General features: G+C 39.1%; 11 protein-coding genes and 4 long non-coding RNA genes across 42 annotated transcripts; 8 read left to right on the top strand and 7 right to left on the bottom strand.

The window, feature by feature from the left end:
- The first annotated feature begins 862 nt into the window (after window positions 1–862).
- Window positions 863–2,595, top strand: snrnp25 (small nuclear ribonucleoprotein 25). The gene is made up of 5 exons (XM_058049637.1): window positions 863–1,228; window positions 1,738–1,828; window positions 1,909–2,014; window positions 2,095–2,169; window positions 2,247–2,595. The coding sequence occupies exons 1-5, from the start codon at window positions 1,034–1,036 to the stop codon at window positions 2,302–2,304; spliced, it is 525 nt and encodes a 174-aa protein (XP_057905620.1). The 5' UTR covers window positions 863–1,033; the 3' UTR covers window positions 2,305–2,595.
- A 25,906-nt stretch (window positions 2,596–28,501) lies between these two features.
- LOC131103061 (uncharacterized) lies at window positions 28,502–31,486 on the top strand. Its single transcript, XR_009119544.1, has 3 exons — window positions 28,502–28,652; window positions 29,192–29,216; window positions 29,962–31,486. It is a non-coding gene; the product is annotated as an uncharacterized LOC131103061 (long non-coding RNA).
- On the bottom strand, window positions 29,555–98,839 carry mrtfbb (myocardin related transcription factor Bb). 17 transcript variants are annotated; one of them, XM_058048927.1, is made up of 26 exons: window positions 93,511–98,836; window positions 93,249–93,286; window positions 92,259–93,109; window positions 92,135–92,168; window positions 86,371–86,490; window positions 86,053–86,174; window positions 85,748–85,869; window positions 85,430–85,551; window positions 85,112–85,233; window positions 84,795–84,915; window positions 84,479–84,598; window positions 77,508–77,569; window positions 67,869–68,071; window positions 45,997–46,239; window positions 40,783–40,848; window positions 36,670–36,725; window positions 36,526–36,601; window positions 36,290–36,454; window positions 34,721–34,893; window positions 34,337–34,420; window positions 33,983–34,233; window positions 33,062–33,155; window positions 31,782–32,432; window positions 31,553–31,702; window positions 30,435–30,495; window positions 29,555–30,336 (listed from the first exon to the last, which is right to left on the bottom strand). In XM_058048927.1, the coding sequence occupies exons 14-26, from the start codon at window positions 46,097–46,099 to the stop codon at window positions 29,984–29,986; spliced, it is 2,283 nt and encodes a 760-aa protein (XP_057904910.1). In that variant the 5' UTR covers window positions 46,100–46,239; window positions 67,869–68,071; window positions 77,508–77,569; window positions 84,479–84,598; window positions 84,795–84,915; window positions 85,112–85,233; window positions 85,430–85,551; window positions 85,748–85,869; window positions 86,053–86,174; window positions 86,371–86,490; window positions 92,135–92,168; window positions 92,259–93,109; window positions 93,249–93,286; window positions 93,511–98,836; the 3' UTR covers window positions 29,555–29,983. The 17 variants fall into 17 exon arrangements, with proteins under 17 accessions (XP_057904910.1, XP_057904906.1, XP_057904907.1 ...); XM_058048923.1 differs by having other exon boundaries at window positions 93,204–98,836; XM_058048924.1 differs by having other exon boundaries at window positions 92,259–93,286.
- shisa9b (shisa family member 9b) lies at window positions 78,199–89,879 on the top strand. Of its 2 annotated transcripts, none has more exons than XM_058048938.1 (4): window positions 78,199–78,921; window positions 79,885–79,991; window positions 83,547–83,687; window positions 86,863–89,879. In XM_058048938.1, exons 1-4 carry the CDS (start codon window positions 78,428–78,430, stop codon window positions 87,246–87,248), a joined length of 1,128 nt encoding a protein of 375 aa, XP_057904921.1. In that variant the 5' UTR covers window positions 78,199–78,427; the 3' UTR covers window positions 87,249–89,879. The 2 variants fall into 2 exon arrangements, with proteins under 2 accessions (XP_057904921.1, XP_057904919.1); XM_058048936.1 differs by having other exon boundaries at window positions 86,860–89,877.
- Window positions 95,218–97,474, top strand: igfals (insulin-like growth factor binding protein, acid labile subunit). Its single transcript, XM_058048935.1, has 2 exons — window positions 95,218–95,514; window positions 95,580–97,474. The coding sequence occupies exon 2, from the start codon at window positions 95,585–95,587 to the stop codon at window positions 97,319–97,321; it is 1,737 nt and encodes a 578-aa protein (XP_057904918.1). The 5' UTR covers window positions 95,218–95,514; window positions 95,580–95,584; the 3' UTR covers window positions 97,322–97,474.
- Window positions 98,840–99,148: 309 nt separating the features above from the next.
- unkl (unk like zinc finger) lies at window positions 99,149–116,443 on the bottom strand. The gene is made up of 14 exons (XM_058049636.1): window positions 116,291–116,443; window positions 115,480–115,689; window positions 113,089–113,265; window positions 112,235–112,368; window positions 111,999–112,134; window positions 111,763–111,880; window positions 111,595–111,679; window positions 111,356–111,513; window positions 109,442–109,619; window positions 109,270–109,359; window positions 108,955–109,191; window positions 107,576–107,766; window positions 106,618–106,875; window positions 99,149–106,531 (listed from the first exon to the last, which is right to left on the bottom strand). The coding sequence occupies exons 1-14, from the start codon at window positions 116,353–116,355 to the stop codon at window positions 106,376–106,378; spliced, it is 2,193 nt and encodes a 730-aa protein (XP_057905619.1). The 5' UTR covers window positions 116,356–116,443; the 3' UTR covers window positions 99,149–106,375.
- A 5,894-nt stretch (window positions 116,444–122,337) lies between these two features.
- On the bottom strand, window positions 122,338–160,090 carry gper1 (G protein-coupled estrogen receptor 1). Its single transcript, XM_058048895.1, has 2 exons — window positions 159,832–160,090; window positions 122,338–123,953 (listed from the first exon to the last, which is right to left on the bottom strand). Exon 2 carries the CDS (start codon window positions 123,753–123,755, stop codon window positions 122,706–122,708), a length of 1,050 nt encoding a protein of 349 aa, XP_057904878.1. The 5' UTR covers window positions 123,756–123,953; window positions 159,832–160,090; the 3' UTR covers window positions 122,338–122,705.
- gpr146 (G protein-coupled receptor 146) lies at window positions 130,293–142,245 on the bottom strand. Its single transcript, XM_058048896.1, has 2 exons — window positions 141,961–142,245; window positions 130,293–135,076 (listed from the first exon to the last, which is right to left on the bottom strand). The coding sequence occupies exon 2, from the start codon at window positions 135,039–135,041 to the stop codon at window positions 134,040–134,042; it is 1,002 nt and encodes a 333-aa protein (XP_057904879.1). The 5' UTR covers window positions 135,042–135,076; window positions 141,961–142,245; the 3' UTR covers window positions 130,293–134,039.
- On the top strand, window positions 154,421–185,721 carry LOC131103042 (uncharacterized). 4 transcript variants are annotated; one of them, XR_009119542.1, is made up of 6 exons: window positions 154,421–154,610; window positions 172,817–173,011; window positions 175,111–175,206; window positions 176,830–176,903; window positions 176,969–177,221; window positions 178,330–180,447. It is a non-coding gene; the product is annotated as an uncharacterized LOC131103042 (long non-coding RNA). The 4 variants fall into 4 exon arrangements; XR_009119540.1 differs by lacking the exons at window positions 154,421–154,610; window positions 176,830–176,903; window positions 176,969–177,221; window positions 178,330–180,447 and adding exons at window positions 171,607–171,887; window positions 180,454–180,646; window positions 182,114–182,940; window positions 184,364–185,721; XR_009119539.1 differs by lacking the exon at window positions 154,421–154,610 and adding an exon at window positions 171,607–171,887.
- Window positions 173,427–221,200, bottom strand: baiap3 (BAI1 associated protein 3). Its single transcript, XM_058048894.1, has 34 exons — window positions 220,994–221,200; window positions 208,818–208,955; window positions 198,705–198,792; window positions 197,024–197,107; window positions 196,839–196,946; window positions 194,555–194,614; window positions 194,394–194,460; window positions 193,020–193,233; window positions 192,896–192,940; window positions 191,251–191,328; window positions 190,968–191,073; window positions 190,790–190,897; window positions 189,473–189,565; window positions 188,393–188,496; window positions 188,208–188,325; window positions 187,949–188,073; window positions 186,539–186,629; window positions 186,307–186,363; window positions 186,125–186,222; window positions 185,996–186,047; window positions 184,645–184,796; window positions 184,339–184,462; window positions 184,079–184,219; window positions 182,766–182,861; window positions 182,270–182,485; window positions 180,876–180,944; window positions 180,721–180,800; window positions 180,491–180,599; window positions 180,162–180,233; window positions 178,832–178,915; window positions 178,634–178,754; window positions 178,448–178,571; window positions 176,975–177,180; window positions 173,427–176,897 (listed from the first exon to the last, which is right to left on the bottom strand). The coding sequence occupies exons 2-34, from the start codon at window positions 208,949–208,951 to the stop codon at window positions 176,794–176,796; spliced, it is 3,528 nt and encodes a 1,175-aa protein (XP_057904877.1). The 5' UTR covers window positions 208,952–208,955; window positions 220,994–221,200; the 3' UTR covers window positions 173,427–176,793.
- Window positions 221,201–223,865: 2,665 nt separating this feature from the next.
- usp31 (ubiquitin specific peptidase 31) lies at window positions 223,866–237,455 on the top strand. 2 transcript variants are annotated; one of them, XM_058048254.1, is made up of 16 exons: window positions 223,866–224,973; window positions 225,755–225,889; window positions 225,988–226,082; window positions 226,146–226,238; window positions 227,130–227,265; window positions 227,444–227,591; window positions 227,664–227,841; window positions 227,992–228,103; window positions 228,184–228,278; window positions 228,898–228,975; window positions 229,177–229,306; window positions 229,865–229,984; window positions 230,052–230,277; window positions 230,350–230,508; window positions 231,410–231,562; window positions 232,012–237,452. In XM_058048254.1, exons 1-16 carry the CDS (start codon window positions 224,449–224,451, stop codon window positions 233,463–233,465), a joined length of 3,837 nt encoding a protein of 1,278 aa, XP_057904237.1. In that variant the 5' UTR covers window positions 223,866–224,448; the 3' UTR covers window positions 233,466–237,452. The 2 variants fall into 2 exon arrangements, with proteins under 2 accessions (XP_057904237.1, XP_057904236.1); XM_058048253.1 differs by having other exon boundaries at window positions 227,444–227,841; window positions 232,012–237,455.
- Window positions 232,914–242,173, bottom strand: LOC131102757 (uncharacterized). The gene is made up of 4 exons (XR_009119488.1): window positions 239,333–242,173; window positions 235,310–235,430; window positions 234,560–234,591; window positions 232,914–233,036 (listed from the first exon to the last, which is right to left on the bottom strand). It is a non-coding gene; the product is annotated as an uncharacterized LOC131102757 (long non-coding RNA).
- Window positions 242,174–244,623: 2,450 nt separating this feature from the next.
- LOC131102758 (uncharacterized) lies at window positions 244,624–248,778 on the top strand. 4 transcript variants are annotated; one of them, XR_009119490.1, is made up of 4 exons: window positions 244,624–244,791; window positions 245,339–245,418; window positions 245,649–245,756; window positions 246,245–246,479. It is a non-coding gene; the product is annotated as an uncharacterized LOC131102758 (long non-coding RNA). The 4 variants fall into 4 exon arrangements; XR_009119491.1 differs by lacking the exons at window positions 244,624–244,791; window positions 246,245–246,479 and adding an exon at window positions 248,330–248,778 and having other exon boundaries at window positions 244,854–245,418; XR_009119492.1 differs by lacking the exon at window positions 244,624–244,791 and having other exon boundaries at window positions 244,854–245,418; window positions 246,250–246,479.
- A 99-nt stretch (window positions 248,779–248,877) lies between these two features.
- Window positions 248,878–465,344, bottom strand: hs3st2 (heparan sulfate (glucosamine) 3-O-sulfotransferase 2). 4 transcript variants are annotated; one of them, XR_009119484.1, is made up of 9 exons: window positions 464,606–465,344; window positions 445,520–445,575; window positions 400,126–400,204; window positions 357,411–357,452; window positions 293,134–293,191; window positions 279,994–280,010; window positions 253,892–253,951; window positions 252,308–252,420; window positions 248,878–249,017 (listed from the first exon to the last, which is right to left on the bottom strand). XR_009119484.1 is itself a non-coding variant. In XM_058048267.1 (9 exons), exons 8-9 carry the CDS (start codon window positions 276,075–276,077, stop codon window positions 259,656–259,658), a joined length of 1,077 nt encoding a protein of 358 aa, XP_057904250.1. In that variant the 5' UTR covers window positions 276,078–276,183; window positions 279,994–280,010; window positions 293,134–293,191; window positions 357,411–357,452; window positions 400,126–400,204; window positions 430,435–430,483; window positions 445,520–445,575; window positions 464,606–465,334; the 3' UTR covers window positions 257,365–259,655. The 4 variants fall into 4 exon arrangements, 2 of the variants coding, with proteins under 2 accessions (XP_057904250.1, XP_057904251.1); XR_009119485.1 differs by having other exon boundaries at window positions 248,977–249,004; XM_058048267.1 differs by lacking the exons at window positions 248,878–249,017; window positions 252,308–252,420; window positions 253,892–253,951 and adding exons at window positions 257,365–260,274; window positions 275,620–276,183; window positions 430,435–430,483 and having other exon boundaries at window positions 464,606–465,334.
- On the top strand, window positions 329,373–443,196 carry hs3st4 (heparan sulfate (glucosamine) 3-O-sulfotransferase 4). The gene is made up of 2 exons (XM_058048266.1): window positions 329,373–330,616; window positions 442,480–443,196. The coding sequence occupies exons 1-2, from the start codon at window positions 330,042–330,044 to the stop codon at window positions 443,132–443,134; spliced, it is 1,230 nt and encodes a 409-aa protein (XP_057904249.1). The 5' UTR covers window positions 329,373–330,041; the 3' UTR covers window positions 443,135–443,196.
- Window positions 465,345–524,408: the final 59,064 nt, after the last annotated feature.

The following is a 524,408-nucleotide window of genomic DNA, read 5'->3' as shown; positions in this document are numbered from 1 at the left end:
AAACACCTGCCAGTGCAAATTACCACCACCATGAAAAATAAGCATCTTAGTCTCATTATATGGTACAGGTGTACCTACAAAGTTTAACATTAATAATAATTATAGAAAAAATATTAGAATTGACTTAAGTAAGTCTTTTTTTTTAGTTAGTGCGATGATTAAACTGACAATGTAATGAATTCAAATAAATGAATGAACATAACTAATTGGTCCCGGAACTAATGTTACGCGGAACCTTAGTGCCGAAGCAACGATTGACGGGGGTCAGTATTATGCACCGTACTTAACATGTAATAATAATTACGGAAAAAATATTAGAATTGGCTTAAGTAAGTCATTAAGTAAGTCTTTTTTACGTAATGCGGCGATTAAATTGACAATGTAATGAATGAATGAGCATAAAATATTAGAATATTACAAAATATATTAAAATATTAGAATATTAGAATTGATTTAAGTAAGTCATTACTTGGTATAGCCAGAATTTGACACCGAGTGCATTTTGTCTGAATTTTGTAAAAACTCTGAATTAAACTGACAATGTAATGAATTAAAATTAATAAATGAACATAACTAATTGATCCCGGAACTAATGTTACGCGGAACCTTAGTGCCGAACTAGCGATTGACAGGGGTCAGTATTATGCACCGTACTTAACATGTAATAATAACGGGAAAAATATTAGAATTGACTTAAATAAAGTCAATAAGTAAGCCTTTTTTTACTTAGTGTGACGATGTATAGCCAGAATTTGACACCTAGTACATTTTATCTGAATTTTGTAAAAACTGACAATGTAATGAATTCAAATGAATGAATGAATGAACATAACTAATCGGTCCCGGAAATAATATTACGCGGAACCTTAGTGCCGAAGCAGCGGTTGACGGGGGTCAGTATTATGCACCGTACTCAAAAATGTTTCTACCGGTAGCGTTGTACTGCTGTTGTGTTATAATTCTGTTCTAAATATATTCATTTATCGAACAAAACTAATCGCTTTATCCCAAAGAAACATTTAACATTAATTTTATGATGGAAGTGCTGAGCGAGGAGGCTTCCGGTGAGCAATGCGTGAAGGAAAACGAAGAGGAAAGAGAGAAAAATACGTCTCCTGATACAGAGGAGGACATGGAGAATACAACTCATGCTGACATTTTGGACATTTTCGAGGAGGGACTTGCTCACCTGGTTCAGGATCCTTTACTTTGTGATCTTCCAATTCAGGTACTTTTGACAAACAGCTTAGAAAATGTCGACGAAACAAACATACCCATACCAAACATACCATATCTGTTGGGCGGTTTTTTCTAGCTAAACTATTTAAAAAACATAATTAAAAATTATTTTAAAAATGTATTTAGTTTAGATATAAACTATTACTAAATATATATTATTAAATTAATTATATTATATAAAATGTCTGTGTTACCGGGAGCCAAAGCAGCCGCAGCCGGACAGGGCGCCGCCATCTTGAAAAAAAACAATTACTGTTTACGCTGTACATTGTTCTTATTTGATGTCATCTATTTATTCTCCACATTATTATTTATTATTATTATTTATTATATATCCAGGCAACAACATTTCGTTGGCAATTTCACTGCTGTGTTATTGTGCAATGACGATAAAGAAAGTCTATCTATCTATATTATAACAATAAAATAATAAAATATCCACATCCAAAAAAATAAATGAAATGTAATCATTTTATATGTGTGTCTATTTTTCGGCAGGTGACGCTAGAAGAAATAAATTCACAGATTGCTTTGGAGTACGGCCAGGCCATGACCGTGAGAGTTTTGAAGGCTGACGGTGAAATAATGCGTATGTATCAATCATAATAAACGCAGAAACCCCCCATTTAGTATTGGAATATATACGAAATTGCTGTGTTTCTGTTGTAGCCATTGTGGTGGTGCAAGACGCCACAGTACTGGACCTGAAGAAAGCCGTTCGCAGGTTTGTGGAGCTGAAGCAGCAACGCGAGGGCAGCGTGAGGCACATTAACTGGTAAGAAAACACTCATAAGAACATTTAGTATGGCGCAAAAGTATATGAAATATCTCACCAACTTTCATTTTCCTTGACAGGAGGTACGTCTGGAGAACGTACAATTTAATGTTTCAGTGGGAAAAGCTGGAGGACGACCGTGTGAGGATAAAAGAGTAAGTGGATATGATAATAAAAATTCTATATACTTCTGTTGATTTTTTTTTTTGTAAAGAGTTTGATGTTTGTGCAGTTACGGAATCAGGAACAGAGATGAGGTGACTTTCATGAAGAGGCTGAGGAAAAAGTGACACTGAAGATAAACTACATGACTTATATATTCATATGTATATGTTTAATATGTTTAATAGCCACAATTGATGACGTGATTTAATATTTGTCAAATATTTGTAAATATTGTATGTATTTTTTTTTTCAAATTCAAAAATATTTTCACGTTTAAAACTTGTTACTCAATACCGCCACCTGCTGGTGTGGAGGGTAATAGCTCATGTTGAGCTTGTGTTTGACTGAAGTGTACCTAATTTTATGCGTACTTAATTGCTTGTACCTGATGATAATTTAATAATAAAAGTGTACATATGGCCAATGATGGCCAAGCTCGTGCATCATTGCTGACAAAACCTCTACAAAGTGGAATTTTATGCAATTTTTGGGTTCTTCTGGGACCCCTGATGACAGTGTGCAAGGTTTCCAGTTGATTTTGGAGCAGAAAAGTGCATTTTCAGCATGTTGAAAAAGTGGAAAAAAAACAAGACTAACCCCTTACCTTTTTTTCAAAAATCGACACCCGTACAAAGTGGTTTTTTATGCCATTTTGGGGTCCTTGGGGACCCCCGATGAGTGTGTGAGAGGTTTCCAGTTGATTTCGGCGCAGAAAAGTGCATTTTCAGCAAGTTGAAAAAATGAAAAAAAACGTAAGGCTAACCCCTTACCTTTTTTTCAAAAATTGTCGCCTCTACAAAGTGGCATTTTATGGCATTTTGGGGTCCTTCTGGGACCCCCGATGAGTGTGTGAGAGGTTTCCTGTTGATTTTGGCGCAGAAAAGTGCATTTTCAGCAAGTTGAAAAAATGAAAAAAAACGTAAGAGGTTAGCCTTACCTTTTTTTCAAAATTCGACGCCTCTACAAAGTGGCATTTTATGCCATTTTGTGGTCCTTCTGGGACCCCCGATGAGTGTGTGAGAGGTTTCCAGTTGATTTCGGCGCAGAAAAGTGCATTTTCAGCAAGTTGAAAAAATGAAAAAAAAACGTAAGGCTAACCCCTTACCTTTTTTTCAAAAATCGACGCCTCTACAAAGTGGCATTTTATGCCATTTTGGGGTCCTTCTGGGACCCCCGATGAGTGTGTGAGAGGTTTCCAGTTGATTTCGGCGCAGAAAAGTGCATTTTCAGGAAGTTGAAAAAATGAAAAAAACGTAAGGCTAACCCCTTACCTTTTTTTCAAAAATCGACGCCTCTACAAAGTGGCATTTTATGCCATTTTGGGGTCCTTCTGGGACCCCCGATAAGTGTGTGAGAGGTTTCCAGTTGATTTTGGCACAGAAAAGTGCATTTTCAGCAAGTTGAAAAAGTGAAAAAAAACGTAAGGCTAACCCCTTACCTTTTTTCCAAAAATCGACGCCTCTACAAAGTGGCATTTTATGCCATTTTGGGGTCCTTCTGGGACCCCCGATGAGTGTGTGAGAGGTTTCCAGTTGATTTTGGCGCAGAAAAGTGCATTTTCAGCAAGTTGAAAAAATGAATAAAACCGTAAGGGGTTAGCCTTACCTTTTTTTCAAAAATCGACGCCTCTACAAAGTGGCATTTCATGCCATTTTAGGGTCCTTCTGGGACCCCCGATGAGTGTGTGAGAGGTTTCCAGTTGATTTCGGCACAGAAAAGTGCATTTTCAGCAAGTTGAAAAAATGAAAAAAAACGTAAGGGGTTAGCCTTACCTTTTTTTCAAAAATCGACGCCTCTACAAAGTGGCATTTTATGCCATTTTGGGGTCCTTCTGGGACCCCCGATGAGTGTGTGAGAGGTTTCCAGTTGATTTTGGCGCAGAAAAGTGCATTTTCAGCAAGTTGAAAAATTGAAAAAAAACGTAAGGGGTTAGCCTTACCTTTTTTTCAAAAATCGACGCCTCTACAAAGTGGCATTTTATGCCATTATGGGGTCCTTCTGGGACCCCCGATGAGTGTGTGAGAGGTTTCCAGTTGATTTTGGCGCAGAAAAGTGCATTTTCAGCAAGTTGAAAAAATGAAAAAAAACGTAAGGCTAACCCCTTACCTTTTTTTCAAAAATCGACGCCTCTACAAAGTGGCATTTTATGCCATGTTGGGGTCCTTCTGGGACCCCCGATGAGTGTGTGAGAGGTTTCCAGTTGATTTTGGCGCAGAAAAGTGCATTTTCAGCAAGTTGAAAAAATAAAAAAAAACGTAAGGGGGTAGCCTTACCTTTTTTTCAATAATCGACGCCTCTACAAAGTGGCATTTTATGCCATTTTGGGGTCCTTCTGGGACCCCCGATGAATGTGTGAGAGGTTTCCAGTTGATTTTGGCGCAGAAAAGTGCATTTTCAGCAAGTTGAAAAAATGAAAAAAAACGTAAGGGGTTAGCCTTACCTTTTTTTCAAAAATCGACGCCTCTACAAAGTGGCATTTTATGCCATGTTGGGGTCCTTCTGGGACCCCCGATGAGTGTGTGAGAGGTTTCCAGTTGATTTTGGCGCAGAAAAGTGCATTTTCAGCAAGTTGAAAAAATAAAAAAAAACGTAAGGGGGTAGCCTTACCTTTTTTTCAATAATCGACGCCTCTACAAAGTGGCATTTTATGCCATTTTGGGGTCCTTCTGGGACCCCCGATGAATGTGTGAGAGGTTTCCAGTTGATTTTGGCGCAGAAAAGTGCATTTTCAGCAAGTTGAAAAAATGAAAAAAAACGTAAGGGGTTAGCCTTACCTTTTTTTCAAAAATCGACACCTCTACAAAGTGGCATTTTATGCCATTTTGGGGTCCTTCTGGGACCCCCGATGAGTGTGTGAGAGGTTTCCAGTTGATTTTGGCGCAGAAAAGTGCATTTTCAGCAAGTTGAAAAAATGAAAAAAAACGTAAGGCTAACCCCTTACCTTTTTTTCAATAATCGACGCCTCTACAAAGTGGCATTTTATGCCATTTTGGGGTCCTTCTGGGACCCCCGATGAATGTGTGAGAGGTTTCCAGTTGATTTTGGCGCAGAAAAGTGCATTTTCAGCAAGTTGAAAAAATGAAAAAAAACGTAAGGGGTTAGCCTTACCTTTTTTTCAAAAATCGACACCTCTACAAAGTGGCATTTTATGCCATTTTGGGGTCCTTCTGGGACCCCCGATGAGTGTGTGAGAGGTTTCCAGTTGATTTTGGCGCAGAAAAGTGCATTTTCAGCAAGTTGAAAAAATGAAAAAAAACGTAAGGCTAACCCCTTACCTTTTTTTCAAAAATCGACGCCTGTACAAAGTGGCATTTTATGCCATTTTGGGGTCCTTCTGGGACCCCCGATGAGTGTGTGGGAGGTTTCCAGTTGATTTTGGCGCAGAAAAGTGCATTTTCAGCAAGTTGAAAAAATGAAAAAAAACGTAAGGGGTTAGCCTTACCTTTTTTTCAAAAATCGACGCCTCTACAAAGTGGCATTTTATGCCATTTTGGGGTCCTTCTGGGACCCCCGATGAGTGTGTGAGAGGTTTCCAGTTGATTTTGGCGCAGAAAAGTGCATTTTCAGCAAGTTGAAAAAATGAAAAAAAACGTAAGGGGTTAGCCTTACCTTTTTTTCAAAAATCGACGCCTCTCTAAAGTGGCATTTTATGCCATTTTGGGGTCCTTCTGGGACCCCCGATGAGTGTGTGAGAGGTTTCCAGTTGATTTTGGCGCAGAAAAGTGCATTTTCAGCAAGTTGAAAAAATGAAAAAAAACGTAAGGGGTTAGCCTTACCTTTTTTTCAAAAATCGACGCCTCTACAAAGTGGCATTTTATGCCATTTTGGGGTCCTTCTGGGACCCCCGATGAGTGTGTGAGAGGTTTCCAGTTGATTTTGGCGCAGAAAAGTGCATTTTCAGCAAGTTGAAAAAATGAAAAAAAAACGTAAGGCTAACCCCTTACCTTTTTTTCAAAAATCGACGCCTCTACAAAGTGGCATTTTATGCCATTTTGGGGTCCTTCTGGGACCCCCGATGAGTGTGTGAGAGGTTTCCAGTTGATTTTGGCGCAGAAAAGTGCATTTTCAGCAAGTTGAAAAAATGAAAAAAAACGTAAGGGGTTAGCCTTACCTTTTTTTCAAAAATCGACGCCTCTACAAAGTGGCATTTTATGCCATTTTGGGGTCCTTCTGGGACCCCCGATGAGTGTGTGAGAGGTTTCCAGTTGATTTTGGCGCAGAAAAGTGCATTTTCAGCAAGTTGAAAAAATGAAAAAAACGTAAGGCTAACCCCTTACCTTTTTTTCAAAAATCGACACCTCTACAAAGTGGCATTTTATGCCATTTTGGGGTCCTTCTGGGACCCCCGATGAGTGTGTGAGAGGTTTACAGTTGATTTTAGCGCAGAAAAGTGCATTTTCAGCAAGTTGAAAAAATGAAAAAAAACGTAAGGGGTTAGCCTTACCTTTTTTTCAAAAATCGACGCCTCTACAAAGTGGCATTTTATGCCATTTTGGGGTCCTTCTGGGACCCCCGATGAGTGTGTGAGAGGTTTACAGTTGATTTTGGCGCAGAAAAGTGCATTTTCAGCAAGTTGAAAAAATGAAAAAAAACGTAAGGGGTTAGCCTTACCTTTTTTTCAAAAATCGACGCCTCTACAAAGTGGCATTTTATGCCATTTTGGGGTCCTTCTGGGACCCCCGATGAGTGTGTGAGAGGTTTCCAGTTGATTTCGGCGCAGAAAAGTGCATTTTCAGCAAGTTGAAAAAATGAAAAAAAACGTAAGGGGTTAGCCTTACCTTTTTTTCAAAAATCGACGCCTCTACAAAGTGGCATTTTATGCCATTTTGGGGTCCTTCTGGGACCCCCGATGAGTGTGTGAGAGGTTTCCAGTTGATTTCGGCGCAGAAAAGTGCATTTTCAGCAAGTTGAAAAAATGAAAAAAAACGTAAGGGGTTAGCCTTACCTTTTTTTCAAAAATCGACGCCTCTCTAAAGTGGCATTTTATGCCATTTTGGGGTCCTTCTGGGACCCCCGATGAGTGTGTGAGAGGTTTCCAGTTGATTTTGGCGCAGAAAAGTGCATTTTCAGCAAGTTGAAAAAATGAAAAAAAACGTAAGGCTAACCCCTTACCTTTTTTTCAAAAATCGACGCCTGTACAAAGTGGCATTTTATGCCATTTTGGGGTCCTTCTGGGACCCCCGATGAGTGTGTGAGAGGTTTCCAGTTGATTTTGGCGCAGAAAAGTGCATTTTCAGCAAGTTGAAAAAATGAAAAAAAACGTAAGGGGTTAGCCTTACCTTTTTTTCAAAAATCGACGCCTCTCTAAAGTGGCATTTTATGCCATTTTGGGGTCCTTCTGGGACCCCCGATGAGTGTGTGAGAGGTTTCCAGTTGATTTTGGCGCAGAAAAGTGCATTTTCAGCAAGTTGAAAAAATGAAAAAAAACGTAAGGGGTTAGCCTTACCTTTTTTTCAAAAATCGATGCCTCTACAAAGTGGCATTTTATGCCATTTTGGGGTCCTTCTGGGACCCCCGATGAGTGTGTGAGAGGTTTACAGTTGATTTTGGCGCAGAAAAGTGCATTTTCAGCAACTTGAAAAAATGAAAAAAAACGTAAGGGGTTAGCCTTACCTTTTTTTCAAAAATCGACGCCTCTACAAAGTGGCATTTTATGCCATTTTGGGGTCCTTCTGGGACCCCCGATGAGTGTGTGAGAGGTTTCTAGTTGATTTCGGCGCAGAAAAGTGCATTTTCAGCAAGTTGAAAAAATGAAAAAAAACGTAAGGCTAACCCCTTACCTTTTTTTCAAAAATTGACGCCTCTACAAAGTGGCATTTTATGCCATTTTGGGGTCCTTCTGGGACCCCCGATGAGTGTGTGAGAGGTTTCCAGTTGATTTCGGCGCAGAAAAGTGCATTTTCAGCAAGTTGAAAAAATGAAAAAAAACGTAAGGGGTTAGCCTTACCTTTTTTTCAAAAATCGACGCCTCTACAAAGTGGCATTTTATGCCATTTTGGGGTCCTTCTGGGACCCCCGATGAGTGTGTGAGAGGTTTCCAGTTGATTTCGGCGCAGAAAAGTGCATTTTCAGCAAGTTGAAAAAATGAAAAAAAACGTAAGGGGTTAGCCTTACCTTTTTTTCAAAAATCGACGCCTCTACAAAGTGGCATTTTATGCCATTTTGGGGTCCTTCTGGGACCCCCGATGAGTGTGTGAGAGGTTTCCAGTTGATTTCGGCGCAGAAAAGTGCATTTTCAGCAAGTTGAAAAAATGAAAAAAAACGTAAGGGGTTAGCCTTACCTTTTTTTCAAAAATCGACGCCTCTACAAAGTGGCATTTTATGCCATTTTGGGGTCCTTCTGGGACCCCCGATGAGTGTGTGAGAGGTTTCCAGTTGATTTCGGCGCAGAAAAGTGCATTTTCAGCAAGTTGAAAAAATGAAAAAAAACGTAAGGGGTTAGCCTTACCTTTTTTTCAAAAATCGACGCCTCTACAAAGTGGCATTTTATGCCATTTTGGGGTCCTTCTGGGACCCCCGATGAGTGTGTGAGAGGTTTCCAGTTGATTTCGGCGCAGAAAAGTGCATTTTCAGCAAGTTGAAAAAGTGAAAAAAAACGTAAGGCTAACCCCTTACCTTTTTTTCAAAAATCGACGCCTCTACAAAGTGGCATTTTATGCCATTTTGGGGTCCTTCTGGGACCCCCGATGAGTGTGTGAGAGGTTTCCAGTTGATTTTGGCGCAGAAAAGTGCATTTTCAGCAAGTTGAAAAAATGAAAAAAAACATAAGGGGTTAGCCTTACCTTTTTTTCAAAAATCGACGCCTCTACAAAGTGGCATTTTATGCCATTTTGGGGTCCTTCTGGGACCCCCGATGAGTGTGTGAGAGGTTTCCAGTTGATTTCGGCGCAGAAAAGTGCATTTTCAGCAAGTTGAAAAAATGAAAAAAAACGTAAGGGGTTAGCCTTACCTTTTTTTCAAAAATCGACGCCTCTACAAAGTGGCATTTTATGCCATTTTGGGGTCCTTCTGGGACCCCCGATGAGTGTGTGAGAGGTTTCCAGTTGATTTCGGCGCAGAAAAGTGCATTTTCAGCAAGTTGAAAAAAAGAAAAAAAACGTAAGGGGTTAGCCTTACCTTTTTTTCAAAAATCGACGCCTCTACAAAGTGGCATTTTATGCCATTTTGGGGTCCTTCTGGGACCCTCGATGAGTGTGTGAGAGGTTTCCAGTTGATTTCGGCGCAGAAAAGTGCATTTTCAGCAAGTTGAAAAAATGAAAAAAAACGTAAGGGGTTAGCCTTACCTTTTTTTCAAAAATCGACGCCTCTACAAACTGGCATTTTATGCCATTTTGGGGTCCTTCTGGGACCCCCGATGAGTGTGTGAGAGGTTTCCAGTTGATTTTGGCGCAGAAAAGTGCATTTTCAGCAAGTTGAAAAAATGAAAAAAAACGTAAGGCTAACCCCTTACCTTTTTTTCAAAAATCGACGCCTCTACAAAGTGGCATTTTATGCCATTTTGGGGTCCTTCTGGGACCCCCGATGAGTGTGTGAGAGGTTTCCAGTTGATTTCGGCGCAGAAAAGTGCATTTTCAGCAAGTTGAAAAAATGAAAAAAAACGTAAGGGGTTAGCCTTACCTTTTTTTCAAAAATCGACGCCTCTACAAAGTGGCATTTTATGCCATTTTGGGGTCCTTCTGGGACCCCCGATGAGTGTGTGAGAGGTTTCCAGTTGATTTCGGCGCAGAAAAGTGCATTTTCAGCAAGTTGAAAAAATGAAAAAAAACGTAAGGGGTTAGCCTTACCTTTTTTTCAAAAATCGACGCCTCTACAAAGTGGCATTTTATGCCATTTTGGGGTCCTTCTGGGACCCCCGATGAGTGTGTGAGAGGTTTCCAGTTGATTTCGGCGCAGAAAAGTGCATTTTCAGCAAGTTGAAAAAGTGAAAAAAAACGTAAGGCTAACCCCTTACCTTTTTTTCAAAAATCGACGCCTCTACAAAGTGGCATTTTATGCCATTTTGGGGTCCTTCTGGGACCCCCGATGAGTGTGTGAGAGGTTTCCAGTTGATTTCGGCGCAGAAAAGTGCATTTTCAGCAAGTTGAAAAAATGAAAAAAAACGTAAGGGGTTAGCCTTACCTTTTTTTCAAAAATCGACGCCTCTACAAAGTGGCATTTTATGCCATTTTGGGGTCCTTCTGGGACCCCCGATGAGTGTGTGAGAGGTTTCCAGTTGATTTCGGCGCAGAAAAGTGCATTTTCAGCAAGTTGAAAAAATGAAAAAAAACGTAAGGGGTTAGCCTTACCTTTTTTTCAAAAATCGACGCCTCTACAAAGTGGCATTTTATGCCATTTTGGGGTCCTTCTGGGACCCCCGATGAGTGTGTGAGAGGTTTCCAGTTGATTTCGGCGCAGAAAAGTGCATTTTCAGCAAGTTGAAAAAATGAAAAAAAACGTAAGGGGTTAGCCTTACCTTTTTTTCAAAAATCGACGCCTCTACAAAGTGGCATTTTATGCCATTTTGGGGTCCTTCTGGGACCCCCGATGAGTGTGTGAGAGGTTTCCAGTTGATTTTGGCGCAGAAAAGTGCATTTTCAGCAAGTTGAAAAAATGAAAAAAAACGTAAGGGGTTAGCCTTACCTTTTTTTCAAAAATCGACGCCTCTACAAAGTGGCATTTTATGCCATTTTGGGGTCCTTCTGGGACCCCCGATGAGTGTGTGAGAGGTTTCCAGTTGATTTTGGCGCAGAAAAGTGCATTTTCAGCAAGTTGAAAAAATGAAAAAAAACGTAAGGGGTTAGCCTTACCTTTTTTTCAAAAATCGACGCCTCTACAAAGTGGCATTTTATGCCATTTTGGGGTCCTTCTGGGACCCCCGATGAGTGTGTGAGAGGTTTCCAGTTGATTTCGGCGCAGAAAAGTGCATTTTCAGCAAGTTGAAAAAATGAAAAAAACCTAAGGGGTTAGCCTTACCTTTTTTTCAAAAATCGACGCCTCTACAAAGTGGCATTTTATGCCATTTTGGGGTCCTTCTGGGACCCCCGATGAGTGTGTGAGAGGTTTACAGTTGATTTTGGCGCAGAAAAGTGCATTTTCAGCAAGTTGAAAAAATGAAAAAAAACGTAAGGGGTTAGCCTTACCTTTTTTTCAAAAATCGACGCCTCTACAATGTGGCATTTTATGCCATTTTGGGGTCCTTCTGGGACCCCCGATGAGTGTGTGAGAGGTTTCCAGTTGATTTTGGCGCAGAAAAGTGCATTTTCAGCAAGTTGAAAAAATGAAAAAAAACGTAAGGGGTTAGCCTTACCTTTTTTTCAAAAATCGACGCCTCTACAAAGTGGCATTTTATGCCATTTTGGGGTCCTTCTGGGACCCCTGATGAGTGTGTGAGAGGTTTCCAGTTGATTTCGGCGCAGAAAAGTGCATTTTCAGCAAGTTGAAAAAATGAAAAAAAACGTAAGGGGTTAGCCTTACCTTTTTTTCAAAAATCGACGCCTCTACAAAGTGGCATTTTATGCCATTTTGGGGTCCTTCTGGGACCCCCGATGAGTGTGTGAGAGGTTTCCAGTTGATTTCGGCGCAGAAAAGTGCATTTTCAGCAAGTTGAAAAAGTGAAAAAAAACGTAAGGCTAACCCCTTACCTTTTTTTCAAAAATCGACGCCTCTACAAAGTGGCATTTTATGCCATTTTGGGGTCCTTCTGGGACCCCCGATGAGTGTGTGAGAGGTTTCCAGTTGATTTTGGCGCAGAAAAGTGCATTTTCAGCAAGTTGAAAAAATGAAAAAAAACGTAAGGGGTTAGCTTTACCTTTTTTTCAAAAATCGACGCCTCTACAAAGTGGCATTTTATGCCATTTTGGGGTCCTTCTGGGACCCCCGATGAGTGTGTGAGAGGTTTCCAGTTGATTTTGGCGCAGAAAAGTGCATTTTCAGCAAGTTGAAAAAATGAAAAAAAACGTAAGGGGTTAGCCTTACCTTTTTTTCAAAAATCGACGCCTCTACAAAGTGGCATTTTATGCCATTTTGGGGTCCTTCTGGGACCCCCGATGAGTGTGTGAGAGGTTTCCAGTTGATTTCGGCGCAGAAAAGTGCATTTTCAGCAAGTTGAAAAAATGAAAAAAAACGTAAGGGGTTAGCCTTACCTTTTTTTCAAAAATCGACGCCTCTACAAAGTGGCATTTTATGCCATTTTGGGGTCCTTCTGGGACCCCTGATGAGTGTGTGAGAGGTTTCCAGTTGATTTCGGCGCAGAAAAGTGCATTTTCAGCAAGTTGAAAAAATGAAAAAAAACGTAAGGGGTTAGCCTTACCTTTTTTTCAAAAATCGACGCCTCTACAAAGTGGCATTTTATGCCATTTTGGGGTCCTTCTGGGACCCCCGATGAGTGTGTGAGAGGTTTCCAGTTGATTTCGGCGCAGAAAAGTGCATTTTCAGCAAGTTGAAAAAATGAAAAAAAACGTAAGGGGTTAGCCTTACCTTTTTTTCAAAAATCGACGCCTCTACAAAGTGGCATTTTATGCCATTTTGGGGTCCTTCTGGGACCCCCGATGAGTGTGTGAGAGGTTTCCAGTTGATTTCGGCGCAGAAAAGTGCATTTTCAGCAAGTTGAAAAAATGAAAAAAAACGTAAGGGGTTAGCCTTACCTTTTTTTCAAAAATCGACGCCTCTACAAAGTGGCATTTTATGCCATTTTGGGGTCCTTCTGGGACCCCTGATGAGTGTGTGAGAGGTTTCCAGTTGATTTCGGCGCAGAAAAGTGCATTTTCAGCAAGTTGAAAAAATGAAAAAAAACGTAAGGGGTTAGCCTTACCTTTTTTTCAAAAATCGACGCCTCTACAAAGTGGCATTTTATGCCATTTTGGGGTCCTTCTGGGACCCCCGATGAGTGTGTGAGAGGTTTCCAGTTGATTTCGGCGCAGAAAAGTGCATTTTCAGCAAGTTGAAAAAGTGAAAAAAAACGTAAGGCTAACCCCTTACCTTTTTTTCAAAAATCGACGCCTCTACAAAGTGGCATTTTATGCCATTTTGGGGTCCTTCTGGGACCCCCGATGAGTGTGTGAGAGGTTTCCAGTTGATTTTGGCGCAGAAAAGTGCATTTTCAGCAAGTTGAAAAAATGAAAAAAAACGTAAGGGGTTAGCTTTACCTTTTTTTCAAAAATCGACGCCTCTACAAAGTGGCATTTTATGCCATTTTGGGGTCCTTCTGGGACCCCCGATGAGTGTGTGAGAGGTTTCCAGTTGATTTTGGCGCAGAAAAGTGCATTTTCAGCAAGTTGAAAAAATGAAAAAAAACGTAAGGGGTTAGCCTTACCTTTTTTTCAAAAATCGACGCCTCTACAAAGTGGCATTTTATGCCATTTTGGGGTCCTTCTGGGACCCCCGATGAGTGTGTGAGAGGTTTCCAGTTGATTTCGGCGCAGAAAAGTGCATTTTCAGCAAGTTGAAAAAATGAAAAAAAACGTAAGGGGTTAGCCTTACCTTTTTTTCAAAAATCGACGCCTCTACAAAGTGGCATTTTATGCCATTTTGGGGTCCTTCTGGGACCCCCGATGAGTGTGTGAGAGGTTTCCAGTTGATTTCGGCGCAGAAAAGTGCATTTTCAGCAAGTTGAAAAAATGAAAAAAAACGTAAGGGGTTAGCCTTACCTTTTTTTCAAAAATCGACGCCTCTACAAAGTGGCATTTTATGCCATTTTGGGGTCCTTCTGGGACCCCCGATGAGTGTGTGAGAGGTTTCCAGTTGATTTCGGCGCAGAAAAGTGCATTTTCAGCAAGTTGAAAAAATGAAAAAAAACGTAAGGGGTTAGCCTTACCTTTTTTTCAAAAATCGACGCCTCTACAAAGTGGCATTTTATGCCATTTTGGGGTCCTTCTGGGACCCCCGATGAGTGTGTGAGAGGTTTCCAGTTGATTTCGGCGCAGAAAAGTGCATTTTCAGCAAGTTGAAAAAATGAAAAAAAACATAAGGGGTTAGCCTTACCTTTTTTTCAAAAATCGACGCCTCTACAAAGTGGCATTTTATGCCATTTTGGGGTCCTTCTGGGACCCCCGATGAGTGTGTGAGAGGTTTCCAGTTGATTTCGGCGCAGAAAAGTGCATTTTCAGCAAGTTGAAAAAATGAAAAAAAACGTAAGGGGTTAGCCTTACCTTTTTTTCAAAAATCGACGCCTCTACAAAGTGGCATTTTATGCCATTTTGGGGTCCTTCTGGGACCCCCGATGAGTGTGTGAGAGGTTTCCAGTTGATTTCGGCGCAGAAAAGTGCATTTTCAGCAAGTTGAAAAAATGAAAAAAAACGTAAGGGGTTAGCCTTACCTTTTTTTCAAAAATCGACGCCTCTACAAAGTGTCATTTTATGCCATTTTGGGGTCCTTCTGGGACCCCCGATGAGTGTGTGAGAGGTTTCCAGTTGATTTCGGCGCAGAAAAGTGCATTTTCAGCAAGTTGAAAAAATGAAAAAAAACGTAAGGGGTTAGCCTTACCTTTTTTTCAAAAATCGACGCCTCTACAAAGTGGCATTTTATGCCATTTTGGGGTCCTTCTGGGACCCCCGATGAGTGTGTGACAGGTTTCCAGTTGATTTCGGCGCAGAAAAGTGCATTTTCAGCAAGTTGAAAAAGTGAAAAAAAAACGTAAGGCTAACCCCTTACCTTTTTTTCAAAAATCGACGCCTCTACAAAGTGGCATTTTATGCCATTTTGGGGTCCTTCTGGGACCCCCGATGAGTGTGTGAGAGGTTTCCAGTTGATTTCGGCGCAGAAAAGTGCATTTTCAGCAAGTTGAAAAAATGGAAAAAAAACGTAAGGGGTTAGCCTTACCTTTTTTTCAAAAATCGACGCCTCTACAAAGTGGCATTTTATGCCATTTTGGGGTCCTTCTGGGACCCCCGATGAGTGTGTGAGAGGTTTCCAGTTGATTTCGGCGCAGAAAAGTGCATTTTCAGCAAGTTGAAAAAATGAAAAAAAACGTAAGGGGTTAGCCTTACCTTTTTTTCAAAAATCGACGCCTCTACAAAGTGGCATTTTATGCCATTTTGGGGTCCTTCTGGGACCCCTGATGAGTGTGTGAGAGGTTTCCAGTTGATTTCGGCGCAGAAAAGTGCATTTTCAGCAAGTTGAAAAAATGAAAAAAAACGTAAGGGGGTTAGCCTTACCTTTTTTTCAAAAATCGACGCCTCTACAAAGTGGCATTTTATGCCATTTTGGGGTCCTTCTGGGACCCCCGATGAGTGTGTGAGAGGTTTCCAGTTGATTTCGGCGCAGAAAAGTGCATTTTCAGCAAGTTGAAAAAATGAAAAAAAACGTAAGGGGTTAGCCTTACCTTTTTTTCAAAAATCGACGCCTCTACAAAGTGGCATTTTATGCCATTTTGGGGTCCTTCTGGGACCCCCGATGAGTGTGTGAGAGGTTTCCAGTTGATTTTGGCGCAGAAAAGTGCATTTTCAGCAAGTTGAAAAAATGAAAAAAAACGTAAGGGGTTAGCCTTACCTTTTTTTCAAAAATCGACGCCTCTACAAAGTGGCATTTTATGCCATTTTGGGGTCCTTCTGGGACCCCCGATGAGTGTGTGAGAGGTTTCCAGTTGATTTCGGCGCAGAAAAGTGCATTTTCAGCAAGTTGAAAAAATGAAAAAAAACGTAAGGGGTTAGCCTTACCTTTTTTTCAAAAATCGACGCCTCTACAAAGTGGCATTTTATGCCATTTTGGGGTCCTTCTGGGACCCCCGATGAGTGTGTGAGAGGTTTCCAGTTGATTTTGGCGCAGAAAAGTGCATTTTCAGCAAGTTGAAAAAATGAAAAAAAACGTAAGGGGTTAGCCTTACCTTTTTTTCAAAAATCGACGCCTCTACAAAGTGGCATTTTATGCCATTTTGGGGTCCTTCTGGGACCCCCGATGAGTGTGTGAGAGGTTTCCAGTTGATTTCGGCGAAGAAAAGTGCATTTTCAGCAAGTTGAAAAAATGAAAAAAAACCTAAGGGGTTAGCCTTACCTTTTTTTCAAAAATCGACGCCTCTACAAAGTGGCATTTTATGCCATTTTGGGTTCCTTCTGGGACCCCCGATGAGTGTGTGAGAGGTTTACAGTTGATTTTGGCGCAGAAAAGTGCATTTTCAGCAAGTTGAAAAAATGAAAAAAAACGTAAGGGGTTAGCCTTACCTTTTTTTCAAAAATCGACGCCTCTACAAAGTGGCATTTTATGCCATTTTGGGGTCCTTCTGGGACCCCCGATGAGTGTGTGAGAGGTTTCCAGTTGATTTTGGCGCAGAAAAGTGCATTTTCAGCAAGTTGAAATAATGAAAAAAAAACCTAAGGGGTTAGCCTTACCTTTTTTTCAAAAATCGACGCCTCTACAAAGTGGCATTTTATGCCATTTTGGGTCCTTCTGGGACCCCCGATGAGTGTGTGAGAGGTTTCCAGTTGATTTCGGCGCAGAAAAGTGCATTTTCAGCAAGTTGAAAAAGTGAAAAAAAACGTAAGGCTAACCCCTTACCTTTTTTTCAAAAATCGACGCCTCTACAAAGTGGCATTTTATGCCATTTTGGGGTCCTTCTGGGACCCCCGATGAGTGTGTGAGAGGTTTCCAGTTGATTTTGGCGCAGAAAAGTGCATTTTCAGCAAGTTGAAAAAATGAAAAAAAACGTAAGGGGTTAGCCTTACCTTTTTTTCAAAAATCGACGCCTCTACAAAGTGGCATTTTATGCCATTTTGGGGTCCTTCTGGGACCCCCGATGAGTGTGTGAGAGGTTTCCAGTTGATTTCGGCGCAGAAAAGTGCATTTTCAGCAAGTTGAAAAAATGAAAAAAAACCTAAGGGGTTAGCCTTACCTTTTTTTCAAAAATCGACGCCTCTACAAAGTGGCATTTTATGCCATTTTGGGGTCCTTCTGGGACCCCCGATGAGTGTGTGAGAGGTTTACAGTTGATTTTGGCGCAGAAAAGTGCATTTTCAGCAAGTTGAAAAAATGAAAAAAAACGTAAGGGGTTAGCCTTACCTTTTTTTCAAAAATCGACGCCTCTACAAAGTGGCATTTTATGCCATTTTGGGGTCCTTCTGGGACCCCCGATGAGTGTGTGAGAGGTTTCCAGTTGATTTTGGCGCAGAAAAGTGCATTTTCAGCAAGTTGAAAAAATGAAAAAAAACGTAAGGGGTTAGCCTTACCTTTTTTTCAAAAATCGACGCCTCTACAAAGTGGCATTTTATGCCATTTTGGGGTCCTTCTGGGACCCCCGATGAGTGTGTGAGAGGTTTCCAGTTGATTTCGGCGCAGAAAAGTGCATTTTCAGCAAGTTGAAAAAATGAAAAAAAACGTAAGGGGTTAGCCTTACCTTTTTTTCAAAAATCGACGCCTCTACAAAGTGGCATTTTATGCCATTTTGGGGTCCTTCTGGGACCCCCGATGAGTGTGTGAGAGGTTTCCAGTTGATTTCGGCGCAGAAAAGTGCATTTTCAGCAAGTTGAAAAAATGAAAAAAAACGTAAGGGGTTAGCCTTACCTTTTTTTCAAAAATCGACGCCTCTACAAAGTGGCATTTTATGCCATTTTGGGGTCCTTCTGGGACCCCCGATGAGTGTGTGAGAGGTTTCCAGTTGATTTCGGCGCAGAAAAGTGCATTTTCAGCAAGTTGAAAAAATGAAAAAAACCTAAGGGGTTAGCCTTACCTTTTTTTCAAAAATCGACGCCTCTACAAAGTGGCATTTTATGCCATTTTGGGGTCCTTCTGGGACCCCCGATGAGTGTGTGAGAGGTTTACAGTTGATTTCGGCGCAGAAAAGTGCATTTTCAGCAAGTTGAAAAAATGAAAAAAAACGTAAGGGGTTAGCCTTACCTTTTTTTCAAAAATCGACGCCTCTACAATGTGGCATTTTATGCCATTTTGGGGTCCTTCTGGGACCCCCGATGAGTGTGTGAGAGGTTTCCAGTTGATTTTGGCGCAGAAAAGTGCATTTTCAGCAAGTTGAAAAAATGAAAAAAAACGTAAGGGGTTAGCCTTACCTTTTTTTCAAAAATCGACGCCTCTACAAAGTGGCATTTTATGCCATTTTGGGGTCCTTCTGGGACCCCCGATGAGTGTGTGAGAGGTTTCCAGTTGATTTCGGCGCAGAAAAGTGCATTTTCAGCAAGTTGAAAAAATGAAAAAAAACGTAAGGGGTTAGCCTTACCTTTTTTTCAAAAATCGACGCCTCTACAAAGTGGCATTTTATGCCATTTTGGGGTCCTTCTGGGACCCCCGATGAGTGTGTGAGAGGTTTCCAGTTGATTTCGGCGCAGAAAAGTGCATTTTCAGCAAGTTGAAAAAATGAAAAAAAACGTAAGGGGTTAGCCTTTCCTTTTTTTCAAAAATCGACGCCTCTACAAAGTGGCATTTTATGCCATTTTGGGGTCCTTCTGGGACCCCTGATGAGTGTGTGAGAGGTTTCCAGTTGATTTTGGCGCAGAAAAGTGCATTTTCAGCAAGTTGAAAAAATGAAAAAAAACGTAAGGGGTTAGCCTTACCTTTTTTTCAAAAATCGACGCCTCTACAAAGTGGCATTTTATGCCATTTTGGGGTCCTTCTGGGACCCCCGATGAGTGTGTGAGAGGTTTCCAGTTGATTTCGGCGCAGAAAAGTGCATTTTCAGCAAGTTGAAAAAGTGAAAAAAAACGTAAGGCTAACCCCTTACCTTTTTTTCAAAAATCGACGCCTCTACAAAGTGGCATTTTATGCCATTTTGGGGTCCTTCTGGGACCCCCGATGAGTGTGTGAGAGGTTTCCAGTTGATTTTGGCGCAGAAAAGTGCATTTTCAGCAAGTTGAAAAAATGAAAAAAAAACGTAAGGGGTTAGCCTTACCTTTTTTTCAAAAATCGACGCCTCTACAAAGTGGCATTTTATGCCATTTTGGGGTCCTTCTGGGACCCCCGATGAGTGTGTGAGAGGTTTCCAGTTGGTTTTGGCGCAGAAAAGTGCATTTTCAGCAAGTTGAAAAAATGAAAAAAAACGTAAGGGGTTAGCCTTACCTTTTTTTCAAAAATCGACGCCTCTACAAAGTGGCATTTTATGCCATTTTGGGGTCCTTCTGGGACCCCCGATGAGTGTGTGAGAGGTTTCCAGTTGATTTTGGCGCAGAAAAGTGCATTTTCAGCAAGTTGAAAAAATGAAAAAAAAACGTAAGGGGTTAGCCTTACCTTTTTTTCAAAAATCGACACCTCTACAAAGTGGCATTTTATGCCATTTTGGGGTCCTTCTGGGACCCCCGATGAGTGTGTGAGAGGTTTCCAGTTGATTTCGGCGCAGAAAAGTGCATTTTCAGCAAGTTGAAAAAATGAAAAAAAACGTAAGGGGTTAGCCTTACCTTTTTTTCAAAAATCGACGCCTCTACAAAGTGGCATTTTATGCCATTTTGGGGTCCTTCTGGGACCCCCGATGAGTGTGTGAGAGGTTTCCAGTTGATTTCGGCGCAGAAAAGTGCATTTTCAGCAAGTTGAAAAAATGAAAAAAAACGTAAGGGGTTAGCCTTACCTTTTTTTCAAAAATCGACGCCTCTACAAAGTGGCATTTTATGCCATTTTGGGGTCCTTCTGGGACCCCCGATGAGTGTGTGAGAGGTTTCCAGTTGATTTCGGCGCAGAAAAGTGCATTTTCAGCAAGTTGAAAAAATGAAAAAAAACGTAAGGGGTTAGCCTTACCTTTTTTTCAAAAATCGACGCCTCTACAAAGTGGCATTTTATGCCATTTTGGGGTCCTTCTGGGACCCCCGATGAGTGTGTGAGAGGTTTCCAGTTGATTTTGGCGCAGAAAAGTGCATTTTCAGCAAGTTGAAAAAATGAAAAAAAACGTAAGGGGTTAGCCTTACCTTTTTTTCAAAAATCGACGCCTCTACAAAGTGGCATTTTATGCCATTTTGGGGTCCTTCTGGGACCCCCGATGAGTGTGTGAGAGGTTTCCAGTTGATTTCGGCGCAGAAAAGTGCATTTTCAGCAAGTTGAAAAAGTGAAAAAAAACGTAAGGCTAACCCCTTACCTTTTTTTCAAAAATCGACGCCTCTACAAAGTGGCATTTTATGCCATTTTGGGGTCCTTCTGGGACCCCCGATGAGTGTGTGAGAGGTTTCCAGTTGATTTTGGCGCAGAAAAGTGCATTTTCAGCAAGTTGAAAAAATGAAAAAAAACGTAAGGGGTTAGCCTTACCTTTTTTTCAAAAATCGACGCCTCTACAAAGTGGCATTTTATGCCATTTTGGGGTCCTTCTGGGACCCCCGATGAGTGTGTGAGAGGTTTCCAGTTGATTTCGGCGCAGAAAAGTGCATTTTCAGCAAGTTGAAAAAGTGAAAAAAAACGTAAGGGGTTAGCCTTACCTTTTTTTCAAAAATCGACGCCTCTACAAAGTGGCATTTTATGCCATTTTGGGGTCCTTCTGGGACCCCCGATGAGTGTGTGAGAGGTTTCCAGTTGATTTTGGCGCAGAAAAGTGCATTTTCAGCAAGTTGAAAAAATGAAAAAAACGTAAGGGGTTAGCCTTACCTTTTTTTCAAAAATCAACGCCTCTACAAAGTGGCATTTTATGCCATTTTGGGGTCCTTCTGGGACCCCCGATGAGTGTGTGAGAGGTTTCCAGTTGATTTTGGCGCAGAAAAGTACATTTTCAGCAAGTTGAAAAAATGAAAAAAAACGTAAGGGGTTAGCCTTACCTTTTTTTCAAAAATTGACGGCTCTACAAAGTGGCATTTTATGCCATTTTGGGGTCCTTCTGGGACCCTCGATGAGTGTGTGAGAGGTTTCCAGTTGATTTTGGCGCAGAAAAGTGCATTTTCAGCAAGTTGAAAAAATGAAAAAAAACGTAAGGGGTTAGCCTTACCTTTTTTTCAAAAATCGACGCCTCTACAAAGTGGCATTTTATGCCATTTTGGGGTCCTTCTGGGACCCCCGATGAGTGTGTGAGAGGTTTCCAGTTGATTTTGGCGCAGAAAAGTGCATTTTCAGCAAGTTGAAAAAATGAAAAAAAACGTAAGGGGTTAGCCTTACCTTTTTTTCAAAAATCGACGCCTCTACAAAGTGGCATTTTATGCCATTTTGGGGTCCTTCTGGGACCCCCGATGAGTGTGTGAGAGGTTTCCAGTTGATTTTGGCGCAGAAAAGTGCATTTTCAGCAACTTGAAAAAATGAAAAAAAAAACGTAAGGGGTTAGCCTTACCTTTTTTTCAAAAATCGACGCCTCTACAAAGTGGCATTTTATGCCATTTTGGGGTCCTTCTGGGACCCCCGATGAGTGTGTGAGAGGTTTCCAGTTGATTTCGGCGCAGAAAAGTGCATTTTCAGCAAGTTGAAAAAATGAAAAAAAACGTAAGGGGTTAGCCTTACCTTTTTTTCAAAAATCGACGCCTCTACAAAGTGTCATTTTATGCCATTTTGGGGTCCTTCTGGGACCCCTGATGAGTGTGTGAGAGGTTTCCAGTTGATTTCGGCGCAGAAAAGTGCATTTTCAGCAAGTTGAAAAAATGAAAAAAAACGTAAGGGGTTAGCCTTACCTGTTTTTCAAAAATCGACGCCTCTACAAAGTGGCATTTTATGCCATTTTGGGGTCCTTCTGGGACCCCTGATGAGTGTGTGAGAGGTTTCCAGTTGATTTCGGCGCAGAAAAGTGCATTTTCAGCAAGTTGAAAAAATGAAAAAAAACGTAAGGGGTTAGCCTTACCTTTTTTTCAAAAATCGACGCCTCTACAAAGTGGCATTTTATGCCATTTTGGGGTCCTTCTGGGACCCCCGATGAGTGTGTGAGAGGTTTCCAGTTGATTTTGGCGCAGAAAAGTGCATTTTCAGCAAGTTGAAAAAATGACAAAAAACCTAAGGGGTTAGCCTTACCTTTTTTTCAAAAATCGACGCCTCTACAAAGTGGCATTTTATGCCATTTTGGGGTCCTTCTGGGACCCCCGATGAGTGTGTGAGAGGTTTACAGTTGATTTTGGCGCAGAAAAGTGCATTTTCAGCAAGTTGAAAAAATGAAAAAAAACGTAAGGGGTTAGCCTTACCTTTTTTTCAAAAATCGACGCCTCTACAAAGTGGCATTTTATGCCATTTTGGGGTCCTTCTGGGACCCCCGATGAGTGTGTGAGAGGTTTCCAGTTGATTTTGGCGCAGAAAAGTGCATTTTCAGCAAGTTGAAAAAATGAAAAAAAAACCTAAGGGGTTAGCCTTACCTTTTTTTCAAAAATCGACGCCTCTACAAAGTGGCATTTTATGCCATTTTGGGGTCCTTCTGGGACCCCCGATGAGTGTGTGAGAGGTTTCCAGTTGATTTCGGCGCAGAAAAGTGCATTTTCAGCAAGTTGAAAAAGTGAAAAAAAACGTAAGGCTAACCCCTTACCTTTTTTTCAAAAATCGACGCCTCTTCAAAGTGGCATTTTATGCCATTTTGGGGTCCTTCTGGGACCCCCGATGAGTGTGTGAGAGGTTTCCAGTTGATTTTGGCGCAGAAAAGTGCATTTTCAGCAAGTTGAAAAAATGAAAAAAAACCTAAGGGGTTAGCCTTACCTTTTTTTCAAAAATCGACGCCTCTACAAAGTGGCATTTTATGCCATTTTGGGGTCCTTCTGGGACCCCCGATGAGTGTGTGAGAGGTTTCCAGTTGATTTTGGCGCAGAAAAGTGCATTTTCAGCAAGTTGAAAAAATGAAAAAAAACGTAAGGGGTTAGCCTTACCTTTTTTTCAAAAATCGACGCCTCTACAAAGTGGCATTTTATGCCATTTTGGGGTCCTTCTGGGACCCCCGATGAGTGTGTGAGAGGTTTCCAGTTGATTTTGGCGCAGAAAAGTGCATTTTCAGCAAGTTGAAAAAATGAAAAAAAAACGTAAGGGGTTAGCCTTACCTTTTTTTCAAAAATCGACGCCTCTACAAAGTGGCATTTTATGCCATTTTGGGGTCCTTCTGGGACCCCCGATGAGTGTGTGAGAGGTTTCCAGTTGATTTCGGCGCAGAAAAGTGCATTTTCAGCAAGTTGAAAAAATGAAAAAAAACGTAAAGGGTTAGCCTTACCTTTTTTTCAAAAATCGACGCCTCTACAAAGTGGCATTTTATGCCATTTTGGGGTCCTTCTGGGACCCCCGATGAGTGTGTGAGAGGTTTCCAGTTGATTTCGGCGCAGAAAAGTGCATTTTCAGCAAGTTGAAAAAATGAAAAAAAACGTAAGGGGTTAGCCTTACGTTTTTTTCAAAAATCGACGCCTCTACAAAGTGGCATTTTATACCATTTTGGGGTCCGTCTGGGACCCCCGATGAGTGTGTGAGAGGTTTCCAGTTGATTTCGGCGCAGAAAAGTGCATTTTCAGCAAGTTGAAAAAATGAAAAAAAACGTAAGGGGTTAGCCTTACCTTTTTTTCAAAAATCGACGCCTCTACAAAGTGGCATTTTATGCCATTTTGGGGTCCTTCTGGGACCCCCGATGAGTGTGTGAGAGGTTTCCAGTTGATTTTGGCGCAGAAAAGTGCATTTTCAGCAAGTTGAAAAAATGAAAAAAAACGTAAGGGGTTAGCCTTACCTTTTTTTCAAAAAATGAAAAAAAACGTAAGGGGTTAGCCTTACCTTTTTTTCAAAAATCGACGCCTCTACAAAGTGGCATTTTATGCCATTTTGGGGTCCTTCTGGGACCCCCGATGAGTGTGTGAGAGGTTTCCAGTTGATTTTGGCGCAGAAAAGTGCATTTTCAGCAAGTTGAAAAAATGAAAAAAAACGTAAGGGGTTAGCCTTACCTTTTTTTCAAAAATCGACGCCTCTACAAAGTGGCATTTTATGCCATTTTGGGGTCCTTCTGGGACCCCCGATGAGTGTGTGAGAGGTTTCCAGTTGATTTCGGCGCAGAAAAGTGCATTTTCAGCAAGTTGAAAAAATGAAAAAAAACGTAAGGGGTTAGCCTTACCTTTTTTTCAAAAATCGACGCCTCTACAAAGTGGCATTTTATGCCATTTTGGGGTCCTTCTGGGACCCCCGATGAGTGTGTGAGAGGTTTCCAGTTGATTTTGGCGCAGAAAAGTGCATTTTCAGCAAGTTGAAAAAATGAAAAAAAACGTAAGGGGTTAGCCTTACCTTTTTTTCAAAAATCGACGCCTCTACAAAGTGGCATTTTATGCCATTTTGGGGTCCTTCTGGGACCCCCGATGAGTGTGTGAGAGGTTTCCAGTTGATTTCGGCGCAGAAAAGTGCATTTTCAGCAAGTTGAAAAAGTGAAAAAAAACGTAAGGGGTTAGCCTTACCTTTTTTTCAAAAATCGACGCCTCTACAAAGTGGCATTTTATGCCATTTTGGGGTCCTTCTGGGACCCCCGATGAGTGTGTGAGAGGTTTCCAGTTGATTTCGGCGCAGAAAAGTGCATTTTCAGCAAGTTGAAAAAATGAAAAAAAACGTAAGGGGTTAGCCTTACCTTTTTTTCAAAAATCGATGCCTCTACAAAGTGGCATTTTATGCCATTTTGGGGTCCTTCTGGGACCCCCGATGAGTGTGTGAGAGGTTTCCAGTTGATTTCGGCGCAGAAAAGTGCATTTTCAGCAAGTTGAAAAAATGAAAAAAAACGTAAGGGGTTAGCCTTACCTTTTTTTCAAAAATCGACGCCTCTACAAAGTGGCATTTTATGCCATTTTGGGGTCCTTCTGGGACCCCCGATGAGTGTGTGAGAGGTTTCCAGTTGATTTTGGCGCAGAAAAGTGCATTTTCAGCAAGTTGAAAAAATGAAAAAAAACGTAAGGGGTTAGCCTTACCTTTTTTTCAAAAATCGACGCCTCTACAAAGTGGCATTTTATGCCATTTTGGGGTCCTTCTGGGACCCCCGATGAGTGTGTGAGAGGTTTCCAGTTGATTTCGGCGCAGAAAAGTGCATTTTCAGCAAGTTGAAAAAGTGAAAAAAAACGTAAGGCTAACCCCTTACCTTTTTTTCAAAAATCGACGCCTCTACAAAGTGGCATTTTATGCCATTTTGGGGTCCTTCTGGGACCCCCGATGAGTGTGTGAGAGGTTTCCAGTTGATTTTGGCGCAGAAAAGTGCATTTTCAGCAAGTTGAAAAAATGAAAAAAAACGTAAGGGGTTAGCCTTACCTTTTTTTCAAAAATCGACGCCTCTACAAAGTGGCATTTTATGCCATTTTGGGGTCCTTCTGGGACCCCCGATGAGTGTGTGAGAGGTTTCCAGTTGATTTCGGCGCAGAAAAGTGCATTTTCAGCAAGTTGAAAAAATGAAAAAAAACGTAAGGGGTTAGCCTTACCTTTTTTTCAAAAATCGACGCCTCTACAAAGTGGCATTTTATGCCATTTTGGGGTCCTTCTGGGACCCCCGATGAGTGTGTGAGAGGTTTCCAGTTGATTTTGGCGCAGAAAAGTGCATTTTCAGCAAGTTGAAAAAATGAAAAAAAACGTAAGGGGTTAGCCTTACCTTTTTTTCAAAAATCGACGCCTCTACAAAGTGGCATTTTATGCCATTTTGGGGTCCTTCTGGGACCCCCGATGAGTGTGTGAGAGGTTTCCAGTTGATTTCGGCGCAGAAAAGTGCATTTTCAGCAAGTTGAAAAAGTGAAAAAAAACGTAAGGCTAACCCCTTACCTTTTTTTCAAAAATCGACGCCTCTACAAAGTGGCATTTTATGCCATTTTGGGGTCCTTCTGGGACCCCCGATGAGTGTGTGAGAGGTTTCCAGTTGATTTTGGCGCAGAAAAGTGCATTTTCAGCAAGTTGAAAAAATGAAAAAAAACGTAAGGGGTTAGCCTTACCTTTTTTTCAAAAATCGACGCCTCTACAAAGTGGCATTTTATGCCATTTTGGGGTCCTTCTGGGACCCCCGATGAGTGTGTGAGAGGTTTCCAGTTGATTTCGGCGCAGAAAAGTGCATTTTCAGCAAGTTGAAAAAGTGAAAAAAAACGTAAGGGGTTAGCCTTACCTTTTTTTCAAAAATCGACGCCTCTACAAAGTGGCATTTTATGCCATTTTGGGGTCCTTCTGGGACCCCCGATGAGTGTGTGAGAGGTTTCCAGTTGATTTTGGCGCAGAAAAGTGCATTTTCAGCAAGTTGAAAAAATGAAAAAAACGTAAGGGGTTAGCCTTACCTTTTTTTCAAAAATCAACGCCTCTACAAAGTGGCATTTTATGCCATTTTGGGGTCCTTCTGGGACCCCCGATGAGTGTGTGAGAGGTTTCCAGTTGATTTTGGCGCAGAAAAGTACATTTTCAGCAAGTTGAAAAAATGAAAAAAAACGTAAGGGGTTAGCCTTACCTTTTTTTCAAAAATTGACGGCTCTACAAAGTGGCATTTTATGCCATTTTGGGGTCCTTCTGGGACCCTCGATGAGTGTGTGAGAGGTTTCCAGTTGATTTTGGCGCAGAAAAGTGCATTTTCAGCAAGTTGAAAAAATGAAAAAAAACGTAAGGGGTTAGCCTTACCTTTTTTTCAAAAATCGACGCCTCTACAAAGTGGCATTTTATGCCATTTTGGGGTCCTTCTGGGACCCCCGATGAGTGTGTGAGAGGTTTCCAGTTGATTTCGGCGCAGAAAAGTGCATTTTCAGCAAGTTGAAAAAATGAAAAAAAAACGTAAGGCTAACCCCTTACCTTTTTTTCAAAAATCGACGCCTCTACAAAGTGGCATTTTATGCCATTTTGGGGTCCTTCTGGGACCCCCGATGAGTGTGTGAGAGGTTTCCAGTTGATTTTGGCGCAGAAAAGTGCATTTTCAGCAAGTTGAAAAAATGAAAAAAAACGTAAGGGGTTAGCCTTACCTTTTTTTCAAAAATCGACGGCTCTACAAAGTGGCATTTTATGCCATTTTAGGGTCCTTCTGGGACCCCCGATGAGTGTGTGAGAGGTTTCCAGTTGATTTTGGCGCAGAAAAGTGCATTTTCAGCAAGTTGAAAAAACGAAAAAAAACGTAAGGGGTTAGCCTTACCTTTTTTTCAAAAATCGACGGCTCTACAAAGTGGCATTTTATGCCATTTTGGGGTCCTTCTGGGACCCCCGATGAGTGTGTGAGAGGTTTCCAGTTGATTTTGGCGCAGAAAAGTGCATTTTCAGCAAGTTGAAAAAATGAAAAAAAACGTAAGGGGTTAGCCTTACCTTTTTTTCAAAAATCGATGCCTCTACAAAGTGGCATTTTATGCCATTTTGGGGTCCTTCTGGGACCCCCGATGAGTGTGTGAGAGGTTTCCAGTTGATTTCGGCGCAGAAAAGTGCATTTTCAGCAAGTTGAAAAAGTGAAAAAAAACGTAAGGGGTTAGCCTTACCTTTTTTTCAAAAATCGACGCCTCTACAAAGTGGCATTTTATGCCATTTTGGGGTCCTTCTGGGACCCCCGATGAGTGTGTGAGAGGTTTCCAGTTGATTTCGGCGCAGAAAAGTGCATTTTCAGCAAGTTGAAAAAGTGAAAAAAAACGTAAGGGGTTAGCCTTACCTTTTTTTCAAAAATCGACGCCTCTACAAAGTGGCATTTTATGCCATTTTGGGGTCCTTCTGGGACCCCCGATGAGTGTGTGAGAGGTTTCCAGTTGATTTTGGCGCAGAAAAGTGCATTTTCAGCAAGTTGAAAAAATGAAAAAAAACGTAAGGGGTTAGCCTTACCTTTTTTTCAAAAATCAACGCCTCTACAAAGTGGCATTTTATGCCATTTTGGGGTCCTTCTGGGACCCCCGATGAGTGTGTGAGAGGTTTCCAGTTGATTTTGGCGCAGAAAAGTGCATTTTCAGCAAGTTGAAAAAATGAAAAAAAACGTAAGGGGTTAGCCTTACCTTTTTTTCAAAAATCGACGGCTCTACAAAGTGGCATTTTATGCCATTTTGGGGTCCTTCTGGGACCCCCGATGAGTGTGTGAGAGGTTTCCAGTTGATTTCGGCGCAGAAAAGTGCATTTTCAGCAAGTTGAAAAAGTGAAAAAAAACGTAAGGCTAACCCCTTACCTTTTTTTCAAAAATCGACGCCTCTACAAAGTGGCATTTTATGCCATTTTGGGGTCCTTCTGGGACCCCCGATGAGTGTGTGAGAGGTTTCCAGTTGATTTCGGCGCAGAAAAGTGCATTTTCAGCAAGTTGAAAAAATGGAAAAAAAACGTAAGGCTAACCCCTTACCTTTTTTCCAAAAATCAACACCTCTATAAAGTGGCATTTTATGCCATTTTGGGTCTTTCTGGGACCCGTGATGACAGTGTGCAAGGTTTCCAGTTGATTTCGGAGCAGATAAGTGCTTGTTGGGTGTTGGTAAAACATGGATTGCGTATTTCCGGTTGTATTTTGCATCCAATCCTTGCAAATCTTGAAATGGACCAATCAGAATCGTTTATTTAGACCGCGGTCCGTACTCTACTTTCCGTGTTTTACACACATCCGTTCTTGTTCACGGTCAACCAATCAGCGATCGTTTTACTCGGAAAACATCTATCATGGCGTCCGTGCCGACATCGTGTGATTCTTCAACAACGTCGGAAGGAAAACACCAAAAACTGATGAAAGAGTGCCTCCTAAAGAAGTATTTTACTAGCGGCAGCAAATGAAATGATGACACAGGTGAGTTAATCACATTGCTTTGACAATTTGAAGTCGTCACAATGAAACACCACCGAATACGAACACAAGCTACAAAAACTAGCCGTTCCATTTCTCTGTTGTATTTTTCTCACTTTTGTTTCACAAATTATTGTTTGACCGTTGAGCATTTTTTTCCGGATTAAAAACACTTTACTAGTACACAAATAATGTTTCATTGTGGTGTACAACTTATAAATATCACTGCTTACTACGACGACGATGTTGTAAGGTAGTATGGCATGCTATGCTAACATACATCTACACAATTTGATTGATTTAATCAGGATCTATGTAGGAAAACAACCACAAGAAATGATAATAATTTAATCTTTATTTGAGATTCTCATGTGATGCAACAAAAATTTTATCATATTCTGACAGTTTTTTCATTTTACATGGGGCAAGTAGTTCTCACCTTAAGGATACCTTATGGGCAAGTAATGTTTGTATTTAATGTATAGCCCTGGTGCAAGGTAGTTGAAAAAAAATCTAACATGTGGCTTTTTCTGCATTTTTAGGGTTCCTGCTTGGACCGCTGATGAGGTACTTTATTGTTTTCCCCTTGTGCACCTCATGTTTTGGGTTTACCTCACATTGCGGACAGTGTACTTGTTTAATTGCAGGTAATATTTTAGACAAATGTGTACCTCAAATTTCAGGCATACCTTGTTATTGTAATAACAAATACATTTTAGCTGTTGATTTTGTTAATACTTGGGTTGTTTATATTGTTTATTTTTCTATATTGTGTATTTTGTACTGCTTAACTGCTGCTGTGCAATGCAAATTTCCCCACTGAGGGACGAATAAAGGCATAGCTTATCTTATTTTATCTTATCTTATCGTATAAAAGTAAGGCAAAAGGACACAATTGAGCCGTGTTTAGTTTATTGACAAACACAAGGTGATGGCCATGTTTGTATAAAAGGTAAGAAAAAACACAACACAAAATATACAATAGAAGAATATGCTGAGTCATTCTCGTATAGTAGATATTTGTCATTGCAGTCCTTCTAACGCCTGACTCAGAGCAATAACATATGTGGCCAGTAGAGGGCAATGCAGTACAACATTTGCAGCAGTCCTCATCACTGATTGTCTTTGTCTGTACATTCTGACTTTGACATCAACAAAAGGAGGCATAAATAATGAGACAGATGAACAGTACCAGACTTTTTAAAAACTTTTTTTCTTTTTTTAAAGTACCCAGCCATCAAATCAGAGGACTTTAGGACCTTGCAGCAGCTCAACACACCCCATTCTCACTTCCTGTTTTCTTTCCTTATAGGAAGAAAATGTGGCAGGTGCATCTAGAGCAACTCATGGGCGTTAAGGAAGTCCGTGGTGGTGAAGACGCCTTCAGGGGTTGACACGGTCTCTGCGTCGACGCCCTCTGCTGCCGGGCACAGCGTCAGGTCCAGCCAGTCCATAGCGTGAAGGTCCGAGTGAAGCTCCTCCATCAGCTTCAGCGGTTCAGCGTCCGCACTCAGGAGGGAGTCCAAGCGGCTGTCGGGTGCCAGCGCTGTGGGCGGCACATGTGCCACCTGGACCAGAGGCGGTGGACGTGATAGGACTGTGTTGACAGGCAGGAGGGTGACGCTGGGTGTGACGGGAAGGCGCTTGTTGATGCTGGGAGGATCCTGCTTGATGAAAGGTGCTATCTCTGCAAAACATGGGAATGAAAAAAACAAGGTGATGATTTATTTAGGGTTAACTAGGGTTGGGGTTTCAAACTTGGGCAGTTTGGCTCGCTATTCTTACCGCCGCTTTCAATCAAGACATCGAACAGGTCGTCCATCTGCTGGCTGGCTGCAGAGACGCCCTACAGGAAGACAAATCAAAAACATTGAACATTCTTCATTCTAAGAGTGCTAAGTGTTTATATAAGTGCCTACCTCTGAAAATGCTATAAATGTTCATATAACTATGTTAGCATGCTAACATTACATGCTAAATTTTTAACATGATAGCATTGTCCAAGTTCATATTCATGACAAATTGCAAAAAATGCTAGTAGGTGCATGTCGACCTCAGAAAATGGCTAAAAACTAGTACTATGCTAAAGGTAGCATTCTCACAATATTAACATACTAATGTTAGCATGCTAACACCGAATGTTATAATGGAAAGTGTTTATATATACAGTATGTCTACCCATGAAAATAGCAAACAATTTTACTATGCTAATATTAGCATGCTAGCAATAATACATGCTAATGTTAACACCTAGCATAATAGTGCTAAGTGTCTACGACAATGGGCGAAAATTCTACTATGCTAATGTTAACATGCTATAACACCTGGCATTATATTAATACATGTTTATATGTGTGTCTATCCATGAAAATAGCTAGCAAAACTAACATGCTAATATTAGCATGTTAACATAATAGTGGTGTTTCATGTGTCTACCCTTAAAAAATGTTAGTATGCTATTGCTGGCATGCTAGCATCATTAACATGCTAATTTTAACATGCTAACACCTAGCATAATAGCGCTAAGTTTTTATGTGTCTACTGATGACAATGGGTCAAACCGCTACTATGCTAATGTGAGCATATTAGCAATGTTAACATGTTAACGGTACCATGTTAACACCTAGCATGATAGTGTTGGTGTTTATATAAAGTGTCTACTCGTGAAAATAGCAAAAAAAATGCCAGGGCTAGCATGCTAACACCGCAAACGTGTTTATACGTGTCTCCCCATGAAAGTAGCAGAAAAAGTTACTATGCTAATATTAGCATGTTGAAAATAGAGACAAATAGTAGAGACAAAATGTGCTGTATACATGATATTTGGGTATTGCTAATGAATGCTAAATGTGACGTGATGTGTGTTGGTCGTGTGTGTGTGTGTGTGGGGGGGGGGGTGGTACCTGTACAGCTGTCGCCATGCGCGTGTGCTTCACCGCGTCTTCATAGGGAGGAGGCTCTCTGAGGTTTTTGCATTTGAGCTGCGGCAGGATGAAGGCCGGGTGACGGCTGTGATGATGAAGAGGAGGCGACGAAGTACTGCAGTGTGAAAACTACAAGAAGAAGAATAAAACGTTACACGAGAGGGGGAAACGATCCAGATAAAGACAGGCAGTCAGATGTTTGCGTCACCTTCGTCAGAGGCTCGGAGTCGTTTATGTTTGATGGCCCGTGTCCAGATGCGAGGACGAGCCCCGAGGCCGCGCTGCTTCTGCTTTGCATCTTGATGCCATTAACAGGCAGCTGCACGGAGACAGGAAGTGCTCCATCTTTATTTGATGACGCCGCTAAGTAGCGCTGCTCTGCGTCCCGCTCGTGTTTCACCTCCACGGCACCTCCCGCGCAGCTGGAGAGCGAAAGACGTTCCTCCTTGACGTGGTGGAAAGCGGGCAGAGGGCTGAGGCGAAGCGGGGAATCTCCCTGCTGACTCCTCTTTTCCACCTCCAGCTGCAACTTCAGCTCCTCCACCAGACGCTGCTCCTGCTCCAGTTTCCTCTTCAGCTCCTCGATCTGGCGCTCCTTCTCGTGGAGACGTCTGTCCTTCTCGCCGGACATCGGGTCCTCCTGAGATGACGTGGCGTCGACATGTTTCTTGGGGCTGTCGGCCCTCGCGTTGTCCTCTTTAGACGCCACGGGGGACACAGGTGGGGTCAACTTGTCGGGAGGGGTTGTCTCCATGGCAACAGCGCTCTCATGGTAGACCTTTAGCCGCTCGATCAGGTCTGTTTTGGTGCCGGAGACAGGAAGCGACCGGAGTTTGAGCTCCACTTTCAGCTCAGCCACCTAACAGAACCAAACAGAACATGAACCATCTGTTAGGCAGCAGTGTACTTCTACAAAGTACTATATAGTACTAGTATATATACTATATAGTACTAGTTCAAAGTTTAGATCATTGTCGCATTAACTGGTTCCAAGTTCAGTTCACACAGTATAATTTTTTTTTTTTTTTTTTAATGCAATTTCCTTCCTGCCGACCCTCCTTGTCCTTCCTCTACTGTGTAGGTCAGCAGAATCCTGTGACCAAAAGTATCAGCATGAATGTGGCACACCTATGCGTAGCTTGCATTTTTTTTTTCTCTTTAAATTGTGCGGTTGGGGCACACATGACTTTGCCCCGTAAACTCTGCTAGCAACAACAAAGCAGAAGAAATGTAATTTAATATTTAAGTAACTGCTAGCTTGTGAACTTAATTTCATTTTTGTGGCTAAACCATAGACTTTTCGATAGTCTGCCTGGGTCTGTATTAACTAATTAGCTGCGGCTGTAGGAAACCTAGTGAGAATTCCACAAATTGGAAAGTAACAACCAATTAATGTTCTACTTTCGAGGCAGAATTCATAGGCCTGGATGGGTTGAAGTCCCCTGATGCGGTCTTGCCATACTTATGATATAAAAACTTTATTGTCACCTTCATTTCGTCCACATTGGCCGGTAACTGATCAGGCTTGCAGTTTTCACTCAGGACGGCACCGGAGCAGCCATTTTGGATCTCGGCCGATGGTCTTTTGGAAGAAGAGGGGAAAGGCAATTTACTAGTTACTAGTTTACTAGTTAGAGCGTCAAAAATGTGTTTACAACCTCCTAAATATGGCTTTTAACACAATTAGAGCCCTCTAGACATGAAATAACACCCCTATAGTCAGACAATTAACTTAGCATGTTTTTGCAATGTGGGAGGAAACCGGAAAACCCACGCATGCACGGGGAGAACATGCAAACTCCACACAGAGATGGCCGAGGGTGGAATCGAACTCGGGTCTCTTAGCTGTGAGGTCTGCGCGTTAACCACTCGACCGCCGTGTAGCCCTACGTGAAAATTTCAAATTCAAAAACACATGTATAAATTGAGCAAGCAACAAAGTAAAATGTTCATAAAATGTTAATTAAAAATAATTATTTAAAGATTAAATTAAAAATAGTTATTTTTGCATTAACTCGACGGCACTGTAGGCTTACACCAATTAACCTAGCATGTTTTTTGGAAGAAAACCCACACATGCACGGGGAGAACATGCAAACTCCACACAGAGATGGCCGAGGGTGGAATCGAACTCGGGTCTCCTAGCTGCGGGACCTGCGCACTAACCACTCGGTTAACGTTTTTTTTTTTCTGTTGTCCAAACTCAATTCAGTGTTCTATTTGATAATTTTGTGCAGCCTAAATTTGATTTAATGTAGTTAAAAATAATAATAATAAAGTAAAAAAAATATTTATAAATATATTTATATTTATAAATATTTTATGCTAATATTACAATCTAAATTTAAATATCTAAAATAAATTAATAAATGAATAAATAATGTTGCTACATAATAATATTGTCCATACTTGTGTGTGGCAGGTGGCGCCCCCTGCTGGCACAAGTGCTGCTGACGGAGGATCTGCAGCTGCAAGAACTGCTGCTGCTGCTGCAGGATTCGCACGTAAGCGGAGTCCATCTGCGCCGCCGCCGCCACCTGCAGCTCATGCTTCTGATCCGGGGGGATGTACTGATGATACTTCAACTTGCGTACCCGCGGTTTGGCCTCACGACTCTTTTTACCACGGCTCTTTTCGTGCGGCGGTTTTGGCGAGCCTTGCTGTGAAGCGACGACACACAAACAAACATGCGATGACGTCACGGGAAAAGGCCGCGTAGTTATGATGTCGGGTGTGAAAGCAACAAGAATATGGCAGCTTCACCTTTGCAGGCGAAGCAACACTCGGCTGAGATGGTTGCTCACTGGCGGCGGCGGCCGGTGATGTGGCGTTACATGACGGGGAATGCTGTGGGAAAAAACAAAACACAATATTTGTGTGTTTTATATGGCGGATTCTTCCAGAAGACATTCCCTAGTTCGGCTGCACCTTTAACACGTTGGTCCAACATGTCCCACGGAGTTGAGATCTGGGTAAAGAACTTAGCGTATGACATTCCAGGTTTTTTTTTTTTTCAGACTCGTTACATTTTGTGGTCCGTTTTCACGGATTTTACAACGTGAACTTAATCATCCCTACTTCCTGGATGCTAATGCTATTGAATGCAATCCCATGCCGGGCCTCCATGAGCTAACATCTTGGGCTCACCTGCATGGAGGAGCTCGTGTTGGACTCGGTCGGGCTGGCGGATGAGCTCATGGCGCTCGGAGGGGTTTGGCAGGGAGGTTCCGGCGTAGATAAAGCATCGCTGTTGTTGTCCTCATCGAAGCTGTACACATCCACCATCTTGTCCGGATCATCACCTGGAGAACAAAGTGTCCCTTCAGGACATTTTAAAAGTTTAAAAATAAATAAAAATGTTTTTAAAATTGTATATAATAACCATTATTATTAATTATTAATAATACAAATATGTTAAATAATTATTAATAATTAGAATTAATCCTAAATGATACTACATGATAAAAGCTATTTAAAAATAAAATAAAAATTATTATAAGTAGTTAAAAAGGCAATTTAAGATACACATTGCAAGATGTACCTTTGCTGTCCAAAATGAATGCATCATAGTGTAAAAATTAATAAAAAATGATTAAAAAATGTATATAATAATCATTAATATTAATTATTAGTAATAAAAAATATGGATAAATAATTATTAATAATTTGAATTAATCCTAAATGATACTACACAATAAAAGCTATTAAAAAAATAAAATAAAAATTATTCTAAGTAGTTAAAAAGGCAATTTAAGATACACATTGCAAGATGTACCTCTGCTGTCCAAAATGAATGCATCAGTGTAAAAATAAATAAAAATGTATTTTAAATTTTATATAATAATCATTAATATTAATAATAAAAATATGTATAAATAATTATGAATAATTAGAATTAATCCTAAATGGTACTACACGATAAAAGCTATTTAAAAATAAAATGAAAATTATTATAAGTAGTTAAAAAGGCAACTTAAGATACACATTGCAAGATGTACCATTGCTGTCCAAAATGAATGCATCATAGTGTAAAAATAAATAAAAATTTATTTAAAATTGTATATAATAATCATTATTATGAATTATTAATAATTAAAAATATGTATAAATAATTATTAATAATTAGAATTAATCCTAAATGATACTACAAGATTAAAGCTATTTAAAAGTAGTAGTTAAAAAGGCAATTTAAGATACTCATTGCAAGATGTACCTTTACTGTCCAAAATGAATGCATCATCGTGTAAAAACAAATAAAAATTGATTTTAAATTTTATATAATAATCATTAATATTAATTATTAATAATATAAAATATGTATAAATAATTATTAATAATTTAAATTAATCCTAAATGATACTACACAATAAAAACTATTTAAAAATAAAATAAAAATGATTATAAGTCGTTAAAAAGGCAACTTAAGATACACATTGGTGGTGCATGGAAAAGGGATTTGTTTGTTTGATTGGCTTCCTCGGGTTGTTCTCTCTCCCTTGAGGATAAAGAAAACAACAATAAAGATAAGAAATAGCGAGGAATGTGAAATATTCATCTATTTTTCAGTCCGAGCGCCATTGCCAAGGGGGTTATGTTTTTATGGCGTTATGAAGAGTACACATAAATAATATTTACATCAGGGTCAAAGAAGAAGCCAGAATTAAATCCATCATCATCTATGATGGTAGGACTTGGGTACATTGAATAATTATCTACCATCATGGATTTCTTTGGCACCGCCATCCACAGGCAGGATGTTCTTCTCCACCAGCTCCATGGGTCCAGGTCTGTGGGTGATCTTCTCGTTCAGATCATCAGCCAGTCGTGGCCTCTTTAGCTTCATACGATCGGCCTGCACTGAAGGTTCTGCATCGGCCTCTGCTGAAGGGAAAAGCATCGTTTTTTTAGCTGCTTGGATGAAATCCAAAGGATGCGACCAAGAGGAGGACTACCTTGTAAGACGTGCATCTGGACCAGCTCGGAACGTGTGGGTCTGTTGCACAGCTTGTGCTTCAGAAGGTTCCCTGTCTGATTGATAGAAGAAAATGTCGGATGATAGGAGATGCAGAAGACAGCAGAGAAGCTTTAGGACTTACCCTGGCTCTATCCAGGCTGCGAATACGCTCATGGAAGGTGGCGGGCGTTTTCAGAGCTGAAGGAGAAGGAATCAGTGACTATTTGTACTCGTGCACAATCCTGGCCATAACATTAGGTACACCTAAACAGTCTTATGAGAACCACAACAGAGATTGAGTGTGTTTGTTACACGCACAGTCAAATTAGCAATTAGAAATTCTTACTTTGCTGTCCAAAATGAATGCATCATAGTGTAAAAATAAATAAAATGTGATTTAAAATTGTATATAATAATCATTATTAATAATTATTAATAATTAAAATAATACAGTATAAATTTTAATAATTAAAAATACGTATAAATAATTATTAATAATTAAAAATAATTTTTAAAAATTAAATAATTAATCCAAGATGATACTACATGATAAAAGCTATTTAAAAATAAAATAAAAATTATGATAAGTCGTTAATAAGGCAATTTAAGATACACATTGCTAGATGTACCTTTGCTGTCCAAAATGAATGCATCATAGTGTAAAAATAAATAAACATTGATTTAAAATTGTGTATAATAATCATTATTATTAATGATAAAAATACGTATAAATAATTATTAATAATTAGAATTAATCCTAAATGATACCACATGATAAAAGCTATTTAAAAATAAAAGAAAAATTATTATAAGTAGTTAAAAAGGCAATTTAAGATACACATTGCAAGATGTACCTTTGCTGTCCAAAATGAATGCATCATAGTGTAAAGATAAATAAAAATTGATTTAAAATTGTATATAACAATCATTATTATTAATAATAAAAATACATATAAATAATTATTAATAATTAGAATTAATTCTAAATTATACTACATGATAAAAGCTATTTAAAAATAAAATAAAATTATTATAAGTAGTTAAAAAGGCAATTTAAGATACACATTGCTGTCCAAAATGAATGCATCATAGTGTAAAAATAAATAAAAATAGATTTTTATTGTATATAATAACCATTATTATGAATTATTCATAATTAAAAATACGCATAAATAATTATTAATAATTAGAATTAATCCTAAATGATACCACATGATAAAAGCTATTTAAAAATAAAATAAAAAATATTAGTAGTAGTTAAAAAGGCAATTTAAGATACACATTGCAAGATGTACCTTTGCAGGTAAATGAACGTTTTAGTGCAAAGCAATAAAACAGGCATCTCCTGTCTTTCTGCAAAAAATAAAGACAGCTGCCGCCAAATATAATCAAAATTGCAAAATATAACAATGACAATAATACGGCTGAATCCACAATTCTGCCTTTCACAATATGTTTACTACTGTGGTTGCAGATTGGAGTGGCGCCGAACTGCAGAATATTGCTTAAAAACATTTTTTTCTACCAATTTAGTGCAACTTCCCGTCTTGTCCATGCGTCCCTCAAACTTTGCACATTATTTACTCCAGGAATATTTCAGCAACATAGCATAATGACTAAAATCATACCACATCAGAGGAATTTGGACGCCACTACCGCACTAGGATAGATGAATCTGAACCGTTGCAGTGAGGTTTAAAATCGGAAAAGCAAACAAAAAAATGACAGTTTCAGAAAAGGAATCATTAATTCCCATGGAAAAGAATCCAACTTTGAATGTTTTCCCCAAATACCCCCGTCTTAACTTTCCATGGAATGCTTCCAGAAATGTCCCGCCCCTTTGCAACACCAAAAAGAACATTATTATGTTCTTAAATATTATTTATCTTCTATCAAGTTGTGAAAACAATTTCCTCCTTTTGCATGAAAAGAGGCTGTGCATTAGTCAAAAATACAAAAACAAAGCAAAAGCCATTCTGAGTCACCTCCGTTATGAGCAACAGTTTGGTTTAAGGACACATGACGGAGAAAAAAAAACAACAATCATCGCTAAGCCTGAACTGCAAACCTTAGCATCCAGGATGGATACATGTGGGGGCTTTAATAGAAAACAGCCTGGGGGAGTCAGCACGCTCGACTAGGACACTAAAGGGGTGACTGACCTCCATCGAAGGCCCAGGCTGTGATTCACGAAGCCGTGCGGAGACAGGGAGGAGCTGACTGACAACACGTAAAATGACTTTTCTTTGTAGCTTTTATCTTATCAGCATGACTAAATCATCTTTTATTACAAACACCACACCGACTGAGCCTGGACGAGCTAGTATTACTGTGCTGTCCTTGGAATACTACACTGACAGTCAATACTTGGAGGGAGTAATGTATGCGAAAGGGTTGTAATTACTAAGGCTGGCCCTTTAAGGCTGGCCCTTTAAGGCTGGCCCTTTAAGGCTGGCCCTTTAAGGATGGCCCTTTAAGGATGGAGCTTGAAGGATGGAGCTTGAAGGCTGGCCCTTTAAGGCTGGCCCTTTAAGGATGGCCCTTTAAGGATGGCCCTTTAAGGCTGGCCCTTTAAGGATGGCCCTTTAAGGCTCGGGCTTTAAGGCTGGCCCTTTAAGGCTGGCCCTTTAAGGATGGAGCTTTAAGGATGGCCCTTTAAGGCTGGCCCTTTAAGGCTGGCCCTTTAAGGCTGGCCCTTTAAGGCTGGCCCTTTAAGGCTGGAGCTTTAAGGCTGGCCCTTTAAGGATGGCGCTTTAAGGATGGCCCTTTAAGGATGGCGCTTTAAGGATGGCGCTTTAAGGATGCCCCTTTATGGGTGGCCCTTTAAGGGTGGCCCTTTAAGGATGGCCCTTTAAGGCTGGCCCTTTAAGGCTGGCCCTTTAAGGCTGGCCCTTTAAGGCTGGCCCTTTAAGGATGGCCCTTTAAGGATGGCCCTTTACGGCTGGCCCTTTAAGGATGGCCCTTTAAGGCTCGGGCTTTAAGGCTGGCCCTTTAAGGCTGGCCCTTTAAGGCTGGCCCTTTAAGGATGGAGCTTTAAGGATGGAGCTTTAAGGATGGAGCTTTAAGGATGGCCCTTTAAGGCTGGCCCTTTAAGGCTGGTCCTTTAAGGCTGGCCCTTTAAGGCTGGCGCTTTAAGGATGGAGCTTTAAGGCTGGCCCTTTAAGGCTGGCCCTTTAAGGATGGCGCTTTAAGGATGGCGCTTTAAGGCTGGCCCTTTAAGGATGGCCCTTTAAGGCTGGCCCTTTAAGGATGGCCCTTTAAGGCTCGGGCTTTAAGGCTGGCCCTTTAAGGCTGGCCCTTTAAGGATGGAGCTTTAAGGATGGAGCTTTAAGGATGGCCCTTTAAGGCTGGCCCTTTAAGGCTGGCCCTTTAAGGCTGGCCCTTTAAGGCTGGCCCTTTAAGGCTGGCCCTTTAAGGATGGCCCTTTAAGGATGGCCCTTTAAGGCTGGCGCTTTAAGGATGGAGCTTTAAGGCTGGCCCTTTAAGGCTGGCCCTTTAAGGATGGCGCTTTAAGGATGGCGCTTTAAGGATGCCCCTTTAAGGGTGGCCCTTTAAGGGTGGCCCTTTAAGGGTCGCCCTTTAAGGATGGCCCTTTAAGGCTGGAGCTTTAAGGCTGGCCCTTTAAGGCTGGAGCTTTAAGGCTGGCCCTTTAAGGCTGGCCCTTTAAGGATGGCCCATTAAGGCTGGAGCTTTAAGGATGGCCCTTTAAGGCTGGAGCTTTAATGCTGGCCCTTTAAGGCTGGCCCTTTAAGGCTGGAGCTTTAAGGATGGCCCTTTAAGGCTGGCCCTTTAAGGCTGGCGCTTTAAGGCTGGCCCTTTAAGGCTGGCCCTTTAAATACTTTGTGGATTTATTGTTGACTTAGTGCTCGAGTAGTTGAGATAATGAATTGACTCCTCTGTGAAAAAAGTGGACCAAATAAACAGAGGCCTATATAAAGGCCTAAAAAAAGGCCAGTATTGCTAGTCCAGTGAACGGCATCAAGGAAACCCAGTTTCGATTCCACCCTCGGCCATCTCTGTGTGGAGTTTGCATGTTCTCCCCGTGCATGCGTGGGTTTTCTCCGGGTACTCCGGTTTCCTCCCACATTCCAAAAACATGCTAGGTTAATTAGCGACTCCAAATTGTCCATAGGTATGAATGTGAGTGTGAATGGTTGTTTGTCTATATGTGCCCTGTGATTGGCTGGCTACTAGTGTGCCGAAAGAAGATGAGATAAAAGCATGGAATGAATATACTTTTCACGTATACACTCACGGGGCATGATGCCTTGCTCCACAAGTTGCTCGCGACTTCGTCTGTGCTGCAGGCAGAGCTGAAGAGCTGCGAGTGCAAAAACAAAAAACAAAAAGTCAAATAACTCTAATTGAAAAGCTCCACTAAGTCATCATAAGATGTCACGCTGAGTCCTACAATGCACCTGGTGTTTTATAATAAACGGCAAAGGTCAAAGGCTAACAACAGCAGACCCACAATTCACTTCCTGTACTGGGACGGAGAGGAAGTGGACAAAACCGCATACACATCATTGAGACGTGAAAGTAAACAATATGATTACACAAGGGGAGTTAGGGTGGTATAAACCTTGTTAATGTGTCATCAATGAGTCATAGCCACTTGTTTTTAGTATCAGTGAAGACACTTCATGGACAAAAATATTGGGACAGACCATATACAGGAAGTGTGCAACTGGAAATCTAACCTGGAAAATAAAAATGAGACAAACAACCATTCACACTCACATTCATACCTATGGACAATTTGGAGTCGCTAATTAACCTAGCATGTTTTTGGAATGTGGGAGGAAACCGGAGTACCCGGAGAAAACCCACGCATGCATGGGGAGAACATGCAAACTCCAAACAGAGATGGCCAAAAGTGGAATTGAACTCGGGTCTCCGAACTGTGAGGCCTGTGTGCTAACCACTCGTCCGCCATGCAGTCTGAGAAGAAGCACATAAAAGCAAAAAAAAAAAATCATTAAAAATACCACTTCCACATGGAATGAGAGGAGATTTTTTTTTTTTTTTTTTTACACCCTGGACTGGTGGCCAGCCAATCACAGGGCACATATAGACAAACAACCATTCACACTCACATTCATACCTATGGACAATTTGGAGTCGCTAATTAACCTAGCATGCATATTGTTGAAATAATTTTACTTTATTTTAGTTTTATTGTGTGTGAGGTTCATTGTTGTACGCCCCCCCCCAAGTGCACATTCATTCATTCATTCATTTTCTACCACTTATCCTCACAAGAGACAGGGGGTGCTGGAGCCTATCCCAGCTATCACACCCTGGACTGGTGGCCAGCCAATCACAGGGCACATATAGACAAACAACCATTCACACTCACATTTTTGGAGTCGCTAATTAACCTAGCATGCATGTTGTTGAAATAATTTTACTTTATTTTAGTTTTATTGTATGCAAGATTCATTGTTGTACGTGGAATTGAACCCTGGTCTCCTAGCTGTGAGGTCTGCGCGCTAACCACTCGACCACCGTGTCGCCCTATAAAAATGAGTTCATTCATTCATTTTCTGCCGCTTTTCCTCACAAGGGTCGCAGGGGGTGCTGGAGCCTATCCCAGCTGTCTTCGGGCGAGAGGCGGGGTACACCCTGGACTGGTCGCCAGCCAATCACAGGGCACATACACACTCACAACCATTCACACTCACATTCATACCTATGGACAATTTGGAGTCGCTAATTAACCTAGCATGTTTTTGGAATGTGGGAGGAAACCGGAGTACCCGGAGAAAACCCACGCATGCACGGGGAGAACATGCAAACTCCACACAGAGATGGCCGAGGGTGGGGATTGAACCCTGGTCTCCTAGCTGTGAGGTATGCACGCTAACCACTCAACCACCGTGCCGCCCTATAAAAATGAGTTGATTTATTTAAAAAAAAAATGATTGATCTGATTGAGAGGCGTGTCCAAACAGTGTCTATAGCTAAGTGGGTGTGGTCAAGTTAGTTTAGAAGTTGATGGTGACTGACGGAGGCCCCCGGATCGCCGCCCCCTTAGTGACATAAAAAGTCAGCGTAGCTACATCTACAGATCGACTCAAGGGAAACATCTACCCCCTCATAAATACACACACAACAAACACACAACACACACACAACACACACACACACGTCTCCACTGGGACAAGCGCTGCGTCTGAACAGGCCACTCTGACTCATGCTAGCAAAAATAAACCGGGCAGCTGTGAGAACAAGGCCTGGGAACCATGAAATGTAAGTTTAAGGGGGGGGCGGGATGCGGGGTTTTCGGGGGCTGATTGCGGGCTATCAACTCGGGAGGGCAAAAAAAAAAAGGGGGTCCAGAATCAAAGCTCAAAGACTCCGGGATCTGCAGAAACCAGGCTAGCATACTCAAGAGTCCGAGTCCGAGTATTTACAGTCACTGTGACCTGGAAAGAATGCCCCAAGCAGTGAAATTTATGACTGCATATCAAGAAACATCAAAAAGCACCTCGTAGTTTTAGAACATTTAATATAAGGGGGGCACGATCCAGTGCCTGGAGGTGCTCCTGACAATGTGACAGCTTGTCGTGAACCCTGGCTAACCCTCCTGGCTGCCATGTTAGCCGCCTGACGCTCTCTCCTGCTCTCCAGCAGAGCGTAAACAAGAGCTTGTGGAGGAACGACCACCAAAAAAAAAAAAAAAAAAAACCCTGGCGACTGACGCAACCTCTCTCCTCTCCCGGCCCCCTGTTTGATTCCGATTTGATTGGATTCTTTTGTAGGAAGAGAACAAATAGCGGTTTACTGGAGATGCCTTCTTGCCAAGGCAAAGATGAATAAAGTTTAGAAAGAGCACGATGCCAAGTTATGTTAGCTTTATTGCTTATAAATATCCAAAAAAACCGTCTCTTAGCGCTATCTGATGTAGCAAAAACGCGGGCCGTCATACGTATCACAAACAGACCCAACACATCTATCTGACGTCAATCTATGTTTGAATTCGCACTGCATGTTGGGAAATCAAACACCAATTAGCCTTGGCTACAGTCTGCGTCATCAGATACGAGCTAACTGCATTTCATTAATCCTGGTGTTAGCATCCAGAACAATCGAACATTTATTCACTTTATACCGCTTATCCTCACGCTGGAGCCTATCCCAGCTGTCTTCGAGCGAGAGGCGTGTTACACCCTGGACTGGTGGCCAGCCAATCACAGGGCACATATAGACAAACAACCATTCACACTCACATTCATACCTATGGATAATTTGGAGTCGCTAATTAACCTAGCATGTTTTTGGAATGTGGGAGGAAAACGGAGTACCCGGAGAAAACCCACGCATGCATACTCCACACAGAGATGCCCGAGGGTGGAATTGAACTCGGGTCTCCTAGCGGTGAGGTCTGTGCGCTAACCACACGACCACCGTGCAGCTTAGCCTGTCTATAAAAAGGTTGAATTCACATGCCTCGTGGATTATTATTATTATTATTATTATTTATTTATATTTATTATTTATTATACATTATTGTTTTGTTCCTTTTCACACTATTTAAATGCTTGTCAAAGGCGCCAATTAGCATGAGCGTCCTTTGGGGAAAATATTGAGGAAAATATTAGCAACAGTTGATGCTAACGTAATTGCATCTCAGCGGGGAGTTTATTTACCTAAACCGCTAAATGGAATTAGGCGATAATTCGATAATTATAATTTCACCAGAACCAATGTTGTAATAGCCAGCATTAATAGCATTGATGAGTTCATTGTAAACAACAGTACGGCAAAGTGCTAACATTTTAAAGCACATACAGTGGTAGACAAAATTGCAATTTTTTTTAAAGCTAATTTTAGATTAATTTTAGACTTGGTTATTTGCTTTTTTTAAGCGCATGTAGAGCTGCTGGATGCTTCAAATGCAAGCTACTGCCAACTTGTGCCGTTAATAGGAAAAAATCATACCAGGAGGTTGCCTACAGCCACATCTGCTAATGCTATGTTGATAATTGCATCTCGGCGGGAGTTTATTTACTTAAACCGCTAAATGGAATTAGGCGCTAATTAGAGAATGTTATTCATATTACAACTTCACCAGAACCAATGTTGTAATAGCCAGCATTAATAGCATTGATAAGTTCATTGTAAACAACAGTACTGTAAAGTGCTAACATTTTAAAGCGCATACAGTGGTAGACAAAACTGCTATTTTTTTATTGAAAGATTAATTTTAGACTTCTTTATTTGCTTTTTTAGTCCACGCTCCTAGCAACTATAGCATGACGGGCAAAAGTGTACCACACATTTTAAAGCGCATGTAGACCTAGATGAAGCTGCAGGATGCTTCAAATTCAAGCTAATGCCAAAAATCATACCAGGAGGTTGCCTACAGCCACATCTGCTAATGCTATTAAATAAATTAGAGAGGCTGGTATCTACTTGTAGATACACGTATCTGGTGACTATAGCATTAGAGCATTTGCAGCATGTCGCGTTAACCACACGACCACCGTGCAGCCGAGCCTGTTTATTAAAAAGTTAAATTCATATGTCTTGTGGATTATTATTATTAGCATAAAGACTTCTAATAGTTTTTTTTTTACAATAATAAATGTACATATTATTGTTTTGTTCCTTTTCGCACAATTTAAATGCTTGTCAAAGGCGCCAAGTGTGGAAAATATTGAGGGAAATATTAGCAACAGTTCATAATTGCATAATTTATTTTCCTAAACCGCTAAATAGAATTAGGTGATAATTAGAGAATATTATTCATATTACAACTTCACCAGAACCAATGTTGTAATAGCCAGCATTAATAGCATTGATAAGTTCATTGTAAACAACAGCACTGTGCTAACATTTTAAAGCGCATACAGTGGTAGACAAAAATGCAATTTTTTTATTGAAAGATTAATTTTAGACTTATTATTATTATTTGATTTTTTTAGTCCACGCTCCTAGCAACTATAGCATGATGGGCAAAAGTGCACCACACATTTTAAAGCGCACGTAGAGCTAGATCAAATTCGAGCTTCAAATTCAAGCTACTGCCAAAAATCATACCAGGAGGTTGCCTACAGCCACATCTGCTAATGCTATTAAATGAATTAGAGAGGTTGGTATCTGTCTGAGGTTGGAGAGGTTGGTACTTGTAGACCACATATCTGGTGACTATAGCATTAGAGCATTTGCAGCACGTCGCGCTAACCACACGACCACCGTGCAGCTGAGCCTGTCTATAAAAATGTTAAATTCATATGCCTTGTGGATTATTATTATTATTATTATTATTATTATTATTATTATTATTATTATTATTATTATTAACATAGAGCATTAGAGCATTTGCAGCATGTCGTCCCATTCAAACAAAGAGCTTAAGTTCTGCCTTGTCACTTCCTGGTCGGGGAGGGTGACTCATCACAACCCCCCCCCCCCTCTTAATAACCTCCCCTTGCATGCACTGTAAAAATATCAATAAAGTTACCTGATTTGAACTTCCCCCTGCAGATGGAGGGGGTCTCCACATGGAGGCAGGCCATGGAGGAGGACAGTGCTGCTGTGCTGGGGGGCCACCTCTGGAGTCCCATGGAGTGACCAGGCCAGACGAGAAGACGGCGCGGGGACGAACGAGACTCTGAGCCAACGACAGCTGGGGCTCGCTAGCGGCCGGCCGCCCCTCCTCCTCCTCCTCCTCCTTCTTCTTCTTCTTCTCTGGCTTTGGACTCAGCTGAGGAGGGGAAAAAAAAGTGTGTGTTCAGCCAATGTGTGTGTGTGTGTGTGTGCTTGGTTAAGATCAGTAGGAGGGAACGTCGTGTTTAACCCTTTCTACGCCGCTGTGTTTGACTTTATGACATAACTCTGATGAAACGTGAAGACAATTTGGACAATTTTTTTTTCCGTTATGGACGGATTCTAACAAACAGCGGGCGGCTTTCCCATGAGAAGTGTTTTATTTTGGCGTTATCAAGTCCTAAATAACAATGACATGAGCAAACATACACACGCAAAGCCCTCAGGGACACAGAAGCTTATCTCATTCATGGTAATTTATATACCCCCCCCCCCCCCTAAAATGTTTTATCGTAATTTCCCCATAGCAGCGTGTTGCTATTTCTGTCATTTCACTGTTTGTAAAAAGAACGTAAAAACGAACAAAAGTAAACGTTGCAGTGTCGTTATAGTAGTGATACAGCTAAACACGCTGACAGGAAGTGAGATTAAAAACAAACGCTAATTGCGGTGACTTCCTAGAATTTGACAGGACCACGTTAGCGGGTTGTTGGTAGCCAGCCAATCACAGGGCACACATATAGACAAACAACCATTCACACTCACATTCATACCTATGGACAATTTGGAGTCGCTAATTAACCTAGCATGTTTTTTTTGGAATGTGGGAGGAAACCGGAGTACCCGGAAAAAACCCACGCATGCACGGGGAGAACATGTAAAACTCCACACAGAGATGGCCGAGGATGGAATTGAACTCGGGTCTCCGAACTGTGAGGCCTGCGTGCTAACCACTCGTCCGCCATGCAGCCTGAGAAGAAGCACATAAACGCAAAAAAAAAAAAATTAAAAATACCACTTCCACATGGAATGAGAGGAGAATTTTTTTTTTTTACACCCTGGACTGGTGGCCAGCCAATCACAGGGCACATATAGACAAACAACCATTCACACTCACATTCATACCTATGGACAATTTGGAGTCGCTAATTAACCTAGCAGGTTTTTTTGGAATGTGGGAGGAAACCGGAGTACCCAGAGAAAACCCACGCATGCACAGGGAGAACATGTAAAACTCCACAAAGAGATGGCCGAGGATGGAATCGAACTCGGGTGAGGCCTGAAAATGCACCTCTTATTGAATTGAACTCGGGTCTCCGAACTGTGAGGCCTGAGTGGTAACCACTCGACCGCCATGCAGCCTGAGAAGAAGCACATAAAAGCAAAAAAAAAAACACATTAAAAATACCACTTCCACATGGAATGAGAGGAGAATTTTTTTTTTTTTTTACACCCTGGACTGGTGGCCAGCCAATCACAGGGCACATATAGACAAACAACCATTCACACTCACATTCATACCTATGGACAATTTGGAGTCGCTAATTAACCTAGCATGTTTTTGGAATGTGGGAGGAAACCGGAGTACCCGGAGAAAACCCACGCATGCACGGGAGGACATGTAAAACTTGAGGGTGGAATTGAACCCTGGTCTCCTAGCTGTGAGGTCTGCGTGCTAACCACTCTTCCGCCATGCAGCCTGAGAAGAAGCACATAAAAGCAAAAAAAATACATTAAAAATACCACTTCCACATGGAATGAGAGGAGAAATTTTTTTCGTTTTTTTTTTTTTTACACCCTGGACTGGTGGCCAGCCAATCACAGGGCACATATAGACAAACAACCATTCATGTGATGAGTCCATATTTTACGTGGAATAACGCTGAGCACCCGGAGCGCTCTGAAAGCATCAGGAATGTGTAATTCGGCACGGGAACAGAACAATAATCAACATCTTCCACATCTGTTGTGCCCAACAGACAGAAAGAACCAGTGTCTGGTTCTAAAAAGCTCCCATTCCATTCCACAGAAGAACACGGCTGTTTCTGGTTGCCGCGAAAGCCAATAAACAAGAACAAGGCATCGATTAGAGGACGCGGCGATAACGATGACGTGAACTCTCATCTGCGCCGCAACAAGTCATTTTCAGCTTTTGATGACGATCACATTCATTATCGGATTATTGCATCCATGTGTTGCCCCCCCAAACCCCCCCCTCAGACCAGCTGTCTGTACAACAGTCACATTGAATACGTTCACAGTTGCTTACAATTTCATTGAAAAAATGCACTTTTCTATGGCTTGGCCGCAAATGAAGTCATGTACTCTCGCCAGCCGCAACATTAGGAACGGAAACCACGATGATCCAATGCAAGAGCCGCATCAAAAAGTTCGTTTTTAGAAAGAAAACTAAGATTGCTCCCTTGTAGACGACTATAATGTAGCCCACTGATTAGCTTTTTTGAATTTTCTTATGTATTGCAAAGAAAACTGCATGAGAAAGCAGTTGCTTTATCTAATGAGGAGGTCTTCAAACCTTGTTTTTAAGGTCATGGTCCAGGACAGTAAGGCGGGCGTGTCCGGACTTTTGCAGCGTGGGACACTCGGTGAAAAATGAAAGGATTCAAGAGAAAGTTTGATATATTGGAAAGCAATTGGAGCTGAAAAAAAACATACATTTGTCTGAATTTCACCCTTTTTTTCCTATTTTTGTGGTTGTTATTTGTATTATTTTTTTAAAAAATTATTATTATTTTATTATTACTTCTCACTTTTTTCTTTTTTTTATTATTTTTATTTATTATTATTTTATTATTAATATTTGAACTTTCATCTGGTGAATCTGCTTCTCATCATGATGACTTTATTCCTGTAATATTTTTCTTTATTCCTTAATGCGACTTTTTCCAGCAATCTAATAAAAAAAAATACAACTTTAATCAGTTTTTTTTACTTCTCACTTTTTTCTTTAATATTTCAAATAAATGAGATTTCAGACTTTTTTTCCCCTATTTTTGCTGTTGTTATTTTTATTATTATTATTTGTATTTATTATTATTCTATTATTAATATTTGAACTTTCATCTGGTGAATCTGCTTCTCATCATAATGACTTTATTCCTATAATATTTTTCTTTATTCCTTAATGCGACTTTTTCCAGCAATCTAATTTAAAAAAATACAACTTTAACCAGTTTTGTTTACTTCTCACTTTTTTATTTAATATTTCAAATAAATGAGATTTCAGCCTTTTTTCCCCTATTTTTGCTATTGTTATTTTTATTATTATTTATTTTATTCTTAATATTTGAACTTTCATCTGATGAATCTGCTTCTCATCATGACTTTATTCCTATAATATTTTTACTTTATTCCTGTAATGCAACTTTTTCCAGAAATCTAATTAAAAAAAAATTTCAACTTTAATCAGTTTTGTTTACTTCTCACTTTTTTTTTGAATATTTCAAATAAATGAGACTAAAATTATTATTTTTTTATTTATTTTTTTCCCCATTATTATATTACAATGTAAAATTAAGATTTTTTCTTAGGCTGTAACTTTTTTCTCTCAATGGTTTGAATTTTAGTTGTCCTCAAAACATTTAGAGAATGACAAAACAATAAATGGAGAATGATAAAAATAATAAAAAACAGCCCCAAATGGAGGACTTCCTCAATGACGGGACACTGCTTTCATCTTGTCCACTTGTCATTGTGTTCAAACCCTGGCTTCACTGTATCCGTTTACGGAGTAGACGAGTGACTAGATCACTCCCTGTTCCTAATATAATGCAGCGTTATGTACAGTACACCTAATAATAACAAACAATTGTACTCAATCTTGAATGCACTACTTGTCTACGACCAGCAGAGGCGCTGCTGATTCACTCGACTAGTTGCATATAAAAAAAAAGCATAATAATAATTAATAATTTTTCCTGGTGAAGAAAAACTCCTGAGGAACGTGACCCTCAGCGTCAAACTGGTCTTCAAAGCCAAAAAAAAAAATCAATTTCTCCTCCCGGTTTTCTTTGAAGATGAAAAGCTAGCATTACCACGGAGGCCCTACAGACCAGAAACGATGCAAATACTCCTGATAATATTCAGTCTAATCTCACTCACATTACAGCGGTGCGATGTCAACCAAACTCCAAAACACCATCAGCTGACCATAAAGCAGCACTTAAAAGCTTTAGGAGGGCTTCTGTCCTCGTCTGATGATTGGCACGTGGTAATCAAACACAGGTGTACTGTAATGAAAGACTCATCCCTTTGAGGCTCACATGAGAATTTAAGGTAAAAACCCAGACAACAAATTCCTTCTGGGGTTTTTTTTTGGACTGGTGTTGATTCCGAGGTGAATCGCTGAGAAGGTTCCACGTTAGCTATTGAGCAAAGATGCTGCCTGGTATATTTGCGAAACAAAATGTCGGTTTTTGGGCTCCGGTTGACTCACTGTCGGCTCATAAAAAGCTGGCATTGCAGTTATTAATCTGTCGTAAAAAAAAAAAAAAAATGTCTGGGTCATATCGTGGCAATGTCTTCAATCGTGGTATTAGATGCATCATAAAGCATCCCCATCAAAGTTTTGGTGGAGCTCAAGAAAGCAAGAATATAAAGTAGAACCTTTAAATGTCTACTTGGTACAATCCAGGATTCAACCAACAAATCTCGGGCCGCCATGCAGCCTGAGAAGAAGCACATAAAAGCAAAAAAAAAAAAAAAAAAAAAACATTAAAAATACCACTTCCACATGGAATGAGAGGAGAATTTTTTTTTCGTTTTTTTCGGGGTTTTTTTTACACCCTGGACTGGTGGCCAGCCAATCACAGGGCACATATAGACAAACAACCATTCACACTCACATTCATACCTATGGACAATTTGGATTTCGCTAATTAACCTAGCATGTTTTTGGAATGTGGCATGCAACGGGAGAACATGCAAACTCCACACAAAGATGGGATTGAACTCGGGTCTCCTAGCTATGAGGCCTGCGCACTAACCACTCATACACCATGCAGTGCAATGTAGGAATATTTTACTAGTTAGTGCGTCGAAAATGTGTTTACGACCTCCTAAATATGGCTTTTAACACTATTAGAGCCCTCTAGACATGAAATAACACCCCTATAGTCACCTTTAGACTTTCATTCATTCATTTTCAACCACTTATCCTCATGAGGGTCGCAGGGAGGGGGTTGCCAGAGCCTATCCCAGCTGTCTTCGGGCGGGAGGCGGGGTACACCCTGGACTGGTTGCCAGCCAATCACAGGGCACATATAGACAAACAACCATTCACACTCACATTCATACCTATGGACAATTTGGAGTCGCTAATTAACCTAGCATGTTTTTGGAATAAGGGAGGAAAACCCACGCATGCACGGGGAGAACGTGTAAACTCCACACAAAGATGGCCGAGGGTGGAATCGAACTCGGGTGAGGCCTGAAAATGCACCTCTGAAGTTGGCATAAACAAAAAATATCAGGCAAAAAGTGAAAGGCTGTTGTTTGTCTTGAAAGTTAAAATGGAGTTTTATTGTTTCACATTTAAATTTTAAAAAGGAACCTATTGTGCATTTTCGTCTTTTCTGACCTATAAACGTAATTAAAATGTTGTATTCTTGTGTTAAACGATGCCAGAGTCTCAGATAATTAGGATTGCGCGTTTGGAAGTGAGCCCTGAAAGAAGTTGAGGATGGATCAAAACGCTCGATTTCAGAAGGCGTGGTAAAACCGCCCCTTTGTGATGTCACAGAGGGGCGGATTTCCTTATATGGTTTGTAGTTAGGAAGCACTTTGGTGTGTGACTGTGGTGCGTTTAACGGCTGATGAACTAAATGCAAAATTATCAAAAAATATATAAAAAAATATACATAAATAATATGTATTATAATATATATAACTATATAAAATAAAATTTAAAAAATATATAAATAAAATATATAAAAATGTCTTTTGTAAACATTTGTACATTTGTAAGGCCATGAAGCTGTGCTTGTATTTTTTTTTTTTTTTACGAAGCCTGATTGGATTGAGTAAAAAAAAAAAAATCAGATAAGATGTTTGGAGAGATCGCATTAGTAATTTTAAATTTCTTTTCTTGCCGAGTCTTCACCCTCACACTCACTGCCGTCACATCCCCGGACTTTAAGCCTCAGCGAACGGTGGGAAAGCCAGAAGAAAATCCCCGTGGGCCTTGAGTAATTCTTTGAAGCTGTGTTCCACGCAGCTGCATGCGAGGCCGCCATTCATCTCGTTACTGAGCTTTCTAGATGAGATAATGTAACAAATAAATAAAACTTCTTAGCAGCCTTTTGTGAACGACTAATCGCAAATACGAAAACCGAACTCAACCGGACCATTCAGTGACTGATAAGCGAAGACCCTGGCATTGGCCGTCATTCATCCACTCTGTGAATGAGACTCATCGAAGCAACCAGTGGGACTTATAACTCTCTATTTCCGTTAAACCAGGGGTCTCAAACGCGCGGCCCGCGGGCCACATTACACTAATTTTAGGCCCCCGCCTTGATATGAAAGTTTAATGTTAGTTTGATATGGATGCTGTATGGTATCATGTACCCAGAAAAAAAATTATTACGTTTGATTAATGTTCATGTTAAAGGTTAAATAACTGTTAATAGTTATCCTCCCTATCCGTGTGGAAGTGGTACGTTTTTGGCTATTTAAGTTTAAAGGAAATAACTTGAAGGCTACCGTTTAGGTCGCTAGCTCTCTAGTTTGCGAGTTAGCATGTGTCTCATGACCCTGCAGTTGCGCAATATGTTGTAAATAAAAAAAGTATAAATGTGACTATAGTCGTGTTTTGTCATGTCTACAGGGCTCTAATAATGCTTTGTTCATTTTAATCGTAAAAAAAATTATTTGTCTACCCACCAACTATATGTGGTTTCTTAAGTTTTTATTATTTGCCCTTTTATTATTATTATATTTGATTGATTTTTCTTTATTCTTGATTTAGTTTATTTATTTTTCATCTTATTTTGTGCAGAAAAATACAAATTAAGATATTTGAGAACAGTGGAATGTTTTATCAGAGCTTTTCTTGTAGAAAATGGAACCAAAGCACTGAAAAAGTTTGTATATTTTTGTGTTTTTAATAAATGCGTTTTTTTTTTTTTGACCCAGCCTTGCCCAGACCCTAGCTCCAGTGGCCCCCATGTAAATTGAGTTTGAGACAATACCCCAACAGGTCCATTGTGTGTTATATAAACACAATGACTGAGTAGTAAAACAATACACGCGTTTGGCGAATTGACGCAGGACACACGCCAAAACCGACATCCATGGTCCAAATCTTAAACCTAGCTTAAAACCGGTCATAGTGGCTCCTAAGGCTGGTTACGTGGAAAAAAAACACAAGATTTTCGAGGTGTATTTTTTCGGCTGCATATGTTTTTTGTCAAGTCAAACAAACTCGACAGGCGTTTACGTTTCTTCCAGGTTGAAAGACAAACTTACACACTCGTTACATTTCCGATGTGTATCATTCATACGTTTTTGCTGGTGTCATACGTTGCACTCGGGCAGCTAACATATTTTGTGTCGAGATATTACTGCTTCATGGTCACCACGGCTACTTTCTCCACACAGACTACCACTCAAAAGTTTGGGATCACTTTCAAATGTCTTGCAAATGAAAACACATTTTACAAATAGTACCGTCAAATACCAGTGTCGAGATTTTGAGTCGAGATATTACTCCTTCATGGTCACCACGACTATGTCCTCCACATAGACTACCGCTCAAAAGTTTGCAGCACAAACTGGGTCTAACAAGGACACAAAAACGATGCACATCTGTGCATCGAGTGTGTAGTTTAAGACAAAGACGCCTCACAGACACTAAATAGTAGCCGTCAGTATCACACCGGTGTCAGTATCAAGAGTGAAGCGGCGACTTCAGGATGCTGGACTTCATGGCAGGACTGCCCAAAAAAAAAAAAAAAAAACATATCTCAGACTGGCCAAAAAAAAATATCCAAGTGATCTCAAACTTTTGAGCGGTAGTGTAAATAAAACCCAAACCTGCAGGTTTGAAGAATGCCAAAAAAAAACCAAAACGTACTAACATGCACGAAAACAAGATAGTCTCATTGCGTGCTGCACAGACAACCGCACAAAAGGCGTGAAAAAACCCGAATAGCGTGCAGGACATCCCGGGCCAAGTCACCCACATCTGGGAAAAGAGTTGAAGAAGCTCAAAGCAGAGCTGTTTTGACTGACAGAAACTTGAGCAGAAGCTGATCCAGAGGTTCACCGAGGGGTTTAAAACTACTGTGCATAAAAAGCAGAGCCGCCCCAGACGGGTGTTTTTCGTTAGTGGGGTGGCTAAAAACTGATCTGTCACCAAAGCCCCGAGGACACAATGAAGGCCCCTTATTGTTGTTCAACGGTAGCTCGGGTATGAAGCGAGCCTGCGGTACGCCTCGCATCCAACAGGAAGCACCGTTTTGGACGCAACTTTCTGCCTCCAAAATTACTACCAAATGAAACGAAATTCCGGTGAATTAAAATTGACCGATAATCTCGCAAACTACTATGTTGTCATCGTAATTCTGAGAAAAATATGACTCAAGTGATTTACCTCACTCAAACTACATGATTATAGCATCGAGCTAAGCATTACATCATTTCTCTTCAGATGCTTCATTATGCCCCGTATGGTGATCTATTGTGTTACACTCACAAATGACTAAATAACTTCATAGACTTTCTATAAATAGTCATCAAATAGTTATCAAATAGGCTCAGTTATGTTGATGGTTGCAAGATGTTGGCTTATGGCGCCAAATACAACTTTCTCTACGGAGGATTTTATGGAAAATAACAAACGGAGCACGATATTTCATTCATAAACCGCCAATAACTAACATTTATTGTGTCATACTGCGGCAACGCAATCCACACAAGCTAGAGAGAAAAAAAATCATTTGTATGTACAAAAAATTTTATAAATTGTCATTAAAAACTTAAAAATTTCATTTTATTTAATAACTATTTGATAATTATGAGAAAATATTTTGTCTTGACGAATAATTATTTTAAGCAATGTGTAGCTTTAGGGTGTTATGTTCATTATATACACCAATTAGGATCAAGATATGACTTTGCGCTGATAAATTATTACAATTTTTGTAGCAATTCATCCCTTGGAGGACTCTGACCAAATACTCGGTTCAAGCCAAAATGGCCACCTTCATGCGCTGATAAATTATAACAATTTTTGTAGCAATTCGTGAGACTGACCATAAAAGATTGTCGCCATGCCCCGCCCACATTTTCTGACATGAACTAAAACGTTTTTCAATTTGTCATCGTCCACTTATCTCGTCTAAGTGACTTTGATCTGAGCTCATTTGGTCAAAGTCCCTTGGAGGACTTTGACCAAATACTCGGTTCGAGCCAAAATGGCCACCTTCAGGTCTGTTTGCCAAGATGAGTTCTTGAGACTTTTTTGTCATCGTCCACTTATCTCGTCTAAGTGACTTTGATCTGAGCTCATTTTGGTCAAAGTCCCTTGAAGTCCTCCAAGGGACTTTGACCAAATACCCGGTTCAAGCCAAAATGGTCATCTTCATGTCAGTTTGCCAAGATTGGTTCTTGAGACTTTTTTGTCATCGTCCACTTATCTCGTCTAAGTGACTTTGATCTGAGCTCATTTGGTCAAAGTCCCCTTGCAGGACTTTGACCAAATACCAGGTTCAAGCCAAAATGGCCACCTTCTTGTCCGTTTGCCAAGATGAGTTCTTGAGACTTTTTTTTGTCATTGTCCACTTATCTCGTCTAAGTGATTTTGATCAGAGCTCATTTGGTCAAAGTCCTGCAAGGGACTTTGACCAAATATCCGGTTCAAGCCAAAATGGTCATCTTCATGTCAGTTTGCCAAGATTGGTTCTTGAGACTTTTTTGTCATCATCCACTTATCTCGTCTAAGTGACTTTGATCTGAGCTCATTTGGTCAAAGTCCCTTGAAGTCCTCCAAGGGACTTTGACCAAATACCCGGTTCAAGCCAAAATGGTCATCTTCATGTCAGTTTGCCAAGATTGGTTCTTGAGACTTTTTTGTCATCGTCCACTTATCTCGTCTAAGTGACTTTGATCTGAGCTCATTTGGTCAAAGTCCCCTTGCAGGACTTTGACCAAATACCAGGTTCAAGCCAAAATGGCCACCTTCTTGTCCGTTTGCCAAGATGAGTTCTTGAGACTTTTTTTTGTCATTGTCCACTTATCTCGTCTAAGTGATTTTGATCAGAGCTCATTTGGTCAAAGTCCTGCAAGGGACTTTGACCAAATATCCGGTTCAAGCCAAAATGGTCATCTTCATGTCAGTTTGCCAAGATTGGTTCTTGAGACTTTTTTGTCATCATCCACTTATCTCGTCTAAGTGACTTTGATCTGAGCTCATTTGGTCAAAGTCCCTTGAAGTCCTCCAAGGGACTTTGACCAAATACCCGGTTCAAGCCAAAATGGTCATCTTCATGTCAGTTTGCCAAGATTGGTTCTTGAGACTTTTTTGTCATCGTCCACTTATCTCGTCTAAGTGACTTTGATCTGAGCTCATTTGGTCAAAGTCCCCTTGCAGGACTTTGACCAAATACCAGGTTCAAGCCAAAATGGCCACCTTCTTGTCCGTTTGCCAAGATGAGTTCTTGAGACTTTTTTGTCATCGTCCACTTATCTCGTCTATGTGATTTTGATCAGAGCTCATTTGGTCAAAGTCCTGCAAGGGACTTTGACCAAATATCCGGTTCAAGCCAAAATGGTCATCTTCATGTCAGTTTGCCAAGATTGGTTCTTGAGACTTTTTTGTCATCGTCCACTTATCTCGTCTAAGTGACTTTGATCTGAGCTCATTTGGTCAAAGTCCCTTGAAGTCCTCCAAGGGACTTTGACCAAATACCCGGTTCAAGCCAAAATGGCCATCTTCATGTCCGTTTGCCAAGATGAGTTCTTGAGACTTTTTTTTTGTCATTGTCCACTTATCTCATCTAAGTGATTTTGATCTGATCTAATTTGGTCAAAGTCCCGCACCCGTTTCCAGCCAAAATGGCCATCTTCATGTCCGTTTGCCAAAATTAGTTCTTGAGACTTTTTTGTCATCGTCCATTTATCTCGTCTAAGTGATTTAGATCTGAGCTCATTTGGTCAAAGTCCCAGGGACTTTAACCAAATACCCGGTTCAAGCCAAAATGGCCACCTTCATGTCCGTTTGCTAAGATTGGTTCTTGAGACTTTTTTGTGTGTCCCATCATGCCTAATGTCTCCACCAATTTTGGTGAAGATCGGTGAAACTGGTGGCTGAATTGTGTTCAAGAGCCCTAAAATATCGCATTATTTACCATATTATTCATATGTTGGTTTTTCATTCATATTGACTAATAATGACACATAGTTCCATTAAATATTCAAATTATGCACTTTTTACAAAATGTGCCAAATTTTCCATATTTTCATCAGGCTGCAAAATGACAATATGTCGTCTCATTATGAATTTTTCAATTAGCACAAATAAGCTAGGGAGCTATAAACAGCAGGCACCACAAAGAGCCTGGACAAAAAATGGATAAAAAAGATGTTTTTTCGTGCATCTGGAATCCAGCGCTTCCCTCGCGTCATCAAAAAAAAACAAAAAAAAAACAGAATGTTACGGCGACACCGAAAGGGTTGGGTGACTCCTTCACACTTGTCCAACATTCCCAGATTTCAACAGACTGTGACTTTCCCATAGCTCTAATTAACCCTCCGACGGCCTTGACTCATGACATACGCTTCCAAACAAAAACAGACTTAAAAATAGCTTCATTTGCTCATTGGCAACTGGTTGCCAGGCAGATTTTATTTGGCATCATCACTTGGAGCCCTGATTAAAAAAAAAAAAAAAGTGCTTAGTATGCTGTTTCTTCTATCCCGCCCCACACAGCAGAGAAAGAACAAGGCGAGTCGGCAGGAAAACAGTCACTCAGAAGCCAAACAGAAAAAAAAAAAAAAATTCTTAATTAAAAGAAACAACCATTTTTTTACGTATATGATAGCCGCCATGAAGCTCTGCTGACTCAACGGGAACTTTTAAATTAGGCTAGCAACAGTATTAAAAGCGCATTAGATACCGTATATGTATTTGAGGTTTCAAAGTAATTAATAAATTATGTGTATAAAGTGACCCGCGTAGGGAAATAGCGTCAAAACCTGGAACCACTTACTCTTTTCCACACCGGCACACTGAATGTCCATTAGAATCGAAAATCTTAGAGGGGCAAATAATTACAAGGAAAAATCTGTCGGGGCATGTAATTAGGGGCTCAGTTTAAGGTTGTTCTCCTTAACCCGTATTTTTATTCTGGCATAAGAAACTGATGTTATCCCCGATAGTTGAAGAACTCCACGACATTAGCCTGATCACACAAAAGTACTGTAAGACATAGCAAGTGTGCTTTAATGAAATTATTTAAATTTATTTAAATAATAAAAAACCCAAATTTAAAAATTTAATTTAATTTAAATTATTATTATTTAATAATAAAATTTATTTTAAATTTATTTTTTATATTTTAAATTTATTTAATTATTTAAAATTGATTTGTTTTGAACTGTTAAAGTGAGTAAAAATACCTTGTTTATATTTGCCTAGCAATTGGCTGCCGACTTCCCCAGTGAAGACAAGCCGTATAAAAAATGAATATATGTATGTTTCAAATTTCAAATTGTGTTTAAATCAACGATATTTGATTGATAGGGAGAAGATTTCAACAGCAGAACTTCCAAAAAGTCAGTGAGAATCAACTACAAGGAGTGCCCCAGGGTTCTCGTCTAGAACCACTGTTTTTCTAAACAAACTAAGATAAAAATATATACTAAATTGTAATTATGGAGGCTATAAGAACATTAATCCTCCACACATCAGCCTTTTCAGCTACAAGGAGTGCCCCAGGGTTCTTGTCTAGAACCACTATTTTTCTAAACAAACTAAGATATAATATATATTCAATTGTAATTATGCAGGCTATAAGAACATTAATCCTCCACACATTAACATTGTCAGCTACAAGGAGTGCCCCAGGGTTCTTGTCTAGAACCACTGTTTTTCTAAACAAACTAAGATATAATATATATTAAATTGTAATTATGGAAGCTAGTATATGAACATTAATCCTCTGCACATTAGCCTTGTGAGCTACAAGGAGTGCCCCAGGGTTCTTGTCTAGAACCACTGTTTTCTAAACAAACTAAGATATAATATATATTAAATTGTAATTATGGAGGCTATAAGAACATTAATCCTCCGCACATTAGCCTTGTCAGCTACAAGGAGTGCCCCAGGGTTCTTGTCTAGAACCACTATTTTTCTTTTAAAACAAATTCAGATAAAATATATATTAAATTGTAATTATGGAAGCTATAAGAATATTAATCCTCCACACATTAGCCTTGTCAGCTACAAGGAGTGCCCCAAGGTTCTTGTCTAGAACCACTGTTTTTCTAAACAAACTAAGATAAAAATCTATATTAAATTGTAATTATGGAAGCTAGTATATGAACATTAATCCTCCGCACATTAGCCTTGTCAGCTACAAGGAGTGCCACAGGGTTCTTGTCTAGAACCACTATTTTTCTAAACAAACTAAGATATAATATATATTAAATTGTAATTATGGAGGCTATAAGAACATTAATCCTCCACACATTAGCCTTGTCAGCTACAAGGAGTGCCCCAGGGTTCTTGTCTAGAACCACTGTTTTTCTAAACAAACTAAGATAAAAATATATATTAAATTGTAATTATGGAGGCTATAAGAACATTAATGCTCCACACGTTAGCCTTGTCAGCTACAAGGAGTGCCCCAGGGTTCTTGTCTAGAACCACTGTTTTTTTTAAACAAATTAAGATAAAATATATATTAAATTGTAATTATGGAGGCTATAAGAACATTAATCCTCCACACATTAGCCTTGTCAGCTACAAGGAGTGCCCCAGGGTTCTTGTCTAGGACCACTATTTTTCTAAACAAACCAAGATATAATATATATTAAATTGTAATTATGGAAGCTATAAGAGCATTAATCCTCCACACATTAGCCTTGTCAGCTGCAAGGAGTGCCCCAGGGTTCTTGTCTAGAACCACTATTTTTCTTTTAAAACAAATTAAGATAAAATATATATTAAATTGTAATTATGGAAGCTATAAGAGCATTAATCCTTCACACATTAGCCTTGTCAGCTACAAGGAGTGCCCCAAGGTTCTTGTCTAGAACCACTGTTTTTCTAAACAAACTAAGATATAATATATATTAAATTGTAATTATGGAAGCAATAAGAGCATTAATCCTCTGCACATTAGCCTTGTGAGCTACAAGGAGTGCCCCAGGGTTCTTGTCTAGAACCACTGTTTTTCTAAACAAACTAGGATAAAAATATATATTAAATTGTAATTATGGAGGCTATAAGAGCATTAATCCTCCACACATTAGGGAGGAGGCGTTTTTGGTCGGTTGGAAGGCAGGAAATGGCAGTACAACTCAGTCTCTCTGAAACCTCAGGAGATAATAAAAACGTTCCTCATGGGAAACATCAATTTGACTACAAAAGTCACTCTAGAAGTAGAATGCAATAATAAATTCAAGATGCAAATGAGAAAATACGATACGATACTAACAAACCAAGTTGCATATGAGCTGCAGAGGCGCCTTTGAACGCTCAACTTTTAACTCCTCGTCATCTACTCTGCTACCGATCCACTTCCTGTGGCAGCTATGGGAAACCATGAAGTTCCCCCCTGATTACAGACATTTCCTTCCTGCGCCATACACAGCAATGCCAGGAATGGCTGCTGCAGTATTTACTCAGGCCCGAAGCCGTCAACTCCAGATCCCACACCCACATGGCATTTGCATCACGGCCTTGCAAAGGCCACAAGGGTTTTTTTTTTTTTTTGGAGGGGGGGGGGGAGCATTCCCGCACGGAAAACATGATTCTTTTGTGAACACCGTGATGAGTTTCAGTGACTCGAGTAGCTTAGCTGATATCTCATACGACTCTGGGGACCATGAGACCCCTTGACATGCTAGATACTGTTTGTTTAATGTAAAAACCAATCGGAGATCGAGATGTGAATTTGGCCTAAAACGCCATTATGCAATGAAAATGTTAATTTATTAAAGGGGCGGCACGGCGTTCGAGTGGTTACCGCGCAGACCTCACAGCTAGGAGACCAGGGTTCAATTCCACCCTCGGCCATCTCTGTGTGGAGTTTGCATGTTCTCCCCGTGCATGCGTGGGTTTTCTCCGGGTACTCCGGTTTCCTCCCACTTTCCAAAAACATGCTAGGTTAATTAGCGACTCCAAATTGTCCATAGGTATGAATGTGAGTGTGAATGGTTGTTTGTCTATATGTGCCCTGTGATTGGCTGGCCACCAGTCCAGGGTGTAAAAAAAAACAAACAAAAGAATTCTCCTCTCATTCCATGTGGAAGTGGTATTTTTAATGATTTTATTTTTTTTCTTTTATGTGCTTCTTCTCAGGCTGCATGGCGGCCGAGTGGTTAGCACGCAGACCTCACAGTTCGGAGACCTGAGTTCAATTCCACTCTTGGCCATCTCTGTGTGGAGTTTGCATGTTCTCCCCGTGCATGCGTGGGTTTTCTCCGGGTACTCCGGTTTCCTCCCACATTCCAAAAAAAACATGCTAGGTTAATTAGCGACTCCAAATTGTCCATAGGTATGAATGTGAGTGTGAATGGTTGTTTGTCTATATGTGCCCTGTGATTGGCTGGCCACCAGTCCAGGGTGTACCCCGCCTCTCGCCCGAAAGACAGCTGGGATAGGCTCCAATGCTCAAGGACCTTTTCTCATTGTGGTCTGACGGCCATTTAATGAACAAAAAACAAAAAAAATCCTATAATTTGAGTCAAAATACCTCACATGCCAAATATGCATTTCCAACTTGAACACAAAAAGTGTTTTTAAAACGCTCACCATGACATTTATCCGTGCTCATATATCAATGTGCCATCACTGAACTAAAGCAAACATAATCAATAATAAAGAAAAAGAGTCGGGAACTTTATGTGGTTTTACTACGTCAACAACAAAAGGATACGAAGTTATGAACTCTACATTTATTTTGGGAGCTACAAAAGGAATAAAAAGACCTTTGCAATGTTAAATAATAACATCACTATGATGGATGAAGTGATAAAATGATGGTAAAACTCATTGTTTATATAAATAAGTCTTTCTTTGGAGAGTTAAACATGACAGAACACAGACAAATGTCGCCCTCTAGTGGAACAACAGGGGATAGTAAAGTTCGTGCGTTCAATTAAGACTAAAATAGATCAAATAATAATGATTTTTTTTTCTCTTTTTACATTTAAAGATAGACAAGGAGGGCAGTGAGGTCTTTAGGAGCTCCATCTTATATCTATTCACTCTGTTCTGAATATGTGTGATTAAAATTATGTCTGAGTCAGAGCCTTTTTGTATTATTACATTTTCAGCCCGATATATAAAGCTTTGTATGAAACTGCCAGGGAGCAATAATGTGAATCAGCGGCCATTATATTATGAAATTGTAAAAAAAAAAAAAGTGAATCCATCAAGATGGAGGACGGCTTCATCTGTTCTTTAAATCTCCAGCCAAGTTATTAGAACCGGCGATGTTGATGCTGTATTATGATTATGATTATGATTATGATTATGATTATTATTATTGTTATTATTATTATTATTATTATTATTATTATCATTATCATTATTATTATTATTATCATTATCATTATTATTATCATTATCATTATTATCATTATTATCCATCAAGATGGAGGACGGCTTCATCTGTTCTTTAAATCTCCAGCCAATTATTATTATTATTATTATTATTATTATTATTATTATTATTATTATTATTATTATTATTATTATTATTATTATTATTATTATTATTATTATCCATCAAGATGGAGGACGGCTTCATCTGTTCTTTAAATCTCCAGCCAATTATTATTATTATTATTTTTATTATTATTATTAATAATAATAATTATTATTATTATATTAATTGATGTTGCTGTGTTATTATTATTATTATTATTATTATTATTATTATTATTATCATTATTATTATTATTATAACAACAACAATAATAATAATAATAACTGCTCCCTGCCAGTTTCATACAAAGCTTTATATATACAAAGCTTTATATATAATAATAATAATAATAATAATAATAATAATAATAATAATAATAATAATAATAATAATAATAATAATAATAATAATAATAATAATAATAATAATAATAATAATAATAATAATAATAATAATAAACCGCAGGAACATTCAAACCACAAGAACCATAAAACGTGACTTCCTGTCATCATTTCTGATCAATCTACTGCATTTGAACGACATGTCACTCATTCACATCAGTCACATTAATGTGTTTGTGAGGTCAGAAATATTATTATTGAATTTGTGCCAAAATTTGTGCCATAAAAGCTGATTTTTTTTTTGTCATAAAAGTTCACTCGCCTGGTTCAGTTTTGACTAAAAGAAGGATTAATGTTGTTTTGGTTTATTTTATTAGGAACAGGCTTTGCACATGAGGCTAATCAATCATTTCTTGAGCTTTTAAACCGCTAAAATGTACTTTCCTTTCATTGAAATGGAAAAAAAAAACATATATATAATTCATCAATCTATCAATATGTTGTTTTGATACGAGAAGCAACTAGGTCGAATTTCAACACTTGTCATTCCAAAACCATAGGGGACATTTAATGAATTTTAATGTATTGTATTAACATGTACAAACCATTGTATGCATTGCTGGCACCAACACACTAACAGACCTGCCAATCATAGCCAAATGTTCGGAGTACACCTCCCACTGACACCAGGGGGCCCCAGTCTACCATTTGAGAAGCACATTTTATTTAAATTAGGGATTTAGAAATGAGGAGGTTCATATAGACAAACAACCATTCACACTCACATTCATACCTATGGACAATTTGGAGTCGCTAATTAACCTAGCATGTTTTTGGAATGTGGGAGGAAACCGGAGTACCTGGAGAAAACATACAAACTCCAAACAGAGATGGCAGAGGGTGGAATTGAACTCGGGTCTCCTATTTCTGAAGCATGTGTGCTAACCACTCGCACACTGTGCAGCCACTAAAAGGTTTTATTTCCTTTTATTTACAAATTTGGGTAATAAGAGTTTAAAAGTCAATATAGGGGTGTTATTTCATGGCTAGAGGGCTCTAATAATGCTTATATATTCATTCATTTTCTACCACTTATCCTCACGAGGGTTGCAGGCGTGCTGGAGCCTATCCCAGCTGTCTTCGGGCGAGAGGCGGGGTACACCCTGGACTGGTGGCCAGCCAATCACAGGGCACATATAGACAAACAACCATTCACACTCACATTCATACCTATGGACAATTTGGAGTCGCTAATTAACCTAGCATGTTTTTGGAATGTGGGAGAAAACAGGCGCATGCACAGGGACTACATGCAAACTCCACACAGAGATGGCCGAGGGTGGAATTGAACTCGGGTCTCCTATTTGTGACGCCTGTGTGCTAACCACTCGCACACCGTGCAGCCACTAAAAGGTTTTATTTCCTTTTATTTACAAATTTGGGTAATACATTTGACTTTAAAAGTCAATATAGGGGTGTTATTTCATGTCTAGAGGGCTCTAATAATGCTTACATATTCATTCATTTTCTACCGCTTATCCTCACGAGGGTCGCAGGCGTGCTGGAGCCTATCCCAGCTGTCTTCGGGCGAGAGGCGGGGTACACCCTGGACTGGTGGCCAGCCAATCACAGGGCACATATAGACAAACAACCATTCACACTCACATTCATACCTATGGACAATTTGGAGTCGCTAATTAACCTAGCATGTTTTTGGAATGTGGGAGAAAACCCGCGCATGCACGGGGACTACATGCAAACTCCACACAGAGATGGCCGAGGGTGGAATTGAACTCGGGTCTCCTATTTCTGAAGCCTGTGTGCTAACCACTCGCACACCGTGCAGCCACTAAAAGGTTTTATTTCCTTTTATTTACAAATTTGGGTAATACATTTGACTTTAAAAGTCAATATAGGGGTGTTATTTCATGTCTAGAGGGCTCTAATAATGCTTAAATATTCATTCATTTTCTACCGCTTATCCACACGAGGGTCGCAGGTGGAATTGAACTCGGGTCTTGTCCACCACTTATCCACCATGCAGCTGTTTTATCAATAAATATAATTTTTGTAATAATCAAATGAGTGAGGATTTTAGCAACCTAAAAAAAGGGATATACGGTATTGGATTTTTTGCCGATATTGCCGATATATATACACTCAATTTCCGATACCGATATCGTGTCAATAAGTATTGATACCAATAATTATTGAAAAAAGGAGATTCTGATTTTAAGCTTTATTCGGTTTTATTATGACACCAATTAATGTGTGATTTGTAATTAAAATATGGAAAATTAAAAAAAAATAGGCAGTTGCAGACAAACTAAATTAAATTATGTCAATTTCCGCAGTATTTTATGTGATGATATTAATTGTTTGTCCTTGAACGACATCCTTTGAAGCAGCCTGGTTGTGCTATTTGGGTTCAGAAGCGTCCATAAAAATGACAGAAGACACCACAGTCATGGCTGCCGTGTCTGCATGGCTCTCCTTTGTGCAATGTAATGTGAAACAGTACTCTTCGATCAGGACTATTTTCAGAGCACACTCCCCCCCCCCCTACTTTTTTTTTTTGGACTAGAGCAAAGCTGATCTGTCTGACATGCACAGGAGCACAATTTGGCAGGCACACACACACACATACACATGCATGGAGGCTAAATTTGACCTCAGAGGGACGAGACGCAGGTGTTTCCATCATTACCTACTAATGGAATCCGAAAACATGCAGATTTGCAGAAATGAACACATATTTGAAATGAATTAATGATATTTCCAATCGCACCAACCACACACACACACACACACACACACACACACTTCACAATGTCTCTCATATCCTTTCAAAACAAACGTCCCACTTTCCCGCATGATGATGATGTGGCGTTTGGATGGCGTATGGATGTTTTTTAAACCAAAATGACAGCGTCCCTCCTCTCAAATTGCTCTGACATTTTCCATTGGTCGAAAAATGTGCACGCCAGCCAGCGTCCTTCACGGATGCAGACGACATGGAATGCAGCTCCAACGAGGATGCCAAACGAAAACTACCGCTAATAAAAGCTACTTTTTTTCCATTGAGAAAACCTCTTTTAGTTACATCATGGATCTCTCTGGCTGCGTCAGGCACAGCTGAGCATTATTAGGTCCGTGTGGTAGTGGTCTCCAACATGCGGCACGATCACATTTGGTTTCGTTTGGAGTGACAAGCGTTTCTATCAACATTCATTAATTTTTCTAACGCTTATCCTCATGAGTCTTCTACACTCTGGACTAGTGGCCAGCCAATCACAGGGCACATATAGACAAACAACCATTCACACTCACATTCATACCTATGGACAATTTGGAGTCGCTAATTAGCAACTAGCATGTTTTTGGAATGTGGGAGGAAACCGGAGTACCCGGAGAAAACGTAGCCACACAGAGACGGCTGAGGGTGGAATTGGAACTCCTGGTTCTCCTAGCTGTGAGGTCTGCGTGCTACCCACTAGGTTCGCCATGTAGCCGCAAAATAGTGTTTGCCTATGAAAATGGCAAAAATGCTACAATGCTAACATGCTAATGTTAACACCTACCATGATAGTGCTAAGTGTTCATATCAAGTGTCTATCTATGAAAACGGATAAAAATGCTACAGGTACACCCTGGACTGGTGGCCAGCCAATCACAGGGCACATATAGACAAACAACCATTCACACTCACATTCATACCTATGGACAATTTGGAGTCGCTAATTAACCTAGCATGTTTTTGAAATGTGGGAGAAAAACCGCGCATGCACGGGGACTACATGCAAACTCCACACAGAGATGGCCGAGGGTGGAATTGAACTCGGGTCTCCTATTTGTGAAGCCTGTGTGCTAACCACTCGTACACTGTAAAAGGTTTTATTTACTTTTATTTACAAATTTGGGAAATAAGAGTTTAAAAGTCAATATAGGGGTGTTATTTCATGTCTAGAGGGCTCTAATAATACCCTCGTGAACATCAGTTGGACAGCACTGTGATGGAGAAAGTAGTTTTTTGTTACAAAAAATCTTTATTTTATTATTATTTATATATATATATATAATATTATTATTTATTATTTATTATTTATTATTTATTATTTATTATTTATTTTTTATTTTTTATTTTTTATTTTTTATTTTTTATTTTTTATTTATGATTTTTTATTTATGATTTTTTATTTTTTATTTAACGTGACATAAGTAATGGTAGATAACCACAGCGTATCCCACCAGGCATCTCCCAAATTATTTATGAGTTATCAGTATTATCAGTACTTTTATCCACTGACTGGCTGAAAACCTGAGGTTGTAACCACTGATTGATTTCATGTTACAGCTAGGATGCACAGCAAGTGGTTAGCACGCAAGCCTCACAGCTAGGAAACCCAAGTTCAATTCCAGCAATGTCACAGCAACGGTGTAGGTCTACTCTCTCCAAGTCCTCTTGTTTAAGTGTGACTGTCTTTAGCCCAAAGTCACACTGACAAGGCCCACAAAGCTGTGACGGACATTTAGCGGGGCCGACTCACCTGGGAGATGACAGGACGTAGACTGGAGCAATGGCGGCCGCAGTTGAGTCACATCTCACTGGGTTGGCAGCACAGTGCTGGTATACGTGTGTGCTGTGACAGAGATATACTGTCCACACTCATCTAGCATCGCCTGCAGCGACACTACCACCTCCTTTGGAAAGGGGAAAAAAAATTGCAAGGACATCCTCGGCTTAGCCAACCTGGAAATAGAAGAAAGACGGAAAAGTTAAAGTCATTAAGTGGAAATAGTATAGCACATTTTCAAAGTACGTGCGGAAAAGTCATACATTAAGGTCAACCAGGAATAATGCACATTTAAAATTGTTCCCTTAAACAGCTTTCGAAATTGAAACATATTTTTATATTAATCATTTTAATTGTAATAATTGTAATAAATTTATTTTAATTTAATTACTTTATATTAATTTTTATAATTAAAAAAATATTTAAAAATGTATTTAAAATATTTAACAATGAATATTATATATTTCAGCATCATGTTGTATTATTGTTAAATATTTTTCTTATATCTTCTAACTTATTTTTATATTAATTATTTTAATTTTAATTATTTTAATTTAATTATTTTAATTATTTTTATTTAATTATTTTAATTATTATATTAATTTTATAATTACATTTTTAAAACAATTATTTAAAATATTTGATAGTTAATATTATATATTTCAGCATCGTGCTGTATTATTGTTAGATATTTTTCTTATCTTATAACTTATTTTTCTGTTAATTATTTTAATTTTAATAATTTTACTTTAATTTAATTATTTTAATTATTATATTATTTTATAATTAAAAATATTTAAACAATTATTTAAAATATTTTATAATTAATATCATATATTTCAGCATCAATCATGCTGTATTATTGTTAAATATTTTTCTTATATCTTATTTTTGTATTAATTATTTCATTCATTCATTCATTTTCTACCGCTTTTTCCTCACGAGGGTTGCAAGGATGCTGGAGCCTATCCCAGCTATCTTCGGGCGAGGTATTAATTATTTTAATAATTTTATTTTTATTTCATTTCATTATTTTAATTATTAGATTAATTTTTATAATTAAAAATATTTTTAAAATGTTCAAGATATTTTATAATTAATATTATATATTTCAGCATCATGCTGTATTATTGTTAAATATTTTTCATTATTAGCATTAAATGTCTTCATTAACTAAATGGGGGTCAATTTGTAATGCCCACATCCCTTATCAAAACCTCTAATAAAGCATATTCTACCATATAACTATAGGCTATGGAAGTAAAAACATGGCGTGCCCGTGCAACGCCTGTTGGATGCAGACACGTGGCGGTCGGGAGGCTCGTTATCGCCTGTGAAGCTCGCATCGTTAGGAGAAGTGAACTCTTGTCTCGCCGTAATGAGCCTGACAAGACACCAGAGAGACTCGTGAAAGGCGGGGAAATAAGCAGAGGCTGTGATGGCGGTCCTCAATGGGCTGTTAGGTAGGATGAAGCTTCCTGCCGGGAACTTCATCGCCTCTGACACTCGGTGCACAACTTTAAGAGGCAAGATAACTTGGTACTTGGTACTTGATACTGCGGTAATTAGACCAAAGTGGTAAACTTCACTGCGACAAGTACTTTTCTTCGAATTCCATGCTGCTTTTCAGACCAACTTGATGGCTTTTGCCTGCTAAACGTTTTTTTACATGCCAACAAAATGGAAATGCTAACAATGCTAATAGGTATCATGCTAGCAACAGGTATAGATACATTTTGATAACATGCTTCAATAAACAGATCTCAATTGCTAAAGCTATAGGCCCAAAAATTCCCAAAATATATAAATGCTAACAGCTAGCATGCTAACAGCTAGCAACTAGAGCATTAAAAGAAAAAAGTTGTAATCTTATGAGAAAAAGTAATAATTTTACAAAAATAACATAGCGGGAAAAACAACCGCATTTTGTTAGCATAAAGTTTAAATATTAAAAAAAATATTTAAAAATATTTTTTAAGTCATAATATCAAAAGAAAAACAAGGAATAAAGTCAGAAAATTAGGTTGGAGGAAAAAGTTATGATGTTACGAGAATAAAGTCAAAATATTATGGGAATAATATGAGAGTAATTTTACAAAAGTCAAAATATTTAGAGAAAAAAAGCACAATTTCAAGAGAATAAACATAAGAATTATGAGGAATAATAATGCTATTTTAGTATAATAGAGTTGAAATATTTTTTTAAAATGGTTAAAAACGATATATTATGAGAAACAAACATAACAATATAAAGTTGTATTTTGGAGAAAATTAGGTTATAATATTAAGGGAATAAAATCTAAATATTATGGGAATAAAGTCATAATTATGAAAAAATATTTTTTTTTTCAAATATATTACAAAGCTGAGATTGGCCAAATATCAAAGTGGCATTCTTTCATTTTTCAATATGTGGCCCTTACTGGAAAAAGTTAGGACACCCCTTAAGTAGAAGATGCATTGTTCTGCATGCAGGCCTGTAATTAAAGTGAAAAATAATAATAATAATAATTCACATGCAGGATGGTCATCAAGGCGAACAATCGCAATTGAATGACATTTATATGAGAAAATTGCAATTAAAGCGTGAATTATGTGTGTACGACACAGCCAACGACACTCCCAAAAATCCATGGGTGACCTTTAAAGATGACCCCAAGTCCATCTTCTGGTAATGATGTGCAGCTGTGATATCACATCACGGGGGGAGATCAGACCCGTCTAGCTCACGGTCGTCATCATCATCACGATGGCTACTTCTTCTGTTACCATGACAGCGTTTTCCCTGCACTCCGCTGCCTCTTTTATTATGTGTGTATGTGCATGTCTGTGTGTGTGTGTGTGTGTGTGTGTCGTGGCGGTGGGGAAAAATGAATAGGAAGACAAAAGGGGAAAAATGTCAAGCGAACGAGCAGCTGATGAACTGTCACCAGTGAATGGCTCTCGATAATTTACGGACAAATTACATCGCAGGCGCGCTGTTCGGCGTGTTCGGCCATGTTGTATGTTAGCTGCCACTCAGTGTGCTCATCTATCTATAGGGATGAGAAAGTGTGTCAATCCATCTTTCACTGTCTGTGTCCATAAAACTGTTTGATCGGGTTCAGAACGCTTCAGCTCACATCCGAGTATCAGCAAAGGTGATTGGACACAATCGTTCTAGAAGAAGAAGACCTAGTCTAGAAGACCGAAAACACAAAAAGTGTTCAGAACTGTTCCATCAACTATTATAAGCGTATACAACAATGAATCAAATTTAAATTAATTAACTAAAAAAAATAAATTAAAACTTGAAAAAATTAAAACTTGAAAAAGAATTAATATTAGAAAATTAAAAATTAAAACTTGAAAAAAAAATTAATATTAGAATTAATATGTGGAAAAATTAAAAATTAAAAATCAAAAATCAAAAATCAAAAATCAAAAATCAAAAATCAAAAATCAAAAATCAAAAATCAAAAATTAAAAATTAAAAATTAAAAGTTAAAAATTAAAACACAAAAAAAATCACACATTCTCCAATTAAAGTCTCTATTCAGTTAAATGTTTTTCATTGTGTTAAAAAAATACAAATTAAAATGAATTTAATTAAAATTAAAAAAAAAAAAAAAAACTAAACTATATTAGGAAAGCAGGAAGTGAACAAATGTAACAGTTACTGATTGTAAAAGTACCAGATGGAGGGGTAAGATTTAATAAGCTTTGCTTCTTCCTACTCCTTTTTGGACATGTGGAACTGTGAACTGATTATGTGATGCATTCAATTGTAATCTGATGCATGTTCAAATGAAATTAAACCATTACCAATATAACACAATTAAGGTTCACTTCAGACAAGTTTCCACCAAACAACGCATTTTCTTGCATGCTCATTGTAAACAGCTTCAACATATAACATAGTCACTAATGCTTACCACTTTTTTGCCAACTTTTTCCCCATTTAAAACCGTACTAAGAAAAATATGGTGAATGCCTGTGCTTCAATAGTGTCTAAAAAGGCTGAACAATGACAGACAAACTAACCCCAAACAACCCCAAACGAGTCGCGATAGATTATGTAAATGGCGCATTAAAAGTAGCTTGTATAACTCTCCAACAGGTGCCCTAGAAAGCTTTTATAATTAGGATAATAGACCATGAGGCAGCAATCAACTGTGACATTTAGAAGTGTCAGCGTGGAAAACACATAACTGCAATGTAGTTGAATATGTACTTCTTTTGTTGTTCATTTGTTCCTAACAAATACAAATTCATCCGACTGTTTGGGCTCCTGGCGAGACAGAATTTAATAGTGTTTCATTGGTCTCATATGGCGGCTTCACGGCGGCCTCACAACTAGGAGACCCGAGTTCAATTCCATCCATGTTCTCCCCGTAAATGCATGGGTTTTGATTAGGGACTCCAAATTGTCCATAGGTATGAATGTGAGTGTGAATGGTTGTTTGTCTATATGTGCCCTGTGATTGGCTGGCCACCAGTCCAGGGTATACCCCAGCCTCTCGCTCGAAGACAGCTGGGATAGGCTCCAGCACCCCCGCGACCCTCGTGAGGATAAGTGGTAGAAAACTAGAATGAATATTTAATCATTATTAGAGCCCTCTAGACATGAAATAACACCCCTATATTGACTTTTAAACTCTTATTACCCAAATTTGTAAATAAAAGGGAATAAAACCTTTTAGGGGCTGCACCGTGTAAAAGTGGTTAGCACACAGGCTTCACGGCTAGGATACCCGAGGGCGGAATTGAACTCGGGTCGCAGCCCCTAAAAGGTTTCATTTCCTTTTATTTACAAATCAATATAGGGGTGTTATTTCATGTCTAGAGGGCTCTAATAATGCTTAAATATTCATTCATTTTCTACCGCTTATCCACACAAAGCTGGAGCCTATCCCAGCTGTCTTCAGGCGGAGAGGCGGGGTACACCCTGGACTGGTGGCCAGCCAATCACAGGGCACATATAGACAAACAACCATTCACACTCACATTCATACCTATGGATAATTTGGAGTCGCTAATTAACCTAGCATGTTTTTGGAATGTGGGAGGAAACCAAAGTACCAGAACAAACCCCACGCATGCACGGGGAGAACTCCACACAGAGATAGCCGAGAGTGGAATTGAACTCTGGTCTCCGAAATGTGAGGCCTGCGTGCTAACCACTCAGTCGCCATGCAGCCTGAGAAGAAGCACATAAAAGCAAAAACAAAAAAAAAAAATACCACTTCCACATGGAATGAGAGGACAATTTTTTTTTCGTTTTTTTTTTTACACCCTGGACTGGTGGCCAGCCAATCACAGGCCACATATAGACAAACAACCATTCACACTCACATTCATACCTATGGACAATTTGGAGTCGCTAATTAACCTAGCATGTTTTTGGAATGTGGGAGGAAACCGGAGTACCCGGAAAAAACCCACGCATGCACGGGGAAAACATGTAAACTCCACACAGAGATAGCCAAGTGTGGGATTGAACCGGGTCTCCTAGCTGTGAGGTTTGCGTGCTAACCACTTTTCCGCCGTGCAGCCTTCATAATAAACAAACTGTATTAATTGAAGTATTACCTGCCATCAGTTCTGTTTAATGTTAAAAATCAAAAAGTTCTTTTTCAAGGTTTGTTTTGCATCTACTTCCCTGACTAAAAATGACCATCCCTCCGACCGAAAAATTAACCAAACCCTGGCCTTAAAGTCAAGGTACGCACCAAACCGTCACAATGTATGCCGTTATGCCGCTACTAAAAAAAACAAAGTACAATAATGTAGTTTTTCTATGTTATTCGGGAGTAAAGGAGTCTAAGAATGCTACCTAATGCGACCTTATTCTCTAAATTACCTATTTGAAGTCCTCCTTCCTGTCAACCTCTTCTCTGTGCTGATGTTAAAAGCGTCCGCTTTCAAAGAAGACCAGATAAATATAGAGCCCAAATGAGCAGAATTAGATTAGACCTGCTTTGAAGACCAGCAGACGGAGAAGCAATTTAAGCGAACGCACACTCACAAAGGCGTTATGAATATTCCGCTCGTGTCGCCATGAATGCGGCGGCTGCATCAAAGTCTTTGAGCGTATGTCACACACGAGTGAGAACCGAGGTTGGACGCTCGCGTGATGTCGTCTTTTACAGTTTTGATAACAATCCTATGGACTATATTGTCCATTAACGACATCTTGGTTATTATTTATTTAGAATGTTTATTTTAAATACATATTTACACTTTCGGCGGACAAGTTGTTAGCGCGTAGGCCACACACGAGTTCGATTCCACCCTCGGCCATCTCTGTGTGCATGTTCTCCTCGTGCATGTGTGGGTTTTCTTCCAAAAACATGCTAGGTTAATTAGCGACTCCAAATTGTCCATAGGTATGAATGTGAGTGTGAATGGTTGTTTGTCTATATGTGCCCTGTGATTGGCTGGCCACCAGTCCAGGGTGTACCCCGCCTCTCCCCACAAAGACAGCTGGTATATGCTCCAGCACCCCCCGCCACCCTTGTGAAGATAAGCGGTAGAAAATGAATAAATATTTAAGCATTATTAGAGCCCTCTAGACATGAAATAACACCCCTATATTGACTTTTAAACTCGTATTACCCAAATTTGTAAATAAAAGGAAATAAAACCTTTTAGGGGCTGCACAGTGTATGAGTGGTTAGCACGCAGGCTACACAAATAGGAGACCCGAGTTCAATTCCACCCTCGGCCATCTCTGTGTGGAGTTTGCATGTTCTCCCCGTGCATGCGTGGGTTTTCTCCGGGTACTCTGACATTCCTCCCACATTCCAAAAACATGCTAGGTTAATTAGCGACTCCAAATTGTCCATAAGTATGAATGTGAGTGTGAATGGTTGTTTGTCTATATGTGCTGCGCTGTGATTGGCTGGCCACCAGTTCAGCCAGAAGACAGCTGGGATAGGCTCCAGCAACCCCTCGCGACTTTTGTGAGAATAAGCAGTAAAAAAAAATGAATGAATGTTACAATTTCATCAAAAATGACTTGACTTGTTTCGACTTGACTTTTTTTTTTTCTCTTTTCAGTAAAAATATTTCAAAATAACGCATTTTAGAGCTGTAATTATAATGCAATGACACCATCAAACTATTATATTTTTGCCCAAGGTTATTATATATATTGTCAGAGTCATAATTTTTAGACTCATAATAGACCATAATCCAACTGATTTATGAAAAAGGAGCGATAATCAAACCATGGAGGTCTTCCCATAGATAATGTCATGTCAATGTAATAAAAAAATGGGAATTAAAGCCCAATTTTTATCGACCGAATTGACCGAATTTGCGGCTATTGTGCAAAATATGCATTTTGCTTTGGATTTCTTGTAGCAAATTTCCCATATTACACTTTAACTAGGCAGGTCTCTGATGATTCGTTAAGGGGAATTGAAACCTCTAACCTCCCTCACACACACAGCAATCACAGGCAACTTTGGATGAAAGATACCAAGCATTGTGTATAGCATTTCAGCTAATTTGATAAGGAAAGTCGAGAAAAGCTGTCTTGCCTTCAAAAGTCCCACTGCTGCAACCCTCATTACCAACTACTAAAAACATCCCCATAGAGATAATTGGGGCATAAACACAACCTAGACGGACTGCTCATCAGAGTCGTAAATTGGGCTTTTTTTTTTTTTTTTTGGCGAAAGGTGAACAACGTTTGTCATCGGCGTAATGAAGCATTCCCGGCGCGAGTGGCACTGTCTCACAGGGTGTCAATAACACCCTCAATAACCATACAAGCGAGCTGGTTAAAGGCTATGACGCCTGTTGTTTTGCAACCGGACCGGACCTCCTTAAGAGAAGCATGCACTTGAAAACAAACCCGAAAGTTTCCTCCTTGAGGGACTGGCGAGGCGAACTATTTATAGGAGCCGTACAAGATGAAACAAGCCAAAACTCCCCTGGTGGCCAATTGTAAATAAAAGTAGCCTCCCACTGCTGAGATGATTCAACATCAAACCCAAAAGAGTGAGATCTCTCAAGCGGCAGATGGCAAAGCATCCTTTCGCTAATCATAAGTTTGGACAAAAAAAGTATAGTCTAAAAATAAATTGCTGACTAGCTTTTTTTTTTTTTTCGTTACACATGCGTGAGTGTCAAGGTCTGGTTCTTCCAGAAGATCACACAAGAACTGCTAAGGGATGTGACATCTTGCCTCTTCATATGAAGAAGCATTTTTAAGGGTAATAAAAATTGTGTCACAAAGCAGCTTGTTGAGTGGCAAAAATATTCCACATAACAACAACAACAGTCCAGTGGAACTTAAGTTTTCATTGTTATCCCTTTCAGAAAGGCTAAACCCTTAGAAAACACGTTTTTGATATCATGCCATTCATATTTTTAACTTTTATGCATTTTAATATTTTTTAGTTTTTGTGTTACTACCCCAATTTTCCATAAGTGGGTCAAAAATGACCCGGTCAGGTTGTTTTCTTGAAATATCTTTGTAATAATTTTTTTTTTTAGCATTTCATATTCCAGGTATTCCTCAAAAAACACGTTTTTGATATCATGCCATTCACATTTTTTACTTTTAAAATTTTAAGAATTTTTTGTTTTTGTGTTACTACCCCAATCTTCCATAAGTGGGTCAAAAATGACCCGGTCAGATTGTTTTCTTGAAATATCTTTGTAATGATTTTTTTTTTTTTATCATTTCATATTCCAGGTATTCCTCAGAAAACATGTTTTTGATATCATGCCATTCACATTTTTAACTTACCTTTTATATATTTTAAGAAATTTTTGTTTTTGTGTTCCTAACCCAACCTTCCATAAGTGCCAGTCAGGTTGTTTTCTTGAAATATCTTCATAATTAATTTTTAAAAAATCATTTAATATTCCAAGTATTCCTCAAAAACACGTTTTTGATATCATGCCATTCACATTTTGAACTTTTATACATTTTAAGAAATTTTTGTTTTTGTGTTACTACCCCAATCTTCCATAATTGGGTCAAAAATGACCCGGTCAGGTTGTTATCTTGAAATATCTTTTTTTTATTTAAAAAAAATGATCATTTCATATTCCAGATATTCCTCAAAAAAACATGTTTTTGATATCATGCCATTCACATTTTTAACTTTTTTTAAAGAAATTTTTGTTTTTGTGTTACTACCCCAACCTTCCATAAGTGGGTCAAAAATGACCTGCATGCATTTTCTATGGAATCCAATAAGAACCTTTGATTCTTATCAACTCCTAAATATAATACTAAAAATCAAACAAGTGATTATTCCGAACCAAAATGGCAAAATTGGCATAAAAACGCATTGATTCTAGTATTCTAGTAACTTATGGAAAAGTGTAGGGTCCAGTCACTCATGCATCAAAGGGTTAACAAAAACCAAAACGTACAAAAACTGATAACATTTTTTCCACAAGAAATTATATTAATCCAATTAATCAATTCCAGATACCCAAAAACATGCAAAAAATAATGCTAAATCGATATAAATGACCTGCTTCGTTATGTCTCCAATAAACTGTTCCCCCTGCAACCTGTGTTAACTCGGAACCTTTAATTACAATCCCATTGTAAAAGTTGTACTTTGCTACCATTTCTTTCTGGAATTCAATAGTGTTTCTCACCTTGTTAGTCCGAATTCTGTCTCTTGTAACTTTCTTTGGCCTCAGGATTTGCTATGTTGCAGCTGTAAGAAAAAAACACACACAAAACATTCAGAAATACACACTGCACATGAATGCCTCATTTAACACAGGGATTATTAGAGGAAAAAAGGAGACAGAAACTGAGTGTTCATCGTTTTCTGTGTGTGTTCTGTGAACAAATAAATCACACACACACATATAATAAAGATGATACGCAAGTAAACAAACTAGTTTGTTAGGCTGTATGATAACCAAGACAGTGTATGCAAACCAAAACATATAATTGGTAATAATTTTCATCAACAAAATGTCTGTAGTAGTAACATCCATCCATTATCCGGGTCACACCTTCCCATTTAATAGCGACGGAGAGTGTCTCCAAACTTTTCACTGTTCCGGTATTCAGGTTTTTCCGTGGCGTTCAATAAGAGCTGTACCAAAAAAAAATGGCCGCCTTTAAATAGTCACAAATAGTCATGCATTTCTTGTATTGTTGTATTGTTGTATATATATATAGTTGTCTTTGTAGCTGATGCAAGTACACATACACACACGAACACATACACACAAACAGACAGTTTTAACCCCCCCCCCATCCCATTGGTTCTCCCCTCCTCTCCATCCTCCCTCACCCAACTTTCCATTATTTGCCGCCTCTCGCTGCTGGAGAGAAGCAGCCTGGAGGAGGCTGACAACCTCCAGCATCACCGGGGTTGGGCTGCAAGTTGGCAGCCGGAACTGATTTACATTGAGAGCAAGTACGAGTGCGCACCGGTGGTTGGTTGCAAGGGAAGTTGTGCGCACTTTTACGCGCGGCGATGCGGTCGTCTCCAGGGAAGATGTAAGCTAGTCCACGCGTGGTGGTAAATAAAAAAAAACAAAAAACAAAGTGAGCTAAAATGCGCGGCACTGAGCTGCTGCTCGCTTACTTCTTCATCAAAGTCACAGCGGAAGGCGAACCACCGGAGGATCTGCTGCTCCTGACCGGATACAATGACTCGGCGGAAGCCACGACGATCGGCGTAACTGAAACCCCGCACACAGAGGACAAGTGCCGCGGTTACTACGACGTCATGGGCCAGTGGGACCCGCCGTTCGTGTGCCGGACTGGCAACTACCTGTACTGCTGCGGCACCTGTGGGTTCCGTTTCTGCTGCGCGTTCAGAAGCTCGCGCCTGGACCAGACCACTTGTAAGAACTACGACACGCCGCCGTGGATGATGACGGGCAGGCCGCCTTCTAAAGTGGACGTGGCGACGGACTCGGCTAAGGACAAGACCAATCTCATCGTGTACGTCATTTGCGGGCTGGTGGCCATCATGGCTCTGATTGGCATCTTCACCAAACTGGGGCTGGAGAAGACGCAGCGTCCGAACAGAGACAACATGTCCAGGTAGGCACGTGGATGCCTTGTCACGTGACTTTGTTTACAATTACTGCTTCATGTCATATGTACAATAATATACAGTAGGAAGGGTAATACTGTGTTTTTTGTAACTTTTATAACATTAAAAAAGCCCTTCAGCGGCACGGCGGGCGAGTGGTTACCCTCACAGCTAGGAGACCAGGGTTCAATTCCACCCTCGGCCATCTCTGTGTGGAGTTTGCATGTTCTCCCCGTGCATGCGTGGGTTTTCTGCGGGTACTCCGGTTTCCTCCCACATTCCAAAAACAAGCTAGGTTAATTAGCAACTCCAAATTGTCCATAGGTATGAATGTGAGTGTGAATGGTTGTTTGTCTATATGTGCCCTGTGATTGGCGGGCCACCAGTCCAGGGTGTAAAAAATAAAAAAAAACGAAAAAAAATTCTCCTCTCATTCCATGTGGAAGTGGTATTTTTAATGATTTTATTTTTTTTGTTTTTATGTGCTTCTTCTTGGGCTGCATGGCGGCCGAGTGGTTAGCACGCAGGCCTCACATTTCAGAGACCCGAGTTCAATTCCACTCTCTGCCATTTCTGTGTGGAGTTTGCATGTTCTCCCCGTGCATGCGTGGGTTTTCTCCGGGTACTCCGGTTTCCTCCCACATTCCAAAAACATGCTAGGTTAATTAGCGACTCCAAATTGTCCATAGGTATGAATGTGAGTGTGAATGGTTGTTTGTCTATATGTGCCCTGTGATTGGCTGGCCACCAGTCCAGGGTGTAAAAAAAAAAAAAAAACACGAAAAAAAAATTCTCCTCTCATTCCATGTGGAAGTGGTATTTTTAATGATTTTTTTTATTTTTTTATTGTTTTATTTATTTATTTTTTTGCTTTTATGTGCTTCTTCTCAGGCTGCATGGCGGCCGAGTGGTTAGCACGCAGACTTTATAGAGTCAAATTGAAGTCACAGAAATGACACTTGTCTTTGCAGGGCTTTGGCACATGTGATCCGACATCCCGCTTCGGATCATACAGATGAGATGAGCCTGGGCCTCCATTATGAGAACATACAAACCAGAGTGGCCATCAACAGCCTAAGTAAGTGTCATTCTTATTCTCAGAAAAAACAGTAGGCAGTGGTCTTGGGTTAAAGCAGCGAAGTTCTTACCAAAAAGCAGTATTTGGTATACTTTGAAATGGAAATAAACTTTAAGACAGTGTACTATATATGTATTTGCGACTATGTTTACTACACATGCCATTCATAGAGTTGATTGAGCATTCTAATATCTAAGACTGGCAACCACTTGCCAAATTACTAAAGTGATAAAGGGGAATGATTCAGGTTAATTCAGTCGACAACAGCACAGGGAGTGGGGGGGGGGGGATATTGCCGTTCCCATGACGACAGTCTTGGACGGGTTCTGAGTGGTGATGGTGATCATTTTGTCTGGAGGATTAGTCTCCTTAAAAAAATAAAAATAAATGTATATCTATAAATCTATATGTGCCCTGTGATTGGGTGGCCACCAGTTCAGGGTGTAAAAAAAAAAAAAAAAAACGAAAAAAAAAATCTCCTCTCATTCCATGTGGAAGTGGTATTTTAAATTTTTTTTTTTTTGCTTTTATGTGCTGCATGGCTGACGAGTGGTTAGCACGCAGGCCTCACAGTTCGGTGACCCGAGTTCAATTCCACTCTCGGCTATCTCTGTGTGGAGTTTACATGTTCTCCCCATTCATTCTCCCCATTCAAAGTGATGAAGGGGACTGGTTCAGGTTAATTGAGTCGACAACACAGCCGTTCCCATGACAACAGTCTTGGACGGGTTCTGAGCGGTGATGGTGATCATTTTGTATGGAGGATTAGTCTCCTTAACAGCAGTTCCAAAAGTCTCTCAGCTTTATTAGCTTACTAATTTGCGAGGGAAATTTAATGGAAATGCATTGGAACGGGACTGGAGATTTTGTCCAAAATTGGCGAAATCAGTTATAAAAAATCCGATATATGCAATGAATTTTTATTGGAAATGCATTACAGAAAAATTGGTTCTTTTTTATCTGTCAGTTGTGAGCGAATTTCCGATATATCCGAGTCCGATATATCCGAGGTTTACTGTATTTGCTTAAAAGGTTGACTCAAAATTAGTCCTATTTTTATGATAATTTGCATATGTATTGTATTATTCACATCAAATTTGTCAGCCTGTTCTGCCGGTATTTTTTTCGAACACGGAAAAATACTCCTGTCAGATTTTTTTTGTATGAGTCCCACAGAGGTGGTCTCGTGTCGTAGCGCTAAGTGGCGACAAGCATGTCTTTAACCTTACGAGGCGTCAAACGGCGCCCTACTTTCGTACATTAAAAGCTGTGACTGACAGCGCCACCAGCCCAGAACAGCCGCTCAGTCTAAAGACAAAACAAGTACACGTTCATGCTCGGCATTCTGGGAGTAGAATAAATGTGAACAGAAGTAATTGTACGTGTTCTATTTGTAGTTTAGCGCTTGTACCTGTTGTTGCAGAGATGTGCCGGGGGGGGGAGGGAAAATCAGGTCTCTAAACTTGAGTAGGCATCCTCGGCTCAGTCGGGTCGATAATGTATCGATCTCGAAGGAAACCCTGACCGTTAAGTAATTTAATCAGACTCCAGGCCAATGTACCCTTTTACTCATTTGTACGGAGATAACAAATTAGAAGTAAACTAAAAAAGCCTTGGTAGCAGCAGCAGCAGCATAACACTGAAAATGACTTTGGCCCACTTTACACTAAATTGTATGAAACAAAAGCAGGTCAACAACTTTTGACAAGATAACACAAATGGATGCAATTATGGTTGTAAAGATTTCTTTGTCATTATAATCTCACAAGCGAATGGCCCTAAAGTGGGAAAAAAAATTTTTTTGCATGTAATAATGCAATAAAAATATGTTTTATTGGCGAAGGTGCGATTCCAAATTGTTGGCGTCTATGAATCCTCTGCATCTTCAGAAGAGACAGCTTCCGCATGAACTAGCACAAAAATATAATAAAGTTTCTTGCTGACCAGTGGGGAATAAGAGCCTAATTAACCTCATTCTGTATTAATGATCTGTTTTTCGGAGGAGTTCTAGACCGCAGGAGGTGCGGACTGAAGTTTGTCAACCACTAACAACGGCAATGATGATAAGGTCTTATGCAAAAGTTATACATAGTTGATTGGTTAAGCCTGTGATAATAATAATAATAATACCATATGCTATATACAACATTCCCAAACTAATATCCTCCAATCTAAAAGAGACGTTCCAAACATCTGTGACAGGCAACGGGGGAGGGTGTTGGGGAGATAGGGGGGGTTAGTCGACTTGCTGCACAGCCATTAATTAAGCAGATGTCTTCTGTAGGATTAGACCTCTCCTTCAAAAGAGTGGCCATGATCTTCCAGCTGGGGCCGCAGAGAGGCTTTACATACAGCACAAGGAGGTGACATCATCCTATGTTCACCATCGAGAGTCTTCCCAAAAAAAAAAAAAAACACACAGCATCAAAAGACTAACTATGCTTTTTCTTTGGCTTTTGATCATTTCGCTGCACTAACCGGACAGGCGAGTTTAAAAGTCAATATAGGGGTGTTATTTCCTATCTAGAGGGCTCTAATAATGCTTAAATATTCATTCATTTTCTACAACTTATCCTCACGAGGGTTGCCGGGGTGCTGGAGCCTATGCAAGCTGTCTTCGAGCGAGAGGCGGGGTACACCCTGGGCTGGTGGCCAGCCAATCACAGGGCACATATAGACAAACAACCATTCACACTCACATTCATACCTATGGACAATTTGGAGTCGCTAATTAACCTAGCATGTTTTTGGAATGTGGGAGGAAACCGGAGTACCCGGAGAAAACCCACGCATGCATGGAATTGAACCCTGGTGTCCTAGCTGTGAGGTCTGCGCGCTAACCACTCGACCGTCGTGCAGCCCTTGTCCTTTTTTAAATTTTAAAAATAATTTGGAGTGCATCAGAACTGCACGGCGCACTAGTGGTTAGCGCGCAGACTCCCCGTGCATGCGTGGGTTTTCTCCGGGTACTAAAAAGGGTGTAAAAAAAAAAAAAAATCTCCTCTCATTCCATGTGGAAGTGGTATTTTTAATGATTTTTTTTTTGCTTTTATGTGCTTCTTCTCAGGCTGCATGGCGGACGAGTGGTTAGCACACAGGCCTCACAGTTCGGAGACCCGAGTTCAATTCCACTTTTGGCCATCTCTGTTTGGAGTTTGCATGTTCTCCCTGTGCATGCGTGGGTTTTCTCCGGGTACTCTGATTTCCTCCCACATTCCAAAAACATGCTAGGTTAATTAGCGACTCCTAATTGTCCATAGGCATGAATGTGAGTGTGAATGGTTGTTTGTCTATATGTGCCCTGTGATTGGCTGGCCACCAGTCCAGGGTGTACCCTGCCTCTAGTCTGAAGTCAGCTGGGATAGGCTCCAGCACCCTCTGAGACCTTCGTGAGGATAAGCGGTAGAAAATGAATGAATAAATGAGAGTGCAACAGAACCATTGTTGTTAGTCAGTCATAGCTAGACCAGAGTCAGAGAGAGGATTGAATTCGGTTTTTGAATTTCCAAGATGCACTACCTAGCGCAGTTGCTAATGATGTTTCTCCTCTTTCAGATAGCCCGCAGATGAACAACACGACGCCGGCATCGCCTCTGATAACTGAACCGTACGCGGTCCTGGAACAAATCAGCAGCCCTTATGAGCCGCAGACATCCATCAAGGACCTCAACAAGTACGCCACGCTTAAAGCTGTCGGTAAGACCCTGCTGAATCCTCCTTAAATAAAATAAAAGTTGATTTGACCGCAGCAACAAAAAGACCAACCCTTTTTCCCTGGTTCTCCATTTACTTCACAGCAGGATCTTCTCAAAATATCTGTAGAAGTCCCTCCCAGTTAATCAATAGCCCATCAATGTTCAGAGGGAGAGGAAGTGAAATGTATTTATAGGACCTCCTTTGTTGCTCGTCTCAAGTGATAATTTTGGAACTCGGACCGCCAAGATGCAATTTCCTCGACAAGCGAGACAGTGAGATGCGGACCCTTTAAAGTGGACAGAAATAGAAGCGCTAAAAAAAGGATGACTTAAAAACATGTCGGAAACTATATGTCAGTATCGATAAATATCATAAAACACAACGGTGTGTCGTTCTTTGTAGCGTCCTAAAACGGTCCTTGTAATGTTTTGATGCAGAAACCGCTGATGTGCGGTATGTGGTTACATCGACGGTTACAGTTCAAGCTCGTCTCTCGTTACACGAGCAGCACCCGGAGCACCACGGAAAAAGCGCCGTCAACGAAACCGATTATTCGGGATAATCAAAAGTAGAGCGAGTTTTAGCTAATGAGGATTTGGAACCAATGGAAACACAAATGATGTGAGCTGTGGTGTGGTGATTGGATGCAACACAAAGTACATACAGTGGTACCTCAAAAAAAAAAAAAAATTGTGTACAATATACTGCAATTTCCATACCATTGAACACACCAGAATATGAACCGCAGACAGTAAAAAATGGGTAACAAAGCTAATTTAACAGTAACTTACCACTTCTTCATCACACACCTTGTCAGCCTCTCTGATTCTTTTTTGTTGTCGCTCCCAGTGTCATTTTCGTTTGAGGTAAATCAGCCCTTGAGCTTGTGCTGTCCTCTTCATCGTCGAAACCTGTGGGTGATAACGGATTTTTTGACACCGCCCCATGCTGTCAGGATCCAATGGCAGACTTAAGCAAATGTTGCTAAAGCTAAAGCTGTTTTGTATAATAAGGGCACCAGAATATAAACCACAGACAGTAAATTTAAAAGAAAAAATGCGTAACAAAGCTAATTTAACAGTAACCTACCACTTCTTCATCACACACCTTGTCAGCCTCTCTGACTCTTTTTTGTTGGCGCTCCCAGTGTCACTTTCGTTTCGAGGTAAATCAGCCCTTGAGCTTGTGCTATATTCTTCATCGTGCAGTAGTCCAGCCTTTTGGAAACCTGTGAATGATAACGGTTTTTTTGACACCGCCCCATGCTGTCAGGATCCAATGGCAGACTTAAGCAAACGTTGCTAAAGCTAAATCTGTTTTGTATAATGAGGGCACCAGAATATAAACCGCAGACAGTAAATTTAAAGGAAAAAATGCATAACAAAGCTAATTTAAAAGTAACCTACCACTTCTTCATCACACACCTTGTCAGCCTCTCTGACTCTTTTTTTGTTGTCGCTCCCAGTGTCACTTTCGTTTCGAGGTAAATCAGCCCTTGAGCTTGTGCTATCCTCTTCATCGTGCAGTAGTGCAGCCTTTTCGAAACCTGTGGGTGATAACGGATTTTTTGACACCGCCCCATGCTGTCAGGATCCAATGGCAGACTTGAGCAAACGTTGCGAGAGCTAAAGCTGTTTTGTATAATGAAGGCACCAGAATATAAACCGCAGACAGTAAATTTAAAGGAAAAAATGGGTAACAAAGCTAATTTAACAGTTAGCTACCACTTCTTCATCACACACCTTGTCAGCCTCTCTGACTCTTTTTTTGTTGTCGCTCCCAGTGTCACTTTCGTTTCAAGGTAAATCAGCCCTTGAGCTTGTGCTATCCTCTTCATCATGCAGTAGTCCAGCCTTTTGGAAACCTGTGAATGATAACGGTTTTTTTGACACCACCCCATGCTGTCAGGATCCAATGGCCGACTTGAGCAAACGTTGCTAAAGCTAAAGCTGTTTTGTATAATGAGGGCACCAGAATATAAACCGCAGACAGTAAATTTAACGGAAAAAATAGGTAACAAAGCTAATTTAAAAGTAACCTACCACTTCTTCATCACACACCTTGTCAGCCTCTCTGATTCTTTTTTGTTGTCGCTCGCAGTGTCATTTTCGTTTTCGAGGTAAATCAGCCCTTGAGCTTGTGCTATCCTCTTCATCATGCAGCAATCCAGCCTTCTCGAAACCTGTGGGTGATAACAGATTTTTTGCTGTCAGGATCCAATGGCAGACTTAAGCAAACGTTGCTAAAGCTAAAGCTGTTTTGTATAATGAGGGCACCAGAATATAAACCGCAGACAGTAAATTTAAAGGAAAAAATGCGTAACAAAGCTAATTTAAAAGTAACCTACCACTTCTTCATCACACACCTTGTCAGCCTCTCTGATTCTTTTTTGTTGTCGTTCCCAGTGTCATTTTCGTTTTCGAGGTAAATCAGCCCTTGAGCTTGTGCTATCCTCTTCATCGTGCAGTAGTCCAGCCTTTTCGAAACCTGTGGGTGATAACGGATTTTTTGACACCGCCCCATGCTGTCAGGATCCAATGGCAGACTTGAGCAAACGTTGCGAGAGCTAAAGCTGTTTTGTATAATGAAGGCACCAGAATATAAACCGCAGACAGTAAATTTAAAGGAAAAAATGTGTAACAAAGCTAATTTAACAGTTAGCTACCACTTCTTCATCACACACCTTGTCAGCCTCTCTGATTCTTTTTTGTTGGCGCTCCCAGTGTCACTTTCATTTCGACGTAAATCAGCCCTGAGCTTGTGCTATCCTCTTCATCATGCAGTAGTCCAGCCTTTTGGAAACCTGTGGGTGACAACGGATTTTTTGACACCGCCCCATGCTGTCAGGAACCAATGGCAGACTTAAGCAAACGTTGCTAAAGCTAAAGCTGTTTTGTATAATGAGGGCACCAGAATATAAACCGCAGATAGTAAATTTAAAGGAAAAAAATGGGTAACAAAGCTAATTTAACAGTAACCTACCACTTCATCACACACCTTGTCAGCCTCTCTGAGCTAAAGCTGTTTTGTATAATGAGGATAGAAGTAGAAGTTGTGAAGTATATGCGATGTTGCAAGATTAGAAGGTGACCGCATTTGAACAAGACGCCGAGTTCGAATCTCCAGCTACACTCAGGACACTAATAATGACTTCCATTTCTCTACTTCTTAGCAGAAAAAGCCAACGACAGCTTCTACACCAACCGCCGGCAAGTGATGGAGATGGCAGCCAAAGGGAGCCTCCCGATGGAACCTATGGACACAGAACCGGAACCGTGCAATCCCTACAGCCCTCTTAGACAGATGTCTACCAAGCAGAGCGGACGTAAACACCCTAAGAACCCTAAGAGCCACAGCTCCCAGTCGCTGTCTTACACGTGCGCCGCTTTAGCCAGCCCTGCGGCCATGTTGAGGCCGTGGGACAGCAACGACGCGCTGGGACTAAGGCACGGCTACGGTCCTAAGAAACTCTGCGTGGTGGAGAAGGAGCTTCACAACAGTCGTTACCTGCCTCCACAGCCCTACTTCGTGACCAATAGCAAAACGGAGGTGACGGTATGAGGGGGCATTGGTGTCAAATACCACGATGGAGTGTCATGGAGCATGGATCACCGTTCCTGCAGAACGGGAATTAAAATGTCCTTAATCATCTGCGTATAAGAACGACAATACCAAAACACAAATTGCTAGCCAAATCATATACACACCAATCACTATTTATTTATTTATCATTAAAAAACCCACAAATATCACTCAAAGAGCACAGACTTCAACCTACGCCAAACAATCATGGCGGAATTGATTAACTGATGGTATGAATTCTGTTGATTGAGCGAAATTGTTGATTAATCGATTGACGTTGATGTTGATGTTGATGTTGATTAGGGCGGCACGGTGGTCTAGTGGGGTAGCGCGCAGACCTCACAGCTAGGAGACCAGGGTTCAATTCCACCTCTGTGTGGAGTTTGCATGTTCTACCCCTGCATCCGGGTACTCCCACATTCCAAAAACATGCTAGGTTAATTGGTGACTCCAAATTGTCCATAGGTATGAATGTGAGTGTGAATGGTTGTTTGTCTATATGTGCCCTGTGATTGGCTGGTGTGCCCCGCCTGGGATAGGCTCCAGCACTCCCCGCGACCATCGTGAGGAAAAGCGGTAGAAAATGAATGAATGATGTTGATTAATCAAGACGGAAAAATATCCTTAATATGGCATTGAAACAGGAGTTCAGAACGTTCAGAATTTTCTCCATAAATGATCAACGATCATCTCTAATCAGTATTAATGTTCAAACTTCCTGCAATCATTCAACTGTTTGGCAATGCAAAGTCATGTTAGCATGTTTTTTCCTTGTAAATATTTACAGTATTTATTCTTTTACACTGGGAAAATATTTATCCTATTACAGATGATGTATGAGAGACTAAAAACGTCATCGCTGAATTTTGTGTACTTCGATAACCTTAATCATAAGGGCAGAAAAATGACACCGACTGTTATGTTGATGCTGTCACAACCTTACAAAAATATTGTGCTTTTACTGTTCAAATAGTAAATAATTCACAATCTAAGTATGTTCCCTTTGTACAAGTATTGCCTCGTCACTACTATTGAATGGTGTAAATAGGAATTATTTATTTTTATTGGATAAAAATATTGTCACAGGTCAAGGTCTGAATATTTGACCATATGCATTATAGAGTACCTTGATTTGTGCTGTGCAATTTGTGCAGTTGTTTTTATTTTGTTTATATCACATCAAAGTATTTAAAAAAATGAGTAATTTAAATGTGTAGCTTTTTATGGTGATAAACGATGATTTGAAACCTTTTAACATGAAAAGCCTTATAATGAACCGTTCACGGAGAGTAGCTGACAAAGGACCAAATAAGCTACATTGTAAGTATATTCTCACTAGGGCTGCAACTAATGATTAATCTGAAGCGTGTTGTTTTGATTAATCAAGTAATTAGTCAATGGACCGAAACAATATGAAGAAAACACAAACAGTTTGTAGTTTTGTCTGCAACATATCACTTGGAATTCATCTCTCAGTTTCGTTATGACTCGCCCTTCCTGTGTCATGGCTGAGACGCCCCGCCCCCTACCCGTGATTGGTTGAAACCAGATCAGAGCAATACACCAACAGCCCCTATAGCAGGTTTATGAAGAAGAGGAACTAAGTTTCACTTTAGACACAGCTTGGACCTTGCTAGACCTTGGCTGGGTGGGCTGACCGTTCTCTCCAGTGCTGACATTGCAATTTAATATAGTATTACTATATTACGATATTATAGTATTACTATTACTATATTACTAAGTATTACTAAAGAATATGGGTGGACTTGGCTTTGCTAAAGAGGGAGGTCCTACGGTGAATACCTGAGAAGTGCAAAACAGTTACAATTACACCGGAAGGGGAACGTACCAAATCCTAGTGTTATAGGAAGTGATAGCATTTGGACCAATCAGATTCGGGTAATTGGGACATTGTTTTTTCTGAAATGCAAAACACTTTAACAAAAAGCACTTCCTAGAACTCTTGAGATTCGGTACAGTACAGTCGTCTTCCGGGTGTTTTTTTGTGTTTTCCACTTTTCAGCCACTTTAAATACCAAAAATTGTCGATTAATTGATTGTTGCAGCTCTAATCCCAACTAATTTAATTTTTAATTGTAACTCCCCCGGTTACTACTTCATTCACTGCACCACTTTGTTCTGTATGCTGTGTAATACAGGTTTCTGTTTCAGTGTGTTCCTGCAGTAAAATATAAAGTGTCCTAATATTGTTCACATTCAAATGTTTTTTAATAGCGCTTCAGACTCTCTTAAATATATATATCAGTATTTTCCACCGGCATCCCAAGCTAAAAAGTACTTTTTATGCTACACATTGGCAATGATATATGATATTTTCGTCAAGAATTGATGTGCTCGTGTTGAGTTCTCACTGACAGACATGCCATAAACACAAGAATGAAAGATTAGAAGTCCTCAGGGAAGTCCCAGCACCAAGTTCAAGGGTAGACTGAGGGAAAAAGTCAACTTGTCTGGCTGTGTTTGTGGTTATTTGTATCGGTAGATAGACAAAGACGCGCCCAACTGACATGTCTGAAAATATCTAAATATATTCTGATATTGTTTGTGTTGTTGTTGTTGTTTTACTGTCAGGCAGACAACACGAAGAGCAAAGTTACTATGCGACTTTAATGGAAAAATAACTCCTTTGTGTTTTCATTTCCGATGGTATATTTAGTAGCGCTGCTAACTCTAAAGTGGGAAGTCAATGGAGGTTGTACAATTCAGAATTTGACCAATATTTACAGGAAAAATAGGCCAAACGTTGCACCAACGTTGCACCAAATGCCCTCAATTAAAGGGCAATTAACGAAGAACATGAGAATATAAACTAGATGGAAAGTTAGAAAGCACCTCTTCACTCAGTTACGCCGGCAGAACCAGAACTAGAACCAGATTTTTTTTTCATGAAAGTTAAAAAGCAAGATAAGTATGGAAACCATTAAAACAGGGTCCTGCTGGGGGAAAAAAAGGAAAAATATGGTAGTATTTATTTATTTTAATTATTTAAATTTAAATTATTTAAATTATTAATTTTTTTATTTTATTAGTTTTTATTATTTTATTTTTATATTTTTATTATATTTTTATTTATTTATTTGTTATGAATTTATTTGGATTATTATTATTATTATTATTATTATTATTGCAATCATTATTACCCTGATTATGATTACTCATATGACTTATATGATGTTACTGTTTTAAAAAAAATTCCTGCACAGTTAAAATTTTTTTGGATGGTAACGTTACGCCGGCAGAACCAGAACCAGAATTTTTTTCATGAAAGTTAAAACGCAGGATAAGTACAGAAACCATTAAAACAGGGTCCTGCTGGGGGAAAAAAGGGAAAAATACAGTAGTATTTATTTATTTTAATTTTGTAATTAAAAAAAAATATATATTTTATTAGTTTTTATTATTTTATTTTTATATTTTTTTTATTTGTTATTAATTTATTTGGATTATTATTATTATTACCATTATTATTATTGCAATCATTATTACCCTGATTATGATCACTCATATGACTTATATGATTTTACTGTTTAAAAAAAATCCTGCACAGTTAAAAAAAAAATTGGATGGTAACAGTTTGACCCTGGAACGGATTATTTCAAAGAAAAGGCCACCACAGTATGTGCCCCTGCCTACAAAATAGGAACTATTAAAATATTCCAATCATCCCACAGGCATCATCCCCCTCCTTATTGACCTACACTACTTCTGTCTATATTTATTCACTCTACTACCCTCAATGTGGAACAGGAGCCCTGGGCAACAGACTCATAACACACACAAGCCTTTTCATCACCTTCCAAAAGACACACTTTTTTTTTTAACCTGCTTTATTTGTGACAAACTTGACACAAATGGGTCATTTTAGGGACGGAGGGCTCGTGATGGGAGTAAAATAAAGACTCTCGATTGACTAGACATTAGGTACACCTGTGTAATTCAATACTAGAGATGCATTTTATCATAATTCATTGTAATTTCTCACATTTCTCATTATAAAGTGACATCATGCTATATTAGCATATTTGTCGAAGACAACAAAAATGATTTAACTTACGGTCTGTTTTTAAAGTGGCGGGCATATAAACAGGGCAGGCTAGCGCTATCATGTCCGTGACGGAGGAGATTGTTCCCTCATGACCTCAAAACTGAGCATTTTAGCGCCTCTTTTCCTCCAAAGTGGAACACGCAAGTGATGGAGATGATAGATTTTCCTCACGTTTGGTGCTCATAAACAGGCTCGAGGGACACATTAATATTAGAACATTGCAAAAAAAAATACTTTTGCATAATAGGGGACCTTGGAAGGAGAAATGTGATGGCCTAAAGAGAATCTGGCAGCGGTCAGTTTGGTGTGCACTGACAGGCTCCTGTCACAATGGTCGCAATCAATTAAGAAAGTGTGGTTGACTTGCAGCTCTCCTTCTATCTGATGCTGGCTGATGCTCTGCTCTCCTAGAAAGCAGTGAAATGATTGCGAGAGCTCAGGGTGCTATGAATAGAACCCCCCCCCCCCCCCCACCCACCCCCCAGCTGAGGTCTGGAGGGTATATTTGGCTGTCAGAGAAAGCACCACAGCTAACAGCAAGGCTGGACTACAACCACCTGACCACCAACAATATTGGTTTAACAACATGCCGGTGGATGGCGGTGTTGACTGAGCCAGTGGACCGGGAGTATTTAACTAAATTGTTCTGGGTTGTCACAGAAATCTAAGGACTTAATAATTTCATACCTTCACCTTCTCTAATAAATAGTCAAAAAGTCATCACAAAAAGTAAAAATCACAACAAATCATAACCGGTTTTTGGCAAGGGTGAGAGGAAATATACAAAAATGTAACCAACCTTACGTCAAACGGTCAGAAAGGATGCCGTAAATCTGCAGAGACAACAAAAGACGCTGGTTAAATCATAGAAAAAACACATAGCCATAGGTGAGGACGTTTTTTGCTCCACCAATTTCACTCACCTGTACAGAAGCAGATTCACGAGCAGATTACTATCACGGTCCTGCTCAACGCTGAAGTCCACTTCAGGTTCTTGTGTTCTTCTTGCAGACTTCCCATAATGGACAACAAGCAATCATCCAATTCACAGCATCATATCCAGACAGAAGAGCAGTTTCACTGGCAGATTACTATCACTGTCCTGCTCAACGCTTAAACAACTCCACTTCAGGTTCTTGTTTTCTTCTTGCAGACTTCCCATCATGGACAACCAGCAATCATCCAATTCACAGCATCATATCCGGACAGAAGAGCAGTTTCATGAGCAGATTACTATCACGGTCCTGCTCAATACTTAAATAATTCCACTTCAGGTTCTTGTGTTCTTCTTGCAGACTTCCCATCATGGACAACCAGCAATCATCCAATTCACAGCATCATATCCAGACAGAAGAGCAGTTTCACTGGCAGATTACTATCACTGTCCTGCCCAACGCTTAAATAATTCCACTTCAGGTTCATATGTTCTTGCAGACTTCCCATAATGGACAACCAGCATCATCCAATGCAGAGCATCATCTCCAGACAGAAGAGCAGTTTCATGAGCAGATTACTATCACTGTCCTGCTCAAGACTTAAATAATTCCACTTCAGGTTCTTATGTTCTTCTTGCAGACTTCTCATAATGGACAACCAGCATCATCTCCAGACAGAAGAACAGTTTCACTGGCAGATTACTATCACTTTCCTGCTCAACACTTAAATAATTCCACTTCTTATGTTCTTCTTTGAGGTTTTGAGGCTTTAAACGTGGTGGTTTGTTGCTTTTCTTCACTAGAATAACAATCCTTCAGTCCCTCTACAGTATTAACCCCTGAGGTTAGAAAGCCAAAAAGTTGATACCAATTCAGCAGGTATAATTCTCTCAACTCCAAATTTATCCAGGATATTTTTGGAACTGTACATACAGTAATGCCAAGTGGAGATGTTGCACGGTTTCAAAGGTGAATTACCTCTGACTAGGAGCTGGTACAAATACTTGGAGAGTGGCCTAAACTCATAAACAAAGAACAAAGTACAGTTTTGAAGTAGAATACAGCAACAATTCAGTTGGTAATGTGACATTTATATTAATAACTTAACGATTTAACAAGTAGTAAACTCCACAAACTTAGTGGACATGTTGGGGAAAAAAAATGCAACATTTCCAGTGATTTGATAGGATTAACCCAAAGACATTTAACAGCTATTTAAAGACTTATTTCATGAATTTACCTGACATCGTAGGACGCAGTGTTTCTTTCACTTGCCGTAATATTGGGGCCGTCTATCTTTCTGCTGAGTTCTATTATGAAAGATGGCGGTTGTGAAATGTCACTTCAAAACAGTTGGCTACAGCAAAGTTAAAAAAAACTTTGTGGAAACATTGTCCTCAAGAGCATCATCGGTTCATGGCTGTTTAAAACGAGCCAGATACCAAACAAAAAGAGTCAACAAAAAGTTAGCTATTATGATCAAAGATTGGGACATTTGGGACTACATTGTAAAAAGGTAGTATGAACTGTGATTATGGTAATGGTTTTATTTCATTTGAACATGCATCAGATTACAATTGAATGCATCACATAATCAGTTCACAGTTCCACATGTCCAAAAGGAGTAGGAAGAAGCAAAGCTTATTAAATCCTACCCCTCCATCTGGTACTTTTACAATCAGTAACTGTTACATTTGTTCACTTCCTGCTTTCCTAATATAGTTTACTTTTACAATCAGTAACTGTTACGTTTGATCACTTCTTGCTTTCCTAATATATTTTACTTTTTCAATCAGTAACTGTTACATTTGTTCACTTCCTGCTTTTCCTAATATAATTTTTAAAATAAAAAAATATTTTATTAATTTTATTTTTTTAAATATTTTAATTTAATTTAATTTTTTTAATTTAATTTTTAATTAAATTTTATTTTATTTTATTTTTTTGTCACATAGTTCCCTGAGATGAGATCATATTTCTCCTCTCTTGTAGAGAAGTATTGGATGACATTTTTAGCTAATTGGTTATTTTTAGCCTTGTGCATTATTTTAGCTGTTTGAAGATGAACTATATCAGCAAGTTTAAGTATTTTGTGATTTTAGAAATAAGGAGTTAGTATGTTCTGTGTAGGCGGCATTATGAATTATCCTTACTGACCTTTTTTGCAGTACATTTAACGTGTTAAGATTGCTTTTATAGTTATTAGCCCATATTTCCACACAATAAGTAAGATATGGTAGAACCAGAGAGCAATAAAGAGCAATAAACAAATTTTGCTTTGTTCAATACTGAAATATTTCTGTCCACCTTATGTTGTATATTTTTGTAATATGAGGTTTCCAGCTCATATTTTTCATCTATTGTGATCCCTAGAAATTTATTTTCGTTCACGCTTTCAATGTCCACACAGTCTATTTGTATTTGCTGGTGCGTGTCCGTTCTGCTGTTAGCAAACAGCATGATTTTAGTTTTATTTAAGTTCAAGGATAATCTATTTATCATCAAAGTATCTTTTTAGTGTGAGCATTTCTTGTCTGACCTTTCTAATGATTTCGTCTGTACTCCCTCCAGAACAAAAAGTATGCTTTCTGCTGTTAGCAAACAGCATGATTTTAGTTTTATTTAAGTTCAAGGATAATCTATTTATCATCAAAGTATAAGTGGTATCATTTGCAAATAATACCAGCTTTAACTCTTTCGTTACTTTGCCGATATCATTAATGTACATTATAGAAAATAGATTAAAAGCAAAATGTAAAGGATTATAAATACAGATGGTAGAAATGTGATGACTGACTGGTGTGTTTTTTTTGTGAATGGACAATGTATACAAAGCTGTTTGAGTTAAAGTCTAGCGGACTATCTTATCTGGGGGGGGGGGTCCCACTGTATATCATTTACAGTAAATACACAAGGCTTCAGTAAACACCAAAGGCCACTGGAGCACTGATTAGGTAGACAATGGTATGTATGTGGTAGGGTTAGTAGGCTCAAAAAAAAAAGGACATTAACTTCAATGTGAACCAATTCTGCTTAGTCCGGGTTTAGAGTTTAAGGGTTAGTCATTCATTAATGGCGAGAACCAGGGATTTCTCATTCAGCTGAAACCACATGGAATAAAATGGGTTAACTTCAGTCGGGGTTTGTCTTTGCCGTGACTCTATTCAGCATACAAACGATTGCATCAGGTGCGGTTTTTCAGCAGTTGACGCACCGCGCTCCTTAAAGCAAGACCGGGTTTAAGGTAAGACTGATTAATTCGCTAATTAAAGAAAAGATCGTAAATGCTGAGTAATATTCTGTCCACAGCTGGGATGCAAAGAATCGTTCTGTCCTTTCTGTGGGTACTGGGAACATCAGCGGTGTTGCCAGACCCCAGCCCCACTAAAGAAGAACCAATCCCTTGTTCTAAAGAATGCACCTGTTTACATGATGAGTACAGTTTGGAGCTCAATATGTACTGCAGCGCCCGAAATCTCACACAAGTCCCGTCCAATATGCCGAGATCCACACACTCCCTTTGGTTGGACGGAAACCTCTTCACGTCGCTCGCGGCTGCTTCGTTCAAGGATCTCAACACTCTCGATTTCTTGACACTGCAAAGTGGTCAGCTAGCAAGCGTTGATGCTCAAGCATTCAGAGGATTGAGGTCTCTGGCTCATATTCATTTAGAACGGAATCGGTTGCGCACGTTACCGGGTACCGTGTTCCAGAATACGCCGAACCTGGCTTCAATTAGTCTTCACAACAACCAACTCGGTCGCATCGACGAAAGACTCTTTTCCGGACTTTCGCATATGTGGCTTCTGAACTTGGGGTGGAACTCCATAGCGGTTTTACCTGAGACAATTTTCCACGATCTACACAACCTGAGGGAGCTAGTTCTAGCTGGAAATCGACTAGCTTACCTTCAGCCACAACTCTTCCAGAATTTGGCCGAGTTAAAAGAATTGGATCTAATGGGAAATCACCTCAAAGTCATTAAAGCTAATGTGTTCGTTAAGCTACTTAAACTACGAAAACTCTACCTGGGCCAGAACCAAATCGTGACCCTGGCACCAAGAGCCTTCATAGGCATGAGAGCGCTAAGATGGCTAGATGTTACCAACAATAAACTGACTTCTCTCCATGAGGACACCTTCTTGGGTTTGCATACTCTTCACGTGTTACGACTTTCCAACAATTCCATAGCCGGAATCAGACCTAGGACATTCCGTGATCTGCAGTTCTTAGAGGAGCTACGACTCAGCCATAACAGAATCCGTGCACTTGGAGAGAGAATTTTTGAAGGTCTTGGTCATCTCGAGGTTCTGGAACTTGAGCATAATCAAGTCCAGGAAGCACAAGTGGGGAGTTTTACAGGACTATCCCATGTGGCTGTTATCAACCTATCCGGAAGCTGCTTCCAAAGTCTACCGGATCAGGTCTTCAAAGGTCTATCAAAGCTTCACAGTCTTCATTTGGACAATGGCTGCCTTACAAAAATCACAACCCAAGCCTTCACAGGTCTCTCCGGTTTGAGGAGACTTTTCCTGCAACGTAATAATATCTCCACGGTGGAACGCCAGAGCTTTGCAGACCTGGCGGGCTTATTGGGATTGGATCTGAGTTTCAACAAACTGGATGTTCTCACAAGCCATACATTCTCCGGACTTAAGAATCTGGAGTATTTGCTTCTGTCCAATAACGAATGTCGCCAATTTTTACAAAACGGCACCAAAAATATCCTACCGAGGATGCGTTATCTCGATCTGAGAGCCAACGCTTTAACCGGACTCATTCCGGACTTCACCGAGGACATGGAGAAACTCTTGCTCTCCGGAAACCGTTGGAGATGCGACTGCGGGGCACTTCAGCTACGGAACTACAGTTTGAGAAATCCGCAAGTGGTTCCTCGGAGAGTGGAAACCCACGCCGAGGGAGAGGAACCGGATAGTACTATCACGATATACAACAACATAACATGCGTTAGCCCGATAAGGTCAGCGGGACAGGATCTAAGGGATATCGACGCAGAACTTTTCCAGACTTGCAGAGCAGCTGCACACTAATCTGTGCAGAAGAAGCTCTAATATGAAACAAATGATCTTCTTGCTTAGGAAAAATGGCGGTATTATAACAAATAAAAACCATGAATCTGTCATATACGTACATGTAGATATGAGTGGAAATGTGTTTACCTGAATGTAGTTTGTGATATAAGTTCTCCAAAGTGCAATAAATGCATCAAAAACTGTACTGCCTCCATTTTCTGACCACAGGAGTTCCAAATATTATATATATATAGAATATATAGCTATAGAATAGCACAAATTAAAAAGAAAAACAAAACATTTTGAACTACAATGTACAGCACTGACAGCTGTCCTGTATGTAGCCACATTAAAGTAACCCATATTACATTAAAAACGACTTCCAGTTTGAAACAATACAATTAATAACTTGTTTAATTTCATATATTACTGTAAACTGTTAGAATATATAATTATACTATATTATACAATTTACAACTAACCCACAATGACGTTGCAGGTATACTACTAATATGGCGATGTTATGTTTAGCTAGCTAGCTAACCTACAAAGATCGTTTACACTTTTTAAATAATAAAACAACAATTGCAAGTAAACAGTTCGTTTGAGGGGGATATGTTACAGTAATTCGTTTACGCGGAATTGTTGAGAAATTTCAGAAGTTTGGAGAAAATGTTAAAAATGTTTAACTTAGCTGTCACTCGAGGGTGTCTTCCGGTAGTGAAACGTCCGAGGAATATTTGAAGGCAACGCCCATAACGTCGACATTATGGGCAAGGACGCTGATTATGGTTATAAGTTTTGTAAAGGGTGTTTTTGTGGTGAAATTTCTGATTGTATACTTCGAAATATCGACTCACGGTATATGGGTATATTTTAGACAAAATAACAAAAGTAAATAACACAAATTGTTCGATACAAATATGGGCTTTGTTTCTCCGAGGGTCGCTGAATGCATCCCCGAAGATGTGTCATTCATGAAAAACTAGTAATTTGAAATGTTGTTATAAAACAGAATACTGCGTAATGTCAATTTTAATGATTTTTTTCAAGATGAAAAGCAAACACTTTTTCAATACATGCATCAATATATTAAATCTACTTCCCAAAATATTTTAATATATTAGTGTTGACATGTTAGCTGTTAGGTTAAAGTTAATGTTGTTACATTCCTGGAAATATTGCATGATTGAGCAATATTGTTTAGATTGGCACATCTTCTCTCATCACTGGCAGCAGCGTTATACAAACATCATTTTTTTGGAACACACACAGAGTTAACTAAACTAAAATGCAAAAACAAATAGAATATTGACATATTTTTATATTTTTACTAAATTTTATTCGACTTACCTTGCAAGCAACAGTAGTTTTCTGGTATTGAGCATTGTTATTAAGATTTGTATAGTAGGCACCGAGGCTAGGCTGCCATCTGGTGGTAGGGAAGATTAACTGCATTAACTTTCACAGTTGGAACCAAGTATAATTAAATTATTTGATGAAAAATAGTCATTTAATCATTAATCATTTAACATAATTACACATTTAATAAATTTGTAAAAACAGCGTATCACACTCTTACTATTATGTATCACAGCTATATGTATATTTTTTTAATTAAAAAATCCAATCATGTTTTTATGCATATTTTGTGGCAAAATAATTTCAAAATAATAAAAAATACATAATTATTTAAATGTTAGATATTGAAAATAATCAAAAATATTTTTTAATATTGTGTAAAATTGTAGCCATTTTTTTCTTTGCTATAAAGGTACATTTGCCCGGTCGTACACTGTTTGATTAATTAAATTAATAATAATACTTAATTAAAAAGGCAACATAGCAGATGAAAAATTTGTTTAATTGTCAAGATGATAAAAAATAATTGTGTGAACTCTGTAAACCATTACAACACTGTAGTGTAACAATTTAACAAGTGTTAACAAACTAGTCATACACTACAGAAAATATGCATTACACAATCGTTTTAATGTAGAAAACAAATAATAATAAATCGAGGAAAAAAAAAAATCTGGTAGTCATTCTAAGACTTGCATCTATATTTGTGTTCACAACACGTCATCAAGATACCCACAGAAGAATTCTTGTGATTTATCAGGTTGAACTCTTACATAATCCTTACATGGTGTCACAAAACGGGACCTTTTGTTTTTAAATCTATAAATATCAAAAGCTATTAAATCCACAGATTGAACACATCCTCCATTAAATCACTGCATTAATAACCTGGAAATTTAAAAAAAAAAGTCTCATTTCTCTCTGATGAAACCTATACATACTTTTCATTTTTATTGTATATGAGTTTACAAGTAGATGCTACATGAAAATGAACGCTCCGTAATAATAATAATAATAATAATAATATTAATTCCAGTGACCTCTTCATTGAATATCTAATTTAGAACAATACATTCAATATTTCCCGGGCTTCAGAATGTTAAGAAATAACAAGAACTACATTACAGTACATGGAACGTCCACTTGGTTCCACATTCAATTGAACACTCACGCTATTTTTTTTTTTTTTTTTTTTAACGTGTGTGACTCCAACATCATACAAGGTACAAGATTGCATAAATCTTCAGGCTCTAATGTTCATAGTATTTAAAAAAAGAAATAAAATTTTTAAAAAAAGACAGACGACACGACGTACTAGAATAGCAAGAAATAATGTAAAAATGTTGATTCCGAGTACGTAGAGCAGGATTATACACAAAGTACAGTTCATTTACAAAGTTCTTCCTAGTTTGCTGTTTTGTTCCGTTTTACGTGTTGACAGTAAGATTGAATTCCACGGTGGCGGGGTATTTCTGTTTAGTTTTGCTTTCTTGAACGGGATGGCAGATACAGACCTTTACGACTAACAATAGAGGCTTTTTTTTTTTCACGTTGATGTAACTTCCTGTATTCGCTAATGCTACCGTGTCCAAAATTTGTCCAAAAAGGATCTCACAGAAAAAAATTAAAAATAAATAAAAGGTTTTCTAAACTAACCACTGTAGACAATTTTTTAGAAATGTATTATTAGAATTTAGTATTAGAATTTTGCTAATTTGAGCTTTATTTACTCATTCATGAGTTCAATGAGAGCTTTGCTAGCATTAGCACACTCGTCTATGCAGCTAGCCATGAAAGAATATGTCCGAAAAAATTCTGTGACAGTCGTAGCATTTTTGTAAAAAAAAAAAAAAAAAAAAAAATTTTAAGTGAATGTTGATGAATAAAACAGCTAACATAGCCGTCGCTAGCGGACCGCTTCGCTAACAAGGCTAAATGAGGGGAAACAAATCACTAGCATTAGCACCGTCTGCTACGCAATTATCCATTAATTTTTTTTTTGTAGCCAGATTCGGCAAAATCTGCAACGTTGGTACCGATGCAACGCTACTACGAAGCGGCATTGCTAGCATATACAGCCATGCTAACTAGGCTAAGTTATTAGCATACGTATCTAACCACGGACCGCTTCGCTAACCAGGCTAAATGAGGGGAAAACAAACAAGCTTCAGTGGCATTAGCACCGTCGGCTACGCAATTATCCATTAATTTTTTTTTGGTTGCCAGATTCGGCAAAATCTGTAACGTTGGTACCGATGCAACGCGACTACGAAGCGGCATCGCTAGCATATACGGCCATGCTAACTAGGCTAAGTTAGCATAACAACCACACGGTTTCTTGTGGTTACGATAAAAATTTTTATGTGAATAAATCATCCAAGAGCACTAGCATTAGCATTCTGGGCTATGCAATTAGCCAAGATAAGCGTTTCAGATAGTGGTTTTTCAAGTTCTTTTGAGGTTTTTATAGCATCAGATGGGGAAGCGATAGAAAATCTGTTGTTTGCACTTAGCTTGTATGCTAGCCCTTGGAAGACTTGTAATTTTCTTAATCGATTATTGGGCAAAATTGCTTGAATGTTCACCTCGTATTAGCCGTATTTAGCGGAAATTAGCGAATACAGGTGGCGTTAAGGTGGAGACGTGGGATTTTTAGCTCAATCCTCAATCACTGAGCATCTTAAGGCACTCCATTTTTCGTTTTCAAATTTGAGGGGGGGAATTTGACTTTTTCGCTCTCGGAAATCCAGTTGCTAAAAGGCACAAATATTCACGTAACCGCTCTGTAAAGTGGGAATAAACCACTGTGCTTTGTTCCAAATGGGAAAAACTCAGGTCTGTATCTACCATGGGCGCTCAAAAAACGAAACATGTAACCCTTCGTCGGTATACGCCAAAACGAACTTGATATGGCCACTTCAGCTGCACATTAAATTCCTTCACTTTTACCGAAATAAAATTAATCACACACATAACAAATCGAAATATGTCGAAACTGTGACCGCTGCATTTTTTTCTGTCAATTCAGCAATTTTTTTTAAGGTAGTAGGTGATTTTTTTTAAATTTTCTTCTTTTTAGACTTAATTTATGTAGCTTTCTTAGTGGGAAAAAAAAAACAATAAAATGAATGAATCAAACAAAAAACAATAACAAGCACAGGTCTTTGGTAAAACTGCAACAAACACGGGCTGACGTTAGAAGCCAAATAAATTTTTTTTGGCATAGTCCCATTTTTTTTAGCGCCGTTAAGAGGGTTGAATGATTTATCAAAGCAAATAATAACTGTTTAAAAGACAAAAAATGAAATATTGTGAATATTTGGACAGCTACTAGGACATCACTTTGGTTCATTTATCTAACTTTCACGCACCAAGACATCATTCATCGTTCTTATTTATTTATTTTTTATGGATGAAGAGTTGACTTAAGCTAAAGTTTGGATAATCTACAGCAGTACGGATCTGCGACATTATTAAAAAAAAAAAAACGATTGCACGAGTTACAATTGATGAACAACCAAATCCAACGATAAATTCCTACAAATACAAAAGTAGCTTTAGTCGTAGTGGCAGTGCGACACAGTGGGGGTATTGAACTCGTTTCCTGTAGTTGCTAATCATTCCATGCGACACCGGACGTTTTAACACAGCTTTTTATGAAAATATGTAAAAGAAGTGGACGTAGCTTCCTGTGCTGTCATTCTTCGTACGAGCCAGCAGAGGGCGATAGCTTGACTTTACGTCTGAGGTTGAGGTTCTTTTTATCGATTATTACACATTTTTGTGTATGAACTGGCCTCTTTTTCCCCCATTTTTTTTTACCGTTATTAAAAAAAAAATGACTATTTCAACTTTCTTCTTAAAAAATTTTGGTAAATTTTCTTGTGTGATATTTTGACTTTATTCCCATAATAATATAATCTTTTCCTAAGTTTAATTTTCCAAAAATAATTGTTTCTGATATGATGAATTTTTTAAAATATTTTTTGTCTTAAAAACTTGTAAACTTTCTTCTCATAATTATGACTTTTTTCGAACAATATTTTTGACTTTATTTTCCTAACTTTTTCCGCAATGTAATTTTCCAAAAACGTTATTTGTTCCATGCGTTTTTTTTTCATATTAGGACCTATAAAAAAAAATTTCTCTGCTGCAAATGGCCCATGGGCTACTCTTTGGACACCCATGCTCTAAACAGTATTTATTTTCCTCAGTTTAATTTTCCAAAAATAATTGTTTCTGATATAATGAATTTAAAAAAAATTCTTAAATTTACTAAACTTTCTTCTCATAATTACGACTTTATTCTAACAATATTTTGACTTTATTCTCCTAACTTTTTCCGCAACCTAATTTTCCAAAAACTTTATTTGTTCCATGCGTTGTTTTTTTTTTCATATTAAGACCTTAAAAAAAATGTTTTTCTCTAATATTTCAACCTTTAGCTACTAAAATCCTCATAATATTACAAAGTTAATTCATTTAACTTTTATTTTATCAACACATCAGCTTTTATTCTTTGCACTGTGCCATTTGCTTTACTTAATGTTTAATGTTATTTTGTACAATGTGTCGTGGGCCAATAATAAATGAGCAGTGTGCCGCAAATGGCCCACGGGCTACTTTTTGGACACCCATGCTCTAAACCGTATAACACAGTTATATACATTTTAAATACATTTTTACACGTCAAGAAATTAAACGTACAAAACGTGCAGTTAGTTACACAACATCACGTGTTGTCAAAGCATCTTCCTGCTGGAAAATGTTGCGTGAATAGATATAATAACATCCCCAAAACACATAAGCTACGTCCACTTTTTTTTTTTTATGCAAGAAAAATACCTGTCTCCATATCATTCGCATGTCCGTGTCTATGTAAACAATTTCAATTTGATGCGTTAATGAGTAGCAAAAATTGTACCTGGAAATACTACGTCTTATTGATTCTATTTTCTTTTTAAAGCGATATCCATTTTTTTTTAAGCACAGTAGAAGGTCATTTTAATTAGACGGACTCCATGCCCCAAAGTCAAAGTCTTAATGGACTGAAATGGTTGCAGAGATGTTTGTATGAGCCTGTACAAAAATGCATGTGCCCTTTGTTTTGCATATGGCCTGAAAAAAAAAAAAAAAAATCAAGAAAATAAACAAGCTAATCTCAAAAAAGAGTGAAGCTGCACTGAAGGAGCACCGCGGCCAAGGAATGAGCTTTTTTTTAAAGTCACAGGCACTGGCAATGTTCAATGAAAAAAACAAACAAACAAAAAAAAAATAATAATAAAAAATAAACAACGGGACTGGGCCAAATACACTGTGGCATACGGTCATCATGTGAACGTTTTTTTGTTTTTTTTTTCAATTTTTTTCAAATCCTGCTCCGACGACAAATTGAGAGCTTAAGGCAAGGCACTTTTTCCGAGCTGGAGGCCGATATGTTCTAGAGGCTAGTTTTCCTACCCAAAAAAAACAAACAAACAAGAAAAACCTTAGCAATTACAATACATGCTCCTCTAAGTTCTATTCTCTAGAAATCTTGACAAAAAAAAGTAACTTGATTGAATGACATGTAGCGCATGTGCCTTGACAAGATATCATTACAGCTGCTGGTTATGCCTAAGAACAATATACAAAAAAAAAAAAAAAATTCTTAAATTTGCACTTATTTGATTGAAATTGTTTATAAATCTAACTATGAAAGTAGAAACTATTAAATACTTTTTTTCTCTCTCCATCTATTAAACCTCAATATGTAGAACCATGCTATGAATTAACAATAGGAAACATGAAATATTCCATTGATGTTTCACAGTACACACAATATCGTTAGCTTATACATATATATATGTATATATATATATATTTATTTATGGGTATATTTATTAAGAAAAAGTATAGCTAATTAAAAAAAAAAAAAAAGAATACCTACAAAGCAGCTTTACAGAAAATGTCTACATACCCTTTTATAATAGTCCCATGTCAACAAAGTGCTTTTAATTAAGAAATTCTTCAGGAAATTGGTCAAAAATAATGATGCTTGACTGGTAATATAAATCATAAAAACACGCGGGTTTGTTCTGTATTGAAAGAGGAACACTGCATTTGCGACAAATACCTAATTTCTTTTTTGAACAATACTTCTTTTCTGATAGTGTTTTTATTTTTTTTGTACATCTGCATAGTGTTTTTGTTATAGTCTCCCAAATACAAATGAGTGAATACTTGATTTTGTCCCTCTTTAACTAAATAGCTGTTTCAGTTTTGCCCATTTTAGGTGGTAAATTTTTTTTTTTTTGAGTGAACCACACATCAGCCAAACGGTATTGCTTTTGAATGACTGCAGACCGGGTTGTAAACTATATGTATCGTAAATACCGGACTATAAGGCGCTACTTATTGAAGTTTTTAACAGTTCACATGGTGTTTAGATTAGAGTGCAGATTCAGTAAGGGATTGTGTTTTGATCTGACAAATCTTAAGTAACTTTGATCAAGTTTAGAACGACTACAGTTTCTGCTTGAACTGCGGCAAAATCGTATCACGTCTCATTGGCAACAATAAGAGATGCTGGGAACACACAGTGTAGGTTGGATTGCAAGGTTTATAGCGTGTCTTTCTGGGTAGGTTGTAAACTATATGTATCGTAACTTCCGGACTTATTTAAGTTTTTAACAACAGTTCACATGTTGTTTAGATTAGAGTGCAGATTCAGTCAGGAATTGTGTTTTGATCTGACAAAACTTAAGTAACTTTGATCAAGTTTAGAACGACTACAGTTTCTGCTTGAACTGCTGGGAGTGCGGCAAAATCGTCTCACGTCTCATTGGCAACAAAAGGTAATGGTGGGAACACACAGTGTAGGTTGGATTGCAAGGTTTATAGCGTGTCTTTCTGGGTAGGTTGTAAACTATATGTATCGTAAATTCGGGACTATAAGCCACTACTTATTAAAGTTTTTAACAACAGTTCGCATGGTGTTTAGATTAGAGTGCAGATTCAGTAAGGGATTGTGTTTTGATCTGACAAATCTTAAGTAACTTTGATCAAGTTTAGAACAATTACAGTTTCTGCTTGAACTGCTGGGAGCGCGGCAAAATCGTCTCATGTCTCATTGGCAACAATAAGTGATGGTGGGAACACACAGTGCAGGTAAGATTGCAAGGTTTATAGTGTGTCTTTCTGTGTAAATAACCCATATTACAACGTGGACACCTACGGCTTATATTATAAGTGCGGCCTTCAGTATACATGTATAAAAATATTTAAGTGCGCTCAGTAGTCCGGGATTTACGGTGCTATTTTCAGGTGTCAAAGTTACGTTTTGTTCTCTTTAGTAAAAAAAAACAATTTAACGGGATCTCTGCAGTGTGTTTTTTTATGAAATGTGTGGGCTGTAACGATTAAGTGCATTCAATAAAGGAGATTCCCCACATTCAGTTCTGTCAGAAAACTCAATAGCACTCGCAATAAAACCTCCAGAAGGGCGAGTAGTACTGCGAGTATCTGCAGTCGAGACGACACATTGTACACACGTAAAATGAGCAAAAAAACTGCACATCCCAATATCTCCCGCGTGTACGAGTCAAACATCATTTCATTCATGAGCTATACAAAAATTTGATATCTATTATTTGACCCCCCGCCCCCCTCGAAAAAAAATACCCAAAATAGGCTAAATTCTTTACATAGTACCTTTGCGTTGGTGGTACATCACCACTTGAGTATTTTTGTTCGACAGTAGGGACATTCGGCTTTGCCAGGCGCACAGCTCTCACATAGAACGTAATGTTGGCAAGGCTGCAGCACAATGCATCGGTCATGCTTTTGGCAAACTACACATTTCTTTGACTGAAGTTGATATATTACCTGTTGGGGGGGGGAGAGAACAATCAGGAAGTGCATGTGTGATGGTAAATGTTTGGTTTATGTGTGTGTGTCGTGGTCTTTCTCACCCCATCTATAAGGTCGAGGTCGTTGCGTAGCTGGTTCTTGAGCGAGTGCAGCTTGGACAGCGGCAGCTGGTCCAGCTCGCCGTAGCCGCGCAGGAGCGGCGTTCCCGGCCCGCGGCAAACGGCGTCAAAGTCCCCCCGCAGCTCTTTCAGCTTGCGCTCCGTCTCCTCCCACTTCTGCTCGGCCAGCTGCCGCTCCCCCTCCGCCGTCTTGGCTTGCTCCTTGGCTTCGCGGGCGTCTTTCTGACAGGCCTCGTATGCCTGGAGACAAGTTGATGTTGTGACCGGAGATGCTCAATACAGTAACCCTCGGATATATCGGATTCAATTGTTCCCACTGGTTTTGTCCGATATAAGCGAAATCCGTTATATGCGTATACCGGAAAATGTCTGTTTTACGCATATATCGGATTTATATCCGGTATATGCGTAAATCGGATTTTATCCGTTATAAAAAGGCACTTCCTTGACTATGTTTCCAATGTACCTGGACGCGCAGGCAACGCTGCAAACGCTGCAAATGACGTCGTATAGCGGCCTGTCACGATTTTGCGAATCGGAGCGCCACAATGCAGCCATCCGATATATGCGAGGGAAATTTAATGGAAATGCATTGGAACGGGACTGGAAATTTTGTCCGAAATAGGCGAAATCCGTTATGAAAATCTGATATATGCAATGAATTTTTATTGGAAATTCATTACAGAAAAATCGGTTCTTTTTTATCTGTCCGTTGCGAGCAAATTTCCGACATATCCGAGTCCGATATATCCAAGGTTTACTGTATATCAAATATTTAGGCATGCCCTGATCAGATAGGACTCATCATTCGGCGTGAATTTGAACATGAATGCTTCTGTGCCTCGTGATTGGCCGGCGACCAGTCCAGGGTGTACCCCCCTCCCCCGCCGCCCCAAGTCAGGGGTACTCTCCAGCAACGGGTGGACTTATATTATATTACCTGTTTGACCTGGTGCCAGGCCTCCTCCCACTGCTTAATCTTCTTTTTGGCCTCGTCCAGTTCCCGGAAGAGACGCGCCACGTCGCCACTCCCGCCGCTGCTCGCCGACGCCAGGCTGCTGAAGACCGGCGACGGACTTGGCGAGAAGCTGCCGCTCACAAAGTCCCAGATGTTGCCCGTGCCGTTCAAGCCTGTGTAGAGTTGAATAGTTGAAAATAATTGAAATTAGTTTATTATTTTTGCTTGTTTCTCAAAATACAGTAAACCTCGGATATATCGGAAATTCGCTCACAACGGACAGATAAAAAAGAAACGATTTTTCTGTAATGCATTTCCAATAAAAATTCATTGCATATATCTGATTTTTTATAACGGATTTCGCCTATTTCGGACAAAATCTCCAGTCCCGTTCCAATGCATTTCCATTAAATTTCCCTCGCATATATCGGATGGCCGCATCGTGGCGCTCCGATTCGCCGAATCGTGACAGGCCGCTATACAACGTCATTTGCAGCGTTTGCAGTGTTGCCTGCGCGTCCAGGTACATTGGAAACATAGTCAAGGAAGTGCCTTTTTATAACGGATAAAATCCGATTTACGCATATACCGGATATAAATCCGATATATGCGTAAAATGGACATTTTCCGGTATACGCATATAACGGATTTCGCTTATATCGGACAAAACCAGTGGGAACAATTGAATCCGATATATCCGAGGTTTACTGTAGTTGGATCTTAAAAATAAATTAAGTACTTTTTGTTTAATATTTCAAATTTACTGTAATGGTAACGGCTTAGATTTTTTCACGTGACAATTCATAATTGCACACGTCTAAAAAGGATTAGGAAGATGCAAAGCTAATGTTTTTGGGTAGCAGATTATTGTTTGATTATTGTTATTATTGTTTTTTTTATATTACCTGATTGAAGGTTTACCAGATCAGAAAATTTGAAGAATTCGGATTTCAGGACAAATGCTCTCTATTATCAGCATTATGGTTTATACTACTAAAATTAAGTTTTTTTCCTCATAATACTACAGCATACATACAAAATTCTGACGTTTTTGTATTACTCATATTTTCTTGAATGTTTTGACTTGACTCTTGTGAAATCCTGACTGATTTTTTTTTTTTTGAAAAATAAAGATGGGAATGGTGTATCCGATATCCATGGGAACCAGTTGATATGTGCACTTTAATGCATTGATGGGAATCCAATGGCAGTGACGCTAGTCAAATAAATAACTACCAATGTTTTGTTTATAGATGCCGTCTATATGAGGAATTATTCAATCCCATTCTTTAAAATAATAATAATAATAATAATAAACATGATATTAAGTTTTGTCATATTTCCAGTTGTAATAAGGTTACCTAAGGAGTTCTGGGAAGAGGACGTGGGCGTTCCCAGGAGGCCGTGCTCCGGCTTGGCTAGCATGCTAGCCGTGTGATTTTGCTGCGACACGGCCGCCGACAGAAGGGACTGCGAGAGCGACTGCGAGAGGGAGCTCAGCGGCGAAGTGGACAGCGACGAGGAGGAATTGAAGGAGGACGAGCGCGCCAGCGAGCCGGGAATGTTGACGGGGGCCGAGCTGCCGAGCACCCTTTGACCTACGTAACAGCGACACAATAAAGACGTTATGAGTTGACTTATGAATATGAGCTCAGTATTTTGTCAATTAGTCTTACTTTCCAGCCCGATGTGATTGTCTTGTTCTTCTAGCTCCTTGTCAAGAGATGCCACGTTAATGTCACTGAAGTTGAGGTCCAGGGCGGATCCTTGGGGGTGAGAGAGACCAAAAAAAAAAAAAAAGACAACTCAGCAAGATCTGCGGCAAAAACAGCACACGTTTTGACATACCGATGACAGACTCCACCGTGTTGCTCCCCGGGTAGAAGGGCGTGGCCTTCGCGTTCATGGTGGATAAGGTGGTAGGGGAGGAACTGTCTGAGCCGATGCTGGAAGCCAAGCTGGACGTTATGCTGGAGGTGAAGCTGGATGCCAGGGGGTTCACGGCGCTGAATACAGTGTTTTGAGTCTGAACGGCGGAAACAAAGACAAGTAAATCGATACAATTCGGGTTTACCGTCCAAACTGAGGATCATTGCAAGTTATCACAAACAATTGATTGCAATTTTTGCTGCTACTTTTAATACATTGTAAACCTGACTCAATATTTCACAGCTGGTACATCAAAAACAAATCAGGGTGGACTTCGCCCCTGCTACAAAAGTCCACATCTGTATATGCATGATGTTTAAACATTGTACACACAAACCTGTTTGTCTTGGTTCGAATCCCGAATAGACCCAACGGTTCGAGCAACAGCTAAGTCATCATGATGATGTTAAACTGGTGCCAAGGACAGGCAAAACATCAAAGTTTGACTTTGACTCACTGTGCAACGAGTCTTATTTATACAAACAGTATACAAACAGTAGCGCATTTTGGACACATACACACAATTTTGTTCCATGTTCAAGGATATAACTACATAAACTTTGATACTGTACATGAAAGGATTAAGCAGTATGCATCATGCACATCATACAGGACGCTTTCTTAGAGAGGTCTACACGGAGCGGCTGGCCCCACGGCTGGGCGGGCTGAAGAAATCTCAAGAACATGACAATATGGCTATGGAAAACTAATATAAAAAAAATATATTGATAGCCTCATTTGTTTCTTGAAAGGTCACCTATAGTTAGTCCACAATCCTTCCTTATATCATCTTTTTCCACACAATTTATACTATCTTGAGCTGAAAAGAGGTCATTTAATTTTTGTGCTTGGCTCAAATCTCACCACGGCTGTGGACGGCTGTGGCTGCTGTCGTGCCATGGCTGTGGGGTGGGGCGGGGCGGCCAAGGAAAAAGCACAGCCGTGTAGACCTCTACTTTCTTAGATACAGCCGCTTCATCTAAATAGGCCCGGTGCAAGAGCTGCATCTTTTGGAAGGGTAATAACTCAAGTTTTCATTGATACTCATTCATGTAACACTACATTTATTATTTGTATTTGCATTTTCTGCATAATACCGCAAGACGTTTGTAATATTCTGCCCTTTTGTGGGTGTAGCTATTCATTCATTCATTCATTTTCTACCACTTTTTCCTCACGAGGGTCGCGGGGGGTGCTGGAGCTTATCCCAGCTGTCTTCGAGCGAGAGGCGGGGTACACCCTGGACTGGTAGCCAGCCAGCCAATCACAGGGCACATATAGACAAACAACCATTCACACTCACATTCATACCTATGGACAATTTGGAGTCGCTAATTAACCTAGCATGTTTTTTGGAATGTGGGAGGAAACCGGAGTACCCGGAAAAAAAAACCCACGCATGCACGGGGAGAACATGCAAACTCCACACACAGATGGCCGAGGGTGGAATTGAACTCGGGTCTCCTATTTGTGAAGCCTGTGTGCTAACCACTCGTACACTGTGCAGCCCCTAAAAGGTTTTATTTCCTTTTATTTACAAATTTGGGTAATAAGAGTTTAAAAGTCAATATAGGGGTGTTATTTCATGTCTAGAGGGCTCTAATAATGCTTAAATATTCATTCATTTTCTACCACTTATCCACATGAAGGTCGCGGGCGGTTGAACCCTGGTCTCCTAGCTGTGAGGTCTGCACGCTAACCACTAGACCGCCGTGCCGCCACTGTGTGTAGCTAAATGACCAAAAGAGTAACACCTCTCTGCGTTAGCGCAGATGTACCTAATGTTCTACCCCAAAACAACACAAACGCTACATCGATATTCGGCGTACATACAGTCGCCACTTGGCCGTTGCTGCTGCTGTTGTTGGAGCATCCGGTCGTCCACTCGCCCACCGGACACTCTGGATAATGCTGAGAGCCGAGAAGAGGCTGCGAACCGGACTGTATCGCCGTCAGCAACGAGCTCATGGTCTCCTCTGTGGAGGGGATCCCTGAGGGTAAACATTCAAGTGGGGGTCAAAGACCTGCAGGGGGTCAGGTGTGGCGGATAAAAATGAAATGTCGGGACTCACTTTCTACGTGTGCGAACGCGCAAAAGGGCCCTCTGGGGCAGTAGCCCGTCTGCCGCATGTCGTTGCATTTGGTGGACTTGTAGATCTTTTGAAGATGAAAAAAAGCAAAGTTAAATGATGCCTTCAGACGTCACGGACACACACACACACACACACACACACACACACCTCTGGATGGAACTGCTGCTCCGTGCGCGAGTGACAATACTGGCACGTGTCGCCGCTGTCGCACTTGGAGGGCTCGCCCCATTCGTCGCCATGCTTCACGCTGGGGCACGGAGTCGACCTGTTAGAACGTCACAACCTTTTTTATACAAGGTCACATCCGGTTCCCCCACTGCTGCGCTTCCATTGATAGCAATTTGGTTCTTTTGAGACCCGAGGCGGGCTCTTTTGAGGCTCACCTGTACTTGTGCTTGCGTGGATTGCGTCTGCGGTCGCGGCTGTTGTGGTAGTGTGGACAAGCGTAGCCCTGTCTGCAAAGTCTGGGCGGCTTGGTGCACTGCTCGGTTTTATAGTTGGCTAAAACAAAGTTTGTGTCTGCAGAAGAAGAAAAAAAAAAGGCTCATGTTGTCTTCTTCTGTGATCATATAAAGTTTAAAATGACAAAGTGGAAAGTGGAGAGTGGGTGGTCTTTCACCTTGCCACCTGGGGTCTTCAGTCAGCGTTTTCTCAATCATGGCTTGGCTGGCTAAGACGCCGGGTTGGAGGTCAGGGATGCCTTCACCGGAGCCCAGCTGTCCATTCTGGAGCGCCTCTTGTGCTTGGATCTCTCTGTTGTCACGGGTCATTGTGTGGACATTAGACATGGCACATTGCAGTATACTCAACACGTGGAAACTAAATTAAAATAGTAGGAATTATTGGAACAGATTGAATTTTTTTTTATTATTATCATAACAAAAATAGAATCAATGAATAATATTTAAGCATTATTAGAGCCCTCTAGACATGAAATAACACCCCGATATTGCCTTTTAAACTCTTATTACCCAAATGTGTAAATAAAAGAAAATAAAACCTTTTAGGGGCTGCACAGTGTATGAGTGGTTAGCACATAGGCTTCACAAATAGGAGACCCGAGTTCAATTCCGCCCTCAGCCATCTCTGTGTGGAGTTTGCATGTTCTCCCCGTGCATGCGTGTTTTTTTTTTTCCGGGTACTCCGGTTTCCTCCCACATTCCAAAAAACATGCTAGGTTAATTAGCGACTCCAAATTGTCCATAGGTATGAATGTGAGTGTGAATGGTTGTTTGTCTATAGGTGCCCTGTGATTGGCTGGCCACCAGTCCAGGGTGTACCCCGCCTCTCGCCCGAAGACAGCCGGGATAGGCTCCAGCTATCCATTTTCTACCACTTATCTTCACTGGGGTTGCAGGCATGCTGGAGCCTATCCCAGCTGTCTTCGGGCAAAAGGCGGGGTACACCCTGGACTGGTGGCCAGCCAATCACAGGGCACATATAGACAAACTAACAAAATGTTAAAACAAGAACCTGCTGTCGTAGACGGGAGGCCGGAGATCATGCGGCCCGTGAGCAAATGCACAGTGGAGGCCGTTCTTCACGCAGTGTCCCCGGGCGTCCGTCTCGTGGATGCACGTGCCTGTCTTGTAGTAGCGGAGGTGGTACTTGCGCTCCGTATCGCCGGTGGTCCGGTGTAAATAAGGACAACTGGGGACGGCATGGGAGCGGAAAAGACAACATTTGTTAGCCTGGAAATGATACAGCACAACACCGGTATTGGGCAACCCTGCAAGCATGAAAAAAAAAAAAAAAAGCCAGAAAAGTTGCATCCATTTCTCCCTCTATCTTGAGCAGCAACAGTTGCCATGGCAACAGGTAAGGTCATATAAAAATAGCTGCCATTGTCAGAGGCGGGAGCTGCAGTCGTTTATTATCCATCACTATCCAGCACGTCCCGTCTTTGCCAAATTTTTGACTCAAAAAGGAAAAAAGCCGCCGGGAGAAGAATAACTTTTGTATGCAAACTTTTAGGATGTGATGATGATGAAGCGGAATAGGCATTCCGGAAGGATCGTGCAGTGACAAAGAACTAAAATGAGGTTACATGCTAAATACAATCTGTGTGTGTGTGTGTGTGTGTGTGTCACACACAGAAACAAAGAAAACAAAGTGTTTGATTCCAAGCACATACTGTAGTGGAGTTGCCCTCATCTAGAAATATTAAAAATGAAAGAACATACGTAACAAAGGCTCAAGGCACAAATAATTACTTTCATGAATTTTTCCATGAAGTACTGCATTATGTAGTGTAAGTGTGTACAGGAGCAATAAAGTTTCAAAGTTCCATCACAGGAAGAATACATAATCCTCTTCCAAAAACACATTACAGCTTTAATCTTTGTCATACTTAGTTATACTTAATCATATTTTTTTAAAGATCATAATAGTGTGACTTTCACAAAAGTGCCACATTTTACTTAATTAAATTTTCACATTAAACTCATAAAATTACAACGTGAATATTGCAATGCTACTATTTTATTCTTATATCACTGAAACTTTACTTTTTAAAATAAATGTTTCAAATTTTAGGGATTTATTCTCATGACATTACAACACATTAAAAACTTTTTAGGGAGCATTTTAAAATGTTACCATAGCAGAAAATTATGATGCTTTCTCAGAAGATTATGACTTCATTTGAATGCTTTTAGGGTTTTTTTTTTAACTTTTTTAAAAATACAGTCTTACCCAGCCACTTGTGGTTCTCTTCTCTTTTGAAAAAGAATCCTCAATATATAGTTTTCAAAATTAATTGCTGTTTAATGGTTGACGATATGGCGCATCTGTCAAAAAATGTGCTGATTTAAGCAAATCTGACATTTTCTTGTACTAAATTAAGCATTTTCAAGCATAAAAATGGTTAACACAAATACAAATACATTACTGTATGCGGTATTAAAAGATGATTAAATGTAGTACTTCATGCTGGCCACTGGGTGTCACTAGTAACATATGCAACAGACAGATCGCTGGAACAACAGGCTTTCATTGCAGGTTTGAATTATGTCATAATAGCCCTAATAATAATATCAATTTTCATGATAATCATAACAACACAGGCTTTAGTTGTGGCTGTAATCTAGCTAAAAGTCAACTTTGAACCTCTGATGTCACTTCCTGTCCACTCATGTGCAGGTCTGTCAAAGAAAAAGTGACAGAAGAAAGTTTGTAATTCTCAATACATGTGTTTTCCGTTTTATGTTTTTTTTACTCACTTTTTGCTTGTACTCTAATACGGGTTCAAGCCACCTGTTGGAGACCGCTTATGTAAACATAAGCTGGGACATTTTTTTTTTAAAAGGGCCACAGCACCAAATGAACTTACTCGTCTCCATCGGGGAGGCATTCATTGCAGGTTTGAATTATGTCATAATTGCCCTAATAATAATAATAATAATAATACCAATTTTCATGATAATCATAACAACACAGTCTTTAGTTGTGGCTGTAATCTAGCTAAAAGTCAACTTTGAACCTCTGATGTCACTTCCTGTCCACTCATCCCTGCACTCATGTGCGAGTCCGTCAAAGAAAAACTGACAGAAGAAAGTTTGTAATTCTCTATTTTGGCTGTTCTCTAACACGGGTCTCAAGCCACCTGTTGGAGACCGCTTATGTAAACATAACCTGCGACAATTTTTGAACCTCTTCCTGTCCACAATTTTCACTTCCTGTCCACACTTCCTGACCCTGCACTCATGTGCGGGTCCGTCAAAGAAAAAGTGACAGAAGAAAGTTTGTAATGTACATTGTTTGTAATGTACTAATGCCTGTACTCTAACACGGGTCGCCACCTGTTGGAGACCACTTATGTAAACATAACCTAGGACATTGGGCCACAGCACCAAATGAACTTACTCGTCTCCATCGGGGCAGATGCCGGTGGTCTCGTCGTACTTGGTGCAGTAGACGTCCGGGCTGTAGTTAAAAGTTCCGTCTCTCCTCCTGATGGGTCTCCTCCTCCTCTGGTTGAGAAAGTGCCAGTGGAAACACGTAAACGGTCTGTGCTGCGTGCACTTGTGCTGCAGGAACAGCGGGCACTGCTCGGTCCTAAACTCCTTCAAGTAGCTGAAAACAACGAAGAAAACCGAGGGGGAAATAAGTCAAGTGATAATAAAAATGTTCAATTGACGAGCAAAACATAAAAATAAGAGTCCAGAAATGACGCAAGACAAGCCTGCCGTATTTTGGGTCGCTTTACGTTGGCTGGGTATTCACATAGCAACTTGCGTACGGATTCCGACGCAACTCCAGTGGGAATCCCTTGAGCGTACGTCAATAAAAGCGCGTAGCGAGAGGGAACACAAAATAAGGCCGTGCTATTTACAAGCAGACGGAGCTAGCTTAAGTCAGTTCCTGGCTACAAAGACGAGCTGGGGAAAAAAGTTGACGGCACGACGCGTAAAAGATACCTAAATACGATTTTACACCTTAAATAAACGTTTTTTGACTTATTCCGCTCACGGTGGGTTTGTCAATGGACGTTAAAGCACTGGCGTATCGACTGTTTTTTTAGGGGGGGGTATGCAATGTTAAGGCAGTCACAAAGCAACCATCTTTTCAGCGCGCACACATAAAGAGTTTAGACAACGCGGGAGAAAGGAACAAGAAAGCGACGCTTTGCGAGGCCGAGGTTTGCCGTCTGTGTAGGCGGCGGCTGTGTACTCACGTATAGTGGGTAGGTTTCTCGGTTTGAGGAGACGCATTGGCCGCCGTTTTCGAAACCGACGGCATTTTCAGTCAAAACAATCAAATGCGCATGCGCGGGGGGATCTGTTGCTCCAGCGCATGCACGTCGCTTCCCCACACAAGCGCGCGCACTTCCAGTGAGTGAACGTGTGGGGTTGCTGTAAACACACAAATATGGTTTGTCCGGATTACCGCAAATGCAGCTCAAACTCCGCAATTAAAATCTGTCTGGGATCAAATCAATCATAACATCCGTTATTGACGTACAATTCTGACTTGATATTATAATTTTATTTCCAGTACTGTCTTGCTCAAGGCAATTATGTATATAATACATATAAAATTCAGTATATATATATATACACAATAATAATAATTATATATAATATATATTATGTATAAAATTATGTATATAATAATATATAAAATTATGACTTTTACCCCTAATATTATGCCCATGTGTTCAACATTTGTTCTCATAAAATTACTATTATATCTATTTTGTCATAGGAATGGATCTTAATTTTCATTATTTTGTAACTCTGTTTTTATTTTTTATTTCTGTTTTTATTTTTTTATTTATTTCTATTTATTTATTATTTTATTTTATTTTTAATTATAATTTGTTTATTTTTTTTAATTTGTTTTAATGTGATTATTTATTTAATTCCGACTTATTTTTAAAAAATGATAGCATGTTTACTTTATGATAATATCACAACTTTACAACAACTTGTTGCAATTTTGAATAAAATAGAATTTATAAATGTATAATTTATAAAATAGAATAGAATTATTTTGGAAAAAAGTAATTTTGTCCGCAGTGGGACTCAAACGTCGAACTTCAAATGTCATTTCTCACAAGTTCTTAATGATAACGGTTGACATTTTCATAATACCAATAAAATAAAATCACAGCTCGTTGCTGAGATTTTACTCCAATACGAGTAAAAATAAGCAACATATTGACTCAAAACTACAAAAGTAACTTGTACTCCGAGTTAAAAGTACTTTTATGGTGGCTCTCCTGTAGAAATTAAAACAATATCCATCTCTGGTAGCTCATACTCTATGTAGCAATGTATTGTTGACATTCATTTATCATCATTATACTACATGTGAACCTTTTGAGTTATTTTTCCATGTGCGACTCTTTTCACACTTTTTTTTGCCCCCTCCACTCATAAGGGATTTCAATTTACAAATGCAATTATACTTTAAATCCATTATTCAGCCTCTGAGGTGCACTGGGTGCCCTGCCTCGTAATTATGCATCGGCCTGGCTCTTGTAATTACCTTGGCATGCTCGACCCAGACACCCTCTCTCACACATTGTCCAATACTTCTCTTGCTTTGGAGGGAAATGTCACTTTTTTTTTAGATTTTGCATGTTTCATTTGTCTGTATATTTGAAACAAAAAATGAAAATTATGACGTGTAATATTGTGCTCAATAATTGCTAATTGAATACGTTAGTGGCAGTTCCAACTACAGCTGAGCTTGTTTTTAATCTTTGTTGCTACTGAATACTAGCAACCTGTATATAGATATACAACCCACAAGCTCTTGATCATCTTGCACCTTGCAATTACATTCATTCACAACCGGCAGGATCTTGGGCATCTTGCAGGCGCATTAGCAAAGGATACTGGGTGTGAATCATCTTGCATGGAGATTAGTAACCTGCAGGATCTTGGGCATGACAGTGTATTAGAAACTCATAGAATCTACATGTAGCACTGTAGAAGTACATTAATTCCGGATCTGCAGGATCTTGATCATCTTGCACATTGCAGGTACATTAGGAAACCACAGGGTCTTGATTATCTTGCACATTGCAGGTACATTAGCACCGCACAGGATCTTGATCATCTTGCACCTAGCAGGTACATTAGAAACCCACAGGGTCTTGATCATCTTGCACCTTGCATGTACATTAGAAACCCACTGGATGTTGATAATCTTACATCTTGCAAGTACATTAGAAACCTGTCAGGATCTTGATCATCTTGCACTTTGCAGTTACATTAGAAAACCATCAGTATCTTGATCCTCTTGAACCTTGCGGGTACATTCGAAACTTGCAGGATCTTGACCATCTTGCACCTAGCAGGTACATTAGAAATACACAGGGTCTTGATCATCTTGCACCTTGCATGTACATTTGAAATCCACTGGATGTTGATAATCTTACATCTTGCAAGTACATTAGAAAACTGTCAGGATCTTGATCATCTTACATCTTGAGGGGTTCATTCGCAACCCTCGGGATCATGATCATTTTGCACTTTGCAGTTACATTAGAGAACCGTCAGGATCTTGAGCCTCTTGAACCTTGCAGGTACATTCGCAACTTGCAGGATCTTGATCATCTTGTACTTTGCATGTACATTAGAAATCCACTGGATGTTGATAATCTTACATCTTGCAAGTACATTAGAAACCCGTCAGGATCTTGATCCTCTTGCACTTTGCAGGTACATTCGCAACTTGCAGGGTCTTGATCATCTTGCACCTTGCATGTACATTAGAAATCCACTGGATGTTGATAATCTTACATCTTGCAAGTACATTAGAAACCCCTCAGGATCTTGATCATCTTTCATCTTGCGGTTTCATTCGCAACCCTCGGGATCAGGATCATCTTGCACTTTGCAGTTACATTAGAAAACCGTCAGGAACTTGATCCTCTTGAACCTTGCAGATACATTCGCAACTTGCAGGATCTTAATCATCTTGCACCTAGTAGGTACATTAGAAATCCACTGGATGTTGTTAATCTTTCGTCTTGCAAGTACATTAGAAACCCGTCAGGATCTTGATCCTCTTGAACCTTGCAGGTACATTCGCAACTTGCAGGATCTTGATCATCTTGCACCTTGCAGGTAAATTAGAAACCCACAGCATCTTAATCATCTTGCACTTTGCAGTTACATTAGAGAACCGTCATGATCTTGACCCTCTTGAACCTTGCAGGTAAATTAGAAACCCACAGGGTCTTGATCATCCTGCACCTTGCATGTACATTTGAAATCCACTGGATGTTGATAATCTTACATCTTTCAAGTACATTAGAAACCCGTCAGGATCTTGATCCTCTTGAACTTTGCATATGCATTAGAAACCCACTGGATGTTGCTAATCTTACATCTTGCAAGTACATTACAAACCCGTCAGGATCTTGATCTTCTTGCACCTTGCATATGCATTAGAAACCCACTGGATGTTGATAATCTTACATCTTGAAAGGACATTAGAAACCCGGCAGGATCTTGATCCTCTTGAACCTTGCAGGTACATTAGTAACCCGGATGCCCTTGATCATCTTGCACTTTTCTATTCTTCCATGACTACTATTATGAATTTTGAATGGATTGTGTCATTACAAGTTGCTAAAGTTGTGTTGCCTAAAGGAACATCAACGACTGCAATGACCTTTAACCTTCCTCAGTAGTCTCAGCTGCACACACAGCCTCTCCCAGATTCACAACTTTTACGGTTCGAGTTCCTCGTTTTTATGAGAAAATGTACCACAATGTACCATAATATTATATACCATAATATTATTATCTTAAAGTTGTAAAACATGGTATTGGGTATGGGTATGCCTTTTTCCGCACACTGACGACAACAACATTATGTAATAATAGACGGGATTCTGGCTTGTTCCCCCCCCCCCCCCCCCCCCCCTCTTAATGAAAACTAGTTAAAACAATAACCCACCCGTGCTACTTTCCCAGGCTTCTGGGCCGGCCCGCTTACAGCTGCAACAACAGCTTGTGGTTTGGACACAAGCTGCGTCACATACAAACAACATAAGTACACATACTGTACACCCATTTATTTATCTATTAGCTACGCTCTTTTCCTTCCTTCCACTCCAGCATATCAGTGACGGGTCTTGAATTGGAATCCCAACGACTATTTTTATTGTAATTATTGACAAAGAGAAAGCAAAGTTCAGATATTTTCACAAACGTTGCATAAAAAGCTCAAAGTCCGATCACAGGACCTTTTTTTTTTTTCCACTTTATGACATCCTTTAAGACATCAAACATTTTTCTCAACTTTTGCTTCTTTATTGGCAAAAATAAAAGAAAACTCTTTTGAAAAATGTGCATAAAGGGCGACTAAAAAACATAAAAGTGATAAAACAATAAAGACATGAAAGAAGTTATGATGCCATGAAGAACCAAAGTTATTGACAGGTTACATAATTCTTATACTGTAAGCCATTATGCTCAAACGTTATACACAATGCAGTGCTTTAAGTTGGCATACAGTATAATAGTATTTATGGTGTATATTATAGAGTATGCGCACACTTACAGTCAGATAATAGGCACTTTAACGATATATGAAAAGTATGTATTGATAGAAATGTATGTATTTATCGGCGTCACCAACTACGCTAACATTTAAGTCTGAACATAAAAACATACATGAGAGTCGTGGTCAAAAAATGTCCTATATCGATATGTGTAACGTGACATCGGTTTTCATGACAGGGAATTTTTTTTATACAGATATCATATTTAATAATTGTGGCTTGACCCTGAATTGATGTCTCTCGGTTGGCTACTATTTAATGCAAAATACCCCCATCTAATGGTCAAGAGTGGAACAGCATCAACTTCTATGATAATGTATCATTGGCCTTGTACTGGTAGGGGTTTTGTACCCAGGTTAGCTTAAATCCAAGCTAAAAACTAACCCATTGGGGCTGTCCATTGCCCAAGGTCCCAAACCCGGATAAATGTGACCGATCCGGCGTAAGAACGAAACCGACGTTGACGTTGAAAGTCAACCATAAGAGTCCGGTCTTGGCGGAGTCGTTTTTAGCCTGAATGGAGATCGGAACACTGCGAGACAATTGTCCGACAATTCTTTTCGACACAATATTAGCGTGAAAAGTGCAGAATTCCATTTTTACACAGGAGTTGGGTGCTGTTCATACAGAACAATGACGAAAAAAGGTGGTAAAATGCCAGCTTTTACATAACGCTTATGTGTATAAGTAGTAAATGTGTATTTGAAGTGTCAATACAACCCTCATATTTCAGTATATCTTCTCAAGGGATACTACACTTTAGAGTAGTCAATGTACAACTTGTGTCACAGTGTATATTTACTATATTTACTGTTATAGTAATTTAGATGATGGATGTTGATATGTATACTTGGGCTGTGTATTGGAAAACATCTGGCGATACGATATGTATCACAATACTGTTAACAAGGCATTTTTTTTTTGTTTTCTTGTAGTTTTAGATTATTTCCTGGAAAAACTGAATTACACCAGCAATATGAACTTACTAAACACATTTTTATTCGATTAGAAGAGTATGTTATGCTATATCACTCTGAAAAAGTCTAGCATTTGGATAAATAAAGCTTTAAATTTAAAAAAAAAAACATAAAAAACAAATAAATTAAATTATCTTATCTCAAGATATACAGTCCCTGACTTATCCACCATCAGAAGAGTATTTTTGTGGAACAAAGTAACTAACATCAGTAAAAAGTCCTTTTAGGATACTTGAAATAATTATATATTTTTATAATTGTAATATTTTTTATAATAATTTTAATAATTTTAAAAAAAAGTTTAATCATTTTTAAATGATTAAACATTTTTTTAAAATACTTTTCATAATTTGTAATAATTTTCAATATTTTGTTAATAAGTTTTAATAATTCTTAATGTTTAATATTTTTTAAAATAATTTTTAATATTTTTATATTTTCTCTAATAATTTTAAATAATTTTAAATAATTTTAAATAATTTAAAATAATTTTAAATAATTTTTAATAATTTCTTAATAATTCTTAATAATTTTTTAATAATTTTTAATAATGTTTAATAATATTCTATAATTTTAATAACCTTTTAATAATTTCTAATAATTTTTAATAATTTAAAAAATATATATATTAATTTTGAAATAATTTTAAAATAATTTTTTAAAATGTAATCATTATTTAACAAAATAGTGATATCAATTTGAAAAACAAAATACCTGCAATATCACAGTACTACTTTTGTAGTATACAAAAGGACCTTGGCATTGCTTGCTAGCGGCAGCAGGTCGTCATGGTGTCTCGCTAAGTGGACTCGCAGATTTGTCGTGTTTTCCGAATACTTTATTCGGGAAACACGACACCGACACGTTTAACTCGTGAATCTCGTTTAAATTTTTATTTTTTTTTAATTATTTTTATTTATTCTTTTTTTAATTTATCCTAATTTTTAATATCGAAACAGTATCGCTGAAACTATATTTTCTTCCACCCCTAATGTATACTGCTATACAAGCTGTACACTGACTACTCTAAACTTTTGTTCAGAAAGTGATCAGGTTCCTCATCGACTTAAAGTTGGGGGGGGTTGCCCTCACACCTCCGACACCTCAGTCCTGAGGCCCAAATTGAGGCCGTGGTGACAAAAACGATCCACGGGCGACCAGCTGGCCTTTTGCTTAACGAAGAGCCTCAGCTTGTCCCTGAAGGTCTCCCCCAGGAAGCTGTAGATGATAGGATTGAGGCAGCTGTTGGAGAAAGCCGCCAGGTTGACGATGTGCCCCGTGAGCGGGTAGTCGTGCCACAGCGTGGTGGCGGTCCTCCGAGCCGGGTCGGCGGTGCCCTGCAGCAGCTGGATGCTGATGAAGACGTTCTCTGGCAGCCAGCAGATGAAGAAGACCATCACGACCACCACGATCATACGTAACGCTTTCTGCCGACGCGGCCACAGTCCGCGGTGCTTCTGAGCCCTCATTAGGATTCGTCCGATCAGGGAGTAGCACAACCCGATGACGGAGAACGGCACCAGGAAACCGATAGTCACCTCCAGCCATTGGATCTCCAAGACGTTAGCGAAGCAGAAGTGCAACTCTCCGCGATGCTGCGTTTGCACGATGGTGAAAGGCAGTAACGTAGCCAAGATGGACGCCATCCAGATGAGGCCGCAGCTTAGTTTAGCGTGCTGCATGGTTCTCAACGCGCTGCAGCTGACCGAGCTAGCCAACGCCACGTAGCGGTCGAAGCTCATCCACGTGAGGAAGAAGATGCTGCTGTACATGTTGACTTGCAGGAAAAGCGACATGAAGGTGCAGAGAACGGCGTAGTCGTAGTACTTCTCGTTCAGGTTGAACACCTCGATGAGCGAGTCGGCGACCAGAATGAGATCGGCGACCGCTAAGTTGACGAAGTAAAGATCAGGAATGGTCATTTTCTCGCGATGGTTCAGGTTGACCACCAAAATCAGGATGTTCCCGATGAAGCCGATCGGGAAGAGGAGGATCGTGTAAAGGCAGGACAGGAAGAGGCCGACCACGTAGGAGTGGTACTTCTCCGCAATATCGGTGGCGTTGTACTCATCGGAGGCGTTGGCTGCCTCGGTACCGTTGACGTAAATCCAAACCAGAGAGGTGGTCTGCACTTCCATGCTAGCTTGCGTCGGAATGTCTCGATGAGGTTGTCGCTGCTACATGGTTGCGCTGGGCGGGTCGGTTCATCGATGTCGCAATGAGGTTCAGGCGAGCGACCGACTCCAGACACAACGCCGAAGGAGCTCCATGTCACCTTTGGCCGATTTCCAAACCGGAGTCCATCTTTATTCAGCGCACCTCAGCAGGAGACGATGCTGATGATTGTTTTAAAAAAAAAAAAAACACACAAAAGAGTCTAAAGCAAAACAAAATTGACATAATTATTTAATGATAATAGATTATCCTTGAACTTAAATAAAACTAAAATCATGCAGTTTGCTAACAGCACAAAGGACACACACCAGCAAATACAAATAGACAGTGTAGATATTGAAAAGGTGAACGAAAATAAATTTATGGCAATTACAATAAATAGAAAATATGAGCTGGAAACCTCATATTACAAATTATTACAAAGAAATATTTCAATATTGAACAAAGCAAAATTTGAAAACACTACCATATCTTTTATGTATTGTGTGGAAATATGGGGTAATAACTATAAAACGATGAAAATCTTCACTCGCTAAATTTACTGCAAAAAAGATCAGTTAGGATAATTAAAAAAAAATTAATTAAAAAAAATTAAAATTAAAAATTTTAAATTTTAAATTTTACATTTAAAATAAAAAATTCATCCATCCATTCATTCATTTTCTGCCGCTAAAATTTTTAAATTTTAAATTTTAAATTTTAAATTTTAAATTTTAAATTTTAAATTTTAAATTTTAAATTTTAAATTTAATTAAAATAATAATTAAGAATAATAATTGAAATAAGTAATTATTTAATTATTTAATTATTTAAAATACAATTTATTATAAAAAATTTAATTTTACATTTTAAATTTTAAATAATTATTTTATTTATATTAAAAATGTAATAAAAATAAAGTTTAAATTTTAAATTTTTTTATTATATATTTTTTAGTGGCAGAAAATGAATGAATTGATGGATGGATTTTTTTATTTTAAATGTAAAATTTAAAATTTTAAATATATCAGGAAAGCAGGAAGTGAACAAATGTAACAGTTACTGATTGTAAAAGTACCAGATGGAGGGGTAGGATTTAATAAGCTTTGCTTCTTCCTACTCCTTTCGGACATGTGGAACTGTGAACTGATTATGTGATGCATTCAATTGTAATCTGATGCATGTTCAAATGAAATTAAACCATTACCATTAGAATTATTGTATATTGCACAAGATCAGAAACAAAAAAAAAATGGCAGAAATGTGCCGCTTTTGCGGTTCCTTCCAAGGTGTCCTAACTAAGCACCTTCATTAAAATTCAAGCGACAGCCTTAAACAGATGCATTGAAATTCTCCCTTTAAAATTCCTTTCGCCGATTCCGGCTCACGCGTTTGTCCAGATGGCGAAGCGAATAACATGAAAAGTGTTTTTTTTTTGTGTTATCGGCTCCCACGATTATTATCGACATCGACTCAACGTGGCATTACTGTTTTTTTAATTATCTACTTGTTCTTTCCTTTCGTGGATCCCAAAAATCTCAGACGTTCCCGGGAGAATAGAAACACTGATATCTGTTTGGCAAACGTGACCTTTAGCAAACATTCCCAGCCCTCGGGGAAACTCTCGGCAAAATGAATGCATCCTTATTAAAGAGACGGCGTCATCAACATGCATGCACTTTGCAGCAATGATGGGATAGGTTTGCTTGAAATAGTCAACGGAGGCTTTGCACCCTTTTGTGTTGAATTTATGCAATATAATTATTTAGAGAAGCATTGGTCATGAACATAAATACTACAAATATGATCATTTTTTTATTTCATGGTACTGTTTTAAATTAAAAATATTTTCAGGATTTAAATAATAACAACTAAACAGGTCATAAATGCTAACTGAGTTCCACACAATTAGCTTTTAATGCAAAAAACTACACAAAAATCAACTTTTCCGATTTAAAAAAAAAACAACTTTGTGAACCACAACTTTTTCCTCACCACCGCATCATGAAAAAAAAATGAGCTAATATAAAGACAGCATAAATGGATTTATATGAAATATATACATTATATTAAATGGCACACCTCAAGTTGACATTAAGAAGTAATTAACTTACTTTTTCGGATTTCTCTTCCCCTTATCACGATAAGCGATGATTTCCAAATCCCATGTCCCGACTCCTCTGCTTCACCACCTGCTGTTTGACCCCCCCACCACCCCCCTACAACCCACACCCGCCCGCCACTGCCTGTTTTTTGGGGAGGGGAGGCGGGTTGGACAGAATGTCATCCGACATCCTTTTCCTTCACTATTTTTTTTAAAGGTTAATTCTAACAACGAGTTAACAATTTAACTAAATTTTATTTTTATTTATTATATTCATTATTTATCCAGTATGTGTATTTTTTTTTTATTTCTGATGATTTCATTCATTCTTATTACATCAATGTCAGCTGCTATTATTGACTGGACAGTCTCAGTATGACATTTAGATAAGAATTATAATACAATATGAATGAATATTATACAATATAATAATAATAATATACCTCAATTAGGTCAAACAGACCACAACCATAGCTCCTGGTTGAATAACATGAGGACCAGTTTAATAATAAAGTAATATTATTATGTAGTTAAGATTTTTTAAACAATCAATCAAATTGTATAATTAGGTTACCTATTGAAATAAAATATTCATATATAACAATATTTTGTTTTATTATTATTTTTATACATTTTATACATCCCTTAGACACAATAAACACATTTAAAAATTAAATAAAATAATAAAATAAAAAAATGTTTATTTATGTTTATTATGTTAATTTAACATTTAAAATTAACAAAAAATAGGTATTTTAAAAATATATTTTTTGTATTATAAATATTAATATATGGCAATTAAACTGTGATTGGCTGGCCACCAGTCCAGGGTGTACCCCGCCTCTCGCCTGAAGTTAGCTGGGATAGGCTCCAGCACCCCCGCGACCCTCGTGAGGAAAAGCGGTAGAAAATGAACAAATGAATGAATGTTTATTTATGCTTATTATGTTTATTTAATATTTAAAATTAACAAAAAATATGTATTTTTTAAATATTTTTGTATTATAAATATTAATATATGGTACAGCGGTAGAAAATGAATGAATGAATGTTTATTTATGTTTATTATGTTTATTTAGCATTTAGAATTAACAAAAAATAGGTATTTTTAAAATATTTTTGTATTATAAATATTAATATACGGTAATTAAACTGTGATTGGCTGGCCACCAGTCGAGGGTGTACCCAGCTGGGATAGGCTCTAGCATACCCCCACCACCCAGGAAAAACATTTAACAAACTTGACATAATAAAAATACAAAAACAAAACAGGTCACTCTCACTGCAAGAAGAAGAAGAAGGTACTACAAGTCTTGATTACTATATTTTTGTTCCTCCCCATTCATAATCAATTATATTCATACACCGTGCTACAACAAGACAGACTTTCTTTAATTTAATTAGCACTGAAGCCTGAGATGCGTATAAGCACAATATCTAATCTAAATGCTTTGATTATGCAGAGGCCTGTCTAGTGGCAACCTGATTGCCTTTGGCGTCCATGTTAAAATAAATTAACAGGGATATTAAGCATGCATGTGCTCTCTCTTGTCATCTAAACAATTATTATTTTTTAAAATATCACATAATCATTGCAAATTACTTGTTAATAAATTAATTGTTAATATTTTATTTATTACTTGTTAATAAATAAAATATTAAGTGATTTTTTAATCACTTAATACCTTAAAATTGCAACTCTGTATCTCGATTAGTGTATAGTTGCCTTGTTGCTAGGCAGATTTCATTGAGAGCTCATCAAAACAGCACGATCTGAAGAGGCCAATTAAAAAATAAGGATATACAAGCCACGCCCACTCCAAAGTTTTACTTGATTGGTCGACTGCGGCGGCTAAAGTAAATCCTATAGCTAGCTAGGAAGCTAACACAATAAATTACTTCAAATCACCATTATCAAGAACTTGATAGCGCGGGAATTGGGGTGAAAGGTCATTTAACTGGAGAATAGTTCGGTTGGCGAGGATGACTAAAGATGCACTTTCGGTGTACTTCCGCTAGAGGGACCCCTAGCATAAACAACGGATTTGACATTAGCATAACTACCGATGTGGTAATATTATTTCATATTTTCTAACATTCTAGTGTCTGTTTGGACTTTGTGTGTGTTAATAACTTCACCATTACACATTACATACTATAAAATAAGATATTTGATGATACTCAATGGTAGAATATTGGTGAGATTCGTTGCAATGCTAATATGATTAAGCACTGTTGCTTCACTGTGAGTATAGCACAACAACAAACACAATAAAATGTTTTATAGAGTCAAAATAAGCTTTCGTAAAACAAACGTAAAAACTCCCGAGCACCCAGTGGCACCTAAATGAAGCCAGAATTAAGTTAGCAGTGGTGTTAAAATGGAGTGGGGTTCAGTGTGTGGTTTTAGATGAGAGTGGGAGGTCCACCCCACACCTCATCTGCCTCCACTTATCCGCCTGGAAGCAAGCGACAGCATCTCAACATCTCCAAGACCGCGCAACCACATACACAAACCCACCCCCTGCCCCCCCGCCCAAAAAAAACCTGCCATAGTCCAGCTTTTCTCGCTTATGCACTGCTGACTCAGCTATTTTTCTTTCTACAGCAAGGAGAAGATGGAGAATGATGCAGACAGAAGTAGGCGGGGTCAACGATGAAGGCCCGACATGCTCTGGTGGATTTATGGTATTAGCGTCCTTTCAAGCACGTCAAGTAAGTCATATTTTTGTCATCCAGATCAGTCGTGGATCCTTTCTGGGTGGGTTGCACAAGGCCCAGTCACTGTCTGACAATGTAGTATTACACAGTGGTCACCAGGTGGCAGTAATATTACTGTAATATTTAGTGAGACACACAAGCACCAGACTTGAAATGTAAAAATGTAAACAGACACAATAAGTCATGATAAAAATCCTTAAAATGTTAATGCTAATGTTATAGCCAAAATCGGGACCAAACTAAAAGTCAACTCTGAACTTCTGATGTCACTTCCTGTTTGTACCCAACTCACTTCCTGTAACATTGGAGCACATTTACAGCAACACACACTTAAGACTTATGGGTTAGTTTTTCTTATTATGTTTACAATATCGGGTAACTGTTATAGCCAAAACTGAGACCAAACTAAAACACAATTCTGAACCCCTGATGTCACTTCCTGTTTGTGTCCAACTCACTGCCGCTAACATTGGAGCACATTTATGGCAACACACACTTATGACTTATGGGTTAGTTTTTCTTATGTTTACTATATTGGGTAACTGTTATAGCCAAAACGGAGACCAAACTAAAAGTCAACTCTGAACTTCTGATGTCACTTCCTGTTTTTGCCCAACTCACTTCCACTAACATTGAAGCACATTTACGGCAACACACACTTGTGACTTATGGCTTAGTTTTTCTTGTTATGTTTACGATATTGGGTAACTGTTTTAGCCAAAACTGAGACCAAACTAAAAGTCAACTCTGAACTTCTGATGTCACTTCCTGTTTGTGCCCAACTCACTTCCTCTAACATTGGAGCACATTTACAGCAACACACACTTATGACTTATGGGTTAGTTTTTCTTGTTATGTTTACTATATTGGGTAACTGTTTTAGCCAAAACTAAAAGTTGACTCTGAACTTCTGATGTCACTTCCTGTTTGTGCCCAACTCACCCTCCTTAACATTGTAGCACATTTATAGCAACACACACTTATGACTTATGGGTTAGTTTTTCTTATTATGTTTACAATATCGGGTAACTGTTTTAGCCAAAACTAAGACCAAACTAAAAGTCAACTCTGAACTTCTGATGTCACTTCCTGTTTGTGCCCAACTCACCTTCACTAACATTGGAGCACATTTACGGCAACACATTGCTTACTGTTACCAACACATTGGTAACTGTTATAACCAAATGAGACCAAACTAAAACTCAACTCTGAACCCCGTGATGTCACTTCCTGTTTGTGCCCAACTCACCCTCCTTAACATTGGAGCACATTTACAGCAACACACACTTATGACTTATGGGTTAGTTTTTCTTATTATGTTTACTATATTTGGTAATAGGTGTGAAAATGTAACTATAGGGTTGTTAATTCATGTCTAGAGGGCTCTAATGTAAAAAAAATATATATTTTGAATTTTGAATGAATCAACCTCAACTTGCTTGCAAAACCGGATACGGTTGATATATTGAAGACTAATTCAGGTTCTATACTTGCAAAAACTGTACATTTGATTCGTCAGAGACTGAATCAACTTCAAAAACGTACACTCTTGGTTTGTTGAAGTCTGAATCGTCTTTAGTGCTTACAAAAACATGTAGACTAATTCGTGCTTGAAGTTGAAACAGGTTCATGGAAAATGAAGTTACATTAGGTTTGACTCCAAATTGTTCATCGGTGTGAAGCATCCTTCACTGTCCTGTTCCTTGACTCAACACTTAAAAAAAGAGTGTCAAGTTACGACTTGACTGACCAAATAAAACATTTCAAACCAAATGCCATCCACCCGGGTGGTCCGTGTACCTTTGGTGTCTCAAAAACAACAAGAAAAACAAGCCTAATGGAGGAAGCTGTACACCAGGAGTGCAATGTCAGCGTAACCTTATTCCCCCCGCCGATGCTTGTTGGGTTAAGAGCTTTTCCTGGTTCACTTCCATGCAATTTGAGAGGAAACATTTTTTTTTTTCAAAGCCTAACAGCCTTTGATATGGCGTCAATGTAGCTCATTTGTGCCCAGTTAAAAGCGTAATTGCAAATAACGAGAGAGAAAAGTACGTCTTTAGGTGACCAAAACAACCGCAGACATTATTTTGAATGCTTTTGTTTGTAAAATTGTGCAAAAATGTCCATTATCATTCATATAATTTGAAGCATTTATGCTGATTATTTGAACTTTTTGTAATATTTGATTCATTTTGTGTTCAGTAAATATAGTAACTAAAATATTAAAAATGCCTGTATGGTCCAGTAGTGTAATTTGACTTAATGACAAACTATAATCACATATAAAGGCATTTAAAAATGCATAAAAAACGTATTTCTTCTTTAAAAGGCGGAGCTCATGTATTAAGGATATCCCTTATGTCACATGATGTAATATTATTAGATTAAACTTGTTACATCATTTTTGTAAATCACACTGATCGGTTTATGATCAAATCTGTCATCCCGATACACCGCTTTGGTCTGACAATGAGATACTGGCTGTGTCCTCTCAGGTTGCTAGGCAACAGCTCCATCCAGGTCACACACACACACACACACACACAAACAGAAGATGCTAGCTTGACCCTCGTGTTTTTATCAGCGAGTCAAGCAGTAAATATGCAAATGATCTACAGCGCAAGGCAGAATAATAAACATACTAAATAGATGCTTACGACCCAAATAAACAACGAGAGGTCATTGTTAGTTTATCGTTTATTCAGTCTTTGACTCAGATGACAGTAGATTACTTAAAGAATCTAAATAAATCTCTCACAAATCCACCCCCCCCCAAAAAAAATACTGCTATGTGTTCAAAAGAGCACCCTATATACAGTATCTGTACTGTAAAATCTCAATATATACACACACACAGTCATTTCACATCATACTGTACACTCATAAAACAGGAAAAAGCCTCACTTTCTGACTCGTTTTTGGACCCGATGAGGTTTTGATGTTGAAATAGCCAAAAAAAAAAAAGACACAGGAGACCTTTGAGGTTGTTAAAGCTAAAAAAAAAAAATCCCAAACATGCTAGGTGTTCCCCCAGCAGGTGGCACTGCAACAACATGGTGAGTAGAGCATTTTCATGGAGAAGAAAGCTCACTTGAATGAACTGAAATTGTAACTTTAAATGTTTTTTTTTGCCATTTTAAAAAATACTAGTTTTTTTTAGGGTACACACATAATAACGGTCAGTATTATGTGTGTACTTTGAAATGAAAACTCTTTAAGGACTCGATAATAAATGCCTGGTACTCTCTGCAGTTGAGTATATAACATAACCTTGCGGAAATACGGTATTGAATAAATTCTAATTCACACAAGGTGACCCCCCCCCCCCCCCACCCCCACCCAAGTGCTCTACTGTAATTGTTTGCAGGTGTTGTAGAAGATACATCCCTCTGTAATGAGAAAGTGGGAATGTACCAAACAATCCCCTCGGGGGGCACACTCAGTAGCAAACCAAAATGATAGCTTCACAAATCCAGGTTCCAAGGGGTTCCAGCTGAAGTTCTTAGGGTTTCGGAGGATTTAATGATTTCCTGTGTAATGAGGTAAATCGGTTCTGTCTGGAACCGTCAACAACGGTTCAGGTATTTCGATTTTTATTTTTTAATTTTTTTAAATACGCATGCAGGAGTTCTATCAAAATACAGCGGAACCTCCAAAACTATAGAAACATATTTTCATGTTCCTCCCCCGTTAAATGTCTATTAGGAGTAGTTTTACTTGATTTTAGTTTTATTATATAGTGGTTTACATCGTTTATGTTACACTCATGACTTATAAACTTGCCTGTACACCTAATAAAAAGGTTTTATGATGGCGACAGTTTGAGTCTGGAGTGAATTAATCTTGAAATTAGAACAACCTGAAAGTCAACCTGTGGATAGTGTTGGCCTACAGAGGCTCCATTGTATACCACAAGTTGTATGTGATTCCTGCAATACCTATAGAATGCCACTAGATGACAGTATTTCTTTGTCTCGTAGTATTTTGGTTTAGTGGTTAATATCGTTTTTACACTTCTTAGGTATGTTAAAGGGGACCGATTATTTTTTCTGTGTGTACTCAAGAGAGTTTTGTTAGCACGGAAAAATGGCTTGTAAGAAATATTTGTTCAGGTTTGGAAAAAAAGGCGCGGCCGCGGGTGGAATAAACTAAAACAGACCATTTTGGAAATCCAAGAAAATACAGCTGGTGCAGATTCTGGAAGATCTAGAAAGCTTTCTGTGGGGGTTATTGTGTGTAGCTGCTCTATAGAAGTCTCGTAGTATTTTGGTTTAGTGGTTAACATCGTTTTTACACTTTTTAGGTATGTTAAAGGGGACCGATTATTTTTTCGATTATGTTTGTGTTTCATATGTTTCACATAATGCGTCCTGAAAGAAGTTTGGGATGGCTATGTGTACTCAAGAGAGTTTCAGAGAGTTTTGTTAGCACGGAAAAATGTCTTCAGGTTTGGAAAAAGGCGCGGTCGCGGGTGGAATTAATTAAAACAGACCGTTTTGGAAATCCAAGAAAATACAGCTGGTGCAGATTCTGGAAGATCTATAAAGCTTTCTGTGGGGGTTATTGTGTGTAGCTGCTCTATAGAAGTCCACAACTCAATACAAAAATGAGCATAATAGGTCCCCCTTTATAATGACGCTTAGAAGATTGACTGCACACTTAATGACAGTTTTTGGGAAGTTTTTTGAAATTTGAAATTAAAACCCGTGTTTGATTACGGAGGTTCCGCTGTACCCCGAGAGGAGATCCGTCAACTAGAAGAGTAACGGCGCTTCCGTAAGAGACCTTTATGTTTTTTTCCGAGTTAAAATGTGATACACTTAAAAAGGCCGAGCAGCTTACCTGGTACGCGTAGTGCTTTGTGAACATGCTAGCTAATGTTCGACTTCATTTCATAGTTAGAATCAACACGCACGTCGCCTGCGCGGCGGCGTGAGCTACTTCTTATATTCCGATACGATCCCCTTGCTAAACGCGGGGGAGCTAAATAGATCAGACGAGATACATTGTTACATAGCGGAAGAGCTTAGTGAATGTACGGGCGACATTCCGTCATATGTTGGTCACATTGCCAGGATTCAGGCCACTGCAAGGAGCTAAGAGCTAGCTAGCGTAGGCGCTAAGTCACCACACACACACACACAACAAGAAGCCAAAGTGACGGAGTGGAACGCTTCCCTTAGTCACACACACACACAAAAAAAAAAAAAAAATGTCAGCACTTAGTGGTTTTTCTTTTTGCTCTGCAGAACTGATCCTTTGGATTGCGCTCTGGAAGGTGACAGGAAATTCCACAGTTTGCTATGTCGCATTTTAACGCAGTCCAGAGCGGCGAGGGCGCGGCGGCAAGATACTGGCTCTGTGGGGAGGTAGGCGGGGCAGACGGGGGAGATAAGTGCCGGCTTAGCTTAGTAGAGGCAGGAAGAGCAGGGGGGGTGGGGGTTCACGTGACCACTTGCTGAACTGTGGAGCGTTCGTGGGGGCACGACTGGTCCCGGCAGCGCACCCTCGTGAGGAGCCGGCGCAGCTTATTGGAGAAGTTCTTGTTCATCTGGCGGTACATGAGCGGCATGGCGAAGCTGCTGGAGAACGCCATAAGCTTGGACACGCACCTCAGGAAGTAGTAAGTGGGGAAGTAATGCGTGCTGCCGACGTAGCCGGGGGCGCCGGCGACCGTGTGGACCAACAGTGTCATGTAGTAGGGACTCCACAGTATGAACTGCACGCACACTGAAGCCAGTAACAGTCTGTGGATGGACGGGTCCAAGCGTGCCGAGTCCTGGTCCAGAGGTGTGGACTCCTTCCGTATGCGCAGGATAAGCACGAAGGCGTAGAGCACCGCCACGGCTGGGACCACGTAGCCGATGAACATCATAATGGCGTCGGCCGCTTCTTTATTCTGCATTTTGGAGCACTCCACCATCTTGGTGGAGATGTGGTTGCACACGTAGAAGAGCAGCGAGGAGAAGCTGGTGAGCACGGCGCCGCCCCAGATGAAGCCGCACACGTGCTTGGTGTTGTACACGCTGGACATGTACGTGCGCGGCAAAGCCCGCTCGATGTAGTAGTCCAGACTGAGCAGCGTGGTGGAGTACATGATGACCAGCGAGGAGATGTTGAAGAGGATGAGCAGTGTGATGTACACCTCGTTGGTGTATTCCCACGCGTGCCAGCGGGTGAAGGTGGAGCTCAGCAGTTCCACGGGCGCCACCACGTTGAGCACCAGGCCGGCGATGGCCATGTTGACGAAGTAGACGTCCGGCATGGTCATGGACACCTTGTTGGAGAGGTTGACAGCCACCAGGAGCACGTTGTAGCACAGTCCCAGCGGGAAGCAGACCAGGAGGTAGACCAGGGACAGCACGGACAGGATGAGGCCAAAGTCCTGGCAGAGGCGGAAGTCCACGCTGCTTTCCGTCTCATTGTAAACCATGCAGATCCACATTGCTGGGAGCAGGACAGGCGCTCGCCGCAGGTGGACTGCAAGCAGGAAAAGAAGACTTAGTTAGGAAAACTCGTTAGGAATACCACAGAAGTTATTAACTGGCAGTCAAGCGGAACTTTTCCAGCTGGACGCCCTAGGCGTTGGACTGTCCAATTTGGACTTCTACCATAAAGAAAAGAGAAAAACAGACCCCAGCTCAGTGCATGTATTTTGCTTTTTCTTTGGCTTTTTGTGTCCCCCACTCTGGCCTCCTGAACATGTTGTGTGTACTTAAATTCATTAATTCATTAATTTTCTACCGCTTATCCTCAAAAGGGTAGTGGGAGATGCTGGAGCCTATCCCAGCTGTATTCAAGCGGAGAGGCGGGGTACACCCTGGACTGGTGGCCAGCCAATCATAGTACACATATAGACAAACAACCATTCACACTCACATTCATACCTATGAACAATTTGGAGTCGCTAATTAAACTAGTATGTTTTTGGAATGTGGGAGGAAAACGGAGTACACGCATGCACGGGGAGAACATGCAAATTCAGAGAATCAAACCCAGGTCTGTGTGGCCAGCATGCTAACCACTCGACCATCGTGCGTCTATACCACAATATAAACATTCATTCATTCATTTTCTACCGCTTATCCTCAAAAGGGTAGTGGGAGATGCTGGAGCCTATCCCAGCTGTCTTCATGCGAGAAGCGGGGTACACCCTGGACTGGTGGCCAGCCAATCACAGGGCACATATAGACAAACAACCATTCACACTCACATTCATACCTATGGACAATTTGGAGTTGCTAATTAAGCATAAAAATGGCTACATTCACTTAAATACTACTATAAGGTATTCAGAAGAGCATTGAAAGACATGTTGTGCTATGTAGTATATGTAGTATGTAGTATTGTGCTAGTAGGTGTCCATTAAGTTACATTGCAAGGTGTAAAGGTGACTATAGGGGTGTTATTTCATGTCTAGAGGGCTCTAGTAATATTCATGAATTCATTCATTTACTACCGCTTATCCTCACAAGGGTAGCAAGGGGTGCTGGAGCCTATCCCAGCTGTCTTCGAGCGAAGAGGCGGGGTACACCCTGGACTGGTGGCCAGCCAATCACAGGGCACATATAGACAACCATTCACACTCACATTCATACCTATGGACAATTTGGAGTCGGAGGAATTTGGAGTTGGAGGAAACCGGAGTACCCGGAGAAAACCACGCATGCACGGGGAGAACATGCAAACTCCACACAATTGGAATTGAACTCGGGTCTCCTAGCTGTGAGGTCTACGCGCTAACCACTCATCCACCATGCAGGTTAGCGTCAGTGTTTTACACATTAGTTTGTGACGGCCTGCCATCAACACATTGTTGCTATATTAAGCACAAAAATAAACAACAGAAGAAAGTTAATTTCTATATCCCAACATTTTTTTGCTTTCATGTATTTTGTGCCTCTATCACACATGCAACTAATTATGCTAACCATGCTGCCACAAGTAGATTGCAGCCCTGTGAGAAACACTGCACTCTGATTCATTGCATGGCTTTCTTTGTTTTTACTGAACGTTTCAGCACAAGCGTGTCTTATATGATCAAGCACACATGTCCTAGAAGGTACATTAGAGCCTTGAAAAAGACTTGTTGTTGTTGGCAAAGTGCATTAAATATTAAGTCGTACATACATATACGTTCGCTAGTCAGAGTAGCAGTCAAGCAGCCCGACTCGCACACACACACACAAAGCACTGTTCAACCCCGAGTAACACTGTTAATTTCACTTCACTGCATCCGACTGGCTGAATATGAACAGCTCGCAGTGTGCATAGGCCCTAAAAAAAAAAAACTGATAGCTGCCGCCAATGAAGGCCTTGTTCTGGTGGCGGCACACAAAACTCAATTGTCTTGACGCCTCTGCAAGCTTCTGTTCTGCCTGGCTGTCTGTCTGTCTGTCTGTCACGGTCACATGAGAGCTCGCTGCTTTTCCACATGGCCTAACAATGACATTTAAGCCCCCCCCCCCGTCTGCAACCAAACAGTACAGTTAGTTTGCTTCACTTCTGTATGCTGCATTTTATTTACATTACATTACTATCTATACTAACAGAAAAAAGACACATTGGGATTAAAAGTGTCAAATGAAATTAGGTGCAACGGGAATGCACATGAAGACATAAAACAAGACGACGGGAAAAGCGGCTTATTTATAAATATGATGATACACGACTTGTAAACATGATATGGAGTGGTGCAAATATGTTGATCCACGATATGTGACTTGTAAACATGATATGGAGCGGTGCAAATATGATGATCCGTGATACTGGATGTGATTTGTAAACATATGGAGTAGGTCAAAAATGTGACAACTGGAATGTTGTCAATGTACAACTAGAACCTTCAGAACTGGACTACTTTGGTCCTATACTTCGAACTAATGCCTTATTTTATGCTACATTGTCATTGCTCATTAGAAATGTGTGTTGGCTCATATGAAGTCCTAGTTCTACAACAAGACCCTTCAGAACTGGACTACTTTGGTTCTATATTTCTAACTAATGCCTTATTTTATGCTACATTGTCATTGCTCATTAGAAATGTGTGTTGGCTCATATGAAGTCCTAGTTCTACGACAAGACCCTTCAGAACTGGACTACTTTGGTTCTGTACTTCGAACTAACGCCTTATTTTATGCTACATTGTCATTGCTCATTAGAAATGTGTGTTGGTCCAATAGGAACCCTGTTCATTTAAAACATGCACGGGTTCATTTTAGAATATGTTGACAATTTGGCATAGCGTCCTCGACTTTACGCTTCTGTTGACTGGGACACACGGCGAAGACAAGATTTATAAAGAGTGAAATTTGAAGCAGGCGTGCGGTGGAGGCGCACTGGGAGTTCAAGGCAAGGTCAAGGAAAATGGGCGCCGTTTCCATTCAAAAAAAAAAAAATCTTTACCTTGATAAGTAAATATCCTCTGAAACAAAACATGCGCTAATGGCTGCAGATTCTATGCAGAGATTGACAATAACCAGCAAACAAAGTGCAGGAAGGCGGTTGTGTTTTCATTGCCAGTAAAGGGGGAGCACCCCCCCCCTCCTTCACTTACGTAAGAGAGCCACTACAGAGTGGGCTGTTTTGGTCTCAAGGAGAGTGGGGGGGGGGGGAGACGTCAGTCCGTCTATGTACTACTCCAGCTGGCTATAATGAGGCTGTGCTGAAGGCTGGAACAAAAAAAAAATTTGGACTGGAAACAGGGTCAGCAGGAAGAGAAAGTATCCAGTTACTTTTTACAAAAGTCTGTTTTCAGAAGCACCGGCCTACCCTCATGCAAACACCACGAGGTGAATCATTTACTAGAAGTTTCCCTGCTAAAAATCTCATACAGTATTTATATGCTAATGGTCCGCTACCATCAGGAATCTTAATAAGACACAGTAAATAACGCATAATTAATTATATTGAGCCTTATGGCACAACAATAACAATAACAAGACATATTGTTTTGCTTCTTGTTGCACATGTCGGCAGTCCAGCCCACAGCGTGAACTTTTTACACCGCTTTTGCGTCAAAGCGTGATGGGAGTCAACTATTCCCAGATGGGGAAGGCCCACCAAACACGCTGTCTGTCGTAAGAGTGTGACCCCCACGTGCTCCATGTGTCAATGCTTGGCCGTCTGATGGGAGTGTACTGCAACACGCCGAGGGGGCCACACCCTCTTGTCTTATATCCGTACAGGAATTTACAGACATTTCTGAGAAATGACCGCTTTTGTGTCACATGATTTATTGCAACAGTGCAGGAGGAGCGTCGGGAGAAATACTACTCAAATCAAAACAAGACTACGTGACTCACATTCACAAACTTTTGTGGTTGTGCGGCGTTGACAGGAGTCAAGTGACATTCAGTGCACATTTTTACCCCCCCTCCTTCTCTCTCTTCTTAGTGTATAATTCACAGCAAAAGAACCACATCAGAACCACACAGCTACTTCTGAGAGACCATTAAAATACCAAAGGATCTTTCAAGAAAAAGTCCCTTCAATGTCTTCAAGGCCATTTCCTCAGCTGCTGATAATTCTTGCTAGTTTAACAACGAGGTATAATCCGAGCTATAGTAATACCATTGTGAATGGTATTTAAATAATATACAAATATTAAAATACACTATCCTTTCCCGCGATTTTCAGTGTTTACAAAAACACTCACACTCAGCTGCAAACCGCCCAAGTAAATACTGAATATCACAGCCTGATGAGGTCATTAGAACTACATCATTTGCAAGGTCCCCAAACTGGACGCCCTTGACGCCTTGGCTGAAACTACAAATTCTGTCTATAAAAGTTATATGAACAGAATCAGTGACAAAATGGCAGCCTTGGACAATGTGAACAAAGGCTCCTGTGCCGCTTCTACAAGGACTGAATGGACATGGTAGCATGCTAACCAAGGACACCTGAAGTGGCCACGGTTGAATGCCTTTTCCAAGTCCACAACGCAAATGTTGGATAAAACTCCTGTGCACACTTCAGTGCAAATGCAAGGTTGTAGAACTGGTCCAGTGTTCTGCGACAAGGACGAAAAACCACATTGTACTTCCTGAAACCGAGGATCGACTAACGGTTGTACCTTTTTTTCGCTAGCACCGACTGGTGTACTAATGTGTTTAGTCAACTAGTTAGTACATTTAGCACCCAAGCATCATAATTACCCCCCACTTTACAGTGTACCAAGGATGTTTACGCAGATCATCGTGTTTTTTTGCGCCGTTATGCCGTATTATACCACACCATCCAGTCAAGACCTGATCACGTTTTCGACAGTCTTCACTATGCCGGTGTTTTTGAACTGTCACAGTCGTCAACAAGAGTCAGAGTTCAGTGGTCAGCACAAAGCAGGCTTAAGCGCACTTAAGCCACCCCACACACCCACTCCCCCCCCCGTCACACACGGCACGCTCATGTCGCCTTTGGTCACGTGGATAAAGTTGACGGCTAGGGGCCTTAAATCTCAAGCGGCGTTTAATGTGCTGAGCGGGGAAGATTACAGCGGTAAAGTATTTTGTCAAACTGTAGCTTTCGCTCTCAAAAACGCAGTCATCTGTTTGCAATTACACGTAAGACAACGTTATATTTCTACTGCTGCTGCTTATATATATATATATGGATATTGTGATTGTCTTACGCACAGTTTGAGTTGGGTTTCATGGGAGAGGACGCTCAAACGACCAGGTGATGTATTCATTGACAAAACACACACATCTAAGCACACAATGAGGTGATGTAACTATGTATCCAAAACGTTGCCTATGCAAACATAGCTAAGCACACTTTAATGGAGTTGTACTACAGTATTTTCTCCGTATAATACAGTGAAGTTCCACTACAAGTCCAACATATCGTTTAATTAATACCCCTCAGTGTCAAACAGATTGGAATTAACAACTTTATCAACTGTCTATTGCATTGAGTGACTGGTAAGTGTATATTATTATCATATCTTGGCAACGGTATCAAATATGTTTAAAAGCAGTGACATTTATGTCAAGGAGAAGCGTCATTATGTTCAGTTATCTTCCAACCAAAGACAGACACTATCAAAACTGTTCAAACTTGTTCCAAAACCTTCTTGTTATTTACCTAATGTAAACATAGTAATAAAATACAGTTTTAGAAATAGCTTACTTGCCCAAAACTTAGGGCTGCACGGCGGTCGAGTGGTTAGCTTGGAGACCAGGGTTCGATTCCACCCTCGGCCATCTCTGTGTGGAGTTTGCATGTTTTCCCCGTGCATTTTCTCCGGGTACTCCGATTTCCTCCCACATTCCAAAAACATGCTAGGTTAATTAGCGACTCCAAATTGTCCATAGGTATGAATGTGAGTGTGAATGGTTGTTTGTCTATATGTGCCTTGTGATTGGCTGGTGATCGGTGCAGGGTGTACCCCGCCTCTCGCCCGAAGACAGCTGGGATAGACTCCAGCCTGTTTGGTTTTGAATGATAGGAGTTTTATATACATCTTGTATTGGATTTTTGGAGTGATGTGTGTATCCTAGTACATGTTTTTTTTTGTTTAATTTACAAAAAATACAGGGAATAATGAAAATACATGATAAAAACTGTTAAAAGTGGCTTCACATCAGACAGATTTATTGTGTTTTGTTTGTTTCTTTCGGCTTTTTCCTGATTACGGTGTCGCCACAGCGGATCTATGATTGTGCTTTGAATTTGTCTTGATTATTCTTTGTTGTCTGTAGTACTTTTAAGTAGTATTCGGTTTCACACTATACTCAAGCTTGGTTTATCTGGTATAAATGTGAATGTGTTCATTGTCCCCGTTAAATAAACAGACAAATACTGGCATTTATGTTAAGTAGATACACCAATAGAAAGTTAGGACTTTTGTGTAGAACCTTAATAGGTGATGATGCGTTCAATGCACATGTCCAACTGCTCAGTATTTCAGTACTTTTTGCACAGAATCCACCAATGAATATCCTGGTTAAATTAAAATTGGAATTTAAGCAGTCCTCAAAAGGACTTAAAAGATAAATGTTAATTTAAGAAGCTCAACTGTAAAAAATGCTACATCACATAGCGTAATATGTATCTTGTCTAAAAAAAAAAACACACAACAAAAAGTAAACAAAACTGTCAAAACTAGTTCCACGCCGTTAGACACATCCTTGCTTATCATGTAATGTAGTATTACATAATTATTATTAAAATACTACTACGTTGTACAGTATTTATGGACACAAACTGGAATATTTGTCTTAACCTTTATGGCACTTGATGCCACAGATACTAGCTAGCTGTCACGGTTTACTCAACATTTTATGCCTTTAGCGGACAAATATAAAGAGTAGAAAATGTATACATTTTTTCTTAAGGAGAAGTCAAATAAAAGAACTTACCAGAGACGTTGGAGACTTGGCTGCCTGTCGTCCGACAACCCTACGGAGGCATCGGGTCAGGATGTAGCATTTCCACTGGCATTTCTCAATGGCTTCATTTGGAGCACAATTTTTTTTTAAATAAAAAAAACAACCTCTCCTTCCTCCCAGCGCTTGTAAAATCCTTTACGATAAAGTAATAAGACAGCAAAATCCAAATGGAGAGCCTTCGAGTATCAACTTTTTCCCCTTGCTTGTTGAGAAAAAAGTGGGCCGTCCGTTGTAGACGTTACGATCTACAATGTGTACACATGTGACCCCTCCCCCCACTTGACGCCCCCCTCTCTCCCTGCTGAGCTGCTGAGCTCGGGTCGCGAGCCACCACATGACGTTTTGCGCTCTGATTGGCTAGAAGGCACAAGGGGCGGGACTTTGTAGAGACCAAAGGAAGAATAACACACACACACACAGGCACACACGTCTTCGTGTTTTTAGTGCTGGAAAGGAAGTTAAAAACTTTTAATTGGGTTAGTTATCTGTTTTGACATATTTTATCCCAAATATTACTTTATTAAATAATGTTATTTGGAAACTGCTGCAAAATCAGTCAAAAATAATTACTGTGGTAGTATAGGTACAAAGTATGGTGGTCGACAAGGGTAAATTATTAAAAAAAAACAACACAAAATGACAAAAAACAATTAAAAGTGCTGCAACTTCACAGAACAAAACTGAAGTTTTCCAGGCTACCTGTGGGATGTCGCTGCATATAAAGACAAACCCTCTATTGCTAATCAATTCAAACAAAAACAAAACATCTGTATGCCCACACAGCATGATAAACTTTTATTAAATCCATATGTGGAGTAAATTTATGCAGCGGATTGAGCAAGGCACAATGTACCAACAAGAACCAGCATATGATTTTACAAGCTATATTTAGGAAGAATGCAGAAAACCACTGATATCATTTATCCTGAATCATCCACAACGCAAATACAGGAAGTAGTTCTTTTGGTAATATATATCTGTTACTTGAGCCACCTGTGTCTTGATGCTGAATTATTAATAAACAATATGCGCAATATCTGTTTCACGCTACAGTTGCAGGGACCATATGAAGAATTACAATAATGCACATTTGCAATGTAATTTAATCAATTTAGTTAGTGAGCAAGCCCGTTGACAGTTCATTATTTTTTTGCATGTCATTTAATAATACAAGTACTACATTTCCCACAGCTGCATGTACAGTAGAGTAAAAGAGTAGTATTTTTCAATGCTACTCAAAAACACCGCATGTATTAAGTGTTGCTGATGGTGAAGATCTGACGGATTATCTCCCACGATCCCCCAGTTGCAACAACAAACATGTCATCACCCGCAAACATGAATAACTTATTTGCAAAGGTGCGGAATAGCTAATGCTATAATTCCTCAATCGTCTTATGTGCGGGATTAATTGCATTGCGTGATGCTTATGCGCGGGGGTTTTAAGGTGAGCTGGAGGTGGACAAGTGTTTAGCTAATTCAACTGTAATTATGGTAATGGCAATGGTTTAATTTCATTTGAACATGCATCAGATTACAATTGAATGCATCATATAATCAGTTCACGGTTCAACATGTCCGAAAGGAGTAGGAAGAAGCAAAGCTTATTAAATCCTAACCCCTCCATCTGGTACTTTTACAATCAGTAACTGTTACATTTGTTCACTTCCTGCTTTCCATAATAAAGTTTAAGGTTTTTTTTTTTGTTTTTTTTTTAAATAATGTACCTCGTACCGAAGTACAAGGTGATATGACCATACAATGACATAATGGTTACCATAGTAACCGTCAATATAGTGATATATATAGCACATCATGACTGGTTCAAGACTCTTCATCCTTGTATTTAGCAAACATCAACTGCTTGTATTGTTTCTTGAATTGGCTCATCGTTGTGCATTGTTTGATTTCCTTACTCAATCCATTCCATAGTTTGATTCCACATACTGAAATGCTATGGCTTTTTAATGTAGTCCTAGCATAGAAGTGTTTCAAATGTACTTCTTCCCTGAGATCATATTTCTCCTCTCTTGTAGAGAAGTATTGGATGCATTTTTAGGAAATTGGTTATTTTTAGCCTTATGTATAATTTTAGCTGTTTGAAGATGAACTATATCAGCAAGTTGAAGTATTTGTGATTTTAGAAATAAGGAGTTAGTATGTTCTGTGTAGGCGGCATTATGAATTATCCTTACTGACCTTTTTTGCAGTACATTTAACGAGTGAAGATTGCTTTTGTAGTTATTACAACATATTTCCACACAATAAGTAAGATATGGGGCGGCACGGCCGTCGAGTGGTTAGCGCGCAGACCTCACAGCTAGGAGACCAGGGTTCAATTCCACCCTCGGCTATCTCTGTGTGGAGTTTGCATGTTCTCCCCGTGTATGCGTGGGTTTTCTCCGGGTACTCCGGTTTCCTCCCACATTCCAAAAACATGCTAGGTTAATTAGCGACTCCAAATTGTCCATAGGTATGAATGTGAGTGTGAATGGTTGTTTGTCTATATGTGCGCTGTGATTGGGTGGCCACCAGTCCAGGGTGTAAAAAAAAAAATAATTCTCCTCTCATTCCATGTGGAAGTGGTATTTTTAATGTTTTTTTTTTTTGCTTTTATGTGCTTCTTCTCAGGCTGTATGGTGGAGGAGTGGTTAGCACGCAGGCCTCACAGTTCGGAGACCCGAGTTCATTTCCACCCTCGGCCATCTCTGTGTGGAGTTTGCATGTTCTCCCCGTGCATGCGTGGGTTTTCTCCGGGTACTCCGGTTTCCTCCCACATTCCAAAAACATGCTAGGTTAATTGGCCACTCCAAATTGTCCATAGGTATGAATGTGAGTGTGAATGGTTGTTTGAAGATATGGTAGAACCAGAATTAAATGCATTTTGAGTGTGATGACCATGAGCAGGACACTTAATATTTTATGCTGAGTCATCACTATGAGTGTCGATTAATTGCGTCAATTTGTCAGAATTTCCAGTGTAACTGCCGTGTTGTGTTGTGCGGTGATTTGCTGCAACATGGGAGAAAATGGATGTCATTAGCGTTAAGGTTTAGGCTTGCGGGCTAAAGCACACTTTATCTCCAATCAGGCTGTAAAATCTCTTCCTATTCTTGGACACTTTAGCGGCACTGCAAGGCTCTAGAGTCTGTACTCCCCTGAAGGCGCTAAAGACTCCTAGGTCACATGACGACACACACGCGTCTTGTTTATAAATGAAAGTCTATGTATTGAGTTCTCAGTCAGCCCCCCCCCAGATACTTGTCAGCTGTCTGCACAATTACTTTGGCACCAGATGGTCACGGACAAGTAATGTGAGCGTCTAATGATTTCTTATCAGATTGAACTCGTTTCAATGGGGACGTTGGGGGGAAAAACATTTTAAGGAGCAAAGACTGTCATGCAACACCAAGCGGTGACTACAGCAGTACTATATAGTGCACATGCATTTAAAGCTGCAAGACCCGGGAGTGCACATTAAGCTCATTAAGTGCTTGTAGTGTGGTTGGGGACCAGACACCGACGTCCATCTCGGAATATTCAGCTTAGAATGGCAGAATCTTCTGGTTATCAAACTTGTACTTTCTGTTTTCAACAATTGTTTTTTTTCAAAAATACAAATAAATCCTACTGTTTTGTGGTTTATTATGTCATATTTGTAGTAAAACATATGCACCTTGAAGCAAAGTTTCTGCCTTAGTGAAGCATTTTCAAGCATAAACTGAAATAAAAATATAAGGCATTTAGAAGACGCATTCAAAGACTTAACTTTTTTGTTAGACGTCAGTAATGTTACCCCTTATGTTCATAACAGGCTTTTATTCCACATTTGAATTACCCTACAACAGGCGTGATAATAATTTTGAACCCCTGACATCACTTCCTGTTTGCCCCCCCCGCTCTGTTCCCCGAGGGAACACATTTTTTTGCAACACACATGAGCATCAGTCTTATTTATGTGTTAAATGGCTTATTTACTCTTATTATGTCTACTACTATAGGGCTGCACGGTTGTCGAGTGGTTAGCGCACAGACCTCACAGCTAGGAGACCAGGGTTCAATTCCACCCTCGGCCAGTTTCCTTCCACATTCCAAAAACATGCTAGGTTAATTAGCGACAAATTGTCCATAGGTATGAATGTGAGTGTGAATGGTTGTTTGTCTATATGTGCCCTGTGATTGGCTGGCCACCAGTCCAGGGTGTACCCCGCCTCTCGCCCGAAGACAGCTGGGATAGGCTCCAGCACCCCTGCGACCCCCCCCCGTGAGGATAAGCGGTAAAAAAAAATGAATGAATTAATGAGTTCTCCTCCTATTTTTTGTGGAAGTGGTAACTTTTTGGCTTCTTATTTTGTCTTTTCCCACCCTTGGCCATCTCTGTGTGAAGTTTGCATGTTCTCCCCGTGCATGCGTGGGTTTTCTCCGGGTACTCCGGTTTCCTCCCACATTCCAAAAACATGCTAGGTTAATTAGCGACTCCAAATTGTCCATAGGTATGAATGTGAGTGTGAATGGTTGTTTGTCTATATGTGCCCTGTGATTGGTTGGCCACCAGTCCAGGGTGTAGAAGACAGCTGGGATAGGCTCCAGCACCCCCCGCGACTCTCGTGAGGATAAGCGGTAGAAAATGAATGAATGAATGTCTACTATTATGGGTAATACAAGTGTAAAAGGTGAACATAGGGTTGTTAGTTTATATAAAGAGGGCTCTAATAATATAAACATTTGTTTTAGAAGATCGCAATTTTTTTTTATTCATCTGGAAATGATTAAACGCAATAAGAATATACCGACTCAACAGCGCCTGTGCTGGTTGCAGCTAAGTACTACATTTCTGGGTTTTTAATTATCTATCTTTTTTTTTTCACCTAATCGGTTATTATGGGATTGTCAAAGGTCAGGACTCGTACAACTGTAATTCTTCAGGCAGCCATTAATTACCCTCACTCTCAATTTAAACTCAGTCAACTGACTTTTTCTGCAAGACGAAGATCATTATGTTGGGGTAAAACCATTTTTTAAAATTTTCATAGAAATACTCAATATTACACAAGACTGTCATCTCGTCAGAAGATTTCCCAGAAAAGAGGCTTTTCCCTTGAGGTAAAAAAATGTGCTTGCGGTCGACATGAACACTGTTGTATTGTGTGTCTTGTGCACTTTCACACAGTGTCCCATGTACAGAATATACAGGAAGTTGTTGCAGAAAAATAAAGACTAAAAACAGCTTGGATTAACACTACATAAGCCTTCTAAGCTGGTGGTGCTTCTGTGTTTTTGCGTTTTTTGAGTTTTGATGATGAATTTTAATATTCCTCTCCCATCTGTCTCGGGCTTATCCTTTCTGATGTTATGAATACAAGTGATGCTTGTATTCTTTCCCCTAGTTTGTCCTTGAATAAGAAGTATAATGGCAGCAGGATGCTCAGCATCCGAGAGTACAAATGGTAGTCAAACATGAAGGCTGACATTCAATCTTGTAAGGACTGTGGAAGCAATTTTTAAAAAGTGAGTTGATTAAAAGGACAGGAAGTTTCCATGACTTCAAAGAACTTTACATCGAGACACGTTCATTTCCTGGAGATTTAGCCTGATCCTTGCCCTGCCTTAACCTGAAGCAAAGTCCTTACTGGAAGAAGCTATGAATTAGGGTACAGAATTCCACAACCAGATAAAAAAAAAACAACAAAAAAAATTAAACCGTATTAGGAAAGCAGGAAGTGAACAAATGTAACAGTTACTGATTGTCCTTTTGGACATGTGGAACTGTGAACTGATTATGTGATGCATTCAATTGTAATCTGATGTTCAAATGAAATAAAACCATTACCATTGCCATTAATGGGGTGTACCTCAGGTGTCTGCTCTGGCTACCCTCTAGTTTGCTTAGTTCACAACTTACCAAAATATAATCTCTGACCATGATCAATGAATTTCCATCAAGTTTGAGCACACGAAACCTGTGTGGAGCCTTCTAAAATATGTTTATGACATTATAAGAGTCCCCTAGACACGATATAACACCCCTATAGTCACATTTACACTCATATAACCCAATATAGAAAAATAAGAAACGATACAAGCAGTTGATGTTTGCTAAATACAAGGATGAAGTCATGGTGTGCTATATATATAACTATATTGACAGTTACTATGGTAACCATTATGTTATTGTATGGTCATATCACCTCGTACTTTGGTACGGGGAAAAAAAAATAAAAATTAAAAAAATAAAAAAAAAATAAAAAAAAAATACAAATTTAAATAAAATTAAATAAATAATTTGTGAAATTTTTTTATTAATAAAATAAAATTTAAAAAGTTTTTTTAAAATTATATTAGGAAAGCAGGAAGTGAACAAATGTAACAGTTACTGATTGTAAAAGTACCAGATGGAGGGGTAGGATTTAATAAGCTTTGCTTCTTCCTACTCCTTTTGGACATGTGGAACTGTGAACTGATTATGTGATGCATTCAATTGTAATCTGACAGAGAGAGAAAGGTGGCAGCCATTAGCCATTAATGGGGTGTACCTCAGGTGTCTACTCTGGCTACCCTCTAGTTTGCTTAGTTCACAACTAAACCAAAATATAACACCACACAAAACCTGTGTGGAGCCTTTATGACATTATAAGAGTCCCCTAGACATGATATAACACCCCTATAGTCACTTTTACACTCATACAATCCAATATATTAGACATATTGTGATACGTTTGATAACATTCCTGGAATAAGAGGTGGGCAGAACAAAAATAAAAGGAGATGCCATGCTCGGGTGTACTGTAGGCGGAAAAACAGAGCTGGTAAGGAATTGACCTCAAGTCAACTTTGCTGTGTAGCCTCTCTCGACAACATCCACCTCCACTGCATGCATAAATAGTGAGCGGCTTTTTATATACACGGCACATTCCTTGCATGTTCAATTCCCTTCCACTCTCTGGAAATATGGTATAGTTACTGGTTGGTTATTTTAATGCAGCTTTTGAATATGAATATGATCCAATAGAGTCTGATCAACGTCAAACAATACTATATATATATAAAAAGTACTAAAAAAGACTATTAGGCCCACTTCAGCTGCTTTCTTTGGTCACAGCTGCCCAGTCTGGGTCGGGCCGGTCATGCAAATCCTCTTGTACCTAATCTAGCTAAGAATTTATGGGATTTATCGCTAATATGCTACAGTAGTCGCCGTTGTGCTTTGTTTGCTGGAAATATACTGTATGGTATTTTTTTCAGCAAAGTTGTGGTGAGTTTGTGGTCCCCTTGGAATTTCAAATACGTACACTAAACAACTTGAGTAATCTACACGTTGATTGTATTGTAGTACTTTTTTTTTTTTTTTAGTACTTCTCCATGGGTCAGGATGCACTGTTTTCCATTTGAATGCGGCTTTGATTCATGGTGTTCTTCTAAGACTTTAGATCTTGCCCCCCCACTACCACCATGAGTGTTGTTTGCTGACATTATTTTTGCTCCAAATCACCTCCTGTGATTCAGCCACTCCTTTGATGCACTCGGTGGTTCCAGCAGCACAAAGCGGGCATCACGCCGTGATAGCACCTCCATGTTGTTACTCCATCAAAAGGATGTTTGTGGATCAGTTCTAAAGGTCACACGGAGGGTTGGTTGGTGTCCTGTGGTCCTCTACTGGGGCCAACTTTTACCAACGTTTCTGACATTTGAACCCTTCCGAAATCATCTTAGCTTATTTTTTATCATTTCAAGCAGGGGTCTCAAACATGTGGCCCGCGGGCCAAATGTGGCACGCAGGACACTAGCTTGAGGCCCCCGCCTTGATATGAAAATTTAATGTTAGTGCAGGCCCGTGCAAGTTTGATATGGTTGCTGTATGGCAGGGGTCTCAAACACGTGGCCCGCGGGCCAAATGTGGCCCGCAGGATACTAGTTTGAGGCTCCCGCCTTGATATGAAAATTTAATGTTAGTGCAGGCCCCGCGCAAGTTTGATATGGATGCTGTATGGTAGGGGTCTCAAACACGTATGCCCGCGGGCCAAATGTGGCACGCAGGACACGAGTTTGAGGCCCCCGCCTTGATATGAAAGTTTAATGTTAGTGCATGCCCCGCGCAAGTTTGATGTGGATGCTGTATGGCAGGGGTATCAAACACGTGGCCCGCGGGCCAAATGTGGCCCGCAGGACACTAGTTTGAGGCTCCCGCCTTGATATGAAAATTTAATGTTAGTGCAGGCCCGTGCAAGTTTGATATGGATGCTGTATGGCAGGGGTATCAAACACGTGGCCCGCGGGCCAAATGTGGCCCGCAGGACACTAGTTTGAGGCCCCCGCCTTGATATGAAAGTTTAATGTTAGTGAAGGCCCCGCGCAAGTTTGATATGGATGCCGTATGGTTATCATGTACCCAGAAAAAAATTATTATGTTTGATTAATGTTCATGTTAAAGGTTAAATAACTGTTAATAGTTATCCTCCCTATCCGTGTGGAAGTGGTAAGTTTTTTGGCTATTTAAGTTTAAAGGAAATAACTTGAAGGCTACCGTTTAGGTTGCTAGCTCTCTAGTTTGCGAGTTAGCATGTGTAGAAAAGTAAAAATTAAGATATTTAAACCTAGCATGATGTAAAAAGTAGATCACCTGGAGATACACACTTGAAAACAAACAGCTCATTTGCATTAAAGCTACATACACACACATAAGGCGTGTAAAAAAGTATGCATTATTGTGGATCGTATAGTATAATATGATGTGATACAAAAATTGTACTCTATAAACTAGCCTTTACGAGTAGCGGTACACTGAGGGCCCCCCATCCTTATCTCGAAATGGGCATATACTCAGATTAATCCACCCGTGTGGTCCCCCCCCCCCCAAAAAAAACCCCAGATGCTGCCGTGCCACTGGATGTACACTGTCTGGGTGCCGACGAGCACATCTAAGCGGGATTAGGCGGGATGTTGTGGTGGATAGGCAAGAACAGTGGGAGGCTGTCCACACACAGCTGTGTGCTCGGGTCTTTCATAATGATCTGGCCTCTTGGCCTCGACTCTGTCTCCTTTTTGGCTCAGACCCTCCACCACCTTCCCCTCCCACTGACCTCACAGTTTGGACGTCTCTCCAGCCACAGACAGCAAGAAAGTAGTCACACTGTATTGCCTGAAACATGAATTGTTCCGCTCGGTCAGGGGTGTCCAAAGTGTGGCCCCGGGGTCATTATTATTTGTACATTCTAAAAATAAAATTAATTAAAAATAGGAAAATAGATAATTAAAAATGTAAACATTAGCAGTCATTTTACAAGAATATAGTGAAAATATTAACATTTAAAAAATTAAAATTAAAATTAAAATTAAAATTAAAATTAAAATTAAAATTAAAATTAAAATTAAAATTAAAATTAAAATTAAAATTAAAATTAAAATTAAAATTAAAATTAAAATTAAAATTTTATGACAATAAAAATATAATTTTGGGAGCATAAAGAGGAAATATTCCATACATTAGCAGTCATTTTACAAGAATATAATGAAAATATTAACATTTAAAAACTTAAACTTAAAATTAAAAATTTTATAACAATAAAAATATAATTTTAGTAGCATAAAGAGGAAATATTCCATACATTAGCAGTCATTTTACAAGAATATAGTGAAAATATTAACATTTAAAAACTTAAAAACTTAAAAAAATTAAAATTAAAATATAATTTTAGTAGCATAAAGAGGAAATATTCCATCAACCCAAACAAAAACAACATGTGTTCAGCATATGATCAAAATAAACAATTAACAATACTGGTATTTATAACCCACAAGGCATACTGGGTAACTTATGTTGGGGAAATGCAAATGCATACATGAGCTGCCCACCATGCCTTGCAATTGTGCAAGTGTACTAATGAAGTACATGAGTATGCGGTACCTTGCAATGTGCGTCTGTTGCAACAAGAGTAGCAATCGGACAAAAAGTACAAATAACGCTGCCAAGCGAAGTGGTCACAGTGAACATGCGGTATTATTTACAGTAAACAACCCCAAAAGGACAGAGGAGTGGGTGGATGACGACAGATGATAAATGTCTCATGGTTAGAAGTGTCTCAACCTTTTATGAATAAAATAGCCTGGCACTCACAGGATCCGTCGTAGGATTTATGAGCCTTGGAAAACAGCCGAAAAAAACCTCAGGAAGGGTGGCAAAATAACATTTGTCATGTAGGACAAAAAAGAATTTGACACATTTGTGGCATTCAAAATGGAATCATTGACAGTTTGGATGAGCGGCCTCACTGTGTAATGGGCCTTATGAGCTTTTAAGCATGACTAAGCGGGATGTTTTGGCAACAAAACTGGCATTAAACACCACCGCGCCATGTTTGATGACTCACTGATATACAGTACATTGTTTGTTTACATTTTATTTCATTTTGCATAAAAGGATGTTGAAGAAAATTACAAATAACCCATTGAAATTTGGTGAAAATTTGGATTAAAATGCCAATTTTTTTTTTACATTTTATTACATTTTTAATTAAATTAATTTAAAAAAATAAAAATTAAAAAACCTGCTGATGAAAAACTACACAGAACCCATTTCATTCCTCAAATCTGCGATTCCTTCTACAACATCTCCGCATAGTTGCTATTTGACGCCCCTGCACAACCTGAAGCTTGAAGAATCATGATAGTGCCACCTGATGGTTATTGGACTGAAATTTTGGATTAAAATGCCAATTAAGGATCATTTTTTAATTTGTTTTACATTTTATTAAAGTTTCAATTAAATTAATTTTAAAAATAAAAATGTGGTATTATTTAATTAAGGATCACTATAATTTCTTTGTTTGTTTTTTTTTTAACATTTTTTACATTTTAAATGTAATTAATTTTAAAAATAAAATTTTAAAAACCTGCTGATGAAAAACTACACAGATAAGGACTACACAGAACGCATTTCATTCTTCAAATCTGCAATTCCTCCTACAACATCGCCGCATAGCTGCCATTTGACGCCCCTGCACAACCTGAAGCTTGAAGAATCATGATAGCGCCACCTGATGGTTATTGGACTGAAAATTTGGATTAAAATGCCAATTAAGGATCATTTTTTAAATTTATTTTATTCTACATTTTATAAAATTTTAAATTAAATTAATTTTAAAAATAAAAATGTGGTATTATTTCATTGTTAATTTTTACATTTTATTACATTTTTAATTAAATTAATTTAAAACATAAAATTTTAAAAACCTGCTGATGAAAAACTACACATAAGGACTACACAGAATCCATTTCATTCCTCAAATCTGCGATTCCCCCTACAACATTTCCGCATAGCTGCCATTTGACGCCCCTGCACAACCTGAAGCTTGAAAAATCATGATAGCGCCACCTGATGGTTATGGGACTGAAAATTTGGATTAAAATGCCAATTAAGGATCATTTTTTAATTTTTTTTTACATTTGATTAAATTTTAAATTAAATTAATTTTAAAAATGTGGTATTATTTAAATTGTTTTTTTTACATTTTATTACATTTTAAATTAAATTAATTTTAAAAATAAATTTTTAAAAACCTGATGCAAAACTACACATAAGGATTATGTGTTTCCTCCTACAACATCTCCGCATCGCTGCCATTTGACGCCCCTGCACAACCTGAAGCTTGAAGTAAGCTTGAAGGGTCATGATAGCGCCACCTTCAGGATCTTGGAAGAAGTTTCAAATCTTACGGCATCCAACCTCAGCAGCAACCCACACCACTTTTCCTACGTGCAGATGGCGTAGGCGAGTGTTTTGTTACATCATATCAGATTCGTCTCGTCTTTTTTTTTTCCCAATTTCACTCCATTTCCAGTGAATTTGACCTTTCCAAACATTTTCCCTGTACTGGAAGTTCTCATTCCACACGCACACACACATCCTCTTCAACAACTGTTTGGACTGAACGTCTCTCTTCCTCCACCGCCCGTTTGATGTTGCGGTTTAGGCCGCCCTCTAAAAAAGCGCTGAGCTTCCTGTCAGCTCGCCGACACACTGCAGCCTCAGCGTGTTTGTGTATACGTACAGCCCCTTGTGTATATGTACTGCACTTGTATATGTAAGATAGACGCTCTACCTGGCTGCAAAAAAAAAAAAGGCCTTGTTTAGTCTGGAGGTGATCCGTAAAAGGAGATGGCGGCCATGCATGAAAGCACCTCCATGTCAGCTGATGTTTTTCCAGGCTCGAAGTCTCATGAGCTCGTTAAAAGAAAAGGACGAGGAGTGAACAAGATCATTACTTTTTCATGACGTCCGTCGTCTTTAATCACAGTCAAGAGTTGCCGCCTACACCCCTCCGACCCCCCACCCCCATCTAAAGCTACTTATCTTGTTAAAAGTGTTCTTTGCCTGGCACTTTGTCAGATAACTAGGTAACTTCTGATGAACTTCCTTTGTGTTTTCCAGGAACAGAAAACCTCGCAATTCCGCCCCCACCCTTTTTGGAACGGATGTGAAACAGGAAGACGGGAAGTGTGGGAAAAAAACAATAAGTCTTCACAGGACTATTTTCTGCACTTTTGTGTTATGTATTGTGTGATCGCCGAGGGAATACTCGAAGTTGTTTTCAAGAAAACGCACAGCTTGCACTGAGGGCAAACAGGTAACACCATATATATATATATTAATATTATTTTTTTCTATATATATAGAAAAAAAAAAAATAGGAAAGTTGGCAATCCAAATGTATTTGAATGTACGGCAAACAGACTTGCTTAATGCAAAATGTATCATAATACAATCTGTATCAAATTAATCCACTTTTACATACAGACTAATGCCATTTTTATTGATTTGTTGACTTTTTCCTACATTTTCCTACATTTAAAGCAGGGGTCTCAAACATGTGGTCCGCGGGCCAAATGTGGCCAGCAGAACACTAGTTTGAGGCCCCCACACCTTGATATGAAAGTTTATCACGTACCCAGAACAAAAATTATTACGTTTGATTAATGTTCATGTTAAAGGTTAATAACTGTTAATAGTTATCCTCCCTATCCGTGTGGAAGTGGTAAGTTTTTTGGCTAAATGTATCATAATACAATCTGTATCAAATTAATCCACTTTTACATACAGAATAATGCCAATTTTTATTGATTTGTTGACTTTTTCCTACATTTTCCTACATTTAAAGCAGGGGTCTCAAACATGTGGTCCGCGGGCCAAATGTGGCCCGCAGAACACTAGTTTGAGGCCCCCACACCTTGATATGAAAGTTTATCATGTACCCAGAACAAAAATGATTACGTTTGATTAATGTTCATGTTAAAGGTTAAATAACTGTTAATAGTTATCCTCCCTATCCGTGTGGAAGTGGTAAGTTTTTTGGCTGTTTAAGTTTAAAGGAAATAACTTGAAGGCTACCGTTTAGGTCGCTAGCGCTCTAGTTTGCGAGTTAGCATGTGTCTCAAGACCCTGCAGTTGCGCAATATGTTGTAAATAAAAAGAGTATAAATAAAATGATGCGGCCCAGTCCCACCCAGACCCTAGCTCCAGTGGTCCCCAAGTAAATTGAGTTTGAGACCCCTGTTCTAGAAGATACTTCGGATTCAGTCGTGCTACATATGTGCTCCACATGTACTGCCATAAAAAAAAAAAAAAAAAAAAAAAAAAAAAAACTCTTTTCAAATGCTGTGGTTGCCAGATCTGGCTAAAACAACACAAAACCCCCACCAAGATTTATCTTTCTACACTCTTGCGGTGTGCCAAATGGTTACCAGTGAAAGAAACGTAACGTCGACCAGCAGCTATTTGTAGCCTCCAAACCACAGGCCAGGACCACATGTTCCACAGTGGTACAAGGTAATGTGTTAAAGAGACGGCTAATCAAGTCCTGATTTTGGAAAATGTGTGAATTGTTGTACCTTCAGCCAGATGGTTGCTGGTGAGACCGTTGGAAGAAGATGGTGCTCATACTGATTATTGGACAGTAATCCCTCGACCTGACTGTGTGAAATTCCATGTTTCGATGTTAGAGAACAGAAAACCTATTTACAATCTTCTAAATACAATTTCATTATAATTAGAGACCTCTAGACAGGAAATAACACCCCTATAGTCACCTTTACACTCGTATTACCTAATATAATTGACATAATAAGAGAAAATAAGCCAATAAAGACATAATTAAGACTCATAATCATGTGAGTATAGGACAGAATGTTAGCGCACAGAAAACCTATTTACGATCTAAATACAGTTTTAACAATATTAGAGCCCTTTAGACAGGAAATAGCACCCCTATAGTCACTTTAACACTTGTATTACCCAATATAATAGACACAATAAGAGAACAATCTTCTAAATACAGTTTTAACAATATTAGAGCCCTCTAGACAGGAAATAACACCCCTATAGTCACCTTTAACACTTGTATTACCCGATATATAATAGACACAATAAGAGAACAATCTTCTAAATACAGTTTTAACAATATTAGAGCACACTAGACAGGAAATAGCACCCCTATAGTCACATTTACACACTTGTATTACCTGATATAAAAGACACAATAAGAGAATGATCTTCTAAATACAGTTTTAACAATTTTTAGAGCCCTCTAGACAGGAAATAACACCCCTATAGTCACCTTTACACACTTGTATTACCCGATATAATAGACACAATAAGAGAACGATCTTCTAAATACAGTTTTAACAATATTAGAGCCCTCTAGACAGGAAATAACACCCCTATAGTCACCTTAACACACTTGTATTACCCGATCTAACAGACACAATAAGAGAACGATATTCTAAATACAGTTAACAATATTAGAGCCCTCTAGACAGGAAATAACACCCCTATAGTCACCTTTACACACTTGCATTACCTGATATAAAAGACACAATAAGAGAATGATCTTCTAAATACAGTTTTAACAATATTAGAGCCCTCTAGACAGGATATAACACCCCTATAGTCACCTTTACACTTGTATTACCCGATATAATAGACACAATAAGAGAACGATCTTCTAAATACAGTTTTAACAATATTAGAGCCCTCTAGACAGGAAATAACACCCCTATAGTCACTTTAACACTTGTATTACCCGATATAATAGACACAATAAGAGAACGATCTTCTAAATACAGTTTTAACAATATTAGAGCCCTCTATACAGGAAATAACACCCCTATAGTCACCTTTACACTCGTATTACCCAAATATAAAAGACACAATAAGAGAACGATCTTCTAAATTCAGTTTTAACAATATTAGAGCCCTCTAGAAAGGAAATAACACCCCTATAGTCACCTTTAACACTTGTATTACCCGATATAATAGACACAATAAGAGAACGATCTTCTAAATACAGTTTTAACAATATTAGAGGCCTCTAGACAGGAAATAACAACCCTATATTCACCTTTACACACTTGTGTTACCCGATATAATAGACACAATAAGATAACGATCTTCTAAATTCAGTTTTAACAATATTAGAGCCCTCTAGACAGGAAATAACACCCCTATAGTCATCTTTATACTTCTATTACTCAATATAATAGACACAATAAGAGAACAATCTTCTAAATACAGTTTTAACAATATTAGAGCCCTATAGACAGGAAATAGCACCCCTATAGTCACCTTTACATTTGTATTACCCAATATAATAGACACAATAAGAGAACAATCTTCTAAATACAGTTTTAACAATATTAGAGCCCTCTAGACAGGAAATAACACCCCTATAGTCACCTTGAAGCTTGTATTATCCAATATAATAGACACAATAAGAGAAAATAAGCCAATAAAGACATAATTAAGACTCATAATCATGTGTGTATAGGACAGGAAGTGATGTCAGAGGTTCAGAGTCGAGTTAGGATTACATGCACAAGTTAGAGATTATTGCGCCCGTGGTGAGATCATTTCAAACTGTAATAAAAGCATGTTGTTTGGGTGATAGGGTCTGGTGCTTGTGCGTCTCATGTGTAGTATAAAATACTACACATCAAAACAAAGAAGACAGGAAATGGATAGATGGATCATCATAATGTCTTTGAATGTGTCTTTTGAATGCGTTATATTCATATATTTGTTAATTTAGACATTTTTAAAAGTAAAAAATAAGTAAAATTTAATTTGGCCTAACGTCAACAACAAAGCATACTCGGGTTGCTACTAATTTAGCACACGCTTGGATGCAAAAACAAAAGAGCCTGCTTGCAAAGTCCTGTGCAGCGTCAACATCCACTCCTGCTATGAACCTTTCAACACGCCCCCCCCCCCTTTTCTGGGCCCCCCACCCACTAAAGCCCCTCTAACTTTCTATTGTTCATGTGTTTTTTGTTTGCCTTGCGTTATCAGCTGTGCAGGCTCCATCCAGCTTTGCCTCATTAGTATCAGCATCTTTGCCTTTAAAGGTACCTAAAAATGAAAGCAACATTAACATTATCGGAGCAGCTGAGTAAAAATCCACACTCGCATATCTCTGATCTTTTTTTTTTTTTTTTCACTCCACAATCCGACTGCCAAGAGAGCCATTTAACGCTTGCTTGAATGCATTGTGTGGATTGTGAGCTCCACGGAAACACACACACACACACACACACACACACTTGGGATCACATCACTGCAGCACAAATACTATACAGGACTGTCTGTATAGCTTTAATGTTCATGAAATATGATTGATGGCTATGTCAATGACGTTAATGACATCACAACAGGCAGAAAAATCCCCAATAAAAACACAGACTACTTATTGTGTGGAAATATGGGGTAATAACTATAAAAGCAATTTTCACTGGCTAAATGTACTGCAAAAAAAAGTCAGTAAGGATAATTCATAATGCCGCCTACAAAGAACATACTAACTCCTTATTTCTAAAATCACAAATACTTCAACTTGCTGATATAGTTCATCTTCAAACATGCATAAAATAATGCATAAGGCTAAAAAATAACCAATTACCTAAAAATATTATTATGGTACCCATTATGTCATTGTATGGTCATATCACCTCGTACTTCGGTACGTGACAAAATAATAAAAATTAAAAAATAAATTAAAAAAATAAAATTAAATAAAATAAAAAAAGAATAAAAATAAAAATATTTTTAAAATTTAATTAATAAAATATGTTTTTTAAAAATTATATTATGGAAAGCAGGTTGTGAACAAATGTAACAGTTACTGATTATTATTAATTATTATTATTTTAATTAAAATAATTAATTTAATTATATTAAAAATATAATAAAAATGTAATTTAAATTTTACATTTTTTTATTATTTTTTTAGCGGCAGAAAATGAATGAATGGATGGATGAATTTTTTATTTTAAATGTAATTTTTTTCATTTTAAATATATTTGGAAAGCAGGAAGTGAACAAATGTAACAGTTACTGATTGTAAAAGTACCAGATGGAGGGGTAGGATTTAATAAGCTTTGCTTCTTCCTACTCCTTTTGGACATGTGGACTATGAACCTATTATGCGATGCATTCAATTGTAATCTGATGCATGTTCAAATGAAATAAAACCATTACCATTAGCAATTAACAGTGATAAACAAGGGATTAGCATACACTGTAATGCTACACTTGTCCAAAAATAATACTGCAGGCACCATATAAGACGTACAACATAACATTGAGTAGGACAGACACAGCCACAAATGTTACCAATGCTAGCATAGCATAGCTACAGTGCTAAAATTACTGTCACATTTTAACAGCATTATCATGCTAGGTTAAGTTAAGACTTATCAAACAGACATGAGCATGTGTAGCTAACATTGACACCAACACAGCAAATTCACGCAAATCACACAACAACAAGATTTTGGAATAATAAAAACAGCTCTTACTTTTGATGCTGAAGGATTTCCAAGCATAATTCATAAAGCAGACTTTGAGTGTGGTAAAATTCCTCCTGTTTTCTGCAGCATGTGGCCTTCTGGAGCTCACCTGTGTGTCACCTTCAATGGCTTCCCCACTTCCTGTTTCCTACTTTTGCGGCACCCTAACAGGATGTGCTTGTGGAAGACATGTTGGCCTCCTTGTGATACAGATATCAATAAATGGTCAGTGACTTATGGACTATTAGTGTCTACATCCTGGCCTTTATGCTTGATGGCGGCCATGTTTGTTAACCAATATTGATCAAATTTTGGAAATTTTGGACCTGATTTTGGAAAATGTGTGAATTATTGTACCCAAGTTTTTAGGGATGCCAGATGGTTGCTGGTGAGACCGTTGGAAGAAGATGGTGCTCATACTGATTATTGGACAGTAATCACTTGGACAATAACACCCCTATAGTAACCTTTACCTGGCAGCACTCGTGCAGCCCCAGACCGTGACATGACCACCACCATGCTTGATTTTGGCAAGACACAATTAGCTTTCTACTCACGTGTGTTGGAATCCATGTTTCCCCTCAGTGAACTTCTGCTCCTGGCAGCACTCGTGCAGCCCCAGACTGTGACACGACCATCACCATGCTTGAATTTGGCAATACACAATTAGCTTGCTACTCACTTGGGTTGGAGTCCATGTGTCCCCTCAGTGAACTTCAGTCCTGGCAGCACTCGTGCAGCCCCAGACCATGACATGACCACCACCATGCTTGATTTTGGCAATACACAATTAGTTTGCTACTCACTTGTGTTGGAATCCATATGTCCCCTCAGTGAACGTCGGTCCTGGCAGCACTCGTGCAGCCCCAGACTGTGACATGACCATCACCATACTTGATTTTGGCAAGACACAATTAGCTTTCTACTCACGTGTGTTGGAATCCATGTTTCCCCTCAGTGAACTTCGGTCCTGGCAGCACTCGTGCAGCCCCAGACCGTGACATGACCACCACCATGCTTGATTTTGGCGATACACAATTAGCTTGCTACTCACGTGTGTTGGAATCCATGTGTCCTCTCAGTGAACTTCGGTTCTTGCAGCACTCGTGCAGCCCCAGACCGTGACATGACCATCACCATGCTTGATTTTGGCATGACATAATTAGCTTGCTACTCACTTGTGTTGGAATCCATGTGTCCCCTCAGTGAACTTCTGCTCCTGGCAGCACTCGTGCAGCCCCAGACCGTGACACGACCATCACCATGCTTGATTTTGGCAAGAGACAATTAGCTTTCTACTCACGTGTGTTGGAATCCATGTTTCCTCTCAGTGAGGTTGTGCTCCTGGCAGCACTCGTGCAGCCCCAGACCGTAACATGACCACCACCATGCTTGATTTTGGCAATACACAATTAGCTTGCTACTCACGTGTGTCGGAATCCATGTTTCCCCTCAGTGAACTTCTGCTCCTGGCAGCACTCATGCAGCCCCAGACCGTGACACGATCACCACCATGCTTGACTTTGGCAATACTACTAGCTTACTACTTTACACTCGTATTACCCAATAAAATGGACACAATAAGAGAAAATAAGCCAATGAAGACATAAATAAGACTCATATTCATGTGAGTATTCAAGTGAGTATATGACAGGAAGTGATGTCAGAGGTTCAGAGTTGAGTTAGCATTACATGCACAAGTTAGAGATTATTGTGCCTGTGGTGAGATCATTTAAACCTGTAATAAAAGCATGTTGTTCGGGTGATCAGGTCTGGTGCTTGTGTGTCTCATTGCACATTACAGTAATATTACTGGCACAAAGTGACCAGTGTAAAATACTACATAGTACAATACTACACAACACTTCAGTCGTCTAAAAGTGTGTGTCAAGTTTTGCTGGGATGTGGCCTAAGTTACTGTGTGTGTTTTGTCAAGCTGTATGAGAAATTTCAAGTCAATACAACCTATGGGGTTTAATCATGAAATGCATATATGTATAGTTTTTTATGACGTTTGGCTAAGTAAAACACAGCGCTGGAAAAGCAGGCTTTACCAGCTTGTAGAAGAAAGTCTGAACAAATGAATAGGGGCTTCTCTCGGCCTTGGGGATCAGATAAGACTAAGTCCGGGGCAGCAAGTATGAACGCCCTCCATGAGAATTCCTGTGCCTTTCACACAGATCCTTGACTTCCGTTCATTAGCCTCCTGCTCCTAAATGAATCACATTTTAAAACATAAAGGGATTAGAGCTTATAACTGTAACATTTACAGTACAATACATCACAATGAAATATTACAATAGACCACCCATGTGCAGCATAACACAGGAGACATAAGCATGTTTATTTTTCCATAATCTTTGTGTGTTTTATGTCAAGAGATTTGGCAGCGCGGGGCTGTAATATTCAATCCAATAAAAGCAGGATGATTATCTCCACAAGGGAAGAAAAGCTATCATTATATCGAGAAACCCCCCCACCACCACCACCCTCCTGGGGGGCATGTATGTCTGTAAACCTGCAGTTTGCATTAAAAGGCTATTCATTAAAATGAAGTGTTATTATTAAAATGAATTGAAAAGGGCTTTAAACCCAAAGTGTTAATTATCAATAAGATGACAGATTAAGTCTCCCGCTTAATAACATGACTGAAAACACACACACACACACACACACACAAAGCATGAAAACATTCATCAATGAACAAACTTTGCATGCAAGATTCCAAGCTAAACTGTGGAAGTTTTAAGATGGCAGATGAAGACGTCAGGAAAAAAAAAAAGTGTTTCCATCCCGTTTGACCAGAATTAGACTTACCAAAAGTGATACTTCTTCTTCTTCTTCTTCTGTGCAGCTTTGTTTACTGTTTTTGGCCTCATCAAGCTGCGATTTAACCGCTGCGCCACATGCCAGGGTGTGTTTCGTTTTACAAGGCTGCCATGTGAATATATAATCTACATGCGAGGCACGCACTCCGAATCAAATCACGCACTCCTCACATTTCACATTTCAGCATGCAATTTATTCTACTATATTCATAGGACGATGAAACACACAGCCTTTATTGTGGCTGATGTAGCACTCGTGCAGCCCCAGACCGTGACATGACCACCACCATGCTTGATTTTGGCCAAACACAATTAGCTTGCTACTCACGTGTGTTGGAATCCATGTTTCCCCTCTGTGAAGTTCTTCTCCTGGTAGCACTCGTGCAGCCCCAGACCGTGACATGACCACCACCATGCTTGATTTTGGCAAGACACAATTAGTTTCCTACTTACGTGTGTTGGAATCCATGTTTCCCCTCAGTGAGGTTCTGCTCCTGGCAGCACTCGTGCAGCCCCAGACCGTGACATGACCACCACCATGCTTGATTTTGGCCAAACACAATTAGCTTGCTACTCACATGTGTTGGAATCCATGTTTCCCCTCTGTGAAGTTCTTCTCCTGGTAGCACTCGTGCAGCCCCAGACCGTGACATGACCACCACCATGCTTGATTTTGGCAAGACACAATTAGTTTCCTACTTACGTGTGTTGGAATCCATGTTTCCCCTCAGTGAGGTTCTGCTCCTGGCAGCACTCGTGCAGCCCCAGACCGTGACATGACCACCACCATGCTTGATTTTGGCAATACACAATTAGCTTGCTACTCACGTGTGTTGGAATCCATGTTTTCCTTCAGTGAAGTTCTGCTCCTGGCAGCACTCGTGCAGCCCCAAACCGTGACATGACCGCCACCATGCTTGATTTTGGCAATACACAATTAGCTTGCTACTCACGTGTGTTGGAATCCATGTTTCACATCACTGAAGTTCTGCTCCTGGCAGCACTCGTGCAGCCCCATACCGTGACATGACCACCACCATGCTTGATTTTGGCAATACACAATTAGCTTGATACTCACGTGTGTTGGAATCCATGTTTTCCTTCAGTGAAGTTCTGCTCCTGGCAGCACTCGTGCAGCCCCAGACCGTGACACGACCACCACCATGCTTGATTTTGGCAAGACACAATTAGCTTGCTACTCACTTGTGTTGGAATCCATGTTTCCCTTCAGTAAACTTCTTCTCCTGGTAGCACTCGTGCAGCCCCAGACCCTGACACGATCACAACCATGCTTGACTTTGGCAATACTACTAGCGTACTACTGACTTGTGTTATAATCCATGTTTCCCCTCTTGAACCTCAACTGACCAGTGTCAGCAGCACTCATGCAGCCTTAGAACATTACACTATTATCACCTTGCTTGTCTTTGGCAATACACATTTGTTTTGGTACCCACTTGTGTTGCAATTCATGTTTCCTGTCAACCAACCGCTTCTCCCCTACTGCTGGCAGGACTCATACTCGAGCTGTACACTGACTATTCTAAAGTATATTTTTATTTTACCCCTTTAGAAGATACACTGTCATAGCAATACTGCTAAAATGCAAGTATACAGTGTACATGTTTTTTTCTGCCAGTGTTTTTGTCTTTTTGCAAGATGTAGAAGTATGATTAAGTTCATGTCCCTGCGGGATCATACGTGCTTCATATCCAGACGAGTACGACCATTATGTTGCCAGAAATCGTTCTCAGTCACAATCCCGATGACTCACTTCAAGTGGAATCTCCAACCTGCGTCATTCACTACTTTTAAGCCTTCGCTCGTCGTTGCTGTCATGCTAGCAGAGGCACCGGAGGCCCCGTTGGGCGTATGTGGCGTCGGATGGGACGTCGCTCTGCGTTGCCAAATAGAATAACAGGCATCTGGATTGAGTTTCACCCTGCTGGGGCTGGGGGGGGGGGGGGGGGGGGGGGGGCTTCAGCAGATGGCGTTCGCCAAACAAGCAACACAGTGCTGATTAGAACCAGAGATGGGGAGCAGGCCTTGCACGCTCCAATTGCGTGGAAGTGGAACTTTTAATTAGGAAGGATGAGCACTATTATGTCGCGGATGGCAGGGGAGGATCTTTGTTTGTTGATCAGCTGTGTTATACTTCATGTTCCTGCGAGATCTCTTCACTGTCGGTTTGCGTTTGTTGGCTAAATAGCGGACCGAGGGAGAGCCCGTTTGATGATGGGAGCACGTCCAAACCCTTGGGTGGATACACAAAGCAATGTTTTTCACTTCCGTCTCATTGGGAGAGGGCAGAGCACTCCGTGGGTGAAATCACACAGAGTGGGTGGGGAATGAAATAAAAGAATTCTGTACATTTTGTTCTCACGGGTCAGGATTTGGACTCATGTTGCATAATGATTTGCAGGAAAATGACCCCGCTGATTAACTCCCTGTGGTCCTGACTCTTGTGCCAGTCATGGGAATACATCCACGGATTCAAACCATTTCATGGTAGTGTTTTATTGTTCATTCATTCATTCATTTTCTGCCGCTTATCCTCATGAGGGTCTCGGGGGTGCTGGAGCCTATCCCAGGTGTCTTCGGGCCCTGGACTGGTGGCCAGCCAATCACAGGGCACATATAGACAAACAACCATTCACACTCACTTTCATACCTATGGACAATTTGGAGTCGCTAATTAACCTAGCATGTTTTCGGAATGTGGGAGGAAAACCCACACATGCACAGGGAGAACATGCAACGTACAAATATGCCGAGGGTGGAATTGAACTTGGGTCTCCTAGCTGTGAGGCCTGCGCACTAACCACTCAACCACCGTGCAGCCATGAAGTCAATGTTCATTCATTCATTCATTCATTCATTTTCTACCGCTTATTGTCACGGGGGTGCTGGAGCCTATCCCAGCTGTCTTTGGGCGAGAGGGACTGGTGGCCAGCCAATCACAGGGCACATATAGACAAACAACCATTCACACTCACATTCATACCTATGGACAATATGGAGTCGCTAATTAACTTAGCATGTTTTCGGAATGTGGGAGGAAACCGGAATACCCGGGAGAAAACCCACGCATGCACGGGGAGAACATGCAACATGCAAACATGCCGAGGGTAGAATTGAACTCGGCTCTCCTAGCTGTGAGGCCTGCGTGCTAACAACTCCACCACCGTGCAGCCATGAAGTCAATGTTCATTCATTCATTCATTTTCTACCGCTTATTGTCACAGGGGTGCTGGAGCCTATCCCAGCTGTCTTCGGGCCCTGGACTGGTGGCCAGCCAATCACAGGGCACATATAGACAAACAACCATTCACACTCACATTCATACCTATGGACAATTTGGAGTCGCTAATTAACCTAGCATGTTTTCGGAATGTGGGAGGAAACCGGAGTACCCGGAGAAAACCCATGCAAACTCCACACAGAGATGCCCGAAGGTGGAATCAAACTCGGGTCTTCTAGCTGTGAGGCCTGTGCACAAACCACTTCTCCACCGTGCCATGAAGTAAATATAGTCATTTCAAATTACAAAAGTAAAGGCACACATGTCTACCTAATGTTGTGGTCAGTGCTTTTACACTCCGGAATGCTCCGGAAAAAAAAAAAAAAGGAAAAGCAAAGGAAAAGGCCACTTGTGCAACGAGGCGACAACAGCGTCCCAAACATCTGTGGCGCTTTTGAAAACAAAATGTCAGGATAACATTTTCACAGCTGCTCCTGAAAAAAGTGCCAACATGCCACAATCGGATGGGCCCCGAACACTGGACCTTAGTTTTAACAAAGGGGATGTCACATGACTTGGTGTGAGGTGAGTGTGAGGTGAGGTAGAAGGGGGGGGTCATGAGAGTGAAGCCAACACCACTGTACCCACAGAGGCTCCATTTAGCTCCTCATCCTTCTTCTTTCCCACCACCGAGCAAGCTTTATTAGGAGGACACCACCCACCCGAGGGGACTTTTTGCAATAGAAATGTCTTCTCACATTCATTTAAAGCCCACATGAAGGAAAGCACATTATGTTCTGTACAATGCACCGCGTAACTAGTCGATAATGCATGGACTCAAAGACAACCGGGGGGGGGGGGGGGGGCACAAGACCTGTCATGTGAAGCGTCTGGAAAAAATCCAAGTCAAAAAAAAAGGAAGTGGCAAGTGGAGTTCAGTCTGAAGGTATTTGCTCGATTTTGTTAGCTAAACATAAAAGCAAAACACATTGTAAATAAATACAAAGGGTACTTTGGATATAAAGGATACATGCACCCACACACAAAAAACAAAAAACAGTGGCGAAAGCTGATTGGTCCAGGACTCCAGCATCAGGACTCCAGCCTCGAATGTATAAAAGACCGGGCAGGGAAAGGAAGGGTGCTTTTTTTTGCAGCTGCGCTGTAATAAGACCTGCTTACTTGTAGGCATACAGGGACTGCAGATAAGCCCGGACGTCTGTATTAGGTATTGTTGTCAGAAATCTGTGATTTGGTTCTTTGAGATTCCCTTATCCTCTATTCGAAACCAACTTAGATTCGAAGGAACTCGGTGATTGGTCAAGAACACAATTGGAAAGTCGAAGGAACTTAGTGAAGATCACTGAGTTCCCATTGGTTAAGAACACAATCCTTCTCCTTAGACACAATGGGAAAGTCTAAGTCTCCCATTATGTTCTTGACCAATGGGAACTCAGTGAAGATCACCAAGTTCCCATTGGTCAAGAACACAATAGGAAGGTCTAAGGAACTCGGTGATCTTCACTGGTCGCACCTACTGCATACTCAGATCTTCACGGAGTTCTTGGACTTTCCCAATGTTCTAAGAAGAATTGTATCATGAGTGAAAAGTCAAAACCACCCTTTTATTGCTAAATGGCGCGGGGGGGGGGCATTTCTACAAGTCTCACTAGCATCCCCAGCTGAGGTGCCCTGATATTATTAAAAGTAGCGACGCTCCTCATTGATAATTTGATCTGATTTCAATATATATGCTTACTTGTAGGCATACAGGGACTGCAGATAAGCCCTAATACGTCTGTATTAGGTATTGTTGTCAGGAATAAATAATGTGGTTCTCATTCTGTGATTTGGTTCTTTGAGATTCCCTTATCCTCTATTCGAAATCTATTCGAATTTGATCTGATTTCAACATGGAAAATGGTGGCTATCAATTTTTTTTAAAACGTTTTGTTGATAGTGATGTCATTATATTTGGTTGAACCAGATCTAACAGAATCCTTAATGAGAGACCAAAGACCAAAAAAGTGTCTTTTCACTTCCATGGTGATGGTGATCCTTACTACTAAAATATAAACCAATATATTAAACATGAATATTGTGCCCATGTGACCTTACAATGAACCCTAGTACTGCGTCCCCAACTTCCCCCCCGGTGTCCATGGATACAGGTGTGGACTTCAAAGCAGGCGTTGGGAACGCTCCGGATGGTCCAAATGACCACTTGACCCTTCGACAAGTGCTGAGATAGGAAATGAATTTGGGCTTACCGCCATGATGGCGATCATGAAGGGGGATCAATCAATCAGCACAAAGGGAGGAGGAGGAGGAGGAGGAGGAGGAAGCCGATTCAGAGACAAAGGCAGCGGCGGTGGTCCTTTTGTGTGCGGCGTCGCCTTGCTAGCTTTGAAGGATTCCCACCTTTTGAAAAGGGCGACGTCAGATAAACAACACGTCTGGTCAAAATGTCACGGTTAATACCGCAGGGGGTCACATAAACCGCCATCGTCTCCTTGTGTAATTAGACTCTACAGGCCTGCGCCATTTAGCAATAAAAGGGTGGTTTTGACTTTTCACTCATGATACAATTCTTCTGAGACCATTGGGAAAGTCCAAGAACTCAGTGAAGATCTGAATATACAGTAGGTGCGACCAGTGAAGATCACAGAGTTCCTTAGACTTTCCTATTGTGTTCTTGACCAATGGGAACTCGGTGAAGATCACTGAGTTCCTTAGACTTAGACTTTAGACCAATTATGTTCTTGACCAATGGGAACTTAGTGATCTTCACTGAGTTCCTTAGACTTTCCTATTATGTTCTTGACCAATCGCAACTCAGTGAAGATCACTAGACTTTCCTATTGTGTTCTTGACCAATGGGAACTCAATGGACAATGGGAAGGTCTAAGGAACTCAGTGATCTTCACTGAGTTCCCATTGGTCAAGAACACAATGAACTCAGTGAAGATCACTGAGTTCCTTAGACTTTCCCATTTGGTCTTGACCAATGGGAACTCTTGACCAATGAGAACTCAGTGATCTTCACAAAGTTCCTTAGACTTTCCAATTGTGTTCTTAGACTTTCCAGTTGTGTTCTTGACCAATGGGAACTCAGTGATCTTCACTGAGTTCCTTAGACTTTCCTATTATGTTCTTGACCAATCGGAACTCAGTGAAGATCACTAGACTTTCTTATTGTGTTCTTGACGGATGGGAACTCAATGGACAATGGGAATGTTTAAGGAACTCAGTGAAGATCACTGAGTTCCCATTGGTCAAGAACACAACTGGAAAGTCTAAGGAACTCGGTGAAGATCACTGAGTTCCTTAGACTTTCCTTAGAAAGTTAGAAAGTTCCTTAGACTTTCCCATTGTGTTCTTGACCAATGGGAACTCAGGGATCTTCACTAAGTTCCTTAGCCTTTCCGATTATGTTCTTGACCAATGAGAACTCAATGTACAATGGGAATGTTTAAGGAACTCAGTGAAGATCACTGAGTTCCCATTGGTCAAGAACACAACTGGAAAGTCTAAGGAACTCTGTGAAGATCACTGAGTTCCTTAGACTTTCCTTAGAAAGTTCCTTAGACTTTCCCATTGTGTTCTTGACCAATGGGAACTCTGTGATCTTCACTGAGTTCCTTCGACTTTCCGATTGTGTTCTTGACCAATCAGAACTCAGTGAAGATCACTAGACTTTCCTATTGTGTTCTTGACCAATGGGAACTCGGTGATCTTCACTGAGTTCCTTAGACTTTCCTATTGTGTTTTTGACCAATGGGAACTCGGTGATCTTGACTGAGTTCCTTAGACATTCCCATTGTGTTCTTGACCAATGGTAAAGTCCAAGAAACTCAGTAAAGATGTGAGTATTGGTGCAACCAAATCAGTTTACGTTGTCAAAGAGACACGACCAGTCAATCATGATACAATTACCCATCGTAGAACAATGGGAAAGTCCAAGGAACTCAGTGAAGATCTGAGTCCTTGGACTTTCCCATTGCTCTACGTATCGGGCCATCCAATGAGTCCTGTCGACCATATGCTGCCAACAAGACACTATCAGCTGCAGTCAATCATGACACAGTTCTTAGAAATTTTTTTTGGACTTTCTCATTATCGTGAGTGTCGGTCGATCACATAGCTGCTTGTCAAACAAATCATTTTTATCCTGCCAAAGAGACGCCAGCTGCCGCAGTCAATCACGATACAGTTAACCTTCTTGAGAACAATGTTCAAGGAACTCAGTGAAGGTCTAGGTATTGATTCATCATTCAATATTTCATATTACCAAAGAAACACTATCAGCTGCGTTCAATCATGACACAATCCTTCTTAGAGCTTCATTGAGTTCTTTGGACTTTCCCATTGTCTGAGTCATGGTGGATGTGATGAGTTCTGTCAATCAAATCCTCTGATGTTGCCAAAGAAACACTATCTGCTGCAGTCAATCATGATTGCTGAGAAGTTAATAGACATTCTGGAACCTTCAGCACCCACCTCTAAGATGTCGGTGACTGTATGTACAGTCAATATTTGAACCTGCCTGAAGAAGTGTTAGCTTGTGTTTGTAGCATCACGTGGGTCTTTTAATCCTAGAAGTGTAAAGTCAGTGAATCAGAGGACAAAATGAGCAGTCAGAGTTAAATCTTGAGTTAAAACTCAAGATTGTTTTAACATGCATGGACTGATTGTTAGTGTAAGAACACGATAGCGGTCGTATTGTGGTCCTCTGCAATCAAGTCGTGTTTTCATTGAAATGACAGACAGGCCGTGAACTCGTTCTACTGTACTGTAAAGCCACAGTGCAAATATGCCTTCAAAGCCCCTTGTTGGCTATGAAGTACAGATAGAACCCCGCCCCCCCCAACCCCCTTTCTGTCTTCACTGTACAGCAGAAATGCTTCAGTGACAGGACCCGCTGCAAGCCCGTGCAGAGAGGTGCTGGCGTCGAGCCAAACGCCGCCGTCCCGTTTGCATTCCTCGGATGCAAGCTGTCCAATCTTATCTGTGCTCGCTTTTGGACACAGACGCCTCCGAAGATACAAAGAGCCGGTGCTGTCCTCAGTAACCTTGGCTTCATTTATGCTGATAGAGGGGTCACGACATTAGGTACACCTGCATCGTCTTTGCTTTTGCACTTCTAATTGCCCAAATATATCTTCTGTCTTGTTTCCACCATATTTCTTCAAACTGTTCTAATAGATGCCATTACCCGAATAAGTATCACTATTTATTTTGTGAGAAAACCCTGTGTAAATATAATATTTGGTTGAAATATGCAGTTTAATAAACACAAACCCCTGGTCACGAAATATGGGTCATTATATTATTATTTTTTTATTTTATATATTTTTTCAAATTAATTAATTCATTTGTAATTAAATAATTTAAATAATTTTTTTAAATATATATAATATAATTGTTTAAAATAATTTAATAATTATTTTTTAAAAATAATTATTAAATTATTATGTAAATACATTTGGGCACTAAAATATCCCCCAAATTTAAATTTTTACCTTTTTTAAAATTAAAACTGTATTATTTATGTTGTTTTATTAAATACTGTACTATAAAGAGTACAGCAAGTGGTGTAATAAAAACAACAAATATATATATATATGTATATATATTTTTTAACATGTTTATGTTGTTTGCTCCAAACGGCTACCTGTCCCACTTTTTTTTAACGGTCCTTGAACGCATCTTTTTCTTGTGAGTATGCTAACGTTCTTCCAGGCTACTTTTTCTGTGAATTTCCCGTTTTTCTTTCACCTCACATTTGGTCCGAAACACTAATAGAATGTGTGGGAATGTATAAAGGTGTAGGTTCGATGGCGTTTGGTGACGTTTTTGAGTGTTCGGTGCTCAACTTCAAGCTAGTTCATGCTAGCAAGTCATAGCTAATAATTCATAGCTAGCTAATTCATGCTGTTATCACCCAAAGACGTCAATCAAAGACGTTATATCTGGAAAACTTATACTGATGGATGGTGAGTATGTGTGTATTTTGTGTTTTTAATTACACACAATAAATTATAAATTAGTAGCCAACTGTACGGTTTACTAGTAATATTCAGTAGTTTTCATGTAGTTTTTTCCTCAGTCACAATGTGTCATTACTGTATTTAAAAGCCGAACTCTCCCTCCATTTTTCCTATTTTTAACACACACCTCGGAGCTATTTTGATTTTAAACATATTTTAAAACCATGTACACAGTTCATCGTGGAAAAAATGGTTTATAATATTCTGTGATGTAGATTATTGCAGGCGAGTATTGGGATTGTTACAGATAGCGAGCTAACGAGGACATCTGCTGGTTGAAAAGGGAACATCCCAAATGATGGAAAAAAAACAAAGCCTCTGTAGAAATAATGCGGACATGTTGTGTTTATATGCCTTTTTCCAGCCTATTTTTTACCATACCTATAACCAACCTATAATGTTGTATACCTTGGTCTACACCTTTCATCAGATAGTAAATCAACAATAATTAATATTCCATTGTTAAACTGTCACCCGGAGAAAACCTTTTAATTCACTGCCCTGTTAGTGTTTTCATTTCAGGAACATTTTAACTTCCGTCAATGTCAACAACTGGAAAAATATTATTCAATACTAAGAAAATAAAACTTATAAAGCGAGGATATCGGAAATATCATTTTTTACAACATCCTAAATTGTTACAAGCGTAGAATAATAATAAGAAGACATAAAATGAACAATGACAACCGCGGAATATGATTTTGTTGCATTTTTTTTGGCGTTTTTGGTTGTCTTACAAATGAAAAAATAAGCAAATAAGTGTAAAATGTAAAAAAAAAAAATTTTTTTCTATTTTTAAGGCACCCAAACTGCTTCAGAATGAAATGAACCTCCTTATTCATTCAAACACTGGTGGTGGTAATCTATATCTGTAGTCACAGGTGGACCTAATCACTCCAATATGAAGTCACATTCATCCACCAGTGTGGGCAACCCTGAAGGCAAAGTGGGTGAAATGTCTTGCCCAGGGACACGACAACAGTGACTGAGTGGAGGGAGCGACGATCGAACCGGCAACCTTTCGGGTTCTGGATGACTTGCTCTACACCACCTGAGCCACTGCCACACCCGTAAGTGAAAAAAGAAGTTAACCAGGTAAAATGGCCAGTAACAATTTAAATTTTTACCATTATTCACTGTTATACAAGTGTAAAAATAAGCTAATATCACTGTAAAATGTAAAAAAAAACAATGTGTTGTATGTCTAAAAATAAGTTACCCAACTTAAAAGGTGTGATTCCGTATTGTAGCACCTCAGGGCACCGTGTCCACTCAATAGGGAGACAAAGTAGGGGAAAAAAGCTGTTGTTTGCTGCCCCTAGCCTGAAGGTGTACTGTCTCTTTAAGAGATGACAGGGTCCTCACAGTGCACACCTGCGCCTCACGCACAAAGCAACGACTTCTCGTCCTATCATTTGCTAGCACAAAAAAGACACCCCGATATGTCCTGAGGCTTTTTTGGGACGGGTGGGTGATTCCGCCTTGTGTCGTGTCCTGTGTCTTCCCCCCCAGGAAGTGTCTAATGTCTGTGATTGTTTTTTTTTTTTTTCCCATCAAGACAGTCCACGCTGCAACGTGTAACGTTTTTATTTCTCATTGAAATGTAAACACTTTATTTCAAGGCCAGATAGATCCCAGTCATGATGTAATAATTAAACAGCAACACAAGCGTGTACATGTCCAAGCACAAAGAATTTACCGCAACAATAAACAACTTTGTTTTTTGTTTTTTTTTTAAACGCTTTCAGGTACATTTCACCGTTACCGGGTATCGTGTGCAACAAATAACTGGTGTTGTGTTTAACCCAAATGGACTAAAAAGGTTCCCTCCATTGACGAATTACACAACACGACTGCAAACGTTACATCACCATCTAATGCCATTTTTTTACTTTACCTGCTACGTCGTTTTTTTATGGTCATCATCATTGCACATCCCCTTCTAAATGCTAACAATGCTAAGTGGGTATTGGGGCCACATTGGAAAAAAGGCCAAAGGTGGCATACGACTTCATTCTCGGACATTTACGACTTTATTCTCGGAAATTTAAGACTTTATTCTAGGAAATGTATGACTTCATTCTCGTACATTTACAACTTTATTCTTGGAAATTTACAATTTTATTCTCGGAAATTTACGAATTCATTCTCGTACATTTACGACTTTATTCTCGGAAATTTACGACTTTATTCTCATACATTTATGACTTTATTCTCGGAAGTGTACGACTTTATTCTCGTACATTTACAAATTTATTCTCGGAAATTTATGACTTTATTCTTGGAAATTTATGACTTTATTCTCAGAAATTTACGACTTTATTCTCAGAAATTTACGACTTAATTCTCAGAAATTTACGACTTAATTCTCATACATTTATGACTTGATTCATAGAAATTTATGACTTTATTCTCAGAAATTTACGACTTCATTACGACTTAATTCTCAGAAATTTACGACTTAATTCTCAGAAATTTACGACTTCATTCTCATACATTTATGAGTTTATTCTCGGAAATGTATTACTTTATTCTCGGAAATTTACGACTTTATTCTCGTACATTTACGACTTTATTCTCGGAAATTTACGACTTTATTCTAGAACAGTTATGACCTTTATTCTCGGAAATTTACGACTTCATTCTCGTACATTTATGACTTTATTCTCGGAAATTTACGACTTCATTCTTGAACATTTATGACTTTATTCTCGGAAATTTATGATTTTATTCTTGTACATTTACGACTTTATTCTCGAAATCTGTGAAAAGGTGTGACTTATGTGACCTCTGGCCTTAGCCAAAGATAGTAATACTTTTCGGAAAAATGACATAAATCTATGACTTTCTCGTAAATTTACGAGGAAAAACGTTGTAAATCTACAATTTTTTTCTCACACATTTACGACTTTTTCTTGTAAATTTCCGACCTTATTCTTGTACATTTACAACTTTTTTTTGTACGTTTACAACATTTTCTCTTAAATATACAACTCTTTTTTTCCTCAACATTCTTAGGGTCCATCAGACAATATTAAAATTCTTTGAAATCAAACTAAATATTTTCATAAATCTATTTCATATTTTTGGACTAATCACTGACTACTTTTGAATGTGTGCAATCCTACTAAATAAGACTCTAATTAATGCCTCTATTCTCTATTCATAGCAGCCTTCAAACCACCAGGGTCTCCAAGAAGTCTGAAAAATCATCTGCGGTTGTAGGCAACCTCCTGATCCTCACGACTCTGCATGCGCTTTAAAGGTGTGAACGCTGTGTTGTGATGACTGCGCCATGTTACAACATGGCTTCTGTTATCGCTTCATTCGGAATGCTACATGAGCTCGTTACCTGCAGTTGGTATATTCCTTCCCTTTTTTCACGTAAGCCACGAACCGTCGTTTCAACACACACCACCGCACACGGAAAATACACCATAAATAAATATCTTTGTCATACTTTTACATGTAACAAAAGTCCCGTTTGCATAATCACAAATATAAACAAGCAACGTGTGACAGTATATATATTTATATATACATCGCCAATAATGAAAGTAAAAAGTAAAAGGTTCAAAAAGTTCAAGTAAAAGGGATAAAGTAGGTTTGTGGTACACGCGTAAATTAGCCTTAAATGCTAGAATGATGTTAAAACCGGGCTTAAAAATAACAATAATAATAATAATAAATGAAATATAATATGCTACACTGAAAATATAGTAATGCTACAAAACAACTGATTAGATCAGAATTTCGATGTAATAATAAATAAATAAATAAATAAATATTTTTTAAAGAAAATGTTGAATTTATTCATATTATTTGGATAATTTTAGAATAATCATTTTCATTTAAAAAAAATGCATTATGTTGTCCATATTACGTTGTGACACAGCTGTGTCATTAATTATTTTTAGTTACTTTTCAATAAAGTACACCAATTATTTAAAAAAAAATCATACTTATTTTAAATCAGGGGTGTCCAAGGTGCGGCCCAGGGGCTTTTTGCGGCCGGTGACTTGTTCACCATTCACACAAATTAAATCAAACACTAAAATAACTTGCACAATGTCAAGGGAAAAATAGCTGACATTAACACCAACACCAAGCTTTGACTTTAAATTTATGTAAATAGATTTTTTTAAGCCTTTTTATAAAATAAAAAATTCACATAAAAATACTAAAGTACTTCCCCTGCATCCTTTTATTTTTCTGCTGCAACCCTTGGTGGAAAAAGTTTGGACACCTCTGCTTAAAATAAATAAAAATAACTATAATAAGTGTTTTTTTTGTTAATTAATGTATGAATTGGCTGTTAATGTATTAATACAGTATACGGTAATATAACAGCTACAAATGCATGATGGCGATGTAAGATTTGGTCCTTCCCCCATCCCTCTGATGATCGTTTAGCGACCTGAGCTTGCGGCGGGCGGTGTGCCCCTCCCACGCCGATCCCATTCCTTTCACAGCCGTGTAAACGCGAGCGTCGAAGCCACCTCGGCCTCAAACAAACACACTGAGGTAAAGATCGGAGACTCGGACTGAATGCTACTTCCACAAAATAGTCGGGAAACTCTATCATATCAAATATACGCCAAAGATAACGTTACAAAAAAATAGACCGGTCACATATTAGAAGAGGAGACGATTACTAAAATAGCGCGGAGGGCTGCACAGGGACGGGACTTCCTCTTAACTTGTCGTTTTGGTATCAACAAACAATGACGATCGTCTAAAAAAAGAAGTCAATTAAAAAAAACAAAAAAATTGTAAACATAGTACCGGAACAAGAGCACAGGTGGCAACAAGCGGTCAGAGAACATCGATAACATGGCGGCCGGCGGGGCGTTCACTCCTCCTCCATGGACTTCTCAATTTCCTTCAGCCTGCGGACAAACTCCTGAGCCTCCCTGTCGCCGACGCGAGCGTCCAGCAGCCCCATGATGGGTTTCTCTGGAAGTGAGGAAGCAAACTTCACGATTCTGCGGATAAATGCATTATTATGATTATGATTATTATTTTAGACGTACCGCTGGGTTTGCTGCGAGACAGATGGAGGATGAAGGGCTGCACGCTCTTTCCGGCCGGCGTGGCGTTGGGCCTCCCCGGCCAACAGAAGTCGCTGAGGGGGGCCACGGCCTCGCCGGCGAAGTCGTTGGTGGAGAGCCAGTCGTAGTCCATCACAGTGAAGGTCAAACAGGCGAATCTGTGTCGGTACTGCTCGGGACTCACATGGCTGCAGAAAGGGTTGACATCACAGCTATCGGGCTATGCTAGGTAGGCTACACTTCCATTACTGCAATACCAAAGTGAAATATGATGAATAGAAATAACTAAAGTACTTTTGAATTATTGATCATTTTTCAAAATTATTTTTGATATTAGAAATATATTTTTATTTTATTTTATTTTATTTTATTATTAAATGCAGAATTTTTGAATTATTGATCATTTTTCAAAATTATTTTTGATATTAGAAATATATTTTTATTTTATTTTATTTTATTTTATTTTATTTTATTTTATTTTATTTTATTTTATTTTATTTTATTTTATTATTAAATGCAGAATTTTTGGTTTCAGACCTCTTGAATCTTTAAAAATAATTTTTATATTCCCATTGTATTTGCACAAATATATATATTTTTAATAAGCATTTTTAAAATGTAATTATAATTAAAATTATATATTTAAATGACAAATATTTCTGCTTTTTTTAAAGACATTTTCCTGTATTAAATCATTAATACATTTTAATACTATTTTATAAATATTTTACATATTTAATGAAATCATAAAAAATGATACAATTACATAGAATTCTTGCATTAATCAATTGTAAAATAAATAATAAATAAGCCATTTAATTCAATAAAGCTTATTTATTTAAATTATTATTATTTATATAAATAAATAAAGTATATTATTTGTATAAATTACAATTAAATTACATTAAAATAAATAAATAAATTATATTATTTATATAAATAAAAATTTAAACATACAGTATATATTTGTTTAATATGATACATAGTTGTTTAAAAAAATGTATAGACTTGAAAATAAAATAATAAAAAGACAATCTCATAGAACCTTTTATATTAAACAATTTAAACTTCATAAATTATGTATTTAATGAAGCAATAGACAAGTTAAAAAATTATTATAATAAAAAATATTCATAAAATACTCAATAAGACATTTTAAATACGCAAAAGTCTTGTATTAATCCATCATACTGTCCTAAAAACAATAATATACATATACTGTATATCATGATATACAGTAATACATTGAAAAGGTTTCTACTGTACTTTTGGACTAATCCTGCTCTTGGCTGAATTCAATTACTTTCTTTTCCACGTGTTCATGTTTCTAAATAAAGGCAGGGAGCGTTGACCTTTACGTGGCGGAAGCACGACGAAGGAAACGGAGTCGTTGAAGGACTAACCTAGCACACACGCTACGTGGGAGGCATGACCTTTCAAATGAGAAGAACTCACAAGTAGAAGAGCTCGTCAAAGACGGGGTGGAGCGTCTTCAGTTTCACTTGCGTGCGTTGGCTCTTGGCCAGCGGGAAGAGGTGGTGTGGACACAGTTCCACGATCACAAAGGGGTCGCTCAGGCCTAACAGGGACGATTATCCAATTGCTACATTTACCGCTGTCGAATTAGCTGTATGCATTTACCGTTAGCATCCAGCGCCATGATGTCGGCGGCGTGCAGGATCTCCACCGTTAACCTCTGCTCGGGAGCGTCGTAGTAGCACTTGACGCTGATGCGACCGAAGCGTGTGTGTTTGAGGGTTTTCTGCAAAGACAGAGTTAGCGGCTAGTCGTGATAAAGAAGAAGATAATCGATCGATGCTCATGGAGGCGGAATCGCACCTGCAGGGAAATCTTCTCCAGGTAGTATTGTTCGATCAGCTCAAAGGAGGAACATTTGTTCAGCTTCAGCTCCTCCTCCAGGGCCTGAAGCGGCGTGAGAACAAAAGAAAGACATAAATGTTGGATTTCTTACTTCCAGTACCGGTTATGATAACAAATATTATAATAATTAATAATAACAAAGCATCAAAATAACAGTAAAATAATTCATTCATTCATTTTCTACCGCTTTCCCTTACAGGGGTCGCGGAGGTGCTGGAGCCTATCCCAGCTGTCTTTGGGCGAAAGGCGGGGGTACACCCTGGACCGGTCGCCAGCCAATCACAGGGCACATATAAACAAACAACCATTCACACTCATATTCATACCTATGGACAATTTGGAGTCGCTAATTAACCTAGCATGTTTATGGAATGTGGGAGGAAACCGGAGTACCCGGAAAAAAACCCACGCATGCACAGGGAGAACATGCAAACTCCACGCAGAAATGCCCGTGGGTGGAATTGAACCCTGGTCTCCTAGCTGTGAGGTCTGCGCGCTAACAAAGACATCGCGCTAACCATCTTTATTGTTATTAGAGCCCTGTAGATATGAAATAATTCTTTGTTTACACCACATTGCTCAACGGTAATGCACAGGGGGAGGGGGGTCAGAACCATTAGCATCTATTAGCAAGTGAGTGAGCTAACTTGTTAGCTTCCAATTTATATACTGTATTCTAAACTTCAGAAAGGGTTTAAAATAAAGTGGGGAATGACAAAGAGGGCAAAAATGTACCACTTCCACACAAAATGGGAGGAGAACTTCTTTTCTTTTCACTCGGACAAGAGTATTTCAATACTTTTTTGACGAATAATACACCCCAGTCAACTATTTATTTATTTTTAATAATATATATATTAATATATTTATCATTTGTAAAAAATTTAATTAATTAATTGAATTAATTTTTTATTTTTTTATAATAACTAATTATTTAATTTTAGAAAAACTGTGATAGAGCGAGAGATCAATAATCCAGACACACTATTACGAGGGAGGACTGATAATTTAATATTATAATTGAATTGTAGAGTAGTTGAATGCGTATAAACTAATTAATGTATGATCATTTTTGCATAATTAATGCACTTGCATTAGTTATTACGATTTTAGATGACATTTTTGTACTCATTTATTGTACCATAGAGCCTAAAAAATGAAATTTTGAGATGTTTTTCTTGCATCCACGATAGCATCCCTGCACGCTATGAATATGATATGATATGAATATGACGCATGATGCATACATTAGCTGTCTGCACTAAAAAAAAGATGCATGTTACATAACCTTGTAGTCTCCGCTCTTCATGTCTTCCAGGGATAAACCGTTTCCTTTGTCGTGGAGGAACTGCAACAAAGTCTACAGAAAAACATAAACAGACAAAAAAATCATATTAAGATATTAATTTCATGTTCATAATTCATCTTGACTTGAGTTGATTTGGTTTTGTGTCGGTATAAGCTCACATTTTTTTTTCATTTTGACGTAGCGTATGAAGACAAATCAATAGGGAGGTGGAATCATGTGAGAATATTATTGATCATAACTCCACTTAAAGACTTAATTGGGAACTTTCCAGGTTGGGGAGACACGGAACGAGGAACGTCAGCGCTCACCTCCACTGTGTACTGGAAGCGGTTGTAGAACTCCACCTGAACGCCCCTGTTTTCAGTCACCGAGTCCAAGATCATGCGCAGCAGCAGCTCCCATAGGCTCTGCAGAACCCTAGAAGAACACCCAGAAGCATGTATGCAAATATCAACAATAACAAGGTACGTATATATTTTTTTTATTTCTTCACCATTAATGAGTTAATTAATTAGTAACAGAAGAAGGAGGTAATTACCGAGCCAGGTTGTCTTTCACCAGCGTGTCAGTAAGGACGACCACCGTATCCTGGAGGTACTTCATAAGGGGGGCCACAGCCTGTCGACGGTACATGAAGTGATGAATGTATTATGCAGCATGGTGTCAACTATCACATGCTGCCTGGAGACGTACGTCATCGTTGTTGATGGAGTCAGGAGACAAGCTGATGTGTTGGATGTAGCGTCGCAGCTCAGGCAGCATCTGTGGGAAGGCGCCATATGCACAAACGTACAGCCATGATTAACATAGAGCATGGAAACATCACTTTATGTGTGCATTTCATACAGTAGGGACGGAATGTGGGAAGTTATTTTTAATGTTTGGTTAAAAGTGGGTTTAAAAATACTAAAAGTTTTTTTTTAATAATTAATAATAATTAATAATTTTAATAATTAACAGCCTTGTAGGAATGTGGCTCAAGAAATTTATCATTTTGACAAAACAATATAATATTTATACTCGTGTAAGCAAAAATAAATATTTAGCATTGAGAAAACACAATTACATTATTTACTGTTTTTTTTTTTTAACTTTAATTCAATTTATTAAATGTGGGTGACAAATTAGTCCCCTCAAAATACCCTTCAAAGTAAATGTTTGTTATTTTTAAAATTTAAAATCTATTTATTTATTTTAGTTCATTAAATATTAAAAAAGGTTTTATTTCATGTACAATTTTTTATTTTTTATAATTATTTTTATTATTATTAAATGTGGGTGACAAATTAGTCCCCACAAAATACCCCTCAAAATAAATATTTATTTTTTATTTAAAATCTATATTTATTTTATTTCATTCAATTTTATTTCATTAAATATTAAATATTAAAGTGTTTATTCCATGTACAATTTTTTATTATTATTATTTTTTTATTATTATAAAATGTGGGTGACTAATTAGTCCCCCCAAAATACCCCTCAAAATAAATGTTTATTTTTTTTATTTAAAATCTATTTATTTTTTTTCATTAAATATTAAATATTAAAAAAGGGGTTATTCCATGTACAATTTTGTAATTTTTTATAATTATTTTTTATTATTATTAAATGTTAAATTATTATTATTAAATTATTAAACAAATTAGTCCCCTCAAAATAAATGTTATTTTTTTTTTATTTAAAGTCTATTTATTCATTTTATTTCATTAAATTTTATTTCATTAAATATTAAAAAAGGTTTATTCCATGTACAATTATTTATTTTTTAATAATTACAAAATTATTATGTAAATACATTTGGGCACTAAAATATCCCCAAAATGTAATTTTTTGCCTCTTTTTTTTTATTAAATACTGTACTATGAATATATATATAAAGATATATATAATATACTAATTAAAATAATAATTTTTTTGACATTTATCGACAGCTGCAGTTGGCTTGGTGACACGGCTGGAGACGACCACATCCTATCCCACCCGGCATCCTCCAGTTGTTTAAGTTGCCACATCCAGCACATTTGTCAGTGTGTTGCCTGGACCATACCAAGAGGTGTCCCTAACACGTCGCCACAGGAGCGTCGCACCTTGTCAGTGAGCAGCGCGATGAGGCGCTTGGCCTCCCTCTGCAGGTCCAAGTCCATGTTGAAGAGCTGCCCGTTGAGGGCCTTGTAGACTTGCTCCTTGCCCTCTGCTCCGCACGACTCCTCCATGGCGCGCTCCACACCCGACCAGTCCAGGTCGCGGGGCAGGTGACCCAGGCATACCCGAACGTGCTCCACGTTGTTCAAAGCGACGCAGAGCTAGCGGCAAGCGAGGAGGAGCGAAGGAGGAACAAGAGAAGAAGAAAGAGGGCGGAGGTGGAGAAAAAGCCGAAGGAAAAGAAGCGGGGCTACAGAGAGCAAGGGGTGGCGGTGTGAATGATTGACAGCCGACAAGAGGCAACTTGCTTTTTCTATGTGTTAACGCATCAGGCGCACTTTTCCTCCTGCTGGGACGCCACGCAGACGCCCCTTGGCTGACATTTACTTCCTGCGTCAACACACACAACCTCCGCCTGCTTCGCCTTTCCGCAGGCGTTACCTGCACTATGAAGCTCTTGTGGTCTCGGCCCAGCTGGTTCCTCTCAATCTTGCGTGTCAGCATCTCCGAGTAGCACACGGCCTCGCTGCAAAAGTTCTGCGGCACAGAAGGTCGGGGGGGTGACTCCCGTGGATGCGACCTTAGGAGATCACTTGGAGGAATTCAACGTAATACGGTGATCATCACACATTATTCATGTACAGTATACTCTATACTGTATACTGTACTATATATGTCAGTGTGATGGGCAGACCGGATCCATAAGGTTTTTAAATATTTGGGGGGGGGGCGCTGCAAAAACAGAATTTTAATATAGCTGAAAATATTATATAGTGGCGGCAAAATAATCTGTTTTTCATGGGATTATTCATGGGACTATACATATTCAGTATATTCACATTTTATAATATTTATTACATTTTACATGTATTATTACAGAATGTGTAGTAATAAAATAAGTTTGAGTAATATAATATTAATAATAATAATACTTATATTATATGAATAATATAATTGAAAATAATAATTAATAAAGAATTAATTTATTAATTAATAATTAATAAACAATTAAAAATGATCATCTAAAATGCATTTATATATTTTAATTTTAAAAAATTGCAATTAGCTTAGCTTATTTCTATTTAATTGATTCAATGTTGGTAACAATTTGCGGATTATTTAATAAGAAAAAAATACAGTCAAACAAATGAATATAAAAACATAAGAATATGTCAAAATCACAAAATTAATAATAAAAATGCTAATAGTAATAATAGTAATAGTAATAATCATGATAATAGTAATAGTAGAAATATAGATAGAAAAAATAGTCAATATCACAACAATTATTTCTAATAATAAATATAATGATAATTAATATTCTATTAATTATTATTAATAAAAATATTGTTGTTGCTGTTAGCAGTACCATCAGTTGTTTTTTTATTTTTGTATTAACATGTTATATATTGTTATTTTGAGAAATTATTATTGTTTATTATTATTATTATTGAGATTATTATTGTTATTATTTTTACACGTTCATATGTAATATATTTTTTATATATTTAAATTATATTATTTATAAAATCCATACTTTTTTGCGGTTGAATGCAATCTAGTCAGGTTATATGCACAAAAAATGAAAACTATATTTAGATATAATTATTTATATATAATACATATATATTTCTACATAATTTCCATATTAATTTTGAATCATGCAAGTGTAAACGCGATATACTTAAGTGTAACGTTGTTCGGCATGTCCAACATGAATTTCGTGAAGTTCGTGACTAGACGTTTGCTCTTACGTCGGTCAAGCGTGTGACGAAGATGAAGGCGCCCGCAGAGTCCGGCCAGGCCAGCTGGAGCCAGATGTCTCTGACCTGTCTGAAACAGGAAGTCACCTCCAGAGCCGAGGAGCTGTGTCTCACCTGGTGCACCGCCTCTATCTGACCAACCAAGACCAAGAAGCAGACGCGTTATTGCAATAATACGAGAACATTTGAAGAAGGATCAAGCAGGAGCTTTGTCCCTAATGGAGACATCTCCACGGCAACCGGTTCCTTACCTTGTCGCTTTCCACTGCTTTGCAGATCCTGTCACATGACCTGTCATGGATGATCTGCAGGAACTTGTGAATGGACGACTTGAACCAGTTATGGAAGCCGGTTAAGGCTAGCATCTTTGCATCTCTGCCCAGGACAACCAAACACAACAACACAAGAATGAAATCATAGCAGACATTGTTTATGCTATGCTATGCTATGTGGAGAAAAGTATCGGGACGCAAAACTGGAATGCGGAGGTTCGAATCTCATCATGTCCCGATACTTTTTTTTTTTGTTTTGTTTCTTGTCGCTGTGTCGTCACCAACTTGAGAGGGAGAAACTCCCGGAAGCTTTTGAGGCTTTTCAAGGACATGAAGAGCTCAAAGACGGTCTCGCCCATGGTCTGGCTCAGTCTGGAACTCTCCTGCTCCAGGGTGCCGCAAAGCCTCTCCATGGCCACGTTGACGTCATCTGCCACCTAATGGCGGCATCAAACATACTTGCTCACGGTGCACCCAAATGAAAACAACACATCCACAGCAAGTTAACCCATCACATAAATCAACTACTATGTGGGTGATAAACAACAACTCAAACAACTAAATACAGTATGTAACTTAAAACTGTAATTTCCAAATGCCCGCAAGGCATGCTGGGTAGTCCAGCATCAACAACAATATAAGCTATGAACAATAAAACATGTTAACGCCTTCTCTGATGACCTCAACTTTTTTTGTAATCAGTAAAGTAAAAATGCGACAAACAGCAAAATGTTGGGAGAAGCTACCCAGCATGCCTTGCGGTACCATTATAAAGGTGTTTTTGATTTGACTACTATGTGGGTCATAAACAACAACTCAGCGCTAAATAAAGTATGTAACTTATAACTGTTATTTCCAAATGCCCGCAAGGCATGCTGGGTAGTCCAGCATCAACAACAATACAAGCTATGAACAATAAAATATGTTAACGCCTTCTCTGATGACCTCAACGTTTTTTGTCATCAGGTAAAAATGCGACAAAAACGGCAAAATGTTGGGAGAAGCTACCCAGCATGCCTTGCGACACCATTATAAAGGTGTTTGTGGTGTTTTTGCTTTGATTTGATTTGATTTGACTACTATGTGGGTCATAAACAACAACTCAGCGCTAAATAAAGTATGTAACTTAAAACTGTTATTTCCAAATGCCCGCAAGGCATGCTGGGTAGTCCAGCATCAACAACAATATAAACTATGAACAATAAAACATGTTAACGCCTTCTTGTTTACCTCTGATGACCTCAACTTTTTTGCAATCAAACACGGCAAAATGTTGGGAGAAGCTACCCAGCATGCCTTGCGGTACCATTAAAAAGGTGTTTGTGGTGTTTTTGATTTGATTTGACTAATATGTGGGTGATAAACAACAACTGAGCGCTAAATACAGTATGTAACTTAAAACTGTTATTTCCAAATGCCCGCAAGGCATGCTGGGTAGTCCAGCTGCAACAACAATACGAACTATGAACAATAAAACATGTTTTTTTGTAAAACAAACTTGTTGTAATCAGGCAAAAATGCGACAAACATGGCAAAATGTTTGGAGAAGCTACCCAGCATGCCTTGCGGCACCATTATAAAGGTGTTTTTGATTTTTTTTTTTTTTTTTAGCACTGTTTAGTCCAAAAAACCATACCAGTTTCTCCAGCAGTCTGTAGGACACGCTGAAGAAATCCACTTTGACTGCACTGCAGAAACAAAAAAAAAAACAAAGGTTGATGAATCGCAACAACGTTTTACGGCAATTTTGCTGCTCGGCGTTCACCTGTAGAAGAGTTTATTGTAAATGTTCTGGCCACTCTGCACGTCTGTGCACACGGCGTCCACCACCAGTACCAGCTTCTTCAGCTGCTCCTCCAGAGACTGCATCGTTACCACATAAAAAAAATCCTTAATTCTTTGCAATTTAAGTACTTCAAAGTTTGAATCCTTGCGTGCAAAACACACCCCGTCCTCTGGTTTGTGTTGCGCAATGAGGCCCTCGTACCACTCGGAGGTTCCTTTCTGTTGAAACAGTGCAGTCATTAGCAAGTAGGTCGTTATTAATGTGCCCCATTGGGTTAATTACAGGACTTCAAAGCTAAGTTGTTCACAGGCTGACGAGCTACATCGTTATGTACTAGTAGTCCAGTGTAGTAGTAGAGTGTAGTGTACTCAAGCCCCGTTTTTGTTTTCAAACCTTCACAGCGGAGATGATGTCCAAGTGTAGTTCGTTCCGAAGAGGACAAACCGTCTTAAACGCTCGCATGTTCTGAATGTAGCCGATCCCCCTGGTGCACAAAAACAAAACATATATAAGTATATTACATAATATACCTTACCAATGTGAATAACTGAATATGGAAATGAGCTACAGATCTTTAAATGAGGGGGTGTCCGAAAATCAGAGCAAAATTTTTAAAAATCTGAAATAATTTTACAAGAATTATGTGTAAATATGAAGAAAAATAAGTAATATTATGAGGGAAAATAACATTTTAGTAGTGTAGTTTTATATATTAAAAATATAAATGTATATATTAGTTATATATATAATTATGTATATTAATTATTTTTATTATTATTTTTTTAATTAAATTTATATATTAAAAAAATATTTGCAAAGCCGTAATGTTATAATTAAAAAAAACAAAAAACAATGAGTAAAGTTGCACGTTCTGGAAAATTGGATTATGGACAAATATTATGTTATGAGAATAAAAATATGCTAAGAAAAAAAACGTTAAAAAAAATTGTATTAAAAAAAATTATATGAAAATATATAAATAATATGACATTTTTTAAATTGTAACATTACCAGAAACAAAGAATAAAAAATAAAGTTGCATTTTAGGTTCAGGAAAATGTGATAACATTATGTGGTTTGAATTTCATACATATTTTGAGAGTTACAATAATTAAGTAATAATAATAAAATAATAATAATAATAATAAAATAATAATAATAAATAAAATAATAATAAAAATAATTAAGTAATAATAATTGAAATGGACCATTGACTTAAAAAAATGTGCTTTGAATTTCATACATATTTTGAGAGTTACAATAATTAAGTAATAATAATAATAAAATAATAATAATAATAATAAAATAATAATAATTAATAAAATAATAATACAAATAATAAAGTAATAATAATTGGAATGGCCCATTGACATCAAAAAATGTGGTTTGAATTTCATACATATTTTGAGAGTTACAATAATTAAGTAATAATAATAATATTAATAAAATAATAATAAAAAATAACAAATAATAATAGTAAAATAATAATAATAAATAAAATAATAATAAAAATACTAAATTAATAATAATTGGAATGACCCATTCACTTCAAAAAATGTGGTTGTTTTTGTCGGCACATTTATCCAAGAGGAGACTGAGGGCCCCACTGCAGTAAGGTGGAGACTCCGGGCCTAAAAAGTGTTTATTATTGTCATTTCTCGCCACATCTCATTGGCTAAGCTTTAGACACCCACGGCTTAACTAGTGCCCGCTTTCAGGAAAAGTTACTTCTTTGTAAAGGTCAAGCATGTCCTGTTGTGTCATGTGACGCGATGGATGGTGGCGGTCGCGGAGTCACGTTACCTCAGCATGAGCTCGTAGCGCGTGATGGCGGCGGCGCTGGTGCAAGGAAAAACCTGCCTCATGTTCTTCATCAGACACAAGCAGTGCTCCGTGTAGAGCCTGAAACTGTCCGACAGCTGCCTCTCCTGGAGACAGGAAGCGCCCGGCGTTACGATTGGCGACATTTTTAGCTAAACCAGAAAACGAGCTAATGAGGCGGACGTTTTTCATGTCATTTTTTTTTCTTAACTTCCCCCCCTCCTGGGGTTGGAGGACCTACCAGGTCTCCCCTCACAGAAGGAGGGTCCCACTCTGCATCGATGGCCCTCAGGAGGCGCAGCAGGAGGGAGTAGCACACACGCTGGGTTCGATGATGGCCGCTGTAGCACTGCCAGCGGCTACGGGAGGTAAAATGCAACTTTTATAATTCAGTCATTTTGGAGTCTTTATACCTCGAAAACTCACATGATGGCCTGTTGGAGACGGGTGAGATCCGTCTGCATGGCGTGGTGAGTCAGGACCGTCCACGCCGGGGGGCTGACTTGCCCGTTCCAGTTGTACGGCTCACGCTAGCAAAGGAAAAAGATAAAGCCGGCATAGCAATGTAGCGATATAGCCTGCTAGCTATGTTTAGTTTTACACTGGCCGGACTAGAGGTTAACTTAAAACTGTTTCCAAATTTTCCAACAAAATTTTCCAACATTTCCAAATGCCCGCAAGGCATGCTGGGTAGTCCAGCTGCAACAACAATATAGACTATCAACAATAAAACAACGCCTTCTCTGGTGACCTCAACTTTTTTTGTAATCAGGTAAAAATGCGACAAACACGGCAAAATGTTGGGAGAAGCTACCCAGCATGCCTTGCGGCACCATTATAAAGGTTTTTGTGGTGTTTTTTGATTTGATTTGATTTGACTACTATGTGGGTGACAAACAACAACTGAGTGCTAAACAAAATTTTCCAACATTTCCAAATACCCGCAAGGCATGCTGGGTAGTCCAGCTGCAGCAACAATATAAACTATGAACAATAAAACATGTTAACGCCTTCTTCTTTACTTCTCTGATGACCTCAACTTTTTTTGTAATCAGGTAAAAAATGCGGCAAACACTGCAAAATGTTGGGAGAAGCTACCCAGCATGCCTTGCGGCACCATAACAAAAGTGTTTTTGATTTGATTTGATTTGACAACTATGTGGGTGATAAACAACAACTCAGCGCTAAATACAGTTTGTAACTTAAAACTGTTATTTCCAAATGCCCGCAAGGCATGCTGGGTAGTCCAGCTGCAACAACAATATTAACTATGAACAATAAAACATGTTAACGCCTTCTCTGATGACCTCAACTTTTTTTGTAATCAGGTAAAATATGCGACAAACACGGCAAAATGTTGGGAGAAGCTACCCAGCATGCCTTGCGGCACCATTATAAAGGTGTTTTTGATTTTTTGATTTTTTTAGCGATATAGACTGCCTGCTATGTTTATTTTTACACTGGCCAGACAAGAAGTATTAAGAATAATAATGGGCGGAATCGCACCTTGACATGAGCGTGCTCGTGCTCAACAATCTGACTCAGCAGTTTCTTGTGGATGGACACGTTGGATTCCCTCTTCGACAGCGCCGTGTCTCTCTGGGGTCAGAAAATACATGCATTACAGTACATACATCGGGGGTACTGTAATGGACACAAGGGGCCATTTTTGATATTTTGTAAAGTAAATAGTCTGATACTGACTATTTTTTTGCCGATTCCGATATCTACCGATACCATTACTGAAATGTGTAACAACATTATTAGGGAAGTCCAATGGGGCCGTGCTAATAATTATCAGTACCAATTATCGGCCCGATATCAACATAACAATGCGATATCGTTTGATATCGTTATCTTATTTTTTTCTAATCACCAAAAACGATATTTTTAAGATGCTGTATGCGTTCATTCCACCACAGGAGATATGTCATGTTACATGTATCAGTATCAGCTGATATTGGTATCGGAAATCGAGAGTTGGACAAAATCGGCATATCGGTTTTCGGCAAAAAAGCCAATATCGTACATCCCTAAATCTTTTTTACAAAATTGTTGTAAAGTGGTGTTTCTCAGTTATTTTCTGTCATGCCCCCTCCACCCCCCCGGGACAAAACGGAGAGCATACAAGCGTATTGAGGAGTCAAACTTAAATTACATGTTTGTTGGTTATTCTGCATTATTCACCTGTAGTGTATTGTCTGTTATCTACATATTACATTACTGTGTGATGATTTAGCATCATAAGACACCCTAATTAAGAATGCTAGGTGGAATATTAACCTGCATAAAACATACCCGCGGCCATGTTACATGTATCAGTATCGGTATCAGCTGATATCGGTATCGAAAATCGAGAGTTGGACAATATCGGCATATCGGTTTTCGACAAAAAAGCCAATATCATACATCCCTAATTTTTATTGAGCAAAATTATTGTAAAGCGGTGATTCTCGGTTATTTTCTGTCATGCCCCCCCCCCCCAAGGGACAAAACGGAGACCATAGAAGTGTATTAGGAGTCATACTGCATGTTGAGTACTATAAATTTGTACATGTTGGCAGGTAAAATGAAAATGACATGTTTGTTGGTTATTCTGCATTATTCATCTGTAGTGTATTGTCTGTTATCTACATATTACATTACTGTGTCATGTTTTAGCATCAGGTAGGTAGGAATATTAAACCAGCATACAATTTCAATGAAGCTGGTGAGGTCATTATGAGCTCTGATGTTGCGTTCATGAAAAATCGTTTTTATCTTCTTCTTCAATAATCTTCATCACTTGATTCTGAGGTGATCGTGGATCGAACGAGGCGTCACCTGGCTGGTGAACAGCTTCAGTATCAGGTGACATTCTCCTTGCACTTTGGATGCGCTGGACCGAGGCTCCAGCTTGAACCAGGTGTCAAAGCCACCGACGGGGATCTCCTGTCGGGACGGAAACGGACAAATTTGAGGTACGTTTTTTTATCTGTTGTTGAAGTTTCTGTGAACTTACATTGAGAAAGATGTTAATGCATCCCAGGAAGTCATCGGCGTTCTCCTCGGAGCCGGACGAGGACGAGCCGTTGGCACGCACCGACTTTGCTATCTGCTTAAAATACCTAATGAGAGGCAATCAAGAAGGTGAGTCATTTTTTTTTCTGCATGATTAAACCGAGATAAGCCGCCACACCTCCAACATGATCTGCATATGCATATGTTTTGTATAATGAATAATAATAATAATAATAATAATAATAATAATATTAATAATAGCAACTGTGGAGAGTGGATGATACCTTCCCATGCCTCGGAGACCGCTGACTTCATTGAGCTTTTTGCAGGCCTCAGCCACCGAAACGTCGTCATCGTGATCCCTGGAGAACGTAAAGTAGGATTATCCTATTTGCAATAACTAGAACATCAATAATCAAAACCCAGGGAAAATAATTTCAAATAAAAAAAAAACTAATTAAGCTACAAAAGGCAGCCATTTTCATTAATATTCATTTTTCATGTACTGTAATCCCTCGGTAATTGCAGTTAATTGATTCCAGACCCAACCACAAGTGAATTTCCGCAGTATTCCTTATTTAAAGACAGAATATTTAAGCATTATTAGAGCCCTCTAGACATGAAATAACACCCCTATATTGACTTTTAAACTCATATTACCCTAATTTGTAAATAAAAGGAAATAAAACCTTTTAGGGGCTGCACGGTGTACGAGTGGTTAGCACACAGGCCTCACAACTACAAAAACCCGAGTTCAATTCCACCCTGTTCGCCTCTCATTCAGTGTGGAAGTGGTATTTTTATGATAATTTTTTTTTCTTCTATGTCCTTCTTCTCAGGCTGCATGGAAGCAGAGTTGTCACAGCTAGGAGACCCAAGTTCAATTCCACCCTCGGCCATCTTTGTGTGGAGTTAGCATGTTCTCCCCGTGCATGCGTGGGTTTTCTCCTGGGACTCCGGTTTCCTCCCACATTCCAAAAACATGCTAGGTTAATTGGTGACTCCAAATTGTTCGAGTGGTTAGCACACAGGCCTCACAACTAGGACACCCAAGTTCAATTCCACCCTCGGCCACCCAAAAAAAAAATGTTCTCCTCTCATTCAGTGTGGAAGTGGTATTTTTATGATTAAAAATTTTATTTTTTTTGCTTCTATGTCCTTCTTCTCAGGCTGCATGGCAGCAGAGTTGTCACAGCTAGGAGACCCAAGTTCAATTCCACCCTCGGCCATCTTTGTGTGGAGTTAGCATGTTCTCCCCGTGCATGCGTGGGTTTTCTCCTGGGACTCCGGTTTCCTCCCACATTCCAAAAACATGCTAGGTTAATTGGCGACTCCAAATTGTTCGAGTGGTTAGCACACAGGCCTCACAACTAGGACACCCAAGTTCAATTCCACCCTCGGCCACCAAAAAAAAAAAATGTTCTCCTCTCATTCAGTGTGGAAGTGGTATTTTTATGATTTAAAAAAATATATTTTTTTGCTTATATGTCCTTCTTCTCAGGCTGCATGGCAGCAGAGTTGTCACAGCTAGAAGACCCAAGTTCAATTCCACCCTTGGCCATCTTTGTGTGGAGTTAGCATGTTCTCCCCGTGCATGCATGGGTTTCCTCCTGGGACTCCGGTTCAAGTCCAGGGTGTAAAAAAAAAACTAAAAAAAAATTCTCCTCCCATTCCATGTGGAAGTGGTATTTTTAATGATTTTTTGCTTTTATGTGCGTCTTCGTTAGCACGCAGGCCTCACAGCTAGGAGACCCGACTTCAATTCCACCCTCGGCCATCTCTGTGTGGAGTTTGCATGTTCTCCCCATGCATGCGTGTTTTTTTTTCCGGGTACTCCGGTTTCCTCCCACATTCCAAAAACATGCTAGGTTAATTAGCATGTTTAAAATTCAAAAAATAATAATTAAATGAAAATAAGATGCATCTTACCAAATATCCAAATGCAGCAGATCACTGTGAACATCATCCACTTCACTGCGGAGACAAAACAGAAGAGAACATCCAACATCTAAATGTACGAGTGTATCACATGGTTTGTACCGCGTCCACTCACAAGACAAAGTGTTCGTCCCAGACCGGGTTCAGAGTCTCCGGCTTGACCTCGGTCACCTGGATGCATCTGGCCGGCAAGGCCTCCTTGGTGCTGGAGCGTTTCTCCAGCTTGTCTTTCCTCTTCCTGAAGCTGAATTTCCTTTCCTTTTTCTCCTCGGGGTCCCGTGGGCTCTGGCCCACCAGGATACCCAGCATGCAGTAGGGGTCGCTGTAGCCTGGATGCCAGGGGACCACAGAAGAAGTACTTTAGAGTAGTCAGTGTACGGCTATCCATCACCTTCATCAAGGCACTTCATCATGTCGAAAATCCTGCTCCCCCCTTGAGCCTTAGCAAAGTCACGCTAAAATCATCACGCAGCAACTTAACACAAAAAGCTAGAAAGGAAATATACAAGATAAATATCAATACAAGCTCCCTCTGGTTGCCTGGCAACCAATGAACTACTCTGGGTTCATTCACTCATTCATTTTCTAGGGGTGCTGGAGCCTATCCCAGCTGTCCTCGGGTGGAGAGGCGGGGTACACCCTGGACTGGTGGCCAGCCAATCACAGGGCACATATAGACAAACAACCATTCACACTCACATTCATACCTATGGACAATTTGGAGTCGCTAATTAACCTAGCATGTTTTTTTGGAATGTGGGAGGAAACCGGAGTACCCGGAGAAAACCCACGCATGCACGGGGAGAACATGCAAACTCCACACAGAGATGCCCGAGGGCGGAATTGAACTCGGATCTCCTATTTGTGAAGCCTGTGTGCTAACCACTCGCACACCGTGCAGCCCCTAAAAGCTTTTATTTCCTTTGATTTACAAATTTGGGTAATAAGAGTTTAAAAGTCAATATAGGGGTGTTATTTCATGTCTAGAGGGCTCTAATAATGCTTAAATATTCATTGATTTTCTAACCGCTTATCCACACAAGGATTATGGGGGTCTCGCCTGAGCCTATCCCAGCTGTCTTCAGGAGAGAGGCGGGGTACACCCTGGACTGGTGGCCAGCCAATCACAGGGCACATATAGACAAAAAAAAACATTCACACTCACATTCATACCTATGGACAATTTGGAGTCGCTAATTAACCTAGCATGTTTTTGGAATGTGGGAGGAAACCCACGCATGCACGGGGAGAACATGCAAACAACACACAGAGATGGCCGAGGGTGGAATTGAACACCGGTCTCTTAGCTGTGAGGTCTGCATTTACCACTTCCACACAGAATAGGAGGAGAACCTTTTTTTCATCTCCAATTATAATATTACATTTCATTGTTTTGCAGATGATCTCCAAATCTACTCCTTTTCTGCCCTTTTGAACTTTTGATATCTTGATGATATCAAAGATATGGATCATACTTGAACCATCTTACCGTTGGCATCCTTTGCCAGCAGATTCTTGGCTTTCAGGACGGAGACCCTCAAGGAGAAGGTGGCTCTCTGTGGAAGAATGGAACCTTTTGAGTTAACAGCGGCGATAAACGCAAACAGCTTTACCTTCTTGTGCAAACATTTGCGGGAATTCTACTCTCACCTTGGATTCCTGGACTTTCTGAAGTATGATGTCGTGCTCCTCCTCGCCCATATCAAACACCTTTCAGAAGAAGACAAGCACCTTTTTATTATTACCACGGCTATGCATTTTTCCCGTATTTGCAGCTGAAAGGATTATAAAGAAAAAAAAACATTTCTTTTATGAGGTCCGGTCTGGCGGGCAGCTCCTGGGAACAGACGCGACACACTTTGAATAAAAGACACGCGTGTGGCGCAGACACAAAAAAAGGAGCCTACAATCACTGGCATGGCGCGTGAATAGATGTAATATCATAAACTAGGTATGATCCCTACAAAGTGCGACCGCAGCTTTTTTTTTTTTTTTTTTTTGATCAGCTTTGGAGGCATGCAGCATCTGCTCGGGTTCTTCAAACACAGAGCGAGAGGTTGGATTTGGTGGCTGCTGGCAGAGATTAAAAAAAAACAAACACACAATAAGCAGCTTCTCTTACTGTGGTCAGACTGTGCTGGATTAGACAGCAAAAGTCCCATTTTGCAATCATTCTCACCTTATTTTAGTATTTTAGTAAACGTTAATGCTAATATGTTGTCTTTGTGAATATTGCACCTTCACTATATCGCTGTTAAAAAAAAATTATTACTAAATAATCGCTGTTTCATGGTTGACTATGGCCTATTATTCGTCAAAAATATACTGAGCTAGCATAGCCGAGCTGACATGGCAGATGGAATGTGAAAAAAAAATTCTCCTCTCATTCAGTGTGGAAGTGGTATTTTTATGATTTTTTTTTAGTTAACATGACGAGACATGACTACATGGCAGATGGAATGTGAAAAAACAAATTTTCTCCTCTCATTCAGTGTGGAAGTGGTATTTTTATGATTTTTTTTGGGGGGGAGTTAACATGACTAGACATGACTACATGGCAGATGGAATGTGAAAAAACAAATTTTCTCCTCTCATTCGGTGTGGAAGTGGTATTTTTATGATTTTTTTTTAGTTAACATGACTAGACGTGACTACATGGCAGATGGAATGTGAAAAAAACAAATTTTCTCCTCTCATTCAGTGTGGAAGTGGTATTTTTATGATTTTTTGGGGGGGGAGTTAGCATGACTAGACATGACTACATGGCAGATGGAATGTGGAAAAACAAATTTTCTCCTCTCATTCAGTGTGGAAGTGGTATTTTTATGATTTTTTTGGAGTTAACATGACTAGACATGACTACATGGCAGATGGAATGTGGAAAAAAATGTTCTCCTCTCATTCAGTGTGGAAGTGGTATTTTTATGATTTTTTTTAGTTAACATGACTAGACATGACTACATGACAGATGGAATGTGAAAAAACAAATTTTCTCCTCTCATTCAGTGTGGAAGTGGTATTTGTATGATTTTTTTCGAGTTAAGATGACTAGACATGACTACATGGCAGATGGAATGTGAAAAAACAAATTTTCTCCTCTCATTCAGTGTGGAAGTGGTATTTTTATGATTTTATTTTTTTTTGCTTCTATGTCCTTCTTCTCAGACTGCATGGCAGCAGAGTTGTCACAGCTAGGAGACCCGAGTTCAATTCCGCCCTCGGCCATCTTTGTGTGGAGTTAGCATGTTCTCCCCGTGCATGCGTGGGTTTTCTCCGGGGACTCCGTTTTCCTAGACATGACTAAACATGACTACATGGCAGATGGAATGTGAAAAAAAAATGTTCTCCTCTCATTCAGTGTGGAAGTGGTATTTTTATGATTTTTTTTTTTGCTTCTATGTCCTTCTTCTCAGGCTGCATGGCAGCAGAGTTGTCACAGCGAGGAGACCCGAGTTCAATTCCACTCTCGGCCATCTTTGTGTGGAGTTAGCACGTTCTCCCCGTGCATGCGTGGGTTTTCTCCTGGGACTCCGGTTTCCTCCAACATGTCTATATGTGCACTGTGATTGCCTAGCGACCAGTCCAGGGTGTAAAAAAAAAAATATATCCTCTCATTCCATGTGGAAGTGGTATTTTTAATAATTTTTTTTTGCTTTTATGTGCTTCTTCTCAGGCTGCATGGCAGCCGAGTGGTTAGCACACAGGCCTCACAGTTTGGACACTGGAGTTCAATTGAGTGAATGAGTGATTATCATTTAGATCAGGGGTGTCCAAAGTGTGGCCCGGGGGCCATTTGTTGTAGAAATAAAATTAAACACAAAAGATCAACTGCAAAAATATACTTTTAGCTTTTTTAAATATATATCCTCATTTTTCTGTATGTGGCCCCACTCCGGAAAACGTTTGTCCACCCCTGATTCAGATGTTCAAATACCTTAAGAAGGTACGCAAACAAATCCTCGTCGCTGGTCACATGTTCTGGAGATGGCACGCCCACTCGGTTGACCACCGTGTACACAGCCTCCTCATACAGAAGGTCCAGCTGCATGGAAAACACACTCAGCGTCCAAGACTCGACTTCACATCAACATTTCATTCATTTCGATGAAGTCCACAAACCTCCGTCCTGCTGATTCTGTCTGGGATAAAAGCCTGGTCCACGTGCTCCTGTGGTGGCGGCACCGTGCAGGCTCCCCTTTGGCTCTGTGATGGGACATCATCATAAGAAATCACCATGGGACTCTAACAGGAAGACGTTTAAAGGAACTTAGCAAGTGCACCCATGACATCAATGACAATTGGTGGAATATCTGGTGTATATAATATATATATCATAATATAATATTCATTCAGTCATTCATTTTCTACCGCTTTTTCCTCACCCTGGACTGGTGGCCAGCCAATCACAGGGCACATATAGACAAACAACCATTCACACTCACATTCATACCTATGGACAATTTGGAGTCGCTAATTAACCTAGCATGTTTTTGGAATGTGGGAGGAAACCGGAGTACCCGGAAAAAACCCACGCATGCACGGGGAGAACATGCAAACTCCACACAGAGATGGCCGAGAGTGGAATTGAACCCTGGTCTCGAGGTCACCACTCGACCACCGTGCCGCATATATATATATATATATATATATATATATATATATATATATATATATATATATATATATAAATTAAAAATTAAAATACTATTTGATTTAATGAATGATTAAATAAATGATATATATAAAAAATAAAAATTAAAAATTAAAATACTATTTGATTTAATGAATTATTAAATGAATGAAATATACATATACACATATATATATATAAATAAAAAATTAAAATACTATTTGATTTAATGAATTATTAAATGAATGAAATATACATATATATGTATATAAATAAAAAAAATTAAAATACTATTTGATTTAATGAATTATTAAATGAATGATATATATGATTATATATAAATAAATTATATAATAATAATACTATAATAATATAATATATATATATAATTAAAAATTAAAAATTAAAAATTAAAAATTAAAAATTAAAAACTATTTGATTCAATGAATGATTAAATGAACGAGTGTTAAAGTTTAGGACCAAACTACGCCTCTATTCAATTCAATTAACCAAGGAGTCACCTTCAGTCACCCCGTATATGATCAACCATTAGCGTTAATAGTTATATATAATATAATATATTATAGTTAATAGTTAATAATATAATATCTAGTGGAAATGTGCCTCAGTAGGTTATAAAACCGCATAAAGTGTGCAGAGGTTTACACAAGGACAACTACTGAATAGATGGACTTGGACTTTGTCATCTTCAGCACAAGGACAGAGATAGGAAGATGGGATTCGTACAATTCGTGAGTGCAAACCTTCGGTCTGTAGCTTTATGTACTTCATTTATGATATTTTCATTTACTCTGAGTATTTTTCTGTAGTTTTCAAGCCACACGGTTGTTGTTGTTGTTGCCCTTTGGTACATGACAGCCCAACACCATGCTAATCGTGACAAAGCAGGAAGTGAATCGTAAAGATGACAAACTCTTTGTCAGCGAGTGACTGCAGACGTTTCTAAAGAGAGATCATCACTGGAGGATGAACACAGCCGCTAACAGCAGCTTTGTCACCTCCGAGCTTCCAAACAAACGTGGGCCCCCCCGTCTGTTCGCAGACGTCATCCCGACGACGGAACGGATGTGCCGGCGCTCGCTCGCTGCCCACTCGTGAGTCTTGGGCCTGCGGAACAGATGGAAAGGTGGCAGTCGGGTTTGTTGTTACCTCGGCCTGGGCGGCCTGCAGCATGTTGTCCTGTTTCTGCAGAATGGCGCTCATACGCTCAAAGAATTCCGTGCTCTCCTCCGAGATCCTGCGGAGGAAAAATTAAAAATACTATTTGATTTAATGAATGATTAAATGAATGACTCTATTCAATTCAATTAATAGCGTTAATAGCTGTGTCTGTAGGTAACCTCTTGATGTAGGGTTTATATTAGCTGCATTTGCATTAGCTTTGTTTACCTCTGAACATTATTAAAGGAGACCAATTATGCTTTTTCCACTGCTCAGATTACAATTGAATGCATCACATAATAAGTTCACAGTTCCACATGTCCGAAAGGAGTAGGAAGAAGCAAAGCTTATTTAATCCTACCCCTCCATCTGGTACTTTTACAATCAGTAGCTGTTACATTTGTTCACTTCCTGCTTTCTTAATATAATGTAAGTTTTTTTTGTTGTTTGTTTTTTTGTTTTTACTTTATTTTATTTTTATTTTTTATTTTTTTCTTGAATTGGCTCATCGTTGTGCATCGTTTGAGGTCCTAGTTAGGTCCATCACTTTGGGCGTGTGACCAATCACAGCGGAGCGAGCACGCCCCGGAAGCGGACTGTGTTTGGAATAAATTACAACAGACCGTTTTGGCACGAAGCACAAATGAAAGAAAATACAGCACGAATAGGTGCCGATTCTGGAAGATCTAAAACATTTTCCATATGGGTTATTGTGTGTAGCTGCTCTATAGGACACCATAACTCAATACAAAGTGTCGAAAAATGAGCAACTCTAGGATGCCTTAGCTGTAGTTTATAATAGTTTGAAGACGCTATGCTGCTAGAGCGGCGAAAAGAAAGTGAAACAGTCTGAAAGAGTCCTATTTGGTGGTAGCTTTAAGTACTTTTAATAGTACTGTCAAATGCAGTTTTCAAATTGTTTGTTCCTGCATTAACATACAGCAGTATTCTCTTCGAAGAAAACATGCTGCTAGAGCGGTGAAAAGAAAGTGAAACAGTCCAATATACGAATAATAATTTCTAATTTGGTGGTGGTTTTTAAGTACTTTTAATAGTACTGTCAAATGCAGTTTTCAAATTGTTTGTTCCTGCATTAACATACAGCAGTATTCTCTTTGAAGAAAACATGCTTCTAGAGCGGTGAAAAGAAAGTGAGACAGTACAATATAGGAATAATAATTTCTAATTTGGTGGTGGTTTTTAAGTACTTTTAATAGTACTGTCAAATGCATTTTTCAAATTGTTTGTTCCTGCATTAACATACAGCAGTATTCTCTTCAAAGAAAACATGCTGCTAAAGAGGTGAAAAGAAAGTGAGACAGTACAATATACGAATAATAATTTCTAATTTGGTGGTGGTTTTTAAGTACTTTTAATAGTACTTTCAAATGCAGTTCTCAAATTGTTTGTTCCTGCATTAACATACAGCAGTATTCTCTTTGAAGAAAACATGCTGCTAGAGCGGTGAAAAGAAAGTGAGACAGTACAATATAGGAATAATAATTTCTAATTTGGTGGTGGTTTTTAAGTACTTTTAATAGTACTGTCAAATGCATTTTCAAATTGTTTGTTCCTGCATTAACATACAGCAGTATTCTCTTTGAAGAAAACATGCTGCTCGAGCGGTGAAAAGAAAGTCAGACAGTACAATATACGAATAATAATTTCTAATTTGGTGGTGGTTTTTAAGTACTTTTAATAGTACTGTCAAATGCAGTTCTCAAATTGTTTGTTCCTGCACAGCAGTATTCTCTTTGAAGAAAACATGCTGCTAGAGCGGTGAAAAGAAAATGAAACAGTCCAGTGTTTCAAGAAATTGTAAAAAATACTATGAAATACTTCTATTACTGTTGTACAATACAGCTCTGGAATTGCTTGTTATTGCAGATACAGCTGTAGTCTACAGCTAATAGCTAATAGCTAATAGCTAATAGCTAATGTTTTTGTTTTGGTAGCATTCGACTTTTTCATGCAACTCCTCTGCTTCTGGCTCCGGGTTCTTCCAGGTGTGAGAAAACTCCCGGACTCCCGCCGGCCCTCAGTTGTCATGGCGACACATTCAGGGGATTGGGCGGCAGGCTCAATGCCGCCTTGGGAATCCCGCTCGCTTCCCAAATCTCTCAGCGGGCATCTCTCTTCCTCTGATGTGAGCAGTGCGCAGAACAGAGAGTGGGGGGGTTGGGGGGGGGGGGGGGGGTCGTGATGGGGGGGGGCTCATCCATCAAATCCACAGCACCGAAGCCCCATGCCCACTCGTTTCCCCACACCTCATCATATTACGCCGTGGAGCCGATCCATGAGAGGCCCCCGTCACGCTCTTTTATTGGCGTCATCGCATCGCAGTGGGTTGCAGCCCATCCTCGCGCCCGCCTGTCGACGCTCGCCGTGGTGGGGTGGGGGGCGGGGGGTGGGGTGGAGCAGATGGTAAACCCCTGAGGTATTGATGAAAACTAATGGCAGCCACGCTGGGAGAGCCGGACCAGCTCCCGCCGCGGCGAGAAAAAGGTGGCGGTTTAACGGTTAAGGACATCAAACGGTGGATTGCTATGGTGGAGTCACATGATCAAGAGACAATACTATACTTTGGAGTAGTCTGTGTACGACTTGCATAGCAGTACATATTTACTATACACTGAAAAAGATTAGGGTGTAGTGGTTAGTGCATAGACCTCACAGCGAGGAGACCAGGGTTCAATTCCACCCTCGCCATGTTCTCGACGTGCATGCGTGGGTTTTCTCCAGGTACTCCGGTTTCCTCCCACATTCCAAAAACATGCTAGGTTAATTAGCAACTCCAAATTGTCCATAGGTATGAATGTGAGTGTGAATGGTTGTTTGTCTATATGTGCCCTGTGATTGGCTGGCCATCAGTCCAGGGTGTACCCCCGCCTCTCGCCCAAAGACAGCTAGCTATTTAGACGATAATGTTTGTGTGTCTACTACTATACAAGCTGTACTCTGACTACTCTAAAGTATTTTAAATAAACAACCTTAAACTGTATTATGGAAAACAGGAAGTGAACAAATGTAGCTATTTAGCCGATAATGTTTGTGTGTCTACTACTATACAAGCTGTACTCTGACTACTCTAAAGTATTAAAAAAAAAACTTAAACCGTATTATGGAAAACAGGAAGTGAACAAATGTAATGTAATGTAATGACAAAAAATTAAAAAAATTGAAAAATACATAAAAATAAATAATAAAATAAAGTAAAAACAAACAAAAAACACTTAAATTATATTAAGAAAGCAGGAAGTGAACAAATGTAATGTAATGACAAAAAATAAAATAAAAAATTTGAAAATAAATAATAAAATAAAGTAAAAACAAACAAAAAAAACACTTAAATTATATTAAGAAAGCAGGAAGTGAACAAATGTAATGTAATGACAAATTTTTTTTAATTAAAAATAAATAATAAAATAAAGTAAAAACAAACAAAAAACACTGAAATTATATTAAGAAAGCAGGAAGTGAACAAATGTAATGTAATGTAATGACAAAAATAAAAAAAATTAAAATAAATAATAAAATAAAGTAAAAACAAACAAAAAACACTTAAATTATTTTAAGAAAGCAGGAAGTGAACAAATGTAACAGTTACTGATTGTAAAAGTACCAGATGGAGGGGTAGGATTTAATAAGCTTTGCTTTTTCCTACTCCTTTCGGACATGTGGAACTGTGAACTGATTATGTGATGCATTCAATTGTAATCTGATGCATGTTCAAATGAAATTCAACCATTACCATTACCATATATCCAAGTTTCCTGAAGTACTTCTGAAGTATTTTCCCGGGAGAAAATGAAATGTGAGAATGGGTAATACAAATATGAGTCCACTTGATGGTAATTCCTACGCAATGAAACATCGAAATCCGTCCACGTTTCGACTTTAATTGACTTGCACAAATCTGTTGTTGTATTCTGGAGGATTTGGCATCAACAAACTGGGATCTTTTCATTCCCAGCATCGGAACAAGACGTTTGTAAAATAAAGCCAGGCCAGTAGTCATTAAGATCTGCCACAACAAAACACACACACACACACACACACACACTTGATGAGCTGGTCTCGCTCACCAGAATAACAAAACTGGCTTGATGTTGCTAGGAAACAGGTACTCGTGTTGTTGTTGTTTTTTTTTATGTGTGTTATTATTCAAATGTATTTCCAAGATTCATTCATTCTAATGCATCGCTTAGGTCGTATCCAAAACGAGACTCAAAACTTGGCTTGTTGAAAAGAACGGAAGCAACTGCCAGCCATTTTTTTTCTTTCTTTCCTCCCAAACACAATGTGGCAGTGCGTACACATCAATTACTCGTGCGTACATCACCGTCGGCGGCGCCATGAAAAACCATGTGACGCCTCAAGTGAGATTCTTCTTCTTGTTTTGAAAGAAATTCGATTCATCACGCTTGTCTTTGCGTCCTATGAGCCTGCGAGGCTCTTATCGCCGCTGGAGGATGTGCCTGACAAGGACTAATACCCCCCCCCCCCACTCCCGCCACCCCCATCCGTCGCCCATTTCTACACTTGTTGTGCTCTAATTACACAATTGATTAGGCAAGAAAGCATCAGCGGTGAAAAGTGCCTAACATGGAGACGAAGACGCCGCCTCTGTACAATCTCTCCAGTGCCTCTTAAAAGCGAGCATCGTAGCGGAAATTATTGCCATGTTTCTTTTTTTTTTTTTTTTTTTTTCTTCCATCCAAAGGGCAACTTCAATGTAAAGCGGGTAGCGTGTCACCACGCACAAGATGGGTCATTTAGACGCCTTCTGTTTTATTCATGCGACACGCTACAGTCAGGTGTTACCGACTTTCTGACAGTATGAGGACGATTTAGCAAAGGCCGTGTTTTCATTTTTAGCAACAATGACCGACCTTTACATTTGCATTTCTTTTGGTAATGGTAATGGTTTTATTTCATTTGAACATGTGTCAGATTACAATTGAATGCATCACATAATCAGTTCACAGTTCCACATGTTCGAAAAGAGTAGAAAGAAGCAAAGCTTATTAAATCCTACCCCTCCATCTGGTACTTTTACAATCAGTAACTGTTACATTTGTTCACTTCCTGCTTTCTTAATATAATTTAAGTGTTTTTTGTTTGTTTTTGCTTTATTTTATTATTTATTTTTAAAAAAATTGTCATTACATTACATTACATTTGTTCACTTCCTGTTTTCCATAATAAAGTTTAAGGTTTTTTTAAATTATTATTTATTTTTTGTCATTACATTAAATTACATTTGTTCACTTCCTGTTTTCCATAATACAGTTTAAGGTTTTTGTTTTTTTTTAATACTTTAGAGTAGTCAGAGTACAGCTTGTATAGTAGTAGACACACAAACATTATCGTCTAAATAGCTAGCTTGTGTCCTTGGTGGGAATTTTTACTGTTGGTACCTCTGTTATCTGTTATATAATTTTTTTAAAACTTTTTTAAATGTATTTTTTATTAATTATTTAAATATTTTATTTTTTTAATTTGATTAAATTTAATTTTTTTATTTTTTTATTTTTTTTATTTTTGTCACGTACCAAAGTACGAGGTGATATGACCATACAATGACATAATGGGTACCATAATAACTGTCAATATAGTGATATATATATATATTTTTTGTTTGTTTTTTTTGTTTTGTTTTGTAGGATACGGTGTTCCATTAGGAGTCCGTGGCTGAAACATTGTCCATGTTTTCTGTTATAAAATTTAATAGAATAATAAAAATATAATAATAAAAATAAAAAATAAAATAAAAATATAATAATAAAAAAATATATAAATATATTATTAAAAAATATAAAAATAAAATAAAATAATAAAATGTACCAGAAATTTTAATACAATCATACCTATTTTTAAATAAATATATGAATATGAATCTAAAAATAAAATAAAGTCTTCCCCCTTGGATGGAGCCCTGCTCTCCCGGGGTGCTCTTCTATGCGGCGGGCTCCTAATTAAGAAACCGTGACACCGAGCAAAAGCGTACATGCTAATGAGGAAGCCACAAACCAGAAATGCAAAGTGTGAAAGCCCACTGCCTGACTGACTACAGATGGACTGTGGCATCCCGAACCACAACCACAACAACCACCGATCAATGCAGCCATCCCTGCACGTACCTGGCTGGCCCCTCCGGTTCTCAATTAACACCGCAGAGACACCGGAGATCACAATGATGAGCTCTCTCTCTCTCTCTGCATATGTGTGCATGCATAACGGGGGCTCAGCGGGGAGCCTTTAACACCAGGGAGCCGGCAGGGGGAAATGAGGAATGACATGCACCATCGTGACAGTTCAGATGACTATTTAAAGCACGCCACTGAACGGATCCCCCCCCCTCCGCCGGAGCGGATTTGATTATGTGTTTATTCAAATATATCACCATCACATGATACACCGAGAGGTAAACACCAGGTTGAACGCGGCACCCGAGGTCGTCCTGGGTGTTAAAAATAAACAATGGTCGTCACTACAAGCAAAGTTCACACCAAGGCAGACAGCCTGTGTTTAGGTTGCTATGGTAACCCCCAGGTTCATACTATTAGGTTGGGTTTTTTTTTTGCCGCAGATGAGGCTTCAAAACAAGACCGAGGTGGAGGGAGAGGGGGGGGGGGCGTTGTGGGGGATTTCACCTGTGTCACTTTATGTGTTGCTACGAGACAAGCCGGCATGGCAAACTTTATGTGGAATCAAAAGAGGCGGGAACAAAGGGCGGACACAAACGTACACGTAGAACACACGGTGCCAATAAGAAAGGAGACATTACATGACATACAGCACATATTAACAGTACATACATACATACATGTACACGCTACATGGACGCACAAAAAACATTGCCGTACTTCCTCAGAAAGAGGCCAGGGGGGGGTACTTGGATACTCACGTACAGCGAGTGGTAAGGCATTTATTGCGGTGACAGATGTTATTTTTATTACATTTTTAACTTATCATACTAAATATAATCATTGACTTTAATTTAATTTTGTTTGCCAACATGCTTCTTAAATTAAAAGTGACTGGGGCAAGGTGTCTCTTAGGGGTAAGGCGTTAAAAAGAGCAGGTGGCTAACACACCCAGTAAATCTTTTGGGGTAAGGTGTTAAAAAGAGTAGGTGCGTCATCTATTCAAGTGGCCAACACACCCAGTAATTCATTCGGGCAAGGTGTCTCTTAGGGGTAAGGCGTCAAAAATAGTAGGTGGCTAACACACACAGTAATTCATTCGGGCAAGGTGTCTATTAGGGGTAAGGTGTTAAAAAGAGTAGGTGGCTAACAAACCCAGTAATTCATTCGGGCAAGGTGTCTCTTAGGGGTAAGGCGTCAAAAAGAGTACATCTTGTATAATGACAATAAAGGCCATTCCATTCCATTCCAATTCATTAGGGCAAGGTGTCTCTTAGAAGTAAGGTGTTAAAAATAGTAGGTGGCTAACACACACAGTAATTCATTCGGGCAAGGTGTCTATTAGGGGTAAGGTGTTAAAAAGAGTAGGTGGCTAACACACCCAGTAATTCATTCGGGCAAGGTGTCTCTTGGGGGTAAGGTGTTTAAAAAAAGTAGGTGCGTCATCTATTCAAGTGGCTAGCACACCCAGTAATTCATTAGGGTCAAGGTGTCTCTTAGTGGTAAGGTGTTAAAAACAGTAGGTGGCCAACATACTCAGTAATTCATTAGTGCAAGGTGTCTCTTTGGGGTAAGGTATTAAAAAGAGTAGGTGGCTAACACACCCAGTAATTCATTCGGGCAAGGTGTCTATTAGGAGTAAGGCATTTAAATGCATTTTTATTATTATTATATTAAATAATTATAACCCTTTCCTCAAGAGGCGTTTATTTGAGGTACGGCCTATTTAATATGTTGGACAACACCCTTCATAAATGAAATTTGTAGTATTTCATCAAATAATGCCATCGTTTATCATGTTTGTTTGATCATGTTTGTGTCAATTCAAGGTACGGCATCTATTTATTCAAGTGGCCAACACAAGCAGTCATTCTACGGGGTGAGGTGTCTATTTGAGGTGCGTCATCTATTCAAGTGGATAACACACCCAGTAATTCATTAGGGCAAGCTGCCTATTAGGAGTAAGGCATTTAAATGCATTTTTATTATTATTATATTAAATAATAACACCATCTAGTGTGTTTTTTTCCTGGGGGAGGTGTCTATTTGAGGTACGGCCTTTACTTGTATTTAATATGTTGGAAAACACACTTCGTAAATGAAATAAATTAGTAGTATTTCATCAAATAATGCCACAGTTTATCATGTTTATCATGTATTTATTCAAGTGGCCAACACAAGCAGTCATTCTACAGGGCGAGGTGTCTATTCGAGGTAAGTTCCAATACACTTTTATTATTATATTACATAATTCCGCCATTGACTGTGGGTGTTTTTTTTTTTACCCGGGTTGATTAATGTATTCATGTCGCTAACACGCAGTTGACAGTTGTCGATTAGAGGTAAGGTGACAGGACATTTTGAGATGCCGCGGTCGCTATTTGAGGAAGTACAGCCACATGAATAAACGTACACTTGCAGTACATAAAAAAATACTCGATTTTGAGTGACAAGAACACGGCTTATGAAAAGAAAGCAGGACATATTTCTCAGACATCAAAGGGAAAGAAAAGAAAGCAGAAGCACAATTAAACATTATAAGCAATTAGGATACTTCAGGAAACGCCTGAGGGGTAGGAAAAGCCATTATCTGGATAACAAATGTGTCTTTCTGTAGCTACAAACGTATTACAGTCTACACAATAACCATCTGTTTATGCATAGAAGATACACAAACATGTTTTTTGTTAAAAATAGACTATCCTGTACAGAAAGACAGAATACACACGTTCGAGATCTCACACACACACACACACACAGAAGACATTTCGAAACAGCAGTGAGCCACATCGTGGTGCCGAAGCTGCCAGAACCGCGTGGCGTTAAGCGAAGAACGCATTGGTGGCGACGCCATCAGACTCTGACTGTGCATGTAATAGTGTTGTTGGAGGGTCCTTGGGGGGGGTATTGCCGCACGGAGAGTCCAAAACGCCGACCGCATTTAAAGAACGTGCTTGGCCGGATGTGAAGGCGACAGCGGCTGATTGAAAACAAATAAATCAGTGTCAGCGTTTTTTTTATCATAATCATACTTATTATTATGATTCTGTTTTGTTTTTATGTTAATTCTAATACATACTATCCTAACGCCATATTCTTATATTAGTTTAATTTCGCCTTGCATATTGTGTTTATTTAAAGCACATTTAATTTCATGTTTCATGTAATACAGAAATCCCTCGTTTATCATAGTTAATCGGTTCCCGACCTGACAGTGATAAGTGAATTTCAGTGAAATAGGATTCCTTATTCATAAATGGAACTTTTTCATATAGTTAGAGCATTGGAAACCTGTGAGCAACCTTCTAAATAAATTTTTTTAACATCAGTAGAGACCTCTAGACATGAAGTAGCACCCCTATAGTCACCTTTAAACTCATGACAATTAAAATATAATAGACATATGGTAAAGAAGACTAAATATATATTCAGAATACTAGCAGGGGCTATTGTCTCGTCAATGTAAAATCTATATATAAATCTTATATTTACATTATGTTTGGTTTAGTCATTTTTATGTTTGGCCAATAATACATAAAATCTGTAAAAAAAAAAATTGTGATTAATAGGCTGTATGAAACCAGAAAAAAACAATAATTTAAGTGATTAATTTTGAAAAACTGTAACAGAACAAAGCCGCAAAATTCCAACCGGGATGTTGGATGACTCTAAATGCCAAATATTTGTAATTTTTTTATTTATTTTTTTTTACATTTATCAGGAGCAAAAAAAAAATAAATTTTTTTAAATATTGCATTTAAAAATAAAAATACATAAAATACAACATGCATGAATTAATTATTTATATTTTATATTATATTTATTTATTTATTAATTCCATTTATTATTAGTAAAGGTAATTCATTTATTTTTTTCTCTCCCAGACATAAACAAAAAATAATAATTTTGTATGTAAAAAGTTTATTCACATGCACAATCATCCCCAACTCACCTGCGGGCTAAGGGTTCGGGACAGTGGGTGAGGGGGCTTCCGGCAGTGGGCGGCGGCTCCCTGCGGCTCCTCAGAGACTGGCTCCTCTGCACCTGGCGCAGGACGCTACTCTTCAGGTCCAGCAGCGTCGTCATGGCGCTACAAAAAGGAGACAGGGAGCAAAAAAACATTTAAAAAAAAGAGTCAAGGGAAATGGTTCCTCATGATGAAGAGGTGGAAGATGGCGTGACAAAACAGACTTCAACGCACTGACCAAGGTCGGAGCGACCTTGGATGTTTGTGTAACTAGAACATCAGCGTCGTGATAGACAAGTAGACATTTTGTGTAGCCTCACATAGCTATGCTCGCTAACATTTGGGAACATTTTAAAACATATGTCATAGAAAAATCTGCAGTAAAATATAGAGTAAAAAGTTTTCATCTAACAAGATAAAGTTGTAATTTTAATTTAAAAATAAAATTTTTAAGGAAAAAAACCTGCATTTTAGCAGCAGCGTAAATTTGACATATTCAAGACACATTTTAATTAATTTTAAGTCGTAATAAGAGAAACAAATATTTTTTTTTTCAAGTTGAGGACCAAGGTATCATGAAACAAAAATAAATTAAAATTAAAATTAAAATTAAAATTAAAATTAAAATTAAAATTAAAATTAAAATTAAAATTAAAATTAAAATTAAAATTAAAATTAAAATTAAAATTAAAATTAAAATTAAAATTAAAATTAAAATTAAAATTAAAATTAAAATTAAAATTAAAATTAAAATTGGCTAATTGACTAATTTACTAAGACTAAAGTCAAAATATTAGGAGGATAAAATTGTAATGGGGAAAAAATAATAGCATCGAGTTGACATATAAAAAAAACAAAAAATAAAAAGTTTTAAAAAGTTTTAATATTTTGTATTTAAATTTATTTTGTAAATAAAGTCAAAATATGGTGGGAATAAAGTCATATTAAAGATGGGGGGAAAAAGAATATCACTCAGATACAGATACAGTGTACCCCGCCTCTTGCCCAAAGACAGCTGGGATAGGCTCCAGCATAGTGAGGATAAGCAGCATAGAAAATGCATGGATGTATCGTGTCTACAGTGGGGCAAAAAAGTATTTAGTCAGCCACCAATTGTGCAAGTTCTCCCACTTAAAAAGATGAGAGAGGCCTGTAATTTTCATCATAGGTACGCTTCAACTATGAGAGACAAAATGAGAAAAAAAAATCCAGATAATCACATTGTTTGATTTTTAAAGAATTTATTTGCAAATCATGGTGGAAAATAAGTATTTGGTCACCTACAAACAAGCAAGATTTGTGGCTCTCACAGACCTGTAAGTTCTTCTTTAAGAAGCTCCTCTGTCCTCCACTCGTTACCTGTATTGATGGCACCTGTTTGAACTGGTTATCAGTATAAAAGACACCTGTCCACAACCTCAGACAGTCACACTCCAAACTCCACTATGGCCAAGACCAAAGAGCTGTCAAAGGACATCAGAAACAAAATTGTAGACCTGCACCAGGCTGGGAAGACTGAATCTGCAATAGTTAAGCAGCTTGGTGTGAAGAAATCAACTGTGGGAGCAATTGTGAGAAAATGGAAGACCTACAAGACCACCGATAATCTCCCTCGATCTGGGGCTCCACGCAAGATCTCACCCCGTGGGGTCAAAATGATAACAAGAACGGTGAGCAAAAATCCCAGAACCACACGGGGGGACCTAGTGAAAGACCTGCAGAGAGCTGGGACCATATTAACGAAGGCTACCATAAGTAACACACTCCGCCGCCAGGGACTCAAATCCTGCAGTGCCAGACGTGTCCCCCTGCTGAAGCCAGTACATGTCCAAGCCCGTCTGAAGTTTGCTAGAGAGCATTTGGATGATCCAGAAGAGGATTGGGAGAATGTAATATGGTCAGATGAAACCAAAATAGAACTTTTTGGTATCAACTCAACTCGTCGTGTTTGGAGGAGAAAGAATGCTGAGTTGCATCCAAACAACACCACACCTACTGTGAAGCATGGGGGTGGAAACATCATGCTCTGGGGCTGTTTTTCTGCAAAGGGACCAGGACAACTGATCCGTGTAAATGGGAGAATGAATGGGGCCATGTATCGTGAGATTCTGAATGAAAACCTTCTTCCATCAGCAAGGGCACTGAAGATGAAACGTGGCTGGGTCTTTCAGCATGACAACGATCCCAAACACACCGCCCGGGCAACGAAGGAGTGGCTTCATAAGAAGCATTTCAAGGTCCTGGAGTGGCCTAGCCAGTCTCCAGATCTCAACCCCATAGAAAATCTTTGGAGGGAGTTGAAAATCCGTGTTGCCCAGCGACAGCCCCTAAACATCACTGCTCTAGAGGCGATCTGCATGGAGGAATGGGCCAAAATACCTACAACAGTGTGTGAAAATCTTGTGAAGAGTTACAGAAAACGTTTGATCTCTGTCATTGCCAACAAAGGGTATATCACAAAGTATTGAGATGAACTTTTGTTTTTGACCAAATACTTATTTTCCACCATGATTTGCAAATAAATTCTTTAAAAATCAAACAATATGATTATCTGGATTTTTTTTTCTCATTTTGTCTCTCATAGTTGAAGCGTACCTATGATGAAAATTACAGGCCTCTCTCATCTTTTTAAGTGGGAGAACTTGCACAATTGGTGGCTGACTAAATACTTTTTTGCCCCACTGTAATTGCCAACTTATGGTGAATGAAACGTGTCTTCTGCAGAAAAAAGCGTCCCATTTTCTGAGAAAACACTTTTTTTTAAAGTTTCTTTGACCAACAATGTGCAAATTTTACCGCACTGCGAGTGCTACAGACACATAAAACGGATTGTCCTCTGCAGGGCTTCTTCCTAAAACCACTTTAAAAGCGTCTAAATTCCAGCATCAACAAGTTGGCTGGAAAGAGTTTTAAGGTTAGCCCGTCTGCTCGTGAGATGACAGCAGTGAAAGGTCTTCGTGGTCAAAAACCAAGAGGTGTCTCTCGGCTGAATCCTTGTCTCATTAGACGGTTATCATCGCCATGGCAACCTCCAACTGCAGCTGGACCCCTCCCCTCTTTGTCAGATCCTCACATCGGCTGGTTATGTCTGTCTGAGGTGTCGGGCCGAGCGCTTGAGTGACATTTATGATAATTTACGTTATTGCCGAGACAAATCATCCAGGCATTGATATGATATTAATTGAATTTAGTGAAACATGATCCTGGGAGGAAGTAGTTGCTTCTTACCACACCGAGAATGTGGTAGACCATTGGGGAAATAAACGATATGATTATTTTACAACTATTTTAATTACAGCTGACTATTTTTTGGAACTAATTTGAACACTTTCAGTGATAGTACTTGACTTTTTGTACAATTCCCGACTAAATCTGACCCCTTTTTCTAGCATGGATCAATGGATCAATCTGGTGTTAGCGTTGTTTTTAGCATCTGTCAATGGCAAAAACGGTTTCTTAATTAGTTTTGACAACTGAAAAACGAGCGCTATCAACACCAGCGGGATATCAGTTCATCGACTCCTGTAAGAATGTCACGTCTGTATTTTATAATGCAAGATGAACGTCGACATCGACAAACGTTAACTGCAGAATGGAATCAAATGAACGTTTCCTTTTTGAATCTGTATGGTAACCTATGTATTTAGATCCAAATTCAGTCGTTTTCTACTGTATATTGGGTAATAGGAGGGGAAAGTTGACTATAGGGGTGCTATGTCCTGCCTAGAGGGCTCTAATAAGGTTCAAAAACAGATTTAGAGGATTAGAAACGGGTTTTCTATGCCCTAATTATGAGATTACTCCATTTAGAAATAAGGAATAAGAAATCCTACTTTGCGGAAATTCACTTATCACAGTCCCTTATCTGGGACTAATTAATTGTGATAAACGAGGGATTCGTAAAAACTATGAGATTATTCCATTTAGAAATAAGGAATCCTACTTTGCAGAAATTCACTTATCACAGTCGGGTCTGGGACTAATTAACTGTGATAAACGAGGGATTCGTAAAACTATGAGATTATTCCATTTAGAAATAAGGAATCCTACTTTGCGGAAATTCACTTATCACGGTCGGGTCTGGGACTAATTAACTATGATAAACGAGGGATTCGTAAAAACTATGAGATTATTCCATTTAGAAATAAGGAAACCTACTTTGCGGAAATTCACTTATCACGGTCGGGTCTGGGAATAATTAACTGTGATAAGCGAGGGATTCATAAAAACTATGAGATTATTCCATTTAGAAATAAGGAATCCTACTTTGCAGAAATTCACTTATCACAGTCGGGTCTGGGACTAATTAACTGTGATAAACGAGGGATTCGTAAAAACTGTGAGATTATTCCATTTAGAAATAAGAAATCCTACTTTGCGGAAATTCACTTATCACAGTCGGGTCTGGGACTAATTAACTGTGATAAACGAGGGATTCGTAAAAACTATGAGATTATTCCATTTAGAAATAAGGAATCCTACTTTGTGGAAATTCACTTATCACAGTCCCTTATCTGGGACTAATTAACTGTGATAAACGAGGGATTCGTAAAAACTATGAGATTATTCTATTTAGAAATAAGGAATCCCACTTTGCGGAAATTCACTTATCACGGTCGGGTCTGGGACTAATTAACTGTGATAAACGAGGGATTCGTCCCAAATTTTTACAAAAGTAGTACATTCTTTTGTCCCTTCCACACTCCTGCACGGACTTAGAGGCTTTCTTTCAAGTCTAACGAAGTTATATAACCTTCATAACACGACAGCGGCGCTCCACAGAGGAGAAGATTCAAATAAAGTCAGATATATTTAATGAAGTGGAGCAGAGCGGAGCGAGACGACGGCAGGAGGGGAGGATGAGGGACGCTTACTTGCAATATCAACAAATGATATTTCATAAATCAGTTCACCTCTAGAACCTCGTCGTCTATTTACTGTCAATGATCATGTATGATCTCAGGGTCACATCGTAGGGGTTACGCGGGCGTATCCTTCCTTTATTATTAATTGATGATTTATAATTTGAACAGACGTTTGAGCATATATTAATACCTGTATTACCACAATCCTGACATTTCATGACAGGAACTTGATGAAAGAATGCAACAAAAGTCACCAGTGTTCTACAAGCACATGAAGGACACTTCTGCCCGGCAACAACAAAAAAAAAGAAGTCTGTGGAAACAAATTACTCATCTCTTATAGGTTGCCTTCACACTTCTGGACTCTTGTCCGGACCGGTTTTCGTGTGACATAAAGAAAGGAACTCGAGGAATACAAGTACAGTAATCCTTAGCCACTTTACGCTTCAATATATATAAATATATTAATTAATAAATGACGCAGTTTTGTGTTGAATATTCATCAAAACATGCAAATTTGATGTATTTTTGGACAAAATTAAGCCTAAAAATTGCTAAATTACTTAGAATACAAATATAAGGCATTCAGAAGGTTACTGTAATGTTCGGTAAGACACACAAGCACCAGACCCGATCACCAGAAACACAAGTACAGTGATCCCTAGCCACTTTACGCTTCAATATATATATATATATTAATTAATAAATGACACTGTTTTGTGTTGAATATTCATCAAAACATGCAAATTTGATGGGTTTTTTTGGACAAAATTAAGCATAAAAATTGCTAAATTACTTAAAATACAAATATAAGACATTCAGAAGATCACCTACACCGGCCTCTAGGTGGCAGTAATGTTACTGTAATGTTCGGTAAGACACACAAGCACCAGACCCGATCACCAGAAACACAAGTACAGTGATCCCTCGCCACTTTACGCTTCAATATATTCATTAATTAATAAATGACGCAGTTTTGTGTTGAATATTCATCAAAACATGCACATTTGATGTATTTTTTTGGACAAAATTAAGCATAAAAATTGCTAAATTACTTAAAATACAAATATAAGACATTCAGAAGATCACCTACACCGGCCTCTAGGTGGCAGTAATGTTACTGTAATGTTCGGTAAGACACACAAGCACCAGACCCGATCGCCAGAAACACAAGTACAGTGATTCCTTCCCACTTTACACTTCAATATATATATTAATTAATAAATGACGCAGTTTTGTGTTGAATATTCATCAAAACATGCAAATTTGATGTATTTTTTGGGGATAAAATTAAGCATAAAAATTGCTAAATTACTTAAAATTACTTAAATTACTTAAAATACAAATATATACCGGCCTCTAGGTGGCAGTAATGTTACTGTAATGTTCGGTAAGACACACAAGCACCAGACCCGATCGCCAGAACAACAGGCTTTTATTGCAGGTATGAATGACAACAGGTAATCTTGTGGACATAACCTACGTCAATCTAAAACTCCAACCTCAACCTCTGACATCACTTCCTGTCTGCCTCCAAACTGACACATTTACATTATATTATTGGAGCTGTAGTGAACCGAACCCAAACAAACCGTCATTTGAACCAAACACAACACATGTGAACAGTTCCTCGCAACTCAAAAGAGACCACATGACTAGATACACAAGAAAGCCGTGTGATTGATGGATGGAGACGTGGTTCAGCACAGTCAGTCGGACTCGGTCGAACACTCTTTTTAAAAAAAGGGGGAAAAGAAATTGTCAGGCAACGTCTGAGAAGCTTTGAGAGGTGAAGAAAGGGGGTGGAAGAAATCTTCCAGGAGAACAATGGTGGCTGTTATTAGCGAAATGTAATGGGGGGATAATTACAGGAAGGAGAGGTGCCGCCGTTTTGGTAGTAATATTATAAATTGGATCATTTTGAGTCGGATTAAAAAAGGAAACCATACAAGCTCAAAAGCCACATTATCTACAATTAATGGAGTTCTTCAATCCGTCTAAACTTTCAGTTCGTAATTCCTTAGAAGCAGTTTTATCATTGCAATCAATCCATCAAATCTGGAGAACACAATGTACAGTTGTACCTCAGTTTTTGTTATTCCCAAACAAAAAAGTAAATCCACTTATGACTTTATGACTGTGTTTGAGACGCACCCAATAAATTTAGAAAGAAAAACAGATTTGTAAATGTACAGCATAAAATCATCACGCAGCAACTTAACACAAAAAGCTAAAAAGGAAATATACAAGATAAATATCAATACAAGTTCCCACCAATGAACTACTCTGGGTTCATGCAGAGCCTTATTATTGCCAGGCTAAAATCATCACGCAGCAACTTAACACAAAAAGCTAGAAAGGAAATATACAAGATAAATATCAATATAAGTTGCCACCAATGAACTACTCTGGGTTCATGCAGAGCCTTGTGATTGCCACGCTAAAATCATCACGCAGCAACTTAACACAAAAAGCTAGAAAGGAAATATACAAGATAAATATCAATACAAGTTCCCACCAATGAACTACTCTGCGTTCATGCAGAACCTTATAATTGCCACGCTAAAATCATCACGCAGCAACTTAACACAAAAAGCTAGAAAGGAAATATACAAAGATAAATATCAATACAAGTTCCCACCAATTAACTACTCTGGTTTAATGCAGAGCCTTATGATTGCCACGCTAAAATCATCACGCAGCAACTTAACACAAAAAGCTAGAAAGGAAATATACAAGATAAATATCAATACAAGTTCCCACCAATGAACTACTCTGGGTTCATGCTGAGCCTTATAGTTGTCGCGCTAAAATCATCGCGCAGCAACTTAACACAAAAAGTTAGAAAGGCAATATACAAAGATAAATATCAATACAAGTTCCCACCAATGAACTACTCTGGGTTCATGCAGAGCCTGATTATTGCCACGCTAAAATCATCACGCAGCAACTTAACACAAAAAGCTAGAAGGGAAATATACAAGATAAATATAAATACAAGTTCCCACCAATGAACTACTCTGGGTTCACGTAAACAAAATCTCGGAATTCTATATTATATATTATAGCTTTAAAGGAAAGTTGGTGTTCCCACCACCAGCAATCATCCCGATCTGATCCAGAGGCATCTTCTTGAAGCTCCCCACGCATGAAGAGTAGCTCCAGTGGTATCTCCTCCATCTTCCAAGGCTCAACGGACCACCGCACATCTAACCGCTGTTGCCATTTTTTAAAGCAAGCCCAATCAAAAACACCCAGGCTCCTCCGCCGGGGCCCTTTTGTGAAATTCCATTTACCTGTGTTTACCAGCCCCCCCCTTCCCTCACCGTTACCATAGAGACACTCAGCAAGGCGCCTTTGGCTGGCGGGTTCGTCGGCTCGCGCGGGAGAGGCACTCTGGTGAGCGAGCGCTTCCCTGGCACCGCCGTCAGCGCCAATGTAACGAGGAAGGCATTGACTTGGCCTTGACTGTGTTTCCTTGGCAGCTGCCTAGATCTCCCTCGCCAACCCCCCCTAACCCCCTCACAGTTCCCGATCGCCACCGTTTTGTCACCGCAGAGTCGGGAGAAAATCCACGGCTGTAATTGAAATGTGCTCACCTGGGAAGCAGCGGCTGCCTGTTGCCTGTCAACACGGGCAAATGATGTGACACCTCTGCTTCAGGTCGTGTAAAAAAAAAAAAAAAAAAAAAAACACATCGGGAGGTCCCCCCCCAGAGGGGTTGTGTCATAAACGGAACCCAGTAGAGCGTTGAAACCTCATGGAATGGTTTCTCACAAACTCATCTTGCCAGGATAACTCTAATCAAGGTGGAAAGCCGGAGTCGGAATTTTACCATCACTTATCTCCCAGCAGGGTGCGTTTATTTGCAAGACCTATTGATGATGCATGGCGGCTAATAATGGACACTTGAGGCGAGTGGAGTGGATGCTCCAAGCGGGGGCCAGATGTCAGCATCCTGGATCAATAAGACTGAAGTTCTTTTGGCTCAGCTGCTGATGGAGTCTGTACTTCTTTACGACTCACTGGGTCCAAGATGGGGGGGGGGAGTCGGACAGCGTTCATGATGTACCAGATTCGGCTAAAATATTAATTTTGATTGTTGTTGGAAGAAAAATCATGAATGCATGAAAAAAATAATATTAAAATGAAACAATATTGGCTGCACAGTGGTCGAGTGGTTAGCACGCAGGCCTCACAGCTAAGAGACCAGGGTTCAATTCCACCCTTGGCGACCACCTCTATTCTGAATGGATACTGATTGGTCCAACATGTTCTGACCAATGACAAATCAGCTAGAAGTCTAGCTTCCTTATTATCTTGGACAGTCTTTACATGCATTTAAACCAAGGGTGGGCAAACTACGGCCCGAGGGCCACATAGATAGAGAGATAGATAGACTTCCTTTATTGTCATTGCACAAAAACACAGCAGTGAAATTGCCAATGAAATTAAAATTAAAATTAAAATTAAAATTAAAATTAAAATTAAAATTAAAATTAAAATTAAAATTAAAATTAAAATTAAAATTAAAATTAAAATTAAAATTAAAATTAAAATTAAAATTAAAATGTATTTCTATAATTTAATTAATTTTACAAGAAGAAAGTTGAAATAGTTGGGAAAAAACACAATTAATTTTACAAGATTAAAGTAAAAATATTAGGAGAAAAAAATTGTAATGGGAAAAAATAAGCAGTAAATAAATAGTTTTAATATTTTGTAAATAAAGTCAAAATATGGTGAGAATAAAGTCATATTAAAAATGGGGGAAAAAACAACAAGGTTCTACTATATCACTGAGATACAGATACAATGTACCCCGCCTCTCGCCCAATTACAGCTGGGATAGGCTCCATCATAGTTTCTTAAAATTAAAATTGTGAAGAATAAATAGATGACACCAAATATGAACAACATAATGTATAGCGCAAACTGTAAATTGCACAAATAATTTAAATAAATAATAATAATTGCATGTGGGCAGGTAGAGGGCCCAGTTGCTTGCTAAGTATTTCAACTTTTAACATACAAAACATGACAATTAAAATTAAAATTAAAATTAAAATTAAAATTAAAATTAAAATTAAAATTAAAATTAAAATTAAAATTAAAATTAAAATTAAAATTAAAATTAAAATTAAAATTAAAATTAAAATTAAAATTAAAATTAAAATTAAAATTAAAATTATTTCAACTTTTAAAATACAAACTGGCAACATGACTTGCAAGTCGGATGTCTTATTTAGTAAAAAAAAAAAAAAACAACAAAACTGTAAAATTAAATGACATGGATACTAATTAGTCCAACGTGTTCTAACCAATGACAAATCAATTAGAAGTCTGTATTCACAACAATCCATCTTTACCTCCCGTTTATGCATCTCAGGCTAGAAATAGACTAGCTGGTATCAACAAAACATTTAATGGCGGGCATGTTGTCCAGTTCTGATAAAACTGCTGCCATGCTATCTACAGTATGTCAACCTCTGCTATTATTTACAAGCAGTTTTTAGGACAAGTGAGTCAAATAGTTTTTTTTTTGGTTCCAAGTCTGTATTCGCAACAATCTAGCTTCCTTTCAGGGTTAACCTTGTTGGAAATTCTGCTTTTCAACGATCCAAACAATGACTTCAACATTCCTCGGAACAGGAGAACAAGATCGATGTGCCATAAGTGGATCAAACTGACAGTTCCTGTGACAAAATCCTTAACACGGACGGATGCCCAAGTTTGCACCTGTAGATAACACAGCTAATCTGCAACCCACTGAGCTAAGACCCGAGAGGAAAATCCAGTCAGTCAAGTCAAGTCGATTCCCAAAAGCTCCCTACGGCCGTGTTGTCAAGGCACATGACAGCCGCTTTCGGCTCGGCCATTGATCAGCGGAGAAAATCCTGTGGAACCGCAATGTTTTTGCACCTCGGCCCGGCAGACATGTTGTCCTCTTTTGGTGAAATACAAATACAAATCAAAACCTCTAAAATAGCAGTTTTGTGTTGAATATTCATCAAAACATGCAAATTTGATGTATTTATTGGGACAAAATGAAGCATAAAAATTGCTAAAATTACTTAAAATACAAATATAAGACATTCAGAAGATCACCTACACCGGCCTCTAGGTGGCAGTAATGTTACTGTAATGTTCGGTAAGACACACAAGCACCAGACCCGATCGCCAGAAACACAAGTACAGTGATCCCTAGCCACTTTACGCTTCAATATATATATATAAATTAATAAATGACGCAGTTTTGTGTTGAATATTCATAAAAACATGCAAATTTGATGTATTTTTTGGACAAAATTAAGCATAAAAATTGCTAAAATTACTTAAAATACAAATATAAGACATTCAGAAGATCACCTACACCGGTCTCTAGGTGGCAGTAATGTTACTGTAATGTTCGGTGAGACACACAAGCACCAGACCCGATCGCCAAAACAACAGGGTCTTATTGCAGGTATGAATTACCTCAAAACAGCCACTCTTGTGGACATAAAACTCCAATCTCAACAGGATGCGCACCAGACTGCAATTAAATCCCTACATCCTCACAACACAACACTGTTATGAGTGAGTGGGAAGAAAACACTATCTGCACACTATAAATAACACTCATGCACACAGCAACATGATAAAAAAAAAAATGTGGGCCGGTGATTAATTCACAACTAATTGCCGTGAGGAGATGAGTCTAAAGTGGAGGCTCAACCTTCGCCACGCTGCTACACTCTCTGAAGGTAAGGAAAAAGATGAGAAAGTTGCACAAAAGGAGGGTATTTTTAGGCATTTTAGTGATTTCAAACGTTTGCACATATGTTGCTGTGCGTTGCAAACCTGCAGCTTCCTCCACTGCAGCTTTTATTTTCACACTGTGCAGAAATTGTCCCCCCCAAAAAATGTTTTGTCACCTATTTTGAATTTTAAAATTGATGCATTATGTGCACCTTTATGTGTGTGTGCATATGAGTAAATATTTCATTGACAAAACAGTGAAGCAGTATATTATACATGCACACAAATGCATCAGGGATGTTAAAAATATAATTTCAGACTAATATAATGTCCAGTTAATAAACTTTTGAGTCAATATAGCAGATTTTAATGTGTTTTTTTTTTAGAATTATTATATAAAAATTATTTTAGAAATTCAGTGATACTTTATGCTCCAATTTAAAAATAAATTGCAGTATCAACAGGTGTCAACCCATAAAGCAAACAAGTGTTAGCATTCAGTGCAATAGACATCCATGTATTTCACACAATATAATTCAACCAGGCTTGGCTTACCTGTCTTCTCCCAGCAGTTGTCCGCTGTCAAATGGTTCAGAGTTTTTTTTTGGGGGGGGGGGCTCCGTGTCACCACGACTGGCTCCGAGTGTGCTATCAACTTGCAGGGAAAGATTTGGATGTTTTTCCTGCAACAGACGAGAGAGAAAAGCTCATTTTTAGACGCTTAGAAAAGCGCTTTGCCAAGCTCACGTTTTCCCCAGATGACCTGCCAAATATGGGCATAGGAAGTGGTGGGGGTAGTTCACGTACCAGGGAGAGTGTGGGCAATATTAGAGATTGTGATGCAGCTCGGAAACAGACACTTATAGGTAGGGAGAAGCTAGTTTTGACATTATTAAGCATGTTGTACATTTCCTAATGTATAAATGGTTCTGTTGTGGAACTCGGATTCCATTTTTTTTACTTATTCACCGAATTATTTTTTAATTATTATTTGTAGTTCTAATTTACTTAGCATATGACATCGCATGTTTTTTAGAACAAAAAAAAAAAAAGCAAAGTCGCGAATGAATACATGTTGAATGTTACGATGTGCACCTGAACGCATCATTTGACTGTTGCTGAGAGATGGCTGCCTCTGTGTGGATATTTTCTCATCCATCATTTACTTTGACTTTCACCTGCCCCCTTTTTTTTATCTCATCAAAACTTCCACAATGTCACCAACTTCATGCATTTAAATACTTTTTTTTTTCTTTTCTTGTCGGGGATCTAATTAGGACTCTAAAAATGGAAGCCAAGGTCTCTGTTCGGCCTTGAGGAGCCTGACATTTCTCCTCTGTGAAGCTAGTAAGGAATATGATAATAGAACTTTATGTCGTGTTCATGCTAATGTTGGACTTTGTGGTCATCCTGTTAAGGTCAATTAACATATGGCGAATAAATGTCACTTCCTGTGATACTACCGCTGATGTCAATACACAGCATTTGATAAAAGCCATATATAGCAGATGTATTCATATTATAGGACATCATTTCACACCTGTTTGTATGCACTCTAGGAAGCATGAAATGCCTCCAGGGACGTTAATTACATGCCTGCAGGCGAATGGTGCGCCATTTTGTCATTTTTCATGTTTTTTTTTGTTGTTGTTTTTTTCTTTTTTTTTAATGACATCATAGATTAGCAATGTAACTTCCGGTTCTGGTTACCATTTTGATTAGCTAACTAAAAGGATGCTATTAAAGAATATTTTGTGATTTTATATACATTTGTACATATGTACATTTTCCTTTCTTTTTTTTAATTTAATTTTATTTTTTTTTTAATTTTTTAGCATTGTGTGTAACAAATAATATTCAAAAGAAGGATAGTACCGAAACTATAATCACTCAGATAATGAATGAATGAATGAATTGTCTGAGGGCTATGAAATGCATTAAAAAAAAATTAAAAATTAGCATGAAAATGATTATAATGCATCACAGCATATCATAGCCACCCTCTGCATGCCCCCCTAGTGGATGTAAGCAGCAGAGAATCAGCAAGCGCTCTTCTCAAGAAAGAAGAAACACCTATCAGTTGTTGCAAATTAATTAAAAATTAACAACTTTTTATCTTTAAGCCCCCCTCCCAAAAAAAAAAAAAATCAATATATATTTTGTAAAAATTCTAAATAAATAACAGCTTTCAAACACTGAATCCCCGTGAAGGTCAGACTAGTAGTGTGATCAGTGCATACTGAAGAGGATTTGAAATTAATCCAGCGTCACCTTCACTTAATTAAACAGGATCCTCGAGAGGGTCACTGTTGGTTGACTGCCCACATCGAGGGCCTCCTTTGCTGGGTGATTGACCGGCCGGCAGCCCCACTGCTCTGGTGCCACCAGAGGCCCCTGTTTTGAGTGGAAAAAAACAAATATACATTGAGTTTCTATTTTAATTTTCCCTACATAGACATGATAGTGACAAAATAACATGAAGCAGAAAGCCCCCCCCCCCCATCTTTTTTTTTCTGTTGCCTTGTTTCCATGGACACATCATTAGAGAAGTTCCCCAGCTGGCTCCCACTGCCTGCTGGAATAACAAGTGAAGCGGTTATTTATATGACCTGTTCTCATGTGCACTCTTTTTTTTTTTTTTTTTTTTACACGGTGATGAGTTATTTTAATTGCTTTAGCTAATTATTTTATTTATTCACGGTGCTTTTGATTGATTGCGGCCCTTTGAATGATATAATTGGGATCAAGTCACCTCCAAATAATACTGTCACCTTTCGGAATGATGTCACTATCCCATTGTTTGCCTTCCTTATTTTTTTTTTAACACTCTTTCATTGGTTTCGCAATATAATTTCAGTTTATGATAACTACAATAACTTCCTTTCATAAGGAACTCAAGTTTTTCCAAGGTATATAGAAGAGCAGAATGCTTAGAACCACAGTTTCTGACATATTCTGTATTTATTCATTATTTATTCATTACTTATACAAAATTTACCATTACAAACCATTACTGAGTGTTTATCTGTGTGTACCATTTGCGCCACCCTCAGGCAGAGCAGAGAACTGAAGAAATAATGTAGTGTTTGTTTACAAATACATTGATACTGTGCATACTGTGTGTTGTATATGTTGTATAATTGTGTATTATGTATGTAAATTACAGCCTATGCAGTATATATATATATGAGCTTGTTTTATATACTAAGAATAATTGTTTACAAATTGTACACTGCACACTTCTAACATTTTTAAAAAAATTATATTCTTATTTTATGTTCATATTTTATTGTATGTAAATATCGCTGCTGGAGCAAAGGAATTTCCTGTTATTTTGTTTTGTTATTTGTCCGCCTGGCCGATAGAGGGCAGTCATCCATATTTAAAGCTATGACGCGCACGTCTGCCAAAACAAACAACAACGGGAAGTAGAAACAGAAGGGGACGCTGCTATATGGTGAGCTAGCTCAAATGTACGTCCAAATATGTTAATAATTACAGGATAAATTAATATTTGAAACGTATTCTACGTGGAACAACACATAAGGGATACAATGGAAGACTGTAGCTCCCTGTTGTACCCGAACCTCTCGGATAAACAGCACCGGTGCCGTTTTTTCTTCCCCTGTGTGTGTAGCTAGCCTTAGCCACATATGCTAATACCGCCGCTCTCCGACCAAAAGGGTAGCCGAAGTTGGTGCGTCGCTATGCGGCAGTCGACCGCAGAGTAAGGAAGAAAACTCCAATGGAAGTCGCCCCCACAACGGATTGACCTTTTAAGGAAATGTAGCAGACGTGCCCCCGCCGAGAGATAGCGCAGCATGTTGTTTAAGTACAGCTGAGGCGTCGACTACATCCAGGAAGAAGCACATTAGTGACAATGTTATCCCCGGCTAAAGGTTAGCTAACGCAGCTCGGGTTGCTGCGTTTTGAGCGATGGGGGAGTGCGCGACACGCCGCCTCTGAGGTCTCTTTTGACGGCTGGTTGGCTGGCTGGCGTTTGTGTTATCATGTCCTGCAAAGCCGCAACCAAGGACAAGAAGACGAGCTTCGGGAAGAAGCTGTTCAGACGGGGCTCTGTCCGCTCCGTGGGCAGTTTCATGAGCAGAGTCCTGAGGACACTGACAGCCTTGTCCCACTTTGGATCTGAAGTGCAAACAGAAGATGACAAAGATGATGGAGGCTTCTCCACCTTTAAAGCCGGAGCCAAGGACGCTCTCATGGAGGATGGGGACCTCGGGGTTTTTCTCTCCGGGGAGAGGGTCCCCGGCTTGGCCGGGCTGAAGAACCACGGCAATACCTGCTTCATGAATGCCATTCTGCAGTGCCTCAGCAACACGGAGCTTTTTGCAGAGTACCTCGTTTTGGAGCAGTACAAAGACGAGGGATTAGATTTGGACAAACCAAAGACAAATGGCGTCCATCTGCAGAAGAAGGGACCGCTGTCCAAGGGGGAAGTGACTGAACAGTTGTCCGGACTTGTCCGGGCTTTATGGACGTTCGAGTATACCCCTCAACACAGCCGAGACTTTAAGGTAAGACCTCACAGTTGTTGAGCTGGAACCTATCCCAGGCATGCATCACTTTGCATAAACAACCTTTCACACTCACATTCTGCTAATTTATGCAACTTTGCAACCTGTTATCTGTACGGAACAGAATGCAAACAATCCATAGGCTCAAAACAGTATATGTAACTGTATAGTAAAATACAGTAAACCTCGGATATATCGGACTCGGATATATCGGAAATTTGCTCACAACGGACAGATAAAAAAAGAACCAATTTTTCTGTAATGCATTTCCAATAAAAATTCATTGCATATATCGGATTTTTTATAACGGATTTCGCCTATTTCGGACAAAATCTCCAGTTCCGTTCCGATGCATTTCCATTAAATTTCCCTCGCATATATCGGATGGCCGCATCGTGGCGCTCCGATTCGCCGAACCGTGACAGGCCGCTATACGACGTCATTTGCAGCGTTTGCAGCGTTGCCTGCGCGTCCAGGTACATTGGAAACATAGTCAAGGAAGTGCCTTTTTATTACGGATAAAATCCGATTTACACATATACCGGATATAAATCCGATATATGCGTAAAACTGACATTTTCCGGTATACGCATATAACGGATTTCGCTTATATCGGACAAAACCAGTGGGAACAATTGAATCCGATATATCCGAGGTTTACTGTAGTACTGGAATGTATTGTCAGTTGTTAAACAATAGAAACTGATGTTATTCACAAATCTTTACAATCGAGCTGCTCTTTGTAAGAGTTAATCCGTCCATTATAACCCCTTTGTTGCAGAACGTGGTGTCGAAAAATGCCACTCAATTTAAAGGCAACGCGCAGCACGACGCTCAAGAGTTCCTGCTGTGGCTTCTGGACCGAGTTCACGAGGACCTCAACACCGTCAACCCCATCGGCAGGCCGACCATAAAGGTGAGCGGTCGGTGTCGGAAGAGTGCTTCTACAGCAGCTTTGCATTATTTATGACTTTTAGCTCATAAAAAAAAAGAAACGCGTTTGTGCTTGTTCAGCCACCTATTGAGGAGGATGACCAACACGCAGAGGGACCCTCCCCGCCTCTCTCAGCCGGTTCCTTTGTACAAGAACTCTTTCAGGCTCAGTACAGGTAAGTGTCATGTCTGCTACGTCTATCCACGTGATGCTTTGACTCATGTTTGTGCACCAACAGGTCTTCTCTCACGTGTCCGCATTGCCAAAAACAGAGCAATACCTTCGACCCCTTCCTCTGCATCTCCTTACCCATCCCACTGCCACACACGCGGTAAGTGCACAAAATAAAGCATATAGAGGTAGAAGAACGTTGTACAGTAAACCTCGGATATATCGGAAATTCGCTCACAACGGACAGATAAAAAAGAACCGATTTTTCTGTAATGCATTTCCAATAAAAATTCATTGCATATATCGGATTTTTTTATAACGGATTTCGCCTATTTCGGACAAAATCTCCAGTCCCGTTCCAATGCATTGCCATTAAATTTCCCTCGCATATATCGGATGGCCGCATCGTTATGCTAATCTTGTTGATGTCACTGGCTATTGTCTTTCTCCTGGCTCCAGATTTAGGACAAATATAAAAGTGAGTGACGTCAATAATAATTCACAGCAGTGAATGAGATCTTAACCTCACTATTGGAAATAACGTAGGCCTGACGGGCGTAACAGGGCCTAGCTTAATTAACAATTTGTTATGCTCAGAGTCCAATAAAGTTAAATTCTCATTACCTTACGTCTCTTTTCATTGCCCAGTCCAGGTACATTGGAAACATAGTCAAGGAAGTGCCTTTTTATAACGGATAAAATCCGATCTACGCATATACCGGATATAAATCCGATATATGCGTAAAACGGACATTTTCCGGTATACGCATATAACGGATTTCGCTTATATCGGACAAAACCAGTGGGAACAATTTAATCCGATATATCCGAGGTTTACTGTACTTAAGGATGGTAATGTGTGTATACCCCGCCCTGCTTTTACTTATGTTTTAACTGTGTATTAACCAATGAATGTTGTATTTTGGTGTGTCTTCTATTCTGTTTACTTGCTTTATTCAACTTCATTCTTCTGTAAAGTGTCTTTGAGTATTTTGAAAAGCGCTATACAAATAAAATGTATTATTATTATTATTATTATTATCTTTGACAGGCCGTTGTATGTCACGGTGGTCTACCAGGGGAAGTACTCTCACTGCTTGAGAATCGGGGTGGCTGTGCCCCTCAACAGTACTGTGTATCGCCTTCGAGATGCTGTGTCGCATGAAACCAAGATGCCGATGGATCAGGTTTTTTTTTTTTTAATTACTGCTCTTTCACAACATCATACATAATTCACAGTGCCAGTGATGCACATCAGCGAATCATTTTATTATTTATGTCGCTGTAATTTGTTAAAGCAAAACACATTCCGCTTTGACTGGTGTGCATTTTTAAAGTGCACCATTAACTTCCTGTTTCTTACAGTTCATTTTGACTGAAATGTACTACGACGGTTTCCACCGCTCCTTCTGCGATGATGACGATGACCTCAACATCATCCAAGAGAGCGACTCCATCTTTGCCTTTGAGACTCCGGAGATGTTTAAACTGGAAAGCCTACGCACAAAAAGAGGCGAGACCTTTATACTGTTTTTTTTTTTGTTGGCTTTCTTTTATGCAGATTTAACTTTTTACCTTCTTGCAGGAAGTCTTCTGGCCAACCTGAATCATAATAACTTGAAGTACGGGATGGAAAACGGTCGGACGCCGTCTTTCATGCAGGGGGCGGGGACCCCTGTGGCGTCGCCCAATAAAAACCTGGCACCTGAGAAGATGATCCTCCTGGTGTGCAATAGAGCCTGTACTGGCCATCAAGCAAAGAGGTACCGAATCATGCTTTAGTTCCATAATAATTCTTTTTGCGACCAGGAAGTGTAGTCCAGATTTTTAGCTTCGTCATAAAAAAAAATGGTGTCTTCTGACATAATAGAAATGTGTTACTAACCGATAATGCATCATGGTTGTCATCGTAGGTTCGGCCTGCCTTTTGTCCTCTACATGGACCGCACAGCCACCTGGGACACGCTCCAGAAAGAGATCCTGGAGAAAATGCGCCATCTTCTTCGACCTGGAGTTTATATTCAGGTAGGAAGTAACGACGGTTCATACTAGGTTTAGGTCAAGTGAAGAAAATTAGCGGAATAACGTCCGCCTGTACCTTGTAGGTGGGGCCTTTCAGTCTTCGGGTGGTCGGCGTGGTGGGGATCACCTATCTCCTTCCGCAGGATGAGCGACCACTGTGTCACCCGACTGTGGAGAGGTCAGTTGCATGCATGGGGGCAGCTGCACACACAAAGTATTGACACTTGATCATTTCCAGTAGATACAATACAGCAGTACAATATGTACACTGACTACTCTAAAGTGTCATTTCTTTAGTATTGTCAAATGCTCCGTTTTTTCCAGTCGCCACTGAATAGGTTGCAGTTTGTTTATCGTCTTCACAATACTAAGATCACATGCTTCGGTGACAGGCCGTAGCACGTCCGCTAAGATGCCAGTTTAACGTGTTTTTTTTTTTTTTTTCTTCTACTCCTGTTTGTGGCCTACATTCAGCAAGCTAGAACACCACTGTTACGCAAAGGTGTATCAGTCAAAAGTGCAGAGTTTTTGTCCCGAGGCGAGCTGAAATATGTACAGTGAACTTTGAACACGGTTTGAGTCACAAAGTACTATCTAATAACATTCAATATTGTTTTTGTATGTGTGAAGCTTCTATTTTCTCCCATGTGTTTAGAATAAACGACACATAATTGCACATGTGGCTCATTTAACGCGAAGACCGTTTTTTTTTTTTTTACCTCAAAATAACTTAAAATAACTTCAGTTAACCAGTCACAAATTACTGTTTTCTTTATTATTGTATGTCGTGTTTACAGAGCATACAAATCCTGTGGACAGGGTGGACCGCCGCACGTGAAGATTGTGGTGGAGTGGGACAAAGAGACCAAAGACTAGTGAGTGGGATGATAACAGCATATTTAGTAAAACTTGATTAACTTGCTTTCAAAAACAAATATGACATTTAGTATGCTATTCACTGTTCTAATTAAAGCCTAATAAACTCGTTAAAAAGCACAATTAGTGTACAATCCAATGTGGTCCCGTGGTTTTAACATATAAAAGTTAATGTGATTTTTTTTTTAATTCAATTGCAGTTTGTTCGGACACACAGAGGAGGAATACATACCCGATGCAGAGAGTGTATATCTGCACAGGGAGCAGCACCACCACCCCCAGGCCTGCACTCTGGCTCAGTGCTTTCAGCTCTACACTAAAGAGGAGCAGGTAGCACACAAATCACAACTTAATTACATATGCAAGGTTAACGTGGTCGTCCCGAAGCGATAGTTTGACAAGGACAAAAAGCACAGAGGCTAATTTGGTTGCCTAAAGTGGCTGCCCCAAAAAAAACGCAAACTAAACAGTAAAGTTCGCCGTGGGACCGTTTCAGACGGAATAAAGCTAATTTCAGTGTGAATACCGCAAAGGTCAAGGATTATGCAGTAGCAATATCATTATGTAGCAGTATTATCCGTTTTTCTCAGTCAGGGGGAAGATTTCCTCCATGTTGATCTCAGTGTTCACTCCGGCGCTAAAAACAGAATGGTTTCTTTCTGTGGCTTCACTGTGTTTGACTGCTAATGCTACGTTTGGACTAACCTAGACACGTGAAGCCAGGACCAACATAAACATTGTGGCTGCTCTGCAAAGGAATTTAAGAGGGGGATAAAAAAAAAAAAAAGACGGTGTCTCATTCTGTGTGAGGCCTTATTTTATTTTTTTTACAAGCAGGGCTTTTGGAGCTGATCCTTGATGGCCGTCGCTCTGGTTCTTGTGTTTCAGCTGGCCCCGGACGACGCCTGGCGCTGCCCCCACTGCAAGCAGCTACAGCAGGGCCGCATTAAGCTCAGTCTGTGGACGCTGCCCGATGTGCTAATACTACACCTCAAGAGGTTCAGACAGGTAATTCAACTCTGTCTTGTTTTCGGGAATCCTCAAGTGGGTGCCAACCACCCCTCCGTGTTCTCAGGAGGGGGACCGCAGGGTGAAGATGCAGAACATGGTGCGGTTCCCGCTGATGGGCATGGACATGGCGCCGCACGTGGTGAAGAGAAGCCAGAGTAGCTGGAGTTTACCCTCCCACTGGTCACCATGGCGACGACCCTACGGCCTGGGGAGAAACCCGGACGATTTCCTGTACGACCTGTACGCCGTGTGCAACCATCACGGGAGCATGCACGGGGGCCACTACACTGGTAACACAAACCCGCAACGTTAGCATTGCAGAGATGCGCCGTCTTGCTCATGAAATGTTTATTTTTGTGCAGCCTACTGCAAGAACTCTGTTGACGGTCAGTGGTACTGCTTCGATGACAGCGAGGTTTCACCAGTCGCCGATGACAACGTGTGTCAACAAACTGCCTACATACTATTCTACCAGCGGAGGACTGCCATCCCCTCCTGGTCCGCCAACAGCTCTGTTGCTGGTAGGCTTCTTAATCACACCTCATTTTCCAGTCCAGGTCATTTACCTAAAAAATCAATAAATAAATGTGTGTGTTTATATATATGTACATGTACACATGTATACATGTACACATGTACACATGTATACATATGTACATGTATATAGATTATATATAGATGTACATGTACATATGTACACATGTGTACACATACATGTACACGTACATCTATATATCTATATATAGATTATTTTATATTACCTTATCTTACCTTATTAGATTATATTATCTTGTATTAGATTATCTTATATTATCTTATCTTACCTTAGATTACATTATCTTATATTAGATTAAATTATATTAGATTATATTATCTTAGATTATATTATATTATCTTAGATTATCTTAGATTATATTATATTATCTTAGATTATCTTAGATTATATTATCTTAGATTATCTTATATTAGATTATATTAAATTATATTAGATTATCTTATCTTAGATTATCTTATATTATCTTAGATTAGATTATATTAAATTATATTAGATTATCTTATCTTAGATTATCTTTTCTTAGATTATATTAGATTATCTTATCTTAGATTATCTTTTCTTAGATTAGATTATCTTAGATTAGATTGAATTATATTAGATTATCTTATCTTAGATTATCTTATCTTAGATTATTTTAGATTAGATTAAATTATATTAGATTATCTTATCTTGATTATCTTTTCTTAGATTAGATTATCTTAGATTATCTTATATTAGATTATATTAAATTACATTAGATTATCTTATCTTAGATTATCTTTTCGTAGATTATATTATCTTGGATTGTCTTTTCTTAGATTATCTTAGACTAGTATAATATAATCCAATATAAACTAATCTAAAATAATCTAATAATTACCTTGCAGGCTCTACCAGTTCTTCCTTGTGTGACCACTGGATCAACAGACTGCCTGGTAGTAGACCTGCTAGCCTGGCCTCCGGCGCCTCATCCAGACGCACTTCCCTGGCCTCGCTGGCGGAGTCAGTGGAGTTTCCTGGAGAGCGTAGCGAAGACGACGGTGAGACAATGCTTGGATTGTACGGTTTCGTTTTTTTGTTTTTTTTTACCTTTTGAGATTGCTGACAAGGGACAAATCCTTGAGTCCTTCTGAAGCCGCACCATTAGTGGAGATTCCAACGTGGTTTCAAGTTCATCCTTAAAAGCGGCCTCTACAATAACAACATCCTGGAATGAGAATCAAACATCAACTTCCCAGTTTAGTGAGCTAAAGCTCCAGAAACCATTGCGACATGACGGGTCTTGGCCCAGGCGAGGCTCGCTAGGCCGTGTGAAACTGAAACAGATGTGAGCTTGGCCTGCTGCTTTGTGGTCGACGTGAAATGAGGACTCGCACTGCAGACTGCCGCCTCAGCATATGGTTACCAGGAGCGTGGCCAGAACATACGGCGTTATGTAATTGGCTCTTAGGTTTCACTTGCCTGATGTCTTCATCTCTTTGCTTTCAAGGTGGTTTCTCCGTCCGCCCTTTTGTGAGGAGCATCCAACGTCAGAGCTTGTCTTCCAGGTCGTCCATAGCCAGTCCGTTAGCCTACAGCGACAGCGGCATCAAACCCTCGTGGTCTCTCTCTGCCAAGCTGCAAATGAGGTCCAACTCACCGTCGCGCTTCTCCCTCGACTCTCGCTGCTCTCCGCCTCTCGAGAGGATCGGCGAGGCCTGCGACGACCGCGTGTCCACGTCCTGCTTCGGCAGCTACAGCCGCCACGAGCGCTACTTCGGCAGCAGGACTCCCTTGTCCGCGGTGGAGAGCAACTACGGCGAACAGGACAACAACAAGCGTTTCCTGGATATGATGTACTGCCGGGCTCCCACGCCTGCGGAGAAGAAGACATCCAAAAATGAGGCGACGGAAAATAACAACCAGATCACAGCCATCGACCAAAACATCCTTCCATCTCAAGCCACTCCTTCCAAGGAGCAGAAACGTAAGAGCAGCATCGGAGGTTTCGCATCCAAACCGGAAAGCACAACCTCCACGAAACCTGGCAAAGTGGAGCAAGAAAAAACCTCCAAAAAACGTCTGTGTTCCACACACAAGCCTCCATCATCATCATCCGAGACCCCATCCGGCACACCGGTGAAAGGCAAAAAGGTGAGCGTCACTAAAGAGAAGAACATCACAACGAAGAAAAGCACTTCAACACCGAGCGGGACCCCCTCCAAAACAAAAGACATGCCCCCACCTCTTGAGGCGACGCCACAACACAGGCTGTGTGTCCGCTCCACGCCTCAGTCGTCCGCGTCTCCTTCCCCGACCGCAAAGAAGAACCCGAGCGTTCCCGAGAAGAACCCGAAGAAGCGTGTAGTGGAGAGGAGCTTCAGCAGGGATTCCGTGGTCAACAGCCCGAGAGGAAGCTCCGCCGCACGCTCGTCTTTCTCCAAGACCGTTGAAAGCAACCGGCGGACGGTGCGGAGCTCCAGCAGCAGCTCCTCCGTCACCAGCCTCCGCTCGCCTAGCGTGTCCACCAGGGATCTGCAACGCAGCAGCAAGTCAGAAGAAAAAGGTTTGTCGTTTTTTAAAAGCGCTCTAAGACAACGGGAAAGCCGCCGGTCGGCTGACCTCGGCAAGAGCAGCCTGCTCTTCAAAAGAGCCTCGGAGAGGACGTGCAAACAGAACGGGCAGGCCGGCGCGGAGAACACCAAAACATCGACAGACGTCGCGTCTCAGCCGCCGCTCGCAGACGCGCCCGAGAAAAAAAGCGAGGCAAAGGAGTCCTCCAAGACCGCCGGCTCGCTCGGTCGCTCTCTGCTCCACGTGGGCAAGTCAAAGTCTTCCGCCTCCGACGCCGCTCTCAAAACGCCGGCAAACGGGAAGAAGCCTCCTCCGGAAAGGAAGGCGTCTTCCCGGAAGCTGTCGTCGAGCATGCAATCACCCGCACGTGCAACGCAGCGGCCTCAGTGACGCCACCATCGTACGTACTTTTCCCTTCTTACTCAATGCAGCTACTGTACATTCTCTGTGCCTACGTTCCACTGAGCATTGCTTTCGAAACCGACATTTCCAAAAGTACCCGAACCTAACACACAGGAAACTCGACTCAAATTAGCTTCCTCGTCTGTGGTCATTTGTGGCGACCACGCGCAAACACGCACATTCACGAAATGGAAAACGTTTCATTCCGAGTAACAATATTTTTTTTTACGTTTTGGAAATTGACGATTTTGACCAATCACGTTCCTTCATACATAAGTGTCCGAGATTAGGAGTCAGAGCTCCTTTTCTCCACAGCAGAATAAAAAAAAAAATAAGCATTGAAATTGGTCCATTTTCCAGATATTTTACAAATATTTTCTTTAAATAAAATTTTATGATAGAAATGTATTTTATAAAAAAAAATTGTCTTAAACATTTTGGAATGAAACCCTTTAAAAAAATTGCTCTCTCGATATATATATATATATAGCTATAGATGCGTCTGTATAGAAGGTAAAAAATATGTACTGTTATTTCCTAAAGCAAAGTCAAAACAATCTTAAGCGCCTTTCAAATACTAATAATAAAAAAAAAATACTTGGTAGTCTACTGCTGTATGCATCACTGAGTAGGAATGTTATATTGTTCTGCACTTTGTATAGACGAGTAGTTTCCTTCCTCCTGTAGCAGAAATATAAATATACAAACACTAACTTAATAATATTAACTTTCACATGTCTTCTAAACATCATTTTACATATCATGAAGTAGTTCCGGGCCTTATACGTAGTAAAAAAAAAAGTACATTCTCCACATGGTGCTGAAACCGGACGCTGTTCCAGTCTGACAGTTTTAACACCAGAACTAGAATCTGATCGGCAGCGCCCGTCTGGTACCTCATTTTCTGGGACTGTATATTATGATTATGGAAAAAAAAAACACACTATGATGCTTGCTGGCCTTGTTACAACCCTCGACAACCAACAGTCTCTGTGTTTCTTATGTAGACCAATCCAGAATATACGTATATATGTAAGAAATACTAGGAAGTAGAAATGGACATTTGACCAAATGATGCTTACCGTAAATGCTCCAATTATGGTGTTCCTTTAACCTAAAAACGCAAAGAGGACAGGATGTTAATTGAAAGCAAGTAATAGTTAAAGAAATGTAAACATTCATATAGAATATTTTTAACATTGAACAATAATTTGGTGGGCAAGTGGTTAGCGCTCAAGCCACACAGCTAGGAGACACAAGTTCGATTTCACCCTTGAGGTACACCCTGGACTGGTGGCCAGCCAATCACAGGGCACATATAGACAAACAACCATTCACACTCATATTAATGAATATAAATATATAACCATGTTATGCTACAAATCGGCTACATGGCGGACAAGTGGTTAGCGCTCAGGCCACACAGCTAGAAGACATTAGTTCAATTCCACCCTCGGCCATCTCTGTGTGGAGTTAGCATGTTCTCCCCGTGCATGCGTGGGTTTTCTCCGGTTTCCTCCCACATTCCAAAAACATGCTAGGTTAATTAGCGACTCCAAATTGTCCATAGGTATGAATGTGAGTGTGAATGGTTGTTTGTCTATATGTGCCCTGTGATTGGCTGGCCACCAGTCCAGGGTGTACCCCGCCTCTCGCCCGAAGACAGCTGGGATAGGCTCCGGCACCCCCCTCCCGCGACCCTCGTGTGGATAAGCGGTAGAAAATGAATGAATATTTAAGCATTATTAGAGCCCTCTAGACGTGAAATAACACCCCTATATTAACTTTTAAAGTCTTATTACTCAAATTTGTAAATAAAAGGAAATAAAAACCTTTTAGGGGCTGCACGGTGTACGAGTGGTTAGTACACAGGCTTCACAAATTGGCTGGCCACCAGTCCCACCTCTCGCCCGAAGACAGCTGGGATAGGCTCCGGCACCCCCTCCCATGACCCTTGTGAGGAAAAGCGGTAGAAAATAAATGAATTAATTCATGAATGAATGAACAATGATTTGGAGTGCATGAGAAAGTGGAAACGCAACACAAACACAGAGAGGTAAAGCTACCAGATAGTAACCACTCATGATTTTTTTTTGGGGGGGGGGGGCATGAGATGATGCATGAAAATGAGACGAGAGTTTTAGAAAAAGTACAATGGAAAAAATATGACTGGACTTTCCCTCCTAAATATTCCAATGTTACCTTTCGCTGTGTGTATGCTCTTGGCCCCGCCTCTCGCCCCCAGTGACGATGACTGACAAGAAGTCTGACGCAATCCTTTACGAGAACTCTCATCACATTTAAATCTCATGACACCCCTACCTGTGATGCTGAAAACGTCATCGTCGGGAGGTTGCCTACAGCCACAACTATTTGGAGCATTTACGGTAATTATTTCTCTGTAAAATATCTCAATATACGGCAGTCATTCTCTTCCTGCTATGGCACTATAAAAAATAAGACAGCGTTAGCTTCCATAAACTCTAACACTGTGACATGTGTTCATATATCATACATTAATATCATCCTAATACGCCCCCCCCCCTCGCCACTTATGCGTAGCTAGCATACTAATAATCCTAGCTGAGGATGAAACGGAGACGAGTGTTGCATGCTAACGCATGCCCAGTCGTCACCAATTAACTATGCAACTTTTCCGCTGCTGTGTATAATAATACTAATAGTAGTAAGTAATACTAGATGAAAAAAAAACACTAGAGCATGTGTACTCTTATCATGCGGCTTCATTTGCACACCATTGTGTCATCCTAACAGTACCTTTTATCATCCTATCACCACTCTGTTGTTTACTGTTTGTTCTATTCTGCTGATTTGGGTGCTACCAAATATGTGCTGGGGTAGGCTACTTTAGTTTGGGGGGAAATACTGTTGTACACCAGCAGGGGGCAACATAACAACATAACATAACACTACGGCTGTGATATTATTTTTTCCAATATAACATTGTATGTTTGTAGTTTGTAGTTCTCAGTTCCTTTATGATATACTACGTATATACAGTACATCTGATTGCAATAAGGACAGGTAATACATTTCTAGTTTTATAAATACACTATGACACCCAACTGTGATATTACATACAATATAGCAATGGTAAAATTATTCCTCTTTTTGCAGTTGTTGACCACTTTTTTTTATGAATTTTTTGTCGCGTGGTAAAATATATTTTGGGTCGCTGGAAAAAAAAAATAAGCATTACTTTGACAAGTCCTGCTGGTAATATAATATGTAGAAATATCTATATTGGTTCGGGTTAAATACAGCTATATACTGAATGTCTGCAGAAGCCTTAGTATCTATGGATTAGTAAGAAAAAATGATTGTTATTATAACTATTTTCATTTTCCATCAACTGGATATTCATTTTTGTTTTTGGTTTATGATTATTACTAACAATAACACTACACTGCTGAATGAAAGCACAGTATGTCTGTTTTTAAAACGTGTCTATTTGTACAATTCCATTCCTTTTTTATTTTTTTTTAATATTTTAAATTTTGTCAATATATTAGGTACAGCCCCGCAATCTGCAATAAAACTCCCCTCCTTATTTACATATTTTTTAATTTGCCTACCTGAAAAAAACTGGCTATTGTTTTATGATGTATGTTATTTTTAAATTTTTATACTTTCGTATGCTTAAAAAAAAGTAATTTCAAACATCAACAACATAGTCTTTGTTAATTTATTTCTTTTTTTTTTTAACTATTATCATGTATGCACTTTTTTATTTCTTCAAATGGACTATTGTGTATATATGTTGCTGGTTTACTTATGTAAAATAAAATATATATATACAGAAACTATGGCTTGAAATGTGAACTTTGTCTTTAGATGGTTGTAGTTCCGACTAACACCAGAGGGCGCTATTTTGCTTTCCTTCACAAATCAATTACAATGTATTGTTTAACATTAATTTCGGACAATAATAAATATAATTTGCTATGCTATTTATAGTGTAAAATATTATTACTAATTAACATGTTTAAAAAAATTGTGACAATTGATAAATTTTATCTCTAGTTTTGTTGTTCAGTGTAACACCGTTTTATTTAATTAAATTAATTAATTATTATTACATTTAATTAAATATTACAATTTATATAAATGTTTTTTCAATATATTGGAAAGGTAATAAAAAACTTAACTTATTTGGATATTTACAGTTTAAAATGTTTATTATTTTTTAACATAATTGTAAATGCAATTATACTTAATTACTCCCAATTCCTCAGTTACCCGATACTATATTATATATATTTATATTTTAAAGCTACGTAATATGATTAAAGAAAGAAAACATGCCACCAAACAGTCTGCCGCGTTGACATTTTCACTTATTGGCATCGTTGGCCAGTTTTATCTCTTTTTGGCCCCCCCATGTCTCGTACCCTTACATTGCAGAGAAATCCATAGTTATTGATGGCAGGAGGCTGGAGGAGGAGGAGGAGGAGGAGGAGGAGGATGTGGTGATCCAGGAGCAAAGATAAAGCCAGAGTGTGAGCTGTGATGTAAAAGGTCACATACATGAAGTATACATCTACGTATTAGTTGTACAAGTAGATTAGATAAAGTACTATTAGTATTAGAAGTATCTTATCAGGAATACTAGTCATAGTAGAAGCAGCAGCTTCACACTCATTGACAAGGTCAACAAGGACGACGTTGTCAATCATTAGAAAGGAGGACGCCCTTGGAGACGCACTATGACCTTTGACCCCATCCCCTCCTCCTTCTTAGCATCTGGCATCCCGTATTTAACATCAATAGGGTTCTTTCTCAGACGGACGCTCACTCTACAATAATGTACACAAAAATATAGTAGTTACTGAGGGACTTTAGAGTAGTTATGAGTAGTTACTGGGGAACTAATGACCGAATAGATAGAGTAGTTACTGAGGAAGTAATGAGTAGAGTAGTTACTGGGGAACTAATGACCGAATAGATAGAGTAGTTACTGAGGAACTAATGAGTAGAGTAGTGACTGGGGAACTCATGACCGAATAGGAAGAGTAGTTACAGAGGAAGTAATGAGTAGAGTAGTTACTGGGGACCTAATGAAGGACTAATTACCGAATAGGTAGAGTAGTTACTGAGGAACTAATGAGTAGAGTAGTTACTGGGGAACTAATGTCCGAATAGGTAGAGTAGTTACTGAGGAACTAATGAGTAGAGTAGTTACTGGGGACCTAATAAAGAACTAATGAACTGATAGGTAGAGTAGTTACTGAGGAACTAATGAGTAGAGTACTTACTGAAGAACTAAGGCACATAAATCAAGAGTAGTTACCGAGGAGCTGATGAAGAACCGATGAGGAACTAATGAGTAGAGTAGTTATTGAGGAACTAAGGCACACATTTAGAGTAGTTACTGAGGAGCTGACGAAGAAACAATGAGGAACTAATGAGTAGAGTAGTTATTGAGGAACTAAGGCACACATTTAGAGTAGTTACTGAGGAGCTGATGAAGAACCAATGAGGAACTAATGAGGAGAGTAGTTATTGAGGAACTAATGAGTAGAGTGGTTACGAAGGAACTAATGAGTAGAGTGGTTACTAAGGAACTAATGAGTAGAGTGGTTACTAAGGAACTAATGAGTAGAGTGGTTACTAAGGAACTAATGAGTAGAGTGGTTACTAAGGAACTAATGAGCAGAGTAGTTACTAAGGAACTAATGAGCAGAGTAGTTACTAAGGAACTAATGAGCAGAGTAGTTACTAAGGAACTAATGAGTAGTTACTGAGGAACTAAGGCGGCATTTAGAGTAGTTACCATGAGACAAATGGAGAACAAATGAAGCCATGGTGTGTTTCATGCGCGTGGCAGTACGTACCGATCAACCTTGGCCTTGATTTCTTGGCGAGGATGGACGACAGCGTCGATTCTCAAACGGCGGTTTGAGGGCCATTGATGGTACGCGGGCTCCATCTAATGGTACAAAGTACAACAAAAGTTATTTAATTTATAAATATGTCTTTTTGTTTGTTTTTTTTTTCCCATTGAGCGTTGAGATTTTGCACTGTGTTTGGCTGTCCTTGAAAGCACCACGGCCGTGTGCTGTGACTCCAATTCAATCTGTTCATTAGCATCAGTGCTGAGTAAAACTAACCGCAAATGTTGATCTGAAATCGAATTAGAACATGAACATCCAGCTAGCAGGAAGGTTTTGGAGGGGGGGGGGGTGAGCCATGTGCTAAAAATAGACTTTTTTTTTATCAGGGTATCAATTATTTGCAGGGGAGTGTCAATCATGCCAAAGTGATGATGTTGAGAAGAAGACAACCCCCTCCAGTGGAAGCCATGATGTCCTCAACCCTAGTGCGGGGGAGCGCACAGGAAGAGAAGCGTGCTGATTAAATTCCCGCCTCGGGCCGCAGAGAGTCAACAAGCGTCGAGGTTCAAACCCGGCCAAGGTGGTTGCATTGATGTTGCCGCCGCCGCTCGGATCCTCCTGCAGGGGGGCTGAGAACGTGAAAGATGAAGTACGGAGGTTGGAGAGTCACCGCAGTCAAGTATTAACTATGATTCATTCATTCATTCATTACCTCCTGCGTGGATCTTCCATGTTGGACCAAAGCGCGGCGCCCCCCCAGGAACGCCGCGCCTCCTCGGCTCAATGTCAACTTCTACCGATTTCATTTGTCCGTTTCCCGTTTTTATTTTGCTTCAAATTAAAAATGTATGAAAGTAAGATTTTTTTTTAAGGTGTCTGTGTGATGCCGGCGGAGTTTACACAGTGGAAAGAAGGTTCGATGCCATGAATAAAACATGCTGTTTCCTTACAATCATAATTATAGCCCGGTCTGCTCTTAAAACAGTCACAGCTGACATTTCCCCCGTGGACAAGATCTTCCACATCTTCCACGGCTAAATGAGCTCTTTAAGGCCCTCATTAGGTCACACATGCTGCATGATGATGCATCCTCGCCGCAGAGCAAAATCAGCACCTTGGACAGAGAAAGCAAAAACACCTTTGATAGCCTTCTCTGCAGGCCTAACCGCTATCACAAGCACTGACACAGCGACACATTCAATTGTTGTATTTCTTCCAGGAAATTGTACTACCGTGTCACTGCTTCTATATAGTATTTTAGAGTATTTTCTTTTTTTTTTTTTTTTTACCAATCTCGTGTTGCCATGTCAATGTAATCTAACCAAGGCCTTCACAATCAGTAGTGCTGGGCCATGTCACTTAGACACTATTGGTAATGGGGCTGGTTCTTTAACCAATCAGCTTCAGATTTCAGATTTACTTACAGTAATGTCGGCATGTTTATAAAATGTCGCACTGCACTTGAACGCATCATTCCATGAACATAATAAACAATAATAAAACAATAAATAAAACAATAAACAATAATGAAACACTAATTAAATAATAATAATAAATAATAATAATAAATAATAATAAACAATAATATAAAAAATAAAGCCAATAATAAACAATAATAAAACAATAAATAAAACAATAAACAATGAAACACAAATTAAATAATAACAAATAATAATAATAATAAATAATAATAAACAATAATGAAACAATAATATAAAAAATAATAATAAAACATAATAAATAATAATAAACAACAATGAAACACGAATGAAACAATAATATAAAAATAAAAAATAAAGCCAATAATAAATAATAATAAACAATAAAACAATAAATAATGAAACACTAATGAAACGAGAATGAAAAACTAATATAAAAATAAATAATAAATAATAGTAAATAATAATAAACAATAATGAAACACGAATGAAACAATAATATAAAAAAATAAAAAAATAAAAAAAAAATACAAATACAATAAAATTAAAAAAATAGTTTGCTTGACTTTAAGTTACAGCAATATGTGGGCTCTTGTGTTCTGGCCTGTATGCATTTATTATAATCATAAAATAATAAGAAGACATAGCTTGTTTTGCAGTAAAATGCCAATTATGAACCACGACATTACCGACACCTACACTATGTATGTACAGCGGGATTATTAGAGTATTTACAAGTCAGTCGTGTGTCTTGCAGCAGGTTGTCTGAGGTCCAACAGGTCCACACAAGCTGGGCTCCGGCGAAGCGACACAGTCGGCGAAGCGACACAGTCGGCTAACCTCCAGATGACTCATTAGTTGCTTTCTCCAGGCGGTGAAAAGTTTCCTTCAACGGGCGGCCGAAAATCGACCGTTTGCTAAAGTGCTGCTTTTTACTCCTGGCAGTGAGGAGGCTTCTAATTCATTCCTCTGGGCTTCATTGTTATTCTCAGTGGAGACGAGCAGTGTGATAGGGTCTCTTCTTACTGTTAATTAGCGGTGCAGAGAGAATGGATTTTTTTTTTTTTTTTTTTTGAAAGCTGCCATGAGCTTGACACAAGGCCATTGGGTTACTGTCTTTGGGAAGAAGGGCTGAAGTAAAACGTGGAGTTAACGACACCCCTGTGTCTTGGAAACGCCGCTAATGCATGTAAAAGAGGGCAGAGGCGTGTGATTCATATTTTAATATACAAGTAGATTTAGAACAGTGAGCTGTATTATCATTATCATTATTATTATTATTATTGTCAATAAATGTTGACAATATCTTGGAGGGTCAATTCGTGGGACAATAAACGTACCCGCCTTGTTATTGTGTGTGTCCAGTTAGATTTTTTCATTGTATTTTAGAAAATAATTAAAATTAAAATTAAAATTAAAATTAAAATTAAAATTAAAATTAAAATTAAAATTAAAATTAAAATTAAAATTAAAATTAAAATTAAAATTAAAATTAAAATTAAAATTAAAATTAAAATTAAAATTAGTTGGTACATTTTATTTATCCAATTTTAAATTTATTATTAAATAATAATAAATATATTATTAAATATATTATTTATAATAATATAATATATATTATAAATAATATTATAAATTATAATATTATATATTATAATATTATTTTATTTATATTATTTTATTTGTTAAAATAAATCTAGTAAGTCGTGCCATTCCATCTAAGTGAAATAATATTTAAAAAATAGTATAAAATAAAGAATGAGGATGCTTTAAAAATTACTTCAAAAATATTGACAACATAATTCATAAAGCTGGGTTATTTTTGTGTATTTTCATTTATTAATGACGTATTTATTAATTAATTTCCTTTAATTAGGTACAACTACAAACAATAGTTTGGCTGAAATAAAATTGTTAAAAATGCCATTAAAAAAAGAAAAAAATTAAATTAAATTTAAAAATCTTAAGTTCATTTACCTTAAAAAAAATGAACACTAACACATGATATAATGTTAGGAAAATATCCTAACATCCTCTCTTTTTTTGGTGAAATAATGTGTGTACTTCTTCAAAACAGGAAATGAGGCAGGAAGTTAGAGGTGGAAAAAAAAACATCCAATTAAAATAATGTTTTTTTTTGTGTGAGTAAAACAAACGATGTGTTTTAAGTGCAGCAGCAGCAGCAGCAGCAGAGTGATGATAAATGTCCATGCATAAAAACCCTGGAGGTTACGTTTATGATGTAAATATGGGTGCATCTTACAGGATATGCTGCTCATTAGGACGCATTACACTGACTTGTGCACACTAAAAGTATCATTTATCAATAGAAGCCCGGGTCCTTCTATTGTTGCGATAAATAACACTTTTCCTCTTTGACAAGCGTCATCAAATTTTCATTCTACTCTTTATAGTGCAGTAACAGTAATAATAATAATAGTAATAATAATAATAATAATAAGTATGGGAAGATGGTCAAACATGTAGATGTTCTATGTATGGAAATTGTACTAATAAGTCAACCTATAAGGAAACGTTCAAAAGTATAGAGACGCATAGTCATTGAATTGAATGAGCTGCTGTCTCTAAACTTTTGATTGGTGCTACATACATGCCTACTGTATGCAATGGTGTTTACTTTTCCATAAACCGATTTTTTTCCCTGCATATCTATATTAAAATCAGCCGTGGCGAAGCAATTTCTGTCATCTTTGTTACTTTTGTAGCAAGACGATAAAAAAAAAACAGACAGGAAATGACAGCGGTGAGTAATGAAAACAAACTGCAGGCTTTCACTCACTTTGCAGCCCCGATGACAGACAGGAAGTGGCCGCTACACTCCACTCGCACTCACTTTTTTGGATCACTGCTTCTTCGCTCGTCCTGTCCGGCTCGGTTCCGCCTGCCGGTGGTGGAAAAAAAAAAAACTCCTTAACTATCAATCTCCAAAGCTGTCAGCCATACTGACCCCCGCAGGACCCCGGCCGCGTCCTGAGATAGAAATCAAACGCTCCTTCTGGTGTTAGAGAGCAAGGCTGTAAAGATGGCTTTGCCCTGCGCTGCGTTCAATGGATTTTTTTTGATGGAGATGTCTCCAAGGGGGAGAAATAGAAATAGAAATAGAAGGAAATGAATGTGAGGCAGAAAACATTCCCATCATGCATTGCTAGCAGTAGCCATTGTTGTTTAGTATGGCTTACAACAGTTGCGCAAAAGCTATACTTTCATTTTAACACTAATATTCCAATTACAGGAAGTGTCTCAACGGCCATTATTGTAGTTCTTTTGACCTGTAAGGGACTATAAAAGACCAACCGTCTGTCTTTGCAAGTATAAATAAATTTACAAAATGTAAATTAAACAATATGATTTACTAATTTTGTCCCAGAAATGTGATAGTTTTGCCACAAGCTAGTTCTTTAGCTAGCTAAGTTTCTGAGATTTGAGGGTATTTTCCAATTGGATTTCTGCACGAATTAGCCATTTGTTAGCTAGTTAGCTTGTAGGATTACACACAAAAGGTTAATTTTTCAATTCATGAACTACCGTAAAAAAAAATCATTTAAGCGTGCTACATTTAAGAGATTTTAACGTATGCTTCCAGATAAAATTACACTTATTGGATTGGCCATTTGTTAGCGAGTTAGCTAACAAAAAGTTAGTTTGTTCATTAATGAACTACTGTTTCGATTAGCGCTCAATTAGCGGTTTAGCTATAGTAAACGTGCTACATTTCAGAGATTTGGGGGTATGTTTTCATATAAGATTATGTTTGCTAGTAGGGTTAGCCGCAGAAAGTTAGTTTGTTAGTTAGTGAACTACCTAAAAAAACATTTCTGAGGCTCTGTTAGCGACTTAGCATGCTACATTTAAGCGATTTGGGCGTATGTTTTCATATAAGAGTATGTTTGCTAGTAGGGTTAGCCACAGAAAGTTAGTTTGTTAGTTAGTGAACTACCTAAAAAAACATTTCTGAGGCTCTGTTAGCGACTTAGCATGCTACATTTCAGAGATTTGGGGGTATGTTTTCATATAAGATTATGTTTGCTAGTAGGGTTAGCCGCAGAAAGTTAGTTTGTTAGTTAGTGAACTACCTAAAAAACATTTCTGAGGCTCTGTTAGCGACTTAGCATGCTACATTTAAGCGATTTGGGGGTATGTTTTCATATAAGATTAAGTTTGCTAGTAGGGTTAGCCACAGAAAGTTAGTTTGTTAGTTAGTGAACTACCTAAAAAATATTTCTGAGGCTCTGTTAGCGACTTAGCATGCTACATTTCAGAGGTTTGAGGGTATGTTTTCAAATAAAATTACACTAGAATTGGCTATTTGGTAGCAATTTTCAGGGGTTTAGTTAATTTGTATGTTAATTAACGAGCTACAAAGCTGTCAAGATTTAGAGGATTGAGGTTATGTTGTTAGCTAGCTAGATATTTAATTTTGGTAAGTGTGTTAGGATAGCGATGGTTTACCAAATAAAGCTACAGAGTTTTTGCGATTTAAGTATAGGTTTACATAGATTACGTTAATTACGAGTCTTTAATTAATAAGATTTGCAAAAATATCTAGCGACTTTTCAGAAGTTCGTGGCTACGTATGGAACCCTCGCTAATGAGCAAGGCAGCTACCATGATCACAAAAGTTAATTGGTAAGTTCACCTCAAAACCAGATGTCACAAAATCCTGATCGATAATGATTTGTCGGTTTGTTAGTTCCAAGGAACCGCGTTCATTTAAATGCTAATTGCGATAAAGGTGCCTAACTAGGAATTAACTGTCACTCTTTGCCACTTGAGGCCCATTGACAGCATTTTCCAAATGTCCCAGCTGGGAACAAATTAGCATGTTACACATTGTCGCATGTGTTAAATGCTTGCAGAGGCCAGATGCACGTTGTCGCTGCTAACAGCCATGGTGAGAGGACGCAGGAAGTGTCGTTACGTAACCTGCCAGGTGGCGCTCTCCTCAGCTGTGGACCAGCCAACAGGTGATGGGATATAAACAAGCTTTTCAGATGATTTACACATTTTATTTATGTTCTTTACACATATTTTATTTATTTTTAGATTTATTTTTTTGATGTATTTATTTTATACATATTTAAAATTGATTAATATATATTTTTAATATTTTATTCACCTATTTTTTTCTCGCTGCAACTAGTCCCGCCTTTGTTTAACATACTGTAAGAAAATTTTTTTTTATTGGAATATTACAAGTTTTTTTTTTTTAGAAGAATGATCGGAAATTCAGAGAAATTCAAATTCTGTGAAAAAAGTGAAAATAATATTTTAGAAAATAATATTTACGAGAATTATTGTTACATTTCCGTGGATACACCGCACCCACTAAATTTATAGGAACAAACTGATTTATACATTTGGACCTATGAAATATACAAAAAAGTACCAATATGAGTTTGAAACGGGAAAAAAATACTATTTTAAAGTTTTCCCATGATGCATTGTGTCTCAGTACAGGCGTCATCGAAAATAGATGAATGATGGATGGATGATGCTGCCTCTGTCCACCAGGGAGAGACAGAGGAACCCAGAGGGAGGCTGATGTCATTGCAGCGCCCGATAGGCACAAATAAATGCTTTTCCTCAGATGCAATGCATTATGGGAAAACTTTAACATTGTTGTTGTTTTTTCTCCACTCATAAAATTGATACTTGTTTGTATATTTCTTCGGTTTACCTTTAGTAGTAGTTGCTGTCTGATGAAATTTGTGTTGTTTGTAAGACGACACTGAGTCAGACTTATATTGAATAATAATAATTTAATTATTAAATTTAATTAAATTTATTTTATATTTTTTTCAATTTTAATAAATTTATTATTTTTTTTAATTAAATAAATAATTCATATAATATACAATATATATATAAATATAATATAATTAATAATAATAATAATAATTTCTGCTATTTTTCAATGGGTTGACAATTTTTTTACTTGAAAAATGTTTTGTTTTTAGGAGTTTTTCCAGTTTTTAACTGTTTGTTTTACAAGAAAGTCTATGAGAATATTATTGAGAAAATGTCATTTCACAATAATTAAGTCAATTTACTTTTTTTTTTATGTAAGAAGAAAGCCGAATGTTGTACTCAGTCATCTCAAGTCAAATAATGGTATAAAATCGTATAAAATATAGCGGTACGTTGGTCATTTTTGTCAATAGTAAAGTCATACAATAAAAAAAAGAATTGATTTCAAAATATGGAAAAGGCCTGCAGTTCTACTGTAAAAGAAGGTCAAGAAAAACAAACGCCGTGGTCCCTTGTTCTCACCTGCTCCATACGTGATCGCCATCTGAAGGGCTTGTGCGCTAACGGAGATGAAGCGTCTTTTAAAAGCATTCTTCCCGGGAGCGTATCATTTCCCATTTCAACCCACGGCCCCCCCTGTGCTGTAATTAATCCCAATTTAAAGGCGGACTACACTGTGTGTGTGTGTGTGTGTGTGTAAAGTCCACAGATGGATCTTCTGTCATCCTCCGTGGCGCTTTAATAAAGAAGAAGAGAAGCCGGTCGGACACACTAACTTGTCAAAAAAAGTGATTTATTGCATCTTTGGGGATATTCTAAACAATATGAATTTGTCCATTTTAAGACATCATCCTTGCAAGGCTGCTTTGATCGCCTTTCCAAGCTCGCCTAATTTTGTGTGTTTTTATTGAATCATAAATCACCGCTACTTTTTATGAGCCTCCCCCATGAGAAAACAGGAATATTTTTTCCCAACATATATTCCTTTATGCTGATTACTGCAGCAAAGCACACAGCAAGCAACACCGACATCATACATATGATTAAAATGTCATTAAAAAACATTTAATACCTCATTGATTGTTGGAACTATTAGCGAATTATATGTACCAGGGCTAGCATGAAATATAGCTCGAGGCTGCGGAAGCCGGGTCAAAGCGCTTTATGTTTAATTGCGGCTATTTATTTATATAAATGTGTCACACGGAACACAAAGCGCTAAAAGATTACTGTTAGCATGCTAATGACGCCGAGCTGCAAATGAATGCTAATGAGGGCGCGACCGCAAAACACGCCGCAAAACATTTCACCATCTTAAAGCATTCCCAGAGCCGAGTACACAAAGCTTACGCCCACTTAGCACCATTTGGGACAAATTAAATTACAAATACAGGACAAATTGTACAAATCGAGCCCTCTTTAAAATAAATAGTCGACAAAGCTAACAAAGCAGCTAGCTAGTTTGGGATCCTTTTTAGCCTAAAAACACCATTCCTCTACCTTATCCTAGTGGAAAAAAGTTGTAGAAATATTGCAATGTTATAAGGATAAAAATAGAATAGTCGGAATTTTGAAGAAAAATGTCAAAGAATTGCTAATGAAGTCACATTTTTTTTGTGAAAAAAATGTCAAAATGTCAAAATATTCCAAGATTAAAGATGCCAAAAATGCCAAAAAATACAATTGCAGCATTCAGAAAGTCATGTTATTTGAAATTATATTGAGTTCTGGATTCCTATAGAGCAACTACACACAATAACCCACACAGAATACTTTCTATATCTTCCAGATTCTGCGCCTCTTCTAGCGTTTTTTTTTTGTGGGATTTTCTTACCTCCAACTCAAATGGTGTTTGGAATTTACCCCATTCCTGGACCCTCCTGCCACCGAGCACACTCCAACTGTTATTGGTCACACTCCCAAGTGCTCCCGAGGACTTCCAGGGTTACAGTAACGTCCATAGAAGTCTGTTAAAAAAAACTGTAAGCATGCAGAGCCATCCAAAAATTATTATTTACATTATTTAACCCGCGAATACGGCATTGTAATAGTCAGACTTTTGAAGTAAAATGTCAAAGAATTGCTAATGAAGTTATATTTTTTGAAAATGTCAAAAAATTACGAGAATTACAAAATTACGAGACTAAAAATATAATTTGAATAAGGAATGCCCAAAAATAAAATTGCAGCATTCGGAAAGTGATGTTATTTGAAATTCTATTGAGTTCTGGATTCCTATAGAGCAACTACACACAATAACCCGCACAGAATACTTTCTAGATCTTCCAGATTCTGCGCCTCTTCTAGCAGTGTTTTTTTGGATTTTCTTACCTCCAACTCAAATGGTGTTTGGAATTTTCCCCATTCCTGGACCCTCCTCCTGCCGAGCACACTCCAACTGTTATCGGTCACACTCCCAAGCGCTCCCGAGGACTTCCGGGGTTACAGTAACGTCCATAGAACTCTGTTAAAAAAAACTGTAAGCATGCAAAGCCATCCAAAAATTATTATTGACATTATTTAACCCGAGAATACAACATAGTAACAACATTTATAGTTATAAAAGAAGAAAAACATAACAGGTCCCCTTTAAGAAATTCGTTTAAAAAAAATGGTTGTATTCTTTCAAGAAAAAATATTGAAAACACAATTGAGAAAATTAATATCAAAACAAAAATTGGATTAAAACTTGAAAATAAATGGCTTCTCAAAAACACCTCTAATATTACCAGGCGAAATTAGTTATTTTATTCAATGACGGTCACTGTCCTAAAATATGACTTGCATAACTGAAAGTACCCGTGACCAATCAGCCTGTCTTATCGACAGTATAAAAAAAAAAGAATAAATAAAAGACAATGTTCTTCTGCAGGCTGTTGTGAACATCAAAAAGCTGCTTGATGCTGGTAATAAAAGATAAATAAGACATGATGATGATGATCCACTTGGACACGTCTGCTCAAAGGAAAGTGCTGCTCTCATGTCTTTATAATTAGACAGGAGCTTGCAATGAAAAATCAATGAAAGCACAAAGTAGGCCTGCTTTCAAACACACGCCACTAAATTAGGTACACCTGACCACGCTGATGACAGAGTCTTTCTATAAATAATAATGCACTGTGAGCTACTTGCTTATCCTCACTAGGGTCGAGGGTATGCTGGAGCCTATCCTAGCTGTCTTCGGGCGAGAGGCGGGGTACACCCTGGACTGGTGGCCAGCCAATCACAGGGCACATATAGACAAACAACCATTCACACTCATATTAATGAATATAAATATATAAACATGTTATGCTACAAATCGGCTGCATGGCGGACGAGTGGTTAGCGCTCAGGCCACACAGCTAGGAGACACAAGTTCGATTCCACGCATCTCTGTGTGGAATTTGCACGTTCTCCCCGTGCATGCGTGGGTTTTCTCCGGGTATTTTTTCTATTACTATTTCTATTATTTTTCCGGGTAAGTTTCAGGGAAATATCAGTTCCCAACTAAAAAAAATTGTTTGGAAAAGATAAAACAAGAACCGTTTATTTACAAATATAGCCCCATTAACTATTTACAATGTTTACATTTGGAACTGAACATGTTAAATTTTACTATTTCTACTATTACTTAATTTCAGCTGCACGGCGGTTGAGTGGTTAGCACACAGGCCTCACACACGCAGACCTGAGTTCAATTTCACCCTCGGCCAACTCTGTGTGGAGTTTGCATGTTCTCCCATGTGTGGGTTTTCTCCGGGTACTCCGGTTTCCTCCCACATTCCAAAAACATGCTAGGTTAATTAGCGACTCATCAAAATTGTCCATAGGTATGAATGTGAGTGTGAATGGTTGTTTGTCTATATGTGCCCTGTGATTGGCTGGCCACCAGTCCAGGGTGTACCCCACCTCTCGCCCGAAGACAGCTGGGATAGGCTCCAGTGACACTCGTGAATAAAAAGTGGTAGAAAATTAATGAATAATGACGTTGTTGTTTCCAGTGATAAATGAGGGATTCGTGTAAATATAGTACAAGTATAAAATGTGACTATGGGGATGTAACTTCATGTTTAGAGGACTCTAACAATATTAAAACCCATATTTGGAAGGTCATAAGTATTCTATGCTCCAACTACAAAAATATTTTATGTTTACATAAGGAGTCCAGCAAAAGCAGTCAATTAACAGTGATAAATGAGGGATTTGTGTATATATAATACAGGTATAAAATGTGACTATGGGGATGTAATTTCATGTCCAGAGGGCTCTAACAATATTAAAACCCATATTTGGAAGGTCATAAATACGCTTTCTATGCTCCAACTACAAAAATATTTTATTTTTAAATAAGGAGTCCAGCAAAAGCTACGTCAATTAACAGTGATAAATGAGGGATTTGTGTATTAATACTGGTATAAAAGGTGAATATGGGGATGTAACTTCATGTTTAGAGGACTCTAACAATATTAAAACCCATAAGTATTCTATGCTCCAACTACAAAAATATTTTATTTTTAAATAAAGAGTCCAGCAAAAGCAAAGTCAATTAACAGTGATAAATGAGGGATTCGTGTATAAATAATACAGGTATAAAAGGTGAATATGGGGATGTAACTTCATGTTTAGGACTCTAACAATATTAAAACCCATATTTGGAAGGTCATAAGTATTCTATGCTCCAACTACAAAAAGATTTTATTTTTAAATAAAGAGTCCAGCAAAAGCAAAGTCAATTAACAGTGATAAATGAGGGATTTGTGTATATATAATACAGGTGTGCAATAAAAGGTGTCCTTGGTTTCCTAAGTCAGAACCGCTAGTATTGGTTCCTATTGCCGGTCCATGTAAGAAATGTGCTGATTCGTGAGCTGTAGACTGGCGGACATTTTTTTTTTTTTTTACACTTTGTACATCTTTGTGCATCGTCCGTACGGGTAAAGTGTGTCTTTTGTATGTTTTTTAATTGTTTTGCACATCACATGTGCCACACATGCACACGCTACATACATAAATACCACAACCAAAGCAAGCTAATTTGTTAACTAATCCTAATTTTTCCATTATTTGTTAGCTTTTCCATCATTTGCATGCGTTTCCTTTCCTTACAAGGTCACCCACTGTGGAAGCGGATAAGTTCTAAGAACGCTTCATCAAAGTGAAGCTCCGTCTCCAAAGACTAAACAGGGTTCCCGCTATTCAGGATGCCGCTCAGGTTCCTCCGTGCAGGGAATATACGTGACCTTTTCCGTGATGAACCACGTGGGGCTACAGTTCTGACATATCGTTCCGTCTCGGGAGTGTTGGGCAAAGATGCGCCGCAGTGCGAGAAAGCATGACGGGGGTTTGTGGGCTATTTTTTGAAAGGCCACTATGAGTGTTTTTTTGTTTTTTTTTGGAACATTTAACTTTAAGAGCTCGGCCCCATGAATCATCTCTTTCCATCCTGATTGCACACCTTTATTTTCTTTAATGTGTTCTTAGCTACGGGGGAAAGGAAACATATTTTTTCAATCAATCTCACCTTGGCTGGAAGGTATTTTTTTTTTTTAGGGCAGCGTTTTATATAGTCGCATTAAGGTCTGCTGGAGCTTCACTTTTTCTTCATGTTAGTGGATTAGAGTGCCGATGGTTCCACTGTTCATGGAAACACCTTTTTGGTGTCAAACCGACTCCATCACACAGGCTTTTTTAACAGTTTAAGATTATTTTAAGTGTAAAAAGAAGTCAAACATGGGAGTGACGGCTTGCTGAAGAAGTTAAAGTGTATTAAAAATGATCTACTCACCCGAAATCTGATGTGCTTGGTAGGTCTCTTCCCACGATGACGAAACGTGACCTGCCATGTTGTACTGAGTAGCCAGAACATACTGTTTCCTCTTTGCCATCACTGGTACCCTTCTGTGGTGCCATCACAAAAAAAGAAAGAAAAAAGGCTTGAGAAGTTAATCCTTTACATCAGGGGTCTCAAACTCACCTTCACTCCGAAATCACGTTCCTACAAACGCCATCAGAAGCTGTCGCAAACCTGATCTATGGTCGCCCAAAAGTGAAATAAAAAACATCTCTTTGGCCGATTCAAGATAGCCAATCATGCTATCACACAGCTTTTCTAAAATATATGAATGAATAATATTGTTTGTGGTTGAATAGTAGTAGTTTTTTGTACTTCAACTTCAACTTTCTATGCAAAAGCTACGTCAATTAACAGTGATAAATGAGGGATTCGTGTATAAATAATACAGGTATAAAAGGTGAATATGGGGATGTAACTTGATGTCTAGAGGGCTCTAACAATATTAAAACCCATATTTGGCCGGTCATAAGTTTTCTATGCTCCAACTACAAAAATATTTGATTTTTAAATGAGTCCAGCAAAAGCTACGTCAATTAACAGTGATAAATGAGGGATTTGTGTATATATAATACAGGTATAAAAGGTGACAATGGGGTTGTAATTTCATGTCTAGAGGGCTCTAACAATATTAAAACCCATATTTAGAAGGTCATAAATAAGTTTTCTATGCTCCAACTACAAAAAGATTTTATTTTTAAATAAGGAGTCCAGCAAAAGCAAAGTCAATTAAAAGTGATAAAGGATGGATTAGTGTATCTTTAATACAGGTATAACAGGTGACTATGGGGTTGTAATTTCATGTCTAGAGGCCTCTAACAATATTAAAACCCATATTTGGAAGGTCATAAATACGTTTTCTATGCTCCAACTACAAAAAAAATGATTTTTAAATAAGCAGTCCAGCAAAAACAGTGATAAAAACAGTGATAAAGGAGGGATTATTGTATATATAATACAGATATAACTCACCTGGATGGGTCGACCACATTTTCACTAAACTTAGCTGTGAAGACGGGGCTATAAAATGTGGTCACCTGAAATACCTTCCACCCCCTTCCCTTTCCCCTGGTGCAGGTCTTTGAGTAAGTTATGTTGTTTAATGTAGTTATATTTGTGTTTATGTTACAAAGTTATGTTTTTTTCAGTCCCACACTGTACTCCCCCATAGGAGTTTAGTTCTGATAACCCCCCCCCCCCCTTGTTCTTCCTTTTATTGCCCAGTCGTCCCTTCCTGTCTACCCTCCTTTATCGTACTGTGTTGGGGTACAAGTCCATTCTGATTCAGTTTACATGAAAGCCCTTCAGAACTTGACGGTATTACTTCAAGAAAACCAGACTCTTTGGAACTTTTCACCTCCAAAAAAAAAAAAAATCAGCTGAACTTTATAAAAGTTTACTCTAACATAAAGCAAAAAGAAGCCTGTGAAAACAAAACAAAAAGACACCAGGAAGCAAGTGACTCTCAAACTTAAACGAATGTGACTCGGACGTTTTTCAAGTGCCACCACTACTCACGAGTAATTTGAAGTCTTCACTTTGGAGGACCATCAGCCTTCTCTTCAACGTCAAATACGTCTAAAAGCATAAAACAGGTTCGTAAACAAGACAAAAAAAAAGTTGTGATTGAACACTTAATGTCATGTACTCATAAAGAACGCTTGAGGATCGAGTAAGGAGCCCTGAGGCACACACATAAAAAACGCTGTGTTCTTTTCTTAACTAAAAACGCTTCTGACTGCTCCATTTTTTTTAATGAAGCTGCCGGAGCTGACTTGAAGTCCCAGTTATGTCAGCAAACATTAATAATAATCCTCTTACATTTGAAATCCAAAGTGGCGCGACTTGTCACGCTCACATCCTTTTGTTAGCGTCACCGCGCGTTAGCGGTTGTCTCTGTCTGCCAACCGCATGACAGGACACACAAGCCTTTTTCTCCATGTTTTTTTTTTCTTTGCCTTTCTTTTTCCCCCCCTCCTTTCATTTGAAGTGTGAAGTCGTTTGAATATAAATGACTGCGCTAGCGTGTGTGTTCAAACCGGAGGTGATTTTTGCTCTAATTCAGCAAGAAGATGACAGCATGAGGCTCTCCGCACAAAGAAAGATCCTTTAGACGTTATGTGAAATCACTCCCGACAGTTTTGACTACACCGCTGTATGCCGTACCATTCCCTCGCGATATCACAGGTACTTTTGCAGAAGTTAATTAGCAAATGTTGACTGTTTTGTGGTCGACCGTGGTCTATAATTCGTCGTTATCCATTTTTGGAGATCGATTGGACTTGGTGAAACAATCGCTGGCCGCGACTTTCTCTCTCCAGTGCTGGCATTGTAATTGCTTGTATCTACTCCTGTTGAAAACTGTTCTTAAGACTCTTACACTTACAGAATAATCTGGGGGGGGACTTTCATCCCGTTAAAGGGCCGGTCTATGACTCAATCTTGTTGTGTTATGATTGCCGACAAGCGTCGTCAATGAAATAAAGGGTCGGTTGAACGTCAATTTATCAACTTCATTCATCATTTTAATGTATTTTGCATTGTTTTAAGCAGTGGCATCATTATGCCGATTTTAGGGGGGCTTCATAAAGATATAAAAGATATTTTTTTGTAAAAATAAAAAAAAAATCTATAAAAATATTTTAAAAATCAATAAAAAATATCAAATTTTTAATTCAATAATTTGATATTTTTTTATTGATTTTTTGAAAAGTTTTTTTTAAATACAGACAGAGACAACTCCTAACGCGTGGTGACGCTAACAAAAGGATCTGAGCGTGACAATTAAATAATTTGATATTTATTTATTTATTTTTAAAATATTTTTTAAAAATCAATAAAAAATATAAATTTTTTAATAAAATAATTTGATATTTTTCATTTATTTTTAAAAATATTTTTATTTTTACAAAAAAATATTGGTTTTGCAGTGTAGATTCTGTGTACTTGTGTAAATTTAATGGTGGCCTAAAACAATTGAGTATTTCTACTAAATCTGTCCAAAAGTGGGAAAGTTATATCCTGGTTCTTGTTTGTTATTTGTTTTGTTTTTTTTAATGTCTATTACATTCATTCATATCCTGTGCATTTTCAGGGGGCTAAGCCCCCCCTGTTTTCAGAACCTAGTGACGCCCCTGGTTTGAAGAACGCAAAACTAGAATTGTTGTATTGTAAAAGTCTTTGAAGGGTGGTTTAATTGGATTTACATTGTTTTCTATGGGAACATTTGTTTTAGTTTTCATAGGATTCGGTTTTAGACGTACCCTTTGGAAACTAATTAATAACAAAAAACAAATCCTAAAACATAAAAGTTAATTCCGAGGTCGAGGGCAACAGGAAATGGCGACAGCGACGGAGTGAACCCATTTTCTCTCATAATGGAAACGCTAAACCTGAGCAGAGTGTGATGGCATTGAACGCATCGGACTTTAATCTCTGATCATTTCCCCGTTGAGCGTCCATCCCACACTGGCAGGAACAATCCCACTGGATCTGCGTACATCAGGAATATTCTGCATTTCCCTGCCACTTGTCCATCTATTACTTCCACGACAACCGGCAGCATTAAATATGTATGAATCAGGTTTAATCTTGCTTAAGTAGTACATTAAATATTAAATTTGCATGTCATATGACGCAATAATAAGCAAAATAACATTAGCTGGGAGGTGTAGCCGTTTCCCGCTGAGCACATTTTATCACCTGTCACATCCAAAGCATCACATCCCAAATATCGCACTGTGGCAGCAATGTGGGAAACTTTGGGGAGTGGAATGTCACCAAGCTGGAGGCTTTCTGGTTGGATCAAAAAAAAAAAAAAAAAAAAAAAAAATAGAAAGTACATATAATTAACCGAGGCAAGATAAAGTTGCCAAACACGACGTGTCTGCTGACGGCTCGCTGGGACGCGGGCGCCTGCAGACTCAATTGGTCTGTCAATCAACTTGAAAGAGGAGGAAAAAACATAAACATAAAAATAAAAAAAAAAACGTGGCAGGCAAGAGAAAGAGAGCACCGGAATGCATGCTAATGTTTAGAGTTTTGCATTGTGACGCATGCTAATGTATTCATTCGCAGACCATAACCAGTTACACTAGTAATATATTCAATATCAATATTATGTATATATATAAATATCAATATTAAATATCAACAGGGTACTCACTTAAGCAATAGGAATTCTTGAAAAATTATGATGAATCCAAACCTCAGACCTCAGTTATGGCTCATCCAAAATCAACACCTGAACATCTAAAAACGACCAATCTCGTGTTATATGATTGCATCATATCATTCAAAATTAATAGTTTCCTTGCCTTACCATTGGAATTCCATGTGTGGTGTAAGATAAATTAAAAAAAAAATCAATAAAGGTCTTGCTTTAATATGGCAATAAATAAAACTAACCTAATTTCACATAAAAATACCTCAAAAGTTGAAAGTGCAAAGAACATGTATTGTTGGATGACCTTTGACCTTAGCTACACTACCGCTCAAAAGTTTGGGATCACGTTGGGAATTTTTTTTTGGCCAGTCTGAGATATGGCTTTTTTTTTTAGGCGGTCCTGCCATGAAGTCCATTTGTCTTCTTGCACAGTTGTGCATCGTTTTTGTGTCCTTGTTAAACCCAGTTTGTGCATCGTTTTTGTGTCCTTGTTAAACCCAGTTTGCGCATCATTTTTGTGTCCTTGTTAAACCCAGTTTGCGCATCGTTTTTGTGTCCTTGTTAAACCCAGTTTGTGCATCGTTTTTGTGTCCTTGTTAAACCCAGTTTGTGCATCGTTTTTTGTGTCCTTGTTAAACCCAGTTTGTGCATCGTTTCTGTGTCCTTGTTAAACCCAGTTTGTGCTGCTCTTAGAAGGGAGTAGTTAACAGCATGGTAAGAAATTTTTGTTTTAGTTTAGATTTTTTGAATTAAAAAAAAAAATTTTATTATTATTTTTTTTAGTTAGTTTTTTTTTTAGTTTTCTAATAATCGATTAGCCTTATAAAATAATGAACTCGGATTAGCAGCAATACCAGGAAATTGATGCAGAAGACTGACAGTTGTTGATAGTCGGCCTCTATGCAAAAATGTACATCCTTCTTTGAAAATCATCTGATTCATTTTAATTGTTTGTGAAATGGATGAAAATTAGTTTTTCCTTGGAAAACAAATACATTTCCAAGTGATCCCAAACTCATAGTATGTCAGACATCAGCTAAAATTAAGAGTACTGCCCAGAAATCTGACCTGTGACACATATTAAAAATAAACAGTAATTTTCCCTTGACAATATCCACATTACGCATCTTAAAATGAGTTAAAATCCAAAGACTGAAATGAGCAAATAAAGTAAATAAAGTATGTGTTCATATAAGAACATTCCGGGCTTCAACGGAAGAACGCGAGGTTGGGTAAACAGCAAAGATTTATTCGTGTTTCTTCCAGTGTAAGCATCATTTCAACAACTTTAATGGCGGGAGAATTGACAGGCTGTCGTTGTCGTCGTACGCTCGCCAACAAGAAAACCAGTGGTGCATTTTTAGTGTGATAATGACAAACGCAGTCTCAGGCCATGAATATTCACGCTGCTGAAATGACAGGAGGCTTTAATGAAAATAATATTGCGTGACTGCTAATTTATTCATGACACTTTGGATTTAATCTTTTTTTTTTTTTTTTTTTTTTAATAAATGGCGTTTAAGCATCCGTGTTTCCACCAGTTGGTCCAGTTCGGCACGGTATCATTTTGAAATGCTAAAAACTGATTTGGCTTTTGATAGTATTGCGGTCCCTCTTTTTTACATTGACCGCTAATGGACGCAGCTTAATCCATAGTCATTATTATTATTATTAATGTTTAACGCCAATTAACGCCAAATGAATTTTTTGAAATGCTAACAACTGATTCTGGCTTTTGATTGTATCGCGGTCCATAGTCCATAGTCATTACTATTATTATTAATGTGATTAAGAATTTTAAAGCAAATAATCCCATCACTCAAAATCTCGAAAACATCCCTGGCAATGCATTTCAGGCTAAGTTTGTCCAAGTTGCGTTCCCGTTCCCAATCGCAAACAGGCTACAGAATGAACCACTGCAATACCAAACACAAGACGCCAAATGAATTTTTTGAAATGCTAACGACTGATTCGGCTTTTGATTGTATTGCGGTACCTCTTTTACATTGACCGCTAATGGACGCATAATCCATAGTCATTATTAGTATTATTAATGTGATTAAGAATTTTAAAGCAAATAATCCCATCACTCAAAATCTCGGAAACATCCCTGGCAATGCATTTCAGGCTAAGTTTGTCCAAGTTGCGTTCCCGTTCCCAATCGCAAACAGGCTACAGAATGAACCACCGCAATACCGAACACAAGACGCCAAATGAATTTTTTGAAATGCTAACGACTGATTCTGGCTTTTGATTGTATCGCGGTCCATAGTCATTACTATTATTATTAATGTGATTAAGAATTTTAAAGCAAATAATCCCATCACTCAAAATCTCGGAAACATCCCTGGCAATGCATTTCAGGCTAAGTTTGTCCAAGTTGCGTTCCCGTTCCCAATCGCAAACAGGCTACAGAATGAACCACCGCAATACCAAACACAAGACGCCAAATTAATTTTGAAATGCTAACAACTGATTCTGGCTTTTGATTGTAGCGCGGTCCATAGTCATTACTATTATTATTAATGTGATTAAGAATTTTAAAGCAAATAATCCCATCACTCAAAATCTCGGAAACATCCCTGGCAATGCATTTCAGGCCAAGTTTGTCCAAGTTGCGTTCCCGTTCCCAATCGCAAACAGGCTACAGAATGAACCACCGCAATACCAAACACAAGACGCCAAATTAATTTTGAAATGCTAACAACTGATTCTGGCTTTTGATTGTAGCGCGGTCCATAGTCCATAGTCATTACTATTATTATTAATGTGATTAAGAATTTTAAAGCAAATAATCCCATCACTCAAAATCTCGGAAACATCCCTGGCAATGTATTTTAGGCCAAGTTTGTCCAAGTTGCGTTCCCGTTCCCAATCGCAAACAGGCTACAGAATGAACCACCGCAATACCGAACACAAGACGCCAAATGAAGAGTCTCAGTTGACTATTATTTTAGCACCCTTCAATATTTCTGAATATTTATATAATACCAAACTGAACCAGACGGTGGAAACTAGTAATTCGGTATTCCGAAGCTTGTAGATAGCGTCAAGCATTCTGGTGTTTCTGCTAAAACGTCCTCAGAAGATAAAGTACTTTAGAATATCCTGTCACTTTCAATCCCACTTGAAGTCTTGTCCGACAGTTTCAAAGAATTTGACATTGAACGGTCGATAAAAGTCCTGCAGCTGTTCGATGACCTCCCGGTCTATCTGGACGTGAGTCCTTCCCTTGGACTTCCCCAGGCATCGAGGTTGGCCGCTGCTCTCCGGCTTCTTCAGGCACGGGAAGCCTTTGGTTCTGTTAAAGTAGAAGTGCTTATCCGAGATGATCCTCTTCAATCCCAAAAAGTCCTGAACACGACCCATTTCGCCGGCCGGGTCCGTGATGAGCCGCTCGCCGCTCACAAAGTGCATCTGGGAAAGACGGAAGTAGCGCAGCCAGTTCTCCAGGTGGAGGATATACATCCCGATACGGATGGCATTCCAGGAAGTGTCGACCAGACCCTGGCTCCGGTTCTTGAAGGCTAACTCCTCAAATGTTGGGATGTCGGGCTTCTTGGAAAGAGTCTGCGTGTAGTCCGAGATGGCTCTCGTGACCGGGTTTCGAACCACCACGATCAGTTTGGTCTGGTGGGACATGCTGGAGATACGGCGAGGGGCTTCCCTGGTGACAAAGTAGCTGGGAGTCTTCTCCAGAGTAATTTGACTATCCAAAGTTCTTGGCATGAGGCCCCTTGGGGAGAAGAAAACAATGAGTCAGCTTCAATTCAATTTAACTTTATTTAATTCACAACAGAAGTGATGTCAAGGCAATCTTGGGAACCTTGAACAGAACCCTCAACGTGTTTCCTACACTCAACTAGAGTTCTCCAATTCATCAAGTATTGACAAGTGGGTAGCGCGCAGGCCACACAACTAGGAGACCCGAGTTTGATTCCACCCGGAGTTTGCATGTTCTCCCCGTGTTTTCTCCAGGTACTCCGGTTTCCTCCCACATTCCAAAAACATGCTAGGTTAATTAGCGACTCCAAATTGTCCATAGGTATGAATGTGAGTGTGAATGGTTGTTTGTCTATATGTGCCCTGTGATTGGCTGGCGACCAGTCCAGGGTGTACTCCGCCTCTCGCCCGAAGACAGCTGGGATAGGCTCCAGCACCCTTGTGAGGATAAGCAGTAGAAAACGAATGAATGAAACTTAAGTGTTGTAATCAGAGTTGGGGGAAGGACAAGGAAGGTTCTCCTCTCATTCCGTGTGGAAGTGGTGCATTTTTAAGAAGCCAAAAATGCACCACTTCCACACAGAATGAGAGGAGAACCTTTTCTTTTTCATTCCGTGTAGAAGTGGTGCATTTTTAAGAAGCCAAAAATGCACCACTTCCACACAGAATGAGAGGAGAACCTTTTCTTTCTCATTCCGTGTGGAAGTGGTGCATTTTTTAAGAAGCCAAAAATGCACCATTTTTAAGAAGCCAAAAATGCACCACTTCCACACGGAATGAGAAAGAAGGGCATTTTTAAGAAGCCAAAAATGCACCACTTCCACACGGAATGAGAAAGAAAAGGTTCCACACTTTCACACAGAATGAGAGGAGAACCTTTTCTTTCTCATTCCGTGTGGAAGTGGTGCATTTTTAAGAAGCCAAAAATGTGGTGCATTTTTGGCTTCTTAAAAATGCACCACTTCCACACAGAATGAGAGGAGAACCTTTTCTTTTTGGCTTCTTAAAAATGCACCACTTCCACACGGAATGAGAAAGAAGGGCATTTTTAAGAAGCCAAAAATGCACCACTTCCACACAGAATGAGAAAGAAAAGGTTCTCCTCATTCTGTGTGGAAGTGGTGCATTTTTAAAAAGCCAAAAATGCACCACTTCCGCATTTTTAAGAAGCAAAAAATGCACCACTTCCACACGGAATGAGAAAGAAAAGGTTCTCCTCTCATTTTTGGCTTCTTAAAAATGCGGTAGAAAATGAATGAATGAATCTGTTATCAGTATCAGTATTGGTCTTAAAAAGCAGGAAGTTATTGGTATTACCTGGTTTCTAATATTAATACAATTGGTTCTCATGCTCATAAAATCTTAATGTATTGACTGTATTTAAATATTTTGTAAGATTACTGCTCTTTTTTTTTATCAATTTTGTTGTTTATTGTCAGTTTTCTTGTTTAACTGTAGCCGATATAAAAGCCCCTGGACCGTATTTTGGACACCTTTGGTCTAGACTAGAGCCTAACCCATTGCAGCGTCAGATTCACAGAATAAGAAAATAATTGTTAATTGCAGCCTGAGAAAGTTGTGACATAAAAAACAGCTTTCAACGAATGTTTGTCCTCTTCCTGCTTTTGGTAAACAAACAGCTGGGCTATAATTAGCATCTGCAGTCGTCCTTTGACCACCTTGTTTAAATAGCATTCCAAATCAATGCTTGTTGCTTGGATAAGGATAAATAATGGGCAACAAGAGGTAAACAAATATGTCTTCTTCCTGCAGCAGGGACATAAAAAACCGATGTGATGCTTTTCCACGAGACGCGTTTCTTCATGGCGACGGCGGGAAGGATTCGATTAAAAGCTAACCTTTCTCTCCAAGCTTTCACACTCGCGCCATAGGTTGCCTTTAAAGTCTCACAACTCCGCTATCGATCCGTTTTAGCAGTATTTATCCGTTAGTTGCCGGGTGTCTGGGGGTCGGAGGGTGGGGGCGGGGGACCTCGGGGCCACCGAGCACCTATTAATCTTTCATGAGAACGGGGCGCCTTTTGAAGCGAACACAAACAACAACTTGCGGCCATCTTCACAGCAGGTGCCGCGTGTTGGTGCTTGTGTGTCGGCTGTGTGTACGTTTTGCGGCTGTCAGGGTTGCGTGCGTGCGTGCGTGACGTGCCGCTTCCTTCCTTGAAGAAGAGAAGCGTCAAATGATAGAAGTGAGCGAATGCCACAGTGAGAGGTCGCTTATAGTTCAGCTTAGTATCGTACAGAAACACTGACAGATGTACTTAAACGCACCATCTAGTATAGTATAGCGTAGTGTAGTGTACATACATAGTACCCATTACATTAGGTACACCTGCACCATCGATTTCAGTCCCGGATATAATGTTGCACACAATCTTGAAAGGCTAATAAAATACATTTACTACCGTAATGACTACAAAAGCTGCACAGTAAAAATAAGACTACCGTAAATCCCTCAAAAGCTGCTTTGGTTAAATGAAAAGCGTCCCTCACCTGAGCTGACTGACGCACTGAGAGGCCCTGGAGAAACATGAACCCAACTTGTACGTTATTTTGGACTGTTGGTGCAAGCCACAACACCTAGCATGAGCATGAGAACCAATTGTATTAATATTAGAAACCAGGTAATACCAATAACTTCATGATTTTTAAGACCAATACAGATACTGATAACAGATTCATTCATTATTCATTTTTTTACCGCTTATCCTCACGAGGGTCACGGGCGTGCTGGAGCCTATCCCAGCTGTCTTCAAGCGAGAGGCGGGGTACACCCTGGACTGGTGGCCAGCCAATCACAGAGCACATATAGACAAACAACCATTCACACTCACATTCATACCTATGGACAATTTGGAGTCGCTAATTAAGCTAGCATGTTTTTGGAATGTGGGAGGAAAACGAAAAAAACCCACGCATGCACGGGGAGAACACGCAAACTCCACACAGAGATGGCCGTCAGTGGAATCGAACTCGGGTCTCCTAGCTGTGAGGCCTGTGAGCTAACTCGGCTTTATCCAAAAAAATAAAAATAAATAAACTGAGCCATGGTGCATGTCTGATATTGGCTTTTTTTTGCCAAAAAAACGATACGCTAATATTGTCCAACTCTCAATTTCCGATACCGATATCAGCCGATACCGATACCAATATGTGACATATCACATGACAAAGAAAGAACACTTATTTTATACAGCATTCAATATCGTTTTCATGATCACGAAAACAAATATCGATATCGGACATCCCTTACAGGTCACTTGTTGCTAGGCAGAGCTCAAAAGGGCACAATTATCACTGCCCCATAGGCCATGTACATGTATGTATAATAATAATAATAATTATACAACATTTTTGGAAAATGGATATTAAAAAGTGGATTTTAGTTCCATGAAACTAAAAGTAAACCATTAATTAACGGCGACGTGTGAAAACGGACACCAGGAAGGACAAAACCAAAAAGGAAAGAAGTCTACAGTCCAAGTCTCCTCCCTCGGTACTTTGGCTCGAGAGACATCTGCTTCGCCCCTCACTTAATGAGCACCGGTTTAGGCGACACGTAACACCTCCACCCCCCATCCCTCTCCCCCACTCCATCCTTAGAAAGCCCCCGCTGGCTGTGTCTCTCAACGATTTATCTCAGGTGGCGCCGTGGAAGCGGCGGCGGGTCTCAGGTTCAAGCTGCTTTTCCCTGCGGACGATGCTCCATCGTTATGGAGGGAAGAAGATGACGTGAACATGTTTAATTCAAAGTCGCGAGGAGTCCTTATTAAGTAAGCTGTGTGCCATACGAGAGCAACGGAGATTAAAAAAAAAACCACTTCCACATCAACAACAACAAGAAGGTGACTCTCTGCCCAATTAAGAATCTCAAGACGGATCGACGGACAGAAAAGTGGACTTAAGAAGGGCTCAGCGCAAACCATCAGAGGTCTAATTGCCCTTAAAATGCTCTGAGGCTTGTCTGTTTAATCATAAAGTAGAAAGAATTGAGTTGGATGATTTGTTTTTAATAAACTGATAGAGTCTTCCAATTATAGGAAAATGACTTAAATGTAAACAAACAAGCCGAGTTAGCAGTTTCTTGTTTGACGCCCCTGCACAACCTGAAGCTCTATTGTTTCTTCTTTCAGTGGAACAATGAAGATGCACAATCTGAAACTCAATTTTTCCTCTGAAGGAAGAAACAATGGCGCTTCAGGTCGTGCAGGGGTGTCAAACGGCAAATGGCTATATGAAATTGCTAACTCAAAATTTGGTTTTGTTTCTTTACTATTTTGTCTTTTTGCATTTTAAAACTCTACTTAGTACTTAAGATCCAACAGTGCAACATTTAAATACTTAAAATTTTTCAATTAGTTTTAACATTTTAATGGCGGATGCAAATATTGGCAATAATAGATGTGGACAACATTGGTTCTGTTTTTGCTGTGTTGTGCAATATACTTATTGTCATTTACACGTTGTCCTGCACTCCAAAATCATTATTACGGTTTAATTTTTTTTAAAGTTAAAAAAAAAGTTTAAAAAGTTTTAAATATTAAAAAGAATTTTTTTTGAAATTTTTCAATTTTTTTTTCATTTTTTTTTACAAGTTCTCACATTTGGGAAATAACCTCTCCTGCTTCCAATTATCAACCTGACCACTTTGAGCTTCACCTTTTTTTTTTAAAAAGTAAAAAAAAAAAGTTAAAAAAGTTTTTAAAAATAATTTTCTTTTTTCTTTTTTTTTTATTTTAATTTTTTCTTTTTTTTTTTTTTACAAGTTCTCACATTTGGGAAATAACCTCTCCTGCTTCCAATTATCGACCTGACCACTTTGGGCTTCAACTTTTTTTAAAAAGTAAAAAAAATTAAATAAAAAAATTAAAAATTAAAAACAATTAAATTTTTTTTTTTTTACGAGTTCTCACATTTGGGAAATAACCTCTCCTGCTTCCAATTATCGACCTGGCCACTTTGCGCTTCAGGTAAACAAACAGCCCCAATATAATTACAGCACGTACCATATACGCGAAAACCAACAACTTCTTTCCATGTCTGTCAGAGCTTTTCTTCCGGTCAATCACACTCATACACACCAGTGACCCGGAGATGAATATGCTAATTTTAAGATAATAATTATCACTATAGAGGTGAACTATGATAGATTTTTTTTGTCTTAAAAAAATATTTCTTTCTAAAAAATAATACATTTTAAGAAGTATTTAGAATTGTCTATTGGGGTCAATCTCTTGACGTTTAAGCAGTAACTAATTCAAGAGCAGATCTTTCTATTTGTCCTTAAATCCCCCCTGAAGACACAGGTGAAGGTGTTCATTAGCAAGAGACAGGTGTTCACATTCGGGTCAAACCATTCTCCTAACACTCAGACAATCCTAATGGTGCTTCTCAAAGTGCTCTCCTCACTTTTAAGAAACTAACTTGAGCAAAAATCACGCATCATTTGTCCTGAAATACCCCCCCCCCCACCCGCACCACCAAAAAACCCACAGACACCATTCTGGGAATAAAAGTTAAGGTTGAGTGCGGAGAGAGAAAATGTGCTCAAACTTGAGCGATTCTCATAACGTCTCAGTCTCTGCACCTCGTAAAAAAAGATGGGGGGTAAAAAAAAAAAAAAAAAAAAAGGCTTCCTCTTTTGCGTATATGACAGATGGAGCGTCAAGAGAGCTGTTTCATTATTTAAGTATCGCTCTAAAATTAGACCCCGTAACGACGTCCGGTCATTAATCAACCAGCAAGACGACTGTGAGGGTTCATCCGGACAGATGAGAACGGTCCCGAGAAGCCGGCATGCAAAGTTCCGACTTTGAATGAATAACATCCAAGTCTAAGTAGAGTCCAGTCATTCTCTAACATTCCATAATAGCTTTGACCTTGAAACTTGAAAAAAGAAAAAAAACACTCATCCTGTTCCACCGCAGGCCCTGGCTTTTCTCTGAAATAACAATTATTCACAGTGAGTGGGGGGTGACGGGGTGTGGGGGAGGATGACTGACACTTGCAAAGCAATCAGACATTGAAATGAAACCATCTGAGGGCCGTACCATTAACACCCGTCACAGGGGAAGGACTCAGCCACCAAATGAAGTCGAAAACTTCACAATGCGGCAATAAAAAGGACTTAAGGTAGTAAAATATGCATGAAAACTCATCAAATCATCACAAGAACATGAATTATGGGGAAAATATTTGATGTAAACGACATTTTACAAAGAAAATGCTGTATTTTGCATTTTTCTTATTGGTATAACCTTCAAATTTGTATGGAATACCATTTCCGCCACTGAAAAAAAAATTATCCCAATGGTACGTCAAAATAACGAGATAAAAAGTCTAAATTACGAGATAAGAAAGTTGAAATTATGATATAGAAAGTCATAATAATGAGATCAAAATTAGAAATAATGATAGAAAGTTGAAATAAGGAGATAAAAAGTAAAAATTACGAGATAAAAAGTCGAAATTACGAGATAAAAAGTCAAAATAACGAGATAAGAAGGTCGCAATAATGAGATAGAAAGTCGAAATAACGAGATAAAAAGTCAAAATTATGAGATAAAAAGTCGAAATTACCAGATAGTCGAAATTTTGAGATAAGAAGGTCGAAATTATGAGATAAAAAGTCAAAATTACCAGATAGTCAAAATTACGAGATAAAAAGTCAAAATTTTGAGAAAAGGTCGAAATTATGACATAGAAAGTCATAATAATGAGATAAAAATTTGAAATAATGAGATGGAAAGTCGGAATAAGGAGATAAAAAGTCAAAATAAGATAAAAAGTCGAAATTTTGAGATAAGAAGGTCGAACTAATGAGATAGAAAGTCGAAATAACGAGATAAAAAAAAAGTCAAAATTATGAGATTAAAAAGTCAAAATTACCAGATAGTCGAAATTACGAGATAAAAAGTCAAAATTTTGAGAAAAGAAGGTCGAAATTATGACATAGAAAGTCATAATAATGAGATAAAAATGTGAAATAATGAGATAGAAAGTCGGAATAAGGAGATAAAAAGTCAAAATAAGATAAAAAGTCGAAATTTTAAAATAAGAAGGTCGAACTAATGAGATAGAATGTCGAAATAACAAGATAAAAAGTCAAAATTATGAGATTAAAAAGTCAAAATTACCAGATAGTCGAAATTACGAGATAAAAAGTCGACATTTTGAGATAAGAAGGTCAAACTAATGAGATACAAAGTCGAAATAACAAGATAAAAAGTCGAAATTATGAGATTAAAAAGTCAGAATTACCAGATAGTCGAAATTACGAGATAAAAAGTCAACATTTTGAGATAAGAAGTTTGAAATAATTAACTAGAAAGTTGAAATAACGTCAAAAGTTTTGAGGATAAGCAGTAGAAAATGAATGAATATTATGTTATATTTTTTTTCCACTTGTTTTTATTGAAATATGACTTTTTTTTCCTCACTAAAAGTTGACTATTGCTTAATTCTTAGATTTTATTTTATTTTTTTTTACTGTTTTGGTGTCAATATCCAACATTCATGAGAAGTTTCCACCTCATAAGTATACTTTTTAAAAAAGCTTACAGTAGTTTTTAGGGTGGCCCTAATACTCTTGTTGAAAGTAAGCATCCTCCTCATTAAAAGCTATGAAATATGGTGTTTTTAAATTAAAAAAAACAACTCCAAAATAGATTCTTTTTAGGAAATGTAGCAGTTGAACCAAAAAAAAAAAATCATCAACATCCGCCCCCCCCCAAGATAGCACCGATCTTTGTTTACTTCCTAAGCCGATGCCAGCCCAATGATCCGCCCCTCTGACTGCTTCGGAAATCCAAGACCGAGCGACCACCCGACATCACGTGTTGATATCACCATCGGAAGTATTCATAATCATAAATAAATCATACCCGTCACAACCAAAATGTTAATATGCAGCAGCAGCAGCAGGCGTAAACTTTCCATGCACTAGCGACGTTACTGTAGCGCCTGCAGCAATGTGGCGGCCAAGGGTATTTATAGATGAAGAGCAGGCGGTCCGACACATCATCTTCCTCTGGCTTCAGTCTTCGCTTGGATGTTCGGGAAGTAGGAATGCATACAGAGACACAGGAGGTGAGGCGAGGGGGGGCGTTGTGGGGGGGGGGGGCTCAGACAGGATTTGATCACGGTAGACATGCTGGTACTCCAAAGAGGGGGGTGTTGGGATCACATGATCTAGCATGGTGCAGTATAAGTATGCAGCTCACATAAAATAAGCTTTAGATTTACTAATAACTATGTTGATAACTGGGCTGCACGAGTGCTGCCGGCACTGAGGGAGAAACGGTTCATTGGGTACGCCCCACAGGTGTGGAGGAGACACAGTGGCCTTTTGTAATAACTATGATGATAACTGGGCTGCATGAGTGCTGCCGGCACTAAGGGAGAAACGTTTCATTGAGTACGCCCCACAGGTGTGGAGGAGACACACTGGCCTTTTGTAATAACTATGTTGATAACTGGGCTGCACGAGTGCTGCCGGCACTGAGGGAGAAACGGTTCAATGAGTATGCCTCAGGTGTGAGACACACTTTGGCCTTCAGCTTGATGATCTTGGAGCGGTGTCGGGTCCCCTTATGTTCTAAATATGCCAGTGAAGCAGAGTTTCCGCATCACAAAATGGTTGGAATTCATGCTTCATGCTCCCCCAGCGCCGGCAGCACTCTGTCACAGTCCGAGGCTGCACGAATGCTGCCGGCACTGAGGGAGAAACGGTTCATTGGGGGTGTGGAGGAGACACACTGGCCTTTTGTAATAACTATGTTGATAACTGGGCTGCATGAGTGCTGCCGGCACTGAGGGAGAAACGGTTCATTGGGGGTGTGGAGGAGACTTGATGATCTTGGAGCGGTGTCGGGTCCCCTTATGTTCTAAATATGCCAGTGAAGCCCAGTTCCCGCATCACAAAATGGTTGGAATTCATGCTTCATGCTCCCCCAGTGATGGCAGCACTCTGTCACAGTCCGAGGCTGCACGAGTGCTGCCGGCACTGAGGGAGAAACGGTTCATTGGGGTTGTGGAGGAGACACACTGGCCCTTTGTAATAACTATGTTGATAACTGGGCTGCACGAGTGCTGCCGGCACTGAGGGAGAAACGGTTCATTGGGGGTGTGGAGGAGACTTGATGATCTTGGAGCGGTGTCGGGTCCCCTTATGTTCTAAATATGCCAGTGCCGCATCACAAAATGGTTGGAATTCATGCTTCATGCTCCCCCAGCGACGGCAGCACTCGTGCAGCCTCGGACTGTGACATTCTGTGTTGGTTGGAATTCATGCTTCATGCTCCCACCCGGTGATGGCAGCACTCGTGCAGCCTCGGACTGTGACATTCTGTGTTGGTTGGAATTCATGCTTCATGCTCCCACCCAGTGATGGCAGCACTCGTGCAGCCTCGGACTGTGACATTCTGTGTTGGTTGGAATTCATGCTTCATGCTCCCCCCAGCGACAGCAGCACTCGTGCAGCCTCGAACTGTGTTAACTCGTCAGAACATCGTCAATCTCCACTGATATCCAAGCTGTACGCTGACTACTCTAAAGTGTACCCAAGTTTACTTCATCCAGTATTGTCCCTTGAGAAGATATACTGGAATAAAAATGGCCGCCCACAGTCACATCCCAATGACTCGTTATTAAGCATACATAGTTCACGGCTCCTTAATAATTCATGCAGAATTAAAAAAAAAAAAAATACATCTCTTCCATCTCCCCCAGTTTTGGTGACCTAAATGAGAACCATCTAACTTCCTGTCCTCATCAAGCTTTTTTCTGATGACAGTTCACTGCCTCCCCGAGCCAATTAACGCCGACATGGCGAGTATTTGTTGCCGCCACGCTCATGCAACTTTTAGCGCTTCTTTTACCTGGAAAGTGCAACCTGCGGAATCGATAGCGCTGCTGAAGGATGCCCTTTCAGGACGCAACGTGGTGTACTTTGATCTTTACAGGGGGGGGGGGGGGGTTGTGTCGAACTCAAGAACTAACAGGGTTCTACAAAGCCGGGGTGGGGCCCAAAGTATATTACACAAAATAAAACTGCATATCAGCTTTGTGATGTTAGTCTTTTAGTCTTACATATTTAAGTTTTTTTCCATTTTTTACCCCCACCATATTTGCTGTTTTTTTGTTTCTTTCATCTTAAATAATCTTTGTTTTTTTCTGTAATTTTATTACTTAATTTCCATAATATACAGACTTTATTCCCATATTATTATAACTTTTTCCTCAACCTAATTTACCTAAAATTACAACTTTGTTTTGTTTAATGCTCATAATGTGACTATTAATTTTTTTAAAGAATATTTCAACTCTATGCAACTTAAAGGACATTATTTGTACTCATAATATTACAGGTTTATTCTTGTAAAGTTACAATATTTTTTCTCCATAGATTTTTGACCTTTTTCCCAACCATATTTGCTGTTTTTTATTGTTTCTTTGGTTTTAAATAATCTTTGTATTTTTTTTCCGTAATTTTATGACTTTATTCCCAACTTTTTCCTCAACCTAATTTCCCTAAACTTACAACATGTTTGTTGTTTAATGCTCATAATGTGACTGTTACATTTTTTTTAAACAAAAAAAAAAATATTTCAACTCTATGCAACTTAAAGGACATTATTTGTCCTCATAATATTACAGGTTTATTCTTGTAAAGTTACAATTTTTTTTCTCCTTAAATTATAACTTTTTTTTTAAACTTTGTCTTTATTTTGTCAATTTCTGCTGTAATTTTGACTTTATTCCCCTAATCACTTTATTCTTGTAAGATAACTTTTTCTGAAACCTAATTTTCCAAACATTATAACTTTTAATCATTGTTTTGTTTGTGTTTCATAACATGAATATTAAAGTATTTTTTAATATTTCAACTACAATGACATTTCTCCTCATATCACAACATTAAAACATTCCGACTTTTTCTCATTAGATTTTAATTGTTGAATATTTTGACTTTATTCCTGTAAAATTAATGCAGATTTTTCAGAAATTTTAACTACTTATCAGCTTTGTGATGGATGAAAAAGTATTTTAGTCCTACAAATGTAAGTTTTTGACCTTTTTCCTATCATATTTGCTGTTTTTTAAAAATTGTTTCTTTGGTCTTAAATAATCTTTGTATTTTTTTCCGTAATTTTATTACTTAATTTCCATAATATACGGACTTTATTCCCATATTATAACTTTTTCCTCAAACTAAGTTCTCTAAAATTACAACTTTGTTTTGTTTAATGGTCATTGACTATTAAAAATTTTGGTTTTTTTAAAAAGAATATTTCAACAATATTTCATCAATATTTCATTTGTCCTCATAATATTACAGGTTTATTCTCGTAAAGTTACAACTTTTTTTCTCCTTAGGTTATAACTTTTATTTTACTTTGTCTTTGTTTTGTCAATTTCTGCTGCAATTTTGACTTTATTCCCATAATCACCATAATCATCATAATTTTAAAAGAATATTTCAACTCTGTCCCACTTAAATGGCATTATTTGTCCTCATAATATTACAGGTTTATTCTCATAAAACAATTTTTACTTTTTTTCTCCTTAAAAAATTACTTTTTTTTTTTAACTTTGTCATAAAATTACAGAGATTTTTTGTCAATTTCTGCTATAATTTTGACTTTATTTTCATAATCACTTTATTTTTGTAAGATAACTTTTTCCAAACATTTTGTTTGTGTCTCATAACATTATGAATATTAAAGTATTTTTTTTAATATTTCAACTTTATGCTAGCACAATGATATCACAACATTAAGAAATTCAGACTTTTTCTCATTATATTTTAATTGTTGAATATTTTGACTTTATTCCTGTAAAATTATTCCTGATTTTTAATTTTTGTGTGAAATGATACTTTTAGAATGTGCCACAGGCCAATTAAAAAAAAAGCTTGAGGCCACAAATGGCAGGAGGTGGTTCTCCTCTGCCAGTTGCTGTCAATTAGTTAAAAGCCTAACGACCCTGACCTGATCCTCTCCTGAGACCGGTACCAAACGATTGATCAATACCATTGACCCGGAGGTTGACAATATTATTCAATATTTCCAATCAGCGACGTATTTCCTAATTGATGACGGGAGTCGTGCATCAAATCCACGCTAGGAGCTGAAATGAAATTAAAAAGTAAAGACGACGGCGTCAAACCCGCAGCATTTCAATGCCTCAAATCAAGAGATTAGCTGTCGGCGGGAAATCTGGCTGTCATCAGTTGACTAGCTCCGTGTTGTGTTTACCACAAAACCGGACAGCGTGCAACGCCTCCGAGCATCAAACGTAATCAAACATGACGCCGGGAATGTTTGAGTGCAATCATTTGTAGTCGGGGCACTTTCGCCACTTTTGCGTCGGCTTGACATGCTTTTCACTTTAGACCGATGCACACGCTCGCCCCGCTAGGAAACCCAATTCATGTGAAACGCTTGTCGTGTCTCCCGGACTGACGACGACGCCAGAAGCGCAGGAAGTGTTGGGGTCCTTGAATGCAACTGCTGTCCTAAAGAACGACAGGAGTCTCAGCCTCCAACAAAAAACTATGTCTTCCAAATGCATTCCCTTTAAAACTTTAGACAGGATATCAAAGGGATGCTAATATGCTAATTAGACAGCTGGGATAGGCTCCAGCACCCTCGTGAGGATAAGCCATAAAAAAAATAGAAAATAATCAGGCCTACTTCAGTATCACTCGCCACTTTCTCATGCAGTCCTAATCATTATTGAATATAAGTTACTATAATACCCTGCCTCTTGCCTGTAGTTAGCTGTGATAGGCTCCAGCACCCCTGTGAGGATAAACGGTAGAAAATGAATAAATTAACAATCAAAGAAAATTATCAGGCCTACTTCAGTATCACTTCCGCTTTTTCATGCAGTCTTAATCATTCAATTTAAGTTACTATAATACCCTGCCGCTTGTCTGTAGTTAGCTGTGATAGGCTCCAGCATCCATGTGAAGATAAGCAGTAGAAAATGAATGAATTAACAAATGAATCAACAAAGAAAATAATCAGGCCTACTTCAGTAAAACTCCCGCTTTCTCATGCAGTCCTAATCATTATTCAATTAAGTTACTATAATATGCCACTTGCCCGTAGTTAGCCGTGATAGGCTCCAGCAACCTCATGAGGATAAGCGGTAGAAAATGAATGAATTATCCAAGAAAATAATCAGGCCTACTTCAGTATCACTCCCACTTTCTCATGCAGTCCTAATCATTATTCAATTTAAGTTACTATAATACCCTGCCTCTTGCCCGTAGTTAGCCGTGATAGGCTCCAGCACCCTCGTGAGGATAAGCGGTAGAAATGCTTCAGTATCACTCGCCACTTTCTCATGCAGTCCTTATCATTATTCAATTTAAGTGACTATAATACCCTGCCTCTTGCCCGTAGTTAGCTGTGATAGGCTCCAGCACCCTAGTGAGGATAAGCCATAGAAAATGAATTAATTAACAATCAACAAAGAAAATAATCAAGCCTACTTCAGTATCACTCGCTACTTTCTCATGCAGTCCTAATCATTATTCAATTTAAGTTACTATAATACCCTGCCTCTTGCCCGTAGTTAGCTGTGATAGGCTCCAGCACTCTCGTGAGGATAAGCGGTAGAAAATGAATGAAATAATCAACAAAGAAAATAATCAGGCCTACTTCAGTATCACTCCCACTTTCTCATGCAGTCCTAATCATTATTCAATTTAAGTTACTATAATACCCTGCCTCTTGCTCGTAGTTAGCTGTGATAGGCTCCAGCACCCTTGTGAGGATAAGCATTAGAAAATGAATGAATTTACAATCAACAAAGAAAATCAAGCATACTTCAGTATCACTCCCACTTTCTCATGCAGTCCTAATCATTCTTGAATTAAAGTGACTATAATACCCTGCCTCTTGCCCGTAGTTAGCCGTGATAGGCTCCAGCACTCTTGTGAGGATAAGCGGTAGAAATGCTTCAGTATCACTCCCCACTTTCTCATGCAGTCCTTATCATTATTCAATTAAGTTACTATAATACCCTACCTCTTGCCCGTAGTTAGCTGTGATAGGCTCCAGCACCCTTGTAAGCCGTAGAAAATGAATGAATTAATCAACAAAGAAAATAATCAGGCCTACTTCAGTATCACTCCCGCTTTCTCATGCAGTCCTAATCATTATTCAATTTAAGTTACTATAATACCCTGCCTCTTGCCCGTAGTTAGTCCTGATAGGCTCCAGCACTCTCGTGAGGATAAGCGGTAGAAATGCTTCAGTATCACTCGCCACTTTCTCATGCAGTCCTAATCATTATTCAATTTAAGTAACTATAATACCCTGCCTCTTGCCCGTAGTTAGCTGTGATAGGCTCCAGCACCCTTGTGAGGATAAGCCATCGAAAATGAATTAACAATCAACAAAGAAAATAATCAGGACTACTTCAGTGTCACTCACACTTTCTCATGCAGTCCTAATCATTATTCAATTAAGTTACTATAATACCCTGCCTCTTGCCCGTAGTTAGCTGTGATAGGCTCCAGCACTCTCGTGAGGATAAGCCGTAGAAATACTTCAGTATCACTCGCCACTTTCTCATGCAGTCCTTATCATTATTCAATTTAAGTGACTATAATACCCTGCCTCTTGCTCGTAGTTAGCTGTGATAGGCTCCAGCACCCTTGTGAGGATAAACGGTAGAAAATGAATGAATTAACAATCCACAAAGAAAATAATCAGGACTTGTTCCGTATCACTCACCACTTTCTCATGCAGTCCTAATCATTATTAAATTTAAGTTACTATAATACCCTGCCTTATGCCTGTAGTTAGCTGTGATAGGCTCCAGCACCCTTGTAAGCCGTAGAAAATGAATGAATTAATCAACAAAGAAAATAATCAGGCCTACTTCAGTATCACTCCCGCTTTCTCATGCAGTCCTAATCATTATTCAATTTAAGTGACTATAATACCCTGCCTCTTGCCTGTAGTTAGCTGTGATAGGCTCCAGCATACCCCCAACGACCCTTGTGAGGATAAGCGGCATTAAAAAAAAAATAATAATAAGATGGTAGACCAGGACTTGATGACGTAATGGGGGGGGGGATTAATTGTTGTCAATTTGTTAAAAAATGAAAGTGACGTTCAATGCCAAACTTTTACATCTCGCAGCATGTCATTTGGCCCGCGGGCCACCAGTTGGACGTCCCTAATGAACCATGACGTGTCAAGTCAGCCGGAAGTCCTTTCAACAAGTCCCCATGAACGCTGCATTAAATATGCTAATTTTTTTATGACTTAAGCATATGATAAATATTTAAATGGTTAAAAAATAAAAGTTTTTTCGCTCACCTGTACCAGTCTAGTCCTCTGTCGTAGTTCCTGTCGAAAAAATGCGGCTCAGTTCCGAGTGCGCGGACGTCCGGGTGGATCCTGATGAACTCCAGCACCGCCCTGGTTCCTCCTTTCTTCACGCCAACTATCAAGGCGCTGGGAAGCTTCTTATTCCCGAATTTCTGCGCCGAACTGGAGTTTTTAGCCTTCGCGTCGCCCCAGCGGACAGGAGAAAGAGGAGAAAGAGGAGGAGAATCGGGCCGGGCTGCGGAGGTGCGCGCCCCCAGCCAAGCGCACTGGTCCGACTGAGCGAGAAGTTTCTTCCCGCCTGCTTGCCTGATCGGCGGGCATCGGTTCCTCTCGTATGAGCGACCCGTCATGACGGCCGTGCGGCCGAATATGATGCTGTAGCACAGGTAGGTGCAGGACAGAGACACAGTCAGCATGAAGGCGGACGACAGGAACCGCTGTGCCATGTCTCCATGGGCTCAAGGTTCTGCGTGGATCTCCATCGGACCCGTTCTCCTCCTCCTTCTCTTCATCTTCCTCATCCTCTGCTGGTCCACTTTCCCATTAGGACAACTGGGCGTCGCAAGGATGCAAGGAGGTTCGATGCCGTGCGAAGTTAAAAGAGGACAGAAATGGGTCAGGTTCTCGGATCAAAGTCTGCGCTGATCCAGAAAGTCCGTGAAGAAGACCACCTTCCTCCTTCATTGTGGACCTGTTAGGTGGTCTTGTGACGGTGGGAATAGTTAAAACGTCCTCTGACGTCATCAGGGTGATCATAATTGGCTGGATGCTCAGTCACGCATTCACATTAGTATGACTTTTCATATAGATAAGTTTCTCTTATATTATTGCCATATTTTGTGCCAAAATGTAACATTTTTTACCCACTAAATTGATGACATTTAAACAAATAAACAAGTTAAACGAGGAAAGATCCTCAAAAACAGGAGCACTTATGGCAAAAAAAACACTCATGTCAAAGATTCTTGCTGTGATAAGAGTTGCCTGCTGTTTTTAAGCACCGACTGCTAAATAAGCTCTCAAATCAAAGATCCTCTATTTGAAGAGTGCCCTGCTGTTTGTAAGCAACTATTCCAGACACAGATATCCATATGAAATGTTCTCACTGCTGTTTTTAGGAACTTACTGTCAAAGATCCTTGATATGAAAGGAGTGCCCTGCTGTTTTTAAGCATCTATGCAAAATACCCCATCAAAGATCCTCTATATGGAAAAAAACGGCTGCCATACTGTTTTTAGGTATTTATGGCAAAACACTCCTGCCAAAGACCCTTTATATGAAAAAAGCTTCCTGCTCTTTTTAAGCACCAACTGCAAATAAAAAAGAAATCAAAGATCCTCTATTTGAAGAGTGCCCTGCTGTTTGTAAGCACCTAGTCCAGAAAACTTTAGTTTAACACAGATCCTCTATAGAAAATGTTCTCACTGCTGTTTTTATGCACTTACTGTCAAAGATCCTTGATATGAAAAGAGCTCCCTGCTGTTTTTAAGCACCTAATGCAAAAAAAAACAACTCTTATCAAAGATCCTCTATATTGAAAAAAGAGTGCCATACTGTTTTTAACCATTTATGGCCAAACACTCCTGTCAAAGACCCTTTATATGAAAACACCTTCCTGCTGTTTTTAAGCACCAACTGCAAAAAAAAGCAAAGTAATCAAAGATCCTCTATTTGAAGAGTGCCCTGCTGTTTGTAAGCAACTATTCCAGACACAGATATCCATATGAAATGTTCTCACTGCTGTTTTTAGGAACATACTGTCAAAGATCCTTGATATGAAAGGAGTGCCCTGCTGTTTTTAAGCATCTAATGCAAAATACCCCATCAAAGATCCTCTATATGGAAAAAAACAGCTGCCATACTGTTTTTAGGTATTTATGGCAAAACACTCCTGCCAAAGACCCTTTATATGAAAACAGCTTCCTGCTCTTTTTAAGCACCAACTGCAAATAAAAAAGAAATCAAAGATCCTCTATTTGAAGAGTGCCCTGCTGTTTGTAAGCACCTAGTCCAGAAAACTTTAGTTTAACACAGATCCTCTATAGAAAATGTTCTCACTGCTGTTTTTATGCACTTACTGTCAAAGATCCTTGATATGAAAAGAGCTCCCTGCTGTTTTTAAGCACCGAATGCAAAAAAACAACTCTCATCAAAGATCCTCTATATAAATAAAGAGTGCCATACTTTTTTTTAACCATTTATGGCCAAACACTCCTGTCAAAGACCCTTTATATGAAAACACCTTCCTGCTGTTTTTAAGCACCAACTGCAAAAAAAGCAAAGTAATCAAAGATCCTCTATTTGAAGAGTGCCCTGCTGTTTGTAAGCAACTATTCCAGACACAGATATCCATATGAAATGTTCTCAATGCTGTTTTTAGGAACTTACTGTCAAAGATCCTTGATATGAAAGGAATGCCCTGCTGTTTTTAAGCATCTAATGCAAAATACCCCATCAAAGATCCTCTATATGGAAAAAACGGCTGCCATACTGTTTTTAGGTATTTATGGCGAAACACTCCTGCCAAAGACCCTTTATATGGAAACAGCTTCCTGCTCTTTTTAAGCACCAACTGCAAATAAAAAAGAAATCAAAGATCCTCTATTTGAAGAGTGCCCTGCTGTTTGTAAGCACCTAGTCCAGAAAACTTTAGTTTAACACAGATCCTCTATAGAAAATGTTCTCACTGCTGTTTTTATGCACTTACTGTCAAAGATCCTTGATATGAAAAGAGCTCCCTGCTGTTTTTAAGCACCGAATGCAAAAAAACAACTCTCATCAAAGATCCTCTATATAAATAAAGAGTGCCATACTTTTTTTTAACCATTTATGGCCAAACACTCCTGTCAAAGACCCTTTATATGAAAACACCTTCCTGCTGTTTTTAAGCACCAACTGCAAAAAAAGCAAAATAATCAAAGATCCTCTATTTGAAGAGTGCCCTGCTGTTTGTAAGCACATATTCCAGAAAGCTTTAGTCACAGATCCTCTATATAAAATATTCTCACTGCTGTTTTTAGGCACTTACTGTCAAAGATCCTTGATATGAAGAGTTCCATGCTGTTTTTAAGCATCTTCTCATCAAAGATCCTCTATATAAAAAAAGAGTGCCATACTGTTTGTCACCATTTATGGCAAAACACACTGCCAAAGACCCTTTATATGAAAACACATTCCTGCTGTTTTTAAGCACCAACTGCAAAAAAACAATACTACATTTCAAAGATCCTCTATTTGAAAAGTGCCCTGCTGTTTGTAAGCACCTATTCCAGAAAGCTTTAGTCACAGATCCTCTATAGAAAATGTTCTCACTGCTGTTTTTAGGCACTTACTGTCAAAGATCCTTGATATGAAAAAAGTTCCCTGCTGTTTTTAAGCACCTAATACAAAAAACAACTCTCATCAAAGATCCTCTATTTCAAAAAGGGCGCCATCCTGTTTTTAAGCATTTATCATTTATAACAGCATTTATTTAGCATTTATAACAGCTTCCTGCTCTTTTTACGCACCAACTGCAAAAAAAAAAATCAAAGATCCTCTATTTGAAGAGTGCCCTGCTGTTTGTAAGCACCTAATCCAGAAAGCTTCAGTGACAGATTCTCTATATGAAATATTCTTACTGCTGTTTTTAGGCACTTTCTGTCAAAGATCATTGATATAAAAAGCGTTCCCTGCTGTTTTTAAGCACCTAATGCAAAGAAAACAACAACTCATCAAAGATCCTCTATATAAAAAAAGAGTGCCATACTGTTTTTAACCACTTATGGTTATATGAAAACAGCTTCTTGCTCTTTTTAAGCACCAACTGCAAAAAATAAAACAAAAATCAAAGATCCTCTATTTGAAGAGTGCAATGCAGTTTGTAAGCAACTATTCCAGAAAGCTTTAGTCACAGATCCTCTATATAAAATATTCTCACTGCTGTTTTTAGGCACTTATTATCAAAGATTCTTTATATGAAAAGAGCTTCCTGCTGTTTTTAAGCACCTACTGCAAAATACTGCAAAAAAATAAGAATAAAAATCAAAGATCCTGTATTTGAAGAGTGCCCTGCTGTTTGTAAGCACCTATTCCAGAAAGCTTTAGTCAGAGATCCTCTATAGAAAATGTTCTCCCTGCTGTTTTTAAGCACCGACTGCAACAAAAACATCTAGTCAAAGATCCTCTATGTAAAGTAAGTGCTTTAAGTAAGTGTTTTTGCCCATATAACAGCATGACAACAGTGCTGTGCTGGTTTTAGGAATATTTCTGAAAGTTTTGAACAGTTTTTTGCCAGTTGTAATGTTTGTGTTTGCTAAAAGTCATATTTGATGTAAAAAATATGTTGTTTTATGTGACATGAGCAATGTATTCATTTCTTACCTTTTCGTTGGTCAAACCTGAAAAAAAAAAAAAAAACGAGAGAATTTGTATTATTATTGTGTGTCCAAAACACAATCAATGCAGCAAACCATGTATGCAATAACCGCTGCATGTCCACCAAGTATATCAAAGCACAGTCCAGTTTCATATCATTTGATGTGCCCCCTTAAACGCCAGCTTGCTTGTGGCTGACATTCCCAGCAGGAGAAAACATGGAAAAATAATGGCTCCTCTTTAAATTCAAATGAAGCATTGAGGAGCATCAGCAACCTTACCCCCGCGGTAATGAAACACCCTGCCTGTCTTATTTGTCCTATCACGTCAAGGATATCTCCAACTTTCTCGCTATTGTAGATTATAGGATCTCAGCATCTGTCAGCGTTTTTTTTTCCCGCACATCCCACATTCCGACATAATACAGCTGAATTACGTAGCGCACCGGAGGCTCCGCTTTTATTCTGTTTTCCTTTCGCTTCTGATACGAGGTTGGCGTTTACAGTAAAAAAAACGTGTCAACGCCCACCCAGACTTGTCAGCGGAATGTTGACGCTTCCGTGTTCGTCGTCTTCTAAATCCATCTTCAAAAGTGGAACCGGAATAACATCCGGCATAAAAGTAAAGCTCCGAATAAACTTCCACAAATGGTGGTCATCGTTTTTACAGAATGTATGCTAATGATGCTAATGCTACACTAGCTTGTATTAACGACTATAGTTATAATAGACTTAGCGACTCTAGATTGTCCATAGGTATGAATGTGAGTGTGAATGGTTGTTTGTCTATATGTGCCCTGTGATTGGCTGGCCACCAGTCCAGGGTGTACCCCGCCTCTCGCCCAAAGACAGCTGGGATAGGCTCCAGCACCCCTGTGACCTTTGTGAGGATATGTGGTAGAAAATTAATGAATGAATGAAACTTAAGTGTTGTAATCAGAGTTGGGGGAAGGACAAGGAAGGTTCTCCTCTCATTCGGTGTGGAAGTGGTGCATTTTTGGCTTCTTAAAAATGCACCACTTCCACACAAAATGAGAAAAAAAGGTTCTCCTCACATTTCGTGTGGAAGTGGTGCATTTTTAAGAAACCAAAAATGCAACCATAGATTGTCCATAGGTATGAATGTGAGTGTGAATGGTTGTTTGTCTATATGTGCCCTGTGATTGGCTGGCCATCAGTTCAGGGTGTACCAGGGTGGGATAGGCTCCAGCATACTCGAGAAAATGTGTTTCGGGTTTTCTGGAACAGATTAATTGGATTGACATGATTTCTCATAAGACTGATTCAGTTAGCATTTTTGGCTTCTTAAAAATGCACCACTTCCACACCAAATGCGAGGAGAACCTTTTCTTTCTCATTCCGTGTGGAAGTGGTGGATTTTTAAGAAGCCAAAAATGCACCACTTCCACAAGGAATGAGAAAGAAAAAGTTATTCTCTCATTCGGTGTGGAAGTGGTGCATTTGTGGCTTCTTAAAAACAACCATTCACACTCACATTCATACCTATGGACAATTTGGAGTCGCTAATTAACCTAGCATGTTTTTGGAATGTGGGAGGAAACCGGAGTACCCGGAAAAAAACCCACGCATGCACGGGGAGAACATGCTAACTCCACACAGAGATGGCCAAGAGTGGAAATGAACCCTGGTCTCCTGGTTTTGTTTCATTTACTTGTTATTTTAACAACTTTTTTGAATGAAAAGTTTATGCCCTACGATTGGCTGTTGACCAGTTTCGGGTGTACCCTGCCAACTTGCAGAGGCTCCAGTACCGCAACCCTAATGAGGATAGATGGTATAGAAAATGGATGCATGGATTAAAAGATAAACACTGCAGAAAAAACCTGTACCCCAATTTCTAACAGAGTGAGATGTCTCCAGTGAAATGTCAAGGTCATTCAATCAAGAGTTTTCCTATCCATCATCAATATTGTCCCATCAATGTGATTTAGCAACACTCGAATGATTGAATACGTTAACATGCTTTCATCCAAACAGCGAACACGTCTGATTAAAACTGATGAAATCAAACATGGCATTTGCTCCGCCGCCGCCGCCGCCAGGGGAGTCTCTTTGCAAATCATCAGCGTGACGCCGTGGCGTGAATTAACTTTTAGCCAAGAGTTAATCTGCTTCACTGCCTGGAATCGGAGCGACGGCTTGGATTAGAGTGAGAATGAAATGAGAATGGAATGAGAGAGGAACCTTTTCTTTCTCATTCCGTGTGGAAGTGGTGCATTTTTTGGCTTCTTAAAAATGCACCACTTCCACACGAAATGCGAGGAGAACCTTTTCTTTCTCATTTTGTGTGGAAGTGGTGGATTTTTAAGAAGCCAAAAATGCACCACTTCCACACCGAATGAGAGGAGAACCTTCCTTGTCCTTCCCCGAACTCTGATTACAGACTATGAGAATGGAATGAGAGAGGAACCTTTTCGTTCTCATTCCGTGTGGAAGTGGTGCATTTTTGGCTTCTTAAAAACGCACCACTTCCACATCGAATGAGAGAAGAACCTTTTCTTTCTCATTCCGTGTGGAAGTGGTGCATTTTTGGCTTCTTAAAAATGCACACTCACATTCATACCTATGGACAATTTTTTTTTATGAAGCCAAAAATGCACCACTTCCACACCGAATGAGAGAAGAACCTTTTATTTCTCATTCCGTGTGGAAGTGGTGTATTTACTTTACTTTACATAACTTGAAATGAAACACATACAGAGTGAACAAAAGCAGGTTCGGATTGGCTGAGGTGCTTCAAGAAGGCGGGGCTAAAGCTCAGGTCAAAGTACAAATTAGAGGAAATTATCCAACAAAAAATCCGTCTGTTGCTCGTCTTGAGTATTTGCAGCGAGGGAAGAAGAGTAAAAAAAAAAAAAAAAAAAAGTGAAAGGCCACGGAAGCAGCGGGGCTACCTCGCTCGGCGCTAGCTAATTGCCGTTGACATTTAGGCCGACTTGTTTAAATGAAAACCGCTCTGATGCACCGAGTACGTTTTGTCTCCTCACAATAGGAGACGCGCACGCCCGGGCAAATACCATCCCTATCCTATAACCGCCGTGTGACGAGCATCTCAATGTCCCGACAAAACGCTCCAATTATCCCGGCTGTTTGCCTTGACAGCACTTTCCAAATATTTCCCCCCAGTGAAGGTTAAGGTCCCCATGACCGAACCTCCGGGTGAACGCCAACCACGGCGGACTTGTTAAGTAGCTGGCGAGCTCATTATCAGGCAACGAGGATGTAAGGTCATTGATTGCATGTTTGTATAATTTAGTCACCATTGATACGACAACGGTAGAAGCGCATGAACACCCGCTCATTTTTTTTTTGTGCATATTGATTGATTTGCTTTAGCTTCGTTAGCTTCTGATCACGTCTTTTTGGAGCTCCGTTTTCCCTCAGGATGAAGTCCAACATTCAAGAGGCAGCGACTACTGATGGAATTCCTAATGCGTGAAAACACGAAGGCTGAGTTTGATGCTCGGATTGGATTTTTGCGTAGTTACTGCTGACATTTTGGAGGGGGGGAAAACATGCCTCAGAAGTTTGAAAAAAAAAAATCATGGTCAGCAAATCTGGTGAGACTTCAGCTCTGTTGACAGCTCATTTTTAATTAACGCCACCATTTTGGCTTTTTAATGACTCAGGACAAGCGTGATAATAATCACTGTTGCTGGTAGCTTAGCACATATGTACATACAACGACTATACTTGGTATATTCATTCATTCATTTTCTACTGCTGGAGCCTATCCCAGCCGTCTTTGGGTGAGAGGTGAGAGGCCAAAAATGCATTCCGTGTGGAAGTGGTGCATTTTTGGCTTCTTAAAAATGCACCACTTCCACACAAAATGAGAGGAGAACCTTTTCTTTCTCATTTTGTGTGGAAGTGGTGCATTTTTAAGAAGCCAAAAATGCACCACTTCCACACAGAATGCACCACTTCCACACGGAATGAGAGGAGAACCTTTTCTTTCTCATTCTGTGTGGAAGTGGTGGATTTTTGCCTTCTTAAAAATGAGAAAGAAAACGTGTGGAAGTGGTGCATTTTTAAGAAGCCAAAAATGCACCAAAATGCATTTTTAAGAAGCCAAAAATGCACCACAAGAAAAGGTTCTCCTCGCATTCCGTGTGGAAGTGGTGCATTTTTAAGAGGCCAAAAATGCAACACTTCCACTTCCACACGGGATGAGAAGAGAACCTTTTCTTCCTCATTCCGTGTGGAAGTGGTGCATTTTTGGCTTCTTAAAAATCCACCACTTCCACACGGAACGAGAGAAGGGGTGGAATTGAACTCGGGTCTCCTCGCTCTGAGACCTGCGCGCTAACCACTTGTCCACCATGCAGCCTACTTAGTATACACTTACTGTAAATAAACCAATTCAAACAACAATTTAGCAAACAGTCCATACAAAACAATGGCATTAACAGCTGTGGCTGTAGGCAACCTCCTGGTGTAGTTTCTAAACTCCACAGTGGTCAGCAAAAAATGTTGTGGTATTCATGCTGGCTGAGTCATTCCAACAATGGTTGTGGTACTGCTGTGTTGTACAATGTACTACACTAAGGTACTAGCAGAAATATAACATTTTCCTTGCAAAAATCATGATTAAAATTGAATTAACTTAACTATGGTATAATATACAGCAATAATAATAATTCATCCCTGCTGTTTGAGGCTCAGGCTAACCTTTGGTGGTTTTCTAGTATAGGATATCTATATCTCAGATTGACATGGAGATGCTACCTGTAGCTTATATGCCTCACATTCTACAGTTGTCCTGCCCGTGGCCTCCAGGGGGAGGGGAGGAAAAAAAAATTAACATGGACAAACGTTGAAGTCCCTGCAGCGTGTTAACGTCCAGCCGAGATGGGAATGTGTAATATGGTGACATTTTGCTCCCAGCCAAACTGCAGAGTGTCTCATTTTCAGGGCGGATGAGGTTGACGGCATGCCTGGAATATTCTACGGGACATTTAAAAAAAAAAAAGGAAGTTTGCATGCTGAGTAGAAAAGAGGACAGGGACACTGGTGGTATTCTGGAGAATAGACATTTTCCATCCATACTAAGGACATATGCTACAAATGCTATATATGCTATAAATGTATTGAAATCATAAGGCACATTTGAGTATCATTTGTGTGCCGGTCCAAGTGTCCTGGTTTCGGGTAACTAAAATATAGGCACAGTTTTGTTTGCTAAATGTGAAATGTATGCAAACCGAGGCATTGTAAACTGAAAAATATGCAAACCGAGGTAAATCATCATCGCTCTACGTTCCTGTTTTGAGTACGTAAAAAGTAACACACAGTTATAGTTTGTTGTCAGCAAATAATAGCCACTTGGCTAAGTTTAGCTACTAATGTTAGCTATCATCCAATGTCGCCGCCACCGGCCAAATTTCTTGAATCATGATTTGGGGTGCATGAGAAAGTGGAAAGTCTACGAAGCTCTCTATGACCACATGCTCCTTTCCTAGCAAGCTTTATACCACATGACAGCAGCAACAGAACCAATGTTGTAGCTGTGGTAAGGAGCTAATGACTAGCAAGCTTTATACCACATGACAGCAGTAACAGAACCAATGTACTACTAGGAAGCTTTATACCACGTGGCAGCAGCAACAGAACCAATGTTGTAGCTGGGGTAAGGAGCTAACGACTAGCAAGCTTTAAACCACATGACAGCAGTAACAGAACCAATGTTGTAGCTGTAGGAAGGAGCCAACTACTAGCAGACTTTATACCACGACAGCAGTAATAGAACCAATGTTGTAGCTGTGGTAAGGAGCTAACAACTAGCAAGCTTTATACCACGACAGCAGTAACAGAACCCAGAATCAATGTTGTAGCTGTGGTAAGGAGCCAAACTATTAGCAAGCTTATGCCACATGACAGCAGTAACAGAACCAATGTTGTAGCTGTGGTAAGGAGCCAATAACTATCAAGCTTTCTACCACATGGCAGCAGTAACAGAACCAATGTACTACTAGCAAGCTTTATACCACATCACAGCAGCAACAGAACCAATGTTGTAGCTGTAGGAAGGAGCAGACTACTTGCAAGCTTTATACTACATGACAGCAGTAACAGAACCAATGCTGTAGCTGTAGGAAGAAGCCAACTACTAGCAAGCTTTATACCACATGACAGCAGCAACAGAACCAATGTTATAGCTGTGGTAAGGAGCTAACGACTAGCAAGCTTTATACCACATGACAGCAGTAACAGAACCGCTGTGGTAAGGAGCCCACTCCTAGCAAGCTTTATACCACATCACAGCAGTAACAGAACCGATGTTGTAGCTGTGGTAAGGAGCCAACTACTAGCAAGCTTTATACCACATTACAGCAGCAACAGAACCAATGTTGTAGCTGTGGTAAGGAGCCAATAACTAGCAAGCTTGAACACAGTGCCGCTTCACTGTATACAACAACACAACAATAGTAACACGCATGGGCCACCGACATTTTAAAGCGCATGTAGAGATAAATAACCACTCGTGATTCTTCAAATGCTATGATCTTGAATAGAATAGTGGAATAGAAGCGTTCATTGGAGCATTAAGAGTACTTGCTTCATGCCGCTACTATTAAAATAAAATAAAATAAATAAAAAATAATTAAAAAAAAGAGTAATGATCTATTTTATACTCAAGGTTAATGACTAGAAAACACATCATTTTGGTCCCTAAACAGGACAGATTCTTGTACAAACAAGCGTTTATGAATTCAAATCCCACATGGATCCACCATCAACTAAAGCAATCTATTATTAAAGCCCTATGGAGTTTCTATTTTTTTTTGGGGGGGGGGGCGAATTTTTTCCACATTCATAATTTACATTTAAATCCTTCTCGGTCCTCGTTCCATATTCCCATCTCATTTACTGTCATCCGACATGCCGCCTTTATCCCCCAGGAATCTACTATCAATTGATGTTCTTATCTGGGATTCGATCAGAGGGAAAAGAGGGTGGGGTGGGTGCTTGGCCGTGGCCATGGCAACACGCTGTATAATGAATTTGGACCATCACCACCCCCCCCCCCCCTCCTCCTTCCATGCCTGCTCTTCTAGTGTAAGATTGAGATCAGACTCTGTTTGGTGGTTGCGTGGATGCCATGGCAACGCAGCAGCAACGAGGAAGCAGGCAAGGGGTGGCGACAAACCGGACGCTTGCACGTACTGATGGAATAGCTTCACTTTGACGCCGACTGGACTCCATCCCGACACTTCCTCCGCGCGTCTGAGTGTCTGTCAGAGATAGCGTGGCTGTGGGATAGAAGCATGACAAAAAAGGAGGAGGGGGGTCGGGATTCGGTTGGCATTCGGTCCGGGAATGGCCTTCAATCATTTATCATCACAGGGCCCCGCATCGCAACTCACAGCACAAAAGGTGGAGGGATGCTCTGCACGAACACGATGGCGTCTTTCGCAGTCATTTGTCTGACTTTTTGCCAGGTAGACAGAAGCGGAAAAGGCGGGATGAGATTTATTTGTTTTGCTTCCAGAAGGAATACAGTTGGAAAATGGAGCAAAAGTTACCCAGCAACCACTCATACTCATACATTTCAGGAAAATGAACTGGATCGGGAGCAACAGAACCAATGTTGTAGCTGTGGTAAGGAGCTAATGACTAGCAAGCTTTATACCACATGACAGCAATAACAGAACCAATGTTGTAGCTGTGGTAAGGAGCCAATAACTAGCAAGCTTTATATCACATGACAGCAGCAACAGAACCAATGTTGTAGCTGTGGTAAGGAGCCAATAACTAACAAGCTTTATACCACATGACAGCAGCAACAGAACCAATGTTGTAGCTATGGTAAGGAGCCAACTACTAGCAATCTTTATGTCACATGACAGCAGTAACAGAACCAATGTTGTAGCTGTGGTAAGGAGCCAACAACTAGCAAGCTTTATATCACATGACAGCAATAACAGAACCAATGTTGTAGCTGTGGTAAGGAGCCAACTACTAGCAAGCTTTATATCACATGACACCAATAACAGAACCAATGTTGTAGCTGTAGTAAGGAGCTAACGACGAGCAAGATTTATATTACATGACAGCAATAACAGAACCAATGTTGTAGCTGTGGTAAGGAGCCAATAACTAGCCAGCTTTATATCACATGACAGCAGCAACAGAACCAATGTTGTAGCTGTGGTAAGGAGCCAATAACTAACAAGCTTTATACCACATGACAGCAGCAACAGAACCAATGTTGTAGCTATGGTAAGGAGCCAACTACTAGCAATCTTTATGTCACATGACAGCAGTAACAGAACCAATGTTGTAGCTGTGGTAAGGAGCCAACAACTAGCAAGCTTTATATCACATGACAGCAATAACAGAACCAATGTTGTAGCTGTGGTAAGGAGCCAACTACTAGCAAGCTTTATATCACATGACACCAATAACAGAACCAATGTTGTAGCTGTAGTAAGGAGCTAACGACGAGCAAGATTTATATTACATGACAGCAATAACAGAACCAATGTTGTAGCTGTGGTAAGGAGCTAACGACGAGCAAGATTTATATTACACCCAAAAGTTACCCAGCAACCACTCATACTCATACATTTCAGGAAAATGAACTGGATCGGGCTGCACGGTGGACAGGTGGTTTGCGCACATGACTCACAGCTAAGACACCCGAGTTCAATTCCACCTCCGGTTTCCTCCCACATTCCAAAAACATGCCAAATTGTCCATAGGTATGAATGTGAGTGTGAATGGTTGTTTGTCTATATGTGCCCTGTGATTGGCTGGCCACCAGTCGCACCCGAAGACAGCTGGGATAGGCTCCAGCACCCCTCGTGAGGATAAGCGGTAGAAAATGAATGAATGAATGAAACTTAAGTGTTGTAATCAGATTTGGGGGAAGGACAAGGAAGGTTCTCCTCTCATTCCGTGTGGAAGTGGTGCATTTTTGGCTTCTTAAAAATGCACCACTCATTCTCATTCCGTGTGGAAGTGGTGCATTTTTGGCTTCTTAAAAATGCACCACTTCTACACGGAATGAGAGGAGAACCTTCCTTGTCCGTCCCCCAAATCTGATTACAACTGAAGCCAAAAGTGTTGTAATCAGATTTGGGGGAAGGACAAGGAAGGTTCTCCTCTCATTCCGTGTGAAAGTGGTGCATTTTTGGCTTCTTAAATTTTTTTGGCTTCTTAAATATGCACCACTTCCACACGGAATGAGAGGAGAACCTTCCTTGTCCTTCCCCCAAATCTGATTACAACACTTTTGGCTTCTTAAAAATGCACCACTTCCACACGGAATGAGAGGAGAACCTTCTTGTAACTGCTTGTACATCTTATTCAATCATAACAACGCCCAGAAGGGTCAATGTTTTACCAAATGCATTTTTAAGAAGCCAAAAATGCACCACTTCCACACGGAATGAGAGGGAAACCTTCTTGTAACTGCTTGTACATCTTATGCAATCATAACGACGCCCAGAAGGGTCAAATGTTTTACCAAATGCATTTTAATAAGCCAAAAATGCACCACTTCCACACGAAATGAGACAGAAAAGATTCCCCTCTTATTCTGTGTGGAAGTGGTGCATTTTTAAGAAGCCAAAAATGCACCAGTTGTGTTCAATGTGTCAGTAATGTTCGGGCTACTGAACATTTTGAACATTGGAACAAGGTAACACTGAAGTCTGAACCACTTCCTGGTTCCTAGCACGGGGAAAAAAAAGTGTGTAAAGAAACAATGAAACGACTATGCAGGTGACTATAGGGGTGTTATTTCATGTCTAGAGGGCTCTAATGATGTTGGGTCTGGAAGCGGTTAACCACAACAAACCAGGGATTATAGTAACTCTATTATTATTATTTTTTTAATCTTATTAATGAAACATTTAACCTCCACCCAAAAAAAGATGGCTGCCTGCAATCACATTTGTGTGTGTCATATTACGTATTTATGTTGCGCTGTTCCTCCCAGTGGAGCAGAAAATTGAGTGACATTTAAGTGTGGGGTGTTATCACCGAGACGTTCTATTTGTTTTTCATTATGGTTTCTCAGTAAGCACCCCCCCCCCCTCCCCATGCATGTCTTTTTCTTGGTTCCCGCTCACAACGGAAGCCCAACGCCAGCAGAGGTTAACCTGAGGATGCCGCGCATCAGCGGGCGGCTTTGGGGATTTATGCTGATTAAAATTAGCATACGTGCCGGAGGAGGCGGTTCAAACTCACGTAGCGGCAAAGGGTGGCGACCATAAATCAAGATAAATCTGAACCGAGTCACGCCTTATCTACTTTTTACTTATTCTTTGGTCAATGTTGGATTTTTCCGCGGTGCTTTATCGGGCTGGGAACCATATTTGGTTACTCAAGCAGAAATAAAATCAGAGACTCATTTAAATAATAAAAATAACATTGACAACCAGGCCATGGTTGGATATGCTGGGATACGCTCCAGCATAATTACGCAATAATGTTTTTTTAAATGAAAAAATAAACCATGGTTGGATATGCTGGGATAGGCTCCAGCATAATTATGTAATAATGTTTTTTTTAAGTAAAAAAATAAACCATGGTTGGATATGCTGGGGTATGCTCTAGCATAATTATGTAATAATGTTTAAGTAAAAAAAATACCTACATAAAAAATAAAACATGGTTGGATATGCTGGGATAGGCTTGAGCATAATTATGTAAGAATCTTTAAGTAAAAAAAAATAAACCATGGTTGGATATGCTGGGATAGGCTCTATCATAATTATGTAATAATTTTTTAAGTAAAGAAATAAACCATGGTTGGATATGCTGGGATAGGCTCTGGCATAATTATGTAATGTTTTTTAAGTAAAAAATAATCCATGGTTGGATATGCTGGGATAGGCTCTATGATAATTATGTAATGTTTTTAAAGTTAAAAAAAACATGGTTGGATATGCTGGGATAGGCCCTAGCATAATTATGTAATAATATTTTTAAGTAAAAAAATTATCCATGGTTGGATATGCTGGGATAGGCTCTAGCATAATTATGTAATGTTTTTTAAGTAAAAAAAAATAAACCATGGTTGGATATGCTGGCATTGGCTCTAGCATAATTATGTAATGTTTTTTTTAAGTAAAAAAAAATATCCATGGATGGATATGCTGGGATAGGCTCTAGCATAATTATGTAATGTTTTTTTAAGTAAAAAAAATATCCATGGATGGATATGCTGGGATAGGCTCTAGCATAATTATGTAATGTTTTTAAAGTAGAAAAAATAAACCATGGTTGGATATGCTGGGATAGGCTCTATCATAATTATGTAATAATTTTTTAAGTAAAGAAATAAACCATGGTTGGATATGCTGGGATAGGCTCTGGCATAATTATGTAATAATGTTTTTTAAGTAAAAAATAATCCATGGTTGGATATGCTGGGATAGGCTCTATCATAATTATGTAATGTTTTTAAAGTTAAAAAAACATGGTTGGATATGCTGGGATAGGCTCTAGCATAATTATGTAATAATATTTTTTAAGTAAAAAAATAAACCATGGTTGGATATGCTGGGATAGGCTCCAGCATAGTTATGTAATGTTTTTTTAGTAAAAACAATAAACAATGGTTGTATATACTGGGATAGGCTCCAGCATAATTATGTAATTTTTTTCAGTAAAAAAATAAACCATGGTTGGATATGCTGGGATAGACTATCATAATTATGTAATATTTTTTTAAGTAAAAAAAATAAACCATGGTTGGATATGCTGGGATAGGCTCTATCATAATTATGTAATGTTATTTTAAGTAAAAAAAACATGGTTGGATATGCTGGCATAGGCTCTAGCATAATTATGTAATGTTTTTTTAAGTAAAAAAAATATCCATGGATGGATATGCTGGGATAGGCTCTAGCATAATCATGTAATGTTTTTTAAGTAAAAAAAATAAACCATGGTTGCATATGCTGGGATAGGCTCTAGCATAATTATGTAATAATGTTTTTTAAGTAAAAAAATAAATACCCGCATTAAGTTTAAATATTTTAAAAGAGCTAGCTTAGGATTTGTTTGCCTGCCCTTTACACACACACAAAAAAGAGCGTAAATAAAAAAAAAAAAGGTATTTGATGTACTGGTGATGTGTTCAATGTCGCCAACATCATCATCTGGAGGCCATCGTGCATCACGCTGATGTAAATGTGCTTTACTTTGGCTCTCAGCATACTAATGAAATGGAAATGTCTCCACAGAGAAGACTCAAATGGGGCATGTATGATGTCCTGGGAGAAATACGTTCAATAAATGAATCCTCTATTGATGACGACGCATCCAAAGGCGCTCACTTGACACATGCGGCTGTGAAGCATCGCTTTACACATTTAATAAAATACTTAACTTTTTTTAAATTTGTTTCTTTGATAGCACCGGGTTACAATAAGAGTCTTATTTCAATAGCGAAGATAAAAAAAAATGTCGGCCTGAGGAGGGGATGAGAGTGTGGACGAGAAGAGCGGCGCTAATGTGAGTTCTTAGTGTGTAAGCTGCCTCTGATTAAACAATGATTTATAGCCCTGCTGGAGCCTACCATGCCGTCCTCCTCCTCCATGGAAACTGAGCATCTTAGCGGAGAGGATCCCGGTTGGACAAAGTCACTATGATACCGAAAACACAAAGATGGCAGCTTCATGGCACTCATATTCAACTAGCATCAGACCGGCCCTTTTTTACTCAACGGCAGAGAGCTCCTGTCATAGTACCGCGTTCAGTTTACTAAACTTAACCCCCCCCCCGCCCCGCTTTACACCGCTGCAGCGTGTCGTGTTCCTTCCATCGCCGTAGCTCGTGTTTATCCAATTACATTAATTACAATACTGTGTTTACACGACCTCCCGCGCCTGTGAAAATAATTACCCAGTCCGCGGTCGCCACGGTGACGCTAACTGAGCTGCAAACAGTAACATAGAATAAGCCATCCAAAATCAAACTTAATATACAAACATTAACAAGAAAGTAAGGACCGTAAATGCTTATTAGTACATCACAGCATATCATAGCAATATCAATATGACATATAAATATGGATGTAATTGTAATGAAATACAATCTTTAGTAGTAGTAGTGTACATATATACAGTAATGTACAGTATATTGTGTCTTTTTAAATGCATGCACTGACCTGCAGTTTGTTTAGGCTTTGAGTGGGCCGCCCTCTAGTGGACAAACGCTGAATCATCCTGGAAGAAGGCAGAAAGCAGACTATTTAATGTAATGTAACATAAAACATACTAATATATATATACACTAATATATATATACACTAATATATATATATATATATATATATATATATATATATATATATATATATATATACACACTAATATATATATATATATATATATATATATATATATATATATATATATACACATAGCATACATGTATACTATAGACGCTATATGTAGTGTGATGTGAAAACGGTAGGTGAATTAAATGTGTACTTGAAATAAAAACTATAAATGATAAACAGAAAAGCGAAAAAAGCTGACAGTACACGTAATGTCCACTAGAGGTCCCTGTTTCCCCCTTCTAATACATTTGTTTATAAAACTGATTATACTGTATTTTTCAAAGCACAAAAGGTATTTTAGTGTGTTAAAACGTTAAAATTGGAGATTTTATTTTATATTATATTATATCTTATATTAAATTTTTTATTTTTATTAGCCTTTTAACATTTATCCTTGAAATAGAAATGACAACAGGGGTCTTATTGGCTGTCAATGAGGCAGACCGTCCACAGGGGGGCAGCCTATTACCATAAAGACTCAAGTCAAGTTCAAGTTACAAACAATTTATATATATATATATATATATATATATATGTAAATAAAACTCCATTGTCGCTTGCTGGGGGGTCAATTAATATGGCGGTCACACATCAGTCAATAGCGATACATGCTAGCATGCCACTACACGACTACGACGCTGGCAGACTGGGACTCGCCCTCAAGGGGCCGCAAGTCACGCGTTGCTCTTTTCACAGAGCAAACATCAGTCGCCCTTTGAGTCTTGAGACGCTTCAAATAATGAATGCAAAGAGGCTTAATGGAGTGTTTAAACGAGCCGTTAGAATAAATGCTTGGGTCTTGTGAACAAATACTAGGATTTGTGTAATGGGAAGACTCGAAATCCTGTCACAATCACGTCATCCATTCATTCATTCATTCATGACCAGAGGCCGAACTACTTGTTGTCAAGGACATCAAGGATGTGGTTAAATACTAAAGAACCAGACTAACATAGAAAAGGAATACAAGTGATGAAATTGTTCTTGGTTTAGGTCACTAATAAAGAAAAGTTATAATTTCCGTTTATGCAAAATACGCCAAAAACTATATGACTATATGATATATCTATAGAGGTTTGACATACAATGTACTTTCACTCACAAAACAAATGCATTCATGTAGAGAAATTTCATGAAATTGACTACAAGGCAGATATTTATAAGCAGCTGGTGGAAAACATCCTGAATCTGTGCCTTCCTGCCTTGTTGTCCGTGTTTTTTTGCATTCTGGTATTGCCACATAGTGTCTTAGCTGGGGTGCTGGAGCCTATCCCAGCTGTCTTCGGGAGAGAGGCGGGGTACACCCTGGACTGGTGGCCAGCCAATCACAGGGCACATATAGACAAACAACCATTCACACTCACATTCATACCTATGGACAATTTGGAGTCGCTAATTAACCTAGCATGTTTTTGGAATGTGGGAGGAAACCGGAGTACCCGGAAAAAAACCCACGCATGCACGGGGAGAACATGCAAACTCCACACAGCGATAGCTGATGGTGGAATTGAGCTCAGGTCTCCTATTTGTGAAGCCTGTGTGCTAACCACTCAACACCGTGCAGCCCCTAAAAGGTTTTATTTCCTTTTGTTGACAAATTTGGTTAATAAGAGTTTAAAAGTCAATATAGGGGTGTTATTTCATGTCTAGAGGGCTCTAATAATGCTTAAATATTCATTCATTTTCTACCGCTTATCCACACGAGGGTCGCAAGGGGGTGCTGGAGCCTATCCCAGCTGCATTCGGGCGAGAGGCGGGGTACACCCTGGACTGGTGGCTAGCCAATCACAGGGCACATATAGACAAACAACCATTCACACTCACATTCATACCTATGGACAATTTGGAGTCGCTAATTAACCTAGCATGTTTTTGGAATGTGGGAGGAAACCGGAGTACCCGGAGAAAACTCCACACAGCGATAGACGAGGGTGGAATTGAACCCGGGTCTCCTAGCTGTGAGGTCTGCGTGCTAACCACACGACCACTGTGCAGCCAAGAATAAAGTACATAAATGTCATGAATCATGATTTCGTATTGGAATAGCGACACCAGTTATAAAACTGGTTTTGGATCAGATTCTGGAATGGCCTTCCCAAACCCTACTAGAAGATGGACTGGTCTTGGACCTTTGGACCATTTGGACCTTAAAAGCCGTGTCCAAACTTTACCAATTTTGTGGTAAAATAACACATAACGAGTATAAGTACAGTAAATACGTATATTAATAAAGAGCCTTTGGATGTTTTTATCGTTTTTTTGGTCGATGGGACGATGCCGATGAGAGTACGCCACAAAATAGTTTGAAAAGAACGCTAGCAAATTAAATTCTCTCTGCTTGCTGATGTCGCGTATCGACGGCCATTTTGGTCGATATTAACTGCGAGAATAAAAGACAAAAAAAATAAATAAAATATTTGACGGTCTCCGAATGGACCCCGTCGCTTTTCATTTCATCTATTTGTCATTGTCCGTCATCCGGCTGACATTGTCCGCTGATCAATAAGCACGCTAGCCAAGTCGTCAACATGACTAATGTGCTAATTTAGGACCTTTAGCAGTTATTGATTATGAATTTGCCCGTGCCCTTGAACTTCCCTACCCTTTGCACTTAACTTGTTTATATGCAAAGACCAGCCTAACGCGTCTTTATCACAACAAGCGCGTATACTGTATAGGTCACCATTGCGTGCACGTCCTCGCAGGGAGGGGGGGCACTGCCCTTTAAAACAAAGCCGGCAAAGCATAACAAAGAGGACGTAATTACAGCAATCTGTTAGCCGACCTGCCGAATATGATGCCGGGTGCCAATGGAGGGGGGGCATTTTTTGAAGAAAACTGGCTCTCATGCAGGAATTATGTGCAAGTCTCACAGGGTAAACAAGCCAGTGCACATTCATTAAGGAGGTCTCCAGCGAAGGCCTCAAATGTGCACTGACCAGCTGGGGACAAATGGGAAGCATTTCCCGCTATGAATTGAAGCCATTTATCACCACCGAGGGTCGCTTCTTCGTCATAGCAACAAGCACCGGTGGAGGGCATGAAACCACACAATATCTGGACAGATGAGTCCGACTAACTCATTTGGAAATTATTTCAAAGTCATTTTGGTTCGGGTATATTTAAAAAAAAAATTGCCATATTTATAATATATAAAATAATAATAATTTCCCAACTATTTCAGTTTACCATATTTTCATGATTGTCATCCAGTGTGAATTATTTTAAAAAATATTTAAAAAATTATTTAATCATTAAAAACACAGATCATACAAAACACTATTTTGTTTTCCAAAAATAATAATAATAATAAAAAATTAATGTAAAGATTGTACAATTTTTGCCAACATTCCTTTAATTTTCTGAGAGTTGTTTTTAATTCTTAATATTATAATATATATAATATAATATTAAAATAATTATATATAATATACAAACAATATATATGGATATACCAATAATATTTAATGATAATAATAATAATAATCATATATAAAAATAATAAATGTAATCATTTAATTTAAAAATTATAATAATAATATTAAATATAATTATAATAATATTATATATATATATAATATAATACAATATAATATTAAAATTATAATATTCTAATAAAATAAAAAAATATTTGATATATATAATATTATAATTTTAAGAATATTTAATAATAATAATAAACAATAATAATTTATAAAAATATAAAAATAATAAATTTAATCATTTCATTTAATAATTAGAATAAGAATATTATTAAATATAATAATAATAATAATGTATTGTATATATATAAAATAAAACAATATAATATTATTAAAATTATAATATTATAATAAAATAAAATAATAATATTTTATATATATAATATTATAATTTTAAGAATATTATATTAAGGGTGTTTTAGCCAAAGTGTATAAGTATATACAATATACATACTATTTATAAATATATATAATATACACACACATAAGTACGTATATAAGGTATATATAAATCAGTGTCATGTTGTTCAACAGTACATTAACCATTATACATAAAATATTTATCCCCTTTACCTGCATTTATTAACCTACTCTTTACTTCATTTCTTTCTTCATTATTCCATTATTTTATTTGATCTGTTTATTAAACCACTTGCATTGCACTTATCTTGCGTCAAGTAACTAAAATGATTATTATTATTATAAAGGCTCCAGTTTAATATAAGCACACTGCAAAGGAATGAGCACAACGCATTCCTTCGATGCCCAAAGCCCGTTGATCAGGCCAATTAGGGCCAATTAAATGAACCACCGCGAGCCGCCGTGTAGCCACCGCCGCGACACAGCGCGATCGGACTGTGTTCCAACTCCCACTTTTCCAACCAATTGCACCATGTTAACGGGTGCGTCAAACCACAGCGCTAATATTAAGGGGAATTTCTTACCGTCTGCCTCTTGCGCAAGGTTTGGTGCGCAGCTCTGACTACCTTTTCGATCCCACCTGTCCGCAGAGCCTTACCTGCTAAAAGGGAAGTGCTTGGAGCTGATCCCCACTTCCGGTTCAGATTTTTATCCACCTTATCTCCCGTGTTTAATTTAGCGAAATAATATGATAATTGCAACGAAAATTCGTTATTTGCTTAATGAAGGCTAGGAAAAGTATTTTTATTTTTATTTTATCTCATGTTCATCTTATGGGCGGCACAGCGGATGAGTGGTTAGTGCGCAGACCTCACAGCTAGGAGACTAGGGTTCAATTCCACCCTCGGCCATCTCTGTGTGGAGTTTGCATGTTCTTCCCGTGCATGCATGGGTTTTCTCCGGGTACTCCGGTTTCCTCCCATATTCCAAAAACATGCTAGGTTAATTAGCGACTGCAAATTGTCCATAGGTATGAATGTGAGTGTGAATGGTTGTTTGTCTATATGTGCCCTATGATTGGCTGGCCACCAGTCCAGGGTGTAAAAAAAAACAAAAAAAAAACAAAAAAAAAATTCTCCTCTCATTCCATGTGGAAGTGGTATTTTTAATGATTTTTTTTGCTTTATGTGCTTCTTCTCAGGCTGCATGGCGGACGAGTGGTTAGCACGCAGGCCTCACAGTTCGGAGACCCGAGTTCAATTCCACTCTCGGCCATCTCTATGTGGAGTTTGCATGTTCTCCCCGTGCATGCGTGGGTTTTCTCCGGGTACTCCGGTTTCCTCCCACATTCCAAAAACATGCTAGGTTAATTACCGACTCCAAATTGTCCATAGGTATGAATGTGAGTGTGAATGGTTGTTTGTCTATATGTGCCCTGTGATTGACTGGCGACCAGTCCAGGGTGTACCCCGCCTCTCGCCCGAAGACAGCTGGGATAGGCTCCAGCACCCCCTTGTGAGGAAAAGCGGTAGAAAATGAATGAATGAATGTTTGTCTTATCTAAATTATTTTGGACTTATTTTGACTTGACAACAAGCATGCATTTGTCTCCTAGCTTTGTGTGTTGTGTTGTTGGAGTCACTCAGGTTCCTCCTAAGTGATTACAATCCCCAGTCACGTCTTGGCCGTGGTGAGTAAAAATGAAGTGAAGATGTCAGAAAGAGCTCGTGTAGCGAGCCAGCGGCCGGGTCAGAGGTCACGGCGAGCAGATAAGACGGGAATGTGCAGTTGCGGGGATTGTGAACATGCGATGGACTCCATGGCAAATGTGTTCAACACGGAAAGATGAAAGCTGCACATGAAAAATGCGCTATAAAGAAAAAACATACAGTAATCCCTCGTTTATCACTGGTAATTGGTTGGAACGTGATTAAAGCCCTCGAGACATGAAATAACACCCCTATAGTCACCTTTACACTTGCATTACCCAATATAGTTAACGTAATATTAAACTAAAATGTTCTTAACCCCCCCAAATAATTTTATATTTATGATTGATTTTTTTACAAATATTTTTAATATAATTTTATATAATTATGTATATTTACTAAATAATACTAATGAAAAAAATAAATAATATAAAAAAGCAGGCAAGCAGGAAAGCCAACAAGCAGCATAATACTAGCCTACTACTACTAGTAATTTAATATTTATGATTGATTTATTTTACAAATATTTTTTATATAATTTCATATCATTTTATATAATTATATATATTTACTAAATAATACTAATAAAAAATACTAAATATAACAAAAGCAGGCTAATAAGAAAGCCAATAAGCAGGATAATACTAGCCCTACTACTACTACTAGTAGTAATTTAATATTTGATTGATTTTTTTTTACAAATATTTTTTAAACAATTTTATATAATTATATATATTTACTAAATAATACTAAAAAATATATATAATATAAAAAAGCAGGCTAATAAGAAAGCCAATAAGCAGGATAATACTCGCCAACTACTACTACTACTACTACTACTAGTAGTAATTTAATATTTATGATAGATTTTTTTACAAATATTTTTTATATAATTTTATATGTTTTTATATAATTATATATATATTTACTAAATAATACTAATAAAAAACAAATATTTTTTACACAATTTTATATAATTTTACATAATTATATAAGAGATATAATAATATATATGAGATATAAATAAGACAAACACACAAGCTAGCATTCCTTGTTATTTTTACTCCCTGCAGTGACTATTGTCTCATCAGTGTTACATTTCTGACACCTAGCGACCAGTATAGAATGCTACATATCATCACATCTTCTTAATGCCTAATATTTGTAGCCATCAATCAGCACAAGCCAGAAACAGGAAGTGGCGATCGATTTTTTACCAGCAGTATTCTGGTAAAAAAGCACAGTTCAGCCTCGCAGCCGACCAGCTAAGACATTTCAGCTAAGACATTTATTTACATTTTGCTTCCATGCAACCCGACAGTCCGCACACGGTCGCCGTGTGATAGACGGAATATAAATTGAACATTTATTTTGTCGTCTCCTTTAGATACTCATTTGTGACACTTGCAGGGAGAACAACAAAACTAAATGTTCTGGTGTCGTTTTCTTTTTCAATATGGGATGTTTTCCTCACAAACAAAAAAACATACAAACCCATGAAGGGCGAAAGCATTTGAATTTCACAATTGGACGAGTGAAACTCCGACAGCGTTCCATGACCCACAATTTGCTGGCAAGTAAACAAACCTTGCAGGCAGTACAGTATTTGTTAAATGTGTTGTGAGGTACAAAAAGACCCAAAAATCCCATAATAGCGAATCCCTCGTTTATCATGGTTAATTGGTTCCAGACCAGACCGCGATCGGTGAATTATGCAGACTCGGATTCCTTATTTACAACTGGAATATATGCCTAATTATAGCATAGAAAACCTGTTACAATCTTCTGAATACAGTTTAACATTATTAGAGCCCTCTAGACATGAAATAACACCCCTATAGTCACCTGTACCAACTATAGTGGATATAATAACAGAAAATAAGCCATTTAAAACGACTCCTGCTCGTGTGAGTTCCAATAAATGTTCCGGATATTTGGACAGGAAGTGACTTTGGGGCCTTAGCGGTGAGTTTTAGCAACATTAGCCCGGGTTGTTCTTATGATTATTGATATTATTACTGCATATATAGTGTGAGATTATTTAAAAACATTCAATAAAAGCCTGTTGGCAATTAAGACTGGTGCTTGTCTCACCCAGCAATTACTGACACCTTGTGGTCAGTCTAGAATATTACATTGACAATTTGAATGCAATTTATTATTATTTATTTTTATTATTATAATAAGTTATTTTTATTAATTTATTTTTATTTTTTTTAAATATATTTTATTTATTTTTTAAATATATTTCTTTATTTTTTATTTTATTTATTATTATTTATTATTCTATTTTAGTTCATTTAGCCATATTTTATGCATGAAAATGCCAAATTGATGCATTCTTTAAATGAATAAGCTGAATAATTATTATAATTATTATAATAAGACACTTAATAGCATGATGGTGTTAAGTTTATTAAGTGTTTAGTGTTAAGTGTTTATTAAGTAAGCCCTTAATAAAGGGAACACAGTGCGTTGTGTGTCTGTAGCTTTAATGCTAACAAGCTATATTTTGTCCACCTTTTAAATATACACTGTAACTCTGCCATTTATCACATACAAGTCATTAGCAGTACTAGCTTAGCTATGTGATGCTACAGCGCTAACGTGACACTTACATTATAACAGCATCATTATGCTAGATTAGCATTTTTGTTAAAGATAAGCAAAATAATCAAATTTTTAGCTCCATCATCTTTGCATCATTTTAAGACATTTAGAAAAAGAGTGAAAAACTGCTGAAAAACTTCAAAAGCGAGCATTCAAAATGCTAGCTAATGCTAGTTAAAATGCTAGCTACTGCAACATGTGACACTGTAAGCCGAACCAACTTTATGTGGCAATGGGATATAAAATTACATTAAAATATAAAAATACCAAAATTGAATTAATATCTGATAGTAATATTTACCACCAAGATCAGATATAAGCAGTTCTGGTAATACTAATACTTTATATACTTAATACTTTCACCTACATTGGTCGGCTGTAGCATGTTTACAATGTGGATAATATTGAGACGCCCCTGCTATACCAGCGGCGTCCAGCAGATGGCAGTAAAGGAACAGGCCTCCAATGGAAGCCTCCATCCACAGGTGACATATGAGCACACAGACACCTCCGCCAGTCCCATAATGCAGCAGCACTTTTAATCTCGCTCAGATTTATGATGTCAACACGGGCAAAAGTCTCCGCCGCGATCAAATTGAAGCGTGTGTGCGGACGTTAAATAAAGACGAGGCAGTTTGGGTCGTGGCGAGGACCCAATATATTGTCGTGTGATTCATGCCGGTGACTTCTGATTGAAAGGGACGCTGACATGGGGCATGGTAGCAATGGAAGATGAAGTGTTGAAACAAACGCTCTCATCCAACATGGCTGACCTCCTCATTTGCATAAAAGTCCCAAAGAGCACTGCATCATAGCGCCGTCTAAATGAGCTTCGGTGCTGGGAACGAGAGGCCCAATTAGACAAGTCAAGCATGTCCACTGTGGGTCAACAAAGATAAATAAAAAAAGGCTTCAGAGACGACAGAGCATAAAAGATTTAGACGGGCCCCCGGGCCGAGATTTAACATCCTGTCTCATCCTCAAAGTTGGGCCATCTTGTCGCACGGCGTGCACGTAAATCTGAGAGTGTGACTTTTAGCGGTGTGGGCTTCACTGACCGGTGACGCTGCCAGAGCATGAGCGGGCGCACAAATGATGAAATACACCCCCCAAATCAGGATTATCATTTGGAATTTGAACATTTTAAGGGAGGCTTCAGGCCAGTGAGTATCGGGGTGGGGAACCAACCGCCCCCGTATTTTGGGAGCTGATATGCAGTTTTAATAAACACACCAATGAAGCTCTTATACAGACCACATTAGTATTAACATTGAAACTATGTATCCACTAGTGGCGTCATTATGCCTATTTTAGGGGGGCTTCAGCCCCCCCTAAAATGTTCTAAACCCCCCAAATAATTTAATATTTATGATTGATTTTTTTTACAAATATTTTTAATATAATTTTATATAATTATATATATTTACTAAATAATACAAATAAAAAATACTAAATAATATAACAAAAGCAGGCTCATAAAAAAGCCAATAAGCAGGATAACACTAGCCTCCTACTAGTAATTTAATATTTAGGATAGATTTTTTTTACAAATATTTTTTCATAATTTTATATAATTATATATATATTTACTAAATAATACTAATAAAAAATACTAAATCATATAACATAAGGAGGCTAATAAGAAAGGCAATAAGCAGGATAATACTAGCCTACTACTACTAGTAGTAATTTAATATTTATGATTGATTTTTTGTACAAATATTTTTATATAATTATATATATTTACTAAATAATACAAAATAATACTAATAAAAAATACTAAATAATATTACAAAAGCAGGCTAATAAGAAAACCAATACGCAGGATAATACTAGCCTACTACTACTACTACTACTACTACTAGTAATTTAATATTTATGATAGATTTTTTTTACAAATATTTTTTATATAATTTTATATAATTATATATATTTACTAAATAATACTAATAAAAAATACTAAATAATATAACAAAAGCAGGCTAATAAGAAAGCCAATAAGCAGGATAATACTAGCCTACTACTACTACTACTAGTATTTTAATATTTGATTGATTTTTTTTTACAAATATTTTTTACAAAATTTTATATAATTTTATATAATTATATATATACATATAAATATATATAATTATATATATTTACTAAATAATACAAAATAATACTAATACTGTCCAAAAGTGATAAAGTTATATGCCGTTTTTTGTTCGTTATTTGTTTTTTGGGATATTTTTGAATGTCTACTACATTCATTCATATCCTATGCATCTCCAGGGGGGCTAAGCCCCCCCTGTTCTGCAAGACGCTGATCAGACGTCAGATGCGTCTCCTGCCATCTTGCGGACCGGCCACCCATTGAATATCCCAGCTTACAGTAAACGCACAATATGTTAAAGGGCGTGCCACTGTACCACTGCACCACTTGAGCCAAATAGCATCTTCCCTCTTGGCTGGACTCAGATGACCCCTCATGTCGCAACAACTAGACAGCGTGGAACATTGCGGAGTCCCTCAGGGGTCAGTTGTCTGCACTTTGACTTGCATTGATTGGATAGAGTCAAAAGTGGTTAAAAGGGATAAAAGTGAATGATACTTTAGTGACCCCCGCTGTCCAAAGATGTTGGGCCTCGGGGGAGTTTGCGCGCTCCTTGGGAAAAACTCTCCAAGAGAAAGTGTTGCGGGTCGGAGGCCAGATGCTGCATAAGCACTCTGGCAGTGCAAAGATCATAAAACAGCGAGGCGGCCTTATTGAATCCCGGGCCTTTATCAGTGTTTTCCACATGGCCATTGGATAGACACGGCCTCGTCATCTTTATGCGAGACATAAAAACAAGACGCCTTACAGCCCATCACTCTTTTACTGTCGGCCGCAGCAAAAATGTGTCATTTCTGCGTGGATTTTCTCATTCGTGGTCGTGATTTAGACCCACTATCTCTCTGTGTTCATCGGCGGCGTGCTGGCGCCGCAATCAATATGGACCCACTGTGCTTGAATGGCTCCAAATCAATTCCCATTCATGAGAGACAACCATGTGTGAGGCTGCAAAAGGTTTGTTGATATGCGTTTTTTTTTTTTTTTTTACCTCCGCCCCGTTTCTGTCACTTACATAAGTCTAACTGCATCTGGCGTTTTTATATATAAAAGCAATCGGCGGAGCAGCGGCCACTTTGAAGTGAAAACTACACTCAAATACTTTTCTTTTTGATTCTACTTTCGCTTCTGGGGTGTATACATTTTATGGCAAATCATTAGAAAACTGCTCAGCGTGGACAGGACAATGACATTTGTGGGTAGCTGCGTGGATTCTACTGCCTGGTCACGTCTGCATAGACACTTGTTGCTAGGCAGAATGCGGTCATTTGTTTTTCAAAGCCTAATCAAAGAAATGCCACTAGAATGCTTGGAGATATAAACAAAGGACAAGGAGAGTCGGCAGGCACCCAGTTAAAGAACACTGACCACTATGTCATTAGTAGGGGTATGTAACAAATGTGACAAGTTGTTTACAACCTTCTAAATATGTTTTTTAGGATTATTAGAGCCCTCTAGACATGAAGTAACACCCCTATAGTCACCTTTAGACTTGTATTCCTAAATATAGTCGACATAATAACACAAAATAAGCCATAGACAGATAGATAAATAAGACTTGTGCTTGTGTGTGGTGCTGTAAATATGTTTTTTAGGATTATTAGAGCCCTCTAGACATGAAGTAACACCCCTATAGTCACCTTTAAACTTGTATTCCCAAATATAGTCAACATAATAACACAAAATAAGCCACAGACAGATATATAAATAAGACTTGTGCTTGTGTGTGGTGCCGTGAACGTGGTTTTTAGAATTATTAGAGCCCTCTAGACATGAAGTAACACCCCTATAGTCACCTTCAAATTTGTATTCCTAAATATAGTCAACATAATAACACAACATAAGCCATAGACAGATATATAAATAAGACTTGTGCTTGTGTGTGGTGCTGTAAATGTAGTTTTTAGGATTATTAGAGCCCTCTAGACATGAAGTAACACCCCTATAGTCAACTTTACACTTGTGTTCCCAAATATAATAGACATAACACAAAATAAGTCATAGACAAATAGATAAATAAGACTTGTGCTTGTGTGTGGTGCTATAAATATGGTTTTTAGGATTATTAGAGCCCTCTAGACATGAAGTAACACCCCTATAGTCACCTTTATACTAGTATTCCTAAATATAGTCGACATAATAACACAAAATAAGCCAGAGACTGATAGATAAATGAGACTTGTGCTTGTGTGTAGTGCTGTAAATATGGGTTTTAGGATTATTAGAGCCCTCTAGACATGAAGTAACACCCCTATAGTCACCTTTACACTTGTATTCCTAAATATAGTCGACATAATAACAGAAAATAAGCCATAAACAGATAGATAAATACGACTTGTGCTTGAGTGTAGTGCTGTAAATATGGGTTTTAGGATTATTAGAGCCCTCTAGACATGAAGTAACACCCCTATAGTCACCTTTACACTTGTATTCCCAAATATAATAGACATAACACAAAATAAGCCATAGACAGATAGATAAATAAGACTTGTGCTTGTGTGTGGTGCTGTAAATATGGTTTTTAGGATTATTAGAGCCCTCTAGACATGAAGTAACACCCCTATAGTCACCTTTACACTTGTATTCCTAAATAAATCAATTAGACAGATAGATAAATAAGACTTGTGCTTGTGTGTGGTGCTGTAAATGTGTTCCAGTAGTGGGGGAGCTAAGTGAGGGGGTGTCAGACAGGAAGTCAAGAGACAACGGAAAATGAAGGTTTATATGGCAGCAATAGGGATTATTATGACTTGCTCCAGCGATCAAGTCTGGTGCTTGCGATGAACCTGGTGGGGCACTGCCCCATTTCCTTATAACGGCGCTACTGTACATTGGTAGTGTTTAGCGATGGTTCACACGAGTGGATGTTAAGCTGGAATTGATGGCGTGTCGAAGTGAAGCGGCTCCATAACACAACTTGACTCTCAGGTTAATGATGTGTGGGTGCGTAAATAAATGCAGGTAGTCGCCTCCGTAACCCCGTCATCACCGCACCTCCTCACCGTGATTGACTTCCTCTCTCTGAAGGCTTTGGGGATTAGCGTGCACCCCCCGACCCCCCCCCCCCCCCCCACCCCCATCCTGGATGAGTACAGCAGCTTTGTGTGTGTGTGTGTGTGTGTGGAGTCGTGTAATTACGACGGGGATGCCACAGCTCAATTTATTGAATACTTGAGCATTGTTATAATTTGATGCAGGCATCGTGACTCGTCCCTGCAGCCGCATGACAATCAAAAGCTAATTTGTACCCCCGAATTACATTGACTGCTTTGAAAAAATACAACAAAAAAAACCAAAACATTATAGTTTGGAGTACAACTACACATTTGTAATATTTAGCTACAACCTTCCCATATGTTGCAGTATAATTAACTTATTAAAACTTCTATAGAACCTCATACTGTATAGCCTGTGTATCATATAAAATACACAATTAAGAGTAATACAATTAAATTTAGAGTTGCACAAGGTCTAGTGGTTAGCGCTCAGACCTCACAGCTAGGAGACCCGAGTTCAATTCCACCCTCGGCCATCTCTGTGTGGAGTTTGCATGTTCTCCGGGTACTCCGGTTTCCTCCCACATTCCAAAAAAACATGCTAGGTTAATTAGCGACTCCAAATTGTCCATAGGTATGAATGTGAGTGTGAATGGTTGTTTGTCTATATGTGCCCTGTGATTGGCTGGCCACCAGTCCAGGGAATACCCCACCTCTCGCCTGAAGACAGCTGGGATAGGCTACAGCACCCCCTGCATTTTTAAGAAGCCAAAAATGCACCACTTTTTTTGGCTTCTTAAAAGGAAGGGATCTCCTCTCATTCCGTGTGGAAGTGGTGCATTTTTAAGAAGCCAAAACTGCACCACTTTTTTTTTGGCTTCTTAAAAATGCACCACTTCCACACGGAATGAGAGGAGAACCCTTCCTTGTCCTTCCCCCAAATCCGATGGAATTTTTGGCTTCTTAAAAATGCACTACTTCCACATGGAATGAGAAAGAAAAAGTTCTCCTCTCATTCCATGTAGAAGTGGTGCATTTTTGGCTTCTTAAAAACGCACCACTTCCACACGGAATTAGAAAGAAAAGGTTGTCCTCTCATTCCGTGTGGAAGTGGTGCATTTTTGGCTTCTTAAAAATACAAAAACTTCCACACGGAATGCATTTTTTGGCTTCTTAAAAGTGCACCACTTCCACATGGAATGAGAGGAGAACCTTCCTTTGTCCTTCCCCCAACTCTAATGGGATTTTTGGCTTTTTTAAAATGCACCACTTCCACACGGAATGAGAAAGAAAAGGTTCTCCTCTGAGAAAGAAAGGGTTCTCCTCTCATTCCGTGTAGAAGTGGTGTATTTTTGGCTTCTTAAAAATGCACCACTTCCACACGGAATGAGAGGAGAACCTTTTATGCGTTTCCCATCGGATTTTTGGCTTCTTAAAAATGCACCACTTCCACACGGAATGAGAAAGAAAAGGTTCTCCTCTCATTCCGTGTGGAAGTGGTGCATTTTTGGCTTCTTAAAAGTGCACCACTTCCACACGGAATGAGAGGAGAACTTTTTTCCCCCATTCAATCTCAGCCATGGCATGTCGGCTCGGCTCTATATAATTTGTAGTATTTATTTGACGCTCAGCAACGCGAGTCTTACAATACATTGTTTTAAAAGCGGAAGAAAATGAATGAATTTACATTTAGTGATAAACCAAAAGGATGCCTTTCACAATAAAAGCTCCCTAAGGAGTCATGCCTAGATGAGATATGTTTTTTTTTTTTTTTTTGACCCATTGGTGATAATATGCGAGTAATGGATATGATCTCAGCAGGTCCATTAAGACGGCGGATAAAGCACTTTAAAAACAGCGCTATCAGATTTTAATCCTCTTCTCGGATTATTGAAAGGCGGCTTCCAGAACAGGAAGGTGAGATAACGCTAAAAGTTAAGTGTTGCGTCGCATCCCCCCTTTCTCACACGCTCTTAAGACTTTAACCCTTCAAGGCTTTGCTGTCCGCGTATAAAATGATATCATTTTTACTTTCAGTTACAGTTTAAATACTAGATTTGATTTGTACCTTTTGGAATATATTGATTTTATACGTTTCCCATAGGATTGTCGTGTGTCGGAGTGACGTGATGACCGGGAGTGAGCGCGTGAGGTCGTGCGTTGTCACGAGTTAATGGAGGCGCCGGACTGTGTAACAGATTACAGCAGCACTGTCACCAGAAGACATGGAGGCCCGCGGCCCCATTCATCACCCGGGGCCTCCTTAAGCCATGTGATGAAGGTGTGTGTCAGTTCCACTGCATCCCGCCGCTATTTAGGATCAGCATCAGCCTGACGCCTCGCTAATACCGACATCGGGATGGTGCATATGCTGAATGGATCTTTTTTTTTTTTCCACACATTTATACACCTCCTCCATCTCCGGTTTTCACTCAGAGAGATTATACTGTTTATGCCTGACTGGAAGTGTTGCAAATCCTCAGTCGACTTGACTGCTCGGGGGTCATTAATCCCACCGCAGCAAAGTTCTCATGCTTTGAAAATCCCGGAGATAACTTTATTCCGGCCACTTCGGAAGTGGTTTGTGCTCAACTTGGATTAGGACATCTATGGATGCTCCCATTAGCGATATGAGCTAACGCTGGCTTTACGACAAGCGTGTAGGTGGACATTGAGCTATTTTAAAACGGAAATATGGATACTGTACATATAGGAGAGCTTGGATTATTTACCATGCACGGAAAAAATTCAAACAACATGTTGGCTGCCTAATAACCAGCATTACAGTCATGGAAAAACAGGACATCGGAATATTAGTAGCTTGTGGTTGAAATGCTTTGGAAAGCATGCTAGCATACATGTAATACATATTGTATATGTTTTATATAAGTTTTAGCATCATTAGAGAAATGCTAAATGACTTACAAACTAGTTATTGCTAAGTCCCGCCCATGTTTGGCTTATGGCGGCCATGTTTTTCAACCAATCTTGCTCATATTCTATACACACACATGTGCTTGTCAGCGCCAAAAAGTTATGTACAAATTCATTTATTACTTATTACGGAGTCGAACTATGGGGTTTAATAACAGCGCCACCATGAGGTGTATTTATCCGAAAAATAACAGCACGGGCAACAAAGTAGAAGCGTAGAAGAATTTAGCTAACATCAGTACATTTAAAAAAAAAAAACACACAAAAAAAAAGCATAAACCAAACATTTACTTTATAAAAACAACACAGTTTACAGTTAGAGATACACAAGCACCAGACCTAATCACCTGGAAGTGTGATTTTTTCCCACACCGGGCACAATGATCCCTAACACGGGCTACTGTTGCCGCCGTAAACCATGCCAAACTGAACTTTCAACCCTCAAAATCACTTCCTGTTTACCCCCCCCCCCCCCCCAACTTAGCTACCTCAGCACAAGGAACCCACTTGTAACAACACACAGGTCTTATTTATCTTTAATAACTTATTTAATTTTATTATGTCAATTATATTGGGTAATATAAATATAGGATGGCATAAGATGGCTGTAGGGGTGTTAGTTCATGTCTAGAGGCTCTAATAATGTTACAATATATCTTATATATATTTACATTTATGTGAATGGACTTACCAATGTGCGATGAGACGTTTTTAACATACATTGACTTGGGTGTCTTCCACAGCACCCTAGCTAGAACGACGGTAGCCCTATGGGGCTATAAAGCATTAGCATTAGCATTAGTATTTAAAAATAAATAACAAATAATAGATTCTTAATGGCAATTTTAATAGATCCTGAACCGGCAACACCGCATACATTAAATGCATCTTTTGCTGTTAATCGTCTATCAAAGCCTTCGCCTAATGTCTTCCCATTAAGCCGGCGTAGACGTGATGTGTTCATGACACCGACTGCATCTCAGTAGCAGTGTGTGCGCCGTTAATGCATCCACGGAATAGATTCACATAAAAGACAAACAGGCTGAATGGAGCAAAACCGGCTCATTTTTCCCCCCCAAAAAGGAACAACGTAAAATACCTCACAATAAATCTTTACTTTTCATTCCGTCTTAAAGGAACATCCCCCCCCACACAACCTCCGAGTGAATAAACATGTCGCCACCGGAGCAACAAGGGTACTCGTGTTAACAACCCTGCCACCAGTGGAAATCTAATCCACATTCTTGAGGGCTGCACTGGAATGACCCTCAGACCCCCCCGCCCCTCGCCCCTCCAACAATGCCAGCACTCACACCCAGACATGGGAAAGGACGGGAGGCGAGGTGTAGTGGCTCACATCAAACATATCACATGAATTATTAATGGTCAGCATTTGTTCCATGATTGCTGACATCCACAAACACATACTTCAATAAGTGTAACAGCCTTTGCATCACATACAGGGGACTACTGTACTATGAGTGTATAGGGCCCATAATATACGAGTATAATATACTAGTATAATATAGCAGCATTTCACAAAGGCAGCATTCAAACATCTACTTTTACTAGCAGGAGCTGGAGCCAATAGTGGTGTGTCGGTCATGAACGAACGGGTCAAAAGAACTGGTTCTTTTTCGTGAACGGAATGAACAAGGTCACTATATCTGTTCAGTTGTGAATGCTTTCTTTTGATTGGCTGGAGAGTCAGTTCACCATTTCCCAACTCCGATGGGATGTTTAGCTTCTTAAAAATGCACCACTTCCACACGGAATGAGAGGAGAACCTTTTCTTTATCATTCCGCATTTTTAAGAAACCAAAAATGCACCACTTCCACACGGAATGAGAAAGAAAATGTTCTCCTCTCATTCCGTGTGGAAGTGGTGCATTTTTGGGTTCTAAAAAATGCACCACTTCCACACGGAATGAGAAAGAAAAGGTTCTCCTCTCATTCCGTGTGGAAGTGGTGCATTTTTGGATTCAAAAAAATGCACCACTTCCACACGGAATGAGAGGAGAACCTTTTCTTTATCATTCCGCATTTTTAAGAAACCAAAAATGCACCACTTCCACACGGAATGAGAAAGAAAAGGTTCTCCTCTCATTCTGTGTGGAAGTGGTGCATTTTTTAGAATCCAAAAATGCACCACTTCCACACGGAATGCTTTTTTAGCTTCTTAAAAATGCACCACTTCCACACGGAATGAGAAAGAAAAGGTTCTCCTCTCATTCTCAAAATGCACCACTTCCACACGGAATGAGAAAGAAAAGGTTCTCCTCTCATTCTGTGTGGAAGTGGTGCATTTTTAAGAAGCCAAAAATGCACCACTTCCACACAGAATAAGAAAAGGTTCTCCCCTCTCATTCCGTGTGGAAGTGGTGCATTTTTAAGAAGCCAAAAAATGCACCACTTCCACACGGAATGAGAGGAGAACCTTTTCTTTCTCATTCCGTGTGGAAGTGGTGCATTTTTAAGAAGCTAAAAATCCCATCGGAGTTGGGGGAAGGACAAGGAAGGTTCTCCTCTCATTCCGTGTGGAAGTGGTGCATTTTTTAGAAGCCAAAAATGCACCACTTCCACACGGAATGCCTTTTTGACTTCTTAAAAATGCACCACTTCCACACGGAATGAGAAAGAAAAGGTTCTCCTCTCATTCCGTGTGGAAGTGGTGCATTTTTTAGAAGCAAAAAATGCAACCACTTCCACACAGAATAAGAAAAGGTTCTCCCCTCTCATTTTGTGCGGAAGTGGTGCATTTTTAAGAAGCCAAAAAAGCATTCCGTGTGGAAGTGGTGCATTTTTGGCTTCTAAAAAATGCACCACTGTGCCCTGTGATTGGCTGGCCCCCACCTGGAGACAGCTGGGATAGGCTCCAGCACAGCCCATGATCCTTGTGGTAGAAAATGAATGAATGAATTGCATTCTTAATGATATTAGTAATTATTCTATTATTCTGGGGTTGTCTCACCGCACTGCATCTCATAGAAAATCATATTTCATACATCCATAGCTTTAGTCCACACGTATTAATAAAACAGTCTTGAGAAGAACCGTGCAAGCTGCTGATGATAAAAGCTTGTGCCACATTGCCGTGTGATGTAAAGTCTCTGCAATCACATTTGGCCTCCAACAATTACAAGCCGTAGCACCACTTCCTAGCATCGCAAGGCTGCAGACTGCACTCATCTGCCGAGGCGGCGCTGATGAAGAGGTACGTCGCCATGGCGAGCGGTCAGCATTGTTTATGAGGAGTGTCATCACGCCTGACAGCCTTCCCTCTTGCGTGATTTATATACTTCCAACTACGGCCGGGCCCCCCCTCCGTCCGCCCCCCCCACAACTGGCCCGCAGAGGGGCGCTTGGATCGTTTCGCGCCACGAGCGTCCTTGATGGCGGCAGATGTAATTGAACGTCGTGCCTGGAATGCTGCGCTAACATCTGCACGAGACGGGTTCCAGACATGTCCATCATGCGTTAAAAAAAAAAACAAGTGTTAATTTAGCATGTCCAGATGGATGGCAGATTCTGCAGGGGCATTTTTTTAAAATTTATTACCGCTATAAATGTAATAAGAAATCACCGTCATCTGTTATATGTTAACAGGCTTTTTGACCCTATGGAGCCACTGTAGTTTTCAAATGGAACCTTTATCATTAAGGGAGCATTAAGGGATTGTCCCCTTAAGCTAATAAGCGGTTGGGCCGCCCTTAGCAGCAACAACTGCAATCAAGCGTTTGTAATAACTTGCTAGTCTATTGAGTCGCTGTGGATGAATTTTGGCCCATTGGTCTTTGCAGGATTGTTGTCATTTAGCCACATTGGAACAAAACAGCCTCACTACCACCACCATATTTTACTCTTGGAATGATGTTTATTTATTTTTTTTTTTACTTTTACTTCAGAAAAGTTCCCCTTTTGTCTGACCACAGAGTATTTTCTGGTAAAACTGAGATGAATGTTGGTTTTGTTCAGTGGTTTCCATCTTAGAACTCGTTTTTTCGTCTTACCTTAACTGAGGCAAGTGAGACCCTGCAGTTCTTTGTATATTGTTGTGGGGTCTTTTGTGACCTTTTGGCGGAGTCGTCATTGTGCTATGCGGGTCATTATGGTTAGCCGGACACTCCCGGGAAGGTTCAAAACTATTCCACGTTTATGTCATTTTGTGGCTCTCACTGTGGTTTGCTGGAGTCCTAAAGTAGGTCCTAAAAGTAGGTTGAGATTTTTTTTTCTCCCTTAAGAATAAAAAGTTTCATTTAAAAACTGCATTTTGTGATTAATATTAAATTTGTTTACTGATTAGATTTTTTTATAACGGCTCTTACTGTGGTTTGCTGGAGTCCTAAAGCTTCAGAAATTGCTTTATAACCTTTTTCAGGCTGATAGAACTCAATTAATCTCGGTAAAGTTATGTTTTAACGGCGGTAATGTAGGCTTAGATTTTTTTTTCTCCCTTGAGAATAAAACGTATCATTTAAAAACTGCATTTTGTGATTAATATTAAATTTGTTTGCTGATTTGATTTTGATAATGGCTCTCACTGTGGTTTGCTGGAGTCCCGAAGCTTCAGAAATTGCTTTATAACCTTTTCCAGGCTGATAGAGGTCAATTAATCTCAGCAAAGTTATGTTTTAACGGCGGTAATGTAGGTTTAGATTTTTTTTCTCCCTTGAGAATAAAAAGTTTCATTTAAAAACTGCATTTTGTGATTAATATTAAATTTGTTTGCTGATTTGATTTTTTTGATAACGGCTCTCACTGTGGTTTGCTGGAGTCCTAAAGCTTCAGAAATTGCTTTATAACCTTTTCCAGGCTGATAGAGGTCAATTAATCTCAGCAAAGTTATGTTTTAACGAGGGTAATGTACGTTTAGATTTTTTTTCTCCCTTGAGAATAAAACGTCTCATTTAAAAACTGCATTTTGTGATTAATATTAAATTTGTTTGCTGATTTGATTTTTTGATAACGGCTCTCACTGTGGTTTGCTGGAGTCCTAAAGCTTCAGAAATCGCTTTATAACCTTTTCAAGGCTGATAGATCTCAATTAATCTCAGTGAAGTTATGTTTTAACGGGGGTAATGTATGTTTAGATTTTTTTTCTTCCTTGATCATAAAAAGTTTCATTTAAAAACTGCATTTTGTGATTAATATTAAATTTGTTTGCTGATTTGATTTTTTGATAACGGCTCTCACTGTGGTTTGCTGGAGTCCTAAAGCTTCAGAAATTGCTTTATAACCTTTTCCAGGCTGATAGATATCAATTAATCTCGGCAAAGTTATGTTTTTACGGGGGTCATGTAGGTTTAGATTTTTTTTTTCCTTGATAATAAAAAGTTTAATTTAAAAACTGCACTTTGTGATTAATATTAAATTTGTTTACTGATTTGAAACATCAAAAAATGCAAAAAATAGAGTGTAAACACTGTCTCAATTGGGGCAGACTATGATATAATTAGTCTTTAACTACACTATTTCCACCACATGACAATCAACTATAACAAACGTATAACAAAAGTAGTAATTTGGTTTTATTCTGACACCAGTATCTTTCCCACTGACTGATATTTTTCCAATAGGAAGTGATGTAACACGGAGACAATGTGATGAAGCACATCAAAATCCACAAAGATTTCAGTCAAAACATCAAATATCCTGTCTCTACAGTGGATTCCTGCAGAGAACAATCATCTCCGGTCTGTTGGAAAGCAGGTAGAACTAAAATAGATGTTAATTATTACGTTACAACAGGCGCTTGATTCCACTGAGAGAGCAAATGAACACTTTGTTTCAAAGACAAAATGTGGAGTTCTCCCTCATGAAAGCCATTTTTAATCCAAATCTTGCTTTTCCGTTTTTTTTTTTTTTTTTTTAGACGGAGGAACAATTGGCCATAAAACAGCACCTGACACCAGCAGAGCACTGGAATTATTACATAATTAGCTCCTTAAATAGATGATATATTCTGCTGTGGATTCTTTGGACAGCTACATTCATACGCTTCCTTCCCATTTTTCCCGTCAAATGACACATTTCTTGGTCTTGCAGGCGCTAGATAAGACGAGCCGGACAGTCGGAGAGGAGTCTCGTGAATTGATGGAATGGCGAGGAGTTGCTTTTCATTCAAAAACGTGGCACGAATTGATAAAAGTCTCCCGCCGAGCTCTCGTGACCTTCAGACACCGTCTTGTTTTTTGGCTCTTGGAGTTCATTTTCATTTGGAGGAAGCCTGTCTCAGGGAGTCTTCAGATGGACGTTTTGGGGGCTCAGCACTCGAGCAGCAGCATAGGTTTGAGGGGAGCATTTGGTCCATAAAAAAAATCATTTGTCCAATTTTTTTTTTAAATGTATTGGAAGACTCACGTTTACATTTTGCTGAGCGTCATGTAAATACTTCAAATTATATGTAGTATTACTTCACCTGCAGAGCTGAGCAAATGTACCATGGCTGAGATTGAATGGGGAAAAAAAAAGGTTCTCCTCTCATCCCGTGTGGAAGTGGTGCATTTTTAAGAAGCCAAAAATGTACTCCGTGTGGAAGTGGTGCATTTTTAAGAAGCCAAAAATGCACCACTTCCACACGGAATGAGAGGAGAACCTTTTCTTTCTCATTGCTTCGGAGTTGGGGGAAGGACAAGAAAGGTTCTCCTCTCATTCCGTGTGGAAGTGGTGCACTTTTAAGAAGCCAAAAATGTACTCTGTGTGGAAGTGGTGCATTTTTGGCTTCTTAAAAATGCACCACTTCCACGCGGAATGAGAGGAGAACCTTTTCTTTCTCATTGCTTCGGAGTTGGGGGAAGGACAAGAAAGGTTCTCCTCTCATTCCGTGTGGAAGTGGTGCACTTTTAAGAAGCCAAAAATGTACCACTTCCACACGGAATGGACAAGGAAGGTTCTCCTCTCATTCTGTGTGGAAGTGGTGCATTTTTGGCTTCTTAAAAATGCCCTCTTGCCCGAAGACAGCTGGGATAGGCTCCAGCACCCCCGCGACCCTCATGAAGCGGTAGAAAACGAATGAATGAATGAAACTTAAGTGTTGTAATCGGAGTTGGCGGAAGGACAAGGAAGGTTCTCCTCTCATTCCGTGTGGAAGTGGTGCATTTTTAAGAAGCCAAAAATTAATTAATTCATTCATTCATTTCATTCATTCATTTGTTCGTTTTCTATCGCTTCATGAGGGTCGCGGGGGTGCTGGAGCCTATCCCAGCTGTCTTCGGGGCGAGAGGCGGGGTACACCCTGGACTGGTGGCCAGCCAATCACAGGGCACATATAGACAAACAATCATTCACACTCACATTCATACCTATGGACAATTTGGAGTCGCTAATTAGCTTAGCATGTTTTTGGAATGTGGGAGGAAACCGGAGTACCCGGAGAAAACCCACGCATGCACGGGGAGAACATGCAAACTCCACACAGAGATGGTGGAATTGAACTCAGGTCTCCTAGCTGTGAGGTCTGTGCACTAACCACTGGTCCGCCGTGCAGATGTCCACACTTAAGTTTCGAATAACTAAATTGGAGATGCTAACTAGTTAGCTATGCTAGCAGCAGACGCCTGTTATGTCCCTCCTGTGATTGACTGTAATGTTAAAATCCCTATTTAGAAAGTCAAGCATGTTTTCTATGCTCTAATTATAGAAAATCTTCTGTATATTAATACCTAATAATAATTCTTACTTTGAAAGATCACATGGAGCGACAACTGTACAGGAAGTTAAAGCAACCACACTCGGATATGTTGTGTTTTACAATAGTCGTCATCTTTTCACACTTTTAGAAGCACAACTTCAATCTTCAATGACGTCTATCGGTTTCAGCCAACAACAGGTTATTTGTATTTCTCCTTTTTCTAACCGCAAAACAAAGAAAATTGGAAGTTACTGCCTTCAACCTTAGACGTTCCATAAATCATTTCTGACATCGGTACAACCTCCAGGGGAATTTCGGTGGGGTATAAATTGGCAAGCCATCATTAAGGTATATGGCGTGACAAAGCCACAATAGACTTGTAATCACGACTACATTCTGTGCGGCCCGCTATGTCACACCTGGCAGATAAGAACAGGCTACGTCTGGGAAGAAATAGAAGCGGGGGGAAAAAATACCTCACCGGAATTTTTATCTCAGTCGACAAAAGGGATAAACTTGACCCTCGTCTGGGTGTTATCAGACCGGCGGCAGGAAATAACATATTTCTTGTCCACGTTTAGCTCCTGGTGTGGATGGATGGCGTCACCCCGGACAAATGTTCCCTGTGCCGTGTACATTGTACTACATTCATATCCACATGCAAAGTACTCTTCCTTTTCCAAATAAGGTTCCCGACTTGCCAAAAACGCTACTCAACATTTGACCTTTCAATGAACAGCAATCCAAGTTTAAAAAAAAAAAAAACGTTTGGGAATGAGAGGACACGTTTTAAATGCCGGCCGTGTTCGTGAAGATAAAAAGAGTTCAAGCTCCGAGGGCAAAGAGCTTAACGACTCACATGAGGGGGAAGAAGAGAAGCATAACAAGCCTGACAAGACAAACGCGGGCTCGGATGAATATGTTGGAATATCAGGAATACTGCCTGCGGATGAACAAGGACACAATTTGACTTGACTTGTGAAGGACCGTTTTTACTCTTGTTAAGGACTTCTATTTAATACATTCATTCATTTTCTACCGCGTTTTCCTCATGAGGGTCGCGGGGGGTGCTGGAGCCTATCCCAGGGCGAGAGGCGGGGTACACCCTGGACTGGTCGCCAGCCAATCACAGGGCACATATAGACAAACAACCATTCACACTCACATTCATACCTATGGACAATTTGGAGTGGCTAATTTTCCTAGCAGAGGGTGGAATTGAACCCTGGTCTCCTTGCTGTGAGGTCTGCACGCTAACCACTTGACCGCCGGGCCGCCCCCATTTAATACAGAGCACTGATTCTATTCTATTCTATAAAGCAGTCAAATGGGTGTTTTCATTGGCTTACAGGGCAGTTATGATTGAATTCTGCCTAGCAACAACCACACATGGGAGTTATGTGATTATGTGAGCAGGAAAAATAGTTACATATTATATTTAAGTATTATATTTTTTCAGTCATAAAAATATAAAAATACACACAAATAATTTACTTAAAATTACTAAATATTATATTTAAAATAAATTATTTAATTATTTTATTCAGTAAAATAAAGGTTTAATGGAAATGAGTTTACATTTTAGTGGTTACAAAAGCTCAAATATTTTAGTGTATGTACACATTTAAAAATAAACTAATTCAAAGAGTTTTTAAAAATTAATTGATTGGTTTAGATTTTTTTTTTACACATTTAAAAAAACATTATTATTTAAAAATGTATAGACAGTATAGTATTTTAGCTTTTTTAAAATATTTTTAAAATAATTAGTTTAGATTTTGGGAATTAAAAAATGTAAATCAAAGACATGAATACATAATTACAATAAATACATTAATTAAAAAATTAATAATTTAAGTTTGCTTAGATTAGTCTGACTTTTGAAGGTTTATAATTTAGAAAAAAACTGTTTTGAATCTAAATTTTAAAATTAATTTAATTTGACTTAAAAAATGTGAAATGCTGCTTTGTTAAAGAGAGGAACATAATTCAAATAATGCACCATTTATTTATTATTACAGAGAAAACTCATTAAACCACTATTCATGCAATTATTGTAATATAAAATGATAATCCTGTTGAATTGACCATCAATTCAATATCCGACATTTGCTCTTCCTTGACTCAATTCCACGGAGAAGTGAATTGAAAGATGGGAGTCAGGTTGAGGATAAATGCACCCAAGGGAGGAACTGAATTGTTTCATTTTTATTTTTTTTATTTCTCCCCTTCCTCTGACGGCGTCAATAAACACTGACCCTCTTGTTTTTTCTGACATGTGACAAAGCAATGTGTGAAAACAAATCCCTGCGCCGCGGAGCAGAAGCAGAGTTGGAGGAGGAGGAAAGAGGAGGAGGAGGAGGAGGAGGAAGAGGGAGGCGGCGTGCATGTCACTGCCGGCTAAATCAGGTGCAGCATCATCACAGCCAGCTGCCTCCACCGCCATGCTGATATTTTACTTTTCTCTACCATTCTTTTGTCTGCTCTGCGGCATCGAGCGCCTCAGATGACATAATCTCTGCCAACAGGTTTCATTTTGGGATGACTGATCACCTGACTGCGGTTCCGATTAATCCCACCTTATCGTTGACGTGAGGATCTCAACTTTATCTACGACGCCAGGCGAGGATGCTCGTTAATTATGCTATCAAACACTCTCTGAAAAGTCACAACATAAAAAGAAGCATGAGGTGTTGGTTTAATTCTAACATGACATGGTGATGAACCTGTTGGGTTAAGACCGTATAGGCTGGACTTCCTGTCTGACAAAGCACTGCCATGTGCCAATGCAGGGGGTGGGGGGGGTGGTTTACATATGCATGACTTTTAGAATGCAGAAGCATTTCTCTATCTTCGCTATTAAGGGAGTTCTCCATTCAAGGCACACGGCCGGCCGACTCTACGGCATTCTAATGTGCTCATTTGAAGACTTATGGCGGACACACCAAGCACACAACATGGAGGATTTGGTAGTGCTGCAGAAAAGGACTCCATAAAAACATGACAGGCTTGATTTTAAGATGTGTAGCGAAGCCTGTTTTTACATTTGGGGTCATCTAGATCGGGTCCGGTCATGAAAAGTCCATCGCTTTGAATTTCAATTTAGCTATTATTAGCTAAAACATAAGAATTTAGGCTGCACGGCGGTCGAGTGGTTAGCGCACAGATCTCACAGCTCGGAGACCCGAGTTCGATCCCACCCTCGGCTCCAAATTGTCCAAATTGTATGAATGTGAGTGTGAATGGTTGTTTGGTTACATGTGCCCTGTGATTGGCTGGCCACCAGTCCAGGGTGTACCCCGCCTCTTGCCCGAAGACAGCTGGGATAGGCTCCAGCACCCCCGTGACAATAAGCGGCAGAAAATGAATGAATATTTAAGCATTATTAGAGCCCTCTAGACGTGAAATAACACCCCTATATTGACTTCTAAACTCTTATTACCCAAATTTGTAAATAAAAGGAAATAAAACCTTTTAGGGGCTGCATGGTGAGCGAGTGGTTAGCTCACACGCTTCACAGCTAGGAGACACGAGTTCGATTCCACCCTCGGCCATCTCTGTTTTCTCCGGGTACTCCGGTTTCCTCCCACATTCCAAAAACATGCTAGGTTAATTAGCGACTCCAAATTGTCCATAGGTATGAATGTGAGTGTGAATGGTTGTTTGTCTATATGTGCCCTGTGATTGGCTGGCCACCAGTCCAGGTTGTACCCCACCTCTCACCCAAACACAGCTGGGATAGGCTCCAGCGCCCCCCACGACCCTCGTGAGGATAAGCGGTACAAAACGAATGAATATTTAATCATTATTAGAGCCCTCTAGACATGAAATAACACCCCTATATTGACTTTTAAACTCTTATTTACCCAAATTTGTAAATAAAAAGAAATACAATCTTTTAGGGGCTGCACTGTAAGGGCTGTAAGAGTGGTTAGCACACAGGCTTCACAGCTAGGAGACCCGAGTTCAATTCCACCCTCGGCCATCTCCGTGTGGAGTATGCATGTTCTGCCCGTGCATGCGTGGGTTTTCTCCGGGTACTCCGGTTTCCACCCACATTCCAAAAACGTGTTGCTCACGGGTCGGTTCTCTTGTAGAAAGTCCCTTATGAATTGTCGCTACATATAAATAAATTTGACTCCACTTGACTTGACCCTTGCATCAGCATATGGCATCACCGCCGTGTCAGATGCCCTGTCAGTCAAGACGCAGCAAGAGGCCATGAAGGCATCGGCACCCCGTCAGGCCCAGATGAACTCGCACTGACAGATAAGCCGTCTAAACTTTACAATACAGCCGAAAGGAATACTACTAATAGTACTATAAATGTATGCATATTTTTTTTTATTTTGAAATATTCACCACTGCAAACTACAAGCATGTTATTACAGTCTAATCTCTGTAAAGGCGCTTGTATGAGATGGTTCCATAATGTAGCCGTTTTATGCATGTTTTCAACAACGTTATGACATTTTCAGGCAAAGTCATCAACACCTTGTGGTCTATCTGTAGGGATTATTATTTTATGAACCATTTTTGGTTGCTAAAAGCTGCAGCAATGCTACATTTTATGGCCATTCATGCTGTGCCAAGCGTCTGATGTGCTCTGCCGCCTATTTGTTTATGTCTCGGAGACAGAATGTGTGATTTATAGTTGGGACTGGTGGGGGCGAAAAGCAGAGAGGAAGCTGCTCTGTTCCTCCTCTGCTCTGTCGTGCGCCGCAGCCGCCGCCGCCGCCGCCGCTCTCCCGCCGTACAGCGTTCACCCAGATATGCACCCTCGGGCGAGCGCGCCTTTCATTATTTCTTTTGAAACTTTCATCTGAAGTCTCTGAGGGATTAGCCCTCTTGATTCCTGACACAGTCAATGAAAAACAAGCCTCGTGTACAGCCAGAGAAGTCAGGCTCAGCCCTCGCCCCCCCCCACACACACTCACACCCCCGCTCAGTGTGAACATGCACAATGCACAATTACACCAGTGGATGCCCACCCTCCCCTCATTTTTCGCCTATATTGGCTTATTCATATTTGGCTGGTAGGAGATATCCCACAATGCTGCAGCAGCTGAGAAATATCCTTTCCTGATTTATGATGCATCGCACGCCTTGTTTCTATGGAAACGCACAACTCCACTTCATTAGGTACACTTGGACCACCCAATTACATCCATGAGATGGATTGGCGATTACGGTTTGTTTTGCAAAAAAAACTACACAAGTCATTGTGTACCACCAAACTTGGTAGAGGAGTTGCTCATGGGCTAAGGAAGAATCTATCGAAATTTTTTTTAATTTTAGAATTTGCCCTGCTTTAGTCGTAGTAAACAGATGGACCTCAATGAAGCATTTAAGCCATTTTTATTGCTTACATATAATTTACATTAAGACTAAGTAATAGCACTAGCTAGCATGCTAAACTATAGCATGCTCTTCTCTAGCAGATATCGGGTCAGGTCATTTTTGCGTTTTGAATTTCAAGGCATATAAAAGGCATAAAACATATGAATTAATAAAACATGCTGTTTGGCCTATTATTAGCTAAAACATAAGCATTTAGGCCGCACGGTGGGCGAGTGGTTAGCGCACAGACCTTACAGCTTGGAGACACAAGTTCAATCCCACTCTCGGGCATCTCTGTGTGGAGTTTGTATGTTCTCCCTGTGCATGCGTAGGTTTTCTCCGGTTATTCCGGTTTCCTCCCACATTCCAAAAACATGCTAGGTTAATTAGCGACTCCAAATTGTCCATAGGTATGAATGTGAGTGTGAATGGTTGTTTGTCTATATGTGCCCTGTGATTGGCTGGCCACCAGTCCAGGGTGTACCCCGCCTCTCGCCTGAAGACAGCTGGGATAGGCTCCAGCACCCTATCCCAGCACCCTCATGTGGATAAGTGGTAGAAAATGAATGAATATTTAAGCATTATTAGAGCCCTCTAGACATGAAATAACACCCCTACTTTTAGGGGCTGCGCCGCGTAAGAGTGGTTAGCACACAGGCTTCACAGCGAGGAGACCCGAGTTCAATTCCATCCTCGACCACCTCTCTGTGGAGTTTGCATGTTCTCCCTGTGCATGTGTTGGTTTTCTCATAGGCTCCAGCACCCCCCACGATCCTCGTGGGGATAAGCGGTAGAAAATGAATGAATATTTAAGCATTATTAGAGCCCTCTAGACATGAAATAACACCCCTATATTGACTTTTAAACTCTTATTACCCAAATTTGTAACTAAAAGGAAATAAAATCTTTTAGGGGCTGCACGGTGTGCAAGTGGTTAGCACACAGGCTTCACAGCGAGGAGACCAGAGTTCAATTCCGCCCTCAGGCATCTCTGTGTGGAGTTTGCATGTTCTCCCGTGCATGCGTGGGTTTTCTCCGGGTACTCCGGTTTCCTCCAACATTCCAAAAACATGCTAGGCTAATTAGCGACTCCAAATTGTCCAGCGGTGTAGCAAGCTAATAGCTCAGACAAGAATGCCCATGTAATGACCCGCGACTCACTGGTTGAGCACCAACAGTATATGACATTGGTATGAACTAGCCAAAAGTAATCCAAGGTGCCTTTCTATATGATGATATAATACAATAATAGTAGTGGTCTACTTTGAAAAGTACTGTAATACTGATGGTGTACAGTACGGTGATCCTTATGGGAATTGCGAGGCGTTTAATGACTCATTGCCTGGTCGTTCCCCTTTGCGTTTACATTTGTCAGCACTTCCATTGCCGTGCACTTTGCTACTAAGCAGGTGCGGCTAATCTATTTAGTTTGTCCTTCGGTTATGGTTTACCGTACGCCGACGTGGTCACACCAGTGTCTGCGATGATCTCTTAATTAGGCCGTGATGGGCTGTTCGTTTACCGTGGAAAGCCGCAAACACCCCCCCCCCCTTTTTTCCCCCCTCAAAGCAGTCACATGGAGGCCAGCGCTAATGATCTCAGCAAGTGGCATCAATCCATTGGAGCGCCGCATCAAGTGCACATTAATCTTACCGCTGATCCAGTTGATGAATGACCCCGGTAAGGAACCCCCCCACCCCCAGAAGATCCAGGCTTAATTACGCTGAGGGAGTCGAGCACGGACACATCTGGGGGCCCCCGAGAGGTGGCATGCTCTAATGTCAAGTCGCTTTGGGGGACCTTAACGCGTCTCCACAAGGGTGCACACCCGCAGTTCTGACTATGGAAAAAGTTATATTATGGAAATAAAGTCAAAATATTACAAAATTATCATGAGGTGTATTTTGTAGAATTTGTAGAATTTAGCTAACATCAGTACATCCCAAAAAAAAACAAGAAAAAAATAAACCATAACATTTACTTTATAAAAACAACACCGTTTGCACTTACAGATACACAAGCACCAGAACTAATCACCTCATTATTCAGATTCCGTAAAGTGCATCAAGTCTCTGAATGTCACGTGACTCTAAATGTGCTCCTTCACACGCCGACGTCCAAGCTGAGTCGATGACAAGGTGGAGGTGATAGATTCCCTCCTTTTACCGGATCAATAATTCCACTTCTCGGCAATGTTGACCGAGCTGCCACACCGACCACTAATTAGATGATAAAAGTGATGGATGCATATTAAATTCAGTTGTACCTATACCCCCCAACCCCCACACACCCACCCGCGCCGCCACCCAAGAGGACTCCTTTGGGCTTTGCCCCGCTTCCAGTTGACCTTTTGGGTCCAGACTTTATAACCGATGCAAGCACCCAAGCTGATCAAGAAGCAGCAATTAAACGACTGGTGGTTGCATTTAAGGGTGTGTGTGTGTGTGGGGGGGGTGTCCAGTGGGATACATTGCGGTCGTCTACAATAAGAATACATATATCGGCTTGGATCTCATTAGACTGTGCAGGTGTGAACCGGTTCAAATCCCCATTGATCCTCATTTCTGTTGGTTCTATTTGCGTACAGTCACAGTAGCTTGGCTTTGGGGTAAAAAAAAAAAAAAACGGGGACCAATTAACCCCGGCAGGGAATCCAGTGGGTCACATGTTCACTGGAGTGCTTAGACGACGGCGACCGGTCAAGCGATGCGAGAAGATAAAATAAAAAAAACAGAATACACAATACAACACGGTATTAAGCCAATATAGTTTTTTTTTTTTTTTTTAAACAGCCTATTTGGGTTTCAACACAATTATTGTTGGTTTGGCCATTTTTCCTTTCGGTTAAATAATAATTATAATAAAACATGAAAATAAAAGTTACAAGCTGCCACTCTGCAACATCATTCACAATTTTTTTTAGCTTTCACTGTTATGCCCACAACACTCAGATGTATGCATTACATATTTAACACAGACTACCGATTGTGTCGATATTAAATGTTGTGTCTTGTTAAAAGTGACAGTGTGTGTGTGTGTGTGTGTGTGTGTTGTGCCACATCTTTAGTTGATGTTAGACTGATGTAACACATGGCCAACTTTTTTTTCCCCCCCTTTAAAGCCGCCCCTGCACAGCAACATAATTGGGCACAATTACAGCAACTCCAAAGAGAAGCATTGTCATGGGAGCAAAAACGTCCCCCCCCCCTCTCTATATTCCTTCCAGTTCCAATACACTCACATTTTATCATAAAATTGCAGCTTTTTTATGTCTTTGGAAAACAACTCTTAATATTTTAACTTTATTTCATAGAATTACATTTTTTTCCTCTAATTCTGCTGTTTTTAAAAACCTATTTAAATTTTCTTGTAAATTTTCCCATGTTTTTATTTATTTTTATTTATTTATTTTCTAATTATTTTTTTTCTCGTAATTATGACCTTATTCCCATAATATTCCTATAATAACTTCATTCATTGTGTTGAATGTTTCTCTTAATATTCAGATTTTTTTTAAAGTAACATATTTTAATATTTCAGCTATATGCAACGTTATTTTTGTAACTAATATTTCTTGATAGATTACATCTTTTTTCCCTCAATATTTTGACTTTACCCGTTTTTTTAATTATTAATTATGACCATGAGCATATTATTTGGACTTTTATAACTTTGCAACCTAATTTTACAAAAAATGCTTTATTGTTTTGAATGTTTCTCATAATATAACAAGGCTTAAAAGGTAAAAAAAATATTTAACATTTAAACTCTGCGACTAAAATGATTACTTTTCTTCATAATATTATGAGTTTATTCTCCGAAAATTAAAACTTTTTATTTCTTTACAAAATTACTTTTTTTCTCTAAATATATTCTAAAATTACGGCTGATTTTTCTATTTTTTTTCAAATTATATTTTGAGAATGTGCTTACTTTGGACACCCCTGGTTTAGTCCAACAACAGTAGTCCTGGTTACATACATTTGGCATTTTTGGCGCCCCCTAAGGGTTGTGGTCAAAATGAACTGGATGACATGCTAGCAGGCATGTAACACAGATATTGTTACCGTTTTCTAAACATGACAAATGTTCAATACCGTTTGTACAATTAGTTGCCAAGTATCGCTCATGCTTGGTCTGATGGCGGCCATGTTTTTCCAACCAATTTTGCTCAAATTTGCTCATCAGTCCGCTAAAAGTACGTACCAATTTAGGCGATAATGCAGAAAAAAACCCTTAAAGCTACAGCGCGTGTTTTGCCCATAACGCCCTCACCGTAGTCGTAGACAGTCTGGGACGGCACCGGAGTTCACCATGAGGACGTCTTCTCTTCGGAGAGCAGACTACCAAGGTGGCAAGGCGCGGCACCTGAGCTGTAAATATGTTTCCGAGTTGCCGGCAGTCTGATGTATTTTGCCGTGACAGCGCGAGAAATTGTGCAGGCCCCGCTCCAGAGAGTTTTTGACAAGAATTATTTTTGCAGTCTTTTGGAGCTTGTGGCACGAAAAAAAAACAAAAAACAAACAAAAAAAAAAAGCATCTCCACGGTGCGTTGTCGTTGTGCATCCACTGGAGGAAGCCAACACCCACACCTTCTGTCATCAGGGCTTCAGCCCAGGCTTGGTAGGTCTTGTATGGGATGACAAGCCGTCTTTAACCTCGTCTCCGTGCAAAGACTCCATCTAAGACTCCGACCCACACCTAAGCTAGACGAGCCTGCTCTGTGTGTACACACACACACAGCACTTCAGGCTTCACTACACATCTTAAAGTAAAGCCTCCGACTCCGCCAACTTATTCATCGATCAACCACACACATGAGAGCTGCGAGTTTCATCATCTAATGTTTTTATTTTGCAAATGAGCAAACCAAGCTTGACGTTGCATCACATAGCTAGGTGGACAAACAGCTCATTTGCATTAAAGCTACAGACACACGGATAATGATGTGTTTCCATTAAGGCTTAACTGAACATCCCAGCGGTTGCACGGACCCCGAGTGGTTAGCACGTAGGCCTCACAGCTAGGAGACGTGAGTTCAATTCCACCCTTGGAGTTTGCATGCCCCCCCCACATTCGAAAAACATGCTAGGCTAATTAGCGACTCCAAATTGTCCATAGGTATGAATGTGAGTGTGAATGGTTGTTTGTCTAGTATATGTGCCCTGTGATTGGCTGGCCACCAGTCTCGCCCAAAGACAGCTGGGATAGGCTCCAGCACCCCCCCGTGAGGATAAGTGGTAGACAATTAATGAACATAAGCATTTAAGCCAAAGTTATGTATTTTTGGCCTAAATTAAGCATCTTCAAGCATAAAAATGGCGACATGACTAAAATGCTAATATAATGATATTCAGTGAGACACACAAGCACCAGACTTTAGGCCGGCTTTGCAGGTATGAATTAGCATATCTCCGAACAGCCACAATATTCCCCTCATAACCTCCTCTAAAAGTCACTAAAAATCAATAAAAGTTCTGCTTTTATTGATACTATTGGAGTCCAATCATTAGTAAGTTCTACTTTTAGTGAACTTCATGGACTTGGGAACATGCAGTACTTGTACCGTTTTACTTCATGTTACCTTAAGTCAAATACGGTAAATTGGTGTGAACAGCCTGAAAAGTTGGGCTTTTCTACCCTTCACTCTCGACTCTTGCTGTTTAGGAGCACATCTCGAACAGTTTAGAATTACATAGAACTTCCATAATGCATACCCGTCCCATATTTGTATTAATATTCCAGAAAATAAGGGAAAATTCTGGTCTTTACACCAGAATTCCCATCAAGAAAAGATTTTCAGCGAATGGTGGATAATATTCCCAATATAACCTCCTCTGAGTCACTAAAAAAAACAAAATGGTGGCGTTAATTCCAGACAGCTGGGATAGGCTCCAGCATTTCCCGCCACCTTTGTGAGGATAAGCGGTAGAAAATGAATGAACATAAGCATTTAAGCCAAAGTTATGTATTCCATAACTCCATAGTTATGTAGTCCATCTGTAAAAATGGCAACATGACTAAATGCTAATATGCTACATTATACTAAATGCTAAATTATGCTAATATAATGATATTCGGTGAGACACACAAGCACCAGACTTTTTGTTTTGCATGAATGAACGATATTTCCCTAATAAAAACACAAGTCATAACCAAGCTGAATCTCAACTCTGAACCCCCTGACATCACTTCCTGTCCACCCTTCACTCAGCTCTCTTAGGGAACACACATTTATAGTAACACACAAGTATGGGTCTTATGTCTTATTATTATGGGGGCGGCATCGATCATGTGGTAGAGTGGTCATCTGACGGTTGCGGGTTTGATTGACCGGCCACCATTCCAGAGTGTACCCCGCCTCTCCGCCCCGGAAGACATCTGGGATGATATCTCATTATCATTCCAGGTGATGCAATATTGATGATTTATATCCTAATAGAATCTACGCTGCTTGTGCTGCATATTAATGCACGAATAGGAAAACACAGGTGGGGGGGTTTGGGGGGGGGGTACCTAATCATGTGACTTATTACGCTTACTTCCACACATACATAAAGTGTGCAAATGTGCGAATCAGAGAGAGGAGTGAGCTTTTTTTTTTTTTCTGCGCCTCCTTCCTTAACGGGAAATGTGTAGTGCGCATGTGCACACGGAACTGTTGCATGAATTAGTGCAGGATTGCATTGCTTCACTTTATTTGTTTGCATGTTTAAGTGCTTCAATGGGACACCAGCAGGGTGCAGACAAGAGCTTTTGTGCGCAATCATGTGGAGGATAAAAAGAACAATACGGTTATTTATTTATTTTTTTTAAGGGGGGGGGGGGTTATGGAATAAAATCATATTATAATAGAGCTATATATGTATAGCGAGGTGGCGCACACATGATTGTGCGCACACGCCCGCGAGTGAGAGAGTTAGTGAGTTAGTGAGCGAGTTAGGTTCGGACGCGCGTATCGGCGGCGTGAGCGCGTCCACAAGCCGCAAGCGAGCAAGAAGGACGCGGGGTTTTTTTTTTGTTTTTGCGCCTCCTCTTCTACAAACACGAAGAAGTAAGCAAAAGATCCTCAGTTATTGCTGCAGGGGATTATTATTATTATTATTATTATTATGGTTTACATGGATTAGCTGAGATTCGGTTCTGGACGGATGTGCTGCGCACTTGCGGAGAGGAGACCCCACTTCGCGGAGAAGCATCTTTTCTGACTCTGTCCACTCCACGTCGGGTTGTTGGCATTTGGAAGGACGCCAGCCACGCCGAACATTGCAAGTTGGCTCCAATAAATTGTGACATTGTACGTCAGATATCAGGAAATCGATCCTCAAAAAAAAAAAAAAAAAAAAAAAAGAAGAAAAGAGACGTTTCTTCCCTCCTCCGCTTGTCCTCTTCCACGCCACCTCCTGATAAATATGCGATCCGGCATGTTTGGCTCGGCTCCGTCCATCTTCAGCATCCAGCAGGGACTGGTTCTTGCTGATTTTTGATTTTTTTTCTTCTTCTTCTTCCTTTCTTGTCCATGCAAGACCCGGAGTGGAAACATGTCTGTCCACTTCTCTGAGAGGACCCCTGCTGTCAGAGATGGCATTCTGGTCCAGCACTTTCACCTCTAAAGTGCCCCGGAAGATCTTGTTCATGTTCACGCTCTCCCTGTCCGTCACCTACTTGTTCTACAGCTTGATGAGCTGCTACAACTCGCTTCAGTTCCCGTTGCAGGACAACTTCGCCTACCAGGCTCGGCTGGCTACCGAGGAGACCACGTTGGTGAGGGACCAACTTTACTCCACATCCTCCCAGGACCAGTTCACCCACAGGAGCACGGTGGTCTCCATCGTGCACCAGGAGGAGAACGAAGTCATAGAAGAAGAGGATGAGGAGGATCACGCCAGGGATGCGAGCTGGACCGGGACTCAGGCGGCGTCCGTCACTGAACCGATGCGGAACCGTGCGGTCAGCACCACGGAGAGCGACCTGCGGGTGAACTGCACCTCGGATTACGGCGAGAAGAAGCTACCGCAAGCCATTATCATTGGGGTGAAGAAAGGGGGGACCAGGGCGCTGCTGGAGGCTCTCAGGGTGCATCCGGACGTCAGAGCCGTTGGGAATGAGCCGCACTTCTTCGACAGGAACTACGAGAAGGGTCTGGACTGGTACAGGTGAGGGGTCTCGGTCTATCACCGTCATTTATTTGGGGTACGGTACGGTTCGTGAGGGTACGCACTAGTAACCTTCTACGTCCAGTCCGTCTCCTCTGTGGTACACTATGCTTTAATTACCAAAGAATGTACAAAGTATCCAGTAAATACCTGCACAGGGTACATTTGTAGTACTTGAACAATATCTTAGGTTTTGTTTCTACTGACACTTTCATCACTTGGGAACAAGCTTGAAAACACAAAATCCAAAAATTTGACTTTAAGTGGCAAGTTTATGTCGATGTAGGGGTGCTAGAAAAGGTACCAACAGCTCCCCTGAAGTCTAATTAACTCTAAGACTGTCTTAATAACTAAAACTCAATAAAAGTTCTGCTTTTATTGATACTCTTGGAGTCCAATCATTAGTAAGTTCTACTTTTAGTGAACTTCATGGACTTGGGAACATGCAGTACTAGTACCGTTTTACTTCATGTTACCTTAAGTTCAATACTTTGGTCAAAAAAACGGTAAATTGGTGTGAACGGCCTGAAAAGTTGGGCTTTTCTACCCTTCACTCTCGACTCTTGCTGTTTAGGAACACATCTCGACCAGTTTAGAATTACATAGAACTTCCATAATGCATACCCGTCCCATATTTGTATTAATATTCCAGAAAAAAAGAAAAAAAATTCTGGTTATTACACCAGAATTCCCATCAAGAAAAGATTTTCAGCGAATGGTGGAAAGACAGACCCAAGTGTGGTGTTACTATTTTACTGAAGTGCTTTTATTTTGAAGGCCTGACTTTACCAACTCATGTTTCCTGATGTTTTTTTCCATTGAAAATGAAAATACGGGAAAAAACACAATTAAAATGTGAGGGTGCCAGGATAGAAGTTCAAAATACGGGAGTTTTTCAAGGAAAACGGGAAGCTTGATAAGGATAAGTACCATATTCCACATGTATCCGTATAAAGTTCTTTTTTGTAGCTTTCGGGCCTGAACAAAGTGAAAAGACCCAAGTGTGGTGGTTACTATTTTACTGAAGTGCTTTTATTTTGAAGGCCTGACTTTACCAACTCATGTTTCCTGATGTTTTTTTCCATTGAAAATGAAAATACGGGAAAAAACACAATTAAAATGTGAGGGCACCAGTATAGAAGTTCAAAATACAAGAGTTATATATATATATATATATATATATATATATATATAATTATATTTATTATATTATATATATTATATATATTATTTTATAAAGTTATTTTTTGTAGCTTTCGGGCCTGAACAAAGTGAAAATACCCAAGTGTGGTGGTTACTATTTTACTGAAGTGCTTTTATTTTGAAGGCCTGACTTTACCAACTCAATGATGTATTAGGTTGATGTTTCCTGATTGTCTGGAAGATGTTTTTTTCCATTGAAAATGAAAATACGGGAAAAAAAACAATTAAAATGTGAGGGCGCCGGGATAGAAGTTCAAAATACGGGAGTTTTTCAAGGAAAACTGGAAAATTGATAAGGATAAGTACCATATTCCACATGTATCCGTATAAAAAGTTCTTTTTTGTACATTTCGGTCCTGAAGAAAGTGACCTTGGAGTCCACTGAGTAGTAGTGTGTGTACTTTAGTGTGTACTTTACCGCTCTGACAGTGTAGGTTAGGTTGTCCTTTGGGGTTTCTCGGCGTGCTAAACGTGCTAACGGGGTCCTTTTGTGGTTCTTGGTGTGACACGTTTTGGAACTAGGACTATGTTCCTTGCTCTTACAAGGTGGCTGACGGCGATATCAAAAGGATTTTCCCACAGGACTGCAATCTATGTGTGGCAATGAGTGGTTACATAATAACATTATTATTATTATTATTGTATTTTCTGCAGTATAGCGATTATGGCATAATTGCAGTTGCACAGTTACACAGCGGTAGTAAATAAATGAGTACAATAAACGTGACTATTCATGAGGTCTTAGTACAGGTTGAAGTATTTTTTTCAGCTGTATCCAAAGCATGTTAAGCATATTAATTGAAAGGAGATACTGTAGTCGTTGCTTTAATCCTATTGTCTCCTTAATCCTCTACAATATGTCCAACCTGTTTCTTACCATGTGACTTCCTGTATTTGTGAAAGTCGAGTGAACGCTTTTTCCTGTGTGTGTGTGTGTGTGTGTTTACGCCGCTTTTTTATCATCTGCTGATGCTGCTGACATTCACTCTGACTGCAGCTTTATTAGCCCGAAAACAGAAGCATGTGTATCATCCGTAGTGTTTGGCAGTAAAAGAAAGAAAAACGGCGAAAAAAAAAAAAAAATCAATTTGAGGGTTCACCCGTGGTCAGTCGGTCACCGGACAGCGCTGGCGCATAATGATGTTTGACCGTGGGAATAATTCAGCGTTTGGCTAATGGGAGTCAATGAGAGAGCGTCTCGGTGCCGGGCCGAGCATCCGATTCATCACCGCTGGCTTTCGGCGGCGTGTTGAGCTCGTGTTCAAGTTGACGTCTTTCATGAGGCGTGCGGACGCCGAAGGGCTCATTAGACAGGAGGATGAGACGTTTACATAAATAAGATAAAATGGGAGGTGTTGCTGGCTTTTAAGGTCCGTGAAAAATAAATAAACCCTAAAGAGGCCGCCATTCCTGTACATCATATCGTCATCATATGATTCTCCAATAGATGAATTTGACTCGTCGAATATGCATAATTTCAGTAAAATAAATATGAAACGCAATACAATAGTTATTCTCCGGTTTATTACGAGCAAGGAACCTTTTGTTGTTATCAATGAGAAGGCTGAGTTTTAGATGTCAAATATTAACAGCGCTTAACTTATTTTTACACTTAAGCCACCATGCATTGATAAATCCATCATGAAGAGTTTGTCAATTTTATGAGAATATTATGAGCAAAAATGACATTTTAATAGCAAAAAGTTGAAATGGAATTAAGATGAATAAATAAATAAAGTCAAAATATTATTAAAGGAAAGTTGTATTTATGTGAGGAAAATTTACAAAGTTGAAATAGTTGGAAAATAAACTAAAAAACTAAAAAAAAATAGAAAAGAACTTTTGTAATTTTACCAGAATAAAGTACAAATTTTTTTCTTATCATATTCTAATGAGAAAAAGTAGTAATTTTCTCAGAATAAACTTGTGATATGAGATAAAATCATGTAATTTTAATAATATAAAGTTAAAATTAAAAGAAGAAAATAGGTATTTTATTTAAGTTTTAATATTATGAGACAAAGCCAAAACAAAAAGTTGTAATTTACAGAAAATTAAGTTGAAGAAAAAGTTATTATTGTGGGAATAAAGTAAAAATAGGATGTGAATATAGTCATGTTGTGAGAGGAAAATTCACGCAGATTATTTAAGAACAAAGTTGAAAAATTGAAAATTGAATTGAAAATTTTAAAAAAAAATGAAAAAAACAGCTCTAATTTTACCAGAATAAAGTAAAAAAAAGAATTTGGATTCTAACGGGAAAAAATAATAATTTTCTGAGAATAAACTTGTGATATGAGGTAAAATAATGTAATTTTAGTAATATAAAGTTAAAAATTGAAAGAAAATTGTTTTTTTTATTTTATTTAAGTTTTAATATTATGAGACAAAACAAAAAGTTGTAATTTACAGAAAATTAGGTTAGAGAAAAAGTTATTATTGTGAGAATAAAGTACAGATAGGTTGCGAATATAGTCATATTGTGAGAGGAAAATTCACACAGATTATTTAAGAACAAAGTTGAAATATTTGGAAAATAAAAAAAAAAGATATTGATACACTTATAACAAAGTTGGGATGCAGTTTTTTTCTTGAAATATATACAACATCTTCGCAAATCTACAAGTGTCGCTTTACAAAATATTTCACTTTTCTGTATGTGGTCTGTAGTTGTACAGAAAATAGAGCGCCCTTCCCAGCTTTAGCCAGCAGAGGCGCTGTTGAGAAGACATCACATGATGCTTTTATATCGCCACCGTTTCCAAATCTGACCAGCATCCCCTAACAGATTGTGTTTGAGCTACCACCGCATTAAATATAAAATATACACGAGGAAGAAAGGAAAACAGTACCATCTGCTACTGGAATGGCTCATTCAGGGAAACTGGGATTATATAAAACCTTGATTTTGTTCTAATGGTCAAGACTTGGCGTTGTCATGATAAAGACAATTTAAGCAGAGCGTGTCTTGGTTGTTTGTGAATGATGCGTATTGTATATTTGAATGTATAGCTCATCTCGGCTTAATGTGCCGCTAACGGACGAGGGGCTTACGGATGTTTGCAGCCATGTGACATCGGCGCTGTTCAAACAAAGTGGCCTTTAATTTGAGGGGGCAAACACCTGCTGCACACGCCTGTGATAAGTAAACTGGGGAACGGAGATGAGATCATCTATCACATGTTATCTATGGAGGGTGTGTGTGTGTGCGTGTGTGTGTGTGTGTCTTTGCAAGAAGAAACATTTGATGTTCATTCATAAGTGGATGTCAAGTATTTGTGTCGGCTAACTTCTATAAAAGGGTGACAAATTGTCAAAACACATGCCCTCTACTGTGTTATTTGTGCTATTATTTTTCTGTTATCAAAAACCCCAAATAAGTTGAATTGACTTGAAAATTCTCACACAGCTCAATTAAAAAACAGTGTGTTTGAAGCATAATCATAATTTGGTCACACCTGATAAATTTGAACAAGATTGGTTGACAAACATGGACGCTATTAAGCAAAACGGGGCGGGACTTAGCGGCTATTTACCAATAAGTCCTTGAGCATTTGTCTAATGATGATACAACTTGGGGGACACAGCTCGGAGACCCGAGTTCAATTCCACACTTGGGCACTCGGGTGTGGGTTTTTTCCGGGTACTCCGGTTTCCTCCCACATTCCAAAAACATGCTAGGTTAATTAGCGACTCCAAATTGTCCATAGGTATGAATGTGAGTGTGAATGGTTGTTTGTCTATATGTGCCCTGTGATTGGCTGACTGGCCACCAGTGAAGGGTGTACCCCAGCCTCTCGCCAGAAGACAGCTGGGATAGGCTCCAGCACCCCCCCTGCCACTCTCGTGAGGATAAGCGGTAGAAAATGAATGAATATTTAGGCATTATTAGAGCCCTCTGGACATAAAATAACACCCCTATATTGACTTTTAAACTCTTATTACCCAAATTTGTAAATAAAAGGAAAAAAAAGGGGCTGTACGGTGTCGAGTGGTTAGCACACAGGACTCACAGCTAGGAGACCAGAGTTCAATTCGGGTACTCCGGTTTCCTCCCACATTCCAAAAACATGCTAGGTTAATTAGCGACTCCAAATTGTCCATAGGTATGAATGTGAGTGTGAATGGTTGTTTGTCTATATATGTGCCCTGTGATTGGCTGGCCACCAGTCCAGGGTGTACCCCCGCCTCTCGCCCAACATACAGTATGTTTGAGTAACTTGATTGCAAATTTTTGTGCAGTTTTGGTCGTCTTCAATCTGTGCCCAGATTTGCGATTGCAGTGTTTTTTTTCAATCTTTCATGGACACTTCCTCCTGTGTGTATTGGGATTAATTAGCAATGTAGCTCTATCTTTACTGTGCACAGGAGGACTTGCAGCCAACTGGCACTTGGAATGTTCTGAGAGCTGAGCCGCTACCATCACCACAAGCAGCAAAACCACCAGGATTTAACTCATCTGCTCTCCTGAGCATGATTCAACCCAGTCAGTGCAGGCTGACTTCATGTATCTGGGTAACAACATGAATGATACAAAAAAAGCGTAAAAAGAAGTTAACCACAACAAAACCTGAAACAAAGCTGGTGAAGTTGGTGTCAAAAATATCTATTTTTTAACTTGACTGTCATACAAGTGCAAAAAGTCATACTTGACATTTTAGTTGGGAACAGATATTTTCCTGCAAATGATCTATAACAACATGTTTACCGCATGCAATCGAACCAATCGAACCAGTCGTAGCGGCAAGGATCAAACTGCTCGTATTTGAGCTGTCACAAAAGCAAAAAGTCATACTTGACATTTTAGTTGGGAACAAATATTTTCCTGCAAGTGATCTATAACAACATGTTTACCGCATGCAATCGAACCAGTCGAACCAGTCGTAGTGGCAAGGATCAAACTGCTCATATTTGAGCTGTCACAAAAGCAAAAAGTCATACTTGACATTTTAGTTGGGAACAAGTATTTTCCTGCAAATTATCTATAACAACATGTTTACCGCATGCAATCGAACCAGTCGTAGCGACAAGGATCAAACTGCTCATATTTGAGCTGTCGCAAAAGCAAAAAGTCATACTTGACATTTTAGTTGGGAACAAATATTTTACTGCAAATGCTCTATCACAACATGTTTACCACATGCAATCAAACCATTGGAACCAGTCGTAGCGGCAAGGATCAAACTGCTCATATTTGAGCTGTCACAAAAGCAAAAAGTCATACTTGACATTTTAGTTGGGAACAAATATTTTACTGCAAATGATCTATAACAACATGTTTACCACATGCAATCGAACCAGTCAAACCAGACGTAGCGGCAAGGATCAAACTGCTCATATTTGAGCTGTCACAAAAGCAAAAAGTCATACTTGACATTTTAGTTGGGAACAAATATTTTCCTGCAAAGTATCTATAACATGTTTACCACATGCAATCGAACTAGTCGTAGCGGCAAGGATCAAACTGCTCATATTTAAGCTGTCACAAAAGCAAAAAGTCATACTTGACATTTTAGTTGGGAACAAATATTTTCCTGCAAGTGATCTATAACAACATGTTTACCGCATGCAATCGAACCAGTCGAACCAGTCGTAGTGGCAAGGATCAAACTGCTCATATTTGAGTTGTCACAAAAACAAAAAGTCATACATGACATTTTAGTTGGGAACAAGTATTTTCCTGCAAATTATCTATAACAGCATGTTTACCACATGCAATCGAACCAGTCAAACCAGTCGTAGCGGCAAGGATCAAACTGCTCATATTTGTGCTGTCACAAAAGCAAAAAGTCATACGTGACATTTTAGTTGGGAACAAATATTTTCCTGCAAATGATCTATCACAACATGTTTACCACATGCAATCGAACCAGTCGTAGCGGCAAGGATCAAACTGCTCATATTTGAGCTGTGACAAAAGCAAAAAGTCATACTTGACATTTTAGTTGGGAACAAATATTTTCCTGCAAATTATCTATCATGTTTACCACTTGCAATCGAACCATTCGAACTAGTCGTAGCGGCAAGGATCAAACTGCTCATATTTGAGCTGTTGCAAAAGCAAAAAGTCATACTTGACATTTTAGTTGGGAACAAATATTTTCCTGCAAATGATCTATAACAGGGGTCAGCAACCCGCGGCTCCAGAGCCGCATGTGGCTCTCCAGCCTCTTTGTTGCGGCTCCCTTTGCAATGCTTGAATATTTTTTAGCACCCGTGTGGTGAAAATGCACGTCTTTGTTATGAGTTTACAAAAATCCAACTTTGTGTGAGACCATGAATGCATCCTGACTGAGTTCTGACTGGTGACTGAATGAGCAGACAGGATGCTATCCAGTTCTCTCTGACAGGTTAACATGAAGGGAAATGAGTAATACTTTGAGTTATTTGAGTTATTAATTATTATTAATGAGTTATTTGACGATTCTAAAAAATAAATTAGAGCTCATTTAAAAACAAAAGTTTATCTCCAGTACTAGCAAGAGTACTCCAACTCGTCTTTTTTTTTCCCTCCAATGTTGTTTTAAACATACAACGTTTTGCGGCTCCAGGCTATTTTTCTTTAGTGGGCAAGTGGGTGAAATGGCTCTTTTCATAGTAAAGGTTGCCGACCCCTGATCTATAACAACATGTTTACCACATGCAATCGAACCAGTCAAACCAGTCATAGCGGCAAGGATCAAACTGCTCATATTTGAGCTGTCAAAAAAGCAAAAAGTCATACTTGACATTTTAGTTGGGAACAAATATTTTCCTGCAAATGCTCTATAACAGCATGTTTACCGCATACAATTGAACCAATCAAACCAGTCGTAGCGGCAAGGATCAAACTGCTCATATTTGAGCTGTCACAAAAGCAAAAAGTCATACTTGACATTTTAGTTGGGAACAAATATTTTCCTGCAACTTATCTATGTTCTACTGCTGATTACTAAGGAACGGTAAAAGGTTATTTGTCTATTGAAGGCCTGCGGACAAAATTTTTAACAAATATATATTTTACCTGTAAATAATGTGGAGTGCATGAGAAAGCGGAAAACAGCAACAGAACCAATGTTGTAATCGCAGTAAAGAGCAACCCAGTATCCTGTGGCCAGCGGATGGAATCACCTTCATGAGTCCTCTGCGCTCTGAATTTTTTTTTTTTTTTTAATGGCGCCCCAACACAAGAGTCCTGACCTCCCCGCTAAAAACCACGCCTTTTCCAAGTGTCGGATTATCCAATTTGGATGAATTCCGGGTGAGAATCATGTGTGACCGCATCACATAATAGCAGCAGAAGGCGAGAGGTTTTCCCATCTAGACAGCCTCAATGGAAGCGTGCTCGGCGCCGATGTGCGAACCGCCATTGGAGCGTCGGAGACGTTCTATCAGTCTCTTCAATGGCTTTCACACTCTGCTGCTGAGAATATGCGGGCGCAATAATAGAATGGAAGTCATTAAGGAATTCCGCGCTCCGTCGTACCCTCAAACATCCCTGCAGTGATTTAGCGGGGAATGGCTGTGAAAGTTTCTTTTTTTTTCAAAAACTTTAATCTTCCATAGTACATTGGCAGTCAAGGACATTAGATAATACTCCAGCTATACGTTTGCATGCCGCCATAGCATTCCCAGTGTGTTCAATATTTATACGCCAGATAAATCAGACCACAGTGAACCAGAACAAAAGTGCTCGAGCCAGGTTTGCGAGCTCTAATATCTCTGTGTTATTAAAATGACATTTTAACCCCCCTGTGCAATAAAAGCTAAGGGACCAACCTATAAATCTCCCGGAGCGGCCCTTCTTACCCCCGCTGTCCCCCCCTTCCAGGACTTGCAAAGCGGCGTTGAGAAATGACTCATCGATAGCGTCCTGCTCCGAGGCGATTAGTCCCAAAAGACACCGTTTTCATTCCCCCACACCGACTTTTTTTTTATTATTAAGATTACAGCGGAAACTCTGACATGAGATGTTTGTTTGGATTTAACGGATACAGAAATAATCTGTTCCAGGGTCAAACTGTCATCATCATAAGACCTTTATTACATAGTTTAACTCTTACGACGGTGAAATATGACAGAAAACGTTCAAATTCTGCTATTATTAGTTCAAAATATGCATATTGTATCAGTATTTTTTTATTTAAATTAAGCATTTTTAAGCATTAAAATGACTAAATGAACTAAAATAATATAAGGCATTCAAAAAACACATCGGAACATATATTGATGTATACTGTAGTATTCAGAGCTGGTCGTAATACCGAATACTTCTTCCCTCGATGTACTGATTTCACATCGAGCATTTAGCTTCTGCTACTTCCGTCAACAACATTAGCATAAATATAGCTACAACACTTAATATGTCCGATTTCATTGGGATGGCTGTGTCTTCCAGCACAAAACGTGTGAAAATTTTTTTTGTTGAGTCTTCATCGTGAAAATTAAGAGCTAAGTATCCACTCTTCCGGCCGCTAGCGAGGCGTCATGCTAGTGTGCCGGATAAATATAGTTTTTTGTGTTAGCTGCTACAATAACAATATCGCTGTAGCTTGGTTAATATAGAAGTCGGTTATATAAATGGAACATTGTTGGCGGTTTTTAAGGTTTTTTTTTATGAGTTTTAACATATTTCCATGTAAAGTCCGTTGTTAGCTAGCTCATATTAATTTGTTTTCTTACGCTAGAATGCACAGAAAAGGGAAAAAAAGTGCAGTTCCCCTTTAAATGGCTTATTTTCTTTCATTATATCGACCATATTTGGTAATAAAAGTGTAAAAGGTGACGATAAAAGTGCTAGTTTATGCCTGTAGGGCTTTAATAATGTTAAAAAAACACATTTAGAAGGTTTTTTTAATGCTCTTAACTCTAAATATAATATAAATATAATATAAATACAACTAAAATATTTATAAATAATATTTATAAATAATATTTATTAAAAATATATATAAATATCCACAAAAATGCTGTCACTTTCAACTTTCTTTAGCCCCATGGCAGGTTATTTTTGCAGTTCATTAAAAAAAAACAGTGAGTTTGGAACACAACGATACAGGACGGGGCAAAGGGACTAGTATTGTACGAAAACCGAGATAAAGCCGCTGGATCCTGACCACCACTCAATACACATACAAAAAACAGAAGTTGCCTACAGCCACAGGCTAGTAGCCTTCGACATGCTGCTAATTCAAGACTCCTTTGCTATATTTCTCTCTTATTGACGCCGCTCCAAAGAAAAATCAAAATGCCCACGCAAGTAATGTAAGCTTTGTGTGATTTTTAGCCGCATGTTTTTCATTTCTTCGGAGGTTCTGCTCCAGCTGGCCTTTGTTGTTCATCTCTTTTCGGTGTTGTCTTCCAAAAAGCATGGCCTTTCTGAAAGTATTTTTTTTTCATCCTAAAAGGCATGTCAGGGAACAAGCCGCGCAATTGTGAAGGCGTCGCGGTGCATTGCAGCCCCCGACACGGAACAACACAACTTTTCCTCCGCCAGGATCCTTCAGCGGCGCGCGTTGAAGCGTGGAATAAGAGAGAGTGATTCTTTCTTTGCAGGATTGTGGAGATATTACAGTCCATTCATGGTGCAGCGCTGTCAGTAAATTGTGTGACTGGGCTGCAGCGGGACCGGAACAGTGTGTGCCCGCGAGAGCGCGGTGACAAGGTGTGCGGCGAGGTGATGGATCCAGTGTGAATCCCAGCAGCGCCAAAGTCTAAATCCAGTGTTTATCCCGGGCTTAGCCCCGTGTTTCCCTGACCTCAGCTGCTTGTCTCGCCGTGGGCGCTGGCACCCGGTGACTCCACTCGACCGGGACACGGTGGGCAGCCATTCCCGGAGTGGGCGGGTTGCCATCAATCCCAGCTGGGGGCCCCGCCGGTGCTCCCTGACAGGGCGGAATCTGCCGACGCCTGATAAGACGGCGCCAGGGCTAAACTGGGGACACACCTCGGAGCGCTGCGCCGTTGTTGTGGAATTTGCAGTTGGAATTTTACAGAGTGCCACCGGACTCAACGCCGCCCCCCCCCAGGTCCTCTTCCCACTTGATTGCGCTGCCAAGACTTGTGGAGCGGCGAGGATGCGCTTGCAATCAAGTGGAGCGTCACAGCAGCCAGTTGCATCATAATTATTTACATTGCGGCAGTCTAATGTTGAGGCGGTGCAATTTTTTTTTTATTTTTTTATTTTTTTATCTTCAAGCAAAGACCACATCGCTCCCCCCACAGCAGACCGCGGTGCTTAGCAACCCTTCCTCTGGCACAAATTACATGCAAGGCAGGAAATGTTTGGCCCGAATGTGTTTTGAAGGACATTTAATTGCTGCCTGGATTATGTTCCATCTTTTTAAGTGGTTGGCAGGCAGGCTACGTGGTTCTCTGTCTGTCTGTCTGTCTGTCTGTCGATCTGCCGAGATCCTTTTTTCAACCACTGGGTGGGCGGCCTTGACATTTTATAAGAGTGGTCTCGTCAAATAGGGCACGTATTTACAGAAAAAAACATATACGGTATGCATGATGACACTACAAGTGCACCCAAATAGGTCAAAAGGTCAGTATTACTTTTGGATTTTTGTGCCTTCCCAACGTTGAGAAATCATCGATAGCGTCCTGCTCTGAGGCGATTAGCCCCAAAAGACACCGTTTTCGTTCCTCCACATAGACTTTTTTATTATTAAGATTACTGCGGAAAAACTTGGACATGAGCTGTTTGTTTGGATTTCGAAATAACGGATACAGAAATAATCCGTTCCAGGGTCAAACTGTTGTTACGACGGTGAAATATGACAGGAAACGTTCAAATTCTGCTATTATTAGTTCAAAATATGCATATTGAATCAGTATTTTTTTATTTAAATTAAGAATTTTCATGCATTAAAATGGCTAAATGAACTAAAATAATATAAGGCATTAAAAAACGCATCAAAACATATATTGATATGTACTGTAGCATTCAGCGCTGGTCGTAATACCGAATACTTCTTCCCTCGATGTACTGATTTCATTTGAGTATTTAGCTTCCGCTACTTCCGTCAACAACATTAGCATAGATATAGCTAAAACACTTACGACGTGTGCTCCAGTGCTCAGGTAAAAAAAACGCTAACAGTTGTTGTTGAGTCTTCATAGTGAAATTAAGAGCTAAGTATCCACTCTTTCGGCGGCTAGCGAGGCGTCATGCTAGTTCGCCGGATAAATATAGTTTTTTGTGTTAGCTGCTACAATAACAATATCGCTGTAGCTTGGTTAATATAGAAGTCCGTTATATAAATGGAACATTGTTGGTGGTTTTTAAGGGTTTTTTTGTGAGTTTTAGCGTATTTCCATATAATGTCCGTTGTTAGCTAGCTCATATTAATTAGTTTTCTCACGCTAGAATGCACAGAAAAGGGTGAAAAAATGTAAAAAAAGTGCAGTTCCCCTTTAAATGGCTTATTTTCTTTCATTAGATCTATTATATTTGGTAATAAAAGTGTAAAAGGTGACGATAAAGGTGCTAATAAAGCGAGGCGTCATGCTAGTCCGCCGGATAAATATAGTTTTTTGTGTTAGCTGCCACAATATATTGGTTATATAGAAGTCCGTTATATAAATGGAACATTGTTGGTGGTTTTTAAGGGTTTTTTGTAAGTTTTAGCGTATTTCCTTATAATGTCCGTTGTTAGCGAGCTCATATTAATTTGTTTTCTTACGGTAGAATGCACAGAAAAGGGAAAAACAAGTGCACTTCCACTTTAAATGGCTTATTTTCTTTCATTATATTGACCATATTTGGTAATAAAAGTGCAAAAGGTGACGATAAAAGTGCTAGTTCATGCCGGTAGGGCTCTAATAAAGCGAGGCGTCATGCTAGTCCGCCGGATAAATACAGTTTTTTGTGTTAGCTGCTACAATAACAGCTACAATAGTCAATATTATTTTTGTACCACCAAGCAAAAACTTTTAATACACATTTCTCATCAATAAAAGCAAGTTTCCGACTATAATTTATTGAATTAATTTTCTTGTCCGCATCCTTTGGAGCTCAGAATGACTTCTGTGTTTCACTCTGGGTTTTTTGTTTTGACTGAATAGAGTCGCAAATTTGCTCAGCGATGAATTGGTTTGATCTTATTGTGCTGCTCCGCGCTGTAAAATGAGAGTGGTAGGAAGTAGCAATAAAACTCTGCAGCCTTGCTTTGCATAGCGAGGGTAGTTAATGGGCATCGCCAATTTCCTCCTTTTGGTCCTGTCCCCCCCCCCAAACCCCCCCAATTGATGTGCAATCCCGCTCTGCACATAGACGGTAGTCACACTCTGGTGCTTTCAAGCCAAGCTCGATTTTACTTGGAATTTAATTCACCTTTTTTTTTTTTTTTATGTCCTGCTCTTCTATTACCATAGTAGCCGTGGGATATGCTTCGCCATCACGGCTCACATCCACTTTATGTTTGAGTCTATCAAAAAGCCATGGCGATAGAAGGTGTTTTTTTGCGGGAAAATGAAAGCGACACGGCCTCATGTGTTAAATCATGTAGTGTCAATAGGGTGACGTCATTTTACGCAAGCGGCAAAATGGCTTTGCAGTTGCAGTTTGTAGGCACGTTTTTTTATTTTTTTATTTTTTATAAGGCTACCGTGGGAGAAACACACATGCCAATCATACTTGTCAAGATTCCAATTTTCTCCCCACATCTCCTCATGCAACTTATTGGCTGCGGGGGATGCTGTCTCATGACGCAAGCTGATGCATTTGTTCAGTCAAACAGCAGGAGGGAAAAAAAAAGTCATGGAGGAGCAAAAAAAAAAAAAAAAAAAGACAGGAATGACGGTGCCGGAGCCAAGATACAGCCACTGTTGGGAATACGCTTCCAAGGTCTGTCTGTGAGCTGATAGCTACTTGTGTAATAGGCCGGGGGACCGCCATGCCATTATGGTATGTCCCATTACATGTCCGTTTGGCTTTGTCCATCACGACAACAACAGAAGTCTATTTTTGCTACGAATTTGATGCTAACTCCAAACAAAAACATGGACACAAAATACTTTTTAAGCAATGTTAAACGAGTCTCAGAGTAGTGTGTCGTTCAAAATCAGACCCGGAAGCTGGAATTTTGATCGTTAGAAATGCACCACTGTGCGAGTCTGTAGCTTTAATGCTAATGAGCTTTATTTCCAAGAAGCAGTGTTGTGTACTTTATACACTTTTACATGTACAGTAATGATAAGTGAATTTCAGTAAGTAGGATACCTTATTTTTAAATGGAATATTTTCTAGGAAAAAAAAAGTTTTAACTTTATTAAAGCCTCGTAGACATGAACTAGCAGCCCTATAGTCAACTTTACACATGTATTGCTAAATATAGTAGCGCAAAAGTGATGATGTCAGGGGATGAGAGTTAATTTTCAGCTTGGTAGGTTACTACAGCAAAAGTAGCACGTGTTTTTATTCGTGGGATCGTGGTGTTTTGAAACAATTCAAATCTGCAATAAAAGCCTGTCATTTTGGTGCTCAAGTACATTTCACAGCGTCTTTGAATGCATCTTCTGTTTTTATTTTATTCGCTTCAAAAATATGTTAAGGGCGGCACGGCGGTCAAGTGGTTAGCGCGCAGACTTCACAGCTAGGAGACCAGGGTTCAATTCCACCCTCGGCCATCTCTGTGTGGAGTTTGCATGTTCTCCCCGTGCATGCGTGGGTTTTCTCCGGGTACTCCGGTTTCCTCCCACATTCCAAAAACATGCTAGGTTAATTAGCGGCTCCAAATTGTCCATAGGTATGAATGTGAGTGTGAATGGTTGTTTGTCTATATGTGCCCTGTGATTGGCTGGCCACCAGTCCAGGGTGTACCCCGCCTCTCGCCCTCAGTAGAAAATGAATGAATTAAAAATATGTTAAGATGTGCTTTAATATGCTGATTTTATGACTAATAATAAGGCGTATTCAACCGCAAACTAGCATGATTGATTACAGCAATATGTTTTGGGAAAAATCGTGATAGAACGACGCAGCGGCGAGGGAAGTCCGTACAGGTGGTCCTCGATTAACAACATCCTGTGGTTGTGAATGCGCTCATATAAAATAAATAAAAAGTTAATTTTGTTCCATAAAATTACCATTGACTGGAGAAGTAGCGGCGCACCACGGTGGATAGATACACCACATCCTGTGGGAGGGATGGAAGTATATAGTATAGTGTACTATATAGTATGTACCTGTGCAGCTGCATTAAGGATAATACTGCTTATTAGTTAAAAAATCAAGGGGTTTCATTCAGGTGGTATCACAAGCGTTTGAGTGGCTTTTCTCTGAAAAGTGGAACAAACTAGCGAGGTGCTCATAAACAGCCGCCAGGGACGCATATCACTGTTAGAACATCATTAAAAAAAAACGCATAATCAGGGACCTTTAAGTGGACCTCATGTACTTTGGGCTGCTTTTGTCGCCGAAAAAAAAGGACCGCCATTACCGTAAATGTGAAAATTCTCAGGGCGGGGACACATCAATCAAAAACCGTTAAGTGGACAACATGTATTTTGGTCTACTGTATTTTGTCTCCCAAGTGGTAGTGTGCCAAAGAAAAGGAAAGCTATTAGCATGGAAGCAGGAAGTGAGGAGAAACGCTAACCAATAATGGCCGCTTTTTGGGCTCAAACGTTTAACTGGCGTGATAGTGATTGTTACTTGAATGCAAACAAATGCTAAGGGGGGGTCATGGATTCTGTGCGCTGTTACTATAAGAGCCGTACTACCAGACTAGGTTGATACAATATTTAATTCTGGTATTGAATCTTTTTATGTTTTTTAAAATCTTTTTATGTTTTATGTTCTTCATGTCTTGTGTGAGTAAGTTCGGAGTACATTTCGGGGTAGGTTGTGACTTAAATTAAATTAGGGGTGGGCAAACTACGGTCCGGGGGCCACATGCGGCACACCAACCGTTTGAATCCGGCCCACCAGTTGCTTTTTAATTATTTCAACTAGTAACATCCAAACTGGCAACATAAACTTACAAGTCGAATGTCTTATTTAGTAAAAAAAAACAAAAAAACAAAACTTAAATTTAATTAAATTACATAGTTTGATGTGGTCTGATGTTTAAAGAGCTACTTAAAAAAGGGACATGAGTACATACAGCTGATAGTATAACACTTTTACAGATAAAATTAGACAAATAATTCAAGGAAAATTCAAGGAAAACAAAAAAAAAAGGAAAATAAATATGTTCTGGACCCCCGTAAAAAAATTTTTTTTAACTCAATGCGGCCCACGAGTCAAAATATTTGCCCACTCCTGCATTAAACGGTGTAGGAATGGACCTGGTTGGGAAAGTAACATCATTCCATGTTAGCATATTCATTCATTCATTTTCTACTGCTTATCCTCACAAGGGTCGCGGCGGGGTGCTGGAGCCTATCCCAGCTGTCTTTGTTCCCTGGACTGGACGCCAGCCAATCACAGGGCACATATAGACAAACAATCATTCACACTCACATTCATACCTATGGACAATTTGGAGTCGCTAATTAACCTAGCATGTTTTTTTTTTTTTTTTTGGAATGTGGGAGGAAACCGGAGTACCCGGAGAAAACGTAGCCACACAGAGATGGCCGAGGGTGGAATTGAACCCGGGTCTCCGAGCTGTGAGGTCTGCGCGCTAACCACTCGAAAAGCTGCGTAGCCATCAACAAACATAAATAATAAATAAAGTCACTAAATAAACAGTACTCAATTCCTACTGCCTGATTAAAAATGACAAATGACGTCAAAGCAGCATCGAAGGAAAGCTTGTTAAGTTTCACGACACTGGTATGTGACGTCGCTTGAAGTGTCTGTCATCACCATGGTTACTACCAAGCTAACTAGTTAGCCGCTAGGAGTCGCTAATTAACCTAGCATGTTTTTTTTTTTTGGAATGTGGGAGGAAACCGGAGTACCCGGAGAACAGAGATGGCCGAGGGTGGGATTGAACTCGGGTTTCCTAGCTGTGAGGTCTGCTTGCTAACCACTTGACCACCGTGCAGCCGTTGTTAGCATTATTCACTGAGGAAAAACTTAATGATGAAACTTAAGGACGACTGCAACTTTAAAAAACGAGCATTTGAGTGTCTCAACAAACAAATGAGGGACATCAGGGACACAAAACTATTAGAACATCATTAAAAAGTCCATAACGGGGGACAGAAGCATTGCGTCAGATATTCCCAATCAATCGGGTTCCTGCTTTGACAAAGACAAACAAGCCCTTGAAGATTGACCGTCCCTGGCAGCGGTGAAGCGGCGCCGAGGCAGCGGTCCGAGTACAATTCCTTTAATAGTTCAGGTGCTGTGAGACTATTTACTGGGATTGGCGCTGCAAAATTCATCTTCAGCTCTCTTCATTGCAGCGACGCCCGGATGGACTTAATTCAATTACGGCATCCTTGTGATGCGGGAGGACTCGGGAGGTGCGAGCTAATTCTTGTTGGCAAACAAAACAATGGGCTGCCAGTAGTGTCGTGTTTGTTGTCGCCTTTCAACTTTCCCGTGGCTTTATGTTGTTTACTTATTCATGCTCGCTCTCCCAAGATCACCACGGGGTGTTCCGTTCGACTCGTTTTAGCACAGCGTGAAGCGATGTATGACTTGCGTTTGGCGCCCTACATACAGTTAGACACGCTGCGACTGCTGGTGTGTGTGTGTGTGTGTGTGTGTGTGTGTGTGTGTGTGTAAGAGGACCTGTGAAAATGTGAACGTTCCCAATCCTTGTGATGGATGCTATCAGTCAGTGATACTTGGCAACAAAAGAGAATGCGTTCACACCAAAAATGATATACGGGAATTTAATGTGGTTTGCTTTAAGTTCAGGTTGCTGTCTTTACTCAATAAATAACACATGCATATATTAAGAACGTGTAGCTTTTAGTCAGCAACTTTTTACACTTTTCTGACTTATAAATGTTGTTAAAATATTGTATTCTTGTGTTAAACGATGCTAAAGTTTCAGATATTGAGGTTTCCGCATTTGGAAACGAGCTTGAAAAGAAATTCGGAATGGCTATGAATGCTCTGTTTCACTGTTTTTTTTTTCGACACCGGCTCCCTGTGACATCACAGTGATCTGGACTTCCATATATGGGCGTTCCTGAATGCAAAAATGTAGATGTGCCCTCCCCTGCTATGCCGCACTGTGAAGATTTTACCGTGTTAGTATTAGTGGTGGGCAAGTGAACTGGATCATTCCGGTTCATTCAGTAAAAAGATCAGTTCGTTTCGGTCAATTGGTTGTTAGCATGTGATCTCCTCCCTGTGCATAGACTCGGTCACTTGTGTCGAGTCAGTCCGTTCACTCATGTTCACGTTCGTTCCGACTCAACAGCGCAACAACACGTGATGACTAGTGGTGTGTCGGTCATGAACGAACGGGTTAAAAGAACTCGTTCTTTTGTTAACGGAATCAGCTAACCTCACCCACCCACAGAGCGGGGCGCGATGATAGGATAAGACAGGCAAGCACGCCCTGCAAAAGGAATGGTGAACTGACTTGCCAGCCAATCAAAAAAAAGCATCTGCAACTGAACGGACTGAACGGGTATTTTCAGGGCGATTGCCTCGTTCATTCCGTTCACAAAAAAGAACTAGTTCTTTTGACCTGCTTGTTCATGACCGACACACCACTAGTGACCAATCACGTCGGAGTGGGCGTGCCCGGAGGCAGGCCGTGGCTGGATTAAATTAAAACATACATTTTGGAAAGCAAAGCAAATACAACTGGGGAATAAGTGCAGACTCTGGAAGATCTAGAAAGCTTTCTGTGCAGGTTATGTGCAGCTGCTCTATACTTTTTTAATTAATAAAGCTTTTCCACTTTTGACATGACATTTTTGACAGTTTTTTCTTTTTCGGGTTTCAATCTTTTCTTGCAGATTTTTTCCCTGGATTTTCTTGGAATGGGTGTCACCCACTGACGGGTGTGGAGTCATGACACACAGCTTAACAAAAAGGCTGTGGACTTTCCCCCATTGCGTTGCCTTCAGGGAACGTAGGAACTAAAACTATTCATTATCAACACTTTATGTAGGCTGAATGTTGGTCCTAATCCTAAAGTGAGTGTGCATGGTGTGTTGAATATAGACTGGAAATAGTTGAAAATAAGGCAAACGCTAACAAAGAGCAGTGGATGAGAAATCTGGACTAAAAGTCTGCAAGAGAATAGAAAAGATTAAAACCAAAAAATATGAAAGTGGAAAAAAATTATCAAAATATATAAAAAATATATATAAAATATAAATATTTTTTTATAAATATATAAAAAATGAAAATCAATATTTAAGCTGAAAACCTTATTTTTGTAATAAACCCTAATAATCCGTAGCTCTACATACCCCAACATAGCTCCATACACCAGAGTTCATTTTAACCTACAAACACGAACACACCAAAAGACAATGAAGATGCTTTTTTGGGGGGATTTAGCTAATTGTTGTTTAGGGAATAATGGGAATTCACAGGAACTTTGCCTTTTGTGCACCTTCAGACAACTCATTCCTCGTGGGCATTTTCATACAGGCTTGTATCAATAATTCACTACACGCCCACGTACAATTGAATCAATATAGAATTGTGCTTCTGAGGAAGAGAAACTGCGAGCACTTTTAGTACAAATAGCGCTGGAGGGCAGATCTTTCTCAGATGGAGGCGCCCCTCCCCTTACCCCCCCCATTCCCCCCCAATGTTGTCTCGCTCCCACTTTAGCATGACATCACTGCAATTTGGCACCATTTCATTGTGTTTGTCCACATTTGCTCAAGCCGCAAACGATCTTTGCTAAGTGGCAACAAATTAGCCGCGTTAAAAAAAAAAAAATCAATCTCTCCAATGCAAGGGCGTAACTTTGGGTCTACAATTGGGGGGGTAAAATTCTGCCTGTTTATATGCCTGTGATACTTTTACTGTGATTTACTTGGCATAATTATTCATTCATTTTCTACCGCTTTTTCTCACAAGGGTCCTAGCAGGGGGTGCTGGAGCCTATCCCAGCTGTCTTCAAGCGAGAGGCGGGGTACACCCTGGACTGGTGGCCAGCCAATCATAGGGCACATATAGACAAACAACCATTCACACTCACATTCATACTTATGGACAATTTGGAGTCACTAATTAGTCTAGCCGGAGAAAACCCATGCATGCACGGACATTGAACTCGTGTCTCCGAGCTGTGAGGCCTGCGCGCTAACCATTCATACACCATGCAGTGCAATGTAGGATTCCTTTATTTAGAAATTGAATATTTTACTAGTTAGAGCATCAAAAAAACAACCTAAATATGGGTTTTAACACTATTAGAGCCCTCTAGACATGAAATAACACCCCTATAGTCACGTTTAGACTTTCATTCATTCGTTTTCGACTGCTTACACCCTGGACTGGTGGCCAGCCAGCCAATCACAGGGCACATATAGACAAACAACCATTCACACTCACATTCATACCTATGGACAATTTGGAGTTGCTAATTAACCTAGCATGTTTTTGGAATGTGGGAGGAAACCGGAGTACCCGGAGAAAATGTAGCCACACAGAGATGGCCGAGGGTGGAATTGAACTCGGGTCTCCGAGCTGTGTGGTCCGCTCGCTAACCACTCGAACGCCGTGTCGCCATCAACAAACATAAATAATAAATACAGTAAATAAGCAATTCCTACTGCCTGATTAAAAATGACAAATGACGTCAAAGCAGCATCGAAGGAAAGCTTGTCAAGTTTCACGACACTGGTATGTGATGTCGCTTGAAGTGTTTGTCATCACCATGGTTACCAGCAATGGTTAGCAGCTAACTAGTTAGCGTCTGATTTATAATTAAGTTAATTCAAGAAAGGGTTGCAAACGGAGTGGGTAAGAAGGACAAAATAAAAAGCCAAAAAATACCACTTCCACACAGATTGGGAGGAATTTTTTAAATAAAAAAAAAAAAAAAATTAATTAATAATTATTAATTAAATTAATTATTTTTAGAATCACTGAGTCCATGCAGTGTTAAGCTAATGTAATGTCTCATAAATGTAACAGTACTGATGCCTCCATATGACTTTAGCTATATTTTTAATATTTAATATTATATTTTTAATGGACTATATATTGAGTTCCAACTCAGTGGATTTCTGCTATATTTAAAACAACTGTTGAGGATATAAATTGTTCGTTTATGTGTGCATTTTAAGCACGCCCGAGGTCAAAGGTCCCCGCGGTTTCTTTCTTATCGACTTATGGTTTGTTTCGTGTCTAACAACACCCATCCTAAGTATGAATTGATTTTCCGGCGAGCATACGCTTACCTTTAAAAACAGCCGTGCAGCCGCCCTAATTGATTCGAGTAATGAGCGAGAACAAGCTTTCTTTGCGCTCAAGGTCACTTTGGCGGGGCGGTGCTAAAGCCGCGCGCCCATAAAAGGACCTACTTAGCATGAAAGTGTAGCATGGCTGAGGTGAGAAGGTGGATGCTGTGACTAATGGGTTTATTTAATTCAATTTATTGCCTGAGCCGCCACCATACGAGACATGCCGGCCACTGGAAGATTGAGCTTTCTTGTTGAAGAGAGAAAGAAAGATTAACCCCCTCCCATCCTACTCCAAAGCGGGACACACTACTCCCTCATGTCATGCCGGATTTTCCTGGCCAGATAGCAGGCGTGTATAAATCCGCAGAACTAAATGAATATAGGTTTGCGATGAAATGGGACCGGGAAGCCTATTTGCTACAAGCCGTCTAAATCACACGGGAGGGGGGGCTCGGATCGCCCAGACTGGGAATTCATAATAAATGAAGGCTTTGTCAACACGTCGCCAAAGACGAGCCTTTGGTCTTCGGGAAGACTGGCGCGTTCATCCCGACATGTTTATAGCATGCCGTTTCATCCTGTAATTCATCAGCGTGACTTTTGAAGGATTCAGTGCTAAATTAGTAGAGCACGGACTATTATTTGGATGCTTTCAAGCTAAGGCAATGAGTCCATTAGCTCTAATTTTGGATGATATTTGGGGCTTTTTTTTTTTTTTTTTACATGAAGTTGTATGACATGAGTCCAGTTCTGGTCAGATTCCGGTGACGAGACGTAATATTAATAATATTATTTTTGGATGCAAGAAAGTATTGTGACAATACATTAATATGTATTTTTTTAGTCAGTGTATTGCTGGCGGGCGGCACGGCGGACAAGTGGTTAGCGCGCAGATCTCACAGCGAGGAGACCAGGGTTCAATCCCACCCTCGGCCATTTCTGTGTGGAGTTTGAATGTTCTCCCCGTGGGTTTTCTCCGGGTATTCCGGTTTCCTCCCACATTCCAAAAACATGCTAGGTTAATTAGCGACTCCAAATTGTCCATAGGTATGAATGTGAGTGTGAATGGTTGTTTGTCTATATGTGCCCTGTGATTGGCTGGCTGGCTACCAGTCCAGGGTGTACCGCACCTCTCACCCAAACACAGCTGGGATAGGCTCCAGCGCCCCCCATGACCCTTGTGAGGATAAGCGGTACAAAACGAATGAATATTTAATCATTATTAGAGCCCTCTAGACATGAAATAACACCCCTATATTGACTTTTAAACTCTTATTACCCAAATTTGTAAATAAAAGGAAATAAAACCTTTTTAGGGGCTGCACTGTGTGTGAGTTGTTAGCACACAGGCTTCACAGCGAGGAGACCCATGTTCAATTCCACCCTCGGCCATCTCTGTGTGGAGTTTGCATGTTCTCCCCGTGCATGCGTGGGTTTTCCCCGGGTATTCCGGTTTCCTCCCACATTCCAAAAACATGCTAGGTTAATTAGCGACTCCAAATTGTCCATAGGTATGAATGTGAGTGTGAATGGTTGTTTGTCTATATGTGCCCTGTGATTGGCTGGCCACCAGTCCAGGGTGTACACCGCCTCTCGCCCGAAGACAGCTGGGATAGGCTCCAGCACCCCCCGCAACCCTCGTGAGGAAAAAGCGGTAGAAAATAAGGTTCCGTGGCCTGATGCTTGCTCCACGTCAGACCAATTAACATTTTCCACATTTATTTTCCGCACAATTACTGGGGTTTTTCCCAATTGCCATGTTGCCACGCTTCCTTTACAAGGAACTGCCATCCTCTCACTTTTTTTTTGTACAGGGAAAAAAAAAAAACACGTGGGATGTTGCGTACATTGACTAACACACGGCAAAAGCTTGGGGCTTTTGGAAATTAATGTGCCATGATAATTAGTTCGGCGACAGCGGAACACCAATGGTGATGGGTTGGGGGTGGGGATTTCGAACCTTGATCATTTGCTCTGGCCTAATGTGCATGTGTTTCTCCATGTTCACGTCCTCGTACTGTCACACCTGACCAGATGGGCTTGCGTGTCTACACACACACACACACACACACAAGTAGCTGTTGTCTATTTTAAGATGCATGTGATTATATTCTCCCTGCTAATTTTGATACATCACTTGGGTATGGTAATGCTAACATCTAAAGTTAGTTGGAAAGTAATAAAGAACAACTCACGAAACACTGCACTGTATACACCTATATTTACCTGCCGCAAGGTATGTTGGGTAACCTGCAGCACTTTTGCAACATACCTTGTAAACGCCATATCCTAAAAACGTGAGTCCCTTACTCCATATTTAGTGTTTATATGTTTACATTTAGGCTGCACGGCGGGCGAGTGGTTAGCGAGCAAACCTCACAGCTAGAAGACCCGAGTTCAATCTCTGTGTGGAGTTTGCATGTTCTTTATCCGGGTACTCCGGTTTCCTCCCACATTCCAAAAACATGCTAGGTTAATTAGCGACTCCAAATTGTCCGTAGGTATGAATGTGAGTGTGAATGGTTGTTTGTCTATATGTGCCCTGTGATTGGCTGCCTGGCCACCAGTCCAGTGTGTACCCCGCCTCCGGAAGACAGCTGGGATAGGCTCCAGCACCTCCATGACCCTTGTGAGGATAAGCGGTAGAAAATGAATGAATGTTTACATTTAAAATGGTAAACTTTCTGGCCCAAAATAATAAAAATCAATAAAAAAATAATGGATTAGATTTTATATAGTGGTTTCTATAGTGCTTTTCAATTATTTCACTCCTCAGTCACACACTAGTAGTAGTAAACTACGTCTGTAGTCACAGCTGCCCTAGGGTAGTCAGACGGAAACATGGCTGCCGACGGATTCTCCATCCACCAAACATTCATACGCCAGTGTGGGCAGCACTGGAGGTAAGGTGGGTGGAGGGATGAGGATCAAAACCACAGACTTTCCGGTTTCCGAACCACCGAGCGACATCCACCCAAAAACCGAATCCCCTAAGGAAGCATCATAAAATGAAATAAAACACACTAAGACACCGCATGGGGTGCAACAATTGCAGTTCCAAATGCAAAATGACCCCAATTTATGGGGTCAAGGTACATGTTTTACTGCAGCATATTTAAAAAAAATACCATAGACCCCCCCCCCATATTTTCACAAAACATGACTAGGTGATACTGAAATGGTCACCGTGAAATGTCGTGGGGGCTGTGACGACCGTTTAAACTACCTCCCATCAAGACGACAAACACCCGGCAATAGGATGTTCAAGACGCCGCTCTCATCACTTAAAAATCCATTTGTTTGCCTTGAACAACGCTCGATGTGACTGCGGACCGGGGGGGTCCCGGTTCGGCGTCGGCACTGTGAGCGAGCTGATTGCAGGTAATTGCCTTTAGCGGGCCCTCCCAGGTATAAAGCACTTCCTGGTGACATGTTCAGAGTTCCAAAAACCAGATGGATCTCCAGTTCAGAAAGCTGCATGTCTACAGGTTCCATATCCGACTTTGCTAATTACTTTCTAATTATTAAGCAGTTTTCTTCAAAAGATTGCTACATTATACATCAACTGAATGTCAAATGGCAGAAAAATAATACTGGCATGTTTTTTTTATTTTTTATTTTAATAATTCTTCAAGAATTACCATTCTCTCGGAGGACGACTGCGGAGGTGTGATGGCAAATTATTCCGACTTCTAATGAGGCGGTGGGTTGCAACGACACTTTGACACCACGCAGGCCCTGAGTGAGCTTGAACCCGCTGACTTGCGACATGACTTCCTTGCTTTTTTGTTCAGTGAAAAGAACAAAAAAAAAAAAAAACGTGTCCTTAGCGTTTTATGAATATTTTTCCGGATATCTCGTGGAGAAAATGAGCATAATCATGAAATCTCCTGTTGTTTCCCGGCAATTAGCAAAGAGGTACCGAACCGCATTCACACAATGAGCATGTCAAAATGTCTGACATTTTTTTTTTTACATTACAGGTGGTCCTCAGTTTACAACCTTGCTCTCATAAATTAATAAAAAATGTCAACTTTTTGTTCCGGCGGAAGTATATAACATTCAGCTCACGTGCAAATACTCCCAACATTCAGGACCGTCAATACTTTCTCACCTCAGCAACCCAAAATGGCGCCACTGGAGGTTTCAAGGTGAAAAACACTATCGAACGCAATTGAAGTCAAAAAACTCATGGCAAAACAAGAAGGTGGTGGTGCTGCTACATTGCGTCTTTGGGAACACTCACATCGAGAATTATATATTCAGTGGAGGTAAAAGTAACATTAAATAAAAGAAATTAATTTTTAATGCATTTAGAATTTGGCCTTCATGGCTGACTTCTGGTGCAGGTCGCCATTTTTTTTTTTTTTAGAAGCTAAGGACGATTAGTGAGTCAGAACACAGTTGCACTCATGCAGTGTATTAATTAATATGCGCCGTTAACCAGGAAATATATTGGTGTCAATTTTCATTGTTAATTGAAAAACATGCTAGCCACTGTAGTGTTTTTTTCATCCATGTAAATATTTTTTCACATTAAAAAAATGTCAAAAAAAATTAAATAATTTTTTATTTTATATTTTCATTTTATTTTTTTTATTTATATAACATAATAATATATATATTTTTTTATTATTCTCGAGAGTACCCACAAGTTATAAAAGTTGTTTTTCCTCACTCAGCAAATGTCAAGAAATGGCAAAAAAAAAAAAAAACAAGTGCAATAGTCTTCCCCCCATATTGTGATTCATATCATAAATATTTCTAAATATTCCCTTAAATATTCGAACAAGCATCACCAGTAAAGAGAAGAGAAGGAATAGCCATGCTAAGACAGAAGTGTTATGTGGCAGTATCACAAGCTACCCAGCATGCCTTGCGACACAACAATATGGATGCAATAGGAACATATTCCTTGGCCATGAACACTGATAATTACCAACTGGATTCATAATGATAGCAATATTTGTTCAGTAGTTTTGCAGAACTTGTTGCAAAATTGCCCGGTAATTTTTTTCCCAAGTGCTCAAACCATTTATTGCGGAGTTATACGCATAAATGCCGAAAACAGTCCTATCTGGTAATGTAAATCCATGTATCATTTCTTCCATATTCAACAATTCCTGAAAATATCCAAATCCATTCAGAACTATTCAATAATGTATTGCCTAGAAATACAACAGTGATGCGTTTCACCTGGGATCGTACCATTATGAAATTTGAGGTGTTGCCATATACTACGACATTAAACATTTCTATGAAAATCAACATTTCAGTACGTATCACATCAAGTTTACTCGAGTAATTATAGTTTACTCACCCGAATTGGAAGTGGCGGAAGAACAGTGGAGTTGTTCTCCATCTGAAAGACATAAAAAAAAAAGAATATGGCATCAATGAAATGTAAAGTCTTGGGAAAATATGAATGGCAATGAACTGTGATAAATAATCTTTGGGGTTAACAGGCTCTCGGTTGTGTGAATTCAGCAGTATATTACTGTACATTATGATAAATTATTCTGTAAATATGGGCCACCTGCCTAGAAATAGTAAATATAGGTTAGGTTAAATATAGGTTACATTGTATAATAGGTTACATATATAATTCATTTGATGTTACTAAATTATTGGATGCTCTACTGAAGAACCAAGGGCAAATACACCACTTTCATGACACAGTTTAATGCTTATTACACAAGTATGTTTAATCACGAAATTTGGTACACATCATTAAGGGACTGACAAGCACATGGGTGTCAATTTTAAGCAAGTTTGGTTGAAAAACACAACTGACATCAAGCCAAACCTAACTGTCCATAAGTCAGACCATTTGTCTCCATTCATTCATTTTATCCTCACGAGGGTCACATGGGGTGCTGGAGCCTATCCCAGCTGTCTTCAAGTGAGAGGCAGGGTACACCCTGGACTGGTGGCCAGCCAATCACAGGGCACATATACGTAGACAAACAACCATCACACTCACATTCATACCTACGGACAATTTGGAGTCGCTAATTAACCTAGCATATTTTTGGAATGTGGGAGGAAACCGGAGTACCCGGAAAAAAACCCACGCATGCACGGGGAGAACATGCAAACTCCATACAGAGATGGCAGAGGGTGGAATCGAACTCGGGTCTCCTAGCTGTGAGGCCTTTGCACCAACCACTCGGCACCATGCAGCCCCTTTTATTTCCTTTTATTTACAAATTTGGGTAATACGAGTTTAAAAGTCAATATAGGGGTGTTATTTCATGTCTAGAGGGCTCTAATAATGTTTATATATTAATTCATTTTTTACCGCTTATCCTCACGAGGGTGGCGAGCGGGTGCTGGAGCCTATCCCAGCTGTCTTGGGGGCGAGAGAGGCGGGGTACACCCTGGACTGGTGGCCAGCCAATCACAGGGCACATATAGACAAACAACCATTCACACTCACATTCATACCTATGGACAATTTGGAGTCGCTAATTAACCTAGCATATTTTTGGAATGTGGGAGGAAACCGGAGTACCCGGAAAAAAACCCACGCATGCACGGGGAGAACATGCAAACTCCATACAGAGATGGCAGAGGGTGGAATCAAACTCGGGTCTCCTAGCTGTGAGGCCTTTGCACCAACCACTTGTCACCATGCAGCCCGTTTTATTTCCTTTTATTTACAAATTTGGGGAATAAGAGTTTAAAAGTCAATATAGGGGTGTTATATAATGTCTAGAGGGCTCTAATAATGCTTAAATATTCATTCATTTTTTTACCGCTTATCCACACGAGGGTGGCGAGCGGGTGCTGGAGCCTATCCCAGCTGTCTTGGGGGCGAGAGAGACGGGGTACACCCTGGACTGGTGGCCAGCCAATCACAGGGCACATATAGACAAACAACCATTCACACTCACATTCATACCTATGGACAATTTGGAGTCGCTAATTAACCTAGCACGTTTTTGGAATGTGGGAGGAAACCGGAGTACACGGAGAAAACCCACGCATGCACGGGGAGAACATGCAAACTCCACACAGAGATGGCAGAGGGTGGAATCGAACTCGGGTCTCCTAGCTGTGAGGCCTTTGCGCTAACCACTTGTCACCATGCAGCCCGTTTTATTTCCTTTTATTTACAAATTTGGGTAATAAGAGTTTAAAAGTCAATATAGGGGTGTTATTTCATGTCTAGAGGGCTCTAATAATGTTTAAATATTCATTCATTTTTTTACCGCTTATCCACACGAGGGTGGCGAGCGGGTGCTGGAGCCTATCCCAGGTGTCTTGGGGGCGAGAGAGGCGGGGTACACCCGGGACTGGTGGCCAGCCAATCACAGGGCAAACAACCATTCACACTCACATTCATACCTATGGACAATTTGGAGTCGCTAATTAACCTAGCATGTTTTTGGAATGTGGGAGGAAACCGGAGTACACGGAGAAAACACACGCATGCACGGGGAGAACATGCAAACTCCAAGGATGGAATTGAACTTGGGGCTTGTAGCTGTGAGGCCTACACGCTAACCACTCAACCACTGTGCAGTCACAATTTGTCTTATGGTTATAAAATGTTGAGAATGTCCATATTATATCCAATGCATTTTGAAAACAGCCAATAGGGGGCGCCACACATGTACTTCCACTAAGTTAAAATGCATTGCCTGAGTTGCTTTTATTGTCTTTCATCCATGCTAAATGGGATCATCCCCACAAAATTCAATCATATTTTCTCCAACGTTTCAGTGTTTCAGGAGTGCTAAGGATAATTTATCTGCAGTTAAAAGCCACCAAAGCAGAAGAGGCAAGGTTGATGATGTGTAGCCGAGGATGGAGTGTCAACATGTGGTGCTGATGTCGGCTGCGCGCGCCCGACACATGCCTCCGGGTGTCATATTGTGCTGCTTCTGTTGTTTGCTTTGGAGCAGGTTCACTGCTTTTGCTGGCCTCTTTATTACGCCATCCCCTAATGCCTTCATTTAATGCACTCTCCCAGGTCACATATTGCGCTGGCCACCCCCCCCACCCCACCCTCCTCCTCCACACACACACACTGCTTCCCTTCCTTGCCCGCCCCATCAATGCCAGCCAATGAATTAGGGCTGTGCTGTGAGCTTCCACGCCAGCATATTGGACCTATTTGGGTCTGTTGATGGCAAGCGCTCATCTGTTAAAAGCTCCCATCCAAGACGTGTGGTCCAAATTAATTAAAGGGTTCGACTCCCAGTGCGAGCCCACATTTGCAATTCATTAACATTCCTCCAGGGGAGGGGTTCACATTGATTAGTAGAATTGTGTTATGTTCAGTCAAATACCTCAATAAAACGTCATTAAATGTATTTTATTGTGTATATTGTTAAAGAATAGCAGGACCCAATCGAGTGTGGTGGATGTTTAATAATACATGCGCTCACAGGCAGCAGCGTGTGTGTGTTTTTATATATATATATATATATATACACACACTGCATTTGAAATTCAGCAAAAAGGATAAAAATGAATAATTCTCAGCTCGTTGTGCGCTGTCAGAGATTAGCCGTTTTGCGGCGGCCTGCTTTCCCGCAGATAAACATCAGATTTCATCCGATTTGATTGTCCTCATCCGCTGATATGGATGCAAACAGACACCGGAATCATTTTTGTTGTCAGTTTCTGTTTTGCTCAATTTGGGGCCGTGTCAACTTTGCCTGGCCAGCACCTTTCATTCAATGCAAGCGTAAACACGGCAGTTTGTGTGTTTGTTTTTTTTATGCTTTTTGCTGTTAAACTGGCCTGGAAAGTGAGTCTGTTTCTGCTTTACTTTGAATTATGATGACCAGATGTATTTTCAATATTTCTTAAAAGGCTGAGAATAAAATAAACGCACCACAGACAACTAAAAGATGAGAAAATGCTACCCAAATTTAAATCATAGCGACTTGTATTTGACAAGTTATAATTCAGCTACAAGCACGGTTTCTTCTAGGGCCATATGCCTTACACAAATTGCTCGAGACCACATCAAATATATAAATTTATGCGGAAAACGATACAAAAAAAAAATGCTTTAAAGCTTGCACCGTCATCTATAATGTTCATGTACCATTCATCTCTCACAACATGACTTTTTCCGCATGAAAGCATGCACATGGCTCTGGGCTATGCGCCACACTAGCGCTACTCACAGAAAAATAAATGCAACACCAAGATGAAAAGCAGTGAAAAACATACATAGCATCATGGGGGGGGGGGGGTATTCGATACCCCCCCGCCACCTCATATAGGCAATTGTATGTCACTGCTGGCGGCGATTTTGAATTCGGGGCAAATGGGGCAGTGCCCCACCTCATTCAGCTGATTGTGCTGTAGTAAAAAAAAATGCTGGTTTCTTTTACACATGCCTGTATTAAATATGTCTTGCTGTTTAAGTAATTACTTTTGAGTAATTATTATTATTATTATTATGTGTAATGATGGATTTATTTTGAAATAAAAACAATTATTACATAGGCTACACCCGTTTATTAGTATATTTAGTATTTGCTAGTGTGTGTAAAATGGCTAGTTAAACGCTAACCTACTAGAAAAGTCTATTCATAACAAAAACAAAGACATTCGTGGGCTGAGCAGCAGCTGCGTCCACCCCCCCAAGCAGTCAGAATGGTACAGTCTTGACCACATTAAATTTTTTATACGATTTGATTGATACCCGAATCTGACCAGTCGACACGTCCAAGACACCCTGAACAAGCATCACCAGTAAAGAGAAGAGGAGGAATAGCCATGCTAAGACCGAAGCTACCCAGCATGCCTTGCGGCAGAACAATATGGATGTAATTTTGTGTATTTGTAACATCAAATAGAGATGATACCTCAAAGTTTTAATCATCATGAGACAAAACGCAATGATTTATGAAAATTAGCCGCTAACTTCCGCCTATGTTTTGCTTGATGGCGGCCATGTTTTGCTCAACTTGACCGAAATTAGCCGCTAACTTCCGCCAATGTTTTGCTTGATGGCGGCCATGTTTTGCTCAACTTGACCGAAATTAGCCGCTAACTTCCGCCAATGTTTTGCTTGATGGCGGCCATGTTTTCCTGAACTTGACCGAAATTAGCCGCTAACTTCCGGCTATGTTTTGCTTGATGGCGGCCATGTTTTGCCCAACTTGACCGAAATTAGCCGCTAACTTCCGCCTATGTTTTGCTTGATGACGGCCATGTTTTGCTCAACTTGCTCGAAATTAGCCGCTAACTTCCGCCTATGTTTTGCTTGATGGCGGCCATGTTTTGCTCAAATTGCTCGAAATTAGCCGCTAACTTCCGCCTATGTTTTGCTTGATGGCGGCCATGTTTTGCTCAACTTGCTCGAAATTAGCCGCTAACTTCCGGCTATGTTTTGCTTGATGGCGGGCATGTTTTGCTCAACTTGCTCGAAATTAGCCGCTAACTTCCGCCTATGTTTTGCTTGATGGCGGGCATGTTTTGCTCAACTTGCTCGAAATTAGACGCTAACTTCCGCCTATGTTTTGCTTGATGGCGGCCATGTTTTGCTCAACTTGACCGAAATTAGCCGCGAACTTCCGCCTATGTTTTGCTTGATGGCGGCCATGTTTTGCTCAACTTGCTCGAAATTAGCCGCTAACTTCCGCCTGTGTTTTAGTTGATGGCGGCCATGTTTTGCTCAACTTGCTCGAAATTAGCCGCTAACTTCCGCCTATGTTTTGCTTGATGGCGGCCATGTTTTGCTCAACTTGCTCGGAATTAGCCGCTAACTTCCGCCTATGTTTTGCTTGATGGCGGCCATGTTTTGCTCAACTTGACCGAAATTAGCCGCGAACTTCCGCCTATGTTTTGCTTGATGGCGGCCATGTTTTGCTCAACTTGCTCGAAATTAGCCGCTAACTTCCGCCTGTGTTTTAGTTGATGGCGGCCATGTTTTGCTCAACTTGCTCGAAATTAGCCGCTAACTTCCGCCTATGTTTTGCTTGATGGCGGCCATGTTTTGCTCAACTTGCTCGAAATTAGCCGCTAACTTCCGCCTGTGTTTTAGTTGATGGCGGCCATGTTTTGCTCAACTTGACCGAAATTAGCCGCTAACTTCCGCCTATGTTTTGCTTGATGGCGGCCATGTTTTGCTCAACTTGACCGAAATTAGCCGCTAACTTCCGCCAATGTTTTGCTTGATGGCGGCCATGTTTTGCTCAACTTGACCGAAATTAGCCGCTAACTTCCGGCTATGTTTTGCTTGATGGCGGCCATGTTTTGCTCAACTTGCTCGAAATTAGCCGCTAACTTCCGCCTATGTTTTGCTTGATGGCGGCCATGTTTTGCTCAACTTGACCAAAATTAGCCGCTAACTTCCGCCTATGTTTTGCTTGATGGCGGCCATGTTTTGCTCAACTTGACCGAAATTAGCCGCTAACTTCCGCCTGTGTTTTAGTTGATGGCGGCCATGTTTTGCTCAACTTGCTCAAAAGTCTCTGAAAGATGTGTACCCAATCAAGTAGTGACTTGCCGAGAAGTCAATTTCACCTATGGGGCTCCACAACAGCGCCACCATGTAGTGTCGTCGTCATGACAACGTCAACACAGCCGAGGCGCGTGTTTCGACAAATGTTCATGTAGAGGAAAAGAAGCGTTAGCTTAGACAAGTACATACAGTACGATCACGACTGCACTAGTTTCCATGTGCCAAGTGAAGACACACTGCTCTAAAATAAATATTCCGTTTTTTTCCCCCCCCCTACACTCTCTCCTCGTGCTATTAAAAATGAATAGCGTGCGAACACAGCGGCACAACCTTGCGGCGGGGGCCTCCATCCGCCAGGCAGCCAATGAACTTTGGAAGCGTGGTGGGCATACTCGCAGATGTTAAGATGCATGAATTATGCAGGAGGCGGCTATTCCAATATTCATCACAATGTGTGATAATCTCCATTGCATGGGAGGTGCAGGTGCCACACTACATGTCGCATACACTTTACGCCATTTTTTTTTTTTTTTATTGAAACAAAACAAAAACTGTGCCCAATTATGCGCTTTTCACTTCACTCATTGTAATCTCATTTGAACTCAGATTAAACGGATGTAAGGAATACTAGCGGGACCGTGCCAGGGAATGGATCACTAGCAGGCTGGACTATATTATGCAGCGGAGTATTGTTTATCCGTCAAAACAGGCTGTGCTCCATCACAGCAATCCTGAATTAATTGGCCGCACCAAAGTGGAGCCACAGCAAACACTGCCCCCCCCCCCCCCCCATGGCTGTCTTTCATGTCTCAAGCAAGTTTGGTTGAAAAACATGAGGTACACAAGGCGCCAGCCAATCACAGGGCACATATAGACAAACAACCATTCACACTCACATTCATACCTATGGACAATTTGGAGTCGCTAATTAACCTAGCATGTTTTTGGAATGTGGGAGGAAACCGGAGTACCCGGAGAAAACCCACGCATGCACAAGGAGAACATGCAAACGCCACACAGAGATTGAACTCGGGTCTCCTAGCTGTGAGGTCTGCGCGCGAACCACTCGTCCGCCGTGCAGCCTAAATGTAAACGTATAAACACTAAATATGAAGGGACTCACGTTTTTAGCATATGGCGTTTACAAGGTATATTCCAAGAGTGCTGCAGGTTACCCAGCATACCTTGCGGCAGGTAGATATAGGTGTATACAGTGTAGTGTTTTGTGAGTTGATCTTTATTACTTTCCAACTAACTTTAGATGTTAGCATAACCGAGATACAGATAACCGAGGGTGGAATTGAACTTGGGTCTCCCATTTGTGAAGCCTGTGTGCTAACCACTAGTACACCGTGCAGCCCCTAAAAGGTTTTATTTCATTTTAATACCAATTTGGGTAATAAGGGTTTAAAAGTCAATATAGGGGTGTTATTTCATGTCTAGAGGGCTCTAATAATGCTTAAATAATCATTCATTTTCTACCGCTTATCCACACGAGGGTCACCAGGGTGCTGGAGCCTATCCCAGCTGTCTTCATGCGAGAAGCGGGGAACACCCTGGACTGGTGGCCAGCCAATCACAGGGCACATATAGACAAACAACCATTCACACTCACATTCATACCTATGGACAATTTGGAGTCGCTAATTAACCTAGCATGTTTTTGGAATGTGGGAAGAAAACGTAGCCACACAGAGATGGCCGAGGGTGGAATTGAACTCGGGTCTGCGAGCTGTGAGGTCTGCGCGCTAACCACTCGAACGCCGTGCAGCCATCAACAAACATCCCGCTTGTCTTCACGCGCCCAAACTTGCCGCTGAGTGCAACGTTTAACCTCTCCGCCTTCTGCTTCTCGGAATCCCGGGCGGGAATATCCTGACTCAAATTTAACGTGAGGTTGTAATTGAAAGATGAGTTTGAGTGACGCTAGGATAATTGGTGTCCGCCGCAAGTTCTCCGTCTCTCGGATCTCTGGAAGGAAGGGGGGGGGTACGCGGATACGTTCCCTGTTTTGCAAGTTCCCCGTGGACAATGATCAGCGGTCCTCCGGTTGGAGTGCCTCAGGCCTGAAGGAGATGGAGGCGATACAGCGGATGTGGGGGTGGGGGGTGGGGTACGGGAGCCATGTTTACCCATGAGCCAGCGCTCGAACAACACACAAACACGGCACCTCTCGGCTCGGCCTAATAAATCATTGAGGGGTCTGATGTGTGTAGATGGCAATGCAGTGTCACTTAGATGCTTGATTAGCATGTCTGTCACTTCGCCTTACGTTTAACACAACTCCAGTCGATTCGCGCGGCCCACGGGCACCGTGCCGACGAGCTATCCCTCAAACTGACAGCCTGCCACCACGCGTCAACAAATGTGCAATCTCACCGCTTATTTTATTTATTTATATCTTTTTTTTATATACATATAATTTGTTGCAACATGCATTTGGAAGACATCTTTGCATATGACATAGCTCAATAGAAAGGGCACTCTTAGCATCCGCACAGCTCGGGGTCGAACATTGCGTTGTTAATAAACATTTCCGTAAATAAGCCAGAATTAGCTAAAAGGCGATATTTCATCTGTAGTCCCTTGTTTTAATCCCATTTAGTAATGTAATAATTCAAACGCCATTGCCCTTTTTGAAGTGAAACTACCATCTTTGTTTACACATTTTGTGGGGCTCCACCGTCTCTCTGGTAGCAACTATGTCAACATCAACGACATTGCTTTTTTTTTTTTTTACATGTGAAATATCACTATGGTTAGAAAAAAAAAAAACAAGATGGAGTCTGTGGACCAGTGAGCTATACTATAGCTATATAGAATTACTGTTGCAACAACACATCATCAGTAGGGTAAAACTAACCTGTCTCACAATGGTCTAATCCCAGCACACGTTCTCTGAACAATCCAACGTTTGGTGAATTCTGCTTCACAATGATAGGAAGAGCCGACGTCGAAGAATCAAACTAGTTATAACTAGTTATAGCTAAACAAGTTGGAGTCCGTGGACCAGAGACTATTACTAGCTAGCTATAGCTAGTTGGTTCTATCTATCTATCTATCTATCTATCTAGCTATCTATCTATCTAACTAGCGAGTTATAGCTAGCTATAACTAACTATCACTAACTAGCTATAACTAGCTATAACAAGCTAACTAGCTATAGCTAGGCTAGCTATGGATGAGATAGATGACTAAAGTTGTTGGGGCAAAGAAAGACATTAAAAGTGTAAAGTTCACAATTTCTCACACTGGCTAATATAAAAGGGAAAAGGAAAACGACCCCTATAGACATTTGATTGAAACTAGCTATCACTAGCTATAGCTAGCTATAGCTAGCTAGCTATAGCTAGCTAGTAATAGTCTCTGGTCCACAGACTCCAACTTGTTTTTTAGTTATAGCTAACTATAACTAGCTATAGCTAGCTAGTTATAGCTAGCTAGTGATAGTCTCTGGTCCACGGATTCCAACTTGTTTTTTTTTTTCCTAACCACAGTGACATTTCGTATGTAAAAAAAAGAGAAGCAATGTTGTCGATGTTGACATAGTTGCGACCAGAGAGACAGTGGAGCCTGGCACAATGTGTAAACAAAGATGGTAGTTTAACTTCAAAAAGGGCAATGGCGTTTCGATTGCTTGCTATAACTAGCTATGACTAGCTAGCTATAAACTAGCTATGACTAGCTAGCTAGTAATAGTTCCACGGACTCCAACTTGTTTTTTTTTCCCCTAACCACAGTGACATTTCGTATGTAAAAAAAACAACCAAGCTATGCCGTCGATGTTGACATTCATTCATTCATTGACGCAAATTAAACCAAACGGTTTATATGATTTTGTCCCCGGGTTTTTTATACTCAGGTTTTATATTTTATTAGTGATTGTGAATGAAAGACGAGGAACAGAAGACTCGTACGGCTTTGTGATCCCGTTAATGACTTGCAGCGTATGAACAGAAGCTCAATGGTGTAACCTTGCATGTTTTACACCCTTGTTTTATTTATACACTATGACTCACTGATGAGATGGATATGCTTGCACCCCCAACACTGTTCAAAATGTGTATTGAAAGTAACATGCGGTGTGTGTGTATGTATGTGTGTGTGGTTGACAACTCTCTGCAGAATATTATGTAAACAGCGTGCCTGTGTGCAGATATGGGAATTAGTGTACCGCCTTAGCGTATGCTAACTGGCGCTCGCTTCGGTCCCACCCATCTGTCAAACTTTTTGGGTTTTGCTGCGTGGAAAAAAATATTATGAGGGACGGTTTTTGACTCCGAGTACAAAATGTTTATCTTGACCAGACAGAATAAATTATGTCAATTTTAGAGTAGTATTTCCTTTATGAAAATGGCTAGCACATGCTTATTCGGTTGTCATAAATAAATGATATATAATCTTGGCTATGAATAAAAAGGACATGGTTTCTGTTTAGCCGGCATGCGCCACCTTGTAATTAAATGTTATCATAGCAAACACGCGTCCGAGCGCCGCCGCCGCCAGGGCCCCTTCAGTGGAGTCGCCGCCTCCCTCCCAGCAGGAGTCGTCACCGAGGGTCACGCATAAATCTGCTTCCTGCCGGATGTGCTTGTTTTCTGCCCTGTCCGTGTCATCGCCGGATACATATCTCAGTGGGAGAGGCCATTTTTTTTTTTTAGACTGCCATGACACTTGAGGTATCCATCTTCATCCCACAACCTGCTGACACTCCATCCCGTCTCTCCTGGCTGCTTGTTATCCTTCTTCCCAGTAGAGCTCAGGAGATCAGGCTACTCATTCCTTCTGGATGACCCCCCCCGCTTCCACCCGTTCCCTAAAAGTCACAGCAAAAAAAGCCTCACTTGTTCTGGCACTTTTCCAGAGTCACGATAATCCCGACAGAGACTCACTGAATCCGGCTGGGATTTCCCGGTTACAGAGTCAAAACGATATTACAGAACTCGATGAGGCGTCCCCCGCTTCCAGCTTTTCACTCCGCTTACAAATTGCAATTGTCTCAAATTCATAGCGATCACAAGACGAGAACGAGTCGGAATGCCAAATTTATTCCTACTTGCTCAAACATGCCCATCTTTCCCATCTGGGGGGGAAAAAAATACATCACATCGAGATTCCCAAGGCTGCTTCCTCAAGGCCAGCATTTCAGGAAATGCTGCAAATGTTTGACAGTACAAATTGCCTGTGAGAAAACGCATAATACGAATGCCAATTCCGCGACTTTATTAGCGTGAATGATGACGCATTACAGGAAATATTGCATTATTATATTATATTATTATATATATAATATTCATTCATTCATTCCTTTTCTACCGCTTTTTCCTCACGATGGTCGCAGGGGGGTGCTGGAGCCTATCCTAGCTGTCTTCTACACCCTGGACTGGTGCTACGAGACCCGAGTTCAATTCCACCCTATGGAGTTTGCATGTTCTCCCCCCGTGCATGCCTGGAATTTTCCGGGTATTCCGGTTTTCCTCCCACATTCCAAAAACATGCTAGGTTAATTAGCAACTCCAAATTGTCCATAGGTATGAATGTGAGTGTGAATGGTTGTTTGTCTATATGTGCCCTGTGATTGGCTGGCCACCAGTCCAGGGTGTACCCCGCGTCTCGCCTGAAGACAGCTGGGATAGGCTCCAGCACCCCGGCGACCCTCGTGTGGATAATCGGTAGAAAATGAATGAATATTTAAGCATTATTAGAGCCCTCTAGACATGAAATAACACCCCTATATTGACTTTTAAACTCTTATTACCCAAATTTGTAAATAAAAGGAGGCTGCACGGTGTACGAGTGGTTTGAATGTTCTCCCTGTGTGTGGGTTTTCTCCGGGTTCTCCGGTTTCCTCCCACATTCCAAAAACATGCTAGGTTAATTAGCGACTCCAAATTGTCCATAGGTATGAATGTGAGTGTGAATGGTTGTTTGTCTATATGTGCCCTGTGATTGGCTGGCCACCAGTCCAGGGTGTACTAGACTGGTGTAACCCTTGTGTGGATAAGCGGTAGAAAATGAATGAATATTTAAGCATTATTAGAGCCCTCTAGACATGAAATAACACCCCTATATTGACTTTTAAACTCTTATTACCCAAATTTGTAAATAAAAGGAAATAAAAGGAGCTGTACGGTGTACAAGTGGTTAGCACAGAGGCTTCCCAAATAGGAGACCAGAGTTCAATTCCACCCTCGGCCATGTCTGTGTGGAGTTTGCATGTTCTCCCCGTGCATGCGTGTGTTTACTCCGGTTTCCTCCCACATTCCAAAAACATGCTAGGTTAATTAGCGACTCCAAATTGTCCATAGGTATGAATGTGAGTGTGAATGGTTGTTTGTCTATATGTGCCCTGTGATTGGCTGGCCACCAGTCCAGGGTGTAGAAGACAGCTGGGATAGACTGCAGTGTATATTTCCGCCAAAGTAAACGTTGCTTATCTCGTCAGTTGATTAGCGTACGTACTTGATGAGGCTAATTGAACATTTTCAGATGAGACACGCCAAGGTCAGCCGTGTTGGAATAGCTGGAACCGCCTCGTCAGTATTCTTCTGTGATGTCTGACTTCATAAAGGATCGCTAGTGGAATAAATAGTCGAGCTTTTGGTGGTTTAAAAAGAAAAGTCAGCCACTCTTAATTCTGTTTTAGAAAACATGATTAGTCAACTCCCACTGGATGCGTCTGCTTTTCCACTGGTTTTCTCTCTGATTTCCATCCAGAGCGCGACCCCGGCTTGAGGGCGTGTGGCCTACATGGTATTGAACCGACTAAATCTTTGCCTTCCTCTCTGGGGGCGTCTGATTCAGATACATAATGGACGCGCTAAGAAATGCTATTGGAAAGGAAAACGCTCTCGGGTGTGGAGGTCTTTTTGTGTTGTGGTTTGTGTGGCTTTTGCCTGCGTTGGGATGACTTAGTGGGTACTTTGAGGCCTGGATCCATACGACTATAAAACAGAATTAGCAGCTATAGGATGATAGAGAGTTGGACTTTTCCGTTCCGGGGCTCCCCTTACAGTTGTTAAGTGTAATTTATAAACAAAGTTGTCAAGCGTAGATACACTGGTCCCTCGTCATGTCACGTTTTTTCAAAAATATATTAAATACCGTATTAAATCTTGCTGTTTTGTGGTTTAATATAGCCGGAAAATGTTTTTGTCCCCTAAATTAAGTATTTTCAAGCATAAATCTGATTACAATTGAATGCATCACATAATCAGTTCACAGTTCCACATGTCCAAAAGGAGTAGGAAGAAGCAAAGCTTATTAAATCCTACCCCTCCATCTGGTACTTTTACAATCAGTAACTGTTACATTTGTTCACTTCCTGCTTTCCTATTATAGTTTAAGGTTTTTTTTTTAAAATTTAAAATTTAAAATTTAAAATTTAAAATTTAAAATTCAACGTTCAACGTTCAAAATTCAACGTTCAAAATTCAACGTTCAAAATTCAACGTTCAAAATTCAATGTTCAAAATTTAAAATTCAATAATCAAAGTTAAAAATTCAAAATTTAAAATTGCGTTTTTAGCTTGACTGGAATTTGGTAATGGTAATGGTTTAATTTCATTTGAACATGCATCAGATTACAATTGAATGCATCACATAATCAGTTCACAGTTCCACATGTCCGAAAGGAGTAGGAAGAAGCAAAGCTTATTAAATCCTACCCCTCCATCTGGTACTTTTACAATCAGTAACTGTTACATTTGTTCACTTCCTGCTTTCCTATTATAGTTTAAGGTTTTTTTCGTTTGTTTTTTTTTAATTTTAAATTCAACGTTCAAAATTCAACGTTCAAAATTCAACGTTCAAAATTCAACGTTCAAAATTCAAAATTTAAAATTCAAAATTTAAAATTCAATAATCAAAGTCAAAAATTCAAAATTTAAAATTGCGTTTTTAGCTTGACTGGAATTTGATAATGGTAATGGTTTAATTTCATTTGAACATGCATCAGATTACAATTGAATGCATCACATAATCAGTTCACAGTTCCACATGTCCAAAAGGAGTAGGAAGAAACAAAGCTTATTAAATCCTAACCCCTCCATCTGGTACTTTTACAATCAGTAACTGTTACATTTGTTCACTTCCTGCTTTCATAATATATATTTTTAAAAACTTTAAACATTTTATTTTATTAATTTAATTTTTAAAATATTTTTATTTTTAAATTTATTTTTTTTATTTAATTTCTAATTTTTATTTTTTGTCACATACCGAAGTACTAGGTGATATGACCATACAGTGTCAATATAGTGATATATATAGTTATATATATATATATATATATATATATATAGAGGTGTCCTGGCTGGTCCAGTCACTTTTTCGACCACTGGAGTAGAAAATCGTGGGTTGTCATGGCAATGACAAAGATGCTATCATTCGTCTTACAAGCCACAATGATTATGAAGTAGTTACTTTCAGTACAGTTTGTTACTTATTGCTGCTTTAAAGGTTAAGTGAATACTTCAATGAGCATATGCGTTTGAATGAATTTGATGTGAATTGATATTATATCAAATATTTGACAGAGGTAGGGATTTTTACCTTGCTGGAGTCATTTTGTTTGCACCGAGATACACACACACACAGGCTACTACACTCCCACTGTGTCCGTCTGTGTCATGCTGCTTTAAAGAGCGATAGCATTAGAATAGGAGCAAAAAGACAATGGTGGCTGTTTGTATTAGTCCATGCTGGGGTAATGGCTGATTAAATACCACTGGAGCCGGGGGTCCCAGCCAGCTTTAAAAAAAAGGTGGACAATGCAAACGCGTGGGTGAGCACTATTCCGCAAAGCGTTCACGCCCGCCTGGTCTAAAGAAAGAAAATTAGCCACACATCCCACGTACTCAAGTGTTTTCTTTCTTGCTGCCTTTTGTTTCACACGCAGTAAATACATCCGTGGCGCTAAGCTCACGTGTTAACATCGCGCCGGGTTATTTTAGGGATGTGCGCTTTAGCGACACCCCGAAGCCGCCCTCCGTGTGCGCCCGTGTACTGTGAGTGTTTTTCCCAGAGGGGGCTGGAGGAGGATGAGTGGAGGTGGAAGTAACTCACTCTGCTCATGTTGTGTGTGTTTATTATCATGTGTGTGACAGATGAGCATTGACACTAATTAGCCGCTATTTATTATTCTGCTACTGCGACTGCGACTGTAGGCAACCTCCTGATTTTTTTTTTTTTTTGTATAATGGGTGGTCATCATGCGGTGGTTTATCTACCGCTGCATGCACTTTAAAATGTTACTTAACTTACTGTGCACTTGCTGTTACAATGAACTCAGTGATATTCATGCTAGCTGACATTACAACATTGGTTGTGTTGTTGCTGTGCTGGAATTAAAGTACAAGGAAAAATGTCATCTTAAGAGAAAAAAATACCACATTTTGGGAGACAATATTTATATATATATTCTTTTTTAAATTGTTTTTATTTATTTATTTATTTTTACAATTTTGAAACTATTGAATAAATCAGTTGCAGGTTTGGGAAAAAAAACGCAATTTTTTTAAAATTTATTTTATGCATAATTCTCTACTTTTATTTCATTTTATTGAACCAAATAGTTGTTTTTAAAATTAATTTATTTTTATTTTTTAATTTATTGATTTATTTTTATTGTAGGTATTTTTTGCACACTATTAAAAATGACAAACTAATCATAAGGTGCAATGTTAGACATTTTTAACAACTCAATATTACGAAAAACATGTAATTTTGTAAACAAAAAGTGCAATACTACAAAAGAAAATACCATTAAAATAATTTTGAACCTATTGAATAACATGAAGGTTTGGTAAATGAACACAAAATGCAATTATTATTCTATTTATTTTATACATAATTCTCTACTTTTATTAAATTTTAAGTTTAAAAAAATTGTTTTAATTTATTTTTTATTGTATGTATTTTTGGCACACTATTAAAAATGACAAGCCAATCATAAGGTGCAATGTTAGACATTTTTAACAACTCAATATTACGAAAAACATGTAATTTTGTAAGCAAAAAGTGCAATACTACAAAAGAAAATAACATTATGGGATTAATTTATTGCGGTTTATCTTTATTGGTGTATTTGGGTAACTTTTTATTATTATTATATTTAATATATATATATTATATATATTATATATACATAATATATAAATATATTTTATATAGCTGTTTGTAAATATGATACAAATATGAAATACTATGAATATTCATCAATTTCATTTTAGACTTTTAACATTTAAAGAAAAAAAATGCTTTCCAGTGAAAAAAGGATGCCACAGTCGGTTGCACAAATGTGTCACATAAATGTCCGCATGTCGCGCACGGCGTACATTTAAAAACGGGCCCACTGTCCTAATTGCCTAGTCAATACCAGCCACACTCCACAGGCCGCAGCAGTGACCCCAAGTTGTGCACCAAAGACGCTGTGACCCTTAATGCTATAGCTCGGGAAAGCTAATTCTTTCATCTCAATGCACATGGTTATGTTGGGACCATTAAAGGCCCACATGACGTCACTAAGTGCAGCCCATTCAGGGCAGCGAAGGGTAGAAAATAAGGCTTGTGATAGTGAAAGTGGTGATGCCAAGGCAGGCAGAAATCCAGCCGCGGGGTAGAGAACGGTGGCTAGAACACACTCATCTGGCCACCCCCCCCCCATGTTTGCGAGCCGTGTACTCCCGGTGTGAGCAGCCTTCCTGCAGGACAAGGCGCCCTCCATCACTGTCCCGTGGAGCTCTAATGAGTGCCAGTGGCCACGAGGTCAATGACTGAGATGATTTTGCTGCTGATAAGTGATCGCCAGGAGGTATCGCGGTGGACCGACTACGAAAAAGTCATCCTCTCCGTGCGGTCGGCAAAGCACAAATCTCACTTTCGCTTCCCGTGAATTTAAAAATAATGATGACTGACCTATTTTTATGCTCTTTAACATTCATGCGAGGAAATAACCACATCGTTGTTAGCCGTTTTGAATACAGCGCAGGGATTCAGACTAGGAATGAAATGACACGGCCACCATGTATCCCACCAGGCATCATCCAAATATGTATGATAGTATATCAACTGTATACACAATGGTGTTTCTAACTCATTTAAATATTAGTCAATGACAACACAACTGAACGTGAAATCCCCCCCCCCCCCAAAAAAAAACCCACCTAAATAACAACAATCAAATGTTTGAAATAACTTGCAATGAGTCTCATCTTTGCAGAATTGTTGCCATTCAGCCAAGTTGGGGGCTTTTAAAAGACTTTTTAAGGTCACAGCATCTCAAGAGGATTCAGGTCAGGACTTTGACTATCAATGACAACACAACTGAATGTGAAATCCCCCCCCCCCCCCGCAAACCCCCCCCCCCCCAAAAAAGCCACCTAAACACAACAATGAAATGTTTGAAATAACTTGCAATGAGTCTCATCTTTGCAGAATTGTTGCCATTCAGCAAAGTTGGAGGCTTTTAAAAGACTTTTTAAGGTCACAGCATCTCAAGAGGATTCAGGTCAGGACTTGGACTATCAATGACAACACAACTGAACGTGACCCCCCCCCCAAAAAAAAAAAAAACACCTAAACATCAACAATCAAATGTTTGGGATAACTTGCAATGAGTTTCTCATCTTTGCAGAATTGTTGCCATTCAGCCAAGTTGGAGGCTTTTAAAAGACTTTTTAAGGTCACAGCATCTCAAGAGGATTCAGGTCAGGACTTTGACTATCAATGACAACAACTGAATGTGAAATCCGCCCCCACCCCAAAAAAAACCCCAAAAAAGCCACCTAAACAACAACAATCAAATGTTTGAGATATCTTGCAATGAGTCTCATCTTTGCAGAATTGTTGCCATTCAGCAAAGTTGGAGGCTTTTAAAAGAATTTTTAAGGTCAAGAGGATTCAGGTCAGGACTTTGACTATCAATGACAACACAACTGAACGTGAAACCCCTCCATTCCCCAAAAAAACCCCACCTAAACAACAACAATCAAATGTTTGAAATAACTTGCAATGAGTCTCATCTCTGCAGAATGGGGGCTTTTAAAAGACTTTTTAAGGTCACAGCATCTCAAGAGGATTCAGGTCAGGACTTTGACTATCAATGACAACACAACTGAACGTGAAATCCCCCCCCCCCCAAAAAAAAAGCCACCTAAACACAACAATGAAATGTTTGCGATAACTTGCAATGAGTCTCATCTTTGCAGAATTGTTGCCATTCAGCCAAGTTGGGGGCTTTTAAAAGACTTTTTAAGGTCACAGCATCTCAAGAGGATTCAGGTCAGGACTTTGACTATCAGTGACAACACAACTGAATGTGAACCCCCCCCAAAAAGCCACCTAAACAACAACAATCAAATGTTTGAGATAACTTGCAATGAGTGTCTCATCTTTGCAGAATTGTTGCCATTCAGCCAAGTTGGGGGCTTTTAAAAGACTTTTTAAGGTCACAGCATCTCAAGAGGATTTTCCCAAAGGTCTTGGGGATCATCAAGAGGTTTTCTGGCAAAGTGGTTTTCATCTTGGAACCAAGATTTTTTTTTTTACCCAATGTCCTCCTTATAGTGGCGTCATGACCACTGACCTTAACTGAAGCAAGTGAAGCCTGCAGGTGTTTGGATGTTGTTGTTGTGGGGTCTTTTGTGACCTCTTGGATGAGTCGGGGTAATTTTGGTTGGCCGGCCACTCCTGGGAAGGTTCACCACTGTTCCATGTTTTCGCCATTTGCGGATAACGGCTCTCACTGTGGTTTGTTGGAGTCCTAAAGCTTTAGAAATGGCTTTATAACCTTATAGCTGAGTTGTGTTCAGTTGTGTTGGCATGTACTAATATTTATATTATTTATTATTTATTTATATTAATATTTTATTTTTTTTGCTGATATGAAGACGGCTGGGATAGGCTCAGGCACCCCCGCGACACTCGTGAGGAAAAGCGGTAGAAAACGAATAAATGAATGAAACATTTAAGTGTGCCAAACAGGGGGCAAACACTTTATACAGCGGCCATGTAATAACATCAGTGATATCATCAATGTCAATCACACTTGTGATGTTTTTTTTTTTTTTTTAGCCGTTAGCATGGAAGCAGTCGTGTGCACCGTGGGGCCCCCCGACTCTCCATCACCAGAGACCCGCGAGTCTTTGTTATCGCTAATGACTGAATGAGTGATTTGAGAGTTAAGTGGCCCCGCGGTGATGTCGGCCTGCCATTCACATAGGTAAGTGATAACAGCACCCCCACCCCCCCCGAACTCATTTGCATGTCGTTATGCAGCTGTTACTGCAGAAAGGAGAGCACGGCTGTAATTGTCTAAGTTTTAGCATGTAATTATGCGGCAATTTGCTTTCTGTGGTCTGAGAGAGAGCCGCGTGGCAGGATTAATTACACAACACATTTGCCATTTTTATGTAAGCGGCTTCTTCGCCGCCGCCGCCGTGACTTGGACTTCTTTTGAGAGTCGTCGTGTATCAAGGCAACATCCAGGATAAAAGCCGGCGGAGTAATTATGCTTACAGCGGTTCTCCTGCTATTGATGGCTTCTTATCAGTGTTTTGCCCGTCTTATCTCGCAAAAGCCGAGATGTTTAATCATCTTCAAATGCAAATGCAAAAGGGGATGATGCACGAGTGCATCCTCTGCAAGGTGGGGCCGTCCTTCATGGCTGTTTGTTGTTTATTGTTTGTTGGTTTATTAGTGCAACGCTTGACGCCCCTATTTCGCCCCCCCCCCCGACATTGGATATCGGCAGCTTTCAGGAAGACTGGCAGCGGCTGTAATCAATCAGGTCGTCGAGTGGCAGAGGCAGACAGGCAAGGCAAGGCAAGGCAAGGCGGGACGCATCAGGGAATGCCAAACACCAAAACAAACCCGCCGTCTCCGTTACAGGCCTCACAAGCGAGGAAAAAAAATAGTATGACTACTCAAAACTTATGAGAATAACTCGTAAGTTTTGAAAATTTCTACATTTTACGGTAAAAAGATGCAGAATGATAATCCAGTTGTCATTTTGCAAAAAATAAAATAAAATTAATAAAATGAATGCAATGTTTCAACATTGACTTCAATCATCATTTTCCTCAAAATCCAACTGGAAATACTATATTTTAATTTCTGGTAATTTTTTACACAGTTTTATCAATGTTTTTCACCCACTCATCCATTCATGCATTCCATGCTGGAGCCTATCCCAGCTGTCTTCGGAGCTGTTATGTTATATCGATTAGATATCGATTTCTACCTTTTTCTGTTCTTTAGTAATCAGCAGCAGAACATAGGAAAGTTTCAGGAAAATATCAGCTCCCAACTAGAAAACTTTTTGACACTTTTTTTTTTTGGTTTGGCTTTTGAGACAGCTCGCGGGGACAGGGTCGCGGAAGTGCCAGAGCCTATCCCAGCTGTCTTCGGAGCGAGAGGCGGGGTACACTCTGGACTGGTGGCCAGCCAATCACAGACGATGAATGTTTAAAAGCTCACATGAATAAGAATTGCCATAAAAATAAAAGTAAAAAAACTTTTTTTATGTAAGCGGCTTAAAAAAAATACAATTATATTAGGAAATCAGGAAGTGAACAAATGTAACAGTTACTGATTGTAAAAGTACCAGATGGAGGGGTAGGATTTAATAAGCTTTGCTTCTTCCTACTCCTTTTTGGACATGTGGAACTGTGAACTGATTATTTGATGCATTCAATTGTAATCTGATGCATGTTCAAATGAAATTAAACCATTACCATTACCAAATTCCAGTCAAGCTAAAAACACAATTTAAAATTTTAAAAAACAAACAAACAAAAAAAGCCTTAAACTATATTAGGAAAGCAGGAAGTGAACAAATGTAACAGTTACTGATTGTAAAAGTACCAGATGGAGGGGTAGGATTTAATAAGCTTTGCTTCTTCCTACTCCTTTTTGGACATGTGGAACTGTGAACTGATTATGTGATGCATTCAATTGTAATCTGATGCATGTTCAAATCATATAAAACCATTACCATTGCCAAAAACATTAAAAGTTTTAAATCAACTCCGAAATGGACTGGAAGCCAGTGCAGAGTGTGTATAGAACTACTACTTAATATGAACAGAAATACTATTTTTTTGTCAAATTTGTGTTTTTTTCCTTGAAATATTTAAACTTTTTTTCTGTAAAATATGACTTAAATTAATCTGTAACTTTACATCTTGCAATATTTCAACTTTGTCATAAAAACAACTTAATATTTGTAAAAATCACACTTTTATTCCGTTAATATTGGCTTGCAACTTCTGGTAAATTTCCCACTTTATTTATAATAACATCATCATGACTTTTTTCCCTTGTAAAGTTTTGACTATTTGTTTACATTTACGACTTTGTTTATGGTACATTTTGTACTTCATCCTTGTAAATTTGTGACTTAATTATCGGAATCTCATATTTCAATACTCTGTCTTGTTTGTTTGACTTTTTTGGTATTTTAATCAAATTAAAAAAAATTTTTGGCCTACAATATTTAGTTTATTCTCATGACTTTTCTCTTAACTTTTGGACTAAATTCTAATTTCAGGAGTCGCACATGCTAATCTAAGATTAACTAAGATTTTGAAGTTTTTTTTGTTTGTTTTTGATATAAAGACAGCTTAGGACCATTAGGTTAGAGCCTTAATAATGCATCAGCTACACCATAGAGAGTGGTTTTTGTGCTCCCACTCAGGAGGATTTTGCAAATACCGCTGAAAGATTTAAAAGGCTCCACTCGGGGATCTCAGGTTCACGGGTGAATGCGAGTCGGGGATATGGTTAAAGCTGGGGAGTGAAAAAAAAAAGAAGTGGTTGATTGACTTGTACGTGCTTATTAGAGACAATCAGCGGGGGAAAAGTTGATTTACTGCAGCAGGACGGCAAGCAGGTGGTGTTTGTTATGAAAACCGCCCGACGGCGCGTCTATAAAATAAATCCATCAAAATCTCACATCGATTTGCTGGTTTTGCGGCATGGCTGTTGCAAGCTAATAAAAATAAAAATGTCACTGAATGCCTTTATGGCAGCCGTTATTTGTCATATTGTCATTAGTCCTTGAAATTTATGCACTTTTAATCGCTGCCGGCCCTTTAAGTGCCTCATCTGCTATAAACAAGATTTTTTTTTTTGCACATATTTCTCAGCTTTCACACTCAAGATAATTACATTGTTTTAGTCTTTCAGTCAAACTCAGGGAAGCACTTGACTTGTTGGAAAATTTCATAAACTATAATTGTATTTCATTTACAAATGCTGGAAGTGACCAGTGGCTAAAGTTGACTTAACTAGCATCACAAATCACATAGACGCTGCAGGGCCGTTTCAACTCCATGCTAACTGCTAAGCCAGGGTGGTGGCCCCCATGCCAACCGCTAGACCAGGGTGCCGGCCCCCATGCCAACCGCTAAGCCAGGGTGGCGGCCCCATGCCAACGTGAGGCCAGGGTGGCGACCCAATGCTAACCGCTAGGCCAGGGTGCGAAAACCCCATGCCAACTGCTAGGCCAGGGTGCGAAATCCCATGCTAACCACTGGGCCAGGGTGCGAAACCCCATGCTAACCGATGGGCCAGGGTGCGAAACCCCATGCTAACCGCTGGGCCAGGGTGTGAAACCCCATGCGATGCTAACCGCTAGGCCAGGGTGCGAAACCCCATGCTATGCTAACCGCTAGGCCAGGGTGCGAAACTCCATGCTATGCTAACCGCGAGGCCAGGGTGCGAAACCCCATGCTTTGCTAACCACGAGGCCAGGGTGCGAAACCCCATGCTATGCCAACCGCGAGGCCAGGGTGCAAAACCCCATGCTAACCGCTAGGCCAGGGTGTGAAACCCCATGCTAACCGCTAGGCCAGGGTGGCAACCCCCATGCCAACCGCTAGTTCAGGGTGCAAAAACCCCATGCTAACTGCTAGGCCAGGGTGCGAAACCCCATGCTAACCGCTAAGCCAGGGTGCGAAACCCCATGCTAACCGCTAAGCCAGGGTGTGGAAACCCCATGCTGAGCGCTAGACCAGTGTGCGAAACCCCATGCTAACCGCTAGGCCAGGGTGCGAAACCCCATGCTAACCGCTAGACGCATAGATGCTGCAGGGCCGTTTCAAATCCTGACCCTGCACCCTCTCATTCCCGGGACTGTGAAATGAGAAGGGGGCCGAGGCAGGAGAGTGTCGTCCTGTTGACATTCTTGCAGCGAGTGATCCACATCAGATGCCCGCTTAATGGTACGTTGTGTGTCAGCCATGAGCGACGGAGGTCACGTCGGCCGCCTCGGAAGACGCATTCTAAAAAGCATCAAATTTCCCTTTTATCGCGTGTGTGCATCCGCTTTGCACGATTTACACTACTTGCATTTCCTATGAAGTGGCCTTTTGCTCGGGAAATGTCAGCAGCACTCAGCCGACACGCTTAAACAACAAAGATGTCTCATGATGGCGGAGGGATTCAGGACCAAGTCCGTGGCGAAGGATGTGAGGATGGAGTGTTCATCAATGGAGGTCAAGAGATACAAAGCAATGGCCTTGTGCCGTTTGTGCTAATAAAGATGGAGACTGTTGACACTTCTCCACTGCGTCGTATCGCCTTCACTCATCTATACAGGCTTCTTTGAACACATCACTTGGAACAAGAAAGGCTAACAAACAACACTGACGACCGTTATCTGTGGCTGCTTTTATCCATGAGGAGACTGAGGGCAGTGCAGACGAATTAAGGGACATTTTCCCGGAAATAATGGAACGTTTTTCAGCAAACTAAACAGGACAGTGACTGGTTGCCAGCCAATCACGGGGCACATGTTGCCCCAGCATGGTTGCCCCATGCTAACCGCTAGACCAGGGTGCAAAACCCCATGCTATCCGCTAGACCAGGGTGCGAAACCCCATGCTAACCGCTAGACCAGGGTGCGAAACCACTTGCTAACCGCTAGACCAGGGTGCGAAACCCCATGCTAACCGCTAGGCCAGGGTGTGCGAAATCCCATGCTATTCGCTACGCCAGGGTGTGCGAAACCCCATGCTAACCGCTAAGCCAGGGTGTGCAAAACCCCATGCTAACCGCTAGACCAGGGTGCGAAACCCCATGCTAACCGCTAGACCAGGGTGCGAAACCCCATGCTATTCACTAAGCCAGGGTGTGCGAAACCCCATGCTATTCGCTAAGCCAGGGTGTGCGAAACCCCATGCTAACCGCTAAGCCAGGGTGTGCGAAACCCCATGCTAACCGCTAGGCCAAGGTACGAAACCCCATGCTATGCTAACCGCTAGGCCAAGGTACGAAACCCCATGCTATGCTAACCGCTAGGCCAGGGTGCAAAGCCCCATGCTAACCGCTAAGCCAGGGTGCAAAACCCCATGCTAACCGCTAAGCCAGGGTGCGAAACCCCATGCTAACCGCTAGACCAGGGTGGCGACCCCATGCTAACTGCTAGACCAGGGTGTGGCCCCTTAACTCGACCTAAACAACTGTACCTTTAGTTGTACCAGGCATTCAAATACTACTGACTGTAGTACCTGGTGGAAGTACTTGGTATCAATACCGAGTTTGGACAATACATGTACTATTTTCTGACAAAATACAAAAAACACTTGTGTCCCGCCTCCTAAGGCACAGTACTTCCTGCGTCGGTGTTGTATCATCAATAACATTACTGACACCTAGTGACCCGTGTAGAATACTACATAAGACAATATGCCTTTGAATGCATCTTCTCAATGCCTTTTATTTACTTCAATGCTTTTATTTAGGCACAAATATGCATTATTTTAATAACAAAAGGACGTATTCAACCACAAAACAACATCGAATTGAAATAGGCTGAACTAGCATTAGCATTTCTAGTTTATTCATAATTAAGAAGCCAAGTTGATAAGATGAGCACGCATCTTTTATCGGAATGCTTTTTGGAAGCGCTTCATAGATCCGTGTCCTGTGATGTTGTGGAGTGTTTTGAATCTTGTAGCCGTGTTTTTTTTGGACCACAAATCACAGCCGGACGCTCAATGAACGCATTAAACTTAAATGTTAAAAATCTTTTCATGTTGGCCCTTCTGCCGTTTATCCTCTGGCAATATTGCTTGCATTTTATTGCACGGCGGCGTCTCGCTATGAATCATAACGCCGGCGTACGGCGAATATGGAAGTGGAACAATTGTCATGCACGGTGCGCCTTCAGGGGAGATTCTCCTCCCCTGCTGCATCCGTAAGGGTGAAAAACTAAGATTGCTAGCAGGTTATTAATTTAACTGGCCGTAATTGAAAACATTAGTAATTTCAGCTCGTTAACGGCTTTAAGAGGGAAGATAAAATAAAGCTTCAGGTAGCAGCTTACGCTTCGGCTGCCAGTTATCAGCGCCAGGAAGAAGAAGAAGAAGAATCCTCCCGCATTGTCGGACAGCCGTGCATATAAATAAAAGCAAGGCAGGATGTTACCCGAGCAGCAGAAATACTAATTAGCAGCCATTTTGTGGGCTCTGTACAGCCCACCTTTCTTGGGACAATCAATAATTAGTCAAAGGCCAACGGAATGGAATCAGCTTGATCACCGTTAGCGTGGAGGAACCGCAGGAAGTTCATTAGACATTCTGACGGCGTTGTGTGTAATTTCCAATATAGCGGAGACAGCCGGCGCTTTTATCCTGCTTTGCCTTTTATTCTCAACCTCTGGAAGAAGATGTTTTACCCCCCTTCCCGCCCCCCGCCAAGAACGTGATGAGACAAAAAATACAAATAAAGAATCCAAATATTCTGAGCAGACGGGTGTCCAAACGGCGGCCCGGGGACCCTTTGGGTGCAAAATCCCCTGCTAACCGCTAGGCCAGGGTGCAAAATCCCATGCTAACCGCTAGGCCAGGGTGCAAAATCCCATGCTAACCGCTAGGCCAGGGTGCAAAACCCCATGCTAACCGCAAGGCCAGGGTGGCGACACCCCATGCTAACCGCTAGGCCAGGGTGGCGACCCCATGCTAACCGCTAGACCAGGGTGGCGACACCCCATGCTAACCGCTAGGCCAGGGTGGCGACACCCCATGCTAACCGCTAAGCCAGGGTGGCGACCCCATGCTAACCGCTAGACCAGGGTGCGAAACCCCATGCTAACCGCTAGACCAGGGTGCGAAACCCCATGCTAACTGCTAGGCCAGGGTGCGAAACCCCATGCTAACCGCTAGACCAGGGTGGCGACACCCCATGCTAACCGCTAGGCCAGGGTGCGAAACCCCATGCTAACCGCTAGGCCAGGGTGCGAAACCCCATGCTAACCGCTAGACCAGGGTGCGAAACCCCATGCTAACTGCTAGGCCAGGGTGCGAAACCCCATGCTAACCGCTAGACCAGGGTGGCGACACCCCATGCTAACCGCTAGGCCAGGGTGCGAAACCCCATGCTAACCGCTAGGCCAGGGTGCGAAACCCCATGCTAACCGCTAGACCAGGGTGCGAAACCCCATGCCAACCGCTAGGCCAGGGTGGCGAAACCCCATGCTAACCGCTAGGCCAGGGTGGCGAAACCCCATGCTAACCGCTAGGCCAGGGTGCGAAACCCCATGCCAACCGCTAGGCCAGGGTGCGAAACCCCATGCTAACCGCTAGGCCAGGGTGCAGCCCCTTAACAACTGTACCTTTAGTTGTACCAGGCATTCAAATACTACTGACTGTAGTACCTGGTGAGAGTACTTGGTCTACCCATAGAAGAGCATCAATACCAAGTACCAATACCACTGTACAGACGAACAGGTAAAAATATGATACAGCAATCATTTTTGGCTGATGATGTTAGTACAAGTTAGTACAAGTTAGTATAAGTACACACACACGTGTGGAAGAACAAGCTTCATCCATCCCATCATTTAATAGAAGCTTTTAGAAGCATTTGTCTCATATAAGCTCGGCCCCGGTATACGCTATGCTGCACCGGGGGCCAAGCGTGGGCGACACAAAGGGGGGGACAGTACACGCCGCAAATAATAAATAAACCAAGATGGGGGGGTAACGTTTTTAAAAATTTAACCCTGCTGCTTTTTTCCCGCTGAATGCCCAAATGTCTTAAACCGCTGGAAAAGCTTTTAATAGAAGAAGCGGAGGCAGGAGGAGAATCATTTAGTGTGTCGGACTGGGAATATATAGCCGGGGACAATGTTGGACCCGTGAATTATTAAAGCAACCCGACACACGTGATTAGGCCGACTTCGAGAACTAAGTCCTAAGAACTAACAGCAACTCTTTGGATATTTTAAAAAAGGGCTCGATAACGTTCTCCGCGATGCCTTCGAGCCTTTTTTTATCCGTCGTAAAACCTGCGACACATCAGTGAAACACAGCATGAGCACATTTGTACCGACAAGCGCCTCGCTCCTCTTTCCTCCACGACAATCAAAGGCGACTTGTTGGTGCGCCGACTTCAAGTGTAAAACAACATGTGGAGCAGTGACGGTATTGTGTAAAAAAAAAAAAAAAAAAAAAAAGCTTGTACAGGAAGGACGGTGCGTCGTTTTTTTTTTTTTTAGCCTTCCGTCGTACAAGCGATGCATTTAGAATGAAGCTTGCATGCAAGGAAAGCGGAGCGTTTAAGCGTCTTCTCTTCATGAATGGCTTGGACCGAACCTCTTAGATGTTATTCAACTCCAGCAGGACTGCTCGGATGCGGAGTGTTAAATGTAGTGAACATTAGCCGCAGCACGTCACGTCACACAATCTTAATATATCACACAAAGCTTCTCTTTACAGCCCCCCCCCCCCCTGAAGGCACCACGGCATAGAAGCGCTTCCCTATAGCGGCACGATGAATCTTTGTGCTCACTTTGAAGAGGTTGCTTTTACGTTCCCATATTTCAAGAGCGAGATGAAATGTTCCTTTTAGAATATAAAAAAGTAATTGCGGATGTTCGAGTCCGACGTATTACTCAGAGTCACGACTTTATTTCTCTGAGGCAACTAGAGTGGTGATTCTTCGCTAGCGTCTTCACATTGTTGTCTGTGCTACGCCGCCAACAGGTGCACGCCAGGTTTATGCCGTTTGTCCGACACACAGCTGCAGATATCCGCTGGAGAAGAGTGCGGCATCGTGTATAAACTGCTACATCGCAGTGAGAGTGTGAGTGTCGCAGAGTGACAAGGGAGGGGGTGAGATAACCTAATTAAGGTTAATCTAAGGTTAATCTAAGGTTAATCTACGGTTACTCTACGATTACTCTACGATTACTCTACGATTACTCTACGATTACTCTAAGATTACTCTAAGATTACTCTAAGATTACTCTAAGATTACTCTAAGATTACTCTAAGATTACTCTAAGATTACTCTAAGATTACTCTAAGATTACTCTAAGATTACTCTAAGATTACTCCAAGATTACTCCAAGATTACTCCAAGATTACTCCAAGATTACTCCAAGATTACTCCAAGATTACTCCAAGATTACTCCAAGATTACTCCAAGATTAGTCCAAGATTAGTCCAAGATTAGTCCAAGATTACTCCAAGATTACTCCAAGATTAATCTAAACGATAACCTAACCTAATCTAATCTTCTTAACTAGGATTGGCTAAAGTTTAGTGAGTTGGCGTTTTCGGCCAATCAGAGAACTTGGGTGGGCGGGTGTTTAGAGCACATAAGCAGTGAGTATTGGCTAATGTTTAGTGAGTTGGCATTTTCCACCAATCAGAACATGAGTGGGCGGGTGTTTAGAGCACATAAGCAACTAGGATTGGCTAATGTTTAGTAAGATTGCGTTTTCGTCCAATCAGAGAACTTGAGTGGGCGGGTGTTTAGAGTACATAAGCAACAAGGATTGGCTAAAGTTTCGTAAGATTGCGTTTTCGGCCAACTTGACAACTTGGGTGGGCGGGTGTTTAGAGCACATAAGCAACGAGGATTGGCTACGTTTTTTAGTAAAATTGCGTTTTCAGCCAATCAGAGAACTTGGGTGGGCGGGTGTTTAGAGCACATAAGCAACGAGGATTGGCTCAGGTTTTGTAAAATTGCATTTTCGGCCAATCAGAGAACTTGAGTGGGCGGGTGTTTAGAGCACATAAGTAACAAGGATTGGCTAAGGTTTAGTGAGTTGGCGTTTTCGGCCAATCAGAGAAAGTGGGTGGGCGGGTATTTAGAGCACGTCCAAACAGTGTTTGCCAATTTGAAGTACTAAAGTACTAAAGTACTAAAATGGTGAAGACACCATTTTAACCTCGTTGATGTTTTGTACATGATGTAGATTATGGGGGGAGGGGGGGGGGGTAGTTGACTAGGTAACTAGTTACTTTTGCAGTGGAGTAACTCACTTACTTTTTTTGAGCAGTAACTATAACTAATTACTTTTTTAAAGTAATGTGCCCAACACTATGTGTACATCATTGCGCCCCGCCTCCCCCCCAAATGATGGGGATATATTTGTGTTATTTTTTCCATCTTTCATTGAGCGCCCACTTTGCCTGTAAAAGGCTGTTTTTCCAGCTCAAGTTGTGCTGGCACATTTCAAAGCGTAAAGGATCATTTGCTGGGTGCCGGGGGAAAGTCTGCTTCACTCTAGTAAACCTGCTTTCTTTTCAACTTCTCTGCCACATGAACACTCTTTTCCCTTGTCTCTCCCGAGATTCATTTTGGTTCACTTTTTGTGAAAATCACAGTTTAGTGACGAAGAGTAGAGCTGCTGTTTGGATGTTGTTTACTGGACTCGAAAAAAAAAAAAAAAAAGAAAACAAAACACACCTTGGGAGGAATTCTGTTCTAAAATGTCCACTGATGTCTGACTCGTGCTGCGTTCAAGGTGCTATCACCTGCTTATGATGTGGGCAGATAACCTTTGGGCTGTGTTTGACTTGGATAAGAGCGAGTCAAAGAGCGTATGAAGAACAGAGACGGGGGGGTCGCTGAAGTGCTCGGGCGAGCCTCCAGTGACACTCCTGCTATCTCCTCTGCAGAGACATAATGCAAGTGGACATGAACACACCAAACTAAGATAACAGCGAACCAGGGAAATGGGATGATCCTTTTTCAGTTGTTTATCGTGGCCTTGTTGTCTTACTTTAACCACCGATAGCAAAAAGATGCTGATTGCTATTCAGAATACACCATTGTTTGGAACCTTGTGTAATATTGATCCAACAGAATAATTAATGAAGCCATTAGTGCGTGACATGTTTGCAGATGCACAACATTAACCGGGGAAAAAAAAGGCAATTTGCTGCCATCAGAAGACACAAAAGCACTAAGTAACTTCTTCTATTGGATCTTGTGGCCTACAAAACATCTTTTTTGGGGGGATTTTGGGGGTTTTGCGACCCCCAAAGCAGGGGATTGTATGTGAATTTCAATGGTAATGGTTTAATTTCATTTGAACATGCATTAAATTACAATTGAATGCATCACATAATCAGTTCACAGTTCCACATGTCCAAAAGGAGTAGGAAGAAGCAAAGCTTATTAAATCCTACCCCTCCATCTGGTACTTTTACAATCAGTAACTGTTACATTTGTTCACTTCCTGCTTTCCATAATACAGTTTAAGGTTTTTTTTTTAATAATTGGATCTTGTAGCCTACAAAAGCAATCATCAGGGTCTTGGCATGCTTGAACATCTTTTTTGGGGATTTGGGGGTTTTGGGACCCCCAAAACAGGTGAATTTCAATAGCATATCAATTGTACAGTTGTTTTTTTTATAATGTCTTACACATGAATGTGTATCCCTTACATGAGCAAAAGGTCTGCTTCTTTTGCTAGCTCCGTTTCGTTAAAAAAATGATGTGACTAGATATAAGAGATATTACCATTTATTTATTTTTACAGTTTCCAAGGCTATCTACTGAAGCCTCGACGTCACTTCCTGTCACTTATTCTGCTCATTTAAAGATCTTATATTGGATCTTGTGGCCTACAAAAGCAATCATCAGAGTCTTGGCATGCTTGAACATCTTTTTCGGGGGATTTTGGGGGTTTTGGGACCACCAAAGCAGGGAATTGTATGTGAATTTCAATCGCATATCAATTGTACAGTTGTTTTTTTTATAATGTCTTACACATGAATGTGTATCCCTTACATAAGCAAAAGGTCTGCTTCTTTTGCTAGCTTGTTTCGTTAAAAAAAACAAAAAACGATGCGACTACATATAAGGGATATGCTTTTTTTTTTTTTACAGTTTCTCAGGCTATTTACTGAACCCTTGACGTCACTTCCTGTCCTTATTCTGCTCGTTTAATGAACATATTTATAGCAACACACAATTATTTGCTCTTATTATGCCCACTATATTACGTGATGCTAGTATAAAGGTGACTATAGGGGTGTTATTTCATGTCTACAGGGCTCCAATGTCAAAACTGGAGGTTGTAAACATCATAGTCGGGTCTGAGACCGAATCAGCCACAATAAACGAGGGATTACTCTGACAGTTTTGCCTTGCAGGTTGTATAATATTTGTATAATTTTGCAAGTATTAGCTTGATTAGCTTGTGTTGGTTTATGATGTGTGAGTAAGGTGTCAACATAAAGATGATTCACTGCCTCTGACTACTTCATGTGAAACTCAAGCTTAACTAATTTAGGGCAAATTAGGGCAGAAATAACTTAATTATTAAGGTTATACACTTGTTATGTTGTCCATGGAGAATGAAAGAAAACGGACATACAGAGCATCATGAATGACTTTGTGACGGGCCAGGCTGGTCATGTGTATACTACATATACTGCCGAGTAGACAAATAGTGATAGTACTTCATTTTGAAGTTGTCTCTGTGAACATGTGGGCCGCTTTAGTGAACTTTAAGCTCCTCATACAGGCTCAGAGTTGATATAGCTAAAGTGGTCGCTATCCATGGTGCTGAACTGCTTTGAGTGTGTGTTTTATGTGTTAGTGACTATAAAGCCGCGTGTTTTTTTTTATACTTCACGTCTGTTTGATGGACTTTAAAATGACATGAAGGTGCCGAACCGTTGTTGGAGGCATGTGTATGTCGTAAAATGATGAGCTTTACGGTTTTAAAGTTTAAAAGGGCTCGGCCTGGTTTTTGATAGACGTGGTGAAAGTCTCTCCTACCGCTTACAGTTAGTCCTGAACTCTGCGGCACGGCTTTGAACAGGAACCAAAAAGGGGGAGCACATCACCATCACCCCAATTTTGGCCTCCCTGCATTGTTTGCCTGGTCGCTTTAGGATTGATTTTGTTTGTTTTTAAGGCGTTGAATGGGCTGGCCCCCCCAAATACCTCTCGGACCTCATCCAAATTTACTCTCTAGCGCGGTCACTGAGGTCTGAACTCCAACATGTGGCGCCCAAGACGACACTTAAGAGTCATATGGTCCTGTGTCTTTTTAGTTCTTTCTTTTTATTTTAATTGGTTTTATTTATTTTTTTTAGATTTTTATTGCTTTGCTTCTTGTTTTTAATATTTTAATATCTATTTTACAATTTTATTTCTTATTTGATCTTTTAGTTTTGGATTAAATTCAATTTTACTTCATTTATTGTATTTTATTTTTACTTTTTATTTTATTTTTTATTTTATTTATTTACATAAAATGTGCTATATAAATAAAGTGGATTGGATAGGAAAAAAGGCCAAAAAAAGTCTAAAATATTAGATTATAATAGTAATATTATATGGTCCTGTGTCTTTTAGTTCTTGCTTTTTATTTTAATTGGTTTTATTTTTTATATTTTTATTATTGCTTTGCTTCTTGTTTTTAATATTTTAATATCTATTTGAACATTTTATTTCTTATTTAATATTTTAGTTTTGGATTAAATTCAATTTTTGCCTTTATTTATTGTATTTTATTTTTATTTTATTTTTTATTTTAATTATTTATATAAAATGTGCTATATAAATAAAGTGGATTGGATTGGTTAGGAAAAAAGGCCAAAAAAAGGGTGTTTTGTCCTAAAATATTATATTATAATAGTAATATTATATGGTCCTTAGTCTTTTAGTTCTTTCTTTTCTTTTAATTTGTTTTATTTTTTATACTTTTATTGCTTTGCTTCTTGTTTTTAATATTTCAATATCTATTTTACTATTTTATTTATTTTATTGATCTTTTAGTTTTGGATTAAATTCAATTTTACTTTATTTATTGTATTTTATTTTTACTTTTTATTTTATTTTTATTTTTATATTTTTATTTAATTTTTTTATTTTAATTTAATTTTTTGATTTTATTTATTTATATAAAATGTGCTATATAAATAAAGTGGATTGGAAACTCGATAAAGTTGACTTACAGTTTGGTTACAGCATAGCAACACAGGATGTAACCCTGAAGTCCGAGTTTTTTTTTTTTTTTTTTTTTTTTGTGAGTGGACGATTTCGAAACATTGATGCGATGTGACGGGGGCGTTTACTTTGAGCAGCAGTTGAGATTGTTTGCTTGCTCAGTTCCATTCAGTGTTTATCCATTGTGCTTTGACTCTCCCATCCGGATTAGCCGCAAATCTATGTGCCTTCTCAGAGAGGGGTTAGCCTACTTGACAGTTTTCCGCCCTATCTTTCCAAAATGACAATCGCAAGACAGCCGAGCCTACGCGAATACTGTTTGGGTTGCAGTTTCCCAGGTAATTAAAATGGACAGGCAGCGAGCCGCCTAATGTCAGAGGGATTGCGTTATCAGCTCGACGTGCTACAGTGAAATGAGTCTCGGTGCAGCCACAGTCTTAGCTCGCTCATATCTCATTTCTCAGACTTCGGGGGCTGGAGTTGCAGTTGGAGACAAGGTTGGCATGCCGGCCCTGCGACTCCATCATTAGAAGGTCAGGGACGACGCAGACTGTGGCTGCCGCTTCTTCTCCGCGGGGGCTGATCTTGTCTCGTTTAAGGCGCAGCAGGGCCACTTTTTTTGCGACACGGCTCATGCTGACAAGTCGGGGGAAAAAAAGAACAAAAAGGTTTGTTTTGCGGATGCAAATGTTTCATTAGGGAGCCCGGCTTCACCTATTCCGTGCCGGTGACAGCGCTGTGACACACGGGCTGAGCAAGACACCCTTCAGCCTTAATGAAGATGCCGGCTAATGAGGACGGGTTTGACACCGTGCGTGGAACACACTCTCGTCATAACTTGAGTGCAAATAGGTGATGATGGCGTGCATTTATGCCTTCTCAGTGCACATTTTCCATTGCTAAACATAGTCATGTGGGGGGAAAAAAAATGGCGTAACTCTTTGACTTCAAGGTTGAAAATTTGCCAAAATATGCACCCCTACGGTGTTGCCTGTGCTATGATTTTTCTGACATATACACATGTTGACACTGTCATTAAAACCCCAAAGTTTGATTCCACTACAAGTGAAATTACTCAAAATAACCACTGTAACATTTAGGCTGTTTAGTCAAGTCACCAAGTGCGATATCTGATCAACCTCCATTTGCAATATTAAGTATTATTATGTGAAGTATTATTTTTTTTTTATTTTTTATTTTTTCCAGATTAAAATTAACCAAGCATTATTAGAGCCCTGTAGACATGACAAAACACGACTATTTTTTTACAACATATTGCGCAACTGCAGGGTCTTGAGACGCATGCTAACTCACAAAACTAGAGGGCTAGCGACCTAAACGGTAGCCTTCAAGTTATTTCCTTTAAACTTAAATAGAAAATAAAAACTTACCACTTCCACACGGATAGGGAGGATAACTATTAACAGTTATTTAACCTTTAACATGAACATTAATCAAACGTAATAATATTTTCTGGGTACATGATACCATACAGCATCCATATCAAACTAACATTAAACTTTCATATCAAGGCGGGGGGGCCCCAAACTAGTGTCCGGCGGGCCACATTTGGCCCGCGGGCCGCGTGTTTGAGACCCCTGCTGTATTGCATATAACTCTGGGAAAAACTGTTGATTTTGTTAATACTTTGGTTGTTTATATTGTTTATTTTTCTATATTGTGTATTTTGTACTGCTTAACTGATACTGTACTCTTGCTGCTGCGCTATGCTAATTATGCTAATTTCCCCACCAAAAAAAATGGCTGCCAACCAGCACAACTAATTGGTGAAAAGTGACCATTTGTCTAATTATTATAAAACTTTAGACATATTTGTATTACATGTATGCTAGCATGTCCAAGAAAGCATTTTATCACTAATGCTATTTAGAGTCATGGGAAAAAAAATGGCCGTGTTACTCTATTATGCTATTGTCAAACCCAAGGGTGCCCATTACGTCAATCATGATGGAGCAGTAGGTCAATCGCATGTGTCACTCATGTCACAACTTCATATGACATCAATCAGCTCGCATTAAGCTCCCCTCCTGATTCAATGCTGTGGTGAACGGACGTCTCGAGCGACGCATAAATTCAACTTTTATTGTTGTTATTCTGATGATGGATTAACTAATTCAGAGCTAAGATGTCTATTTGTATAAGAAAAGCTATATGTTTAATTGTAGAGGCTAGTTATGGAGGAATGTGCCCATGGCCGACACATTTTTAATATGTTGCTTTGATTTTCATGACGATTGGACTGATCGTTCATGGCACACCGAATGTTATGTTCGATGGCTATACGAGAGTCTAATATCGATTAGACTCTGGTCTTTCATCAGAAAAACAGGTTTCTACCCTTTTCTGTTCTTTAGTAATCAGCAGTAGAACATAGGTAAGTTTCAGGAAAATATCAGCTCCCAACTAAAAAAAAACTTTTTGACTCTGTTTTTTGGTTTTGCTTTTCACACAGCTCAAATATTTACTATGCCGACATTCATTCAATTTTTACTGCTTATCGTCATGACGGTCGCGGAAGTGCTGGAGCCTATCCCAGCTGTCTTTGGGCGAGAGGCGGTGTACACCCTGGACTGGTGGCCAGCCAATCACAGGGCACATATAGACAAACAACCATTCACACTCACATTCGCTATGCTAACATAAACAACACACAAAAATATATTTCTTTACACATATATAACACCATAAACTAATTACAATTTTCAATTTTGGAACTGGGCTGCACGGTGGTCGAGTGGTTAGCGCGCAGACCTCACAGCTAGGAGACCCGAGTAGATCACAGCTGCAAAACATGCTAGGTTAATTGGCGACTCCAAATTGTCCATAGGTATGAATGTGAGTGTGAATGGTTGTTTGTCTATATGTGCCCTGTGATTGTATATAACAGTATAGTGTATAAAAATATTCTATATAACAATACAACAGTCACTTAAGTCATCATACAGCAACTTCACACTCAAATATACAAACATTTACCAATATGAATATAAAAAAAACAACTCCTTGAATGTGAGTGTGAATGGTTGTTTGTCTATATGTGCCTATATTACGTAACCTTCTGCATGCTACACTCCTCCATGCTGTCTGACTTCGAATTGACTTATCACGGTCGCATCTGCAATCTATTAATAGCAATAATGATAATGATGACAGTATATGTTTTATCCTTAGAGGTAGATCATTTTGCCTGTAACATACATGTACACAGTATATGTAATATACTTATTTATGGATCTTTATGGAAAAGCGTGAGAACCCCTGGTCTAACTAACCTAAAGAGCTCCATTTTCATTCTGATTGCGATGAAATTATGAATTATTAGCACGTCTTTGTAGATGCTTCACCTTGGGGTTCCTTTCACAGCTTGAGAAGGTAGGCCGCTGCCTTGCTTTGTGTGCGTATTGAATGCTAGCACAAAAGGCAATTGCTTTAGAAAGTGTGAGCATGCTGAGCAAGCACAAGAGGTTAGCTTGTGCTTGCAAAGTAAATGCAAAGTATGACCCCTAAAATGTACATTTTTTTTTTTTTTTTACAGTTTTAGAAAACCTTTCAGAACTGTTGTTAGAGCCCTGCAGACATGAAATAACACCCCTATAGTCACGTTAACCTGCTTTTATTCTTTGTTTTAACCACAATGCTGAACTGATGTCATGCGCAGGCTACCGGATCACTGCATAAAAATGTGTTTGCTTCCAAACACAACAGCAATAAGTTTTTTTTAAAAATTAAAAAAAAAGTTTTAGCTAACTAGTTAGCCGACAATTTATTTATTCTAAACTCAGAGTTTCAAGCAGAATGGTGAGGAAAGACAAAGTAACAAGCCAAAATGTTACCACTTCCACACTAAATAGGAGGATAACTTGTTTTTCTCCACTGGTGTCTCATACATGTAACATTACTGAATTCTAGTGACCACAATAGTACCTATAACTTGTATTTTTTGTATTAAGTCAATATAGTCAACCAGGAAACACACGTATATTTTTTTTATATTTTTATTTGGCACACAGGCTGTAGGTTTCCCACACATTAAAAATAAATGCAAGCAAAGAACGACCCCTAAAATGTATATTTTTATTATTTTTTTTTACAGTTTCACTAAAGTATGTTCTGACATCTTTAATCATTTTTTTCCCCCTCCGGTAGCTCAGCCTAGCTGTCACACGAATGAACAAGTGGGAGTTAGCATCAAGGACGTGTCAGCAATCTCAGGAAATAGAAATTTGGTCATGATGCCGCGTTTAAAGTGTTTTCTGATACAATAAAAGTGAGGTATTACATGTTTTTTTTGTTTTTTGGGGGGCGGGGGGGGGGGGGGGGGTGAAGCAAAAGCATCAAAGCCAAATGCAGGATGAGAATATCTTACAAATTAGAGGATATTCCACGCTTCTGTGACTCATTAAATTCCGTGTAAACACTGATGGCCTTTGTTTGCTTGCTTGGCAAAAAGCTGGGATTCAGGCGCTCGTCATAACAACCCTGCCATCGCCATTTGTCATGTATGCTTTTACGGCAAATTAGAGCCACTCATTCACACGCTTGCTGCTTTGCACAGACTCTCAGCGCTGTACAATAAAAGTAAATGAAGTAAAATTACTCCCCCTTGGAAGACGTATAGCAGATACGTGATGGAGCGGGAGTTAATAAAGTAATAAAGTCTTGTTGTTGCCGTCTGTCGGAGGGCAGCGCTGTCGATTGAAGACCAAAATAAAACTGATTCTTTATGTGCGCAAATTTTGCAAACTTTTTTGAGTTTTTAATGACCGTCATTCTATTCAGAGTCCATCTTATATGTTATATTTTCCATTATGTCTACTATAATGGGTAATATGGATTGTAAAAGTAACTATAGGGGTGTTATTTCATGTCTTGAGGTCTCTAATAATGCATAAAAAGTGTATTGGGAAAGTTGTAAACATTTTTTTTTCTCTGCTCAAACTACAAATATATTCCTTTTCCAAAGAAGGACTCCTACTTCAAGGAAATTCACCTATCACGGTCAGGTCTGGAACAATGAACTTCAAATATTGTTTGGGTATTGAACGACTCAGTTGTCATTCTATTCAGAGTCCATATTATGTGTTATATTTTCCATTATGTCTACTATATTGGGTAATAGGGATTGTAAAATAACTATAGGGGTGTTATTTCATGTCTTGAGGTCTCTAATAATTCATAAAAAGTGTATTGAAAAGGTTATAAAGAAGTTTTTTATATGCTCAAACTACAAATATATTCCCTTTCCAAAGAAGGATTCCTATGAATGACTGTCATTCTATTCAGAGTCCATCTTATGTGTTATATTTTCTATTATGTCTACTATATTGGGTAATAGGGATTGTAAAAATAACTATAGGGGTGTTATTTCATGTCTTGAGGTCTCTAATAATGCATAAAAAGTGTATTGAGAAGGTTATAAACAAGTTTTTCTTCTGCTCAAACTACAAATATATTCCCAATTCCAAAGAAGGATCCCCAGTTCTTCTGTTGGGAGTTGGCACTTTACAAATAATGCTGCGTTTGATGGCATGAACTTCAAATATTTTTTGAAGTTTTGAATGACCATCATTCTCGTCAGAGTTCATCTTATATGTTATATTTTCCATTATGTCTACTATATTGGGTAATAGGGATTGTAAAAGTAACTATAGGGGTGTTATTTCATGTCTTGAGGTCTCTAATAATGCATAAAAAGTGTATTGAGAAGATTATAAATACGTTTTTTTTATTCTGCTCAAACTACAAATATATTCAATTTCCAGAGAAGGACCCCCAGTTCAAGGAACTTCTGTTGAGAGTTGGCACTTTACAAATAATGCTGCGTTCGATGGCATGAACTTCAAATATTTTTTGAAGTTTTGAATGACCGTCATTCTATTCAGAGTTCATATTATGTGTTATATTTTCCATTATGTCTACTATATTGGGTAATAGGGATTGTAAAAATAACTATAGGGGTGTTATTTCATGTGTTGAGGTCTCTAATAATGCATAAAAAGTGTATTGGGAAAGTTATAAACAAGTTTTATTTTTTCTGCTCAAACTACAAATATATTCCCTTTCCAAAGAAGGACCCCCAGTTCAAGGAACTTCTGTTGGGAGTTGGCGCTTTACAAATAATGCCTTAAAATGCTGCGTTTGATGGCATGAACTTCAATTATTTTTTGAGTTTTTAATGACTGTCATTCTATTCAGAGTCTATCTTATAAGTTATATTTTCCATTATGTCTACTATAATGAGTAATAGGATTGTAAAAGTTACTATAGGGGTGTTATTTCATGTGTTGAGGTCTCTAATAATGCATAAAAAGTGTATTGAGAAGGTTATATATTTTTTTTTTATGCCTTAAAATGCTGCGTTTGACGTCAACTGCAGATTATTGCATGCACATCCCCCGCATGACGTTCAAGCATTTGGACGGGTCGGACCCAGAGGTTTAATTGGTGTTCAGGAAGAGGTTATTTTTAACCCCCCCATCAATTTTTCATACGTGCGTCCTTGTCTGCCTTTAACTAGGAAGGGATTAGCTGATTTGTTCGAGCCTGACACAAAATGTCCAAAATGAATATGACCCACTTTTTTGGGAAAGTTTCTGGAGAAAAAGAAGATCTGTTTTGCTTTAACGACTGCTTTTAAAATTCAGGATGAAGTCACAATTTGGAGCTTTTGCATTTGCTCTCTATTGTGTGAAGTAAATAAGAGTTGGATTCCCGTCCGATTCGGTTAAGTCAGCTAATGTGTCACCAAAGCTGACCTGGTCTTTGGTCACATGACATAAACACCAGTGTCAAGACGCCATAATTACGTTGAAAAACAGTGATATAGCCTGCAAAAGGGCATGTATGGCGTTGTATGTCACCGCGGGTTGTTTTTAACAACACCCGCTTCTCAGAGAGGGTGGGGGTGGGGGGGTGTCTTTGTGCTTATAGTTTCCTTTTCGACAGACGTCGACGGCAGATCTGATGATATTTCATTCCTTTTCCAGATGTGCCTTTGATCACTCGCTTCTATTTTTACAACCTTTCTTTGTCACAGAGACGTGACAAATCAATCGGAAACGCATAGGATGGAGTACTTTAGAGTACGCACATGCAAACATGGGTGGCGGGTGGGCGTAGTGGGGGGGTATAAGAGTCGTCAGAAATGTTTGACATCACTACTTTAAATTAGTGATAGGGCTTGCGTCAGAATTTCCCTGCAGCGCTGGTTTGAAGCTCGACAGACAAGAGCGTCTTACGTAAGGAAAACCTGACTTTGGATTCAAATCACAACCAATTCAGGAATCCTTCTCTCACACGACTTCAAATGTGATTGAACGTGTCTACTAGTCATACCTCATTTAGTTAGCTTCCATACGCAACTCCAATAAGTGAATTTCCATGAAGTGCGATGCAATATTAATAAACTATCTTCATAGTTAAAGCACAGAAAACATTTTAGAACTATTGTTAGAGCCCCGTAGACATGAAATAACACCCCTATAGTCACATAACTGCTGTTATTCTTTGTTTTAACCACATTGCTGAATTGATCTCATGCGCAGGCTACCGGATCACTGCAGGCATAAAAAGTTAGTTAGCTTCCAAACACAACAGCAATAAGTGAATTTCCATGAAGTACAATGCAATATTAATAAACTATCTTCATAGTTAAAGAATAGAAAACATTTTAGAAAAGTTGTTAGAGCCCTGCAGACATGAAATAACACCCCTATAGTCATGTTAACCTGCTGTTATTCTTCGTTTTAACCACATTGCTGAATTGATCTCATGCACAGGCTACCGGATCACTGCAGGGATTAAAAAAAAAATAAAATTAAAAAATAAAAATAAAAAATTTAAAAATTAAAAAAGTTTTAGCTAACCAGTTAGCCTACAATTTATTTATTCTAAACTCAGGGTTTCAAGCAGAATGGTGAAAAAGACAAAGTAACAAGCCAAAATGTTACCACTTCCACACTAAATATGAGGATAACTTATTTTTCTCCACTGGTGTCTCATACATGTAACATTACTTATACCTAGTGACCACAATAGTACCGAAAACTTGTATTTTTTGAATAATAATAATAGACCATAGTCAACCAGGAAACACACGTATATTTTTCAGTCCGGACTAAAAGTGCTCATGAACCATATTTGGCACACAGGCTGTAGGTTTCCCACACATTGCTTCAAAAAAAAAAAAACGGACCATAACATGATCTCAAACAGTGAATAATTTAATTTAGCACCTCCCCCCCATCCCGCCTGCTGACTGGCATCAGTTAGGCTCCACTCAGATGGTCAAGGATGGCATTAGTTTACCTAATTCCCCCGAATTTGTTGGGTTTTAACGGATTAAAGCGGAGTGGGGGGGGGTGGGGGTGGGGGGGCTCTCAGTTGCTGCTCTTGTGAATTTCCAGATTTTTGCATTTGTAATGATTGATATTTTATAATCTGTGTGTGCTTTTTTTTTTTTACTGTAATGGTTGTTAATCTTTGCAGGTTATCTATCATCGAGCAGTTTAGCGGATTGGGTGCTTGTTGGTAAAATAAAAAATAAAAAAAATGACAGCCGTGTCGCATTCCGCTATGGATGACCGTTCAAGCACATGTAAATACAACTGGATGAATAATCTAAATGTACACTCAAAGCTTTAATAAATCATTTCCTGGAGGTTTATAACTCATCAGGAATCCATTAAAAAAAATAAATAAATAAAAAAAGGCCACAAGCTATACTTCATTACTAGCCGCCTGAAAAATTCATGGCGTTAGCGTTGAAGCTACAGTTCACAATTAAGGCCGAAAAGCAGAGAGACAAGCGGCCTGCAAATGAGTCGGAGGCTCCAAAGCGCCGCCGTACGCTCTTTCCCTCCAATCAATCCTCTGTCCCCATACAACTGCTGCTATTGATCAGAGATGCTCATTAACCGGCCGCCGCCGCAACACCGTGATATTTCCTTCTAAAAGCACGGAAGTGAGGATGTCAGGTCCGAGAGCGTCCTGCGCGTACGGCGGCGTCTTCTAATGACGCTGATCATTTCCGTGACAGGCTGCCGTCTGCTTTAATGCGCTAAGCTAATACAGCGCGGCGGCTCTAAGGTAGAGTCGGAATCCGAGATAAAAGCTCAGGGCATTGAATTGATCCGCTACCGGTCTGGTTCGGGTTGTCGTGGGAGACGCTTCGCCTCCCATCCCGCCAAGATTCATCGGTTCAAGCTCAAAGACTAAAGAGGACTAGCTCTCTATGAAGTACTGAAGTGTGAAGGATAAATACTAGATAGGACAGCCTGATGGGACATCTCAGTTTGGTAGAGCCGTTTTATCAAGCTGTCCTGTCAAACCTCAGCATATATGATATGATAAAGACTAGATAGGACAGGATTCTGACCTGATGATGATGGTGATCTGTTCAGATGATGAAATGTCCAAGCCAACCTGAAGGGTCCAGTCGTGATAGATTCAATGACCTGAAAATACAATGACACGGATGAATGACAATACTCAAGCTGCAATTTCATTCATTCATTCATTCATTTTCTATCGCTTAGCGGGCGTGCTGGAACCTATCCCAGCTGTCTTCAGGCCAGCCAATCACAGGGCACATATAGACAAACAACCATTCACACTCACATTCATACCTATGGACAATTTGGAGTCGCCAATTAACCTAGCATGTTTTTGGAATGTGGGAGGAAACCGGAGCACCCGGAGAAAACATGCAAACAGAGATGCGCGAGGGTGGAATCGAACTCGGGTCTCCTAGCTGTGAGGCCTGGCTGCAAAATGTCAGTAGATCGTGAAACACCGGTCAACAAAGATGTAAACTGATTGTAGCTGGGCTGCACGGTGGTCGAGTGGTTAGCACAAAGGCCTCACAGCTAAGAGACCTGAGTTCAATTCCACCCTCGGCCATCTCTGTGTGGAGTTTGCATGCTAGGTTAATTAGCGACTCCAAATTGTCCATAGGTATGAATGTGAGTGTGAATGGTTGTTTGTCTATATGTGCCCTGTGATTGGCTTGCCCCTGCCTCTCGCCCCAAGACAGCTGGGATAGGCTCCAGCACCCCTCGGCTCCCTTTGTGAGGCTAAGCGGTAGAAAATGAATGAATGTAACTGAAACAATGATGTATCACATTTGCATATTGTGGAGTAAAAAACACGGCATTGTGTGGAAACTCCCACCCGTCCACGTTTAGTCATGCCTTCTTCCAATCTGGATGGTTAGCGGTGATGTTTATTTATTTTTACGCTTGCTTACCATGGCTCGCTTCAACTCTGTCCCCTGTTTGAACCCCTCTCTGCCGGTGTGAAAAATTCATGGCCGTGATAATATATGTATATGGAATATACGCCTTTTGTTTTTTTTCCTTTTTACTTTATGTGTCTTTTTTTTTTCTTCTTAATAAACAGATGGCCCTGGAATGATCCTTTTTCTCACTGTTGCTACGGTAACCGCACAGCCAGAGCAGGTGTAACCTTATTCTTCACCCTGGTCTTGGGATGTCACTTTTTTTTTTTTTTTTAGTACATATGCATAAATTGTATAGCTTTTTTTTATGATTTTTCCGAGGTAGTGTTATTCTTTCTATGTAAATGAAAATAAGCCCCGAGGCTTTACACACTCAAAAGTACAAGTAAGCAGTAGAGATGATGTTCCTTACAAAGCAATATTGTACGCTTATTATGCAGTACTTTTCACCGTGAAGTCGACTTTGTACTTTGATTCAGCACCTTGGAAGAGTCGATTCCTTGTATGTGTCGTTGCTGAATTCATGCAAACAGCGCTGACATTTGACCCTAATGGTCAATTTCACGGGGCGGAGCAGACTGGAACCATTTAAAAAAAAAAAGAAAGGTAAATTATGAGGTCACTAAAAAGCTCACCAAGCTAGCAAAAGGCTATTAATCACCTGAAGTGTCGGGTCTGGCTTCTTATCTGAAGCCGAACATGAACATTCATTGTGGACTCTGTTGTGTTTAATTGCTCAGTCAAGTGAGCAGTAGATATTCGCTGCCTTCACAGACAACACGTTTACTGGAAAATCAATATTTACGCCTATTAGATTCACAGGTGCGGCAGGGTTATTCACTTATTGGGAGAAGACGGACAAAAAGCGATGTGGAAGAATAAATTAGGATTTAAAGCCGTTATAATTTATGTTTGTTACAAACGAGTAAAAAAAAAAATGAACAAAAAAACAGATGATTTGTGTGCGTTTTTCCACATTTCGGTTTGTGGTTGTACTTTGTGGAAACAAGCTGTGCTACTATACATATATACACATACATATATACACATACACACATATATATAAAATAACTAATACATATATAATAATAATAATATATAATAACTAATATATAATATATATTTATTATTATTATTATATTAGTTATTTTTGTGCTGTTTATTTTTTCTTGTAATGTTTACTTTATTCCCATAATATTCTTATAATATTCTTACATTATTATTAATATGAATATTAATATATTATTCTAAACAACTTTTTTCTGACAACCTAATTTTCCAAAAAATACAAATATTGTTTCACACAATATTAAGACTCGAAAAAAAATAATTTTTCTACAAAAATTGCATTTTTCCTCATAATATTGTGTTCTCGTAAAATAATTTTTTTCCTCACTAGATTTCACATTTTTTTTCCTCTTAATATTTTGACTTTATTCTTGTAAAATGAATGCTGATTTTTCGAAAAAATAAAAATATTATTTTGTTTCTCACAATATTAAGACTCAAATAAAAAATATTTTTCTACAAAATTGCATTTTTCCTCATAATATTGTGTTATTTTTTTTGTTAAATTATTTTTTTCTCACTGGATTCACGTTTTTTCTCTTAATATTTTGACTTTATTCTTGTAAAACGAATGCAGATTTTTGCTGCATTTTGTTATTTTTTTAATATATTTTTAATATATTTAATTTTAATAGCCATTTCCCCCCCAACTGTGCCGTTTTTTTTTCCAAATTCTTGTAAATATTCGTCTCGTAATGTTTACTTTATTCCCATAGTATTCTTATAATATTAATATATTATTATATATTACTAATAATATAAATATTAATATATTCTTCTAAACAACTTTTTTCTGACCACCTAATTTTCCAAAAAATAAAAATATTATTTTATTTCTCACAATATTAAGACTTGAAAAAATATATTTCTCTAAAAAAAAAAAAAAAAAAAAAAGCATTTTTCCTCGTTATAAAAAAGTAGTACTTTTTCGCTGTGATCATATCCTCTCAAAGGGCCGCATTGTTTTAGCTTCAATAAGCTTTTTGTTCTGGTGTCTCAATCGCTGCGTGAACCATCCATTACTCGGTCAGATGAGCTTTACAGTTTGGAAGGAGAGACCGGCATCCATTTTTAATGGCTGTTTTGAAAAGTCAACAGTGCACGGAAACAATACGTGTTAGCACATGCTAGCCTCTGCTGGGAACCCGCCGCATTTGTTCATTCCTAGTGTAGCTATTTGATTAGACGTGGGTATGGTGTGACTGCATAATTTGGAAGAGTGGTGCACCGCAGGGCTCCATCATTGAACCACTGCTATTTTAGCTTCATGAACAACATTATCAGATTAATACTGAAAAGACATTTTATGTTGAAAATTGTTATTCTCAAAAGCTATTCTCTTCACAAGTACCCCTTCAAGTTGGTATTTGAACCCACAACCATTCATCACGTATATTCGTCCCTGTCTGTCAGCTACAAACTCCACCGCAATCCCCTTGTCGCCGAAGATGAGAGTCAAATTATTGCAATAACGGGTCCATTTTAACGCTCGCCCGTACATCACTTCAAAGGTCACGCTTTGTTTTTGCCGCCTTTAAGGCCACAATGTTTTGTCGTACAAAAAAAAAAAAAAACGTCTGTCTGCATGGAATTGCCGAGCGGTCGTAAGATCAGGGCACGTGTACGTCTCGCCCCCCCCCCCCCCCCGTGGGGAGCGCACTGCAGAGGATTTGTGAGGCAGCAAAGGTCAGAGATTTTTCTTGCGGGGAGCTAAACGCTGTCCTGAGTCGGGCATCGCAGCCTTCAACGATAACTTTGACACGAGTGGAGACTAATTGCTCCGGTTTTGAACGTGCCCTCGTAACCCGACTTTTCTAGCGGATTTATCTTTAATTGGCTGTAATGAAGTTTCAGGCCTTGATCCGCAGCATGTTTTTAGTTGACTTATATTCCCCCCCCCCATCACATTATTTCCTTCACAAGGCCACAATTACAATTTGGTATGTAGTTGGGTTTTAAGGTCACGGTTCAGGTCATTTTTGATCCAGCAAAGAAAGAAAAAACTGCTTAGCTTTTATGTAAACACAATTCATTATTTTTAAAAAGTGCTAGCAGGAAACAGAAAGCTAACAACGGAAGAGGATTTTTAAGCTCTATCGACTTCTTGGCACTAGCGAGGAATCCTGCTTGATAAAGGCTGGGCTGTATTGTACAGTGGAACCTTGGTTAGCATACGCCCTAGTTAGCATGTTCTTTGCTTTACATCAAAATACAAAAGGTTGCATGTCCCGGTGAGCGTACAATATGACGTTCGGGTTGTGTTAGTGATGGTTTGATGGAATCCTGCTTGATAAAAGGCTGGGCTGTATTGTACAGTGGAACCTTGGTTAGCATATGCCCTAGTTAGCACGTTCTTTGCTTTACATCGAAATGTATACAAAAGGTTGCATGTCCCGGTGAGCGTACTATATGATGTTCGTCTTGTGTTAGTAGTAGGTAGGTAGGTAGGTAGCTAGCTAGCTAGGTAGCTAGGTAGATAAGAGACTTCCTTTATTGTCATTGCACAATAACACAGCAGTGAAATTGCCAATGAAATGTTGTTGCTTGGCTCCCGTTTAAAAATAATAAATAATAATAAATAATAATAAATAATAATAAATAATAATAAATAATAATAAATAATAATAAATAATAATAAATAATAATAAATAATAATAAATAATAATAAATAATAATAAATAATAATAAATAATAATAAATAATAATAAATAATAATAAATAATAATAAATAATAATAAATATTGTAGAGAATAAATAGATTACATCAAATATGAACAACAATGTACAGTGTGAACAGTAAATTGAACAAATAATTTAAATAATTTTGAATAAATAATAATAATGTAAGTTTTGCGTGTGTGTGTGGGTAGGTAGAGGGGCTTATTAGTAATGTACTTTTTTTTTTTTTTTACAAAACGGTGTGTTAGCATGTTCATTATGGAAACCGGAATTTAATGCCATCGTCCGTCAAAAAAGGTCTTTAATCAAAGTAAAAGTCAAGTTAAATGCTCATTTAGTCTAATATTTTATGGATGAACAACTACAATTGTTCTGTTTGTTGGGTGTTGGCATTAATGGGTTTGCATTATTTCTTATTGGAAATAATTTAATATGTATTGTTAGGAATGGAATATTTTCCAATGTTTTATTTTCCAAGTAATATTCCAAGTAACATTTTGCTGTATCATTATAAGTCGTCCTTCCTGTCTCCTGGCTCAGCCCCTTAGCCAAGGATTGGTTGAAACCAGATACAACCACTACACCAACAAACAGAGAATGGGAAGTTTTATGGTCATCGGGATGACCTCCACAGCAGATATACGAGGAAGAAGAAGTCGGCTTTAGTTTAGAAATTGGACGTCACTGAGCTTTGGTTGTCGCCCGCGCTGGGATTGCAATGTTTTTTCTTATCTACTACTTTGGATATTTGATTGTAAACCTTGCATGGCACAGATTGATGGTGTTAGCCAAGGTTCCACTGTGACAATATGGTGAGGTCATACTCCCTGGAGGAAATTGGTACACCTCTGCCATGTCCTGAATGTTCCATAAAAAAAAAAAAGTGAATCCTTTACACGCCTATGTGACAGCCATCAAAACACCCCCCCTACCTGTGAGGGTAATAAGCCCGGCCACCTCCTTTGTGCGACCTTTTCAACCAGGAAATGACAGCCGTTTAGAAAAGGTTCATTCTCCTGTTTAACACCGCTTCTTTGCTAGAAAATGCTAGCCAACCTCCTGAGAAACAAAGTATTCAAAACTCACGTGCGCTTTCTTTGGAGGACCTTGTGATGTCGACAGGAAGAATGACAACACGCTTTATACATGCCAACATCGTACGAGCAAAACGTAGGCTTTCATCCGCTGTGTCTTTTTGTAGTGGGTTTTAAAAATACTCAAGGATCTGTCACTTATACGTGCATGCAGCTAGACGGCTATTTCTGACCGCCTCTTGATGTGTAACGGAAATCTAGTCCCTATAGAAACCCTGACTTTGTTGATCAGCTGATTCTAATGAAGAGAAGACAGTCAATGCTATTTCTTCTCCGACAAAGCAATACGACTAATATATTGTTTACGCTGCATATTTGCTTATCTCAGGCATTTCTACACACGTCACACACGTCACACACGTCACTGTAACAGGCGGATGTTAAGAATCAACCTCCAACCGGGGTTATCCAAAACTGAAAACAATGCATATTTCATAATTATACAAAAAAAAAAAAGTTTTTAGCTGTGCTACTATACCCTTGTGAGCATCAGAAAGTCATATGTTGCTACAAAAAAGGCAATGAAAAGAAGAAAGACAAAGCATCTTTCGACTTTTGTGGGTTTTTCTAAGAGTTTTTTAGTGTACATAGACTTCCATGACACCTTGAGAAGTGGAAAGAAGAAAATAAATTCAAAGATTATGTTCATTTTTAATTATTCTTTTCTCTTTTATTTCACTTGCCAATAAACTTAAAATACAGGACTGGGTATTGGTATCGGAGGTCAGTATTTATTAAGTAATTATTATTATTATTATTATTATTATTATTATTATTATTATTATTATTATTATTATTATTATAATTATATTATTATTATAATTATTATATTATTATATTATTATATTATTATATTATTATTATTATATTATTATATTATTATTTGTATTTATTATTATTTATTATTATATTTGTATGTTATTTTTGTGCCGTTTATTTTTTCTCGTAATGTTTATTTTATTCCCATAATATTCTTATAATATTAATATATTATAATATATTATTATTAATATAAATAGTAGTATATTTTTCTAAACGTTTTTCTGACCACCTAATTTTCCAAAAAATAAAAATTTTATTTTGTTTCTCAGAATATTAATATTAATATTAATAAGAATACATTTATAATTAATTATAGAGAAAACATTTCTACAAAAATTGCATTTTTCCTCATATTGTGTTCTCGTTAAAAAAACATTTTTCACTGGATTTCACGTTTTTTTTTCTCTTAATATTTTGACTTTATTCTTGTAAAATGATTGCTGATTTTTCAATTTTTGCTGCATTTTGTTATTTTATATTTGTAGAATAACACACAAACCACATCAATGCGAACCCAACATATCAGAAAAGAGGCAAAAAAATTGCTTTCATGGAAAATTACAGTCTGAAATCAGAGCATATGTAAATTTTTAAATAAAAAAAGTTGATAATTAATGATCAGTTAATTAATTGTTGCCACCCTGACGTTTCCCTCCCAGTTGTGGAAAGCAGGTTCCATATTCACAAATCCCTGTTTGGTCCCCGCGGAGATGACGAAGCTGAAGGATTTTGACACGTTTAATGAAAACAGTAAAGCACAACAGATTTAAGTGTCAGCACAGCTGTTAATTATTTCACTCCAAGTCAGAGGGGACTGGGGGGGGGGGGGGGGGGGGGGGGGGTTGGCGAGGGGGGGGGGGTGCTGAAATACGGAAAAGCCTCACGCTCAGCAAATTTAAAACGGCGCATGTTAATTGAAACAAAACAGCGGCAACTAGTTGGGTAGCGCCCGGGCCTGCCAAGGGACGCCCATGTCTTGGCAAGTGATGTGTTCGCTTCCAAAACGGCGTTTGGAGGTCAGTGGAACTACTTCAGTGATGCTCACTCTCGCTTGGCGCCCGGGTGCTGATGACACACGGCCAACTTGTTTATTGCCGCGGTCCAGTAAAGGAGCGGAAACTTTTTTTTTAATGTTTAGAAGGAACACAAGCCATTAAGTTGGGTAATTGATCAACTGGTTGCCAGCAGGATGTTTTTACATTTTAAGTGCTGGTGATTTTATACCCCAAACTTTGTCAAATAGGAAGATAAAACCTGAAAAGCAAACCCCGAAGGAGTCCTAAAAGTCTAACCGTATAGCAGACAACTGAAAAAGCCATAAAGATGCATACAATCAAACAAATCCTCGACATTGACAAGGAAAAGTGAAAGTTACGCTTGTGTAGAAGTGAGAAATAAGCTTGTGTGAGTCAGATATAAAGCTACTCTATCCACCAGAGGAACCTGGAGCTGAGAGCCCAGATGGAGGCTAACGCATTAACTCAGAACCAAATTGGTACATGCTTGTATATTTGTCAGGTATACATTTTGAATGTTAAGCTGCTGTGTGCTGAATTTAGTGTTCATACTAAGATATGACACCATGAGTCCAGCTATGTTATGCCATCATACAGTATGACCTCTTAAACCCCAAAGGAGTCCTAAAAGTCTAACCCTATAGCAGACAACTGAAAAAGCCATTAAAAAATGCATAAAATCATACAAGTCCTCAACAGTGACAATGAAAAGTGAAAGTTAAGCTTGTGTAGACATGATAAATAAGCACTGCTCCCAATAGTCTTCTGCGAGGAAACCCGAGTACCCAGACAAAAACCCACACGTATAGCAGACAACTGAAAAAGCCATAAAAAATGCCTAAAATCATACAAGTCCTCGATATTGACAAGGAAAAGTGAACGTTACGCTTGTGTAGAAGTGAGAAATAAGCTTGTGTGAGTCCAATTTTTTTTCTGTGAGACAGATATAAAGCTACTCTATCCCAAATTGGACCCAAATTGGTACATGGTTGTATATTTGTCAGGTATACATTTTGAATGTTAAGCTGCTGTGTGCTGAATCTAGTGTGTTCATCCTCAGATGACACCATGAGTCCAGTTATGTTATTCCGTCATACAGTATGACCTCTTAAACCCCAAAGGAGTCCTAAAAGTCTAACCGTATAGCAGACAACTGAAAAAGCCATAAAATATGCATTGACAAGGAAAAGTGAAAGCTAAGCTTGTGTAGAAGTAAGAAATAAGCTTGTGTGAGTCAGATATTCAGCTACTCTATCCCAAATTGGACCCAAATTGGTACATGTTTGTATATTTGTCAGGTATACCTTTTGAATGTTAAGCTGCTGTGTGCTGAATTTAGTGTGTTCATCCTCAGATGACACCATGAGTCCAGCTATGTTTTTCCGTCATACAGTATGACCTCTTAAACCCCAAAGGAGTCCTATAAGTCTAACTGTATAGCAGACAACTGAAAAAAGATGCATAAAATCATACAAGTCTTCGATATTGACAAGGAAAAGTGAACGTTAAGCTTGTGTAGAAGTGAGAATTAAGCTTGTGTGAGTCCAATTTTTTTTTTCCGTGAGTCAGATATAAAGCTACTCTATCCCAAATTGGTACACGTTTGTATATTTGTCAGGTATACATTTTCAATGTTAAGCTGCTGTGTGCTGAATTTAGTGTTTATCCTTAGATGTTATGCCATCATACAGTATGACCGCTTGCCAAGTGAGAAATAAGCTTGTGTGAGTCCATTTTATTTTCTATGAGTAAAATATAAAGCTACTGTTTCACAATGTGTGTGTGTGTGTCTTCCTATGAGAAGCTAATGGACTGAATCTAAAGGTGTAATAATATCTAAGAACGACTTAAAACCTGTAAGAGACTACTTTGCACTTGATTTATCAACGTTATGACGTTTGTCTTCATATTCCAAAAGGCCTTGGCTGCACTTTCATATCTCCGCTAATGTACTTCTGCGGCGGATGGTCTCATTTGAAGTGAAAAATGTGTGAAAATGAGTCGTGCTTAAGGGTACGGCTGCCCTGGGACTGACAATTTAACCATCACAGTGACACCTAAATTGGGATCAGGTTGCTCCGCTGCATACTAAACCTTTAAGTCCAAATGTGGGGAAAAGATAACATGAAGATCCCCCCCGAAAAGGTGAGGTCGTAGCGTTTGTGACTGAATGTAGCGAGACAGAAATATGGATACGTGCTTCAAAGTGTTGTTTCCGATATGAAAATAATACATCAGACTCGGAACGGCGGAGTCTGTCAGCGAGTGTGGTCGCCCGACGTTTGTCGAGCGAAAATTGCCCCCCAGCAACAATAATGATGTGACTTGACAGCTATTCAAAAAGCAGCTCTTTGAGGACAGGAAGAGCATGGCGTCACCGCCGTCACCTCAACACGGCTCATTCCCTCCAAAAAAAGGATGTCATCGTCGGAGGTGGATGCGGAGCAACAAAAAAAGGGAAGTGATGTTTTTGTTGAAAGTCGAGGTAAACGACGACGGAGCTCCTTTTGTCACTCGGCATGACGCGGGGGCGGAGGCTTGTCTGGGAATTAGGCACACTATTATCATTATGCGTTATCGTGTGCATCGGCGTCTTTTATTATATTTATAACTAGTATTTACCTTAATAGCTCATTTTATGGATGTTAAATAGAAATACTTTGAATCAAATGACTCGACAGTAGGGATCGTAGTACGAGTCCGAACTCTTGCAACTACACTCTGGATCAAAATTTGAAGACCAATTGAAAAATTGCAAGAATGTAATTTTTTTTTACATCATAAAGCAGTTAATTGCCTTGCACCTCCATATTTGTCAGAACTGGAGTGGGCTCGGAACCCCGCCAGGGTCCTACGGTCCTCAAAGCAGCATTTGTTGGAAGTCCCTAGGGTAAGGACTAAACTCTAGGCTCAAAACCTATTTACTCAGACTGGTTTTTAATACACAGTAATGATTTTAGACACATTTTAGCCATTTTAAAGTCATATTGTATTGTTATTATATTGTATTATATTGTTATATTATATTTATTATATATTGCTATTATATATATTATATTTATTATATTATTATATTATATTTATTATATTATATTTATTGTATTATTATATTATATTATTTAAATTTAATGTTGATTTTAATGGAAAGCACTTTAGTCACCTTGTTGTAAAGGGCTCTACAAATAAAAGTTTGATTGATTGATTTTTGTAGTAGCGTTTCAAAAGTAGCGCTTGGGAGTGAGACAGAAACATGTTGAGTAAGCAAATTAGTGGAATCGATCTTTGACCAGCTGATTGAAAGCTTAAAACTTTTAAAGCTTAAAAGCTTTTAAAAGCCAAAAATTTGGGCAAAAATGTCATTTTCTGTCAGGTGTTCACACTCATGATGATGTCTTCATGTCAAAGGCAAAAATGCTTTCCCTCTTTGAATATGGTCAGGTTGCCAGATTGTCTCCGAGCCTGTCATTGCTGCTGAGGTTGGACTCAGTAAGACAGTTATTTCAAATTCTTCAAGGATCCTTCAAGGATTTCGAAAAATCAAAATGTTAGACTGGTCATGAGTCGAAGGATCCAGTGGCTGTCCGTCAAGACCATCTCGGCCCAAATGAAGTTTTGTTACTGGTGCCGAGTGGAGTCCAATAACCATCAGAAGGCCTCAAAAGCCTCATCTCCTTCATTCATGGGTCGCGGGGGGTGCTGGAGCCTATCCCAGCTGTCTTGGGGCGAGAGGCGGGGTACACCCTGGACTGGTGGCCAGCCAATCACAGGGCACATATAGACAAACAACCATTCACACTCACATTCATACCTATGGACAATTTGGAGTCGCTAATTAACCTAGCATGTTTTTGGAATGTGGGAGGAAACCGGAGTACCCGGAGAAAACCAAAAAAAAAAATAGCATTAGGTTGTGCAGGGGTGTCAAACGGTAACCTCTTTTGGACCATCCTGAGTGTTTTGATCGTTTTAAAAAAGTTATTTTTTTTTAACTCGCATTTCTTCTATTAGCATTTTGAAGCTCTATCTAGACCAGGGGTGGGCAAACTATGGCCCGGGGGCCACATCCGGCCCGCCAAGTGATTGAATATGGCCCGCCTGTTCTTTTTAAAGTATTTCATTTAAATTTATCGTACAACCTGGCATCATGGCTTGAGCCAACCTTTTGATGGTTTAAGTAGCTGTTTTATCAATATTGTTATTTGATGTGGTCTATTGTTTACAAAGTGCTCCTGAAAAAAGGGACACAAGCACAATAAAAAATAAAAAAATAATAATAAAACAATTTTTAAAAAAATGAATTAATTCATTCATTCATTTTCTACCACTTATCCTCACGAGGATCGCGTGGGTTGCTGGAGCCTATCCCAGCTGTCCTCGGGCGAGACACGGAGTACACTCTGGACTGGTCGCCAGCCAATCACAGGGCACATATAGACAAACAACCATTCACACTCACATAAAATAAAAATATTTCAATAATAATAATAATTTAATTTATAACGCACTTTACATCAAATGAATGACCTCAAAGTGCACATATAGCAGATTGCATGACACTTTTTCAGATACAACAATTCCAGGTGGACAGTTACGTGTAAAAAACATAATAGTCTGGCCCCTCGTCAATTTTGTTAAATTAATGCGGCCCGCGAGTCAAAAAGTTTGCCCTTTTGTGTATGTGGACCGATATGAAGTTCGAGTAGTCGTCCTTTAGAGAAGAAGTGATTACAACGTCCAGTACATTTGCACACTGAAATCATGTGTCTGATATCCAATCCCGGTCTTCATTCCATGCTGCCTATTTTGTACATTAGCTGTGTCCCCCCCCCCCCCCCCCAAACGTGCCGGCAAGAAAATGATCCCAATTCTTCTCCCACACCGCTAAGTCAGTCAAAGCTAGCACGCTGGTGTGATGGAGAGCACTTAAGCGACATGAATAATTGCAGTCTTTATTGGAACGTTTGACAAAACGGATCCCGAGATTGGTCGTGCGTCTTCCTAACGGCGCATTAAGTCATCGTAAATATGAAAGAGGTTGTCCAAATGGGACATGAACTGTGTCTTTATCAATCCGAAATGAGACGCTCTTCTCTCAGCTTCATCGCCGCGTCCTTGAAACGCCTCTGGCGTCTGTTACGGCGACGTTTGATTTGTCCGCTTTGCAACTAAATGAGATAATAATCTTAAAAGCTGCTGGTCTTTGAAAGGTGTTTTGCTTTGTCTTTTAAAATGAGTGCAATAGTGCCTCATCATTGGGAGCCTTTTGAATACAAATTCAAGTGGGGGCGGGACAGCTGTCATGTCCGGATTTACAATACAGCTGGACTTCTAAGGTGAAAAATAATCCATTTGGAAATGCTGGTCCCGCCTCTTCATAAGGTTCCAATTTGAAAACAATGGAAATAACATTCCAACTGCACATATCCACGTCCTAAAATTAAAGTTTTCCCATAATGCATTTCATTGGAGGACAAGCAGCATAGAAAATGGAATGCCAAAGTGAAAGTTAAGCTTGTGTAGAGGTGAGAAATAAGCTTGTGTGAGTCAGATATAAAGCTACTCTATCCACTAGAGGAGCCTGGAGCTCAGACCCCAGATGGAGGCTGACGCATTGCTCAGAAGCAAATTGGTACATGTTTGTATACAGGTGTACCTTTTGGATGTTAAGCTGCTGTGTGCTGAATTTAGTGTTCATACGAAGATGATTTTAATATTGTTTATAAATGGAGCTAAATGTAATCTAGTCATGAACGTCAATGTCAAGCGAGCACGAGGGTTTGATGGGATGCTTGTTTGTGTACCAGTGTGTTAGCATGTTGTTTACCTGCGTTACGGTCGTGTGGGTTGTTTCAGGTGTTCAGCTAATGCAAACTTAGTGAGATATACCATATTTTCTGGACTATAAGTCGCTTTGGAATATAAGTCGCACAATGCCAAAAATGCATAATTAGGTAGAAAAACATACATAAATCATAAATTAGAGTATAAGTCGCATTATTTGCGGGTAATTAATTTTCCAAACTACAGACATTACATCCTCTTGGAAGGCAAGTTCTACCAATAAAAGAATAGAGAACAGACTGAATAGGTGTAAGATATGCTAACACAATGGTTATTCAGCTACACCAAAAAATAAACAAACAGAAAAGTTGTCCAGTGTTTATGTAACAAACAGTTTTTTCATTTATAAGTCGCTCTGGGGTATAAGTCGCAGGAACAGCCAACCTAGGAAAAAAAGTGTGACTTATAGTATAGAAAATACGGTATTTACCACCTTCCAAATTTAGTTTTTACATTATAGTTAGCGTGCAGACCTCACAGCTAGGAGACCAGGGTTCAATTCCACCCTCGGCCATCTCTGTGTGGAGTTTGCATGTTCTCCCCGTAGTTGCGTGGGTTTTCTCCGGTTTCCTCCCACATTCCAAAAACATGCTAGGTTAATTAGCGACTCCAAATTGTCCATAGGTATGAATGTGAGTGTGAATGGTTGTTTGTCTATATGTGCCCTGTGATTTGGCTGGCGACCAGTCCAGGGTGTACCCCGGCACTCGCCAGCCACAAGACAGCTGGGATAGGCTCCAGCACCCCCGCGACCTTCGTGAGGAAAAGTGGTAGAAAATGAATGAACATTTAAGCATTATTAGAGCCCTCTAGATATGAAATAACACCCCTATAGTCATGTTTATGCTAAAACTGGTTTATTGTAGACACACTATGTTTCTATTGTGACCCAACACTGTAGCCAATCTTTACTTTTGTTCCCGAAAATACGGTAATCCATTCCAAACAACCACACACTTGAAAAAAATACCGTAATCAGGGGTTTGGCACTAAGGCAGATTGATATATATATAAATATATATTGCAGCTTGATATACACCCACAGTAAAGCACAGCTAAGTGAGGTTTGTTTACTTCCTGGTTGGTGCTGTCTGATATTGGCACCCTGAAACGTATATCAGTAAATGGAAAAGCATGAGTTATAGGCACAAAATGAGAATTGGGTAAGGAAACAGACATTGTCTTTGGTCACTTACTTCCTCTCCCCCCTCACCTAATAAGCTGAGAAAAATAAAGCTTGTTTTAATAGCCTAAATATCCTGTCGAGGTAAAAAGCCACTTTTTTTTTTAATGAAGCCATTATCATGCAGCAATTGAGGATAATATTGTTTCCCCTTGTAATGCGACCTCGTCCCACATCCAACGAGACTCAAACCGCTTCCCTCAAGACGAGCTGCGGAACCTTCGCCGAGCTCGTTCTCAACCAGCAATCCCGGCATAACGTGCCAATTTTTAAAACACCAGGCATGCAAATTACCGGGGATTTGAACGCGTCAATCTGCGTGGCTTGATAAGATTAGCAATGTTGTGTTGAAGTCTTGAAAAGACGCGTTTTTTTTTTGTGATCATGCGAACAATTTAGGTTTAATTAAGGGGAAAATTCTTCCCGACAAGCTTTTTAAGTGCTACACATATAAAAGACTGTCCATTAAAAACTCACTTCATGTGAGATTATCCCCCCCGTTGAAAAACACTCGATGCGTAATTTCCTCCACATCCAAGTGTTTGGGAGACGGCCCTTTAGGCAGTGGAGCATAAACATCCTTGTTGTATGAAGGATGACTGCGCAGTGTAATATTAATTACGCCGACATCTGCTCTATTAAACTGCAGGAACTCACTAAAAAAAAAAAAAAAAAAAAGAATGCACTGGGAAATGGACTAAATAGGAACAATAAACAGATTTGACTCCGGTATAATGAAGAACCGAGATCATTTATTTCAGGAAGATGAAAACTATTCCAGTGACCGAGGCCTCGCTGGGCCACTCGCGCTAATGAACATTTATCCTCGACATTGTTCCGCTTGTTTTACGCCAGGATTTTGCTGGGCTCTTAATCGCCGTCTCAGGTTTATTGATGTAAACAGCTGGACCAATTAAGAAGGTTTTGCTTAGACCAAATAGGATTTATTTATTTATTTATTTTTTTGGACTAAAGTAATGAGGTACCCATTTTAGGGCGTGTTCACGCTACACAAATCATAGCATGCTTCATGCATAAAATCAGGCAACGACTATTTCACGATCGAAATACATACTCAGAATTATTCGAAAGTCAGAACCCATGCGTAATAAAAATCCTATTTTGTGGAAATTCACTTATCTTGGTACGGTCTGGAACCAATTAACTGCAGTAAAGAAGAAATTACTGTAATGTATATTACGGATTAGTAGTCTCAATCTACTGTATATATATATATATATATATATATATATATATATATATATATATATATATATATATATATATATATATATATATATATATATATATATATATATATATATATATATATATATATAAGAACATATACTATGTATTTTTAAGCATTTTTAAGCATTTTCAAGCAGAAAAAGGAACAAAAATTACAAATATAAACCATTCACAGACCATTCACTAGGTGTCAGTAATGTTGGGTGAGACAACTAAACTCTGAACCCCAGATTTCACTTCCTGTCCCCCCGTCATTCAGCTCCCCTCGGGACACATTTATAGTAACACACAAGCACAAGTCTTGTTTATGACTTATTTACTCCTATTATGTCTACTATATTGGCTAATGTACTAATGTAACATTGACTATAGGGGTGTTAGTTCATGTGTAGAGGTCTCTAATGTTAAATAAATACTGTATTATCTATTCTGATGCTATGGAAATCAATATTAATTCTGAATCAGGCGGCACGGCGGACGAGTGGTTAGCGTGCAGACCTCACAGCTCGGGGGCCAGGGTTCAATTCCACCCTCATGTGTGGAGTTTGCATGTTCTCCCCATGCATGCGTGGGTTTTCACGGGTGTTCACACACAAGCACAAGTCTTGTTTATGACTTATTTACTCCTATTATGTCTACTATATTGGCTAATACTAGTGTAACATTGACTATAGGGGTGTTAGTTCATGTCTAGAGGTCTCTAATGTTATATAAATACTGTATTATCTATTCTGCCGCTATGGAAATCAATATTAATTCTGAATCAGGCGGCACGGCGGACGAGTGGTTAGCGCGCAGACCTCACAGCTCAGAGACCAGGGTTCAATTCCACCCTCGGCCATCTCTGTGTGGAGTTTGCATGTTCTCCCTGTGCACGCGTGGGGTTTTCACGGGTGTTAACGCACAAGCACAAGTCTTGTTTATGACTTATTTACTCCTATTATGTCTACTATATTGAGTAATACGAGTGTAACATTGACTATAGGGGTGTTAGTTCATGTCTAGAGGTCTCTAATGTTATATAAATACTGTACAATCTATTCTGCCGCTATGGAAATCAATATTAATTCTGAATCAGGCGGCACGGCAGATGAGTGTTTAGCATGCAGACCTCACAGCTCGGAGACCAGGGTTCAATTCCACCCTCAGCCATCTCTGTGTGGAGTTTGCATGTTCTCCCCATGCATGCGTGGATTTTCACACAAGCACAAGTCTTGTTTATGACTTATTTACTCCTATTATGTCTATTATATTGGCTAATACTAGTGTAACATTGACTATAGGGGTGTTAGTTCATGTCTAGAGGTATCTAATGTTAAATACTGTATTATCTATTCTCCCGCTATAAAAATAGTCAATATATCAATACTGAATCATGCTTGGCAGAAATGCAGTGTTTTTGGCGACACCTAGTGGCCACAATTGTGTAATTCGTTTTGCCACACACACAAACTGAATGACACAGAACAATGGATTATGAAGTACTTTCAAATACGCTTCTGTCTAAGTAAGCGCAACAATAAGGGGCTTTCCGGGGGGTTTATTCCAAAAAGAATGAACTCATTTCATTACGTAATATTTCATGAATAATAGCACCAAATAGAATTCTACTCAAAATCCGGGTTTTATTTACTTCAAATGTGTGCACCGCCTGCAGCACACAGACAACGTCGATGCGATAAGAGAAAATTCCTCCCAGATGCGTATCAGCATATCACGATCAAGTGAACATCGCCCGAGGAACCACGCGTATACGGGACCCCCGGTGGCGGCCTTTTCGAAAACTTTTGAATGGTCACCGTCATGTTCTGTTACCGTGCTTGAGGCGTCATGAAATCAAATAACTCTACATGATACCAATGTGCATTGAGGGATGTATTTTAGAGCACGCCGTCCGTTATCCTTTTAGCACGTATCCGAGAGACCCAATGAGCATATCCTATATTTTTTTCCGAGAGCCCCAAAGGCGCATTTGATGTGACGATATCCGCTAAACTGCTCGAGAGTCAAAAGGCTGTTACCCTTTTGTCTCGGCAAAGCCGCTCATAAGCTCCCCGTTTCTCCCTCGCCACGCCATCGTGAGGATACATTGCCCGCGTGTGTAAGAGTCATTAGGCAATTAATTTATTGTACAAAAAGTACACACCCCTGGTGTCAAATTCCATTTCGCCGGAGCTGACTGAAGCGGGTGTGTGGGGGCGAGAGGGGCGGGGGGTAGACAAAAGATGATAGAAACCTGCTGTGGACGTATTATGGCACATGGCAGAATATAAGACGTTTATTCCTTATTGTGTTTACATTAGCACCCAGTGAAATGAAAGGGGGAAGCTGCTATGGAGGTTTTCCTGGGAGATTCATCATGAATACACGCTACTACGTAGTACTCCAGAGTACTCCATATATCACTCATTTAGCCACTCCACATGGGTGGAAGTGGGATGAATCATATGATTATAAAAGTCATTCAATAGTGACTAATGTAGGTTATTCATCATAACTGACACTATTATACAAATAAATACAAATTATATCAATATTAGAATAAATATTAGTAATTTTTCCCCATTTAAAAAAATATGTAAATATAACGAAACTGTTCCAAAAATATTAAGAAAATAAACATTATAGAGAATAATCGGTTTTAAATGCAGACAACAATCTAAAATAATTATAAATTATTGTAATTTTTTTATTACATTTTTAATGTAATTTTTCACATACAATTTTTTAATTTTTTTAAATTAAAAAAAATATATATTTTTTAAATTTTTTAATTGTTGATGTGGCAAGCTCAAATTAAACCGTGTTATCACCTTCTATATATCAAGTGCTGGCACTCGCAACTTTCTTTGGCCCCGTGGTGTGTTATTTAGCAGTCACACAAGTCACACAATTAAAATCAACACATCAACTGCTTTGTCTTTGAAAAACGACTCAACATTTAAAAAATAAAAGTGAATCATATTTAAACAGGTATGCCTATTTTTGTTGGGTTGTCTAATAATAACAACAACAAATAAAATGAGATACCGGATATCTGAATAGTGCAATAGTGCAAGTGACACCTTCAAGTGCATCGTTATTCCAGGTTTTGCCTTGGGATTGTAATAAATGCAGTTTGTATTGAGTGTAATAATTCTAATGTAATATTATTACACCTCGGAAGGAATCACCCTTGAGTCACATGCTGAGCGGCAAAATGAGATAAGAGGGGAGGAACAAAAAAAAACAACCCAGTTTGACAAAGATGATAATTATTATGACGTATTTGTTCATAGTTTTTGAGTGGTTAGCACCAATGTAGGTATACTACTATTTAGTACTACTACTATTTACTACTATACTATTTTAATTTTTTAATTATTTTTTTTATTTAAAATATTTTTAAATATTGCTTGGTGTTATCCCATATTTTATTATTTTTTATTTTTATTATTTTTATTATTTTTTTTTAATTTTTATTTGGGTAAATACTATCAATATTTCAGATTTCAACCAGAATTAAAGGGGTGGAATTTATTCTCCACATTATTATTATTATTATTATTTATTATTACTTATCTTCTTTTGTGTCTGTTATTATATGGGAGCCAGGCAACGACATTTCGTTGGCAATTTCACTACTGTGTTTTTGTGCAATGACAATAAAGGGAGTCTATCTATCTATCTGGAATGCTATTGGTCGATTTTATTGCCATCCAAGTTATAAACTGTGAAGCATTTTGTGCACCTGACTTCCTTGTATGCAGTTTCCATCCAGACATTCATCAATGCAATCACTCCTCGCTAGCTATTAATGATAAATGCCACCTTTCATTATAGGAATAAACAAAAAACCTCCAATGAATCCGACGTCTCACCTGCGTCTACATTCAGGTGTGTGATTAAGACGTGCCATTTAATGAATGCCATCCCTCCTCTTGTCGGTAATTAACGACAACTAAATCAGAACTCAAGACGGGGGAAACCGATGTCGTCAAGCTCTTACTTGACTCTCTTATTTATAGTCCAAAGTACGCCTCTTGTGTTTCTATTTCAATAAAACGAGGATTATTTCATCTCTTCCTTACTTCCGGAGTACAACAGCAGAACATGTGAGGACAATAGCGGCAAAAAAAAAGGGAAGTCTTCAGAGATTATGGTTTAATTTTATCTATAAACATTTGACACATTTCCCTTTAAGCTCTCCCTTTCGGCAGCCTGGATTACACAAGTTAATCTGTATATCTGCAAAACATTATCCTGCATTTGTGATGTTTTTGTGGCAGAGTCGCTTGCTGCGTCACACTACCTCTGCCGGGCAGATTAAGTGTGTGTGTGTGTGTGTTGGGGCTTTAGTGGAAGTGCTCAAAAGGGGCTCTGAGGGGGCTCTACCCCAGATCCATTCAGGGATTACACCCTGGTATCTCCCCTCCACTATCTTCGCTATTGAAAAGCGGCGAGATGCTCGGCGACCTGACTTTGTATGATTGGTTTCACAGCTGAGGTGTCGCCGGTTGTAGTTTCTCGTTGTTATGTATACAAGCGCTGGAACTGGACGCCATCATTCATTTCAGATAGCTTAGCTCGTGTGGAAACGGATTTTATGGTTTTTAAAATGAGGCAATTCCACCATAATTCATAAACAAATACTAAATGAGGATAAATGAGAAAGTGTGTGCGTGAATCCTGAACCGAGATTTTTATTTTTTTTTTCAACCAAAAACCGAGGAACGAATCAGCAACCACCAGGATGAAGACGATTACCTGAGCCATTACATGTTTCCACCAACAGGGGGCGACCATTTTTCATTCATTCATTCATTTTCTACCGCTTTTTCCTCACAAGGGTAGCAGGGGTGCTGGAGCTTATCCCAGCTGTCGTCTATACCCTGGACTGGTGGCCAGCCAATCACAGGGCACATATAGACAAACAACCATTCACACTCACATTCATACCTATGGACAATTTGGAGTCGCTAATTAACCTAGCATGTTTTTGGAATGTGGGAGGAAACCGGAGTACCCGGAGAAAACCCACGCATGCACGGGGAGAACATGCAAACTCCACACAGAGATGGCCGATAGTGGGAAAAGACAAAATAAGAATCCAAAAAGTTACCACTTCCACAAAAAATAGGAGGAGAACTCATTAATTCATTCATTTTCTACCGCTTTTTCCTCACAAGGGTCGCAGGGGTGCTGGAGCCTATCCCAGCTGTCTTCAGGCGAGAGGCGGGGTACACCCTGGACTGGTGGCCAGCCAATCACAGGGCACATATAGACAAACAACCATTCACACTCACATTCATACCTATGGACAAGTTGGAGTTGCTAATTAACCTAGCATGTTTTTCCATGGGGAAAAAAATGACACTGAATGATGGAAAACATGGGTCCTGATTGGTTGCCTACATTTTGGGAGGAGTTAGCAAAACATGCAGAGTAGAAAGCAGAGAAAGTCAAATAGATGAAAAATGCAAAGAACATATTCTATGTATTTTTAAGCATTTTCAAGCATAAAAATGAACAAAAAATACAAATAAGCGATTAAAAGACGCATTCAAATTGTGAATATCGTCTCCCACACTGGTCACTAGGTGTCAGTAATTAGACACACAATCACCAACTAAACTCTGAACCCCAGATTTCACTTCCTGTCCCCCCTTCATTCAGCTCCCCTCGGGACACATTTATAGTAACACGTCTTGTTTATGAATTATTTACTCCTGTTATGTCAATTATATTGGCTAATACTACTGTAACATTGACTATAGGGGTGTTAGTTCATGTCTAGAGGTCTCTAATGTTAATTAAATACTGTATTATCTATTGTGCCGCTATGGAAATAATCAATATTAATTTAGAATCATGCTTGGGAGTGATGCAGTGATCATGGTCGGGGTTGGAACTAAATAATAACAATAAAGGAAGTATTACTGCGTACAAATACAACATTATGTAATGGTTTGCAAGTACAATGATTTTAGTAAATTGCAGTTCCGTATTAAAAATACAGCATTAATATCCACTAAAGTTGATTCAAGGCAACTGCAACGCCCCAAACATACAGTACAGTACCCCCCCCCCAAAGTGATGAGTCACAGGTTGGTTTCCACCAGGAAGTCGAAAAGTGCAAATGTCCGACTGTTTAGCAGTACTGTTCCGTCACTGGAACTCTAAATAATCCCATAAAGAATACATGTAAACATCCCGTAAAACCACTTCCACACACTGTCCAACGCAAGTAGGTCGGGACCCCACTACGATCCACGCTTGATGTTGCCCCCCCCACTTCCCGTGTCACGCTGGCGAGCATCAATTCTTTGATTCACAGAGAGCGAGTCGAAGGCACTCGCCACACTTTGATGCTGACCATATTAAAAATACATGGCGGGAACTCGAACACGTCACTCCGTAAGAGAGAGACATTTAATAGAGTGCTTGTTTGCCTCCTACCCCCCCGCCCCCCCACACCGAACTGCACTTGTAGGATGCAGGAGGCTGTTTTTATTTCTCTCCGACTCTAATCCCTTCCTACTTATTTGCAGGTACGAAGCTGCGGCAGGGAGAAGCGACCCGATGAGATTAAGGTGTTAGATTAAATCTAACAGTGATTAAATAAGCAGGCGTTTTATGGCTGAAGCAAATTAATTTCCCCTGAGTCATGTCAGCCAGGCGAGTGCTGTTTTGCTGTGGAGTCGACGAATGTGTGTGTGCTGCTGATATTTGCTATCATGGCAGCCGCCAACTAAAATAGCTTGCTAATGCCTGGCCTCGTGGCAAAGGTCACATGGCGGAGTCAAACTCTGCTGAAAACTTTATTTTAATGTAACATACTCAGAAATTTTTTAATATACTTATATATTTTGCTTTTTGGGATGTTTTTTTTCAGGTAACCCTGAGCCGGGTTTCCTTATATGGGCGTGCCAGGGAACAAGATGAATATATCTAGAATAGGTGAAGATTCTGGAAGATCTAGAAAGCTTTCTATGCTGGTTATGTGTTTGTAGCTACACTTAAATAGTCCGGCTGGCCCCTGCGACTGTATATAAAATTATAGATATAATTTAAACATGTGCTGCCTTCAAGTTCATGTAGTTTTTTTTTTCCACTTTTTCACTCCCTCACGTTTACGTCCCGTACGTGTTGACGCTGTTTGCACTTCCTTTATTGAAGGGATGACTAGGGAGTTCAGGAAAGGCATGCTTTGGGTGCCAATTAATGGTAATTAATAGTTTATTTTTATTTGAACATGCATCAGATTACAATTGAATGCATCACATAATCAGTTCACAGTTCCACATGTCCAAAAGGAGTAGGAAGAAGCAAAGGTTATTGGATCCTATGCCTCCATCTGGTACTTTTACAATCAGTAACTGTTACATTTGTTGACTTTCTGCCATTTTTTAATTTTATTTTTCTGTGTATTTTTTTATAATTTTTTTATTTTGTATTTATTTTTTATTTTATTTTTCTGTGTATTTCTTATATTTTTTATTTATTTTTTATTTTATTTTTCAGTGTATTTTTTATCATTTTTTGATTTTGTATTTATTTTTTACTTTATCTTTCAGTGTATTTTTATTTGTATTGTATTGTATTTATTTGTTTTATTATTTTAATATTTTAACTTTAATATTTTAATAAATAAAAATCAATAAATTAATTCATAATAAATACAAATATATTTTTGTTTTTGTTTTTATTTTATTTTTATTTTTATTACACATACCAAAGTATGATGTGACATGACCAAATAATTATATATATAATTATTGTCTACCATGTTTTAAAAGCACGTTCTTTGATCATTTTAGTGTGCACAACATCTATAAAAAGTAAGTCTGCATCCACCAACACATATAAGGTGTCCTGGCTGGTCAGCCAGATTATACAGGGTAAAAAAAAAATTTAAAAAAAGGCCAGTTTATCATCAAAAAGTGCAGACCGTAACAACAAAACACCCGATTGTTTGTTCTTTACTCCTGCTGTAGGATTTGCTCATGAATCTGTGCAGTCAAAGATATCAGTCACTCTACGCATTTGACACTGATGTATGCTCGTTTCCAATACAAACGCTCAAACGTTCAAGGCACATCAAACTGGTCCTAACTGGCATGCAAACGGCACCAAAATGGGAACGAGTGGGGGGGGAGAAAATAGCTTTCTTGCGTTTGTGCACATATGACACTGCCAGATAAATATCTCTTTAAATGATAGCGGCTCACACGGCAGGTGAATTATGTTAGCAACCCCCCCACCACTACCACAACCACACCAACCCCCCCACCCCCCACTCTCCTCCTCAGCGCAGACGGTCTGAATTGAGCAATCGCTGGCAGGCAAAGCACAATTTGGATTAGCCAAAGCCCAACTGATAGGTCAGCTTAGCCCATAATGGAGCAGCTTAGGCCGTGTCTGCATGATTAGAACATTCTTAGCAGCCTGTTTCTTTGCATCCAGATGTTGTGAGACCCCCCCCCCCCACATCCCCAACCCACCCACACACACACACCTACCCACCTCCATCCAAATATGGAGTCAAATCACGTACAATGATGCATCATATCACTGCTGCAGAGTGATGCCAACAAAAAGCTGAATTATTAATAGGTGGCTTATTTCAAGGGTGTCCAGCGTGCCGCCCGTGGGGGGGCATTTGCAGCCTTTTTAAAAAAAATTTATTTCAGAAAATATTCTGAATAAAATTAGAATCCAACAAGAAAGTGACAAAAAGAATGTCATAATATGGAAAAATAATGCAATTTTGGCAGCATAAAATTCAAATATGAGTGAGAAAACAACAAATTTGTTATTTAAAATATTGGACTAGTGTCATAATTACAATTAATTAATTAAAAAAAATTAGAATAAAATTAGAATCCAACAAAAAAGTGAGAATATTATGATAATAACATAATAAGGACAACTAATGCAATTTCAGCAGCATAAAGTTAAAATATGAGAGACAAAACAACAAATAACTGTAATTAAAAATATGATATTGGACTAATGTCATAATTACAATTAACTAATTTCAGAAAATATTCAGAATAAAATTATAATCCAACAAGAAAGTGATAATTTTATGAGAATAACCTCATGATAATGAAAAATAATGCAATTTTAGCAGCATAAAGTTCAAATATGAGACACAAAACAACAAATATTTGTAATTGAAAATATAATATTGGACTAATGTCATAATAACAATTAATAAAAAAAAATTCAGAAGAAAATTAGAATTCAACAAAAAAGTGAAAATTTTGAGAATAATGTCATTAATAAGGACAAAATGCAATTTTAGCAGCATAAAGTTCAAATATGAGAGACAAAATATTATATTTAAAATATAATATTGGACTAATGTAATAATTAAGAATATTAATTCAGAATAAAATTAGAATCCAACAAGTTATAATATTATGAGAATAACATAAGGATAAATAATGCAATTTTAGCAGCATAATGTTCATATATGAGCGACAAAACAACAAATAATTGTAATTAAAAATCTAATATTGGACTCATGTCATAATTACAACAAGTACAAGGAGTTTAAAGAGTAATAAAACAGCCTCTGTGGTCACCCGTAGTTTATTTATTCTTTTTGCTCGACTTTTTCCTACTACTTTTCGGACATGCTGATTATTTTTTTTTATTGTCATTTATTGTCTGTTGTCATTTCCAGGAAACACAGCCCAGGGCAAAGTTTAATAAGGTCCGTTAGACGTGCATAATGATCAGTTTAGAGAGAATGCTGATCTGCTGATTTATGCATATTCATATTGCTAAAACGATGCTGAATTAATTTGATAGGGTCATATAAAAGTAGAAGCAGAGTTGAAAAGCGGGGTGGGGTGGTGGTGAGGGGGGGGGGGGGGGCTTCACAGCAGTCAACCGGGTGTCTTTCTGCGCTATTGCAACAGCCAACATCAATATTTGAGCGAGCGATTCCACCTGCCCCCGCGTGATGCGCCAAGAAGAATTGAACTTGCGGTGCAGTGTTTTCTTTGATTGCTCTTCAAGGTGCCTTGGCAACACTTTGCTACGTGCTACATGTATTAAACGTGAGAAGTAAAAGCAGGGGGAAACACTGCGGATGATGATGATGATAAGTCACCATGGGATGTAATTTACCCTGGACGTCATTCGTTAGCATGACTCATTGTGTTATTGCTTAGTCTTTAGCTGACATTTCTTTATATGTGATACAACATTTGGCTGTTATTTATTTAGATTTATTTAGATTTAAACAAAAACAAAACAAAAAAAAATTACAATTAAAGTGGTCCTTCAAAAAATACAACCATTACCCATTTAAAAAGGTATAAGGCTTCATAATAATAATAAACAAAAACAAAAAAATAATAAACAAAAACAAAAGAAAAAAATTACAATTAAAGTGGTCCTTCGCCACTTTGTCTATACTAGTCATTTCAATTTGTTTTATTTATTTAGTTTATTTATTGACTTATTATAGTTGGGAACGTATATTTTCCTGAAACTTACCCATGTAACTTGTTAAGTACAGTGGGGCAAAAAAGTATTTAGTCAGCCACCAATTGTGCAAGTTCTCCCACTTAAAAAGATGAGAGAGGCCTGTAATTTTCATCATAGGTACGCTTCAACTATGAGAGACAAAATGAGAAAAAAAAATCCAGATAATCATATTGTTTGATTTTTAAAGAATTTATTTGCAAATCATGGTGGAAAATAAGTATTTGGTCAAAAACAAAAGTTCATCTCAATACTTTGTGATATACCCTTTGTTGGCAATGACAGAGATCAAACGTTTTCTGTAACTCTTCACAAGATTTTCACACACTGTTGTAGGTATTTTGGCCCATTCCTCCATGCAGATCGCCTCTAGAGCAGTGATGTTTAGGGGCTGTCGCTGGGCAACACGGATTTTCAACTCCCTCCAAAGATTTTCTATGGGGTTGAGATCTGGAGACTGGCTAGGCCACTCCAGGACCTTGAAATGCTTCTTATGAAGCCACTCCTTCGTTGCCCGGGCGGTGTGTTTGGGATCGTTGTCATGCTGAAAGACCCAGCCACGTTTCATCTTCAGTGCCCTTGCTGATGGAAGAAGGTTTTCATTCAGAATCTCACGATACATGGCCCCATTCATTCTCCCATTTACACGGATCAGTTGTCCTGGTCCCTTTGCAGAAAAACAGCCCCAGAGCATGATGTTTCCACCCCCATGCTTCACAGTAGGTATGGTGTTGTTTGGATGCAACTCAGCATTCTTTCTCCTCCAAACACGACGAGTTGAGTTGATACCAAAAAGTTCTATTTTGGTTTCATCTGACCATATTACATTCTCCCAATCCTCTTCTGGATCATCCAAATGCTCTCTAGCAAACTTCAGACGGGCTTGGACATGTACTGGCTTCAGCAGGGGGACACGTCTGGCACTGCAGGATTTGAGTCCCTGGCGGCGGAGTGTGTTACTTATGGTAGCCTTCGTTAATATGGTCCCAGCTCTCTGCAGGTCTTTCACTAGGTCCCCCCGTGTGGTTCTGGGATTTTTGCTCACCGTTCTTGTTATCATTTTGACCCCACGGGGTGAGATCTTGCGTGGAGCCCCAGATCGAGGGAGATTATCGGTGGTCTTGTAGGTCTTCCATTTTCTCACAATTGCTCCCACAGTTGATTTCTTCACACCAAGCTGCTTAACTATTGCAGATTCAGTCTTCCCAGCCTGGTGCAGGTCTACAATTTTGTTTCTGATGTCCTTTGACAGCTCTTTGGTCTTGGCCATAGTGGAGTTTGGAGTGTGACTGTCTGAGGTTGTGGACAGGTGTCTTTTATACTGATAACCAGTTCAAACAGGTGCCATCAATACAGGTAACGAGTGGAGGACAGAGGAGCTTCTTAAAGAAGAACTTACAGGTCTGTGAGAGCCACAAATCTTGCTTGTTTGTAGGTGACCAAATACTTATTTTCCACCATGATTTGCAAATAAATTCTTTAAAAATCAAACAATGTGATTATCTGGATTTTTTTTTCTCATTTTGTCTCTCATAGTTGAAGCGTACCTATGATGAAAATTACAGGCCTCTCTCATCTTTTTAAGTGGGAGAACTTGCACAATTGGTGGCTGACTAAATACTTTTTTGCCCCACTGTATGTTGAAAAAAAATACAACCATTACCCATTTAAAAAAGGTATAAGGCTTCATAATAATAATAATAATAATAATAATAATATAACATTCATATGGGATCACTGCAGACACAGACATGCATGATTCATAGCGTGCATGAAATGTATGCTAATTAAGGGTGTGCCAATAATGAGCACGCAGTCATTAATATGACAGTAGTTAGCCAGAAACTGAATGGAGTACTCACACAGTACCCAGACTCTAATTTACAGTGGAACAATTATTCCAGTACTTTTTTTTTTTTTTGCAGTCATTAGCGCCTAAAGAGCAAAGTTACGTTTATTGCAGGTTTGATGTCGAACAAAATGACCAATTAGCTGAATTTAAGGTGCACCCGCAGGGCTTGCATGTGTAGCCTTAACTTTGAATTCTACGCCCAAGCTAATGACGGCTCGCTATGGAAGGCTTAAGGCAGAACTTAAATGTGAGACGCTGGGACTCTTCTGGGTTAAAAAGGAGTTTGACTGAGGACAGGAAATTGAAGAAAACGCTCTTTGCTCTTAATTGTGTGAGGAAAACAAAAACAAAACAAAAAAATTACAATTAAAGTGGTCCTTCGCCACTTTGTGGTTTGAATTTCACGGCTTCACTCATGTTTTTCCCAAAATTTATGAATAAATATATGAATAATTCATACTGTTTTGTGGGTAAAAACAGCCTATTAGTCAAACAATGTGAATAATGTTAATATTAGAGCATCGCAAACCTTATTAGAGCCCTCTAGACATGAAATAACACCCCTATAGTCACCTTCATGGTAAACCTAACATTATTAGAGCCCTCAATATATGAAATAACACCCCTATAGTCACTTACATTAAGATATGCCTTAAGATTAAGATATGCCTTTATTCGTCCCTCAGTGGGGAAATTTGTACATGGTGAACCTAACATCATTAGAGCCCTCTAGACATGAAATAGCACCCCTATAGTCACCTTCATGGTAAACCTAACATTATTAGAGCCCTCTAGACATGAAATAACACCCCTATAGTCACCTTCATGGTGAACCTAACATTATTAGAGCCCTCAATATATGAAATAACACCCCTATAGTCACCTTCATAGTAAACCTAACATTATTAGAGCCCTCAATATATGAAATAACACCCCTATAGTCACCTCCATGGTAAACCTAACATTATTAGAGCCCTCAATATATGAAATAACACCCCTATAGTCACCTCCATGGTAAACCTAACATTATTAGAGCCCTCTAGACATGAAATAACACCCCTATAGTCACCTTCACAGTAAACCCAACATTATTAGAGCCCTCTAGACATGAAATAACACCCCTATAGTCACTTTCGTGGTAAACTTATTATTAGAGCCCTCTAGACATGAAATAACACCCCTATAGTCACCTTCACTGTATTTTAATTATATTATATATTAATATATATATTATTTCCTGTGGATAAACATGATTTCGAAAAATGTTTCGAATACAATGAGATGAAACATCTCATTCCTATGAGAATAAAGTTCATGAGAATAAAATATTAAACATATTATGAATATTTGTTAAATCCTGACAAAAAAAGGGAAAAAAAAGATTTTCCTGTGTATTTTATTCCTATTTTTTCTTCAAATGACAAAACCTCTTTGAATAAATTGTGGGGTTTTTTTTTCTCCCTGTGTTAATTCCTGATCATTCCAGCAGCGTTTATCCCTGAGAAAGTCCTTGTGACTGCGTGGAAATTGTTCCCAGCCAACTTCCACTCGACGCCACAGGTCTGACAGCAGAAAGCCAATAGCGTGTAATACCCCCGTCATGGCCCATTCTGCTCCAGGGTACTGAATCAACACAAATGCTTGGCATTTTTCATTATGTTTTTAATACCTATCTCACGCAAGACACTGACAATGATGCAAGGCGAGAGTTTGTTTTTTTTTTTTTTTTTCCAAGCTTTAGACAGAGCTTAGCAAAGGGGAAGTAAAGTTGACGTAGCGGTGTTCCTGTGCCTGAACGCGGTAATAGCATCTGGGAACAAACCCCAAAAGCATCGTGTATTATTCACAACTGGCGTTGCAATATTCATTTTGTGTGCTTGGGGTATTTTGTGTGCATTCATGGCATTCAGCCAGCAACCTTGTACCGCATCTTTTGGGGAAAATGGCGCTAATTATGCCATCAGTGAGAAAATTCTGTATTAATACTACAGTGAAAGTGATCTTTTAAGGGTATTCACAGCAGGGCTTCACTGCCCATTTTTGCAGCGACAGGAGGAAAAGTTGAGCTAATTTGTCCTGACATTTCTTTGCGAGAAGAAAACTGCTGAATAGCTTTATATGGAGTATTTTTTTTGCAATTGAAAAAAAAAAAAGACATACTTTTGTGTCTGAGCTTGTGTTGCCTCCTCCAGTGTTGTGTCACACTGACCTTCAGGTCCAGAATGAATGGAGCACAAAAAACAAGAAAAGAGATGAGGTCATTTGTAGTAAAAGGTTGAAAGCCATGTGTTTTTCTTTGGGAAAGAAATAACCCCTTTTAGATTTATTCAGTGTACCAACAATTCTAAAAATACTAAATTATCTTGCCTTGACTCCTTGGAACTCGCATTGTAAGTTGTCTGCAGTATGCTAGGCTATAAGTGGTGGTTAATTGGTTCCAGACCCGACTGTAATAAATGAATGTCTGCAAAGTAGGATTCACAATTTGGAGTTGCCAATTAACCTAGCATGTTTTTGGAATGTGGGAGGAAACCGGAGTACCCGGAGAAAACCCATGTATGCACGGGGAGAACATGCAAACTCCACACAGAGATGGCCTGAGGGTGGAATTGAACTCGGGTCTGCTAGCTGTGTGGCCTGCGTGCTAACCACTCTTGCAGCTGCAAAGTAGGATTCCTGATTCATAAATGGAACATTTTCGCATCACAGCATCACAGTTAGAGCCCTCTAGACATGAAATAACACCCCTATAGTCACCTTCATGGTGAACCTAACATTATTAGAGCTCTCTAGACATTAAATAACACCCCTATAGTCACCTTCATGGTGAACCTAACATTATTAGAGCCCTCTAGACATGAAACAACACCCCTATAGTCACCTTCACGGTAAACCTAACATTATTAGAGCCCTCTAGACATGAAATAACACCCCTATAGTCACCTTCATGGTAAACCTAACATTATTAGAGCTCTATAGACATGAAATAGCACCCCTATAGTGACCTTCATGGTAAACCTCACATTATTTGAGCCCTCTAGACATGAAATAGCACCCCTATAGTGACCTTCATGGTGAACCTCACATTATTTGTGCCCTCTAGACATGAAATAACACTCCTATAGTCACCTTCACGGTGAACCTAACATTATTAGAGTCCTCCAGATGTGAAATAACACCCCTATAGTCACCTTCATGGTGAACCTAACATTATTAGAGCCCTCCAGAGTGAAATAACACCCCTATAGTCACCTTCATGGTAAACCTAACATTATTAGAGCCCTCTAGACATGAAATAACACCCCTATAGTGACCTTCATGGTAAACCTAACATTATTAGAGCCCTCTAGACATGAAATAGCACCCCTATAGTGACCTTCATGGTAAACCTCACATTATTAGAGCCCTCTAGACATGAATTAGCACCCCATAGTGACCTTCATGGTAAACCTCACATTATTTGTGCCCTCTAGACATGAAATAACACCCCTATAGTCACCTTCACGGTGAACCTAACATTATTAGAGTCCTCCAGATGCGAAATAACACCCCTATAGTCACCTTCATGGTGAACCTAACATTATTAGAGCCCTCCAGAGTGAAATAACACCCCTATAGTCACCTTCATGGTAAACCTAACATTATTAGAGCCCTCTAAACATGAAATAACACCCCTATAGTCACCTTCATGGTTAACCTAACATTATTAGAGCCCTCTAGACATGAAATAACACCCCTATAGTCACCTTCATGGTAAACCTATGGTAACCTAACCCCCCCCCCGATTGTCTGACATCACAAATGTGCCATTGTGCAAGATTATTATTTTTGTCCGTCTATTCCTAGAATTGAAATAGGAGCGCTGCGCCTCCTTTGTAGAGTGTAATGTGGAGACAGCAAAGACAGCAATATCCTTTTGATAAGTTGATTTGAGATAAGATTGCTTCCCTCTTATTGTCTCCGCAGATTTAAGTTAAAAATAGACACTTTTTTTTTTCCCCCTACAGCTGGCGTCGACATGTTGAGCGCTAATGGTGCAGCGTGGAATCAGCTTTCCAAACATCCTCACAGCTCTCTTTCTCCCACACATTATTTCCCGATGTTTCATGTCCAAAAAAAAAAAAGTGCCTCAGATGTCGGTGCTGCAGTCTGGCGATGCAGCTGAGAGAAGTACCTGGCTGGTCGCATGCCGTTGGAAGTGCGGCGGTCTTTAGGGAGATCACGGGGAGGAGATGGGGAATGTGTTTTTTTTTTTTTTTTTTGATCAGGACCAGCTGTCGCTTTCCTGTCCTTAAATATTCTTGACGCTAACAGTCCTGCTGGGCTAAAAGTAGTTGCTGCCTGCGTCCATTCTTGTGCTTGCGATCATTAATATTGACTATTACACACAAAGAATGGACGACTTAGGTTGGGTTTCATGAGGACAATGTTTGGAACTTGAGGACGGCAGCTTTTACCACTTGATTCGATGTTACAACTTCAGGAACCAAAACCATGTTAACGTCTCAAAGTGGACGTTTTTCCTCTTTTTACATTTTTGATAGGACTCAAGTTTGGACTTGATGGGATCTGACATTTATATTATGATTCCTTCATTAGGACCACTACACAATGATGAAATTACATTGGAGGGAGCTGATTGGCCGTGATACAGACTAAACAAGAACTGACAAGGGACAGAAGGAGGGAAGGTTGATTGTTGCCCGAGACACAGATGGAACCAGTACACATTACCCAAGACCCCTGGGGGGGTGACATAGGTGAAAGAAGACCTGAAAATGACAAACTGACTGATATGTGAGCTGCACGGCGGCCGAGTGGTTAGCGCGCAGACCTCACACCTACGAGACCCGGGTTTAATTCCACCCTCGGCGTCGCCACAGATTTTTTTTTAAAGCTTTATTTGACTTTCTAAGTCAAAGTTGATTACTATGTGGGCTAATACTTGTGTAAAGGTGACTATAGGGGTGTTATTTCATGTCTAGAGGGCTCTAATAATGTAAGGTTTCCCATGAAGGTGACTATAGGGGTGTTATTTTATGTCTAGAGGGCTCTAATAAGGTTTGTGATGCTCGAACTGCAGGCGAGTGGTTAGCGTGCAGACCTCACAGCTAGGAAACCAGTTCAATCCTACCCTCTGCCATCTTTGTGTGGAGTAGCGGTAGAAAGCGGCAGAAAATGAATGAATATTTAAGCATTATTAGAGCCCTCTAGACATAAAATAATACCCCTATATTGACTTTTAAACTCCTGTTACTCGAATTTGTAAATAAAAGGAAATAAAACCTTTTAGGGGCTGCACGGTGTGCAAGTGGTTAGCACACAGGCTTCACAAATGGGAGACCCGAGTTCAATTCCACCCTCGGCCATCTCTGTGTGGAGTTTGCATGCGTGGGTTTTTCTCCGGTTTCCTCCCACATTCCAAAAACATGCTAGGTTAATTAGCGACTCCATTTATACTTTTTTTCTTACATATTGCGCAACTACAGGGTCTTGAGACACATGCTAACTCGCAAACTAGAGAGCTAGCGACCTAAACGGTAGCCTTCAAGTTATTTCCTTTAAACTTAAATAAGCCAAAAACTTACCACTTCCACACGGATAGGGAGGATAACTATTAACAGTTATTTAACCTTTAACATGAACATTAATCAAACGTAATAATTTTTTTCTGGGTAGATGATACCATACAGCATCCATATCAAACTTGCGAGGGGCCTGTACTAACATTAAACTTTCATATCAAGGCGAGGGCCTCAAACTCGTGTCCTGCGTGCCACATTTGGCCCGCGGGCCGCGTGTTTGAGACCCCTGCCATACAGCATCCATATCAAACTTGCGCGGGGGGCCTGCACTAACATGAAACTTTCATATTAAGGCGGGGGCCTCAAACTGGTGTCCTGCGGGCCACATTTGGCCCGTGGGCCACGTGTTTGAGACCCCTGCCATACAGCATCCATATCAAACTTGCGCGGGGCCTGCACTAACATTAAACTTTCATATCAAGGCGGGGGCCTCAATCTAGTGTCCTGCGGGCCATTTGTGGCCCACGAGACACGTGTTTGAGACCCCTGCACTAGGGAATCCTGAATAACGACTGATGCAAAAAAAAAAATTGAGGGGCGACAGAACACCTATTAGAATCCAACAATGCACCGTGAATAAGAAATACAATAATAGTTGTGTTCAAGTCCTCAGACGCCTCTATTTTTACTTTACATAAAAAAGCAGCCAATTTATGAAACTGCAAGTTTATATGAAGTGTCCTCATGTACCCCGGCTGCCTTTCATTCGGAAAGCTATTATATAAGCATTGGGGGGGGCAGGGGATCACAAGTGTAATTCCGATAGTGCCAAAAAAAAAAAAATACAAAAAAAATAAAAAAACAAGGCTGCTCCGTGTATAAGCTTCAAGCTAAGACTTTCTCAGCACGCTCAGGTGGAAAGTTCACATTCAGGATCGGAAACAAACAAAAACACAAACCCATCTGGTTCCTTTCGCATTCGTTACCACGCTGATCACCGAGAACGGCAGCTGCACCTTAAAGCTTGACAAAAACAATGCCTCCCACTCCATAACAGACCCCCACAGAAGCCTTTGCTCTGGCCTGTGGGCTCGTGTTCACGTGTGCCAAACAAGTACGCATTCACTTGTTGAGAAATGACTCACTGGAGTGTTTTTTTTTTATTTTTATTTATTTTTTTTAACGTCTCTACTTCTCAGAGAAGCAATAGCATTGTGCTGGTTGTTATCGCAAACATGTCAGTCAGGGTGTAACGATATCTTATTCATTACACGACGACCGCAGCTGCATCAATCAGCTGAATCGTTCATTTAGATCTCCATTGTTGGCACCCGTGAGTCTTTGGTCAGAAACTCCAAAATTACTGATCAAGATGGACACTTTTTTTTTTTTTTTTGCTTAGAAGTACCCAAACTTAATAAAGCCAAATCTGTTTTATTTTTGTAAATAAATTTATAATATCACGGTTGTCTGCTCTCATAAGTGCCGCTGTCTCTCAACCGTCTCTCTAAGGACTCGGTAACTATTCCGACATAAGACTTCTTCGGGATAATTGATTGTATTTGACATGACGTAGAGTAAGCTAACGTATTGGCGCAGATCAATCCAAAGCTCTATGACTCGGAAGACGATGGGAAAGGCGGAAAGGGGGGGGGTGTCTATTTAATCTTTCCTAATTGTCAGAGACAGCCGAGCTTCTCGGGAGAAACGTTCCGTGCGCAAATGGCTCGGACCTATTTAAGAGTTTCTCGGAATGTAAATTAGCTCTCACCTCATCCAGACTCCCAAAGTATTCCCAAATTGCCCAGACCAAACATTGAGCAGGAGTGCTGTGTCTAACTGCATTTAATGCTATACTTCATCTACACCCCCCCACAGTACTATTTCAAGTACTATTGAGAACCTGATGATATATTTTTTTTCAGTACAAACCACTGTATGACTTGCTGGCGCCGGTATTCAAGCATGAATAAAGACACCCACAAAACAGACCATCGTCCCCGATGCATTCAAATAACCACCGGGGTTAAAAAAAAAAATGTTGCCATTGATAGCCGTGGCTGTAGACAACCTCCTGATGTGTTTTTTTCAGTAACTCCACAAGATGGCATCTACAGAGTGGTATCTACCTCTGCATGCGCTTTAAAGTGTTGGCTAAAGTGTTACTGGATGTGAAAGTCAGGTGTTACACTGGTCGCGCCGATTACAATGAACTCATCACGATTAATTCATCATTAATCTCTAATTAATGCCGGCTGAGCAGTTTGCTCCTTACTGCTATTACAACATTGGCTCTGTTGAGTTAACTCGGGGTTATACAAAGTGCGGAAAGGTGGTCATTTGTGGCCCGCAACTTTTTTTTATTATTATTTTATATATTTTTTTTATAATTTTTTTTTATTTTTATTTTATATATTTTTTTATTATTTTTTTTTTATTTTATTTTATATATTTTTTTATTATTTTATTTTTTATTTTTTAGTTAGCCCGTGGCACATTCTACACAATTTAACTAGAAAACTTAACTTTAACTTAAAAAAAAAACAATTTAACAATTTAACTTAAAAATTTAAAAATAAATAGTAATTAAAAAAATATATATATTGAAAAAATTAAAAATATATAAAAAAAATAATAAAATAAAATAAAATAAAAACAAGAATATTCATTCATTCATTTTCTACCGCTTATCCTCACAAGGGTCGTGGGGGGTGCTGGAGCCTTTTACAAGTCAAGTCAAAATATTGAAAGAAAAAAGTAAAAATTTTATGATAACAAAATAATATTATGGGGTAAAAAAATAGCATAAATTTGAAATATTGAAGACAAAAGTAGTATGACAAAAAAAAAAAAACAATGAATAAAGTTTGGTCCTGATAAAACCCGTTTTGACTCGCATCACAATGCAGTTGCCCTGAGTTGATATCAATAATAAGTTTTCACGTTTCTCTCCACTTATCGCCTTTGTCCATTTAACGCTCCGCCAACGTTGCGGTTTTGATTTAATAAAACATTAAAAAAAAGCTTTATGTAAATATGATTAGTACGCACTTGAGTGTATACAGTATATTCTTAGTAGTCCGAGTCGGTAAACAGCAGATGGTGAGGAAGGACCGTTTGGCGCGTTGCTTTATTCCTCTTCCCACCTGAATGACCTATGTGGAGCTCAGCAGCTGATGCAGAAATTTTTAAATAAATAAAATTAGAAAAATACATGCCGAGAGCTCGGCGTTGTTTACTCGGCTTCCACTGGAGCGCAAGACCGCAAGGCAGCTTCATTTGGAATTAGCTTGTTTATCAGCTTTCTGATGACATTTCGGACGTACATGATCCATGACTGATGATGATTTGCCATTGAAAACGAGAGCGAGCGCTAACACGATGCCCGGCGCCGCTCTGTAATTAAATGTATGATGTTTAGTGTTTTTCGTCGGATGAGGACAATAGCTTTTTATGTGCGTGCATTTTTCCAAAGGTAACCTTGAACGATTGGACATGCTTGGAAGATGGCGCCGCACATTACCGACGACGCGCTGGTACATCGTGACCATAGGGGTAGGAAATTGGTTGTTCCAAGGTGATTTCTTTTTAAGCTTCTTTTTATTACCATACAAGATGACGTCGCACCCTTGCGACACCTGCTGAACTTTCGGGAACGGTGAGGCGAGAGCACGAGTCCTTGAAAAGGTTACAGCGAGTCTTTAGCTACCCGGTAGAGACAGGAAGTAGGCGAGACAGCTTAGCCATGAAGCGATATTGTTTGCATTAATGTCACAGTAACTTTTGAACATAGTGTGATGACTGTGACATCGTAAATTCACATTTGTGCTGTCGTTTGTGCTGCAGTTTTTTTCTTCAATATTCCGCTATATCCAGTTTTTACTGGATATAATTTTTTTATGGATGCATTACTGTTTTGATAGACTATTGAACTACGGCAACACTTTATGCGACAAAAACAAGTTATTTGTTTAATTAATTAATATTTATTTATATTTAATATTTTTTATTAATTAATATTTGACTATTCATCACTCCAACTTTATTTGTTGTTTGTTGTTCGTAATTATGTTTTAAAGTATTTTTCTTCAATTAATATTTATTTATATTTGATATTTTTAATTAATGAATATTTGACTATTAATCACTCCAACTTTATTCGTTGTTTGTTGGTAATTATTTTTTAAAGTATTTTTCTTTAATTAATATGTATGTATATTTATATTTAATATTTTTAATTAATTAATATTTGTCTATTCATCACTCCAACTTTATTTGTTGTTTGTAATTATTTTTAAGTATTTTTCTTTAATTAATATTTATTTATATTTAATATTTTTAATGAATTAATATTTGACTATTCATCACTCCAACTTTATTCGTTGTTTGTAATTATTTTTTAAAGTAGTTTTCTTGAATATTTCAACTAAGTATTTGTCCTCAAATTATTTTTTTCTCTTAATATTTTCACTTTACTGTAAAAATTATTGCATTTTTTTCCATTTTTGCTGATTATTTTTTTCCCCTATATATTTTTCCAATGTGCCACCGGCCACTCTTTGGACAACACTGGTCTAGGGCCAAACTGATTACTTGATTAATCGAAATAAGCAGCTTCAGATCGCGGTAATAATAGTTAGTTGCCGGGAATAAGAAGACGTAGCAGGAGGGATAACTTTGCTATACTTAGGAGTATGCAGACCCCCTCTAGTTGTATTTGTAAATGGTTATCCAGCCCACCACTAAGCCACCATCACTAAAAGATACTAAAAGAAGTCTATAAAAGGCAACACGGACTCCATAGGGTTACTGTTTTTTGACAAGTTTTCCCCCTTCTTCACATACTCCACATTGCAAGTTACTTCCCACCTCTATAGTGACAATGCGATAATGAAAAGTAAAATTCTTTCAAGTCTCTTTCCAATCTGCAGATATGTTTAATTTCCCTAACAGGGGCAGGAGGAGTAAGCACAGTTCCCTGCTGCCAAGAGACAAACACGATCCGGAGGGAAATTACCCATCAGCAAGGCAATACTGTTACTTGAGATGCAATTACCAGGCCACTTGCAAGATGCCCGGCCCTAGAAAAACCACGGTGTGTGTGTGTGTGTGTGTGTATATGTGTGTGAGCGACCGGTCGATATGTGCATAACCGCATCTTATGTTTTGCAGGCTAAATTGGATTCTTTGCTGGAGAAGAGTTAATTTAGAATATGTCCAAGATGCAAATGATTGATGTGGCTATATTGTTACAAATGCGGGTGTGGGACAGGGTGGTGCAACCCCCCGCATGGGGGGAAAAAAAATAAAAAAAAATAAGCATGCCTGCATTGCTACAAATGCACAGTTTACATGCTAATTTCCCTTTGCTAAGCTTATGTTTGTGATCAGTTAAATAAGAGTCATAGGAGGCGTTTAATGGACCAATTTAGCGTCAGGATGCTACAAAAGAGAGGGAGCACAGATTGGAACGAGCATCAGTGTAAACATTTGATAAGCTTTTCGCCTGGGGGGGGCTAATGCTACGCCGTGTTATTATTGGTACCAAAATAGAAGTCGCCGCTGCCACAAGGAAGCGAGATGAACGGGATAATTTTTTTTTTGAGGCATATATTCCTCAAGTGAGTGTGGGGGGACATCAACCATTGTACGGCGAATAATCACCTTGAATCTCCTAATTAATCACGTCTGCCTCCGATGAGCGGCGCTCGGAAGAAAAAAGACCGGCGCCGGTTGCAAAGACGCGGAATAAAGCTGCACGGAGTGTTGAGCGTAGCATGCATAATAAATGTATGACAAAACAATACCCCAGGCGCCCCCCCGGTATTAATGATATGCAGCCGACTCATTATTAAAGTTCCAAAACAGCTCCTGGAGTAACACAGATGGAGTCAATTAAGCAATGAGCATGCTTGCTCGGCTGCCGTTTCATCTCCTTGTCTTTTATCTCCCTCATATTACTCCGTGGATGTAATTATTACAGCGAGTATGTTTCTGAGAGCAACATAATGCCCCACTGTTAATAACTCCTGCTTGTGCTTGTAATTTTAAATAATGCAGCACTTGATAAATAGAGCTAATTTGTTTAAAAAAAAAAAACAAAAAAACAACCGCACCGGCGTGGCTGCTTTGGTGTTGCTATGGTAACTGTGATGCAACGCTTGGATCGATATACGCACGGTATACCAGGGATCCATCATGACGCCTCGGTCAAGTTCTCCGCCCGTGAGAAACCATGATGCCGCTCAACTATTTTGCTTGTTTGCTGCTAACTAAAGAGACATGGAGAAAAGTACCGGAAATTGAACTAATTAATATGTTACAGCACTTTTATTGCAAATGTTGACCAGAAATCAGAAGGAGCACTTGATATCGTGTTAGCTTTAGTTTAGTGGTCAAGTAGGATTTGTGGCTCCAAGTGGAAACGGGCCTGAATGAGTCTTTTGATGGTCAAGGCCGACGACCCCCCGTGTATTATTGCCTGGGGCTGCACGGTGTTCAAGTGGTTAGTGCGCAAACCTCACAGCTAGGAGACCAGAGTTCAATTCAACAGTTCAACAGAAAGCGGCAGAAAATGAATGAATATTTGAGCATTATTAGAGCCCTCGAGACATGAAATAACACCCCTATATTGACTTTTAAAGTCCTATTACTCAAATTTGTAAATAAAAAGAAATAAAACCTTTTAGGGGCTGCACGGTGTTCAAGTGGTTTGCACACAAGCCTCACAAATAGGAGACCCGAGTTCAATTCCACCCTGGGCCATCTCTGTGTGGAGTAGCGGTAGAAAGCAGTAGAAAATGAATGAATATTTAAGCATTATTAGAGCCCTCTAGACATGAAATAACACCCCTATTTTGACTTTTAAACTCTTATTACTCGAATTTACCCGAGTTCAATTCCACCCTCAGCCATCTCTGTGTGGAGTTAGCATGTTCTCCCCGTGCATGCGTGGGTTTTCTCCGGGTATTCCGGTTTCCTCCCACATTCCAAAAACATGCTAGGTTAATTAGCGACTCCAAATTGTCCATAGGTATGAATGTGAGTGTGAATGGTTGTTTGTCTATATGTGCCCTGTGATTGGCTGGCCACCAGTCCAGGGTGTGAATTTAAGGATGGTTAACTCAACAATTTGTAGATCAACAGAAGACAATTTAAACCACAACTACAGTAGTCCCTCGTTTATCACAATAAATTGGTTCCTGACCTGTTTTTGATAACTGAATTTCCATGAAGTGGGATTCCTTATTTAAAATTGGAATATTTTCACAGTTAGAGCATAGAAAAATGTATTTACAGTCTTCCAAGTATGTTTTTATTTTAAACAGAACCCTGTAGCTTGGTTGGCAGCCTTTTAAAATCTCTCATTTCTTAATGGTGTTTTGCACCGGAGGAATGACTTAATGGAAAAGCTTTATGTTAACACAAAGTCAACAAAAGATGCAGATTGTTGCCGTTTTAACAAAACAAGACATGAATCACTCCATACAATTATATACTCTTTTTTTCAACTGCGATAAAACCCATTTGTTCTTGCTACAATTGCATCCACAGACAGATTTTCTAATTCAGTCATCACTCGTTTATTGTGGTTCATTTGTACCAGACCTGACTGGGCAAATTATTTGTTTAAAAATTGAATATTTTCATAATTGGAGCATGGAAATCCTGTTTATGACATTAAAAAATATGTTTTTTTAACATTAGAGACCTGTACACATGAAATAGCACCCCTATAGTCAACTTTACACATTCATTCATTCATTTTCTACTGCTTATCCTCACAAGGGTTGCTGGAGTCTATCCCAGCTGTTTTCGGGCGAGAGGCGGGGTACTCCCTGGACTGGTCGCCAGTTTGGAACAATTTGGAGTCGCTAATTAACCTAGCATGATTTTGGAATGTGGGAGGAAACCAGAGTACCCGGAGAAAACCCACGGGGAGAACATGCAAACTCCACACAGAGATGGCAGAGGGTGGAATCGAACTTGCATCTCCTATTTGTGAGGCTTGTGTGCTAACCACTCGCACACCGTGCAGCCCCTAAAAGGTTTTATTTCCTTTTATTTACACATTCGAGTAATAGGAGTTTAAAAGTCAATATAGGGGTGTTATTTCATGTTTAGAGGGCTCTAATAATGTTTAAATATTCATTCATTTTATACCGCTACTCCACACAGAGATGGCCGAGGGTGGAATCGAACTCGGGTCTCCTATTTGTGAGGCTTGTGTGCTAACCACTCGCACACCGTGCAGTCCCTAAAAGGTTTTATTTCCTTTTATTTACAAATTCGAGTAATATGAGTTTAAAAGTCAATATAGGGATGTTATTTCATGTCTAGAGGGCTCTAATAATGCTTAAATATTCATTCATTCATTCCTCTAGCTGCGAGGTCTGTGCGCTAACCACTCCTCCAACGTGCAGCCCAACTTTAAACTAGTATTCCACAAAATAGTACTCGTGTGTTGCTTTAAATGTGTTCCCTGGGAGAGCGTGAACAGGAAGTGATGTCAGGGTTTCGTAGTTTGCCGTGGGTTACGCCCATGACATTAGACCGCCCATTATGAGGGGTTATCGAGCCTGTTGTGAGTTAAGTCAAACCTGCAATAAAAGCTGTTTTTGTTGTATGTGGTTTTCTAGCACGCCTCATGATGTTTTTGTTTTTGTGCGATTCCTCACAGAGACCTGATGCCTTCGACGCTGGAGGGGCAGATCACCATGGAGAAGACCCCCAGCTACTTTGTGACCAACCACGCCCCCAAGCGCATCCACACCATGGCGAGGGACATCAAACTTATTATTGTGGTGCGCAACCCCGTCACCCGAGCCATTTCGGATTACACGCAAACTCTGTCCAAGAAGCCGGAGATCCCAACCTTTGAGGTGCTAGCATTTAAGAACCGGACTCTGGGTCTTATAGACGCCTCGTGGAGCGCTTTACGCATCGGGATATACGCGCTGCACCTGGAGACATGGATGCAGTACTTCCCTTTGTCTCAAATGCACTTTGTCAGCGGGGAGCGGCTCATCGTGGACCCGGCGGGCGAAATGGGCAAAGTCCAGGACTTTTTAGGCCTCAAGAGGATCGTCACGGATAAACACTTTTACTTCAATAAAACTAAAGGCTTCCCGTGTCTGAAAAAACCCGAGGACAGCAGCACTCCCAGATGCCTGGGCAAGTCCAAAGGGAGGACTCACCCCAAAATCGAGCCGGATGTGATCCGACGGCTGCACAAGTTCTACAAACCCTTTAACATGATGTTCTACCAAATGACGGGACAGAACTTTGAGTGGGAGCTGGAGGAGGATGGCGTATCGCCAGGCTCTCAGGTCTAGCGGAGCGATGAAGACACCAGCAGCCTTCTACTTTAAAAAAAAAAAAAAAAAAAAACACTAAACACTCCTGTTCTGTTCTGTTCTGGTCTGACGCAACACTCAATCACATCCGTGTCCGTTAGCTCGCTCTCCTTTCAGAACTAATGTTGTTGACAATGGAAGATCATTATTGTACATATGAAAACATAAAATATATTTATATTTGTGAAAAGGAGATGATTTGTTTCTTTTTCCATGCATGAAGATACATTTTCTTCAACATCCTCAACACACACACACACACACACACACACATATATGCAAGGAAGCGATTAAGTGCTTGTCAAGGCAAAAAAAAAAATGGAATATTTATAATAAACAACAAATGCTAATGTAGGGCTATAAAGTCACAAAACAACACATTTCTGGCCCATTTTTTTTTTTTCGTTGTAGTAGATGCAAGAACACTTTTCATTTTCACTAATGTCAACCCAGCTGCTGCTTGAGGTAGCCAACGTAAAAAAAAAAAAAAGAAATTAAATTAAATAAAAAAAAATGTTTTAAAAAATAATAATAAATAAAAAATAAAAAAAAACACCCGTATTTTCCGGACTATAAGTCACACTTTTTTCATAGGTTGGCTGTTCCTGTGACTTATAAATGAAAAAACTGTTTATGTTACATAAACAATGGACACCTTTTCTGTTTATGTTTATTTTTTGTGTAGCTGAATAAGCATTGTGTTAGCATATCTTACACCTATTCAGCCCTTTTTGCTATTTTTTTTATTGGTAGAACTTGCCTTCCAAGAGGACGTAATGTCTGTTTTGGTCAAGTAGTTTGTGAAATACTGTATTTTCTAGACTATAAGTCACTCCGGAATATAAGTTGCACAAGGCCAAAAATGCATAATTAGGTAGGAAAAAAACATACATAAGTCACACTGTAGTATAAGTCGCATTTTTTGCGGGTAATTTACCGTATTTTCTGGACTATTTTTTTCATAGGTTGGCTGTTCCTGTGACTTATAAATGAAAAAACTGTTTATGTTACATAAAGACTGGACACCTTTTTTGTTTATGATTATTTTTTACGATTGTGTTAGCATATCTTACATCTATTCAGCCTGTTCTCTTCTTTTATTATTAGAACTTGCCTTCCAAGAGGACGTAATGTCCGTTTTGGTTAAGTAGTTTGGAAAATAAATTATCCGCAAAAAATGCGACTTATACTCCAGTGTGACATATGTATGTTTTTTTTTTTTTTTACCTAAATATGAATTTTCGGCCTTGTGCGACTTATACTCCGGAGCGACTTATGTATGTTTTTTGCTACCTAATTATGCATTTTTGGCCTTGTGCGACTTATACTCCGTAGTGACTTATGTATGTTTTTTGCGACCTAATTATGCATTTTCGGCTTTGTGCGACTTATACTCCGTAGTGACTTATGTATGTTTTTTGCGACCTAATTATGCATTTTTGGCCTTGTGCGACTTATACTCCGGAGCGACTTATGTATGTTTTTTGCTACCTAAATATGCATTTTCGGACTTGTGCGACTTATACTTCGTAGTGACTTATGTATGTTTGTTTTTTTTACCTAAAAAATGCATTTTTGGCCTTGTGCGACTTATACTCCGGAGAGACTTATACTCCAGAAAATACGATAAATGTCCCTTTTCCCAACATGGAGAGATTTTTTTCAGTGAAACTTAGGTTTTTGTCAATAAACACAAAACATAAGAAAGCAATTTTTCCCCTCATAGAAAGAAATTCTAATCTATTTCGCAAATTCAAAATCATACAAAAACAGAGGTTTGATTGTATTTACATTGTTGTCGGAACTAGAATCACACTGCTTTTAAAAGATATGCAACTACCTATGTTACAGTTATGTAATGTGCCAATGTTACATAATATTAATATGTCAATAAGGGTTGTCATCAAACACACACAAGATGAGATGATACACAATATTGGGTTTATGATAACGAGACAGGATTTGAATTTTAGATTAAAAAAACAATATATTAATATAATATCTACTATAAGGGCTCACTCTGTTCATGCTGTTGTTCTGTGGAACAAACCAATACACAGATTGAATCCTTGTCCTGACGGAAATCAGATATATTAGTTTAATTTTTATTAATTGCTTGATTAATTTATTATTGTGGGAGACCTAGTGCCAAATTTATAGGGATTACGAGGCTTCTGAGAAAAAGAGCCGTATTTAATTTTACCGTGCTTTTACACTTGAATGTAGCTAAGGTCAAACTTTGTACACCTATTTATTTTCAGTGTGAAGCCCGAGGCCACTTTATTTAAACCTCCATGAAAGATATCACACAAGATGGCAAAGGTAATGAAAGGTGCTTTTCTCTTGTCTGACTTATTTCCTTACCTTTTTGTGTCCTTTCCTTCTGCAGCCACGACATCCTACGCTCTCTCGGATCCGTTCTGCAAAAAAAAAAAAAACGTATTGGAGTTTTATGATGAAGAATAACCCTTTCACGCATCCGACGACCTTGTTGTTTACCAAAGTGTTAATGCACTCGGTATTCTTGCCGCTCGGCACTCATTAGCTGCGCCCATATTGAATAGGAGAGAGCTGATGTATCGCGAGCATTAGCTTGATAATTGGAGTCTTTCTGTGTTGTCCGCATTAGCATACTGATGACCGAGCGCGCGAGACGCCACGAGCAGCACGACTACAAATTGCCGTTCTACTTTAGTAACTCTGTGTGGATGCGACTGTTGAGACTTCATGATGATCCCATTAGAACATAGGGAACATGGAAATATGCCCCCTAGTGGCAGATAACTGTAATGTAAACATTGGCGGGCTACATGCTAAAAGCTAGTGAGAATATCATATTTAACATCGTAAAAAATATAAACATACCCCAACTTTTCAGCATACTTTCGTGCAGTTTGCTTCATTGACGGGTTGGTCATGTGGTCAGGTGAGGCTCTTACAAATAAAATAAAATAAAATAAATAAAGGATCTGTTTCTAAACGTTAACCGAATACATTTTAAATACATTTTAAATATGTAGAAAACAATTCCGAGTGAAAGTCCAGTAAAAAATAATGTGACTGTCACAAAGTACCAACTCAACAAAATGGAAGCCTGATTAACAATTACCAACAGGTGCGTGTACAGAAACAAAGCAACTGCATATCATCCCAAAACAGGAAACATAACGCCAAAATAAGAGCACTAAACAGGAAACAATATAAAAACTAAACTAAACTAAACCAAAACTGAAGTCAGAGTATGCTTAGAAGCCCGAGGCAAAATTGTGGAGTAAAGTATTGACAAAAAAAACATGCTAACTGAGCAGATGCTAAGTGAGGTTCCACTGTATTAACAATTGTGAATATTCATTCATTTTCTACTGCTTATTCTCAAAAGTCGCAGTTGGTGCTGGAGCCTATCCCAGCTGAGATGCGGGGTACACTCTGGACTGGTGGCCAGCCAATCACAGGGCACATATAGACAAACAACCATTCACACTCACATTCATACGTATGGACAATTTGGAGTCGCTAATTAGCAACTAGCATGTTTTTGGAATGTGGGAGGAAACCGGAATACCCGGAAAACATGCAAACTCCACACAGAGATAGCCGAGAGTGGAATTGAACTCGGGTTTTCTAGCTGTGAGGCCTGTGTGTTAACCACTCTAACACCGTGCAGCCCAGCCACAATCAGTTGTTTACTAAAATATCTAAAAATATGCCGTTATTAATTCATTTTCTACTGCTGTTTCCTCACGAGGGTCACGGGGGGTGCTGGAGCCTATCCCAGCTGTCTTCGGGCGGAAAGGCGGGGTACACCCTGGACTGGTGGCCAGCCAATCACAGGGCACATATAGACAAACAACCATTCACACTCACATTCATACCTATGGACAATTTGAAGTCGCTAATTAGCTGAGCATGCAAATTCCACACAGAGATAGCCGAGGGTGGAATTGAACTCGGGTTTTCTAGCTGTGAGGCCTGCGTGTTAACCACTGTAGCACCGTGCAGCCCAGCCACAATCAGTTGTTTACTAAAATATCTAAAAATATGCCAGTATAGTAAAAAAATAATTTGACCTAGTATGTTTTTTTTTCCAATTTATGTCATGTAAGTGTAAAAATAAGTGAACCTTAACACCCCAAGGGAAGCTTTTCCTCCTTTTGGAATGAATAAGGTGTTAATGTTTGCAGCCAATTAAGTCGCCAATTAACCTAGCATGTTTTGGGGAAAAAAAAACATGCATGCACAAGGAGAACATGCAAAACTCCAAGGCATTGGAATTGAACTCGGGTCTCCTAGCTGTGAGGCCTTTGTGCTAACCACTCGTCCACTGTGCAACCTGAAATTAATGTTATATGAATGTATTTCCTGTCCGATTTCAGTCATTTTCAATATTGCAGGAACACTTATTGTGAAATATCAAATTGGAAGGTGCTTGTCGCTGCCGTACTTCCATAAGAGAGGAAAAAAACAGTGACTTTTGTATTATTAAAGATGGATTTAGCAACAAGTCAAATTCATTATGGATATTTTGTAATACTTTACAATAAGGTACACAGTATTACAGTAGTTAATGAAGAAACTACAGTATCTTTTTCATTAGTTCTTCAATAACTGGATTTTCCTTGTTGGAAAGTGACAACAAAATGGATTGAATGACTGAATCAAGATGGCGGATCACATAAAGAAGACGAGCAGACTATCAGAGGTTTTCCTGGAGAATCATAAGCCGTCATATATAAAAAAAAAAAAGGTAAGACCACAAATGTTTCTGCTTATTTTGTTTTGTTATTGCCTTAATGAGCAACTGCAGTGCTTATTTACATGGATATAAAAAAATGAACATATTTATATCTCATCAGGCTATCCATGATTAAGTATAGCCGACTATTTTGCATCTTGTCAAATAACAAACCACCTGCTAAACTCCACTGTTCCACCTCGTGACCCTCCCGGAGTCGACGTGATGCGTGAGGGTGAAGAGCGCCACCGAAGGGTTTGTTAACAAACATCTGCTGCCACACTCTCCTCTGTCGTTAGAGATTAATGACTTGTTAAATAAGCTGCTGCTGCTGCTGGAACACTCTGGCAAAGTCAGGGTGTGTTTGCCGTCAAAAGAAAGCAACATACTCCACCATGCCAGATTGTTACTTTACTATCACCGCGTCGTGGTGCAAAGAAAAAGTTCACCTCAAGACTTTTCCAACTGACAAATGGAACAGCGACCTTCACTGAGGTCCATTAATCCTAATCTGGAGCACAAATTGTATACAGTCATAGTTAGCATGGAACACTAGTTTTTATGCTGGAATTTTGACTTTAAGATTCAAACATTAGTCACGGAAAAATGCTGGAAGATAAATGAAACCAAAAAAAAACAAAAACATATCTTAATATGGACACTGAAAATGAGTAATGAGTCAAATAAGTAAAACCAAAACAAATATACAAATACAGTTCAATTTAATTTGGCTGTGTCAGTTTTTCCAAAATATATAAATAAATTATTGATTAGTAAATCATTAATAAATCATAGTTCCCCAGCAGCAAAATAACTTGTGGCTGTGACCTATGCAGAGCTGAAAATCAACCATGACACCCCCCCCCCCCGACGTCACTTCCTGTCCTCCACCACCATCGATGGTTTTCTCTGATTATATTTACATCTGATTATATCAACTATATTGAGTAATTCAACTAAAATGGTGACTATAGGGGTGTTATTTAATGTCTGGAGGTCTCTAATGATTTAAAAATATATATTTACAAGATTGTAACCATGTTTTTTATGCTTAATGAAAATATTCCATTCCTAAAGAAGGAATCCTACTCTGATTATATCTACTATATTGAGTAATTCAACTAAAATGGTGACTATAGGGGTGTTATTTAATGTCTGGAGGTCTCTAATGATTTAAAAATATATATTTACAAGATTGTAACCATGTTTTTTATGCTTAATGAAAATATTCCATTCCTAAAGAAGGAATCCTACTCTGATTATATCTACTATATTGAGTAATTCAACTAAAATGGTGACTATAGGGGTGTTATTTCATGTATTGAGGTCTCTAATGATGTAAAAATATATATTTACAAGATCGGAACCATGTTTTTTTTATGCTTTATGAAAATATTCCATTCCGAAAGAAGGAATCCTACTCTGATTATATCTACTATATCGAGTAATTCAACTAAAATGGTGACTATAGGGGTGTTATTTCATGTATTGAGGTCTCTAATGATGTAAAAATATATATTTACAAGATCGGAACCATGTTTTTTATGCTTTATGAAAATATTCCATTCCTAAAGAAGGAATCCTACTCTGATTATATTTACTATATCGAGTAATTCAACTAAAATGGTGACTATAGGGGTGTTATTTCATGTATTGAGGTCTCTAATGATGTAAAAATATATATTTACAAGATCGTAACCATATTTTTTTATGCTTAATGAAAATATTCCATTCCTAAAGAAGGAATCCTACTTTTTTTGACTCTCACACTCGTTTGTATGCACCAGATGCCTCTAATTTTTGCATTATTGCGCTAAGAAATGAATGGTACTACTATGCTTTCACTTTCATTCCTCCTCATAACCGGCCGCATGTCCGTTGTCTCTGGGACTTTTCATCACCAGCGACAATCAATACGTCCAACGAGTCAATAAATAAGTCGGCCACAGATCACTGGTTGCCACAGCTATGAGGCATGGCTCAGTTAATCCTGCCAAGGATGGCTGGATCTGCACTGGCTCTCTCTGCAGACCACTCAGTCACCCTGGGAAGGCTGGCACCGCCACCTACTTACGCGGAGCGATTGATTTCCATCAAGGCGAGCGGCCACGCTGCCCTTTGTAGCGCCAACCTTGAACACTTACGGAGTACGAGCCTCCCAAAGTCAACGTCTAACTTCTACTTGGAGGGAGAAAGTAGCGTTTTTTTTTTGCTGCGCTGCCATTCCTCGAGGATGAATTAGCTCTGAGCAAAAGATGCTGATCATTTAATCCACTTTTCCAACGAACGGTGTATCTAAGCAGAACAGTTGTGTTAAACGGAGATGCTGGGTAAACACCAATAAAGACATTTTCCATTAATTTTGTGTCGTTCCAATGCATTTTTTCCCGGTCCAAACAAGCAGTATTTGAGTTATGTCATGAAAAATATCAGCAAAACTACCCAGTTATGTTATTACTTTATACATATGGTCTGTAACTGCACAGCATTTGGTCTCAAGACGGAAATACGACTTTGAACACTAAGCCAACCACACCAAAGTGTGTATTTTTGGTCCAGACCAGACACGGAACTACAAAGAAGCCATAAAGCATCATCCCTTTTCCCCTTGTGCGCAATGACTTGCATTTGGGAGTTCAAACTTGGATCCAATCTGTCAATAACACACACACTTCTTTTCTTCCTCCAATGCTACCTCCTACTCGTTTGTTCACAGCCACGGAGTGCTGTGATCCGTCCAGCGAGAGTTACAGTGCATGAAAGGCATGCTAAGTTGTCCTTGAACTGCTCCTCCCAGCGGGGATCACGCAGCGTTATGTGGCTCATCAGCGTCCCCGGCACGGTGTTAAGACAACGACAATGATAAATGAGCATCTCCCGCTCGTCAAACTGACACCGCCTTCCTTTCCGTGGCGTCATCGGTGTTGAACTCTAATATGAAGCATCGCGGTTAACCATAATGTGTGGTTACAAATTCTAGATGCCAAACTGCTGGAGGCCCGGGCCCGCACCCCGCATGCCCAGCTGGTAAGGGGAAGGGGAAAATCTCTCATTCCTTAATGGAGTTCTGCACTGGAGGAATGACTTGATGGAAAAGCCTAATGTTAACACCAAGTATGCAGTAAACAAGACACAAAAAGCCAAATATATACTCCATATATACTTCCTGCAACTGCATGCAATACAGCAATACAGTAATAATCTAGTAATCCCTCGTTTATCACGATGAAATAATTCCCGACACAACCACAATCTATGATTTTTTTGTCAATTAGGAGTCCTTATTTATAATACAAAATTTTTGTTGTTAGAGCATAACATTTTTTTCTTAACATTAGAGACCTCTTGACATGAACTAACACCCCTATAGTCACCTTTACACTTCTATTACCTAATATAGTCGGCATAATTACGGAAAATTAGCCATTTAATACATAAATGAGACTGCTTGTGTGTTTTACTAGAAATATATATTTCAGTGCTGGAAGTCACAGGAAGTGACATTGGGGGGGGGGGGGGGGTCGGAGTTGCAATTTAGCTTGACAAGGGTTACTGCTGAAACAGTTAGTACTGGGATCATTGGGATTATTGTTAGTGTTGTGAGATCATTCAAAGCTGCAATAAAAGCCTGTTGTTTTGGCAATCAGGTCTGGTGCTTGACAAAAATTGACAACAAAAATTACAGTACTGATACTGGTTTAGAATGAAAAAAAACATGTTATCACAATGTTTTGTATCAAGTTTATTAAGCCAATCTTACGCTAGAAGACACTTAATTGCCTTTTTAATAATAATAATTAAATTCATAATTAAATAAATAATTACATAAATAACTAAATAAATATTTAAATTATAACTAAATAAATATTTAAATTATAATTAAATAAATATTTAAATTATAATTAAATTATAATTAAATAAATATTTAAATTATAATTAAATTATAATTAAATAAATATTTAAATTATAATTGAATTTACAATTAAATTATAAATGAATTATAATTGAATTTACAATTAAATTATAAATGAATAATTTAATTCAAAATTAAATAAATAATTAAATAAATAATTAAATAAATATTTAAATTATAATTAAATTTATAATTAAATAAATAATTACATTATAATTACATTTATAATTAAATAAATAATTAAATTATAATTTGCTAATAATATAATTTGCTAATAATAGATCGCTTTTAACTACAAAACAGCATGATTTATTGATCACTTGCTTTTTGAAAAACGGAGAGATTTGATTTGCGAATAAAGTACAACTTAAATGTTAGCAATGGACTCTAAATGTGGATTTTTTTGTGTGTCATAAAATAAAGTTTATGCCTTATTCACTTTTTCTCTGTAGGATGGTGCTTAAGTACGTGCAGTAAAGTCGCATAGTAAGTGTTGTCTGGGACAAATGCTTTACCGCCTAAATTTATTCCAGTCGGGCACTTGAATGTAAAAGTCTCCATTTTCCCTCCGCTGATTTCACCCCGTTGACGTTATAAAACAGATTCAAGTGTCTTGCTCTCCGACGTGGAAATTAGAATCGGAGATGAATTCTATACTTGGCACCGTAGCCAACAATCACCGCTTACCTGACAATAAATTCTACCAAACATCTTCAAACCGCTTCCTGCGTCAACTGATCGTTTTGCCGCCCCATCAGAGTCATCAGCAGAAGTAATCACTTGGACAACAACGGCGGCGGCCTCCGCACACGCTACAAATGTCCTCTCCACTCTGCACTCCAAGTACCGTCACATACATCTGCACCCTTGAGGTGATGTTCCTTCATCTTACATGCGCAACACAAGCGTTGAGTCATCTTAAGTGTCTTTTTGAAATATGCAAAGAGGCAAAAATGGCAGCCGCATTTTCCCTTCTTTCATTTCTGTTGTTTACGAGGCCTGCTAATTCGTATTTTTGCTGCGTGCCGCTAATTAACGAGTGTATCCGTGTTTTAATGCAGGTATTGCAGGCTGTTTACATCCCCGGCCGCCACAATGATGATTTTATAAGAATTATGACAGCCAGCGTGGCCCGGGTGCTCGCAGATATCTAATCACCAATTAAACAGTAATCACTGAGAGATGAGCACGTTGATACTGTAAACCAATAAATTAGGCATACATAATTAATGGTATGAAACGGGCACAAAAGATTGCAACGGCTTTTTCTCAAACTGCATATGCAAGGGAATGATATTAACACATTAATCTTCCTCGGTCGCCTTTTTTTTTCGTATAATATCTATGCATCATCATCGTCATCGCTGCCAACAACAGCAGCAGCATGTTTTGCACAAATGAGTTCAACCTGCTGCCACTATTTATTGCGACTGATGTTATTTATTGTCATTTAATAGCAACCTCAAAGTAAGGAAGAACTGCATCAAAGCTCCGCCTACACGATACTTTCATGGTGGACATGAAACAGTAAATACAATCACATCACAAGTTAACAAGCACTGCACACAACTCTTAGCACCAAAGCTAGTCGTCAGACAAAGGAGGTGACCAGGCAGGCCCGCAGTATCGTCTTGGCTTGTTTTTACGTTCAGTTTTGGGAAGTCTGCTTTGCACTTAAGAACATATGCATCATAACAAAACATGCTAACAAACCATGGAGAACAAGGGTCTTCTGAATTTACATTGTTGGTTGGTAAAGTGGCCATTTTTATCCAAAAGGAGACTGAGGGCAGCTGCATGCAAAGTAGAGACTTTGGACTATAATACTCAATCGTCATAATGAGACACGGCAACAAATTATGAAGAATTGAATTTGCTTCTTGACGTGTGGCTATTGAGAGGAGACAACTTTTATCCAAGAGAAGACTGAGGGCCGCAAGAAAATAGACCACTCTATGCAAAGTGGAGACTGTGGTACATAATATTGCAGTGTTATGAGACATGCCAATACATTTTGAAGAAAGAGGGTTTTCTGCATTTACTTCTTAACATTTGGTTATTAGTAAGGAGAGCTCTTTTATCCAAGAGGAGACTGAGGACAACATGAAAATGGAGAGTAGCGTATAATACTGCAGCGTCATAACTACGAGGCACGCCAACAAATTATGAAGAAAGAGGGTTTCCTATATTATACTTATCCAAGAGGAGACTGAGGACAGCTGCATACAAAGTGGAGATTGTGGAGTATAATACTTAATTGTCATAATGATACACAACAAGACATGATGAAGAATGAATTTGCATTTGCTTTGTCAGTAAGGTCACCACTTTTATCCAAGAGACTGAGGGCAGCTGCATGCAAAGTGGAGACTGTGGACTATAATACTCAATCCTCATAATGAGACACACCAACAAACTAGCAAAAAATTAAGGTTTTCCGTGTTTACTTCTTGACATGTGGTTATCGAGAGGAGACCCCATTTATCCAAGAGGAGACTAAGGACAACATGGAAACGGACCACTGCATGCAAAGTGGAGCGTAGCGTATAATACTGCAGCATCATAACGAAACACGGCAACAAATTATGAAGAGGGTTTCCGATATTTGTTTCTCGACATGTGCTTATTGGTAAGAACACTTATCCAAGAGGAGACTGAGGGCAGCTGCATCCAAAGTGAAGATTGTGGCATGTAATACAGAATTGTCATAATGACTCACAACTAAAAATTATGAAGCTATCCTGCATTTGCTTTGTCGGTTGGTAAGGTCACCACATTTATCCAAGAGGAGACTGAGGGCAGCTGCATCCAAAGTGAATTGTCATAATGACATACAACTAAAAATTATGAAGCTCTCCTGCACGGTTGGTAAGGTGACCCAGGTGACCACTTTTATCCAAGTGGAGACTACGGAGTATAACACTAGCATAAAATAATTGAGAACAAAAGTCTCCAGAATTTACTTGGACGGTTAGGAACGGACACCTTTTATTCAAGGGGATACAGAGGGCCAGGAAACGCTGGATCGGCGTAGCAAAGCGGAGACTGAGGAGTGTAATGCGTCAGGGTTCACCGCTAAGGCACAGCAACATTAATGACATAATGAATGTAGGCTATGCAAATTCACAATTAGAATGCTGAACCGTGTCAGGGTTCGAGCTCCGCTAATTTAATTCACTAATGCTACTTTTATGTATCATAATTTCAATGCATTTGTCTAAAAATATATATATATATATATTCATGGCCAGGGGGAAATGTTTGCTCATGCCATAATTTATAGATTGAGAATCAGATCAAGGTCTTTTGTGTGCATTTAATTGCGCTAGGCGACTACATTATCATTTTAAAGAGTGAGGCTCGTCTGTTTAGATCAGCTCTTTAGGGCTGCAAGATAGCGCCACACATGGCATGTTTGACACTCATAAGGACGCCGTCGATGCGGGAATACAAATGAGAGCAAACGTATACAGCGGTGTGGAAATGCGTTGTGTGATAACATCATTAGCGCCGCCACAGAATTGCTAATAAAGGCAAAACGACAAAACGATAACGGGAAATGGATCACGTGGGGTTTTTGTTTTTCTAATAAAAAATCTGACATCTTACTCGGGTCTAAAAGTCGTGTTCTTGCCATTTTCCACGGCCACCGGTGATATTGCTCGTCTCCTTCAGGGCCGGAGTCGTCCTGCGGGTGTTTGAACCTCCCTGACACCATGCAGACAGACATCTGCTCTTTGTCTACTTGGCACCGAGAGGTGCACATAAACTATGTAGGAAGATCAGACAGAGGTCCCAAAAACTGAGGACGCCTCCCTCTCCAGGATGGAGGGTACAAGCCGGGGGGAGCAAAAGGTTTTTTAACTTCAAGGCTTTGTTTTTATGAAAAAGCAGTACATAAAAAAACGAATGCTGACCTGCTTACTTCCTTGTACTTACACACCGCCCCAAAATGGGACCAAGGGACCACAAAGCTAGAATAAAAAGGATTAAGCCGGGATATTTTGGTTATCCTGGCTCAACATTGCACAATTCTGACTTAAGTTACCTTGGAGATTAGACTTCTCCAGACCAGGCTACGGTCCGCAATATATTTCATCTCAACTCTTACATTATCCTTGTCAGCAGACACCATAAATGGAAACAATTATTACCATAAATTCCAGTATATAAGCCACGCCCACTGAATTTAGAGGAAAAAACAGCTTTGTTCTTACATATTACTTAACGCCTGGCACGACTAAAAGTACCTTTATTTGGACAAATATAATTATGGCAACAAATATAGCTCATATAGCTCATACTTTTTTGGCCTTACAATGCTTTAAAAACAGTTTTTCATCCTACAAAACATTAAATTCATCACACAGCAACTTAACACTCAAAAATTATACCTAAGAAATAAACATGTATCAATATTAATATGGACGCGCCCCTACACGAACCATTGGCATCGGAAATGACACTGTCCACCGGCGGGAGCCACATTCAAATCCCAGAGGGAGACTGACGTCATTGCAGCGTCCCGATGAATGATTTTTTTAACACATAATGTGACATGTTTATACGTTTCTATATACACTTGAGTGTTAAGTTGTTGTGTGATGAATTCAGCGCTGTTAGTAAAGTATGACTTTGATGACACCACGAGTCATCACATACACACATCTTTCATTTAAACCATTATAGAGAATTTATTTTAGATGATGTTGCTACCATTAGGTCTTTTTTATAGATATTTTACACATACCCAAATAAATACAAATCCACATCTCCAAGATAAAAGAGTTGATGGAATAACATCTGCTCTTTTGCCTCCTTGTAAGCCTCCATGAGGGTTTCCGCTTCCCCTGCCATGGTGAATCGGTGACTGAGTGATCGATAGCGGGGTCTATTTAAGGAAGCCGTGTTAGAACACTGATGCAGGATTGGTTTCAGCCTGATTGATTAGTCCGTATCTATTCACCTTGCCTTGGGCTTTTTGCAAATAGTTAAGCCTACTTTATATGCTCTTGTTTTGGGTTGGTTGAGCTCAGCTCGGTCAGTTATCCTGGATGTCTGAATCCTACTTTCAGGCAACGGGCCGCTGGGGGTGTGTCCGCAATAAGTAGGTAAGCAAACCAACTAGTTAGCAAACTGGCTAGCAACAAGCTAGCAAACTAGCTAGCAAACTAGCTAGCAAACTGGCTAGCAAACTAGCGAGCAAACTGGCTAGCAAACTAGCGAGCAACTAGTTAGCCAACTAGCTAGCCAACTAGCTGGCAAACTAGCTAGCAAACTAGCTGCCAACTAGCTGCCAACTAGCTGCCAACTAGCTAGCCAACTAGCTAGCCAACTAGCTAGCCAACTAGCTAGCCAACTAGCTGGCAACTAGCTAGCCAACTAGCTGGCAACTAGCTAGCAAACTAGCTGGCAACTAGCTAGCAAACTAGCTAGCAAACTAGTTAGCAACTAGCTAGCAAACTAGTTAGCAACTAGCTAGCAAACACTTTGCAACTAGCTAGCAAACACTTTGCAACTAGCTAGCAAACACTTAGCAACTAGTTAGCAAACTCTTAGCAACTAGTTAGCAAACTAACTAAACACAGCCTCACTCTAATTTTTCTCTAAATAAATCAACAACTCATTGCTGCTTATAGTTAACTACGACCAGAAACATGCATATTTAAGAATATTGTATTCTTGGCCTTAATTAAGCATAAAATGGTTGAATATACAAATATACTACTATAATACATTCAGAAGACACATTCAAATACATTATATATACCGGAGGTGATATAAAGGTGACTATAGGGCTGTTATTTCATGTCTAGTGGTTTCTAATAATGTTAAAACCTGTATTTAGATGGTTGTAAACAGGTTATCTATACACACATATACATATAAACACACATGTATATATAATATTCAATGTAGTGTCTTTATAAATGATGCTAATTTTTTTTAATAGTTCTAATCAAGCTATGCACCACCGCAAAGTACAACATTAATAAGAATACTGCGAACTGAATACCTGCGTGAGCATGACTGTCGCATTAAACGGCAGATTACGGATGCGGCTCTTGAACTGGATCTCATTAGCCGGTGCAGGTGTGCCAGTGAGTGCACGCCGACAGCACAAGTAAACAGTAGCATCACGGAGCATCGATAAGCTCCTCGAGTCTGGGAAAAAAAAAGGCAAACAATCCTCCACCCTATCAGATTGTTTGACAAAGGGCCATCATGTTAACACCTTTTAATGGTGGAGTGGGTTCATCAAGGGTGGAAGAGCTGCAAAAAACCCACAATAACAAAAGGGCCAAAGAGAGAGTGGAAAAATCTGGCAGGGAATCAAGTAATCTCTTTCATCGTTGTCTGTAAACTTTGCTTTGCTTTCCGTGCTCAGCAATAGATTTTAAAGACGGCGTCGCTACAGAAAGCAGTTTTAGGGGAACCGTGCATTGAAAAAGTCCAATACTAATAATATTAATTTTAGCATGTCTATGCTAACAAAACTCATCTGCAGTAGATCCAATTTCCGGTTTTAGCTGTGAAAACTCACTTGTGATGCAAACACTTTCATTTCAAATTAATAAATAAATATCAGTACATGAATGAAGCCATCTGTAGCGTCTGCTGAGGAATGCAGTGACTATTAATAAACCAGCTGACGTGTCGTTTGGCGACCGAGGGGAACTTGCTAAATAGCTTAGCGTCGCAACACACACACTATTGTCACAAATTACCGTTCCTGGCTAACATTTTTTTCAGCGAATCGAACCCATGAAGAGGGAAACGTGTGAATGTTTCTGTCTAATTTGCATAACTGATCATAACATGGACACTATGCACGACAAAAAAATAAGTAAAAATACATGAAAAGCAAAACAAATGTTTAGAAATTAACTTTCATGTTAATCTCCAAAAGTCATTTTTTGTGAAAAACAATTAAAAATGAATCTGAATACTAAATTAGCAAAAGTGATACAAAGCATTACAATGCCATCTACATTAGTCCCATTATAATGGGTGAATGAGGGCGAACAGGAAGCAGCAAACCTGTTTGCAAGCAAATAAAGAAAGTTCAAGGACCTCCCTTTAGGGGGCATCCAGTCAAAGGCTAACGGGCTAACAGATGCATTATTTTCCAAATCGATACCTCCACGGCCCGAAGACTAATTTCATTATCAATCCATGCAAGTAATGATCTCATTAATTCACTGTTGATTCATTTTCAGCTGAGTGGATATTAACCTTTTGCTAGTAATCATTAATTTTCCGCCAGAGAGGTATGGTGGTGGTGGTGGTGGTGACAAGCGGGGCGGGGGGAGCGCCGCACAAACAAAAACAACAACAACTCCTGACATTGGCGGAGTTCCTGTGACTTCCCGCGCTCCAATGATCGACGCATCGATCGCCCTCACAAGTGAGCTAATCTCTCATCTGGCCCTGGCTGGGCTCTGTAAGTGACACAGTGAGGGGTGAGGGGGAGTGTGTGTTTGTTTGAGGAAGGGTTTTGTGAAGTCATGCATAGATTGCGAGGACAATTATCATGCTCTGAATACTTTGCGGAAGCTAGGAGGGATTCAAGTGCAACACCTGCCACCTTATACGTATGTATACTCAATGGAAAAGGTACAATAACAAGGTTCTTTCCAGTGGGGGTACAAAACCCCCAATCTGATAGTATATATGATGTTTCAATGTCCAGCTAGGAGACCCGAGTTCGATTCCACCTGTGCATGTGTGGGTTTTCTCCGGGTACTCCGATTTCCTCCAACATTACTAAGTGTCAATAAATGTATTGTAATGTTTGCCGAGACACACAAACCCCAGACTGAACAATAGATAATACGAGTGTATTGGTGAATATAGGGGTGTTATTTCATATCTAGAGTGCTCTAATGTTGAAAAATGTATTTATAAGCTCGTGAACTGGTTATCTATGCTATGAAAATATTTTATTTATAAAGAAAGAGACCTACTGCAGGGCTGCACGGCGGTCGAGTGGTTAGCGCGGAGACATCACAGCTAGATGACCGTAGTTCAATTCCACCCTCGAGCATCTCTGTGTGGAGTTTGCATGTTCTCTCCGTGCATGCGTGGGTTTTCTGGACGATTTGGAGTCGCTAATTAACCTAGCATGTTTTTGGAATCTGTGAGGAAACCGGAATACCTAGAAAAAAACCCACGCACACACGGGGGGAACATGCAAACTCCACACAGAGATGGCCGAGGGTGGAATTGAACTCCGGTCTCCTATTTGGCAAGCCTATGTACTAACCACTCATACACCGTGCAGCTCCTAAAAAGGTTTTATTTCCTTTTATTTACAAATTCAAGTAATAGGAGTTTAAAAGTCAATATAGGGGTGTTATTTCATGTTTAGAGGGCTCTAATAATGCTTAAATATTCATTCATTTTCTACCGCTTTTCCACGCGCGCCACACAGTGACGCCCGACAAGGTTTTGAACCTGCTGTCTGTGCGGCCAATGGTGTCTGTTATGATTGTCCAATGAAACAATTGCAATGCATATACAGAATGTAATCAAAATATATTTTTATATTTATTTATATATTTTATTGTATTATTATTAATTTTATTTATTTGTTTTATTTTATTATTAATTTTATTTATTTGTTTTATTTTATTATTAGTTTTATTTATTTGTTTTATTTTATTATTAATTTTATTTATTTGTTTTATTTTATTATTTATTTTATTTATTTATTTATTATTAATTTTATTTATTTATTTTATTTTATTATTTTATTATTTTATTATTTTATTATTTTATTATTTTATTATTTTATTATTTTATTATTTTATATATTTATATGAATTTTCTTCCTCCAAAAAAAGGACACCCCTGCCCCAACATAGTATCTGTACCCATTAGTTTAACTTTTCTTCTTTACTACACCTTTGACCATCTGTTACTGTCCATGGAAAAGGTAGAAGTGTTCCACTAGAGTCGGATAATTAGTCCTGTGGGTACATTAGTGTTGAATGTACCTCAAGGAATAAGACTGGGGGGGGGGGGGCATAATGTAAAACTACTCCCCAGGGAAAAAGGACATCCTTTGTTCTGTAAGGGCTGGAAAAGTCTCCTTCTTGTACAGTGTGGACATGCCTGCAGCTTATTGGTGGAAATTAGCAAGACTATTCAGACTCCTTTGCACTATACTATACTATACTATACAAGTGTTGCCATTGGAAACGATGCAGCGATCCAGCATGTTCCAGTTAGAAAAAGAAGATGTTTCCAACGTGATCTGTGTGAAAGGTAATAAAGTGACTCCACATACCAACACAGACACGCTCACATACTGTATCTACGTACGCCCCGGCCCGGCGAGATACGCGAGCGTCTCTGCTGGTGATGCAAGCTGCATCTCAATACAATATGGACCGTATGCTACATAATGCATTGAGTTCTCCGACGGCGCTTTCAGGGGTCCTTCTCACCTCCATCATTCCATTTTACTGACACCTCTGTGAGGCCTCTTTTGGCGGGGAAGGAAAAAAAACAAAGTCATACAGAAAAGAGCTTGAGGGGGGAAAAGGGGGCCGCTCTGAAACGTTGGTGTAGTATTATGTGGATCCTAAGGGATGGTGAGCTAATTTATACTTTACGGGACTCTAGGGGAATTTGGTTTTTCTTTCAATGACGATTTTAATGTATCTACAGTACAATAATCCTTCGTTGATAATTGGTTGTAGACACAAATGTGATAAATTAATTTCTTAATTAGGATTCCTGATGTATAAATGGAAATTGTTACAGTTAGAGCTAAGAAGGCCTGTTAACGGCCTGTTAGATACAAATTACTCAATATAGTGGACACAATAAGAGAAAATAAGCTATTTAAGACAAACAGGAGGCCTGTTAAATAGCATTTTTAACATTACGAGAGCCCTCCTGACAAAAAAATAACATCCCTATAGTCACCATTACACTCAAATTACTCAATATAGTGGACATAAGAGTAAATAAGCTATTCAAGACAAACAGTAGGTCTGTTAACGGCCTTCTAGATAGCATTTTTAACATTATGAGAGCCCTATTGACATGAAATAGCATCCCTATAGTCACCATTACACTCAAATTACGCAATATGGTAGACATAAGAGTAAATAAGCTATTGAAGACAAACAGGAGGCCTGTTAACGGCCTGTTGGATAACATTTGTAACATTATGAGAGCCCTCTTGACATGAAATAACATCCCTATAGTCACCATTACACTCAAATTACTCAATATAGTGGACATAATAAGAGAAAATAAGCCATTTAAGACAAACAGGAGGCCTGTTAGATAGCATTTCTAACATTATGAGAGCCCTCTTGACAAGAAATAACATCCCTATAGTCACCATTACACTCAAATTACTCAATATAGTGGACATAAGAGTAAATAAGCTATTTAAGACAAACAGGAGACCTGTTAACGGCCTTCTAGATAGCATTTTTAACATTATGAGAGCCCTCTTGACATGAAATAACAACCCTATAGTCACCATTATACTCAAATTACGCAATATGGTAGACATAAGAGTAAATAAGCTATTGAAGACAAACAGGAGGCCTGTTTAACGGCCTGTTGGATAACATTTTTAACATTATGAGAGCCCTCTTGACATGAAATAACATCCCTATAGTCACCATTACACTCAAATTACTCAATATAGTGGACATAATAAGAGAAAATAAGCCATTTAAGACAAACAGGAGGCCTGTTAGATAGCATTTCTAACATTATGAGAGCCCTCTTGACATGAAATAGCATCCCTATAGTCATCATTACACTCAAATTACTCAATATAGTGGCCATAATAAGAGAAAACATGCTATTTAAGGCCTTCTAGATAGCATTTTTAACATTATGAGAGCCTTTGACATGAAATAGCATCCCTATAGTCACCATTACACTCAAATTACTCAATATAGTCGACATAAGAGTAAATAAGCTATTTAAGACAAACAGGAGGCCTGTTAACGGGCTTCTAGATAGCATTTTTAACATCATGATAGCCCTCTTGACATGAAATAACATCCCTATAGTCACCATTGCATTCAAATTACTCAATATAGTGGACAAAAGAGTAAATAAGCAATTTAAGACAAACAGGAGGCCTGTTAGATAGCATTTCTAACATTATGAGAGCCCTCTTGACAAGAAATAACATCCCTATAGTCACCATTACACTCAAATTACGCAATATGGTAGACATAAGAGTAAATAAGCTATTGAAGACAAACAGGAGGCCTGTTAACGGCCTGTTGGATAACATTTGTAACATTATGAGAGCCCTCTTGACATGAAATAACATCCCTATAGTCACCATTACACTCAAATTACTCAATATAGTGGACATAATAAGAGAAAATAAGCCATTTAAGACAAACAGGAGGCCTGTTAGATAGCATTTCTAACATCATGATAGCCCTCTTGACATGAAATAACATCCCTATAGTCACCATTGCATTCAAATTACTCAATATAGTGGACAAAAGAGTAAATAAGCAATTTAAGACAAACAGGAGGCCTGTTAGATAGCATTTCTAACATTATGAGAGCCCTCTTGACAAGAAATAACATCCCTATAGTCACCATTACACTCAAATTACTCAATATAGTGGACATAATAAGAGAAAATATGCTATTTAAGGCCTTCTAGATAGCATTTTGAACATTATGAGAGCCCTTTTGATATGAAATAACATCCCTATAGTCACCATTACACTCAAATTACTCAATATAGTGAACATAATAAGAGAAAACATGCTATTTAAGGCCTTCTAGATAGCATTTTTAACATTATGAGCGCCATCTTGACATGAAATAACAACCCTATAGTCACCATTACACTCAAATTACTCAATATAGTGGACATAAGAGTAAATAAGCTATTTAAAACAAACGGCCTTCTAGATAGATATATTTTTAACATTATGAGAGCCCTCTTGATATGAAATAACATCCCTATAGTCACCATGACACTCAAATTATGCAATATGGTAGACATAAAAGTAAATAAGCTGTTAAAGACAAACAGTAGGTCTGTTACCGGCCTGTTAGATAGCATTTTTAACATTATGAGAGCCCTCTTGACATGAAATAACAACCCTATAGTCACCATTACACTCAAATTACTCAATATAGTGGACATAATAAGAGAAAATATGCTATTTAAGGCCTTCTAGATAACATTTTTAACATTATGAGAGCCCTCTTGACATGAAATAACATCCCTATAGTCACCATTACAGTCAAATTACTCAATATAGTGGACAATAAAAAGAGTAATAATAAGAGTAAATAAGCCATTTAAGAGAAACAGGAGAACACAGTTGCATACAGACCACTACCAAGGCTAAATAAACCATAAAATAAGTATAACCTACATATTCAAAGTTAAGTGTGATGCTAAGTGGAGGTAAGAAAAGAACAGTGCTACATTTTTGGTGGTGCAAAAACAGTTTGAAAACCATCAAATTTTGGGTTGCTGTGGGTGATAACATTACTAGTCTGGACAACTTTCTAAGATTATCACTTCAAATAAGCACAATGACTTCAGGAACGTTAGCAAGTAAAAGTATAAAACCATTGATAATAGAGTTCCATACAAGTGAATGCAATGTCTGTTTAATATTTCATATGTTTGTGTTGAAGCACAGTGGAGGGAATGTGTGCTTTGCAGACAAAATGGCTGCCAAGCAGCTGCAAGCAAGCGAAGATGAAAGATGAATTTGCAGAACCTGTACAACTTTTTTACAAGTGTTAAACAGACAATAAGTAGCAGAATGGGCAAACTTACTTTTTGGTGCTGAATGAGGTCCATCCAGGTGTGATGAGGCAACATCCAGCCATGCTGCTTTGACGTCCAATGTCCTCCATGTGGTCTGGGCTGTGTTTCCGTTTGCACACCATGCTTACACTTTGCACATTTAGTGCTAAAGTGTGTTCATGTTGCAGATGCCTACCCACCCTCATTCTTCACCATCTTGGCTACACAGTCAATGTCTAAGAATGAGTGGGGAGGTGCATGGATTGACTTTCCCGCCATCTGTGAGTCAACTTCCTGTTTCCGTCTTTTACTTCCTGGGTCACACTCTCCTACATGACCTTGCAGGCCATTAAGCCTTTGACAATTTGTCATGGATATGATAAGAACTTTTATATCTTTTTTCCGTATTTTTGTCTTTTTTTTATTTTCCACATTTTTTTATTTTCTTTTTGCAAAATTATGACTTTATTCCCATAATATTTTGACTTTTTCATAATATTGTAACTTTTAACCAACCCAATTCTCCATATTTATAAAATACCTAAAATATATATCCTAATATTACATCTAAAAAACATACTTTTATTTAAATTTATTTAAATAATTTATTTAAATTTATTTAAATGATATGCTACTAAAATGATGTTATTTTTCTTATTATTACAACACTTTTTATTTACACTTAATGTTATTTTTCCCCAGCTCTGCTGTTTTTCCTTAATTTTCCAACTATTTCAACTTTCTTAATGCAATTTTATTTAAATAATATTTTCACTTTAACATTGTAACATTATAACTTTTTTCCACAACCTAATTTTCCAAAAATTTGAACTTTATTTTCATAATATTACAACTTAAAAACACATTTAAAAATTTTTATTTTAAATTATTTTAATTTTTATTTTATTTTTTCATTTTTTTGCTGCTAAAATAAAATTATTTAAATTATTCTTATGAAATTTTTATTAATTAAAGTTTTTCCCCGTTAAATAACTTTATTTTAGTTTTCTTGTTAAACTATATATTTAGAATGTACCTGCCGTAATTTCCCCCCCACTAAGCTAACCACTAAGTACTACTAGTACAAGTACCAAGTACCAGTAACTTGCCATTTTTATAGTTAGAAATTATAGTTATATTTTTATAGTTACAAATAGATACTAATACTAAATACTAAAATACTAAATACTAAAACAATAACAGAGTTTCCAAGCGAACTAGCATCACAATTTGCCACTTGTTAGCTTGCTAGCTTGATCAAGAGATAGATAGGCTGCTAATAACAACGACCAGAAAGCCACGAAGCTAAGTACCTAGCTAACTACTAACTTGTAAACAAGCTAGCTAGCTACCTAAATGCAACAATTAAGTCAACAAAGAGCAAAAGTTGATATTGTTTGGTCTGTCATGTTACTTTTGTTCAAGCTACAGTTGTTTTAGCTCATTTATTTAGCTAACTGAGTATTAAATAATACCCAGGTTATCCCTATGGTTACCTTTTTTGTCCATTGAGTGGTTGTGCCTTTTCCCAAAATGACTTTCTTCCGGCTTCTGATTGGCTGAATTGTGCTTCGCGATGTGCCGCATCACCTGGAAATAAATCACTGAATATGTAAAAATATTAAAGTGTTTTCTAAAGGACTTTTTTTAGTAAATATTGGGCAAAATAATTGAATGTGAAATAAGGCTGAAATTGAATGTTTCATGGAGTCGGTTCTCCAACCTGAGCGGTTGCAGGCGTTGCATCCCAATGCTGACAGTGCATAAATGATGCAGCACTAAAAGACATGTCAGATTTTGGCCTCCAGCAACTCCTACGAGCGGCAACGCTGCAGAGCCTGCCTGGGAAGAAGAGGAATACATTTGTGCATAAAAAACATCAATAACTGCTTACACTGAAGCAGTAATCTCAACATTTCTGTCACATTTTATTGAGTTTTCCCGCGTTAAAGGAGCTTTCAACAATAAAGTGCATACAGTAATGCGGGGAAGACAATGCAAAGAAAAGATCCTTGAATGCATCCTGCTGGGAATACGACGTGAGAAGGTTTAGCATAATGAAGCTACCTGGGATCGCACAGCAGCATAAAAGTATCGGTGCTGTCACACCAACAAGAGGTGTGTTCATGTCTGCAACAAAATGCCAATTTATGCTGTGTAAAAAACACTTGATATTTTTAATTTAAAAAAAAAATAAGTGCTTATTAGCAAAGATTTTGACGCTTTCTGTCAGGACGCTGATTAGACAGAAATAGCACAAAGCCTTGCAGGATGAGAAAGAAGCATTGGGGATTTAAAAAGATATTTATTTGAAACAATATGTAAAAAAAATGTAGAAAGAAAATGGAAAGTGAACAAGAGAGGAGTGCTTATCATTTAATTGCATAGGAAATAGTATTGGACATCAGTGCAGATTGTCAGATGAGACAAATAGAAAATAAAAACAATGAATGTTTAATGGGGAAAGTGGCAGGAAGGTGTGAAGATGATGATATTTACATTTATAATATATTATAAATATAAAAAAATAATGTTAAATAATATAATAATATATATAAAATAATATAAATAATATAATAAATATAAATAAATAATATAAATATATTATATAAGTAAATATAAACATAAATATATTATATAAATAATATAATTATATATATATATATATATATATATATATATATATATATATATATATATATATATATATATATATATATATATATATATATATATATATTATAAATATATTACCTCCTTCAGGAAGGACGTTTAGGTAAGGACGTTTTGGAATATTATTTATAACAATGAATTCATTTAATATATTTTTTTTTTCTGTGCCTAAATTAAATAAATATAAAGGTCAATGATATACTTAATTACATAAATATTTTTTTAAAGTACAATTAAACTAGAATTATTTTATTTATGTATTTATTTATTTATACTACTTATTTAGACTTGAAGCGTATATAAGTACATGTACCCCGATAACCGAGATTATGCTTGCAAGATGCAATTTTGTTTAACTTGGAGGGTTTTTATACAAAAATTGAATAAACACAGTTAATAAAATTAGTAAATAAAATGTGAAAAAAATATGAAATTGTCTATTAATTAGATAAAATGCCAAATTTCAAACAAAAATACATTAAAACTCATTGTTGAGCGACTTTTACTTTGTTTTTACTGTTGTGTAGACTACTATACTGTATCGTTACTCCTGGATGATCGGTATCGAAGTCAGCAGCATCAAACCCTGATTGGAGGATCCCAACAAAAAATATAACAACATGGGTGCACATTTATTGATCTATATTTTTCATTATTTTACTTTTATTTAAGTGTATATATATATGCTTTATACACCAATAAGCAAAATTATGCAGTTAACATGCCGTGTATTATTATGCACTGCAGTGTTTTGCAGCAGTACTTACAATAAAACACAAGACACGCTGTTAAATTAGAAGCTCTCTGACAGCGTCAGTCAAAAGTGAATCTTATTATCGAACGCGATGTCAGAACGCTGGGGTGTTTTGGAGCTCATTACCTTTTCTGAAGGTGTACCTAACGAAACGTGCACGCGTGCATGTGGAGCAGGGCGTGATTCGGTGATTATTTATAATAACAACAGACGTTAACACCCACTGCAGGAGCGCAGCCACACCTCCCCGAAGGAGGACAACATGCGGCCTTTTCACCTTCCTATTTATACTCAGCCAATTAGCGCTTCCTGCCTGCGACACACAGTATGTGCTGTACTGCGGGGCCAAGCGCAGACTATTTCGATAGAAGCCCTGCGTGATTGGACGCTTGGTGGGTTCAAAAGGTTGAGTGACATCAGGGGTCTCAAACTCAAATTACTGCAAAGCATGCTAGGAAGCCAGAATCGCTCCTTTTTGACTGGGATGATGATGACTCCCAGCATGCTTTGCGGAACTGTTTTTGAAAAATGGCTGCACAAAGTATGCCACATGTTAAATGATGTTGTTTATTATCCTCCATTAGTAGTAATAGTTGCCCTGTGTGTTTTTTTTTTGGCCTGTCCAACCATTGGGGCAGATAGTATTGCATTGTATTGTAGTATTTTAATGCCCTTACATGATAAATATATTTGTTCTGTCAAGTGTAAGCCACACCTTCCCTGTTATATGGAGTATTAATTGCCTTTATTTATATTTATTTCTTTTGTTGTTACTCCGGGCTGCACGGTGGTCGAGTGGTTATCGCGCAGACCTCACAGCTAGGAGACTGGAGTTCAATCCCACCCTCGGTCATCTCTGTCCGGTTTTCTCCGGGTACTCCGGTTTCCTCCCACATTCCAAAAACATGCTAGGTTAATTAGCGACTCCAAATTGTCCATAGGTATGAATGTGAGTGTGAATGGTTGTTTGTCTATATGTGCCCTGTGATTGGCTGGCCACCAGTCCAGGGTGTACCCCTCCTCTTGCCCGAAGACAGCTGGGATAGGCTCCAGTACCCCTGCGACCCTCGTGAGGATAAGCGGTAGAAAATGAATTAATGTTTTGTTGTTTTGGAGCTGCCGGGCTCCCGGAGCAGGAGGGGATAGAAAAGAAAAAAAAAAAGTAAAGACGCGGGGTACACCCTGGACTGGTGGCCAGCCAATCACAGGGCACATATAGACAAACGACCATTCACACTCACATTCATACCTATGGGCAATTTGGAGTCGCTAATTAACCTAGCATGTTTTTGGAATGTGGGAGGAGTACCCAGAGAAAACCCACGCATGCACGGGGAGAACATGCAAACTCCACACAGAGATAGCCGTGGGTGGAATTGAACTCTGGTCTCCTATTTGGGAAGCCTGTGTGCTCACCACTTGCACACCATGCAAAGGTTTTATTTCCTTTTATTTACAAATTTGGGTAATAAGAGTTTAAAAGTCAATATAGGGGTGTTATTTCATGTCTAGAGGGCTCTAATAATGCTTAAATATTCATTCATTTTCTACCGCTTATCCACACGAGGGTGGTGCGGGGGTGCTGGAGCCTATCCCAGCTGTCTTCAGGCGAGAGGCGGGGTACACCCTGGACTGGTGGCCAGCCAATCACAGGGCACATATAGACAAACATCCATTCACACTCACATTCATACCTATGGACAATTTGGTGTCGCTAATTAACCTAGCATGTTTTTGGAATGTGGGAGGAAACCGGAGTAAACCCACGCATGCACGGGGAGAACATGCAAACTCCACACAGAGATGGCCGTGGGTGGAATTGAACCCTGGTCTCCTGGCTGTGAGATCTACGCGCTAACCACTCGACCACCATGCCGCCGCTACATTACCAAATGTTGCTACGTTGACAAGTTCAATGTCATTCCAGACTACGTTAAGTTAAGTTTGAGATCCGTTCGGTTTGATTGCTTTTGAGATCGTCACGGACCGTCAGTCGGGAATTTGCGGGGAAAGGAGCGCAGTTATTCCAACAAAATAGTGCTTAACTTTTTTTTGTACAGTTGCCTACTAAATCCTGCAGAGTGCACGTTGTGTTCAAAGATGATTTTTAGATGTATTAGAGATGACTTTCTATTTTGGCAAAGCACTCGAGTGTCTCGCTGAACACTGAAGACCAAGTGAAGTGTAAATCACTGCTCATGGATGTTTAATTCTGTCCCGCGGCTTAAATCAAATGTTTGTCAAGGAGGACCCACACACACACACACACACGTCGCACCCCCACCCGCCAGCCTTTCCCCAAACAGTCCCTCTGTTGTTTTTACGAGGCTTACAAATGCAAATGGTAGGCTAAAAGTGTACCGTGAATGCAATCATCTTGTTTGTACTCTTGCAAAATAATATTAGGTTTCTACAATCAAGGTTATATAGCGCTGGAGCGAGGCTAACTCGTACAGCTAGTGGGCGGACGGGCGCTGAAGCGTTGACACAAAATCAACGGACGCCGGCGCCCGAGATGACGAGGTCAAAAGGAGATGGCGGAGGACTCTTAATTAAAAGTCACTGCGCGGTACGACCCGAATTCAGGACGCTTGCGCTCATTTTCTTGGCTGACAAAGAATCATTACATTAGATGTCAGCCCCCCCCCCACGATCAATATTCCGACAGGGTGAGGTACCCTTGGTCCTCGCCCCCCCTGCACCCCCACCAACGAACCTGTGAGCCGACTGCAAAACCTGAAACGGCAAAGAAGGATGAGGTCAAAGCTTTGTAGAGCGTCTCGGTAGCCCAGACGGGGGGGGCCTCCCGATCGCTCTTCGTGCGGACCGGCGAGACATCATTAAATCCTTTCTCACTGCTTTACGGTGCATAATTCATATCTAGATGTTGAAATATAAATGTTGCTGTGTTGCAGAAAAGTCTGCCAGGCGGAAGACAAGAGGCCACCGCCATGCTGTGCGGGAGGTGCGATGGTTCAAGCCTGCAGGTAAGCTAACTTCTCTGGAAGGAAAAGCCATTTGCAATATTATATTACATCCTTATTAAGACGTACAGGCAGGGTACAAACAAAGATGGCCGCCTGATTCTCATTCGCAATGCACTGCAAGACTTTCTGCCGCGCGATCTTCTCTTTGCTTGAGACGGGCTTTCAAACCAAATTATTCATTTCTAAAAACAACCAACGGTCTTGTTTGTTGCTCAACCGACGAATGGAGGTCAGACAGTGCTTCAAAATTCGACTAGCGGTGATCCAAAGTCCATTGTTTGGACTTAGCAGATCGCTACAAGACTAGTCCACTTTGGGTCTCGGTTAGTGTAGTTATGGTTTTACGTCAAATATGTATGCAAATATTTCGCCTTGATTGACAAAAACATTTTCTGGTTAGCATCCAATATGACGCAACATGTGACGCTAACACGTTAGCATGATCTCAAAGCGATCTCAACTGTTTTGGTCAAGTAGTTTGTAAAATAAATTACCCGCAAAAGATGTGACTTATGTGCAACTTATGTATGTTTTTTATTGATTTATTTTTATTTAACTAAATAAATAACATAATAATAATAATAATAATAATAATAATAATAATAATAATAATAATAATAAATAAATAACATAAGTCACATTTTTTGCGGGTAATTTATTTTACAATTGACCGGTTTTGGTCAAGTAGTTTGTACTTGACCAAAATAAATAAATTACCCGCAAAAAATGTGACTTATACTACAGTGCGACTTATGTGCGACTTATGTATGTTTTTTTTTTATTTATTTATTTTTATTTAAATAAATAAATAATGAATAAATAACATAAGAATAATGAAATAATAAAATAATAATAATAAATAAATAACATAGGTCACATTTTTTGCGGATAATTTATTTTACAATTGACCGGTTTTGGTCAAGTCGTTTGTAAAATAAATTACCCGCAAAAAATGTGACTTATACTCCAGTGCAACTTATGTATGTTTTATATTTATTTATTTTTATTTAAATAAAATAAATAAAATAAATAAAATAAATAAAATAAGTCACACTTTTTGCGGGTAATTTATTTTACAATTCACTTGTTTTGGTCAAGTAGTTTGTAAAATTAATTACCCGCAAAAAATGTGACTTATACTCCAGTGCGACTTATGTACGACTTATGTATGTTTTTTTTATTTATTAATTTTTATTTTACTAACATATTTTTTTATTTATTTTACTTATGTATGTTTTTTATTTTTTATTTATTTTACTTGTGTATATATATATTTTTTTATTTTTTATTTTACAAACTACTTGACCAAAACAGGTCAATTGTAAAATAAATTACCCGCAAAAAATGTGACTTATACTCCATTGCGACTTATGTATGTTTTTTCTACCTGATGATGCATTTTTAGGCCTTGTGCGACTTAAACTCCGGAGCGACTTATAGTCCAGAAAATACGGGAATTGGATTTGCATTACTTCTTATAGGAAAAATGTAGGACTGTGTATGCACAGTGGACCATTCAGTAGATGACGCATGTAAATGTAACGTGTCAGAGTGGCTGCTGGCGTCACTCGCTGTACCTTTCAGGAGCATTTAGGTGAGGCTGAGCCCAAAACACTGACTCACCGTCACTCCTCTTTTTTTGTATACCTGCCTTAGAAGACGACATGCTTTCAAAACAACCCTGAAACATGACGCGTCATCCATCCAGCATCACGTTGACCACGTAGCACTCTCGCTTAGCAACCCTTCCCCTTGTGTTGCACCGTGATGCAAATATGAAAATATCATTTAGAGTTTAACGTTGATCACAGAGTAATAACACGAGGCCTCGTTGTGCGTTTACTATTTACACCGACGCTGTGATGTGATGTGATGCGCGATGTGCCACGGTGGATCTCTTCACGGCGGCCTTGAGACCGACTTCCTCGCCTGCCGCTAATGACGCGCCGGTGGAGATGATGCTCTCTATGATGCTCGCTCATTTTACCTTTGCTGTCACAACACAGCGAGTGGAATGTAGCACATAATGAATAATATAGCAGGAGACCAACAGCAGGGTAATTACAGGATAATGAATGCACCTGCGTTTTGCCGACAATGTCAGAGACACGGGGAAAGGGGGGGCGGGGGGGGGGGGGGATAAAAATAAAAAAGACCTACAATATGCTGGAAATCAGTGCTGCTCATCCCAGGAGAGCTCTAACACACACACACACACACACACACTTCCCTGGAGTGTGTGTTTTTTAACAGACTTAGCTTGTCTGAACGGGATCCATTTTTTGTTGGTTCCAGCTAAAATAAACCATGAAACGAGTACGATTCATTAAAAAATACAAAAGACAAAATTCAACAAAATATGTGTCCCCTTTGGAAATATTATTTCATACAGTTACATATGTTTTTTTTTAATACATATGTTGTTTTTTGAGAGCGGATTTATTTGTCATATAATAAAAATGTGGTTTTTTTTCCCTTTTAATTGTGGTAATTGTTTTAATTCTGTAAATTCTGTATACAAATAAAGTTGATTTGATTTGATTTAACATATTCCCATACTGCACAGATTATTATCTAGTATTATACTGTATTTTTACGTTTTTCTTTCACATATTTGCTCTAAAAAATTTTTAAAAAAATAAAAAAAAAGTCCAGGCTCGTACTGGTGGACGGTGGGTCCGTATTCATTTTTTGTGCTTTTAATTTGATGTTGTAACTGTCTTAGTTTGAAGCAATACATAATAATAAATAAGATACATTAAATCGATACAATGTTGGATCGCCCGGTTTCCATAGGAACGATATGGCAGCAAGAACGCCTACCACCACCTTCCTGTTTACACTCAAGTTTTTTTAATAAAGGTAAAAGTAACCATAACTGCTTATTTAACCCTTTCATTCATCATTTATATGATCATTTTATGATTGAACTCGGGTCTCCTAGCTGTGAGGCCTGCGTGCTAACCACTTGTCCGCCATGCAGCCTGAGGAGAAGCACATAAAAGCAAAAAAAAAAAAAAAAAAATTAAATACCACTTCCACATGGAATGAGAGGAGAATTTTTTTTTTTTAGTATTTTTTTTTTTACACCCTGGACTGGTCATTCATTCATTCATTCATTCTTTTCTATCCCCTCCTGCTCCGGGAGCCCGGCAGCTCCAAAACAACAAAATATTCATTCATTCATTTTCTACTGCTTTTCCTCACAAGGGTCACAGGGCTGGAGCCTATCCCAGCTGTCTTCGAGAGAGGCGGGGCACATATAGACAAACAACCATTCACACTCACATTCATACCTATGGACAATTTGGAGTCGCTAATTAACCTAGCATGTTTTTGGAATGTGGGAGGAAACCGGAGTACCCGGAGTACATGCAAACTCTACACAGAGATGGCAGAGGGTGGAATTGAACCCTAATCTCCTAGCTGTGAGGTCTGCACGCTAACCACTCTAACAAAGTTACATAAAATACACCAAAAATTATGGCATACATTTTAAATCTTAACCAAAAAATACACTAACCAGGGCGTATGCTAACCGAGGTTTCATTTTAAATAAACAAATACATATTTTTTAAATTCTTAGCAATATTACGATGCATAGTGTCATTACAAATAACGATAATACACACGTGTTTATAAAGTTACCTATAAGATAACAACATAAAAGTGTTACTGCAAAAGTGCTTCGATTAAATTCTCCTTAAATCACGTTGAAATTACTTTACTGCCCCCTTGTGGGCTCCTCCTGTACTAACGTTTTAATGATCCTATATCAGTAAGTTGCTATGCATAATTAAGAAGTATCTCTCATAAGAAATGAATGCTTAGTTTGTACTATACATGCACTACACTTGTTGAAGAGTTTTTTCATTTCAATCCAACTTTAACTGCCCTACAGAGAAAAATAGGCTGTTTATGTACAAATACTTCTAAATAATTATGTATTCATTTATTTTCACAGTACTTTTTTCCATGTACGACTTCATAAATAAGAGACGAATGACGACAAAAAGTGATACGGACACTTCTGGTTAAGCATCATTCACAAAGTGAAATTACAAAGCCGATTTTCATAGCGATAATGAAAATGTACAGTCTCTTATCTTCAGCCATTTTGCTAAGTTAAAGCCTGAATGTTTCATGTGCAATCCTCTTGAGTGTGCTTGAACTTCGGATGCTGCACAGCAACACTGCGATGAACCCAGAAGAAAGACCATGAACGCAACGTAAATGACAGCTCTGACGTTTGCAATTTTTTTTTTAAGCTCGTGTCCTCGATTGTTTTTATCTCTCTTTTCCGTTTGCAGCTGCTTGACGGGTGATTACCTTACCTTTGCTCGAGTTTACCTTTACACACGGATTTCTAATAATGCAAAAATTAGCATCATTAATAATTCATTCATTCATTTTCTACCGCTTTTCCTCACGAGGGTCACGGGGGTGCTGGAGCCTATCCCAGCTGTCTTCGGGCGAGAGGCGGGGAACACCCTGGACTGGTCGCCAGCCAATCACAGGGCACATATAGACAAACAACCATTCACACTCACATTCATACCTATGGACAATTTGGAGTCGCTAATTAACCTAGCATGTTTTTGGAATGTGGGAGGAAACCGGAGTACCCGGAGAAAACCCACGCATGCACGGGGGAGAACATGCAAACTCCACACAGAGATGGCCGAGGGTGGAATTGAACTCGGGTCTCCTAGCTGTGAGGCCTTTGCGCTAACCACTCTACATCGTGCAGCCCCTTTTATTTCCTTTTATTTAAAATTTGGGTAATAAGAGTTTAAAAGTCAATATAGGGGTGTTATTTCATGTCTAGAGGGCTCTAGTGTTTATCACAGGGCACATATAGACAAACAACCATTCACACTCACATTCATACCTATGGACAATTTGGAGTCGCTAATTAACCTAGCATGTTTTTGGAATGTGGGAGGAAACCGGAGTACCCGGAGAAAACCCACGCATGCACGGGGAGAAACTCCACACAGAGATGAGGTGGAATTGAACCCTGGTCTCCTAGCTGTGAGGTCTGCGCGCTAACCACTCGGCCGCTGTGCAGCCTGTTAACTAACAAAGTTACATAAAATACACAAAAAATTATGGCATACATTTAAAATCTTAACCAAAAAAAACACAAACCAAGGCGTATGCTAACCGAGGTTTCATTTTAAATAAACAAATAAATATTTTTTTAAATGCTTATACCACTAGACCACCGTGCCGCCCACAATTAATCATACAGTAAAAAAACAAAAAATCAATAATAATAAACATTTTCTTGAATGAATACCTTTGTTGTATTGGATTTGATTAGATTAAAGGTACAGGTGTACCTATTAAAGTGGCCTGAGGGTGTTTTAGGCCACTGATGCCTTCTGGGAACTCTAGCAGGCTGAGCAATGACCTTGTCCCGTACAATCTTTCAAAGTAATTGAGCCAGGATGTTGATGACAGTTGAGAAATGTCGAGCCGCACCACTGAGGATACATCATTGGCTAAAATTGGCGTCATATTGACCCCCCTTGAAAAGAATGAACTCATTCTGGCGGCGGCGGCGGCCATCAGACGGAGACATGCAGGAACACCCACAAGCAGCGGCTGTTTGGTTTGGGGGTTGTGTAATAAGCATGGGAATACACTGGAGACTCAAAAGTTGAATGCGATTGGATTTGTATTGGAAATAATGTGATGCAAAATCACACTAGAAGGTTCCTTTTAACTTTAATCCACAATGACAGAACAGTGAACACACCTGGTTAGGTGAGCTTTAGGAAGCCATATTTGGTTGAATTTAGTTATGTCTTTCAATTATCCTCATTGACCTGGTAAGCTATTTAGAATATAACATAACATGTCATTAATAACATTATTATTATTAATAACATTGAGTCTCACAGCCAGGAGACCCGAGTTCAATTCCACCCTCGGCTATCTTGTGTGGAGTTTGCATGTTCTCCCCGTGTATGTGTGGGTTTACTCCGGTTTCCTCCCACATTCCAAAAACATGCTAGGTTAATTAGCGACTCCAAATTGTCCATAGGTATGAATGTGAGTGTGAATGGTTGTTTGTCTATATGTGCCCTGTGATTGGCTGGCCACCAGTCCAGGGTGTACCCTGCCTCTCCGCCTGAAGACAGCTGGGATAGGCTCCAGCAACCCCTCGCGACCTTCGTGAGGATAAGCGGTAGAAAATGAATGAATATTTAAGCATTATTAGAGCCCTCTTGACATGAAATAACACCCCTATATTGACTTTTAAACTCTTATTACCCAAATTTGTAAATAAAAGGAAATAAAACCTTTTAGGGGCTGCACGGTGTGCAAGTGATTAGCAAACAGGCTTCCCAAATCGGAGACCAGAGTTCAATTCCACCCTCGGCCATCTCTGTGTAGAGTTTGCATGTTCTCCTCGTGCATGTGTGGGTTTTCTCCGGGTACTCCGGTTTCCTCCCACATTCCAAAAACATGCTAAGTTAATAAGCGACTCCAAATTGTCCATAGGTATGAATGTGAGTGTGAATGGTTGTTTGTCTATATGTGCCCTGTGATTGGCTGGCCAATTAACCGTGATAAAGGGATTACTTAACTAAGGTTATTTTGTTCCTCGACTCATCAAACTGGTGTGAAGTAGGAGTACACACTGGCTTAGGTAAACGTGCAATGAAGGTAACGTTTGCAGTATCCAAGTATGGGTGGGATCAAGGGTCAACATGGCAACAATAATCTCATAAATACCAGCAAGTGTAGCATCATTTTCAGGTGACTTTGCTGATGTTTTCTTAGTTGTTAGTCTTCTAGTATCTCCTAAGAGCCCAATAATAATAGCGGTCATTGTAATAATCAATTTACTTCTACATTTTTTTGTGCTACTTTTTAAAAAGGACGTCCTCTCTGCAAGGAACATCTTTTATTTGTGTCCCCCGTGCCCCCGTCTTGACGTCTTCAAGATACATGCAATAATAATAAAGTGCAGCAGCGCGCAACAATGTGGAGCCACAGTGAGCGATGCTGTAAAGCATCCGGATGCTGAGTCCTTCCCACCTGTCGTCAGCAGAGCGGCGGAGCGGACTCATGGGGCACAACAAGAAAGAAAAGTAGAAGTGGCCTCAGTGATTTGAAATGAATGTTCTATCAAGTAGAATATTCACTAGGAGCTCACAGTGTGGATTTGAACAGTGTACTCTTTGTGGAAAGGATGAGCGGTACACAAACATGATGGATGGCACCAATGGGGTTTCTCCTTTTGTTTGACCACCACGACCACTAGGAGGCCTCCGAACATGAACATCAGTCTTCCTGGTCCGAAACGCCTTTAGATGCGAAAGGGTGACGTGGTCCTCCTGGCTTCATCAGACCATGATCCAAGCAGTGTCAAGCAGCTAGGATTAGAATCAACACTTCCAAGTCCGAGTTCATGGTTGGATTGCCATCTCCTAGATCCTGCCCAAAAGTGGAGAAGCTCAAGTACCTCAGGGTCTTGGATGGAACGTGAGCTTGACAGGGGAATTGGTGTGGCGTCTACAGTGATGCAGACTCTGCATCGGTCCGTTGTGGTGAAGCGGGAGCTGTGAGCCCAAAGGCAAAGTTCTCAATTTACCGCTCGATCTCCATTCCTACCCTCACATACGGTCATGAGCCAAAGGACAAAATTCCGTGTTCAAGCGACCCTCAATTAGTTTTCTCCATAGGATGGATAAGGTGAGTAGTACTGTCATCCGGGAGAACCATGGAGTAGAACCAGCGTTCCTCCCCATTGAGAAGAGCCAGATGAGGTAGTTCTTTCATCTGGGTAGCATGCCTTCCCTGAGGAGGTGTTCAAGGCACGGCCGAGGAGGCCTTGGGGAAGACCCAGGACACGTTAGAGTCCTGGGAACGCCTCAGGATACGTCTGGAAGAGCTGGATGAAATAGCCAGGGAGAGCGGAATCTCGGATAAGCGGAAAAAGATGGATGAATGTAAATAATACAAATAATGATAGGGATTTTTAATGTAATAATAATATTCAATGTTATTATTTATTAATTCATTTTCTACCACTTATCCTCACGAGGGTCGCAGGGGATGCTGGAGCCTATCCCAGCTGTCTTCGATCAAGAGGCGGGGTACACCCTGGACTGGTGGCCAGCCAATCACAGGGCACATATAGACAAACAACCATTCACACTCACATTCATACCTATGGACAATTTGGAGTCGCTAATTAACCTAGCATGTTTTTGGAATGTGGGAGGAAACCGGAGTACCCGGAGAAAACCCACGCATGCACGGGGAGAACATGCAAACTCCACACCCTCAGATGGCTGAGGGTGGAATTGAACTACGGTCTCCTTACTGTGAGGTCTACGCGCTAACCACTTGTTCGCCATGCAGCCGCAAAGTAGGATTCCTTATTCAAAATGGAAAATTTCGGCAGTTAGAGCATCACAAACCTTATTAGAGCCCTCTAGACATGAAATAACACCCCTATAGTCACCTTCATGGTAAACCTAACATTATTAGAGCCCTCTAGACACGAAATAACACCCCTATAGTCACCTTCATGGTAAACCTAACATTATTAGAGCCTTCTCGACATGAAATAACACCCCTATAGTCACCTTCACGGTAAACCTAACATTATTAGAGCACAGGGAAAACATGCAAACTCCACACAGAGATGGCCGAGGGTGTGAATTGAACTACGGTCTCATAGCTGTGAGGTCTCCGCGCTAACCACTCGACCGCCGTGCAGCCCTGCAGTAGGACTCTTTGTTTATAAATGAAATATTTTCATAGCATAGACAACCAGTTTACGAGCTTAGAAATACAGTTTACAAGATTAGAGCACTCTAGATTTGAAATAACACCCCTATATTTACCAATACGCTCGTATTATTTATTGTTCAGTCTGGGGTTTGTGTGTCTCGGGAAATATTACAATACATTTATTGACACATAGTAACCAAAGTAGAGTATTACATATTTGAATGTGTCTTTTGAATGCCTTATATTACTTTATAATTATATATATTTATATATTTTATTTTTTATATATATATTCATTATTTTAATATTTTATTTATATATTTTTATATATTTATATATATATATTAATTAATTATAATTACTTTACTTTTAATAATTTTAGTTTATTTAGTCATTTTTATGCTTGAAAATACTAATTTCGGCCAAAAAAATATATAAAAATATATAAAAATATATAAAAATATATATATAATAAATGTAATATATATAACAGTACAGTATATAGTTCTGGTCATTATTGATACCTTGGCTGACTTGCTAGGAGGTATCACATGGTTGATGGAGGTAAACATGGCCGCCATTAAGCAAAATATCCAATGGATTAAAGCCATATTAATTCTAGTATTAAATTTAAATGTTTTTTTTTCCCTTTTTTTGTATTCGCTATCATATTTTTAATTTTTATCTTGACATGCTTGTCTGTCATCAACACCAACAGACCTCCCCTGCATGCTGATTGACACAAAGCAAATTGTTTACAATTAGCCGCCATGTCCGACTGGAACAACGATTGGCGTTAGCATACGGGGCTGCCAATGATGAGCTAGCTAGCCACCGGGCAAATCACGAAATGTTTTGGCAATGACAGGATTGCCTGTCAACTCCGCCACGCTCCCTGGCTGTCTGTGGCTGGAAGCCAAGCATCCTTCCCACACAGTTTACACCTTTTGGAAGGGAAATATGATCTCCTTCTGCTCCCGTCTGCACAAAATAGACAATATTTGTGTACGGGAGTGCGGGGTGTCAATCATCCGGGATAGCGAGGGGAAGGTGGCGGTTCCGGATGAGCTGCTATTTGACAAAAGTGAAAAATGGTGCTGTTTGTTGGCGTTACTTGTAATCAAAATCACAGGGCACATATAGACAAACAACCATTCACACTCACATTCATACCTATGGACAATTTGGAGTCGCTAATTAACCTAGCATGTTTTTGGAATGTGGGAGGAAACCGGAATACCCGGAGAAAACCCACACATGCACATGGAGAACATGCAAACTCCACATAGGGATGGCCGAGGGTGGAATTGAACTACGGTCTCCTAGCTGTGAGGTCTCCGCGCTAACCACTTGTCCGCTGTGCAGCTGCAAAGTACGATTCCTAATTCTAAATGGAACATTTCCGCAGTTAGAGCATCACAAACCTTATTAGAGCCCTCTGGACATGAAATAACACCCCTATAGTCACCTTCATGGTAAACCTAACATTATTAGAGCCTTCTAGACATTAAATAACACCCCTATAGTCACCTTCATGGTGAACCTAACATTAGAGCCTTCTAAACATGAAATAACACCCCTATAGTCACCTTCTCAGTAAACCTATTATTAGAGACCTCGAGACATGAAATAACACCCCTATAGTCACCTTCACACCTACCTAACCTAGCATGTTTTTGGAATGTGGGAGGAAACCGGAATACCCGGAGGAAACCCACGCATGCACATGGAGAACATGCAAACTCCACATAGGGATGGCCGAGGGTGGAATTGAACTCGGGTCTCCCAGCTGTGAGGCCTGTGTGCTAACCACTTGCAAACCGTTCAGCCCCTAAAAGGTTTTATTTCCTTTTATTTACAAATTTGGGTAATAAGAGTTTAAAAGTCAATATAGGGGTGTTATCTCATGTCTAGAGGGCTCTAATAATGCTTAAATATTCATTCATTTTCTACAGCTTATCCTCACGTGGGTCGCGGGGGTGCTGGAGCCTATCCCAGCTGTGTTTGGGCGAGAGGCGGGGTACACTCTGGACTGGTGGCCAGCCAATCACAGGGCACATATAGACAAACAACCATTCACACTCACATTCATACCTATAGACAATTTGGAGTCGCCAATTAACCTAGCATATTTTTGAAAATGCATGTTTTTGGAATTGAACTCGGGTCTCCGAGCTGTGAGGCCTGCTCGCTAACCACTCGACCACCATGCAATTTGGAGTCGCTAATTAACCTAGCATGTTTTTGGAATGTGGGAGAAAACCGGAGTCCTCGGCAAAAACCCACGCATGCACGAGATGGCCGAGGGTGGAATTGAACTCGGGTCTCCTAGCTGTGAGGCCTGTGTGCGAACCACTCGACCACCGCTGTGCAGCCGAACATGTATTTAAAAATGGCGTTACATGCTCTGATTTAGGCAACGCCATTTGCACCACATACAATAGCGACTGTGGGGCGTGGATACGACTTCTTCTTCTCAATAAAAGACGCTAAAAAAAAAAAAACTCGGGAGGTGTGGGTATGGTTCACTTTGATTTGCCGCTGTGATCCGTGAAGTGGGAGGCTGTGCTCAATTAAACACTTCCCACTGACATACACTATCTACCGGTTGCGGTCCCAGAGCTGCAGTCCGTCATCCTTCTGCCGGCTGCTGCTGGGCATCATTGCATAATTGAACCAGAGGCAGAATGATATCATTCATGCTGAATCGTGCTTCTTGTTTTTATCAATGGCATTGGGTAGAAAATAGCAAAGAGCAGGGAGGAGTCCTGCATGAAGTACATCATGTCCCTCACATATTTAACCATAGTGAATCTTGCTGGATTCTGCACTTTGCAAAGATCAAATCAGACCCTTTCGCTTATGAATTAACAGGTAGATTATGTTCAATTTATTGAGTACAACATGTGCACTCATGCAAAGGACACGGCATTCCCAATGCCATAAAGAAATAATACAACAATCTGTACAAATTAAATTCATAAAGTATTTCTGGACTTCCACCGAATTTTGATATTTTGAGTCTCAAGGAAATGAAATTCATGACTGCACTTATAAATATATCACTATATTGACAGTTACTATGGTACCCATTATGTCATTGGATGGTCATATCACTGCATACTTTGGTACGTGAAAAATAAAAATAAAAATAAAAATGCTTGAAAATTTGTATTTTCAAGCATAAAAATGGCTAAATAAAGTAAAATAAAAGTATTATAAGGCATTCAAAAGACACATTCAAAGATGTAATAAAAACTTAAATTATATTAGGAAAGCAGGAAGTGAACAAATGTAACAGTTACTGATTGTAAAAGTACCAGATGGAGGGGTAGGATTTAATAAGCTTTGTTTCTTCCTACTCCTTTTGGACATGTGGAACTGTGAACTGATTATGTGATGCATTCAATTGTAATCTGATGCATGTTCAAATGAAATAAAACCATTACCATTACCACTTTACAATAAAAATTAGAGTTTTTTAATTATTTAATAATAATAATAATAATAATAATAATAATTATTATTATTATTATTATTATTATTATTATTATTACTTGCTTTTATTATTATTATTATTATTATTATTATTATTTAATTTAATAAAAGTCCTAATGCGAGAGACAAACAAAACAAAATGTGTCAATTGTCCAATTTTTTTTTTATAAATTACATTTTTTTACAGTTTTTGAAGGTTAACTGTAAACGTTGTTTATCTCTTAACGATTAACATTATAGAGAGGCGGGGTACATCCTGGACTGGTGGCCAGCCAATCACAGGGTACATATAGACAAACAACCATTCACACTCACATTCATACCTATGGACAATTTGCTAATTAACCTAGCATGTTTTTGGAATGTGGGAGGAAACCGGAGTGCAACCCACGCATGCACGGGGAGAACATGCATAGAGATGGCCGAGGGAATTGAACTCGGGTCTCCTAGCTGTGAGGCCTGTGTGCTAACCACTCATCCACCGCTGTGCAGCCGAACATGTATTTAAAAATCGAAACAAATGGAAGGTCATACATCCTCCCGGAATGGATTGTGTTCGATTCCCAAGCTCAACTATAATTTATAAAACTGCAAGCTCAGATGTTTTTGCCGTTATCAATATTCTCTAACTCAGAACGACGCTTATCATGTCGCGGGATGCTGTCATTTACTTGAACCTTGACGTTGAAGGGAGCGCATACAAGCCACGTGGAGGCTATACACAATTCCGAGCCACACTGAGAGGAACTTCACAGGGATTGGAGCATGCATCCGGTCTTTAGTCAGTTCATAACATGGGTTCCCGTTGACTGGTCTCGTGTCATTTTGATCAAGTACACAATATTTCAGATGGAATATTTCCCCACTGAGATGCCCCACTTTGTTTTTCTCCCTTGCGGGATGACTCATTGTTTTTTTCCAGCATGGGTCTAAAGCTCTTTTTTTTTTCAAGATTTAATCAAGAGCACCAGTTAGTTATGATTATTCTGTACATTTTTTTGTATCCTGACTTCATTAGCATTTCATAGCAGTGTCGCTACCCCCGGAGGTTCACACTGTGCAATGTGCTCTTTATCAATACGCTGTCTTAATTACAGGATTTTAATTAGAACCCCTGCATTACAGAGTGTGTTATTATGAATAGAACAAACAATGAAGGAAGGCAACCTTTCGCTTAGTTTTTTTTTGGCGCTGTGGCAACATTTGGGAATCTGACGCGTATTATTAAACAATGGCATTGTTATGCGCAAGATGCAAACAATCACGTCCGTGTTAATTGAAATTTTGAACCTGCTTATTTTATTCCGTAACCACCACTTAGGACCGTATGGAAAATGAATGAATGTTAATTGTAATTGCATGCAGCTCAGTGTCTGATGGCTTGTGTGTTATATTAATAATATCCAAAAAACGTTTCAACAAAAAGGTATATTACCTGAATTGAATTAAAACTGTGATGTATTTTGTTAACAATTACAGTAATTGTGCTGAATCGCGGTGCATATTTCAGACCGATTTTTATAGATCGGTCATAGTCACACAATGCCGTGACATTATATATTCATATCTAAAAGGCATGAATTATATGTAGAAGGCTTCTAGCTATACATTATAGAATATGAAGAAAAAAAGAAAAAAAAAAGAATTTCCGTTATTACATAGAATATTATTCAGCATCCCTGTGATATATTTGCATAGAAAATATGCAGCCATGCATCCAATGTTAGCGCTTTTCACCAAAACAATTCATTAAGCAGACAAATTGGCATTAATGTGGAATCTCATCTGCATTTAGCACATGATTTCATTTTTAGAATAAAAACAGGATGCCGAGCGCCACCGCATAATAATATTACATTGATTTGAATTAGTCTGAACACGTAAAAAGAGCAATAATTAGATTGATACTACATTATACAGCAATACGTGGATGGTAATTTATTATTCATGTTTACTTGGATGGGCTGCAATGCAACAACTATGGGACTCAGTGCTAAACTTAGCATTTAAGGCTCTTGGGTATGAACCTATATAAATATGGTACTATGTCAGGTGCTGTGCTAACAGCTACCATGTTAGCATTGCTAGAATGCTAACATGCTAAGGTATGAACTTACGTATATTTACACTTAATGTTTTCATGTTGTTAGGTCAGCATGTTAAATTTGTATTATTAGCATGCTAACATTAGCATATTCGTATTTCTGCAATTTTTAAACAGTGTATATTTACACTTAATGTTTTCATGCTGTTAGGTCAGCATGTTAGATTTGTATTATTAGCATGCTACAATTAGCATATTAGTATTTCTGCAGTTTTTAAACGATGTAAACTTTTGTAGACGTTTCGTGTTTTCATTTTAGGTGTTAGTATGCTGCACAGTAACATGCCAGAATGCTAACATTGGCATGCTATTTCAAAAGGTATAAACATTCATAGACTGTGTTTATAGACAACCAGTTTACTTATAAATCACTTATAAATACGGTTTTCACCATTAGAGCACTCTAGACATGAAATAACACCCCTATATTCACCAATACACTGGTATTGGTACATGGTTGATTGGTGGAAAAACATGGCCGCCATCAAGCAAAACATCCAGTGGATTAAAGCCATATTAATTCTTGCATTAACAGCTGTGCTAACAGCTACCGTGTTAGCATTGCTAGAATTATTAGCATGCTAAAATTAGCATATTAGCATTTCTGCAATATTCAAACGGTGTATATTTCCGTAGAGGGTTCGTGTTTTCATTTTAGGTGTTAGTATGCTAACAGATAGCACGGTAACATAACAGAATGCTAACATTGGCATGCTATTTCAAAAGGTATAAACATTCATAGACTGTGTTTTTAATGTTAGGTGTTAGCATGCTAACCATTAGCATACAAAAACATTTCAATTGCACAGGTATGAACTTATATAAACACTTAATGTTTTTCATGTTGTTAGGTCAGCATGTTAGGTTTGTATTATTAGCATGCTAAAATTAGCATATTAGTATTTCTGCAATTTTTAAACGGTGTATATTTACACTTAATGTTTTCATGTTGTTAGGTCAGCATGTTAGATTTGTATTATTAGCATGCTAAAATTAGCATATTAGTATTTCTGCAATATTTAAACGGTGTATACTTACGTAGAGGTTTAGTGTTTTAACTTTAAGTGTTAGTATGCTAACAGATAGCACAGTAACATGCCAGAATGCTAACATTGGCATGCTATTTCAAAAGGTATAAACATTCATAGACTGTGTTTTTATGTTAAGTGTTAGCATGCTAACCATTAGCATACAAAAACATTTCAATTGCACAGGTATGAACTTATATAGACACTTAACGTTTTCATGTTGTTAGGTCAGCATGTTAGATTTGTATTATTAGCATGCTAAAATTAGCATATTAGTATTTCTGCAGTTTTTAAACGGTGTATATTTACATAGAGGGGTAGTGTTTTCATTTTAGGTGTTAGTGTGCTAACAGATAGCATGGTAACATGCCAGAATGCTAACATTGGCATGCTATTTCAAAAGGTATAAACATTCATAGACTGTGTTTTTATGTTAGGTGTTAGCATGCTAACCATTAGCATACAAAAACATTTCAATTGCACAGGTATGAACTTATATAGACACTTAATGTTTTTCATGTTGTTAGGTCGGCATGTTAGATTTGTATTATTAGCATGCTAAAATTAGCATATTAGAATTTCTGCAGTTTTTAAACGGTATATATTTACGTAGAGGTTTAGTGTTTTAATTTTAGGTGTTGCTAAAGGCGTATGCTAACAGATAGCACGGTAACATGCCAGAATGCTAACATTGGCATGCTATTTCAAAAGGTATAAACATTCATAGACTGTATTTTTATGTTAGGTGTTAGCATGCTAACCATTAGCATACAAAAATTTCAATTACTCACAGTTTTTCACCATTCATTGGTAATCCCCCAAAAATGCGATATTATAAATGAAGCACCAATTAGCATGAATGATATCAGACGGTATAAATGTTATCGTAATGACTTGTAGAATGACAGTTCCACATGTTCTCCTGCTAATTAAACATTTGTTGTTTACACTCGCCCCGGCAACAAAAATTGCTATTTCTGAGAGCAAAATTATGCAAACGAGGCTTCCGTGGGTTTGGTTTTCTCTGGGCTGATGCTTCATTTGTATGCAGCCACTTTTACGGCGTGCCCCAAGGAGCGCAGAGGTCCGTACGACGCTTATTCCGTGAGCTCAACTTTGACTATTTCAAAGAAGATGCTTGCAACTGGGAGGAAATTCAGATCAGTACAGATGGATTAATCAATGTGTTGCTATTTCACAAAGAACGTCTGCATGAAGTTCAAAGAGGCGGAATTTGTTATCCGAGCATACATTGTGGGGGTGGGGCGCTATCTTCCTCTCTGGTTGCACACTCACTCTCTCGCTTCAAGTATTGACATTTTTATAGACTTCTCCGTATCGATCGGTGTAAAATGTGCTTGCTTTTAATTGGTAGGAGAGTAGTCATAATAAAATGAAGAGGCGAATTCACTGCGGTTCGTCTCGGACAAAGACCTACGGGCCAAAAATAAAAAAGTAAAGAAACGGAGATATGATTGGCTAGAAATATTTCAATATTGAACAAAATTGCAAAATTTGTTCTCAATCAGAAATCACTGCTCTCTGGTTCTACTATATCTTACTTATTATGTGGAAATATGGGGTAATAACTATAAAAGAAATCTTCACTCGCTAAATGTACTACAAAAAAAAGGTCAGTAAGGATAATTCATAATGCCACCTACACAGAACATACTAACTCCTTATTTCTAAAAAATACAAATACTTCAACTTGCTGATATAGTTAATCTTCAAACAGCTAAAATAATGCATAAAGCTAAAAAATAACCAATTACCTAAACATGTCATCTAATACTTCTCTACAAGAGAGGAGAAACACTTATATGCTAGGACTATGTTAAAAAGCCATAAGCATTAAACTTTATTAAACTATTTTATTAAACTATATTAGTAAATTAAATTAAATTAAATTAAATTAAATTAAATTAAATTAAATTAAATTAAATTAAATTAAATTAAATTAAATTAAATTAAATTAAATTATCTATTATATATGCAGGAAGTGAACAAATGTAACAGTTACTGATTGTAAAAGTACCAGATGGAGGGGTAGGATTTAATAAGCTTTGCTTCTTCCTACTCCTTTCGGACATGTGGAACTAAAATAAATAAAAAATATTTAAAAAAATAAAAAATAATTAAATAAATGAAAAAAAAAGTTGAAAAAATATATTAGGAAAGCAGGAAGTGAAAATAAATAAATAAATTTCAAAATGTTTTTTTTAATTATATAAGGAAAGCAGGAAGTGAAAAAATAAAATAAAATAAAGTTTTAAAAAAAATTGTATAAGGAAAGCAGGAAGTGAACAAATGTAACAGTTACTGATTGTAAAAGTACCAGATGGAGGGGTAGGATTTAATAAGCTTTGCTTCTTCCTACTCCTTTTGGACATGTGGAACTGTGAACTGATTATGTGATGCATTCAATTACCATTAACATCACCATATGGAAGTGAAATTATCCTTCCAAACGAGCCTGTTTCATATATATATATATATATGAAAAACAACCACAGGGATAAAAGTAAGTCGTTCTCCTTTTTCTGACTGTCTCAGGATGTTTCTCGTATTTTGACGATGTTGGTAGGAAAGTCGTTGCTGTTTGATAAATGTGCATCTCTACAGCCTCCATTGACTCTCCAGTGTTAAACCAACACCGCCTTACCACTAAAATGTCCGAACAGAATTCTTTATGAAGTGTAAATAATGTGTACTGGGGTCATTGGGAAAGATACGCCAGCTTTGGAACAACATACGAGATTGCAGCCTGCCAACCTACCTTAAGGCGTCCACTTCCAGATTTGGTACCCCGGACACGTCACACGGCGGAGCACAACAAGGCGGCCTAGCCTGAATGCTTAATTTGCGGCCAGTGGGACGCCTCATCCAGAGATATAAACAAGCCCTGGCCCTATTGCATGCGCCGTCACGTGGGCCCCCGGCCCCTGCGCTGAATTGTTAAGCAGTATTTGCAGGCTCCTTGTTAACCCCCGGAGCCAGATAGCTAGCATCCATTCAAGAGAGCCTCCAGACCTTGAAAATCAAGCTGTGCATAGCAATTGAAATCATAACTCGGGAGGATGCGGCGGTGGCGGCGGCGGCGGTAGCGGCCGGAGCCACGGGTTTTTCATTATCTTTTGACTCGTGCCGCCGTCGCAACAAAGCCCCGTGAATGAAAATGACCTGAGCCAACATGAAAAGGCCCAATTAATGAGACACTTCATATCGACATGCGGCTCGCTGCTGTCTGAGATGTCCTCAGCGGAGAGCCGCCTCTTTCTGACTCAGTCCTTGCTTTAATAAATACGAGTAACAAGGATACACATTGTTGGGAGAACGTGCTTGGATGAGAATGGCCTTTGAGTGAAGCGGAGGTCAAATATTTGGGACGACCTGCAGTTCATTCATGCTCATATTGTGGCAACAGTAAAAAAAAAAAAATGATTTGATGCTTGCTTGTGAATTTCAGGGCTACAAAACAACTACAAATGGGAACAAAAGAATGGTTCCTTTTATACTAACTAACCCTTTGAAGGCTTGAAAAGTGATTTAAGCTTCATTATGAACAACAGATATGGGCCTTGGTACACAATAAAGCATTTTCTATGCCGCTTATCGCAGGGTCATAATAGAGCCTATCCCAGCTGACTACAGGCGAGAGGCGGAGTACACCCTGGACTGGTCGCCAGCCAATCACAGGGCTGTGGACATCTTTACACTCCTATTATTGCTAGAGTATAGAAAACCAGTTTAAGACTTTCTAAAAATACAATTACTAGAGCTCTGTGGACATGAAATAACACCCCTATAGTCATCTTTACACTCCTATTATTGCTAGAGTATAGAAAACCTGTTTATGACTTTCTAAAAATACAATTACTAGAGCTCTGTGGACATGAAATAACACCCCTATAGTCATCTGTACACTCCTATTATTGCTAGAGTATAGAAAACCTGTTTATGACTTTGTATAAATACAATTACTAGAGCCTTGTAGACATGAAATAACACCCCTATAGTCATCTTTACACTTCTATTATTACTGTTTATGGCTACCTAAAATACAATTACTAGAGCCTTGTAGATATGAAATAACACCCCTATAGTCATCTTTACACTCCTATTATTGCTAGAGTATAGAAAAGCAGTCTATGACTTTGTATAAATACAATTACTAGAGCTCTGTGGACATGAAATAACACCCCTATAGTCATCTTTACACTCCTATTATTGCTAGAGTATAGAAAACCTGTTTATGACTTTGTATAAGTAAAATAAAATAAAATAAAATAAAATAAAATAAAATAAAATAAAATAAAATAAAATAAAATAAAATAAAATAAAATAAAATAAAATAAAATAAAATAAAATAAAATAAAATTAAATTAAATTAAATTAAATTAAATTAAATTAAATTAAATTAAATTAAATTAAATTAAATTAAATTAAAATTAAAATATTATTAAATACAAATTAATACAAATATATATTTTTTAAGTAAAAATATATATATATATATTAGGAAAGCAGGAAGTGAAGAAATATAACAACTACTGATTGTAAAAGTACCAGATGGAGGGGTAGGATTTAATAAGCTTTGCTTCTTCCTACTCCTTTCGGACATGTGGAACTGTGAACTGATTATGTGATGCATTCAATTGTAATCTGATGCATGTTCAAATTAAATTAAACCATTACCATTACATTATCAAAACCCACGCACAGAGAGAACACAGTATATCAGAGATTCGAACACATTGCGGTCCCTGCAGCCCGTTTTGTAAGACAGATTTTATTTTTAAAGGCCCCCCCCCCCCCCCCCGCAGATTCAAGCCGACAGGTTAAAGTGAAAGTAATTCTGTGAATGCAAACGAAGTACAGATAAAGCATGAAATAAAAGATAGCGTCCATCACTCTCTGTCAGGCCTTAAAAGGGCAGCACAGAATGGAGTCTACTGTACATCCCTCCTATAGTACTACTTATACGTATATGTCAGTACATCAGCAACAGCAGTGAGATGGCAGAGGGAATTAGTGATGCTTGTCCAAGTATAGTATTTTCCTCAAGTACATCAGGCTATCAGAGTCTCGATAAAACACTGCCTACTTACTCCAAATTAGCATAGTAATTAATCAGCATGCTTATCAGCTGCAATGCAGAGCCTTCTCTTCTGAGTCATTTCCTCCGGTAAGCGCATTAACTTATCAATGTATTAGCAGTTTACACTCAGTTACAGTGCAGAATATGCTATATGTTAGCTATACTTGCTAGAAATACATTCAAAAGAAAAATATACACATTAGCTACAATTTCAGATACAGTAATACCTCGTTTATGACGGTTAATTGACTGTGATAAGTGAATTTCCGCAAAATAGGATTGTTTCTATCATTATTAGAGCCTGCTAGACATGAACTAACACCCCTATAGTCACATTTACACACGTATTAGCCAATATAGTCGGTTTAATAAGAGTAAATAAGCCATTTAACACATGAATAAGACTTGTGCTTGTGTGTGTTGCTATAAATGTTTTTCATAGTGGAGTTGAGTGGCGGGCGCACAGGAAGTGACTTCGACAAGTTGTGCTTGCCGTGGGTTACATCAGATTTTATTTTATTCTGGGTTTTTATTGGGGATTATTGTGCTTTATTGTTTGAATTTGACTATTATTTGGATTTTACTTGGTTGCACGGCGGTCGAGTGGTTAGCACGCATACCTCACAGCTAGAAGACCCGAGTTCAATCCCACCCTCGGCCATCACTGTGTGGAGTTTGCATGTTCTCCCCGTGCATGCATGGGTTTTCTCCGGGTACTCCGGTTTCCTCCCACATTCCAAAAACATGCTAGGTTAATTAGCGACTCCAAATTGTCCATAGGTATGAATGTGAGTGTGAATGGTTGTTTGTCTATATGTGCCCTGTGATTGGCTGGCCACCAGTTCAGGGTGTACCTCGCCTCTTGCCCGAAGACAGCTGGGATAGGCTCCAGCACCCCGATAGAAAATGAATGAATGAATGGATTTTACTTCAGTTAGCCATTTTTATGCTAGGAAATGCTTACTTTAGGTAATAAATATGTAAAATTTGTTTAAATATGCTTTTTTTTTGCTAATAATAGGTCATAGTCATGAAACAGCATGATTTATACTGACTAACATACTTATTTTTGAAAAAATTATGATAAAATGAAGCCACAAAATGATAGCATAAAAATTGTGTGACTACTTCTCTCTCTCTTTGGAATCTCTCTGCAGGAGCTTTGTTGCCATTTTGAGGTGAAAGAGCACGTCTGGCAACATGGCGCCAATTGGTAGGGAAGGCCATCGCTTATCGAGGAGGCGCCCGGCTTGTCCATAAAGAGCAAGTCATTCATTACTGTCACCCTTAAAGTACACAGTCCTCATCGCTAATGCGAGGACGCCATCGCCATGCAGCGGACAAAGCAAAATGTGCAAATGATCCGCAACGCCCAAACCTTCTCCATGCTAAACATGGAATGTACAACTTTCTTATCTTCATGGATGCGTTTAAGGGTAGCAGTTGTCACGGGAACAAACGACTACGTAGCAAAGTACATATGCATAACGTAAAGACAGCTTTCGGGATAAACAGCATAGCTCAGATATTCCAAACCAAAATGTTGTCTGCTGGGTTGCTTCTATAGTCGGAGCAGATGGGGGGGGGGGGGCAAGCGAGTCAGGTGTAAATATGGAGCTTGTCCAGCCATGCCAACGTAGCGTTATCATTGGTGGAAAGGTGTTGTGTATCTGTCGAGGAGGACATTGCTTCAAGAGACTGTATCACAACCAAGAATTGGAAGCTAAGCTAACTTTTTTCCAACTTTAGCGCTAAACTCTTTAAATACATAACTTTATTGAGATTTTTTTTAATAAGGTGAGAAAGAGGCCGTTTAGCTAGCTAGTGGCCTATTATAGCTAGAGCATAGAAAACCTGTTGATGACTTTCTAAAAATACAATTACTAGAGCTCTGTGGACATGAAATAACACCCCTATAGTCATCTTCACACTCCTAATATAGCAAGAGTATAGAAAACCTGTTTATGGCTTTCTAAAAATACAATTACTAGAGCTCAGTGGACATGAAATAACACCCCTATAGTCATCTTTACACTCCTATTATTTCTAGAGTATAGAAAACCTGTTTATGACTTTCTAAAATACAATTACTAGAGCTCTGTGGACATGAAATAACACCCCTATAGTCATCTTTACAATCCTATTATAGCTAGAGTATAGAAAACATGTTTATGACTTTGTATAAATGCAATTACTAGAGCCCTGTCAACATAAAATAACACCCCTATAGTCATCTTTACACTCTTATTATAGCTAGAGTATAGAAAACCTGTTTATGACTTTCTAAAAATACAATTACTAAAGCCTTGTATACATGAAATAACACCCCTATAGTCATCTTTACACTCCTATTATAGCTACAGTATAGAACACCTGTTTATGACTTTGTATAAATGCAATTACTAGAGCCCTGTCAACATAAAATAACAGCCCTATAGTCATCTTTACACTCCTATTATTGCTTGAGTATAGAAAACCTGTTTATGACTTTGTAAACACAAGTCTTATTCGTGTGTTAAATGGCTTATTTACTCTTATTAAATCGACTATATTGGCTAATACGAGTGTAAATGTGACTATAGGGGTGTTAGTTCATGTCTAGCAGGCTCTAATAATGATAGAAACAATCCTATGTTGCGGAAATTCACTTATCACAGTCAATTAACCGTGATAAACGAGGTATTACTGTATCTGAAATTGTAGCTAATGTGTATATTTTTCTTTTGAATGTATTTCTAGCAAGTATAGCTAACATATATTATATATAGAGAGTAGTCAGTGTACAGCTTTTACCCCTTATTAACAGCCAGTATACTCTATTGTACTCCCTATGTTATTTTCTTGAGAATACACATGCAAAATATTATGTCAGCTGTTAGCAGAGATATAGAGCTTCCTTTTTACTTTTTTTTTTTTTTTTTACACACTCGCTGATACGGAAAGTCCGACTGACCGTGAAGATAGATTTTTCAATATAACCACAAACATGCCGTGGACTAGCCTCGGCCCCCGTGAGCCAAGGCGTCCTTGTGAGAGAACGCACACAAACACTATCGACGGCGAATCACCGACAGCCCCATAAAGTGCAGAAGAAAAACACAAAAACATAAAAGTCCTGCCAAGTCTCTCAAAAAAAAATAAAAAAAAATAAAAAAAATAATGGAGCTATCAGCTGTAATGAAATGGCTCTTCTGCCGCGGGAGACTCTGGGAATATTCAATCTGAAGACCGTAAAGGAAAAAAAAAAAAGGAAACATTGTCAACCCGGTTAACAGCCAGCTCTTAAAAGCAATGTCCGGTTACATGTTAGGACCAGAAGCTCTTCCACTCTTGTGCACTCCATCTACCCCAAGGAGATGGAGTGTGAAGATAATGCACTGAGAAAGATGTCATCGTCGCAGCTTTGGCTTTGCACTCCTGTGCCAGCGTACTCGTACTCTGGAGGCATCAACAAGGTGTTCAGACAAGGAGGTGATACATTTAATACACGCCGCCTGAAAGCCTTTCTTCTTTACATCACACCTACACGGGTGATGGTTTGCCCCCACAATCGTCTTGACTCAATTATAGCCGTTAATTGGTTACAGACCTGTAATATAATGTGAATACTTGGGCTGCACGGTGGTAGAGTGGTTAGCGAGTAGGCCTCACAGCTAGCTACAGTATAGAAAACCTGTTTATGACTTTCTAAAATACAATTACTAGAGCTCTGTGGACATGAAATAACACCCCTATAGTCATCTTTACACTCCTATTATAGCTAGAGTATAGAAAAGCTGTTTATGACTTTGTATAAATGCAATTACTAGAGCCCTGTCAACATAAAATAACACCCCTATAGTCATCTTTACACTCCTAATATAGCAAGAGTATAGAAAACCTGTTTAAGGCTTTCTAAAAATACAATTACTAGAGCTCCGTGGACATGAAATAACACCCCTGTAGTCATCTTTACACTCCTATTATTGCTGTTTATGACTACCTAAAATACAATTACTAGAGCCTTGTAGATATGAAATAACACCCCTATAGTCATCTTTACACTCATATTATTGCTAGAGTATAGAAAACCTGTTTATGACTTTGTATAAATGCAATTACTAGAGCCCTGTCAACATAAAATAACACCCCTATAGTCATCTTTACACTCTTATTATAGCTAGAGTATAGAAAACCTGTTTATGACTTTCTAAAAATACAATTAGGAATTAGGAAACCCGAGTTCAATGCATTTTCAAAAACATGCTAGGTTAATTAGCGACTCCAAATTGTCCATAGGTATGAATGTGAGTGTGAATGGTTGTTTTAAACAAATTTTTACATATTTATTACCTAAAGTAAGCATTTCCTAGCATAAAAATGGCTAAATGAAGTAAAATCCATTCATTTTCTATCGGGGTGCTAGAGCCTATCCCAGCTGTCTTCGGGCAAGAGGCGGGGTACACCCTGGACTGGTGGCCAGCCAATCACAGGGCACATATAGACAAACAACCATTCACACTCACATTCATACCTATGGACAATTTGGAGTCGCTAATTAACCTAGCATGTTTTTGGAATGTGGGAGGAAACCAGAGTACCCGGAGAACATGCAAACTCCACACAGATATGACCGAGGGTGGAATTCTAGCTGTGAGGTCTGCGTGCTAACCACTCGACCGCCGTGCAACCAAGTAAAATCCAAATAATAGTAAAATTAAAACAATAAAGCACAATAATCCCCAATAAAAACCCAGAATAAAATAAAGGCTGATGTAACCCACGGCAAGCACAACTTGTCGAAGTCACTTCCTGTCCGCCCGTCACTCAACTCCACTATGAAAAACCTTCATAGTAACACACATAAGCACAAGTCTTATTCATGTGTTAAATGGCTTATTTACTCTTATTAAATCAACTATATTGGCTAATACGAGTGTAAATGTGACTATAGGGGTGTTAGTTCATGTCTAGCAGGCTCTAATAATGATAGAAACAATCCTATGTTGCGGAAATTCACTTATCACAGTCAATTAACCGTGATAAAGGAGGTATTACTGTATCTGAAATTGTAGCTAATGATATAATAATAATTTGTCTATATGTGCCCTGTGATTGGCTGGCGACCAGTCCAGGGTGTACCCCGCCTCTCGCTTGAAGACAGCTGGGATAGGCTCCAGCCCCCCCCCCCCCCCCCGAGGATAAACAGTAGAAAATGAATGTATGAATGAATGAATGTATTGATTTGTAGACTCCTACAGAGCAGCTACACACAATAACCCGCACAGAAAACGTTTTAGATCTTCCAGAATCTGTACCTATTCCAGCTGTATTGGCTGGCGACCAGTCCAGGGTGTACCCCCGCCTTTCACCCGAAGACAGCTGGGATAGGCTCCAGCACCCCCCGCGACCCTCGTGAGGATAAGGGTAGAAAATGAAAGAATATTTAAGCATTATTAGAGCCCTCTAGACATGAAATAACACCCCTATATTGACTTTTAAACTCTTATTACCCAAATTTGTAAATTAAAAAAAATAAAACCTTTTAGGAGCTGCACAGTGGAGGAGTGGTTAGCACATAGGCTTCACAAATAAGAGACCCAAGTTCAACTCCGCTCTTGGCCATCTCTGTGTGAAGTTTGCATGTTCTCCCCGTGTATGTATTCCAGTTTCCTCCCACATGCTAGGTTAATTAGCGACTCCAAATTGTCCATAGGTATGAATGTGAGTGTGAATGGTTGTTTGTCTATATGTGCCCTGTGATTGGCTGGCCACCAGTCCAGGGTGTACCCCCGCCTTTCACCCGAAGACAGCTGGGATAGGCTCCAGCACCCCCCGCGACCCTTGTGAGGAAAAGCGGTAGAAAATGAATGAATGAATGAAAAAGCGTCCTAAAATGTAAAGACTGCACACACTTCCTGTTAAATGCTGACATCCATGAGTTACGAGATTCATTCGTTCAATTTTAAGTCCATTTTTCCAGTTTCACTTTACTTCCCCACTAAAATGGAATGTTTTGATTCAAAGTTCTGGCGGGGGTCCAGTGAGCCAGCAGCTCCCCGACAGCTGGGGCGACCAGAGATAGGCCCAAAGACCATCTACAGTATGCTCCAAATCCGCTCTCTTTTTTTTTTATGGCTTCATCCAAAATAACTGACATCCAGAAGCGAGATGATGGAGGAGATAACTGACTGTGCCAAATTGCTTCGACTTCTTGTTCCACTTTCTCCGCAAAAAAAGGACAAGAAGACACGGAATTTTCCAGATGAGAATTCTTGTAAATCTGCAGCTCACACTTATTGGAATTGGGGCTATCACGTCTGGTTTTTCTAGTAAAAACTGCATCTGAGCTTTGTGATGGGGGTGGAAAAGCAAATAATTAGTATAAACTTCAGCCGTGGATCTTTTTTCCCCATTTTTGCTATTTAAAATAAAAATATTTTAACCTTTTTCTTACATAATCTTTGTATTAGAGATGCTCTGATCGATTGCCCATCCATTAGTATCGGATTATTTCTGTACAAAACACATATCAAATGTATTTTGTTTTGCTTATTTCTTATAATATTATGACTTTATAATATTGCATATTATATTATATATATTTTTTAGAATATTTAGAGTTTATTGTCATAAAATTGTGACAGTTTATTCTTGTTTAATTACATTTTTTGTATTTTCATTTGACGTTTTTTCTCAATTTCTGACATTGTTTTATTTCCAACGAGTTCAACTTTTCTTCTCTTTTTTTCAGCTTCATGCAACTAAGGTGATGTTATTTTTCCTCATATGAATTTCAGCTCTTTTTTCCCAAATTTTTGCTATTTAAAATCTCAATATTTTAACCTTTTCTTACATAATCTTTGTATTAGAGATGGTCCGATCGATTGCCCATCCATTAGTATCGGATTATTTCTGTACAAAACACATGCCAAATTTATTTTGTTTTGCTTATTTGTCATAATATTATGACTTTATAATATTGCATATTATATTATATATATTTTTTAGAATATTTAGAGTTTATTGTCATACAATTGTGACAGTTTATTCTTGTTTAATTACATTTTTTGTATTTTCATTTGACGTTTTTTCTCAATTTCTGACGTTGTTTTATTTCCAACGAGTTCAACTTTTCTTCTCTTTTTTTCAGCTTCATGCAACTAAGGTGACGTTATTTTTCCTCATGTGAATTTCAGCTCTTTTTTCCCAAATTTTTGCTATTTAAAATCTCAATATTTTAACCTTTTCTTACATAATCTTTGTATTAGAGATGGTCCGATCGATTGCCCATCCATTAGTATCGGATTATTTCTGTACAAAACACATATCAAATTTATTTTGTTTTGCTTATTTCTCATAATATTATGACTTTATAATATTGCATATTATATTATATATTTTTTAGAATATTTAGAGTTTATTGTCATAAAATTGTGACAGTTTATTCTTGTTTAATTACATTTTTTGTATTTTGATTTGACGTTTTTTCTCAATTTCTGACGTTTTTTTATTTCCAACGAGTTCAACTTTTCTTCTCTTTTTGTTTTAATATTTCAGCTTCATGCAACTAAGGTGATGTTATTTTTCCTCATATGAATTTCAGCCGTTGCTCTTTTTTTTCCCATTTTTGCTCTTTAAAATCTAAATATTTTAACCTTTTTCTTACATAATCTTTGTATTAGAGATGTTCTGATTAGTATTGGATTATTTCTGTACAAAACACATGCCAAATTTATTTTGTTTTGTTTATTTCTCATAATATTATGACTTTATTATATTATATTATATTTTAGAATATTATGAGTTTCTTGTCATAAAATTGTGACCGTTTATTCTTGTTTAATTACATCCTTTTTGTATTTTGATTTGACTTTTTTTTCTCAATTTCTGACATTTTTTTTATTTCCAACAAGTTCAACTTTAATATGCTTTAATATTTCAGCTTCATGCAACTAAGGTGTTATTTTTCCTCATGTTACAATATTTTTCTCGTAATATTTTTTTTTAAAATTTTTTATTCTTGTAAAATGAATGCTTTTTTGCTATTTTTGCTGTTTTCTTGTTAATTCGTATTTTTAAACTGTGCCGCGGACCAATAAACAAACAGCAGCGTACACCAAATAGCCCCTGGGCTGCAATTTGGATAGCCCTGATATACAGTATGCGCTTTTAAATTGTATGGACCAACTTGCTAATACCAGGCTGTAGAAAACAATGTCTAAAATGACTGAAGTAATGTTATTTTATATAATATTATTATATTTTATATAACAGTTCTTTCCAAAAAATACAAAAAAAAAACCAAAAACAAAAACCCAGACACTTTTGATTGACACTGTCACCAAGCCATTCATTTCGATCTTCTTATTTACCTACTTACATGACTGGATTTATTATTATTCTTTCATTAAATGCTCCAAGCCCTGTGTGTGTTCTGTCCAGTGACGGGTATGAATATGAATATTATGAAATATGGAAGAATTAATTGGTTGTGAATGCTTCTTGGCGGCATCCTGTCTTTGGCTGAACCGCTGTGCCGTTATTGCTTGAATGTCATTTCATTTGTGCGTGTGTATGTGTGTGTGTGTCTTAATACTCACACTAAATGATACAAAAAGTGTTATATATATATGTACATGATATTTTATACGTAAAATACAGTTTGGAAGTTGTCGTCCACTCCCAGATGTTGTTTATGACTTCCTAAAATACAATTACTAGAGCTCTGTGGACATGAAATAACACCCCTACTAGAGCCCTGTAGACATGAAATAACACCCCTATAGTCATCTTTACACTCCTATAATTGCTAGAGTATAGAAAACCTGTTTATGACTTTCTAAAAATACAATTACTAGAGCCTTGTAGACATTAAATAACACCCCTATAGTCATCTTTACACTCTTATTATTGGTAGGGTATAGAAAACCTGTTTATGACTTTCTAAAATTACAATTACTAGAGCCTTGTACACATGAAATAGCACCCCTATAGTCATCTTTACACTACTATTATAGCTAGAGTATAGAAAACCTGTTCATGGCACGACATTTCGTTGGCAATTTCACTACTGTGTTTTTGTGCAATGACAATAAAGGGAGTCTATCTATCTATGACTTTCTTAAAATACAATTACTAGAGCTCCGTGGACATGAAATAGCACCCCTATAGTCATCTTTACACTTCTAATATTCTTTGTTCACACCACATTCCACAACACTGATGCGCAGGCTACAAGGGGTCACTGCAGGGGCACAAGAGAAGACCGCCACTCATGGCATATAGTAAGCTAGCAAGCTAACCAGTTAGCCTTAAATTCCAAACTTCAAAAAATATTTCAAAAAGAGTGGGGAAGAAGGACAAAGTAAGAGTCCAAAAACATACCACTTCCACACTGAATGGGAGGAGAACTAGAAAACATAGATTATTAATCATATCAATAAAGATGATTGGACTTTCCATAAAAAGTGCCTATACACGGTCTGGTTCCACCATGGCAAAGACGATGGACGACCCTTGACGAAACCTGACAACGTCCGCCATTTATTTCCTGTACGGACTCTGCAAATCATGTCTCTGTGTGTTCTGAAGTTGTTTTCCACAAAGCTGGCCTCGCTGTTGCCTCTAGTTTAATTGCGGAGAGTAAATATTGACAGCGAGCTTGTGTTGGAAGCGATGTGCGTCGCTTAGCGGACCTCATCTGATGTGGTCACGGTTCACCGAGGTTGTACGAGGATGTACGAGGATGTAGGAGTCAACAATGGAAGATGGGAGATATACTGTATTGGATACACCTGCTTCTTTGAAATGATTATTATTTATTTTACTTTTATTTTAAATAGGAAATAAATTAGATTAGATTTTTTTAATTAGATTTTCCTCTATTAATGGTAATGGTAATGGTTTTATTTCATTTGAACATGCATCAGATTACAATTAAATGCATCACATAATCAGTTCACAGTTCCACATGTCTAAAAGGAGTAGGAAGAAGCAAAGCTTATTAAATCCTACCCCTCCATCTGGTACTTTTACAATCAGTAACTGTTACATTTGTTCACTTCCTGCTTTCTTAATATAAATAAATTTTTTATTTAATTTTTATTTATTTATTTTTTTGTCACGTACCGAAGTACAAGGTGATATGACCATACAATGACATAATGTGTACCATAGTAACTGTCAATATAGTGATATATTTATAAGTGCAGTCATGAATTTCATTTCCTTGGGACTCAAAATATAAAAATTTGGTGGAAGTCCAGAAATACTTCAGTAATTGTAGCAGTAACTGTTACATTTGTTCACTTCCTGCTTTCCTAATATAATTTATTTTTAACTTTTTTTTATTTATTTCATTAATTTTTATTTTTTTATAAATTTTTATTTTTAATTTAATTTAATTTAATTTAATTTAATTTAATTTAATTTAATTTAATTTAATTTAATTTAATTTAATTTAATTTAATTTAATTTAATTTAATTTGTGTCACGGACCAAAGTACAAGGTGATATGACCATAAAATGACATAATGGGTACCATAGTAACTGTCAATATGGTATATATTGTAATATATATATATAAATATCAACTGCTTGTATTGTTTCTTGAATTGGCTCATCGTTGTGCATTGTTTGAGGTCCTTACTCAAGGTATTAACTAAAAGTATTTAGTTATTAAATTATTATTGTTTTTATTATATATTATAAGCTTTTTTGTTCTCATAGGCCACAGGTTTGTGACCCCTGCCCTTTTAGTGAAATGCCTTTATATGTAGGATGATTTTGTATATTTTGGGCTTTCTGCAGATTCTTTGCAGAAAGGATCAAGGCTGTTGTTTGTTCAAGTCAAACAGGTGAAAATGCCGACCGCCCACAAATCCCAGACAAGTAGAGGGCAGGATTCAGGGGGATCAGGACAGCAGGTAATAAGGAGAAAATATAAAGCCTTTCCCCTACCTTCTTTTAGCACTTGATGGGGGAAAAAAAGCGAGGAAATGAAACGGCCGGTGATGCTGACCGGGACCTAACGGTTCTGCTGGGAATGCGGCGTAACTCTCGGCGCCCAAAATCACACCCTTAACACCCGAATGAATTTATTCTTTTTGTCCATGTTCCTAACGCCCCAGTGGGGACATCTCAGGTTACATTTTCCGCGGCGTATTGGCAGAAAATAATTCACCCCCTATTAGTTTGACTGGGATTCTAACACTCACAGAGAGGAGCTTTATGTATGCAATAAATGTAATGGCTTGGAAAAAAAAAAAAAAGTGCATAGGAGTGTGGGAAGATTTACAAGTAATGATTAATTTGCAGAGCGCTCCAATGATATATGAGCGAGCACAAAGAGGAGACTTGTGCACCGTCAGCATGGAGGCGGTGCAAGCAGGTGCAACAAGGGCGAGGGCGCGCGGGCCTGGAAATAGGCCACCTTTTTGGAGGAGGACGAGCACGGAGGGGGGTGGGGGGGATAAGAAAAATGGTGTCTGATCACATGCCAGGTGGGCAAAAAAAAGTCAGGTGGAAGTGCGAAATGTAAAACTTCCTGTTTAATTTAATTTAATTTAATTTAATTTAATTTAATTTAATTTAATTTAATTTAATTTAATTTAATTTAATTTAATTTAATTTAATTTAATTTAATTTAATTTAATTTAATTTAATTTTGAAGTTTTTTTATTTTATTTTATTTTTTATCACGTACAGAAGTACGAGGTGATATGACCATCCAATGACATAATGGTTACCATAGTAACTGTCAATATAGTGTTGAATCATGTACAGTAAGAGAAAGAAGGATTTGTGACCCCCTGCTGGTTTTGCATGTAAAGGTACTCTTTCTGGATTGGCTGGCCCATTAAGCAATGCAGGTAAATGCTAAGGGTGCTAAGTCCTACAGGGGGTCCCACAAATTCAGGCAAACAAAGACTTATTATGCTTTTTCCACTTTTCTGACCCATAAATGTAGTCAGAATATTGTACTCTCGAATTAAACTATGCTAGCGTTTCAGATAATGAGCCCTAGAAGACGTCTGGGATGGCTCTGAATACTCTGACTTCACAGTGAGAAGTTCTTACTGTATATGGGCATGCCCAGGTACAAGCTGAGTACTACCAATCACAGCAAAGTGGGCATGCCGTGGGTGGAAAAAAAATAATAACAGACTGTTTTGGAAAACCAAGGAAATACAGCTGAATGGGTGCAGATTCTGGAAGATCTAGAAAGCTTTCCATGCTGGCTCTACGGAAGTCCACGACTAAATACAAAGGGTCGAAAATTAGCATAATAGGTCCCCTATATGCAAAGCTTGTGTATTTTCTGCTTAAAATAAAAATAAAAATAAAAATAAAAATAAAAATAAAAATAAAAATAAAAATAAAAATAAAAATAAAAATAAAAATAAAAATAAAAATAAAAATAAAAATAAAAATAAAAATAAAAATAAAAATAAAAATAAAAATAAAAATAAAAATAAAAATAAAAATCCTAGGGTCGAGAGGAGCCTATCCCAGCGGTCTTCGGGCCAGACTAGCAAAAACATGCTAAGTTAATTAGCGACTCCAAATTGTCCATAGGTATGAATGTGAGTGTGAATGGTTGTTTGTCTATATGTGCCCTGTGATTGGCTGGCCACCAGTCCAGGGTGTACCCCGCCTCTCGCCCGAAGACAGCTGGGATAGGCTCCAGCACCCCCACGCCCTCCCCCCCGTGAGGATAAACAGTAGAAAATGAATGTATGAATGAATGAATGTATTGATTTGTAGACTCCTACAGAGCAGCTACACACAATAACCCGCACAGAAAAAACGTTTTAGATCTTCCAGAATCTGCACCTATTCCAGCTGTAATTCCTTTGATTTGTGCTTCCTGCCAAAACGGTCTATTTTAATGTATTTCACACACCGCCCACTACGCTGTGATTGGTCACACGCCCAAAGTACTTCCCAAAGTGTACCCCGCCTCTCTTCCCAAGACAGCTGGGATAGGCTCCAGCACCCCCGCGACCGTTGTCTTGATCAAATACTTAATTCTCTGTCCAATGTTTAAGATTATTTGGTACCGCTTTTCAGTACTTGATACCAGTACTCTTGTACCTGAAGAGTCTACTTATTGGCTATTTTCTCTTGCAGTTGTGTGAAATCAGAGAGCACCATAAAGAGAGGGCAGTAAATGCATCATAAAGGGTTGTGATTCCACACACGATACTCCTATATAAATACTCTATGATCGGAATTGACCGCTGTTTAAGACTCGCAGTCACATGAGCAAGCAACACAACATCACATTGGCAATGCATGCGGTGGTTTTCTTGGAAATAAACGAGATCACAGTCTTTGATTTTAAATCAGCATCGCCGTAAGCAGTGTAAATGGAAATTATTGTTGCAGGAATAAAACCGGGCGATGCTAGAGGGAACTAGCTTATTGGAAGTCCATTGTTTTATGCTCCCTGCTGAAAGCGATAAACTCTGTGCTTGATGAACAGTCCCCGAACGCCTCATCTTTCTTCTCCAACCAAACCAAGATGCTGGTTAACAAGCCAAATAAAAATAAGTAGCAGTAGTCTCCTTGAAAATCTACCTTATTTGTGTTTTCTTTTGCTAGAGTTTGGTAATGGTAATGGTTTTATTTCATTTGAACATGCATCAGATTACAATTGAATGCATCACATAATCAGTTCACAGTTCCACATGTCCAAAAAGAGTAGGAAGAAGGAAATCTTATTAAATCCTACCCCTCCATCTGGTACTTTTACAATCAGTAACTGTTACATTTGTTCACTTCCTGCTTTCCTAATATAATTTTTTTCTACTTTTTTTCATTTATTTAATTAATTTTATATATATTTTTTTTTAGTTTTATTTTATTTTATTTTTTTGGTATTTTTGTCACGTACTAAAGTATGAGGTGATATGTCCTTACTCAATCCATTCCGCAGTTTGATTCCACATACTGAAATGCTATGGCTTTTTAATGTAGTCCTAGCATATATGGTAATGGTAATGGTTTAATTTCATTTGAACATGCATCGGATTACAATTGAATGCATCACATAATCAGTTCACAGTTCCACGTGTCCAAAAGGAGTAGGAAGAAGCAAAGCTTATTAAATCCTAACCCCTCCATCTGGTACTTTTACAATCAGTAACTGTTACATTTGTTCACTTCCTGCTTTCCTAATAAATTTTTTTTCTACTTTATTCATTCATTTAATTATTTTTTTTTATTTATTTTAGTTTTATTTTATTTATTTTTTGGTCACGTACTAAAGTATGAGGTGATATGTCCTTAGTCAATCCATTCCATAGTTTGATTCCACATACTGAAATGCTATGGCTTTTTAATGTAGTCTTAGCATATATGGTAATGGTAATGGTTTAATTTCATTTGAACATGCATCAGATTACAATTGAATGCATCACATAATCAGTTCACAGTTCCACATGTCCAAAAGGAGTAGGAAGAAGCAAAGCTTATTAAATCCTACCCCTCCATCTGGTACTTATACAATCAGTAACTGTTACATTTGTTCACTTCCTGCTTTCCTAATAGAATTATAATATAAAAAATATAATAAAAAATATAATAATTAATAAGTATAAAAAATATTTTATTTTATTACACATTTTTTACACAATTTTATATAATTATATATATTTACTAAATAATAATTTTAGTTTATTTTAGTTTAATTAAATTTTTCTTGTCACATACCGAAGTACGAGGTGATATGACCATCCATAGTAAGTGTCAATATAGTGATATATATAGCACATCATGACTGGTTCAAGACTCTTCATCCTTATATATATAGTTTGATTCCACATACTGAAATGCTATGACTTTTTAACGTAGCCCTAGCATATAAGTGTTTCAAATGTACTTCTTCCCTGAGATCATATTTCATATTGGATGACATTTCCAAGCAGTCATATTTTTTTTTGCATTACGATTCATACAAAAAAAAAAAAAAAAAACGTCATCAGATGGGGCATACTTTACGACACTAGTCACCGCAGGAAAATAGAGCACTTGGTGCAAAACGGGAGCGCTTGTTAGCGTCTAAGTGGAAGTCGAGCTCCAGTGGCTGCAGGCACTGTGATGCGGATGCAGCCGTGCAGAACTCCACTTGGCACGACATCAGTTCACTGCCGACTGGACCTGCGGGCGTCTCCTCTCTCTCTCTCTCTCTCTGTGTGTGTGTGATTAGCTATGAAGATTATTCATCCTATTTGAGTTTATTCAACACCGGGGCAACCTTTACCCATTCACTTCATTGACATTTGTTTTTTTTTTATTTTACTCTTATTTATGCAACATTCACTGGCCTTGTTAGCAAATCTTCTGGGTTCACATGAGTTTGGTTTTATTGCTGTGTAAATATAAACTGTGTGCTTTAAGCCACGCATGAATAAATGATGGAAGTTATGAAAGATTGAAGGCAATCTTCACCTTTTTTTTTTTTTTTAATTGACTTAGCAAATGAGTGTTCAGAATGGCGGGTGCATGGGTCGGAAAAAAACATAAGGGTTACGGCTCAAAATATATGTACTAAATCCCTTCTGTTTACGCAAATGATGTGAGATTTGTGTAAATTATGAATATGAAGGTGTTCTATTTACTGACACACAGCAGCATATCATGCAGTGTCTTTCCTACAGATGCTTATTTCTATGAGTCACATTGAAATATGCATTGTCCTGACTTCAAACCATCACAGGGTTGCTATTTTTGAGCATATTTTTGCATATTTTGGGTTTAAAATGATGACAAATCATGTCTGCTAGATAATATTTATTAGTTAGTATTATTTTTATTTTTATTTTTATTTTTATTTTTATTTTTATTTTTATTTTTATTTTTATTTTTATTTTTATTTTTATTTTTATTTTTATTTTTATTTTTAATATTTATATTTTACATTTATTATTAGATAGTATTTAGATATTTATTATAGGTATTTATTAGTTATTTAGCCTTAGTTATTTAGCCTTCTTTCTTCTTCCCGGCTAAAAACATGACATCAACCAGATCTGTATTTGTTTGTTTTTTGTTTTTTTTCCCTCCTTGGATATTTTTATGTACATTTTTGCACACTTGGATAAAAAAAATATACACACTGACCACATTTTTATTGTCCGAAAGACTTTTGGGAATTCTGTATTTCAAATTAATGTCACATGTAATTATGCTAATAATTCCTAATGTTAATTAGGCTAATAATAAAGTATTGCTATCTTTCAGCACATTTTTTCCGTATTTCGGCTAAAAAAAATAAACATTGTTTATATTGAAAAAATGACATTGACCACATTTATTCGTCCTTAAGATTTTTTTTTCAAATTCTACAGTCCCATTTAGTTGTCTTTCTTCTTCTTGACTACCACCAAGCATCATATCATGCAATGTCTTTACTACATAAGCTTATTTCCATGACAACGACATAAAAATATGCCTATCCTGACATAATGCCAGCACAGTGTTGCTATTTTCCAGCACTTTTTTTTGCATGAAAAACACATTTATTTAAAAAAAAAAAAAACATTACATCAACCAGATCTGTATTTGTCCAAAATATTTTAAAAAATACGGTAATCCAAATTAGCCGTCTAACATCAAGCAGCATATCATGCCGTGTTTTGATTGTATAAGTTTTTTTTTCCTTTAAAAGTATGCCTATGCTTACTTGCTGCAGTACGGGTAATATAAGTCTCAACACGGACAAAGACAAAAAACACTAGTATATGTACATATAATAGAGCCATACAACCACTTTTTAAAAAAAATATGTATTATTACTTTTTAAACAATAATATTGAGAACGATTGTGGCCGTTGGACAAATGTAGAGGAGGACTCCTGTTGTGGTTTCCTCTCCATAATGAAATCAATGGCGTTCATTGTTGGTCTTACTTGTGTGTGATGCTTTAAAACTTGACCATAATTCAGTTTAAGACAAGTTTGTATCCGCTAAGTTTGCACTGTAATAACTTTTAATGAGTTCAGCCAGTACTAGAGTGCAAGTGCAGCGACCCACTGGCCAATGAACATTGAGAGAAAGTAACCTTACAATATGGTCAAGTCAACACCAGCCTCCCTTGGGAGTTTTTCCCAGAGGATTTCCAAGATAAAATTACATAACTCTTCAGTTTGTATTTTCCGGCGTTCCGTGATTACAAGGGGAGGTAAAGAAAACTTACAGTACCTGCAGCTCAAGGGGAGGGATACATGCCTCGGGCTTGTCTCGGAGTTGGGCTGTAGGAGGAGCTCCAGGGAGCCGGGTGAGTACACGCTAAAAAAAAAAAAAAAGCCAAAGAAGAGGAGTCAGGATGTGAAATTTCCAAATTAAAAAAAAAACAGACAAGATAACATATGCATTAACACGTGGCTGTAGGCAACCTCTTATGTAGTTTTTGTATGAATTACAGAAGGTGGAAGTACAGTAATCCCTTGCCACTTTGCGCTTCAAATTCCGCATCTTCACTCTTATGACGCTGTTTAAAATATGTAATAAATAAATATATAATAAAAATAAAATAACAAAATAATAAATTTTATATTTATATTTATATTTATATTTATATTTATATTTATATTTATATTTATATTTATATTTATATTTATATTTATATTTATATTTATATTTATATTTATATAGTATTTAATTTTTTAAAATAAGAATTCTGTATTTCAACATGATCAAAAAACATCATCAAAATCTTATTTCCATGACAGTCACAAGGAATTATGCTAAGTATTGCTATCTTTCAGCACATTTTTCCCGTATATTGGCAAAAAAATAAACATTATTTATATTTAAAAGATGACATTGACGATATTTATTTTTGCTAAAGATTTTTTTTTCAAATTCTACAGACCAAATTAGTCGTCTTTCTTCTTCTTGACTACCACCAAGCATCATATCATGCAATGTCTTTACTACATAAGTACCTGCAGCTCAAGGGGGGGGATACATGCCTCGGGCTTGTCTCGGAGTTGGGCTGTAGGAGGAGCTCCAGGGAGCCGGGCGAGTACACACTAAAAAAAAAAAAAAAAGCCAAAGAAGAGAAGTCAGGATGTGAAATTTCCAAATTAAAAAAAAAACAGACAAGATAAAATCAATGCATGATGAGGCTGCGGTTTGCTCATAAATAGATCAAGTCCTCTTGGAGTCTCTTTGTAGAAAAAAAAAAAAAAAGAAGCGTCATGGGAGCTTATTTGGGACTCTATCTGTCCCCAGAAGTAAGTGTTATGTTGGACCTCGACACCCTTTGTTGGGTTTGCTTTTAATCCTGCACTCTTTTAGCCCCTGTACCATTGTGAGTGCAACTCCGAGGTTGCTTGGTGCCTTTCAAAAGCGTGTACTAGTGGATTGGAAAAAAAAAAAAAACATGTTCTGTCATTGTGACGGCCATCTTAAACAAACCTATGCAAATATATTTTATAATTATTGACTGCTTTGGTCTGCAAAAATGCCAGGCATTAACCATTAGCCAGCAGAAAAAAACACAATAACAAAGAAATAACAATAAAAAAAACATATGCATTAACACGTGGCTGTAGGCAACCTCCTATGTAGTTTTTGTATGAATTACAGAAGGTGGAAGTACAGTAATCCCCTGCCACTTAGCGCTTCAAATTCCGCATCTTCACTCTTATGATAATGTTTAAAATATGTAATAAATAAATATATAATAAAATAATAAAATAATAAAATAATAAAATAATAAAATAATAAAATAATAAAATAATAAAATAATAAAATAATAAAATAATAAAATAATAAAATAATAAAATAATAAAATAATGCAATTTAAGCAAATGTTACATATTTTTGCCCGAAAATTTACATTTCCAACTGAAAAGAGGTTGTAATGTGTAGTATTCTACACTGGTCTCTAGGTGTCATTAATGTTATTTTAATGTTCGGTGAGATACACAAGCACCAGACTCAATTATTTGATCTATTCGCGGCTTATTGCAGGTTTGAATGACGGTAATCCCCCGTTTATCACGGTTAATTACTTCCAGATTCAGCTGTGCTAGATGAATTTCCATGAAGTAGGATTTCTTAGTTATTACTACTTACGTACCTACAGTATTTTCTATAAGTCGCATAGTCCGGAAAAAACGGTATTTATCACCTTCCAAATTATTAGAGCCCTCCAGACATGAAATAACACCCCTATAGTCACGTTTATGCTAGAACTGGTTTATCATAGACACACTAAGTTCCTATTTTGACCAACATCTTCATAAGGTCAGTTGATTGAAATAAAAAAAGTGCAACTTATAGTCCGAAAAAAACGGTATTTATCACCTTCCAAATTATTAGAGCCCTCCAGACATGAAATAACACCCCTATAGTCACATTTATGCTAGAACTGGTTTATTATAGACACACTACGTTCCTATTTTGACGAACGTCTTCATAAGGTCAGTTGATTGAAATAAAAAAAAGTTTGGAAAAAACGGTATTTATCACCTTCCAAATTATTAGAGCCCTCCAGACATGAAATAACACCCCTATAGTCACGTTTATGCTAGTTTAGACACACTACGTTTGCTATTTTGACCCAACACTGTCGCCATATCTTTACTTTTGTTCCGGAATCATTTTGCTTTTACGTCTTCATAAGGTCAGTTGATTGAAATAAAAAGAAGATGCATTCAAGTAGCGTAAAACAAAGTGTCTGGTTGGTTTAGGTACAGCAGTAAGTAGATATCTTTGTGTATTCAAGCAAGCAGAACAGATGATATTGAATAGAAAATAAGCCCTAAAGTCTTCTGCCCACACGTTGTTTTTTTTTTTTTTTTTTTTTTTTTACCATCAAAACACACAAAGCAGTAAGCACACAGGAAGCCATTATGGTCAATAATGTGTATATAATGACTCACAACCTGTCTCTCCATTGTGTAAGCATCTACTTCTCAGCTTCTCCCACTTACAATTAGCACAATACTTAAGGCCAACAAAGAACGTATATCCTTGGTGTCGGAGACCGGTGGAGCTGAACCAGAAACCATGGCAACACGGCGCTTGCCTCTCTAATCCCACGGCCCCGCCAGCCGAGTGTACAAATACCTGTGAAAGGGCATGTCTATTCAACGTCTACATAATAGAAGAAAAACCTTCACCGTGTGCAAGTTGTGAAAATTCCGTGTTTTTTTTTTCTTGTTTTGAAAAATGATTGTGTTCTATACAGACGGAAAAGCAATTATTTTCAGAAATTGCCAGTGTATGCTTACATATATAGTCGCTAGATGTTAATGTGGCACAGCACATCGGATAATAGAAAAAAGAAGGATCATTAAGAATTGACGGAGGGAAAATGGAATGCACGACTGCTGTCATCAGCAGCTACATCCGTGCATATTTTATTTTAGAACATCTAAATGTAAATATAATATCATATTAAAAATGATAATATTATATAAATAAATATAATAATAATACAAATATTATAAATAACAATTTATTATAATAATAAATAATATATAATAATAAATTTATAATATAATATATAATATAATGATAATAAATAGAATAATAATAAAGCAAATAAAAATATATAAAATAATATAATACAAGAAAAACACAAAAATTAATAAAACAAAAAATATGGGTCTAAAAATCAACAAAATAGAACATCTATCTATTTTAGAACATCTAAATGTAAATATAATATATTAATAATAATAATATATAAATAAATAATAAATATAATAATATAAATATTATAAATGACAATTTATAATAATAAATATTTAACAATAAATGTATAATATAATGTATAATATAATATAATAATAAAGCAAATAAAAATAAAAATATAATATAATATGATACAAGAAAAACACACAAAAATTAATCAAACAAAAAATATGGGTCTAAAAATCAACAAAATAGTAGCGATTAGCGACTCCAAATTGTCCATAGGTATGAATGTGAGTGTGAATGGTTATTTGTCTATATGTGCCCTGTGATTGGCTGGCGACCAGTCCAGAGTGTAACCCGCCTCTCGCCCCGAAGACAGCTGGGATAGGCTCCCCTTGTGACCCTCATGAGAATAAGCGGCATACAAAATGAATGAATGAATATTACACAAGGACTGAGGATGGAACCAGCAACCAGCGGGTTTACTGTAATGTGAACTGTAAAATTACTTTCCACCAGTAGGGGGCATAAATAAACTCCCTATTTTTTTCCTCACTCACCCATACTTCCCAGATACTGCACAAATATGCCCCCTAGTGGCTGCAATCAGTATAAGAATAGCATCGGCGCAATGCATTAAAAATACAGGGATATGTGGTCACCATTTCTACAGGAAATTGAAAATTTGTTTGCACAAAAAACATTGATGATTACCTCGATAAGTATGTTATTTAGCATTAAAGTGGATTATCTTAAAAATAGAAGCATGCTTGCTGTTTGTTCAAAGTGTACAAGTCAAAAGTGGCACAGCATAATAGGAAGTGCTCTCAGCAATTAAGTGGTGCAAAATAGTCAGAACCCCGTAGGAATGAATATTCTAAAGCAAGCGGTAATTGTCTCCGGCCACCTCCAGTCACAGTGTCAAGGGAAAAAAAAAATCATAATAATTGAGCTACTGTGATTTTATAATAGTTCATGCACGTTTGTATGCAGCTTTTTGTGTATGCCTGACAAGCGCTCCCATTAAAGTAGAGATCTGTTCAATGAAATGTTTCAATGCCGCCGTGCACTGAATGGGCCCACCTTTAACCTTGAAGCGCCACAATGGCAGGCTCCAAATTCATCAAACTGGCAGCGGAGCAAGGGGGGGTCTCCAACCTTTTCTCTTCTGAGAGCGATTCATTTTGGTCACATTTATTGCCGTAGCTTATTCCACCCCAAACACAAAACAAATGAGCATGTTCTGCCAGAACATGAACAAAATGTTGGGATCCATGACTCTCATTTTGGATGAAAATATCCACAAAAAACTTCTATACTGATTAATTAATTAACCAATCAGTCAAATAAATGCGACATTTGTTGAGAATGCATCTGTGCTTAAGACGCATCCCTGAGGCACACCACCACCGTATTGTAAACATCCATCTTATGTATATGCCTGATTATGTTATTAAGATCGAGTATTAGTCACCATACTGATTAATTAATCAACCAATCAGTCAAATAAATGCGATATTTATTGAGAATGCATCTGTGCTTAAGACGCATCCCTGAGGCACACCACACATCGCCGTATTGTAAACATCCATCTGATGCATATGCCTGATTTTGTCATTAAGATCGAGTATTAGTCACCATACTGATTAATTAATCAGTCAAGTAAATGCGACATTTGTTGAGAATGCATCTGTGCTTAAGACGCATCCCTGAGGCACACCACCACCGTATTGTAAACATCCATCTGATGCATATGCCTGATTATTAAGATTGAGTATTAGTCACCATACTGATTAATTAATTAACCAATCAGTCAAATAATTGCAACATTTGTTGAGAATGCATCTGTGCTTAAGACGCATCCCTGAGGCACACCGCCACCGTATTGTAAACATCTATCTGATGCATATGCCTGATTTTGTCATTAAGATCGAGTATTAGTCACCATACTGACAAATTAATTAACCAATTCATTAATTAACCAATTCATTAATCAGTCAAATAAATGTGACATTTGAGAATGCATCAGTGCTTAAGACGCATCCCTGAGGAACACCACCACCGTATTGTAAACATCCATGTGATGCATATGCCTGATTTTGTCATTAAGATCGAGTATTAGTCACCATACTGATTAATTAATTAACCAATTAAATAATTAACCAATTAATTAATCAGTCAAATAAATGCGACATTTGAGAATGCATCTGTGCTTAAGACGCATCCCTGAGGAACACCGCCACCATAAAATTACATTACAAAAAGCAGGCCTAGATCGAAGTAGATTCTGTCAATCTGGAAATGAATCAGGATTCAATCAGGATTCTCAATTTTCACTCGCTTGATTATAATTTAAACAATTTAAAATCCAACAACTTCACCCATTGTGCAGGAGGAGCGTTCAGTTCAATCTCTGTATGGAGTGGTTGAACAAAGAGCAGCCAGATTTCTTTGGAGCATAATTGTTGTTAGGCATATTTTGATTAGTTGTGCTCATCCCCAGCCATGGGGAATTGCGGTGACACGAAGAGAAATGAGGGTGTGACTGTGAAAGAGGACCATCATTTAACAGAGCCTCAGGCACAAGACGCCTCTTCTGCAAGTCTGACGCCGTTGCTGTTTCATTATGATGAGGCTATTGGCTAAACATACCCGAGCATGTCAAATATCCTGGAAAGCCACACTAAATAAATCATTTTCTTCATTTCATCAGCGGGTTGAATGTGTTTCCCTTGGAAAACACAACAGCATGGGTTTCATCCTTTGGGAGACTTGCTTGGATTTACAAACTTTCCTTGAAGGGATCTTTAGGTATCGTACAAAACATGCATAGGTCCCTATGGGATATCCCGCCTATTCACCGAAACCATAAAGATGGAAAATTGGAAGCGGGGTATAACTGAGAGTGGCTGTTATTTTACTTCAAAAATGATTTGGAGTGCATGATAAAGTGGAAAGGTTTGCTGGTGAGCTTGCAGTCGCTAAAAAAAAAAAAAGGAGAAACGGATGTGGCTGCACGGCGAACGAGTGTTTAGCGCATAGACCTCACAGCTCAGAGACCCGAGTTCAATTCCACCCTCGGCCATCTCTGTGTGGAGTTTGCATGTTCTCCCCGTGCATGCGTGGGTTTTCTCCGGGTACTCCAGTTTCCTCCCACATTCCAAAAACATGCTAGGTTAATTAGCGACTCCAAATTGTCCATTGGTATGAATGTGAGTGTGAATGGTTGTTTGTCTATATGTGCACTGTGATTGGCTGGCCACCAGTCCGGGGTGTACCCCGCCTCTCGCCCAAAGACAGCTGGGATAGGCTCCAGCACCCCCCGCGACCCTCGTGTGGATAAGCGGTAAAAAATGAATGAACATTTAAGTATTATTATTAGAGCCCTCTAGACATGAAATAACACCCCTATATTGACTTTTAAACTCTTATTACCCAAATTTGTAAATAAAAGGAAATAAAACCTTTTAGGGGCTGCACAGTGTCCGAGTGGTTAGCACATAGGCTTCACAAATAGGAGACCCGAATTCAATTCCGCCCTCAACCATCTCTGTGTGGAGTTTGCATGTTCTCCCCGTGCATGCGTGGGTTTTCTCCGGGTACTCCGGTTTCCTCCCACATTCCAAAAACATGCTAGGTTAATTAGCGACTCCAAATTGTCCATAGGTATGAAAGTGAGTGTGAATGGTTGTTTGTCTATATGTGCCCTGTGATTGGCTGGCGACCCCACTTTTTGCCCGAAGATGGCTGGGATAGGCTCCAGCACCGTGGGGCAATTAAAAAAATGTTGGGGTTTTGGACACCACTGGGATGAATAGCTAGCACACATGGTGGCCAATAGCGTACACGAGTGCTACCAACATGGAGGGGAGCTGCGGTTAAATATTAATTCTAACATGTACTGTGATATTGTGAAGCAGAAACAGCACTGCATGGCAGTTTTCCAACATAAGGACCCCAAACAAGTCCAAATGACACGTGCCGTGCTGAGCCAGCTGAAGGTGTTGGCGTGGGTTCAGTACAGTCCAGGCCAAACGTTTGGACACACACAACACAACTGATGATCCCAGCTCCATTAATAAGGTGAGAAATTCCCAGAAGTGAAAACCATTGTGTTGACTCATTTTCAGTGCGGAGTTAAGCTACTACTGACTACTCTAAAAAGATATCCAGATTTACGTTGTTACAATATGGACTTCCTTTTTGGAGATGCTGTATTTAACAAGTCTTCCATCATAATCCACTTTAGTGTCTGCTGGATGGGAGTGCTTCCATGTCCCTCTGGGCCTAGCCTGACCGCGCTAAACATCTGCTAGCACACTGGGAGTGTCACCTGTCACATCTGCTACTCGACCTCTTTACGAGTGACCCTCAAGCTTCATGGGTCGACACCTCTGTCTGCTTCCATTTCCCACACTTCCCCACACAGGCTGTACCTGAACATGCTGCAAGTTTCACCTCCGTTTCTCATTCATTCATTCATTCATTCATTTTCTACCTCTTATCCTCATGAGGGTCGCGGGGGGGTGCTGGAGCCTATCCCAACTGTCTTCGGGCGAGAGGCGGGGTTCACCCTGGACTGGTGGCCAGCCAATCACAGGGCACATATAGACAAACAACCATTCACACTCACATTCATACCTATGGACAATTTGGAGTCGCTAATTAACCTAGCATGTTTTTGGAATGTGGGAGGAAACCGGAGTACCCGGAGAAAACCGACGCATGCATGAGGAGAACATGCAAACTCCACACAGAGATGGCCAAGAGTGGGATTGAACTTGGGTCTCCTAGCTGTGAGGTCTGCGCGCTAACCACTTGTCCACCATGCAGCCTAATGATGAAATTGTTCATTAATTTTCTACTGCTTAACGTCAACAAGGGTCGCGGGGGTGCTGGAACCTATCCCAGCTGTCTTCGGGCGAGAGGCGGGGTACACCCTGGACTGGTGGCCAGCCAATCACAGGGCACATATAGACAAACAACCATTCACACTCACATTCATACCTATGGACAATATGGAGTCGCTAATTAACCTAGCATGTTTTTGGAATGTGGGAGGAAACTGGAGTACCCGAAGAAAACCGACGCATGCACGAGGGGAACATGCAAACTCCACACAGAGATGGCCAAGAGTGGGATTGAACTTGGGTCTCCTAGCTGTGAGGTCTGCGCGCTAACCACTTGTCCACCATGCAGCCTAATGATGAAATTGTTCATTAATTTTCTACTGCTTAACGTCAACAAGGGTCGCGGGGGTGCTAGAGCCTATCCCAGCTGTCTTCGGGCGAGAGGCGGGGTTCACCCTGGACTGGTGGCCAGCCAATCACAGGGCACATATAGACAAACAACCATTCACACTCACATTCATAGACAAGCATGTTTTTGGAATGTGGGAGGAAACCGGAGTACCCGGAGAAAACCCACGCATGCACGGGGAGAACATGCAAACTCCACACAGAGATGGCCGAGGATGGAATCGAACTTGGGTCTCCTAGCTGTGTGGCCTGAGCGCTTACCACTTTTCCACCGTGCAGCCCAAAATAAACACTATTTATTTTTATTTTTTTAAATGGCATTGGCCACATAGTTATTTGTCCACCGTGCAGCCTAATGATAAACTTGTTATTAAAAAAGTTTTTTTTTATCCCATATTAAAAACTATTTAAGAAAAAGTGGCCCATGTATCTTTTGATTTTTCAGTATGCTGAAAGATTGGACACCACTGATTTAGTCAATAATGGCTGTGTGTTGACTCATTTTCAGCACATAATCAATCTACATAAAAAGTATATAAGTTAGTTTTGCCCCTTGAGAAGATATACTTTGTTAGTTACTTCAAAACCACGGCTGGAAAAACATGACCGGACAGCAAAAAGTATTGGAGAAGCAACATTTTACCTCAACTGACCTCAACAAAAGTCACTATGTTCGACCTCTCTACCACACATGTGGCGTTTCCCCTTGGCCGACGTCGCTGACCTTGCATCTCCACCAAGACCGCCGGGGGAGAGCAAGAATCCGGTCCAAGGTCAAAGTCGAGAACCGCTGACAACCTTTGCCCATCACGTCAAGTGTCACGCTGGGCTTACAATGACACTTTCCTGTCAAGTACAGCACTTTACGGCGACGGCGGCGGCGGCGGCGGCCCACACGCTATAATTAGCTTGTCAGCGTGTGTGAAACTGTCTCTGTTTAAAAAGAGACGTGAATTAGAAGTAAATCCGGTGAATTAAGCAGTGCAAACGGGACCTTTTGGCAAGTCTTGATGTTCCTGACAGTTCAAATTCTTTCCACGCGCCCCCAACCCCCACCCCCCCACCCTACCGTGTCAAATGTCACGCAATTAGTCAAGATCTTGTCTCATTCGTCGGCGCCTGCGTGGAACTCCTAGCGTCTTTTCTTTATCGTCTCCTGTCTTTCTTCTTATTGTCTCGTTTTTATTGTTTTCAGTTATTAGCCATTCGCTTGTTGTTTAACCGTGCGTGTTTGTTTTTATTACGCTGGCATTTAAAATCGCCTTTACGGCTGCCCCGAGCCGCGGGATATTTATCGTTACTTATCTTATCCTGAGTGTTATTGTAATTTGGTTAAGCGCTTAACGTGATTTGCCACGTAGATGTGAGATTTTGGAGCCAAATTAAAATGCATAATATACGCACATATATTTACAGTGTGTACTTGTATTGTGCTTTCATTACGATGATGTCCCCTGTGTGGCAGAGCTGGGGTATGAGCAGCAATTAAAAAATAAAAAGATTACATATTCTGGGCTCCAGACTAACTTTTTATAGTGGGAGCACAGTGGCCCCTAATTTTTGAAGCATAAGCAGAAAATTTCGGGTAGCACACCAACGTAAACATTGACATTTCCTGTCATTTCTGCTGACACAAAATGGCACTTTGGTAGGCAAAATGTGTAAACAAAGATGACAAAGGTGCAGCTGCCATACAAAATGTGGTTTCCTGGTAATATTTACACACTATATTTGTTTTGTAATGCTAAGTGCCCACTGGGTCGGCGCCAGTTGGTGCCAAAGATTACGTGATTGGCGCATAGTGGCTCGAGCCACTGAGCGCCCATCACATAATCTTTGGCACAAACTGGCACCGGCCCATTTGACTCTTAGCATGATGCTATGGCGATGCTAATGGACTCTTAGCATGATGCTAGGAGTCCACTAGCATCGCCATTACAGGCCACTCCTAGTATCATGCTAAGAGACCACTGGGTCGGCACCAGTTGGTGCCAAAGATTATGTGATTGGCGCGTAGTGGCTCGCTGTGGCGCCGAATTAATATTCGCTCGGCATGTTGCCATGTTGCCGTTATTAACATGATGCTAGGAGTCCACTAGCATCGTCATTACGAGCCACTCCTAGGTGTTGTTGCCATGTTGCCGTTATTCGGCGTCACAGCGAGCCACTACACGCTAATCATATAATCTTTGCCATGTTGCCGTTATTAGCATGATGCTAGGAGTCCACTAGCATCGTCATTACGAGCCACTCCTAGGTGTTGTTGCCATGTTGCCGTTATTCGGCGTCACAGCGAGCCACTACACGCTAATCATATAATCTTTGCCATGTTGCCGTTATTAGCATGATGCTAGGAGTCCACTAGCATCGTCATTACGAGTCACTCCTAGGTGTTGTTGCCATGTTGCCGTTATTCGGCGTCACAGCGAGCCACTACACGCTAATCATAAAATCTTTGCCATGTTGCCGTTATTAGCATGATGCTAGGAGTCCACTAGCATCGTCATTACGAGCCACTCCTAGGTGTTGGTGCCATGTTGTCGTTATTCGGTGTCACAGCGAGCCACTATACGCTAATCATATAATCTTTGCCATGTTGCCGTTATTAGCATGATGCTAGGAGTCCACTGGCATCGTCATTACGAGCCACTCCTAGGTGTTGTTGCAATGTTGCCGTTAGTAGCATGATGCTAAGAGTCCACTAGCATCGCCATTACAGGCCACTCCTATCATCACGCTAAGAGTCCACTGGGCCGGCGCCAGTTGGTGCCAGTTCGCGCCAATGCAGTTTGCTGTGGCGCCGAGTGTCACCAATAAGGTGCCTAATGGCGTGCAGTGGCTCAAACTGCCTCCCAACTGGCTCGTGGTGGCCCGTTACGGCGGCAAAAATTGAGTGTTTAAAATCTTTGTCATGCCACTTGCATCAAGCAATCGCCGCAAAGTGTCCACCAATTGGAACAAAATGTCACAAATAATCCATCTATTGGAATCCACTGGAATGCAATGGCGCGAGCCAAGTTGTGCCAATGCAACCTGGACACATCATCAGTGATGTTACTTGAGATCATTGAGTATTTCCCGCATCACGCACTCTCTCTCAGTCGACCCCAGCTAGGGTCTGTGTCCAGGTATCTCTACCCCACCCACGGATCTTCACAGCCACCGTGGGGCAATTTCTGCTGCCTCAGTGGCTTCCGTGATAGCCCTTTGCCTCCTGACTCCTGTGATTCCTAGCACGTTGTATGCCCCGCAGACGGAACTGGCCTGGGAACGCTCTGCAGCAGACATTGATAGGCTCCATCTTACTCGCCACCCATTGCCCCCATTTCACACAAACACACTCGACACTCTTCCACCAGCTAGGCATACTTTGCCCTAAGGGGCTTGAACTGCTGCGCTACAAAACATACAACTAAAAAAAGGACGAAACTAAAACTATACTGTGTTAATAACAGGATTTCTTTGATATATTATTCTTATATTCTTATTATTTAAGTTAATTAAAGAAATATATATATATAGAGGTCTCCTATGGCGGTTTGCATAATTACAGACTTTTTGCACAGAAACCATCTCAGGGAAGCTAATCTGCACGCTCAACGTCATCATCAGGGTCTCGACCTGCACTGCAGTTCATCATTCTAAACGACTTGAGTGGGCAAAATGGCGACATTCGACGGTATAGGGTAAACTTTGTGGAGGTGTTCACTTCACGGATATGCGGTATGCTGATGTCAACGCAGTGGATCAAGTGTCACGTGGTGGCAGTGGGGTTCATTCACCACCATCACCTCATGCATCACAACCACAATCCAAACTTTGGATTGGCCTTTTATTGTAGCCAGGAATACCTAATCGTGGTGTCTCGTCGATATTTTTAATTGTGTTATGTTAACACAGAATTAGACAGAATTCATTCATTTTCTACCGCTTTTCCTCACGAGGGTCGTGGGGGTGCTGGAGCCTATCCCAGCTGAGAGGCGGGGTACACTCTGGACTGGTCGCCAGCCAATCACAGGGCACATATAGACAAACAACCATTCACACTCACATTCATACCTATGGACAATTTGGAGTCGCCAATTAACCTAGCATGCATGTTGTTTGAATAATTTTTACTTTATTTTAGTTTTATTGTGTGCAAGATTCATTGTTGTACTTTGTATAGAAAATATAATTCATACTAGAATTTGTTCATATTTGAGATAAATCAATTCATTCATTCATTCATTCATTTTCTACCGCTTTTCCTCACAAGGGTTGCGGTGGGGTGCTGGAGCCTATCCCAGCTGTCTTTGGGCGAGAGGCGGGGTGCACTCTGGACTGGTCGCCAGCCAATCACAGGGCACATATAGACAAACAACCATTTACACTCACATTCATACCTATGGACAATTTGGAGTCACCAATTAACCTAGCATGCATGTTGTTTGAATAATTTTACTTTATTTTAGTTTTATTGTGTGCAATTGACTCATTGTTGTACTTTGTATAGAAAATATAATTCATACTAGAATTTGTTAATATTTGAGATAAATCAATTCATTCATTCATTCATTTTCTACCGCTTTTCCTCACGAGGGGTGCTGGAGCCTATCCCAGCTGTTTTTGGGCGAGAGGCGGGGTACACCCTGGACTGGTGGCCAGCCAATCACAGGGCACATATAGACAAACAACCATTCACACTCACATTCATACCTATGGACAATTTGGAGTCGCCAATTGACCTAGCATTAACCTAGCATGCATGTTGTTTGAATAATTTTACTTTATTTTAGTTTAATTGTGTGCAATTGACTCATTGTTGTACTTTGTATAGAAAATATAATTCATACCAGAATTTGTTACTATTTGAGATAAATCAATATTTGAGATAAATTGTGCATCATATATTAAAAAGTATATTTTTGTCTTGACGTGACTTTGCTTTATTTGGATATATGCACTAATAAACTATGTTTACCTTACCTTCTCACGACAAGCACGACAAGTTGAAGCCTCATCACGCTCGCAGATGCGGACTTTGCACTTCTGTTCATTAGATTGGAAAGATTAAAAAAAAAACAAAAAAACACTCAAACTAACAAACAAGAGTATACATCAACTTGACACAAACAGACGTTTTTTCTGTTGGCTACAATTAATCACTTGCAGACACAATCTACTCCTAACGAGCGATTCTCGTTGTACACACAGCTGATCATAAATTGCCTTTTTCCACTCCTGAACTCATTTTCAAGCCCCAGCGACGGATGGCAGCTCATGAAAGAATAAATTATGAGTGAGTAGGGTTTTTAATTAGTTGAAAACAGACGCATTTTCTGTTTTTCCGACAAAACATACAAATTGATGCCAAATATTACAATTGTTTTAATATAACTGGTTACAAAAATATATATATATTTTAAAGTAATACATAGTGGATTTGTTTTTCCATCTAAGGAACCGCAGCTGCTGGCAGCACTCATACATCTCCAGACTGTGAAACTAACACCATGCTGGACTGTAGGCAAGACATGATTAGCGATTAGTGCTAGTCACGATGTTGCTAGCTACTTAGACAATAATTTCTGCGTGTTGACTGGTTTGTTAGTGAATTGTAAATCTATACTGCGATATATATACTGTGTGTGCTGACTACTCTAAATTCTACATACTTTACAGTAATGCTTAAATTCATACATTACATTACATTACATACGTTACATTGATTGCCACCACGGAAGTATGTAATCCATAAAAAACAAGCAATTCTTTATGTCTGATAAGGCTTAATTTCTATTATGTCTACTATATTGGGTAATAAGTATGTAAAGGTGACTATAGGGGTGTTAGTTCATGTCTACAGAGCTCTAATAATGTTAAAATATACTATTTAGAAGGTCATAAACTTTTTTGTCATGCTGTAACTACAACAATATTCCATTTATTCATGAGGAATCCCACTTTGCGGAAATGCACTCGCGGTTTAACCAATTAATCACGATAAACAAGGGATTACTACGTGTATTTTTCCACCAATATGAGGAATAAAATAAAAAACTTTATTCACATGCCTCTGTTTAATAATAATATTGTTAATAGAATGATATTATATTTTTAATATTATTATTAATAATATATATTATTTATTATTATATTAGTATATACTCATATACTAAACTGAACAAGGTTAAAATGATAATAATATAATAATATAATAATATTGTTAATAGAATAATATTAAATTATTAATATTATTATTAATAATATATATTATTATATTATTATAAGGTTAAAATGATAATAATATAATATAATAATATTGTTAATAGAATAATATTATATTATTATATTATTATATTATTATATTATTATATTATTATATTATTATATTATTATATTATTATATTATTATATTATTATATTATTATATTATTATATTATTATATTATTATATTATTATATTATTATATTATTATATTATATTATTACCATTTTAACCTTTGTTCAGTTTAGTATATAAGTGTATTTGTTGTTATTTATTTTAATATTGTTCAGTAAACTTGCAGAAAATAAAACGACTATTGAAATATTTGGATGTATAACATATGTATGTAATAAGCCCCAAAAAGCCTTTTATGATGATAAAAAGTACAAAAAAACCTTGTATAGTTTCAGCGCAGGGAAAATATGGCCAATAATGTAGAACAGATGTTATTGTAAAGGATGTCAGTGACAACCCCATTTCATTTGTGACGTAAATAAAATGATGCCAAATTGAATTTAAAGCTCTTTGTCTTGCAGGGTTTTGATGAAATGTAGTTGTCGTCGTTTTTGCGTCGTCCAGATGAGAGCGCGTGATGGATGTGTTTGTGTGCTTGGTGATGACATTGCATCACTGCGAGGCGGCATTCTGGCATGTTGCATTCCAGGGAGAGAGACAACGAGAGAGAGAGAGAAAGAGAGGGATAGAGAGAGAGAGGGAGGAGGGAGCAAATCAAGCTCGGGCTGTAAGCTCGTCAGTCATGGCTTGCGTTTCTTTGGCAAAGCG

This window comes from Doryrhamphus excisus, chromosome 15, assembly GCF_030265055.1.
Source record: "Doryrhamphus excisus isolate RoL2022-K1 chromosome 15, RoL_Dexc_1.0, whole genome shotgun sequence".
In the NCBI taxonomy this organism is placed as follows: domain Eukaryota; kingdom Metazoa; phylum Chordata; class Actinopteri; order Syngnathiformes; family Syngnathidae; genus Doryrhamphus; species Doryrhamphus excisus.
This window is presented reverse-complemented; position numbering and strand designations above follow the sequence as displayed.

Coding starts and splice junctions, on each gene's coding strand:
- snrnp25 (XM_058049637.1), top strand. CDS start 1,034: ATGATGGAAGTGCTGAGCGAGGAGGCTTCCGGTGAGCAATGCGTGAAG. Junction 1,829..1,908: donor GGCTGACGGTGAAATAATGC/GTATGTATCAAT, acceptor TTTCTGTTGTAG/CCATTGTGGTGGTGCAAGAC. Junction 2,170..2,246: donor GACCGTGTGAGGATAAAAGA/GTAAGTGGATAT, acceptor ATGTTTGTGCAG/TTACGGAATCAGGAACAGAG.
- mrtfbb (XM_058048917.1), bottom strand. CDS start 46,099: ATGGGACTCCAGAGGTGGCCCCCCAGCACAGCAGCACTGTCCTCCTCC. Junction 36,726..40,782: donor GGAGCAAGGCATCATGCCCC/GTGAGTGTATAC, acceptor CTTCTCCTTCAG/CTCTGAAAACGCCCGCCACC. Junction 32,433..33,061: donor CCAATGTGGACGAAATGAAG/GTGACAATAAAG, acceptor TGGTTCTGTTAG/GTGGCTGAGCTGAAAGTGGA.
- shisa9b (XM_058048936.1), top strand. CDS start 78,428: ATGCGCGGCACTGAGCTGCTGCTCGCTTACTTCTTCATCAAAGTCACA. Junction 78,922..79,884: donor AACAGAGACAACATGTCCAG/GTAGGCACGTGG, acceptor TTGTCTTTGCAG/GGCTTTGGCACATGTGATCC. Junction 79,992..83,546: donor AGTGGCCATCAACAGCCTAA/GTAAGTGTCATT, acceptor CTCCTCTTTCAG/ATAGCCCGCAGATGAACAAC.
- igfals (XM_058048935.1), top strand. CDS start 95,585: ATGCAAAGAATCGTTCTGTCCTTTCTGTGGGTACTGGGAACATCAGCG.
- unkl (XM_058049636.1), bottom strand. CDS start 116,355: ATGCCGTCGGTTTCGAAAACGGCGGCCAATGCGTCTCCTCAAACCGAG. Junction 111,680..111,762: donor AGCAGCAGTTCCATCCAGAG/GTGTGTGTGTGT, acceptor CATCTTCAAAAG/ATCTACAAGTCCACCAAATG. Junction 109,360..109,441: donor CACGGTGGAGTCTGTCATCG/GTATGTCAAAAC, acceptor CTCACCCCCAAG/GATCCGCCCTGGACCTCAAC.
- gper1 (XM_058048895.1), bottom strand. CDS start 123,755: ATGGAAGTGCAGACCACCTCTCTGGTTTGGATTTACGTCAACGGTACC.
- gpr146 (XM_058048896.1), bottom strand. CDS start 135,041: ATGTGGATCTGCATGGTTTACAATGAGACGGAAAGCAGCGTGGACTTC.
- baiap3 (XM_058048894.1), bottom strand. CDS start 208,951: ATGACGACGCTGCTGGACCTGAAGAGTAGCGTCCTGCGCCAGGTGCAG. Junction 194,461..194,554: donor AGAAAGTCCAGGAATCCAAG/GTGAGAGTAGAA, acceptor ATTCTTCCACAG/AGAGCCACCTTCTCCTTGAG. Junction 182,862..184,078: donor TCGTCACACGCTTGACCGAC/GTAAGAGCAAAC, acceptor TCTGTGCCGCAG/AACTTTTGCAGCGAGGCCGT.
- usp31 (XM_058048253.1), top strand. CDS start 224,449: ATGTCCTGCAAAGCCGCAACCAAGGACAAGAAGACGAGCTTCGGGAAG. Junction 224,974..225,754: donor AACACAGCCGAGACTTTAAG/GTAAGACCTCAC, acceptor CCTTTGTTGCAG/AACGTGGTGTCGAAAAATGC. Junction 227,842..227,991: donor ACTGGCCATCAAGCAAAGAG/GTACCGAATCAT, acceptor TTGTCATCGTAG/GTTCGGCCTGCCTTTTGTCC.
- hs3st2 (XM_058048267.1), bottom strand. CDS start 276,077: ATGGCACAGCGGTTCCTGTCGTCCGCCTTCATGCTGACTGTGTCTCTG. Junction 260,275..275,619: donor AGAGGACTAGACTGGTACAG/GTGAGCGAAAAA, acceptor CTTCTCCCCAAG/GGGCCTCATGCCAAGAACTT.
- hs3st4 (XM_058048266.1), top strand. CDS start 330,042: ATGGCATTCTGGTCCAGCACTTTCACCTCTAAAGTGCCCCGGAAGATC. Junction 330,617..442,479: donor AAGGGTCTGGACTGGTACAG/GTGAGGGGTCTC, acceptor GATTCCTCACAG/AGACCTGATGCCTTCGACGC.